General features: G+C 47.8%; 3 protein-coding genes across 10 annotated transcripts in view; all 3 read left to right on the forward strand.

Moving 5' to 3' along the window:
- HECW2 (HECT, C2 and WW domain containing E3 ubiquitin protein ligase 2) overlaps nucleotides 1–23,495 on the forward strand; it is a 1,325,610-nt gene extending 1,302,115 nt beyond the window's left edge. For all 7 annotated transcript variants that reach the window (XM_063934135.1, XM_063934134.1, XM_063934138.1 and 4 more), the window contains 4 exons: nucleotides 14,461–14,575; nucleotides 15,353–15,438; nucleotides 18,278–18,390; nucleotides 21,635–23,495. In XM_063934135.1, coding sequence (XP_063790205.1) covers nucleotides 14,461–14,575; nucleotides 15,353–15,438; nucleotides 18,278–18,390; nucleotides 21,635–21,746 — 426 coding nt within the window. In that variant the 3' untranslated portion in view covers nucleotides 21,747–23,495. The remainder of the gene's footprint in view (nucleotides 1–14,460; nucleotides 14,576–15,352; nucleotides 15,439–18,277; nucleotides 18,391–21,634) is intronic.
- Nucleotides 23,496–132,869: 109,374 nt separating this feature from the next.
- STK17B (serine/threonine kinase 17b) lies at nucleotides 132,870–434,165 on the forward strand. 2 transcript variants are annotated; one of them, XM_063934142.1, is made up of 8 exons: nucleotides 132,870–133,113; nucleotides 227,924–228,042; nucleotides 282,148–282,360; nucleotides 322,973–323,117; nucleotides 360,615–360,741; nucleotides 392,911–392,959; nucleotides 419,770–419,858; nucleotides 432,984–433,073. In XM_063934142.1, the coding sequence occupies exons 2-7, from the start codon at nucleotides 227,933–227,935 to the stop codon at nucleotides 419,831–419,833; spliced, it is 708 nt and encodes a 235-aa protein (XP_063790212.1). In that variant the 5' UTR covers nucleotides 132,870–133,113; nucleotides 227,924–227,932; the 3' UTR covers nucleotides 419,834–419,858; nucleotides 432,984–433,073. The 2 variants fall into 2 exon arrangements, with proteins under 2 accessions (XP_063790212.1, XP_063790211.1); XM_063934141.1 differs by having other exon boundaries at nucleotides 132,871–133,113; nucleotides 419,679–419,858; nucleotides 432,984–434,165.
- A 140,341-nt stretch (nucleotides 434,166–574,506) lies between these two features.
- DNAH7 (dynein axonemal heavy chain 7) overlaps nucleotides 574,507–576,716 on the forward strand; it is a 1,092,938-nt gene continuing 1,090,728 nt past the window's right edge. The window contains exon 1 of the mRNA XM_063934143.1: nucleotides 574,507–574,777. Within this exon, the coding sequence (XP_063790213.1) occupies nucleotides 574,769–574,777 (9 nt within the window). The 5' untranslated portion in view covers nucleotides 574,507–574,768. The remainder of the gene's footprint in view (nucleotides 574,778–576,716) is intronic.

Below are 576,716 nucleotides of genomic sequence, written 5' to 3' on the forward strand. Positions count from 1 at the left end.
GGAGACTCTGGGCCTAATTCAAGGTTGATTGCAAAACAACATTTTCCTATAATGGGCAACACCATGTGCACGGCAGGTGGGGTGGATATGTGCAGAGAGTGTTAGGGGGCATACACACGGGGCGATTAAGCACGGATCACTCCATGTGTACACCCCATAGCGATGGCAATGCGCAGCCCAGCGCTTCGCCATCGCCCACTCAGATCTTTAGCACATGCAGGCAAGATCTAGTTAGATCGCCTAGCATGTGCATAAAGAACACTTGTTAGCACAGATCTCTCAGCACACATCGCTGTGTGTCAGGAATCGACTCACCACAGCCACGTCTGTCTGTCGGTGCGGACTCCGTCCGGGGTCCCTACGTTCTGCTGTCGTCCGCTCCTCTGCCGCCAGACGTCATCCTGGGCCTAGGAACGCTCCTGTAACAGCGGGCGTGTGAGCACGCCGCGTTCCCGCCGGGCCGCGGCATGGGCGCCGCCATGACAGTCTCCATCGGTCAGAGTACGGCGGCCAATCCGGAGCTTGGCCGCACCTCCTTTTCCCACTCCAACCAATGTCTGCACACCAGGGGGTATATCTGGAGCTGCAGGGTGAGCCTGTGGTTGTCCTGAACTTTGTGTCACTCCTGCGACCCATGTGCCTGGATTCCTCCGTGTTCCTGGTTACCTTCCTGGATCCTCCGTGTTCCTGGTTACCTACCTGTTCCTCCGTGTTCCTGGTTACCTTCCTACATCTCCGTGGAACTACAAGCATCAGCAACCCCTGCATCTGTATTTGGCTCCACACCTAACTACAACCGCAGTGTGCTTCAGCCTCTGCAGTAGAGACTCTCTCCAGGTGCATTCCATCACCTCACCTGTGAAGCAGCTTGCTAGCTGCCTGAGCTTAACGAACTGCTCTGTGAACTTCCACCTGAGTCTCCTGCATCTGCTACCAGGTTTGCTACACATTTAATACCATCTCTGCTGGCTCCACGTTTTAAACCATTCTGGTTCTCACACCAGTGAACTTATCCATCATTACCATTTCCTCCATAGACTCTCAGCTTCCAAGCTGCACCATTCCCATTGCATACTTTTATTTGTTTATTCCTGCACGTTATTCTGCTGCCTTATTGTGTGAACTTTTATGTTAAATAAACACCATTGCGCTGATGCGCAGAAACCCAATCCAGCCTCCTCACTTCTTCCGTCCTACCTCCACTGACCCACTAGCGCCCCCTCCAGGGACACAAGCAAAACCGAACCTGACAGTAAGTTCAGGACCGATGGACTCGGACGGTGGTCAGAGTGTGGGGTCAGGGGCCTTACAAAATCTGGTCTCCCGCTTGGATGGTCAAGAGGCTGTGCAGCAGCAGATGTTCCAGTTTCTGCAAGGGATGTCCTCCCGGATTGATACACTACAGCAAACCCTGCCTAGTGTACTTGCTACTCCAGTTCCAGTTACCCCAGCACCTGCAAGTGCTGTGAGTTCTTCTACGCCGGCTGCATCAGCTCCAGTGTCACGCTTGCACCTGCCTGTGCCTAGCAAGTATGATGGCAGTCCGAAGTTATGTCGCGGGTTCCTTAACCAATGTGAAATCCAGTTTGAATTATTATCACACAATTTCCCCACGTCAAGATCCAAGGTTGCCTACATTATCTCACTGCTCTCTGGTTCTGCCTTGAGTTGGGTGTCTCCTCTGTGGGAACGTGCTGACCCTCTGATGAACAACTACGCTGAATTCGTGTCAACCTTCAGACGTATCTTTGATGAGCCAGGTCTTGCAACATCAGCCTCTGCAGACCTTATTCAGCTTCGTCAAGGTACCCGGAGTATGGGACAATATGTCATCCAGTTCCAGACGTTAGCCGCAGAGATTCAGTGGAATAATCAAGCCCTGGTAGCAGCCTTCTGGCATGGACTTTCAGATCGGATCAAGGATGAACTGGCAACCCGCGATGTCCCTGAGCAATTGCCTGAACTGATTTCTCTATGTATCAAGTTGGACTCTCGCATCCGCGAACGCAACAGTGAGCGTGCTCGTAGTGAGCCGCGCAAGTCAAGAATGGTACCTTCAGTACAATTTCAGCCTCCACCTTCTGATGAGCCTATGCAAGTTAATAGGTCCCGCTTAACTCCTGAGGAGCGGTCAAGAAGACTCCGTGAGAGACTGTGTCTTTATTGTGCGGCTGCAGGTCACCAGATCAATTCTTGTACAGTGCGTTCGGGAAACGCCAGATCCTGACTTGTAAAGGAGGAGTCAAGTTGGGATCTTCTAGACAAGCTCCTTCAAACCAAGACCTCATTCTTCCTGTGACTTTAGAGACTACAGATGGTCTTCAGTCTGCATCTGCGTTAGTGGACTGTGGAGCCGCAGGAAACTTCATCACTCAAGCTGCGGTGGATAAGTTTCGTTTGCCTATCTGCGAACTCTCATATCCAGTCTACATCACTGCAGTAGATGGTAGCCGAATCTCCAAGGGGAATATCTCTCACCAAACCAGACCACTGGTTCTGGGAGTCGGGTTCCTGCATTCTGAATTAATAAAGTTTTTAGTTATTCCTCAGGCAACCCAGGAGATCGTGTTGGGAATGCCCTGGCTCCAACTACATAATCCGCAGATTGATTGGTCTACGTTACAACTCACTTCCTGGGGTTCACATTGTCGCCAGTCCTGCTTAGCCCAAGTTTGTCCTATCAAGTCTTCTGAAGTCAAAACCCAGTCAGATCTTCCTGCGGCTTACCAAGATTTCTCTGACGTCTTCAGTGAAAAGGCCGCTGATGTTCTGCCGCCCCATAGAGAGTGGGATTGCCCCATTGACCTCATTCCCGGCAAGAAACCACCAAGGGGGCGTACCTATCCGTTATCCGTTCCTGAAACTGAGGCGATGAGCGACTACATCAGGGAGAACTTACAGAAAGGATTTATCCGTCCCTCATCTTCACCCGCTGGTGCGGGCTTCTTCTTTGTTAAAAAAAAGGATGGAGGATTATGTCCATGCATTGACTACCGGGGTCTCAATGACATTACCATCAAAAACAGTTATCCATTACCACTCATCACTGAATTGTTTGATAGAGTTAAGGGAGCCCGCATCTTCACCAAGTTAGATCTCCGCGGTGCCTACAACCTCATCAGAATCCGTAGTGGTGACGAATGGAAGACAGCTTTTAATACTCGAGATGGTCATTACGAGTACCTGGTAATGCCATTCGGGTTGAGCAATGCCCCAGCAGTGTTCCAGCACTTTGTTAACGAAATCTTCCGTGACGTTCTGTACAAATACCTCGTAGTTTACCTGGATGATATCCTCATCTTCTCCCAAGATCTCTCTTCTCATCGTCTGCAAGTCCGTGAGGTCCTCCGACGTCTTCGTGAGAACCGTCTCTACGGCAAATTATCCAAGTGTACCTTCGAAGTCCCCTCCATACCCTTCCTGGGGTATATAATTTCCGGATCGGATCTCCAGATGGACCCGACAAAGTTGGAAGCCATTGCCAATTGGTCCATTCCAAGTAGTCTCAAGTCTATTCAGCGATTCCTGGGATTCGCCAATTATTATAGGAAGTTTATCCGAGGATTTTCAACTCTCATCGCTCCTATTACCAACTTAACTCGGAAAGGGGCAGATCATTCCAACTGGTCAGAAGAAGCTTTAGCGGCATTTCAAAAGATCAAGCTGGCCTTTATGTCTGCTCCAGTTCTGTCTCAACCGGATGTAAACAAGCCATTCGAGTTGGAGGTGGATGCCTCCACAGTAGGAGTTGGAGCTGTTCTCTCCCAGAAGGGAACTGATGGGAAGATTCTCCCTTGTGGATTTTATTCTCGTAAATTCCTCCCTGCAGAAGCTAACTATTCCATTGGAGATCAAGAACTACTAGCGATCAAGCTGGCCCTTGAGGAATGGAGGTATCTCCTGGAAGGGGCCAAATTTCCGTTCAACATCTATACGGATCATAAAAATCTGCTTTATTTGAAGGCAGCCCAGTGCCTCAATCCTCGCCAGTCCCGGTGGGCTATGTTCTTCTCTCGTTTTAACTTTAAGCTTCATTTCCGCCCAGGTTCTCAGAATATCAAGGCAGACGCTTTATCCCGATCTATGGAGTCCGAAGAGGAGACGTCCGACTCGGTACCGCATTCCATCCTGAGTCCAGTGGTATTTGCTTCGTCTCAAGTTTCTCCTGCTCCACCTCCTGGTAAGACTTTTGTTTCCCCAGAACTCCGTTCCAAGTTGCTGTCTTGGGCTCATCAGTCCAAATTCACTGGGCATCCTGGTGTCCTGAAAACTTTCAAGTTCCTCTCTGAGACATACTGGTGGCCGAAGATGAAAGTTGACATCAAAGATTTCGTGGCATCCTGCCCGAAGTGTGCGCAGCACAAGACTCCTCGACAATCTCCAGCAGGTCAGTTACAACCATTATCTGTTCCCAGCCGTCCCTGGTCACACTTGTCCATGGATTTCATCTCTGACCTTCCCTCTTCTCAAGGATTCAATACCATCTGGGTTGTGGTTGACAGGTTTACCAAAATGGCCCATTTTGTACCACTCCAGGGTCTTCCTTCCGCACCAAAGCTTGCCCAAATCTTCCTACGGGAGATTTTCCGCTTACATAGACTACCCACTGAAATTATATCTGACCGTGGAGTTCAGTTTGTGGCAAGATTTTGGAGAGCCCTTTGTTCTGCCATGCAAGTCAACCTCAAGTTTTCCTCAGCCTACCACCCTCAGACGAATGGGCAGACGGAGAGGGTAAACCAAGATTTAGAAACCTTTTTAAGACTTTATGTTTCGTCTTCTCAAGATGACTGGTTGGACCTGCTCCCATGGGCTGAATTTGCCCACAATTTCCGCTACCATACTGCTACAGAAACAACTCTGTTCTTTGCTGTATATGGACAACATCCCCGTGTTCCAGATTTTCAAGAACTTCCTCACATTGATGTTCCTGCTGCCACTGCTGTCTTGAGTCAGTTCTCTTCAACCTGGAGGAAGATTCATGCTTCTCTCAAGAAGGCTTCTAGCCGGTATAAGTCCTTTGCTGACCGCAAAAGACGTGCAGTTCCTAGCCTGAAACCTGGTGACAAGGTTTGGCTTTCCACCCGAAACCTTCGTCTTAGAGTCCCCTCGATGAAATTTGCACCACGTTTCATCGGTCCCTTTCCCATCGAAAGAGTCATCAGTCCTGTGGCCTACAAGCTCAAGTTACCACCTTCTCTACGAATACCTAATGCCTTTCATGTCTCTCTCCTCAGACCGTTAGTCCTGAATCGCTTCCAAAGAGCTCTTCCAGTCGGCCCCAAAGTACGAACTCAGCGGGGCATGGAGTTCGAGATAGAGAAGATTCTGGATTCCCGTTGCCGGTACGGTCGTCTACAATACCTTATCGACTGGTCCGGTTATGGTCCTAAGGAGAGAAGTTGGGTGAATTCGTCAGATGTCCATGCTCCAAGGTTGGTCCGTGTCTTCCACAGAACTCATCCTTCCAAGCCACGTGGGTGTTCAGTGCCCACCCATAAAGGAGGGGGTACTGTCAGGAATCGACTCACCACAGCCACGTCTGTCCGTCGGTGCGGACTCCGTCCGGGGTCCCTACGTTCTGCTGTCGTCCGCTCCTCTGCCGCCAGACGTCATCCTGGGCCTATATTGCTTTATGGAATCTTATTTATGAATATTAATATTTAATATAACATATATGGTTATTAATATATGGATATATTTAAATTAATATGCGTTATCATATATATCTGCAAATATATTATGTCAGGCTTACAAATTAATTGGCTGATAAATATATGCAGTCCTTATATATATATATGACTTATGAAATTATGAAGTTAAGATTCCTTAAAGAGAGTTCAAGCTTGAATATTACCGCTCTTTTTATATGATTCTTTATTTACAGGCAGATCAAATCGTACAGAATAAGATATACACAGTAGTGATATATATACTAATTATAATTATATTAAGCTATGCTATGTTTCCTTCGTTACATAACATAAAACAACATGACATAAGTTTCACAAACAGTTTCAATTATTATCATATTTATACTTGCAAGTTAAAGATTGCCATCCCAAGAATCATTCCTTCTGCATGTTCTCCATGACTTCTCCTCCTGACTGACTTCCTTCCTTCTCCTTCTTCTTCTCCCTCTCCCTCTTCCTTCTAACTCCTAACTACAAGTCTGGTCCTTTTATCTCATATTTTACCAATTCAAACTATCATATTCTCATAGTTTCCAATGGAATAGGTAATTATAGGTTTGTCAGATTCCAAGGTGTAATAAAACAAACATTGAACTGGGCTGTCGTGTCCTGTTCACGGAGGCATGGTGTCATAAAAGTGTGGTGTCCACACTGCCTTAAGCAAGTATAGTATTGTAAAATCTGGAATGTCTTTTCATCCAAAGTTCTGTTGTATTGACAAGTTTTCCTGGGGTCGGTTACACAATGTTTTATCAATGGATGTGATCTCTTTTCATAGTAGTTAATTTATACTCCCTAGCTTTTAACCTTCACTGGACAATAGACAAACCAGTAGATTCTGATCTACTGTAAGCACACCTGTGAATTCCAATGACCAACAGAGCTCTGTCACATACCTATTATCATTTATGGCCTAATACCTTTTCTCTACAATGACTCTTGATCTTACTGTGACCTCTCTTTAGCTTATTTATGGCTAGAGCAGAATAAACCTGTTCCCTACACTATGTTGTACCATCTTGCAGTAAAACACAAATATACAGTATATCTATATAAACACATACACAAACCTAATTTCTTAAATCAGCTAAACATTACCTCATACATTCAAACTTATTTCATATCTATTCCTTACTATATATATCCACTATACTGTCCACTATGGTAACATCGCCTATTTATAATGAATTATATTTTGATTCAGACAACATCTATTGCCCTAATATTAGACTAAGTGCAGACAATTACCTATAAGGCAACAGTCGCCCCCTTGTGGCCATGAGAAATTATTTTGATTGGCCACACATTAAACTAGCGTAATTGCTTCCAAATACATTTCAAAATATTTCTTCAAAACATAACTTTTGTTGTAACCCTAATATATACCATAAGTGTAATAATAATAACCATTGTGATTTTAAAAATCTATAAAAATTCTTAGCTTACCTAACCTTATTCTACTTTTTAACTAAAGCAGACAAGACTGAGGTTTTTATTCAGTATTCATGAGGAAAACTAATTTCTACAGACATTTGGAATACCATAGCCCAATTGTAGACCTTTTTTTCTGTATCTGGATCAGTACGTTTGGACATTTTTGCTGTTCTTGGCTGTAGCAATTTACTGGGAGAATAATGTCATCTGCGTGGTCTGCTTGCCATTGGAGACGTATTACGTTTGCATCATGAAGGCAGTTGAAGTAGAATTCTTCATAGCAGCTGCTCCTTTGCTTGCCATTTCGCTGTTTGAGGCAGAGGGCTGTGTACGTCGAGTGCTGTGTCTTGAACATTCAGTACTTGTGACGACCCTCAGTAATGGTCTTTAGCCTTGTGCGTCCTTTAAATGTTTTTCCAATGCCGCAGTTGTGACAAGTGTCCATATTGCTTTTGCACAAACAGGTTGTGATTTTGAATAGAACAGGCATATATGAAACAGTCTTTTTTTTTTTTCTCTTTCTTTCTTTCTTTCTTTCTTTCTTTCTTTCTTTCTTTCTTTCTTTCTTTCTTTCTTTCTTTCTTTCTTTGCTTGTTAATAGTAGGTCTTAATTGTCTTCGGGCAATAGTACCACAAATGGCTGTGAGTAGTACACCTACTCTGTTCTGTATTTCCTCACTGAATAAATTACCATGCAGTCTTAAGTCTCCTTATTCTACCTTGAACCTATTTATACATCTCAATCTTAAATAACCCTATACCAGTTTAACCCATATAAAGGCGTTTTCTATCCTACCTATATTTTGACTAATAATTATTTAAAATGCTTTTGATGTGTATATAGTAACATGCTATCAATACAATAAATGAATACAATTTTGCTTCAAATAGATATTAAATATCATTTAGGAATGGCTTTGACTAAATCTAATTCCATCCAGTATTAGATATTTAATTACTTTTGAAGCTTTTACGAAGGAAGCATAGGTAGTATCTACTGTGTAATATATAAAAAAAACATAAAATATTTACAAGGTATATAATACAATGATATAAAATATATATCAGACAAATGTTTACATATATGTGATTAAGGTATATGAAGGGATGAGACAGTTCTGTATAATCACAGTGATGAGATGTGCTGTACACTGTTTTGGGAGTGTACATGTAGTTTGAAAGACAAGTAATGATTACTTGTGATGAAAAGGTTAATGAAAACATTCCCCTTTCTTGTGAAACTGGAAAACTCCTTGAGGATTTGTCCATATATCAGTCTTTAGGGATGCTATGTAGATTTTGCTGGATAGCAGCGATGAAAGGGTTAATGAAGACCTTTTCCCTTGTAAATTGGAGTCTTTTTGGAGTCTTGCACCATTCTGTATACAGGTTGCCAGGATTACTATGAATCAAACAAAAATACATACAATGAATATCACAGATATTTATACAGTGATTTAACATAGCTTGCTATGCATTCTGTCCTATCTGCTGCATGTTATCAGGTACAGAATTTACAAATGTGTCTTTAAAGATTGAATAACAAACAAACAATTGTTTCTGGCCTGTGCCAATCTTTCCTGTCACCTTGTGTGTCAATGGCAGCACAATTGTCGCTGCAGATATGATGCAGGTTTAATTTGGAAACTGTGGCTGTTGGAACATCAAAGCAAACAATGGCTACATTGGATCTAACAAGTAAAGGAATGATACTACCGTATTCACTTGTGACCATACTCCCTTGTGACGCAGTCTGGTCCCAGACTGTCTTCAACCATAGCGTTTGCTGCTTGGCATGGCTCCTTAGTCTGGAAGAATCTTGGAGCTTCTGAAAAAACCTACTTTTGTGGGGAGAGAAACTTGTTAGACTTTGCCAAATATGTATTGCAGGTCCCAGGGCTTTCTGTCTTTCCACACCTGTAATAAAATGGTTATGGCACCAGGGCATAAAAACATTCTCATCCTGGTGATACTTTTTGTCATTGTTAATTGGTGTGTGGTTTGCAGAATGACACTCTGCATGTGGTCTCTCTGAGAGCATGCAAACATTTGCACCATCACTAGATGTCTCTGAGTGTTGTGTGGGGGTTACAAAAGTTTGGGAACTTTGTTTGTAAACATGCATTCCTGAATTAATTTCATGGATTTCCCCTTTAAACATGTTTCCAGGTAAATACATTTCAAGGTTTGCAACTCTGGTTGCCATGGGAGTTTTCACCATGGGGAACTTCTCCACCCCTGTGTGCACTGTACTGCTGCTATCAGTGTTTAAATCTGCTGACAATTCACCTTTGCCTAAGGGCATAACAAATTCTTCATTTACATTGGGAACTCTGAGAGTGTATTCAGCAGAATACTCATAATCTGAGTTACAATAATCTTCCCCTTTAGTAGAAACAGTATAGGGGACATCTCCTATTGCTGCTACCTCCTTTACATTAATGTGCTGTCTGATGATAGACACATCCGGCACATTGCTACTTTCTTCCTTTACCACAGAGGCTGTTCTGCTGGTGGTCTGTGTGACCATAGCAGACTCTGTGTGCTGCACATGGACAATGCTGTCCTGAGTCTCACCTACATCTACAATGTTCTCCCTTGTACTTTCTTTTATCTCCTCCTGAGAGGTCATGACAGTTTGCTTACAATCTGCCAGGCTTTTTGCTTCTGCCCCAAACTTTTTCTGTTTATTTTTCTGTTTAAGGGACTTAAATAATGAATGCATTTTTGCATTAATGGTCAGGCACGCCTTACGAAGACGCGAACCTGATTCTTCTTTACATTTCTGTTTGGCTTCTAAAGCCGCAGTTCTGCGCATTTTTCTTAATGCTACAGAAAACTTTTGCATTTTTAACATTGCAATCATTTACAATGCTAAATTTTTATATTCTTTGTTTTTAGTACTGAAGGTATCCTCTCCTTAAGATTGACCGGTGTCTTAAGGTTAAACTCTAATACCTGGTACATTTATTCATTTATTTGGAAATACTCATTTCCACTGTGCACATTTTCTACTCTAGGCCTTTAAATTCTTTATTCTCATTTGTAACCTATTCCACTGTGATCTTGTACTTTGCCAGCAGGCTTATAGCCATTGGTGCTGCTTCCTAATAGATATTATGTTAGTTAAAATAACGTATATTGCACTAACACATTTATCCTAGGTTATACAGAATACAAAATTGACATTACACAATGGTAATAAATTTTCATAGATACATCCCCACCGTGATTCTGCAGATTTGGTAGCCAGCTTATAGCATTTGCTACTCCTCATAAATATTATAAATCAGATAATCAGATTCAGTAATAACAAGTCCAATTCGTGGTCGCCAATATTGATTTATGGAATCTTATTTATGAATATTAATATTTAATATAACATATATGGTTATTAATATATGGATATATTTAAATTAATATGCGTTATCATATATATCTGCAAATATATTATGTCAGGCTTACAAATTAATTGGCTGATAAATATATGCAGTCCTTATATATATATATATATGACTTATGAAATTATGAAGTTAAGATTCCTTAAAGAGAGTTCAAGCTTGAATATTACCGCTCTTTTTATATGATTCTTTATTTACAGGCAGATCAAATCGTACAGAATAAGATATACACAGTAGTGATATATATACTAATTATAATTATATTAAGCTATGCTATGTTTCCTTCGTTACATAACATAAAACAACATGACATAAGTTTCACAAACAGTTTCAATTATTATCATATTTATACTTGCAAGTTAAAGATTGCCATCCCAAGAATCATTCCTTCTGCATGTTCTCCATGACTTCTCCTCCTGACTGACTTCCTTCCTTCTCCTTCTTCTTCTCCCTCTCCCTCTTCCTTCTAACTCCTAACTACAAGTCTGGTCCTTTTATCTCATATTTTACCAATTCAAACTATCATATTCTCATAGTTTCCAATGGAATAGGTAATTATAGGTTTGTCAGATTCCAAGGTGTAATAAAACAAACATTGAACTGGGCTGTCGTGTCCTGTTCACGGAGGCATGGTGTCATAAAAGTGTGGTGTCCACACTGCCTTAAGCAAGTATAGTATTGTAAAATCTGGAATGTCTTTTCATCCAAAGTTCTGTTGTATTGACAAGTTTTCCTGGGGTCGGTTACACAATGTTTTATCAATGGATGTGATCTCTTTTCATAGTAGTTAATTTATACTCCCTAGCTTTTAACCTTCACTGGACAATAGACAAACCAGTAGATTCTGATCTACTGTAAGCACACCTGTGAATTCCAATGACCAACAGAGCTCTGTCACATACCTATTATCATTTATGGCCTAATACCTTTTCTCTACAATGACTCTTGATCTTACTGTGACCTCTCTTTAGCTTATTTATGGCTAGAGCAGAATAAACCTGTTCCCTACACTATGTTGTACCATCTTGCAGTAAAACACAAATATACAGTATATCTATATAAACACATACACAAACCTAATTTCTTAAATCAGCTAAACATTACCTCATACATTCAAACTTATTTCATATCTATTCCTTACTATATATATCCACTATACTGTCCACTATGGTAACATCGCCTATTTATAATGAATTATATTTTGATTCAGACAACATCTATTGCCCTAATATTAGACTAAGTGCAGACAATTACCTATAAGGCAACACCTAGGAACGCTCCTGTAACAGCGGGCGTGTGAGCGCGCCGCGTTCCCGCTGGGCCGCGGCATGGGCGCCGCCATGACAGTCTCCATCGGTCAGAGTACGGCGGCCAATCCGGAGCTTGGCCGCACCTCCTTTTCCCACTCCAACCAATGTCTGCACACCAGGGGGTATATCTGGAGCTGCAGGGTGAGCCTGTGGTTGTCCTGAACTTTGTGTCACTCCTGCGACCCATGTGCCTGGATTCCTCCGTGTTCCTGGTTACCTTCCTGGATCCTCCGTGTTCCTGGTTACCTACCTGTTCCTCCGTGTTCCTGGTTACCTTCCTACATCTCCGTGGAACTACAAGCATCAGCAACCCCTGCATCTGTATTTGGCTCCACACCTAACTACAACCGCAGTGTACTTCAGCCTCTGCAGTAGAGACTCTCTCCAGGTGCATTCCATCACCTCACCTGTGAAGCAGCTTGCTAGCTGCCTGAGCTTAACGAACTGCTCTGTGAACTTCCACCTGAGTCTCCTGCATCTGCTACCAGGTTTGCTACACATTTAATACCATCTCTGCTGGCTCCACGTTTTAAACCATTCTGGTTCTCACACCAGTGAACTTATCCATCATTACCATTTCCTCCATAGACTCTCAGCTTCCAAGCTGCACCATTCCCATTGCATACTTTTATTTGTTTATTCCTGCACGTTATTCTGCTTCCTTATTGTGTGAACTTTTATGTTAAATAAACACCATTGCGCTGATGCGCAGAAACCCAATCCAGCCTCCTCACTTCTTCCGTCCTACCTCCACTGACCCACTAGCGCCCCCTCCGGGGACACAAGCAAAACCGAACCTGACAGCTGTGTGTATAGCGATGTGTGCTGAGCGATCTGTGCAGAGCTGGCCCTAAACAATATGATGCCCTAGGCAAGATTTTGGCTGGTGCCTAGCACCACTGCTAGTTCCACCTCTGACCCTGCACCCCTTTCCAGGCACCATCACCCCTCACCCATAGCAGTCCTCATTTTGGGGCTCCTACCCCCTAGATTTTAAATAGGAACAGTGTGCACATTCAGCACACAGCCCAAAAAGGGGCCTGTTTTTGCTGGGAAGGTGCAGGGCCACACAATAGTACCCCAAATTCAAATTACACCACACAATAGTGCAACTTTATTCACAATATATCATGCAATAGTGTTCCTTATTCACGTTACATCACACAATAGTACCACTTTACCTTATATACATTACGCCTTACAGTAGTGCCCCTTATCCACATTACACCACACTGAATTGCTCCTTATTCACATTACGCCACGCCATATTACTCTTTATTCACATTAGACCATACAGTAGTACCCTTTCTATACGTTACGCCACAGTAGAGCACCTTATACACATAATGCCACACATTAGTAATGCCTTTATAGACATAATACCACACAGTGATGCCCCATACACATATGACACACATTATTAATGTCCTTATAAACATAATGCGCCTTAGACATTATGCAAACCTTTATTAATGCCCTTACAACATAATGTCCCTTACACATATGCCACATATTATTAATTCCCTTATACACATAAAGACACACATAGTGCACCTTACACATATGCTGCACATTATTAGTGCACTTATACACATAATGACACACATAGTGCCCCTTACACATATGCCACACATTATTAATGCATTTATACACCTGACACACATAATGCCCCTTACACATATGCCAGACACTATTGCACATCCAACCCCCCCCCCCCCCCCCACCGCACACAACACTCACACTGCCCCTAACACTGTGACCTCTGCTTGCACACCGATGTGTCCTTATACATCTTGCCTCAGTACGCCATGCAGCAGGAGCTGCCTGGCGTGAGTCAGCTGGCAGCTCCCGGCCAGCTCTACTAATGTTGGGCACCTTTTATTTGCATTACTGTGTGAATAGGATGCACAATCAGCTTCTGCTGATTAAATATGATATGTGGCATGCCTATATTCTGTGTGTGACTGTGGCTGTATCTGCATATGAAATGTTATGTTACAGTGATTTCCAGGAATACAATGTAACATAGCATTTTGTATGCAGATACAGCTACAGTCACACACAGAATATAGGCATGCTGCATATCATTTTAATCAGCAGAAGCTAATTGTGCCCCTAGGCATGCCAAATGCCCTAGGTATTTGCCTAGTTTGCCTATGCCTAGGGCCGGCTCTGGATCTGTGCTGACCTACATCGCTTAGCACACAGCACAAGTCGCCCTGTGTGTATGCCCCCTTAGATTTGGGTGTGGTGTGTTCAAACTGAAATCTAAATTGCAGTGTAAAAATAAAGCAGCCAGTATTTACCCTGCACAGAAACAATATAACCCACCCAAATCGAACTCTCTCTGCACATGTTATATCTGCTCCACTTGCAGTGCACATGGTTTTGCCCATTAAAGGAAAATGTTGTTTTGCAATCAACCTTGAATTAGGCCCTCTGAACCCAATATTAAAATGGAAAATAAATCATAAAAATAAAGAAAAACATAAACCCTGTGTGTGAAAGAGTATGTATGTGAGTGTGAGAGTGTAATGTACATATACATGGGTATGTATTATTTTTTGGTTTACTTTTCTTACTAAAAGTGTTTGAAAGGTTTTTGTTTTCTTCCCTCTCCAGGTGGTAGACGCTCGCCTGGTATCTGTGTTTGATGCCAGGGAGCTAGAGCTAGTGATTGCTGGAACAGCAGAGATTGATTTGGGAGATTGGAGAAACAACACAGAGTATAGAGGAGGTAAAGGGGTTTCCAATGGTGTTTAAAATAGATCTGCAACTATACTGCAATAATGGTGGTCATTCCGAGTAGTTCGCTTGGTAATTTTCTTCGCATCACAGCGACATTCCGCTTATTGCGCATGCGCAATGTTCGCACTGCGATTGCGCCAAGTAAATTTGCTATGCAGTTAGGAATTTTACTCACGGCATTACAAGGTTTTTTCTTCGTTCTGGTGATCGTAAGGTGATTGACAGGAAGTGGGTGTTTCTGGGCGGAAACTGGCCGTTTTATGGGAGTGTTTGAAAAACGCTACCGTTTCTGGGAAAAACGCGGGAGTGGCTGGAGAAACGGAGGAGTGTCTGGGCGAACGCTGGGTGTGTTTGTGACGTCAAACCAGGAACGACAAGCACTGAACTGATCGCACTGGAAGAGTAAGTCTCGAGCTACTCAGAAACTGCACAGAGAAGTCTTTTCGCAATATTGTGAATCTTTCGTTCGTAATTTTGAGAAGCTAAGATTCACTCCCAGTAGGCGGCGGCTTAGCGTGTGCAATGCTGCTAAAAGCAGCTTGCGAGCGAACAACTCGGAATCACCCCCAATGTTTCTCCAGCGAGCACCAATGCCAATCCCAAAGTTGTGCCTGTGGTTAAAGAATACAATAAGGCATGATTAATGTTCTATTTTAATTCTATATGTGATTAAAGTTTTATTTTTACTATTTAGCACAATGATGCACCGTGGTACTAATATCTATTAATCGAAGTGTTAACTAATTTATTTATTTATTGTGCTTAGGTTACCATGATAATCACATTGTTATCAGATGGTTCTGGGCTGCTGTTGAGAGGTTTAACAATGAACAGCGTCTCCGTTTACTGCAGGTAATAACATCCTGTATGCCATGTAATACTTTCTGAAGGGTTCAGTATGTTTTGTCAACATGATAATGTCCATTCAGCTCTAGTGGTACAGGCATGTCTTCCAGGTCTGGCGGTGTCAGGTGATGCTGTGTTCCAGTATGTTAACGCCTGTCTCTAGCCGTAATCCTAAACCTAACTCTAGCCCTCCCACAACAACCTAACCCTAATGGCGGCATTCTGCAGAATATCAACATTTCACATGTCAACATTGTGCAGATGCTGACATGTTCCATGTTGACATTTCAACAATGATGACTTCAAAACTGCAGACATTCTGGTGTTGACAATGTGACTGTCGACATGGCGACTGGATCCCCTGAAGGCTGGTTGCATCAGTATGTAGTAACTGCAAGCTTGAGAACATATGTAAGTATGTATATATGGATTTATGAAGTGCACCTACTGTATACACACACTTGCCTATGGGCAGATTTGCATGTATTGTAGCATCTGCCCATGGTGCTCACATGCAACAGTTGCGCCCCAGACATGATGGTGGCAATAGCGCTGACATACAGATGTGTCCACTTACATGTAGCTCCTTACACATTACTCCTTGCACATTAAACACCCCTTGTAGTTACGTCATACCGTGGTGTAACTTGGAAGAGTCAAGCATCTTTTTGTGCAACTTTTTCCATTAAAATGCGTCTTAATCGCAAAACACTGTAACATAGCATTTCGTATGCAGATACAGGCGTGGTCGCACACAGAATATAGGCATGCCACATATTTTATCCAGCAGAGTCTGCTTGTGCGTCCTATTCCCACAGCGATGCAAATAAAACGCATTTTTGTGCAAAAAAGACACCCAGCGCTAACGGAGTTGCACAGGACCTGTCAGCTCTCCCGCGCCAGGCATCTCCAGCTGCATGGTGCATTGAGGCAAGATGCATGAGGACACATCTGTAAGGCATATGGTTGTAGGGTTTACAAGTGAATATATCCAATAATCTATAAGTAATATGTTTCAGTTACTTATGTAACCTTTCCGTTACCATGAAATCCAAATCATATTATTAGTTGGCATAGCAGCAAGGTTTGCAGTGGCTGGGTAACAGGATATAATTTGATGCCAATTAAAGGGCAGAACATTTCTCTTAAAGTTTCTATAAAAAATGAATGTGATATAAGCAGTGCAGTAGCAGGACATTTAGCACCCTTGCAGTCTGGGTACAGGAAGACTCTGTGGCTCTCCAGGAAGACGGATGCTTCTCCATACATCCCACAAGCTAGCACAGCTGCGGCTGGGTATGTCCTCCAGATACTGTATAATGATGCAGGGTTAAAGGGTATTTTTAATATTAATTCCCCATAGCACATGAAAATGTGACACCCGACTTGTGCAATTGTGCCCTGTTGTGAACCCTATCGATCTAGGATTGTGTTTGGAGGGGCTAGACAGAGCGGGCACGTTGGGCATCCACATTGGTGACAGTGGGACAGTAGTCGTAGAACTAGCTCGCCATGATCCGGAACTCTTACTTGCGCGCCAGCTTCATAAAGTGACACGCGGCTCCAGGAAGGGAGAGGGAGACATTGGGGAGAGAGATTAGGCGGCAGGGGCTGGCTACTTTTAGCCTGGGGGGCATATGCATGCAGGTGGCCATAGCTTTGAAAAGATCATTTCTGCATCTGCCGTGTTTGCGCACAGAAGCAGCAAAAAGGGGATGGGTGTTCAAATGGGTATTATCCTTACCCCACAATTTACAATAGCACTTTTATATATAGAACACCCTTCCCTTACAACAATTTCAACAATGATTATGGATAAGGGCTCTACTTAGCTGAAAGCCAACGCATCCAATCACTATAAAAAGGTCTTCACAAGAAATATGTCTTGCACATGAATGTTATAAAATATGTCCAGATGGTGGTACATGTACAAAAAACACAAAGATGTTCTAGTGCAATATGTTCACGAAATGTGTATCTCATATAAACATTCTCTATTATTCCAATAAGGAGAAATTGATCCAATGGACATAAAAAAATACATTTAATAAAAGAAGCACAATAAAAAAATGTGTCAGTTTCTTCATAAAAGGACAATATACATTCTCTGATGTTACAATCCAAACTTATGAGGGTGGCTTCCTACCAGAATCCAGATTAAAGAAGTGCACATAGGAGATTCTATGGATGTTACATATCCCCGGGGAAGAATCCACTCCAAAGATGGGCACCCCGTTTCCTCCTCATCTGGTCAGTCAGCCGCTTCACCCCCTTTCCTCATCCAATGCGTTTCGATCAGTCCACTGATCTTTGTCAAGGCATGTGTGGCTGTATCCCCTCCTAGACCTTATATATGTGACTAAATTGGTTTTCCTGATTACTGGGAGGAGCCACCCTCATTTACAGGGTGGTGTGGCCAACGGACGCCGACAACCGCAGGATGGGGACCAGAGCTGGGAAAACAATAGTGAGCCACGGTCAGCGGCTCACGGAAGGTAGGGACAGATTCTGGACCAAGTGCAAAGTAAAGCACCAACTTACCTGGACATTACAACGGAACCCTCCATACTCCGCAAAAATACAGAATACCACCAATCTGAATAATTTCTTAAAATAGCTGTACACATTATAATAATTAACCACATTTCTTTTACAGGTATGAGCATTCTATACTATTTTACAAGCATTTCTTTTTTAAGAAATAAGGAGAATTAACGAGATGCACGAGGGAGATGGGTGTTCTCCTGAGCCCATGCTGTTGTACTATTTGGGTAGTTGGGAATAAATATATTTTTGTTGATGCCCATTTCTTGGAAATTGTTAATATTTTTATATGTTTTGACAGTTTGTTACTGGCACTTCCAGCATACCATACGAAGGCTTTGCTTCTTTGAGAGGCAGCAATGGGCCAAGACGATTCTGCGTAGAAAAGTGGGGAAAAATCACTGCTTTACCCAGGTAAACAAGTTGCTGGTGTGGGTGATGCTCTTGTGTATGATTGTTTTGTCAATGACTACAAAGCACTAAATCATTGTCACAATCAAACTTCTATAGTGCCCATGGCTCCTAATGAACCCACCTATACCCCATTGTACTAAATGGATTTCCAGTATCCCCTAGGACATAAGAGAAAAATTATTATTTAATCTTCATAAAGATTCCACTGCATATAGACCGACAGCTGCAGCCCGACAGCTGTTTCAACCAGCACAGAGTGGTTTTCTTCAGGGGCCCTGGTCGCAACGTTTATCTGCGATGGGAGGCGGCGTAAGCTTCAGCTTGCTCAGCCTTGCCATTGCAGTGTAGCTTGTGGGGCCAAGGACACTGCGTCTCATGATGCAGTCCTTGTCCTCGCCACTCCCGGAAAACAGGGGCGACACGCAGTGAACGCCTCTGCCTATCAATCAGGCAGAGTCGTTCGCATATCTGCGCTGCGAGCGCAGGACCCAGGGCCGTTTCTAGACAATTTGGCTCCCAGTGCGAGATTTCAAAATGCGCCCCCCCATTGCTATAAAAAGAAAGAGCATGCACGTGCGGAAGGCGCGCGCTCCCGACAAGGGTGTGTGGCCTGAATAAAATGGGTGTGGTCTCATTAAAGTGGGTGTGGCCTCATCTGATATCATCACGCCCACCACAGGGGGAAAAAAATAAAAAAGTCCCCATTTTACACATTACAGCAGGCAATTGTCCCCATTTTACACAGCGCGGCAGGCAGGTGTCCCCATTTTACACAGCACGGCAGGCAGGTGTCCCCATTTTACATAGCGCGGCAGGCAGGTGTCCCAATTTTACACAGCGCGGCAGGCAGGTGTCCCAATTTTACACAGCGCGGCAGGCAGGTGTCCCCATTTTACACAGCGCGGCAGGCAGGTGTCCCCATTTTACAAAGCGCGGCAGGCAGGTATCCCCATTTTACACAGTGCGGCAGGCAGGTATCCCCATTTTACACAGTACGGCAGGCAGATATCCCCATTTTACACAGTACGCAGGCAGGTGCCCCCATTTTACACAGTGCGGCAGGCAGGTGTCCCCATTTTACAAAGTGCGGCAGGCAGGTATCCCCATTTTACACAGTACGGCAGGCAGGTGTCCCCATTTTACACAGTACAGCAGGCAGGTGTCCCCATTTTACAAAGTGCGGCAGGCAGGTATCCCCATTTTACACAGTACGGCAGGCAGGTGTCCCCATTTACAAAGTGCGGCAGGCAGATATCCCCATTTTACACAGTACGCAGGCAGGTGCCCCCATTTTACACAGTACAGCAGGCAGGTGTCCCCATTTTACACAGTACGGCAGGCAGGTGTCCCCATTTTACACATTGCGGCAGGCAGGTATCCCCATTTTACACAGTGCGGCAGGCAGGTATCCCCATTTTACACAGTGCTGCAGGAAGGTATTCCCATTTTACACAGTGCGGCAGGCAGGTGTCAAGTGGGGGGGGAAGGAAGGGGGAGAGAGAGAGATAGAGATAATACTTACATCTTCCCGCTCTTCGGGTCCGGCCGCCTCACGTCCCTCGCGCCGGCCGCCTCCTCCTTCCAGGCTTATCTCCTCTCCTCCCTCTTCCCGAGCGCTCCTGCTCGGGGGGCGGGGTTTCGCGGAATGACGCGTTTGCGTCGTGATGTCACGACGCAAATGCGTCATTCCGCGAAACTCCGCCCACCGAGCAGGAGCGCTCGGGAAGAGGGAAGAGAGGAGATAAGGAAACACAAAGTGCCGCGGCGGGCGCCCCATGCGGTTGCACGGCTCGCACGCCGCTAGAAACGGCACTGGCCAGGACCCTTCAGCAAATGCGCTGAACAGGTCCTGCGCATGTACAGTTTCCCCATTATCAGGAACTGCACATAGGATTGCATAGGTGATCCAAAATGAATCTGTTATTGCAACTTGTATGCTGAGCAGACTCTTCAGGCAAGAAACCCTGCAAAGCCGGATATTCTGACCTACAGTACAGGACAATGACAGATGCACATGCTTGCTGTGGAGCCAGAGTCAGGAGCGGGGTGACAGATGAGTAGCTAGGCAATACTTAGAATTTGAGTAAAATGAGTCACGATTGTGACAGGCCTACAAAAAAAATCAATATTATTTTGTCAGGCGTACAAATGTGTAACACTTAAGCCCTACGGTACCATAGAGATGCATCTAGAAAGTGTTAGTGGTAAGTATGAAATACTGTAGGATTTACAATATACAGTAAAGTGTAATGAAATACAAACACACCCACATCCGCCATTTAGTACATCCGATTGAAATCTTATTTTATACAGCAATCCATGAAAATGACTAATAAGTAATCTTTATAGATGTCCTATCCACAAAAAGAGTGGTCAGTACACAAGTAGCGAATCAGTAGCAACTCGCTAGACAATGCTGCTGGTATCATCGGCATGTTTCTTTACACTGGCTTCCTTTACCCACAACAGATACCTTCCTAATAGGCATATCTAGGGATGCATCCAAGTCTAACTACTTTTAGACTTGCATCAGCATCTCCAGGGCATGTGCTACATAAGGCCCCCATACATCTGCTATATATTGGGGCAATGCCCCAAACCCCCGACGGCCAGGTCGGGGAATTGGGAATATTAAACATGTTTAAAAATCCCAATTTCGTTCTGGTCAGGATTGTCAGATCGGCCATTTTTAACATGGTAACATGGATCGCCGATCATCGATGGCCGCTGATTCGCGTTTCTGGCAGGATCTGGGAATCACCTCATAGATATACCTGAACATGCCTTGAATGCCTGGGATATGGATCATTGTATCTATGGGGATGATTCTGAGTTGGGATCAAAGCAATAAAAGCAAGTATCTTTGTATCTGGAACAAACCAGGGTAAATGCTAGCTGTTTTTGCATGTAGCCCACTAATACTGGACAGCTGTATTTTTACATTGCGATTCAGATTAGCGTTTGGACATGCCCCTCCCAAAACTAAATCTCTCTGCACGTTTTACATCTGCCCCACCTACAGTGCAGCATGGTTTTACCCAGGTGCACAGTTACTTTTTTTTTTGCTTTGCAGAATCAGCCACTAAAGCAAACTTCCAAAATAAAAATCTGTAGCATTATGTCCAAAAGTTCTTACAGTGTAAATTGTGAATAATAATTTTTAGGCATTGGCAGCATGTTTGTGACTGTTTTATAACAGAATATATGAATTATTACAGCAGTCTTACATTTTGTTTTCTTACAGAGCCCATACATGTTTTAATCGCCTTGATCTTCCACCATATCCATCATTTTCAATGCTCTTTGAGAAGCTTTTGACAGCCGTTGAGGAAACAAGTACATTTGGCCTTGAGTAGTTCTTTTTAGGTTTGGCTACTTAGACATCTTTGTCATGCAACACAATGTTGTGAAATGAACCTAAAACATCAAAATGACACTAATTCAGAACTTTTCCAATCAATTGTGTCTAAAACCACAGTGTGATACTGCAGGATGTCTGTGATGCCACTAACGTATCAAGAATGTGTTGAGTACAAGAAAATGAAGTCTGCAATGATAAACACTATTTCAAAGCATAGAAGAATGGCAACACGATATTTGGCTGTCATTTCCTACATGTAGTCCGAGCAGAGCAGAAACAATATAAACAAATCAATCTCAAAGAAATAATAAACTTCTACAATGATACAATGCATTCCAATTTCTAGAAGTAATGTTGAGGTGCTTGCATGGTATGCATCTTCATTTTACTTACACTAGCAGAGAACAAACATTAAGGGTCAAATGATCACATACTATAAACGTGTCAAAACCTATGCATGACTATATCTGCAGTTTCTTTTAGTGAAATTAGCAGCAGATTTATCTAATCTAACACATGCAAAAAAAAATCTGCACATTCTCTATATTAATGTATATTGAGATTCACATAAATGTTGTTGCTTTCTACACATATGTATGACAATACTGTTTTCAATTACACACTTTCCAGCACTATAATGAATTGTATTGTAAAATAAGAATTTTATTTATTCTTGCATCTATGATGCAATCACTTCGTTTTTCTTTAAACATGATTGTTACTGTTCTGGCCATTACTGTTTTTCTATATTATTAAACTATTGGATTTAAAAGATAAATACAGGACTCCTGGAAGCACTTCCATTTTACTGATAGGAACAGAAGGCCAGGTGACATCCAGAAATGGCATAATAAAATGCAACTGCAGTCAGAGTGCCTTTTCTTATATAATCTAGTGTACCGCCTGGTTCTGCATCTTTTCTTGTTACCATTAATTATTACTTATTGGAGATAAAAGTGTTTTTAAATACGGTAGATCTAGCCATCTTTTGTTTTATTTATTTTTTACGACATTTTCAGAATCATTAAGAGAAAAGGGGAAAATAATAAACCTAATATAGACTATTTCAAAATGAACATTTTCATACAGCATTTTTGTGTAGGATTTAATTCTAGGAAAATGTCAGTTGCATCATGTTTTGTCGACATGAGCAAAAACTTAGAACTATCTTGTTTCATATTCATTATTTTGTTACATATACTCCTGGCTTGTGTAAGTACACAGCATAGACTGTGGAAAGTGTGCAAAACAAGTATGCTTTATACATTATGGGTATGTTAATGATTGACACTTGTTGCCAAGTCCCCCACTGTAGAAGCACTGTATAATTTATGCTTTACATACCTGACTTTAAGTTTTTCAAGCAGAGATTCTTATTTATGTCAAACATTGTAAGAGTCAGTGGCAGTGCTCACTCTGGTTTGTACACAGTTTTACATATCATGGGAACAGACATCGTAAAACGCTACCATGCATTTGTTAGAGTTCTCCAAAGCGACTTATAAACAGTATCCTTTGTAGCCGAGGATGGATTAGATGTATCATTATGTATTTAATGCTCATTCTGCATGGATGTTATATGATGTTTTAATCGGACACCTACATGCAGTACTATGAAAAATAAAACACATTTGATTATTTTTATATGGCTATTGTACAATTTACAATGGAATATTTTAAATGAACATTTACAAACACGCGTTTTCATGTCTATAAGAGCATAAATGTGCTTGTATGTATTACACCTTCAATAATAAAGTTTTTTATTAGACTTTCTCTTTAAAATATAAAACGAAGTATCTCCTATTTTTTATGGAAGTCAGATAGTGTCTTAAATAAAAAATAATTAGCTATAGTCATTGTTTTATCTTATTCTTTGTATTCAGTAGCCTGGACTAAAGTTGTTCAGTCTGGTGTAAGAGTTAGGTGCTTTCAACAGTACACTTTAGAATCGATCACAACACTGAATCAGCTACTGTACCATGGACTTTAATGGAATTGGTTCTGTAACCCTCATCTGCTGGGACAGATTTTTAATGCACTGATAAAGTAATATATAAAGTTATAGAGGGGGGGGGGGGGGTTATTGTGGGCTTGGCTGGCAATCTGAGTTTTCTCTTACCTGTAACAGGGATTTTCACCAGTATTTAACCTTTAAATTCTATTACTGTAAATGATAAGGCAGGTCTTGTCTATCATCCAGTCCGGTAGCAGTAGCTTCTGTCGCTGGCTTCAGATTTCAGTTACTGCTGAAAGTGGATTTGGTTTTCTTTTCCACTGCCTCTTACCCTTGTACATTCTTTTACATTGCTTTACTATTTCTTTGACTAGTGTAATTTATCTACAAGCTATATATTACATATATTGCCACCAATGCCGTACCTAGACATTTTAGCGCTGTGTGCAAGAAACAGCATCGGCGCCCCCCCATATACAAAACACGGCCAGTGCCAGCCGCAGGTGGGCGACAAAATTATAGGGGCATGGCTTCATGGGGAAGGGGCTTTGCCACAAAATAATACCAATTTAATATTACGCTGTACAGTAGCCTCCATAATTTTAAGTTATGCTGCACAGTAGCGCCACTTACATACATTAGAGGTAGACACCAGGTAGAGCCCCTGTCACACATTATGCCAGGTAGAACCCCCTTTTACACGTTACAGCAGGCAGAGTCCCCCTTTTACACATTAGGCAGCAGAGTCCCTCTTTTTTACACATAACGGCAGGCAGAGTCCCCTTTTTACACATAACGGCAGACAGAGTCCCCTTTTTTGCAAATAACGTCAGGCAGAGTCCCCCTTTTATATACATTACGGCAGGCAGAATCCCCTTTTTACACATTAGGCAGGCAGAGTCCTTCCTTTTTTACACATTAGGCAGGCAGAGTCCCCCTTTTTTACACATTACAGCAGGAGTGTCCCCATTTTTTACACATTACAGCAGAGTCCCCCTTTTTATACATTACAGCAGCCAAGTCCCCCTTTTTACACATTAGGCAGGGGGAGAGGGAGGGAGAGAGAGACTAGCTTGCCATTGGGGGAGCCACCACTCTTTTCTGGTGAGCCCACAGTACGGGGGTACTGTGGGCTCACCGCTCCTAGAGCCCGGCGCCATTGAACAACATGGACCAGCATGGAGACCACAAGCTGCAGTGCCCAGCAACAAATCTATATCACACGATGACAAGGTTGCCGGGCGCTGGTCTCCCTTGTGCGGCGCAGCCCTATGTGGCACGTGTGTGCCAGCGGAATGCGCCCACAGTGCAGATGCGCTGTGGACAACACACCGCAGGCACACACCTAGTTACGGCTATGCAGCATTTTTACATTTATTTTCTTGCTAACTCAACTTATAAATAAAAATAAATGTGGGGCTCTTTGACTTGCTATATAAGCGAGATGTGAATTGCATATTTTATGCCTCTGAAATAATCTGTAAAGGATCAGAGCAAAAGTACCTTCTCTTTGAAGAAAAAGATTTATGTCAAAAGCTGCAGAACAACTCACGATGCTGCTCCATGAGGAATGAGCTTGTATTAGATATTACACTGACTGTGTGCAGGCTATTAGTGGAATTACGGTATCAGGAAGTAAGTGCAATGGACGGAATCTCCGCACTCACTCACTGATTTACATACAGTCACCCAGGTCCTGCATCTCCACACTATATTCTGATATACCGCTATGCACGTGACTGCTGGAGTCAGGAGGTCGATGTAGTAGAAGAGTAATGTCGGATCATTGCAGTGGCTGGTTGCGCCCCCAGGCAAAGTGCGCTGTGTGCAAGGCACACTTCGCACACTGCTAGTTACGGCACTGATTGCCACTCTGGAGCAATATAAATTCTCTTCCACGTGAACACACACAGACACACACACACACACACACAATACAGTAATTTATTTTCAGAAGACCGTTACCTCACAGTGGAACTGAAGGATAGAAGCTGCTGCACTTATACAAAACGCATGAAAATAGTTGGACTCAAACCCATGGCAGGGCTGAAACTAGGATTTTCGGCACCCGGGATAAGGCTGTAGCTTGTAGCCGCCGCCCCCCCCCCCTTTTTTTAAATAAAAAATAAAATAATACGGGAAACAGAGATAGAGGGGGGGGGGGAGAGAGGCATAGAGAGGGGGAGGAGAGAGAAGGAAAAAGAGTGGGGAGACAGAGAGATAGTAGAGAGACATGGGAGAGAGAGTGGTGACAGAGAGAGAGAGAGATTGGTAAGAGGAAAGAGGGGTGACAGAGAGACCAGGCTTGGAATGGCAATTAAACTAAATATACACTTACCACACACTGTGTCACAGCAGGCAGTATCTGGGAGCAGGTCTCTGCACACAACAACCCACTGCCCCTAAATGCTGTTTGCTTTAATTCATTCAGATTGTGGCAGACTTTACAATCAATCTAAACTTCTCATGGTAACGCACTGATTATTAAGCAGAACTTTGGTGTAAGGATTTTAGATTAATTGAAACCTCTGCAAAAGTCTGGCTGAATGGAGTGCAGAGCTTCTAAAATGCTTGCAGACACTCTTTTCTACAGGAGGTGATTGTGATGGGAGGTGATCACGGCAGGTGGAGGGTGAGAGCAGCTGGCCGAGGGAGTCTGGCGGAGCTCTCATTGCCCCCATTAAATCCGGTACCCGGGTTGCATGACCCCTTAGCCCCCCCCCCCCCCCGCCCCTAGTTGCAGACACCAACGTTAACCATTGTATCAATCATTTATATTGGAGGAGGGGGTGCTGATTCATGTGAGAAGAAAAAAAAAATTCTAATGTGGGGAAGACCTAATACAAAAGTATAAACAAAGTAACAATAACACAAGCATGCTTTACTCCAACAGTGGCTTGACTTCCTCAGTCACTTTTTAGATAAGTACATTTTAACATGTTGTCTCTTAAACCTTTTAATAATAGAAGCCGCCGCTGCAAGTGAAGCTCTGTCACATGACCGGAGCAGCTGCTTCTGCATTACCGGATCACACTGTATGAGGAAGAGGAGGAAGGAGTGCAGGTGGAGTGAAGTGCATGCTGCACCATGTGCTCTCCCTCCTTCCCTTGCAAGAAAGGCTTTGATTCTGAATGGCAAGTCAATTGGACATTCCAAGTAGGATGGTAAGTATTACTGGTACATAAAAGGACTTTTGGCACTCATCTTTAAATCCATCTGAAAGACACTGCTTCCATGGGGGTTGTAGAGGCTGCCCAAGAGATGAACAGTTAGAAGTAAAATTATTAAAAGAACTGAAACTGTTCACCTCGGCATGCCTTTCCAATGGTTTCTACTTAGTTAACCTTAGAAAGAACCCCAAGAATAAAGAAACCAAAAACATAAGGAGCCCATTCAAACTCGATAACCATTTCCAAAGAAAGAGTGAACTGATGAGCATAATGATGGGCCACAGTGTCCCAACCGTACTCATCCCCTTTTTTCCTTAATCCAGCCAAAGGGATTGTTTTTTTTCTTTTTGAAGCCCGAGGAGCATGGTTTCATCACCCAGTGGTCTGTGCAAAAACCGTGCTGGGGGCGTAGGTACTTGCACCCTCTCCAAAAGGAGAAGGGCCCTGTTACTCCCCAAACCCTCAGAGCCAAAAGGCCCACTGAGGGAAAAAGGGGCTTCAGGTCCCCCCTTGCCGAAGCGCAGAGGGACTCCTCGAATCCCCGACCCCCAGAGCCAAAAGGACCTTTAGGAAGCAAGGGTCTTCAGACTTCCCTCCACCTCACGGCTCAGGGTCGTCCCTTTATCCCCAGGGTTGGCCGAAGCTTCCCCCTGGGGAATGAAAAAAACATTCCAGTCCTCCCCAAAAGCAGAGGGCCTCGGCAACTAGGGGAGAGGGTGGCCCATAAAGGTCTCACCTAAAACATAACATAAACGTGACACACACAAAAAACACAAAAAGGTGAAGTGTAGTGCAAAAAAAGTGGGTGCAGACGGAAGGTTTGAAGTGCTCAGTGCTAAAGTGCCATACGCGTGCATGGTGGAACGAATATTCAGGGCATTTTCAGGCACCCCTCTTCCTTCCAGTTCCAGGGACACATAACACCTCGGTCTTAGGCTGCTCCCGACCTCCAGCCAGACCAAGCTTCATACCCACTCAATGCAATCCAGCCTGAGGGATACTGCTACCATGGGAGGGGCACACTCAGATCTAGCTGTGCATAGCATGAGTATTCAAAAGGAATACCTTTGGACAGAAAGTGTCAAACTTTAAGCCATAGTAAGTATTGACCAAAAGCCAGTTAGAAATTTGACAAAGCAAGGAAAAGCTGTGCCTGATTCGGAGTTTGGAGTAAAGCAAAAAAGAGCAGGTAACTTTGGGCCTAATTCAGACCTGATCATCGTAGCCCTGCAAAAATTGCAGGGCTACGATCAGGCACACTGACATGCGAGGGGACACCCAACACCGGGCTAGTCCGCACCACATGTCAGGCCTGCCCCCGCAGAAGTACAAAAGCATCGCACAGCGGCGATGCTTTTGTACTTCAGAAGCAGCTCCCGGCCAGCGCAGCTGTTGCGTGCTGGCTGGGAGCTATTCGTCACTGCCCGGGTCGCAGCGGCTGTGTGTGACAACACGCAGCCGCTGCGACCCGACCCCTGCATGGTCCGGCCCGCCTGCGTTGGCTGGACCGCGCCCACAAAACGGCGGCCAAACACCGCTGTGCCGCCCCCTCCCGCCCAGCGACCGCGTCTGCCTGTCAATCAGGCAGTGGCGATCGCTAGGCAACGACAGCGGTGCCGATGCATACGCACTTCTGACCTGGTCGCTGCGCTGTGATGAACGGCACCGTGCGATCAGGTCAGAATGACCCCCTTTGCACTGTAGATGGGGCAGATTTCAATTGTGCAGATAGATTTAGATTGAGTGAGGCGTGTAAAAATAAAGCTGTCCAGCATTTTTGGGTTTAATGCAGAAGCAACCAGTATTTACCTTGCAAGCAAAAATAAATAAATGTATTTGCATCCCTTACATTGTACTCAGTTACTCCTTTACTCCCAACTTAGAATCAGGCCCATCATCTGCAGAACAGTAAGCAGTCCCTGATCAGCTAAAGTCAACAAAGCTCTTCTCTGAACAAATGTTCTATCTGAGCTGAGCCCAATGAAAAAAAAAATCATAATTCTACCATTAGATTTGACAGAAAGGTCACATGTATCACTAGTGGCCAGAGTGAAAAACAAAAAACAATACTCTGAAATCTATGCAACCCTACCTGTTTATCTTAGAAAAAGACTCCTCTCTGGCCGAACCATATATCAGTATTCAATACAGAAGGAGAGGTGAAGGGGCCACAGTTAAGTTGCAAAGACATTTGTAAAAATAAGGTAGATGAAAGTATATTTACAAAGGAGAAGGTCCTAACAGAACTCTCAAAACTGAAAGTGGATAACTCAATGGGGCCAGATGGGATACATCCAAGGATACTAAAAGAGCTTAAAAGATGTGCTGGTAGCACCATTAACAGAATTATGCAACCAGTCACTATCTACAGGATGCAATTCAAGAGGACTGGAATAGAGCGGACGTAGTACCACTGCACAAAAACGGAAGCAAGGAAGAAGCAAGCAACTACAGACCAGTAAGCCTTACATCTGTAGTAGGGAAAGTATTGGAAACACTATTAAAAAAAAGAGTTGTGGGATATCTTAAATCAGCAGTTTACAGGATCCCAAACAATATGGATTTACGGCGGGAAGATTATGCCAAACAAATATTGTTGACTTTTTTGATTCTGTGACTAAAATAATAGATCAAAGGGGGGCCCTAGATGTACTATAGCATATCTAGACTTTACCAAGGCATTTGACATGGTCAAACCGCAGACTGCTACATAAACTCAAAAGAGTGGTATTGGATTATAAAACAGCGGAATAAATAAGAACCTGGTTGCAGAATGGGAAACAGACAGTTGTAGTAAATGGAGTGCATTCTAAGGAGGGAACTTTTACGAGTGGAGTACCCCAGGGATCTGTACTTGGACCAGTGCTCTTTAATATCTATGTTGGTGATATTGCAAATGGTATTGCAGGGAAGGTATGCCTTTTTGCAGATGACACAAAGATATGGAACAGGGTAGACATACCGGGAGAAGGAAAACAAATGAATGATGATCTAGGTAGATTTGAGGAATGGTCAAGAATGCGGCAGCTAAAATCTAACGCTAAAAAATGCAGAATCATGCACTAGGGTCTGAAAAACCCAAAGGTTAAATATAGTATCAAGGGACTATAACGGAAATTATTGAGGCGGAAAGCGATTTAGAGTCACTATTTCAAGTGAATTAAAGGCTGGGAAGCAATGTAACAAAGTAATCAGTAGCAGGAAAAAGAAGTAATAATGCCACTGTATAGGTCATTGGTACGATCTCATCTGGAATACTGTGTTCAGTTCTGGAGGACATGTCTCCAGAAGGATATAAATGCATTTGAGAGCGTATAAAGAAGGGCAAGTAAAATGGTGCATGGTCTACATTACAAAACTTACCTGGAAAGACTAAAAACCATGTACAGTTTGGAGCAGAGAAAGGAAAGGGGGGAACATGATAAAAAGTTTCAAATGTATCAAGGGTTTTAACAAGGTCCAGGAGGAAAACATTCTTAAAAGGTATAAAAGTACTAGAACACGAGGACTTGCACTTAGACTGGAGGGAGGTAGGTTCAGGGGAAATCTGAGGAAAAATTACTTCACAGAAAGAGCAGTGGAGGAGTGGAATAGCCTCCCATCAGAGGTGGTTGAGGCTATGTCAGTAGAGCAATTTAAACATGCTTGGGATATGCATATGACTATCCTAACAAGGAAATAAGGATCAAATAGGGTTGAGGTTACAAAAAGGATTAAAAAAAAGTGGAAGAGTAGATGGGCCAAGTGTTGTTTTTTTATATGCCATCAAATTCTGTTTCTATGTTTTTATCTGCTCGTGAAGACTATCTGCCAGTGTCTCACTAAATGAATGTTACATTTCTGAAATTGTGGAAACTTGTATGCCCCAAAGGTATGGCATTGGTTAATTGACGATGAACTGCCTTGGCCACTAGAAAAGACTGCACTGTTCTAGTGTGTACATTACTATTCTTGAGATGCAGATATGATGGTGGCCTTGCTTCCTATAAGGACCACCAGTCCTGCAGAGTAGGTTGCAGATTTACTGCTACTAAACCCAGCAGGATAGCATCAGTAGGAGGTCATTCTTCTGAGCACAATCTCCTAACGACAATACAGCCATGATTGAAATCACCTTTTGTGATCCACCAAGTAGGCACTGCCTCACATCTTATTAACCTGGTGGCCAAGTGAAGTTTGAACCTGAATCACCACTACATAACTTAATTTAGAGGAGTCCAGATGTGATGCAATTTCAGAGATTACTCTCATCAACTTAAGATGCTATTGCATAGGAAACTTATGTGCCCTAATAAATCAGGATTTCAAATGACCATGATGATTAGGAACCATTTGCAGATCTATGGAGAGGTGTACTAATCCTTGTGATAAAGTGGAGAGATATAAAGTGACAGTCAATCAGCTCCTAACTGCCATGTTACTGGCTGTGTTTGAAAAATCAGAGTTAGGAGCTGATTTGTTGGTAGTTTATCTCTTTCCACTTTATCACTCTCCAATGCTTAGTACATCTGCCCCTATGTTTATTACGGGACCTTAACACACACACTGTATAGAGCTACAGTATGATCTGATCTGTGTTAAACTTTACAATGTGCCCTTTCAGACTACACTACAGCAATCATAGTGATTTGGAGGTTGGATCATCCCTGAAGTGGAAGCTGTCCAGGAAAGTAATGACCATGACTCTTTCTTCTTTCATAACAGTGCAGCCAGAACAGCCAGGTGACGCAGAAAGGTCTAAGGGAGATATTTTAAAAGCCAATATGTCACCAAGTTCCTTACGGTAAATTACCTACCGGTAAATCCTTTTCTCGTAGTCTGTAGAGGATACTGGAGTTCCAATTAGTACCATGGGGTATAGACGGGTCCACTAGGAGCCATGGGCACTTTAAGAATTTAATAGTGTGTGCTGGCTCCTCCCTCTATGCCCCTCCTACCAGACTCAGTCTAGGAAACTGTGCCCGAGGAGACGGACATACAGTACTTTGAGAGAAGGATATAAAGGATAGTGGTGAGATTCCGAAACCAGCACACACAAACCAGAGGAAAGCCAAGCTAACCCAACTTTAAACAGGAACAGCAACGGCTGAACCAACAATACTTAACCAAGTAACAGTGCAGGAAGAACTAAGCACTGGGCGGGTGCCCAGTATACTCTACGTCTACGGACTACGAGAAAAGGATTTACCAGTAGGTAATTAAATTCCTATTTTCTCTTACGTCCTAGAGGATACTGGGGTTCCATTTAGTACCATGAGGACAGTGTCGGACTGGGGCATGTAGGGCACACCGGGGAAATACAGTGGTAGGGGCCCATGTTTAGGGGTGTGGCCAGTCTCTAGAGGGGGTGTGCCAGCTGCCACATTGGTTTGCCTAACCATTTTGCATGGGTTGGTCCCCTAGATAAATATATACAGTAAATACTGTGGTGCATGAATGATAATGTACTAGATTAGTTACAGCACAGTCTGGATCCTGATCCCTACAGGAGGCAGGTGGGCCCCCAGCCAGTAGGGCCCACCGGTGGTTTCCCCTGTACCCCTGTGGGCCAGTCCAACCCTGCATGAGGATGTACCAAAGCTCCCAAACTGGGTGTGAGAGTGCTGAGGTTCCTGCAGAACTGATTGACCAAACTGAAGGTCCTCAGGGGCCAAAGTATCGAGATTGTAGAACTTAGCAAACGTGTTCAAACCAGACCAAGTAGCCGCTCGGCAGAGCTGTAAAGCAGAGACACCCCGGGCAGCCATCCAGGAAGAACCCACCGACCTAGTACAGTGGGCCTTGTCGAAGTCGGAAAATATTACAGTACACACATCACGTACAAACTCCACACAGATGGCCTCCATGCGCGTACTTGTTCTGCCGTGCGTGCACATATTCGCAAGTTGCGTTTGACCGCTCACGCGGTCTTGCGTATTAGCGCGTGGTATGGGTAATTACGGTAGCATTTGTACTCGCATGGAAAAGCCACAAAAACATATATCATATTTAATCCACATAGTGCACAATGTACACATAGCCAATACGCACCACACCAGCAAGTTATACTTGTTTAAAAGGTACAACAACAAAGGGATTCACCTTTACAGGATATGAGGGGACAGCATTAGGTTATGAGGTGGTGTTTGGTATCCAACTGTAAGGTATTTTAATGGCAACATTCTGGTAGCAGTTTGCAGAAGATAGCACGTTCCTGTGCATAATTATGTGCAGGAACAGAATATTACTATTATACTGTATTTACTGTACTCTGATATTCGGCGGGAACCCAGTGGAGACCAACTGCAAGTACACCTGGAGCAGACATCGCCCACCTATTCAAACCAACCTATGACCCCTCCTGTACTGTAAATGACCAGCCCTTTGACCTATGGATGAAGAGGTTACAGTTTCCATTGTATTGTGTTTTCTCTAACGTCCTAAGTGGATGCTGGGAACTCCGTAAGGACCATGGGGAATAGCGGCTCCGCAGGAGACTGGGCACAACTAAAGAAAGCTTTAGGACTACCTGGTGTGCACATTCCTCCAGACCTCAGTTAGAATTTTGTGCCCGGCCGAGCTGGATGCACACTAGGGGCTCTCCTGAGCTCTTAGAAAGAAAGTAATATTTAGTTTTTTTATTTTCAGTGAGATCTGCTGGCAACAGACTCACTGCTACGAGGGACCTAGGGGAGAGAAGCGAACCTACCTGCTTGCAGCTAGCTTGGGCTTCTAGGCTACTGGACACCATTAGCTCAAGAGGGATCGAACACAGGCCCAGCCTCGGTCGTCCGGTCCCGGAGCCGCGCCGCCGTCCCCCTAGCAGAGCCAGAAGCAAGAAGACGTTCCTGGAAATCAGCGGCAGAAGACTTCGGTCTTCATTAAGGTAGCGCACAGCACTGAAGCTGTGCGCCATTGCTCCCCAGGCACACCACATACTCCGGTCACTGATGGGTGCAGGGCGCTGGGGGGGGGGGGGGCGCCCTGGGCTGCAATATAAGTACCTTACTTGGCAAATTAACACATAATATAGCCTTTAAGACTATATATGTGTAAAATCCCCTGCCATAACTGTATAAAAAAAGCGGGAGAAGCCCGCCGGGAAAAGGGGCGGGGCTATCTCCCTCAGCACACTGGCGCCATTTTCCCTCACAGCTCCGCTGGAAGGATCGCTCCCCAGGCTCTCCCCTGCAGTTCCAGACTACATAGGGTAAAAAAGAGAGGGGGGGCACTAAATTTAGGCGCAATCTGTGATATATAAGCAGCTATAAGGGGTAAAATCACTGTGTAGTGTGTATCCCTGTTTTATATAGCGCTCTGGTGTGTGCTGGCATACTCTCTCTCTGTCTCCCCAAAGGGCTTTGTGGGGTCCTGTCCTCAGTCAGAGCATTCCCTGTGTGTGTGTGGTGTGTCGGTACGGCTGTGTCGACATGTTTGATGAGGAGGCTTATGTGGAGGCGGAGCAGGTGCCGATAAATGTGATGTTACCCCCTGCGGGGTCGACACCTGAGTAGATGGATATGTGGAAGGAATTACGCGACAGTGTCAACTCCTTACATAAAAGGTTTGACGACATATCAGATGTGGGACAGCCGGCTTCTCAGCCCGTGCCTGCCCAGACGTCTCAAAAGCCATCAGGGGCTCTAAAACGCCCGCTACCTCAGATGGCAGACACAGATGTCGACACAGATACTGACTCCAGTGTCGACAATGATGAGACTAGTGTACATTCCAATAGAGCCACACGTTACATGATTACGGCAATGAAAAATGTGTTGCACATTTCTGATATTACCCCAGGTACCACAAAAAAGGGTATTATGTTTGGGGAGAAAAAACTACCAGTGGTTTTTCCCCCTTCTGATGAATTAAATGAAGTGTGTGAAGTAGCGTGGGCTTCCCCCGATAAGAAACTAGTAATTTCTAAAAAGTTACTAATGGCGTACCCTTTCCCGCCAGAGGATAGGTCACGTTGGGAGACATCCCCTAGGGTAGATAAAGCGCTCACACGCCTGTCAAAGAAGGTGGCACTACCGTCTCCGGACACGGCCGTCCTAAAGGAGCCTGCTGATAGGAAGCAGGAGGCTATCCTGAAGTCTGTTTATACACACTCAGGTATTATACGGAGACCAGCTATTGCTTCAGCATGGATGTGCAGTGCTGCAGCTGCGTGGTCAGATTCCCTGTCAGAAAATATTGATACCTTAGACAGGGACACTATATTGCTAACCATAGAGCATATTAAAGACGCAGTCTTATACATGAGAGATGCACAGAGGGATATTTGCCGGCTGGCATCTAAAATAAGTGCAATGTCCATTTCTGCCAGGAGGGGTTTATGGACTCGGCAGTGGACAGGGGATGCAGATTCTAAAAGGCACATGGAAGTTTTGCCTTACAAGGGTGAGGAGTTGTTTGGGGATGGTCTCTCGGACCTCGTTTCCACAGCGACAGCTGGAAAGTCAGCATTTTTACCCCATGTTCCCTCACAGCCAAAGAAAGCACCGTATTATCAGGTACAGTCCTTTCGGCCCCAGAAAGGCAAGCGGGTTAAAGGCGCGTCCTTTCTGCCCAGAGGCAGAGGTAGAGGAAAAAAGCTGCAGCATACAGCCAGTTCCCAGGAACAAAAGCCCTCCCCCGCTTCCTCTAAGTCCACCGCATGACGCTGGGGCTCCACAGGCGGAGCCAGGTACGGTGGGGGCCCGTCTCAAGAACTTCAGCGACCAGTGGGCTCGCTCACGGGTGGATCCCTGGATTCTACAAGTAGTATCTCAGGGGTACAAGCTGGAATTCGAGACGTCTCCCCCTCGCCGTTTCCTCAAATCTGCCTTGCCAACAGCTCCCCCGGACAGGGAGGCAGTGCTGGAGGCAATTCACAAGCTGTATTCGCAGCAGGTGATAGTCAAGGTACCACTCCTTCAACAAGGAAGGGGTTACTATTCCACAATGTTTGTGGTACCGAAACCGGACGGTTCGGTGAGACCCATTTTAAAATTGAAATCCTTGAACACCTATATAAAAAGGTTCAAGTTCAAGATGGAATCGCTCAGGGCGGTTATTTCAAGTCTGGAGGAAGTGGATTACATGGTATCACTGGACATCAAGGATGCTTACCTACATGTCCCCATTTACCTTCCTCACCAGGAGTACATCAGATTTGTGGTACAGGACTGTCATTACCAATTCCAGACATTGCCGTTTGGTCTGTCCACGGCACCGAGGGTATTTACCAAGGTAATGGCCGAAATGATGATACTCCTTCGAAAAAAGGGAGTTTTAATTATCCCATACTTGGACGATCTCCTTATAAAGGCGAGGTCCAGGGAGCAGTTGTTGGTCGGGGTAGCACTATCTCGGGAGGTGCTACAACAGCACGGTTGGATTCTGAATATTCCAAAGTCACAGCTGGTTCCTACGACACGTCTACTGTTTCTGGGGATGGTTCTGTCAACAGACCAGAAAAGGGTGTTTCTCCCGGAGGAGAAAGCCAAGGAGTTGTCGTCTCTAGTCAGAGATCTCCTGAAACCAAAACAGGTCTCGGTGCATCACTGCACGCGAGTCCTGGGAAAAATGGTAGCTTCCTACGAAGCAATTCCATTCGGCAGGTTCCATGCAAGAATCTTTCAGTGGGATCTGTTGGACAAGTGGTCCGGATCCCATCTTCAGATGCATCGGCTGATAACCCTGTCTCCAAGGACCAGGGTGTCTCTGCTGTGGTGGCTGCAGAGTGCTCATCTTCTAGAGGGCCGCAGATTCGGCATACAGGACTGGGTCCTGGTGACCACGGATGCCAGCCTTCGAGGCTGGGGGGCAGTCACACAGGGAAGAAACTTCCAAGGGCTATGGTCAAGCCAGGAGATTTCCCTACACATAAATATTCTGGAACTAAGGGCCATCTACAATGCCCTAAGTCAGGCAAGACCCCTGCTTCAAAACCAGCCGGTACTGATCCAGTCAGACAACATCACGGCGGTCGCCCATGTAAACCGACAGGGCGGCACGAGAAGCAGGACGGCGATGGCAGAAGCCACAAGGATTCTCCAATGGGCGGAAAATCACGTGTTAGCACTGTCAGCAGTGTTCATTCCGGGAGTGGACAACTGGGAAGCAGACTTCCTCAGCAGGCACGACCTCCACCCGGGAGAGTGGGGACTTCATCCAGAAGTCTTTCAGCTGATTGTAAATCGCTGGGAACGGCCACAGGTGGATATGATGGCGTCCCGCCTCAACAAAAAGCTAGAAAGATATTGCGCCAGGTCGAGAGACCCTCAGGCAATAGCTGTGGACGCTCTAGTGACACCGTGGGTGTACCAGTCGGTTTATGTGTTCCCTTCTCTTCCTCTCATACCCAAGGTACTGAGAATAATAAGACGAAGAGGAGTAAGAACTATACTCATTGTTCCGGATTGGCCAAGAAGAGCTTGGTGCCCAGAACTTCAAGAGGTGATCTCAGAGGACCCATGGCCTCTGCCGCTCAGACAGGACCTGCTGCAGCAGGGGCCCTGTCTGTTCCAAGACTTACCGAGGCTGCGTTTGACGGCATGGCGGTTGAACGCCGGATCCTGAAGGAAAAGGGCATTCCGGAGGAAGTCATCCCTACGCTGATTAAAGCTAGGAAAGAAGTGACCGCAAACCATTATCACCGCATATGGCGAAAATATGTTGCGTGGTGTGAGGCCAGGCAGGCCCCAACGGAGGAATTTCAGCTGGGCCGTTTTCTGCACTTCCTACAGTCAGGGGTGACTATGGGCCTAAAATTGGGTTCCATTAAGGTCCAGATTTCGGCTCTATCGATTTTCTTCCAGAAAGAACTGGCTTCACTACCTGAAGTTCAGACATTTGTTAAGGGAGTGCTGGATATTCAGCCCCCTTTTGTGCCCCCAGTGGCACCTTGGGATCTCAACGTGGTGTTGAATTTCCTAAAGTCACATTGGTTTGAACCACTTAAAACTGTGGATTTAAAATATCTCACGTGGAAAGTGGTCATGTTGTTGGCCTTGGCTTTGGCCAGGCGTGTGTCAGAATTGGCGGCTTTATCATGTAAAAGCCCTTATCTGATTTTCCATATGGATAGGGCGGAATTGAGGACTCGTCCCCAATTTCTCCCAAAGGTGGTTTCAGCTTTTCATTTGAACCAGCCTATTGTGGTGCCTGCGGCTACTCGTGACTTGGAGGATTCCAAGTTGCTGGACGTAGTCCGGGCCCTAAAAATCTATGTTTCCAGGACAGTTGGAGTCAGAAAGACTGACTCGCTATTTATCCTGCTTCAAAGCAGACTATTGCTCGCTGGATCTGTAGCACGATTCAACTTGCACATTCTGCGGCTGGACTGCCGCATCCTAAATCTGTAAAAGCCCATTCCACGAGGAAGGTGGGCTCTTCTTGGGCGGCTGCCCGAGGGGTCTCGGCTTTACAACTTTGCCGAGCAGCTACTTGGTCGGGGTCAAACACATTTGCTAAATTCTACAAGTGTTATACCCTGGCTGAGGAGGACCTAGAGTTCGCTCATTCGGTGCTGCAGAGTCATCCGCACTCTCCCGCCCGTTTGGGAGCTTTGGTATAATCCCCATGGTCCTTACGGAGTTCCCAGCATCCACTTAGGACGTTAGAGAAAATAAGATTTTACTCACCGGTAAATCTATTTCTCGTAGTCCGTAGTGGATGCTGGGTGCCCGTCCCAAGTGCGGATTGTCTACAATACTTGTATATAGTTATTGGTTAACTAAAGGGTTATTGTTGAGCCATCTGTTGAGAGGCTCAGTTATATTTCATACTGTTAACTGGGTATAGTATCACGAGTTATACGGTGTGATTGGTGTGGCTGGTATGAGTCTTACCCGGGATTCCAAATCCTTTCCTTATTGTGTCAGCTCTTCCGGGCACAGTATCCTAACTGAGGTCTGGAGGAGGGTCATAGAGGGAGGAGCCAGTGCACACCAGGTAGTCCTAAAGCTTTCTTTAGTTGTGCCTAGTCTCCTGCGGAGCCGCTATTCCCCATGGTCCTTACGGAGTTCCCAGCATCCACTACGGACTACGAGAAATAGATTTACCGGTGAGTAAAATCTTATTTTTACCAACTCTATAAAAGCTAAGCTGCCTAGCCGGTCACTCTCTCTCTCTGAAGGTCATCTTGCAGATTGACTGAGCACCGGACCGTGTGGTGCTAGCGAAACAAAACGTATGTACCATTGTATTGTAGCCTCTATTCACTTATTGTAATTGTATATCTGTTGTAACCCCCTTTCAGCAATTATATGTTGGTGAGTCGGATCCCAACATCTTAAATACAATTGGTGTCGTGTCTCTTTTCCTGCTAAGGTTTTAAATGTATTTCAGCCACACATGAAGCTGCATTGTCCTCTCAGCGTGACGGTGTGTGTGTATGCAATGTGTGTACTTTGTACGTCCGTCGCTGCGTGTGTACGCAAAGTACGTGCACGGTACGGGCCTTTGCACGCTAACTGTGTAAAAAGTACGTAGGTTAAGGATTGAATACAGCGGCTCAATTTTAAAGTGTATTGAGTGTATTAAAGTATTGCTTTTAGTCCTGTAAGTAAATCAGCATTTACAATTGGGGTCTCGATCCGGTTTTTCACACGCTCGTAGGCTAGCAGATCATAGCAGACTTTAATCTATCAGCAAAGAGTGGAGATACATCTTTAAGTAAAACCTTTTCCTGGTTGCTTGGATGTTTTGAAACCCTATTTTTGTGCTGTTAGATTGCGTCTGCTCTGTCTAGTCTGCAGAGGTGCTGATAGAACCCGGAGGGAACAGGAAAAAAGCTATTTAAAAATCTGTGTAATTTTTTCGTGGCGCCAAAAGCGTACACAAAGGGTACCGATATTTTGCATACTCTCACACATATTGTTGCCATAGGGTATTAGTCATTATAGATCTGTGTGAAATTGGATACATTTGTTTGCTATATAGATAAATTTGAAATAAATGTATTACGGGTGTAATTATAAAACACAAAACGCAGTTCTGGCCTAGTCGTTTTAGGTTTATACAGAACAAGTGTGGGTTGTGTTTGTGAACGATAGTAGCTTTTATTGCTCACATTTATAGAGATTGTGTGGTTTGTTTTATTGCGGACGCCCTTTTGTACACGTGGTCCGGACAAAGTGCAGGGTCGCACATGTGGCGTAAAAGGCACACACGGTCGCGTGTACGCAAGGTTGCGTAGGATTACGGACGCTAAGTACAAATCACACGATAGTTGTTCAATTAAAGATGGTATAGTACACGTTTAATACAATAGCACATAACTATCCAATTTCAAAAGCAGATTACCTTGATATTTTGTTTAAAACTGTAAGTACCTCTAGGGTAAAGTAACCAACCTAAGGGAGTGGAATTTTCTGTACAGAAAAGAAAAACAAGGTGTATCTGAGTGATTGAAAGCAGGAGTGAGTGGAGCTGAACCCCGGAAATTCGGGTCCCGTGGGAACACTGGGTTAGTAGAGGCCCGGTGGCATAAGGACCGCTACCTTACGTGAACATATTGTAGAAATACGCAAGTCGTGAGGAAACTTGCACAGGAGCGTGGTAGGGAATTGTGAATTGAGAATTGTGACCCCATATAGTTTTTGTTACGCTCCGGCTGAGGATCGCAGCTTGTGAATTCGACTCCCGCGATCGTAGGGCATATCGATAACTAGTATCTATAGGCTGTGCGATTGAACCGCACGTCCGTGTGTTCTACACAGCAAAACGTGATACCATTGTGTCATATGTGCTGTGGAAAAGCATACACAGATGTGATTGTGTAAACAAAGGGGTTTTCTTTGATAACGTCGGGAAATCTCCCTGGTGGACTACCATTGGAAAGGGTGAAGCAATATGTATTAGGGAACTGTTTTTTCACCCTACAAAAATTCCAGTTGAAAGATACCGAAAAGGAATTTTTCGCTGCCTCTCTCAGGAAAGTATTCCAACAGAACCTCCACCGAAAGAAATTACGGTGCTGTAAGGTCTTATAGGAGCCCTAAGTTGGGTACATTGCGATCCACTATCGACAGTGTATCGTTGTACTGGCCAGCGTGGGTGAGAGTGAGTAAAAGGCGCTCGAGTAACTTTCACCGTCTGCTTGCATTGAGTATTTTGGTGTTTGTGGGAACGGCCGAGAGGGCAAGAACCACAATTATGGGAGCCAGTTGCTCAAGTGAGAGACGTTCAGTATGCAGGGTTCAGGCTGGAGAATTGCGGCCCAGGGGGTCAGCAAGGTTTATTTCAATGAATGGGTACGTATGACTGCTGAAGATAGGGCCGCATTTCCCAGGGTGGGTAGCTTTGAACCAGAGGTACTGCAGAATGTAGGTATTAGAATATGTTTGATCAAATCTAGAAAACAAAGGATCAGACTTAACGATTGTTTAAATCTGTGGCAACAAGAGGGGGAGGTGCAAAGGGAACTAACTCGCAAAGCAAGTTCCAAACCTGTCAGGAATGTGAGTATGAGCACACCATTACCGACACAAGTCGAAGGGGAGAAAATGGCTACAATCAATGGTACATCTGTAAATGATAGTAGAATGCAAAAGCAATGTGTTAACCCTAACCCTTGCAAGTTGTATCCAGTTTTGAATTTTCTCCAAGGTTATAGGTCACAGGGAGATGAAGGACCCAGCCTAATCGCAGCTCTCATTCAGGCAGTCGCCTTACAGGAAACTCAGGTGGGCCCGGCCCAACCAGTAAGAGCAGTAACAGTATCCCCCAGTGAAAGGACTGGTGAGATCACAGACATCGGTAAGTGTGAGACTGTTCATTACACAGAGACATTAACACCTCACAGTGAGCAAATTAGGAATGGAATGGTAGGGTTACATCCTGACTTGGAAATAGTAACTCCCAATGGGAGAACCGATAGTCAGGGAATAACCCTCACCAGGAATAATGCAATGTATTGCCCGTGGTCCAGATCAGAGCTGCGGTCAATCATTTCAGAATTCCCCGATCCCCGGAAGCATTTAGCCAGATGTCAGAAGTTTATCAAGGATCTGGGTAATACCCATGAACCTGCAAACAAAGATTGGCGGATATTCTTGAAAGCGTGCCTACCCCCTAATATTGACACCCAAAAATTTATTACGGATTACAAATTAGAGTTAGATGGTCCTATGACCGAAGAACACAATCAGGAGGACGTGGAACGAATTAACATACAGCTAGGATTGTATTTTCCCACTGCTGTTAAGTGGAGCAAAATTTTCTCCATAAGACAGAAGGACAGTGAAATGACATCTGAATATTTCCATAGGGCTTTGCAAATAATGGCTAGATATACTGGGGTATTGGATATAGGGAACAATGCGAATTACAGGGAGGTAGCTGTCTCTGTGCTAATGGACGGGCTCAATAAGGCATTGAGGGTCAGGGTGCAAACATCTTTGCCTAATTGGAGAGGGGTCACAGTAGATAATCTCAGAGAGTGCGTTATTGAACAGCACAAGAATATCGCTATACGCAGAGAACAGGAGGAGGAGAGGTTGAGGAATGTAAGTATACAGGATCTTACAGCAAAGTCCCATCTGCCTAAACCCCAGACCCTGGATGTTTGGAGAAGACCAAAACTATGTTACATTTGTAGGAAGAAAGGGCATTTTGCCAGAGATTGTAGGAGTAGTAGGACACATAGCCAATATAGACCCCCTAGACAGAAAACACAAGCCACATTATTAAACACATAGACGGGACCCAGGGACATATAGTAAGGAATCACAAGCCATATAGAAAACACAGATTCGGCTAATGGGAAGAACGAAATAAATGCAACAATACCCTTTGACAAAACTTGCTGGGGTTAAGATGGGGCCTCTAAACTTTTGCTTCTTTTTCTAGCAGAAATGGCCCCTGATTAACTTAACAGGAGCTTTGTTAGATATGATATACATATAATGTGCTCCCGCTCAGGAGGTACAAAGTATGTTAGACACCCACGAAGACTAATGTTACATTTCACTGTTCTAGATTCATGTCCATCACAGGTAGAGGAAATTATCTCACAGGTACCAGGTTCCCTATGAACTTAGGATGGACAGGACACTGGATTGATGGCTGGGATAGTCCCAGTAGAGATACAACACACATAGAATTATTTTTTTTTAAGGGGAGTAGACCAATTAGAGAATCACTTCCCCGTAGTGCCCAATCCAGTTGTAAAATTTTATAAAAATCTTCTTCACCTCTACAAACTTATCTGTCACCAACATCTATTCTGTTTCTCCACAACTGCCTCTTCATCTTTTTCGTTCACACAGGGTGGTCCAATACATGGACCCGATTACAGTTTAAACACCACATGCCTATTCGGTCCTTCAGAGTTCTGCCCAAACCCAGTATATCTCACCAGCAGGATGACACCAGTATTGCTGCAGTGTGCCTTGTCATGCACAAAGGGTGGAGAATGGGAATACTGGTGAAGGGAGATTGTGTACAAACACTGATATGCATGATGGTGTGACGGCCTGTTGGTGAATGGCAAACCTGACATTTTCTTTTTCATTTTCCCTCTCTTCTCTCATTTAGGGATGTTTTTACTTCACACAACTGATAACATGAAATAACTAAATTAAAATTCTAAATTTGTGTTCCCTACAGGAAAAGGCAGTCTGGAAGGTGAAGGGATATGGTCAGGAGTCCTCAGGACTTTGGACAGATGGACAAGGTAAGCCAGTGGCCCCCAGAGCATATCTTCCAAGTCTAGCTGAAGCGGCACACGGTCTGACTCATCTGGGCAAGGAGGGTATGTGCAAGCTGGTAAGAGCCTACTGGAGTGCGCCAGGATTCTCTTCTCATGCAGGTAAGAAAGCAATGACATATCTTACTTGCTTGAGGAAGAATATTGGTAAGGCAATACCAACGGAGCCATCCCATATCCCTCCTACAGACGGAACTTTTCAGGTACTACAAATCGACTTCATACAGTTACCACCCTGTAGGAATTTGAAATATGTGTTAGTATGTACTGATGTGTTTTCCAACTGGGTAGAAGCATTCCCCGCTGCCACAAATACTGCTGTGTTCACTGCAAAGAATATTGTGCAGGAATTTGTGTGCAGATATGGTATCCCTAGAATGATTGAAAGTGATAGAGGTACCCATTTTACAGGTGAAGTGTTTCAGGTCATGTGCAAACTGATGGGAATTAATAGCAAGCTGCACACTCCGTACCGACCACAGGCGAGTGCGAAGGTGGTAAGAATGAACAGCACTATTAAGAATAAGCTGAGCAAAGTGATGGCTGAAACTGGATTGCTGTGGCCAGAAGCTTTGCCACTAGTGTTGTACAGCATCAGAACCACTCGCTGAACTTATCACCCTTTGAAATTCTTTTTGGTCGACAACCCCATGTAATGATAGACCCCCAGGATGATTTGAAATGCAATAACGAAATAACTGTGAAATATTTGGTTAGGATGAGCCAGCAGCTTAGAAATCAACAAATAAATCTAAAGCTGGTGATTCCTGACCTACCGAACAGTAATTGTCATGACATTGAGCCTGGGGATTATGTGATGATTCAAAATTTTCTACGCTCAGGTTGCCTCATAGACAGGTGGGAAGGACCGTATCAAGTCTTGTTAACCAGCACGATAGCACTAAAGGTCGCCAAAAGAGAGACTTGGGTCCACTTGTCCCACTGCAATAAGGTCGCTGACCCGGAGAACTGTGTGTTCAAAGAGCAAGATGAAGAGAACCTCGTATCACTAGAGTGTTTGTTCCGGGAAAGCTGAGAGGCAGGACTGTTGAAATGGCACCTGAGTGCGGAGAACAACAAGATCAAAGACGGTCGTCGTACCAGTTTTCTTTTTTCACCTCTGTCACGTCTGAATACAGAAAGGAGGATCACAAATTATATGTGATCTAAGGTGTGGTGATTACCTGCAGGAATAATCACCAATAATGTTTTCAAGTGACTGTATATATATATATATATATATATATATAATTTTGTATTCATTTCAGCCTATATGTAACAAAATGGCTGACATGCAATGTCCTGCATTTGACCCCCATAGGTCCAGGCAAGGAGAGATCTGCAGACCATAAAGTTGAGATGACATGTGCCTGACTGGACCATTGTAAAGGGGGATGACATTCCTACATCAAAAGCAGAGATTTGCAAGTTCTGGACATTGAGGGCTGATAAGGCCAATTTGTTTGTTGGGTCAACAGAGGGGCTGTAAACAGACCAGGGATCCTGTTTCCTGGCAAATGTCATAAACTTCACTTTCTTTGAAAGATATTCATACAGTACACCTCTTACCTCCCCCATGGCTGTTGCCAAGCACCAAGTATGTCCAACAGGGAAACAGTTAAAAATCCCAAGGGAGGGGGCCTGATGAAGCTGGAGACTATATCTGTCCCACTTATGAAAATAGGGGCTGTGATCTCTTGGGGGAAACGGCTGATACATGCTGGAGATGACCTGAGTAATCTTGTGAAATCCCCCCACAACAGAAATACTTAAAACTTGTTTGCGTAAGTGAATAGGGTTTCTGTAAGTTTCTATTTCCTTTTCATTTATTGAGATTGCTGTATTCTGTGTGTGTTATTAAAATATTCTTAATAATCTTTGTAACCTTTTTGTAACCAAAGCTCTGAAGTATTCTTGAAATTAAAATCCTAATTTTAGTTCTGATTCTGTTTTTCTTATGAACTCGAAGCCTGTGTGTGGCTCACGCATATCTATTTTTCTAAGTATTGCAGTGTGTGTGTGACAGGTAAAGCTAAAGACGCATGCAACATCCGTAATACGTTGAAAAGTCTTTGCTGGTGGCAGCTGAAAGTATTTAAATAATAACGTGTGTCAAAAGTGACCCCGTACGTCGCATGTGGCAATTCTCAAACTGGCATATTTGTGGAATTGGCCGGCAGCGTCGTCACAAAGTGTTGGCAAGCGGTGGGATGATAATTGTTTTTATCTAAGAACTTAAGTGAAGGTGGTAATAATTCCATGAGCGGAACATCCACTTCACCAGAATCAGAACTCAGAGCTTTATTATAATTTTAAAATCCACACAGTGAGTGGCAATCTCTGTTCCCCTCCCCACCTCTTGTTTTTCTTTTCAATCTGTTTATTTGGAAAAAGCTGAGGTCCAAGATGTCTGAGTATAAGCAAATGAGGAAGGATGACCTTGTGCAGCTGTGCGAGGACAGAGAAATCGCCAGCACCAACAGGACAAAGGATCAGCTGATCCAAGCACTCCAAGATGCCGACCAGAGGCAGGATGCGGAAAGAGATCAGACTGAGGCAAATGCTGTTGGGGAAAATTCTCTGTTCCTAGTTACTACAACAGATACTGGTACCATTGCTAGGAGGAGGTCGGAGCACTCTACTAGTTCCAGTGATGATAGTGCCTTGGACCAATATTTGCAAACTGCCCTCAAATATAGGAGGGATACGGATGATGTGACACCTCTGCAGCTGATACAGCAGTATCGAGAGGCTGCAGAGCGTAAAGCCGAGCAAGAGGCTACAGAGCGTCAGGCCGAACGCGAGTACCAGCTGCAGCTGGCGAGGCTCAGAGGCCAGAGTGCTGTTGGTGACCCGGGTAAGAAAAAGACCCGGCATGATCAATTTCCGGTGTTGGAGAAAGATGGTGACCTGGATACTTTCTTCAGGAGCTTTGAAAAAACTTGCCGACAGTTTGCACTGGACACCAGTCAGTGGGCAAGCTATTTAACCCCAGGGTTTAGGGGAAAAGCCTTGGAAGCATTTGCAGACCTTCCCCAGGAGCAGGATGGTGATTATGCTGCAATCAAGAAAGCCCTGTTAAAGCATTTCAACATCACTCCTGAGGCTTACCGACAAAAGTTCAGAGACTCTAAGCGCAGTCCCTCTGATACCTATGCGGGGCTGTTATTGTCAACCCTGTTGCATCAATGGGTTGAGGGCTTGCAAGTGAAGGACTATGATAAACTGAAAGATCTCATACTCCAGGAGCAGCTCATCGCACTCTGCTCAGCTGAGGTCAAAGAGTGGGTCCTGGATCAGAACCCTAAGAGATCCGAAGAGGCTGCTACCCTGGCAGACCAGTACACCAGCATCAGGGCTTCTGTGGCAAAGAAGAGCTGGGGAGCGCCAGGGCAAGTCGGGTGGAGAGAACGGAGACCCGGAGGATCACCCCCACGGTCCTTTTCAATGAAACCAGCGGCTGCTGCATTTGTTGGGAGGGTGGGGGAAAAGCCTGTTTTGGCAAATGGCAGCAGGTGTTTTAATTGTGGTGAAGTGGGGCACCTCAGTCTTAGTTGCCCCAAAAAGAAGAAACTTCCCACGGGGGTACGGCCATGAAACCGGTGCCCGCCGTACTGTGTATCGAAGGACCCAAGGAGAGACCACGTGACAATCTACAAGCCGTACAGGTAGGACACAAGGTGGCATTTGGGCTGTTAGATTCGGGTGCTGATCTGACTCTCGTACATTCAGCGCTGGTGGACCCAGAGAACCTTATCCCGGGGAAGACTATTGCTGTACGGGGAGTGGGAGGGAACAACCCAGAGGTCCCTATGGCCCGAGTATTTCTGGACTGGGGGGTTGGAAGGGATGTCCGGGATGTTGGGGTGCTGGACAATTTACCTGCCAGTGTGCTTCTGGGGACTGACCTAGGAAAGATGTGCACTGCCTATGTAACTGGAAGTAATGTTGTTGATGACACAGTATTGCCAGATAACCCTGCTTCCCCTCAGGTGACCCTTGCTGATCCACACATGAATGCAAATATATGTGATGCTGAGAATGTTACCAACCAGTGTGTACTAGAATCTAACCCTTTGCACTTTCACAGGGCAGAAATGTGTCACAATGCCTGTCCTAATGTAGAAGTGTGTAATGTACCATTGACAGGTAATGCTGCAAGTGTACCATTAGCAGGGGGTGAGGTGAATAATGTATGTAACCCAGAGTGTAAAACAATTCCCATACTTGCAGTAATGACATGCAGAGCAGCAGCACAGAAAAGCTGTGATTTAACCCCTGCAGGTGGGGAGAGTGAATCCCAAGCAACTGATCAGCTCATCAGAAGTGAGGCGTTCAAAGCAGAGCAACAGCCTGATCCTAGCTTGACCTCTGTGAGGGCACGGGTCAATGAGGCAAACTTGGGAACAAAATCAGAGAGGATTATTGTTAAAAATGGTTTACTTTATCGAGAGTTCACTGTCTCAGATGTAACTGAGGATACAGGTCCTCGCAAACAGCTGGTTGTTCCCCAGACCTATAGGAAAGGGTTGCTGAAGATAGCACATGAGATTCCCTTAGCAGGACATATGAGTCCGAAAAGAACCAATGCTCGTTTGAGGCCCAATTTTTTCTGGCCTAACATGGGGAAGGATGTCGCTCCTGCCATGCCTGTCAGATAGTTGGGAAATCTGGGGACGCATGCAAAGCAACTCTCATTCCATTACCAGTTATATCAGAACCATTTGCACGGGTTGGTGTTGATATTGTGGGGCCCCTAGCTATACCCTGCAGCTCAGGGAAAGAATACATTCTCACTGTGGTGGACTATGCCACGAGATACCCAGAAGCCGTAGCGCTCTCCTCAATCCGCGCAGATAAGGTAGTGGATGCGCTCATAACTATTTTCTCCAGGGTGGGGTTCCCACAGGAGATGCTAACTGACCAGGGTACCCAGTTCGTGTCCAACCTCATGCAGAGTCTCTGTAAGAAGATGCAGGTGGATCACCACATTACCTCAGCCTATCACCCCCAAAACGAATGGTCTCTGTGAACGTTTCCATAGCGCCCTAAAACAGATGCTGAGGACTTTTGTGGAATCCCAAGGAAGAGACTGGGAGAGTTTCTTGCCGCACCTCCTCTTTGCATCTTGGGAGATACCTCAAGAGTCTACGGGTTTCTCCCCCTTTGAACTCCTGTACGGGCGCCAGGTACGTGGGCCCCTGGATTGATTAGGCAAGAGTGGGAAGGGAAATTGGTCACCCCTGAAACATCAGTAGTGCACTATGTGGTGCAATTCAGGGAGAAAATGCAGTCCCTAATAGAGATGGCGCAGAGCAACCTGAAGACTGCACAGACAAAGCAAAAGCAGTGGTGTGACCGCAACGCCAGAGAGCGTGTCTTTGAGGTGTGGCAAAAGGTCTTAGCTCTGATCCCTATGCGGCAGAACAAGCTACAGGCTGCCTGGGAGGGCCCCTACACTATAGTACAGCGTGTCAAAGATGTCGATTATGTAGTGGAAAAGGGGGAGGGTCGTGAGAGGCAGAAGATGTATCACATTAACATGTTAAAACCTTATCATGACAGGGGGGCTTGTGTGTTTGCTGTGTGTAGCTTGCCTGAGGATGACCAAGAACCTGATCCCTTGCTGGATTTGTCCGCTGCGGCTAAAAGGGGGCGATCCCTGTCAGATGTCCCCTTCGGTGACGAATTGTCTAAGGTACAGTTAGAACAGCTCGCTGACACACTGCAGCCCTACGAGTCCCATTTTACAGGGAGGCCTGGGAAAACACACTTGGTCACACATCATGTAGCTACTGGTAACCAGACCCCCCTCCGACAGCCAGCATATCGTGCCTCCCCAGCAGTGCTCGAGTCAATGAAGAGGGAGATTGATGAGATGCTGCAACTATGGGTGATTCAACGGTCTCACAGTTCCTGGGCTGCACCAGTCGTACTGGTCCCAAAGAAATATGGGGGCACCCGCTTCTGTGTAGACTATAGATGGTTAAATGACGCCACTGTGTTTGATGCCTATCCCATGCCCAGGATAGATGAACTACTAGATCAGCTTGCCCAGGCACGTTACATCACTATAATGGAGCTCAGTAGGGGGTACTGGCAGATCCCACTGTCACCTGAGGCCCGTAAGAGGTCCGCATTTATCACACCATTCGGGCTGTTCGAGTTTCTGGTCATGCCCTTTGGTATGAAGAATGCCCCTGTGTCCTTTCAGCGCCTGGTTAATGACCTGCTGGAAGGCCAGGAGGGACATGCAGTTGCCTACCTGGATGACATTGCGTTGTTCAGCCAGACCTGGGAAGAAATGTCAGCTTGGCATGAGGGAGGTGCAATATCTAGGGCACCGTGTTGGAGGGGGTACCCCTCCGTCCAGAGCCGGACAAAGTAGAGGCTATAACTGCGTGGCCTACCCCAAAGACAAAAAAGCAAGTCATGTCCTTTCTAGGTACTGCAGGGTTTTACAGAAAATTTATACCCCACTATAGCACGCCGGCCAAACCACTGACCAACTTGACCAAAAAGAAATTACCCCAAGTGGTCAAGTGGACAGAGGACTGTGAGAAGGCCTTTCTAGCACTGAAATCTGCCTTAGCCAAATCACCTGTGCTGCAGCCCCAGATTTCAGAAAAAGGTTCATTGTACAAACGGATGCCTCTAATTATGGTCTAGGCGCTGTGCTCAGCCAGGTCAATGAGAAAGGGGAAGAGCATCCTATAATTTTCCTAAGTAAAAATTACTTCCCCGTGAAGTTGCCTACACCACCATTGAAAGGGAATGTTTGGCGATTGTGTGATCTTTCCAAAAGCTACAGCCGTATCTGTATGGACGAGACTTCACAATAATAACTGATAATAACCCATTTGTATGGCTTAATAGAGTTTCTGGAGACAATGGGAAACTCCTCAGATGGAGTCTCACCTTGCAGCAGTATAATTTTACCATCCAGCACAGAAAGGGTTCTCAACACACTAATGCAGATGGTTTATCACGGCAGGGTGAACAAGTGGTCAGTAGTGCAGCAATGAGTCGGTGACGTAGGTCACCACCCCTTGTGCGCCATTTGCCGGGGGAGATGTCACGTTTGAATACAGAAAGGAGGATCACAAATTATATGTGATCTAAGGTGTGGTGATTACCTGCAGGAATAATCACCAATAATGTTTTCAAGTGACTGTATATATATATAATTTTGTATTCATTTCAGCCTAGATGTAACAAAATGGCTGACATGCAATGTCCTGCATTTGACCCCCATAGGTCCAGGCCAGGAGAGATCTGCAGACCATAAAGTTGAGATGACATGTGCCTGACTGGACCATTGTAAAGGGGATTGACATTCCTACATCAAAAGCAGAGATTTGCAGGCTCTGGACATTGAGGGCTGATAAGGCCAATTTGTTTGTTGGGTCAACAGAGGGGCTGTAAACAGACCAGGGATCCTGTTTCCTGGCTAATGTCATAAACTTCACTTTCTTTGAAAGAGATTCATACAGTACACCTCTTACCTCCCCCCTTGGCTGTTGCCAAGCACCAAGTATGTCCAACAGGGAAACAGTTAAAAATCCAAAGGGAGGGGGCCTGATGAAGCTGGAGACTATATCTGTCCAACTCATGAAAATAGGGGTTGTGATCTCTTGGGGGAAACAGCTGATACATGCTGGAGATGACCTGAGTAATCTTGTGAAATCCCCCCACAACAGAAATACTTAAAACTTGTTTGCGTAAGTGAATAGGGTTTCTGTAAGTTTCTATTTCCTTTTCATTTATTGAGATTGCTGTATTCTGTGTGTTTTTAAAATACTCTTAATAATCTTTGTAACCGTTTTGTAACCAAAGCTCTGAAGTATTCTTGAAATTAAAATCCTAATTTTAGATCTGATTCTGTTGTTCTTATGAACTCGAAGCCTGTGTGTGGCTCACGCCTATCTATTTTTCTAAGTATTGCAGTGTGTGTGACAGGTAAAGCTAAAGAAGCCTGCAACGTCTGTAATACGTTGAAAAGTCTTTGCTGGTGGCAGCTGAAAGTATTTAAATAATCCTGTGTGTCAAAAGTGACCCCGTACGTCACATGTGGCAATTCTCAAACTGGCATATTTGTGGAATTGGCCGGCAGCGTCGTCACAACCTCCCACTGTCTTTTTCTCTTTCTCCCCCTTCTTATCTCCCTTCTCCCCTAACAATTTGGATCTACCCCAAGAGACTGCGTTTCGGGTTCTGCTAGTAATTCTGTTTTTTGCTCAGGACAATTTGTTTTGGTGAGGGTCCCAGAGAAGTCGAGCAAGGATCTGGAATGGGTTCTGATGGCAAGTATGGACTTGTAGGATCTCAGGAGCAGCACATCACTCGAGTAAAGGCTGGTATCAGTAAGCGCTCTGGTAGACATGGAGCTCGGAGGCAATGTGAGGGGTTATTGTCTGATGAATATTGTATTTGTAGGAATTGTGAGAACATAGTTGAAGATGGGTACATCCAGAGGTGTCAGTCCAACATTAATATCGACATGGACCGACATCCATTGAGTGATTACCACTCATTAGTTGGTAAGGTCTTAAACCAGACAGAATGTTGGGTGTGCTCACAGGTACCTCAAGGACAGAGTAAGCCAGGATTAGTACCATACCCTTTAGCAATAGATGAGGTACTCGAATTACGGGGTGGGAGACCGGTGGACAAGAAATTCAATATGTCTAGGCCCTCTAGCTTGAAGCTCCACCAGTACAACGTAGATAGATCCCTGTTGTGTTTTAATATTTCCAATTTCCGAAAACCAGGAAATTGAGAAGTGACTTGGAATAACCAGACAATGACCTTTTCACACAGAGCTGACAGGATTCCTATCGACTCTGAACTTGTACGCAAGATAACCAACAGTGGGAAGTACTTTCGGTACCGGTATACACGTGGAAGCAAAACCATGTGGGTTGAAAAAGGTATTGCAGGGGTATTGTGCCCACATCATCCAGCCCGATACTTGTACTGAGCAAATGAGAGAACTAGGGATTGGATTCTTTACATGGAAGATTTGCAATATGGTGATGTTACATTTTGTCCCCTATGTTCTCCCAGATGATGCCTATTTCATATGTGGGAGGAAAGCGTACAAGTGGCTTACTCCGAGCTCTGAGGGATTGTTATATTGGGAGAGTACTACCAGAGGTCATGATCATAACCCACAACAAAATGAAAGACGTTCACCGCAACGCTCAGACTCCTTATACTCATACCCACTATGAACACATCATCAAGAGACACCTCATAGATAGGACAGAGCACGCAGCCTCTGATTTGATCCAAGAATCCACCGGGATTCAGTTTCTTCTCACATTAGATATCACCCGTACTGCCAGAGGAACTATAAATTATAGGTACATCCATGCGCTAGCGAACTTGATAGATAATATCACCGAGATGTATCATGACACCTTCAGGTATACGGGAAGGGATTTACAAGCCTACAACGTAATTAAGGACCATCCTGATTCAGCACAGGATGGTCCTTAATTACGTTACAGCTGTGACAGGTGGGTACTGTGTTACTCTGGCAACTCAATATGGTGTGAAGTGCTGTACGTATATTACGAATAGCACTGACGACCCCACGGAGATCATCGAACAAAAGATGGACGACATCATGCAGTTGAAGTGGGAGTTCAGGAGGAAGCACAACCTTAACTTGGTGGCTGTGGATAATGAACTAACCGGCTGGGTCTCATGGTTGAACCCACGCAAATGGTTCTCAGGGTTAGGAGAGCGGGCACAGAATGTTATTATGAGTGTGGGGAAGTTTCTCCTTTATATCCTGGGAGTCATCATAATTATTTGTTTGATATTCAGGTGTGTTCGAATTCTAATGCGGCGCAAGCACGGCACAAATTTGATGAGTCTAAGGAGCGAGGGCGTTATCATAGCAGCAGATTTGATTTATGACCCATCCATAGAAACAGTGTTATAAGTATTGCAAATGAATTTCATGGCCTGTTTTCTTTCACCATTTTTCTCTGACTCCCACTTTACCCAGAAACATCCAACCGGAAAAGACGTCAACCCTACCCAATGTTTATGTGAATGTATTTTTATATATGTGTCTTATCTTCATCTCTGCAACCCTCAGTTAATGGCACACATAGTCGACAGGTGTTAAACACATAGGCCCTCATTCCGAGTTGATCGGTCGGTATTTTTCATCGCATCGCAATGAAAATCCGCTTAGTACGCATGCGCAATATTCGCACTGCGACTGCGCCAAGTAATTTAACAATGAAGATAGTATTTTTACTCACGGCTTTTTCATCGCTCCGGCGATCGTAATGTGATTGACAGGAAATGGGTGTTACTGGGCGGAAACACGGCTTTTTAGGGGCGTGTGGTTGAAAACGCTACCGTTTCCGGAAAAAACGCAGGAGTGGCTGGAGAAACGGAGGAGTGTCTGGGCGAACGCTGGGTGTGTTTGTGACGTCAAACCAGGAACGACAAGCACTGAACTGATCGCACAGGCAGAGTAAGTCTGAAGCTACTCTGAAACTGCTAAGTAGTTTGTAATCGCAATATTGCGAATACATCGGTCGCAATTTTAAGAAGCTAAGATACACTCCCAGTAGGCGTAGGCTTAGCGTGTGTAACTCTGCTAAATTCGCCTTGCGACCGATCAACTCGGAATGAGGGCCATATAGTAGCATTCACATATATTCCCCCTCCATGTATCATCAACTAAATGTGCTCCCCATTTGTTGGAATAAGAAGCCAAAAAGAGCTCGGTAGTGTTTGTTTGCTCATTTACAGACCCTTAATATGGGATGAGTAGGATTTAATGTATACTTCGCAATACCTCAAAGCTTACTTAGAACATATACGGCACGTTGATACATGCCCCATAGACATTGATTCATACATACATGCTTTTGCTATCCCAATAGGCTATACATTTCCCACCTACAACTCTCCCCGATCATCCAAGCTTTGTATATATTGTATAGGTAATATTTTTAGTTTATTAGTTAAGAGTGGCAGTTATTGATGACTGCCAAAGGGTGGACTGTCGAAGTCGAAAAATATTACAGTACACACACGTACAAACTCCACACAGATGGCCTCCATGCGCGTACTTGTTCTGCCGTGTGTGCATATATTTGCAAGTTGCATTTGACCGCTCATGCAGTCTTGCGTATTAGCGTGTGGTATGGGTAATTACGGTAGCATTTGTACTCGCATGGAAAAGCCACAAAGACATATCTCATATTTAATCCACATAGTGCACAATGTACACATAGCCCATATGCACTACACCAGCAAGTTATACTTGTTTAAAAGGTACAACAACAAAGGGATTCACCTTTACAGGATATGAGGGGACAGCATTAGGTTATGAGGTGGTGTTTGGTATCCAACTGTAGGGTATTTTAAGGGCAACACTCCGGTAGCAGTTTGCAGAAGATAGCACGTTCCTGCGCATAATTATGCGCAGGAACAGTATATTACTATTATACTGTATTTACTGTACTCTGATATTCGGCGGGAACCCAGTGGAGACCAACTGCAAGTACACCTGGAACAATACCACTTGAGCTTCTTGTTGAGACGAGAGGCCATCATGATCGATTTGTGGATATCCCCATCGACGTGTCAAGCACCTGAACACTTCCGGGTGAAGGCCCCACTCCCCCGGGTGCAGGTTGTGTCTGCTGAGGAAGTCTGCTTCCCAGTTGTCTACTCCCAGAATGAAGACCGCTGACAATGCCACAGCGTTTTTTTCTGCCCAGAGGAGAAATCTTGACACCTCTGACATTGCTGCTCTGCTCTTCATTCCGCCCTGTTGGTTTATGTAAGTCACTGCCGTCACATTGTCCGACTGGACCTGAATGGCCCGATGTTGAAGAAGATATGAGGCCTGTTGAAGGGTGTTGTATATGGCCCTAAGTTCCAGAATGTTGATTGGAAGGATGACTTCCTGACTTGACCATCTTCCTTGAAACTGCACCCCCCTGGGTGACTGCTCTGAGGCTTGCATCCGTGATTAACAGAATCCAGTCCTGAATTCCAAACCTCCAACCCTCGACAAGGTGAGAAATCTGTAGCCACCACATAAGGGAGATCCTGGCTTTTGGCGACAGACGGATCCTCTGATGCATGTGAAGATGCGATCTGGACATTTGTCGAGCTGGAAGGGTCTTGCGTGAAACCTTCCATATTGAAGCGCTTCATAAGAGCCCACCATTTTCCCCAGAAGGTGAATGCATAGATGCACCGATATGTAGGTTGGCTTCAGGAACAATCGACTGGATTACCAATGCCTTTTCCAACGGAAGGAACACTTTCTGCGACTCCATGTCCAGTATCATTCCCAGGAATGGGAGCCTCCTTGTTGATCCTGGAGAAGTTTGGTTGAGAGACCAATGCTGTCCAGCAACCGCTTCCTGGATGGCGCCGTTATCAGAAGATCATCCAAGTACGGAATTATATTCACTCCGTTTGCGGAGTATAAAAATCATCTCTGCCATCACTTTGGTGAACACTCTCGGTGCCGTGGAGAGACCAAATGGCAGGGCCTGGAACTGGTACTGACAGTCCTGCAGTGCAAACCGTAGAGAAGCCTGATGAGGCAGCCAGATCGGAATGTGAAGGTACGCGTTCTTGATATCCAGAGACACGAGGAATTCCCCTTCCTCCATATCTGAGATCACCGCTCTCAGAGACTCAATCTTGAACTTGAACACTCTTAAGAACGGGTTCAAAGACTTGAGGTTCAGAATCGTACCCCTTGTTGTGCAGATGAGGTGGAACTGGAACAATGACTTGAGTCTGTACCAGTTTTTGGATGGCCTGCTGTAAAGTTATACTTGCCTCTTGTGAAACTGGTAAGCCTGATTTTAAGAATCTGTGAAGTGGGAGCTCTTGGAACTCCAGTCTGTAGCCCTGGGAAATAAGATCTATGACCCAGGGATCCAGGCACGAACTTGACCAGATGTGACTGAAGAACTTTAGTCGGGCTCCCACCTGACAGCCCACCAGGCATCGCGGTCCACTGTCATGCTGAAGGCTTTGAGGAAGCAGATCCTGAGCGCTGTTCCTGAGCACCTGCAGTTGCTGGTTTGCTTGGTTTACCTCTTGCACCTCTGGAGGCCGTAGAAGCACCTTTGAATTTGCCCTTAAACTTGGCCGTTCGAAAGGACTGTAAATTTGAAGCTGAATAAGCTTTCCTGGCTGGGGGAGCTGCGGAAGGAAGATACGTAGACTTAACCGCAGTAGCTTTGGAGATCCATTTGTCTAGTTCATCTCCAAACAAGGCCTCTCCTGTGAATGGTAGGCCTTCCACGCCTTTCCTGGAGTCTGCATCAGCAGTCCACTGGCGTAGCCACAAGCCCCTGCATGGTGACACTGCCATAGCGGTGGTGCATGCATTAAGCAAACCTATCTCTTTTATGGCTTCCACCATAAAGTTCGCAGTCCTGTATATGCTGCAGGAGTAAAACAACATCCCCCTTAGACAAGGAATCTAACCCCTCAATTAGGTTACCTGACCATTTAGCAATGGCTTTTGTGATCCACGCATATGCAGTAGTGGGTCCCCGGGCCACAGCAGCAGCTGTGCACAATGATTTGAGTGTAGTCTCAATTCTACGATCAGCCATGTCTTTTAGGGAGGCTGCACCAGGGACAGGCAATACAATTTTTCGTGACAGCCTAGAGACTGATGCATCCACTATTGGTGGATTTTCCCATTTTTTCCTATCCTCCAGAGGAAAAGGAATAGATGAGAGCAACCTTTTAGGGATTTGAAATTTCTTATCAGGATTAACCCACGGTTCTTCAAACAGGGGATTCAATTCCTTTGACGCAGGAAAAGTGACTGAGGACTTCTTTTTTACATTAAAATAAGATTCCTCACACTCCTCTGACACCTTATCAGGAGTTTGCAGAACATCTCTGATAGCCTCTATAAGAGCCTCTATTCCCTGTGACAGAGTAGCACCCCCCCTCCAAATCCACCTCGCCCTCCTCCATGTCTGACCCGTCAGCGTCAGAGTCAGACTGCAGGATATGGGCCAGAGATCGTTTTTGCGGACAAATGGGAGGGGATTGAGGCGCTGGTTTGGGGACTGAGTCTCTATTCATAAACTCATCCACAGTCTGTCTTAAGTATTGCGTCTCTTACTCATTGCGGGATAATTTCGTAGAAATATTGGAGATCATTCCCTTAATGGAATTAACTCACTTTGGTTCAGCCCTGCTATTCTGGGAAAGTGCACTGCCCTGAGTATCCAGTAGTGAGCCCCCTGGTGAAGAGGAACACTCTGCTGTGCAAGAAACACACTCTTTGCCTGACATAATGTAAATGTGACAGCACACACACACACAGGAAAAGGTTAAGCACAATTAACCCACAAAGAGCCCTTCAGGGAGACACAGTTATTTGGAGCCAGCCCCCACCGCACCCTTATCGCTAATGCCAAGCTTAGCCGGGTCACAGACTAAGTACCCTAATAGGGGATTTAGTACAATAATAATCGCTCCCCCCATGCTATGACCCCCTGGTACCACTGAAGTAATCTGGAGTCTCTCCAGAGGAGCTGCGCATCCCTGTCAGTCAGCTTCTGTGTCCACTGCAGAGGGAAAATGGCACTGGTGAGCTGATCCGCTCATAGTGAAGGCCCCGCCCCTTCAATGGCATGCAGTCTCCCACTTTTTTATACTGGCTGAGGTAATCTGGTGCTTAAAATGGAGAGAAAACCGTTTTAAGGCTGTTTTTGCCAGTGTGGGTTCTGTGTACAATGTACTGAGACGCAGCTGTGTACTGTGTCTGGAGACGCATTTCGCCCCGGTTAGAAGCTGTGCGTCTCCGTACCCTCATGCCGCCATAATGACTGGCGCCCAGCTAACCGAGACGCCGGCTTAGTACTCACCACTCTTCATTCTTCTTGCTCTGTTAGGGGTGGCGGCGTGCTGCGGGAATGTACGCTCGCCATGGTGGGGCTTGCGAATAGTTCCCTCAGGAGCTCAGTGTCCTGTCAGCAGGGAACGGGACCATTAACCCTTCAAGAGGTCGGGCCGTTCCCCCCTAAGTCCCACGAAGCAGGCAGGCTGGTTCCAATCAGCCCTGCCCGAAAATAACAAACATATAAAATAAATGCAGAAAACTCTTCAGGAGCTTCCATACGCGTGACCGGCTCCTCTGGGCACATTTTCTAAACTGAGTCTGGTAGGAGGGGCATAGAGGGAGGAGCCAGCCCACAATATCAAATTCTTAAAGTGCCCATGGCTCCTAGTGGACCCATCTATACCCCATGGCACTAAATGGAACCCCATTATCTTCTAGGACGTAAGAGAAAAAAAACTATCTAGGCTTTCTTTCACCTAGGGTAAAATTCAGCTCTACGCCCTCCTGCACATACGTTCCTAAACTGTATAATAAAGGGTAAACATCCCTACATTCCATTAGACCCCTCTTCATACCCCTTACATGCCCCCCTGTCCTCCATACACCTCCCCACAAGTAATGAGACCTTCCCACATATAAATATGTTTACAAAATCATCAGCACAGCTCTTATTTCTCTGCTGTGTCCATTCTTATTGTCCAAATATTCTTCATTAGACTCTTCATATTCATTCATTCATGCTGCTAGCACATCCACAATCTGTGTTGGGGCAACTGTTTAAATAGGGGGAGTAAAAAGTTGCAAATAGCCATCATGCCATTCAAACGTCCCTACATGCTCTTCTACCCACATGCCGATCAGACCACCTCACATGCCCATCACACACCATTAGACCTCTCAGCATAGTTGCCAATTCAGCTTATAACATGCGGAATTGGGCTTCTTCTTTTTTCAAGTTGTTTTATGTTTTTTGATGGTTGCTTGTTGCTTGTTTTTGGGCTTATTATTTCTTTTGCTGCTTGATTTGGGGCTTTTTTTTATTTTTATTTTTTTATAGGTACAGATGGCACCGACCATCAGAAGTAGTCATTCATCCATTCATTCAACACAGATCCTCACAAAGACATAGGTGAGAAGCTGTGGATGAATAGATGAATTTGGGGGGTCTTAAATTGTGTCAAATGGCTGCATTTTTCTAAAACAATGGAAAAATGATAGTAAACGTTCTTTTCTGCAAACTAAGGAGATTATTCAGAGTTGGTTGCAGATTTTGCTATTTTAGAAAAATTTGCAACCACCAAAATCACACAGGGCAAGGCCACCCAGCATGTGTGGTGCCTCCCCGTGATGCAATTGCAATTCAAAAAGAGGTTGACCCCTGCCTATGCAGCATAACTGCATAAGCAGGGGCACCGCCGCCATGTTTCCAATCGCATGAAGCACAGGCGACATCATTGGACGGCCCTGAAAACGGCCATGACACACCTGCATTTCCTGTGACACTCCCCCCAGTGCTGTAACGCTGCCGGACACCCATCGCCTGTCAATTATGATGCGATCGCATCATGATAGCATATGCAGATGGCTTAAAATCAGTTGTTTGCAATTATTTTTGCCCGTCTGTGTCAGGGTCTGAATAAGGCCCATAATGTCTACCACAGAATGGAGGGGATGTAGTTAACACGGCTGTCGGGATCCCGGCATTCAGGATCCTGCAGTGAAATCCAGACAGACGGGAATGTCAACAGCACTCGCCACAGGTTTTCCCACTCGTGGGTATCCACAAGACCCACAGAGTGGGAATAAAACCTGTGGGAAAAAACCTGTGCAGTAAGCCACCAAGCCTGCAAGCGGACTCTTTGCGCTTTCATCGCTACTGGTATTCTGGCTGCCGGGATTCCGCTCTTGGTATATTGATATCTGGTATCCTGTCCGCCAGGATATCATTATCATCCCGACTGGAGAAGCAGATACCAGAAGAAAAAGTAAAAAAAACTGAAAGCTATCCACTTGACTTCAAGTTCCAGAACTTGTCTTCAGTCCATCCAGCAGCACCTGAGATAACACTGAGTAGTTGCCAGACATAGCACTTAGATGTATTTTAATTAGAAAAACTAAAAACTTAAGTTGAGCTTTTTGGGGGGCTTTTTTAGGAATGGTTTGGGCTTGTTTTGGGCTTATTGTTTAGTCATCAGTTGCTTGTTTTTCATTTCATAGTTGGCAACACTGCCTCTCAGCATACCTCTTACATGCCAGTAAACCACTTCACATGACCTTCAGACATCCCAAATACCCCTTACATGACATCAGGGGCCGATTGGGAATTTAAAGCGGATCTGGAAAAAAAATTGTGAAGTGGCCTCACCTGGTGCCCAATATATATATATGGAGAGTATCCAAGTAACTAATATACAGCATGACAGACAGCATCCACATGATAACCATGCAGGTCAGACAGCATCAAAGTGTCCACTATCAAATACAGACAGGATCTCTAATACAGTACAGACAGAAGCCCAGTGACTGCCAAACAGGGCAGACAGCATCCAAGTGAGCACAAAATGTTATTTATCCACCTGGATAAAGTACTCTGGTGCTCTTGTAGAACAGGTCTCAACTGGGGCAGTACGGATGGTGTAATGGTTAGCATTACTGCCTCACAGCACTGAGGTCATGGGTTCGATTCCCAACATGGCTCTATCTGAGCGGAGTTTGTATATTCTCCCCGTACTTGCGTGGTTTTCCTCTGGATACTCTGGTTTCCTTCCACAATTCAAAAATATACTGGTAGGTCAATTGAATCCCAACACAAATTAACCCTAATATGAATGTGTGGTCGTGTACATGTGGTAGGGAATATCAGTGCTGTAACTAGGCATTTTAGCGCTGTGTGCAAGAAACGGCATTGGCGTCTCCTCTCCCTATGCAAGACAGGGGCAGTGCGCGCCGCAGGCATGCGCAAAATATAAAGGGGTGTGGCTTGATGGGGAAGGGGCGTGGCCACAAAATAATACCAATTCATACTACGGTGCACAGTAGTCTCCATTATTCAAATTACGCTGCACAGTAGCGCCACTACACCAGGTAGAGCACCTTTTTACACATTACGGCAGACAGCGTCCCCCTTATTACACATTACGGCAGACAGCGTGCCTTTTTACACATTACGGCAGACAGTCCCCCTTTTTACACACTACAGGAGGCAGTGTCCCCTTTTTACACATTACGGCAGACAGTCCCCCTTTTTACACATTATAGCAGGCAGCAGTGCCGTAACTAGACATTTTAGCGCTGTGTGCAAGAAACAGCATCGGCACCCCCCCAATGCAAACCGGTGGCAGTGCGCACCGTAGGCGCGCGCAAACAATATAGGGGTGCGGATTCACGGGAAAGGGGTGTGGCCACAAAATAATACCAATTCATATAATGGTGCACAGTAGTCTCCATTATTCAAATTACGCCGCACAGTAGCGCCACTACACCAGGTAGAGCCCCTTTTGCACCTTACGGCAGACAGCATCCCCTTTTTACACATTACGGCAGACAGCGTCCTCTTTTTACACATTACGGCAGACAGCGCCCCTTTTTTTACACATTTTTACACATTACGGCAGACAGAGTCCCCTTTTTTTACACATTACGGCAGACAGAGTACCTTTTTTACACCTTACGGCAGATAGCATCCCCCTCTTTTATACATGACGGCATTACGGCAGACAGAGTCCCCTTTTTTTACACATTACGGCAGACAGCGTCCCCTTTTTTACACATTACGGCAGACAGCGTCCCCTTATTACACATTACGGCAGACAGAGTCCCCCTTTTTACACATTATGAGAGAAAGAGAGAGAGAAAGAGAGAGAGCAAGAGATACTTGCCATCTCTCCCCGCTGGCAGTCAGGCTCCTTGTGCAGGCAGATCCATTCCTAGGTAGCGGAGAAGGAGGAGGTAGGGGGACTGGAGACGCAGCAGCGCTATATAATTGGTGGAGGCGCCGCTGCAGCAGCCCCATCTCCTTCCGCATTGGCTGCCCGCCGCTGTGAATGCTGGGATGAGGGAAGCGCATCCCAGCATTCACAGCAGCGCCGGGCAGCCAATACGGAAGGAGAGGGGACTGCTGCAGCAACGCTACTACCAATGACATAGCGCTGCTGCGGCTCCAGTCCCCCTCCCTCCTCCTCCTTCCCTGCCTCCGGGGCTGCTGCTCTCCTCCAGCGTGGCGCACGGCACAGAACAGGCTGACCGTGCGCCCTCAGGGCAACTGCGCTGTGTGCCAAGCACACCTGGCACACACGTAGTTACGGCGCTGGGGAATATAGATTGTACGCTCCACTGGGGCAGGGACCGATGTGAATGGGCAAATAGTCTCTGTAAAAGAGCTGCGGAATATGTGTGCGCTATATATATAACTGATAATAAACAAATAAACTAGCTGCTTTTATAAAATAATAGTCACTTCTCAGCACAAGACACAAAACAATGGATACAAGTAGCAGCGCTTAGACTAACAATAAATATTTCAACAGCAATGATGAATAAAAAAACATATTTAATACAATTAAGAAATGGGTTAAAATGATAATACAATCAGATGGTGTATATCAAATTGAACCAAGGAACCTCATTAATATCCCATACAATTTTGCAAGGTTCGCTAGTGTTGCTTGTTTCTATTTGTATGGACTGTCCTCTGATGGATAGTAGATAGAAATTTTTAGCACAGTTTTGATAATAACGTTACCAAGATGGAACCGCTGGAGGATTGTCAGTGCCTACGTCCAATGGCTCTTTGGGTAAGCTGTCCTCTCTAGGCTTTGAAGGCTTCTGATGTTGTTAAATGGCGTCCAAAAGCCAATTGGTATCCAAAAAGAGTGTCCAGTACGATCCAAGCAATTGAATGTAGAGAAGTTCCTGCTGACGGGAAAATGGGGTTCCGCCGCTGATGCGTTTCTCTGCTCCCTGGCAGCTTTGTCAAAGGTGTTTTGCTGTGATCCACAGTCGGCATTCTTATACCTTACTTAATTAGTGAAGTACATACACCTGATCAGTTCAAAGGCCATAAACATAAATAAAAATAAGAAATTACTGTTCACATGGTTAATAAGACTTAGGAGGCAGACCTAACTTTAATACACAAAATATTTGTCAAAAACTAACATTGAAGAAGTTGTACAATAATAGGATTTTGGTACCTACAGGTAAATCCTTATCTCGTAGTCCGTAGAGGATGCTGGGGTCCACATTAGTACCATGGGGTATAGACGGGTCCACCAGGAGCCATTGGCACTTTAAGAGTTTGAGAGTGTGGGCTGGCTCCTCCCTGTATGCCCCTCCTGCCAGACTCAGTCTAGAAACTGTGCCCGAGGAGACGACATACTTCGAGAGAAGGATTATACACAGATAGTGGTGAGATTCATACCAGCTCACACATACAAGGCACGTCAAGCCAACTTGCTTGAACTACTCAGCAACAAGTGAAACATTACTAACCAAGTAACAATGCAGTACTCAACTAAGACTAATTTGTAATGAACCAAATAACATTTGCAGGAAAACAAAGCGCTGGGCGGGCGCTACGGACTACGAGAAAAGGATTTACCGGTAGGTACCAAAATCCTATTTTCTCTTACGTCCTAGAGGATGCTGGGGTCCACATTAGTACCATGGGCAGTGGTACAAGTAGAAATATTTTCTTAGTGGTACTGAGTGCCAAAAAATGGTTGTGGTCATATGTTGTGAAGGGGCGTGGCCACATGCTGCTAGTGGGAGTGGCTACATGACACTAGCGGCGTGGCAACACGACACAGCCCCCTTTTTTTGGGAATCTGGAGGCAAGGCTAAAAATATATAGTAATGCCTCCAGTATAATATATAGTGATACCTCCAGTGTAATAGAAATATATAGTAATGCCCCCCAATTTAATAAAAATATATAGTAATGCCTCCATTGTAACAGGAAAATACAACCACTGTCGCACTCCCAGTAACCCTGACAAAGTGGGAGGAGCCGTTATGCTGCCAAGCACCATGGTCTTGTTGCTTTGTGGCACATTATTGTCGAAGTCGAAAATATTATTGTCACACACACCAAGTATAAACACCACACAGATGGCCTCCGTGCGCATACTTGTTCTGCCATGCGTGCGCATATTCGCAAGTTGCGTATGACCGCTCACGCGGTCCTGCGTATTAGCGCGTGGTATGAGTAATTACGGTAGCATTTGTATTCGCATGGAAAAGCCACAAAGACATATCTCATATTTAAATCCACATAGTGCAAAATGTACACATAGCCCACATGCACTACACCTCCAAGTTATACTTGTTTAAAAGGTACAATAACAAAGGGATTCACCTTTACAGGATATGAGGGGACAGCATTAGGTTAGGAGGTGGTGTTTGGTATCTAGCTGTAGGGTATTTTAAGGGCAACATTCTGGTAGCAGTTTGCAGAAGATAGCACACTCCTGCGCATAGATATGCGCAGGAACAGAATATTACTATTATACTGTATTTACTGTACTCTGATATTTGGAGGGAACCCAGTGGAGACCAACTGCAAGTGCACCTGGACCAGGCATCGCCCACCTATTCAAACCAACCTATGACCCCTCCTGTACTGTAAATGACCAGCCCTTTGACCTATAGGTGAAGAGATTACAGTTTCTATTGCATTATGTTTTAGCCAAATGTATAAAAAGCCAAGCTGCCTTGCCGGTCTCTCTCGCTCTCTCTGAAGGTCATCTTGCTTGATTGACTGAGCACCGGGTCCATGTGGCGCTGGCGAAACAAACGTATGTACCATTAATTGTGGCCTCTTTTCTCTTATTGTGATTGTATTGTTACTGTAACCCCCTTTTTGCAATTATATGTTGGTGGGTCGGATCCCAGCATTTTAAATACAATTGGTGTCGTGTCTCTTTCCTGCTAAGGTTTAAAGTGTATTTCAGCCACACGTGTAGCTGCATTGTGCTTACAGCGTGTCGGTGTGTGTGTGTACGCTAAGTGAGTGAAAAGTACATAGGTTAAAGATTACATCCAGCAGCCACAGCTGCTCAAATTTCACTGTAAAAGGTATTGCTTTTTCTGTCCTGTATGTTAATCAACTTTAACATTATAATTGTGGTAATGACAAAGTGTGTGGCAGGTGGTACTGCGTACCCGCAGCCAAATTCTTAAGGGTACTCCGTACCCAAGCGTACCCGCATACTTGCACCGCTGACCATGGGGATGTACTAAAGCTCCCAGAATGGGAGGGAGAGCACGGAGGCTCCTGCAGAACTGATTGACTGAACTTCAGATCATCAGAGGCCAAAGTATCGAACTTGTAAAACTTTGCAAACATGTTTGACCCAGACCAAGTTGCAGCTCGGCAAAGTTGCAATGCCGAGACACCCCGGGCAGCCGCCCAGGAAGATCCCACCTTACGAGTAGAGTGGGCCATAACAGATTTTGGACACGGCAATCCTGCCATAGAGTAAGTGTGCTGGATAGTGAACCTTGGCCCTCATTCCGAGTTGATCGGTCGCAAGGCGAATTTAGCAGAGTTACACACGCTAAGCCTACGCCTACTGGGAGTGTATCTTAGCTTCTTAAAATTGCGACTGATGTATTCGCAATATTGCGATTACAAACTACTTAGCAGTTTCTGAGTAACTTCAACCTTACTCTGCCTGTGCGATCAGTTCAGTGCTTGTCGTTCCTGGTTTGACGTCACAAACACACCCAGCGTTCGCCCAGACACTCCTCCGTTTCTCCAGCCACTCCTGCGTTTTTTCCGGAAACGGTAGCGTTTTCAACCACACGCCCATAAAACGCCGTGTTTCCGCCCAGTAACACCCATTTCCTGTCAATCACATTACGATCGCCGGAGCGATGAAAAAGCCGTGAGTAAAAATACTATCTTCATTGTTAAATTAGTTGGCGCAGTCGCAGTGCGAATATTGCGCATGCGTACTAAGCGGATTTTCATTGCGATGCGATGAAAAATACCGACCGATCAACTCGGAATGAGGGCCCTTATCCAGCAAGAGATCGTCTGCTTAGAAGCAGGACACACAATTTTCTTGGGATCATACAGGACAAACAGAGAGTCCGAATTTCTGTGACGAGAAGTTCTCTTCACATATATCCTCAGAGCCCTTACAACATCCAAGGACTGTGATGTAATTGAGGAGTCAGTAGCCACTGGCACCACAATAGGTTGGTTGATATGAAATGCCGGCACAACTTTCGAAAGAAACTGCTGACGAGTCCGGAGCTCAGCTCTATCTTCATGGAAGATCAAGTAAGGGCTTTTACAGGATAAAGCCCCCAGCTCGGACACACGTCTAGCAGAAGCCAAGGCCAACAAAGTGACCACCTTCCATGTAAGAAATTTGACCTCTACCTCCTGTAGAGGCTCAAACCAATCCGACTGGAGAAACTGCAACACCACGTTATGGTCCCAAGGCGCCGTAGGCAGTACAAAGGGAGGTTGGATATGCAGAACTCCCTTCAAAAAGGTCTGAACCACAGGGAGGGCCTCCAATTGTTTCTTAAATAAAATAGGGCTGAAATCTGGACCTTCACAGATCCCAACCTCAGACCCATATCCACTCCTGCTTGCAGGAAAAGGAGGAAACGTCCCAGTTGAAACTCCACTATAGGAAACTTCTTGGACTCACACCAAGAGACATTTCTTCCAAATACGATGGTAATGTTGAGACGTTACCCCTTTCCTAGCCTGTATGGGGGTAGGAATAACCTTCTTCGGGAATACCCTTCCGAGCAAGAATCAGGTGCTCAACTTCCATGCCGTCAAACGTAGCCGCGGTAAGTCTTGATAGGCGAACGGCCCCTGCTGCAGCTGTAGGAAAAGGCCTCGGCTCTTCTTGCAATAGATTCAGAAGGTCCGCGTACCAAGCCCTTCTTGACCAGTCTGGGGCAATGAGGATCGCTTGAACCCTTGTTCACCTTATGAGCTTTAGGATTCTTGGGATGAGTGGGAGTGGAGGAAACACGTACACTGACTGGAACACCCACGGAAACACCAGGGCATCCACTGCCACTGCCTGTGGATCCCTCGACCTGGAACAATAACGCCGAAGCTTCTTGTTGAGACGAGAGGCCATCATGTCTATTTGGGGTAAGCCCCAAAGAACTGTTATTTCCTTGAACACCTCCGGATGGAGTCCCCACTCTCCTGTATGGAGATCGTGTCTGTGTCTGCTGAGGAAGTCTGCTTCCCAGTTGTCTACTCCCGGAATGAAGATGGCTGACAGCACTAACGCATGTTTTTCTGTCCAGAGGAGTATTCTTGTCACCTCTGACATTGCCGCTCTGCTCTTCGTTCCGCCTTGTTGGTTTATGTAAGTCACTGTGGTTACGTTGTCCGACTGCACTTGAATGGCCTGATTTTTTCAGAAGAAGGGCCGACTTAAGAAGACCATTGTTGACGACTCTTAGTACCAGGATGTCGATGGGCAGGCCGGCTTCCAGGCTTGACCACCGTCCTTGGAAGGTTACTCGCTAAGTGACTGCTCCCCAGACCTGGAGGCTCGCATCTGTGGTTAGAAGGACCCAGTCCTGAATCCCCAACCTGTGGCCTTCCAGAAGGTGAGGCAATTGGAGCCACCAGAGGAGTGAAATCCTTGCCCTTGGCGACAGACGAAATCTCTGGTGTATGTGGAGGTGAGATCCTGACCACTCCAGGAGATCTAGTTGGAAGGTCCGAGCGTGGAACCTCCAGTACTGGAGAGCCTAGTAAGAGGCCACCATCTTTCCCAACAGGCGAATGCATTGATGAACCGACACCCGGGGAGGCTTCAGGACATCCCGGACCATAGCTTGTATCACCAATGCCTTTTCCTGCGGAAGAAACACCCTCTGCACTTCCGTATCCAGGATCATTACCAGAAATGATAACCTCTGGGTAGGTTCCAAATGTGACTTTGGAAGGTTCAGAATCCAACCGTGACTCTGGAGCAGTCGTGTTGTTAGAACAATGGACTGCAGTAGCATCTCCTTGGACAATGCCTTTATCAGCAGATCGTCCAGATATGGAATGATGTTCACACCTTGCTTGCATTTCCGCCATCACCTTGGTAAACACCCTTGGTGCTGTGGGGAGGCCGAATGGCAGGGCCTGGAACTGGAAATGACAGTCCAGCAATGCGACGCGGAGATAAGCCTGATGCGGCAGCCAGATCAGAATGTGGTGTACGCATCCTTGATATCCAGTGATACCAGGAATTCCCCTTCTTCCAGACCTGACATCATCGCCCTGAGAGACTCCATCTTGAACTTGAACTCCTTAAGAAAGGGTTCAATGATTTTATATTCAGAATGGGCCTGACTGAACCATCTGGTTTTGGTACCACAAAAAGGTTCAAATAGTAACCTTTGGTCAGCATGTGAGGTGGCACTGGCACAATGACCTGTGTCTCCACCAGCTTTTGGACAGCGTCCTGTAGTACTGTGCTGTCCTCCAACAGAGTTGGTAAGCCTGATTTGAAAAAGCGATGAGGAGGGAGACTTTGAAATTCCAGCCTGTATCCCTGAGACACAATATCTATCACCCAGGGATCCAGGCCGGACGATACCCAGACATGACTGAAGTGTCTGAGTCTCGCTCCCACTGGCCCCACCACCAGGGCGTGCAGTCCACCCTCATGCGGAGGACTTAGGCATACCCGAAGTAGGCTTTTGTTCTTGGGAACCTACAGTGGCAGGTTTCTTGGACTTAACCCAACCTCCCCTAAAGAAGGTATTGGGTGTTCTGGCCTTTCTAGGCTTGTTAGGCCGAAAGGACTTTGTTGCAGCTGAAGAGAAAGATTTCTTCAGAGCAGGTGCTGCTGAGGGAAGAAACGGAGACTTAATCTCTGTAGCGGTGGATATCCACGCGTCTAGAGCTTCCCCAAAGAGAGCCTGACCTGTATAGGGTAGGGACTCCATACTTCTTCTGGATTCCGCGTCGGCCGACCACTGGCGCAGCCACAGTCCCCAACGAGCTCAAACAGACATGGAAGATATTCCCGCACCCATGGAACCCAGGTCTTTCATGGATTCTACCATAAAACCTGCACAATCATGTATGTTGCGTAAATACAATGCAACGTCATCCGTATCCATTGTATCCAAATCCTCAAGTAAGGTAGCCGGCCACTTTACTATTGCCTTTGCAATCCATGCAGTAGCAATAGTGGGACGTAATATGGCCCCTGAAGCAGTATACATTGATTTAAGCGTATTATCAATTTTTCTATCAGCCGGCTCTTTTAAGGCGGTAGATCCTAGACCAGGTAAAACCATCTTCTTTGAGAGTCTGGACACAGAGGCATCAACAATCGGTGGGTTTTTTAGCGAGGCTTTTTTATTTTCAGTGAAAAAAGCCTCCTCAACCTGCTCAGGTGTGGTATCATTAACATTTAACACATCCCTGATAGCCTCTATCAACAATTGCACCCCCTTTGCAAGAGATGCAGACCCCCGTAACACATCCCCATCACCATCTGTAGTGTCAGAATCTGTATCCGTGTTGTCTTGTGTTACATGCACAAGCGCACGTTTGTGGGGGTATATAGCGGGGTGTCCTGAGGTACCAGAAACAGGCCACACAGCCATAGAGCTCTGTAATACCTGGGTTGCAGATTCATTACTTGCAACCCTGTCAGAAATCTGAGAAATCCAAGATTTGATAGAGGAAAACCACTCTGGTTCCCTTGCTGGTATCTGTGCTAAACCAGTGCTAAGCTGATTACATGGAATGGGATCATCCTGGGAGGATAAATCCTCTGCAGCATATGACACAGTGTCCCTGGACATAGCCAAAGGAGACCACCAAACACTCCACACACACACAGGTGGGGACAGACAGTCCCCCCCCCCCCCCAAGAAAGGCAAGAGATATACAGAGATCGGAGCCAACCCACACACAGCGCTTTTAGCAAAGGGAGACCCCTTGTCAGCGCAGACTGTGTCCCTTAATAGGAGACACAGTCATTTTACAGCCTCCCCTTCTTTCTACAAACCCCTGGTACCGAGTACTGATAGCTGGAGTTGCTGTGGAGGGACCTGTTCTTCCATCCAGCGCTGTGCAGGCAGAAAAATGGCACTGGAACGCTGCTGGGTCCGCTCTGAGAAGCTCCGCCCCCTTAATGGCGCTGTCTTCCCGCTCTTCAAGAATTTTACTGGTCTGAGGTAAAACTTGCTGGCTGAGATCCGTGGCCCCCGACAGACTTGATGACCAGTGTGGGGGTAAGCGCTGGCTGAGGGAGCCCCTTACAGCACTGCACCATGTGCTTCTGAACCTTCACAGGAGCACAGTTAATATTGCGCTCCTCCCCGTTGCTGCCATCCTCACACCGGCCCCCCACTTGCCGGGGGGGCGGTGTCTCACTCACCACTCTTCAGCACTGTAAGGGGTTGGCGGCATGCTGCTGGGATGAGCTGTCCCCTGTAGAGGAGAACGATACGACCCCTCTGGAGCTCAGTGTCCAGTCAGCGGAGACAGTGGCTCAGACCCTGCAGGGTGTACACTGCTCCCCCCCTTAGTCCCTCGTTGCAGGCAGGCTGTTGCCAACAGCCTCCTGTAAAAAATAAATTCTAAAAATCAGTAGAGCTTTCCTAGCTGTGACCGGCTCCTCCGGACACATTTTCTAAACTGAGTCTGGTAGGAGGGGCATAGAGGGAGGAGCCAGCACACACTCTCAAACTCTTAAAGTGCCAATGGCTCCTGGTGGACCCATCTATACCCCATGGTACTAATGTGGACCCCAGCATCCTCTAGGACGTAAGAGAAATTTAAATGAACAATTTATAAAACACAGATCCTGTTTCTTTTGTTTGGAACGCAAATGCGGTGATGTGATTTCCTGTTCATTACCTGCATTCACATCCAAACACAGGATCTCTTTGTTCCTATGTATATAACTCTTTCATACTGGAGATAATTAATTTCAGTGACCCGTGTGGGATATTCTCTATAATGTGAGAGATAACATTCTCTCTATGAAATGGGGCTGCGGTCATGTGACATCGGGACTGTGGTCACGTGACATCCCATGAGCCGCACGAACATCCGGCAGGGAGGGGATGGGAACAGAGATAGTTTCCATTTCTGGTATTTGGAACGCAGTGCGGTCACATGACCTCAATACTGTGAACCGCAGAGGTGCTCCACTTCCTTGTTAGACTGTAATGTAATTACAAAGAATTGCAAGATTAATAAAATTAATAAATTAGATCAAATGCTGTCTTTTCCATATATGTATCACATATAATAGATATCCAAAAACACATCATTATATTTATAAACGCAACAATATATGATATCCAATTATTTCCAGGTAAGGATATATATAAAGATTTTTCAAATAATTAATGATTTTTCAAATAATTAATGATCTGAGGAAGCCGCTGACTTTATGATGGCGGGGAAACGCATCATCAGACAAACTGCTATGGAGGCGGCAGCCGTACTAACCCTGACCACACACGGGAGCCAGTGCATATATACGGAGCCAGTGCACTCACGGAGGCCAGCGCCGCACGGCTAGACACAGCGGTCACGCTGCCTCTACATAGTCAGAATCAGGAGTCAGCTTATCCACCAAAACAGTTTTACTGGTCATACACAGCGGTAAAATTTAACCTTTTCAGCCAGCGGGACTGCCTGCTCAAAGGAGATATCCCACGAGTGTCACTTACACCGAGGCACCTGCAGCAATTGGCAATTATTGCCATCCACCTCTGGATATGGCCAACATCTAATGGATAAATAGCACCAGTGGCCGGGAAGAGGCTTGCTACCAATACGCAGGATAGCGGAAATATGTATACTGTCACGATCTGGGTAATTCATCACCATTTCTTACCTTCCAAGTGTCTCCTGAGACTGGCCCAGCGCTCCAAGCCTGGATTCCCCCTGCGCTGTCTGCGTGCAGCACGCTGTGTAACATGGCCTCAGTCTGTCACATGCTAAAGTTCAAACAGACTTTCCCTCCAGATTCAAACATGGGCGCAGCCATGTTTGGATTCATCGCATGTTGCTTTACAGCCTAACAGCAGCTGCACTCTGGACTCTGCCTAATTATCCAGCCAATCCCTTCTCACCAACTGGGATTAATATCCTGCTCCAGAGCTGGATAATTGTCGGTGCTTTGGTTGTCAAACCTTATACACATGTCTCTCCTGTCTGTGGAATCTACAGTTCGAGTCTCCAGGTATTCCAGCTCCTGTGTTCAACTCCTGTGATTCAGCTCCACTTAGAGACCCGCAACGGTTACCAGCTTGTGGTGCAGCCTGACTTCCGTTGTTCCAGCTCTGCTCCTTGGTTATCTGCTGTGATACCTACATCAGCTTTCAGCTTCCAGCGTTAGACACTGTTCCGCTTCCAGCTTCCAGCAGTGTTTGGTATCTCTCCACTCCCGTTGTTTGCAGCTCTCCAGCTACATCGGTGTTCCGCCATCGATCTCCAGCTACATCGGTGTTCTGCCATCAATCTCCAGCTACATCGGTGTTCTGCCATCGATCTCCAGCTACATTGGTGTTCCGCCATCGATCTCCAGCTACACTGGTGTTCCGCCATCCATCTCCAGCTACATCGGTGTTCCGCCATTGATCTCCAGCTCCATCGGTGTTCTACCATTGATCTCCAGGTCCATCGGTGTTCCACCATCGATACACATCACCATCGATACTCATCACTATCGATACTACTCACCATCGATACTACCATCGGACTCTAACATCATTGGTGAGTTCTGCTACACCTTCCCATCTAGTCCGGTTCCATCTGGCATCTCCGGCAGTTCTTCTGTGTTCTTCTCAACCTCTCAGCATCTATCTCAACTCCAGCTCTCAGATTATAACCTGCTGGTCAGTACCTGCTTGTTTCCCTCTACAGTGGTTAGTTGTGGCCAACGGACATTACATCTCCGGGTCTTGCAGTGACTTTATTACCAACTCATTCTACATTGCCACAATATCCTTCTACCACTGTGCTAAAGGAACTGTACCATTGTTTTCATTGCACAATCTACCGTTGAATTAAGTGAACTGCCTAGGTGTATCAGAACTGTGTGTTTAATAAACAGACTTTATTTTACCACGTTGTCTTTGTCACGCCTTCAGTGCCTAATCCTCTGCATGTCTAAGAACCATATCCAACCATCCTAGTTCACTTACACTCCAGCCCCTACAACTGAGGCCTCCCCAGGTCAGCCTCAGCCCTTTGTTGTGACATATGCTTACTGACTTTTTCTCTGCATGCCGATTTTTCAGTTACCAGCTGTGCAGTACTCCTGACTTAATTATTTCAGCTAAAGGATGCTCTCTTCATATGCTGACTCCTAACACCAATGCTCTTAGTTTCTGCAGTACTACCAAAACCAATACTGTTAACTGTTTTAGTATATACTGAGAAGTTCAGATTATTTCTAACAAATATTTAAAATGCCAGTGTTAATATATGCTGCGGACACAAGGCGCATCTTATTACCATATACGATAAAAGTGTGCTGTACATCGCAAACAATACATCCCTTAAGAGAAAACAAGTACTCGCAAACATTGTAGATTGAGGTCCAACGCTCAGAGATGTATATATTTGATATTAAAAGGGTATGCATACAATATAACACATGTACAGTATATATATGGTTACAGTGTTACAATTACACAAGAAGCAGATAGTTACAAAAGAATCCATTACAGCCAGCATACTTCACCCTGTCCCTGAATGCACAGTCCACTCCATCTTTGAATCTGCCCCAACAGCAACAAAAACAAACAGCAAACAGAACTTGTGTATTGGGGGAAGTACATGTCTGGGACTGAGTCTTCTGTTATTGGTCCAGGGGAGGGAAATCTCTCGTTCATGATATGTTATTGGTCAGTTCATATGCAAGCAACATCCAGCCTTGAGGATGACATCATAGGGATTAGCCATGCTGTCTTCCAGGAAGTTCTTTGTTACTTTAGAATTGTGGCTTCATATTCCTACATTTAATCATAACTAATCATTGCAATGTGCTACAATCTAACCACAGCTATCAAACCAACACACTCATTCCCCTGATCATTTTCGACATCAAGCATGACATGTTTATCTTGTTCCATTCCAATAATACATATATATCTGATGTTATAACTCTCCTATATAAATACATTATAATGTCTGGTGCTTGACATGTTTAATTTATGTGTTGTATGAAACATGTGTTGAATATATCTTTGTGGCTTGTCTGTGTGAATGCGTATGCTACCATATATCGCTGTGCACACTGCATGTATACGCACGCACAGAGACTCATCTGTTTGGAGTTTGTATTGGGTGTGTATGTAATATTTTTGACTTCGAGAGTCCATCCTTTGACAGTAGACAATAACTGCCATAACTGTCACACTAAACATAATTACAAAAAAAATATTTCAAACAGTTAATCGGTGACCTAGACACACATATGTATTAATTTTGCAAATCAGACATTGACTATATTTGGGGAAGACAGGGAGGAGGACGGGACATCCTCTATATGCACTCGGCAGTCACGGGACCACTGGTTGGTGTGGGACGACATTCAACCTATAGAGTATGCTGGGACAGTGCTATGGCCTATGATGTCTGATTTAAACGAACGTTGCACACATTTATTCACCTACATCTTTGTACACTGATGTTCGGATTCAACAGAGGTTTTACTGGGTAGAGGGAGAAAACACAATTCGTGAAAGAGACATAAAATCAAATTTCATGGTATATATTCCTATCACTCCCTGAACATTGTTTCCATTTCTGGATCGTATGCTAGGTCTGTTTCATCATTGAACAAGGGTTATTAGTAGTGTCCTTCCTAGATAACATAAACCTTTGGAGTTCGGGTAGAGCCACTCAAACTTTTCTTCCACATATATTAATGAGCTCTTTATCTGCTATGTGTGAATAAGCCATTGTCTGATTGTTCCTGATTACCTCCCAATTTCCTGATTTCCTGAAATTGGTGAGATTTAAACATACCAGGGATTTATCTATGGTACTTGTGGATCTTAAGACTAGGGGGTCTAGATATATTATATTCCTTTTCCACTAGTCCCCCCCTCTATCCATGTCATTCAAGTACCTCAGCTAACTCTAAGGAGGGTGGCACTAGTCTTGCATTATTTTGTCTTAGAGGTACCTGTGAGCACATCCAACATTCCGTTTGGTTTAAGACCTTACCCACTAGTGAGTGGTAATCACTCAAGGGATGTCTGTCAAATGCTGCCTTACTGCTAGACTGACATGCACTCATCTTCAAGTATAGGGTCCCAATAACTACAACATACAATATTCCTCAGGCAATAGCCTATCACATTACCTCAGAACTCCGTAACTACTAGACCTTTGATTTTTCTCTGGCTTTAACAAAGTGATAGGTTGATCCTGGGATCCTATAAAGACATCATTCCTTTCTCCAGAACCAGTTCCAGTCCCACACTCGACTCCTCATGAAAACCTCACAAAAATAGAATGTCCTGAAAAAAAATGTTTGTCAACGAGAAAAAGAAAGATAGAACAAAACAAATCTTGCCCATAGCAAATCCATTACAACAACTGGTCTTTCTGTAATCCTTTAGTATGCTCAGGTAGTGTTCAACAGTGCCGCCTCTCAGTCTTCACGGAACAGACTCTCGGGTGATACTTCTGCGATCTCACTCCCTTTTACGAGTTTCTTCCGGACTACCGATTTTTCTGCGATGGGAATTCGTGGACCCAAGTCTCTCTCTCGGCTACTTTCACTGGGATCGTGCTGTCAACAAAACTTGGTACGGTCCTTCCCACCTGTCTATTAGGCAACCTGAGCGTAAGAACAATCACACAGTCTCTTGGTTCACAATCAAGACAGTTGCTAGTTGGCATACCAGGAATCAACAGTTTCAAGTTCTTTTGTTAAGTTCTCAAATGCTGGCTCATCTCGATAAGGTACTGTACTGTCACCTCATTGGTGTATTTCTGATCATGGTGCGGATCGATCATGACATGAGGTTGTCTTCCAAAGACAAAACAAAAAAAAACAAAAAAATTTCAAAGAGAGCGATTCGTTAAGTGGGGATCTGGGAGTGGTTCCGATGCTACATAACACTAGTGGCAGTGTCTATGACCACAATAGTCCAGTTTCAAGCTATCACTCTGCTCCTACTCCTAAGGATACCGTATCTACACACAAATTTCTGCACAATTTTCTTTGCAGTAAACACAACAGTATTTGTGGTGGCAGGAAATGCCTCTACCCAGTTTGAGAAAACATCAGTGTACACCAATACATATTTCAAATTCCTACAGGGTGTTAACTGTACGAAGTCGATTTGTATTACTTGAAAAGGTCCATCTGCAGGAGGAGTATGGGATGGTTCTGTCAGTGCTACCAAATGTTCTTCCTCATGCAAGTAAGACAGATTATTGCTTTCCTGCTTGCCTGAGAAGAGAACCCCGGTGCACGCCAGAATGCTCTTACCAATTTTACCAATTTGCACATACCTTCCCTACCCTAGGAGAGTCAGACCATGTGCCGCCTCAGCTAGGCCTGGGAGATACGTCCTGGGGGCCACTGGATTACCTTGTCCATCTCTCCAGAGTCCTGAGGACTCCTGACCATACCCCTTCGCCTTCCAGACCTCTTTTTCCTGTAGGGAAAACAAATTTGCATCTCAATTTAATTGTTGTTTGTTTGCAAATGTAGAGTACCATGAGCATAACTCAAAAAAAAAAGAAAAAAAATCTCTAGAGGGAAAAAGGAAAAAAAATATCAGGGGGTATATTTACTAACAATTCGTATTTCATGCGATTTGGAGTGTAAAAAATCACGGCTGACATCGAAAGTGTATTTGTGCAACTTTTTTTTTCGTAAATCTGTTATTTACTATTCCGTCGTATTTTTAATTTTCGTGTTATCCGCTGTTGACGTAGTTCGTCATTTTTTGGTTAGGATATCGGCCGATGTTGATTTGCGTTCGTATTTTTGTGGGCTTTGTTTACGAATTCCTACTTTTTTTTACGTGGCGGGCTTACAGTTAATCACGTACGTATTTTATATGAACTTCCGTTTTTTTCTACTCGAACGTGATTGGTTGTGTTCCTGAAGGAGATGTGTGTGTGGCCAGGACTATAAAACCGCCCCAAACCGTCCAAACCTCGTGGGTTCAGCTGGTGGAGAGGTGAGAGGTAGAGGTGTGTGTTGTTGGCATTTTGGAGAGTGTATTTGGAGTTTGTGATCGATTGGTGCTTGCTGTATTGTGTGTAAGTAGTCTTGTGTTTATTGTTGTGGTGTATTTTTTCAGTTTGTGGTTGTTTTTTGTAAGTAATTTTTGTGTGAAGTCTCTTGTGTTTGTGTGTGTGTGTGTGTGTGTGTGTGTGTGCGTGCGTGCGTGTGTGTGTGTGTGTGTGTGTGTGTGTGTGTGTGTGCGTGTGTTTGTTGTGCGGTGTGTAGTGGAAGTGGAGGTTTGTGTTTTGTGTTTTTATTTCTCAGTGTAATTTTTTTACGTCTGTAATATATCCATGTCCCAGGTGAGTGAGGTGGAGGTGGTGAGTGAGAGGGAGGAGGTGAGTGAGAGGGAGGAGGTGAGTGAGAGGGAAAGGGTGAGTAAGGTTGAGGAGGTTAGTGAGAGGGAGGAGGTGAGTGAGGTGGAGGGTGAGGTTGCTGCATCATCCTCCAGTGATTCAGAGAGTGATGTTGCTGCTGCTCCGCAGCCACGCACTACCACCAAATCCGGCAGGAATGTGAAGTTCAGCTATGCTGAAAATATGGCGTTGGTGCGTGTGCTCATGCAATATCACCAGCAGCTGTTTGTCCAACACGCCTCCAAAGTCCCATCTCGTCGCAAGTCTCAACTGTGGTCCAAAGTGGTTGCGGCAGTGAACTGCAAGGGCGTGTTGAAGCGTACGGAGGACACATGTAGAAAACACTTCTACGATATCAAACGCCGTGTGAAGGCCAACATGTCCAAGGAGGCCAAATCAGCACTGAAAACTGGGGGCGGACCTGCCTTTCGTGCAACTTATAGGGAGTGGGAGGAGCCTGTACGTAGTTTGAGTCCTGCTGAGGTTGTCAGGGCCACTAATGTACGTTATTCTGATCGGCCAAAACAGGCTGGTGAGTGTTTTCTTTTTTACCTTAACAGATGAAGTGTAACCTGTTGTTATTTTGCATACTGTTATGTAATATATTTGCCTGCATGTTTTTGTGGTTGTTTTAATGTTTTTCCATTTTTAGACTGTAATGATTATTTATATTGTATTGAATTTAGTTAAATTAGTATCAGTTTTTTGTCAAACTCCTGCAGTATTGTTTTTTCATGATTCATGTTTGTCAAGCAAGATGTTTTAAATGTGTTTTTATCCAGAATGACGTTGGTTTGATATTCTTTAACTACAAACAGTAATAATCATGCTACATCATAATGTCTTTGTATCATAATGTCCTTGGACTATTTTGTCTTATTTCTTTCCTAACATGTCTTAGCCACACACATAAATGATGCTTTTGCAATTAATACTGTATGCTTTTTATACAGATGATGCTATTATTTTATAAAATGCCTAATATGTTTTGCGTAATTTGTCTAATTTGTGTATAGTTACTCAAAGAAAAACAGCAACCATGGCTGCCACCTCAAGGCCCCAAGCTGCGGATACAGGAGAAGCAGGTACATTATTTATAAAAGTAGACTTAACCTTTTTTTGTGAAAAATATACACAAAATAATCAAAATCTTTCCACATGGGCCCAGCCACATTGCACGCAACTCCACAAACTCAAAGTAGACACGGGTCTCGCCAAGGCAAAAGTATGCCACACAAGAGGCGAAGAAGTGAACCAAGTTAAACAGTTCCCTCATATCAACAACAACAGCGCCTTTCTCTTGTGGCCCCACAGCCTCCAGAAGAGCTTTTGGCGACTACTCCAAGACCTCAGCCACACTCTCATCATGTTGCTGGTAAGTACACACAGAATTACATTATCAAGACTTAGACACTGATTCACATTCATTTTTGTTGTGTCAAAATGTATTTAAAGACACATTGGGGTATATTTACTAAAATTCGTATTTTCCCGTCTGAGGTCAAAGTTCAATCACGAATGACATCGAAAGTGTAAAGTTGCAACTTTTTGAATTTATTACGACTAATTTACTAAGCTGTCGTATTCTGCATTTTCGGATTTACCGATGTCGATGTCATTCGTTTGTTTTTTTTGCAGTGTTTTACGTGAGTGACTTGTAAAACACTGCCGACTTTAATACAATGAATCTCGGCCGGATCTGAGAGATCCGTGCTGGGCTTCATTGTGCACCTTTGTAAAAAATGAAATCAGTGTTAAAATCTAAAAAAAAATTGCGTGGGGTCCCCCCTCCTAAGCCAAACCAGCCTCGGGCTCTTTGAGCCGGTCCTGGTTGAAAAAATATGGGAAAAAAATGTCAGGGGTTCCCCCATATTTAAACAACCAGCACCGGGCTCTGCGCCTGGTCCTGGTTCCAAAAATACGGGGGACAAAAAGCGTAGGGGTCCCCCGTATTTCTGAAACCAGCACCGGGCTCCACTAGCCAGATACATAATGCCACAGCCGGGGGACACTTTTATCTAGGTCCCTGTGGCCCTGCCATTACATAACCAACTAGTTACCCCTGGCCGGGGTACCCTGGAGGAGTGGGGACCCCTTCAATCAAGGGGTCCCCCCCTCCAGCCACCCAAGGACCAGGGGTGAAGCCCGAGGCTGTCCCCCCCATCCAAGGGCTGCGGATGGGAGGCTGATAGCCTTTTTGTCAAAAAATTAATATTGTTTTTAGTAGCAGTACTACAAGTCCCAGCAAGCCTCCCCGCAAGCTGGTACCTGGAGAACCACAAGTACCAGCATGCGGAGGAAATCCGGGCCCGCTGCTACCTGTATTACTACTACTAAAAAAATACCCCAATAAAAACATAAGACACACACCTTGAAAGTAAAACTTTAATACATACATCCACACCTCCATATACACATACTTACCTATGTTCACACGAGGGTCGGTCCTCTTCTCCATGTAGAATCCATGGTGTACCTGTTGAAAAAATTATACTCACAAAATCCAGTCTAGATGGCTCCTCTTTTAATCCATTTGTAATCCAGGTACTTTGCAAAATAAAAAAACAGACACCCGACCTCGCACTGAAAGGGGCCCCATGTTTTCACATGGGACCCCTTTCCCCGAATGCCAGGAACCCCCTCTGACTTATGTCTAAGACGGTTCCATCAGCCAATCAGGGAACGCCTTGTTGTGGCACCCTCCTGATTGGCTGTGTGCTCCTGTAGTGTATGACAGGCAGCACACGGCAGTGTTACAATGTAGCGCCTATGCGCTCCATTGTAACCAATGGTGGGAACTTTGTGGTCAGCGGTTGACCGAAAGTAACCTCACCGCTGACCGCAAAGTTCCCACCATTGGTTACAATGGAGCGCATAGGCGCTACATTGTAACATTGCCGTGTGCTGCCTGTCATACACTACAGGAGCACACAGCCAATCAGGAGGGTGCCACAATGTGGCGCTCCCTGATTGGCTGATGGAACCGTCTTAGACATAAGTCAGAGGGGGTTCCTGGCATTCGGGGAAAGGGGTCCCATGTGAAAACATGGGGCCCCTTTCAGTGCGAGGTCGGGTGTCCGTTTTTTTATTTTGCAAAGTACCTGGATTAAAAGAGGAGCCATCTAGACTGGATTTTGTGAGTATAATTTTTTCAACAGGTACACCCTGGATTCTACATGGAGAAGAGGACCGACCCTCGTGTGAACATAGGTAAGTATGTGTATATGGAGGTGTGGATGTATGTATTAAAGTTTTACTTTCAAGGTGTGTGTCTTATGTTTTTATTGGGGTATTTTTTTAGTAGTAGTACTACAGGTACCAGCGGGCCCGGATTTCCTCCGCATGCTGGTACTTGTGGTTCTCCAAGTACCAGCTTGCGGGGGAGGCTTGCTGGGACTTGTAGTACTGCTACTAAAAACAATATTCATTTTTTGACAAAAAGGCTATCAGCCTCCCATCCGCAGCCCTTGGATGGGGGGGACAGCCTCGGGCTTCACCCCTGGTCCTTGGGTGGCTGGAAGGGGGGGACCCCTTGATTGAAGGGGTCCCCACTCCTCCAGGGTACCCCGGCCAGGGGTGACTAGTTGGTTATGTAATGCCAGGGCCGCAGGGACCTAGATAAAAGTGTCCCCCGGCTGTGGCATTATGTATCTGGCTAGTGGAGCCCGGTGCTGGTGTCAGAAATACGGGGGACCCCTACGCTTTTTGTCCCCCGTATTTTTGGAACCAGGACCAGGCGCAGAGCCTGGTGCTGGTTGTTTAAATATGGGGGAACCCCTATCATTTTTTTCCCCATATTTTTTCAACCAGGGCCGGCTCAAAGAGCCCCAGGCTGGTTTTGCTTAGGAGGGGGGACCCCACGCATTTTTTTTTTTAAATAACACTTTCCCATCCCCTTCCCACTGATAAACATGCACGGATCTCATGGATCCGTGCATGCCTATCCAAACACGGGGGAAAAAAGCAGGTCTGTTTTTTTTTAGCACTTTTTCACGAATTGTATTTCAGCACGGCAGTGTTTGGCTATTGTCGGCAGTGTTTGTGATTTGCACTTTTTAGTAAATGACCGATTTCTACCAAATTGCAGGCGTATTTGACCGATGGTGTATTGATTCGTCATTTTTTCCTAGGACTTCCAAAATATTACGAATGCCCTCATCACTGCCGAGATTTTTGCTTAGTAAATTCCCGAGATGACACTTTGAAGAAAAAACGTCATCTCGGTCAAAATCGGGACCTTAGTAAATATACCCCATTGTCAGCATACAGTGTCGTACTGGGACATGAAGGGCACACCGGGGACACCTCTTGTTAGGGACCCATACTTTTGGCTGATCAAAGCCAACCAAGGTGATCTTGGAAAACAACACAGAGGCGTGCAGAAACCAATAAAGTACTACAGTGTAATGATAACAAAATTCCATGTATAAGACAAGTGCACAGTCTTGATTCCGCTCACTAGAGGAAGTAGTGGCCCCTCATGCAGTGGTGTGTACCGGTGTTTTGCATGCTAACCCTGTGTGTCTATCCGGCCCTGTCAATATGTCACACAGAAATGTGGCAAGTAAATAAGTGTTAAGGATATTGTTTATCACATAAAATTGGTTAGGTTAAACAGATATGTGTAGTCACTTGTGCATACTTTCTATTTTTAAAGAAAGTGCATGCGGAACTGTCCGCATAGCAAGGTTCAGCAGAATTGTTGCATTAAAAATTGTTCCATGGCAACATAGTTGCCAATGTGATTCATTTTTGGTCTTTTTGGAGGTTGGATGTTGCACATAGCAACTAAGTATATTGCAGGTATTATATTATGTAACCTTAATGGCTAACCTTCCCGCTCCAGCTGTTGTTGAACTTATCACCCCAACATGTGCTGCGACATTTTGTACATTTGGACTATTGGAAACTTATGCAGGCTATGCTGGGATGTGAATGTCAACAGCAGCTGTAGTGTAAAGGTTACCCTTCAATGTTGTAGAAGGTGCTAGATTAATTAATTTGTTATCTTGCTGCATTGTGTTGCTAAGCATGCCATCTTAAATGTAGCTTACATAGTATCAAATGCAAGGCATACATTCAGGTTATGTGTTTCCAATGGTTGTTTTTTGTTGTTGTTGTTTTTGTAATCTTGTTTTTTTGTGGTTTTTAAATGTCATAGTGATTTGTGAATGTTTTTTTTTTTCTTTTTTTTTGGCAGGAGTGTGTAATCATGTTATTGACAAAGTCAAATCAAAATCAAAACCAAAAACAAGTGTTGTGTGGCTCTTTTTTTGGGGGTCATTTATGGATCATTTACCCAGCCAATATGACCTAGATCATGCATGGTTTGCTGAATGTTTTTCTTTAAGTCCGACATGACAAAAATTAATTACTAAATTAATCAAACCTTTATTTCAACCCATACAGAATCCGACATGCCCCAGGAAACACAGCAGGACACATTGAGTGATGACAATTCTGTGCAGCAACAGCAGCCTTCTTCACCAACCCGACCAAGCTCGCCCACAATGAGGACATCACCCACACATACACCACCAACTGTTCAACTGACCACACAAACACCACAGGCGGAAATCTGCGAAACAGATTTCTGGGACAGGTGGTCACAGCAGCAAACCATCGCTGGTGACTACATCAAACGACAATCACAATTTCAGGCAAGTCTGCCACATCACCTCCAATGCATATCATGAAATAGCAGCAGACTGAACCTCCAAATGACCCGTATTGCTAATACACTTGAGCAAATACGTGCAGACAATGTGCAAAACAACCATGCCATTATCAGAGTAATGGATGATCAGCTTAGACACCAACAGCAGTTCATCAACATCATGCAAAACAATCTGCTTCTAATGGAAAGTTTATCTAGAACAATAGAGCAAAATTTGGATGCCAATACTCAACTGTCTGCCAGTATAAACAATCTCACCCAGAACATTTTACCTATTCAACAACAAACCCAAACAGCAAGCTGCTCAACCACCACACCCAGCATCACTCCAGTTACCTCCCCAGTACGGAGATACCAGAGAACCCGAAGTAATGTTGCTGGACAGGGATCATCCTCTTCAAAAAAGCAACAACCAAAATGACACCTGAAGCTTCCGCTAAAAATGTTTTTCTTCTGAAACTAAGTCAATCGGGTTAATTTATCAAGTTTTTTTTTTTCTACATTTATACATTCATTTATCAACACATTGTTGATAACTTCAAACATGTATGATTTACATTAGCATTTGTGGGTACTGTTCTAACCTTCAATAAAGGTTTTGTTTTCACTAGCAAAGTAGTTATTTGTGTGTCACAAACATGGTTAGTTCCTGTACACATATTGGTTGTGTTAGAAATTTATGCTGGTAGTGCAGACACATGTCACACATTATGCACTTTATGATGGATGTAAGTGTATGTTATAATTAGGATATCCTAAATTACAATATAACCTAAGTTAGGTGCTTCATTTACAGTAGATGACTGACAAAGGTATTTTTTTATAAATAACCGTAAAGTATTTCAGGTTTGGTAGAATATTGTTACAATATTAATGCAGGGATCCATGAGATCCGTGCATGCATATCTGTGGTCAAGGGTCTGTTAACATTAGAAATGTTTTGTAAAATTGGCGTGGGGTCCCCCCTCCTATGAATAACCAGCCTTGGGCTCTTTAAGCCGGTCCTGGTTGTAAAAATATGGGTAAAAAATTGACAGGGGTTCCCCCATATTTTAACAACCAGCACCGGGCTCTGCGCCTGGTCCTGGTGCAAAAAATACGGGGGACAAAACACGTAGGGGAATATGGGGGAACCCCTGTCAATTTTTTACCCATATTTTTACAACCAGGACCGGCTTAAAGAGCCCGAGGCTGGTTATTCATAGGAGGGGGGACCCCACGCCAATTTTACAAAATATTTCTAATGTTAACAGACCCTTGCCCACAGATATGCATGCACGGATCTCATGGATCCCTACATGACTATCAAAATATGCTTTACAAAAGAAGTTCTATTTTTTTGGCGTGATTTTTTACGATTTGTACATTTTTCATGGCAGGGTTTCTCGAATCCCGGCCAACATTTTTATAGTAAATGACCGTGTTCTATACCTAAACAGCCAAATTTGAGCGATGGTGTATTCAATCGTAATTTTGAACTTTGACTTAAACAAAAATACGCATACCAACATAACTGCCGATATTTGACTTTAATAAATTCCCGATTTGGACACTTTGAAAAAAAAAAAAGCCAAATCGAACAAAATCGACCGAAATCGATTTGTTAGTAAATATACCCCCAGGTCTGCGTTCACTAACGGGCTGTCACTTATGTCTGGTCTCATAGTAAAGGTCTGATTCAGATATTCCACACCATCATGCATATCAGTATCTATACAAAATTTCCCTTCACCAGTATTCTCATCCTTCCTCCACCCTTTGTGCATTACAAGGCACACTGCAGTAATATACTGGAGCCATCATGCGTGCTGATGAGACATACCGGGTTCGGGCAGAACTTTGAAGGTCCAATACGGCATGTGGTGTATGAACTTTCAAATCATGTACCAGTACTACGTCCCAGGTATTTGACCCTTGTCCTACACAACTGTAGTTTATCCCTTGAGACCTTGTGTCCTGTCTGGAAGAGACGAAACAGAAACTGTTTCATATCTGCCAGGGACAACTCAAATGAATCAGCGCACAACAAGTCATCAACATATTGTATCCGCACCGACCCATTCTCAGGCTGAAAGGACTGTAAACAGTCATGTAGGGCTTGGGAGAAAATACTCAGGCTGTCACTGAAACCTTGGGAGAATTGGGTACATGTATTGTACCCCCTTTGTGAACGCAAAAGATGAAGAGGAAACTGTGAAGTAAAACAGAATAGAGGATGGTGACAGATAAGTTTGTAGAGGTGGAGATTTTATTAAAATTACAACTGGATTGGGCACTATGGGGAATTGATTCTTAAATACTTGGTCTACCCCCCATAAAGCTTGTGCTTGCTGTGTCACTACTGGGACTAACTCAGCCATCAATCCAGTGTCCTGTCCGTCCTAAGTTCATAGGGAACCCGGTATCTATGAGATAATTTCCTCTACCTGTGATGAATACCATGAATCTAGAACAGTGGAATGCAACATTAGTCTTTGAGGAGTATCTAACATACCTTGTACTTCCTGAGCGGGAGTACAATATATGTAGTTCACATTTCAATTTACATAACAAAATCTCTGTCGATTAAGTTAGTCAGGGGCCACTGCTGCTAGGAAAAAAATGGAAAGGGTTTAGCATCATAGAGGCCCAATCGTAACTTCTGCAGGTTTTGTCAAAGGGTAATGTTGCACTTCTCTCGTCCCTCCCATTTGCCGAATTAGTGTTTACCAGTGATCTTATCCTGATGGAGAATTTTCTAGTACTGCAACAACAACAAAATAACAAGCTTCTATGACATGCAAAGTATTCATTCAATCCTTCTCATCCCGTATTAAGGGTCTGTACATGGTCCAACAAACATTTCCGAGCTTATCTAGACAAGGGCATTCCTAGAAATGAATACTTCTTATGTGGTCATTAAAAAAAAAATTACCCGGGGCTTACCCCATCTCTGTCCGCTTTCCTACTGGGAAATACTAATATGCAGACAAAATATTCTCCATTTATGACGTTACTTTTTTTATTTTTTATTTTATATTTTTATATATATGTACTTGAATGACTCCATACTTACCAGTTCCTCTGGTCTCAGCCACTTCCCCTGCAGGCTACAGCTCCTCTTTTACCGGTTGGATACTCCTCTGAGTGCATGAGAAATGGCTGAAACCAGAGTTGGGTCACTATCTCCTCCTAAATAAAACTTTGACATTCTTTGACATCCTTTTTCTACTTATTCATTGATGCTACGAGTTCAAACAGTTATTATGTTTTCGTTCTTGACTTATATGACTTTGGTTAAACATACTACCTGCAATACCTCAGGATCAAAACCACCAACTCTAGGAAATGATGCCCTAGCATCAACAGTCATTCGTACCATTTGTCACAAAAAGCCTCACCGTGTGGACCGTACTTCCCACACATTACAAACTGAGCGGACCCTCTTGGCCTCTGCTCTCCAGCATGAACCTTGGCTGCTGAATGCCTCTCGCATGCCCATCTGGCTCCCATTGTGGGCTTTTTTTCACAACACACCAAATGGCCCACACGAGAAGACGGTGAAAAGTCCCTTTGAGCGCTTTTCACCGCTCCTGCCTCCGCTGGCCAGTACCACGACTCACTCCATTAATGATCCCCGCGTACCCAGACTAGGCTCCTACCAGACCCCTCAGCACTGGAATTATTGAAGTATTAACAGAATTAATACTGCACCTTTTCCAGTGGAGGTTGAAAGCCTGTTGGAATGTTTTCCTGAGAGAGTCAGCGAAAAATTCCTTTACTTTACACAAATCACGTCTGTGTATGCTAACACAGCACGTATGATGATGCAATTGCGTGGAATTACGCAAATGGTATCACGTTGCGCCACGTATCATGCACACAGATGTGCGGTCCAATCGCACAGCTTATAGATACTTGTTATCTATACACCCTACAATCACAGGAGTCGAATTCACAAGCTGCGCTCCACAGCCGGAGCGTAACACCAAAACCTTAAATCAATCTATCACAATCTATCACGCTCCTCTGCACGTTTTTCCTGTAAAACTACGTGCCTCAATACTAGTCAATACGCAAGGTTGCTAGTCTTCACACCGCCAAGCCTCTGCTACCTCAGCATCTCCCACGGGATCCCGGTTTCCAGGGTTCAATACATCCACACCTACTTTCAACTCACACTAATACATAATGTTTTCTGTATAGACAAATATCACTCCCTTTGATTGGTAGCTTGTCCCAGAGGTAGTACACTTTAAACAAATATTATAGTAATCTGCTTTTAAAATCGGATAGTTACTCGTTAATGTATAACTATGTCTTTAATCCCACCTTTAATTGAACTTCTATTGTGTGGTTAAAAACCTGCGCTCGCTACTTTATGCAACCTTGCGTAAGCACGCAATCATGCGCATAATCGCGCCACGTGCGCGTTCCCGTACGCTTACCTCACATACTTTTCCTACTGTACCTCGTGTACACCGTGCGTTCGCACCTAAATATTCCACACTTATCATGATCAATGTAAGCAATGCAACAAATCTGTATTTCTACTGCTCACTACACAATACATCTTTGTTCTTTACACACGCTGGAAGTCGCCCACACGGGTAATCTTCCGTTGAGTGCTGCCTAAACTTTTAGGTCGGAACTGAGAGTTGTATGTGTTCTACAATTTACCCACTTAAACAAATACACAAAATGTATAACAAATAAACGTATCCGATTCTATGCCGATCTATAATGACTATTGATTATAACTGAAATGCTATGATTCAGATTGGATAGCTATCTTGCAGAACATACGCTGATATAAATACCCATATAATAATAATAATATAATATATATATATATATACATATACATACACATTATTTACTACAATTATATGAAACCCCTCACCCCTACAGACCCTCTAATTTGCATATCAACAGATGTTCACCTGCTTGTTGTACCAAAGTGGTTGAACAGGTTCATTAACATTTCAATTGGGCAAGCAGTGGGTTAACAAATCCTGGAGAGAGAGAAAAAAAAATCTTCATCTGTATGTAATTCTTACATTAAGCCAAGTATTTATCTCACTGTTACTATCTCTAGGCCCAATTGAAACACTATTTATAATTGACTATGGTATTGGTTAGTTAAATTCATTGGTAGCTTTTAAATGGTGATGAATTTGTACATATATATTGTTTATTTGTGACAAAGGAAACAGATTGTTTAACAGACTGAAAGTCAGCTGTTAGCTAGGTGGATAGACTGACTTTACCTAAAACGGCCACTGCCCCTCCCCCTTTTCCAAGCCATGTGCATGAACAAAATGGTGGTCACACCATGCGGCCAGAATACAAACACTAGCTCTTTTGTCACAAATAAATCACAAATTATACAAGCACCGGAAGTATGTTACTTCAGGCCTGTGTTAGCAGTATGCGAATAGGCCTCAGCAGGCTAACACAGCTATATCATACCTATGCACCAACTTTTAAATGCTCTTTAAATTTACTTAACAGATAAAAAATCCAATCTGAATCAAACACAATATGACTTATTTGAACTTTGTTCAGCAACAATAAAAATACGCTGTAGCAGTTAAAATATTGTGCGTTTATTGTCACACTTACACAACAAAGAAATATATTAATAACAAACGGCATGCAGTTCAGCAGCATCTAGATGCGTCCATCTTTAGCTGGTAGAACACAGCAGCGTCTGTACAGCACATCTTTAAGTACATGATATCACGGACGCAGCCCCCAACTAAGAAGGTCAGATTATTTCTAATAAATATTTAAAATGCCAGCGTTAATATATGCTGCGGACGCAAGGCGCATCTTATTACCATATGATAAAAGTGCTCTGTACATCGCAAACACTACATCCCTTAAGAGAAAACAAGTACTCGCACACATTGTAGATTGATGTCCAACGCTCAGAGATGTATATCTTTGATATTAAAAGGGTATGCATAAATATATCACATGCACAGTATATATATGGTTACAGTGTTACAATTACACAAGAAGCAGATAGTTACAAAAGAATCCATTACAGCCAGCATACTTCACCCTGTCCCTCAATGTAAAGTCCGCTCCATCTTTGAATCTGCCCCAACAGCAACAAAAACAAACAGCAAACAGAACTATTTGGGTGAGTGGAAAAAAACTATATACTGTGTATTGGGGGAAGTACATGTCTGGGACTGAGTCTTCTGTTATTGGTCCAGGGGAGGGAAATCTCTCATTCATGATGTGTTATTGGTCAGTTCATATGCAAGCAACGTCCAGCCTTGAAGATGACATCATAGGGATTAGCCATGCTGTCTTCCAGGAAGTTCTTTGTTACTTTAGAATTGTGGCTTCATATTCCTACATTTAATCATAACTAATTGTTGCAATGTGCTACAATCTAACCACAGCTATCAAACCAACACACTCATTCCCCTGATCATTTTGACACCAAACATGACATGTGTATCTTGTTCTGTTCCAATTATACATATATATCTGATGTTATAACTCTCCTATATAAATACATTTGTTAGGCGCCGCGGTCCGAGATCTCGTTGCGGCCCGGCGCCTAGCAACTAGGGACGCTGTGCGGGTTGAGCCGCCGGGTCCCTAGCAACGCTGGGACGCCGTGCGCGCTGAGCCGCCGGGTCCCTAGCAACGCTGGGACGCCGTGCGTGCTGAGCCGCCGGGTCCCTAGCAACGCTAGGACGCCGGGCGTGCTCAGCCACCAGGACCCTAGCAACGGGGACGCCACGGGCGGACCGCGTTCCCCGTTGCAGGGTCAATCAAGTAATTAAACACACTGGTCTTCTGGTCGTGCAGCAAGGCAGCTGCACTACATTTATGTTAATCGGCCTCTGAACCCTGATTGGAGGATGCAGTGCTTAAAGCCTTCTCAGTGCTTCACACAGACGCCGGTTATAGCTTCCTGCATGCTGCTTTGGTTTGCTGAACGTCTGTTCCAGTTCTGCTGTGTCCGGTCATTCCTGTCCTCAGAGTTCCTGAATCTTGGAGTTGTCATCTCATCCCAAGGAGCCTTCCGGTCCTCAATTACCCGCAACAGTCGCTAGAGGATCTCAAGTGGTTTTCGTGAGTGGCGGCTCTGCCGCGTGCTGCAGCCTAGGTCGCTTCATCTCGTATTCTGTTTTGGAGCATTTGCGGAGGTTTCCGCTCCCACAGTCCTCTCCGGAACTCGGCGGTGCCGAGTAGGAGAGTGGACAAGTGGGTATTTTGGTTGTCCTTTTCCCTGGCGGTTTTTCCGCACATACTTTAGTTTAAAGTTAGTGTATAGCCCCTGGCTTTGTTGTTTAGTTAGAGGGCCCCTTGTTATCACTCTGTCTCGGATTTCTCTTTGTCTCCCATTAAGACCTGAGGGGGCATCGGAGTTGGGCAGACGTAATCCGCCCTTCAAACGCGGCTGCCATGGGCTCAAGCAACCATAGTCTCGCAAGAGATTTCTGACAACACGGGCGAGACAACGGAGATAGGGCGCCAGGGGCTATTCCCGTTCCCACTCCCATTTCCCAGCATTACGTTCCAGTACTCGGGTCCTTGCTATAAGATCTCCCCAGACCGGAGTATTGGAATCATAACATTATAACCGACCCCACCAAAACTTAAAATTAAAGGGGGTTTAATTTTTTCTCATTCTGTTTTTGTGAGAGTTTATCGGCCTCATGAATCCGACAGGTTTAGGACCAAATCCCGGTCAGCTTTTAGTCAACCAGATTCAGAAACTTACTCAGATGGTCCAGGATCTTTCTCTTCGGGTGAGATCGCAGGAAGATCTTTTGCGAGCCTCCCCGAGGGTTGTTCCTGAACCAAAGATGCATTTACCCGACAGTTTTTCCGGTGACAGAAAATATTTTTTTAATTTTAAAGAAGCTTGTAAGCTATATTTTCGTTTAAGACCTACATCCTCTGGTACTGAATCTCAGCGGGTTGGGATTATTATTTCATTACTTCAGGGGGATCCTCAGACCTGGGCGTTTGGTTTAAAAGCTGAGGATCCTGCGTTGTTATCTGTAGATGCCTTTTTTAAGTCATTAGGGCTCTTATATGATGACCCTGATAGAGAGGCGTCAGCTGAGAGTCATCTGCCCGCTCTCAAACAAGGTAGAAATCCAGCGGAAGTTTATTGTACCGAGTTTCGCCGTTGGTCGAACGACTGTGGCTGGAATGACCCGGCCCTGCGCAGTCAGTTTCGCATCGGTTTATCTGAATTTATTAAAGACAGTCTCCTCCAGTACCCCACTCCTGAGACTCTCGATAAACTTATGGAGCTTGCTATAAAGATTGATCGTCGTCTCCGAGAGCGGAGAGCTGAAAGAGGAACAACTGTAAGGCCTAGTCCTTGTGTTTATACCTTCCCAGAGGACGTTGAGGAGCCCATGCAGATGGGTCTCTCGCGGCTGTCTCCTGAGGAAAGAACCAGAAGACAAAATTCCGGTCTTTGTCTGTACTGTGGTGGTAAGGGACACTTTGCTCGTAACTGCCCGAACAAGTTGGGAAACGCTCTGACCAGGTGAATTGTGAGGGGGTTCACTTAGGTCTGCAGCTTATCTCCTCAAACAATTCTCTATTAGTCCCTGTTAAGGTTTCCTTTGGCAGCCTCAGTTCATTAGTGTCTGCCTTTGTCGATAGTGGAGCTGCAGGAAACTTTATGGACTTAACTTGGGCTAAGGCCTTAGGCATTCCACATTTACCGTTAGATAGATGTATCACCATGCACGGCTTAGATGGGGGTCCGCTTTCCAATGGGGTAATTACTCACTCTACACCTCCAGTAGTACTTACAGTAGGAGCCTTACATTCTGAAGATATTGAGTTCTACCTTACACATTGCCCGGCAGTTCCTGTAGTTTTGGGTCACCCTTGGCTTGCCTTTCATAATCCCACCATTGATTGGCGGTCCGGGGAGATTTCCCAATGGGGTTCTTTTTGTGCTAAAGAATGTATTTCTTATCCAGTCAGGGTTGCAGCAGTTGTCCCAGAGCTCATTCCTGCCTGTGGAATACCAGGATTTTGCCGATGTGTTCTCTAAAGGCAATGCGGACATTCTGCCTCCCCATCGGTCCTATGATTGTACAATTGAACTAGTTCCAGGTGCCACTTTGCCTAAGGGGAGATTATATGCCTTGTCCGGTCCAGAAACCACGGCCATGAATAATTATATTCAGGAAAGCCTAAAGAAGGGATTTATTAGACCATCAAAATCTCCCTTGAGTGCTGGTTTTTTCTTTGTGGAGAAAAAAGATGGTTCGCTTAGACCATGCATTGATTTTAGGACTCTGAATAATATCTCTGTTAAAAACACCTATCCTTTGCCGTTAATTTCTGTGTTTTTTGATCAGTTACGTTCCGCCGTGATTTTCTCTAAAATTGACCTTAGGGGAGCTTACAACCTCATCCGAATTAAATCTGGGGATGAGTGGAAGACGGCTTTCAGCACTCAGTCGGGTCACTATGAATACCTGGTGATGCCGTTCGGCCTGTCAAATGCTCCGGCGGTTTTTCAAGACCTCATTAACGATGTCCTCCGTGACTTCCTAGGGAAATTCGTGGTCGTTTATTTAGACGACATCTTGATTTATTCTGAGTCGATGGAACAACATGTAACCCAGGAGCGTCTGGTTCTTCAAAAGTTACGTGAGAATCATTTATATGCCAAGCTGGAGAAGTGTGATTTTCATATCACAGAGGTATCTTTTTTAGGGTACATAATTTCTCCCCAGGGGTTTTCCATGGAACCGAAGAAGCTCCAGGCCATCCTTAATTGGGCGCAACCCACTAATTTAAAAGCAATTCAGCGCTTTTTAGGGTTTGCGAATTATTATAGGCGGTTCATTCATTCTTTTTCTGACCTGGTCGCTCCCATAGTAGCTCTGACTAAAAAAGGAGCGGATCCCTGCAATTGGTCGCATGAAGCTGAGTTGTCCTTCCGGGCCTTGAAACAAGCCTTTGTCTCGGCTCCTGTCCTCAGACATCCTAATCCGGAACTGCCCTTTATTGTGGAAGTTGATGCCTCAGAGGTTGGAGTGGGGGCTATCCTTTCTCAGGAAGATCCGGAGTCTCTGGAGTTACATCCTTGTGCCTTCATGTCCAGGAAATTCTCCTCCGCTGAATCCAACTATGACGTTGGTAATCGGGAGTTACTGGCAGTAAAATGGGCTTTCGAGGAATGGAGGCATTGGCTGGAGGGGGCTAGACATACTATTTCGGTTTTTACTGACCATAAGAACCTGCAATATATTGAATCTGCTAAACGGCTTAATGCTCGGCAGGCACGTTGGGCATTATTTTTTACTCGTTTCAGGTTTATAATCACCTTCAGGCCTGGTTCCAAGAATACTAAAGCTGATGCCCTGTCTCGTAGCTTTAATCCGGTTCACAATAGCAATTCTGTTGTTACCCCCATAGTTCCATCTTCGGTCATCCGGGCAGGCCTCACACAGGATTTATTTACCCAGTTAAACCAGCTTCAACACCAAGCTCCTAGACTTACTCCTGCTGGTCGTCTTTATGTTCCTGAATTTTTGAGAGGCACAGTTTTAACTGAGTTTCATGACAACAAAGTCTCAGGGCATCCGGGTATCACTAAGACCTTGGAGTTAGTCTCTCGCTCAGTGTGGTGGCCTAGTCTTTCTAAAGACGTTAAGGAATTCGTCCATTCCTGTCAGGTTTGTGCACAGCATAAGGTTCCTCGTTCCTTGCCTATCGGGCAACTCATGCCTTTAACTGTTCCTCTTAGGCCATGGTCTCATATTTCCATGGATTTCGTGGTTGACCTTCCCCTTTCAGCCGGATTCCGAGTCATTTGGGTGGTAGTGGACCGTTTTAGTAAAATGGCTCATTTTATTGCTCTTCCTCGTTTGCCTTCTGCTCAAGGGTTGGCAGTTTTGTTTCCCCGCCATGTGTTTAGGCTTCATGGTTTGCCCACTGATATTGTTTCTGATCGGGGTCCACAATTCATCGCACAATTCTGGAAACGTTTTTGTGCCTCATTGAAGATGAAACTGTCTTTAACGTCTGGTTACCACCCACAATCTAACGGGCAAACCGAACGAGTCAACCAGTCATTAAAACAATATTTACGTTTGTATTCAGCCAAACTCCAGAATGATTGGTCCGAGTTTCTCCCTTTGGCTGAATTTGCTTATAATAACTCTTGTCATTCCTCCACCAAAGAGTCTCCATTCTTTTCAGTTTTTGGTTTTCACCCCAGAGCCAATTCTTTTTTCATCATTCTCCAGTCTCCTCGCTGACCTTAACCTCCCATCTCAGAGCAATTTGGAAAAAAGTGCACCTTGCTCTCAGAAAGGCGGCCTTTCGAGAAAAGACATTTTCCGATAGGCTCCGACGTCCTTGCACTTTTAAGGTGGGAGATAAGGTGTGGTTGTCAACTCGCAACATCAAGCTTCGACAATCCTCGGCTAGACTGGGACCCAAATTTATTGGACCATTTCTTATCATTAAGAAGGTCAACCCAGTTGCCTTTCGGCTACGTTTACCAAGATCTCTCAGAATTGGAAATACTTTTCACTGTTCCCTGTTGAAACAATATGTTTCTTCCAGTAGATTTCCTCGGAGCACCTCTCAGGGTAGATCTCCAGTGGATGTGCAGGGACAACAGGAGTTCTTGGTAGAGAAGATTCTTGATTCTAAAATGTCCCGGGGTCGGCTTTATTTTTTGGTTCACTGGAAAGGCTATGGTCCGGAGGAAAGGTCTTGGGTCCTGGATAAGGATCTTCATGCCCCTAAACTCAAGAAATCATTTTTTCGGGAATTTCCTCAGAAACCTGGCTTTAGGGGTTCTTTGACCCCTCCTCAAGGGGGGGTACTGTTAGGCGCCGCGGTCCGAGATCTCGTTGCGGCCCGGCGCCTAGCAACTAGGGACGCCGAGCGGGCTGAGCCGCCGGGTCCCTAGCAACGCTGGGACGCCGTGCGCGCTGAGACGCCGGGTCCCTAGCAACGCTGGGACGCCGTGCGCGCTGAGCCGCCGGGTCCCTAGCAACGCTAGGACACCGGGCGCGCTCAACCGCCAGGACCCTAGCAACGGGGACGCCATGGGCGGACCGCGTTCCCCATTGCAGGGTAAATCAAGTAATTAAACACACTGGTCTTCTGGTCGTGCAGCAAGGCAGCTGCACGACATTTATGTTAATCGGCCTCTGAACCCTGATTGGAGGATGCAGTGCTTAAAGCCTTCTCAGTGCTTCACACAGACGCCGGTTATAGCTTCCTGCATGCTACTTTGGTTTGCTGAACGTCTGTTCCAGTTCTGCTGTGTCCGGTCATTCCTGTTCTCAGAGTTCCTGAATCTTGGAGTTGTCATCTCATCCCAAGGAGCCTTCCGGTCCTCAATTACCCGCAACAGTCGCTAGAGGATCTCAAGTGGTATTCGTGAGTGGCGGCTCTGCCGCGTGCTGCGGCCTAGGTCGCTTCATCTCGTATTCTGTTTTGGAGCATTTGCGGAGGTTTCCGCTCCCACAGTCCTCTCCGGAACTCGGCGGTGCCGAGTAGGAGAGTGGACAAGTGGGTATTTTGGTTGTCCTTTTCCCTGGCGGTTTTTCCGCACATACTTTAGTTTAAAGTTAGTGTATAGCCCCTGGCTTTGTTGTTTAGTTAGAGGGCCCCTTGTTATCACCCTGTCTCGGATTTCTCTTTGTCTCCCATTAAGACCTGAGGGGCATCGGAGTTGGGCAGACGTAATCCGCCCTTCAAACGCGGCTGCCATGGGCTCAAGCAACCATAGTCTCGCAAGAGATTTCTGACAACACGGGCGAGACAACGGAGATAGGGCGCCAGGGGCTATTCCCGTTCCCACTCCCATTTCCCAGCATTACGTTCCAGTACTCGGGTCCTTGCTATAAGATCTCCCCAGACCGGAGTATTGGAATCATAACAACATTATAATGGCTGGTGCTTGACATGTTTAATTTATGTGTTGTATAAAATATGTGTTGAATATATCTTTGTGGCTTGTCTGTGTGAATGCGTATGCTACCATATATCGCTGTGCACGCTGCGTGTATGCGCACGCACAGCAACTCATCTGTTCGGAGTTTGTATTGGGTGTGTATGTAATATTTTTGACTTCGATAATCCTTTCATATTTTCATTGGATATATTTGCCTTAACAAGTATGATAATTGCTTTTTTGTACCCCCCATTTGAAGTGTGATCCAAAAATACCAGCTAGGTCTTACTGACCGGAATTGAAAACTATATGAGATATTGGACACTTTCTCTGTTGCTTAATTATCCCAGGATTGGGAAAAGAACATATATGTACATATATATATATATATATATATATATATATATATATAAAAAAGCAAATATAAAACCATAGCACTCGTCACCCCAGAAGCGGGGTGCAGTGTCTGTACTCACCACTCATAGGGTGCATGTAGCCCATGGCCACCTACTTAAATATATACAAACAGAAAGTTCAGCACTCACCATAGCAAGCTCACTTATCCTCACAACATCAATAAATAAATGATGGGGGTTTAGTTAGTGAATTGGCCAATGCACGGAAGCCTGCAAACCGCTCGCCAAGGAAACCCACCTTCTTGCAGATTCTACACTATCACAGAGTCTTAAAAATTAAAACCTGGCAACTGTATCACACTTAATATAACTGCAAATATGCCCACTAGGTTTAATGTGTACCTGCCACATATCTTATGGCTTTTAAAGGTACACTAGTCACCTGACAGTGGTTGATAAATTACTAAGGAGCAGCTGACACAGGTTTAGAACAATTGAGTTTACATAGGGGTGCATGAAAAAGCTTGTGGCCACAGTTAATAGGAGTTAACCAAAGATTAACCTTGCAATATACAAAGAAATAACAGCACTCGCCACCCCAGAAGCGGAGTGCAATGTCTGCACTCACCACTCATAGGGTGGGGTGCATGTAGCCCATGGCCACCTACTTAAATATATACAAACAGAAAATTCAGCACTCACCATAGCAAGCTCACTTATCCTCAGAACTGTATATATATATATATATATATATATATATATATAGGAATAAAGCATAATGGAAAAGGCGCTCATAGTGCAGACTGTTTATTTAATTTAAAAACAGTAACAGGTCCACGGATAATAAGTATAGGACTCGTACCATATAGCACATGCTGTGGGCTGGTTACCACACGGTTCAAAGATTCCACTGGCACAAACTGCGTACCCGCTGGCCGCTGCCCGGGACCACACACCGTGCCGCCGGCTATGGTGTAGCCGTGACTCGTCGGGAAACCTCTCTGGATCACACAGTGGGAGCAGCTGCACAGGTGGACACAGCGCATCAGACAGGCCATGCCCCAATGCGTTTCGTATCACACTTCGTCAGGAGGCAGGCCTGTCTGATGCTGAGCTCATGTTTTATGTCCCTGGGCTGTGTGTGCGCATCAGCCCACACTGCTCAATTAGTGGCAAGCACAGCTGAGCACTATTATGGCTCCAGGTAAAAATGTTTAAGACATGCCAATAAAGCACTTTTTTATTAAAAAAAACGTAGCAATAGGACATTTTTAACACTTTTTAGCCTAATAGCAGCAACTTTTAACTGAAAACCCATACATGGATCACAAACAGTACATAGCAAATACTAGTAAACATTTCATAACATATACACAAAACACATGACATACAATGCAATATAAAGTATATCTATTAAAAGATTTTTACTTATAGGAGGGAGATCACAGTAGTTAGATTCAGAGAGTGCACACAGAGAGAAGGTACCAGAAGGTACTTCAAGACACTAACTTGTACGCAACTAGCAGGAGAACTTTCTCTTTAGCATTTCTCTCAGTTAATCACAGCTAGATCCCTTGTTACATGTTGCTTAAAGGTGAAAAAGAGGCAAGCGAGCTTCCAAGAAGGGAAGCAAAGCTGAGGAACCTAGACTAAAGGAAACTGATAGGGGTATTTTCAACATATCTAAGATACATCTGAGCCCCATTGAGGAAAAAGTATTGAAGAAGGGGTTGTCTTATGCACCCACGTGTGCTTTAAATAAAGTAAACACCTATATTGATCTCAATCTCTATGTTAGGAACTTAACATTAAAAAGGCATTTTCTCAGAAAAAGTGATGCCCCAATAAGGAACTGGGATTCCAATAGTGAGAAAATGGGTCTAAACTTAAAATCAACCTTCTACCCTCTAGAATCAAAAGGCCCATATGTTGAGATGTTTAGTCAAATGATGAAAAACGATATTGAGAAACTTGATATATCAGTGAAGAATAACTAAAAGTGGGGCAATCTAACAAGAGCAGAACGAGGGGCACTGAAAAAATTATCTGAAAATTCTGAAGTTGTGATTAAGAATGCTGACAAGGTGGGTGGGATAGTTCTTATGGATAGGGAATACTATGTGGAGGAGGCATATAGATTACTGGGGAACACTAATTCATATGTAAAATTAAAAGAAGATCCCACCAAGAATTTCTTGCAAGAGCTAGAGATCATCCTAAAAGATGGTCTTTCTTCTAAATCTATTTCATTAAATGAATACAACTATCTCAATAGGCATCCTCGCATTGCTACATTTTATCATATCCCAAAAATCCATAAGAGTCTGTCTCACCCCCCTGAAAGACCCATTATTAGTGGGATTGTGTCCCTGACCTCGAGAATATCTGAATATGTTGATAGCTATATACAGAAGTATGTCCCCCTTCTTGAGTCATATATTCAAGAATCCACATATGTGTTACAACTGATAAATGATCTTAAGTGGCAAGAAACATTTAAATGGTGTTCTGTGGATGTGCAGGCCCTGTACACCTCCATTCCTCACGACAAAGGTGTACATGCAGTTGAGAACAAACTAAGGCAAGATCGGGAAATCAATGATGTGAAGCTTGAATTTATTTCTAAATGTTTATATTTTGTACTTGGATATAATTATTTCACATTTCAAGATGACTGGTATAAATAAATCTGTGGCTCAGCAATGGGCAGTATTTGTGCTCCAAGCCTAGCTAAAATATATATGGCTGAATGGGAACAGGAAATAATCCAGGGGAGGCTTAAGGAAAATATCATCATGTACAAAAGGTACAAAGATGATGTACTAATAGTCTGGAAGGGCACTGAGCCAGAGTGGAATGATTTTTTAAAAGAGATTAATATCAATTCATACAATGTAAAATTTACGGGTACTTTTAGTAGAAACCGTCTTGAGTTTCTTGACCTGGTATTATCAACAGAAAATTTTCAAAGCTCTGGGGTTATTGAAACCTCCACACATTTCAATAGATATACTTTATATTGCATTGTATGTCATGTGTTTTGTGTATATGTTATGAAATGTTTACTAGTATTTGCTATGTACTGTTTGTGATCCATGTATGGGTTTTCAAGTTAAAAGTTGCTGCTATTAAGCTAAAAAGTGTTAAAAATGTCCTATTGCTACGTTTAAAAAAAAAAGTGCTTTATTGGCATGTCTTAAACATTTTTAACTGGAGCCATAATAGTGCTCAGCTGTGCTTGCCACTAATTGAGCAGTGTGGGCTGATGCGCACACACAGCCCAGGGACATAAAACATGAGCTCAGTGTCAGACAGGCCAGCCTCCTTACGAAGTGTGATACGAAACGCGTTGGTGCGTGGCCTGTCTGACATGCTGCGTCCACCTGTGCAGCTGCACCCACTGTCTGATCCAGAGAGGTTTCCCGACGAGTCACGGCTACACCATAGCCGGCGGCGCGGTGTGTGGTCCCGGGCGGCGGCCAGCGGGTATGCAGTTCGTGCCAGTGAAATCTTTTTGAACCATGTGGTAACCAGCCCACAGCGTGTGCTATATGGTACGAGTCCTATAAAATTTGTCCGTAGACCTGTTACTGTTTTTAAATTGAATAAACAGTCTGCACTATGAGCGCCTTTTCCATTATGCTTTATGCTTTCCCGGTAATGGCTCCGGACTCCTGGAGCAGGATTGATTTCTAGGAATAAATCAATCCTGCTCCAGGAGTCCGGAGCCATTACCGGGAAAGTGCTGCGATATTAATTCTATACCTGTGCTACTGTACAACTCAGAGGTTTCTGGTGTTTGGAATTTTCTCTACTGTTGAGAGAAAAAGAACTGCCAGCACACCTGCACACCTTCTAATCAAACTGATATATATATATATATATATATATATATATATATATATAAATTATGGTGTGATTACTGTGGTTTTACGGTCGGCCGACATGTTTACAATAATGTATTGATTGAGATATTGTGCTTTTTTTATTATTATAATTTTTTATTAAAAAATAAACGCTGATATTATTAGCCTTATACCAGCGCTTTTTCACTTCTTTCTCTAAACATTTTCAAATAAAACACAGATTTCTAATCTCATATATTAAAGTATTCTCAGGGGCATCGCATACTGTCATGGTGTCTATGGATGAGGACAATATCACTAGGGGATATAGGAATACAAGGGATCGAAACATAAGGATAAGAGCAACATGTTCACCTGCACAACACAATACAATTCCAACATGATTGTGATTTTAGAGAGAAAAAAATAGGTTTGGGGATTCCGCACAGGACCGTGGGTCAATTTAGGAGTAGATGATATTGTGAGTCTCTGAAAAAAACTGACTGTATAGACGACAGTCTAATATCTATCACCACCCGCCTACTATACAATATTGAGGTGGCACCAAGTTTGATTGTCAGTGGTGCTCCCAAAGGTTATTAAACATAGTCAAGTATGCAAATAGAAGAAGAAAAAGAAGTAACCTTGGTTGGGAGCACTCGATTTCAGAGACTACGTCCGTCCCGGCCCGCCTCCTGGCTATTAGGGGGAGTGCTGTAGGCGGTCCTATGCTAAATTGATCTGTGTGCGCTGTGCAGACATCAGACGCCGGCTCCGCACAGCACGCACTGAGTAGTTCAGCACAGTCCGCCCACAGCAGCACTCCCCCTCCCTCGTCGCCGGCACAGCAGGTACTGTGGGGGCATATCTGGCACTGTGGGAACATTTATGTATCTGGCACTGTGGGGGCATTTATGTATCTGGCACTGTGGGGGCATTTATGTATCTGCCACTGTGGGGACATTTATGTATCTGCCACTGTGGGGTCATATATGTATCTGGCACTGTGGGGGCATATATGTATCTGGCACTGTGGGGGCATATATGTACCTGGCACTGTGGGGGCATATATGTACCTGGCACTGTGGGGGCATTTATGTATCTGGCACTGTGGTGGCATTTATGTATCTGGCACTGTGGGTACATGTGTATCTGACACTGCTAGGAGACATCATGTGTAGCTGGCACTGCTGGGGAGCATATCATGTGTAGCTGGCACTGCTGGGGGGCATATCATGTGTAGCTGGCACGGCTGAGGGGCATATCATGTAGTGTTCCCGCTAGGCGTCTTTCACAGGGCGCTGCACCCTACCCCTTTTTACACTGCTGAATTACGCCCTGCCCATTTGTGTGTGCCCTGCCGTTTACTACTGACCGCTGGACCCAGCCGTGCGCCACCAGACCCAGCCGTGCGCCGCCAGACCCAGCGGTGCTGACACAGCACGCTGTCTCCCTGCATTAAAGTCCGCACCGCCCGTTGCTGTCAGCCGCAGCTGTCTCAGCCTTGCTGTGCTGACACGGTAAGTGACAGCAGCTCCCCCTCATCTGAGTGCATACTATAGGTCTGCTGATGATCTGAAGAGACAGGAGGGCTGGGTTTGCCTCTCCCGCCGAGGCAAACCCAGCCCTCCTGTGTGTATGAATCTTTAAAAGGTGACCCAGGGAGGATCAATCAACAGGTGGCCATCTTTACAGCAGCTCCGCAAATGTGCGTTGATCAGTGCTCCCCATATTTAAAGTGCGTCACTCCCTCATGTGTGTCCTGGGCTAAAGCATTTTACCTTGTAAGTAGCTGTAACCTTTGCAGAGTCAGCTGCTAGCAGTTAAGTTTAGTGCTGTCAGAATAAGTTATATATAACGCCTGGTGCTATGTGTCTCAGTGCAATACCTGGCGCAATGTGTCTCAGTGCTCTACCTGGCGCAATGTGTCTCAGTGCTCTACCTGGTGCAATGTGTCTCAGTGCTCTATGTGGTGCAATGTGTCTCAGTGCAATACCTGGCGCAATGTGTCTCAGTGCTCTAGCTGGCGCAATGTGTTTCAGTGCTCTACCTGGTGCAATGTGTCTCAGTGCAATACCTGTGTATAACGTGCTCTGCCTGGCGCAAAGTGTATAACGTGTACTGCCTGGCGCAAAGTGTATAACGTGCTCTGCCTGGCGCAAAGTGTATAACATGCTCTGCCTGGCGCAAAGTGTATAACGTGCTCTGCCTGGCGCAATGTATAAGTGCTCTATATGGCGCAAAGTGTAGAACATGCTCTATCTGGTGCAATATGTATAACGTGCTCTACCTGTCGCAGTGTGTATAGGAGGTTCTACCTGGTCCAATGTGTATTAGCTGCACTACTGTGTGGTGTAATGTGAATTGACACTATTATGTGGCCATGCCCCTTCCCCATGAAGCAACACCCCTACATTTTTGCTGTGCGCCTTCGGCACGCACTGTCCATGCTTTAGCATGTAGGAAGGGGAGCCCCAAACTTTACAATATGTACATAATTTTGCCCATCTAACATAAAAATGTGCCCTCCGAAATGAAAAATGTGCCCTCCCCTTGATCAGCACCCTGTCCTTAAAAAATCCTAGAGTGAACACTATCATGTGTAGCTGGCACTGCTGGAGGGCATATCATATGTAACTGGCACTGCTGGGGGCATATCATGTGTAGCTGGCACTGCTGGGGGCATATCATGTGTAGCTGGCACTGCTGGGGGGCATGTCATGTCTATCTGGCACTGCTGGGGTGCATATCATGTCTATCTGGCACTGCACTACTGTATACATTATGGGGTATATGCAATTGCGGTCGAATTGCCGCAAATGTCGAAAAACGGGGCATTTTCGACACAAATTTTTTTCGACAATGCAATACAGTACTTTTCGACAAAAAAACGTTCGTTTCAGATTCGACTTTTTGAAATTCGACAGTTGTTAAATTCGACATGTCTGCAATGGTAAAAATGCGGCTTTTCGACAAAAGTATATTCAATTGAAGAATGTCAATTCGACAACAGTACTTTTCGACAGTCATTTCGTCAATTTCAGTCCGCCTCATTTTGCTGGCGGAATATAATAAAAAAATTTAAAAACATGTTTTTTTGTGTGTTTTTTTTGTTGCTAATAGCATATCTATTTATATTAGAAGGGATTATGTACTTGGTTTGTCTATTAGGAGCCACAAGTATTATTTATATATTTTTTAAAAGAATATTTATTTTTTTAACTGACTAAAATAATATGGAGAGATCAGAGCATGTTTTTTAGTGGGAAGGGGTGGGAATGGGTTAAAAATCACGAAAAAAATGCGCGGGGTCCCCCCTCCTAAGCATAACCAGCCTTGGGCTCTTCGAGCCGGTCCTGGTTGTAAAAATACGGGGGGAAAATTGACAGGGGATCCCCCGTATTTTTACAACCAGCACCGGGCTCTGCGTCCGGTCCTGGTTCAAAAAATACGGGGGACAAAAGACGTAGGGGTCCCCCGTATTTTCAACACCAGCACCGGGCTCCTCTAGCTGGAGAGATAATGCCACAGCCGGGGAACACTTTTATACCGGTCCCTGCGGCCGTGGCATTAAATCCCCAACTAGTCACCCCTGGCCGGGGTACCCTGGAGGAGTGGGTACCCCTTAAATGAAGGGGTCCCCCCCCTCCAGCCACCCAAGGGCCAGGGGTGAAGCCCGAGGCTGTCCCCCCCATCCAAGGGCTGCGGATGGGGGGCTGATAGCCTTGTGTCAAATAAAAGAGTATTGTTTTTTGTAGCAGAACTACAAGTCCCAGCAAGCCTCCCCCGCAAGCTGGTACTTGGAGAACCGTAAGTACCAGCATGCGAGGAAAAACGGGCCCGCTGGTACCTGTAGTTCTACTGCAAAAAAAATACCCAAATAAAAACAGTACACGCACACCATGAAAGTAAAACTTTATTGCATACATGCACACCAACATACACACATACTTACCTATGTTGACATGAGGTTCGGTCCACGTCTCCAAGTAGAATCCATGGTGTACCTGAAAATAAAATTATACTCACCAAAATCCAGTGTAGCTCCGTCCTCTTCTTTTTTGTAATCCACGTGCTTGGCAAAAAAAGAAAACACATTTACCCGGACCACGCACTGAAAGGGGTCCCATGTTTACACATGGGACCCCTTTCCCCGAATGCCGGGACCCCACGTGACTCCTATCACAGAGGGTCCCTTCAGCCAATCAGGGAGCGCCACGTCGTGACACTCTCCTGATTGGCTGTGCGCGTCTGAGCTGTCAGACGGCACATCGCACAGCCGCTCCATTATCTTCAATGGTGGGAACTTTGCGGTCAGCGGTGAGGTTACTCGCGTTCAGCGGCTGGCATATCTGGCAGTGCATATCTGGCACTGTAGGGGCATTTATGTATCTGTCACTGTGGGGGCATATCTGGCACTGTGGGGGCATTTATATATCTGGCACTGTGGGGGCATATCTGGCACTGTGGGGGCATTTATGTATCTGGCACTGTGGGGGCATTTATGTATCTGGCACTGTGGGGGCATTTATGTATCTGCCACTGTGGGGACATTTATGTATCTGCCACTGTGGGGTCATATATGTATCTGGCACTGTGGGGGCATATATGTATCTGGCACTGTGGGGGCATATATGTACCTGGCACTGTGGGGGCATATATGTACCTGGCACTGTGGGGGCATTAATGTATCTGGCACTGTGGTGGCATTTATGTATCTGGCACTGTGGGGGCATTTATGTATCTGGCACTGTGGGGGCATTTATGTATCTGGCACTGTGGGGGCATTTCTTGCACTGTGGGGGCATATCTTGCACTGTGAGGGCATTAATGTATCTGGCACTGTGGGGGCATATCTGCGCTGTGGGGGCATTTACCCATCTGGAACTGTGTGGCCATTTATGTAGCTGGCACTGCTGGGGGGTATGTCACGTGTAGCTGGCACTGCTGGGGGGCATGTCATGTGTAGCTGGCACTGCTGGGGGGCATATCATGTAGTGTTCCCGCTAGGCGTCTGTGGCTGGGCAGTGTGTTTCAGTGCTCTACCTGGCGCAATGTGTCTAACGTGCTCTTATAGGAGGTTCTACCTGGTGCAATGTGTATTAGCTGCACTACTGTGTGGTGTAATGTGAATTGCCACTATAATGTGGCTACGCACCTTCCCCACGAAGTAACTCGGCGCGCACTGTCCATGCTTTAGCGTGTGGAAATGGGAACAACAAGCATTACAATATGTACATCATTTTGCCCACCTAACTTAAAAATGTGCCCTCCCTGTGATCAGCAACCTGCCCTAAAAAGTGAACACTATCATGTGTAGCTGGCACTGCTGGGAGTCATGTCACGTGTAGCTGGCACTGCTGGAGGGCATGTCATGTGTAGCTGGCACTGCTGGGGAGCGAGACCACGCCCACTTTTCCAGAGGCCACGCCCACTTTTCCAGGAACGCGCGCGCCGAAGGGGGGGGGGGCACTTTTAAATTTTCTCGCTCAGGGTTCTAGTAGGCCTGGAGCCGGCCCTGTAGCTGGCACTGCTGGGGGGGCATGTCATGTCTATCTGGCACTGCTGGGGGGCATGTCATGTCTATCTGGCACTGGTGGGGGGTATATCCTGTCTATCTGGCACTGCACTACTGTAGACATCATGTGTATCTGGCACTATACTGGAGACATTATTCGTACTTCAAATCTCCTGAATTCTTCAGAAGGGGTGCCACTAAGGAGTTTATTTGCAAAGGCAGTGATTTGCTGTAATTACTTTGATTTAATGAAGCTACTGTACTCAGGAGTCTCAGCTGACAGGGTGTGGTTCATTGGGTCGACCACACTTACATTGACAGTCACTAGGTCGACCACTATTTGTCGACAGTGACTAAGCCGACAGCTAAAATAGGTAGACAGAAGCATTAGGTTGACATGAGCAAGGTCGACGTGGCAAAAGGTCGACATGAGGTTTTTTTTTTTACAAAAAAATTGGCGTCATTTTCTTTGTAGAGTGCCCGGGAACCCCAATCACTGCACCATGTCCCCTTGCATGGCTCACGAGCTTAGGGCAAGGTGCCTCGCTCCGCTCGGCACAGGTTACCGTTCCCAATCGTAGTCCACGTGGATCGTAAAGTATGAAAAAGTAAATAAAAAAATGTGAAAAACGAATGTCGACATTTTGTCATGTCGACCTAGTGACCATGTCGACCTAGAAACCATGTCGACCAATAGTGGTTGACCTAATGACTGTCGACCTACTGTAAGTGTGGTCGACCTAGAGACCGGATACCCTGCTGACCTCTCATTATCCCGCCTTGTGGAACCCCTGTCAGGAAAGCAGCTCCACATGATCACGGAGTCTTTTTATTCTGTGTTGGTGTGCACTCATACATAGTGTGCTGCTGCTGCTAGTGAACTGTAACTCATAGGGTAAGAATTTTTGTTAGTAAACTTAATTTAGTTTAACACTTTTGATTAATTAGAGTATCTAGTGTCTGTAACAATTTTGTTAATGCTATAATGGTATGAAAAATAGCACATCCAATAAATATAGGTAGTGCCTACAAAATCAGTCCAAGGTTCACAATAAAATAACATCTAATACACAGATGAATTCACACAAGGTCAAATTGCATTTGGAATTTATTGAACAGGCATCACACTAACCATGTACAGTATATTGGCCCTCATTCCGAGTTGTTCGCTCGCTGCCTATTTTCGCAGCGCAGCGATCAGGTGGAAAAATGGCAATTCTGCGCATGCGCATGGTATGCAGCGCGCATGCGCTAAGTACTTTCACACAGAACTTTGTAGTTTTACACAAGCTTGAGCGACGCTTTTCAGTTGCTCGAGTGTTCGTTGTTTGATTGACAGGAAGTGGGTGTTTCTGGGCGGCAACTCAGCGTTTTCAGGGTGTGTGCTAAAAAACGCAGGCGTGCCAGGTAAAAACGCAGGAGTGGCTGGAGAAACGGGGGAGTGGCTGGCCGAATGCAGGGCATGTTTATGACGTCAAACCAGGAACTAAACAGACTGCAGTCATTGCAAGCTAGGAGTTAAGTCTTGAGCCACTCTGAAACTGCATGAAATTTTTCAGTTGCAGAACTGCTAACCTTTCCATCGCACTTCTGCTAAGCTAAGATACACTCCCAGAGGGCGACGGCTTAGCGTTTGCATTGCTGCTAAAAGCAGCTAGCGAGCGATCAACTCGGAATGAGGGCCATTGTGCAGAGTGAGAAGAAAATAAATATCACAGCAATTATTTCCAAACAAGAAACCCTATAATGCAGGCAGCAACGTTAGTATCAATACTTCCAAAAATATATTGTTACTAATGTTATATAAAATATTTTGCAACCAACATTAAGCATTGACATGCCCATGTGTGGAGCTAGACCTGTCCTTTGGAGAGACTACGGGGGTCATTCTGTGCCGTTCGCTCGTTGCTTTTTGCCGCAGCCGAGCAAACGGGTCCCTACTGCGCATGCGCCGTAGTGCACCGGCGCATGCCAGACGGCCGGCCGAAGGCCGTAGCAGGGATGCGATCACCTCTGCCTGATTGACAGGCAGACGCGGTCGCTGGGTGGGAGGGGGCAGAACGGCGGCGTTTGGCCGCCGTTTCGTGGGAGCGGTCCGGCCAATGTAGGCGTGGCCGGACTGAACGGGGGTGGGCCGCAGCAGCTGCGTGACGTCACACGCAGCAGCTGCGGGCCGCGGAGCGATGAGTAGCTCCCGGCCAGCACACTAAAGCTGAGCTGGCCAGGAGCTACTCTTGAAGTGCAAAGGCATCGCCGCTGTGTGACGCCTTTGCACTTCTGCGGGGGCGGGGGGGGCACTGACATGCAGGGTGGACTAGCCCTGTGCTGGGCGCCCCTCCCCCCCCCCCCGCATGTCAGTGTGTTTGATCGTAGCCGTGCTAAGTTTAGCACAGCTGCGATCAACTCGGAATGACCCCCTATGACACGCCCCCCTCAACGGCACGCTGTGAATCTCCCTGATTCTAGTTTTCAAAAGTAGGCAAGTATGAAGTTTGCTAAGCCCTTACCCTCACATATTAATAGTGTCTCCCAAGAGGCCTGGAAGCCTGCTCCCCAGGTACTGCCTCAAATTTAATAATATTTGAATTTGTTGTACCATTTATTATTCAGGTTGTCTGAAATTTTATTTGCCTTTTGCTTTAAAGTCAGAAAAATATTTTTATTAATAAATTACACCTTTTATAACAAACCAATAATAAAGAAAATCCATGCGCTTGGCAAACTGAAATAATAAAAAAAAGTTTTACGTATCAAAACATTGGCCCTCCTTCCGAGTTGATCGGTCGCAAGGCGAATTTAGCAGAGTTACACACGCTAATCCGCCGCCTACTGGGAGTGAATCTTAGCTTCTTAAAATTGCGACCGATGTATTCGCAATATTGCGATTACTAACTACTTAGCAGTTTCAGAGTAGCTTCAGACTTACTCTGCCTGTGCGATCAGTTCAATGCTTGTCGTTCCTGGTTGACGTCACAAACACACCCAGCGTTCGCCCAGGCACTCCCACCGTTTCTCCGGCCACTCCTGCGTTTTTTCCGGAAACGGTAGCGTTTTCAGCCACACGCCCCTGAAACGCCGTGTTTCCGCCCAGTAACACCCATTTCCTGTCAATCACATTACGTTCGCCGGAGCGATGAAAAAGCCGTGAGTAAAATTACTTTCTACATAGCAAAGTTACTTGGCGCAGTCGCAGTGCGAACATTGCGCATGCGTACTAAGCGGATTTTCATTGCGATGCGATGAAAAATACCGAGCGAACAACTCGGAATGAGGGCCATTATCTATATACAATTCTGCGTTTGCTTCTAAAAAAAAAATCAATATACTAGAGGCCTGCTTAAATAAACAATCGCCTAATTTACTTTACTTGGTTCATATTACTTGTGGATAATACACATAAAAAAGCTTTAACAAATCACACTTAATAATTGTAACAATTAAACTGTTTAGGTAACACAGGCTACAAATGTAACAGATTCTCACTAAAAAGCATTAAATGTTGCCAATAGATAAATTCCTGAAAAGGAAGCTGTCCACAGCACAGTTATCAATCAGTTATGCTGTAAAGCATAGAGTCAGTTGTATCCTGATTAAAGTGCTAATACTGTTAGAATGGGTGTGGATCATAGCATAGACAGTAACTAGATCGACAGTCACTAGGTCAACCACTATTGGTCGACAGTGACTAGGTCAATACCTGAAATAGGACATAAACAAGGCCGACATGAGTTTTATAAGTTTTTTTTGGTGTTGTTTACTTCGTAAAGTGACCGGGAACCCCAATTAGTGCACCGTGTCCCCTTGCATGGCTCGCTTCGCCACAGGTTACCGTTCCCAATTGTAGGCCACGTGGATCGTAAAGTATGAAAAAGCTCCATAAATGAAAAAAAGTGAAAAACTTATGTCGACCTTTTTCCATGTTGACCTTGTTCATGTCGACCTATAGACCAGATACCGCTATAATTCATATGATGTTCTTGACACTCACAATAGCGTAGTCCCGCAATAAATACCGTTTAGCTGTCGATAAAGCTTAGGAAAGGGAATACCAAAATCAGCCTCCCACTGGTGTCCCAGTGCAGGATTAGTTCCCAATGATAATTCTCCCGAGCAGGCGGGATAACTTGTATGGATGTGGGTAGTCTGTGTAAAACAGTTACCCTTCCTGATTAGGCATTCAGCGTAAATTGGAACAGCACGATCACCGCCGGCACTATGATCGGCTCAGGAGTCCTGTCCTGGCGGGCAGGAGTGTTAAGGTGCATATACACGGTGAGATATTGACTAAGTCAAAGTGCCAAGTTTGACTTTGCGATTTCCCTTGAACTCCCTGATGCCCAGAACCACTGATTTTGGCTATCTTTACTTGCGATTTTGACAATATACAATTTTGACTATGCTAGAAACTAGATTGTACACAACAGTCAAAATTGCCTTGCCTGCACAGTCTATATTTTCTTGCGATACTGACCCCACAAGAGCATGCATCAGTTTTGCACGCTGTACACACAGTGCGATATGTGCTAACTGCTCTTACGATTTTGACTATATAGTCAAAATCGTAAGCAAACATCGCACCGTGTGAATGCACCTTTTCTCATCCGATCAGCGGCGGGAGTGGTGGTGGTTTATTCCACTACCTTTATTTTGTTAACCATCAGCGCGGGGAGTGGTGGTGGTTTATTCCACTACATTTATTTTGTTTGCCTTTTGTAACAGGGCAAGACGTTTTATGATAGCTTATAACAATTAATACATTAGATATTTTTTATGTTTTTTTTATTTAAAAACACAAAATTTATCTTCTAGGGTTAGGTCATTTATGTACTTAACACAAAAGAATTAAATAGGTGCAATAGAAGGCGCTATTAACAAAGCGTCACAGTGACTTCCTGTGTATGATGAAAGTCTTAGGGGCTAATTCAGACCTGATCGCTAGGCTGCGTTTTCGTACAGCGGGCGATCAGGTCTAAGCTGCTCATGCATATGCACTGCAATGCGCAGGCATGTCGCATGGGTACTGTCAGGAATCAGCGTTCAGCAGCATCTCACTTACCAGCACGCTGGTGTGCAGGCTTCCGGAGGTCACAGCACCAGCTGCGGCTGCATTAATGCACTGTCCGCGAGCGTCATAACTAATGTCGCTGAGTACCCCTGAACCACATCTCTTGGCTCCCGTTTCTGCTGGTCAGTCTCCTGCAGCCCATAGCTCACTGTGCTCCACCCAACCAGTACTATCTTTTGGTAAATTACTGGTTTCAGCCAGCAGCCTGGAGTACACAGTGCTTCTAGTTAACAGCATTAACTCCCTGTGCACTACTGGGCCCAGCCAGCAACCAGCAGTACACTGCATTAACTGTCTACAGAATTACTCTCCTGGTGAATCACTAGCTCCAGCTAACTCTCAGCTGATTTGGACACCCAATCCAGTGGGGTGTGTTCTCACAGAGTTCAAACATCCAATCATCACAGAGCAAGGGGTATAAGTTCCAGTCTGTGGCTCAGTCTCATCGCCTTGGACAGTGAGTCACATTTGGTGTACAAGTTCTCCTGGTTCCCGTGGTCCTGTCTCCAGTGATTTACCGTTGATACTCATCGTTTCATTATCCAGCCTTTATTTCTCCTGCCTGCTTCAGACTCCAGCCACAGCCTGCTACATCCATCTGCAGTAAGAGACTCTCCTCAGGTGTTTATTCATTGCCTATCCTGTGCACCTAATTACCAGCATTTCATTCTGTGCATTGCATCCATCACTTAACAAACATGCTGTGATAGGCCTGTCTCCTGCCTGGGCCTTGCTTGGCTATAAGAACTTGTGTGTCACAGAGACTGTGTGCTTTTCTACAATTACCGGAGTTCTGTTTGCTTCAGTTATATTTTATCAATACCGTTTGCATCCAGTTATCAAGTTTACCTTCATTCCTTATTTGTATTACCAGTGACATTTTGAATATTTATTTCCTTGATTAAGTTACCATTCATTATTCCTATTATCAGTTGTACCAATTATTATCCATACTTCAGTTCCTGTTATTTCTGGTTTTCATATTATCATCAATTGCATTCCACTTCACCTTTTATTCAATTGCTTTGTGACATAATAAATATCAGCGCCTATGCGCAGGACTTTTATTCAGTCTCCTCGTATAATACATCACACCTACACTGACCCATTAGTGCCCCCTCCGGGGACATAAAAAACCAGAGACCTGTCAGGTACAAAGTGGATCCCCACTCGGCGATGGGTTTGTACAAAGGATCCATTCGCACGGGCGTTCGCAAGGAGATTGACAGGGAGAAGGCATTTGTGGGTGGCAACTGAACATTTTCTGGGAGTGTTTGGAAAAATGCAGGCGTGCCCAAGCGTTTGCAGGGCGGGTGTCTGTCATCAATTCCTGTCCTGAACAGGGTGAAGCGATTGCAGCGGCTGAGTAACTCCTGGGATACTCCGAGACTGCACAAAATCTGTTTGTACAGCTCTGCTACACATGCGTTTGCACACTTGCACAGCTAAAATACACTCCCCTTGTAGGCAGTGACTATCTGTTTGCAGCAGTGCAAAAATCGTCTGCTAGCAATCAGGTCTGACTTAGTCCCTCAGATCAGGGAGATTTTCCTGTTTTTTTTATAACCCTTGTAGTTCTTTAAACAATTTTCATGAATAAGAGATACATGGAAATAAGAAAAAATATATATCATGGTGTACTATATCTTGACAACGGTGGGTCAATCCCCCTTCAAAAGATTGTAGTTGGGAAGTGGATGCACCAAAAATGTCCCCCTTAATTAACTCAGAGTAACTGAGTGTATAGTATATATAAAAGGTATCTTTAATATCTTTTGATGGATGGACAGCGTACACAAACTCGCAGTATTTCATTCAAAATTATGCACATAAAGGTATCTTTAACACTTTTGGAGTAATAAAACATATGCCAACTCACAAATAAAATGACTGGAACAAACATATAAAGGGATCTGTAAGACTTTTGACAAAGCTTACCCCAACTCACAGTTAGAAAAATTGGAATATGCATATAAAGGTCTCTTTTTCCGGTCAAATGGTAGAGATTAATTGAATCCAAGACGTGATAAAAAAAGGGTGTGTGTAATGAAAAATATTCCCAATAGAGGGTTACAACAATGGCAATAATGACATATATGATTATATATATATATATATATATGTATGCGTATGTATATATATATATATGTATGCGTATGTATATATATGTATGTGCATGTATGTATATATATATATATATATATATATAGGATTATTATTGTAATACTTTTATGTGAGAACCATTTTACTCTATCATGGAAAATAGCTCGGAACCTCTCTCTATTTATAGCACTTACATATGTTTATGTAATACCATTACATGGTTCTATAATAAAGTTAGGACATTGAAAACATTTATATAACACCTGTCACATGATATTTTTTTTTAAACCTTTTCTTTATTGAAGCAATAAAAGTATATTACAACAGATTCAAGTGTATGAGTGTAATTCCATCAATAGTGGTAAAATTACATCAGAAATTGCAGTTTGGTACGTTTAAAGAAAAAGATATATAAAAGTATTATATAAAACAAAACGTAATAGAAATGAGTAAAAGGAAGAGGAAAAGAAAATGCACAAATAACCATGGCCCTCATTCCGAGTTGTTTGCTCGGTAAAAATCTTCGCATCGCAGCGATTTTCCGCTTAATGCGCATGCGCAATGTCCGCACTGCGACTGCGCCAAGTAAATTTGCTATGTAGTTAGGAATTTTACTCACGGCTTTTTCATCGTTCTGGCGATCGTAATGTGATTGACAGGAAATGGGTGTTTCTGGGCGGAAACAGGCCGTTTTATGGGCGTGTGGGAAAAAACGCTACCGTTTCCGGAAATAACGCAGGAGTTGCCGGAGGAACGGGGGAGTGTCTGGGCGAACGCTGGGTGTGTTTGTGACGTCAAACCAGGAACGACAAGCACTGTACTGATCGCAGATGCCGAGTAAGTCTGGAGCTACTCAGAAACTGCTAAGAGGTGTGTAATCGCAATATTGCGAATACATCGTTCGCTATTTTAAGATGCTAAGATTCACTCCCAGTAGGCGGCGGCTTAGCATGAGCAAATCTGCTAAAATCCGCTTGCGAGCGAACAACTCGGAATGAGGGCCCATATGCGTGGCCAGGACCAGAGACCATGGCTTACTCAATTAACACCCTCAAATTAAATAGGATCTTGGATAGATTCGAGTTTCATACCATATGGTATTATGGAAGCAATTAAAGATAGCCTCTTTAATAGGTATAGGGAGACCCTCAATAAAACTCTCCCATATAGCAGAAAAATGTTCAGTATGAGATTCTTTTTGAAGATAGGCCTCCAACCAATCCATGTGACAAATATAAAACAGATTCTCTTTAAACATATCTAAAGTAGGTACCAAGCTTTGTATCCTCGTATGTAAAATGGATTTATGGGCTGCAGAGGATATTGCCAATAATAATCTCTTAACTTCTTTGGGAGCTCAAGTATTGGGTGGTAAAAGGCCAAATATAGCCCATTCAGGCGTAAGTATAATATAGTACACCAAGTGTTGAGAAGCAAAACGCCATACTGTTAACCAAAACCTTCTGAAGGAAGGACACGCCCAAAAACAGTGATATAAGTCAGCCGGCTGTTGTCCACATTTAGCACAACATGGATTGACCAAGAGGCCCATTAAATAACCCCTATGTGGCGAGATGTATTAACGATGAAAAAATAAGAATTTACTCACCGGTAATTCTATTTCTCGCAGTCCGTAGTGGATACTGGGTACTCCGTAAGGACCATGGGGAATAGACGGGCTCCGCAGGAGACTGGGCACTCTTAAAAGAAAGATTAGGTACTATATCTGGTGTGCACTGGCTCCTCCCTCTATGCCCCTCCTCCAGACCTCAGTTAAGGAAACTGTGCCCGGAAGAGCTGACATTACTAGGAAAGTATTTGGAATCCAGGGTAAGACTCATACCAGCCACACCAATCACACTGTACAACTTGTGATAACCATACCCAGTTAACAGTATGAACAACAACTGAGCCTCAGTCAACAGATGGCTCAAAACAATAACCCTTTAGGTAAGCAATAACTATATACATGTATTGCAGAGAGTCCGCACTTTGGGACGGGCTCCCAGCATCCACTACGGACTACGAGAAATAGAATTACCGGTGAGTAAATTCTTATTTTCTCTGACGTCCTAGTGGATGCTGGGTACTCCGTAAGGACCATGGGGATTATACCAAAGCTCCCAAACGGGCGGGAGAGTGCGGACGACTCTGCAGCACCGAATGAGCAAAGGCAAGGTCCTCCTCAGCCAGGGTATCAAACTTGTAGAATTTTGCAAATGTGTTTGAACTCGACCAAGTAGCAGCTCGGCAAAGTTGTAAAGCCGAGACCCCTCGGGCAGCCGCCCAAGAAGAGCCCACCTTCCTCGTGGAATGGGCTTTTACTGATTTAGGATGCAGCAATCCTGCCGCAGAATGAGCTTGCTGAATCGTGTTACAGATCCAGCGCGCAATAGTTTGCTTTGAAGCAGGAGCACCCAGCTTGTTGGGCGCATGCAGGATAAACAACGAGTCAGTCTTCCTGACTCCAGCCGTCCTGGCTACATAGATTTTCAAAGCCCTGACTACATCTAGTAACTTGGAGTCCTCCAAGTCCAGAGTAGCCGCAGGCACCACAATAGGTTGGTTCAAATGAAACGCTGATACCACCTTAGGGAGAAATTGGGGACGAGTCCTCAATTCTGCCCTGTCCATATGGAAGATCAGATAAGGGCTTTTACACGACAAAGTCGCCAATTCTGACACACGCCTAGCCGAAGCTAAGGCCAATAGAATGACCACTTTCCACGTGAAATATTTTAGTTCCACGGTCTTAAGTGGCTCAAACCAGTGGGATTTCAGGAAATCCAACACGACGTTAAGATCCCAAGGTGCCACTGGAGGCACAAAAGGGGGCTGAATATGCAGCACTCCCTTAACAAACGTCTGAACTACAGGTAGTGAAGCCAGTTCTTTTTGAAAGAAAATAGATAGGGCCGAAATCTGGACCTTTATGGATCCTAATTTTAGGCCCATAGTCACTCCTGACTGTAGGAAGTGCAGGAATCGACCCAGCTGGAATTCCTCTGTAGGGGCCTTCCTGGCCTCACACCAATCAACATATTTTCGCCATATACGGTGATAATGTTGTGCTGTCACATCTTTCCTAGCCTTTATCAGCGTAGGAATCACTTCATCTGGAATGCCCTTTTCCGTTAGGATCCAGCGTTCAACCGCCATGCCGTCAAACGCAGCCGCGGTAAGTCTTGGAACAGACAGGGCCCCTGCTGTAACAGGTCCTCTCTGAGAGGCAGCGGCCATGGTTCCTCTGAGATAATTTCTTGTAGTTCTGGGTACCAAGTTCTTCTTGGCCAATCCGGAACGATGAGTATAGTTCTTACTCCTCTCTTTCTTACTATCCTCAGTACCTTGGGTATGAGAGGAAGAGGAGGGAACACATAAACCGACTGGTACACCCACGGTGTCACTAGTGCGTCCACAGCTATCGCCTGAGGGTCTCTTGAACTGGCGCAATATTTTTTTAGCTTTTTGTTGAGGCGGGACGCCATCATGTCCACCTGTGGCCGTTCCCAACGGTTTACAATCTGCGTGAAGACTTCTGGATGAAGTCCCCACTCTCCCGGGTGGAGGTCGTGCCTGCTGAGGAAGTCTGCTTCCCAGTTGTCCACTCCTGGAATGAACACTGCTGACAGTGCTAGCACGTGATTTTCCGCCCATCGGAGAATCCTTGTGGCTTCTGCCATCGCCATCCTGCTTCTTGTGCCGCCCTGGCGGTTTACATGGGCGACCGCCGTGATGTTGTCTGATTGAATCAGCACTGGTTGGTTTTGAAGCAGGGGCTCTGCTTGACTCAGGGCGTTGTAAATGGCCCTTAGTTCCAGTATATTTATGTGTAGTGAAGTCTCCTGACTTGACCACTGTCCCTGGAAGTTCCTTCCCTGAGTGACTGCCCCCCATCCTCGGAGGCTTGCGTCCGTGGTCACCAGGATCCAGTCCTGTATGCCGAATCTGTGGCCCTCGAGAAGATGAGCACTCTGCAGCCACCACAGCAGAGACACCCTGGCCCTTGGGGACAGGGTGATCAACCGATGCATCTGAAGATGCGATCCGGACCATTTGTCTAACAGATCCCACTGAAAGATCCTTGCATGGAACCTGCCGAAGGGAATTGCTTCGTAAGAAGCCACCATCTTTCCCAGGACTCGCGTGCAGTGATGCACCGACACCTGTTTTGGTTTCAGGAGGTCCCTGACCAGCGATGACAATTCCTGGGCCTTCTCCACCGGGAGAAACACCTTCTTCTGTTCTGTGTCCAGAATCATGCCCAGGAAGAGCAGACGCGTCGCAGGAATCAGCTGCGACTTTGGAAGTGCTACGCTGTTGCGACTTTGGAAGTGCAACTGCTCTCTGGACCTCGCCTTTATAAGGAGATCGTCCAAGTACGGATAATTATAACTCCCTTCTTCCGAAGGAGTATCATCATTTCGGCCATTACCTTGGTAAATACCCTCGGTGCCGTGGACAGACCAAACGGCAACGTCTGGAATTGGTAATGACAGTCCTGTACCACAAACCTGAGGTACTCCTGGTGCGCTGGGTAAATGGGGACATGCAAGTAAGCATCCTTGATGTCCAGCGACACCATAAAATCCCCCTCTTCCAGGCTTGCAATAACCGCCCTGAGCGATTCCATTTTGAACTTGAACTTCCTTATATAAGTGTTCAAGGATTTTAAATTCAGAATGGGTCTCACCGAACCGTCCGGTTTCGGTACCACAAACATTGTGGAATAGTAACCCCTTCCCTGTTGAAGGAGGGGGACCTTGATTATCACCTGCTGGAGGTACAGCTTGTGAATTGCCGCCAGTACTACCTCCCTTTCCCTGGGAGCAGCTGGCAAGGCTGATTTGAGGTAACGGCGAGGGGGAGTCGCCTCGAACTCCAGCTTGTATCCCTGAGATACAATTTGTACAGCCCAGAGATCCACTTGTGAGCCAACCCACTGGTTGCTGAAGTTTTGGAGACGCGCCCCCACCGCACCCCGAAAGGATGCGCCTCTGACTCGCTTGCCTTTCTGAGGCCGAAAGGACTGTACTTGATAATACGGTGCTTTCTTAGGCTGTGAGGGAACCTGAGGTAAAAAAGTCGACTTCCCAGCTGTTGCTGTGGATACGAGGTCCGAGAGACCGTCCCCAAACAATTCCTCACCCTTATAAGGCAAAACCTCCATGTGCCTTTTAGAATCAGCATCACCTGTCCACTGCCGAGTCCATAATACTCTCCTGGCAGAAATGGACATTGCATTAATTCTAGATGCCAGCCAGCAAATGTCCCTCTGTGCATCCCTCATATACAAGACGACCTTTATATGCTCTATGGTTAGCAAAATAGCATCCCTGTCGAGGGTATCAATGTTGTCTGACAGGGTATCAGACCATGCTGCTGCAGCACTACACATCCATGCTGAGGCAATAGCAGGTCTCAGTATAGTACCTGAGTGTGTATAAACAGACTTCAGGATAGCCTCCTGCTTCCTATCTGCAGGCTCCTTTAGGGCGGCCGTATCCTGAGACGGCAGTGCCACCCTTTTAGATAATCGTGTGAGCGTAGATGTCTCCCAGCGTAACCTATCCGTTGGCGGGAAAGGGTACGCCATCAGTAACCTCTTAGAAACCACTAGTTTCTTATCAGGGGAACACCACGCTTTCTCACACAATTCATTTAATTCATCAGATGGGGGAAAAGTCACTAGCTGCTTTTTCTCCCCAAACATAATACCCTTTTTAGCGGTGACTGGGTTAATGTCAGAAATGTGCAACACATTTTTCATTGCCGTAATCATGCATCGGATGGCCCTTGTGGACTGTACATTTGTCTCATCCTCGTCTACACTGGAGTCAGACTCCGTGTCGACATCTGTGTCTGCCATCTGAGCTAGCGGGCGTTTTTGAGCCCCTGATGGCCTCTGAGACGCCTGGGCAGGCGCGGGCTGAGATGCCGGCTGTCCCAAGGCTGTTACGTCATCGAACCTTTTATGTAAAGAGTTGACACTGTCGGTTAATACCTTCCACATATCCATCCACTCTGGTGTCGGCCCCGTAGGGGGCGACATCACACTTATCGGCTCCTGCTCCGCCTCCACGTAGCCCTCCTCCTCAAACATGTCGACACAGCCATACCGACACACCGCACACACACAGGGAATGCTCTGACTGAGGACAGGACCCCACAAAGTCCTTTGGGGAGACAGAGAGGGAGTATGCCAGCACACACCACAGCGCCATATAACACAGGGATGTACACTATACTGAGTGATTTTTCCCAATAGCTGCTAATACACAAATAGCGCCTAAATTTATGTGCCCCCCCCCCCTCTCTTTTTTACCCTTGTCGTACTGGATACTGCAGGGGAGAGCCTGGGGAGCGTCCTTCCAGCGGAGCTGTGAAGAGAAAATGGCGCTGGCTGTGCTGAGGAAGATAGCCCGCCCCTTCAGCGGCGTGCTTCTCCCGCTTTTTATAATGTTAATGGCGGGGGTTTTTGCACATATACAGTGTTATACACTGTATTATGTGCTAATTTATGCCAAAAGGTAAACTAATTGCTGCCCAGGGCGCCCCCCCCCCCCCCCCCCAGCGCCCTGCACCCAATAGTGACCGGAGTGTGTGGTGTGCTATGGGAGCAATGGCGCACAGCTGCAGTGCTGTGCGCTACCTTAATAAAGACAGGAGTCTTCAGCCGCCGTTTTTCAGCTTTATCTTCCGTCTTCTGGCTCTGCAAGGGGGACGGCGGCGCGGCTCCGGGAACGGACGATCGAGGTCGGGCCCTGTGTTCGATCCCTCTGGAGCTAATGGTGTCCAGTAGCCTTAGAAGCACAAGCTAGCTGAAGCAGGTAGGTTTGCTTCTCTCCCCTTAGTCCCTCGTAGCAGTGAGTCTGTTGCCAGCAGATCTCACTGAAAATAAAAAACCTAACAAATACTTTCTTTTCTAGTGAACTCAGGAGAGCCCACTAGGTGCATCCAGCTCTGGCCGGGCACAGAATCTAACTGAGGTCTGGAGGAGGGGCATAGAGGGAGGAGCCAGTGCACACCAGATATAGTACCTAATCTTTCTTTTAAGAGTGCCCAGTCTCCTGCGGAGCCCGTCTATTCCCCATGGTCCTTACGGAGTACCCAGCATCCACTAGGACGTCAGAGAAATATTAAGGTACATCTCTGTATATTTGGCTGCTGGGAATGTGGCAATCGAGGTTTATAACGTTTTTAACAAGGTCTCCACTGTTAGGGATGGGAAATGTTCCAGCCAATTAACAATACCAGTTTTAAGAGAAGAATACTCTACTCAGATTCTAAGACAATTGTAATGAGAGAAAATAGCCCCCTTTGATAGGGGTAATTTTAACAACATGTTGTCCAGAGGATTGTCCCAGTCACCTGCCGGAATTAGTTTAGAAATTTGACTAGCATAATGTTGAGCTTGAAGAAATGCAAAGGTATGAGGACCAAGAAATGTGAATTTAGTCACAGCATCTAAATATGAGAATGGTTTATGTGAGTCAGGGGAAATTAATTGGCATATTCTATAAAGTCCCTCCGATCTCCACAAGGAAAATGGGTGAGTGGCTTCACCGTTTTGAAAATTTGGATTTCTTAAAAAGGGTAGATGAATAGAGAAATTTTGGTGGTTTGTATTTATGCAGTAACAACAACCATACTTTCCTAGTGGTGAGAAGAAGAGGATTATTGGTCATGTTTAATGGTAATTCTGCGTCAGTTATGTGTAAAAAAAAAAGCTGCTAATGATAGTGTAGGAATAAAGTGTTGTTCCAGGAGTGTATCAGTATATGTTCGTTCATTATGTAACCAATCCTTAATATAACGGACATGGGCAGCATAACTGTAAATTAAAATGTCAGGAAAATTAATTCCTCCATTATACTTGGGTTGACAAAGCTTAATCAGTCCAATTTGTGCCCGTTTATTATTCCAAATAAATTTTCGGAAAAGGGAGGTTATTAATTGTAGATCTGTTTGGGATAATAAAATAGGAAGAACCTGCAATGGGTATAAAAGTTTTGGAAAATAAATCATACGAATTATATTAGCTCTACCCAAGAAAGATAGTTGAAGATGACTCAATCCCTCAATCCCCTCCTTGATCTGCAAGAATTTTTTTGATGTTGATTACATATAAATTGGATATGTTTTTAGGGAGAAAAATACCCAGGTATGGGAGTCTTGTTTTTGCCCACTTTAAAGATAATTGTTCAGCCCATTTTGGACGGTAGAATCCACGTTTTAGATAAAAAGCCTGCGATTTTTCAAAATTAACAAGAAATCCAGAAACAGATCCCATTCTATCAATCAAGTCTAAAAGAGGTCGTAGAGAGCGTGTAGGATTCGACAAATGTATAAAGACATCATCAGCAAAAACAGTAATTCTTATTTCGGAAGTCCCAATATTTTTGCCTTTTAATACAGGCCAGGAGTCTATAATTCTGAGCAGGGGATCTAAAGATAAATTACAGTAAATAATATCGGAGAAAGAGGGCATCCCAGACGAGTGCCTCGGGTCATTATGATTGGATCAGTCTTTGTACCATTTATCAAAAGAGAAGTGGCAGGAAATTATAAAAATTTTTTTTTTAATTAAGTTAATAAAATGAGGGCCAAAATCTCTAGTTGAAAGTACCTTAAATAAAAATGGACAAGTTACCGGGTTAAATGCCTTTTGGGCATCCATACTTAAGAGCATGTTAGGAGTGGAAGGATTATTATTAGCTGCTACAATTGAAGCTATGGCAGTTCGGATACCTTTAACGGAATGCCTTCCACGTGTGAATCCCAATTGATGTGATGTAAGAGGGAAGATGTAAAAGATTACAATCTAGTTGAAAATATTTTGGAAAGAATTTTAAAATCTACATTTAGTAAGGTAATGGGGCGGTAAGATCCAAGTAATGTCGGAACTCTGTCTGGCTACGGGATTAGGGTAGTGAATGCATAATTAAAAATAGGATTTTGGTTACCTACCGGTAAATCCTTTTTTCGTAGTCCGTAGGGGATGCTGGGGTCCACATTAGTATCCATGGGATAGAGATGGGTCCACCAGGAGCCATAGGCACTTTAAGAGTTTGAGAGTGTGAGCTGGCTCCCCCCTATATGCTATAATACTGGTCGCACAGGTAGATTCATATTTAATAAATGACCCCCATTTTTTAATTTATCAAAAATATTCTGTATATTCTTCCAGATTTTGGGGGGTGCTACCACAGGCAAGGTAAGTCTACAGGAGAAAAAAGAAGAAAGAATTCGAAATGCCCTATGGTGGTGCACACAATCTTATATTAAGATATAACTTTTATTGAAATATATATTAAAACCAGCGAATATTAAAAGGAAAGTAGAATAGTGTAAATAGAGAAGAAATCGTGTTTTAAAATGAAAATGCTGCGCACTAGATGTCACCGGAATCGCTCATATATTGCTAACAAAATCTATAGATGGTCAAGAGTGTATCAGAAATATTTCATATGCATTGTATTTCACATATTAGACAACTAAGAAGGCTCCAAGAATAGGTGTCCCACAATTATATATATTCCTTCCCAGGATTCCAAATATAGGACCTTTGAAGTCAGATTCCAGATGTCCCCATATATAACGCTAATGGTTTGCTATATGTCCTGCTGAAATATCTCTCAATAAAATAATCAAAATACTAAATGTGTACTGTGTCTCTCTATATCTCAGAGTTAATATACAAGCTCTGTTATAAGGTCTCAATAACACCTGTGTGTTCTCTCAAGCTTCATGAGCAGTGTTGTATCCACTGAAATAGGAGCATAAGAAACATTCGGATACAAATGTATCCACTAAAGAGAAACAATTGTTAAGCTCTGACAGTATCCAATCTTTCAGTTGTCACAAGGTTTTATTATAGCATCACTATGGCTCATTGAGAGCTGTGACAATTAGTGACAATAAGTGGTCAGAAATCTTTTAACAGGATATTGCTGTACATCATATTCATTCCCTTAAGATCCTTATACTCAGATATATGTTAATGATCTATTTAAGATCATAAGAGTAGTTTATTCCTCTATGTTATAATAGAAATGTTGAGGGCTCAGCACATTCTTATATGAATGTAGGCTAAAAATATTAATTTAAACATAGTTCATTAATGTATCATGTTAAGCCTTCAGGGTGTGTGTGTAATAGTGAATCTTACACCTGGTACCTAAATATGTTAGGCGCCCTCTGCTGCCCTTTCATTTAGGAGGGTTACATATATTCAGTGAATATATAATACTTGCTGTAAATGGATCTATGATCACTATAGAGTTGTTGTAAATGTGAAACATGTCACTAGTGTCCTGACACACATCCAGCCTTTTATTGAATCATTTCTGATATAGATGTATATACACATTAAGTATCTTTTGGTATGCGTATCAGGGCTTTATTATACAGCCTTGTGAACACCATTTAATACCATTCATAATACGCAGTGTTATTTCGGCACAGTGAATTATTTTATCAGCGTCTGATTGTGCAGTTTTCTCCCTGTAGCTTCCACACTTTGTCTGGATTGAGACACTTTCAAAATAAATAATTTCTGATATAGACACATATACACATTAAACGTCTAATGACCATATGGATTAGAGCTTTGGTGTACAGCCTTAAATATAAGGTTCAGTATGGTTCATTACACATAGTATTTTCTTGCACAGTAAGGCATTATGTTAGCAGCTGATTATGTTGTTTGCTTTCAATAAGCCTCACAGCTAACACAGGTTAAACACTCTCAACTGCAATATAGCAAGTCTTTCCTAATCTATCTAGCTGAGCATGATCCGGTGACTACCTAAAGTGCGCAGCTAGCCTGACGCATGCTTCGCTGTTTGCTTCATCAGAGGCAGAACCAGATTGCCTCCCAGTCTGTCCTTAAATACCACCAGTAGTTGCATTTCCACCAATGGGAATCGCCTGTCAGCATCAGACATCCAATAGTGTTATGCCATCTCACATGCTGGTCACGTGATCGGCATTCACTGAAGCTTCCTATGCCGTCTTTTTAAGTTAGACTAATCGATCCAACACAATCGTTGTGAGGTCTAAATTATTCAGACCAAATCCATCGAGTACCTATCCGTGATGTGCAGCGCTTCAAACGTATAATTTCATGTATTTCATCCAAAGGATGGTACCCGTTTGACAACATGAGATCCCAGAGTTTGTAATCTGGATCGTCATGTTGTCTGTATTCTTATATATCTGAATTTAATCTCATATATTCTGGGTATATGTATCCAGGTTAGTTAATGGATCTACGATTGCAAGTCTATTGTGTCTTCCCAGACCAGATTAATCAATTGATATCCTCTCCATATTTTTTCAATGGGTCTATATTTCATTTAGAGTGTCAATTTATCTGGAGAGGAGAATAATTCCTAGATTAAATCAGAACTTTATTCACAAATTCTGATTTAATCTAGGAATTATTCTATATATACGTTTGAAGCGCCGCACATCACGGATAGGTACTCGATGGATTTGGTCTGAATAATTTAGACCTCACAAAGATTGTGTTGGATCGATTAGTCTAACTTAAAAAGACGGCATAGGAAGCTTCAGTGAATGCCAATCACGTGACCAGCATGTGAGATGGCATAACACTATTGGATGTCTGATGCTGACAGGCGATTCCCATTGGTGGAAATGCAACTACTGCTGGTATTTAAGGACAAACTGGGAGGCAATCTGGTTCTGCCTCTGATGAAGCAAACAGCGAAGCATGCGTCAGGCTAGCTGCACACTTTAGGTAGTCACCGGATCATGCTCAGCTAGATAGATTAGGAAAGACTTGCTATATTGCAGTTGAGAGTGTTTAACCTGTGTTAGCTGTGAGGCTTATTGAAAGCAAACAACATAATCAGCTGCTAACATAATGCCTTACTGTGCAAGAAAATACTATGTGTAATGAACCATACTGAACCTTATATTTAAGGCTGTACACCAAAGCTCTAATCCATATGGTCATTAGACGTTTAATGTGTATATGTGTCTATGTCAGAAATTATTTATTTTGAAAGTGTCTCAATCCAGGCAAAGTGTGGAAGCTACAGGGAGAAAACTGCACAATCAGACGCTGATAAAATAATTCACTGTGCCGAAATAACACTGCGTATTATGAATGGTATTAAATGGTGTTCACAAGGCTGTATAATAAAGCCCTGATACGCATACCAAAAGATACTTAATGTGTATATAAATCTATATCAGAAATGATTCAATAAAAGGCTGGATGTGTGTCAGGACACTAGTGACATGTTTCACATTTACAACAACTCTATAGTGATCATAGATCCATTTACAGCAAGTATTATATATTCACTGAATATATGTAACCCTCCTAAATGAAAGGGCAGCAGAGGGCGCCTAACATATTTAGGTACCAGGTGTAAGATTCACTATTACACACACACCCTGAAGGCTTAACATGATACATTAATGAACTATGTTTAAATTAATATTTTTAGCCTACATTCATATAAGAATGTGCTGAGCCCTCAACATTTCTATTATAACATAGAGGAATAAACTACTCTTATGATCTTAAATAGATCATTAACATATATCTGAGTATAAGGATCTTAAGGGAATGAATATGATGTACAGCAATATCCTGTTAAAAGATTTCTGACCACTTATTGTCACTAATTGTCACAGCTCTCAATGAGCCATAGTGATGCTATAATAAAACCTTGTGACAACTGAAAGATTGGATACTGTCAGAGCTTAACAATTGTTTCTCTTTAGTGGATACATTTGTATCCGAATGTTTCTTATGCTCCTATTTCAGTGGATACAACACTGCTCACGAAGCTTGAGAGAACACACAGGTGTTATTGAGACCTTATAACAGAGCTTGTATATTAACTCTGAGATATAGAGAGACACAGTACACATTTAGTATTTTGATTATTTTATTGAGAGATATTTCAGCAGGACATATAGCAAACCATTAGCGTTATATATGGTGACATCTGGAATCTGGCTTCAAAGGTCCTATATTTGGAATCCTGGGAAGGAATATATATAATTGTGGGACACCTATTCTTTCTTCTTTTTTCTACCCCCTATATGCCCCTCCTACCGGACTCAGTCTAGAAACTGTGCCTGAGGAGACGGACATCTTCGATAGGATTTAACACAGATAGTGGTGAGATTCATACCAGCTCACACATACAAGGCACATCAAGCTAACCAGCTTGAAAAACTCAGCAACTGCTGAAACATTATTTACCAAGTAACAATGCAGTACATAACTAAACAAAGTTGTACTGAACCAGATAACGCTTGCAGGAAAACAAAGCGCTGGGCGAGCGCCCAGCATCCTCTACGGACTATGAGAAAAGGATTTACCGGTAGGTAACCAAAATCCTATTTTCTCTTACGTCCTAGAGGATGCTGGGGTCCAAATTAGTACCATGGGGATGTACCAAAGCTCCCAGAATGGGAGGGAGAGCGCGGAGGCTCCTGCAGAACTGATTGACTGAACTTCAGATCAACAGAGGCCAAGGAATCGAACCTGTAAAACTTTGCAAACATGTTCGACCCAAACCAAGTTGCAGATCGACAGTTGGAATGCCAAGACACCCAGGGCAGCTGCCCAGGAAGACCCCACCTTACGAGTAGAGTGGACCATAACAGATCTTGGACATGGCAGTCCTGCCGTAGAATAAGCATGCTGGATAGTGAACCGAATCCAGCGAGAAACAGTCTGCTTAGAAGCAGGACACCCAATTTTCTTGGGATCATATAGGACAAACAGGGAGTCCAACTTTCTGTGACGAGAAGTTCTCTTCACATACATCTTCAGAGCTCTTACAACATCCAAGGACTTTGATGTGATTGAGGAGTCAGTAGCCACTGGCACCACAATAGGTTGTTTGATAAGAAATGCCGACACAACCTTCGGAAGAAACTGCTGACATGTCCGGAGCTCAGCTCTATCTTCGTGGAAGAGCAAGTAAGGGCTTTACAGGATAAAGCCCCCAATTCGGACACGCGTCTAGCAGAAGCTAAGGCCAACAACGTGACCTGCCTTCCATGTAAGAAATTTGACCTCAACCTCCTGTAGAGGCTCAAACCAATCCGACTGGAGGAACTGCTGCACCATGTTAAGATCCCAAGGCGCCATAGGCAGTACAAAGGGAGGCTGGATGTGCAGAACTCCATTCAAAAAAGTCTGAACCTCAGGGAGGGCAGCCAATTGTTTCTGGAATAAAACAGAAAGGGCCAAAATCTGTACCTTCACAGATCCCAGCCTCAGGCTCATATCCACACCTGACTGCAGGAGGAGGAGAAAACGTCCGAGTTGAAACTCCACCGTAGGAAACTTCTTGGATTCACACTAAGAGACATATTTCCTCCAAATACGATGGTAATGTTTAGACGTTACCGCTTTCCTAGCCTGTATCAGGATAGGAATGACCTTCTTCAGAATGCCCTTCTTGGCCAGTCTGGGGCAATGAGGATCGCTTGAACCCTTGTTCTCCTTATGAGCTTTAGGATTCTTGGGATGAGTGGGAGTGGTGGAAACACGTACACTGACTGGAACACCCACGGAGACACCAGGACGTCCACTACCACTGCTTGTGGGTCCCTCGACCTGGAACAATAACGCCAAAGCTTTTTGTTGAGACGAGAGGCCATCATGTCTATTTGGGGTAATCCCCAAAGGTCTGTTATTTCCTTGAATACCTCCAGATGGAGACCCCACTCCCCTGGATGGAGATCGTGTCTGCTGAGGAAGTCTGCTTCCCAGTTGTCTACTCCCGGAATGAAGATGGCTGACAGCACTAACGCATGTTTTTCTGTCCAGAGGAGTATTCTTGTCACTTCTGACATTGCCGCTCTGCTCTTCGTTCCGCCCTGTCGGTTTATGTAAGCCACTGTTGTTACGTTGTCCGACTGCACTTGAATGGCCCGATTTCTTAGAAGAGGGGTCGCCTGAAGAAGACCGCTGTAGACGACTCTTAGTTCTAGGATGTTGATGGCAGGCCAAATTCCAGGCTTGACCACCGTCCTTGGAAAGTTACTCCTTGAGTGACTGCTCCCCACCCCGAGGCTCGCATCCGTGGTTAGAAGGACCCAATCCTGAATCCCGAACCTGCGGCCCTCCAGAAGGTGAGGTAATTGTAACCAGCAGAGGAGCGAAATCCTGGCCTTCGGCGATAGATGAATTCTCTGGTGCATGTGGAGATGAGATCCCGACCACTTGTCCAGAAGATCCAGTTGGAAGGTCCGAGCGTGGAACCTCCCGTACTGGAGAGCTTCGTAAGAGGCAACCATCTTTCCCAACAGGCAAATGCATTGATGAACCGACACCCAGGCTGGCTTCAGGACATCCCGGACCATAGTCTGTATTACCAACGCCTTTTCCTGTGGAAGAAACACCCTCTGCACTTCCGTGTCCAGGATCATTCCCAGAAAGGACAACCTCTGGGCTGGTTCCAAATGCGACTTTGGAAGGTTCAGAATCCAACCATGACTCTTGAGGAGGCGTGTTGTGAGAACAATGGAATGCAGTAGCTTCTCCTTGGACGATGCCTTTATCAGCAGATTGGCCAGATATGGAATTATGTTCACCCCTTGTTTGCGGAGGAGAACCATCATCTCTGCCATCACCTTGGTAAAAACCCTCGGTGCTGTGGAGAGGCCGAATGGCAGGGCCTAGAACCGGAAATGACAGTCCAGCAATGCGAAACGGAGATAATCCTGATGCGGCAGCCATATCGGAATGTGGAGGTACGCATCCTTGATATCCAGGGATACCAAGAATTCCGGTGTCGGTCCCACGAAAAGGTTCAAATAGTAACCTGTGGCCTGTGCAGGAGGAGGAACAGGCACAATGACCTGTGCCTCCACCAGCTTTTGGACAGTTTCTTGTAATACAGTGCTGTCTGCAAACAGAGCTGGCAAGCCTGATTTGAAAAAACGATGAGGAGGGAGACTTTGAAATTCCAGCCTGTATCCCTGGGATACAATATCTATCACCCAGGGATCCAGGCCGGACGATACCCAGACGTGACTGAATTGTCTGAGTCTCACTCCCACTGGCCGTACCTCCAGGCTGTGCGGTCCACCGTCATGCAGGGGACTCTGGCGTACCTGAAGCAGGCTTTTGTTCCTGGGAACCTGCAGCGGCAGGTTTCTTGGACTTAACTCGACCTCCCCTAAAGAAGGTATTGGACGGTCTGGCCTTTCTAGGCTTGTTAGGCCAAAAGGACTGTGTTGCAGATGAAGAGAAGGATTTCTTCGGAGCAGGTGCTGCTGAGGAAAGAAACGGAGACTTACTCGCTGTAGTCGTGGATATCCACGCATCTAGAGCTTCCCCAAAGAGAGCCTGACATGTATAGGGTAGGGATTCCACACTTTTTCTGGATTCCGCGTCGGCCGACCACTGGCGCAGCGACAGTCCCTGATGAGCTGAAACAGACATGGAAGATATTCCCGCAGCCATGGAACCCAGGACTTTCATGGATTCTACCATAAAACCTGCTGAATCATGTATGTTGCGTAAAAATAATGCAACATCATCCCTATCCATCATATCCAAATCCTCTAGTAAGGTAGCTGACCACTTTACTATAGCCTTTGCAATCCATGCACTAGCAATGGTGGGACGTAATATGGCCCCTGAAGCAGTGTACATTGATTTAAGTGTGTTATCAATTTTCCGATCAGACGGCTCCTTTAAGGCGGTAGATCCTGGAACAGGTAAAACCACCTTCTTTGAGAGTCTGGACACAGATGCGTCAACAATCGGCGGGTTTTCCCATTTTTTCCTATCCTCCTCAGGGAAAGGAAACGCCACCTGTACCCGCTTAGGGATCTGGATTTTTTTCTCAAGGTTTTCCCATGCTTTCGCAAATATAGCATTCAATTACTTTGACGCAGGGAAGGTTAGCGAGGCTTTTTTATTTTCAGTGAAAAGGCCTTGTCAACCTGTGGTCAGGTGTGGTATCATTAATATTCAACACATCCCTGATAGCCTCTATCATCAATTGCACCCCTTTTGCAAGAGATGCGGACCCCCGCAACACATCCCCATTACTGTCTGTGTTAGAATCGGTATCCGTGTCATCTTGCATGACATGAACAAGCGCACGTTTGTGGGGGGTATATAGCGGAGCGTCCTGAGGTACCAGAAATCGGCCATATTGCCATAGAGCTCTGTAATACCTGGGTTGCAGATTCATTACTTGCAACCCTGTCAGAAATCTGAGAAATCCAAGATTTGATAGAGGAAAACCACTCAGGCTCCCTTGCTGGTATCTGTGCTAAACCAGTGCTATCCTGATTACATGGAATGGGATCATCCTGGGAGGACAAATCCTCTGCAGCATATGACACAGTGTCCCTTGACATAGCTAAAGGAGGCCACCAAACACTCCACACACACACACACACACACACACACACACACACACACACACACACACACACACACACACACACGTGAGGGAAGACAGAGTTTCCCCCCCAAGAATGGCAAGAGAGACACAGAGATTGGATCCAACCCATACACAGCGCTTTTACCAAAGGGAGACCCCTTGTCCCCCCCCCCCCTTCTACAACCCCTTGGTACCGTTTACAGATAGCTGGAGTTGCTGTGGAGGGACCCGATTTTCCTTCTCAGCGCTGTGCAGGCAGGAAAATGGCGCTGAAACGCTGCTTGGTCCACTCTGAGAAGCTCCGCCCCCTTAATGGCGCTGCCTTCCCGCTCTTCATGGATTAAACTGGCCTGAGGAATTAGTGCTGGCTGAGATCCGAGGACCCCGACAGGCTTCTGGACCAGTGTAGAGGGTAAGCGATGGCACAGGGCACCCCTCACAGTGCTGCACCGTGTACCGCTGAGCCTTCCCAGGAGCGCAGGTAATACTGCGCTCCCTCCTCACTACCGCCGTCTTCACACCAGCCCCCCGCTTGCTAGGGGAGTCTGTGTCTCACTCGCCACTTCTTCAGCTCTGTAAGGGGGTGGCACCGTGACACCATGTGGCGGGGAGCGATCCGACCCCTCTGGTGCTCAGTGTCCAGTCAGCGGAGACAGTGGCTCAGACCCCGCAGGGCAGACACTGCTCCCCCCCTTTAGTCCCTCGCTGCAGGGGGGCTGTTGCCAGCAGCTTCCCTGTAAAATAAAAAACTCTAACAAAACTTTTTACTAGGAAAACTCTGTAGAGCTCCCCTAGCTGTGACCGGCTCCTCCGGGCACATTTTCTAAACTGAGTCTGGCAAGAGGGGCATAGAGGGAGGAGCCAGCCCACGCTTTCAAACTCTAAAAGTGCCAATGGCTCCTGGTGGACCCGTCTATACCCCATGGTACTAATGTGGACCCCAGCATCTTCTAGGACGTAAGAGAAAGTAGGTTAAACTGGACAAGATTTATGTATATGACGGTAAAGTTCTAATAAAGTAGGGAGAATGTCTAATTTTAAGAGTTTAAAGTATTCACTGGAAAAACCATCCGGTTCAGGCATTTTACATGTGTGTAGAGAGGATATTGCCAAACTAATTTCCTCCTCAGTGATGTCTGAATCCAAAAACTCCTTTTGGTCAGACGTCCGATTAGGTAGTTTAGCTTCCCTTACAATAGCATGAAGAGAATCCGAGGGCGGAGGGTCAACAGAACACAAATTACTATAATATTCGTGAAAAGCCTCCGAAATATCAGAAGTTCGTGTCAAGGGGGGGGGGGGGGGGGGGGGGGGGGGGGGGGTGGGGGGGAATCAACTTTTTTTTTTATGGACACTATGTGATTTTTACGTTTATATGTTTTAGTAAAAGAGGCTAGTACACGTCCTAGTCGCGTACCCCATCTATAGTATCTGCTTTTTGTAAAGTCTATACGTGACTGTGCTTGGGCTATCAAAAAATGATCACGTAAAGATTTAGCTTGAGCGTATGCAGTGAAGTTTGCCTCCGAAGGAGTAACCTGTCACATGTTTAATCAGTCCCGTACAAGGGTTTTCTCTTTATTTTTCAGTGTCAAAAACTGTTCACCTAAATATTTTTCTCAGTCTGGTTGTGCTTTGCTTCAGTCCAGTGAGATAAAAAATGTAAATAATAAAAGCATTTTTTGTGAAAGTCCTTTTTTTCAAAATAAACTTAAATATTTGATTTACTTTTATCAAAATATATAAGTGACGTCATAAACATTCTACAGCTACTGTAAATAGAAACTGCCGGATGTGCTTGGCTGTCGCCTATAATGGAAAGGTCGTACCGTATGTGGCACGCTGTAAGTACCAGTATGTCAGCCAGCTGTAATAATAACCACAGTTACAGTGCACCTGTACCATGACAGAGAAACCTAGCGGACCACCAGGCAGCAGAGCAGAGCCAGGCACTGCAGCACCCGGAACTGCCGGAAGTTGGCATTAACCAGTCAGCGGGCGGAGAGGCGCAGGCGATACACAGCGATTGGCCCATTCGGGTATGGTCAGGTGACATTATCAGCCTTCCGTGCATGATTCAAAATACAACCGTCGTGGCGTGCAGTCAGTGACTCAGTGGCGACTCTGCGGGAGCCGCTGCCTCTCCATCATATACACAGCTCAGCGGCCGCTCACTAGCTGCAGGAGAAGCGACACCCGGGATCACCGTACAGCTGCATCCTCTGTGAGTAGTTTGTGTGTGTCAGATGGCTCATTCTAGTATCTCGGAGTACAGTAGATGTACCTTCTTCCCACCAACCTTCTGGTTGCTGCTGTATAGAGTCTGTGCATGCATGTACACCCCACTTGTATGTACTGTATATACCAATGACGAAATGTGTGACCCCCTTCACCAGTCCACAAATCGTTCTGCTCTAGAACTCCCCACTTCATTTGTTTCATTAGTGATTGCAGTCACCTCTTCTCATGAAGGCTAGTCCTGATTCTGACTACTGACCGCAACCTGCCTACAAACAGGTAATTGCAATCATAAATAAAGTGGGAAGTCCAGGTGCAGCGCTTTTTGTACCTTTTATAAGGTGTCATGTTGTAGGGTATGGGTGTGTTATGGTATGCCGGCGGCTGTGCTTCCGGCGCCGGAAGCCCGACCGCCGGCATACCGACAGCGTGGCGAGCGCAAATGAGTCCCTTGCGGACTCGCTACGCTGCAGTATTTATTCTCCCTCCAGGCGGGTCGTGGACCCCACAAGGGAGAAAAGCTGTTGGTATGCCGGCTGTCGGGATTCCGGCGCCGGTATACTGTGCGCCGGGATCCCGACAGTCGGCAACCTGAAGACCACCCGTAGGGTATATGTGTCTCTGTGCACATAATGTACACACAGGGTGGCCCAAAAGTAGCTATACAGTAATGAGATTTCATTATTCTTTTTGTTGTAGAGTTGAAATGATGTGAGTATTAGTATACATATAGTAATAGAAATATACTTTTACCTACTTTAGGCATACTTGCCTACCTGACCCTCTCCATGAGGGAGAAAATGCTCTGTTCCTGGACTTTCCTGGTAATGTATGAATCATACATTACCAGGAAAGTCCAGAAACAGAGCATTTTCTCCCTCATGGAGAGGGTCAGGTAGGCAAGTATGACTTTAGGCCACCCTGAATAGTGGCCACACAATGTTATTGAACAAGCCCTATAGTTGTCTGATTCTCAGAACACATACAGCAGCCAACTACGTCCCGCAGGACAGTGTGGACAAGGTTTCAGCAACATATATTCAATGTGTAATACGTTTGGGACACTTTCAAGAAAAGACTGGCTTGAGGATGAACGACATGGACGTGAAAGGGTTAAACAAAGGAAAACCACTTGGGTTTCTAAATAAAATTATTACACTCTCAAAACATTACACCTTGCACTTACTGTTAGCTACCCAATTCTGCCACCTGTAATAAGATTTGGTTCCACAGAAAAGTGGCAAATCGCATGTGCTTTACCTCTGATCTGATGCGCGGTCCCGTGATTGGAGCCCCTAGATCGGAAGTACTGCACTATAGATATATTATACTGACAGCCTGGGCTGGGGCCATATATGATACAGCATATGCACAAAGGCTGCATACGCTGTATCATATGCGATCCTGCCGCTGGGAAGCTGCCTGACAGTTCAAGGGTGATCGTATGCGACTTTTCCACTCTGAGAAGTCGCATAAGTGTATGGGCATCTTAATTCAACACAGTCGGGTAAATATATGAAGCAATGATAAGAGTGGAGAAGTTGCCCATGGCAACCAATCAGCTGCTCTGTATAATTTCTCTGACGTCCTAGTGGATGCTGGGGACTCCGTAAGGACCATGGGGAATAGACGGCTCCGCAGGAGACTGGGCACACTAAAAGAAAGATTTGGTACTACCTGGTGTGCACTGGCTCCTCCCTCTATGCCCCTCCTCCAGACCTCAGTTAGATTTCTGTGCCCGGCCTAGCTGGATGCACACTAGGGGCTCTCCTGAGCTCCTAGAAAGAAAGTATATATTAGGTTTTTTATTTTACGGTGAGACCTGCTGGCAACAGGCTCACTGCAACGAGGGACTAAGGGGAGAAGAAGCGAACCTACCTGCTTGCAGCTAGCTTGGGCTTCTTAGGCTACTGGACACCATTAGCTCCAGAGGGATCGACCGCAGGACCCGTCCTTGGTGTTCGTTCCCGGAGCTGCGCCGCCGTCCCCCTTACAGAGCCAGAAGCAAGAAGATGGTCCGGAAAATCGGCGGCAGAAGACTTCAGTCTTCACCAAGGTAGCGCACAGCACTGCAGCTGTGCGCCATTGCTCCTCATACACACTTCACACTCCGGTCACTGAGGGTGCAGGGCGCTGGGGGGGGGGGGGGGGGGGCGCCCTGAGCAGCAATAATATTACCTTGGCTGGCAAAATAACCACAATATATAGCCCCAGAGGCTATATATGTGGTAATTACCCCTGCCAGAATACAGAAAAAAGCGGGAGAAAAGTCAGCCGAAAAAGGGGCGGAGCCATCTCCCTCAGCACACTGGCGCCATTTCTCCCTCACAGTTCCGCTGGAAGGAAGCTCCCTGACTCTCCCCTGCAGTCTACACTACAGAAAATGGTAAAAAAGAGAGGGGGGGGGGGCACAGATTTGAGGTGCAGTAAATATTATAGGAGCTATAGGGGACATAATTCAGTTAGTCCCTGCATTATATAGCGCTCTGGTGTGTGCTGGCATACTCTCTCTCTGTCTCCCCAAAGGGCTTTTGTGGGGTCCTGTCTCCTTTAAGAGCATTCCCTGTGTGTGTGTGCGGTGTGTCGGTACGGCTGTGTCGACATGTTTGATGAGGAGACTTATGTGGAGGCGGAGCAGATGCCTATAAATGTGATGTCACCCCCTGCGGGGCAGACACCTGAGTGGATGGACTTATGGAAGGAATTACGTGCAAGTGTCGACTCCTTACATAAAAAATTTGACGACATGCCAAATGCGGACAGCCGGCTTCTCAGCTCTTGCCTGCCCAGGCAATTCAAAGGCCATCAGGGGCTCTAAAACGCCCACTACCTCAGATGGCAGACACAGATGTCGACACGGATACTGATACCAGTGTCGACGACGATGAGTCAAATTTAATGTCCACTAGGGCTATTCGTGGCATGATTGAGGCAATGAAAGAGGTTTTACACCTTTCTGATATAAACCCAGGTACCTCAAAAAAGGGTATTATGTTTGGGGAGAAAAAACTACCAATAGTTTTTCCCCCATCTGAAGAATTAAATGAAGTGTGTGAAGAAGCGTGGGCTTTCCCTGATAAGAAATTGGTGATTTCAAAAAAATTACTAATGGTGTTCCCTTTCTCGCCAGAGGATAGGTCACGTTGGGAAACTCCCCCTAGGGTGGATAAAGCGCTCACACGTTTGTCTAAAAAGGTGGCACTACCGTCTCCGGATACGGCCGCCCTAAAGGAACCTGCTGATAGAAAGCAAGAGGCTATCCTAAAGTCTATATATACACACACTGGTGTTATACTGAGACCAGCTATTGCTTCAGCGTGGATGTGCAGTGCTGCTGCTGCTTGGTCAGATTCCCTGTCAGAAAATATTGACACCCTGGACAGGGACACTATATTGCTAACCGTAGAGCATATAAAAGACTCAGTCTTGTACATGAGAGATGCACAGAGGGAGATCTGCCGGCTGGCATCTAGAATAAGTGCATTGTCCATTTCTGCTAGGAGAGGTTTATGGACTCGGCAGTGGACAGGGGATGCAGATTCTAAAAGGCACATGGAAGTTTTGCCTTATAAGGGTGAGGAGTTATTCGGGGATGGTCTCTCAGACCTTGTTTCCACCGCAACAGCTGGGAAGTCAGCATTTTTACCCCATGTCCCCTCACAGCCTAAAAAAGCGCCGTACTATCAGGTGTAGTCCTTTCGACCCCAGAGAAACAGGCGGGGAAAAGGCGGGTCCTTTCTGTCTAGAGGCAGAGGAAGGGAAAAAAAAAAATCTGCACCACGCAGCAGGTTCCCAGGAACAAAAGTCCTCCCCCGCTTCTTCCAAATCCGCCGCATGACGGTGGGGCTCCACAGGCGGAGCCAGGTACGGTGGGGGGCCGCCTCAAAAATTTCAGCGATCAGTGGGTTCACTCACGGGTGGATCCCTGGATCCTTCAAGTAGTATCTCAGGGGTACAAGCTGGAATTCGAGGCGACTCCCCCCCGCCGTTTCCTCAAATCGGCCTTACCGACAATTCCCTCGAGCAGGGAGGCTGTACTAGAGGCAATTCACAAGCTGTATTCCCAGCAGGTGATAGTCAAAGTACCCCTACTTCAACAAGGACGGGGTTACTATTCCACACTGTTTGTGGTACCGAAACCGGACGGTTCGGTGAGACCCATTTTAAATTTGAAATCCTTGAACACATACATAAAAAAATCAAAGTTCAAGATGGAATCGCTCAGGGCGGTTATTGCAAGCCTGGACGAGGGGGATTACATGGTATCCCTGGACATCAAGGATGCTTACCTGCATGTCCCAATTTACCTTCCTCACCAGGAGTACCTCAGATCTGTGGTACAGGATTGCCATTACCAATTCCAGACACTACCGTTTGGACTGTCCACGGCACCGAGGGTGTTTACCAAGGTAATGGCAGAAATGATGATACTCCTTCGAAAAAAGGGAGTTTTAATTATCCCGTACTTGGACGATCTCTTAATAAAGGCGAGGTCCAGGGAGCAGTTACTGGTCCCAGTAGCACTATCTCGGGAAGTGCTACAACAGCATGGCTGGATTCTAAACATTCCAAAGTCACAACTGGTTCCTTCCACACGCTTACTGTTCCTGGGGATGATTCTGGACACAGAACAGAAAAAAGTGTTTCTCCCGCAGGAGAAAGCCAAGGAGCTGTCATCTCTAGTCAGAGACCTCCTAAAACCAAAACGGGTATCGGTGCATCACTGCACACGAGTCCTGGGAAAAATGGTGGCTTCGTACGAAGCAATTCCATTCGGCAGGTTCCATGCAAGGACCTTCCAGTGGGACCTCTTGGACAAGTGGTCGGGATCGCATCTTCAGATGCATCAACTGATAACCCTGTCTCCAAAGACCAGGGTGTCTCTACTGTGGTGGCTGCAGAGTGCTCAGTGATCGCGCTGAGGCCCCCAAAAAGTGGGTCCCAGGGACCCCTCACTTTTAAAAATTGGGGTCCAACCGGTCCTTTTCTGGGTCCCATTGGGTTAAAGGCTCTTATTGATCTTAATCTTATTTGGACACCACAAAAAAGAGTTGCAAGGTGAGAGGATGGGGTGACAATGCTGCTGGGTTGTGTAGCATGCAGGTCACCCTGCACCAGAGCTGTAACTAGACATTTTGGTGCCCTTTGGCAGAAAGTGAATTGATGCCCCACCTCCAAGATCCCAGAATGCAGGCAGTGCGCGCCGCAGGCGCGCTGCAAAAATTTAGGGGCGTGGCTTCATGGGGAGGGGGCGTGGCCACATAATAGTGCCAATTCACATTACGCCACACAGTAGTGCCGCTTATACCCCTTTTCCACTAGCTCAAAAAACACGGATAAATGCACGGGGGCGCGCATTTACCCGTGTTTTTTGCAAGTGGAAAAGGGTAAACCCGGATCAAGTGATCCGGGAATCCTACCCTGGTAGCTAGCCGGGTTGAACACGTATTCAACCCGGCTAGCTGTCTAGTGTGAACGGGAGCCGTGTCGAGGTGACACGGCTCCCGTTCACAGTGCATAGGGAAGGCGGCGCTGGGAGATCATGTGATCTCCCTGCGCCGCCCCTGCCGTGTCACTAGAAGCGTCACCAACCCGGCATTTGCCGGGTTGTGACTGCTAATGGGAAAGGGACCGAGCACGGGTCGCAGCAGGGGGCAGCTCCCGTGTCAGGCTCCCGGCTGCGACCCGTGCTCGTTAGTGGAAAAGGGGTATTATACACATTGCACCAAGTAGAATCTCCTATACACACTGCGCCAGTTAGTGCACGTTATACATATTGCTCCAGATAGAACACATCATACACAATGCGACAGGTAGAGCATGTTACACACACTGCGCCAGATAGAGCACATTACACACAATGCGACAGGTAGAGCATGTTACACACATTGCGCCAGATAGAGCACGTTACACACATTGCGCCAGGTACAGCACGTTACACAAATTGCGCCAGGTACAGCACGTTACACACAATGCGCCAGATAGAGGATCACATACACATTGCAGCCACCACCTCAGACCCCCACTACTTGATGTGCAGGCTAGAGGTGGTGTAATATGGCTAGGGAGAGAGAGAGGGGGGACAGGATCCAACCTGCTGTTGCTAGTGGCTGCTATCACATGTCTCCCTGCAGCTCAGCCTCTTGGGCTCCATGAGCTGAATGTTCAGAGCTGCCCTCACCCCTGGCTTGTGCCTAGCCCTGTCCTATGCTGGGAGCTGGCTGCACACAGTAATAACTGTATGGACACTGCAGCCCTCCCCCAGCACCTCCGAGCTCCGTTCACAGCACAGCCTACTAAATCAAGCAGAGGGCGGCTGCCGCTGATCTCCATAAATCCTGGGTGTACAGTGAGAGCTTCGTGATGGATTACATAGGATCAAGGACGGACTTTGCTAGGGGATGTGAACTGCGGTAGTGCACTGTAGCCGCCCTTTCCCTCCTTCACTGCCAGATCCTCCTGTGCGGTGTGCTCCTGGACATACTCCCCAACCCCATCCCCGCTGCTGCTGCGCTTACTGAAGCATGCGGGACATCAGAGGTGCGTGGCCCCCCTCCCCCATGTGATTCATATCTAAAACACTGCATCAGCCGATCAGAACTGCAGCAGCGCCAGCACTAAACATGCTGGCAGCTGCTGGGTTATGAATACACAGACGGTCACTCACTGTCGCGGCCAGAGCGCCCGGGAAGCAGGGAAGAGTCGAATACACTTTTTCTGAAGGGGTGTGTCCCTGGGGACGCGCTCCACTCAGATTGGCTAGAGGTGTAATGATTGATGTCTCCCTTGACCAAGAGGCTCCTTCTCCACATATTTAGTGCTCTCTGCAGCCGGACAAGGTAGAAATCAATCATTACACCTCCAGCCAATCCCAGTGGAGCGCGTCCCCGGGGACCCACCCATTCAGAAAAAGTGAGTCCCTGGGTCTTATTTTCTCTATCGTCCTAGTGGATGCTGGGGTTCCTGAAAGGACCATGGGGAATAGCGGCTCCGCAGGAGACAGGGCACAAAAAGTAAAGCTTTTTCAGATCAGGTGGTGTGCACTGGCTCCTCCCCCTATGACCCTCCTCCAGACTCCAGTTAGATTTTTGTGCCCGGCCGAGAAGGGTGCAATCTAGGTGGCTCTCCTAAAGAGCTGCTTAGACAAAGTTTAGCTAGGTTTTCTATTTTACAGTGATTCCTGCTGGCAACAGGATCACTGCAGCGAGGGACTGAGGGGAGAAGGAGTCAACTCACCTGCGTGCAGGATGGATTGGCTTCTTGGCTACTGGACATCAAGCTCCAGAGGGACGATCACAGGTACAGCCTGGATGGTCACCGGAGCCGCGCCGCCGGCCCCCTTGCAGATGCTGAAGTCAGAAGAGGTCCAGAATCGGCGGCTGAAGACTCCTGCAGTCTTCTAAAGGTAGCGCACAGCACTGCAGCTGTGCGCCATTTTCCTCTCAGCACACTTCACACGGCAGTCACTGAGGGTGCAGGGCGCTGGGAGGGGGGCGCCCTGGGAGGCAAATGAATACCTATAAAGGCTAAAAATACCTCACATATAGCCCCTAGAGGCTATATGGAGATATTTAACCCCTGCCTGATTTTTCTAAATAGCGGGAGACGAGCCCGCCAGAAAAGGGGCGGGGCCTATCTCCTCAGCACACGGCGCCATTTCCTCTCACAGCTCCGCTGGTCAGGACGGCTCCCAAGTCTCTCCCCTGCACTGCACTACAGAAACAGGGTAAAACAGAGAGGGGGGGGCAAATTTATGGCGATATTTTGATATAACAAAGCAGCTATAAGGGAGCACTTATTATAAGGCTATCCCTGATATATATATATATATAGCGCTTTTGGTGTGTGCTGGCAAACTCTCCCTCTGTCTCCCCAAAGGGCTAGTGGGTCCTGTCTTCGTTAGGAGCATTCCCTGTGTGTCTGCTGTGTGTCGGTACGTGTGTGTCGACATGTATGAGGACGATATTGGTGTGGAGGCGGAGCAATTGCCAAATATGAGGATGTCACCCCCTAGGGAGTCGACACCAGAATGGATGCCTTTATTTATGGAACTACGGGATAGTGTCAACACGCTAAAGCAGTCGTTTGACGACATGAGGCGGCCGGACAATCAATTAGTGCCTGTCCAGGCGACTCAAACACCGTCAGGGGCTGTGAAACGCCCTTTGCCTCAGTCGGTCGACACAGACCCAGACGCAGGCACTGACTCCAGTGGTGACGGTGACGATTCAACCGTATTTTCCAGTAGGGCCACACGTTATATGATTTTGGCAATGAAGGAGGCGTTACATTTAGCTGATACTACAGGTACCACTAAACAGGGTATTATGTGGGGTATGAAAAAACTACCTATAGTTTTTCCTGAATCAGAAGAATTAACTGACGTGTGTAATGAAGCGTGGGTTGCCCCTGATAAAAAGCTGATAATTTCAAAGAAATTATTGGCATTATACCCTTTCCCGCCAGAGGTTAGGGAGCGCTGGGAAACACCTCCTAGGGTGGACAAGGCGCTAACACGCTTATCTAAACAAGTGGCGTTACCCTCTCCTGAGACGGCCGCACTTAAAGATCCATCAGATAGGCGGATGGAAAATATCCAAAAAAGTATATACACACATGCAGGTGTTATACTACGACCAGCTGTAGCGACTGCCTGGATGGGCAGTGCTGGGGTAGTTTGGTCAGAGTCCCTGATTGAAAATATTGATACCCTGGACAGGGACAATATTTTACTGTCGTTAGAACAAATAAAGGATGCATTTCTTTATATGCGTGATGCACAGAGGGATATCTGCACACTGGCATCACGGGTAAGTGCTATGTCCATTTCGGCCAGAAGAGCTTTATGGACGCGACAGTGGACAGGCGATGCGGATTCAAAACGGCATATGGAAGTTTTGCCGTATAAAGGGGAGGAGTTATTTGGAGTCGGTCTATCAGATTTGGTGGCCACGGCTACAGCCGGGAAATCCACCTTTCTACCTCAAGTCACTCCCCAACAGAAAAAGGCACCGACTTTTCAACCGCAGCCCTTTCGTTCCTTTAAAAATAAGAGAGCAAAGGGCTATTCATATCTGCCACGAGGCAGAGGTCGAGGGAAGAGACAGCAACACGCAGCTCCTTCCCAGGAACAGAAGCCCTCCCCGGCTTCTACAAAAGCCTCAGCATGACGCTGGGGCTTCTCAAGCGGACTCGGGGACGGTGGGCGGTCGTCTCAAAAATTACAGCGCGCAGTGGGCTCACTCGCAGGTAGATCCCTGGATCCTGCAGATAATATCTCAAGGGTACAGGTTGGAATTAGAGACAGATCCACCTCGCCGTTTCCTGAAGTCTGCTTTACCAACGTCCCCCTCCGAAAGGGAGACGGTTTTGGAAGCCATTCACAAGCTGTACTCTCAGCAGGTGATAGTCAAGGTACCTCTTCTACAACAAGGGAAGGGGTATTATTCCACTCTTTTTGTGGTACCGAAGCCGGATGGCTCGGTAAGGCCTATTCTAAATCTGAAGTCCTTGAACCTGTACATAAAGAAGTTCAAGTTCAAGATGGAGTCACTCAGAGCAGTGATAGCGAACCTGGAAGAGGGGGACTTTATGGTATCCTTGGACATCAAGGATGCGTATCTCCACGTTCCAATTTACCCCTCACACCAGGGGTACCTCAGGTTCGTTGTACAAAACTGTCACTATCAGTTTCAGACGCTGCCGTTCGGATTGTCCACGGCACCTCGGATCTTTACAAAGGTAATGGCCGAGATGATGATTCTTCTTCGAAGAAAAGGCATATTAATTATCCCATACTTGGACGATCTCCTAATAAGGGCGAGGTCCAGAGAACAGCTAGAGATGGGATTAGCACTGTCTCAAGAAGTGCTAAAACAGCACGGGTGGATTCTGAATATTCCAAAATCCCAGTTAATGCCGACAACTCGTCTGCTGTTCCTAGGGATGATTCTGGACACGGTTCAGAAAAAGGTTTTTCTCCCGGAGGAAAAAGCCAAGGAGTTATCCGACCTTGTCAGGAACCTCCTAAAACCAGGAAAGGTGTCTGTACATCAATGCACAAGAGTCCTGGGAAAAATGGTGGCTTCTTACGAAGCAATTCCATTCGGCAGATTCCACGCAAGAATTTTCCAAAGGGATCTGTTGGACAAATGGTCAGGGTCGCATCTTCAGATGCACCTACGGATAACCCTGTCTCCAAGGACAAGGGTGTCTCTTCTGTGGTGGTTGCAGAGTCCTCATCTATTGGAGGGCCGCAGATTCGGCATACAGGATTGGATCCTGGTGACCACGGACGCCAGCCTGAGAGGCTGGGGAGCAGTCACACAAGGAAGAAACTTCCAGGGAGTATGGACGAGCCTGGAAACGTCTCTTCACATAAACATTCTGGAACTAAGAGCAATATACAATGCTCTAAGCCAGGCAGAACCTCTGCTTCAGGGAAAACCGGTGTTGATCCAGTCGGACAACATCACGGCAGTCGCCCATGTGAACAGACAGGGCGGCACAAGAAGCAGGAGTGCAATGGCAGAAGCTGCAAGGATTCTTCGCTGGGCAGAGAATCATGTGATGGCACTGTCAGCAGTGTTCATCCCGGGAGTGGACAACTGGGAAGCAGACTTCCTCAGCAGACACGATCTTCACCCGGGAGAGTGGGGACTTCATCCAGAAGTCTTCCACATGCTGGTAACCCGTTGGGAAAGACCAATGGTGGACATGATGGCGTCTCGCCTCAACAAAAAACTGGACAGGTATTGCGCCAGGTCAAGAGATCCGCAGGCAATAGCTGTGGACGCGCTGGTAACGCCTTGGGTGTACCAGTCGGTGTATGTGTTTCCTCCTCTGCCTCTCATACCAAAAGTATTGAGAATTATACTGCAAAGAGGCGTAAGAACGATACTAGTGGTTCCGGATTGGCCAAGAAGGACTTGGTACCCGGAACTTCAAGAGATGATCACGGAAGATCCGTGGCCTCTACCTCTAAGGAGGGACTTGCTTCAGCAGGGTCCCTGTCTGTTTCAAGACTTACCGCGGCTGCGTTTGACGGCATGGCGGTTGAACGCCGGATCCTAAAGGAAAAAGGCATGCCGGAAGAAGTCATTCCTACTTTGATTAAAGCAAGGAAGGAAGTAACCGTGCAACATTATCACCGAATTTGGCGAAAATATGTTGCGTGGTGCGAAGATCGGAGTGCTCCGACGGAGGAATTTCAACTGGGTCGATTCCTACATTTCCTGCAATCAGGATTGTCTATGGGTCTCAAATTGGGATCTATTAAGGTTCAAATTTCGGCCCTGTCGATTTTCTTTCAAAAAGAATTGGCTTCAGTCCCTGAAGTCCAGACCTTTGTTAAGGGAGTGCTGCATATACAGCCTCCTGTGGTGCCTCCAGTGGCACCGTGGGATCTCAATGTGGTTTTGGACTTTCTAAAATCTCATTGGTTTGAACCACTAAATAAGGTGGATTTGAAATATCTCACTTGGAAAGTGACCATGCTTCTAGCCCTGGCTTCTGCCAGGAGAGTATCAGAATTGGCAGCTTTATCTTATAAAAGCCCATATCTGATTTTCCATTCGGACAGGGCAGAACTGCGGACTCGTCCGCATTTTCTCCCTAAGGTGGTGTCAGCATTTCATCTGAACCAGCCTATTGTAGTGCCTGCGGCTACAAGTGACTTGGAGGACTCCAAGTTACTGGACGTTGTCAGAGCATTAAAAATATATATTGCAAGGACAGCTGGAGTCAGAAAATCTGACTCGGGTGCATACAATATAAACAACAACAAGATGGGTGCTCCTGCGTCTAAGCAGACGATTGCTCGTTGGATCTGTAGCACAATCCAACTTGCACATTCTGTGGCAGGCCTGCCACAGCCTAAATCTGTAAAGGCCCACTCCACAAGGAAGGTGGGCTCATCTTGGGCGGCTGCCCGAGGGGTCTCGGCATTACAACTTTGCCGAGCAGCTACGTGGTCAGGGGAGAACACGTTTGTAAAATTTTACAAATTTGATACTCTGGCTAAGGAGGACCTGGAGTTCTCTCATTCGGTGCTGCAGAGTCATCCGCACTCTCCCGCCCGTTTGGGAGCTTTGGTATAATCCCCATGGTCCTTTCAGGAACCCCAGCATCCACTAGGACGATAGAGAAAATAAGATTTTACTTACCGATAAATCTATTTCTCGGAGTCCGTAGTGGATGCTGGGCGCCCATCCCAAGTGCGGATTATCTGCATAAATTGTACATAGTTATTGTTAACTAATTCGGGTTATTGTTGAAGGAAGCCATCTTTCAGAGGCTCCGCTGTTATCATACTGTTAACTGGGTTTAGATCACAGGTTGTACGGTGTGATTGGTGTGGCTGGTATGAGTCTTACCCGGGATTCAAAATCCTCCCTTATTGTGTACGCTCGTCCGGGCACAGTACCTAACTGGAGTCTGGAGGAGGGTCATAGGGGGAGGAGCCAGTGCACACCACCTGATCTGAAAAAGCTTTACTTTTTGTGCCCTGTCTCCTGCGGAGCCGCTATTCCCCATGGTCCTTTCAGGAACCCCAGCATCCACTACGGACTCCGAGAAATAGATTTATCGGTAAGTAAAATCTTATTATTGGGTAAAATACGCGCTATGCCGCGTTTTTGCGATCACTGGTGCTCATCTTCTAGTGGGCCGCAGATTCGGCATACAGGACTGGGTCCTGGTGACCACGGATGCCAGCCTTCGGGGCTGGGGCGCAGTCACACAGGGAAAAAAATTTCCAGGGACTTTGGTCAAGTCAGGAGTCGTCCCTACACATAAACATTCTGGAACTGAGGGCCATTTACAATGCCCTAAGTCAGGCAAGGCCCCTGCTTCAAAACCAGCCGATTCTGATTCAATCAGACAACATCACGGCAGTCGCCCATGTAAACCGACAGGGCGGCACAAGAAGCAGGGTGGCCATGGCAGAAGCCACAAGGATTCTCCGATGGGCGGAAAATCACGTACTAGCACTGTCAGCAGTGTTCATTCCGGGAGTGGACAACTGGGAAGCAGACTTCCTCAGCAGACACGACCTACACCCGGGAGAGTGGGGACTTCATCCAGAAGTCTTGCTACTGTTGGTAAACCGCTGGGAAAGGCCACAGGTGGACATGATGGCGTCCCGCCTCAACAAGAAGCTAAAGAGATATTGCGCCAGGTCAAGGGACCCTCAGGCGATAGCTGTGGACGCTCTAGTGACACCGTGGGTGTACCAGTCGGTCTATGTGTTCCCTCCTCTGCCCCTCATACCAAAGGTACTGAGAATAATAAGAAGGCGAGGAGTAAGAACGATACTCGTGGTTCCGGATTGGCCAAGAAGAGCTTGGTACCCGGAACTTCAAGAAATGTTATCAGAGGACCCATGGCCTCTACCGCTCAGACAGGATCTGCTACAGCAGGGACCCTGTCTGTTCCAAGACTTACCGCGGCTGCGTTTGACGGCATGGCGGTTGAATTCCGGATCCTAAAGGAAAAGGGCATTCCGGAGGAAGTCATTCCTACGCTGATAAAAGCCAGGAAAGAAGTAACCGCAAACCATTATCACCGCATTTGGCGAAAATATGTTGCGTGGTGTGAGGCCAGGAAGGCCCCTACAGAGGAATTTCAGCTGGGTCGTTTTCTGCACTTCCTACAGTCAGGAGTGACTATGGGCCTAAAATTGGGTTCCATTAAGGTCCAGATTTCGGCTCTGTCGATTTTCTTCCAGAAAGAACTGGCTTCTCTGCCTGAAGTTCAGACTTTTGTAAAGGGAGTGCTTAATATTCAGCCCCCTTTTGTGCCTCCTGTGGCACCTTGGGATCTCAATGTGGTGTTGAGTTTCCTAAAATCACATTGGTTTGAACCACTTAAAACCGTGGATCTCAAATATCTCACGTGGAAAGTGGTCATGTTATTGGCCTTGGCTTTGGCCAGGCGTGTGTCAGAATTGGCGGCTTTTGTCATGTAAAAGCCCTTATCTGATTTTCCATATGGATAGGGCAGAATTGAGGACTCGTCCCCAGTTTCTCCCTAAGGTGGTATCAGCTTTTCACTTGAACCAACCTATTGTGGTGCCTGCGGCTACTAAGGACTTGGAGGATTCCAAGTTACTGGACGTAGTCAGGGCCTTGAAAATGTATGTTTCCAGGACGGCTGGAGTCAGGAAAACTGACTCGCTTTTTATCCTGTATGCACCCAACAAAATAGGTGCTCCTGCTTCTAAGCAGACTATTGCTCGCTGGATTTGTAGCACAATTCAGCTGGCGCATTCTGCGGCTGGATTGCCGCATCTTAAATCAGTGAAAGCCCATTCCACGAGGAAGGTGGGCTCATCTTGGGCGGCTGCCCGAGGGGGTCTCGGCTTTACAACTTTACCGAGCTGCTACTTGGTCAGGGGCAAACACGTTTGCTAAATTCTACAAATTTGATACCCTGGCTGAGGAGGACCTGGAGTTCTCTCATTCGGTGCTGCAGAGTCATCCGCACTCTCCCGCCCGTTTGGGAGCTTTGGTATAATCCCCATGGTCCTTACGGAGTCCCCAGCATCCACTAGGACGTCAGAGAAAATAAGAATTTACTCACCGGTAATTCTATTTCTCATAGGGGTATATGCAATTCACGGCGAATCGCGGCAAATTATCGCCGTTTTTTAATTCGACACAATTCGACATGTGAATTCCGGCAGGTGGCTGCCGGAATTCACCATATTCAATGAAAAATGGATTCGACAGTCCCGCGGGCGAAAATCGTCCGATTTGCCGGATTTTGCCGCGATTTAAAAAAACGGGAAAAACCCGGAAAAAAAAAATGGCGTGGGGTCCCCCCTCCAAAGCATAACCAGCCTCAGGCTCTTCGAGCTGGTCCTGGTTCTAAAAATGCGGGGAAAAATTGGGCATGGATCCCCCGTATTTTTAAAACCAGCACCGGGCTCTGCGTCTGGTGCAAAAAATACGGAGGACAAAACGAGCAGGGGTCCCCCGTATTTTTCACACCAGCATCGGGCTCCACTAGCTGGACAGATAATGCCACAGCCGGGGGTCACTTTTATACAGTGCCCTGCGGCCGTGGCATTAAATATCCAACTAGTCACCCCTGGCCGGGGTACCCTGGGGGAGTGGGGACCCCTTCAATCAAGGGGTGTCCCCCCCCCCCCCCCCCCAGCCACCCAAGGGCCAGGGGTGAAGCCCGAGGCTGTCTCCCCCCCCCCCATCAAAAGGCTGTGGATGGGAGGCTGATAGCCTTGAGAAAAATGTCAGAATATTGTTTTTTCCAGTAGTACTACAAGTCCCAGCAAGCCTCCCCCGCAAGCTGGTACTTGGAGAACCACAAGTACCAGCATGCGGGAGAAAAACGGGTCCGCTGGTACCTGTAGTAGTACTACTGGAAAAAAAATACCCAAATAAAAACAGTACACAGACACCGTGACAAGTAAAACTTTATTACACACTGCCGACACACACATACTTACCTATGTTGGCACGCCGACTGCCACGGTCTCCGACGATCCGGGGTACCTGTGAAAAAAATTATACTCACCTTCCAGCGTCCAGAGGTACATCCACGTCCAGAGATAATCCTCGTACTTGTTAAAAAAACAAACCGAACACCCGTTCCATGCCGGACTGAAAGGTGTCCCATGCTTTCACATGAGACCCCTTTCCCCGAATGCCGGGACACCACGTGACTCTTGTCACTGTAGTCCCTTCAGCCAATCAGGAAGCGCTACTTCCATGGCGCTCACCTGATTGGCTTGGCGCTGTCAGACATCGCATCGCAAAGCCGCTCCATTAGTTTCAATGGTGGGAACTTTGCCGTCAGCGGTGGGGTTACCCGCGGTCAGCCGCTGACCTGCGGGTGACCTCACCGCTAGCCGCAAAGTTCCCACCATTGAATATAATGGACGGAGCTGTGCGATGCGCTGTCTGAGTTCAGACAGCGCACAGCCAATCAGGTGAGCGCAACGAAGTTGCGCTTCCTGATTGGCTTTAGAGACCTTTGTGTGACAGCTGTCACTGACAGGTCTCATTCGGGGTAAGGGGTCTCATATGTCAGCATGGGACCCCTTTCAGTCCGGTGGTCCGTGTGTCCGTTTTCTTTTTTTGCCAAGTCCGTGGATTTATCTCTGGACCCTGGCTGAGGTGAGTATATTGATATTTTCTTTTCAGGTATCCGTGGATTCTACATGGAGAAGAGGACCGATGTCTGCGTGTGAACATAGGTAAGTATGTGTGTGACGGCAGTGTGTAATAAAGTTTTACTTGTCACGGTGTGTGTGTCCTGTTTTTATTTGGGTATTTTTTTTCCCAGTAGAACTACAGGTACCAGCGGGCCCGTTTTTCTCCCGCATGCTGGTACTTGTGGTTCTCCAAGTACCAGCTTGCGGGGGAGGCTTGCTGGGACTTGTAGTTCTTCTGGAAAAAACAATATTCTATAATTTTACTCAAGGCTATCAGCCTCCCATCCGCAGCCCTTGGATGGGGGGGACAGCCTCGGGCTTCACCCCTGGCCCTTGGGTGGCTGGGGGGGGGGACCCCTTGATTGAAGGGGTCCCCACTCCCCCAGGGTACCCCGGCCAGGGGTGACTAGTTGGATAAATAATGCCACGGCCGCAGGGCACTGTATAAAAGTGACCCCCGGCTGTGGCATTATCTGTCCAGCTAGTGGAGCCCGATGCTGGTGTGAAAAATACGGGGGACCCCTGCTCGTTTTGTCCCCCGTTTTTTTTGCACCAGGCACAGAGCCCGATGCTGGTTTTAAAAATACGGGGGATCCCTGCCCAATTTTCCCCCGCATTTTTATTTTTAGAACCAGGACCAGCTCGAAGAGCCCGAGGCTGGTTATGCTTTGGAGGGGGGACCCCACGCCATTTTTTTTTTTTTATTTTACCGTTCCAGCAATAAAAAATAAATAAATAAAAAAAAATAATATTTTTAAAAATAAATAAATAATACTTGTGCCTCCAAAAAAAAAAAAAAAAAAAGTACCTAATCCCTTCTAATATAAATAGATATGCTATTCCCAAAAAAAAAACACAAAAAAAAACATGTTTAAATTTTTTTTTATTGTTTTCACCCTCCAAAGTGTGGCGGATTGAAAATGACGAATTTACGGTCTAAAAGCACTGCTGTCGAATTTCCAAACTTGAATTGAATATGCTTTTGTCGAATTGCAGCACTTGTATCATTGCAGAAAAGTCGAATTTGCAAAAAGTCGAATTTCAAAAAGTCGAATTTTGAAAGTCCGTTTTTTTGACAGAAAGCACTGAATTGCATTGACGAATTTTTTTTTTTTGGCGAAAATGACCCGAAATTCGACAATTTCGGGAATTCGACCGCAATTGCATATACCCCATAGTCCGTAGTGGATGCTCGGCGCCCATCCCAAGTGCGGATTGTCTGCAATACTTGTATATAGTTATTGCCTAACTAAAGGGTTATTGTTGAGCCATCTGTTGAGAGGCTCAGTTGTATTTCATACTGTTAACTGGGTTAAATATCACGAGTTATACGGTGTGATTGGTGTGGCTGGTATGAGTCTTACCCGGGATTCAAAATCCTTCCTTATTGTGTCAGCTCTTCCGGGCACAGTATCCTAACTGAGGTCTGGAGGAGGGGCATAGAGGGAGGAGCCAGTGCACACCAGGTAGTACCAAATCTTTCTTTTAGTGTGCCCAGTCTCCTGCGGAGCCGTCTATTCCCCATGGTCCTTACGGAGTCCCCAGCATCCACTACGGACTACGAGAAATAGAATTACCGGTGAGTAAATTCTTTTTTTTTTATAGTATGCAAATTATAAATGTTACTTCAATGCTGATTGGTTGCCATGGGCAACTTCTGCACTGGCTCACGTCTCCAGTTTTATCACTGCTTCATACATTTACCACAGTATGTCCAATTTCTCTTACGTCCTAGAGGATGCTGGAATTCCATTTAGTACCATGGGGTATAGATGGGTCCTTTGGGAGTCACTGGCACTTTAAGAGTTTACAGTGTAGGCTGGCTCCTCCCTCTATGCCCCTCCTACCAGACTCAGTTTAGAAAATGTGCCTGGAGGAGTCGGTCACAGCTAGGGGAGCTCCTTTGAGTTTTCTTAGTTTTATTGTTTTCTAGAGTTTATTTTACAGGAAGGCTGCTGGCAACAGCCTTCCTGCTTCGTGGGACTTAGGGGGATGGGGGGGGATAGGATCCAACCCTTGATGTTAATGGCCCCTATCTCCGCTGACAGGACACTGAGCTCCTGAGGGTGATGATCGTTAGCCCCCTGAGGCGACCGCTCACTCCCGCAGCATGCAGCCACCCCCTAACCAGAGCCAGAAGAAAGAAGAGTGGTGAATCTGACCCCGGAGTCCCGGAAAGCAGGTCCCCAGCGAGACTGGTGGCACAAGGGTGGGAGTGCAGCTCTGACAGGCTGCGCTCCGGAAGGCTCAGCGGCACACTGTGTGCGGCGCTGTGAGGGGCGTCCTGGTCCAGCGCAATACCCTACACTGCTCAAACAGAAATGTCCTCAGGCCAGTATAATCGCTAAGTGCGTAAAGAGGCGCCATTACAGGGGGCGGAGCTTCTCAGAGCACACACCGGGGGGGGGGGGGGGGGTAGGGGAGAGTGTAAATTTGTGAGCTGTTTATCCTGTTAAGGTTGCTCAGTCAGAGCCGGGCTGTTACCATAGTGACCGCTCACAGGGGAGCTGTGTGGCTGGTTTCCTTATACTCTGTGTCTCTGAAGGTATTCTGGGGGGGAAACTGTGCTGACATTTACCTGTGTGTGTGTGTGCGCGTGCGTGTAAACCACTTTACCATATTTAAGGGTCTTTGTCCTTAACTGCAGAATGTATATTTTCTCCTGGGGAGTCTATACCATACTCAAAACTGTACAAATTCTCAGGCTTCGGCGGCAGTTCCCCTGGGGTGGCCTCCATAAGGTGTACTTTGATTTATATTTTTTAAATATATCCCATACTGGGAAGAAGCCGCAGTATTTGAGTAGTCTGGGGATTAAAATCCCACAGCTGTGCCTCTTGCCCCACTTGCGTACCCTAACAAGCGTACACTTACCTATATAATGCATGACATATGAGGGGGGCAACATATGTTTGAGGCTATTAGGGATGAGGAATATTATTTTTATATATCTATAATAAATGCTTTCCCACTGTTAAGGTTGTTAAACTCCTTATTTAGGAAAACCTGAATACAACCTGAGTTATTATCAACATCCCTAAAGAGTGTCTAAATTGTTGAGGGTTGTGTTACCTGTACCTGGTAAAACCTCCATAAAGGCTAATCGCAGATTGAGCTGCTGCAGCTAGGAGTATTGCTAAATGTGGAGAGGTACTATTACGGTTATCTGCCTTGTGTTAATCCACGCTTGGATGTGATTTAGTGAAAAGCTGCTCTATGAGCTAGTTTCAATATAATTGGTTTGAATACAATTGCTTTTTGAAATCTCCAAACCAAGTTTGGTTCAGTGGAAAATCACAGAATGGGTTACATCCAATAAATGTTTAATTGATATCCCATGTGGTGAAATCTGGTTCGATATCACTTTTAAGTGTTTTTATTTGCCTTTTGAAGACACGCTAAGTTGCTTGTCCATATTGTGATCCCTTGATTATAATAAACCCCTGATGAAGTCTGTAAGACGAAACGCGTTGGGTTGAGACAGCGATTTTGTCATTCCTTCAAGGAGGATCAATCATCATGTCGATATGTGACTGAAATGAATTGCTACCAACACAAATATTTGTACGAAACATCGTTTATTGTCACTTTGGACACATTGTTATACAGCTTATTTTACTGTATTTTATAAAATAAATAAGTCTATTTCTCATTACTGTTTTATTGTATAATTGAAAACTTTTGACATACCAAAGAATATCACTAGCTCCCTGTGGAAACCTTTTCTATATATATATATATATATATATATATATATATATATATATATATATATATATTTCATATATATATATTTCATATTCTCTATCCCAGTGTGTGTCGGCATGTCTGAAGCGGAAGGCTCATCTAAGGAGGAGGTAGAGCAGATGATTGTGGTGTCTCCGGCTGCACAGTCGACACCTGATAGGATGGATATGTGGAATGTTTTAAATGCAAATGTGTCTTTATTACATAAAAGATTGGACAAAGCAGAGTCCAGAGAAAAAGCAGGGAGTCAATCCATGGCTTTGACTGTGTCACAAGGTCCTTCAGGGTCGCTTAAACGTCCCCTGTCCCAGGTAGCAGACACTGATACCGACACGGATTCTGACTCCAGTGTCGACTACGATGATGCGAGGTTACACCCAAGGGTGGCCAAAAGTATTCATTATAGGATTATTGCAATAAAAGATGTTTTGCATATCACTGAGGACCCCTCGGTGCCTGACACGAGGGTATGCATGTTTAAGGAGAAGAAACCTGAGGTAACCTTTCCCCCATCTCATGAGCTGAACGCTTTATTTGAAAAAGCTTGGGAAACTCCAGACAAGACACTGCAGATTCCCAAGAGAATTCTTATGGCGTATCCTTTCCCCACACAGGACAGGTTACAGTGGGAATCCTCGCCCAGGGTGGACAAGGCTTTGACGTGCTTGTCCAAAAAGGTGGCGCTACCGTCTCCAGACACGGCAGCCCTCAAGGATCCTGCTGATCGCAGACAGGAAACTACCTTAAAATCAATTTATACACATACGAGGGGCCTTGCTCAGACCGGCAGTAGCGTCGGCATGGGTATGTAGCGCAATAGCAGCATGGACAGATAACTTGTCATCTGACATTGACACCCTAGATAAGGATAGCACTTTATTAACCTTGGGTCATATAAAAGACGCAGCGTTATATATGAGAGACGCTGCGAGAGACGTTGGGCTGTTGGGTTCAAGAGCCAATGCCATCGCAATTTCTGCTAGGCGAGCCCTGTGGACCCGCCAATGGATGGGTGATGCCGATTCAAAGAGACATATGGAAACTTTGCCTTACAGGGGTGAGGTTTTATTTGGGGAGGGCCTCGCGGACCTGGTTTCCACAGCTACCGCGGGTAAATCTTCTTCTTTTTTGCCTTATGTTCCCCCACAGCAAAAGAAAACTCCTCAATATCAGATGCAGTCCTTTTGGTCGCATAAGTCCAGAAGGGGCCGGGGCTCTTCCTTCCTCGCCAGAGGTAAGGGTAGAGGGGAAAAAAATGCCTGCTACGGCTAGTTCCCAGGAACAGAAGTCCTCCCTGGCTTCTACAAAATCCACCGCATGACGCTGGGGCTCCACTGCGGGAGTCCGCGCCGGTGTCGGCATGTCTTCGACTCTTCAGCCAGATCTGGGTTCTGTCAGATTTGGATCCTTGGGCGATAGAAATTGTATCCCAGGGCTACAAACTGGAATTCGAAGAAGTGCCTCCTCGCCGATTTTTCAAGTCGGCTTTGCCAGCCTTTCCCCCAGAGAGGGAAATAGTTTTAGCTGCGATACAAAAGCTGTGTCAACAGCAAGTGATTATCAACGTTCCCCTAGTGCAACAGGGGAAGGGGTACTATTCAACTCTATTTGTGGTCCCGAAACCGGATGGCTCGGTCAGACCCATTCTGAATCTAAAATCCCTAAACCTGTATCTAAAACAGTTCAAATTCAAGATGGAATCTCTCCGGGCAGTGATCTCCAGCCTGGAAGGGGGGGGATTTTATGGTGTCACTAGACATAAAGGATGCATACCTTCATGTCCCCATTTATCCTCATCATCAGGCGTACCTGAGATTCGCTGTACAGGACTGTCATTACCAGTTTCAGACATTGCCGTTTGGGCTGTTCACGGCCGCGAGGATTTTCACCAAGGTAATGGTGGAAATGATGGTGCTCCTGATAAAAGCGAGATCGAGAGATCAGTTGCTGAAAAGCGTGTCACTCTCCCTGAGAGTGCTGCAGCAACACGGCTGGATCCTAAATCTGCCAAAATTGCAGGGGATTCCAACGACTCGGCTATCATTTTTAGGCATGATTCTAGACACGGAAAAGAAGAGGGTTTTTCTCCCAACGGAAAAAGCCCAGGAACTCCAGAGCATGGTCAGAGACCTGTTAAAGCCAAAAAGAGTGTCCGTTCATCAATGCACTCGAGTACTGGGAAAAATGGTGGCGGCCTACGAGGCCATACCCTTCGGCAGGTTCCATGCGAGGACATTTCAGTGGGACCTTCTGGACAAATGGTCGGGGTCCCATCTACATATACATCAGAAAATAAGCCTGTCCCCCAGGGCCAGGGTGTCTCTCCTGTTGTGGCTGCAGACTGCTCACCTTCTAGAGGGTCGCAGGTTCGGCATTCAAGACTGGGTTCTGGTGACCACTGACGCGAGCCTCCGAGGATGGGGAGCAGTCACACAAGGAAGACATTTTCAGGGACTGTGGTCGAGCCAGGAGGCTTGTCTACACATCAACGTGCTGGAATTAAGGGCCATATACAACGGCCTACGACAAGCGGAGACTCTTATTCGCGATCTACCTGTTCTGATTCAATCAGACAACGTCACAGCAGTGGCTCGTGTAAACCGCCAAGGCGGGACAAGGAGCAGAGTGGCAATGGCGGAAGCCACCAGGATTCTTCGCTAGGCAGAAAATCACGTAAGCGCGCTGTCAGCAGTCTTCATTCCGGGAGTGGACAACTGGGAAGCGGACTTCCTCAGCAGACACGACCTCCATCCAGGAGAGTGGGGTCTTCATCAAGAAGTTTTTGCAGAAATAACAAGTCGTTGGGGGCTTCCTCAAATAGACATGGAGGCGTGACGCCTCAACAAGAAACTTCGGAGGTATTGTTCCAGGTCAAGGGACCCTCAGGCGGTAGCAGTAGACGCCCTGGTGACACCATGGCTGTTTCCGTCGGTCTATGTCTTCCCTCCTCTTCCACTCCTCTCAAAAATACTGAGAATCATAAGACGAAAAAGAGTCCAGACAATACTCATTGTTTCCGGATTGGCCTCGGAGGGCCTGGTATTCAGATCTTCAGGAAATGCTCACAGAAGATCCGTGGCCTTTTCCTTTCAGGGAGGACCTGTTGCAGCAGGGGCCCTGCGTGTTCCAAGACTTACCACGGTTACGTTTGACAGCATGGCGGTTGAACGCCAAATCCTAGCTAGGAAAGGTATTCCGTGGGAGGTCATCCCTACTCTGATAAAAGCTAGGAAGGAGGTGACGGCGAAACATTATCACCGTATCTGGAGGAGATATATATCTTGGTGTGAAGCCAAGAATGCTCCTACGGAAGATTTTCACCTGGGTCGTTTTCTCCACTTTCTGCAGACAGGAGTGGATATGGGCCTAAAGTTAGGCTCTATTAAGGTACAGATTTTGGCCCTGTCAATATTCTTTCAGAAGGAATTGGCTTCTCTCCCAGAAGTCCAGACTTTTGTAAAGGGAGTGCTGCACATCCAGCCTCCTTTTGTGCCCCCAGTGGCACCATGGGACCTTAACGTGGTGTTACAGTTCCTAAAGTCACACTGGTTTGAACCTCTTCAAACAGTTGAGTTGAAATTTCTCACTTGGAAAGTGATCATGTTGTTAGCCTTGGCATCTGCGAGGCGGGTGTCTGAATTGGCGGCTTTGTCTCAAAAAAGCCCTATCTGATATTCCATGTCGATAGAGCAGAATTGCGGACTCGTCCTCAATTTCTGCCTAAGGTGGTTTCATCGTTTCATATGAACCAGCCTATTGTGGTGGCTGTGGCTACGGGGGACTTGGAGGATTCCAGGTCTCTTGATGTAGTCAGGGCCTTAAAGGTTTATGTAGCCAGGACGGCTCGGGATAGGAAAACGGAGGCACTGTTTGTCCTGTGTGCAGCCAACAAGGTTGGCGCCCCTGCTTCTAAGCAGACTATTGCCCGCTGGATCTGTAACACATTTCAGCAGGCTCATTCTACGGCTGGATTGCCGGTACCTAATTCGCTGAAGGCCCATTCCACTAGGAAGGTGGGCTCTTCTTGGACGGCTGCCCGAGGTGTCTCGGCTTTGCAACTTTGCCGAACGGCTTCTTGGTCGGGTTCAAACACTTTTGCTATATTCTACAAGTTTGATGCCTTGGCTGAGGAGGACCTCATGTTTGCTCAATCGTGCTGCAGAGTCATCCGAACTCTCCCGCCCGGTCTGGAGCTTTGGTATAATCCCCATGGTCCTTACGGAGTCCCCAGCATCCTCTAGGACATAAGAGAAAATAAGATTTTAAACCTACCGGTAAATCTTTTTCTCCTAGTCCGTAGAGGATGCTGGGCTCCCGTCCCAGTGCGGACTAAATTCTGCAAGACCTGTATATAGTTATTGCTTAAATAAGGGTTATGTTACAGTTTTGATCAGTCTCTGGCTGATGCTGTTTTGTTTCATACTGTTAACTGGTTCGTATGTTCCAAGTTGTACGGTGTGGATGGTGTGGGCTGGTATGTATCTTGCCCTTAGATTAACAAAAATCCTTTCCTCGTACTGTCCGTCTCCTCTGGGCACAGTTCTTTAACTGAGGTCTGGAGGAGGGGCATAGAGGGAGGAGCCAGTGCACACCCATCTAAAGTCTTTAGAGTGCCCATGTCTCCTGCGGAGCCAGTCTATACCCCATGGTCCTTACGGAGTCCCCAGCATCCTCTACGGACTAGGAGAAAAAGATTTACCGGTAGGTTTAAAGTCTTATTATTTCCCGCCTCACAGATTATTCAAATCAGGCTTCCTAGCTTCTCAGGCAGAAAGTGCACTACTGCTGGAAGCTATCATAACATTTGTCAAACAAATGTCATTATTCCAGTTCCACCTCATTTACGTAACAGGGGTTACTATTCAAACCTAATGTCATTGATTCCCTACTGGTGGGTGTTCAATTCAGGATGGAGTCTGGGAGTGGTGATCTCTGATTGCGATATAGAGGAATTCCTGGTTTCCCGGGATATCAGGGGGGTGTACTTCACATTCCAATCTGGCCGCCTCTCTAGGTCTGTCTGAAGTTGCACTACAACTATGTAACTTCCAGTTCCAAACACTGAACTTGGCTTCTACGCAACACCGGGGGTGTTCATTAGGGCCATGGCAGCCTTTATGCTCCCGCTCCACAAACCAGGAGTGGTCATAATTCCATATCTGGACGACCTTAACATCCTCCAGGGAGCTGTTGTTACGGAGTGTTGCTTTCTCAAATCACCTGTCCCGGGATTTTGGGTTTATCCTGAAGCTTCCACTTTCGCGTTTGAAGCCGATAAGGAGGCGTTCCTTCCTGGGGATGATTTCCGATACGGTAGTGCAGAGGGTGTTGCTACCGGTGGAGAAAGCGATGGAGATCCAATAAGTGGTCCGGGATGTCCTGATGCCAGCCCGGGTATCGGTTCATCGGTGCATTCGCCTCCGGGGGAAGATGGTTGCCTCCTAAGAGGCTCGACAGTACGGAAGATTCCTTGCACTGGATCTCCTAGTCTTATGGTCTGGTTCTCATCTTCACATGCACCAGCGGATACGCCTTTCGGCGAATGCCGGAATTTTACTCCTCTGGTGGCGGCAAACTTCTCACCTACTCATGGGCCGCAGGTTCGGGATTCAGAATTGGATTCTTCTAACCACGGATGCAAGTCTCAGAGGTTGGGAAGCAGTCGCTCAGGGGGAAAATTTCCAAGGAAACCGGTCAGTTCAGGAATCTCTCCTTACAATAAACATTCTGGATCTGAAGGCAGTGTACAACGACCTTCTACAAGCGGCACATCTTCTGCGAAATCAAGCCGTTCAGGTTCAGTCGGACAACATCACAGCGGTGTCCTACATAAACAGGCAGGGCGGAACGAAAAGCAGGGCTGCAATGTCAGAGGTAACAATAATCCTTCTCAGGGCAGAGAGGCATGTGCGGGAGCTGTCAGCGATCATCATTCCGGGAGTTGACTTCCTCAACAGACACGATCTCCTTCCAGGAGAATGGGGCCTCCACCCGGAGGTATTCGCAGAGTTGACAAGCCAATAGTGTATCTCAAGTAGACGTGATGGCCTCTCGCCTCAACAAGAAGCTTCGGAGGTACTGTTCCAGGTCGAAAGACCCACAGGCAGTGGCGGTAGACGCACTGGTAACTTCATGGATGTTCCAGTCGGTGTATGTGTTCTCTCCGCTTCCACTCATCACAAGGATTCTCCAACTTATAGTAAGAACAAGATTTCAGGGGATCATCATTGTTCCGGACGGGCCAGGAAGGGCTTCGTATGCGGATCTTCTGTGATTTTTACTGGTTCAGTGTCCTCTTCCTTTTCATAAGGACCTTCTGCAATAGGGTCCGTTCGCTTATCAAGGCTTACCATGGCTATGTTTGGCGGCAGGGAAGGTGAACGCCAAATCTTGGCTCGGAAGGGCATTCCGAAAAAGGTAATTCCTACCCTGATCCAGGGTAGGAAAGGAGTAACGTCAAAACATTACCATTGGATTTGGAAAAAGTATGGGTCTTGGTGTGAATCCAAGAAGTTTCCTATGGTGGAGTTTCAACTAGAACGGTTTTCTCCCCTTTCTGCAAGCGGGTGTGGATGTGGGCCTACGCTTGGGCTCCATAAAGTCCAGATTTCAGCCTAATCCATTTTCTTCCAGAAACTATTGGCTGCTCTCCTTGAGATTCAGACTATCTTGAAAGGGGTTCTGCACATCCAGCCACCCTTTGTGCCTCCTAAGGCACCTTGGAATCTTAATGTGGTGCTGCAATTCCTACAGTCGGATTAGTTCGAGCTTTTACAGGAAGTAGTCGTCAAGTTTCTAACTTGGAAGGTGGTCCGATTTTTGGCATTGGCATCTGATCGACGTGTGTCGAAGTTGGGGGCATTGTCATGCAGTAGCTCCTACTTGTTTTTCCATGAAGATAGAGCTGACATCAGAATGCGTCAGCAATTTCTTTCAAAGTTGTGTCGGTTTTTCAGATCAACAACCTATTGTGGTGCCAGTGGCTACTGACTCAATTACCTCACAGTCCTTGGAGGTTGTGAGGGCTTTGGAAAATTTCTGTGACAAGAACTTCTCGACACAGGTAGTCGGACGCTCTGTTTGTCCTTTATGATCCCAACACGGTTGGGTGTCCTGCTTCTAAGCAGACATTGGCTCGCTGGATCAGGTTTCCTATCCAACATGCTTATTCTACGACAGGCCTGCCGTGTCCAAGATCTGTTAAGGCCCACTCTACTCGTTCAGAGGGTTGTTCCTGGGTAGCTGCTCGGGGTGTCTCGGCTTTACAGCTTTGCCGACCAGTTGCTTGGTTGGGGTCGAACACGTTTGCTGAAGTTCTATAAGTTGGAAACTTTGACCAAACTTTAGGTCCTCAGATGACAATCTGTTCTGCAGGATCCTCAGCACTCCCTCCCGTACTGGGAGCTTTGGTACATCCCCATGGTACTAAATAGAACCCCAGCATCCTCTAGGACGTAAGAGAAAATAGGATTTTAATTACCTACCAGTAAGTCCTTTTTCTCGTAATCCGTAGAGGATGCTGGGGGCCCGCCCAGTGCTTCGTTTTCCTGCGTTGCTACTTGGTTAAGTATTGGTTCAGCTGTTGCTGTTCTTTTTTTCATGCATGGTTTCTTCAGGTTACATGCTGTTTGGCATGGTTGCTTCCTGTTTCATGCTAAATAACAACATGATTTATTTGTGTTGCATGATGGTTGGCATGGTTTCTTTATGTTGCCTGCTGGTTAACATGGTTTCTTCATGTTACCTGCTGATTGACATGGTTTCTTCATGTTTCATGCGGTTTTGCATGATTTCTTCATGGTGCATGCTGGTTGGCATGGTTTCTCCATGTTGCATGGTATTTTCATTTCGGTGTGAGCTGGTGTGACTTTCACCACTATCTGTATTTCCTTCTCTCAAAGTACGTCCGTCTCCTCGGGCACAGTTTCTAGACTGAGTCTGGTAGGAGGGGCATATTGGGAGGACCCGTCTTTACCCCATGGTACTAAATGGAACCCCCTCACCCTCTACGGACTACGAGAAAAGGATTTACCGGTAGGTAATTAAAATCCTATTTTCTCTGACGTCCTAGTGGATGCTGGGAACTCCGTAAGGACCATGGGGAATAGCGGCTCCGCAGGAGACTGGGCACAAAAAGAAAAGCTTTAGGACTACCTGGTGTGCACTGGCTCCTCCCCCTATGACCCTCCTCCAAGCCTCAGTTAGATTTTTGTGCCCGACCGAGCTGGGTGCAATCTAGGAGGCTCTCCTGAGCTTCTTAGGAAAAGTTAGTTTTAGGTTTTTTATTTTCAGTGACACCTGCTGGCAACAGGCTCACTGCATCGAGGGACTAAGGGGAGAAGAAGCGAACCTGCCTGCTTGCAGCCAGCTTGGGCTTCTTAGGCTACTGGACACCATTAGCTCCAGAGGGACCGAACACAGGCCCAGCCTCGGAGTCCGGTCCCAGAGCCGCGCCGCCGGCCCCCTTACAGAGCCAGAAGCAAGAAGAGGTCCGGAAAATCGGCGGCAGAAGACATCAGTCTTCACCAAGGTAGCGCACAGCACTGCAGCTGTGCGCCATTGCTCCTCATGCACCACACGCTCCGGTCACTGATGGGTGGAGGGCGCTGGTGGGGGGGGGGGGCCTGAGCAGCAATATAAACACCTTGGCTGGCTAAATTACATCACATATAACCCCCAGGGCTATATGGTTGTATATTAACCCCTGCCAGATTCCGGAAAAAAAGCGGGAGAAAAGTCAGCCGAGAAGGGGGCGGAGCCTATCTCCTCAGCACACTGGCGCCATTTTCCCTCACAGCTCCGCTGGAAGGACGTCTCCCTGACTCTCCTGCAGTCCTGCACTACAGAAAAGGGTAAAACAAGAGGGGGGGGCACTAATTAGGCGCAGTATAACATACACAGCAGCTATAAAGGGAAAAACACTGTTTGGTGTTATCCCAACATATATATAGCGCTCTGGTGTGTGCTGGCATACTCTCCCTCTGTCTCGCCAAAGGGCTAGTGGGGTCCTGTCCTCTATCAGAGCATTCCCTGTGTGTGTGCTGTGTGTCGGTACGACTGTGTCGACATGTATGAAGAGAAATATGATGTGGAGGCGGAGCAATTGCCTGTACTGGTGATGTCACCCCCTGCGGAGTCGACACCTGAGTGGATGAGCTTATGGAAGGATTTACGTGAAAGTGTCAGCTCTTTACAAAAGACAGTTGATGACATAAGACAGCCGGCTACTCAGCTGGTGCCTGTCCAGGCGTCTCAAAGACCATCAGGGGCTCTAAAACGCCCGCTACCTCAGATGGTAGATACAGACGCCGACACGGATACTGACTCCAGTGTCAACGATGAAGAGACGAATGTGACTTCCAGTAGGGCCACACGTTACATGATTGAGGCAATGAAAAATGTTTTACACATTTCTGATAGTACAAGTACCACTAAAAAGGGTATTATGTTTGGTGAGAAAACTACCTGTAGTTTTTCCTGCTTCTGAGGAATTAAATGAAGTGTGTGATGAAGCGTGGGTTTCTCCCGATAAAAGACTGATAATTCCTAAAAAGTTATTGGCATCATACCCCTTCCCGCCAGAGGATAGGGCACGTTGGGAAACACCTCTTAGGGTGGATAAAGCGCTCACACGCTTGTCAAAACAGGTGGCACTACCGTCTCCGGATACGGCCGCCCTTAAGGAACCTGCTGACAGAAAGCCGGAGAATATCCTAAAATGTATATACACTCACACGGGTGTTATACTGCGACCAGCAATCGCCTCAGCCTGGATGTGCAGTGCTGGGGTGGCTTGGTCGGATTCCCTGACTGAAAATATTGATACCCTGGATAGGGACACTATATTACTGACTATAGAGCATTTAAAAGATGCGTTTTTATATATGCGTGATGCACAGAGGGATATTTGCCGACTGGCATCAAGAGTAAGTGCGCTGTCCATATCTGCCAGAAGAGGGTTATGGACGCGGCAGTGGTCAGGTGATGCTGATTCCAAAAGGCATATGGAAGTATTGCCTTATAAAGGGGAGGAGTTATTTGGGGTAGGTCTATCGGACCTGGTATCCACGGCAACTGCTGGGAAATCCACATTTTTACCCCAGGTAGCCTCTCAACATAAAAAGACGCCGTATTATCAGGCGCAGTCCTTTCGGCCCCATAAGGGCAAGCGGGCGAAAGGCTCCTCATTTCTGCCCCGTGGCAGAGGGAGAGGAAAAAGGCTGCAGCAAACAGCCAGTTCCCAGGAACAGAAGCCCTCTCCCGCTTCTGCCAAGTCCTCAGCATGACGCTGGGGCTCTACAAGCGGACTCAGGCACGGTGGGGGCCCGTCTCAAGGATTTCAGCGCGCAGTGGGCTCACTCACAAGTGGATCCCTGGATCCTTCAAGTGGTATCTCAGGGGTACAAATTGGAATTCAAGGTGTCTCCCCCTCGCCGTTTCCTAAAGTCTGCCTTACCGACGTCTCCCTCCGTCAGGGAGGCGGTATTGGAAGCCATTCACAAGCTGTATTCACAGCAGGTGATAATCAAGGTACCCCTCCTGCAACAGGGAAAGGGGTATTATTCCACGCTGTTTGTGGTACCGAAGCCGGATGGCTCGGTGAGACCTATTCTAAATCTAAAATCTTTGAACACTTACATACATACAGAGGTTCAAATTCAAGATGGAGTTACTCAGAGCGGTGATCGCGAACCTGGAAGAAGGGGATTATATGGTGTCTCTGGACATCAAGGATGCTTACCTCCATGTCCCAATTTACCCTTCTCACCAAGGGTACCTCAGGTTTGTGGTACAGAACTGCCACTATCAGTTTCAGACGCTGCCATTTGGATTGTCCACGGCGCCCCGGGTCTTTACCAAAGTAATGGCCGAAATGATGATACTCCTTCGAAGGAAGGGAGTTTTAATTATCCCTTACTTGGACGATCTCCTGATAAGGGCAAGATCCAAGGAACAGTTGGTAGTCGGAGTAGCACTATCTCAAGTAGTGCTGCGGCAGCACGGTTGGATTCTCAATATCCCAAAATCGCAGCTGATCCCGACGACACGTCTTCTATTCCTAGGGATGATCCTGGACACAGTCCAGAAAAAGGTGTTTCTCCCGGAAGAGAAAGCCAGAGAGTTATCCGAGCTAGTCAGAAACCTCCTAAAACCAGGCCAAGTATCAGTGCACCAATGCACAAGGGTCCTGGGAAAAATGGTAGCTTCCTACGAAGCAATCCCATTCGGCAGATTCCACGCAATAACATTCCAGTGGGACCTGCTGGACAAATGGTCCGGATCGCATCTTCAGATGCATCAGCGAATAACCCTGTCCCCAAGGACAAGGGTGTCTCTCCTGTGGTGGTTGCAGAGTGCTCATCTTCTAGAGGGCCGCAGATTCGGCATTCAGGACTGGGTTCTGGTGACCACGGATGCCAGCCTGCGAGGCTGGGGAGCAGTCACACAGGGAAGAAACTTCCAGGGCTTGTGGTCAAGCCTGGAGACATCACTTCACATAAATATCCTGGAGTTAAGAGCCATTTACAATGCTCTAAGCCAAGCAAGACCTCTGCTTCAAGGTCAGCCGGTGCTGATCCAGTCGGACAACATCACGGCAGTCGCCCACGTAAACAGACAGGGCGGCACAAGAAGCAGGAGGGCAATGGCAGAAGCTGTAAGGATTCTTCGCTGGGCGGAAAATCATGTGATAGCACTGTCAGCAGTGTTCATTCCGGGAGTGGACAACTGGGAAGCAGACTTCCTCAGCAGGCACGACCTTCACCCGGGAGAGTGGGGACTTCACCCAGAAGTCTTCCACATGATGATAAACCGTTGGGAAAAACCAAAGGTCGACATGATGGCGTCCCGCCTCAACAAAAAACTGGACCGGTATTGCGCCAGGTCAAGGGACCCTCAAGCAATAGCTGTGGACGCTCTGGTAACACCGTGGGTGTACCAGTCGGTGTATGTGTTCCCTCCTCTGCCTCTCATACCCAAGGTGCTGAGAATTATACGGCGGGGAGGAGTAAGAACTATTCTCGTGGCTCCGGATTGGCCAAGAAGGACTTGGTACCCGGAACTTCAAGAGATGCTCACAGAGGACCCGTGGCCTCTACCTCTGAGAAGGGACCTGCTCCAGCAGGGACCCTGTCTGTTCCAAGACTTACCGCGGCTGCGTTTGACGGCATGGCGGTTGAACGCCGGATCCTAAAGGAAAAAGGCATTCCAGACGAAGTCATCCCTACTTTGATAAAAGCCAGAAAGGATGTAACCGCAAAGCATTATCACCGCATCTGGCGGAAATATGTTGCGTGGTGCGAGGCCAAAAAGGCCCCGACGGAAGAATTTCAACTGGGTCGATTCCTGCATTTCCTGCAAGCTGGAGTGTCTATGGGCCTAAAATTAGGATCCATTAAGGTCCAGATTTCGGCCCTGTCTATTTTCTTTCAGAGAGAACTGGCTTCAGTGCCTGAAGTCCAGACGTCTGTTAAGGGAGTGCTACATATACAGCCTCCTTTTGTGCCTTCAGTGGCACCCTGGGATCTGAATATTGTTTTGGATTTCCTAAAATCACATTGGTTTGAACCACTCAACACTGTGGAATTAAAATATCTCACATGGAAAGTGGTCATGTTGTTGTCCCTGGCTTCAGCCAGGCGTGTGTCCGAATTGGCGGCTTTATCCTGTTTTCTGCCCTGATTTTTCATACGGACAGGGCAGAATTGAGGACTTGTCCTCAATTTCTCCCTAAGGTGGTTTCAGCGTTTCATCTGAACCAGCCTATTGTGGTACCTGCGGCTACTAAGGACTTGGAGGACTCCAAGTTGCTGGACGTTGTCAGGGCCCTGAAAATATGTTTCCAGGACGGCTGGAGTCAGAAAATCTGACTCGCTGTTTATCCTGTACGCACCCAACAAGCTGGGTGCTCCTGCTTCTAAGCAGACTATTGCTCGCTGGATTTGTAGTACAATTCAGCTTGCGCATTCTGTGGCAGGCCTGCCACAGCCAAAATCTGTAAAAGCCCACTCCACAAGGAAGGTGGGATCATCTTGGGCGGCTCCCCGAGGGGTCTCGGCTTTACAACTCTGCCGAGCTGCTACTTGGTCAGGGTCAAATACTTTTGTTAAATTTTACAAATTTGACACTCTGGCTGAGGAGGACCTGGAGTTTTCTCACTCTGTGCTGCAGAGTCATCCGCACTCTCCCGCCCGTTTGGGAGCTTTGGTATAATCCCCATGGTCCTTACGGAGTTCCCAGCATCCACTAGGACGTCAGAGAAAATAAGAATTTACTTACCGATAATTCTATTTCTCGTAGTCCGTAGTGGATGCTGGGCGCCCATCCCAAGTGCGGATTATCTGCAATACTTGTACATAGTTATTGTTAACAAATCGGGTTATTGTTGTTGTGAGCCATCTATCCAGAGGCTCCTCTGTTATCATGCTGTTAACTGGGTTCATATCACAGGTTGTACGGTGTGATTGGTGTGGCTGGTATGAGTCTTACCCGGGATTCAAAATTCTTCCTTATTGTGTACGCTCGTCCGGGCACAGTATCCTAACTGAGGCTTGGAGGAGGGTCATAGGGGGAGGAGCCAGTGCACACCAGGTAGTCCTAAAGCTTTTCTTTTTGTGCCCAGTCTCCTGCGGAGCCGCTATTCCCCATGGTCCTTACGGAGTTCCCAGCATCCACTACGGACTACGAGAAATAGAATTATCGGTAAGTAAATTCTTATTTCTCTATCGTCCTAGTGGATGCTGGGGTTCCTGAAAGGACCATGGGGAATAGCGGCTCCGCAGGAGACAGGGCACAAAAAGTAAAGCTTTAGGATCAGGTGGTGTGCACTGGCTCCTCCCCCCTATGACCCTCCTCCAAGCCTCAGTTAGATTTTTGTGCCCGGCCGAGAAGGGTGCAATCTAGGTGGCTCTCCTAAAGAGCTGCTTAGAAAAGTTTAGCTTAGGTTTTTTATTTTACAGTGAGTCCTGCTGGCAACAGGATCACTGCAACGAGGGACTTAGGGGAGAAGAAGTGAACTCGCCTGCGTGCAGGATGGATTGGCTTCTTTGGCTACTGGACATTAGCTCCAGAGGGACGATCACAGGTACAGCCTGGATGGTCACCGGAGCCTCGCCGCCGGCCCCCTTGCAGATGCTGAAACAAGAAGAAGGTCCAGAATCGGCGACATGAAGACTCCTCAGTCTTCTTAAGGTAGCGCACAGCACTGCAGCTGTGCGCCATTTCCTCTCAGCACACTTCACACGGCAGTCACTGAGGGTGCAGGGCGCTGGGAGGGGGGCGCCCTGGGAGGCAATGAAAACCTATTTTTGGCTAAAAATACCTCACATATAGCCTCCGGGGGCTATATGGAGATATTTAACCCCTGCCAGAATCCGTTAAGAGCGGGAGACGAGGCCGCCGAAAAAGGGGCGGGGCCTATCTCCTCAGCACACAGCGCCATTTTCCCTCACAGAAAGGCTGGAGGGAAGGCTCCCAGGCTCTCCCCTGCACTGCACTACAGAAACAGGGTTAAAACAGAGAGGGGGGGCACTAATTTGGCGTTAGAAATATATAAAAAAGATGCTATAAGGGAAAACACTTATATAAGGTTGTCCCTATATAATTATAGCGTTTTTGGTGTGTGCTGGCAAACTCTCCCTCTGTCTCTCCAAAGGGCTAGTAGGTCCTGTCCTCTATCAGAGCATTCCCTGTGTGTGTGCTGTGTGTCGGTACGTGTGTGTCGACATGTATGAGGACGATGTTGGTGAGGAGGCGGAGCAATTGCCTGTAATGGTGATGTCACTCTCTAGGGAGTCGACACCGGAATGGATGGCTTATTTAGGGAATTACGTGATAATGTCAACACGCGCCAAGGTCGGTTGACGACATGAGACGGCCGACAAACAATTAGTACCGGTCCAGACGTCTCAAAAACACCGTCAGGGGTTTTAAAACGCCCGTTTACTTTAGTCGGTCGACACAGACACAGACAGGGACACTGAATCCAGTGTCGACGGTGAATAAACAAACGTATTCCTTATTAGGGCCACACGTTAAGGGCAATGAAGGAGGTGTTACATATTTCTGATACTACAAGTACCACAAAAGAGGGTATTATGTGGGATGTGAAAAAACTACCGTAGTTTTTCCTGAATCAGATAAATTAAATGAAGTGTGTGATGATGCGTGGGTTCCCCCCGATAGAAAATATGGGCGGTATACCCTTTCCCGCCAGAAGTTAGGGCGCGTTGGGAAACACCCCTTAGGGTGGATAAGGCGCTCACACACTTATCAGAACAAGTGGCGGTACCGTCTATAGATAGGGCCGTCCTCAAGGAGCCAGCTGACAGGAGGCTGGAAAATATCATAAAAAGTATATACACACATACTGGTGTTATACTGCGACCAGCGATCGCCTCAGCCTGGATGTGCAGAGCTGGGGTGGCTTGGTCGGATTCCCTGACTAAAAATATTGATACCCTTGACAGGGACAGTATTTTATTGACTATAGAGCATTTAAGGATGCATTTCTATATATGCGAGATGCACAGAGGGATAATTGCACTCTGGCATCAAGAGTAAGTGCGATGTCCATATCTGCCAGAAGATGTTTATGGACACGACAGTGGTCAGGTGATGCAGATTCCAAACGGCACAAAGGTGTATTGCCGTATAAAGGAAGAGGAGTTATTTGGGGTCGGTCCATCGGACCTGGTGGCCATGGCAACTGCTGGAAAATCCACCGTTTTTACCCTAAGTCATATCTCTGCAGAACAGACACCGTCTTTTCAGCTTCAGTCCTTTCGTCCCTATAAGAGTCATATCTGCCCAGGGATAGAGGAAAGGGAAGAAGACTGCAGCAGGCAGCCCATTCCCAGGAACAGAAGCGTTCCACCGCTTCTGACAAGCTCTCAGCATGACGCTGAGACCGTACAGGACCCCTGGATCCTACAAGTAGTATCCCAGGGGTACAGATTGGAATGTCGAGACGTTTCCCCTGCGCAGGCTCCTGAAGTCTGCTTTACCAAGGTCTCCCTCCGACAAGGAGGCAGTATGGGAAACAATTCACGAGCTGTATTCCCAGCAGGTGATAATTAAATTACCCCTCCTACAACAAGAAAAGGGGTATTATTCCACACTATATTGTGGTACTGAAGCCAGAAGGCTAGGTGAGACCTATTCTAAATCTAAAAAAATTTGAACACTTACAAAGGTTCGAATCAAGATGGAGTCACTCAGAGCAGTGATAACGAACCGGGAAGAAGGGGACTATATGGTGTCCCGAGACATCAGGGATGCCTACCTCCATGTCCCAAATTTGCCCTTATCACTAAGGGTACCTCAGGTTCGTGGTACAGAACTGTCACTATCAGTTTCAGACGCTGCCGTTTGGATTGTCCACGGCACCCCGGGTCTTTACCAAGGTAATGGCCGAAATGATGGTTCTTCTTCGAAGAAAAGGCGTCTTAATTATCCCTTACTTGGACGATCTCCTGATAAGGGCAAAGTCCAGGGAACAGTTGGAGGTCGGAGTAGCACTATCTCGGATACTGTTACAACAGCAGGGGTGGATTCTAAATATTCCAAAATCGCAGCTGATCCCGACAACAAGTCTCCTGTGCTTAGGGATGATTCTGGACACAGTCCAGAAAAAGGTGTTTCTCCCGGAAGAGAAAGCCAGGGAGTTATCCGAGCTAGTCAGGAACCTCCTAAAATCAGTGCATCATTGCACAAGGGCCATGGTAAAAAAAATGGTGACTTCCTTCGAAGCAATTCCAGTCGGCAGATTTCATGCAAGAACTTTTCAGTGGGATCTGCTGGACAAATGGTCCGGATCGCATCTTCAGATGCATCAGCGGATAACCCTATATCCAAGGACAAGGGTGTCTCTCCTGTGGTGGTTACAGAGTGCTCATCTTCTAGAGGGCCGCAGATTCGGCATTCAGTTTTGGATGTTGGTGACCACGGAGGCCAGCCCGAGAGGCTGGGGAGCAGTCACACAAGGAAAAAAATTTCCAGGGAGTGTGATCAAGTCTGGAGATTTTTCTCCACATAAATATACTGGAGCTAAGGGCAATTTACAATGCTCTAAGCTTAGCAAGACCTCTGCTTCAAGGTCAGCCGGTATTGATCCAGTGGGATAAAACATCACGGCAGTCGCCCACGTAAATAGACAGGGCGGCACAAGAAGCAGGAGGGCAGTGGCAAAAACTGCAAGGACTTTTCGCTGGGCGGAAAATCATGTGATAGCACTGTCAGCAGTGTTTCATTCCGGGAATGGAAACTGGGAAGCAGACTTCCTCAGTAGGCACGACCTCCACCCGGCAGAGTGGGAACTTCATGGGGAAGTTTTCCACATGATTGTAAACCGTTGGGAATTACCAAAGGTGGACATGATGGCGTCCCGTCTGAACAAAAAACGGGACAGGTATTGCGCCAGGTTAAGAGACCCTCAGGCAATAGCTGTGGACGTTCTGGTAACACCGTGGGTGTACCAGTCGGTGTATGTGTTCCATCCTCTGCTTTTCATACCTAAGGTACTGAGAATTATAAGACGTAGAGGAGTAAGAACTATACTCATGGCTCCGGATTGGCCAAGAAGGACTTGGTACCCGGAACTTCAAGAGATGCTCACAGAGGACTTATGGCCTCTGCCGCTAAGAAGGGACTTGTTTCAGCAAGTACCATGTCTGTTCCAAGACTTACCGCGGCTGCGTTTGACGGCATGGCGGTGGAACGCCGGATCCTAAGGGAAAAGGCATTCAGGAAGAGGTCATTCCTACCCTGGTCAAAGCCAGAAAGGAGGTGACCGCACAACATTATCACCACATGTGGCGAAAATATGTTGCGTGGTGTGAGGCCAGGAAGGCCCCACGAAGAAATTTCAACTCGGTCGATTCCTGCATTTCCTGCAAACAGGAGTGTCTATGGGCCTCAAATTGGGGTCCATTAAGGTTCAAATTTCGGCCCTGTCGATTTTTCTTCCAGAAAGAATTGGCTTCAGTTCCTGAAGTCCAGAAGTTTGTCAAGGGAGTATTGCATATACAACCCCCTTTTGTGCCTCCAGTGGCACTGTGGGATCTCAACGTAGTTCTGGGATTCCTCAAAACACATTGGTTTAAAACCAGTCAAATCTGTGGATTTGAAGCATCTCACATGAAAAGTGAACATGCTCTTGGACCTGGCCTGGACCAGGCGAGTGTCAAATTGGTGGTTTTTTTCTCAAAAAAGCCCATATCTGTTTGTCCATTCGGACAGGGCAGAGCTGCGGACTCGTCCCCAGTTCTCTCCCTAAGGTGGTGTCAGTGTTTCACCTGAACCAGCTTATTGTGGTGTCTTGCGCCTACTAGGGACTTGGAGGACTCCAAGTTGCTAGATGTGGTCAGGGCCCTGAAAATATAGGTTCCAGGATGGCTGGAGTCAGGAAAACTGACTTGCTGTTATCCTGTATGCACCCAACAAACTGGGTGCTCTTGCTTCTAAGCAGACTTTTGCTAGTTGGATGTGTAATACAATTCAGCTTGCACATTCTGTGGCAGGCCTGCCACAGCCAAAATATGTAAATGCCCATTCCACAAGGAAGGTGGGCTCATCTTGGGCGGCTGCCCGAGGGGTCTCGGCTTTACAACTTTGCTGAGCGGCTATTTAGTCAGGGGCAAACACGTTTGTAAAATCCTACAAATTTGATACCCTGGCTAAGGAGGACCTGGAGTTCTCTCATTCGGTGCTGCAGAGTCATCCGCACTCTCCCGCCCGTTTGGGAGCTTTGGTATAATCCCCATGGTCCTTTCAGGAACCCCAGCATCCACTAGGACGATGGAGAAAATAAGAATTTACTTACCGATAATTCTATTTCTCGGAGTCCGTAGTGGATGCTGGGCGCCCATCCCAAGTGCGGATTATCTGCATTACTTGTACATAGTTACAAAAATCGGGTTATTATTTGTTGTGAGCCATCTTTTCAGAGGCTCCGCTGTTATCATACTGTTAACTGGGTTCAGATCACAGGTTGTACAGTGTGGCTGGTATGAGTCTTACCCGGGATTCATAAATCCTTCCTTATTGTGTACGCTCGTCCGGGCACAGTACCTAACTGAGGCTTGGAGGAGGGTCATAGGGGGAGGAGCCAGTGCACACCACCTGATCCTAAAGCTTTACTTTTTGTGCCCTGTCTCCTGCGGAGCCGCTATTCCCCATGGTCCTTTCAGGAACCCCAGCATCCACTACGGACTCCGAGAAATAGAATTATCGGTAAGTAAATTCTTATTTTTAACAATGAATACTTGTATGAAAGACATGAAAAAAAGATTAATATGAAATAACTGTTCAAGTGATGCAAAGCCTCTAACATACATTTCTCTAACGTCCTAGTGGATGCTGGGGACTCCGTCAGGACCATGGGGAATAGCGGCTCCGCAGGAGACAGGGCACAAAAGCAAGCTTTTAGGATCACATGGTGTGTACTGGCTCCTCCCCCTATGACCCTCCTCCAAGCCTCAGTTAGGTTTTTGTGCCCGGCCGAGAAGGGTGCAATCTAGGTGGCTCTCTTAAAGAGTTGCTTAGAAAAAGTTTTTAGGTTCTTTATTTTCAGTGAGTCCTGCTGGCAACAGGCTCACTGCATCGAGGGACTTAGGGGAGAGATTTTCAACTCACCTGCGTGCAGGATGGATTGGATTCTTAGGCTACTGGACATAGCTCCAGAGGGAGTCGGAACACAGGGCTCGCCCTGGGGTTCGTCCCGGAGCCGCGCCGCCGACCCCCCTTGCAGATGCTGAAGATGAAGAGGTCCGGAACCAGGCGGCAGAAGACTCTGTCTTCATCAGGTAGCGCACAGCACTGCAGCTGTGCGCCATTGTTGTCAGCACACTTCACACAGCGGTCACGGAGGGTGCAGGGCGCTGGGGGGGGGCGCCCTGGGCAGCAATGTATAATACCTGTATGGCGAAAAATACATCACATATAGCCCTTGAGGCTATATGGATGTATTTAACCCCTGCCAGATATCTAAAACTCCGGAGAAGAAGCCCGCCGAAAAGGGGGCGGGGCCTATTCTCCTCAGCACACAGCGCCATTTTCCCTCTCAGAAAGGCTGGTGGGAAGGCTCCCATGATCTCCCCTGCACTGCACTACAGAAACAGGGTTAAAACAGAGAGGGGGGGCACTGATTTGGCGATATGTATATATATTAAAATGCTATAAAAGGAACACTTATATAAAGGTTGTCCCTGGATAATTATAGCGTTTTGGTGTGTGCTGGCAAACTCTCCCTCTGTCTCCCCAAAGGGCTAGTGGGTCCTGTCCTCTATCAGAGCATTCCCTATGTGTGTGCTGTATGTCGGTACGTGTGTGTCGACATGTATGAGGAAAATATTGGTGAGGAGGCGGAGCAAATTGCCTGTAATGGTGATGTCACTCTCTAGGGAGTCGACACCGGAATGGATGGCTTATTTATGGAAATTACGTGACAATGTCAACACGCTGCAAGCCGGTTGACGACATGAGAGGGCCGGCGAACAAATTAGTATCTGTCCAGGCGTCTCAAACACCGTCAGGGGCTGTAAAATGCCCATTTACCTCAGTCGGTCGACACAGACCCAGACACGGACACTGATTTCAGTGTCGACGGTGAAGAAACAAACGTATTTTCTTTTAGGGCCACACGTTAAGGGCAATGAAGGAGGTGTTACATATTTCTGATACTCCAAGTACCACAAAAAAGGGTATTATGTGTGAGGTGAAAAAACTACCTGTAGTTTTTCCTGAATCAGATAAATTAAATGAAGTGTGTGATGATGCGTGGGTTTCCCCCGATAGAAAATTATTGGCGGTATACCCTTTCCCGCCAGAAGTTAAGGCGCGGTGGGAAACACCCCTCAGGGTGGATAAGGCGCTCACACGCTTATCAGAACAAGTGGCGGTACCATCTACGGATAGGGCCGTACTTAAGGAGCCAGCTGATAGGAGGCTGAAAAATATCCTAAAAAGTATACACACACATGCTGGTGTTATACTGCGACCAGCGATCGCCTCAGCCTGGATGTGCAGAGCTGAGGTGGCTTGGTCGGATTCCCTGACTAAAAATATTGATACCTTTGACAGGGACAGTATTTTATTGACTATAGAGCATTTAAAGGATGCATTTCTATATATGCGAGATGCGCAGAGGGATATTTGCACTCTGGCATCAAGAGTAAATGCGATGTCCATATCTGCAAGAAGATGTTTATGGACACGACAGTGGTCAGGTGATGCAGATTCCAAACGGCACAAAGATGTATTGCCGTATAAAGGGGAGGAGTTATTTGGGGTCGGTCCATGGGACCTGGTGGCCAGGGCAACTGCTGGAAAATCCACCGTTTTTTACCCTAAGTCACATCTCTGCAGAAAAAGACACCGTCTTTTCAGCCTCAGTCCTTTCGTCCCTATAAGAGTCATATCTGCCCAGGGATAGAGGAAAGGGAAGAAGACTGCAGCAGGCAGCCCATTCCCAGGAACAGAAGCCCTCCACCGCTTCTACCAAGTTCTCAGCATGACGCTGGGACCGTACAGGACCCCTGGATCCTACAAGTAGTATCCAAGGGGTACAGATTGGAATGTCGAGAGGTTTCCCCCCTCGCAGGTTCCTGTAGTCTGCTGTACCAATGTCTCCCTCCGACAGGGAGGCAGTATTGAAAACAATTCACAAGCTGTATTCCCAGCAGGTGATAATAAAATTACCCCTCCGACAACAAGGAAAGGGGTATTACTCCACACTATATGGTGGTACTGAAGGCTAGGTGAGACCTATTCTAAATCTGAAAAATTTGAACACTTGCAAGGGTTCAAATCCAGATGGAGTCACTCAGAGCAGTGATAGCAAAGAACAAGGGGACTATATGGTGTCCCGGGACATCAGGGATGCTTACCTCCATGTCCCAAAATTTGCCTTTTCTCACCAAGGGTACCTCAGGTTCGTGGTACAGAACTGTCACTATCAGTTTCAAGACGATGCCGTTGGATTGTCCAAGGCACCCCGGGTCCTTACCAAGGTAATGACCAAAAGGAGGATTCGTCTTCAAAGAAAATGGACGACCTCCTGATAAGAACAAGGTCCAGAGAACAGTTGGAGGTCTGAGTAGCACTATCTCAAGTAGTTCTACGACAGCACGGGTGGATTCTAAATATTCCAAAACCGCAGTTGTTCCGACGACACGTCTGCTGGTCCTAGGGATGATTCTGGACACAGTCCAGGAAAAGGTGTTTCTCCCAGAGGAGAAAGCCAGGGAGTTATCCGAGCTAATCGGGATCCTCCTAAAACCAGGAAAAGTGTCAGTGCATCATTGCACAAGAGTCCTGGTAAAAATGGTGGCTTATTACGAAGCGCTTCCATTCGGCAGATTTCACGCAAGAACTCTTCAGTGGGATCTGCTGGACAAATGGTCCGGATCGCATCTTCAGATGCATCAGCGGATAACCCTATATCCAAGGACAAGGGTGTCTCTCCTGTGGTGATTACAGAGTGCTCATCTTCTAGATGGCCGCAGATTCGGCATTCAGGATTGGATGCTGGTGACCACGGAGGCCAGCCTGAGAGGCTGGGGAGCAGTCACACAAGGAGTGTGATCAAGTCTGGAGAATTCTCTCCACATAAATATACTGGAGCTAAGAGCAAATTTATAATGCTCTAAGCTTAGCAAGACCTCTGCTTCAAGGTCAGCCGGTATTGATCCAGTGGGATAACATCACGGCAGTCGCCCACGTAAACAGAAAGGGCGGCACAAGAAGCAGGAGGGCAGTGGCAAAACTGCAAGGATTTTTCGCTAGGCGGAAAATCATGTGATAGCACTGTCAGCAGTGTTCATTCCGGGAGTGGACGACTGGGAAGCAGACTTCCTCAGCAGGCACGACCTCCACCCGGGAGAGTGGGAACTTCATCGGGAAGTTTTCCGCATGATTGTGAACCGTTGGGAAAGACCAAAGGTGGACATGATGGCGTCCCGCCCGAACAAAAAATGGGACAGGTATTGCGCCAGGTCACGAGACCTTCAGGCGATAGCTGTGGACGTCCTGGTAACACCATGGGTGTAACAGTCGGTGTATGTGTTCCCTCCTCTGCTTCTCATAACCAAGGTATTGAGAATTATAAGACATAGAGGAGTAAGAACTATACTCGTGGCTCCGGATTGGCCAAGAGGGACTTGGTAACCGGAACTTCAAGAGATGCTCACAGAGGACTAATGGCCTCTGGAGCTAAGAAGGGATTTGCTTTCAGCAAGTACCATGTCTGTTCCAAGAGGAACCGTGGCATCGGCCTTTAAGAAAGGACCTGCTCCAGCAGGGACCTTGTCTGTTCCAAGACTTACCGCGACTGCGTTTGACGGCATGGCGGTTTGAACGCCGGATCCTAAGGGAAAAGGCATTCCGGAAGAGGTCATACCTACCCTGGTCAAAGCCAGGAAGGAGGTGACCGCACAACGTTATCACCACATGTGGTAAAAATATGTTGCGTGGGTGAGGCCAGGAAGGCCCCATGAAAAAATTTCAACTAGGTCGATTTCTGCACTTCCTGCAAACAGGAGTGTCTATGAGCCTCAAATTGGGGTCCATTAAGGTTCAAGTTTCGGCCCTATAGATTTTCTTCCAGAAAGAATTGGCTTCAGTTCCTGAAGTCCAGACGTTTGTCAAGGGAGTATTGCATATACAGCCCTTGTGTGCCTCCAGTGGCACCGTGGGATCTCAACGTAGTGTTGGGATTCCTCAAATCATATTGGTTTGAACCACTCAAATCTGTGGATTTGAAATATCTCACATGGAAAGTGACCATGCTGTTGGCCCTGGCCTCGGCCAGGCGATTGTCAAAATTGGCGGCTTTGTCTTACAAAAGCCCATATTTGATTTTCCATTCGGACAGGGCAGAACTGCGGACTCGTCCCCAGTTTCTTCCTAAGGTGGTGTCAGCGTTTCACCTGAAACAACCTATTGTGGTGCCTGCGGCTACTAGGGACTTGGAGGACTCCAAGTTGCTAGACGTTGTCAGGGCCCTGAAAAAAAAATAAATATATATATAATATATATATATATATATATATATATATATATATATATATATATATATATATATATATATATATATATATATATATATATATATATATATATATATATATATATATATATATATATATATATATATATATATATTCCAGGACGGCTGGAGTCAGAAAGTCTGACTTGCTGTTTATATTGTAGGCACCCAAAAAGCTGGGTGCTCCTGCTTCTAAGCAGACTATTGCTCGTTGGATTTGTAGTACAATTCAGCTTGCACATTCTGTGGCAGGCCTGCCACAGCCAAAATCTGTAAATGCCCATTCCACAAGGAAGGTGGGCTCATCTTGGGCGGCTGCCCGAGGGGTCTCGGCTTTACAACTTTGCCGAGCAGCTACTTGGTCAGGGGCAAACACGTTTGCAAAATTCTACAAATTTGATACCCTGGCTGAGGAGGACCTGGAGTTCTCTCATTCGGTGCTGCAGAGTCATCCGCACTCTCCCGCCCGTTTGGGAGCTTTGGTATAATCCCCATGGTCCTGACGGAGTCCCCAGCATCCACTAGGACGTTAGAGAAAATAAGATTTTACTTACCGATAAATCTATTTCTCATAGTCCGTAGTGGATGCTGGGCGCCCATCCCAAGTGCGGATTGTCTGCATTACTTGTACATAGTTATTGTTACAAAAAATCGGGTTATTATTGTTGTGAGCCATCTTTTTTAGAGGCTACTTCATTGTTATCATACTGTTGACTGGGTTCAAATCACAAGTTGTACGGTGTGATTGGTGTGGCTGGTATGAGTCTTACCCGGGATTCAAGATCCTTCCTTATTGTGTACGCTCGTCCGGGCACAGTACCTAACTGAGGCTTGGAGGAGGGTCATAGGGGGAGGAGCCAGTACACACCATGTGATCCTAAAAGCTTGCTTTTGTGCCCTGTCTCCTGCGGAGCCGCTATTCCCCATGGTCCTGACGGAGTCCCCAGCATCCACTACGGACTATGAGAAATAGATTTATCGGTAAGTAAAATCTTATTTTCTTATTTTCTAAATCTTAACTAGGGGAATAGGAGCAGCAGCTGTAGCTCATGTTCTGAGAATAAACATTGTGGTGTGTGTATATGTGTATATATATATATATATATATATATATAATATTTCTCTGACGTCCTAGTGGATGCTGGGAACTCCGTAAGGACCATGGGGAATAGCGGCTCCGCAGGAGACTGGGCACATCTAAAGAAAGCTTTAGGACTATCTGGTGTGCACTGGCTCCTCCCCCTATGACCCTCCTCCAAGCCCCAGTTAGATTTTTGTGCCCGACCGAGCAGGGTGCAATCTAGGAGGCTCTCCTGAGCTTCTTAGAAAAAGTTTTAGGTTTTTTATTTTCAGTGAGACCTGCTGGCAACAGGCTCACTGCATCGAGGGACTAAGGGGAGAAGAAGCGAACCTGCCTGCTTGCAGCCAGCTTGGGCTTCTTAGGCTACTGGACACCATTAGCTCCAGAGGGACCGAACACAGGCCCAGCCTCGGAGTCCGGTCCCAGAGCCGCGCCGCCGGCCCCCTTACAGAGCCAGAAGCAAGAAGAGGTCCGGAAAATCGGCGGCAGAAGACATCAGTCTTCACCAAGGTAGCGCACAGCACTGCAGCTGTGCGCCATTGCTCCTCATGCACACCACACACTCCGGTCACTGAGGGTGCAGGGCGCTGGGGGGGGGGGCGCCCTGAGCAGCAATATAAACACCTTGGCTGACAAAAATACATCACATATAACCCCCAGGGCTATATGGATGTATATTAACCCCTGCCAGATTCCATAAAAATGCGGGAGAAAAGTCAGCGAAAAAGGGGCGGAGCCTATCTCCTCAGCACACTGGCGCCATTTTTCCCTCACAGCTCCGTTGGAGGGAAGCTCCCTGGCTCTCCCCTGCAGTTAATACACTACAGAAAGGGTTAAAAAGAGAGGGGGGGGCACAATTTAGGCGCAGTATACAACATATATGCAGCTATAAGGGAAAACACTTTTTTATAGGTGCTATCCCTGTGATATATAGCGCCCTGGTGTGTGCTGGCATACTCTCCCTCTGTCTCCCCAAAGGGCTTTGTGGGGTCCTGTCCTCTATCAGAGCATTCCCTGTGTGTGTGCTGTGTGTCGGTACGGCTGTGTCGACAGGTATGTGGAGGATAATGAGGTGGAGGCGGAGCGAATGCCTGTAAATATGTTGTCACCCCCTGCGGGGTCGACACCGGTGTGGTTGAACTTATGGAAGGATTACGTGAAAGTGTCAACTCCTTACATAAAAGGTCGACGACACGGAACAGCCGGCTACTCAGCTTGTGCCTGTTCCAGCGTCTCAAATGTCATGGGGGGGCTCTAAAATCGCCCGCTACCTCAGATAACAGACACAGATGTCGACACGGATACTGACTCCAGTGTCGACATCGATGAGACTGGTGTACCCTCCAAATAGGTCCACCCGTTACAGGATTGAGACAATGAAAAATGTATTACACATTTATGATTATACCCCAGGTACCACATAAAAGGGTATTGTGTTTGGTGAGAGAAAACTATTAGTAGTTTTTCCTGCATCTGAGAAATTAAATGAGGTGTGTGAGGAAGAGTGGTCTTTCCCCGGTAAGAAATTGATAATTTCTACAACGGTTATTGGCAGCGTACCCTTTCCCGCCAGGGGATAGGTCACGCGGGGAAACACCCCATAGGGTAGATACAGCGCTTACACGCTTTTTAGAAAAAGGTGGCACTACCGTCTTCGGGTACGGCCGCCCTGAAGGAACCTGCTGATAGAAAGCAGGAGGTTACCCTATAAGATATGGTCACACACTAGGGCATTACATTGCGACCAGCCGTTGCTTCGGCATGGATGTGCAGTGCTCCCGCTGCGTGGTCAGATTCCCTGTCGGAAAATAACTATGGATAGGGACAATATTTTGCTGAAAATAGAGCATATAAAAGACGTGGTCTTATAAATGCGTGATGCACAGAGGGATATTTGCCGGCTGGCATCAAAAATAAGCGCTAGGTCCATTGCCGCCAGACGGGGGTTATGGACTTGGCAATGGTCAGGCGATGCCGACTCGAATCGGCACATGGAAGTTGCCCTATAAGGGGGTAAAACTGTTTGGGGATAGTTTTTCAGACCTCGTTTCCACAGCTACTGCTGGGAAATTAATTTTTTTGCCACAGGCTACCCCACAACAAAAGAAAGCACCGTATCATCAAGTACAGTCCTTTCGGCCCCAGAAAAACAAGTGGGCTAGAGGCTCATCCTTTCTGCCGAGAGGCAAAGGTAGAGGAAAAAAGCTGCAACACACAGCTAGTTCCCAAGAGCAGAAGTCCTCCCTGCGTCCGGTAGGTCCACAGCATGGTGCTGGGGCTGCTCAGGCGGACCCGGGTACGGTGGGGGCCCGTCTCAGATATTTCAGCGGACAGTGGGCTCTCTCACATGGATCCCTGGGTCCTTCAAGTAGTATCTCAGGGGTACAGGCTGGAGTTCGAGACGTTCTTCCCCCCGCCGTTTCCTAAAATCTGCCTTACCGGCACCTCCCTCTGCCAGGGAGACGGTGTTGGTGGATATTCAACACTATAATCACAACAAGTGATTGTCAAGGTGCCCCTCCTTCAGCAAGAAAGGGGTTACTATTCCACAGTGGTTGTGGTACCGCAACGGTTCGGTGAGACCCATCTTGAAATTAAAATACTTGAACTTTTATATCAGAAGATTCAAGTTCAAGATGGAATCGCTCAGGGCGCTTATTACGTGCCTGGACGAGGGGGATTACAGGGTCTCCCTGGACATCAAGGATGCGTACCTGCATGTCCCCATTCCCCCCCTCACCAGGAGTACCTCAGATATGTGGTACAGGACTGTCACTATCAGTTCAAGACGCGGCCGTTGGAGTTGTCCACGGCACCGAAGGTCTTTACCTAGGTAATGGCCGAAGTGATGATACTCCTTCGCAAGCAGGAAGTTTTTATTATCCCGTACTTGGACGATCTCCTGATAAAGGCGAGGTCCAAAGAACAGTTGGTAGTGGGGGTAGCACTCTCTCGGGAAGTGCTACAACAGCACGACTGGATTCTCAATATTCCAAAGTCACAGCTGGTCCCGACGACACGTCTTCTGTTCCTGGGAATGTTTCTGAACGCAGACCAGAAAAGAGTGTTTCTTCCAGTGGAAAAAGCAGAGGAGTTATCTCTAGTCAGAGACATCCTAAAACCAGGACAGGTGTCGGTACATCAATGCACACGAGTCCTGGGAAAAATGGTAGCTTCGTACGAAGCATAATTCCATTCGGAAGACTCCACGCAAGGACATTCCAGTGGGACCTGTGGGACTAATGGTCCGGGTCCCATGTACAGATACAACAGCGGATAACCCTGTCAGCAAGAAACAGGGTGTCGCTGCTGTGGTGGCTGCAGAGGGCTCATCTACTAGTGGGCCGCAGATTCGGAATACAGGACTGGGTCCTGGTGACCACGGATGCCAGCATTCGGGGCTGGGGTGCAGTCACACAGGGAAGAAATTTCCAAGGAGATTTCGCTTCACATAAATATTCTGCAGCTAAGGGCCATTTACAATGCCCTAAGACAAGCAAGGCCCCTGCTTCAGAACCAGCCGGTACTGATCCAATCAGACGACATCACGGCGGTCGCCCATGTAAACAGACAGGGCGGCACAAGAAGCAGGATGGCGATGGCAGAAGCCACAAGGATTCTCCGATGGGCGACCTACACCCAGGAGAACGGGGACTTCATCCAGAAGTTTTCCAAATGCGGGTAAACCGTTGGGAATGACCACGGGTGGACATGATGGCGTCCCGCCTCAACAAGAAGTTGAAAAGATATTGCGCCAGGTCAAGGGACCCTCAGGCGAGTGCTGGGGACGCTCCTAGTGACACCGTGGGTGTACCAGTCGGTTTATGTGTCTCCTCCTCTACCTCTCATACCCAAGGTACTGAGAATAATAAGAAGGCGAGGAGTGAAAACCATACTCGGGGTTCCGGATTGGCCATGAAGAGCTTGGTACCCGGAACTTCAAGAGATGCTGGCAGAGGACCCTTGGCCTCTGCCGCTCAGACAAGACCTGCTGCAGCAGGGACCCTGTCTGTTCCAAGACTTACCGCGGCTGCGTTTGACGCCATGGCGGTAGAACACCGGATCCTAAAGAAAAAGGGTATTCCGAAGGAAGTCATCCCTACCCTGATCATAGCCAGGAAGGATGTCACCGCAAGACATTATCGCCGCGTTTGGCGAAAATTTGTTGCTTGGTGGGAGGCCATGAAGGCCCCGACGGAGGAATTTCAACTATGTCGATTCCTGCACTTCCTGCAAGCAGGGGTGACGTTTGGGCCTCAAATTGGGGTCCATAAAGGTCCAGATTTCGGCTCTGTCGATTTTCTTCCAGAAAGAACTGGCTTCACTGCCTGAAGTTCAGACTTTGGTTAAAGGAGTACTACATATTCAGCTTCCTTTTGTGCCTCCTGTGGCACTTTTTGGATCTCAACGTGGTGTTGGATTTCCTAATGTCGCATTGGTTGAGCCACTTAAAACCATGGAGCTAAAGTATCTCGCGTGGAAAGTGGTCATGCTGTTGGCCTTGGCCTTGGCCAGGCGTGTGTCAGAATTGGCGGCTTTGTCATGTAAAAGGCCTTATCTGATTTTCTGTATGGATAGGGCAGAGTTGAGGACTCGTCCTCAGTTTCTCCCGAAGGTGGTCTCAGGTTTTCACTTGAACCAACCTATTGTGGTGCCTGCGGCTACTGGGGACTTGGAGGATTCCAAGTTGCTGGACGTAGTCAGGGCCCTGAAAATTTTATTTTTCCAGGACGGCTGGAGTCAGGAAAACTGACTCGCTGTTTATCCTGATGGCACCCAACAAGCTGGGTGCTCCTGCTTCTAAGCAGTCTATTGCGCGCTGGATTTGTATCACTATTCTGCTGGCGCATTCTGCGGTAGGATTACCGCAGCCTAAATCAATAAAAGCCCATTCCACAAGGACGGTGGGCTCATCTTGGGCGGCTGCCCGAGGGGTCTCGGCTTTACAACTTTGCCGAGCAGCTACTTGGTCAGGGACAAACACGTTTGCAAAATTCTACGAATTTGATACCCTGGCTGAGGAGGACCTGGAGTTCTCTCATTCGGTGCTGCAGAGTCATCCGCACTCTCCCGCCCGTTTGGGAGCTTTGGTATAATCCCCATGGTCCTTACGGAGTTCCCAGCATCCACTAGGACGTCAGAGAAAATAAGAATTTACTTACCGATAATTCTATTTCTCGTAGTCCGTAGTGGATGCTGGGCGCCCATCCCAAGTGCGGATTGTCTGCAATACTTGTATATAGTTATTGTTAACTAATCGGGTTCTTGTTGTGAGCCATCTATTCAGAGGCTCCTCTGTTATCATGCTGTTAACTGGGTTTCATATCACAAGTTGTACGGTGTGATTGGTGTGGCTGGTATGAGTCTTACCCGGGATTCAAAATCCTTCCTTATTGTGTACGCTCGTCCGGGCACAGTATCCTAACTGAGGCTTGGAGGAGGGTCATAGGGGGAGGAGCCAGTGCACACCAGATAGTCCTAAAGCTTTCTTTAGATGTGCCCAGTCTCCTGCGGAGCCGCTATTCCCCATGGTCCTTACGGAGTTCCCAGCATCCATTACGGACTACGAGAAATAGAATTATCGGTAAGTAAATTCTTATTTTCTCTGACGTCCTAAGTGGATGCTGGGGACTCCGTCAGGACCATGGGGATTAGCGGCTCCGCAGGAGACGGGGCACAAAAGTAAAAGCTTTAGGATCAGGTGGTGTGCACTGGCTCCTCCCCCTATGACCCTCCTCCAAGCCTCAGTTAGATTTTTGTGCCCGGCCGAGAAGGGTGCAATCTAGGTGGCTCTCCTAAAGAGCTGCTTAGAGTAAAAGTTTGTTAGGTTTTTTATTTTCAGTGAGTCCTGCTGGCAACAGGCTCACTGCTACGAGGGACTTAGGGGAGAGAAGTGAACTCACCTGCGTGCAGGATGGATTGGCTTCTTAGGCTACTGGACACCATTAGCTCCAGAGGGAGTCGGAACACAGGTCTCACCCTGGGGTTAGTCCCGGAGCCGCGCCGCCGACCCCCTTGCAGATGCCGAAAAGTGAAGAGGTCCAGAAACGGCGGCAGAAGACTCTTCAGTCTTCATAAGGTAGCGCACAGCACTGCAGCTGTGCGCCATTGTTGTCAGCACACTTCATAGCAGCGGTCACTGAGGGTGCAGGGCGCTGGGGGGGGCGCCCTGGGCAGCAATGATAGTACCTTATTCTGGCTAAAAATACATCACATATAGCCCCTGGGGGCTATATGGATGTATTTAACCCCTGCCAGGTCTCAGAAAAACGGGAGAAGAAGCCCGCCGAAAAGGGGGCGGGGCCTATTCTCCTCAGCACACAGCGCCATTTTCCCTCACAGAAATGCTGGTGGGAAGGCTCCCAGGCTCTCCCCTGCACTGCACTACAGAAACAGGGTTAAAACAGAGAGGGGGGGCACTTATTTGGCGATATGTATATATATATTAAAATGCTATAAGGGAAAAACACTTATATAAAGGTTGTCCCTGTATAATTATAGCGTTTTTGGTGTGTGCTGGCAAACTCTCCCTCTGTCTCCCCAAAGGGCTAGTGGGGTCCTGTCCTCTATCAGAGCATTCCCTGTGTGTGTGCTGTGTGTCGGTACGTGTGTGTCGACATGTATGAGGACGATGTTGGTGAGGAGGCGGAGCAATTGCCTGAAATGGTGATGTCACTCTAGGGAGTCGACACCGGAATGGATGGCTTATTTAAGGAATTACGTGATAATGTCAACACGCTGCAAGGTCGGTTGACGACATGAGACGGCCGGCAAACAAATTAGTACCTGTCCAGGTGTCTCAAACACCGTCAGGGGCTGTAAAACGCTCATTTACCTCAGTCGGTCGACACAGACACGGACACTGACTCCAGTGTCGACGGTGAAGAAACAAACGTATTTTCCTTTAGGGCCACACGTTACATGTTAAGGGCAATGAAGGAGGTGTTACATATTTCTGATACTACAAGTACCACAAGAAGGGTATTATGTGGGGTGTGAAAAAACTACCTGTAGTTTTTCCTGAATCAGATAAATTAAATGAAGTGTGTGATGATGCGTGGGTTTCCCCCGATAGAAAATTATTGGCGGTATACCCTTTCCCGCCAGAAGTTAGGGCGCGTTGGGAAACACCCTTTAGGGTGGATAAGGCGCTCACACGCTTATCAAAACAAGTGGCGGTACCGTCTCCAGATAGGGCCGCCCTCAAGGAGCCAGCTGAGAGGCTGGAAAATATCCTAAAAAGGTATATACACACATACTGGTGTTATACTGCGACCAGCGATCGCCTCAGCCTGGATGTGCAGCGCTGGGGTGGCTTGGTCGGATTCCCTGACTGAAAATATTGATACCCTTGACAGGGACAGTATTTTATTGACTATAGAGCATTTAAAGGATGCATTTCTATATATGCGAGATGCACAGAGGGATATTTGCACTCTGGCATCAAGAGTAAGTGCGATGTCCATATCTGCCAGAAGATGTTTATGGACACGACAGTGGTCAGGTGATGCAGATTCCAAACGGCACATGGAAGTATTGCCGTATAAAGGGGAGGAGTTATTTGGGGTCGGTCCATCGGACCTGGTGGCCTCGGCAACAGCTGGAAAATCCACCTTTTTTACCCCAAGTCACATCTCAGCAGAAAAAGACACCGTCTTTTCAGCCTCAGTCCTTTCGTCCCCATAAGGGCAAGCGGGCAAAAGGCCAGTCATATCTGCCCAGGGATAGAGGAAAGGGAAGAAGACTGCAGCAGGCAGCCCATTCCCAGGAACAGAAGCCCTCCACCGCTTCTGCCAAGTCCTCAGCATGACGCTGGGGCCGTACAAGCGGACTCAAGTGCGGTGGGGGGTCGTCTCAAGAGTTTCAGCGCGTAGTGGGCTCACTCGCAAGTGGACCCCTGGATCCTACAAGTAGTATCCCAGGGGTACAGACTGGAAATTCGAGACGTCTCCCCCTCGCAGGCTCCTGATGTCTGCTTTACCAACGTCTTCCTCCGACAGGGAGGCAGTATTGGAAATAATTCACAAGCTGTATTCCCAGCAGGTGATAATCAAAGTACCCCTCCTACAACAAGGAAAGGGGTATTATTCCACACTATATTGTGGTACTGAAGCCAGACGGCTCGGTGAGACCTATTCTAAATGGGAAATCTTTGAACACTTACATACAAAGGTTCAAATCAAGATGGAGTCACTCAGAGCAGTGATAGCGAACCAGGAAGAAGGGGACTATATGGTGTCCCTGGACATCAAGGATGCTTACCTCCATGTCCCAAATTGCCCTTCTCACCAAGGGTACCTCAGGTTCGTGGTACGGAACTGTCACTATCAGTTTCAGACGCTGCCGTTTGGATTGTCCACGGCACCCCGGGTCTTTACCAAAGTAATGGCCGAAATGATGATTCTTCTTCAAAGAAAAGGCATCTTAATTATCCCTTACTTGGACGATCTCCTGATAAGGGCAAGGTCCAGAGAACAGTTGGAAGTCGGAGTAGCACTATCTCAAGTAGTTCTACGACAGCACGGGTGGATTCTAAATATCCAAAATCGCAGCCGTTTCCGACGACACGTCTGCTGTTCCTAGGGATGGTTCTGGACACAGTCCAGAAAAAGGTGTTTCTCCCGGAGGAGAAAGCCAGGGAGTTATCCGAGCTAGTCGGGAACCTCCTAAAACCAGGAAAAGTGTCAGTGCATCATTGCACAAGAGTCCTGGGAAAAATGGTGGCTTATTACGAAGCGATTCCATTCGGCAGATTCCACGCAAGAACTTTTCAGTGGGATCTGCTGGACAAATGGTCCGGATCGCATTTTCAGATGCATCAGCGGATAACCCTATCTCCAAGGACAAGGGTGTCTCTCCTGTGGTGGTTACAGAGTGCTCATCTTCTAGAGGGCCGCAGATTCGGCATTCAGGATTGGATGCTGGTGACCACGGAGGCCAGCCTGAGAGGCTGGGGAGCAGTCACACAGGGAAAAAATTTCCAGGGAGTGTGATCAAGTCTGGAGATTTTTCTCCACATAAATATACTGGAGCTAAGGGCAATTTATAATGCTCTAAGCTTAGCAAGACCTCTGCTTCAAGGTCAGCCGGTATTGATCCAGTGGGACAACATCACGGCAGTCGCCCACGTAAACAGACAGGGCGGCACAAGAAGCAGGAGGGCAATGGCAGAAACTGCAAGGATTTTTCGCTGGGCGGAAAATCATGTGATAGCACTGTCAGCAGTGTTCATTCCGGGAGTGGACAACTGGGAAGCAGACTTCCTCAGCAGGCACAACCTCCACCCGGGAGAGTGGGGACTTCATCGGGAAGTCTTCCACATGATTGTGAACCGTTGGAAAAGACCAAAGGTGGACATGATGGCGTCCCGCCTGAACAAAAAACTGGACAAGTATTGCGCCAGGTCAAAAGACCCTCAGGCAATAGCTGTGGACGTTCTGGTAACACCGTGGGTGTACCAGTCGGTGTATGTCTTCCCTCCTCTGCTTCTCATACCCAAGGTATTGAGAATTATAAGACGTAGAGGAGTAAGAACTATACTCGTGGCTCCGGATTGGCCAAGAAGGACTTGGTACCCGGAACTTCAAGAGATGCTCACAGAGGACTCATGGCCTCTGCCGCTAAGAAGGGACTTGCTTCAGCAAGTACCATGTCTGTTCCAAGACTTACCGCGGCTGCGTTTGACGGCATGGCGGTTGAACGCCGGATCCTAAGGGAAAAAGGCATTCCGGAAGAGGTCATTCCTACCCTGGTCAAAGCCAGGAAGGAGGTGACCGCACAACATTATCACCACATGTGGCGAAAATATGTTGCGTGGTGTGAGGCCAGGAAGGCCCCATGAAGAAATTTCAACTCGGTCGTTTCCTGCATTTCCTGCAAACAGGAGTGTCTATGGGCCTCAAATTGGGGTCCATTAAGGTTCAAATTTCGGCCCTGTCGATTTTCTTCCAGAAAGAATTGGCTTCAGTTCCTGAAGTCCAGAAGTTTGTCAAGGGAGTACTGCATATACAACCCCCTTTTTGTGCCTCCAGTGGCACTGTGGGATCTCAACGTAGTTCTGGGATTCCTAAAATCACATTGGTTTAAACCGCTCAAATCTGTGGATTTGAAATATCTCACAGGGAAAGTGACCATGCTGTTGGCCCTGGCCTCGGCCAGGCGAGTGTCAGAATTGGCGGCGTTTGTCTCAAAAAAGCCCATATCTGATTGTCCATTCGGACAGGGCAGAGCTGCGGACTCATCCCCAGTTTCTCCCTAAGGTGGTGTCAGTGTTTCACCTGAACCAGCTTATTGTGGTACCTGCGGCTACTAGGGACTTGGAGGACTCCAAGTTGCTAGATGTTGTCAGGGCCCTGAAAATATAGTTTCCAGGACGGCTGGAGTCAGGAAAACTGACTTGCTGTTATCCTGTATGCACCCAACAAACTGGGTGCTCTTGCTTCTAAGCAGACGATTGCTAGTTGGATGTGTAGTACAATTCAGCTTGCACATTCTGTGGCAGGCCTGCCACAGCCAAAATATGTAAATGCCCATTCCACAAGGAAGGTGGGCTCATCTTGGGCGGCTGCCCGAGGGGTCTCGGCTTTACAACTTTGCCGAGCTGATACTTGGTCAGGGGCACACCCTGACTGAGGAGGACCTGGAGTTCTCTCATTCGGTGCTGCAGAGTCATCCGCACTCTCCCGCCCGTTTGGGAGCTTTGGTATAATCCCCATGGTCCTGACGGAGTCCCCAGCATCCACTTAGGACGTCAGAGAAAATAAGAATTTACTTACCGATAATACTATTTCTCGTAGTCCGTAGTGGATGCTGGGCGCCCATCCCAAGTGCGGATTGTCTGCAATACTTGTACATAGTTATTGTTACAAAAATCGGGTTATTATTGTTGTGAGCCATCTTTTCAGAGGCTCCGCTGTTATCATGCTGTTAACTGGGTTCAGATCACAGGTTGTACAGTGTGATTGGTGTGGCTGGTATGAGTCTTACCCGGGATTCAAAATCCTTCCTTATTGTGTACGCTCGTCCGGGCACAGTATCCTAACTGAGGCTTGGAGGAGGGTCATAGGGGGAGGAGCCAGTGCACACCACCTGATCCTAAAGCTTTTACTTTTGTGCCCTGTCTCCTGCGGAGCCGCTAATCCCCATGGTCCTGACGGAGTCCCCAGCATCCACTACGGACTACGAGAAATAGAATTATCGGTAAGTAAATTCTTACCGATAATTCTATTTCGTGCGGTGAGCTAAATGACTCAGGAGGCACTGGCTAACCCCAGAGCCTCACTGACACACACACAATAAATTAAAGATCTAATGTAAAAAGGAGGAAGGGGTATAGTAATTTCTCTGACGTCCTAGTGGATGCTGGGACTCCGTAAGGACCATGGGGAATAGCGGCTCCGCAGGAGACAGGGCACAAAATAAAAGCTTAAGGATCAGGTGGTGTGCACTGGCTCCTCCCCCTATGACCCTCCTCCAAGCCTCAGTTAGATTTTTGTGCCCGGCCGAGAAGGGTGCAATCTAGGTGGCTCTCCTGAGCTGCTTAGAATAAAAGTTTAGTTAGGTTTTTTTATTTTCAGTGAGTCCTGCTGGCAACAGGCTCACTGCATCGTGGGACTAAGGGGAGAAGAAACGGACTCACCTGAGTGCAGAGTGGATCGGGTTTCTTAGGCTACTGGACACTAGCTCCAGAGGGACGATCACAGGTTCAGCCTGGATGGGTCACCGGAGCCGCGCCGCCGTCCCCCTTACAGAGCCAGAAGAGACGAAGAGGTCCGGTGAAATCGGCGGCAGAAGACATCCTGTCTTCAGACTAAGGTAGCGCACAGCACCGCAGCTGTGCGCCATTGCTCTCAGCACACTTCACACTCCGGTCACTGAGGGTGCAGGGCGCTGGGGGGGGAGCGCCCTGAGACGCAATATAACAGAATACCTTAGGTGGCAAAACAGAATACATCACATATAGCTCCTGGGCTATATGGATGTATTTTAATCCCCTGCCATTTTACACAAAAAAGCGGGAGATAAGGACGTCGTGAAGGGGCGGAGCCTATCTCCTCAGCACACAAGCGCCATTTTCCCTCACAGCTCCGCTGGAAGGACGGCTCCCTGACTCTCCCCTGCAGTCCTGCTTCAGAATCAGGGTAAAAAAGAAGGGGGGGCATTTTTAGCAGCAAATAACGATAGTAACAGCAGCTATAAGGGAATAACACTTGTATAAGGTTATCCCTATATATATATATATATATATATATATATATATATATATATATATATATATATATATAGCTAGCGCTGGGTGTGTGCTGGCAGACTCTCCCTCTGTCTCTCCAAAGGGCTAAGTGGGGTCCTGTCCTCTATCAGAGCATTCCCGGTGTGTGTGCTGTGTGTCGGTACGCGTGTGTCGACATGTATGAGGAGGAAAATTATGTGGAGGCGGAGCAGTTGCCTGTGTTGGTGATGTCACCCCCTAGGGAGTCGACACCTGACTGGATGATTGTATTTAAACAATTAAGTGATAATGTCAGCAATTTGCAAAAAACTGTTGACGACATGAGACAGCCGGCAAATCAATTAGTGCCTGTCCAGGCGTCTCAGACACCGTCAGGGGCGCTAAAACGCCCGTTACCTCAGTGGGTCGACACAGACCCTGACACAGATACTGAGTCTAGTGTCGACGGTGACGAGACAAACGTAATGTCCAGTAGGGCCACACGTTACATGATCACGGCAATGAAAGAGGCATTGAACCTTTCTGACACTACAAGTACCACAAAGAAGGGTATTATGTGGGGTGAGAAAAAACTACCAATATTTTTTCCTGAGTCAGAGGAAATAAATGAGGTGTGTGAAAAAGCGTGGGTTTCCCCCGATAAAAAACAGCTAATTTCTAAAAAATTATTAGCATTATATCCTTTCCCGCCAGAGGTTAGGGCGCGTTGGGAAACACCCCCTAGGGTAGATAAGGCGCTCACACGTTTATCAAAACAAGTAGCGTTACCGTCTCCTGATACGGCTACCCTAAAAGAACCAGCTGATAGAAGGCTGGAAAATATCCTAAAAAGTATATACACACATACTGGTGTTATACTGCGACCAGCAATCGCCTCAGCCTGGATGTGCAGTGCTGGAGTCGCATGGTCGGATTCCCTGACCGAGAATATTGATACCCTGGATAGGGACAATATTTTGTTAACTATAGAACATTTAAAGGATGCATTACTATATATGCGTGATGCACAGAGGGATATTTGCACCCTGGCATCAAGAGTAAGTGCTATGTCCATCTCTGCCAGAAGAGCGTTATGGACGCGACAGTGGTCAGGGGATGCGGATTCCAAACGGCACATGGAAGTATTGCCGTATAAAGGGGAGGAGTTATTTGGGGCTGGTCTATCGGACCTGGTGGCCACGGCAACGGCTGGAAAATCCACCTTTTTACCCCAGGTCACTCCACATCAGCAGAAAAAGACACCGTCTTTTCAAACTCAGTCCTTTCGTTCCCATAAGTACAAGCGAGCAAAAGGCCACTCTTTTCTGCCCCGGGGCAGAGGAAGAGGAAAAAGACTGCACCATGCAGCCGCTTCACAGGAGCAGAAGCCCTCCCCTGCTTCTGCCAAGTCTTCAGCATGACGCTGGGGCTTTACAAGCAGACTCAGATATGGTGGGGGCCCGTCTCAAGAATTTCAACGCGCAGTGGGCTCACTCGCAAGTGGATCCCTGGATTCTACAGGTAGTATCGCAGGGGTACAAACTGGAATTCGAGGCGTTTCCCCCTCGTCGTTTCCTGAAGTCTGCTTTACCAAAGTCTCCCTCCGACAGGGAGGCAGTTTTGGAAGCCATTCACAAGCTGTATTCCCAGCAGGTGATAATCAAGGTACCCCTCCTGCAACAAGGAAAGGGGTATTATTCCACGCTGTTTGTGGTACCGAAGCCGGACGGCTCGGTGAGACCAATTTTAAATCTGAAATCCTTGAACACTTACATAAAAAGGTTCAAATTCAAGATGGAGTCACTCAGAGCAGTGATAGCAAACCTGGAAGAAGGGGACTATATGGTGTCTCTGGACATCAAAGATGCTTATCTCCACGTCCCGATATACCCTTCTCACCAAGGGTACCTCAGGTTTGTAGTACAAAACTGTCATTATCAGTTTCAGACGCTGCCGTTTGGATTGTCCACGGCAGCTCGGGTCTTTACCAAGGTAATGGCCGAAATGATGATTCTTCTACGAAGAAAAGGCATTTTAATTATCCCTTACTTGGACGATCTCCTGATAAGGGCAAGATCCAGGGAACAGTTAGAAGTCGGAGTAGCACTATCTCAGGTAGTGTTACGTCAGCACGGGTGGATTCTAAATATTCCAAAATCGCAGCTGATTCCAACGACACGTCTACTGTTCCTAGGAATGATTCTGGACACAGTCCAGAAGAAGGTGTTTCTCCCGGAGGAGAAGGCCAGGGAGTTATCCGAGCTAGTCAGGAACCTCCTAAAACCAGGACAGGTCTCAGTGCATCAGTGCACGAGGGTCCTGGGGAAAATGGTGGCTTCTTACGAAGCGATTCCATTCGGAAGATTCCATGCAAGAACATTTCAGTGGGATCTACTGGACAAATGGTCCGGATCGCATCTGCAGATGCATCAGCGGATAACCCTGTCGCCAAGGACAAGGGTGTCTCTCCTGTGGTGGCTGCAGAGTGCTCATCTACTAGAGGGCCGCAGATTTGGCATTCAGGATTGGATCCTGGTAACCACGGATGCCAGCCTGAGAGGCTGGGGAGCAGTCACACAGGGAAGGAATTTCCAGGGCCTGTGGTCAAGCTTGGAAACGTCTCTTCATATAAACATTCTGGAACTAAGGGCCATTTACAATGCCCTAAGTCAAGCAAAACCTCTGCTTCAGGGTCAGGCGGTGTTGATCCAATCGGACAACATCACGTCAGTCGCCCACGTAAACAGACAGGGCGGCACGAGAAGCAGGAGGGCAATGGCAGAAGCTGCAAGGATTCTTCGCTGGGCGGAAAATCATGTGATAGCACTGTCGGCAGTATTCATTCCGGGAGTGGACAACTGGGAAGCAGACTTCCTCAGCAGACACGACCTTCACCCGGGAGAGTGGGGACTTCACCCAGAAGTCTTCCACCTGATTGTAAACCGTTGGGAAAAACCAAAGGTGGACATGATGGCGTCACGTCTAAACAAAAAACTGGACAGATATTGCGCCAGGTCAAGGGACCCTCAGGCAATAGCAGTGGACGCTCTGGTAACGCCGTGGGTGTACCAGTCAGTGTATGTGTTCCCTCCTCTGCCTCTCATACCAGAAGTACTGAGAATCATAAGAAGGAGAGGAGTAAGAACTATACTCGTGGTTCCGGATTGGCCAAGACGGACTTGGTACCCGGAACTTCAAGAGATGCTCACGGACGAACCGTGGCCTCTACCTCTAAGAAAGGACCTGCTACTGCAGGGGCCTTGTCTGTTCCAGGACTTACCGCGGCTGCGTTTGACGGCATGGCGGTTGAACGCCGGATCCTGAGGGAAAAAGGCATTCCAGAAGAAGTCATCCCTACTCTGGTCAAAGCCAGGAAGGACGTAACCGCAAAACATTATCACCGCATTTGGCGTAAATATGTTGCGTGGTGTGAGGCCAAGAAGGCCCCTACAGAGGAATTTCAACTGGGTCGTTTCCTTCATTTCCTGCAAACAGGACTGTCTATGGGCCTAAAATTAGGGTCCATTAAGGTTCAAATTTCGGCCCTGTCGATTTTCTTCCAGAAAGAACTGGCTTCAGTACCTGAAGTTCAGACATTTGTAAAAGGGGTGCTGCACATACAGCCTCCTTTTGTGCCTCCAGTGGCACCTTGGGATCTCAATGTGGTGTTGAGTTTTCTAAAGTCACATTGGTTTGAACCACTTTCCACTGTGGACTTAAAATATCTCACATGGAAGGTGTCGATGCTGTTAGCCTTGGCTTCAGCCAGGCGTGTGTCAGAATTGGCGGCTTTATCATATAAAAGCCCTTACTTAATTTTTCATTCTGACAGGGCGGAATTGAGGACTCGTCCTCAATTTCTACCTAAGGTGGTTTCTGCATTTCACATGAACCAACCTATTGTGGTACCTGCGGCTACCAGGGACTTAGAGGACTCTAAGTTGCTTGACGTTGTCAGGGCCTTGAAAATATATGTTTCCAGGACGGCTGGAGTCAGAAAATCTGACTCGCTGTTTATCCTGTATGCACCCAACAAGCTGGGTGCTCCTGCTTCTAAGCAGACGATTGCTCGTTGGATTTGTAGTACAATTCAGCTTGCACATTCTGTGGCAGGATTGCCACAGCCAAAATCAGTAAAAGCCCATTCCACAAGGAAAGTGGGCTCATCTTGGGCGGCTGCCCGAGGGGTCTCGGCTTTACAACTTTGCCGAGCAGCTACTTGGTCAGGGGCAAACACGTTTGCTAAATTCTACAAATTTGATACCCTGGCTGAGGAGGACCTGGAGTTCTCTCATTCGGTGCTGCAGAGTCATCCGCACTCTCCCGCCCGTTTGGGAGCTTTGGTATAATCCCCATGGTCCTTACGGAGTACCAGCATCCACTAGGACGTCAGAGAAAATAAGATTTTACTTACCGATAAATCTATTTCTCGTAGTCCGTAGTGGATGCTGGGCGCCCATCCCTAGTGCGGATTGTCTGCAATACTTGTATATAGTTATTGTTACAAAGATTCGGGTTATTATTGTTGTGAGCCATCTTTTCAGAGGCTCCTTTGCGTTTATCATACTGTTAACTGGGTTCAGATCACAAGTTGTACGGTGTGATTGGTGTGGCTGGTATGAGTCTTACCCGGGATTCAATATCCTTCCTTATTATGTACGCTCGTCCGGGCACAGTATCCTAACTGAGGCTTGGAGGAGGGTCATAGGGGGAGGAGCCAGTGCACACCACCTGATCCTTAAGCTTTTATTTTGTGCCCTGTCTCCTGCGGAGCCGCTATTCCCCATGGTCCTTACGGAGTCCCATCATCCACTACGGACTACGAGAAATAGATTTATCGGTAAGTAAAATCTTATTATAAAACTTATAGGGATATCACAATTAAAACTGCATGACAGCGGGGTCCCAGGGAGCAGCAATAGCATCAGAGTACATATTTAGAATTCGATTTATACCATGGCTACCACTAGGGGGTGTAAAATGGAGCAATTAAATTTTTGCTCCGTTGAGACGCCAGGTAGCCATGGGGATAACGTTTCATCTCGCAGCCTCCTGATGTGTGAAAAGAATTGTGCATAAAGTGGGCACTTAAGGACGTTTGAATGATAGTTTGGATGCCCAAAGCAGGACTGGTTTAGCCGTTTTACTCTGCTAAACCCTGTCTGTTTAGGCACAGCATGTGAAATATGCCTATGCGCTCGAACAACAATTGAATGGTGACCATTATTTGGGCATCTAAAAAGTCCCATTCAGACGAGATTATTAGATGCCCAAAACAATTGAATTCTTACCTTAGAAAGAGAAGGGTTGTAAAATCACTAGGCTAAGAAATCACAAGGACAAATCATATAGCCTGGTAAAAGTGGGGAAAGGGGGCAAGTAAATGAAAAACCTATCCAGAGACTAATTAGCGAGTATCTCTAAACAAACATTTTAATACAGGCTAGGACAGTAGTCCACAAACTTTTTTGATGGCGCCCTAAAGTCAGAATCACCACCTCTTCCTTTTTTTTTTTTTTTTTTCTCATACGCCCTAGAGGATGCTGGGGATGCTTCAAGAACCATGGGGTATAGACGAGATCCGCAAGAGACATGGGCACCTCAAGACTTTAAATGGGTGTGAACTGGCTCCTCCCTCTATGCCCCTCCTCCAGATCCCAGTTAGATTCTGTGCCCAGTGAGACTGAATGCACACTGAGGAGCTCTCCAGAGTTTCTCAGAAAAAAGACTTAATGTTAGGTTTATTATTTTCAGGGAGACCTGCTGGCAACAGGCTCCCTGCATCGTGGGACTGAGGGGAGAGAAGCAGACCTACTTCTGTGAGTTTCACAGAAGCCGGGTGAGTAGAAGATCAGAAGACTTCAGTAACGGCAGAAGATTTCAGTGACTGCTTTGAGGTACCGCGCAGCGGGCGCGCTGCGCGCCATGCTCCCACATACAAAGCGGCACTGCAGGGTGCAGGGCGCAAGGGGGACGCCCTGGGCAGCATAAAACCTCAATAGCAACTGGCATAAGAGTATAGAGTGCCTGGGCACTAAATACAGACCCCCACCAGTATAAATATATAAAAATAAGCGGGACAGAAGCGCGCCATTAAGGGGGCGTGACTTAGCCGTCACAGCTCTAACCAGCGCCATTTTCTCTTCACAGCTGCAGAGACACTGAGCCTGTCCTCCCACACTGCTGAACAAGTAACAGGGTGCAAATCAGGGGGAGGGGGGGGGGGGGGGGCACAGTTGATTTGGTGCTATTTTATTGATATTAAAAGCGCTAACAGGTCTGGGCAGTATATTACACACTTCAGAACCGGGATAGGCGCTGGGTTGTGAGCTGGCAGAACTCCCTCTGTTTCTCTAACAGGCTTTGCTGTGGGTCTGTCCCCTATAGCCCTAGTGTGTTGTGGGTGTCGGTACGTGTGTGTCGACATGTCTGAGGCTGAGTGCTCTTCCCAGGAGGAGGCTGGAGTGGGGACAGAAAAGGCTGTGGGAGTGACTGTGTCGGCACTGCCAACGGCTGATTGGGTAAATGTTTTGAATGCTAATGTGGCTTGATTGAATAAAAGATTGGATAAATCTGAGTCTCAGAACCCAACATGGAGAAAATCCATGGAGGATGCATTATCACAAGTTCAGACCCCCTCGGGGTCACAGAAGCGTTCATTTACCCAGATAGCGGATACAGATACCGACACGGACTCTAATTCCAGTGTCGACTATAGTGATGCCAGATTGAATCCTAAACTGGCTAAGAGCAATTCAGTACATGATTGTGGCGATAAAAGACGTATTACATATCACGGAAGACCCTGCTGTTCCTGATACTAGGGTCTGTATGTTTAAGGGAAAGAAACCTGAGGTGACGTTTCCTCCCTCTCATGAACTGAACGCTCTTTTTGAAAAAGCTTGGGAAAATCCTGACAAGAAGTTACAGGTTCCCAAGAGAATTCTGGTGACATATCCGTTCCCCTCTGGGGACAGGGAAAACTGGGAGTCAACTCCCACGGTGGACAAAGCTCTATCGCATCTGTCCAAAAAGGTGGCGCTTCCGTCTCCTGACACCGCAGCCCTAAAGGATCCTGCGGATCGTAAGCAGGAAAATACACTAAAATCCATTTATGACGCTACAGGTGCGCTGCTCAGGCCTGCTGTTGCATCGGCATAGGTGAGTAGCGCTATTGAACAGTGGGCAAATAACTTGTCATCTGATATCGATTCCCTGGACAGGGATAGCTTTCTTTTGACACTGGGTCATATCAGGGACGCTGCAGCCTATCTAAAGGAAGCTGCAAGGGATATTGGCCTTTTGGGATTCTGAAACCGGCAAGAGTGTCGATTCTTCAATGCACTCTGTTGCTGGGGAAGATGGTGGCGGCCTACAAGGCCATTCAGTGTGGCAGGTTCCATGCCAGGGTTTTTCAGTGGGACCTGTTGGACAAGTGGTCCGGGTCTCACCTGCACATGCACCTGTGCACATCCTGTTTGGGGAAGATCTGAATAAGATTGTGATTGACTTAGCGACGGCCAATACTGCGTTTCTCCCCAGTATTAATCCTTCTGCTCAGAATGCTAAGAGTACCACTTTTCAATCCTTTCGACCTCCATGTAAAGCAAAAGGTCAGGCGTACCCGAGATAGGCTCGTACTTCCAAAACCACTAAGCCCAAATCGAAACAATCCTGGGCCGCCCGTCAGCCTGCTTCCAAACAAGACAAGCCTACTGCATGATGGGGCGGGCCTCCCCCTGGGGGACCCCAGGGTGGAAGGCCGACTTCTGCAGTTCGCTCAGGCCTGGTTAAAGAACACTTCAGATGCCTGGGTACAGGAAGTTGTCTCTCACGGGTATGCAATTTCTTTCAAGAGACGTCCCCCTCGCCAGTTCTGTTCAACGGTTATTCCCTTGGATCCGTTGAAAGCGCAAGCACTACACCTGGTTGTACAATCCCTCCTGGAAACAGGAATGGTAGTGCTGGTACCTCTGTCCCAGAAAGGCAGGGGATACTATTTGACCCTGTTTCTAGTTCCGAAACCGAATGGGTCTTTCCGGCCTATCCTAAACCTCAAATCATTGAACAAGTTTGTGAGAGTGTCCAAATTCCGTATGGAAACTCTGCACTCTATTGTGCTGGCCATGGAAGCCAAGGACTATATGGTATCCCTGGACATACAGGATGCTTACCTACACATACCTATTGCCATTTCACATCAGCAATATCTGCGGTTTGCTATTGGCAACCTTCATTTTCAATTCCAGGCTCTGCCATTTGGACTGGCCACGGCACCTCAGATTTTCACCAAGGTAATGGCCGTTGACGGCTTTTCTCCGTCGTCAGGGAATCGGAATCCTGCCATATCTGAACGATTTGCTGATTCTGGCAAACTCCCAAGATGTTCTCCTCAGTCAACTGGAGATGTCTGTCAAATTCCTTCAAGCCCACGGGTGGCTCATCAATTGGAAGAAGTCCTTGCTGGCCCCTGTTCGGAGCATGGTGCACCTGGGGGCGCTGCTGGACACACACAGCCAAAGACTGTTTCTGTCTCCGGAGAAGGTCCTGAAACTTCAGGCAAGATTAGATGCTTCCTCTCTTGCCAGAGAGTGTCGATACACTCAGCGAAGCAAGTACTAGGCCTCATGGTGTCAGCTTTCGACTTGGTATGGTACGCTCAATTTCATTCTCGCCGTCTGCAGAGGTTAATCCTTTCCAAATGGGATGGCCTACCTCATCGGATCAGATCTTACATGATCACTTTGACTCCGGAGACAGGACCAGCAGTTGAGCAGGTGCCGTCCCTTCTGTATCCTCGACTTGGTCCTGCTGACATTGGACGGCAGTCTGATGGGGTGCGGTGTTGGAGCAACGCTCTTTTCAAGGTTGATAGACCAAGGAGCAATCACTCCTCCCAATAAACATTCTGGAGTTGCGGGCGGTGTTGACTTGTCGTTAGGCGGAACACCATCTGCCAGCAATATCGGCAGTGTTCATTCTGGGCATCCTAAACTGGGAAGCAAACTTCCTCAGTTGCCAGGACGTGCACGCCGGAGTGTGGAGTCTACATCCAGAAGTCTTTCAACTCCCAGTGGACAAGTGGGTCCTACCAGATGTAGACCCGATGGCGTCTTAACACAATCGCAAGGTTCCGGTCTTCGGATCAAGGATAAGGGATCCTCAAGCAGCATTCGTGGATGCACTAGCAATTTGATGGAACTTTCGGCTGCCCTACATGCTCCCTCCCGTGTCACTCCTGTCAGGGTCCTGCGGAAGTTCAAACAAGGAGGAATACTACTTCTAGTGACTCCAGCGTGGCCCAGATGGCATTAGTTCTCAGACCTGCAGGGTCTGCCGACAGAGCGTCCCCTTCTACATCCTCAGCGCCCAGACGTCCTCGTAAAGGGCCCTTGTCTTTATCCAGACCTGGCCAGATTGGCTTTGACGGCGTGGCTCTTGAAGCATCACTCATGAGGGCCAAAGGATTCTCTGAGGCGGTCATCCAAACTATGTTGAAAGCCTGCAAACTGGCATCTCCCCGGATTTATTACAGGGTCTGGAATTCTTCATTTGGTGTGCTGATAAGAATTATGATGCATACAGATTCAGAACTTCCAGAATTCTGGCTTTTCTGTAACGCGACCAGGATTTAGGCCTTCGACTGGCCTCCCTCAAGGTCTCCCTCAAGGTTCATATATCTGCTTTGTCTGTTTGGTTTCAGAGAAAAATTGTGTCTATATCTGACGTTACATACATTTACTCAGGGAGGCGGAATCCGTAAGACGCCCTATGTCCCTCCTGTGGCTCCATGGGATCTGTCTGTTGTCCTGAATGCCCTGCAAGAGTCTCCATTTGAATCTCTTGAGTCTGGACCTTAAATGGCTCACAGTCGAGGTCTTGTTTTTTACTAATGCCTCTGCTAGAAGGGTGTTGGATTTAGGTGCTTTGTCCTGTCGTCCACCCTTTCTGATATGTCATCGTGAATGGGCAGTTCTTACAACTCGCCCAGGTTATTTACCTAAGGTGGTGTCACCTTAACTAAGAGATTGTGGTTCCGGCCTTTTATCTCTTCTGATTTGTCCTTGAAAGAGCGGTCTTTGGATGTGATAAGAGATCTCCCTATATATGTGGCGAGAACGGTCTCTATCAGGTGGTCAGATTCCCTTTTTTGTCTTGTTTAGTTTTCACAAACATGGCTGGCCCGCGAAGAAGCAAACCTTTTGCAAGATGGATTAGAATGGTGATTGCACAAGCTTATGCACAGGCTAGACTCCCAGCTCCTGTTGCTATTAAAGCCATTCTACTCAGTCTGTTGGACTTTCTTGGGCGCCCGCCATGGCGCATCCAAGAACAATTGTGCAAGGTGGCTACATGGTCCTTGGCAAACACGTTTATTAGGTTCTATGCTTTTGATACTTCCGCCTTTAATATCACTTAAATACAGATGGGTGGGGTGCTAGTACCAGGAAGAAGCATCACACTTTCATACCACTGCAATATGCAATGTGTACAGACGGCACGATATGTTGGCCGATGGATCGGCCAGGAGCTGCTTGTTGTGATGTTTACACGGCCTAAGGGAAGAAAGGTATTAACAATCCTGGAAAATTTTACTGCAATTGAGCATTGTTAAAGTTGGTATAAGAATCTTAAAATAAAATTAGTGAGAACAATCCTTTTTGAAGAGCAGGCCTACCTTATAATGCTAAAAATAAAGTGGAACTTAGAGAATGTAACATAGTATCTGAGGTTGAAAAAAAGACAATTGTTCTTCGAGTTCAACCTATTTGTGGTCTCCTATGCATGATGATTTGACTAAAATTTCTGACTGATGCTGCTGTCAGCCGTTGCATTTTATCCCTATTTATAGTAACTATAATGCATGACTATGCACCATATCCCTGGATATCCTTATCCATTAGGAATTTATCCAACCCATTCTTAAAGGTTGACAGATTCCGCCATTACAACTCCCTCGGGCAGGGAATTCCAAACACGTATTGTCCTTACCGTGAATAAGCCTTTACGCCGTATTGTGCGGAATCTCCTCTCCTCTAACCTGAGCGAGTGTCCACGAGTCCTCTGTGTTGATCTAACCAAAAACAGGTCCCGCGCAAGCTCTGTGTATTGTCCCCTTATATATTTGTAGATGTTGATCATATCCCCTCTTAGTCTCCGCTTTTCCAATGTAAACATGCCTAGTCTCTCAAGCCTTTCCTTGTATTCCATCGTCTCCATGCCCTTAATTAGTTTGGTCGCCCTCCTCTGTACCTTTTCAAGCTCCAGGATATCCTTTTTGTAGTACGGTGCCCAGAATTGTACACAGTATTCAAGGTGTGGCCTCACTAGTGATTTATGTAACGGGAGTATAATACTCTCGTCCCTAGCATCAATACCCCGTTTTATGCATGCTAATATCTTATTAGCCTTCTTTGCTGCAGTCCTACTTTGGGTACTACTGCTTAGCTTGCCATCTATGAGGACACCTAAGTCCTTTTCCAGTACAGAATCCCCTAATTTTACCCCATTTAGTAGGTAGATGTAATTTTTGTTCTTGTTACCACAGTGCATTACCTTACACTTGTCTGTGTTGAAGCGCATTCTCCATTTGGCTGCCCATGCTTCTAATTTAACTAAGTCGTTCTGAAGAGACTCGGCATCCTCCTCTGTATTTATAGCCTTACACAATTTGGTATCATCTGCAAAAATTGACACCATGCTCTCTAGACCTTCTGTTAGGTCGTTAATGAAAATATTGAACAATAGCGGTCCTAATACTGAGCCTTGCGGCACACCACTTAGCACTTCAGTCCAAGTTGAAAAAGATCCATTAACCACAACGCGCTGCTCCCTATTATCTAACCAGTTTTTGACCCAAGTGCATATTGTGCTTCCTAGCCCTGATTCTTGTAGCTTGTAGATAAGTCTCATGTGTGGTACAGTATCGAACGCTTTGGCAAAGTCTAAAAAGATTACATCCACTTCTTTACTCTGATCTAGGTTTGAGCTTACTGTTTCATAAAAGCCAAGTAAGTTGGTTTGACAGGATCTGTCCTTCATAAACCCATGTTGATTCCCTTTAATGACCTTATTGACTTCAAGGAACTTCTGAATACTATCTCTTAGAATACCTTCCAATACTTTCCCCAAATGTCAGTCTAGAACAGATCAGATGCCACACTGCACTAGTTGTCTTGAAAAATTAAGGCTGAGGCTCTAGCAGTTGGCTTGATTTATTTATGCTATTATAGTCAGTGTGTCACGGTTGTTGATACTTGTGGAACCGGACAAGGTTTAGTAGCTAGCTGGCTGGAGTCCCGAGGACGGAGTAGTGCAGGCTTGATAAATGACCTGCTCATACAGGCGTGGCAGGTTTGGCTAAAGTCTATGGCTGGCCACAGGTGTTTATACAACTACGGGGAACTAGAACACTGGGGCAATGATGGTTGAGTGACATTTGTGGTGGAAATTGATAGCTGGAAGCTGGGATTGAACCAGCAGTTCAGGATAACTGCAAGCTGGGATTGAACCAGCAGTACAGGATAGCTGCAAGCTGGGATTGAACCAGCAGTACAGTATAGCTGGAAGCTGGGATTGAATCAGCAGTACAGGATAGCTATTTAGGATACTCAGTGATGCAGGCTTGCAGATATACTGGACATTGTATTGACCAGTGGTGCAGGTTTGCAGATATCCTGGAGATGGGAGTCAGGAAGTGCTGAAGTTGGTAATGCACGGTCTCCTTAAGCAGGAGATTGCAGGAGCTCTCTACAGGCTTGAGGACAACAAAGCACTGACAGCTTCCCAGTGCTTGGAGCTGGAATATATACCCCTTGCTCTCTGGTGATATGCTGAAGGGATCACATGTCAGGGAAACACTACCTGGTTGGAGAGTTCTCTGCAGAGTCAGCTGATCAGTAAGTAACATGCAGTACTCCAGGCTAGGCTTCAGAGAGGACTGAGGCCTAGCAGGCTGGGAAGGTGCCGAAGCCTAACTATCCTGAAATGGATGCTGTGACGGCGCGGGACACCGGATGGACCAGCGAATGACGGACAGCATTTTGGACTGCACCGCAGGTAGGTCAAAGTGCGACTGGGAATCGCTGTAAACCTCCGTTTTGTGACCGTACCCCCTCCTCTAGTTGCGGCCACTGGAAACATTGATTGGAATCTTAACAAGAAGAGTAGCATGGACATCATCCGCGAAGATCCAAGATCTCTCCTCAGGTCCATATCCTCTCCAGTCATTGAGGTATTGAAGACGTCTGTAGGGAATTCGGGAGTCCAGGATCTTTTCAATTTCGAACTTGACACCACGTTGAGTGTGCACCTTAGGACCAGAGGGAGGTTGAGACTGAAACAGATTCAGAATCAGAGGCTTGAGTAGGGAGACATGGAAGGATTTTGGAATGCAGAGATATGGAGGAAGTTTGAGCTGAAAGGCGACAGGGTTGGTTACCTTCTGAATGGTGAATGGACCAATGTACTGGGGTGCAAATTTCATAGCTGGTACTCGAAGACGAAGGTTTCGTGTGGAGAGCCAAGATGAGGAACAGCTTTTCTCTTCCGATCTGCAAATAGTTTGTTTTGCTTGGAAGACTTTTTTAATGCAGAATAGACTGACTTCCAAATTGAGAAAAAGTCTTTAAGCGCAGCTTGAGCCGCAGGAACATCCAGAGGCGGTATGGATTTGAGTTCTGGGACCCATGGATGTTGCCCAAAAACGGTGAAGAAGGGTGTTGAATCCGAAGAGGAATGATAAGTATTATTGTGAGAAAATTTTGCCCAGGGGAGTAAGTCGACCCAATTATCTTGAGAGGAGGAAAGAAACATGCGGAGGAATGTTGTTTAACTTGTTCAGTCTGTCCATTACTATGGGGATGGTAAGCTGTAGAGCACTTCAACTTGGTTTGAAGAGAAGCCCAAAGAGATTTCCAGAACTTTGCAACGAATTGGACTCCATGAGCCAAAACTATTTCTTTTGATAATCCATGTAGACGGAAGATCTGAGATAAACAACTGGGAGAGTTGAGGAGCAGACTGCAGACCAGAGAGCTGGATAAAATGCGCCATTTTAGAGAAGCAGTCGATGATGACCCAGACAATGTTCTTTCCCTGTGATGGAGGAAGATCAGGGACTAAGTCCATCGATATGTGAGTCCATGGACGAACTGGAATGGATAATGGGTGTAATGGACCCACAGGTGCTTTACAAGACGACAGGGTGCATCTAACACAGGAGGCAATGAAAGCTTGAGTGTTTTGTTGCATGGTGGGCCACCAATAGGATCTTCTCAGGAATTCCAAAGTTTTCTTGAGTCCCTACATGACCTGAGAAGAGAGAGAGGAGTGTGCCCATTGTAGAAGTTGCTTGCAAAGATTGGCAGCAACAAAAGTCTTACCAGGAGGAGGAGTAGAGTTCGTTTTGGTTAAAGCAAAAACTGCCGGATTGAGGATGGGACAAGGTTCTGCCGGAGACAGTTACTCTTCAGGGCAGAGGGAACGGGAGACGGCATCCGCCTTCCCATTCTGGGAGACGGGACGGTAGGTGAACTTGAAATTTAAGTGAGAAAAGAATTGATACCACCGTGCCTGGCGAGGAGAGCAGCATTGAAGTCTCTTGAGGAACAGAAGATTCCGGTGATCCGTGAAAATAGTAATTGGTAATTGAGCTCCTTCTAAGAGGTATTGCCATTCTTCAAAAGCAAGTTTAATTGCCAATGATTCCTTTTCCCCAATAGGATAATTCTTCTCGGTTGAAGAGCATTTTCTTGAAAAATAAGCACAAGGATGAATTTTCTCATCGGAGAATCGCTGAGAGAGAACTGCTCCCGCGCCCTCAGAAGAAGCGTCCACTTCCAGGATGAATGGCCGAGAAATGTATGGTTGCTTGAAGCACAGGGGATGAAGTGAATGCTTCTTTTAATAGATGAAAAGCTTGTTTTGCTTCGGGAGGCCAAACAGTCGGGTTGGCATTTTTGTTAGTGAGAGCTAGGAGCCACCAAAGTTGAGAAGCCACGAATAAATTTTCTATAATAATTGGCGAACCCTAGGAAGCGTTGAGTTGCCTTGAGAGTTAAATGTTAGTTCCAGGAGAGAATGGCCTTGACCCTTTCTTGATCCATGCGCAGATTAGAACCGGAAATAATGTAACCCAAGAATGCAATGGATGGCACTTCGAAGACGCACTTCTCAAGTTTGCAGAACAATTGATGCTTCCTTAATCTTCTGAGCACTTCTTGGACCTGTGGACGATGAGTTTGTAGGTCACGGGAGAAGGTTAAAATGTCATCTAAATATACCACAACGGACTGATACAATAAATCTCGGAAGATTTAGTTGACTAAGTACTGGAACACTGCTGGTGCATTACTTAGACCGAATAGCATCGCCAAATACTCGTAATGCCCATCGCAAGTGTTAAAAAACGGTCTTCCATGCATCGCTGGCACGTATACGAATTAAATTATATGCCCCTCTTAGATTCAGTTTAAAAAAAATTGTGGCTCCTTTTATCCAAGACATCAGCAAATGGGTGGTATTGCTCGGGGAGATCATCAGAAATAGGAACTTCCACCTGACGAGCTGGAATGACCTTGCGAAGATACTTGGAACCCCAGGAAAGAATTTGCATGGAAGTCCAGTCCAATTGAGGATTATGCTGCTGGAGCCAAGGAAGTCTGAGAACGAGAGGATGAGTTTGCTCTGGAGATCTCAACTAAGAATGAGAGAGCCTCGGAATGTAACACCCCCACCTGGAGGGTTAAATTGCAAGTCTATTAGAGAATAGTCCCATGATGTATAGGACTACTGTCTACTGCCGTGAGAGTGATGGCTTGAGAAAGCTACCTAGTGGGTATCTGATGTTTGCACACCAGGTCAGCCGAAATGACATTTTCTGCAGCGCCGGAATAAAGTAGAGCAGTAAAAGTTTCAGAACCGGTGGGAAGCTGCAGACAAACAGATAATGGAATCCTTCTTGCTTGGAGAGTTTTTGACGCTTCCTAGCTTCGACCCTCCTCTGGAGACTAGGAACGCCCGTTTCCCGGACGCTTGGAACAGGTTGTCAGTTGGTGGTCACTTTCTCCACAGTACATACAGAGATTCATCGGACGACGACGACGTTTCTCTTTTGCAGACAACTTGGAGCGATTTATCTGCATAGGCTCAACATCTGAAGAAGAAGGAAGGCGAGGAGGTGGACGCGGCTTAACTTGGTCGAGACAAGATTTTTTATGAATCCTTTCTCTCAGGCGAAAATGGGTATTGTTTTTTTTAAATTATTATTACATAAAAGACATAAGATTTTTGAGAGTAGACGGCATGTCTCTAGAGGCTAGCTCATCTTTGAGTTTTTCAGAGAGGCCATGCCAGAAAGCCACGGTCAAGGCTTCCTCGTTCCATTGGAGTTAAGATGCCAGAGTTTGAAAGTCAATTATGTAACATAGTAACATAGTATCTGAGGTTGAAAAAAGACAATTGTCCATCGAGTTCAACCTATTTGTGGTCTCCTATGATTGATGATTTGACTAAAATTTCTGACTGATGCTGATGTACTGTCCTAGAGCCTTGGTGGATTCTCATGATATCAATGGAAGCGGACGCTCGGCGTCCAGGCTCGAAGATTCCTTGAAAAGACTGTAGAAACCTTGAGTAGTCACTGAGAATGGGATCTGATCTCTCCCACAGAGGAGATACCCACTCAAGGGCTTTTCCGGACAGGAGAGAAACGATGAATACCACCTTAGACTTGGAGGAGGGAACATTTTCAGGAAGAAGCGTGAAATGCACATCACAGATTTAGAAATCCCCACCAGAGCTTGGGATTTCCATTGAATTTTTCTGGCATAGGGAGGCGGATAGCCTTGGAAGATGCAGAAGGACCTTGGTAGACTTCACGGGCAGTAGATTGAGACGAGGGTGTAGCCGAAGATGCTTGAAACCCGTCTTGCCGTGCAACGAGGTCCTGTAAGCCTTTTACCATCTGTCGCTGCATTGTTTTCAGACAGTCCAGGCGTGCCACTATAGCTTGCAGCAAGTCAGCACTTAAACCAGCACTGCCTGCCCGATCCATTGGGTCAGTGCTTACTGTCACGGTTGTTGGTACTTGTGGAACCGGACGAGGTCTAGTAGCTAGTTGGCTGGAGTCCCGAGGATGGAGTATTGCGGGCTTGATAAATGACCTGCTGATACAGGCGTGGCAGGTTTGGCTAAAGTCTTTGGCTTGCCACAGGTGTTTATACCACTACGGGGAACTAGAACACTGGGGATACCATTGCAATGATAGTTGAGTGACACTTGTGGTGGAAATTGATAGCTGGAAGCTGAGATTGAACCAGCAGTTCAGGATAGCTGGAAGCTGGGATTGAACCAGCAGTACAGGATAGCTTGATAGGTTACTCAGTGATATTTACAGCAGGAAACTGGTAGCAATAAAAGCCATAGTATGGGGCAGATTGAAATGGGAGCGAGGTTTAATGCGAAAAAAACTTTGCTTACCTCACGCCCAATTTTGGATTACCGCTGGTATGCACACTGCCAGTATCCAATAATTTTTTTTTAAAAAAGTGGTGTTTTCAACAATTAAGTCCATGGGGTACGTAAAAAATATACCTGTCCTGGTGGTCTCTCCTCCATTTTCCAACTGGGGAGGAGGCTTCAGAGTTCTGTGGCCTGCAGGGCACACACAGACTTACACACGCCTCCCCCCCCCACACACACTTAAACACACTAACATACTCAGACACTCCACGCGCCTCACATACTCCCCCTGCTGCAGAGGATCCCAGGCTGGATGAAGAAGACACCCGCTTCGGAAGGTGAGTAATAACTAACAGTAAAGCTAACTGGAAACTTCAAATTGCTTTATTGGTTCTCAGGGGGGTGCAAAGAGAGAACAATTAACTGCTACAAAGCGCCTCAGAGTTTAACCATGATAGTGATATAAATTCCCCTGATAAATTGCGCTGCCGTAAAACACTGTGTAAGTATCCTTCTCAGGGGGGTGCAACTGGGCTGCCAGAGCACAAGTCCCCGTGATTTTACCCAGACTTGTTCTGGAGGTGCGAGAAAAAGACAAATTTCCTGCCGGCAATTGGATTCCCCTATGTGTTAAATGTCTTGGATATTGTTGCGGTGCTAGACTGAATCCACATGATGGCTGCAACTCCTAGTGAAGAAATGTAACTAAGGAACATGATATGGGGAAGATCACAATAAAGGTTTATAAACTGTAAATACTGCAAGTTAATAGCTCTATTAATAAGCAAAAGCCACAATAATGATCACTCACTGAGTCACTGCGTCTGAAGAGTAGTGATTAGTAGAGCTGGGGGAAGATAAGTTCACACAGTGGTGTTGGAACAGAGAGTATCAAGATACTCCTGCATTCCCAGGAATAGCTTGGCTTCCAGAGGGAGTTGTATTCAAGAAAAGACCTCTAAAGGTGCTACCTGAATATTGGGCAGCTGCTGTTCAAAGGGATATTTAAAAAAAAAACCAAAAACACTACAATGCAGTATGCTAAAAATGACACCATAGATTAGTGATAGAGGCCATGTAAACTGTATAGTATGACCAAGTATCAAAACTTAGGGGTCTTTTCATGAAGTTATGAGAAGTGTGGAGAAGTTGCCCATAGCAACCAATCAGCATTGAAGTAACATTTATAATTTGCATGCTATACAATTTTACAGAGCAGCTGATCTGGAAAGTTTATTTATGGAATAACAGCCAAGGTAGTATGATTGAAATGGTACATTTTAAATAGGCTGCAGAAATATTAAGATACCATTTGTGTGTAATCTCCTAATTGAAGAGGCACTTCTAAGAAGTCTTTTTGGCAAATCACATATATTGTTGGAGTAGTTGGAATTCACTGGGTCCTTCAAGGTAACTTGGAAATGTTCCACAGATGGCTGATCAGGTTGAAGGGGCATCTACGGGATACAAATTAGATGAGTCACATAATAACTTGTTTCGCTGTATAATAACAGTAATGGTGTGTACACACGGGGAGATATATTCTGACAATTCTAAATACTTTTGTCGTATAAACAACCCTTTATGAAGTCTAAGAACACTGTACGCTGTTTACTTAAGAAGTACCGTAATGGTACGCTATTTGCGTAACGATCGCTCAGCAGTAAGCGAGACGCTCAAGCGTCACGTTCGCTCACGGCCCAGTGATCACAGGACACGTTATTGGCTATGACTAGAGTTATGATTCGCTGTAGCGTAGCGTACGCTCGAGACCACGAGGAGGTCACCAGCGATGCAGACGCTCACAACGCTATACCTTTATGTCTAAACTTTATACCAATGAAATACACGGAATACCTTAATGTGAATACAGGGTGTAAGTGCAACCTTGTGTAACCTGACTAACTACAAAGCTGCTTGAGCGTCACCGACGCTCAAGTGAACACTTAACACTATAGAAAATACACAAATACTGGTTTAGGTTCCAAAGCCTATTAACTGTATTATATCTAATATATTTGAAAAAGGGGATAACAGTACAAATGATACACTACAATATAACAGAGACTTCCTAACCACAGAACTAAACAATAAATACAAAAAGACAATACTACACTGACCTAAATGCAATACAATACAATACTAGCCTAGTCTAGGGGAGATATGAGAGAACAGAACAGGGAGAGAGAGAGAGAGAGAGAGAGAGAGATGAGAGAAATTGGCTCACAGAAAGACAATGATTACGGAGAGAAACTTACGCACAAAGGGTAGGATCGCCTGCGCCTCGATATCCAGCTCCCGGCTATCAGCAGATAACCGTTGATGAGAGAGTGAGAGCTGAATGTGGTCGGCCTGCCTATTTATGCCCCACACACAATGCAATCTCATGGTCCTACAATCCCATTGTCCATTGGCCGAAGGAATTCGGCCCTGCATCATAACAAAAGGTCATAGGGTGATTCATACAGGTGGGCTGTGACGATTTCCAACAGCTCAGGTGGGTGGGAAACTGGGTTTCCCGCCGCATACCTGAGTATGTGTAAATAATAGAAATGGACATAAACTTCTTATGTCCATAACTATTCGCACGAGAGATTAATACGCTCCAAACCAACACCGGAATATTACTAATTAAATACTCTTCCGATGGGTACCAAACACTGCTGTATGATTCCTGTCAGACCCTTCGTACAATACAAAGAGGGATTCCTTTAAACAGGGACCTTCTATTTTAACCAAACTTTCAGAATCTATCAAGGGGACCATGATCTACAAACTACATTAATTGTGAACATTTGTAACGAATGAGTCGCACGCTACGACTACATAAACTCTACCGTAAATACGCATACCGCGCCTGCGAGTGCACGCTATTGCGGGTATGCGCCTTCACGGGAGAGCGTACGCATGCGCAGCGCGGACCAGTGTGCGGTGCAAATATGGCAACGTGCATAGAGACATTTTTCTGACTTTGACAGTCCACCCTTTGGCAGTCAATAATAACTGCCACCTTCTAAAATATTTAAGGAGAAAAATGTAAGTCAGGGGTTAATTGATTTCCATGGTTGGGTAGGGGAGAAGAGTGGAGTAGGTGTGAAGAGGGTATGACCTAGTGAGAAAGTAGAAGCATGTGTGTATGAGTCCATGTTTGGAGGGTCATGTATCATCGTGCCGTACGTGTGGTAAATCTAGCTTCGAGGTATTGCGAAGTATACATTTGAATTCCTTCTTATCCTGTGGTACAGGTCTGTGGATGGGCTGTCAAACTCTACCGAGCTCATTTCGGCTGTGGTTGTAACAAAATGGGGATGCACATTTTAGTTGATGATACATGAGTGGGGGAGGTATGTGGTTGCTAATATCTGTGCCTGTATTCCCTATCGTCTATGTGTGTCGTTACCTGAGGGTTGTAGAGATGAAGATAAAGAACACTTACGAAAAATGCAATGATATTCTATGTCAGGGAAATGTACATCTGTTGTTGAAGTTGTGTTCGGTATCTGTTGAGAGTCGTCTTCTTTGCGCTGTTTTGCTCCTTAGGCATGAGCAACAAGCTTTGTCAGTGCCATCAGATTTACAAAAAAATGTTGGGCTAGCGTGAGTTTAAAAATACTAGGGAAACTGGGGATCCATGGCAAAGTTCATCAAGTGTCCATATTTAAAGTTGTCAAATCTTCTTCTTTGGTGCTTGTCTGTTGTCTGTATAGCGTCTCGTCAACTCCCTCGTCCAAGGGGGTCTTTGTATCTTGGAGAAAAGCAGAAAAACAGGTGAAAGAAACGGACCGTATAATCGCATTTTCATCACATTCTGGTTTCTATCATTGGGTCATAAATCAAATCCAGGTTAATTACAGTTTCCTCACTCCTCAAGCTCATCACTCTTGTACTTTGTTTGCACCTCATTAAAGCCTGCCCGCATCTAAATATCAATCCAATCGATATAATGACACCCAAGATACATAGTAGAAACTTTCCAACATCCATTATGACTCCTTGAGCCCAGTCTCCCAAACCGGAGAACCAATTTCGCGGGTTCAACCATGACACCCAACCAGTCAGCTCATTACCTACAGCAGCAAGGGTGAGATTGTGTTTTCGACGAAATTCCCACTTCAATTGGAGAATATCGTCCATCTTTTGGTCTATGACCTCTACCGGATCCTCGGTGCTATTTGTGATATACGTACAACACTTTATGCCGTACTGTGTTGCCAATGTAACACAATATCCGCCTGTTACTGCTGTAAGATAATTAAGAACCATCCTATGCTGAACTAGTTCTGTTTTGTAAGCTTGAAGTTCTCTTCCAGTGTATCTAAACGTGTCATCATACATTTCAGTGATATTATCTAACAAATTGGCGAGTGCGGAAATGTATCTATAATTCATCACACCTCGAGCGGTACGAGTGAAATCTAACGCTACCAGAACCTGAATCCCGGTGGATTCATGGATAAGATCAGAGGCCGGATGCTCTAACCTTTCTGACAGTTGTCTTTTAACTCGGTGCTCGTAATGAGTGTGAGTATAAGGAGCTTGGGCACCACGGTGTATGTCCTTCATTTTGTCATGTGTAACAGTCATCACTTCAGGCAACACTTTTCCAATATAACACAATCCTTCAGAGTTTGGGGCAAGCCACTTGTACGCCTTTCTCCCGCATATGAAATATGCATCATCGGGGAGAACATAAGGGACGGAGAAGGACATGACCATGTTACAAACCTTCCAGGTGAAATCTCCTGACCCTAATTCTTCCAACTGCTTAATGCACGTATCAGTTTGTACGATATGTGCACAGTATCCTGGTGATACCTCTCCAACTCTAGTAATCCTATTTCCTAAGGTATATCGATACCGAAAAGATTTTCCTCTACTGGCTATATGGCGTACGAGCTCTGTATCTGTAGGCATTCTATCTGCTCTGTGTGAAAAGGTCATGGTAAGGTTGCTCCATGACACTTCCCAATTTCCCGGTTTTCTGGGATTGGAGATGTTGAAACATAAGAGGGACCTATCCACATGGTATTGGTGGAGCTTCAAACTAGGAGGGCTGGAGATGTTAAACCTCCGGTCCACCGGTCTCCCACCACTTAGCTCAAGTACCTCCCCTAACGTTAAAGGAAATGGTACTAGCCCTGATTTGCTGTGACCCTGAGGTACTTGAGAGCATACCCAACAATCTGTTTGGTTTAACACGTTACCCACTAAGGAGTGATAGTCACTCAATGGATGCCGGTCCATATGGATATTAAAACTAGATTGGCATTTCTTTATGCATCCATCTTCAACCAGATTATCACAGAGCCTACAGATACAATTTTCTTCAGCTAACAATCCATCACAATTTCTTCTATCGGATCGTTTTCTGATACTCGCCTTTGCTTGTTGGTTTGGTTGATCTTGGAAAACTACGCCTCCATCATCATAATCGGAACCCATTCCAGAACCTCTTTCGACCTCTATGGTACTCTCGCCGGAACAGACTGCTCTGGTCAACATCATGGTTAACATCAAAATCCGGATCACAGTCTCTTGGGGCAAGTCCATCTTTGAGGAGGAAATAGAGAAGAATGAGAAGGGGGAAAAAGAAATTTTAAGGGAGAGGGGCTGGGAAGTGGAGAAAAACAATAAAAGGGAGAAGGGAGTCGACAACTGCTTTCGGTCTTCAAGGCTCAGGTGCCGCCTCAGTCCTCCTGGAACAGACACTCCAGTGATACAACCTCTACCGTCTGTTCCTTATCACGGGACTTCTCTGGATCGGCAACCTTTTTGCAGTGGGATGAATGGACCCAAGTCTCTCTCTCAGCAACCTTCAATGCTGTGGTGCTAGTCAATAAGACCTGGTATGGTCCTTCCCATCTATCAATAAGACAACCTGAGCGTAGAAAATTTCGTATCATTACATAATCCCCAGGTTCAATGTCATGACAATTACTACCTGGTAAATCAGGAATCACCAACTTCAGATTATCATTTTGATTCCTCAACTGTTTACTCATGTTAATTAAGTATTTTACAGTTACTTCATTGTTACATTTCAAATCATCCTGAGGGTTAATCATGACATGCGGTTGTCGACCAAACAAGATTTCAAAAGGAGACAGATTAAGGGGGGACCTGGGAGTGGTTCTGATGCTATACAAAACAATGGGTAAAGCTTCTGGCCACGTCAATCCTGTCTCTGTCATTACTTTACTCAATTTATTTTTAATAGTGCTGTTCACTCTTTCGACCTTCGCACTCGCCTGTGGACGGTACGGAGTGTGCAGCTTACTATCAATTCCCATCAACTTACACATTCCTTGAAAGACATCACCTGTAAAATGGGTACCCCTATCACTTTCAATGATTCTAGGGATACCATATCTACATACAAATTCCTGCACAATTTTCTTAGCTGTAAACATAGCGGTATTTGTAGCTGCTGGAAAAGCTTCGACCCAATTCGAGAAAACATCTATACAAACAAGTACATATTTCAAATTTCGACATGGGGGTAATTGAATGAAGTCAATTTGTATTACCTGGAAAGGGCCGCCGGCAGGTGGGATATGGGATGGTTCTGTAGGTATTGCTTTTCCAATATTCTTTCTCAGACAGGTAAGGCATGACATTGCTCTTTTACTCGCATGAGAGGAGAATCCTGGGGCGCACCAGTATGCTCTTACCAATTTGCACATCCCCTCCTTGCCTAGATGAGTCAGCCCGTGAGCTGCTTCAGCCAGACATGGAAGGTATGCCCTGGGGGCCACTGGTTTACCATGTCCATCCGTCCAGAGCCCTGAGGACTCCTGGCCATATCCCTTTGCCTTCCAGACTGCTCTTTCCTGTGTGGAACACAAATTCTGCATCTCACACAACTTCTGTGTGTTGATGGTATTAAATACCATCAGTTGTGTGGTGTCTGTCTGTATGGGGGTAGCAGCTGCAAGCTTTGCGGCTTCGTCTGCTCGGCTGTTACCAAGGGATACTGGGTCTTGGCTATATGTATGTGCTTTACATTTGATAACAGCCACTCTGTCGGGTTCCTGTATCGCTGTTAGAAGCCTTTTTATATGAGCTGCATGCGCTATCGGTGTACCAGCCGCCGTCATGAAATTTCTGAGCCGCCATAGGGCTCCGAAATCATGTACTACCCCGAACGCGTATCTGGAATCGGTGTAGATATTGGCTGACTTACCCTTAGCCAATTCACATGCTCTGGTTAGGGCGACCAGTTCAGCAACCTGGGCTGAGTGAGGTGGGCCTAGCGGTTCCGCTTCTATGGTGTCTTGGTCATCTACGACTGCGTATCCAGTACACAAGTCTCCCGAGTCTGACTGTCTGTGACAACTACCGTCCGTGTAGAACGTGAGTTCTGCATCTTCCAGTGGATTGTCACTGATGTCAGGCCTTGCGGTAAAATTTTGGGTCAAATATTTCATACAATCATGTGTATCTTCCTTTGCATTAAATCCTCCTTCCCCATCACTCTCATCTTCCACCCTTTGTGCCTGACCAGGCACACCTGGGAGAAATGTTGCAGGATTTAATGCACTGCATCTCCTTATGGTGATGTTTACTGGGGCCATTAATGCCAATTCCCATCTTGTAAACCTTGCTGATGAGACGTGTCTGGTTTGGGCAGAATTCAATAAGGCAGATACCGCATGCGGTGTATGGATTGTGAGGTTGTGGCCTAGCACGACATCTTCGCTTTTTGTCACTAGCAATGCTATCGCCGCAACGCTACGCAAGCATGTGGGGAGGGATCGCGCTACCGTGTCTAGCTGGGCGCTGTAGTATGCGACTGGCCTGCTGGCGTCACCGTGTTTTTGGGTTAGTACACCTGCTGCGCACCCAGCACTTTCTGTTCCGTATAGTTCAAAGGGTTTCCCATAGTCTGGCATACCTAGTGCTGGTGCCTGCGTTAGACACTGAGTCTCTCAAATGCTGTTTCAGATTCGTCTGTATGCGAAATCCGATCAGGTTTGTTTGAAGAGACCATTTCCTGCAGAGGTAGCGCCAATATGGAAAACCCTGGGATCCAATTACGGCAATACCCACACATTCCTAAAAACGTCCTGATCTGTTGTTGGGTTTGTGGCAGTGTCATGTCTCTAATGGCTTGGATTCTATCAGCGGTCAGGTGTCTCAGTCCTTGTGTTAGACAGTGTCCCAAATATTTTACCTTAGCTTGGCATAATTGCAACTTGTCTTTGGAAACCTTGTGACCTGTGTCTGAAAGATGAAACAGGAGCTGTTTCGTATCCTTCAGGGATGCCTCCAATGAATCAGAACACAGTAGTAGATCATCCACGTACTGTATCAACACTGATCCACTCTCCGGTTGGAAAGACTGTAAACAATCATGCAAAGCCTGAGAAAATATACTTGGACTATCTATGAAACCTTGGGGTAACCGAGTCCACGTGTATTGGACTCCTCTGTATGTGAATGCAAACAAATATTGGCTGTCAGGGTGCAGAGGTACCGAAAAGAATGCGGAGCAGAGGTCAATAACAGTGAAAAATTTGGCAGTGGGAGGAATTTGCATTAGGATGACAGCTGGATTAGGCACTACGGGGAACTGACTCTCAACTATTTTGTTAATCCCCCTTAGATCCTGCACTAGCCTGTAACCCCTCCCCCCACTCTTTTTAACAGGGAAGATGGGACTATTTGCCGTGCTGGACGTTCTTACTAGAATGCCCTGTTGTAGCAAGCGCTCTATTACTGGGAAAACTCCTAACTCCACCTCTGGCTTCAGAGGATACTGTGGGATTTTTGGAGCTATCCTACCATCTTTTACTTGTACAACTACTGGAGCTACGTTTGCCATTAATCCAGTGTCCTGTCCATCTTTTGTCCAAAGTGACTCTGGTATCTCAGATGTCATCTCTTCTACTTGGGATGGATTCCTATTTGTCATAATGGAATGTGACATTAATTTTGATGGGGAGTCTAACATGTCTCGTACTTCCTGAGCGTGATTCTCAGGGATGTCCAAGAATACACCTTCAGGAGTACAATAAATGACGCAACCCATTTTACATAGTAAGTCTCTTCCCAGGAGATTAGTTGGTGCCGATGCAGCCAGCAAAAAGGAATGCTTGGTATGCAAAGGCCCTATTGTAATCTCGGCTGGTTTGCTAACAGGGTAGTGCTGGACTACTCCTGTTACTCCCATGGCTGGAATTGTCCTACCAGTGGTTCTCATGCCCACTGTCGAATTTATCACTGACTTGGCCGCCCCTGTGTCTACAAGAAAGTTCAAAGTTTTACCAGCTACATTGATTGCAATCTCTGGTTCGCTTCCAAGACTAGCAATCAACCTAACTGGGTGCAGATTACAGGTATGGCCACACCCCTATTGGGTATGCTGACCTCCCTGAATCCCGTTGGCAGCAACTACTTGTGAGGGGGTTAGCTGGGAACTACCAGAGGCATGCCAATCTCTGTTCGGGGGATATCTTTTTGTTTCCCCTGTATGTGGCTCAAAACTCCGCCTCTGTGGACCCTGCTCCCAATGTCGTGTGTTGTGTTGTTGTCTAGGGGGTTGAAAAGATCTTTGTACATTCTTTGCTCTACATTCTCGTGCAAAGTGTCCCGGTCTGTTACAAGAAAAACATGTTATTACACTTGCCTTACCCACAGGATTCGGTGGTACATACGCAGGCTGCCTTGTGGTCAGCGCCTGTATACTTACGGACATCAACTTATCACTTTGCGATTCCCTGTGCCTAGTGATGTTTCTGTCGTGATCAATAGCAGCCTCTCTCAATGTGGACACTGACAGACCTCGCCAACATGGCTGCGTGGTCTGTACCCTAGCTTTTAATTTTTCTTTCAAACCATCCATCAGTACAGATACTGCTACTTCTCGATGGTTTGGGTTGGTCTTAATGTCTTCTATACCAGTGTACTTTGCCATTTCTAATAGTGCCCGGTGAAAATATTCTGTTGCCGTTTCGGACTCCTTTTGCTTAATGGAAAATATTTTGTTCCATTTAACAACGGCTGGGAAATACTCCTTTAGCTGTAAATTTATCCTTTTTACATTATCCTTGTTGTACATGTCTGTAAGCGGTACATCTTTATCCAATGCACAGTCAGCTAAAAATTGAGTTGCGTCAACATTGGAAGGTAAACAAGCTCTTAGCAGTATCTGCCAATCCTTGTTGTTGGGTTCTACAGTGTTACCTAGATCCCTGATGTATTTTTGGCTAGCAACTAAGTCCTTTCTGGGGTCAGGAAATTCGGACACTATTGTTCTTAATTCCATTCTGGAAAATGGAGTGTACATGGCAATGTTCCTTATGGGAGTGGCTCCAGACACATCTGTTTTTCCATTGGGAACTGCTATTACCCTTACAGGAGCAATTCTAACAGCCTCTTCCTGTGTAGATTCTACTGCTTGTTGTGGTACAATTGTTTCAGTGTAGTGCATGGTGCCGTACTTACCCGTTGACACGACCTCACCTATCCCTCCGCTAGGGGCTTTCACTAATCTCGTGGGTGTCGCGGTGCCTACTGTGGTCTCTGCTATGGTGGCTGCAAGAGAGAGAGCTGAAATTGTTGCTGAATCGTCTTCTTGATCACACTCCTGAGGAAGGTTCAAAACAGGGTACATCTTGCACGGGTTAATACTTGCATGAGTTATTTGGTTAACATCATTAACATTTACAAGGTTACTAAGAGTTTTTGTTTTATAACCCAGTGCGTTTCTCTCCGTAATCAACTTCTCTCCTGCAATGTATGGTGGAGGAGGAGCTGTGGCTATCCGCTTCCTGACTGCCCCAGATCCTGCCGCCAGAGCCAAACCTCTCTGTATCTCACCTTCCTGGTGCCATAACTGTAAATAATCATGATGCTGAATTCGTCTCTTTGCTGATTTTACGAGACATATCCTCCTCCTTAAATTTTGTAACACGTCTGGACTGAAGCTACCTATTCTTGGGAATTTGTCCCTGTCTTGTACAGTCATTCTCTCCCATTCATCACATAAAGATTCGGTGTGACTTCCATATTTTTCACACATTACATATCGTGCCGACCCAACTGGTCGGTTCACAGAATCAACCTGAACCAAGGTTGATCGCCCCCTACCTGAGCAACTGGCCCCCATAGTCTGCAGGTGTTGCTTAGTCCTCCTTGGATCTCTGTATCAAGGTTTTCAGCAAGCCTTTACAGACAACCAAATTACTCCACAGTAGGCCGGCGGTGGCGGTTTACCGAGTACCCCACTCACTCGCCCACCTCGACCAATACGACCTGATCACACCGACGTGGTGCTGGCGTACTCGATACAGGGCCCCTATGGAACCTTCAGTTTACTGGAACATATGAGGGTTACCCGCAGGACACTTACTCTTTCCAGTAAAGTTGGGGTTGTTAGATAGTTCCTGAGTGACCAGCGAACTTCCCTTCCAAAAATAAAAAATTACACAAATCACGTCAGAATGTACAAATAGCGTTTGTGACCACTTTACTCTAATGGTATTAGGTCAGATTACTAACTACTGCACACAATTACGTGCGGTCCAATCGTTCAGTACACAAGCACTACTTGTTATGTACTGAAAGATCAATGGAATCGATGTTTCCGGCCGCGATTCCTTCAGCAAGAGCTTGTATGGCCTATATGGGTTCTGCACCAACACCCCAGGCGTTGTGCCACTGGACTTTTATAGCGGACCTTTTACCTTACGACCTCCTGGTCTTGTTACCTTATGGTCCGCTATACTCTAATGCTCAAATATTATTTAACCAGGGATGCCTCCCTAGCCACCGTATATGTCACTTACACGTATGTCCCTTGACGAGTACCCGGCTTTCCTTTTGGTTCCACCTTAAAGTTGTATAAACTTATGTATACAAAACCACACTCACTCAACACATGTACACTTTGTTTCTATATCTATTTCTGCGCAGAAATTGTCTTCAGTCCAACAGTGTTACCAATTGGGAGCAGGATCTGTTAAACTAAATTTCAGATTTTTTTTTTTTTTCAAAAATAGATTTGCGTTATTTACCGCTTCGCGTTATCTACCGCTGTGCGTTACTTATCGCCTTTGCGCTAATTATCGCTTTGCGCTAATTCACCTTTTTCGTGACTTGAGCTACGTGAGCGTAACCGGACGCTACGTTGCGTAATGTACGCTGCGTGCGTCTGCCTTTTGGATTGCGTACGCTAGTCTTTGTTAGCGACACGTGTACGCAATGCAAAGATCCACCGTAACACAATATATACTTTTATCAATGTAAATGATCCCTGATCATCTACCGCAATCCACACTGACTGCCTTGTCTCCTAGACAAATCGTGTGTTGTTCTATACTTTAACTATTACCTCTACTATGAAATAACAGCAAATCTCTTTTTGCACTTTCTATCAACTATAAAACTTGGCAAACAGGAATAGTGATATACGAAATTGAAAAAGAAATGCAGATAAATGTATGCGTGCGTGTATACGCAAGACAGAAGAGAAATAAAACAGTTTTTTTTAAAAGACACAAGCGTTTTGTTCTTACTTCCGGTTCCCGGATTCCTTCAGCACTCTTTATCTAAGCGAAGCAGACGCTTATCCCGTCAGCACTGGGAGACAACCTCCCACCCTTTGCTGGGGGGATAATGTCTGCTGATCTACCTAGTGCAGATATGAGAAGGATAGGACGAGTCCCCAATTGACAATTCTAAATACTTTTGTCGTATAAACAACCCTTTATGAAGTCTAAGAACACTGTACGCTGTTTACTTAAGAAGTACCGTAACGATCGCTCAGCAGTAAGCGAGACGCTCAAGCGTCACGTTCGCTCACGGCCCAGTGATCACAGGACACGTTATTGGCTATGACTAGAGTTATGATTCGCTGTAGCGTAGCGTACGCTCGAGACCACGAGGAGGTCACCAGCGATGCAGACGCTCACAACGCTATACCTTTATGTCTAAACTTTATACCAATGAAATACACGGAATACCTTAATGTGAATACAGGGTGTAAGTGCAACCTTGTGTAACCTGACTAACTACAAAGCTGCTTGAGCGTCACCGACGCTCAAGTGAACACTTAACACTATAGAAAATACACAAATACTGGTTTAGGTTCCAAAGCCTATTAACTGTATTATATCTAATATATTTGAAAAAGGGGATAACAGTACAAATGATACACTACAATATAACAGAGACTTCCTAACCACAGAACTAAACAATAAATACAAAAAGACAATACTACACTGACCTAAATGCAATACAATACAATACTAGCCTAGTCTAGGGGAGATATGAGAGAACAGAACAGGGAGAGAGAGAGAGAGAGAGAGAGATGAGAGAAATTGGCTCACAGAAAGACAATGATTACGGAGAGAAACTTACGCACAAAGGGTAGGATCGATATCCAGCTCCCGGCTATCAGCAGATAACCGTTGATGAGAGAGTGAGAGCTGGATGTGGTCGGCCTGCCTATTTATGCCCCACACACAATGCAATCTCATGGTCCTACAATCCCATTGTCCATTGGCCGAAGGAATTCGGCCCTGCATCATAACAAAAGGTCATAGGGTGATTCATACAGGTGGGCTGTGACGATTTCCAACAGCTCAGGTGGGTGGGAAACTGGGTTTCCCGCCGCATACCTGAGTATGTGTAAATAATAGAAATGGACATAAACTTCTTATGTCCATAACTATTCGCACGAGAGATTAATACGCTCCAAACCAACACCGGAATATTACTAATTAAATACTCTTCCGATGGGTACCAAACACTGCTGTATGATTCCTGTCAGACCCTTCGTACAATACAAAGAGGGATTCCTTTAAACAGGGACCTTCTATTTTAACCAAACTTTCAGAATCTATTAAGGGGACCATGATCTACAAACTACATTAATTGTGAACATTTGTAACGAATGAGTCGCACGCTACGACTACATAAACTCTACCGTAAATACGCATACCGCGCCTGCGAGTGCACGCTATTGCGGGTATGCGCCTTCACGGGAGAGCGTACGCATGCGCAGCGCGGACCAGTGTGCGGTGCAAATATGGCAACGTGCATAGAGACATTTTTCTGACTTTGACAATTCTTACAATTTTGACTATATAGTTAAATTCGTAAGAAAAGTTAGTGCAGATCACAAGGTGAAAGTCACCTTGCGATCCTGATTCGATGCCGATGCGTGAACGGCATCGCAAGCATAGATAGTTTGTGCAGGCAAGTCAATTTTGACTATCTCTATAGAAGAGAGTCAAAATTGAAACTTGGCCAAAATCGCACATATTATCTCAAGCACTCTCATTATGTGCTTGCGATGCCGACCTAGCCCCTGTCGCATAGTGAGAATCGGGCATAGCCCGAATCTGACCGTGTGTATGGGCCTTAAATCTTCAGTGATAGTTAATACCCTGAGGTGAATAGGAAATTAGCAATAGCTGTGGTGGCTTACTTAAGCTCAGTCAATTTAAAACACAGATCTGAGTGTACAAAACAATCTAAAGAAGGTAATCTTGTAATGGAACAGTACATTATAGTTAAAACATTGTAAATATTAACTAATACATGTAATCTGACTCTCAGTGCCATAACAACATATACACTGGAGCTTATCATGTGGTGTAAAGACAGCCCAATTGTGGGTCTATTTACTAAGGCTTGAATGGAGGTAAAGTGCCAGCCAATCCACTCCTGTCATTTTTCAAACTCTGCCTCCAACATGGCAGTTAGGAGCTGATTGGCTGTTACTTTATCTCCATCCAAGCCTTAGTAAATAGACCCCTTAATTCTTAAACTTCTAAATCCTCCTCCTCCTCCTCCTCCTCCTCCTCCTCCTCCTCCTCCGTCGTCATCGTTCCGCAGGAGCCATGGGCACTCTTAAGACTTTCCAATGGGTGTGAACTGGCTCCTCCCTCTATGCCCCTCCTCCAGAACTCCGTTTTAGAAATGTGCCCAGGCAGACTGGATGCACTCTGAGGAGCTCTACTGAGTTTCTCTGAAAAGACTTATGTTAGGTTTTTTATTTTCAGGGAGAACTGCTGGCAATAGTCTCCCTGCTTCGTGGGACTGAGGGGGCAGAAGTAGGAACCAACTTCCTGAAGAGTTTCATGGCTCTGCTTCTGGCTGACAGGACACCATTAGCTCCTGAAGGGAACTGAATGCTAGCCGTGTCACTCCCACAGCACGCCGTCACCCCCCTCACAGAGCCAGAAGTCAGAAGACAAGTGAGTGTATGAAGACAGATCTTCAATCAAGCAAAGTGACGGCTGAGGTACAGCGCGGCTGGCGGGAGCGCAGCGCGCCATTGCTGCCCACACACACAGGCACTGCAGGGTGCATGGCGCTGGGGGGGGGGGGGGGGGCGGGGGGGGCGCCCTGGGCAGCAAATAACCTCATAAACTGGATAAAAGGGGGCATAAGATGCCAAGGCACAGCCCTACCCCTGCCAGTATAAATATTATGTGAAAAATCTCTGAGGAGAAACGCGCCATTGTGGGGGCGGAGCTTCCTCCTCAGGCAGCCAGCACACTGTTCAGCGCCATTTTCTCTCATTCACAGACTGCAGAGAAAAAGCTGGTGGTCCTCCACTTCTGACCAGTATCGGGGTGAAAAAAGGGGGGGCCTGGGTGCTTATACATATTGTGCACAATATAATAGCGCTTAAAGGTTTCTGTGTACGAAGTACGCGACACAGGGATTTTGTCTCTGTGTACAAAGTACGCGGCACAGGGATTTTTTTCTTTGTCGCTTGGCTGTGAACTGGCTGCTCCTAAACTGTGTCCCTCTGACAGATTTTACTGTGGGTCTGTCCCCTATAAGTCCCAGTGTATCTGTGAGTGTGTGTTGTACACGTGTGTAAGACATGTCTGAGGCAGGGAGTTCCTCCCCGGAGGAGGGCATTTTAGGGACACAGAGTTGTAATGTGGTGGCGCTGCCGGCACACCAAGCGCATGCATGGGTGAAAGAAATACGTGATAGTATGCAACATATCAATAGGAGATTAGATAAGTCTGAATCTCATGCTGAGTGCTGGAGAAAATCTGTGGAGGATGTGATTTTTCAGGGCTCTGTTCTTCCATCCGCAGGTGACCCCTCTGGGTCACATAAGAGACCATTTGCGAATATTGTGAATACTGACACGGACTCTGATTCTTGTGTCGACGATAGTGAATCCAGAGAAATAGATCATAAATTGGCGAAAAATATACAATATATGATTGTAGCCATAAGGGAAGTGCTGGAAGTCACAGAAGCCACTCCTGTACCTCAGGAGAAGGCTTATTTCTATAAAGAAAAGAAATCCAAGGTCACCTTCCCTCCTTCCCACGAGCTTAATACTCTCTTTTGAAGGGATGTGGGTGAATCCCGAAAATTTTTTTTCGTATTCCTAAGAGAATTCAGATAGCTTCTCCTTTTTTGGTGGAGGACAGGAAAAAATGGGGGTCACTCCCTGTGTTAGACAGTGCACTGTCCAGGTTGACAAAGAAGGTACATGCAGTCCTTTTGGCCCAATAAATACAAAAAAGCAAGAGGTTCCCCCTTCGTTGCAGGCAGGGGAAAGGGAAAGAAGTCCACAGCGGCTTCAGGTTCCCAGGAGCAGAAGTCTACCCCTACTTCTGCCAAATCTTCAGCATGACGCTGGGGCTCCTTTGCGGGAGGCCGCTCGGGTGGGGGCACGTCTCAAACCGTTCAGCCAAGGTTGGAGTCTGTCTGGCCTGGATCCCTCGGTGTTGCAAATAGTGTCCCAGGGATACAAGCTGGAGTTTCAAGACGTTCCCCCATGCCGATTTTTCAAATCGACCTTGCCAGCTTCTCTTCCGGAAAGGGAAGCCGTAACAGCGGCAATCCAAAAATTATGTCAGGATCAGGTCATAGTCCTGGTACCTTTGTCACAACAAGGGGAGGGGTTTTATTCAAGCCTTTTTGTAGTTCCGAAGCCGGACGGCTCGGTCAGACTGATCCTAAACCTAAAAAATCTGAATCTCTACTTGAAACGGTTCAAGTTCAAAATGGAATCACTGAGGGCAGTGATTTCCAGTCTGGAAGAGGGGGGACTACATGGTGTCTGTAGACATAAAGGATGCTTACCTGCATGTTCCCATTTATCCTCCTCACCAGGCTTATCTGAGATTTGTGGTTCAGGATTTGCATTACCAATTCTAGACGTTGCCTTTCGGGCTCTCCACGGCGCCGAGGGTATTCACCAAGGTGATGGCGGAGATGATGGTTCTCCTGCGTCAAAAAGGAGTCAATATAATCCCTTATCTAGATGATCTCCTGATAAAGGCGAGATCCAGGAAACAGTTGTTACTAAACATCACACTCTCCCTGTCGATACTCCCAACAACACGGTTGGATCATGAATTATCCAAAGTCACAGTTGGAACCGACGACAAGATTGTCTTTTCTCGGAATGATTCTGGACACAGAAGTTCAGAGAGTTTTTCTTCCGATAGAAAAGGCTTTGGAAATCCAGAAAATGGTCAAACAAATATTGAAGCCATCAAGTGTGTCAGTCCATCAGTACATTCGGTTGTTGGGGAAGATGGTGGTGGCCTATGAGGCCATACAGTTTGGCAGGTTCCATGCCAGAGTATTCCAATGGGATCTGTTGGACAAGTGGTCCGGTTCCCACCTACACATGCACCGAAAGATAATCCTGTCGTCAAAAACCAGGATTTTGCTCCGGTGGTGGCTACACAGCTCACCTACTAGAGGGACGCAGGTTCGGAATTCAGGACTGGCTCCTGGTAACCACGGATGCAAGTCTCTGAGGCTGGGGAGCTGTCACTCAGGGAGAAGACTTCCAAGGACGATGGTCAAGTCAGGAAGCCTGCCTTCACATAAACGTGCTGGAACTGAGAGCCATTTACAACTGCCTTCAACAAGCGGTACATCTTCTTCAAGACCGTCCCGTGCAGATCCAGTCGGACAATATAACAGCAGTCGCGTACATAAACAGGCAGGGTGGAACGAAAAGCAGAGCGGCAATGACAGAGGTGACAAAGATCCTCCTGTGTCGGCAATATTCATTCCGGGAGTAGACAACTGGGAAGCAGACTTCCTCAGCAGACACGATCTCCATCCAGGAGAATGGGGCCTCCACCAAGAAGTCTTCGCAGAGGTGACAAGTCTTTGGGGAGTTCCTCAAGTAGACATGATGGCATCTCGTCTCAACAAGAAGCTTCAGAAATATTGTTCCAGGTCGAGAGACCCTCAAGCAATAGCAGTGGATGCGCTGGTGGCCCAGTGGGTGTTCCGGTCGGTGTATGTCTTCCCTCCACTTCCGCTGATCCCCAAAAGTGCTCAGGATCATCAGAAGGACAAGAGTTCGTGCAATCTTCATTGCCCCAGACTGGCTAAGGAGGGCTTGGTACCCAGATCTTCAGGAGTTGCTCCTAGAAAATCCTCGGCCTCTTCCTCTTCAAGGACGTGCTAAAGCAGGGGCCGTGCATGTATCAAGACTTACCGCGGCTACGTTTGATGGCATGGCTGTTGAGCGCCGGATCCTAGCCTGAAAGGGTATTCCCAAGTAAGTCATCCCCACTCTTATTCAGGCCAGGAAGGGAGTAATGTCGAAACATTACCACCGTATTTGGAGAAAGTATGTATCTTGGTGTGCATCTAAGAAGGCTCCTACGGAAGAGTTTCACTTGGGACGTTTTCTCCATTTTCTACAGGCTCGTGTGGAGGCGGGCCTCAGATTGGGATCAATCAAGGTCCAGATTTCGGCCTTGTCGGTGTTCTTCCAGAAACAATTGGCCTCTCTCTTCCAGAGGTTCAGACCTTCGTAAAAGGGGTTCTACACATCCAGCCTCCATTTGTGCCTCCGGTGGCACCATGGGACCTTAATGTGGTGTGCCAGTTCCTCCAATCGGACTGGTTTGAGCCTCTACAGGAGATAGAGTTGAAGTTTCCCACTTGGAAAGTGGTGATGCTTTTAGCATTGGCATCTGCACGGCGGGTGTCAGAGTTGGGGGGCCTTGTCTCACAAGAGCCCTTACCTAATCTTTCATGAAGATAGGGCAGAGTTGCAAACTCGTCAACATTTTCTTCCAAAGGTGGTTTCTTCTTTCCACATAAACCAGCCTATTGTGGTGCCAGTAGTTACTGATACGTTCACAGATTCAAAGTCCCTAGATGTGGTTAGGGCTTTGAAAATGTATGTCGCTAGAACAGCTCATATACGGAAAACAGTCGTTGTTTGTCCTGTATACTCCCAATAAAATTGGGTGTCCTGCTTCCAAGCAGACTATTGCGCGTTGGATTAGAAGTATGATTCAGCAAGCTCATACTACGGCTGGATTGCCATTACCGACGTCGGTGAAGGCCCATTCCACTAGGAAGGTGGGCTCATCCTGGGCGGCTGCCCGGGGGGGTCTCGGCATTGCAGCTTTGCCAAGCAGCTACTTGGTCGGGGTCAAACACATTTGCTAAATTCTACAAGTTTGACACCTTGGCCGATGAAGACCTCAAGTTCGGTCAATCGGTGCTGCAGGGTCATCCGCACTCTCTCCCGCCTGTACTGGAGCTTTGGTATAAACCCCATGGTCATGAAGTGGACCCCAGCATCCTCTAAGACGTATGAGAAAACAGGATTTTAATACCTACCGGTAAATCCTTTTCTCCTAGTCCGTAGAGAATGCTGGGTGCCCGTCCCAGTGCGTACTTTACCTGCAGTTTAGTTATTAGAGTTACACAAGTTGTGTTATCTTAGTTTCAGCTTGTTTCTGCAATTGGTTCATGCCTGTTGGCGTGTGTTCTGTTGAATGCCATGTTGTGCGGCATGGTTGAGGTGTGAGCTGGTATGTATCTCACCACTAGTTTAAAGTAAATCCTTTCTTCGAAATGTCCGTCTCCCTGGGCACAGTTCCTATAACTGAGGTCTGGAGGAGGGGCATAGAGGGAGGAGCCAGTTCACACCCATTGGAAAGTCTTAAGAGTGCCCATGGCTCCTGCGGAACCGTCTATACCCCATGGTCATTAAGTGGACCCCAGCATCCTCTACGGACTAGGAGAAAAGGATTTACCGCTAGGTATTAAAATCCTGTTATTTACAGTACATTGCATTAAACCAAATGGTATTGTATCATTGCAGGTCACAAGTATGCTGAGATATAGAAATGCCCAGGACTGTTTATATGCCACAATTCAGACGTTGATCAAGGCTGAAAACTTTCACAGTTCATACTCTGTTGAAACAAATACACTGGGCAGGTAAGAATCAGTCTATATTTACTGTACTGTAGATGATGATTTTTGTTGTCCTCTGACCAGTTTAACAAAAGAAAAAAAGCTGCTTTTTGTGGGTTTTATATACTGTAAGTACTATCTGGACTGACTTTAAAAGGTCTTCAAACGCTAATCTGTGTGCCTGTTCTGATTAATCTTTGTATTGCCTGCTTTCTGCGAGCTCCATGTGTGCTGTTAATAATTCAGTATAAGTTTCTTACAGGGGCACTTCCTGTTCTTCTCATCCTAGTAAGAGGTAGTAGAGCTGTAACCAGGTTCTCATTTGTAAAACTGAAACCCTGTGTCTTTCACTGTTCTCAGTTACTGACTTATAGTTTGGGGGGGGGGGGGGGGGGGAGTTTCTGCAGCGGGGTACACTGGTATTCCACAGGGAATAGCATCTGGGTGTAGAGTTGGATCTTGATCCGAGGCACCAACAGGCTAAAGCTTCTACACTGGGCAGCCCTGAAAAGAGCTTTTATGAAGAAAGAAGACTTCAGGGGCCACAGCACAGGCACTTAAAAGTGCTATATGTCAGTTTGACATATCATGCTGCTGCTCCCTCACCTCCCCCAGCGGCACTGTATACTCCCGTGCCCTGCTTACAGCGGAGGCGCTCCGGTCCCTTCAGGCACACATAACGCCGCTGCTCTCCGGGATCGCGTGGCCGCATCATCGCGATCCGTCTCCGGCGACGGACTGCCCCGCTGGCATGGACACTGTGGCCATGCAGGGACCCCACTATATCCACCAGGGCAAGGGGTACAGGTCGGCCATTTACTGCAAATGTTCCCGCTCTGGAGCTGCTTCTCTCTCTCTCTCTCCCTCACTCCCTGTTAGCGTTTCGGCGCCATTACATAGAGCTGTGCTGATTCTGGGACACTTAAGTATTCTACATGTCGTTTAGACCGTGTTGGTTAAGAAAAAGTGCATAAGTACAGGGATATTTAGTACAAGTACCCGGTGATATACATACAGTACTTTACTGTGCATTGTTATATCTGTATTCATACATAGCTTTACTTAGTTTCTCTTACGTCCTAGATGATGCTGGAGTCAACATTAGTACCATGGGGTATAGACGGATCCACCAGGAGCCATTGGCACTTTAAGAGTTTCAGAGTGTGGGCTGGCTCCTTCCTCTATGCCCTCCTACCAGACTCAGTTTAGAAAATGTGCGCGGAGGAGCCGGTCACAGCTAGGGGAGCTCTCCTGAGTTTTACTGGTAAATGTTTTTTTTTTTTTTTTTAGAGTTTATTATTTTACAGGGAGTCTGCTGGCAACAGCCTCCCTGCAGCGATGGACTAAGGGGGGAGCAGTGTCCGCCCTGCGGGGTCTGAGCCCCTGTCTCCGCTGACTGGACACTGAGCTCCATAGGGGTCTGATCATTCTACGCCTCAGGGGACTGCTTGCCCCAGCATCATGTCGCAACCCCCTTGCAGAGCTGAAGAATCGGTGGCGAGTGAGACACCGACCCCCCTAGCAAGCGGGGGGTCGGTGTGAAGATGGCGGCACAGGGTAGGAGCGCAGTATTAACTGCGCTCTTGGGATGGCTCAGCGGTACATGGTGCGGCGCTGTGAGGGGCGCCCTGAGCCAGCACGACACCCTACATTGGTCCAGAAGCCTGTCGGGTTCCCGGATCTCAGCCAGCACTAATTCCTCAGGCCAGTATAATCCATGAAGAGCGGGAAGACAGTGCAATTAAGGGGGCGGAGCTTCTCAGAGCGGACCCAGCAGCATTTCAGCGCCATTTGCCTGCTGCCTGCACAGCACTGAGAAGGAAAATCAGGTCCCTCCACAGCAACTCCAGCCATCTGTAAACGGTGGGGGGGTAAAAGCGCTGTGTGTGGGTTTGCTCCAATCTCTGTGTGTGTCTCTTGCCATTCTTGAGGGGGGAAACTCTGTCGGCCCTCTGTGTGTGTGTGTGTGTGTGTGTGTGTGTGTGTGTGTGTGTATAGAGTGTTTGACGGTCTCCTTTAGTTATGTCCAGGGACACTGTGTCATATGCTGCAGCAGATTGGTCCTCCCAGGATAATCCCATTCCATGTAATCAGGAAAGCACTGGTTTAGCACAGATACCAGCAAGGGAGCCTGAGTGGTTTTCCTCTATCAAATCTTGGATTTCTCAGATTTCTGACAGGGTTGCGAGTAATGAATCTGCAACCCAGGTATTGCAGAGCTCTATGGCAGTATGGTCGGTGTCTGGTACCTCAGGATGCTCCGCTATATGCCCCCATAAGCGTGCGCTAGTGCATGTCACACAAGACAACACTGATACCGATTCTGACACCACAGACGGTGATGGGGATGTTTTGCGGGGGTCCACATCTCTTGCGAAGGGGGTGCAATTGATAGAGGCTATTGGGGATGTGTTGAATATTAATGATACCACACCTGAGCAGGTTGAGGAGGCCTTTTTCACTGAATATAAAAAAGCCTCGCTAACCTTCCCTGTATCAAAGGAATTGAATGCTATATTTGAGAAAACATGGGAAAACCCTGAGAAAAAGGGTACAGGTGGCGTTTCCTTTCCCTGAGGAGGATAGAAAAAAATGCGAAAACCTGCCGATTGTTGACGCATCTGTGTCCAGACTCTCAAAGAAGGTGGTTTTGCCTGTTCCAGGATCTACCGCCTTAAAGGAGCCGGCTGATCGAAAAATTGCTAACACACTTAAATCAATGTACACTGCTTCAGAGGCCATATTGCATCCCACTATTGCTAGTGCATGGATTGCAAAGGCTATAGTAAAGTGGTCGGCTACCTTACTTGAGGATTTGGATATGATGGATAAGGATGATGTTGCATTATTTTTACACAACATACATGATTCAGCAGGTTTTATGGTAGAATCCATGAAAGTCTTGGGTTCCATGGCTGCGGGAATATCTTCCATGTCTGTTTCAGCTCGTCGGGGACTGTGACTGCGCCAGTGGTCGGCCGACGCGGAATCCAGAAGAAGTGTGGAGTCCCTACCTTATACAGGTCAGGCTCTCTTTGGTGAAGCTCTAGACGCGTGGATATCCACGGCTACAGCGGGTAAGTCTCCGTTTCTTCCCTCAGCAGCAGCTGCTCCGAAGAAATTCTTCTCTTCATCTGCATCAGTCCTTTCGGCCTAACAAGCTTAGAAAGGCCAGACTGTCCACCCCAAAGTCCTCCGCATGACGGTGGACCTCGCGGCCTGGAGGTGGGGCCGGTGGGAGCGAGACTCTGATACTTCAGTCACGTCTGGGTATCGTCGGCCTGGATCCCTGGGTGATTGAAATTCCAGCCTGTATCCCTGGGATACAATATCGAAGTCTCCCTCCTCATCGTTTTTTCAAATCAGGCTTACCAGCTCTGTTGGCCGACAGCACTGTACTACAAGAAGCTGTCCAAAAGTTGGTGGAGGCACAGGTCATTGTGACAGTTCCTCCTCTTGTACAGGCCACAGGTTGCTATTCGAACCTTTTTCGTGGTACCGAAATCGGATGGTTCGGTCAGGCCCATACTGAACCTAAGATCTTTGAACCCCTTTTTTCTCTAACGTCCTAAGTGGATGCTGGGGACTCCGTAAGGACCATGGGGAATAGCGGCTCCGCAGGAGACTGGGCACATCTAAAGAAAGCTTTAGGACTAACTGGTGTGCACTGGCTCCTCCCCCTATGACCCTCCTCCAAGCCTCAGTTAGATTTCTGTGCCCGACGAGAAGGGTGCACACTAGGGGCTCTCCTGAGCTTCTTAGTGAAAGTTTTAGTTTAGGTTTGTTATTTTCAGTGAGACCTGCTGGCAACAGGCTCACTGCATCGAGGGACTAAGGGGAGAAGAAGCGAACTCACCTGAGTGCAGAGTGGATTGGGCTTCTTGGCTACTGGACATTAGCTCCAGAGGGACGATCACAGGCCCAGCCTGGATGGGTCCCGGAGCCGCGCCGCCGGCCCCCTTACAGAGCCAGAAGAGCGAAGAGGTCCGGAAAAATCGGCGGCAGAAGACGTTCCTGTCTTCAATAAGGTAGCGCACAGCACTGCAGCTGTGCGCCATTGCTCTCAGCACACTTCATACTCCGGTCACTGAGGGTGCAGGGCGCTGGGGGGGGGCGCCCTGAGACGCAATAAAACATGATAAAAATACCTTACATGGCAAAAAATACATCACATATAGCTCCTGGGCTATATGGATGCATTTAACCCCTGCCAGAATATACAGAAAAACGGGTGATAGGCTCCGCCCCCTTTTCGGCGGCCTTATCTCCTCAGCACACTGGCGCCATTTTCCCTCACAGCTCAGTTGGAGGGAAGCTCCCTGGCTCTTCCCTGCAGTCACTACACTACAGAAAGGGTTAAAAAAAGAGAGGGGGGCACTAATTAGGCGCAGTATTAAAACATACAGCAGCTATAAGGGGAAAAACACTTATATAAGGTTATCCCTGTATATATATATATATAGCGCTCTGGTGTGTGCTGGCATACTCTCCCTCTGTCTCCCCAAAGGGCTAGTGGGGTCCTGTCCTCCATCAGAGCATTCCCTGTGTGTGTGCTGTGTGTCGGTACGTTTGTGTCGACATGTATGAGGAGAAAAATGATGTGGAGACGGAGCAGAGTGTCTGTAACAAGTGATGTCACCACCTAGGGGGTCGACACCTGAGTGGATGTACTGTTGAGAATTACGTGACAGTGTCAGCTCTATATAAAAAAAAAAACAGTGGTTGACATGAGACAGCCGGCAACTCAGCTTGTGCCTGTCCAGACGTCTCATAGGCCGTCAGGGGCTCTAAAGCTCCCGTTACCTCAGATGGCAGATACAGACGCCGACACGGATACTGACTTCTGTGTCGACGGTGAAGAGACAACCGTGATTTCCAGTAGGGCCACACGTTACATGATTGAGACAATGAAAAATGTTTTATACATTTCTGATAATACGAGTACCACCAAAAAGGGGTATTATGTTCGGTGAGGGAAAAACTACCTGTAGTTTTCCTGAATCTGAGAAATAAAATGAGGTGTGTGATGATGCGTGGGTTTCCCCCCGATAACAATTGATAATTTCTTAAAAAGTATTGGTGTATACCCTTTCCCGCCAGAGGTTAGGGTGCGTTGGGAAACACCCCCTAGGGGGGATAAGGCGCTCACACGCTTGTAAGAACAAGGGCTCTACCCTCTCATGAGATGGCCGCCCTTAAGGATCCTGCTGATAGAAAGCAGGAGGGTATCCAAAAATGTATTCACACACATACTGGTGTTATACTGCGACCAGAAATCGCCTCAGCCTGGAGGTGCAGTGCTGGGTTGGCATGGTCGGATTCACTGACTGGAAATATTGATATCCTAGATAAGGATAGTATATTATTGCCTATAGAGCATTTAAAAGATGCATTTCTATATATGCATGATGCACAGCGGAATATTTGCCGACTGGCATCAAGTATAAGTGCGTTTGTCCAATTCTACCAGTAAAATGGTCAGGTGATGCGGATTCCAAACGGCATTGGGAAGTATTGCTTTTGAAAAGGGACATTTGGGGTCGGTCTTTTAGACCTGGTGGCCACGGCAACAACTGGGAAATCCACGTTTGTACCCCAGGTCGCCTCTCAAAATAAGACGCCGTATTATCAGGCGCAGTCCTTTGTTGGCAAGCGGACAAAAGGTTCCTCTTTTCTGCTAGTGACAGAGGGAGAGGAAAAAGGCTGAAGAGATTAGCCAGTTCCCAGGAACAGAAACCCTTTCCCGCCTCTGCCAAGCCCTCAGTATGACGCTAGGGCCTTACAAGCTCAGGCACGGTGGGGGCCCGTTCTCAATGAATTTCAGTGCGCAGTGGGCTCACTCGCAAAGTAGACCCCTGGATCCTTCAGGTAATATCTCAAGGGTACATATTGGAATTCGAGACGTCTCCCCCTCGCCGTTTCCAAAAGTCGGCTTTACCGACGTCTCCCTCTGACAGGGAGGCAGTTTTGGAAGCCATTCACAAGCTGTATTCCCAGCAGGTGATAATCAAGGTACCCCTCCTGCAACAGGGAACGGGGTATTATTCCACACTATTGTGGTACCGAAGCCAGACGGCTCGGTGAGACCGATTCTAGATCTAAATCTAAAATCTTTGAACACTTACATACAGAGGTTCAAATTCAAGATTGAGTCACTCAGAGCAGTGATTGCGAACCTGGAAGAAGGGGACTACATGATGTCTCGGGACATCAAGGATGCTTACCTTCATGTCAAAATTTACCCTTCTCACCAAGGGTACCTCAGGTTATGGTACAGAACTGTCACTATCCGTTCAGACGCTGCCGTAGGGATGGTCCACGGCACCCCGGGTCTTTACCAAGGTAATGGCCGAAATGATATCCCTTCGAAGGAAGGAAATTTTAGTTATCCCTTACTTGGACGATTCCCTGATAAGGGTAAGATCCAGGGAACAGTTGGAAGTCGGTGTAGCACTATCTCAGGTAGTGTTGCGGCAGCACGATTGGATTCTCAATATTCCAAAATCGCAGCTGGTTCCGACGACTTGTCTTCTGTTTCCTAGGGATGTTCCTGGACACAGTCCAGAAAAAAGGTGTTTCTCCCGGAAGAGAAAGCCAGGGAGTTATCCGAGCTAGTCAGGAACCTCCTAAAACCGAACCAAGTCTCAGTGCATCAATGCACAAGGGTTCTGGGTAAAAATGGTGGCTTCCTACGAAGCAATCCCATTCGTTAGATTCCACGCAAGAACTTTCCAGTGGAACCTACTGGACAAATGGTCCGGGTCGCATTTTCAGATGCATCAGCGGATAACCCTGTCACCAAGGACAAGGGTATCCATCCTGTGGTGGTTGCAGAGTGCTCATCTTCTAGAGGGCCGCAGATTCGGCATTCAGGACTGGGTCCTGGTGACCACGGATGCCAGCCTGCGAGGCTGCGGAGCAGTCACACAGGGAAGGAATATCCAGGGCTTAGGGTCAAGCCTGGATACATCACTTCACATAAATATCCTGAAGCTAAGGGACATTTACAATGCTCTAAGCTTAGCAAGACCTCTGCTTCAAGGTCAGCCGGTGTTGATCCAGTCGGACAACATCATGGCAGTCACCCACGTAAACAGACAGGGTGGCACAAGAAGCAGGAGGGCAATGGCAGAAGCTGCAGGGATTCTTCGCTGGGCGGAAAATCATGTGATAGCACTGTCAACAGTATTCATTCCGGGAGTGGACAACTGGGAAGCAGACTTCCTCAGCACGACCTCCACCCGGGAGAGTGGGGACTTCACCCAGAAGTCGTCCACATGATTAAAAAACTCGACAGGTATTGCGCCAGGTCAAGAGACCCTCAGGCAATAGTTGTAGACGCTCTGGTAACACCGTGGGTGTACCAGTCAGTGTATGTGTTCCCTCCTCTGCCTCTCATACCCAAGGTACTGAGATTGATAAGATGGAGAGGAGAAAGCACTATATTCGTGGCACCGGATTGGCCAAGAAGGACTTGGTAACCGGAACTTCAAGAGATGCTCACGGAGGATCCGTGGCCTCTACCTCTAAGAAGGGACCTGCTCCAGCAAGGACCCTGTCTGTTCCAAGACTTACCGCGGCTGCGTTTGACGGCATGCCGGTTGAACACCGGATCCTGAAGGAAAAAAAAGGCATTCCGGATGAAGTCATCCATATCCTGATCTAAAGCCAGGAAGGATGTAACCGCAAAAACATTATCACCGCAATTGGCGAAAATATGTTGCGTAGTGCGAGGCCAGTAAGGCCCGACGGAGGAAATTCAACTGGGTCGATTCCTACATTTCCTGCAAACAGGAGTGTCTATGGGCCTGAAATTGGGGTCCATTAAGGTTCAGATTTCGGCCCTGTCAATTTTCTTCCAAAAAAGAACTAGCTTCAGTCCCTGAAGTTTAGACGTTTGTAAAAGGGGTACTGCATATACAGCCTCCTTTTGTGCCTCCAGTGGCAATTTGGGATCTCAATGTAGTTTGGGTTCCAAAAGTCACATTGGTTTGAACAACTTAAATCTGTGGAGTTAAAATATCTCACATGGAAAGTGGTCATGCTGTTGGCCCTGGCCTGGGCCTGGCGCGTGTCAGAATTGGTGGCTTTATCCTGTAAAAGCCCTTACCTGATTTTCCATTCGGACAGGGCGGAATTGAGGACTCGTCCTCAGTTTCTCCCTAAGGTGGTTCCAGCGTTTTCACCTGAACCAACCTATTGTGCCTGCGGCTACTAGGGACTTGGAGGAATCCAAGTTGCTGGATGTTGTCAGGGCCCTGAAAATATTTCCAGGACGGCTGGAGTCAGGAAATCTGACTCGCTGTTTATCCTGTATGCACCCAACAAGCTGGGTGCTCCTGCTTCTAAGCAGACTATTGCTCGTTGGATTTGTAGTACAATTCAGCTTGCACATTCTGTGGCAGGCCTGCCACAGCTAAAATCTGTAAAAGCCCGTTCCACAAGGAAAGTGGGCTCATCTTGGGCGGCTGCCCGAGGGGTCTCGGCTTTACAACTTTGCCGAGCAGCTACTTGGTCAGGGGCAAACACGTTTGCTAAATTCTACAAATTTGATACCCTGGCTGAGGAGGACCTGGAGTTCTCTCATTCGGTGCTGCAGAGTCATCCGCACACTCCCGCCCGTTTGGGAGCTTTGGTATAATCCCCATGGTCCTTACGGAGTACCCAGCATCCACTTAGGACGTTAGAATTATCGGTAAGTAAATTCTTATTTTCTCTATTTCTCATAGTCCGTAGTGGATGCTGGGCGCCCATCCCAAGTGCGGATTGTCTGCAATACTTGTACATAGTTATTGTTACAAAAATCGGGTATATATTTTTGGTAGCCATCTTTTCAGAGGCTCCTCTGTTATCATACTGTTAACTGGGTTCAGATCACAAGTTATACGGTGTGATTGGTGTGGCTGGTATGAGTCTTACCCGGGATTCAAAATCCTTCCTTATTGTGTACGCTCGTCCGGGCACAGTATCCTAACTGAGGCTTGGAGGAGGGTCATAGGGGGAGGAGCCAGTGCACACCAGTTAGTCCTAAAGCTTTCTTTAGATGTGCCCAGTCTCCTGCGGAGCCGCTATTCCCCATGGTCCTTACGGAGTCCCCAGCATCCACTACGGACTATGAGAAATAGAATTATCGGTAAGTAAATTCTTATTTTCATACGTCCTAGAGGATTCTGGGGACTCCGTAAGGACCATGGGGTATAGAAGGGATCCGCAGGAGACATGGGCACACTATAAGACTTTGAATGGGTGTGAACTGGCTCCTCCCTCTATGCCCCTCCTCCAGACCTCAGTTAGACTCTGTGCCTAGGAGTGACTGGACACACACTAGGGGAGCTCTACAGAGTTTCTCTAAAGACTTTATTGTTAGGTTTTTTATTTTCAGGGTGACCTGCTGGCTACAGGCTCCCTGCATCGTGGGACTGAGGGGAGAGAAGTCAGACCTACTTCTTCTTAGTTAAGGGCTCTGCTTCTTAGGCTACTGGACACCATTAGCTCCAGAGGGTTCGATCACTTGGTTCACCTAGCTGCTTGTTCCCGGAGCCGTGCCGTCACCCTCCTCACAGAAGCAAGAAGAATGAAGCCGGGTGAGTATGAGAAGAACAGAAGACATCAGACGGCAGAAGACTTCAGTAACGGAGGTAAGTGCAGCGGTAGCGCTGCGCTCCATGCTCCCACACACAACGGCAGTCACAGGGCGCTGGGGGGGAGCGCCCTGGGCAGCAGTTACGGAGTGTCTCTTTTTCACTGGCATGAAGTCATATTCGGGCCCCGGCACCGGGTACATTACCCCCGCCAGTGTACAGCAGCGATCGCACTGAGCGCCATTGCCCCCACTCTCTCACCAGCGGTTACATGGGTGCAGGGCGCCCTGGACAGATATATAGATAGAGATAGATACATTATATATATATATATATATATATATAATATATATATATATATGTATATATAGTGGAAAGGAAATCAGCGGCACTCAGCAGACTGTTGTAAAGTAAAAAAGTCTTTAATCCGTGTACCATTTGTCCCTGAAGACTGAAGACGGGGCGCAGTCCCCGAAACGGCGTAGGACCGGATTAAAGACTTTTTACTTTACAACAGTCTGCTGAGTGCCGCTGATTTCCTTTCCACTATATCGGATCTTGCCTTTGATCCTCAGAGGGCACCGCAGCAAGTAACTATACCCCTACTAGAGAGTGCCGAACCACAACCGCTATATATATATATATATATATATATATATATATATATATATATATATATATATATATATATATATATATATATATGTGGATTGGAAGAAGGCGGCACTCAGTCAGACTATCAATGAAAAATGTGGGTCATTTATTTAGACCAAATAGGCCGACATGTTTCGGGGTGAACCCCCGTCCTCAGGGCCAAATACAGCAAAAGAACAGAACACGTGAAATAACATACATAAATACCGACATCCATTAAACCTAAACATACTCACCTGTTCGTCGGCGCCGCCGCCAGCCCCACCGCCACGCTGGCCTCCGCATCATGGAATGATGACGTACAGCGTCGCGAAGCGATGACGCGACGGGAGAGCCAGCCGAACAGGGGAGTAACCATGGCGACCGCCAGGCGCGTCCCGGAGGCGCCACTGCAGCAATCATCCTGTGGTGATGATACACCTGAAGGTGCAATACAAACGTTTAAAAAACACATACAAGAAATTGACAAGTAATGTTAAACACTTCTGGAATCAATACATAGACATATGAGCACAGAACAATATTAAGGCTTATACAATCTTTCAAATTTGCCCAAATAGGGCTACTTACTTAAAGAAAGCATTGGAGACTCATGTTTTCATTTAACCCCCTGGGTGCTAGTGTACCCAGAGAGAAAATCCAACGTGTCTCCTTTTGTAATAAACGTCTGCCTCTATCGCCACCTCTACTAGAAATAGGAACATGATCAATCAGAGTAGCACGTATGCTGGCTACCCCATGCTTGGCATGTAAACAATGCCGAGCAAATGGCTGCTAAATTTACAATATACAGTGTTCGCAAAAACGCGCTGTAGCGCGTATTTTACTCAATATCAAGGACCAGGGACTCGCTTTTTCAAAATGGGTGGGTCCCTAGGGAGGCGCTTTACTGGGATTGGTTACAGGTTTAATAATTGAGGTCTCACTTGCTCGACTGCACAGTGTACTATAAAAGTGGAGGAGGAGCAGCCGGGCAAGGGAGGTGTCAATCATTAAACATGTAGCCAATCCCTGTGGAGCGCTTCCCCAGGGACCCACCCATTCTGAAAGACGTACATATGCTGTCAGGAAGGAGCCGCGTTCTGCCGCCATCCGACCATCCCTATTTCCTCCCGCAGCAAGCTGCTGGAATCCCGATTTCTGTGGTCTCTGTGCTGCCCCGCAGTTTTACACATACCGCGCTACTGAGTGTTACCGGCGGAGGGAAGCTGGGAGAGTGGGAGTAGAGAGTGATCTGAGCCGCATACCTCATTGTAGACTGCGTGTTCACACACACAGGCATCTGATTCGGACCGACCAGCGGAGCCTGAGCAGTGACAGTATTGTATCAGACAGAGGCAGCTAAGCCTGCTGATACATGTCACCAGGGGTTAAAGTGGGGGGGAACGAGGTGGAACCGAGTTCCACCACCTGTAATGGTAGGGGGAACTAGTTCCACCATCTCCATTGCCCTGCATAGTAATTCCAACAGAAAAGCCCACCCCATCATCTGCGTCAATCGATGATACAGGCGGCACTAGTATTGCTGATGAGCTGGAGCTACCTACTCCTTCCTCAGGTCCTAGTGCCTCCATGGTCCTCCATGAGTTCCACCACCTCACCAGGACCACTTTAAGCCCTGCATGTCACTGATGCTCTATAGCAGGGCTGGGTTCCGCAGTGATTGCACATAAACTACAGATCTTGATAGCCTGTGCTGCCGGGAGCCAAACAGCTGAACACACGGCACTCTGTTGGGGGGGGGGGCGGAGCCAAGCTGGGCAGCCAGCAACCAAGTGCAGAGAGCCTCAGCTGCGGGAGATTCTACTTTCAAATTGTAAGGTGCCAGTGCAAGCTGTGAGCAGAGGGCAAAGAGAGCTATGAGCTGGAGGGAGGACAGGGTGTGGACATTGGAGACGGCAGAGTATGTTTGGAGAAAAGCTGTAAATCCACCTTTTTGGCCAGTGGTATAATGAGGAAACATGAATCCAACTCAGGGATTTGAATAAAGAGAAAATTTCTCCTTCTACGAGTGTAAACATTTCAATGGTTTTATCTAGATCAATATGTGATAAAAACATTGATACGTTGACAATCATAGGAGGGGGAATTCTCTTTATTCAATATCCTGGCATTCATGTCCAATCCATCATTTGCGTCTCTTAACCGTTCACGAATACCTGCCGAATGTTCCCTCAGCTGAAATATTTGCCCACGCAAGCTCTTAGGTATGCTGAACTGCAGTGCCCGCAAAATTGGCATGGGAGTCACAGATGTAGGCTTATGGATGGTGTAATGGTTAGCATTACTGCCTTACAGCACAGAGGTCCTGGGTTCAATTCCCACCATGGCCCTAACTGTGTGTACTTTGTATATTCTCCCCGTACTTGCGTGGGTTTCCTCTCACACTCCAAAAATACACTGGTAGGTTAATTGGCTGATGGGCCAAGTGGTTCTCTATCTGCCATCAAATTCTCTGTTTCAATCTGATGACACTGGCAGTCCTGATAAGTCTTTATCCTCATTGAAATTTAAATACTGCATATATAAAGGATGTATTTAAGTAGTGGGCTATATACTAAATGATCTTGTTATATTACTGGAGGCAACACAATTACAATTATTGGCGGGGGGCCGGACAATAATGTTATTTGTAGGGGTGGCCTAAACCCTAAATTTGCCTCTGGGGGACCCCCAACAGAGGCTAGGACCACCGGAGCCGGCCATCGACAAGGTGACGGGCCACTTCAGGCAGGACATGACCGCAGACAGAGCAGAGCAGAGAAAGTACAGAGAAGGCAGTGTGTGGCTGTAGTGCCACGATAGCAGTTATTCCAGTGTGTGGCTATAGTGGAGGTGCAGTGATTACAGTGTGTGGCTTTAGTAAGAGTGCAGTGTGTGGCTGTAGTGACACAGTGGTGAGCTTGGATTGCAGCATATTCTTAAGTGTTATTATACCCTTTCCTTCTCCTTACCCCCAGTACTGTCTGCTCCTAACGCCCTCCTTGCCCCCAGTACTATCTACCCTTCCCTAATCCCAATACTGCCTGCCCCTAAACCCTTCCTTGTCCTCCAATCCTGCCACAGCTGCTTTCCACCCTTGCCCCCTCCTTACCCCCAATACTGCCTGCCCCTAACCACCTCCTTGCCCCCCAGTAATATCACAGCTAATATCTACCCTTAACCCCTCACTACCCCCAGCACTGCCTACCCCTAGCCCCTTCCTTGCCCCTCAGCACTATCCCAACTGCTGTCTGCATTTACCCCCTCCCTACCTCTAGCACTACCTACCCCCAACTGTACCCTAACTTCTCCTTGTCTCTAGCTCCAGCTCTAACGAGCCACTCCCTGCCTCTCCCCCCATAATGTGATGGGACCCAGAAACAGTCGAATAGGACCCACATTTTTTTATGTAATGGGTCCCTGGGACCCACAATTTTTTTTTCTTGGCGCGATTATATATATATATATATATATATATATATATATATATATATATATATATATATATATATATATATATATATATATAGATATATATATATAGATATATGGGTGAGTAGCGACCTCGGTGTCCGTAAAAGGTATACAATTGCCAATATGTTTAAATATATTAAAAAGCTATTTATTAACATAAAATTCAAACATAAAGGAGATACATAAAATTGGGACAATAAAATACACAACTGAACTAAAAGCACCAAATAAAAGAGCAAATTAAAAGTATACTTATCTTAGAGTGAGGTAGGTACAGGTCATCCAACGCGTTTCGTCTGATGAGACTTCTTCAAAGGGTAGGGACAAAATTAACCTGGGCAGCTATTTATAGCCATATCCCTTAGTGGGAGGGATTTATAGCCATATCCCACTAAGGGATATGGCTATAAATAGCTGCCCAGGTTCATTTTGTCCCTACCCTTTGAAGAAGTCTCATCAGACGAAACGCGTTGAATGACCTGTACCTACCTCTCTCTAAGATAAGGATACTTTTATTTGCTCTTTTATTTGGTTCAGTTGTGTTTTATATTGTCCCATAGCTTTATGTATCTTTTATGTTTGAATTTTATGTTAATAAATAGACTTTTAATACTTTTATACATACTGGCAATTTTATATCTTTTACGGACACCAAGGTCGCTATTTACCCTCATCCCCTCCTTTATATAGACACTATATACGGTCCCCTGCCTGCATATAGACCTACATTATAAAGGGTCTGAAGCGCCGAAAAGGGGGCAGGGCTTAGCCCTCACAGCAGTGTTCAGCACCATTTTCTTTCTGTCCCCGCCAAGAAAGTGTACATACAAGGGGGGGCACAGATTTTTAGTGTGGTATTGAGATATATATCGCACTATTTTTTAGAAAGTGGCATACAATCATTGATGTGCATGTTTCTAGGTGTGTTCCCTGTCAGAATACCCACTATAGTCTACATGTGTCTACTCAGACAGATATGGGATTCATTGTCTGCATCGCCGACGCCTGTTGGTACTTGATGCAGTACATGCAGAGTCAACAGGTCGGTAGTTGTATGCTTGTCCAAAGTAAACACTGTATGGGAAACACAGTAGTATGTTGGTGACCCTGTCGGCACCAGCTGCTATTACTGGGGGTAATTTAACATGCTGTAAATGCCTTATGCCGGTGTATATATATATTTATATGTATATGTATGGTGCGGTTCCATGGGCCTGTAGCTCAGGATCACTGCAACGAGGGACTTAGGGGAGAAGAAGTGAACTCACCTGCGTGCAGGATGGATTGGCTTCTTTGGCTACTGGACATTAGCTCCAGAGGGACGATCACAGGTACAGCCTGGATGGTCACCGGAGCCTCGCCGCCGGCCCCCTTGCAGATGCTGAAACGAGAAGAGGTCCAGAATCGGCGGCAGAAGACTCCTCAGTCTTCTTAAGGTAGCGCACAGCACTGCAGCTGTGCGCCATTTCCTCTCAGCACACTTCACACGGCAGTCACTGAGGGTGCAGGGCGCTGGGAGGGGGGCGCCCTGGGAGGCAAATGAAAACCTTTTTTGGCTAAAAATACCTCACATATAGCCTCCGGGGGCTATATGGAGATATTTAACCCCTGCCAGAATCCATTAAAGAGCGGGAGACGAGCCCGCCGAAAAAGGGGCGGGGCCTATCTCCTCAGCACACAGCGCCATTTTCCCTCACAGAAAGGCTGGAGGGAAGGCTCCCAGGCTCTCCCCTGCACTGCACTACAGAAACAGGGTTAAAACAGAGAGGGGGGGCACTAATTTGGCGTTAGAAATATATAAAAGATGCTATAAGGGAAAACACTTATATAAGGTTGTCCCTATATAATTATAGCGTTTTTGGTGTGTGCTGGCAAACTCTCCCTCTGTCTCTCCAAAGGGCTAGTGGGTCCTGTCCTCTATCAGAGCATTCCCTGTGTGTGTGCTGTGTGTCGGTACGTGTGTGTCGACATGTATGAGGACGATGTTGGTGAGGAGGCGGAGCAATTGCCTGTAATGGTGATGTCACTCTCTAGGGAGTCGACACCGGAATGGATGGCTTATTTAGGGAATTACGTGATAATGTCAACACGCTGCAAGGTCGGTTGACGACATGAGACGGCCGACAAACAATTAGTACCGGTCCAGACGTCTCAGAAACACCGTCAGGGGTTTTAAAACGCCCGTTTACTTTAGTCGGTCGACACAGACACGGACACTGAATCCAGTGTCGACGGTGAATAAACAAACGTATTCCTTATTAGGGCCACACGTTAAGGGCAATGAAGGAGGTGTTACATATTTCTGATACTACAAGTACCACAAAAGAGGGTATTATGTGGGATGTGAAAAAACTACCGTAGTTTTTCCTGAATCAGATAAATTAAATGAAGTGTGTGATGATGCGTGGGTTCCCCCCGATAGAAAATTATGGGCGGTATACCCTTTCCCGCCAGAAGTTAGGGCGCGTTGGGAAACACCCCTTAGGGTGGATAAGGCGCTCACACGCTTATCAAAACAAGTGGCGGTACCGTCTATAGATAGGGCCGTCCTCAAGGAGCCAGCTGACAGGAGGCTGGAAAATATCATAAAAAGTATATACACACATACTGGTGTTATACTGCGACCAGCGATCGCCTCAGCCTGGATGTGCAGAGCTGGGGTGGCTTGGTCGGATTCCCTGACTAAAAATGTTGATACCCTTGACAGGGACAGTATTTTATTGACTATAGAGCATTTAAAGGATGCATTTTCTATATATGCGAGATGCACAGAGGGATATTTGCACTCTGGCATCAAGAGTAAGTGCGATGTCCATATCTGCCAGAAGATGTTTATGGACACGACAGTGGTCAGGTGATGCAGATTCCAAACGGCACAAAGGTGTATTGCCGTATAAAGGAAGAGGAGTTATTTGGGGTCGGTCCATCGGACCTGGTGGCCACGGCAACTGCTGGAAAATCCACCGTTTTTACCCTAAGTCACATCTCTGCAGAAAAAGACACCGTCTTTTCAGCCTCAGTCCTTTCGTCCCTATAAGAGTCATATCTGCCCAGGGATAGAGGAAAGGGAAGAAGACTGCAGCAGGCAGCCCATTCCCAGGAACAGAAGCACCGCTTCTGCCAAGCTCTCAGCATGACGCTGGGACCGTACAGGACCCCTGGATCCTACATGTAGTATCCCAGGGGTACAGATTGGAATGTCGAGACGTTTCCCCTTCGCAGGCTCCTGAAGTCTGGTTTACCAAGGTCTCCCTCCGACAAGTAGGCAGTATGGGAAACAATTCACAAGCTGTATTCCCAGCAGGTGATAATCAAATTACCCCTCCTACAACAAGAAAAGGGGTATTATTCCACATTATATTGTGGTACTGAAGCCAGAAGGCTAGGTGAGACCTATTCTAAATCTAAAAAAATTTGAACACTTACAAAGGTTCAAATCAAGATGGAGTCACTCAGAGCAGTGATAACGAACCAGGAAGAAGGGGACTATATAGTGTCCCGAGACATCAGGGATGCTTACCTCCATGTCCAAAATTTGCCCTTCTCACTAAGGGTACCTCAGGTTCGTGGTACAGAACTGTCACTATCAGTTTCAGACGCTGCCGTTTGGATTGTCCACGGCACCCCGGGTCTTTACCAAGGTAATGGCCGAAATGATGATTCTTCTTCGAAGAAAAGGCGTCTTAATTATCCCTTACTTGGACGATCTCCTGATAAGGGCAAAGTCCAGGGAACAGTTGGAGGTCGGAGTAGCACTATCTCGGATACTGCTACAACAGCACGGGTGGATTCTAAATATTCCAAAATCGCAGCTGATCCCGACGACAAGTCTGCTGTGCCTAGGGATGATTCTGGACACAGTCCAGAAAAAGGTGTTTCTCCCGGAAGAGAAAGCCAGGGAGTTATCCGAGCTAGTCAGGAACCTCCTAAAATCAGTGCATCATTGCACAAGGGTCCTGGTAAAGATGGTGACTTCCTACGAAGCAATTCCATTCGGCAGATTTCACGCAAGAATTTTTCAGTGGGATCTGCTGGACAAATGGTCCGGATCGCATCTTCAGATGCATCAGCGGATAACCCTATATCCAAGGACAAGGGTGTCTCTCCTGTGGTGGTTACAGAGTGCTCATCTTCTAGAGGGCCGCAGATTCGGCATTCAGGATTGGATGCTGGTGACCACGGAGGCCAGCCCGAGAGGCTGGGGAGCAGTCACACAAGGAAAAAATTTCCAGGGAGTGTGATCAAGTCTGGAGACTTTTCTCCACATAAATATAAGACCTCTGCTTCAAGGTCAGCCGGTATTGATCCAGTGGGAAAAACATCACGGCAGTCGCCCACGTAAATAGACAGGGCGAAACAAGAAGCAGGAGGGCAATGGCAAAAACTGCAAGGACTTTTCGCTGGGCGGAAAATCATGTGATAGCACTGTCAGCAGTGTTTCATTCCGGGAATGGAAACTGGGAAGCAGACTTCCTCAGCAGGCACGACCTCCACCCGGCAGAGTGGAAACTTCATCGGGAAGTTTTCCACATGATTGTAAACCGTTGGGAAATACCAAAGGTGGACATGATGGCGTCCCGTCTGAACAAAAAACGGGACAGGTATTGCGCCAGGTTAAGAGACCCTCAGGCAATAGCTGTGGACGTTCTGGTAACACCATGGATGTACCAGTCGGTGTATGTGTTCCATCCTCTGCCTCTCATACCTAAGGTACTGAGACTTATAAGACGTAGAGGAGTAAGAACTATACTCATGGCTCCGGATTGGCCAAGAAGGACTTGGTACCCGGAACTTCAAGAGATGCTCACAGAGGACTTATGGCCTCTGCCGCTAAGAAGGGACTTGTTTCAGCAAGTACCATGTCTGTTCCAAGACTTACCGCAGCTGCGTTTGACGGCATGGCGGTGGAACGCCGGATCCTAAGGGAAAAAGGCATTCCGGAAGAGGTCATTCCTACCCTGGTCAAAGCCAGAAAGGAGGTGACCGCACAACATTATCACCACATGTGGCAAAAATATGTTGCGTGGTGTGAGGCCAGAAAGGCCCCACGAAGAAATTTCAACTCGGTCGATTCCTGCATTTCCTGCAAACAGGAGTGTCTATGGGCCTCAAATTGGGGTCCATTAAGGTTCAAATTTCGGCCCTGTCGATTTTCTTCCAGAAAGAAGTGGCTTCAGTTCCTGAAGTCCAGAAGTTTGTCAAGGGAGTATTGCATATACAACCCCCTTTTGTGCCTCCAGTGGCACTGTGGGATCTCAACGTAGTTCTGGGATTCCTCAAATCACATTGGTTTAAAACCAGTCAAATCTGTGGATTTGAAGCATCTCACATGAAAAGTGACCATGCTCTTGGCCCTGGCCTGGACCAGGCGAGTGTCAAATTGGTGGGTTTTTTCTCAAAAAAGCCCATATCTGGTTGTCCATTTGGACAGGGCAGAGCTGCGGACTCGTCCCCAGTTCTCTCCCTAAGGTGGTGTCAGTGTTTCACCTGAACCAGCTTATTTTGGTGCCTTGCGCCTACTAGGGACTTGGAGGACTCCAGGTTGCTAGATGTTGTCAGGGCCCTGTAAATATAGGTTCCAGGACGGCTGGAGTCAGGAAAACTGACTTGCTGTTATCCTGTATGCACCCAACAAACTGGGTGCTCTTGCTTCTAAGCAGACTATTGCTAGTTGGATGTGTAATACAATTCAGCTTGCACATTCTGTGGCAGGCCTGCCACAGCCAAAATATGTAAATGCCCATTCCACAAGGAAGGTGGGCTTATCTTGGGCGGCTGCCCGAGGGGTCTCGGCTTTACAACTTTGCCGAGCGGCTATTTAGTCAGGGGCAAACACGTTGGTAAAATCCTACAAATTTGATACCCTGGCTAAGGAGGACCTGGAGTTCTCTCATTCGGTGCTGCAGAGTCATCCGCACTCTCCCGCCCGTTTGGGAGCTTTGGTATTATCCCCATGGTCCTTTCAGGAACCCCAGCATCCACTAGGACGATAGAGAAAATAAGAATTTACTTACCGATAATTCTATTTCTCGGAGTCCGTAGTGGATGCTGGGCGCCCATCCCAAGTGCGGATTATCTGCAATACTTGTACATAGTTACAAAAATCGGGTTATTATTGTTGTGAGCCATCTTTTCAGAGGCTCCGCTGTTATCATACTGTTAACTGGGTTCAGATCACAGGTTGTACAGTGTGATTGGTGTGGCTGGTATGAGTCTTACCCGGGATTCAAAATCCTTCCTTATTGTGTACGCTCGTCCGGGCACAGTATCCTAACTGAGGCTTGGAGGAGGGTCATAGGGGGAGGAGCCAGTGCACACCACCTGATCCTAAAGCTTTACTTTTTGTGCCCTGTCTCCTGCGGAGCCGCTATTCCCCATGGTCCTTTCAGGAACCCCAGCATCCACTACGGACTCCGAGAAATAGAATTATCGGTAAGTAAATTCTTATTTTCCCCTTAGTGTATCATATACCGATACATACATATAGGAGACCCATGTAACATCCAACATCTGTACTGAGAAAAATACTGTATATGTCCAGTCTTCTTGAAAGAATGGCTGTAGCATATAAATAATAAGCAGATAATGAAGGTTTCTTCCAGTACAGAAGTAGTTCTAATTCTTATGTGTTATAAAACAGCAAAGTTAAGCAGAGGGTTAAAATATTTAGGTACAAAATAAATCTGTTCTTCTGCTAGGGAAATAGTGTAAGCAGTACATGCTCACTGCTTACCCTGTTCTTTCCCTCCTTTATCAGAATGCTGTGCTATACAGGCAGCCACAGCAGTGATGTCATTTCCTCCTCTGCTATCCCATTCGCAGAGGGCAGAAATTGTGTTCCAATTTCAGAGATGGGCAAGGAGTAGACCACTGCATTGTAACATGCCCTCTGTATACAAGGGGGTGATTTCTGGTCCTGCAGGGTGCACTGAAAAAGGGCAGGGTGCTTTTTCACATTTGAAAAAAGGGCAGGGTGCAGCACCCTGCTGAAACAGCCTAGAAGGAACACTAATATATATAATAGGATAGTAGGATATGTGTGTGTTTTTTTGTGTATTGCATTATGTATATTTACATTATGTTTATAATGAAATGTTCCTTCTCATGTGCTGGGAATGCTGAGGCTGACTCCGAGAGATGCTGGAGTTTCTTCCTGGGACGGTGTACCGCTGTTGGGGATGCCTCAGTTCAGTCAATCTCGGCGGATACTGCTGGTAAATCTAACTTCGTGAGTTAGTCTCCTTCACAACGGTTGGTGACGCATTCTTTTGTGGGATGCAGTCGTTTTGACCGGTTCGATACCGTTCTTTTTTCCTTTTCAGTGCAAACAGCGGAAGGTTAAAAGGTAAGAGTTCTGCAGCCTTGTTAGGTTCGCAGAAGCGGATGTCGTTTTCTGTTTCTACCACATCCACCACATGTCGCTGAGTCTATCTGGCTGGAGCCCACTCCGGTGGGAACTAGTCTACTACTTTTCAGTCAGTCCGGGAATAGACTAGAACCTGTGAGTTACTTATAGAATCCAAAAGGGGACATTCTGGCGTTAGATGTTTCCCCTCACTGTTTTTTCTAATAGATCTTGCCGTTCCCCCTCTGGAAGGGGAGGTAGTACGTGATGCCATACCAGTGGTGCGTCAGGTTCAGGGCTTTGTCCTGCTGTCACTTTTTTTTTTTTTTTTAAACTAAAAAAAAAAACAGGTTTAAATGCGTTTTTCTCTATCGTCCTAGTGGATGCTGGGGTTCCTGAAAGGACCATGGGGAATAGCGGCTCCGCAGGAGACAGGGCACAAAAAGTAAAGCTTTCCGATCAGGTGGTGTGCACTGGCTCCTCCCCCTATGACCCTCCTCCAAGCCTCAGTTAGATTTTTGTGCCCGGCCGAGAAGGGTGCAATCTAGGTGGCTCTCCTAAAGAGCTGCTTAGAAAAGTTTAGCTTAGGTTTTTTATTTTACAGTGAGTCCTGCTGGCAACAGGATCACTGCAACGAGGGACTTAGGGGAGAAGAAGTGAACTCACCTGCGTGTAGGATGGATTGGCTTCTTGGCTACTGGACATCAGCTCCAGAGGGACGATCACAGGTACAGCCTGGATGGTCACCGGAGCCTCGCCGCCGGCCCCCTTGCAGATGCTGAAACAAGAAGAGGTCCAGAATCGGCGGCAGAAGACTCCTGAGTCTTCTAAAGGTAGCGCACAGCACTGCAGCTGTGCGCCATTTTCCTCTCAGCACACTTCACACGGCAGTCACTGAGGGTGCAGGGCGCTGGGAGGGGAGCGCCCTGGGAGGCAAATGAAAACCTATTTGGCTAAAAAATACCTCACATATAGCCTCCGGGGGCTATATGGAGATATTTAACCCCTGCCAGAATCCACTAAAGAGCGGGAGACGAGCCCGCCGGAAAAGGGGCGGGGCCTATCTCCTCAGCACACAGCGCCATTTTCCTTACACAGCTCCGCTGGTCAGGACGGCTCCCAGGTCTCTCCCCTGCACTGCACTACAGAAACAGGGTAAAACAAGAGAGGGGGGGCAAAATAGTGGCAAAAATTATATTATAAAAGCAGCTATACAGGGAGCACTTATTATAAGGCTATCCCTGTCATATATAGCGCTTTGGTGTGTGCTGGCAAACTCTCCCTCTGTCTCCCCAAAGGGCTAGTGTCTTCGTTAAGAGCATTCCCTGTGTGTCTGCTGTGTGTCGGTACGTGTGTGTCGACATGTATGAGGACGATATTGGTGTGGAGGCGGAGCAATTGCCAAATATGGGGATGTCACCTCCTAGGGGGTCGACACCAGAATGGATGCCTTTATTTATGGAATTACGGGATAGTGTCAACACGCTAAAGCAGTCGTTTGACGACATGAGACGGCCGGACAATCAATTAGTGCCTGTCCAGGCGCCTCAAACACCGTCAGGGGCTGTAAAACGCCCTTTGCCTCAGTCGGTCGACACAGACCCAGACACAGGCACTGATTCCAGTGGCGACGGTGACGAATCAACCGTATTTTCCAGTAGGGCCACACGTTATATGATTTTGGCAATGAAGGAGGCGTTACATTTAGCTGATACTACAGGTACCACTAAACAGGGTATTATGTGGGGTGTGAAAAAACTACCTATAGTTTTTCCTGAGTCAGAAGAACTGAATGAGGTGTGTGATGAAGCGTGGGTTGCCCCCGATAAAAAGATGCTAATTTCAAAGAAGTTATTGGCTTTATACCCTTTCCCGCCAGAGGTTAGGGCGCGCTGGGAAACACCTCCTAGGGTGGACAAGGCGCTCACACGCTTATCTAAACAAGTGGCGTTACCCTCTCCTGAGACGGCCGCACTTAAAGATCCAGCAGATAGGAGGATGGAAAATATCCAAAAAAGTATATACACACATACAGGTGTTATACTACGACCAGCTATAGCGACAGCCTGGATGTGCAGTGCTGGAGTAGCTTGGTCAGAGTCCCTGATTGAAAATATTGATACCCTGGATAGGGACAATGTTTTACTGTCTTTAGAGCAAATAAAGGATGCATTTCTTTATATGCGTGATGCACAGAGGGATATCTGCACACTGGCATCACGGGTAAGTGCTATGTCCATTTCGGCCAGAAGAAGTTTATGGACGCGACAGTGGTCAGGCGATGCCGACTCAAAACGGCATATGGAAGTTTTGCCGTATAAAGGGGAGGAGTTATTTGGAGTCGGTCTATCAGATTTGGTGGCCACGGCTACAGCCGGGAAATCCACCTTTTTACCTCAAGTTACTCCCCAACAGAAAAAGACACCGACTTTTCAACCGCAGCCCTTTCGTTCCTTTAAAAACAAGAGAGCAAAGGGATATTCATATCTGCCACGAGGCAGAGGAAGGGGGAAGAGACAGCAACAGGCAGCTCCTTCCCAGGAACAGAAGCCCTCCCCCGCTTCTACAAAAGCCTCAGCATGACGCTGGGGCTTCTCAAGCGGACTCGGGGGCGGTGGGCGGTCGTCTCAAGAATTTCAGCGCGCAGTGGGCTCACTCGCAGGTAGATCCCTGGATCCTGCAGATAATATCTCAGGGATACAGGTTGGAACTAGAGACAGATCCACCTCGCCGTTTCCTGAAGTCTGCTTTACCAACGTCCCCCTCCGAAAGGGAGACGGTCTTGGAAGCCATTCACAAGCTGTACTCTCAGCAGGTGATAGTCAAGGTACCTCTTCTACAACAAGGAAAGGGGTATTATTCCACTCTATTTGTGGTACCGAAGCCGGATGGCTCGGTAAGACCTATTCTAAATCTGAAGTCCTTGAACCTGTACATAAAGAAGTTCAAGTTCAAGATGGAGTCACTCAGAGCAGTGATAGCGAACCTGGAAGAAGGGGACTTTATGGTATCCTTGGACATCAAGGATGCGTACCTCCACGTTCCAATTTACCCCTCACACCAGGGGTACCTCAGGTTCGTCGTACAAAACTGTCACTATCAGTTTCAGACGCTGCCGTTCGGATTGTCCACGGCACCTCGGGTCTTTACAAAGGTAATGGCCGAGATGATGATTCTTCTTCGAAGAAAAGGCGTATTAATTATCCCATACTTGGACGATCTCCTGATAAGGGCAAGGTCCAGAGAACAGCTAGAGATGGGATTAGCACTGTCTCAAGAAGTGCTAAAACAGCACGGGTGGATTCTGAATATTCCAAAATCCCAGTTAATGCCGACAACTCGTCTGCTGTTCCTAGGGATGATTCTGGACACGGTTCAGAAAAAGGTTTTTCTCCCGGAGGAAAAAGCCAAGGAGTTATCTGAGCTTGTCAGGAACCTCCTAAAACCAGGAAAGGTGTCTGTACATCAATGCACAAGAGTCCTGGGGAAAATGGTGGCTTCTTACGAAGCAATTCCATTCGGCAGATTCCACGCAAGAATTTTCCAGAGGGATCTGTTGGACAAATGGTCAGGGTCGCATCTTCAGATGCACCAGCGGATAACCCTGTCTCCAAGGACAAGGGTATCTCTTCTGTGGTGGTTGCAGAGTGCTCATCTATTGGAGGGCCGCAGATTCGGCATACAGGATTGGATCCTGGTGACCACGGACGCCAGCCTGAGAGGCTGGGGAGCAGTCACACAAGGAAGAAACTTCCAGGGAGTGTGGACGAGCCTGGAAACCTCTCTTCACATAAACATTCTGGAACTAAGAGCAATCTACAATGCTCTAAGCCAGGCAGAACCTCTGCTTCAGGGAAAACCGGTGTTGATCCAGTCGGACAACATCACGGCAGTCGCCCATGTGAACAGACAGGGCGGCACAAGAAGCAGGAGTGCAATGGCAGAAGCTGCAAGGATTCTTCGCTGGGCAGAGAATAATGTAATAGCACTGTCAGCAGTGTTCATCCCGGGAGTGGACAACTGGGAAGCAGACTTCCTCAGCAGACACGACCTTCACCCGGGAGAGTGGGGACTTCATCCAGAAGTCTTCCACATGCTGGTAACCCGTTGGGAAAGACCAATGGTGGACATGATGGCGTCTCGCCTCAACAAAAAACTGGACAGGTATTGCGCCAGGTCAAGAGATCCGCAGGCAATAGCTGTGGACGCGCTGGTAACGCCTTGGGTGTACCAGTCGGTGTATGTGTTTCCTCCTCTGCCTCTCATACCAAAAGTATTGAGAATTATACGGCAAAGAGGCGTAAGAACGATACTAGTGGTTCCGGATTGGCCAAGAAGGACTTGGTACCCGGAACTTCAAGAGATGATCACGGAAGATCCGTGGCCTCTACCTCTAAGGAGGGACTTGCTTCAGCAGGGTCCCTGTCTGTTTCAAGACTTACCGCGGCTGCGTTTGACGGCATGGCGGTTGAACGCCGGATCCTAAAGGAAAAAGGCATGCCGGAAGAAGTCATTCCTACTTTGATTAAAGCAAGGAAGGAAGTAACCGTGCAACATTATCACCGCATTTGGCGAAAATATGTTGCGTGGTGCAAGGATCGGAGTGCTCCGACGGAGGAATTTCAACTGGGTCGATTCCTACATTTCCTGCAATCAGGATTGTCTATGGGTCTCAAATTGGGATCTATTAAGGTTCAAATTTCGGCCCTGTCGATTTTCTTCCAGAAAGAATTGGCTTCAGTCCCTGAAGTCCAGACTTTTGTTAAGGGAGTGCTGCATATACAGCCTCCTGTGGTGCCTCCAGTGGCACCGTGGGATCTCAATGTGGTTTTGGACTTTCTAAAATCTCATTGGTTTGAACCACTAAAAAATGTGGATTTGAAATATCTCACATGGAAAGTGACCATGCTACTAGCCCTGGCTTCGGCCAGGAGAGTGTCGGAACTGGCAGCTTTATCTTACAAAAGCCCATATCTGATTTTCCATTCGGACAGGGCGGAACTGCGGACTCGTCCGCATTTTCTCCCTAAGGTGGTGTCAGCATTTCATCTGAACCAGCCTATTGTAGTGCCTGCGGCTACAAGTGACTTGGAGGACTCCAAGTTACTGGACGTTGTCAGAGCATTGAAAATATATATTGCAAGGACAGCTGGAGTCAGAAAATCTGACTCGTTGTTTATATTGTATGCACCCAACAAGATGGGTGCTCCTGCGTCTAAGCAGACGATTGCTCGTTGGATCTGTAGCACAATCCAACTTGCACATTCTGTGGCAGGCCTGCCACAGCCTAAATCTGTAAGGGCCCACTCCACAAGGAAGGTGGGCTCATCTTGGGCGGCTGCCCGAGGGGTCTCGGCATTACAACTTTGCCGAGCAGCTACGTGGTCAGGGGAGAACACGTTTGTAAAATTTTACAAATTTGATACTCTGGCTAAGGAGGACCTGGAGTTCTCTCATTCGGTGCTGCAGAGTCATCCGCACTCTCCCGCCCGTTTGGGAGCTTTGGTATAATCCCCATGGTCCTTTCAGGAACCCCAGCATCCACTAGGACGATAGAGAAAATAAGAATTTACTTACCGATAATTCTATTTCTCGGAGTCCGTAGTGGATGCTGGGCGCCCATCCCAAGTGCGGATTATCTGCAATAATTGTACATAGTTATTGTTAACTAATTCAGGTTATTGTTGTAGGGAGCCATCTTTCAGAGGCTCCTCTGTTATCATACTGTTAACTGGGTTTAGATCACAAGTTGTACGGTGTGATTGGTGTGGCTGGTATGAGTCTTACCCGGGATTCAAAATTCCTCCCTTATTGTGTACGCTCGTCCGGGCACAGTACCTAACTGAGGCTTGGAGGAGGGTCATAGGGGGAGGAGCCAGTGCACACCACCTGATCGGAAAGCTTTACTTTTTGTGCCCTGTCTCCTGCGGAGCTGCTATTCCCCATGGTCCTTTCAGGAACCCCAGCATCCACTACGGACTCAGAGAAATAGAATTATCGGTAAGTAAATTCTTATTTTCTCCGCATTCAGATTACCTGGGTGGATATCCAGGATTGTCTTTGCCATTTCACCGGAATGATGGTAGTGGGATAGTATTCTTTCAATAGTAAGAGCCATTGTTCTATACTGGGACACTCTCCTGATTAAGGTGAGGTCAAGACACAAGTGGTACAAATCGTTGTTTTCTCTCTGACTGTTCTTCAACACAGGGGAGGGCTGTTATTCCCAACGACGCAGGCGTCGGAGGTGGGTATCAGAGTAGATACGGAACGGTTGAAGTTCTGTGTGTTCCTGTGGAAAGAGGTCTGAGGATCCAGAGTCAGATCAGATTTGCAGTGACAATCCATCAATATGTTCCGTTGATGAAGAAGATCTGTGCGGCCTCAGAGGCCTTTTCGGTGAGCAGGTTAGATGCCAGAGTGGTTTTCACAGGGCCAGTTGGAAATGTGGTCCGGGTCTCACCTGGGAATATAATCCTAATGGCCAGGTTTTCGCTCCTGTGGTGTCGGTTCAGTACTCACCTCCTAGAGGGACGAAGGTTCGGAATCCAGGATGAGATCCTGGTGTCCATGCATGCAGATTTCCGAGACTGGGGAGCAGTCTGTGCAAGGGAAGTATTTCGAGAGGAAAAGGTCAATCGGGGAAGCTTATCCTCAATAAGCTTTCTTGAATTAAGAGCTATTTTCTCTGACGTCCTAGTGGATCCTGGGAACTCCGTAAGGACCATGGGGAATAGACGGGCTCCGCAGGAGACTGGGCACTCTAAAAGAAAGATTAGGTACTATCTGGTGTGCACTGGCTGCTCCCTCTATGCCCCTCCTCCAGACCTCAGTTAGATTTCTGTGCCCGGCCGAGCTGGATGCACACTAGGGGCTCTCCTGAGCTCCTAGAAAGAAAGTATATAATTTAGGTTTTTTATTTTACAGTGAGACCTGCTGGCAACAGGCTCACTGCAACGAGGGACTAAGGGGAGAAGAAGCGAACCTACCTGCTTGCAGCTAGCTTGGGCTTCTTAGGCTACTGGACACCATTAGCTCCAGAGGGATCGACCGCAGGACCCGTCCTTGGTGTTCGTTCCCGGAGCCGCGCCGCCGTCCCCCTTACAGAGCCAGAAGCATGAAGATGGTCCGGAAAATCGGCGGCAGAAGACTTCAGTCTTCACCAAGGTAGCGGACAGCACTGCAGCTGTGCGCCATTGCTCCTCATACACACTTCACACTCCGGTCACTGAGGGGGGGGGGCGCCCTGAGCAGCAATAAAAACACCTTGGCTGGCAAAATAATCACAATATATAGCCCCAGAGGCTATATATGTGATAATTACCCCTGCCAGAATCCATAAAAAAGCGGGAGAAAAGGCCGCGAAAAAGGGGCGGAGCTATCTCCCTCGGCACACTGGCGCCATTTTCTCTTCACAGTGTAGCTGGAAGACAGCTCCCCAGGCTCTCCCCTGTAGTTTGCAGGCTCAAAGGGTTAAAAAGAGAGGGGGGGGGCACAAAATTTAGGCGCAATATTGTTTATACAAGCAGCTATTGGGAAAATTCACTCATATAGTGTTAATCCCTACATTATATAGCGCTCTGGTGTGTGCTGGCATACTCTCTCTGTCTCCCCAAAGGGCTGTGTGGGGTCCTGTCCTCAGTCAGAGCATTCCCTGTGTGTGTGCGGTGTGTCGGTACGGCGGTGTCGACACGTTGGATGAGGAGGCTTATGTGGAGGCGGAGCAGATGCCGATAAATGTGATGTCGCCCCCTGTGGGGCCGACACCAGAGTGGATGGATAGGTGGAAGGTATAAACCGACAGTGTCAACTCCTTACATGAAAGGCTGGATGACGTAACAGCTATGGGACAGTCTGCTTCTCAGCCCGCGCCTGCCCAGGCGTCTCAAAGGCCATCAGGGGCTCAAAAACGCCCGCTCATTCAGATGGCAGACATAGATGTCGACACGGAGTCTGACTCCAGTGTCGACGAGGTTGAGACATATACACAATCCACTAGGAACATCCGTTACATGATCCCGGCAATAAAAAATGTGTTACACATTTCTGACATTAACCCAAGTACCACTAAAAAAGGGTTTTATGTTTGGGGAGAAAAAGCAGGCAGTGTTTTGTTCCCCCATCAAATGAGTGAATGAAGTGTGAAAAAGCGTGGGTTCCCCCGATAAGAAACTGGTAATTTCTAAAAAGTTACTGATGGCGTACCTTTTCCCGCCAGAGGATAAGTTACGCTGGGAGATATCCCCTAGGGTGGATAATGCGCTCACACGTTTGTCAAAAAAGGTGGCACTGCCGTCTTAGGATACGGCCACTTTGAAGGTACCTGCTGATAAAAAGCAGGAGGCTATCCTGAAGTCTGTATTTACACACTCAGGTACTAGACTGAGACCTGCAGATAGTGCTGCTGCAGCGTGGTCTGTAACCCTGTCAAACAGGGATACTATTTTGCGAACATAAGACGTCGTCTTTTATATGAGGGATGCACAGAGGGATATTTTGCCGGCGGGCATCCAGAATTAATGCAATGTCCATTCTGTCAGGAGGGTATTAGAGACCCGACACTGGACAGGTGATGCTGACTTTAAAAGGCACATAGAGCCTTATAAGGGTGAGGAATTGTTTGGGGATGGTCTCTGGGACCTCGTATCCACAGCAACAGCTGGGAAGAAAAATTTTTACCTCCGTTTTCCTCACAGCCTAAGAAAGCACTGTATTATCAGGTACAGTCCTTTCGGCTTCAAAAAAGCAAGCGGGTCAAAGGCGCTTCCTTTCTGCACAGAGACGAGGGAAGAGGGAAAAAGCTGCACCAGTCAGCCAGTTCCCAGAATCAAAATTCTTCCCCCGCTTCCTCTGAGTCCACCGCATGACGCGGGGGCTCCACAGGCGTAGCCAGGTACGGTGGGGGGCCGCCTCAAAAATTTCAGCGATCAGTGGGCTCGCTCACAGGTGGATCCCTGGATCCTTCAAGTAGTATCTCAGGGGTACAGGCTGGAATTCGAGGCGTCTCCCCCCCGCTGTTTCCTCAAATCTGCCTTGCCGACAACTCCCTCAGGCAGGGAGGCTGTGCTAGAGGCAATTCACAAGCTGTATTCCCAGCAGGTGATAGTCAAGGTGCCCCTACTTCAACAAGGACGGGGTTACTATTCCACACTGTTTGTGGTACCGAAACCGGACGGTTCGGTGAGACCCATTTTAAATTTGAAGTCCTTGAACACATACATAAAAAAATTCAAGTTCAAGATGGAATCGCTCAGGGCGGTTATTGCAAGCCTGGAGGAGGGGGATTACATGGTATCCCTGGACATCAAGGATGCTTACCTACATGTCCCCATTTACCATCCTCATCAGGAGTACCTCAGATTTGTGGTACAGGATTGCCATTACCAATTCCAAACACTGCCGTTTGGACTGTCCACGGCACCGAGGGTCTTTACCAAGGTAATGGCAGAAATGATGATACTCCTTCGAAAAAAGGGAGTTTTTAATTATCCCGTACTTGGACGATCTCCTTATAAAGGCGAGGTCCAAGGAGCAGTTGTTGGTCGGAGTAGCACTATCTCGGGAAGTGCTACAACAGCACGGATGGATTCTAAACATTCCAAAGTCACAGCTGGTTCCTACCACACACCTGCTGTTCCTGGGGATGGTTCTGGACACAGAACAGAAAAAAGTGTTTCTCCCGCAGGAGAAAGCCAAGGAGCTGTCATCTCTAGTCAGAGACCTCCTGAAACCAAAACTGGTATCGGTGCATCACTGCACACGAGTCCTGGGAAAAATGGTAGCTTCTTACGAAGCAAAATTCCATTCGGCAGGTTCCATGCAAGAACCTTTCAGTGGGACCTCTTGGACAAGTGGTCGGAATCGCATCTTCAGATGCATCGGCTGATAACCCTGTCTCCAAGGACCAGGGTATCTCTACTGTGGTGGCTGCAGAGTGCTCATCTTCAAGAGGGCCGCAGATTCGGCATACAGGACTGGGTCCTGGTAACCACGGATGCCAGCCTTCGAGGCTGGGGGGCAGTCACACGGAAGAAATTTCCAAGGACTTTGGTCAAGTCAGGAGTCGTCCCTACACATAAATATTCTGGAACTGAGGGCCATTTACAATGCCCTAAATCTGGCAAGGCCTCTGCTTCAAAACCAGCCGGTACTGATCCAATCAGACAACAGCACGGCAGTCGCCCATGTAAACCGACAGGGCGGCACAAGAAGCAGGATGGCGATGGCAGAAGCCACAAGGATTCTCCGATGGGCGGAAAATCACGTCTTAGCACTGTCAGCAGTGTTCATTCCGGGAGTGGACAACTGGGAAGCAGACTTCCTCAGCAGACACGACCTACACCCGGGAGAGTGGGGACTTCATCCAGAAGTCTTCCAACTGTTGGTAAACCGTTGGGAAAGGCCACAGGTGGACATGATGGCGTCCCGCCTAAACAAAAAACTAGATATTGCGCCAGGTCAAGGGACCCTCAGGCAGTAGCTGTGGACGCTCTAGTGACACCGTGGGTGTACCAGTCGGTTTATGTATTCCCTCCTCTGCCTCTCATACCAAAGGTACTGAGAATAATAAGAAAACGAGGAGTAAGAACGATACTCGTGGTTCCGGATGGGCCAAGAAGAGCTTGGTACCCAGAACTTCAAGAAATAATATCAGAGGACCCATGGCCTCTACCGCTCAGACAGGATCTGCTACAGCAGGGGCCCTGTCTGTTCCAAGACTTACCGCGGCTGCTTTGGACGGCATGGCGGTTGAATTCCGGATCCTAAAGGAAAAGGGCATTCCGGAGGCAGTCATTCCTACGCTGATAAAAGCCAGGAAAGAAGCAACTGCAAACCATTATCACCGTATTTGGCGAAAATATGTTGCGTGGTGTGAGGCCAGGAAGGCCCCAACAGAGGAATTTCAGCTGGGTCGTTTTCTGCACTTCCTACAGTCAGGAGTGACTATGGGCCTAAACTTGGGTTCCATTAAGGTCCAGATTTCTCTAACGTCCTAGTGGATGCTGGGGACTCCGTCAGGACCATGGGGAATAGCGGCTCCGCAGGAGACAGGGCACATCTAAAGAAAGCTTTTAGGATCACATGGTGTGTACTGGCTCCTCCCCCCATGACCCTCCTCCAAGCCTCAGTTAGGTTTTTGTGCCCGTCCGAGCAGGGTGCAATCTAGGTGGCTCTCCTAAAGAGCTGCTTAGAAAAAGTTTTTTTTAGGTTTTAAATCTCAGTGAGTCCTGCTGGCAACAGGCTCACTGCATCGAGGGACTTAGGGGAGAGATTTTCAACTCACCTGCGTGCAGGATGGATTGGAGTCTTAGGCTACTGGACATAGCTTCAGAGGGAGTCGGAACACAGGTCATCCTGGGGTTCGTCCCGGAGCCGCGCCGCCGACCCCCCTTACAGATGCTGAAGATCGGAGGTCCGGAAACAGGCGGCAGAAGACTCTTCAGTCTTCATGAAGGTAGCGCACAGCACGGCAGCTGTGCGCCATTGTTGCTACACACTTCTCACTGACCAGTCACGGAGGGTGCAGGGCGCTGCTGGGGGCGCCCTGGGCAGCAATATTAAATACCTTTAGTGGCAAAGAATACATCACATATAGCCATTAAGGCTATATGTATGTATTTAACCCAGGCCAGATTTCTCAAAACCCGGGAGAAAAGCCCGCCGGAAAAGGGGCGGAGCTTATTCTCCTCAGCACTCAGCGCCATTTTCCTGCTCAGCTCCGCTGTGAGGAAGGCTCCCAGGACTCTCCCCTGCACTGCACTACAGAAACAGGGTAACAAAGAGAAGGGGGGCATAAATTGGCGATATTTATATATTAAAAGCGCTTATAACAAAAACAACACCTTTTAGGGTTGTTTATATACATTTATAGCGCTTTTGGTGTGTGCTGGCAAACTCTCCCTCTGTCTCCCCAAAGGGCTAAGGGGGTCCTGTCTTCGATTAGAGCATTCCCTGTGTGGCTGCTGTGTGTCGGTACGTGTGTGTCGACATGTATGAGGACGATGTTGGTGTGGAGGCAGAGCAATTGCCGGTAATGGTTATGTCACCCCCTAGGGAGTCGACACCGGAATGGATGGCTTTAGTTATGGAATTACGTGATAATGTTAGTACATTACAAAAGTCAGTAGACGAAATGAGACGGCCGGAAAACCAGTCAGTACCGGCTCAGGCGTCTCAGACACCGTCAGGGGCTGTAAAACGTCCCTTACCTCAGTCAGTCGACACGGGTACCGACACAGATGAATCTAGTGTCGACGGTGAAGAAACAAACGTATTTTCCAACAGGGCCACACGTTATATGATCACGGCAATGAAGGAGGCTTTGCAGATCTCTGATACTGCTGGTACCTCAAAAAGGGGTATTATGTGGGGGGTGAAAAAACTACCTGTAGCTTTTCCAGAATCAGAGGAATTGAATGACGTGTGTGATGAAGCGTGGGTTAACCCAGATAGAAAACTGCTAATTTCTAAGAAGTTATTGGCATTATACCCTTTCCCACCAGAGGTTAGGACGCGCTGGGAAACACCCCCTAGGGTGGATAAGGCGCTCACACGTTTATCAAAGCAAGTGGCGTTGCCGTGTCCTGATACGGCCGCCCTCAAGGATCCAGCAGATAGGAGGCTGGAAACTAACCTGAAAAGTATATACACTCATACTGGTGTTATACTGCGACCGGCAATAGCCTCAGCCTGGATGTGCAGTGCTGGGGTAGTGTGGTTGGATTCCCTGACTGAAAATATTGATACCCTGGATAGGGACAGTATTTTATTGACTTTAGAGCAATTAAAGGATGCGTTTCTTTATATGCGAGATGCTCAGAGGGATATTTGTACTCTAGCATCAAGAGTAAGTGCGATGTCCATATCTGCCAGAAGAAGTTTATGGACGCGACAGTGGTCAGGTGATGCGGATTCCAAAAGGCATATGGAAGTGTTGCCATATAAAGGAGAGGAATTATTTGGGGTCGGTCTATCGGATCTGGTGGCCACGGCAACTGCCGGCAAATCCACTTTTTTACCTCAGACCCCCTCCCAACAGAAAAAGACACCGTCTTTTCAGCCGCAGTCCTTTCGCTCCTATAAAAACAAGCGAGCAAAAGGACAGTCTTATCTGCCGCGAGGCAGAGGAAAGGGTAAGAGAGGGCAGCAAGCAGCCCCTGCCCAGGACCAGAAGCCCGCCCCGGGTTCTACAAAGCCATCAGCATGACGCTGGGGCTTTACAAGCGGACTCAGGAGCGGTGGGGGGTCGACTAAAGATTTTCAGCAATCAGTGGGCTCGCTCACAGGTGGACCCGTGGATCCTGCAGATAGTATCTCAGGGTTACATGTTGGAGTTCGAAAGGTCTCCCCCTCGCCGGTTCCTAAAGTCTGCTTTACCAACGTCTCCCTCAGAAAGGACGACGGTATTGGAAGCCATTCACAAGCTGTATTCTCAGCAGGTGATAGTCAAGGTACCCCTCCTACAACAGGGAAAGGGGTATTATTCCACACTATTTGTGGTACCGAAGCCGGACGGTTCGGTAAGACCTATTCTAAATCTGAAATCCTTGAACCTGTACATACAGAAATTCAAGTTCAAGATGGAGTCACTCAGAGCAGTGATAGCGAATCTGGAAGAAGGGGACTTCATGGTGTCCCTGGACATAAAAGATGCTTATCTGCATGTCCCAATTTACCCCTCACACCAAGGGTATTTCAGGTTCGTGATACAAGACTGTCATTATCAGTTTCAAACGCTGCCGTTTGGTTTGTCCACGGCCCCTCGGGTCTTTACCAAGGTAATGACCGAAATGATGGTTCTTCTACGAAGAAAAGGCGTATTAATTATCCCTTACTTGGACGATCTCCTGATAAGGGCAAAGTCCAGAGAACAGCTGGAAGTCGGTGTAGCACTAACCCAAGTAGTGCTTCAGCAACACGGGTGGATTCTGAATCTTCCAAAATCTCAATTGACCCCGACAACACGTCTGCTGTTCCTGGGAATGATTCTGGACACGGTTCAGAAAAAGGTTTTTCTCCCGGAGGAGAAAGCAAGGGAGTTATCCGAACTGGTCAGGGACCTCCTAAAACCAGGAACTGTGTCAGTACATCAATGCACAAGAGTCCTGGGAAAGATGGTGGCTTCTTACGAAGCAATTCCATTCGGCAGATTCCATGCACGAACATTTCAGTGGGATCTGCTGGACAAATGGTCCGGATCGCATCTGCACATGCATCAGCGGATAACACTGTCACCAAGAACAAGGTTGTCTCTCCTGTGGTGGTTGCAGAGTGCCCATCTGTTAGAGGGCCGCAGGTTCGGCATACAGGACTGGGTCCTGGTGACTACGGATGCCAGCCTACGGGGCTGGGGAGCAGTCACACAGGGAAGAAACTTCCAGGGTGTATGGTCAGACCTGGAGACGTCTCTTCACATAAATATACTGGAGCTAAGAGCGATATACAATGCTCTAAGCTTGGCAAAACCGCTGCTTCAGGGTCAGCCGGTGTTGATCCAGTCGGACAACATCACGGCAGTCGCCCACGTAAACAGACAAGGCGGCACGAGAAGCAGAAGAGCAATGACAGAAGCTGCAAGGATTCTTCGCTGGGCGGAAAATCATGTCATAGCACTGTCAGCAGTGTTCATCCCGGGTGTGGACAACTGGGAAGCAGACTTCCTCAGCAGACACGACCTTCACCCGGGAGAGTGGGGACTTCATCCGGAAGTTTTCCACATGATTGTGAACCGTTGGGAAAAACCAAAGGTGGATATGATGGCGTCTCGCCTCAATAAAAAACTGGACAGATATTGCGCCAGGTCAAGAGACCCTCAGGCAATAGCTGTGGACGCTCTGGTAACACCATGGGTGTACCAGTCAGTATATGTGTTTCCTCCTCTGCCTCTCATACCAAAGGTACTGAGAATTATTCGGAAAAGGGGAGTAAGAACAATACTAGTGGCTCCGGATTGGCCAAGAAGAACTTGGTATCCGGAACTTCAAGAGATGCTCACGGAGGATCCGTGGCCTCTACCTCTAAGAAGGGATCTGCTTCAGCAGGGACCTTGTATGTTCCAAGACTTACCGCGACTGCGTTTGACGGCATGGCGGTTGAACGCCGGATTCTAAAAGAAAAGGGCATTCCAGAGGAAGTTATTCCTACCTTGATTAAGGCTAGGAAGGAAGTGACCGCACAACATTATCACCGCATTTGGAGAAAATATGTTGCGTGGTGTGAAGCCAAGAAGGCCCCAACGGAAGAATTTCAATTGGGTCGATTCTTACATTTCCTGCAGGCAGGATTGTCTATGGGCCTCAAATTGGGGTCTATTAAAGTTCAAATTTCGGCCTTATCAATCTTCTTCCAGAAGGAATTGGCTTCAGTGCCTGAAGTACAAACTTTTGTCAAGGGTGTACTACATATACAGCCCCCGATTGTGCCCCCAGTGGCACCGTGGGATCTAAACGTAGTTTTGGATTTTCTCAAATCTCATTGGTTTGAGCCTCTCAAATCTGTAGATTTGAAGTATCTTACATGGAAAGTAACCATGCTACTGGCCCTGGCTTCAGCCAGGAGAGTTTCAGAGTTGGCGGCTTTATCGTACAAAAGCCCATATCTGATTTTCCATTCGGACAGGGCAGAACTGCGGACACGTCCTCATTTTCTCCCTAAGGTGGTTTCGGCTTTTCACTTGAACCAGCCTATTGTGGTGCCTGCGGCTACTAGCGACTTGGAGGACTCCAAGTTACTGGACGTTGTCAGAGCATTAAAAATATATATTTCAAGGACAGCTGGAGTCAGAAAATCTGACTCGTTGTTTATATTGTATGCACCCAACAAGATGGGTGCTCCTGCGTCTAAGCAGACGATTGCGCGTTGGATCTGTAGCACAATCCAACTTGCACATTCTGTGGCAGGCCTGCCACAGCCTAAATCTGTAAAGGCCCACTCCACAAGGAAGGTGGGCTCATCTTGGGCGGCTGCCCGAGGGGTCTCGGCATTACAACTTTGCCGAGCAGCTACGTGGTCAGGGGAGAACACGTTTGTAAAATTTTACAAATTTGATACTCTGGCTAAGGAGGACCTGGAGTTCTCTCATTCGGTGCTGCAGAGTCATCCGCACTCTCCCGCCCGTTTGGGAGCTTTGGTATAATCCCCATGGTCCTGACGGAGTCCCCAGCATCCACTAGGACGTTAGAGAAAATAAGAATTTACTTACCGATAATTCTATTTCTCATAGTCCGTAGTGGATGCTGGGCGCCCATCCCAAGTGCGGATTGTCTGCAATACTTGTACATAGTTATTGTTACAAAAATCGGGTTATTATTATTGTTGTGAGCCATCTTTTCAGAGGCTACTTCGTTTGTTATCATACTGTTAACTGGGTTCAGATCACAAGTTGTACAGTGTGATTGGTGTGGCTGGTATGAGTCTTACCCGGGATTCAAGATCCTTCCTTATTGTGTACGCTCGTCCGGGCACAGTACCTAACTGAGGCTTGGAGGAGGGTCATGGGGGGAGGAGCCAGTACACACCATGTGATCCTAAAAGCTTTCTTTAGATGTGCCCTGTCTCCTGCGGAGCCGCTATTCCCCATGGTCCTGACGGAGTCCCCAGCATCCACTACGGACTATGAGAAATAGAATTATCGGTAAGTAAATTCTTATTTTCGGCTCTGTCGATTTTCTTCCAGAAAGAACTGGCTTCACTGCCTGGAGTTCAGACATAAAGGGAGTGCTACATATTCAGCCCCCTTTTGTGCCTCCTGTGGCACCTTGGGATCTCAACGTGGTGTTGAGTTTCTTAAAATCACATTGGTTTGAGCCACTTAAAACTGTGGATTTAAAATATCTCACGTGGAAAGTGGTCATGCTGTTTGCCTTGGCTTCGGCCAGGCGTGTGTCAGAATTGGCGGCTTTGTCATGTAAAAGCCCTTATCTGATTTTCCATATGGATAGGGCAGAATTGAGGACTCGTCCCCAGTTTCTCCCTAAGGTGGTATCAGCTTTTCACTTGAACCAACCTATTGTAGTGCCTGCGGCTACTAGGGGCTTGGAAGATTCCAAGTTACTGGACGTAGTCAGGGCCTTGAAAATTTATGTTTCCAGGACGGCTGGAGTCAGGAAAACTGACTCGCTTTTTATCCTGTAGGCACCCAACAAACTAGGTGCTCCTGCTTCTGAGCAGACTATTGCTCGCTGGATTTGTAGCACAATTCAGCTGGCGCATTCTGCGGCTGGATTGCCGCATCCTAAATCAGTAAAAGTCCATGCCACAAGGAAGGTGGGCTCATCTTGGGCGGCTGCCCGAGGGGTCTCGGCTTTACAACTTTGCCGAGCTGCAACTTGGTCAGGGGCAAACACGTTTGCTAAATTCTACAAATTTGATACCCTGGCTGAGGAGGACCTTGAGTTCTCTCATTCGGTGCTGCAGAGTCATCCGCACTCTCCCGCCCGTTTGGGAGCTTTGGTATAATCCCCATGGTCCTTACGGAGTTCCCAGCATCCACTAGGACGTCAGAGAAAATAAGATTTTACTCACCGGTAAATCTATTTCTCGTAGTCCGTAGTGGATGCTGGGCGCCCATCCCAAGTGCGGATTGTCTGCAATACTTGTATATAGTTATTGCCTAACTAAAGGGTTATTGTTGAGCCATCTGTTGAGAGGCTCAGTTATATTTCATACTGTTAACTGGGTATAGTATCACGAGTTATACGGTGTGATTGGTGTGGCTGGTATGAGTCTTACCCGGGATTCAAAATCCTTCCTTATTGTGTCAGCTCTTCCGGGCACAGTATCCTAACTGAGGTCTGGAGGAGGGGCATAGAGGGAGGAGCCAGTGCACACCAGATAGTACCTAATCTTTCTTTTAGAGTGCCCAGTCTCCTGCGGAGCCCGTCTATTCCCCATGGTCCTTACGGAGTTCCCAGCATCCACTACGGACTACGTGAATTAGATTTACCGGTGAGTAAAATCTTATTTTCAATGAACATATGCTCCGTGATCTGCCTGTGTTAATTCTGTCGGACGACTTGACAGCAGTGGTGTAAGTAAGCCGCTAGGGCAGAACAAGGAGCAAAGCGGCAATGGCACATGCTGAAAAAGTTTTCCACTGGGTAGAGAGACTGGTAACCGCTATATTAGCAGTCTTCGTTCCGGATGTGAACGACGGAGAAATAGAATCCTCTGCAGACGCTATCTCCATCCGGGAGAAATACGGTAGTCATCGAGAAGTTTTCACTGAAGCGACAAGTCTTGGAGGAATGCCTCAATTGGACATGTTGGCGTCTCGCCTCAACGAGAGATCTCAGAGATATTGTTCCAGATCAGAGGACACTCAAGCTGTAGCAGTGGACGTCCTCCGGACACCTTGGGTGTTTTCAGTTGGTCTGTGTCCCCTCCGTTTTCACTCTTGAGGGTGATAAACGTAAGAAGAACAAAGGTTCAGGTGATCCTCATTGTTCCGGTATAAACGAGGGGGGCTTGGTATCCAGTTCTTCAGGATTTACTTATAGAAGATCCCTGGCCTCTTCCTCTATGTGAGGAACGGTTACAACAAGATCCGGGAGTGTATCAATACTTACCGTGGCTGCGTTTGATGGTGTGGCGGTTGAACACCATATCCTAACCAGAATGGATATTCCCGGTGAAGTCGTTTCCACACTTCTTAGGGCTAGAAAAGAAGTAACGGCAAAGCCTTACCACCATGTTTGGAGAAAATGTGTGTCTTGGTGTGAATACAAGAAGGCTACTACGGAAAATTTCAGCCCGGTCGTTCTTCTCCATTCTTTGCAAGCATCCTCCCAGGATGCTTACTTTGGATGCTGGATTCTCATATCCGCAAAGGTGCATCCCCTCCCTTGAGGAACTGCTTTAGAACATCCCCAATGTTTTCCCTGTTGAAACATATGTACCCTACTGCAGAAAGTAAGAGTTATGGTAGACTTACCATTGTTAACTCTTTCTGCGAAGTACATTGGGTTCCACAGGGCGCCCACCCTGACACTAACAAAACTGAGCTCATAGTGCCTGGAGGTGGGGTTATAGCAGAGGCCTCTATGCATCCTGGGACAGCTAAAGCTTTGCCTGTTGGTGCCTCTATATCCAGATCCACTGTAAACCCTCATGTTTACCCTGTGGAACCCAATGTACTTCGCAGAAAGAGAGTTAACAATGGTAAGTCTACCATAACTTTTACTTTTTGCAGCAGGGTACATATGTTTCCACAGGAAAAACATTGGGGATGTCCTAAAGCAGTTCCTCAAGGAAGGGGACGCGCCTTTGCAGATATGAGAATCCGGTATCCAATGTATGAAAGGCACTGGCTAATATCCAATATGTATGCTCTTCTCCTACAGACCCCACAACAGGGAATATCTACCAGGAATTAGGGTCAGGTAGTAGGCTGATCTGGGTGCTTTAAGGGATGAATCATGGCAAATGGCTCTGATGTGCCTTCACATGTCCACTACCACAATTGGGTTCCAACAAATTGTTATTTTTGGTGCATAGAGTGTACTGGTACTCCAGTACACTTATGTAGATTTGGTGGTCAGGACAGTTCCAATGTCCTAAATGAAGAGCTGAAGTGGGCACATTTTGGCACCTTCTTTGGAAATGTCCCCTAATCACTACTTTTTTTGGGACATAATAATATGGGCGATATCTCCTATAGGGGTCACCTGAGCTGTTTTATTACTGTAGTGTGTGTATTGGGTATAATTGATGAGGATCACAAATGAAAGACAATTGGCCTGATTCAGAGATGGACGCAATTGCAAGTGTGATTTTCTTTACCTCACAACTGCTATCGGCAAGTAAAGCTACTGCTTACAAATGATGAGGGACGTCCACCAGAGCTATTGCAACTCATTCTCAATTGCGTACCCATATGGCAGCCTTTTATGCAAGAACAGGGAACATCACGCTTAAGGGTGGCCCTATGGATAAGCAGACTGGACCTGGCAGTAGCCACGCAGACTGCATGTTTTTGTATGTTATAGCTCGCAGCCGACATCAGATACCCACTTGAAAACTGCAATGAATCGTATGCGTTGTTTCTGCCTTTCCCTGTTAACACCCCCGAAATGTCACTCCCTATCAATCACTTTGTCATGAAATCCTCTTCCTCATTGTGAGTGGGATTGCAGCTGTACCTTGACGCATGTGCAATGTGATAACTGCACGTGGACAGTCTGCTGATTAATCATCGAGGTACGCGGAATATCTGCTAATGCGTCCATTTCTGAATCAGGCCCAATACGTTCCCATTGTATACATGTTGGCTAAAGTCTGTATCACCTGCTCCTGGATGACCTTTACAAGCCTGGTGTTCCATAATTGGCTATCTCTAGTGAATGCTGCTGTTGCGCATTAGAAATGTACATTTTCTAGGTAGTCCAAGTTTGATCGCATTTGGGCTAAATGGTTAGATTCTATTTGCAAAAATCTCTACAGAGCCACACCCTATCTCAGCATCGGTTTTGCTCCTTGATTTTGACCTGCCCCTGGATTACTGGTATATTGTTATTGAGTGCACCTTTTATGCAATGTCTTTGGATGTTGACATGGTCATCGTTAGTTCAGTCCCTTATATTTAATTGTTTGACCAATGTTTCCATAATATGTGAATGCAACCTTTTATATGTACGTTTTCAATCATCTGTACAGTTTGCAATTGATGTCAGTATTTACCTTTTCTCTGACAACCTAGTGGATGCTGGGGACTCCGTAAGGACCATGGGGAATAGACTGGCTCCGCAGGAGACTGGGCACTCTAAAAGAAAGATTAGGTACTATCTGGTGTGCACTGGCTCCTCCCTCTATGCCCCTCCTCCAGACCTCAGTTAGAATCTGTGCCCGGCCAGAGCTGGGTGCTCCTAGTGGGCTCTCCTGAGCTTGCTAGAAAAAGTATTTGTTAGGTTTTTTATTTTCAGTGAGATCTGCTGGCAACAGACTCACTGCTACGTGGGACTGAGGGGAGAGAAGCAAACCTACCTGCTTGCAGCTAGCTTGTGCTTCTTAGGCTACTGGACACCATTAGCTCCAGAGGGTTCGAACACAGGGCCTGACCTCGATCGTCCGTTCCCGGTGCCGCGCCGCCGTCCCCCTTGCAGAGCCAGAAGACAGAAGAGAAAGATGTAATCGGCGGCTGAAGACTCCTGTCTTCATTAAGGTAGCGCACAGCACCGCAGCTGTGCGCCATTGCTCCCACTGCACACCACACACTCCGGCCACTGTAGGGTGCAGGGCGCTGGGGGGGGGGGCGCCCTGGGCAGCAATTTTAATACCTTTTGGCACAAAAAATACACACATACAGTCTAGCACTGTATATGTGTAAAAACCCCCGCCATTAAAGTACACAGAATGCGGGACAGAAGCCCGCCGCTGAGGGGGCGGGGCCTTCTTCCTCAGCACACCAGCGCCATTTTCCCTTCACAGCCCCGCTGGAAGCAGCTCCCAGGCTCTCCCCTGCAGTATCCTGATACAAAAAGGGTAAAAAAGAGAGGGGGGGCACATAAATTTAGGCGCAAATAAGATATTTAAGCAGCTATTGGGTAAATCACTTTGTATAGTGTAAATCCCTGTGTTATATAGCGCTGTGGTGTGTGCTGGCATACTCTCTCTGTCTCCCCAAAGGACTTTGTGGGGTCCTGTCCTCAGTCTGAGCATTCCCATGGCTGTGTCGACATGTTTGATGAGGAGGGTTACGTGGAGGCGGAGCAGGGGCAGATAAGTGTGGTGTCGCCCCCGACGGGGCCGACACCTGATTGGATGGATATGTGGAAGGTCTTAACCGACAGTGTCAACTCCTTACATAAAAGGTTCGATGACGCAGCAGCTTTGGGACAGCCGGGGTCTCAGCCCGCGCCTGCCCAGGCGACTCAGAGGCCGTCAGGGGCTCATAAACGCCCTCTGGCTCAGATGGTAGATACAGATGTCGACACGGAGTCTGACTCCAGTGTAGATGAGGATGAGACAAATGTACAGTCTACAAAGGCCATCCAATGCATGATTACTGCAATGAAAGATGTATTGCACATTTCTGACGTTAACCCGGTTACCACCAAAAGGGGTATTATGTTTGGGGAGAAAAAGCAGCCAGTGACTTTTCCCCCATCTGATGAATTAAATGAATTGTGTGAAGAAGCGTGGAGTTCCCCTGATAAGAAACTAGTGATTTCTAAGAGGTTACTGATGGTGTACCCTTTCCCGCCAACGGATAGGTTACGTTGGGAAACATCCCCTAGGGTGGACAAGGCGCTCACACGCTTATCTAAAAGGGTGGCACTGCCGTCTCAGGATACGGCCGCCCTAAAGGAGCCTGCGGATAGAAAGCAGGAAGCTATCCTGAAGTCTGTGTATACACACTCTGGTACTCTACTGAGACATGCTATTGCTTCAGCCTGGATGTGTAGTGCTGCAGCAGCATGGACTGATACCCTGTCAGACAACATTGATTCCCTCGACAGGGATACTATTTTGCTAACCATAGAACATATAAAAGACGTCGTCTTATATATGCGGGATGCCCAGAGGGACATTTGCCTGCTGGCATCTAGAATTAATGCAATGTCCATTTCTGCCAGGAGAGTATTATGGACTCGGCAGTGGACAGGTGATGCTGATTCTAAAAAACACATGGAGGTTTTGCCTTATAAGGGTGAGGAATTGTTTGGGGACGGTCTCTCGGACCTCGTATCCACAGCAACAGCTGGGAAGTCGACTTTTTTACCTCCAGGTTCCCTCACAGCCTAAGAAAGCACCGTATTATCAAATGCAGTCCTTTCGGCCTCAGAAAGGCAAGCGGGTCAGAGGCGCATCTTTTCTGGGTAGAGGAAAGAAGCTGCACCAGGCAGCCAGTTCCCAGGAACAAAAATCCTCCCCTGCTTCCACTAAGTCCACCGCATGACGTTGGGGCTCCACTGGCGGAGCCAGGTGCGGTGGGGGCGCGTCTCCGAAACTTCAGCAACCAGTGGGTTCGCTCACAAGTGGATCTCTGGGCTGTACAAATTGTATCTCAGGGATACAAGCTGGAGTTCGAGGCGACTCCCCCTCGCCGTTACCTCAAATCAGCCTTGCCAGCTGCTCCCAGGGAAAGGGAGGTAGTACTGGCGGCAATTCACAAGCTGTACCTCCAGCAGGTGATAATCAAGGTCCCCCTCCTTCAACAGGGAAGGGGTTACTATTCCACAATGTTTGTGGTACCGAAACCGGACGGTTCGGTGAGACCCATTCTGAATTTAAAATCCTTGAACACTTATATAAAGAAGTTCAAGTTCAAAATGGAATCGCTCAGGGCGGTTATTGCAAGCCTGGAAGAGGGGGATTTTATGGTGTCGCTGGACATCAAGGATGCTTACTTGCATGTCCCCATTTACCCAGCGCACCAGGAGTACCTCAGGTTTGTGGTACAAGACTGTCATTACCAATTCCAGACGTTGCCGTTTGGTCTCTCCACGGCACCGAGAATATTTACCAAGGTAATGGCCGAAATGATGATACTCCTTCGAAGGAAGGGAGTTATAATTATCCCGTACTTGGACGATCTCCTCATAAAGGCGAGGTCCAAAGAGCAGTTGTTGGTCAGCGTAGCACTCTCTCAGGAAGTGTTGCAACAGCACGGCTGGATTCTGAATATCCCAAAGTCGCAGCTGATTCCTACCTCTGCCTTTCCTGGGAATGATTCTGGACACAGAACAGAAGAAGGTGTTTCTCCCGGTGGAGAAGGCCCAGGAATTGTCATCTCTGGTCAGGGACCTCCTGAAACCAAAACAGGTGTCGGTGCATCACTGCACGTGAGTCCTGGGAAAGATGGTGGCTTCTTACGAAGCAATTCCCTTTGGCAGGTTCCATGCAAATGGTACGGATCGCATCTTCAGATGCATCGATTGATCACCCTGTCCCCGAGGGCCAGGGTGTCTCTGCTGTGGTTGCTGCAGAGTGTTCATCTTCTCGAGGGCCGCAGGTTCGGCATACAGGACTGGGTCCTGGTGACCACGGATGCAAGCCTCCGAGGATGGGGGGCAGTCACTCAGGGAAGAAACTTCCAAGGACAGTGGTCAAGTCTGGAGACTTCACTACACATAAATATACTGGAACTAAGGGCCATTTACAATGCCCTGAGTCAAGCAGAGCCCCTGCTTCAAAACCAACCAGTACTGATTCAGTCAGACAACATCACGGCGGTCGCCCATGTAAACCGCCAGGGCGGCACAAGAAGCAGGATGGCAATGGCAGTAGCCACAAGGATTCTTCGATGGGCGGAGAATCACGTGCTAGCACTGTCAGCAGTGTTCATTCCGGGAGTGGACAACTGGGAAGCAGACTTCCTCAGCAGGCACGACCTCCACCCGGGAGAGTGGGGACTTCATCAAGAAGTCTTCACACAGATTGTAAATCGTTGGGAACTGCCACAGGTGGACATGATGGCTAAAAAAATATTGCGCCAGGTCAAGGGACCCTCAGGCGATAGCTGTGGACGCACTAGTGACACCGTGGGTGTACCAGTCGGTTTATGTGTTTCCTCCTCTGCCTCTCATACCCAAGGTACTGAGGATAGTAAGAAAGAGAGGAGTAAGAACTATACTCATCGTTCCGGATTGGCCAAGAAGAACTTGGTACCCAGAACTACAAGAAATGATCTCAGAGGACCCATGGCCTCTGCCTCTCAGACAGGACCTGTTACAGCAGGGGCCCTGTCTGTTCCAAGACTTACCGCGGCTGCGTTTGACGGCATGGCGGTTGAACGCAGGATCCTAACGGAAAAGGGCATTCCAGATGAAGTGATTCCTACGCTGATAAAAGCTAGGAAGGATGTGACAGCAAAGCATTATCACCGCATATGGCGGAAATATGTTGCTTGGTGTGAGGCCAGGAAGGCCCCAACAGAGGAATTCCAGCTGGGTCGATTTCTGCACTTCCTACAGTCAGGGGTGACTATGGGCCTAAAATTGGGGTCCATAAAGGTCCAGATTTCGGCCCTATCTATTTTCTTTCAAAAAGAACTGGCTTCACTGCCTGAAGTTCAGACGTTTGTTAAGGGAGTGCTGCATATTCAGCCCCCTTTTGTGCCTCCAGTGGCACCTTGGGATCTTAACGTTGTGTTGGATTTCCTGAAATCACACTGGTTTGAGCAACTTAAGACCGTGGAGCTAAAGTATCTCACGTGGAAGGTGGTCATGCTGTTGGCCTTAGCTTCAGCTAGGCGTGTGTCAGAATTGGCGGCTTTGTCATGTAAAAGCCCATATCTGATCTTCCATATGGACAGGGCAGAATTGAGGACTCGTCCCCAATTTCTCCCAAAGGTGGTATCGGCGTTTCATTTGAACCAACCTATTGTGGTGCCTGCGGCTACTCGGGACTTGGAGGATTCCAAGTTGCTGGACGTAGTCCGGGCTTTGAAAATGTATGTTTCCAGGACGGCTGGAGTCAGGAAAACTGACTCGCTATTTATCCTGCATGCACCCAACAAGCTGGGTGCTCCTGCTTCAAAGCAAACTATTGCTCGCTGGATCTGTAGCACGATTCAGCTGGCACATTCTGCGGCTGGACTGCCGCATCCTAAATCAGTAAAAGCCCATTCCACTAGGAAGGTGGGCTCTTCTTGGGCGGCTGCCCGAGGTGTCTCTGCTTTACAGCTTTGCCGAGCTGCTACTTGGTCGGGTTCAAACACATTTGCAAAATTCTACAAGTTTGATACCCTGGCTGGTGAGGACCTTGAGTTTGCTCATTCGGTGCTGCAGAGTCATCCGCACTCTCCCGCCCGTTTGGGAGCTTTGGTATAATCCCCATGGTCCTTACGGAGTTCCCAGCATCCACTAGGACGTCAGAGATAATAAGAATTTACTCACCGGTAATTCTATTTCTCGTAGTCCGTAGTGGATGCTGGGCGCCCGTCCCAAGTGCGGACTCTCTGCAATACATGTATATAGTTATTGCTTAACTAAAGGGTTATTGTTATGAGCCATCCGTTGAATGAGGCTCAGTTGTTGTTCATACTGTTAACTGGGTATGGTTATCACAAGTTGTACGGTGTGATTGGTGTGGCTGGTATGAGTCTTACCCTGGATTCCAAATCCTTTCCTTGTAATGTCAGCTCTTCCGGGCACAGTTTCCCTAACTGAGGTCTGGAGGAGGGGCATAGAGGGAGGAGCCAGTGCACACCAGATAGTACCTAATCTTTCTTTTAGAGTGCCCAGTCTCCTGCGGAGCCCGTCTATTCCCCATGGTCCTTATGGAGTTCCCAGCATCCACTACGGACTACGAGAAATAGAATTACCGGTGAGTAATTTCTTCTTTCTCTGACGTCCTAGTGGATGCTGGGAACTCCGAAAGGACCATAGGGAATAGCGGGCTCCGAAGGAGGCTGGGCACTCTAGAAAGATTTATGACTACCTGGTGTGCACTGGCTCCTCCCACTATGATCCTCCTCCAAGCCTCAGTTAGATCTTGTGCCCGGCCGAGGTTGGATGCACACTAGGGGCTCTCCTGAGCCCTTAGAAAGAAAGTATAGATTTAGGGTTTTTTTATTTTCAGCGAGACCTGCTGGCAACAGGCTCACTGCAGCGAGGGACTAAGGGGAGAAGAAGCGAACTCGCCTGTTTGCAGCCGGATTGGGCTTCTTAGGCTACTGGACACCATTAGCTCCAGAGGGATCGACCGCAGGCCCAGTCCTTGGTGTTCGGTCCCGGAGCCGCGCCGCCGTCCCCCTTACAGAGCCAGAAGCAAGAAGAGGTCCGGAAAAACGGCGGCAGAAGACATCAGTCTTCACCAAGGTAGCGCACAGCACTGCAGCTGTGCGCCATTGTTACTCAGGCACACTTCACACTCCGGTCACTGAGGGTGCAGGGCGCTTGGGGGGGGGGGGGGGGCGCCCCCTGAGCAGCAATAAAAACACCTTGTCTGGCAAAAATACCACAATATATAGCCCCAGAGGCTATATATGTGGTAAATACCCCTGCCAGAATCCAGAAAAAAGCGGGAGAATAGGCCGCGGAAAAGGGGCGGAGCTATCTCCCTCAAACACACTGGCGCCATTTTCTCTTCACAGTGCAGCTGGAAGAAAGCTCCCCAGGCTCTCCCCTGTAGTTTTCAGGCTCAAAGGGTTAAAAAGAGAGGGGGGGCACTAAATTTAGGCGCAATATTGTATATACAAGCAGCTATAGGGGAAAATTCACTCAGTTATAGTGTTAATCCCCACATTATATAGCGCTCTGGTGTGTGCTGGCATACTCTCTCTCTGTCTCCCCAAAGGGCTTTGTGAGTCCTGTCCTCAGTCAGAGCATTCCCTGTGTGTGTGCGGTGTGTCGGTACAGCTGTGTCGACATGTTTGAGGAGGAGGCTTATATAGTGACGGAGCAGATGCCGATAAATGTGATGTCGCCCCCTGTGGGGCCGACACCAGAGTGGATGGTTAGGTAAAAGGTATTAACCGACAGTGTCAACTCCTTACATAAAAGGGTGGATGACGTAACAGCTGTGGGACAGCCGGCTTCTCAGCCCGTGCCTGCCCAGGCGTCTCAAAGGCCATTAGGGGCTCAAAAACGCCCGCTCATTCAGATGGCAGACACAGATGTCGACACGGAGTCTGACTCCAGTGTCGACAAGGTTGAGACATATGCACAATCCACTAGGAACATCCGTGACTTGATCCCGGCAATAAAAAATGTGTTACACATTTCTGACATTAACCTCTAAAAATGGGTTTTTATGTTTGGGGAGAAAAAGCAGGCAATGTTTTGTTCCCCCATCAGATGAATGAATGAAGTGTGTGAAAAGCGTGGGTTCCCCATGATAAGAAACTGGTAATTTCTAAAAAGTTACTGATGGCGTACCTTTTCCCGCCAGAGGATAAGTTACGCTGGGAGATATCCCCTAGGGTGAATAAGGCGCTCACACGGTTGTCAAAATAGGTGGCACTACCGTTTTAGGAACGGCCACTTTGAAGGCACCTGTTGATAAAAAGCAGTAGGCTATCCTGAAGTCTGTATTTACACACTCAGGTACTAGACTGAAACCTGCAGAGCGTGCTGCTGCAGCGTGGTCGGTGACCCTGTCAAACATACTAGTTTGCTAACATGAGAACATATTAAAGACGTCGTCTTATATATGAGGGATGCACAGAGGGATATTTTACCGGCTGGCATCCAAAATGAATGTAATGTCCATTCTGTCAGGAGGGTATTAGAGACCTGTCACTGGACAGGTGATGCTGACCTTAAAAGGCGCATAGAGATTCTGCCTTATAAGGGTGAGGAATTATTTGGGGATGGTCTCTGGGACCTCGTATCCGCAGCAACAGCTGGGAAGAAATATTTTTACCTCCGTTTTCCTCACAGACTAAGAAAGCACTGTATTATCAGGTACAGTCCTTTCGGCTTCAGAAAAGCAAGCGGGTCAAAGGCGCTTCCTTTCTGTACAGAGACAAGGGAAGAGGGAAAAAGCTGCACTAGTCAGCCTGTTCCCAGAATCATAATTCTTCTCTCGCTTCCTCTGAGTCCACAGCATGACGCGGGGGCTCCACAGGTGTAGCCAGGTACGGTGGGGGGCCGTCTCAAAAATTTCAGCGATCAGTGGGCTCGCTCACAGGTGGATCCCTGTTCATTCAAGTAGTATTTCAGGGGTACGAGCTGGAATTCGAGATGTCCTCCCCCCGCCGTTTCCTCAAATATGCCTTGCCGACAACTCCCTCAGGCAGGGAGGCTGTGCTAGAGGCAATTAATAAGCTGTATTCCCAGCAGGTAATACTTAAGGTGCCCCTACTTCAACAAGGACGGGGTTACTATTCCACACGGTTTGGGGTACCGAAACTGCATGGTTCGGTGTGACCCTTTTTTATATTTAAAATCCTTGAACACATACATAAAAAATTCAAGTTCAAGATGGAATCGCTCAGGGCGGTTATTGCAAACCTGGACGAGGGGGATTACATGGTATCCCGGGACATCAAGGATGCTTACCTGCATGTCCCTATTTACTATCCTCGCCAGGAGTACCTCAGATTTGTGGTACAGGATTACCATTACCAAGTCCAGACTCTGCCGTTTGGACTGTACATGGCACCGAGGGTGTTACCAAGGTAATGGCCGGAATGATGATACTCCTTCGAAAAAGGGGAGTTTTAATTATCCCGTACTTGGATAATCTCCTTATAAGGGCGAGGTCCAAGGAGCAGTTGCTAGTCGGGGTAGCACTATTTTGGAAAGTGCTACAACAGCACGGTTGGATTCAAAACAGTCCAGAGTCACAGCTGGTTCCTACGACACGTCTACTGTTCCTGGGGATGGTTCTGGACACAGAACAGAAATAAGTGTTTCTCCCGGAGGAGAAAGCCAAGGAGCTGTCATCTCTAGTCAGAGACCTCCTGAAGCCAAAACAGGTATCGGTGCATCATTGCACGCGAGTCCTGGGAAAAATGGTAGCTTCCTACGAAGCAATCCCATTCGGCAGGTTCCATGCAAGAATTTTTCAGGGGGACCTGTTAGACAAGTGTTCCGGGTCGCATCTTCAGATGCATTAGGCTGATAACCCTGTCTCCAAGGACCAGGGTATCTCTACTGTAGTAGCTGCAGAGTGCCCATCTTCAAGAGGGCCGCAGGTTCGACATACAGGACTATGTCCTAGTGACCATGGTTGCCAGCCTTTGAGGCTGGGGGGCAGTCACACAGGGAAGAAACTTCCAGGGACTTTGGTCAAGTCAGGTGACTTCCCTACATAAATATTCTGGAACAGAGGGCCATTTACAATGCCCTGAGTCAGGCAAGGCCTCTGCTTCAAAACCAGCCGGTCCTGATCCAATCAGGCAACATCACGGCAGTCGCCCATGTAAACCAACAGGGCGGCACAAGAAGCAGGATGGCGATGGCAGAAGCCACAAGGATTCTCCGATGGGCGGAAAATCATGTGTTAGCACTGTCAGCAGTGTTCATTCCCGGAGTGGACAACTGGGAAGCAGATCTTCTCAGCAGACACGACTTCCACCCGAGAGTGTGGGGACTTCATCCAGAAGTCTTCCAAAGGATTGTACACCATTGGGAAAGGCCACAAGTGGACATGAAGGCGTCCCGCCTCAACAAAAAGCTATAAAAGATATTGCGCCAGGTCAAGGGACCTTCAGGCGATAGCTGTGGACGCTCTGGTAACACCGTGGGTGTACCAGTTGGTTTATGTGTTCCCCCCCCCCCCTCTGCCTCTCATACCAAAGGTACTGAGAATAATAAGAAGGCGAGGAGTAAGAACGATACTCGTGGTTCCGGATTGGCCAAGAAGAGCCTGGTACCCAGAACTTCAAGAAAATATATCAGAGGACCCATGGCCTCTGCCGCTCAGACAGGACCTGCTGCAGCAGGGGCCCTGTCTGGTCCAAGACTTACCGCGGCTACGTTTTGATGGCATGGCGGTTGAACGCCGGATCCTAAAGGAAAAGGGCATTCCCGAGGAAGTCTTTCCTACGCTGATTCAAGCCAGGAAAGATGTAACTGCAAAACATTATCACCGCATATGGCAGAAATATGTTGCTTGGTGTGAGGCCAAAAAAGGCCCCAACAGAGGAATTTCAACTAGGTCGATTTCTGCATTTCCTACAAGCAGGAGTGTCTATGGGCCTAAAATTAGGCTCCATTAAGATACAGATCTCGGCTCTGTCGATTTTCTTCCAGAAAGAATTAGCTTCAGTACCTGAAGTTCAGACATTGTAAAAGGAGTGCTGCATATTCAGCCCCCGGTGGTGCCTCCAGTGGCACCTTGGAATCTCAACGTGGTGTTGAGTTTCTTAAAAATCACATTGGTTTGAACCACTAAAAACCGTGGATCTAAAATATCTCACGTTGAAAGTGGTCATGTTATTGGCCTTGGTTTCGGCCAGGCGTGTATCAGAATTGGCGACTTTGTCATATAAAAGTCCTTATCTGATTTTCCATATGGATAGGGCAGAATTGAGGACTCGTCCCCAGTTTCTCCCTAAGGTGGTATCGGCTTTTCACTTGAACCAACCTATTGTGGTACCTGCGGCTACTAGGGACTTGGAGGATTCCAAGTTACTGGACGTAGTCAGGGCCTTAAAAAATTATGTTTCCAGGACGGCTAGAGTCAGGAAAATTGACTCGCTATTTGTCCTGTATGCACCCAACAAGTTGGGTGCTCCTGCTTCTAAGCAGACTATCGCTCGCTGGATCTGTGACACGATTCAGCAGGCGCATTCTGCGGCTGGACTGCCGCATCCTAAATCAGTGAAAGCCCATTCCACAGGGAAGGTGGGCTCATCTTGGGCGGCTGCCCGAGGGGTCTCGGCTTTACAACTTTGCCGAGCTGTTACTTGGTCAGGGGCAAACACGTTTGCATAAATTCTACAAATTTGATACCCTGGCTGAGGAGGACCTTGATTGAGTTCTCTCATTCGGTGCTGCAGAGTCATCCGCACTCTCCCGCCCGTTTGGGAGCTTTGGTATAATCCCCATGGTCCTTTCGGAGTTCCCAGCATCCACTAGGACGTCAGAGAAAATAAGATTTTACTCACCGGTAAATCTATTTCTCGTAGTCCGTAGTGGATGCTGGGCGCCCATCCCAAGTGCGGATTGTCTGCAATACTTGTAAATAGTTATTGCTAACTAAAGGGTTATTGAGCCATCTGTTGAGAGGCTCAGTTGTTTTCATACTGTCAAACTGGATATAGTATCACGAGTTGTACGGTGTGATTGGTGTGGCTGGTATGAGTCTTACCCGGGATTCAAAATCCTTCCTTATTATGTCAGCTCGTCCGGGCACAGTGTCCTAACTGAGGCTTGGAGGAGGGTCATAGTGGGAGGAGCCAGTGCACACCAGGTATTCATAAATCTTTCTAGAGTGCCCAGCCTCCTTCGGAGCCCGCTATTCCCCATGGTCCTTTCGGAGTTCCCAGCATCCACTACGGACTACGAGAAATAGATTTACCGGTGAGTAAAATCTTATTTTTTATGTATTCATTGTGCTGCTGATTCTTGGAATTTAGTATTTTTCTTTTATTGCTGTATATTATTACAGGTTGAGTATCTCTTATCCAAAATGCTTGGGACCAGAAGTATTTTGGATATCGGATTTTTCCGTATTTTGGAATAATTGCATACCATAATGAGATATCATGGCGATGGGACCTAAGTCTAAGCACAGAATGCATTTATGTTACATATACACCTTATACACACAGCCTGAAGGTAGTTTTAGCCAATATTTTTTATAACTTTGTGCATTAAACAAAGTATGTGTACATTCACACAATTTATTTATGTTTCATATACACCTTATACACACAGCCTGAAGGTCATTTAATACAATATTTTTAATAACTTTGTGTATTAAACAAAGTTTGTGTACATTGAGCTATCAAAAAACAAAGGTTTCACTATCTCACTAAAAAAAGCCCGTATTTCGGAATATTCCGTATTTCGGAATATTTGGATATGGGATACTCAACCTGTAATTTAAAAAATTGAATAAAAACACTGTATTCAAACTTACATTGTTCCAGACGGTATTTTTATTGCAAGATAGTAGGTTGTTAAACTAAATTATAAAACACAATTCATTATTTGGCTTTCCATTAGCATCTACCTGTGAATAATAATTAAAAAAAAAAATAATTCAAATAAAATTGGTTATATTGTGAATATGAGAATGCTGTGAAATGAAGACTAGAATATTCTAAACAAATTCAAAATACAATTGGAAACATGCACAAGATAGGAATGAGTACACATCTGTATCTGGTGCTAGTTTTTAAGTGCTCAGGCTTGGTATGCAGAGCGCCTGGATCCCGACAGCCGGGATATCGAGTGCCTCCTGTTCGAACATGCATACACATTATAGGGACCTCACTTTACCTTTGGAAAAGTATATAAAACAACTTATTTTAATGTGCTTTGTTTATTCAATCTGTTTTCTTCCAAGCTTCCTGACTGCATTGTTACTTAGTTTGCATTCTAAAGTACATTTGATAGTGAATTTCAGGAAAGAAAGCACATCCTTGTTTTCTACTGGGCTATTACTCCCCCTTCTCCCTCCTCCTCCACATGGCATTATTGAGTCTGTGTCTATTATGTTATTAATGTGGCGTTTAATGCAATTCTGCTTCTGCAGGGGTAAATTTGCAGTGGTTCGACGATGCACAGAGAACGCTACTGGGAAAGAATTTGCTGCCAAATTTTTGAAAAAGAGAAGGAGAGGGAAAGACTGCAGAGCAGAGATAATCCATGAAATAGCTGTTCTCGAACTGGCAAAATCAAATTTGCGCATTGTGGATCTCCATGAAGTATATGAAACTAGCCATGAAATCATTTTAATTTTAGAATAGTAAGTACAGTACTGTATGTAACCTATTGTGCAGTTTATATTGGGACCATGCATAATTTTTTGATATATAAACCATTTTTCTCCGGCAGGTTAGCCACAGGATAACATTGGGATATGATGGAGCGACAGCTAATTGGCACCAAACGATCACAAGCTTCCTGGCCTCCTAGGATGCAACGGGCTCGTCCATATAATCCTGCCCACCGACTCAGTCAAATCAGTTTTTTGTTTGGTGCGGCAGGAGCCGAACCATGGTCACAGAGCTGCTGTTCTTTGGCAGCTCTAAGCTTTATTCATTTATTTTCTCTTACGTACTAGAGGATGCTGGGGACTCCAAAAGGACCATGGGGTATAGACTGATCCGCAGGAGCCTGGGCACACTATAAAGACTTAAACTGGGTGTGAACTGGCTCCTCCCTCTATGCCCCTCCCCCAGACCTCAGTTAGACTTTGTGCCCAGGAGTGAATGGACACACACTAGGGGAGCTCTAATGGGTTTCTCTGAAAGACTTTGTTAGGTTTTTTATTTTCAGGTTGACCTGCTGGCTACAGGCTCCCTGCATCGTGGGAGTGAGGGGGGAGAAGTCAGACCTACTTCTTCTTAGTTAAAAGGCTCTGCTTCTCGGCTACTGGACACCATTAGCTCCAGAGGGTTCGATCACTTGGTGCGCCTAGCTGCTGCTTCCCGGAGCCGCGCCGTCAACCCCCTCACAGAAGAAAGAAGCCGGGTGAGTATGTGAAGAACAGAAGACTTCAGTGACGGCAGAAGACTTCAGTAACGGAGGTACAGCGGTCGCGCTGCGCTCCATGCTCCCACACGCCAATGGCACTCACAGGGTGCAGGGCGCTGGGGGGGTAGCGCCCTGGGCAGCAAGTTACTGTTTTCTTGAATGGGCTGGCAGTGAAAGCTTTTTCGGTGCCTTGGCACCATGTCTCATACCCCCGCCAGCATGCTAAAGCGCGCTGCGCGCCTTTGATCCCCCGCCGCCGGGTGCAGGGCACTGGGGGGGGGGGGGGCCCTGGGCAGCAAGTTACAGGTATCTTTATAAAAGCGCTGTATGGTACTTGAGGGGCCGGGGCTCCATTTTCCAGACCCCCGCCAGCGGCTTATAGCGCACTACGCGCCATTTCCTCAGCTCCGCCGGCTTCCATGGGTGCAGGGCGCTGGGGGGGAGCGCCCTGGGCGGCAGTTACTGAGCGGGGAAACACAAGGTATACGATCCCCGGATGCCGCGGCCGTTACCCCCGCCATGGCTGCCTGCGGGCGCGCTGCGCGCCGGTGTTCCCACACGCTGAAGGGTTTGCTTGGGTGCGGGGCGCACGGGGCACCCTGAGCAGCATTAGTTTTCTATGATATAGTGTGTTTACACTTTATACGGGGGTGGTCTTCTGTATGCCGACTGACGGGATCCTGGCGCACAGTATACCGGCACCGGGATCCCCGACAGCCGGCATACCAACACTTATTCTCCCTCGTGGGGGTCCACGACCCCCCCGGAGGGAGAATAAAATAGTGTGGCGCGCCACCGTGCCCGCAAGGGGCTCATTTGCGCTCGCCACACTGTCGGTAAGCCGGCGGTCGGGCTCCCGGCACCGGTATGCTGGTCGCCGGGAGCCCGACCGCCGGAATATCGTAGTGAACCCATATACGGTGCCAGACCTTTATATCTACAATATAAGGAGCTATAGCGCGCCGAGGGGGGGCGGGGCTTAGCCCTCACACAAACAGGATCAGCGCCATTTTTTCTCTGTCCCCGCCAAGATGTATGTAATGCACAAACAAGGGGGGGGCACAGTGTTTTAGTGTTATGTACACATATATAACACTAGTTGAGTTGAAATGGGCATGCAATCATTCTTGTGTGTAGTTTTTGTGTGCTCCCTGTCAGATATACCCATTTTAGTACACTTGTGTCGACAGGCGTGAGTGTTCGGTTATAAACACCTATGGGTTCACTGTCGGCATCACCGACTCACGACGTGGGTACTTGCTACAAATACGTAAATATTTATGGGAGACACAATGGTATGTGGGTGACCCTGACGGCACCAACTGTTGTCACCTGGGGTAACTGGACATGCTGTATATGACTTATACCTGTGTATATAAAGTTGTACGTTACTTCCCTCGGACCCCTTGGGGTCGCATGACTGTAATTTTCCCAGGTTACTAATCCCTGCTGTCGACGAATTCTGGGGTTTTCTGTCGACTATAATGTTTCCTGGTAGATCCACAACTGGGGCTTTTCAGTACATGGTCATACATGTTCAGAACACATTAATGTCACTGGGGACCAGAAGGCTCGGGACAATCCGATTGTATGTAATTATATATATATTTAGGATATGTGGCTATATGTGTATTGCAATATTTAAATTCATATGCTGATTTCTGATGAATACTGGTGTAATGTGCCGGTCGCTCTGTTGTTAAAGCTCTAGGTCGGCTGTGTCTCACACCCTCTCCTGAAGTCAGAAGGGTTATTCTTTTTCCGCCACGGATGGAATATTGGAATATTGTTTAAGTCAACGACTGGTCGACACGGGGCCCTGTCTCAATGGATCGTATACAGGAAAGCTAAGTGATATGATTATTTTTCTATGCTGTGGGCTTTTTGCATTGCAGACACATGAGGGAGTGTTTGTGTTCGGTAGGTCATTTAATAGATTTGCCCTAAAGAGAGAAGGGCGGTTCCTTATGTTGGATCCTCTCTATAAATTTGCGGCAGGCTGCCGTATGTATTCAGGTAGTGTGGCCGGGGGATTACTGAGGTTGACTCCGTGAGTACTGGAGTTTTCTCTTGGATGGTGTACCGCTGATTGGGAGGATGTCTCCGTTCAGCCAATCTCGGTGGATATTCCTGGTAAGTCTAACTTCGGGAGTTAGATTCCCTGGCAACAGTTAGTGACGCATTCCTTTGAGGGATGCAGTCTTTTTAATCGGTTAAATACAGTTTTTTGTTTTTTCCCTTTCTGTGCAGCCTGTGAAAGGTGAAAAGGTAAGAGTTCTGCAGCCCTTGTTAGGTTCGCGGATGAGGATGTCGTTTCTATTTCTACCACATACCCACATGTCGCAGAGTCTATGGGGTATATGCAATTCACGGCGAATCGCGGCAAATTATCGCCGTTTTTAAATTCGACACAATTCGACAGGTGAATTCCGGCAGGTGGCTGCCGGAATTCACCATATTCAATGAAAAACGGATTCGACAGTCCCGCGGGCGAAAAACGGCCGATTTGCCGGATTTTGCCGCGATTTAAAAAAACGGGAAAAACACGGAAAAAAAATGGCGTGGGGTCCCCCCTCCAAAGCATAACCAGCCTCGGGCTCTTCGAGCTGGTCCTGGTTCCAAAAATGCGGGGGAAAAATTGGGCAGGGATCCCCCGTATTTTTAAAACCAGCACCGGGCTCTGCGCCTGGTGCTGGTGCAAAAAATACGGGGGACAAAAAGAGTAGGGGTCCCCCGTATTTTTTACACCAGCATCGGGCTCCACTAGCTGGACAGATAATGCCACAGCCGGGGGGGTCACTTTTATGCAGTGCCCTGCGGCCGTGGCATTAAATATCCAACTAGTCACCCCTGGCCGGGGTACCCTGGGGGAGTGGGGACCCCTTCAATCAAGGGGTCCCCCCCCCCCCCAGCCACCCAAGGGCCAGGGGTGAAGCCCGAGGCTGCCCCCCCCCCCCATCCAATGGCTGCGGATGGGAGGCTGATAGCCTAGAGTAAAATGACAAGAATATTGTTTTTTCCAGAAGAACTACAAGTCCCAGCAAGCCTCCCCCGCAAGCTGGTACTTGGAGAACCACAAGTACCAGCATGCGGGAGAAAAACGGGCCCGCTGGTACCTGTAGTTCTACTGGAAAAAAAATACCCAAATAAAAACAGGACACAGACACCGTGACAGTAAAACTTTATTACACACTGCCGACACACACATACTTACCTATGTTCACACGCCGACATCGGTCCTCTTCTCCATGTAGAATCCACGGATACCTGAAAAGAAAAGTTCAATATACTCACCTCAGCCAGGGTCCAGAGATAAATCCACGTACTTGGCAAAAAAAGAAAACGGACACACGGACCACCGGACTGAAAGGGGTCCCATGCTGACACATGAGACCCCTTATCCCGAATGCCGGGACACCACGTGACTCCTGTCACTGAAGTCCCTTCAGCCAATCAGGAAGCGCTACTTCCGTGGCGCTCACCTGATTGGCTGTGCGCTGTCTGTGCTGTGACAGCGCATCGCACAGCTCCGTCCATTATATTCAATGGTGGGAACTTAGCGGCTAGCGGTGAGGTCTCCCGCCGGTCAGCGGCTGACCGCGGGTAACTCCACCGCTGACGGCAAAGACACCATTAGCTCCAGAGGGATCGGTACGCAGGTCTCACCCTCGCCGTCCGTCCCAGAGCCGCGACGCCGTCCTCCTTGCAGAGCCGGAAGATAGAAGCCGGGTGAGTATGAGAAGAAAAGAAGACTTCAGAGGCGGCAGAAGACTTCATGATCTTCACTAAGGTAACGCACAGCAGTAAAGCTGTGCGCCATTGCACCCATACACCTCACACACGGCAGTCACTGTAAGGGTGCAGGGCGCAGGGGGGGGTGCCCTGGGCAGCATATGAACCTCTCTTTGGCAAAAAAAAAAAATATATATATATATATATATATATATATATATATACACACACACACACACACACACACACACACACACACACACACACACACACACACACACACACACACACACACAGCTGGGCACTGTATATATAAAGAGCCCCCGCCAGTTTTTTAGTATATTTGAGTGGGACAGAAGCCTGCCGCCGAGGGGGCGGGGCTTCTCCCTCAGCACTCACCAGTGCCATTTTCTCCACAGCACAGCGCTGAGAGGAAGCCCCCCAGACTCTCCCCTGTTTATTCCACGGTGAAAGAGGGTTTTAAAGAAGGGGGGGCACATTATATATATATATATATATATATATATATATATATATATATATATATATATATATATATATATATAGCGCTACTGGGTAAACATATATTTATTGTGTTTTCTCTGACGTCCTAGTGGATGCTGGGTACTCCGTAAGGACCATGGGGAATAGACGGGCTCCGCAGGAGACTGGGCACTCTAAAGAAAGATTAGGTACTATATCTGGTGTGCACTGGCTCCTCCCTCTATGCCCCTCCTCCAGACCTCAGTTAGAATCTGTGCCCGGCCCGAGCTGGTTGCACACTAGGGGCTCTCCTGAGCTTCTAGTAAAGAAAGTTTTTGTTAGGTTTTTTATTTTCAGTGAGATCTGCTGGCAACAGACTCACTGCTACGAGGGACTAAGGGGAGAGAAGGGAACCTACCTGCTTGCAGCTAGCTTGGGCTTCTTAGGCTACTGGACACCATTAGCTCCAGAGGGATCAAACACAGGCCCAGCCTCGGTCGTCTGGTCCCGGAGCCGCGCCGCCGTCCCCCTTGCAGAGCCAGAAGCAAGAAGAACATCCTGAAAATTGGCGGCTGAAGACTCCGGTCTTAATGAATAAGGTAGCGCACAGCACTGCAGCTGTGCGCCATTGCTCCCTATGCACACCACATACTCCGGTCACTGATGGGTGCAGGGCGCTGGGGGGGGGGGGGGGGAGCAGCAATAAAAACACCTTGGCTGGCAAAATAATCACAATATATAGCCCCAGAGGCTATATATGTGATAATTACCCCTGCCAGAATCCATAAAAAAGCGGGAGAAAAGTCATCGAAAAAGGGGCGGAGCTATCTCCCTCAGCACACTGGCGCCATTTCCTCTTCACAGCTCCGCTGGAAGACAGCTCCCCAGGCTCTCCCCTGCAGTTTCCAGGCTCAAAGGGTAAAAAAGAGAGGGGGGGCACTATATTTAGGCGCAAACTGTATATGTAAAGCAGCTATAGGGAAAAATCACTTTGTGTTAGTGTAAATCCCTGATTAAATAGCGCTGTGGTGTGTGCTGGCATACTCTGTCTCCCCAAAGGACTTTGTGGGGTCCTGTCCTCAGTCAGAGCATTCCCTGTGTGTGTGCGGTGTGTCGGTACGGCTGTGTCGACATGTTTGATGAGGAGGCTTATGTGGAGGCGGAGCAGGTGCCGATAAGTGTGATGTCACCCCCTGCGGGGCCGACACCAGAGTGGGTGGATATGTGGAAGGTATTAACCAACAGTGTCAACTCCTTACATAAAAGGCTGGATGACGTAACAGCCGTGGGACAGCCGGCTTCTCAGCCCGTGCCTGCCCAGGCGTCTCAAAGACCATCAGGGGCTCACAAACGCCCGCTACCTCAGATGGCAAACACAGATGTCGACACGGAGTCTGACTCCAGTGTCGACGAGGTTGAGACATATACACAATCCACAAGGGGCATCCGTTGCATGATTACGGCAATGAAAAATGTGTTACACATTTCTGACATTAACCCAGGTACCACTAAAAAGGGTATTATGTTTGGGGAGAAAAAGCAGCCAGTGTTTTTTCCCCCATCAGTTGAGTTGAATGAAGTGTGTGAAGAAGCATGGGGTTCCCCCGATAAGAAACTGGTGATTTCTAAAAAGTTACTTATGGCGTACCCTTTCCCGCCAGTGGATAGGTCACGTTGGGAGGTGTCTCCTAGGGTGGATAAGGCGCTCACACGCTTGTCAAAAAAGGTGGCACTGCCGTCTCAGGATACGGCCGCCTTGAAGGAGCCTGCTGATAGAAAGCAGGAGGCTATCCTGAAGTCTGTATATACACACTCAGGTACTATACTGAGACCTGCAATTGCTTCAGCATGGATGTATAGTGCTGCTGCAGCGTGGTCTGATACCCTGTCAGATAATATTGATACCCTTGACGGGGATACTATTTTGCTAACCATAGAGCATATTAAAGACGTCGTCTTATATATGAGGGATGCACAGAGGGATATTTGCCGGCTGGCATCTAGAATTAATGCAATGTCCATTTCTGCCAGGAGGGTATTATGGACCCGGCAGTGGACAGGTGATGCTGATTCTAAAAGGCACATGGAGGTTTTGCCTTATAAGGGTGAGGAATTGTTTGGGGATAGTCTCTCGGACCTCGTATCCACAGCAACAGCTGGGAAATCGACATTTTTACCTCAGGCTCCCTCACAACCTAAGAAAGCACCGTACTATCAGGTACAGTCCTTTCGGCCTCAGAAAGGCAAGTGGATCAAAGGTGCTTCCTTTCTGCCCAGAGGCAGGGGGAGAGGGAAAAAGCTGCACCAGACAGCCAGTTCCCAGGAACAAAAATCCTCCCCTGCTTCTACTAAGTCCACCGCATGACGCTGGGGCTCCACAGACGGAGCCAGGTGCGGTGGGGGCGCGTCTCCGGAACTTCAGCGACCAGTGGGTTCGCTCACAGGTGGATCCCTGGGTTCTGCAAGTGGTATCTCAGGGATACAAGCTGGAGTTCGATGCTACTCCCCCTCGACGTTACCTCAAATCAGCCTTGCCAGCTGCTCCCAGAGAAAGGGAGGTAGTACTGGCGGCTATTCACAAGCTGTACCTTCAGCAGGTGATAATCAAAGTACCCCTCCTTCAACAGGGACGGGGTTACTATTCCACAATGTTTGTGGTACCGAAACCAGACTGTTCGGTGAGACCCATTCTCAATTTGAAAGATTTGAACACTTATATAAGGAAGTTCAAGATGGAATCGCTCAGGGCGGTTATTGCAAGCCTGGAAGAGGGGGATTTTTTGGTGTCGCTGGACATCAAGGATGCATACCTGCATGTCCCCATTTACCCACCTCACCAGGAGTACCTCAGGTTTGTGGTACAGGACTGCCATTACCAATTCCAGACGTTGCCGTTTGGTCTGTCCACGGAACCGCGGGTGTTTACCAAGGTAATGGCCGAAATGATGATACTCCTTAGACGGAAGGGAGTTATAATTATCCCGTACTTGGACGATCTCCTTATAAAGGCGAGGTCCAAGGAGCAGTTACTAGTCAGCGTAGCACTATCTCAGGACGTGCTACTTCAGCACGGCTGGATTCTAAAACTTCCCTACACATAAATATTCTGGAACTAAGGGCCATTTACAATGCCCTGAGTCAAGCAGAACCCCTGCTTCAAAACCAACCGGTTCTGATTCAGTCAGACAACATCACAGCGGTCGCCCATGTAAACCGCCAGGGCGGCACAAGAAGCAGAGTGGCAATGGCAGAAGCCACAAGGATTCTTCGATGGGCGGAGAATCACATGCTAGCACTGTCAGCAGTGTTCATTTCGGGAGTGGACACCTGGGAAGCAGACTTCCTCAGCAGGCACGACCTCCACCCGGGAGAGTGGGGACTTCATCCAGAAGTCTTCCAGCTGATTGTAAACCGTTGGGAACGGCCACAGGTGGACATGATAGCGTCCCGCCTCAACAAAAAGCTAAAAAGATATTGCGCCAGGTCAAGGGACCCTCAGGCGATAGCTGTGGACGCTCTAGTGACACCGTGGGTGTACCAGTCGGTTTATGTGTTCCCTCCTCTTCCTCTCATACCCAAGGTACTGAGGATAATAAGAAAGAGAGGAGTAAGAACAATACTCATTGTTCCGGATTGGCCAAGAAGAGCTTGGTACCCAGAACTGCAAGAAATGATCTCAGAGGACCCATGGCCTCTGCCGCTCAGACAGGACCTGCTGCAGCAGGGGCCCTGTCTGTTCCAAGACTTACCGCGGCTGCGTTTGACGGCATGGCGGTTGAACACCGGATCCTAAAGGAAAAGGGCATTCCGGAGGAAGTCATTCCTACGCTGATTAAAGCTAGGAAGGATGTGACCGCAAAACATTATCCCCGCATATGGCGAAAATATGTTGCTTGGTGTGAGGCCAGGAAGGCCCCAACGGAGGAATTTCAGCTGGGTCGATTTCTGCACTTCCTACAGTCAGGGGTGACTATGGGCCTAAAATTGGGTTCCATTAAGGTCCAGATTTCATCTCTGTCTATTTTCTTTCAAAAAGAACTGGCTTCACTGCCTGAAGTCCAGACATTTGTTAAAGGAGTGCTGCATATTCAGCCCCCTTTTGTGCCTCCAGTGGCACCTTGGGATCTCAACGTGGTGTTGAATTTCCTAAAGTCGCATTGGTTTGAGCCACTTAAAACTGTGGAGCTAAAATATCTCACGTGGAAAGTGGTCATGCTGTTGGCCTTGGCTTCGGCCAGGCGTGTGTCAGAATTGGCGGCTTTGTCATGTAAAAGCCCTTATCTGATTTTCCATATGGATAGGGACTCGTCCCCAATTTCTTCCTAAGGTGGTATCAGCGTTTCATTTGAACCAACCTATTGTGGTGCCTGCGGCTACTCGGGACTTGGAGGATTCCAAGTTGCTGGACGTAGTCAGGGCCCTGAAAATCTATGTTTCCAGGACGGCTAGAGTCAGGAAAACTGACTCGCTATTTATCCTGCATGCACCCAACAAGCTGGGTGCTCCTGCTTCAAAGCAGACTATTGCTCGCTGGATCTGTAGCACGATTCAACTTGCACATTCTGCGGCTGGACTGCCGCATCCTAAATCTGTAAAAGCCCATTCCACAAGGAAGGTGGGCTCTTCTTGGGCGGCTGCCCGAGGGGTCTCTGCGTTACAACTTTGCCGAGCTGCTACTTGGTCGGGTTCAAACACTTTTGCAAAATTTTACAAGTTTGATACCCTGGCTGAGGAGGACCTTGAGTTTGCTCATTCGGTGCTGCAGAGTCATCCGCACTCTCCCGCCCGTTTGGGAACTTTGGTATAATCCCCATGGTCCTTACGGAGTACCCAGCATCCACTAGGACGTCAGAGATAATAAGAATTTACTCACCGGTAATTCTATTTCTCGTAGTCCGTAGTGGATGCTGGGAGCCCGTCCCAAGTGCGGACACTCTGCAATACATGTATATAGTTATTGCTTAACTAAAGGGTTTTTGTTATGAGCCATCTGTTACTGAGGCTCATTTGTTGTTTCATACTGTTAACTGGGTATAGTTATCACAAGTTGTACGGTGTGGCTGGTATGAGTCTTACCCTGGATTCCAAATCCTTTCCTAGTATTGTCAGCTCTTCCGGGCACAGTTTCCTTAACTGAGGTCTGGAGGAGGGGCATAGAGGGAGGAGCCAGTGCACACCAGATATAGTACCTAATCTTTCTTTAGAGTGCCCAGTCTCCTGCGGAGCCCGTCTATTCCCCATGGTCCTTACGGAGTACCCAGCATCCACTACGGACTACGAGAAATAGAATTACCGGTGAGTAAATTCTTATTTTTTCCTGGGTCATATAGCGCTGGGGGTGTGCTGACATACTCTCTCTGTCCCTACAAAGGGCCTTGTGGGGGAACTGTCTTCAGATAAGAGGATTCCCTGAGTGTGTGGTGTGTCGGTACGCGTGTGTCGACATGTCTGTGGTAGGAGGCTCACCTAGGGAGGAGGGGGAGCAATTGAATGTGGTGTCTCCGTCAACAACGCCGACACCTGACTGGATGGATATGTGGAATGTTTTAAGTGCTAATGTAAATTTATTGCACAAAACATTAGACAAAGCTGAAGCTAGGGAACAGCCAGGGAGTCAACCCATGTCTGTCCCTATGTCGTAGGGACCTTCGGGGTCTAAAAAGCGCCCACTATCCCAAATAGTAGACACAGATACCGACTACGATGATGCAAAGTTACAGCCAAAAGGGGCTAAATGTATTTGATATGTGATTATTGCAATAAAAGATGTTTTGCATATCACAGAGGAACCCCCTGTCCCTGACACGAGGGTACACATGTATAAAGGAAAGAAACCTGAGGTAACCTTTCCCCCCTCACATGAGTTGAACGAATTATGTGAAAAAGCTTGGGAATCTCCAGACAAAAAACTGCAGATTCCCAAAAGGATTCTTATGGCGTATCCTTTCCCGCCAACGGACAGGATATGGTGGGAATCCTCCCCTAGGGTAGACAAAGCATTGACACGCTTATCCAAAAAGGTAGCGCTGCCATCCCAAGATACGGCTACCCTCAGGGATCCTGCTGACCGCAAGCAGGAGGTTACCTTGAAGTCCATTTACACACATTCTGGTACCTTACTCAGACCGGCAATTGCGTCAGCCTGGGTTTGTAGCGCTGTAGCAGCATGGACAGATACCTTATCAGCGGAAATTGAGACCCTAGATAAGGATACCATTTTATTGACCCTAGGGCATATAAAAGATGCTGTCTTATATATGAGAGATGCTCAAAGAGACATTATTCTACTGGGTTCTAGAATCAACACTATGTCGATTTCTGCTGGACGAGTCCTATGGACCCGGCAATGGACAGGTGATGCCGACTCAAAGAGGCATATGGAGGTTTTACCTTACAAGGGTGAGGAATTGTTTGGGGAAGGTCTCTCGGACCTGGTCTCCACAGCTACAGCTGGTAAATCAAATTTTTTGCCTTATATTCCCTCACAGCCTAAGAAAGCGCCACATTATCAAATGCAGTCCTTTCGATCACAAAGAAACAAGAAAGTACGAGGCGCGTCCTTTCTTGCCAGAGGTAAGGGCAGAGGAAAAAAGCTGCACAACACAGCTAGTTCCCAGGAACAGAAGTCCTCCCCGGCCTCTACAAAATCCACCGCATGACGCTGGGGCTCCGCTAAAGAAATCCGCCACAGTGGGAGCACATCTTCGAGTTTTCAGCCACATCTGGGTTCACTCACAGGTGGATTCCTGGGCAATGGAAATTGTTTCTCAGGGTTACAAGCCTGAATTCGAAGAGGTGCCTCCTCGCCGGTTTTTCAAATCGGCCCTACCAGCTACTCCCCCGGAAAGGGAGATAGTGTTAAATGCAATTCACAAATTGTATCTTCGACAGGTGGTGGTCAAGGTTCCCCTGCTTCAACAAGGGAAGGGCTATTACTCAACCCTGTTTGTAGTCCCGAAACCGGACGGTTCGGTCAGACCCATTTTAAATTTAAAATCCCTGAACCTATACCTGAAAAGGTTCAAGTTCAAGATGGAATCTCTAAGAGCGGTCATCGCCAGCCTGGAAGGGGGGGATTTTAAGATATCTCTGTACATAAAGGATGCATACCTTCATGTTCCCATTTATCCACCTCATCAGGCGTACCTGAGATTTGCGGTACAGGATTGTCATTACCAATTTCAGACGTTGCCGTTTGTGCTTTCCATGGCCCTGAGGATTTTCACCAAGGTAATGGCGGAAATGATGGTGCTCCTGCGCAAGCAAGGTGTCACAATTATCCCGTACTTGGACGATCTCCTCATAAAAGCGAGATCAAGAGAGCAGTTGCTGAACAGCGTCTCACTTTCACTGAAGTTGTTACAGCAACACGGCTGGATTCTCAATATCCCGAAGTCGCAGTTGGTTCCTACGACTCGTCTGACCTTCTTGGGCATGATTCTAGATACAGACCAGAAAAGGGTTTATCTTCCGATAGAAAAAGCTCAGGAACTCATGACTCTGGTCAGGAACCTATTGAAGCCAAAACAGGTGTCAGTGCATCACTGCACTCGAGTCCTGGGAAAGATGGTGCCATCATATGAAGCCATTCCCTTCGGCAGGTTCCATGCGAGGACTTTCCAATGGGACCTACTGGACAAGTGGTCCGGGTCACATCTACAAATTCATCAGTTGATCACCCTGTCCCCCAGAGCCAGGGTATCTCTCCTGTGGTGGCTGCAGAGTGCTCACCTTCTATAGGGCCGCAGGTTCGGCATTTAGGACTGGATTCTGGTGACCACGGACGCGAGCCTCCGAGGGTGGGGAGCAGTCACACAGGGAAGAAACTTCCAAGGTCTGTGGTCAAGTCAGGAGACTTGCCTTCACATCAACATCCTGGAACTGAGGGCGATATACAACGCCCTACGTCAAGCGGAGACCTTACTTCGCGACCAACCGGTTCTGATTCAGTCAGAAGCCACCAGAATTCTTCGCTGGGCGGAGAATCACGTAAGCGCACTGTCAGCAGTGTTCATCCCGGGAGTGGACAACTGGGAAGCAGACTTCCTCAGCAGGCACGACCTCCACCCGGGGGAGTGGGGACTTCATCAAGAAGTCTTCACGCAGATTGCAAGTCGGTGGGAACTGCCACAGGTGGACATGATGGCATCCCGCCTCAACAAAAAGCTACAGAGGTATTGCGCCAGGTCATTACACCCTCAGGCGATAGCTGTGGATGCACTGGTGACACCGTGGGTGTTCCAGTCGGTCTATGTAATTTCTCCTCTTCCTCTCATACCCATAAGAAAAAGAGGAGTGAGAACAATACTCATTGTTCCGGATTGGCCAAGAAGGACTTGGTATCCAGATCTGCAAGAAATGCTCACAGAGGACCCGTGGCCTCTTCCTCTAAGACAGGACTTGTTGCAACAAGGGCCCTGTCTGTTCCAAGACTTACCGCGGCTGCGTTTGTCGGCATAGCGGTTGAACGCCGGATCCTATGCAGAAAAAGGCATTCCAGATGAGGTCATTCCTACGCTGATAAAGTCTAGGAAGGACGTGACAGCTCAACATTATCACCGTATATGGCGAAAATATGTTGCTTGGTGTGAGGCCAGGAATGCTCCTACGGAGGAATTCCAGCTGGGCCGTTTCCTTCACTTCCTACAGTCAGGAGTGACTTTGGGCCTAAAATTGTGTTCCATTAAGGTCCAGATTTCGGCCCTATCCATTTTCTTTCAAAAAGTGCTGGCTTCTCTACCTGAGGTTCAGACGTTTGTGAAGGGAGTGCTGCTTATTCAGCCCCCTTTTGTGCCCCCGGTGGCACCTTGGGATCTTAACGTGGTGTGGAGTCTCCTGAAATCCCACTGGTTTGAACCACTCAAAACGGTGGAATTGAAATAACTCACGTGGAAGGTGGTCATGCTACTAGCATTGGCTTCGGCTAGGCGTGTGTCAAAATTAGCGGCTTTGTCACATAAAAGCCCCTATCTGGTTTTCCATGCGGATAGAGCAGAATTGCGGACCCGTCCACAATTTCTGCCAAAAGTGGTTTCATCCATTCATATAAACCAACCTATTGTGGTGCCTGTGGCTACTACTGCCTTGGAGGATTCCGAGTTACTTGATGTGGTCAGGGCTTTGAAGGTTTATGTAGCCAGAACGGCTAGGGTCAGGAAAACAGAATCTTTGTTTATCCTGTATGCTTCCAACAAGCTTTTTGCTCCTGCTTCAAAGCAAACTATTGCTCGCTGGATCTGTAATACGATTCAGCAGGCTCATTCTGCGGCTGGATTGCCGCTGCCAAAATCAGTAAAAGCCCATTCCACTAGGAAGGTGGGCTCTTCTTGGGCGGCTGCCCGAGGGGTCTCGGCATTACAGCTGTGCCGAGCGGCTACTTGGTCAGGTTCAAACACTTTTGCAAAATTCTACAAGTTTGATACCCTGGCTGAGGAGGACCTTGTGTTTGCTCTTTCGGTGCTGCAGAGTCATCCGCACTCTTCCGCCCGTTTGGGAACTTTGGTATAATCCCCATGGTCGTTACGGAGTCCCCAGCATCCACTAGGACGTTAGAGAAAATAAGATTTTACTTACCGGTAAATCTATTTCTCGTAGTCCGTAGTGGATGCTGGGCGCCCGTCCCAAGTGCGGATTTCTTCTGCAATACTTGTGTATAGTTATTGCTGCAATAAGGGCTATGTTATTGTTGCATCAGGGTTGAACTGATGCTCTGTTGTTGTTCATACTGTTGACTGGGTAAGTTTATCACAAGTTATACGGTGTGATTGGTGTGGCTGGTATGAGTCTTGCGCTGGATTTCCAAAATCCTTTCCTTGTACGGTCAGCTCTTCCGGGCACAGTTTCTCTAACTGAGGTCTGGAGGAGGGACATAGAGGGAGCCAGAGCACACCAGGATCTAAATTCTTTCTTAAAGTGCCCATGTCTCCTGCGGAGCCAGTCTATTCCCCATGGTCCTTACGGAGTCCCCAGCATCCACTACGGACTACGAGAAATAGATTTACCGGTAAGTAAAATCTTATTTTTTCTGTCTGTCCCCGCCAAAATGGTGATACAGTCCAAACGAGGGGGGGCACAGAGTTTTTAGTGATATATTTAAGGATATATATAACACTATTTGTTATAAGCATGGTTGTGCATATTTCTGTGTGAGTTCCCTGTCAGTATACCCACTGTAGTCACATGTGTCTACATGCGTGAAGGCTCTGTCACAATCCGTTCTGGGGTCGCTGTCGACATCGCTGACGCCTGTTGGTACTGGATATAGTCAACTGGTCGGTAGTTGTTTGCTTGCCATAAGTACACACTGTATGGGAGTCACAGTAGTATGAGGGTGACCCTCTGTTATTTTTGCCTAGGTTACTATTTCCTGCTGTCGACGAATACTAGGTTTCTGTCGACCATAACGTTCCTGGTAGATCCACAAGTGGGGCGTATTAGTACATGATTATACATTCGGAACAAATAACTGTCACTAGGGACCTATTGGGTCCGGACAATTCACTTATGTATATATGTTTTAGACATACATACATACATACATACATACATACATACATACATACAGTATTACATTATGTATATTCATGAATGCTGAAGTAATAGTATTCTTTCTCTAACGTCCTAAGTGGATGCTGGGGACTCCGTAAGGACCATGGGGAATAGCGGCTCCACAGGAGACTGGGCACATCTAAAGAAAGCTTTAGGACTAACTGGTGTGCACTGGCTCCTCCCCCTATGACCCTCCTCCAAGCCTCTGTTAGATTTCTGTGCCCGACGAGAAGGGTGCACACTAGGGGCTCTCCTGAGCTTCTTAGTGAAAGTTTTAGTTTAGGTTTGTTATTTTCAGTGAGACCTGCTGGCAACAGGCTCACTGCATCGAGGGACTAAGGGGAGAAGAAGCGAACTCACCTGCGTGCAGAGTGGATTGGGCTTCTTGGCTACTGGACATTAGCTCCAGAGGGACGATCACAGGCCCAGCCTGGATGGGTCCCGGAGCCGCGCCGCCGGCCCCCTTACAGAGCCAGAAGAGCGAAGAGGTCCGGAAAAATCGGCGGCAGAAGACGTTCCTGTCTTCAATAAGGTAGCGCACAGCACTGCAGCTGTGCGCCATTGCTCTCAGCGCACTTCATACTCCGGTCACTGAGGGTGCAGGGCGCTGGGGGGGGCGCCCTGAGACGCAATAAAACATGATAAAAATACCTTACATGGCAAAAAATACATCACATATAGCTCCTGGGCTATATGGATGCATTTAACCCCTGCCAGAATATACAGAAAAACGGGAGATAGGCTCCACCCCCTTTTCGGCGGCCTTATCTCCTCAGCACACTGGCGCCATTTTCCCTCACAGCTCAGTTGGAGGGAAGCTCCATGGCTCTTCCCTGCAGTCACTACACTACAGAAAGGGTTAAAAAAAGAGAGGGGGGCACTAATTAGGCGCAGTATTAAAACATACAGCAGCTATAAGGGGAAAAATACTTATATAAGGTTATCCCTGTGTGTATATATATATATATATATATATATATATATATATATATATATATATATATATATATATAGCGCTCTGGTGTGTGCTGGCATACTCTCCCTCTGTCTCCCCAAAGGGCTAGTGGGGTCCTGTCCTCTATCAGAGCATTCCCTGTGTGTGTGCTGTGTGTCGGTACGTTTGTGTCGACATGTATGAGGAGAAAAATGATGTGGAGAGTGAGTGTCTGTAACAGTGATGTCACCACCTAGGGGGTCGACACCTGAGTGGATGTACTGTTGAAAATTACGTGACAGTGTCAGCTCTATATAAAAAAACAGTGGTTGACATGAGACAGCCGGCTACTCAGCTTGTGCCTGTCCAGACGTCTCATAGGCCGTCAGGGGCTCTAAAGCGCCCGTTACCTCAGATGGCAGATACAGACGCCGACACGGATACTGACTCCTGTGTCGACGGTGAAGAGACCACCGTGATTTCCAGTAGGGCCACACGTTACATGATTGAGACAATGGAAAATGTTTTATACATTTCTGATAATACGAGTACCACCAAAAAGGGGTATTATGTTCGGTGAGGGAAAAACTACCTGTAGTTTTCCTGAATCTGAGAAATAAAATGAGGTGTGTGATGATGCGTGGGTTTCCCCCCGATAACAATTGATAATTTCTTAAAGTATTGGCTGTATACCCTTTCCCGCCAGAGGTTAGGGTGCGTTGGGAAACACCCCCTAGGGGGGATAAGGCGCTCACACGCTTGTAAGAACAAGGGCTCTACCCTCTCATGAGATGGCCGCCCTTAAGGATCCTGCTGATAGAAAGCAGGAGGGTATCCAAAAATGTATTCACACACATACTGGTGTTTTACTGCGACCAGCAATCGCCTCAGCCTGGAGGTGCAGTGCTGGGTTGGCATGGTCGGATTCCCTGACTGGAAATATTGATATCCTAGATAAGGATAGTATATTATTGCCTATAGAGCATTTAAAAGATGCATTTCTATATATGCATGATGCACAGCGGAATATTTGCCGACTGGCATCAAGTATAAGTGCGTTGTCCAATTCTACCAGTAAAATGGTCAGGTGATGCGGATTCCAAACGGCATTTGGAAGTATTGCCTTTGAAAGGGGACATTTGGGGTCGGTCTTTTAGACCTGGTGGCCACGGCAACAACTGGGAAATCCACGTTTGTACCCCAGGTCGCCTCTCAAAATAAGACGCCGTATTATCAGGCGCAGTCCTTTGTTGGCAAGCGGACAAAAGGTTCCTCTTTTCTGCTCGTGACAGAGGGAGAGGAAAAAGGCTGAAGAGATTACCCAGTTCCCAGGAACAGAAACCCTTTCCCGTCTCTGCAAAGCCCTCAGTATGACGCTAGGGCCTTACAAGCTCAGGCACGGTGGGGGCCCGTTCTCAATGAATTTCAGTGCGCAGTGGGCTCACTCGCAAGTAGACCCCTGGATCCTTCAGGTAATATCTCAAGGGTACATATTGGAATTCGAGACGTCTCCCCCTCGCCGTTTCCAAAAGTCGGCTTTACCGACGTCTCCCTCTGACAGGGAGGCAGTTTTGGAAGCCATTCACAAGCTGTATTCCCAGCAGGTGATAATCAAGGTACCCCTCCTGCAACAGGGAACGGGGTATTATTCCACACTATTGTGGTACCGAAGCCAGACGGCTCGGTGAGACCGATTCTAAATCTAAAATCTTTGAACACTTACATACAGAGGTTCAAATTCAAGATTGAGTCACTCAGAGCAGTGATTGCGAACCTGGAAGAAGGGGACTACATGATGTCTCGGGACATCAAGGATGCTTACCTTCATGTCAAAATTTACCCTTCTCACCAAGGGTACCTTCAAGTTATGGTACAGAACTGTCACTATCAGTTCAGACGCTGCCGTAGGGATGGTCCACGGCACCCCGGGTCTTTACCAAGGTAATGGCCGAAATGATATCCCTTCGAAGGAAGGGAATTTTAGTTATCCCTTACTTGGACGATTCCCTGATAAGGGTAAGATCCAGGGAACAGTTGGAAGTCGGTGTAGCACTATCTCAGGTAGTGTAGCGGCAGCACGATTGGATTCTCAATATTCCAAAATCGCAGCTGGTTCCGACGACTTGTCTTCTGTTTCCTAGGGATGTTCCTGGACACAGTCCAGAAAAAAGGTGTTTCTCCCGGAAGAGAAAGCCAGGGAGTTATCCGAGCTAGTCAGGAACCTCCTAAAACCGAACCAAGTCTCAGTGCATCAATGCACAAGGGTTCTGGGTAAAAATGGTGGCTTCCTACGAAGCAATCCCATTCGTTAGATTCCACGCAAGAACTTTCCAGTGGAACCTACTGGACAAATGGTCCGGGTCGCATTTTCAGATGCATCAGCGGATAACCCTGTCACCAAGGACAAGGGTATCCATCCTGTGGTGGTTGCAGAGTGCTCATCTTCTAGAGGGCCGCAGATTCGGCATTCAGGACTGGGTCCTGGTGACCACGGATGCCAGCCTGCGAGGCTGCGGAGCAGTCACACAGGGAAGGAATATCCAGGGCTTAGGGTCAAGCCTGGATACATCACTTCACATAAATATCCTGAAGCTAAGGGCCATTTACAATGCTCTAAGCTTAGCAAGACCTCTGCTTCAAGGTCAGCCGGTTGATCCAGTCGGACAACATCATGGCAGTCACCCACGTAAACAGACAGGGTGGCACAAGAAGCAGGAGGGCAATGGCAGAAGCTGCAGGGATTCTTCGCTGGGCGGAAAATCATGTGATAGCACTGTCAACAGTATTCATTCCGGGAGTGGACAACTGGGAAGCAGACTTCCTCAGCACGACCTCCACCCGGGAGAGTGGGGACTTCACCCAGAAGTCGTCCACATGATTAAAAAACTCGACAGGTATTGCGCCAGGTCAAGAGACCCTCAGGCAATAGTTGTAGACGCTCTGGTAACACCGTGGGTGTACCAGTCAGTGTATGTGTTCCCTCCTCTGCCTCTCATACCCAAGGTACTGAGATTGATAAGATGGAGAGGAGAAAGCACTATATTCGTGGCACCGGATTGGCCAAGAAGGACTTGGTAACCGGAACTTCAAGAGATGCTCACGGAGGATCCGTGGCCTCTACCTCTAAGAAGGGACCTGGTCCAGCAAGGACCCTGTCTGTTCCAAGACTTACCGCGGCTGCGTTTGACGGCATGCCGGTTGAACACCGGATCCTGAAGGAAAAAAAAGGCATTCCGGATGAAGTCATCCATATCCTGATCTAAAGCCAGGAAGGATGTAACCGCAAAAACATTATCACCGCAATTGGCGAAAATATGTTGCGTAGTGCGAGGCCAGTAAGGCCCGACGGAGGAAATTCAACTGGGTCGATTCATACATTTCCTGCAAACAGGAGTGTCTATGGGCCTGAAATTGGGGTCCATTAAGGTTCAGATTTTGGCCCTGTCAATTTTCTTCCAAAAAAGAACTAGCTTCAGTCCCTGAAGTTTAGACGTTTGTAAAAGGGGTACTGCATATACAGCCTCCTTTTGTGCCTCCAGTGGCAATTTGGGATCTCAATGTAGTTTGGGTTCCAAAAGTCACATTGGTTTGAACCACTTAAATCTGTGGAGTTAAAATATCTCACATGGAAAGTGGTCATGCTGTTGGCCCTGGCCTGGGCCAGGCGCGTGTCAGAATTGGCGGCTTTATCCTGTAAAAGCCCTTATCTGATTTTCCATTCGGACAGGGCGGAATTGAGGACTCGTCCTCAGTTTCTCCCTAAGGTGGTTCCAGCGTTTTCACCTGAACCAACCTATTGTGGTGCCTGCGGCTACTAGGGACTTGGAGGAATCCAAGTTGCTGGATGTTGTCAGAGCCCTGAAAATATGTTTCCAGGACGGCTGGAGTCAGGAAATCTGACTCGCTGTTTATCCTGTATGCACCCAACAAGCTGGGTGCTCCTGCTTCTAAGCAGACTATTGCTCGTTGGATTTGTAGTACAATTCAGCTTGCACATTCTGTGGCAGGCCTGCCACAGCTAAAATCTGTAAAAGCCCGTTCCACAAGGAAAGTGGGCTCATCTTGGGCGGCTGCCCGAGGGGTCTCGGCTTTACAACTTTGCCGAGCAGCTACTTGGTCAGGGGCAAACACGTTTGCTAAATTCTACAAATTTGATACCCTGGCTGAGGAGGACCTGGAGTTCTCTCATTCGGTGCTGCAGAGTCATCCGCACTCTCCCGCCCGTTTGGGAGCTTTGGTATAATCCCCATGGTCCTTACGGAGTCCCCAGCATCCACTTAGGACGTTAGAGAAAATAAGAATTTACTTACCGATAATTCTATTTCTCATAGTCCGTAGTGGATGCTGGGCGCCCATCCCAAGTGCGGATTGTCTGCAATACTTGTACATAGTTATTGTTACAAAAATCGGGTTATTATTGTTGGGAGCCATCTTTTCAGAGGCTCCTCTGTTATCATACTGTTAACTGGGTTCAGATCACAAGTTATACGGTGTGATTGGTGTGGCTGGTATGAGTCTTACCCGGGATTCAAAATCCTTCCTTATTGTGTACGCTCGTCCGGGCACAGTATCCTAACTGAGGCTTGGAGGAGGGTCATAGGGGGAGGAGCCAGTGCACACCAGTTAGTCCTAAAGCTTTCTTTAGATGTGCCCAGTCTCCTGCGGAGCCGCTATTCCCCATGGTCCTTACGGAGTCCCCAGCATCCACTACGGACTATGAGAAATAGAATTATCGGTAAGTAAATTCTTATTTTTTCATGTGCTGGTCGCTCTGTAGATTAAGCTCTACTTCGGCAGTGACGAGTTGGTCTTCAGTCCTCTCAAGGAGTACGAAGGTTTATTCTTTCCCCGACGAGGTGAGAATACTGTGGAAGTCAACTCCTGGTCGACACGGGGCCCTGTCAGAAAGGATCGTATACAGGAAGCTAAGTGATATTTTATTCCTACACTTTGACCCTGTTTACATTACATGCACATGCGGTTGTGTTTATATTCTGAAAGGTGTCCGATAGAATTTACCTAAAGTGTGTAAGGTTGGTTTCTCCTGTTGGTTCTTCTTATACCATTACGGCGGCTGCCGTGGGTATACAGGAGGGTGGCCGGAGAAATGCTGAGGTTGTCTCCGGGAGATACTGGAGTTTTTCCCTGGGACGGTGTATCACTGTTGGGGGATACCGCGGCTCAGTCAATCCCGGGGCATGCTGCTGGTGATTCTAACTTCCTGAGTTGGTCTCCTTCACAAGGGTTAGTGACGCATTCTTTGGTGGGATGTAGTCGTTTTAACCAGTTTGATTCCGTTCTTTTTCCTTTTCTGTACTGACAGTGGAAGGTGTAAAAGGTAAGGTTTCTGCAACCTTGTTCGGTTCGCAGAACGGGATGTCGTTGTCTGTTTCTACCACATACATTACATGTCACGGGGTCTACCTGGCTGGAGGCCACCTTGGTGTGACCTCGTCTACTACGTGTCAGTCAGTCCGGGAATAGACTAGGAACTGTGAGTTACTTATAGACTCCTAGGGGGACTTTCTGGTGTGACAGATGGTTCCCCTCACTGATTTTTCTATTAGATCTTGCGGTTTCCCTATGGAAGGGGAGGTGGTACGCAGCGCCATACCAGAGGTGCGTAAGGTTCAGGGCATTGTCCTGATGTCCTTGATATAAAAAAAAAGACAAAGATTTCTCCTTACGATGTTGGACTACAGGATGGAACCTCTGACGAGGGAGCTCCACCATGTTGTGGTAGAAAAGGGGTCCAAGGCATTTTTCTCCGCATTCAGGTTACCTGGATGGGTACTCAGGAATGAATGTCTTGGCCATTTCACCGGAGTGATGGCAGTAGGATGGTATTTTTTCCATAGTAAGAGCCATCGTTATTCTGTATGGGGGCACTCTCCTGATTAAGGCGAGGCCAAGCCATAAGTGATGCAAATTGTCGTTTTCTCTCTGAATTCCCAACGACACAGACGTCGGAGGTGTGTATCAGTGTAGATACGGAAAGGTTGAGGTTCTGTGTGTTCCTGTGGATGGTAGTCTGAGGATCCGGAATCGGATCAGATTTGGAGAGAGGTCTTTTTCGGTGAGCTGGTCAAATTCCAGAGTGGTTTTCACGAGACCAGTTAGGAAGGTGGCCCGGGTCTCCCCTACACATGCGCCGGAATATAATCCTAATAGCCAGGATATCGCTCCTGTGGTGTTTGCTCTGTTCTCACCTCATAGTGGGACGAAGGTTCGGAATCCAGGATGAGATCCTAGTGTCCATGCATGCAGATCTCTGAGACTGGGGAGCAGTCCTTGCAAGGGAAGTATTTCCAGAGTAAAAGGTCAAGCTGGGAAGCTTGTCTGCATTACGCCTTCTTGAGTTAAGAGATATTTTCAATGAACATATGCTTCGTGATCTGCCGTGTTAATTCTGTCGGACGGCTTGACAGCAGTGGTGTATGTAAGCCGCGATGGCAGAAGCCAAGAAGTTTTCCGCTGGGTGGAAAGACTGGTAAAAGCTATATTAGTGGTTTTCGTTCCGGAGGTGAACGACAGTGAAATAGTTTCCTCTGCAGACTCGATCGCCTTCCGGGAGAAATATGGTCATCATCGAGAAGTTTTCTCTGAAGTGTCGGGTCTTTGAGGAGTGCCTCAGGTGGACATGTTGGCGTCTCGCCCCAAAGAGAGTTCTCAGGGATATTGTTCCGGGTCAGGGGACAATCATGCTATAGCAGTGGACGTCCTCGGGACACCTTGGGTGTTTCAGTCGGTCTATGTATCTCCCCTGTTTTCACTTTTCGGACGGTGATAATCGTAAGAAGAACAAAGGTTCAGACGATCTTCATTGTTCCGGTCTAACCAAGGAGCGCTTGGTATCCAGTTCTTCAAGATTTACTTGTAGAAGATCCATGACCTTTCCTCTACGGGCGGAACTGTTACAGAATGATCCGGGCGTGTATCAAGACTTACCGAGGATGCGTTTGACGGCGTGGCGGTTGAACGCCATATCCTGGCCAGAAAGTGTATTCCCAGGTGAAGTCTTTCCCACACTTCTTCAGGCTGAAAAGAAGTAACGGCAAGGTCTTACCACCGTGTTTGGAGAAAATAGGGGTCTTGGTGTGAATCCAAGATGGCTACTACGGAGGACTTTTCCCTGGGTTGTTCTTCTCCATTATTTTTTGGAAGGCAGGTGTGGGTGCAGGCTTAAAGTTAGGCTTCTTTTAAGTGCGAAGTTTTGGCCTTATAAATTTTCTTTCAAGTAGGAATTGGCAACTTTTACGGAAGTTCGGATCTTCGTGAAAGGAGTACTGCACATCCAACCTCCCATTTGTGCCCACGTTGGCACCGTGGGACCTGGACGTGGTGTTGCGTTTTCATGTGTCACACTGTTTGGAACCTTTGTGAAAGGTTGGGTTGAAATTTCTCTCTTGGAAAGTGGTCATGCTATTGACTTTGGCGTCCGCAAGGCGGATGTCGGAGGTAACGGCTTTGTCTCACAAGAGTCCTGTTTGATCTTCCATGTGGATAGAGAGGAATTGGGAACTTGGTTAATAGTTCTGCAAAGAGTGGTTGCTGGGTTTCGCGGAAATCAGCCTGTTTTGATCCCGGTGGTTACTTAGGCATTAGCTGATTCAAAGTATCTTGATGTAATCAGGGCTTTGAATATTTAAGTCGCCATTTTGGCTCAGGAATCCTGCGTCTATGCAGTTTGTTACACGTTGGATCTGTGATACGATTCAGCGTGCTCGTTCTACGGCTGGATTGCTGTTACAGAAGTCGGTGGAGACCCATTCTACTAGGAAGGTGGGCTCATCTTGGGCGGCTGCCCGAGGGGGTCTCGGCACTTCAACTTTGCCGAGCAGCTACGTGGTCGGGTTCAAACACTTTGCTAGGTTTACAAGTTTGATACCCTGGCTGATGGGGACCTCGTGTTTGCTCAATGGGTGCTGCAGAGTCGTCCGCACTCTCCTGCCCGGCCTGGAGCTTTGGTATAGACCCCATGGTCCTTTTTTTTACACTCTTGGGGTGTTTCTTTTCTGTCGGCTATTGCTGGGGTTGTGCATGCCAGGGCGTGTGGTGTATTATTTATTGGTTGTGTTGACACACAGGTTGTGTTACCTATTCTCTCAGCATATGGCTGTATGTTTTTCATACCGTGGGCTGGTATTCAGTTGAATGCCATGCTTTGCGGTATGTTCGTGGTGTGAGCTGGTATAACACTCACTGTGTTAAATAAAAAAGAAAAAATTATTTCCTCGAAATGTCCGTCTCTCCTGGGCACAGTTTTCTAACTGAGGTCTGGAGGAGGGGCATAGAGGGAGGAGCCAGTTCACACCCAGTTTAAGTCTTTATAGTGTGCCCAAGCTCCTGCGGATCCGTCTATACCCCATGGTCCTTTTGGAGTCCCCAGCATCCTCTACGGACTAGGAGAAAAGAATTTACCGGTAGGTATTAAAATCCTATTTTTTTTTTTTTTATCCAGATAAAGCAGTTCTCAGAACTAAGTCTGGTTATCTTCCGAAGGTGGTCTCGAAGTTTCACCTTAACGAAGAAATTGTAGTCCCGGCTTTTCAGGTATCGGGACTTTCTGCTGGAGAAGCGTTGCTGGACGTAGTTCGTGCATTAAGAAGCTACGTAGATCGTACCAGTGCCATCAGAAAGACAGATTCTCTCTTCATTCTCTACGGATTTTACAAGAGGGGATGGCCTGCTACTAAACAGACGACGCTAGCAAGATGGCTTCGAATAACGATTTCATAAGCATGTTCTCAAGCTGATCTCCCTGCTCTGGCTAATGTCTCTGCTCACTCTACACATAAGGTAGGTCCTTCATGGGCAGCACAACATGGTGCTTCAGCAGAACAGATATGTAAGGCAGCCACATGGTCTTCCATTAACACATTCATTAGACATTATGCCTTCGATACTTTTGCCTCTCATGACGCTGAATTTGGGCGAAAGGTTCTCCTGTCTAATCAGGAGCGTCCCCACCACTAAAAATTGCTTTGGGAAGTCCCAATGTTATTCTGTGGATAACCTGTGGACCATGCCGGAGAAATATACGTTATGGTAAGAACTTACCGTTGATAATGGTATTTCTCCTATGCCCACAGGTTTCCACAGGGATCCCACCCTGACGCAACTGATTTGAGAATCTTTATACTCACTAAACTCTTCCCTCTTGCGTGGAAGGGTGTGTATGTGTGTTCTTCTCGCCTGAGTAGGGTTCTACATAATGATCCTGCCTAAATGCTTTGGGAACAACTGATTTGACTGAGTCGGTGGGCGGGATTATATGGACGAGCCCATTGCATCCTGAAAGGCCAGAAAGCTTGTGATCGTTTGGTGCCAATTCGCTGTCACTCCATCATATCCCAATGTTATCCTGTGGACGTAGGAGAAATTCTGTTACCAACGGTAAGTTCTTACCATAACGTATATTTCTCTAATGTCCTAGAGGATGCTGGGGACTCCGTAAGCACCATGGGGAATAGACGGGCTCTGCAGGAGATAGGGCACTTTAAGAAAGCTTTGGATTCTGGGTGTGCACTGGCTCCTCCCTCTATGTCCCTCCTCCAGACCTCCGTTTTACACTGTGCCCAGAGGATGAAGGGCGCACTGCAGGGAGCTCTCTTGAGTTCTTTGCTACAGAAAGCATTTTTGTTTGGATTTTTACTTTTTCACAGGGAGCACTGCTGGCAACAGGCTCCCTGCATCGAGGGACTGAGGAGAGAGGGGCAGACCTACTTAACTAATAGGATCTGTTTCCTCTGCTACTGGACACCATTAGGTTGAACACAGGTTCGTCCTGGGCGTCCACCCCCGGAGCCACGCCGCCGTTCTCCTCACAGAGCCAGAAGAACAGAAGCAAGAAGACGTGTCAGGCGGCAGAAGCCTTCAGCTTCACAGAGGTAACGCACAGCACTGCAGCAGTGCGTCATTGGTCCACATCACCTCACACACTCCGGTCACTGTATGGGTGCAGGGCACAGGGGGGGCGCCCTGGGCAGCAATAATAACACCTCTTAGATGGCAAATAGGTATATACATGTACAGCTGGGCACTGTACATGTATATAATGGAGCCCCCGCCATTTTACACGATTTTGAGCGGGACAGAAGCCCGCCGCCGAGGGGGCGGGGCTTCTCCCTCAGCACTCACCAGCGCCATTTCTCTCTCCACAGAACGCTGAGAGGAAGCTCCCCGGACTCTCCCCTGCTTACACACGGTGAAGGGAGTTTAAAAAGAGAGGGGGGGGGGGGGGCACATAATTGGCGGATAAAGTATAATACAGCGCTGCTGGGGAAAAGCATTCTGTGTTGGTCTCCAGGTTGTTGCGCTGGGGTGTGTGCTGGCATACTCTCTCTCTGTCTCTCCAAAGGGCCTTTCAGGGGATACTGTTGGTCTCTATATTAGTGTGTAGTCTAGCTGAATCAGTGTGGGTTGAAAGATTTCAAAGGGAGAAAATTTCTAAGGGTGTCATCTGTGACATTTACTGGACGGAAACTGAAAGAAAACACCATCAATTGCAAAAAAAAAGAAAAAATACCATCACAAACCACCAATACTTGGACTGCAGCTACAAATGTTTGTTTACTCCTAATATTCACCAAACCTCACTTATTCGGGAAACTATACATTCACTTTCTGCACAAACACCTGCAATGCAACTTCTACTCTGACCCTGCAAATACCTGGAAAACAAATGTTTCACTGAGAAGCATATTTAATGAAGTAACACTGACTTGCAGTTTGCCAACAATGTGTAATTTTCCATCTAACATCAGCAAATATTTGAGTTACTGTTAACCTGTAGATACGAACGACAGTTTAAAATTGAATTTTATTTCTGCAAACTTCACTGCTCTCTTATTCAGTCACCACTCCTCCTACTCTCATTTTGCTACCACTATTTACCCCATCCACACTATGGCCAGTTTGGCAACATCACCCATTAATCCTAGTCTTCCTATTCCTTTTTTCTGTCCCCTGTTACCACCTCTATCCCTCTCTCCCAGTCTCCTACATCTCATGCTCTCTACTCTGTCTGCCTCCCTTCCCCTCCTCTTCTGTTTCCCCACTGCAATTCACTTCTGCCCCTTCACACCATTTATACCCCACCACTCAACCCTGCTCTCTCCCTTCTTTGCCTGTCACCTCACCTCTCCTCCACCAGTATCATACTGCACTCCCTCCCTGCCTCACTCCTGCAGTCTCCCTTCCTAGCCAAGGCCCCAGCACCATCAATACACCCTCTTTATCCCTTCCTTCCACATCAATCTTACCTCAACGCTACAGCAACCCTGATCATCTCATTCACATCTCTCCCACAAACTCCTACCCCCTATCCTGTGCCCTCTGGAATGCCAGATCTGTTTGCAACAAACTGGCCCCCACTCACGACCTTTTCATATCCAACTCCCTGCACCTCCTGGCCATTACTGAAACCTGGATTACTCCCTATGACACCACTTCTCCTGCTTCTCTCTCTGCTGGGGGCCTCACATTCTCACACACACACCGACCTGGGGGTCGTCATGGGGGTGGTGTTGGGATCCTTTTACCCTCAAGCTACACATACCAACTTATACCTCAAGAACCATCTCTTACATTCTCTACATTTGAGGTCCATGCAATTCGCCTCTACCAACCTACTAATGTTCGAGTTGCTGTCATTTACCGTCCACCTGGCATTACCTCCAAATTCCTCGACAACTTTGCTTCCTGGCTACCTCACTTCCTCTCTTCTGACATTCCCTCCATTATCCTAGGTGATTTCAACATCCCTATCGATAACCCCACAAAACCACCTGCCTCTAAACTCCTTAACCTCACCTCTTCACTTGGTCTCTCCCAGTGGACCACCTCACCCTCCCATGTGAGCGGGAGCTCACTGGATCTGGTTTTCACTCACCGCTGTGATATTTCTGATTTCTCCAATTCCCCTTTTCCCCTCTCTGACCACCACTTGCTCTCATTCAACTTATCTATCTCTGCTCCCCCATCTCTCCCTCCTAAGGCTACCATCACTAAGCGTAACATTGAGGCTATTGACACCTCGTCCCTATCCTCCCTGTTTGACTCACTTCTCTCTCCTCTTCTCTCTCTCACATGCCCTGAACAAGCCACATCTCTATACAATGCATCTCTTACCTCAGCCCTTGACTCTGTTGCTCCGCCAACCACTATTCACCCTCGCAGATCAACACATCAACCCTGGCACACCAAATGCACCAGATATCTACAAAAATGCTCACGTACTGCCGAGCGACAGTGGAGGAAATCACGTTCTCAAGCAGACTTCCTCCACTTCAAATTCATGCTCTCATCCTTCAGTGCTGCCCTTTCCCTCGCTAAACAATCATACTTCAGAATCCTCATCTCCACCCACTCTTCCAACCCCCGGCGCCTCTTTGCCACTGTTAACTCCCTCCTCTGCCCACCACCACCTCCTCTCCCTTCCTCATTGTCTGCTCTTGACTTTGCCACTTATTTCACATCCAAGATTGACTCCATACGTCAGGACATCACATCCCACCAGTCCAGCAACCAGCCACCACCCATCCTTTGCCACCCCTCCCCTACCCTCTTTCCAACTCTGACATCTTTCTCCCATGTATCTGGCGAGGAAGTCATGGCCCTCATACACTCCCCCCCCCCCCCCCCCCCCCCTCCCCCACAACCTCCCCACTCGACCCTATCCCCTACCACCTCCTCCACTACCTCTCTCCTTCTGCCTGTTCCCATCTTGCCCACCTTCTCAATCTCTCCCTCTCATCAGGCACTGTCCCCTCTGCCTTCAAGCATGCTCTTGTCTTCCCTATTCTTAAAAAACATACCCTTGATCCTAACACTCTCTCTAACTATCGACCCATCTCTCTCCTCCCCTTTGCCTCCAAACTTCTTGAGCGTATTGTCTATAATCGCCTCACTACCTTTCTTTCCTCTCACTCACTGCTTGACCCATTCCAGTCTGGTTTCTGCTCTCTCCACTCCACTGAAACTGCCCTCACAAAAGTCTGCAATGACCTCCATGCCGCCAAATCTAAGGGCCACTACTCTCTGCTTATTCTTCTTGACCTCTCTGCTGCTTTTGACACTGTGGACCACCCTCTCCTTCTGCAAATCCTTCACTCTCTTGGTCTACGCGATACTGCCCTCTCCTGGCTGTCCTCCTACCTCTCTGATCGTTCCTTCTCTGTCTCCTCTCATGATGCTACCTCGCCCCCACTTCCACTAACTGTTGGTGTCCCCCAAGGTTCTGTTCTTGGTCCTCTCCTTTTCTCTCTCTATACGTCCTCCTTTGGGTGAACTCATTAGTTCTTTTAATTTCCAGTATCACCTCTATGCTGACAACACTCAAGTCTACCTCTCCTCCCCTGATCTCTCCACGGCTCTCCTCACTCGTGCCTCTAACTGTCTTTCTGCTATCTCTTCCTGGATGTCCCAGCGCTTTCTTAAACTCAACATTCTCCAAATGAAGAGAAGCAATAGGACACGAGGACATGCACTGAGGCTGGAGGGGGGGAGGTTCAGGGGAAATGTGCAGAAAAATTATTTCACAGAAAGGGTAGTGGACAAGTGGAATAGCCTCCCATCAGAGGTGGTAGAGGCTAAGACAGTAGAGCAATTTAAACATGCATGGGATAGACATAAGGATATCCTTACAAAGAAATAAGGATCAAATAAGGTTAGAGATAAAAAAATAATGTAAAAAAAAAAAAAGGGGGCAGACTAGATGGGCCAAGTGGTTCTTATCTGCCGACAAATTCTATGTTTCTATGTAAGACCGAGCTGATCATCTTCCCACCCTCCCGCACAACCTCACCTCCCACAATTTAATTATCCATTGATGGCACGACTATCTCCTCTAGCCCCCAAGTGCGCTGTCTTGGTGTAATCCTTGACTCCTCCCTCTCCTTCAAACCACACATTCAGCACCTCTCACAAACCCTTCATTTTCATCTCAAAAACATTTCCAGGATCAGACCGTTTCTCACCCAGGATGCCACTAAGATCATTATTCACTCACTGATTATTTCCAGACTGGACTACTGTAATCTCCTCCTAACTGGCCTCCCTGACAATTACCTCTCTCCACTCCAATCTATCCTCAATGCTGCTGCCCGGCTTATCTTCCTCACCAAACGCACTACGTCCACCTCCCCTCTCCTACAAGCCCTTCACTGGCTTCCCTTCCATTTCAGAATCCAATTCAAACTTCTCACTCTCACTTACAAAGCACTCACCCACTCCTCTCCCATTTACATCTCTGACCTTATCTCCCTTTACTCTCCCACCCGTCCTCTTCGCTCTGCTAATGCACGCCGGCTCTCCTATCTTCTGATTACTTCCTCCCACTCCTATCTCCAAGATTTTTCACGTGCTGCTCCCTTCCTCTGGAATTCTTTACCTCTCCCCCTCAGACTCTCCACCTCTCTACAAAACTTCAAACGGGCTCTTAAGACCCATTTCTTTACCAAACCCAGCCAAATCTTATCCTAACCCTCTGTTCTACGCTCTCTATGTACCCCATCTGTGTCACCCCTGTCTGTCTACCCCTCCCCTTAGATTGTAAGCTCTCATGAGTAGGGCCCTCTTCCCTCATGTGCTTATCCTTTTCTTACTTTAATAATCCTCAACTGCCCAAATCAAGCAGATTTTTGGCCACCTGGAACTTCTCTGTCATTTACTGGTGTAGTTATGCTTAGTTACCCTGTACTTGTCCTAAATTGTCATCAACTGTAAGTCACTGTTTTCCTGTTTTGATTATGTGCATATGTACTCTAATTGGGCGCTGCGGAACCCTTGTGGCGCCATATAAATAAAGGATAATAATAATAATACTGTCTTCAGAAAAACTTTCCTTGGGTGTGTGCAGTGTGTTGGTATGTGTGTCTCGACATGTTTGATGAGGAAGGCTCACTTAATGTGGAGGGGGAGTGCTTGAATGTCAGGTCGCCGTCGGCAACGCCGACACCGGACTGGGTGGATATGCTGAATGTCTTGAATGCAAATGTAAATCTCCTGCATAAAAGATTAGACAAGGCTGAAGCTAGGGATCAGTCAGGTAGCCAGTCCGTGCCTGTCCCTGTGGTGCCAGGAAGCGCCCCATATCCCAGGTCGCTGACACAGATACCGACACAGATACTGACTAGTGTCGACTATGAGGATGCAAAATTACAGCCGAAGGTGGCAAAAGGTATTAGGTACATGATTATTGCCATAAAAGAGGTTTTGCATATCACGGAGGAACCCCCTGTCCCTAACACGAGGGTTCACATGGAAAAAGCCTGAGGTCACGTTTCCGTCCTCATTTGAGCTAAGCGAATCATGCGAAAAGGCTTGGGAATCTCCGGATAGGAGACTCCATGTTCCCAAAAGGATTCTCATGGCGTATACTTTTCCACAGAAGGATCGGATACGATGGGAATCTGCGCCTAAAGTAGCAAAGGCGCTGACACGCTTATCCAAGAAGGTGGCACTGCCTTCTCCGGATACTGCTTCCCTCAAGGATCCTGCTGATCGCAAGCAGGAAATTACCATGAAGCACATTTACACACATTCAGGAACTATAGTTAGGCCGGCCATGGCGTCGGCCTGGGTTTGTAGTGCTGTCGTGGCATGGGCAGACTCGTTATCTACGGAGATGGACACCTTAGATAGGGATACCATTCTAATGACCATGGAGCATATCAGAGATGCTGCCTTGTATAGGAGGGATGCTCAGAGAGACATTTGTTTACTAAGCTCTAGAAAAAACGCTATATCTATTTCTGCTAGGCGGCTCTTGTGGACCCGACAGTGGACGGGAGACGCCGACTCAAAGCGGCATATGGAGTCATTGCCTTACAAGGGGGAGGAGTGGTTTGGAGAAGGCCTCTCGGACCTAGTCTCTACTGCTACGGCCGGTAAATCAAATTTTTTACCTTTATGTTCCCCCTCAGCATTCTAAGAAGGTACCACGTTATCAAATGCAGTCCTTTCGTTCCATTAAAAACAAGAAGGTACGAGGATCGTCCTTCGTTGCCAGAGTAAAGGCAAGGGAAAAAAGCTGCACTCAGCTAGTTCCCGGGAGCAGAAGTCCTCCCCTACTTCCGCAAAGTCCACAGCATGACGCTGAGGCTTTCCGGGGGGGGGGGGGGGGGGGGGGGTCAGATCAAGTGGGGGCACGTCTTCGACTTTTCAGCCACGTCTGGGTTCAATCACAGGTGGATCCCTGGGCAATAGAGATTGTTTCCCAGGGATACAGACTGGAATTCGAAGACATGCCCCCTCGCCGGTTTTTCAGATCGGCTCTGCCAGCTTTCCCGTCAGAGAGGGAGCTAGTGTTAGCGACAATTCACAAATTGTACATTCAACAGGTGATAATCAAGGTTCCTCATCTCCAGCAAGGAGAGGGTAATTATTCATCCCTGTTTGTGGTACCGAAACCGGATGGTTCGGTCAGACCCATTCTAAATCTAAAATCCCTGAACCTGTACTTGAAGAGGTTCAAGTTCAAAATGGAATCGCTCAATGGTCATCGCCAGCCTGGAGGGAGAGGATTGGATGGTGTCCCTGGACATAAAGGATGCGTACCTTCATGTTCCGATTCTCCCCCCTCACCAGGCGTTTCTGAGATTTGCAGTACAGGATTGTCACTACCAATTTCAGACGTTGCCGTTTGGTCTTTCCACGGCCCCGAGAATTTTCACCAAGGTAATGGCGGAAATGATGGTGCTCCTGCGCAAGCAGGGAGTCCCAATTATCCCGTACTTGGACGATCTCCTTTTATAAAGGCGAGATCTCGGGAGAAGTTGCTGGACAGCGTGTCTCTGTCCGTGAAGACGTTGCAGATGCACGGCTGGATTCTTAATTTACCGAAATCCCAGCTAGTACCTGCAACGCGTCTGACCTTTTTGGGCCTGATTCTAGACACAGACCAAAAAAGAGTTTTTCTTCCGGTGGAGAAGGCTCGGGAGCTCATAGCCCTGGTCAGGAACCTTTTAAAGCCAAAAAAGGTTTCGGTGCATCATTGCACAAAGGTTTTGGGGAAGATGGTGGCTTCATACGAGGCCATCCCCTTCGGCAGGTTCCATGTGAGGACTTTCCAATGGGATCTATTGGACAAATGGTCCGGATCCCAGCTACATATGCAGAAACGGATCACCCTGTCTCCCAGGGCCAGGGTATCTCTCCTGTGGTGGCTGCACAGTGCTCACCTCCTAGAGGGTTGCAGGTTCGGCATTCAGGACTGGATCCTGGGGACCACGGACGCGAGCCTCCGAGGTTGGTGGGCTGTCGCACTGGGAAGAAATTTCCAAGGTCTCTGGTCAAGCCTAGAGACTTGTCTCCACATCAATGTCCTGGAGTTAAGGGCCATTTACAACGCCCTACGCCAGGCGGAGGAATGGCTTCAGAACAAACCGGTTCTGATTCAGTCGGACAATATCACGGCAGTGGCTCATGTGAACCTACGGAGGAGTTCCATTTGGGCCGTCTGCTTCACTTCCTTCAAACGGGAGTGAATTTGGGCCTAAAATTAGGGTCCATAAAGGTCCAAAATTTCGGCCTTATCCATTTTCTTTCAAAGAGAATTGGCTTCTCTTCCTGAAGTACAGACTTTTGTGAAGGGAGTGCTGCATATTCAGCCTCCCTTTGTACCTCCGGTGTCGCTTTGGGATCTTAACGTGGTATTAAGTTTCCTCAAGTCACCTTGATTTGAACCACTCAAAACAGTGGAGTTGAAATACCTCACTTGGAAAGTGGTCATGTTGTTGGCCTTAGCTTCTGCAAGGCGTGTTTCGGAATTAGCGGCTATATCATATAAAAGCCCATACCTGATTTCTCTGACGTCCTAGTGGATGCTGGGGACTCCGTAAGGACCATGGGGAATAGCGGCTCCGCAGGAGACTGGGCACAGCTAAGAAAGATTTAGGACTACCTGGTGTGCACTGGCTCCTCCCACTATGACCCTCCTCCAGACTTCAGTTAGAATCCTGTGCCCGGCTGAGCTGGATGCACACTAGGGGCTCTCCTGAGCTCCTAGAGAGAGAGTATATTTTAGGTTTTTTATTTTACAGTGAGATCTGCTGGCAACAGACTCACTGCAGCGAGGGACTAAGGGGAGAAGAAGCGAACCTACCTTACAGAGCCAGAAGCAAGAAGAATCCGGAAAATCGGCGGCAGAAGACATCAGTCTTCACCAAGGTAGCGCACAGCACTGCAGCTGTGCGCCATTGCTCCTCATACACACTTCACACTCCGGTCACTGAGGGTGCAGGGCGCTGGGGGGGGGCGCCCTGAGCAGCAATAAAAACACCTTGGCTGGCAAATATATCACAATATATAACCCCAGAGGCTATATATGTGATAAATACCCCTGCCAGAATCCATAAAAAAGCGGGAGAAAAGTCTGCCGAAAAAGGGGCGGAGCTATCTCCCTCAGCACACTGGCGCCATTTCTCCCTCACAGCTCCGCTGGAAGGAAGCTCCCTGGCTCTCCCCTGCAGTCTACACTACAGAAAGGGTAAAAAAGAGAGGGGGGGCACTAAATTTAGGCGCAATATACATATAGCAGCTATAAGGGGATATAATTTAGTTAATCCCTACATTGTATAGCGCTCTGGTGTGTGCTGGCATACTCTCTCTCTGTCTCCCCAAAGGGCTTTGTGGGGTCCTGTCTTCTGTCAGAGCATTCCCTGTGTGTGTGCGGTGTGTCGGTACGGCTGTGTCGACATGTTTGATGAGGAGGCTTATGTGGAGTAGGAGCAGGTGCCTATAAATGTGTTGTCACCCCCTGCGGGGCAGACACCGGAGTGGATGGACTTGTGGAAGGAATTATGCGAAAGTGTCGACTCCTTACATAAAAAATTTGACGACATGCCAAATGCGGGGCAGCCGGCTTCTCAGCCCGTGCCTGCCCAGACGTCTCAAAGGTCATCAGGGGCTCTAAAACGCCCGCTACCTCAGATGGCAGACACAGATGTCGACACGGATACTGATACCAGTGTCGACGACGAAGAGACTAATGTGATGTCCAATAGGGCCACTCGTTATATGATTGAGGCAATTAAAAATGTTTTACACATTTCTGAGGTGACCCCAGGTACCACAAAAAAGGGTATTATGTTTGGGGAGAAAAAACTACCAGTAGTTTTTCCCCCTTCTGAAGAATTAAATGAAGTGTGTGAAGTAGCGTGGGCTTCCCCCGATAAAAAATTGGTAATTTCAAAAAAATTACTAATGGCGTACCCTTTCCCGCCAGAGGATAGGTCACGTTGGGAAACACCCCCTAGGGTGGATAAAGCACTTACGCGCTTATCAAAAAAAGTGGCACTGCCGTCCCAGGATACGGCCGCCCTAAAGGAACCTGCTGACAGAAAGCAGGAGGCTCTCCTGAAGGCTATATATATGCACACTGGTATTATACTGAGACCAGCTATTGCTTCAGCATGGATGTGCAGTGCTGCAGCTGCATGGTCAGACTCCCTGTCAGAAAACATTGACACCCTAGACAGGGACACTATATTGCTAAACGTAGAGCATATTAAAGACGCTGTCTTCTACATAAGAGATGCACAGAGGGATATTTGCCGGCTGGCATCTAAAATAAGTGCACTGTCCATTTCTGCCAGGAGAGGGTTATGGACCCGGCAGTGGACAGGTGATGCAGATTCTAAAAGGCACATGGAAGTTTTGCCTTATAAGGGTGAGGAGTTGTTCGGGGATGGTCTTTCGGACCTAGTGTCCACAGCAATGGCTGGGAAGTCAGCATTTTTGCCACATGTCCCCTCACAACCAAAGAAAGCACCGTATTATCAGGTACAGTCCTTTCGCCCTCAAAAGAGCAGACGGGGTAGAGGCGCGTCCTTTCTGCCCAGAGGCAGAGGTAGGGGAAAAAAGCTGCAGCATACAGCCGCTTCCCAGGAACAAAAGTCCTCCCCCGCTTCCCCTGCTAAGTCCGCCGCATGACGCTGGGGCTCAACAGGCGGTGCCAAGTACGGTGGGGGCCCGTCTCAAAAACTTCAGCAATCAGTGGGCTCGCTCACAAGTAGATCCCTGGATCCTTCAAGTGGTATCTCAGGGGTACAGGCTGGAATTCGAGACATTCTCCCCCCGCCGTTTCCTCAAATCTGCCTTACCAACGACTCCCTCAGAAAGGGAGGCTGTGTAGGAGGCAATTCACAAGCTGTATTCCCAGCAAGTGATAGTCAAGGTGCCCCTACTTCAACAAGGACGGGGTAACTATTCCACAATGTTTGTGGTACCGAAACCGGACGGTTCAGTGAGACCCATTTTAAATTTGAAATCCTTGAACACATATTTAAGAAAATTCAAGTTCAAGATGGAATCGCTCAGGGCGGTTATTGCAAGCCTGGAAGAGGGGTATTACATGGTATCTCTGGACATCAAGGATGCTTACCTGCATGTCCCCATTTACCATCCTCACCAGGAGTACCTCAGATTTGTGGTACAGGATTGTCATTACCAATTCCAGACGTTGCCGTTCGGCCTGTCCACGGCACCGAGGGTATTTACCAAGGTAATGGCCGAAATGATGATACTCCTTCGGAAAAAGGGAGTTTTAATTATCCCATACTTGGACGATCTCCTGATAAAGGCGAGGTCCAGAGAGCAGTTGTTGGTCGGCGTAGCATTATCTCAGGAGGTGCTACACCAGCACGGTTGGATTCTGAATATTCCAAAGTCACAACTGGTTCCGGCGACACGTCTACTGTTCCTGGGGATGATTCTGGACACAGTCCAGAAAAAAGTGTTTCTCCCAGAGGAGAAAGCCAAGGAGCTGTCATCTCTAGTCAGAGGCCTCCTGAAACCAAAACAGGTGTCGGTGCATCACTGCACGCGAGTCCTGGGAAAGATGGTAGCTTCCTACGAAGCAATTCCATTCGGCAGGTTCCATGCCAGAACCTTTCAGTGGGACCTGTTGGACCAATGGTCCGGATCGCATCTTCAAATGCATCGGTTGATAACCCTGTCTCCAAGGACCAGGGTGTCTCTGCTGTGGTGGCTGCAGAGTGCTCATCTCAGAGAGGGCCGCAGATTCGGCATACAGGACTGGGTCCTGGTGACCACGGATGCCAGCCTTCGAGGCTGGGGGGCAGTCACACGGGGAAGAAACTTCCAAGGACTTTGGTCAAGTCAGGAGACTTCCCTACACATAAATGTTCTGGAACTGAGTGCCATTTACAATGCCCTAAGTCAGGCAAAGCCCCTGCTTCGAAACCAGCCGGTTCTGATCCAGTCAGACAACATCACGGCAGTCGCCCATGTAAACCGACAGGGCGGCACAAGAAGCAGGACGGCGATGGCAGAAGCCACAAGGATTCTCCGATGGGCGGAAAATCACGTGTTAGCACTGTCAGCAGTGTTCATTCCGGGAGTGGACAACTGGGAAGCAGACTTCCTCAGCAGGCACGACCTCCACCCGGGAGAGTGGGGACTTCATCCAGAAGTCTTCCAACTGATTGTAAACCGTTGGGAAAGGCCACAGGTGGACATGATGGCGTCCCGCTTAAACAAAAAGCTAGAAAAATATTGCGCCAGGTCAAGAGACCCTCAGGCGATAGCTGTGGACGCTCTAGTGACACCGTGGGTGTACCGGTCGGTTTATGTGTTCCCCCCTCTTCCTCTCATACCCAAGGTACTGAGGATAATAAGGAAAAGAGGAGTAAGAACTATTCTCATTGTTCCAGATTGGCCAAGAAGGTCTTGGTACCCGGAACTTCAAGAATTAATCTCAGAGGACCCATGGCCTCTGCCGCTCAGACAGGACCTGCTGCTGCAGGGGCCCTGTCTGTTCCAAGACTTACCGCGGCTGCGTTTGACGGCATGGCGGTTGAACACCGGATCCTAAAAGAAAAGGGTATTCCGGAGGAAGTTATTCCTACGCTCATTAAAGCTAGAAAAGATGTAACCGTACAACATTATCACCGCATATGGCGAAAATATGTTGCGTGGTGTGAGGCCAGGAAGGCCCCAACGGAGGAATTCCAGCTAGGTCGATTTCTGCACTTCCTACAGTCAGGGGTGACTATGGGCCTAAAACTGGGTTCCATTAAGGTCCAGATTTCGGCTCTGTCGATTTTCTTCCAAAAAGAACTGGCTTCACTGCCTGAAGTTCAGACATTTGTCAAGGGAGTGCTGCATATTCAGCCTCCTTTTGTGCCTCCAGTGGCACCGTGGGACCTCAACGTGGTGTTGGGTTTCCTAAAGTCACATTGGTTTGAGCCACTCAAAACCGTGGATTTAAAATATCTCACGTGGAAAGTGGTCATGCTTTTGGCTTCGGCAAGGCGTGTGTCAGAATTGGCGGATTTGTCATGTAAAAGCCCCTATTTGATTTTCCATATGGATAGGGCAGAATTGAGGACTCGTCCCCAGTTTCTTCCTAAGGTGGTATCAGCTTTTCACTTGAACCAACCTATCGTGGTGCCTGCGGCTACTAGGGACTTGGAGGACTCCAAGTTACTGGACGTAGTCAGGGCCTTGAAAATTTATGTTTCCAGGACGGCTGGAGTCAGGAAGACTGACTCGCTATTTATCCTATATGCACCCAACAAGCTGGGTGCTCCTGCTTCAAAGCAGACTATTGCTCGCTGGATTTGTAGCACAATTCAGCTTGCGCATTCTGTGGCTGGCCTGCCGCAGCCTAAATCTGTAAGTGCCCATTCCACGAGGAAAGTGGGCTCTTCTTGGGCGGCTGCCCGAGGGGTCTCGGCTTTACAACTTTGCCGAGCTGCTACTTGGTCAGGGGCAAACATTTTTGCAAAGTTCTATAAGTTTGATACCCTGGCTGAGGAGGACCTCCTGTTTGCTCAATCGGTGCTGCAGAGTCATCCGCACTCTCCCGCCCGTTTGGGAGCTTTGGTATAATCCCCATGGTCCTTACGGAGTCCCCAGCATCCTCTAGGACAGTGATTTTCAACCTTTTTTTACTCGTGGCACACCGAAGAATATTTTAAAATTGCCAAGGCACACCATCAGTTCCCCACAGAAGAAAAACAAAAAAGACACACATTAGCCCTCACAGTAAAAAAAAAAAAATAATCCACACATACGTTGGCCTACACAGAAAAAAACAATCACATTTCTCCCCACATAAATCCTATTGCTCCCCACATGAATTATTCACATTGTTCCCCCCATAAATCCTTATTCTCCACACATAAATCCTATTGTTCTCCACAAGAGAAATAAAATAACAAATATTAGCCCCTACCGGTCAGCTGTCCTCATCCCTGTCCCTCAGTGGCGGGGATTGTTCATAGTGGAGTTCTGCGAATACTGAGCAGCGGGCTGTCGGGCAGGTGTGGATGCGGGTGGGCAAGGAAAGCTGTGTATGCAGGCAGGAACTGGAAGATGTGTATGCAGGCGGGTGGGCTGGCTGGGTGGTGAGAAGTGGCGGCCGTGACCTATGATATCACACCGCCGCGTCTTCAAGGCATACGTCACAGCCAGAGCACGACTGATCCTCTAAGAAGAGCCCGGCCAACAGTTCACTCTGAAGTGCAGGAAGCTGCTCTGACTCCGCGGCACACCATGCAACTGGTCGCGGCACACTAGTGTGCCACGGCACACTGGTTGAAAAACCCTGCTCTAGGACGTTAGAGAAAATAGGATTTTACTTACCGGTAAATCTATTTCTCGTAGTCCGTAGAGGATGCTGGGCGCCCGTCCCAAGAGCGGACTTCTTCTGCAAGACTTGTATATAGTTATTGCTTACATAAGGGTTATGTTATAGTTGGTCGGTCTTGAACCGAGGCTATGTTAATTGTTCATACTGTTAACTGGGTAGTTTATCACAAGTTATACGGTGTGATTGGTGTGGCTGGTATGAATCTCGCCCTTAGGTTACAAAAATCCTTTCCTCGTACTGTTCATATCCTCTGGGCACAGTTTCTCTAACAGAGGTCTGGAGGAGGGGCATAGAGGGAGTAGCCAGTGCACACCCAGAATCCAAAGCTTTCTTAAAGTGCCCTATCTCCTGCGGAGCCCGTCTATTCCCCGTGGTCCTTACGGAGTCCCCAGCATCCTCTACGGACTACGTGAAATAGATTTACCGGTAAGTAAAATCCTATTTTCGTCTTTATAGTTTTTGTGCTGCTATTTAATAATAAGCTGTACTCCCTGGTTTGTTTGTTTGTTTCTTGTTTTTTTGTTTTTTTTTATCACATTAACATCTGTGCACTTTTTACTCCAGTGCTGCAGGTGGAGAGATATTTTACCTTTGTTCACCAGACAAAAATGATAACGTTTGTGAGAGACAGATAAGTAGACTTCTTCGACAGATCATTGAAGGAGTAAGCTTTCTACATCAAAATAATATTGTTCATCTTGATCTTAAGGTAACTATATGAGACGTTATGATAGCAGGCTTGATAATGAAAATATAGGTTATGTATTTTCTTTTACGTCCTAGAGGATGCTGGGGTCCACATTAGTACCATCGTGTATGGACGGGTCCTTTGGGAGCCACTGGCACTTTAAGAGATTAATAGTGTGAGGTGGTCGCTCCCTCTATGCCCCTCCTACCAGACTCGGTTTAGAAAATGTGCCCGGAGGAGCCAGTCACAGCTAGGGGAGCTCTTAGGAGTTTTTCTAGTTTTATTATTTTCTGAGTTTAGTTAGGTACATGCAGGCTGCTGGCAACAGCCTACCTGCTCCGTGGAACTTAGGGGTGGGGGGGGCAGAGTAGGAACCAACTCTTGAAGTTAATGGTTCGCTATCTCCGTTGACAGGACACTGAGCTCCTGCGGGTGCTGATCGCAAGCCCACGAGGCGATCGCTCACTCCCGCAGCACGGCAGCCACCCCCTAACAGAGCCAGAAGAAAGAGGAATGGTGATTAGGACGCCGGCGGCCCGGGAAGCGGGTCACCGGAGGGAATGGCGACACAAGGGTGGGAGCGCAACTCTGACGGGCTGCTCTATGGAAGGCTCAGCGGCACTTGGTGTACGGCGCTGTGAGGGACGTCCTGGGCCAGCGCAACATACCCTACACTGGTCAATTATGCTAACGGGCTAATCCCACTTAGCAGCAGAAATACCTCAGGGTCTATCCCATGTACTCAGGACTGCAATGTGCTTTCTTAACCTGTCGAATCCGAACCCCCATGGGTGGATTTTTTAAGGGGAATGATATCACAGATTTCATCTAGGATGTTACATAATGAGAAAGACACAGTTTTTGAGGAAATCTGTAGAGGGTTTACAGCATAGGTTCTCAAACTCGGTCCTCAGGAGCCCACACAGTGCATGTTTTGCAGGTCTCCTCACAGAATCACAAGTGAAATAATAAGCTGCACCTGTGGGCCTTTTAAAATGTGTCAGTGAGTAATTAATACACCTGTGCCCCTGCTGGGTTACCTGCAAAACATGCACTGTGTGGGCTCCTGAGGACAGAGTTTGAGAACCTATGGTTTACAGCATTCAGCTCCTACTCCCTCCCATACCCCACCTGCATACCCTAAAAAACGTACACTTGCCCAAATAATGCAAGTTGACACGGATACCGACTCTGATACAGGGGATGGTGATGGGGATATGCAGGGAGGCGATGCATCCCTTGCTAAAGGGGTGCAGTTGATAATTGAAGCCATTAGGGATGTTTTACATATTACTGAGATGGTACCTGAGCTGGATGAGGAATCTTATTTTACAGAAAATAAGAAATCCTGTCTAATATTCCCTGCTTCTAAAGAGCTGAACTTTTTGTTTGAAAAATTCTGGGAAGACCTGAGAAAAAATTCCAGATCCCTAAAAGAATTCTCATTGCTTTCCCTTTCCTGAAGAGGATAGAAAGAAATGGGAAACACCACCTATAGTAGATGCTTCTGTATCTAGGTTGTCTAAAAATGTTTTACCTGTCCCTGGTTCAACCGCCCTAAAGGAGCCGGCTGACCGCAAGATTGAGACTACGCTCAAATCTATATACACTGCTACAGGCGTGGCTTTAAGGCCCACTATTGCTTGTGTGTGGATTTCTAAAGCCATAGTAAAGTGGTCAGGCACATTACTAGAGGACTTAGATACTATGGATAGGTGTGACATTGATTTATTTTTGCGCCATATATAGGCTACGTCAATGGACTGCGGATGCAGAATCCAAGAAAAGTGTGGAGAACTTACCCTTCACAGGTCAGACTGTTTGGGGATGCTTTGGATACGTGGATTTCCACGGCAACTGCGGGTAAGTCAACCTTTCTCCCCTCAGCAGCTCCACCGACTAGAAAATCTTATCCTACGTCTACGCTGCAGTCCTTTCGTACAGCAACATTTTAACAATCTAAATCCCCTTCCACCTTCTTTAGGGGTGGTCGGGGAAAATCCAAAAAAACCTGCTCCAACAAGTTCTCAGGAACAGAAACCAGGTTCTGTTTCCTCAACATCTTCAGCATGACTGTGGTTCTCCCAGCCTGGAGATTTGGCAGGTGGGAGCGAGACTAAAAAATGTCAGTCATATCTAGGCGTCATCAGGCTTGGACCCATGGGTGACAGACATTGTTACCCAGGGCTACAGACTGGAGTTTCAAGAACTCCCACCTCACAGATTCTTCAAATCAGGCTTACCAGTTTCGCTGACAAAGTGGTATCCTACAGGAAGCCATTCAAAAATTGGTCCAAACAAATGTCATTGTTCCATTTCCACCTCACCTAAGACACAAGGGTTATTACTCAAACCTGTTTGTGGTGCCGAAACTGGACGGTTCGGTAAGGCCGATTTTAAACCTAAAGTCATTGCATCCCTACTTGAGGGAATTCAAATTCAAGATGGAGTCTCTGAGAGCGGTGATCTCAGGTCTGGAGGAGGGGGAATTCCTAGTGGAAGGAACATAATTCCATATCTGGACGATCTCCTGATAAAAGCGTCGTCCAGGGAGAGATTGTTACAAAGTATTGCTCTCGCAACTCACCTACTCCACAATCATTGGTGGATCCTGAACCTTCCAAAGTCACACTTGGAACCAACAAGGAGACTGCCCTTCCTGGGGATGATACTTGACACGGAAGTGCAGAGGGTGTTTCTACCGGTAGAGAAAACGTTGGTGATCCAAGCAATGGTCCGGGATGTCCTCACAAATGGTCGGGATCACATCTCCACATGCACCAGCAGATACGCCTGTCGCCGAAAGCCAGAATTTCGCTCCTCTGGTGGCTTCAAATTTCTCACCTACTCGAGGGCTGAAGGTTTGGGATTCAGAATTGGATCCTTCTAACCACGGATTAAAGTCTCAAAGGTTGGGGTGCGGTCACCCAAGGGGAAAACTTCCAAAGAAGGTGGTCAAGTCTGGAATCTATACTTCCGATAAACGTTCTGGAACTAAGGGCCATATACAACGGCCTTCTACAAGTGACACATCTTCTGCAAGAGCAGGCCATTCAGGTTCAGTCGGATAATGTAACGGCAGTGTCCTTCATAAACCGACAGGGCGGAACAAAGAGCAGAGCGGCAACGACAGAGAGGTAACAAGAATCCTCCTCTGAGCACGCGGTGGTGCTGTCGGCAATCTTCATTCCGGGAGTGGACAACTGGGAAGCCGACTTCCTCAGAAGACACGATTTCCATCCGGGAGAATGGGGCCTCCACCGGGAGGTGTTTGCAGAGGTGACAAGCCGATGGGGCGTACCACAGATAGACGTGATGGCCTCTCGCCTCAACAAGAAGCTTCGCAGGTACTGCTCCAAGTCGAGAGACCCGCAAGCAGTGGCGGTGGGCGCACTGGTAACTCCGTGGGTGTTCCAGTCAGTGTATGTGTTTCCACCACTCCCACTCATCCCAGGAATCCTAAAGCTCATAAGGAGAACAAGGGTTTAAGCGATCCTCATTGCTCTGACTGGCCAAGGAGGGCTTGGTACACGGATCTTCTGGAGGTACTCCTGGAGGATCCAAGGCCTCTTCCTCTTTGCGAGGACCTTCAACAGTGGCCGTTCGCTTATCAAGACTTACCGCGGCTACGTTTGATGGCATGTAGGTTGAACGCCAGATCTTAGCTCGGAAAGGCATTCCGAAAAAGGTCATACCTACCCTCATTCAGGCTGGGACGGGAGTTACGTCTAAGCATTACCATCGAATTAAGAAAAAGTATGTGTCTTGTTGTGAATCCAAGAAGTATCCAACGGTGGAGTTTCAGCTAGGACAGTTTCTCCTCTTTCTGCAAGCTGGTGTGGATGTGGGCCTACGTTTGGACTCCATAAAAGTCCATTTTTGACCTTGTCCATTTTCTTCCAGAAACAATTGGCTACCCTCCCAGAGGTTCAGACTTTCTTGAAGGGGGTTCTGCACATCCAACCTCCCTTTGTGCCTCCTACGGCACCTTGGGATCTTAATGTGGTGCTGCAGTTCCTGCAATCGGATTGTTTTGAACCTTTGCAGGAGGTGGATGTCAAGTTTCTTACTTGGAAGGCAGTCACACTGTTGGCATTGGCATCTGCTAGACGTGTGTTTGAATTGGGGGCTTTGTCTTGCAATAGCCCCTATTTGATTTTTCCATGAAGATAGGGCTGTGCTCAGAACGTGTCAGCAGTTTCTTCCTAAGGTTGTGTCAGCTTTTCATATCAACCAGCCTATTTTGGTGCCAGTGGCTGCTGACTCCTCAATTACCTCAAAGTCCTTGGATGTTGTGTGTGCTTTGAAAATTTATGTGAAGAGATCTTCTCGTCACCGGAAGTCGGACTCATTATTTGTCCTTTTATGATCGCAACAAGGTTGGGTGTCCTGCTTCTAAGCAGACAATTTCTCGCTCGATCAGGTTCACTATCCAGCATGCTTATTCGACGGCAGGATTGCCGTGTCCAAAATCTGTTAAGGGCCCACTCTACTCGTAAAGTGGGTTCTTCTTGGGCGGCTGCCCAGGGTGTCTCGGCTTTACAGCTTTGCCGAGCAGCTACTTGGCCTGGGTCGAACACGTTTGCCAAGTTCTACAATTTCGATACTTTGACCAAACTTTAGGTCCTCAGAGGCCAATCTGTTCTGCACGAACCTCAGCACTTTACTAATGTGGACCCCAGCATCCTCTAGGACGTAAGAGAAAATAGGATTTTAATTACCTACTGGTAAATCCTTTTCTCATAGTCCGTAGAGGATGCTGGGCGCCCGCTCAGTGCTTCATATTCCTGCATTGTTACTTGGTTCAGTGTTGTCGTTTCAGCCGTTGCTGAATTGTTCCAATTGGTTAGCTTGGCTTTCCTTTTTGTTATGTGTGAGCTGGTGTGAATCTCACCACTATCTGTGTATTTCCTTCTCCACACTATTAAACTCTTAAAGTGCCTGTGGCTCCCAATGGACCTGTATATACCCCATGGTAATAATGTGGACCCCAGCATCCTCTACGGACTACGAGAAAAGGATTTACCGGTAGGTAATTAAAATCCTATTTTTGGTTCTTTTCTATGATTCTCTTTATCCTTCTGTTTAATCTGGGGTTAATGTTCCTCCTCTCCAGGAAGTTAGCTACCGTTCCATAAGACTTTAAACAACTTAATAACTGTAGTCACAGGAACATCAAGCTGCTTGAATATGGTCTTATAGAGCCATTACCCTTTACATGCTTATCTCTACAATGTTCTTTCTCATCTCAGACAACCATCTCTTTTGCTTTCTCTGTTCCATTTCCAGTTTGGTGCACGTTAAGATACCAAACATTAGTGACTACTTTTCTCCATTTAAATAGGCTGCATGACTGATTAGAATATTGACGACATGTGATGCTAATTTACGAAAGCAATCACTGAAAAATCACTGTAATCAAATTATAATTTTTTTCTGTGGGGTACCAACATACAGTGGGGCAGATGTATTAACATGGAGAAGGCATAAGGAAGTGATAAACCAGTGATATGTGCAAGGTGATAAAGGCAGCAGCCAATCAGCTCCAATATGTAAATTAACAGTTAGAATCTGATTGGCTGCTGCCTTTATCACCTTGCACATATCACTGGTTTATCACTTCCTTATGCCTTCTCCAGGTTAATACATCTGCCCCAGTATCTGTCCTGGCCATTTTAGAAAATTTTTGGAGAATAAGCAGTAATTTTATGTTTTTTCAGAGCTTCTTTGCTTTATTCCAGAGGTTCCCAAACGCGGTCCTCAAGGCACCCCAACAGTCCAGGTTTTAAGTGTACCCATGCTTGGCCGCAGGTGACTTAATTAGCACCTAAGTCCATTTGATTTAACCATGTGTGCTGAGCCATGGATACACCTAAATCCTGGACTTGAGGACTGCATTTGGGAACCACTGCTTTATTCTATGACCTAGCATGGACATGAACATATACGAGATAGTAGCATCACTTTTTAGGAGGAATGAAGCATTTTTCCAGTGTGCTATAAGGGAACCAACAAGTTTGTCAACATCTGTATACACAATTGTAACATGACATCACCAGTGTAACACTATGCCTTACAAAAATGTACTTTTCTCAGTTGCACTTACTACAGGGCATATGCTATAAGGCAGGGCTGGCCAAACCGGTACTCGAGATCTACCAACAGTTCATGTTTTCCAGGCCTCCTGGAGATCAGTAGAATTGTCAGGTAGGAATAAATACAGCACATCTTAATTAGTAATGACTACACCTGTGCACAAGCTAGGTGGTCTGGAAAATGTGAACTGTTGGTATATCTCGAGGACTGGTTTGGCCAGCTCTGCTATAAGGTGAGTTATGGTAGACTTGCCATTGTTCACTCTTTTTGCGAGGTACATTGGGTTCCACAGGGAAACATCGGGGTGTAGAGGGGATCGTGATCCAGAGGCACCAACAGGCTAAAGCATTAGGCTGTCCCAGGATGCATTGGGGCCTCCTCTATAACCCCGCCTCCAGGCACTGTGAGCTCAGTTTCGTTAATCAGTCCAATGCAGGAGCATGTAAGAGAAGGCAGATCTTAGTCACACAGAACCACATTCTCACGACAGTAGAAGGGACCAGCGGCTAATGCCATACAAACCCATAGAAGCTAGGTGCGTCATGGTGGGCGCCCCGTGGAACCCAATGGAACCTCGCAGAAAGATAGTTAACAACGGTAAGTTTACCATTCTCCTTTTCTGCAGCAGGTTACCCAATGTTTCCCTGTGGAAACCAAATGTATGTTCTAAAGCAGTTCCTCAAGGGAGGGGACAGGCCTTAGTGGGTATGAGAACCCGGCGTGCAAAGGAAGCATCCTGGGAGGTGGAAGTATCGAAGGAATAAACGTGTTCACAGAGGACCACGTAGCCGCCTTGCACAATTGTTCTGCGGATGCGCCACAGCGGGCAGCCCAAGAAGGTCCAACAGACTGAGTAGAATGGGTTTTAGTAGCAGCAGGAGCTGGAAGTCCAGCCTGCGCACAAGCTTGTGCAATCACCATTCTAATCCATCTGGCCAAGGTTTGCTTATTGACAGGCCAGCCACATTTGTGAAAACCAAACAAGAAAAAACTGGAATCTGACCTCCCGATAGTGGCAGTCCTTTCCACATATATACGGAGAGCCCTTAACACATCCAAAGACCGCTCTTTGGAGGACAAATCAGAAGAGATAAAGCCCAGAACCACAATCTCTTGGTTAAGGTGAAAAGATGACACCACCTTAGGTAAATAACCTGGGTGAGTTCTAAGAACTGCCCGGTCACGATAAAATATCAGAAAGGGTTGACGACAGGACAAAGTGCCTAAGTCCGACACCCTTCTAGCAGATGCAAAAGCAGTAAAAACAAGACCTTGGCTGTGAGCAATTTAAGGTCCACCAACTCAAGAGGTTAAAATGGAGACTACTGCAGGGCATTCAGGACAACAGACGGATCCAATGGAGCCACAGGAGGGATATAGGGTGGCTGAATCCGTAACACTCCATGAGTGAATGTATGAACATCAGGTGTAGACGCAATTTTTCTCCAAAATCAAACCGACAAGGCAGATATATGACCTTGAGGGAGGCCAGATGAAGGCCTAAATCCAGGCCACGTTGCAGAAAAGCCAGTATTCTGGAAGTTCTGAATCTGTATGCATCATAATTCTGATCAGCACCCCAGGTGAAGTAAGAATTCCAGACCCTGTAATAAAACCGGGCAGATTCCAGTTTGCGGGCTTTCAACTAACTTTGGATGGCCATCTCAGAGAATCCTTTGGCCTTCAGGAGTGATGCTTCAAGAGCCACGCCGTCAAAACCAGTCTGGGGACGCTCTGTCGATTAGACCCTGCAGGTCTGAGAGCGACTAGAAGTAGTATTCCTCCTTCTTGTTTGAACTTCCGAAGGACCCTGGGCAGGAGTGACACTGGAGAGGACATGTAGGGCAGCCAAAAGTTCCATGGAATTGCTAGTGCATCCACGAACGCTGCTTGAGGATCCCTGGTTCTTGAAGACCGTAACCTTGTGATTGTGTCAAGAAGCCATCAGGTCTACATCTGGTACGCCCCACTTGTTCACTGGGAGTTGAAAGACTTCTGTAAGAAGACTCCACTCTCTGGTGTGCACGTCCTGGCGACTGAGGAAGACCGCTTCGCAGTTTAGGAAGCCTGGAATGAACACTGCCGATGTTGGTGGCAGATGGAGTTCTGCCCAACGAAGGACCTTTGACACTGCCATCATGGCCATGTAGCTTCTAGTGCTGCCTTGATGGTTTATGTAAGCCACCGTGGTGGCATTGTCTGACCATACTTGAACCTGTCTGTTCTGTACCAGAGGCAGGGTGAGGGTCAATGCATTGAACACTGCCCGCAACTCCAGAATGTTTATTGGGAGGAGTGATTCCTCCTTGGTCCATCGACCCTGAAAAGAGTGTTGCTCCAACAGCGCACCCCATCCCCTCAGACTGCCGTCTGTTGTCAGCAGGACCCATTCGGGTATCCGGAAGGGATGGCCCCTGTTCAACTGCTGGTTCTATAGCCACCAGGTCAGCAACTGATGAACCTCCACAGTCAAAGTGATCATGTGAGATCTGATCCGATGAGGTAGGCGGGAGTGAAATGGAGTGTACTCTTCCATGTTGAATGCTGACACCATCAGGCCAAGTACTTGCATCGCTGAGCGTATCAACAGTCCGGGGCGACAAAGGAAGCATCTTATCCCGTCTTGAAGTCTGAGGAATTTTTCTGGAGTCCGAAACAGCCGCAGACTGTGTGTCCAGGAGTGCCCCTAGGTGCACCATGCTCTGAGCTGGGACCAGCGAGGATATCTTCCAATTGATGAGCCCACCCGTGGGCTTGTAGGAAGCTTACCGTCAGTTGCAGATGACTAAGGAGGGCATCATGGGAGTTTGCCAAAATCACCAAGTCTTCCAGATAAGGCAGGATCCTGACTCCCTGGCGACGGAGATAGGACGTCATTACGGCCATGACCTTGGTGAAGATCCGAGGAGCTGTAGCCAGTCCAAATGGCAGAGCCTGGAACTGATGGTGAAGGTTGCCAATAGCAAACTACAGATACTGCTGAATGGGAATGGGACATAGGTATATGCAGGTATACATCCTGTATATCCAGGGATACCATATAGTCTCCAGGTTCCATAGCCAGTACAATTGAGCGCAGTGTTTCCATATGGAACTTGGACACTCTCTCACAAACTTGTTAAGTGATTTGAGGTTGAGAATAGGCTGGAAAGACCTATTGGGTTTCGGAACTAGAAACAGGGTCGAGTAGTATCCTCTGCCTCTCTGGGACAGAGGTACTGGCACTTCCACTCCTGTATTTAGGAGAGAACTCCCAACCTTTTACAGAGCTTACGCCTTTAACGGATCCGAAGGGATAACCGTGGTGCAAAACTGGTGAGGAGGACATCTCTTGAAGGAGACTATGTACCTGTGAGAGACAACTTCCCGCACCCATGCATCTGAAATGGTCATTAACCAGACCTGGGTGAACTGCAGAAGTCAGCCTCTCACCCTGGGGTCCCCCAGGGAGAGGCCTGCCCCATCATGCGCCAGGCTTGTCTAGTTTAGAAGCAGGCTGACGGGCCGCCCAGGACTGCTTTGCCTTGGGCTTAGTTGTTTTGGAAGCATGAGATTGTCTCGGGTATGCCTGACCTTTTGCTTTCCCTTGAGGCCAAAAGGAATGAAAAGTGGTACCTATTAGCCTTCTGTGCAGAAGGATTAGAATTTGGGAGAAAGGCAGTTTTAGCAGCCACCAATTCTATTTAGGTCTTCCCCCAAACAAAATGTCCCCCTTAAAGGGGAGCACCTCCAAGGTCTTTTTGCAGTCTAGGTCCACCTGCCATGACCTCAACCACAGAAGACGGTGAGCCAGGACAGACGTAGTCGACGCTTTGGCTGCTAACACACCCGCTTCAGAGGATGCCTCCTGAATGGAATAGGCAACGGTGGTAATGTGAGACGGGTATTGTCTGGCATTGCCAGATATATCCTCGGGTAGCCCTTCCTCTAATGCCTGAACCCATGCTTCAATACCTTTTGCAGCCCAAAAGGCTGCAATAGTGGGTCTATGTACAGAACCTGTAAGGGAGTAAATAGATTTCAGGCATCCCTCCACACGCTTATCTGTCTGTTCCTTCAGTGAAGTGACAGTGGTGACAGGCAGAGTAGACGACACCACTAGGCAGGTGACATGAGAATCCACTGACGGTGAATTTTCCCACTTGTTACATAACTGCAGGGAGAGGGTAGCGAGCCAAGACCCATTTAGACAGCAGGAATTTCTTCCCTGGATTAGACCAGGGTTCCTGCCTGATGTCCACCAAATGGTCAGAATGAGTTAACAGATTTTTAACCACCTTCTGCCATTTAAACATATCAGTTTTCTCTAACGTCCTAGTGGATGCTGGGAACTCCGTAAGGACCATGGGGAATAGCGGGCTCCGAAGGAGGCTGGGCACTCTAGAAAGATTTAGGACTACCTGGTGTGCACTGGCTCCTCCCACTATGACCCTCCTCCAAGCCTCAGTTAGATCTTGTGCCCGGCCGAGGTTGGATGCACACTAGGGGCTCTCCTGAGCCCTTAGAAAGAAAGTATAGATTTAGGTTTTTTATTTTCAGTGAGACCTGCTGGCAACAGGCTCACTGCAGCGAGGGACTAAGGGGAGAAGAAGCGAACTCGCCTGCTTGCAGCCGGATTGGGCTTCTTAGGCTACTGGACACCATTAGCTCCAGAGGGATCGACCGCAGGCCCAGTCCTTGGTGTTCGGTCCTGGAGCCGCGCCGCCGTCCCCCTTACAGAGCCAGAAGCAAGAAGAGGTCCGGAAAAACGGCGGCAGAAGACACTTCACACTCCGGTCACTGAGGGTGCAGGGCGCTTGGGGGGGGGCGCCCTGAGCAGCAATAAAAACACCTTGGCTGGCAAAAATACCGCAATATATAGCCCCAGAGGCTATATATGTGGTAAATACCCCTGCCAGAATCCAGAAAAAAGCGGGAGAATAGGCCGCGGAAAAGGGGCGGAGCTATCTCCCTCAGACACACTGGCGCCATTTTCTCTTCACAGTGCAGCTGGAAGTAAGCTCCCCAGGCTCTCCCCTGTAGTTTTCAGGCTCAAAGGGTTAAAAAGAGAGGGGGGGCACTAAATTTAGGCGCAATATTGTATATACAAGCAGCTATAGGGGAAAATTCACTCAGTTATAGTGTTAATCCCCACATTATATAGCGCTCTGGTGTGTGCTGGCATACTCTCTCTCTGTCTCCCCAAAGGGCTTTGTGGGTCCTGTCCTCAGTCAGAGCATTCCCTGTGTGTGTGCGGTGTGTCGGTACAGCTGTGTCGACATGTTTGAGGAGGAGGCTTATATAGTGACGGAGCAGATGCCGATAAATGTGATGTCGCCCCCTGTGGGGCCGACACCAGAGTGGATGGTTAGGTAAAAGGTATTAACCGACAGTGTCAACTCCTTACATAAAAGGGTGGATGACGTAACAGCTGTGGGACAGCCGGCTTCTCAGCCCGTGCCTGCCCAGGCGTCTCAAAGGCCATCAGGGGCTCAAAAACGCCCGCTCATTCAGATGGCAGACACAGATGTCGACACTGAGTCTGACTCCAGTGTCGACAAGGTTGAGACATATACACAATCCACTAGGAACATCCGTGACTTGATCCCGGCAATAAAAAATGTGTTACACATTTCTGACATTAACCTCTAAAAATGGGTTTTTATGTTTGGGGAGAAAAAGCAGGCAATGTTTTGTTCCCCCATCAGATGAATGAATGAAGTGTGTGAAAAGCGTGGGTTCCCCATGATAAGAAACTGGTAATTTCTAAAAAGTTACTGATGGCGTACCTTTTCCCGCCAGAGGATAAGTTACGCTGGGAGATATCCCCTAGGGTGGATAAGGCGCTCACACGGTTGTCAAAATAGGTGGCACTACCGTTTTAGGAACGGCCACTTTGAAGGTACCTGTTGATAAAAAGCAGGAGGCTATCCTGAAGTCTGTATTTACACACTCAGGTACTAGACTGAAACCTGCAGAGCGTGCTGCTGCAGCGTGGTCGGTGACCCTGTCAAACATGCTAGTTTGCTAACATGAGAACATATTAAAGACGTCGTCTTATATATGAGGGATGCACAGAGGGATATTTTGCCGGCTGGCATCCAAAATGAATGTAATGTCCATTCTGTCAGGAGGGTATTCGAGACCGGTCACTGGACAGGTGATGCTGACCTTAAAAGGCGCATAGAGATTCTGCCTTATAAGGGTGAGGAATTATTTGGGGATGGTCTCTGGGACCTCGTATCCGCAGCAACAGCTGGGAAGAAATATTTTTACCTCAGTTTTCCTCACAGACTAAGAAAGCACTGTATTATCAGGTACAGTCCTTTCGGCTTCAGAAAAGCAAGCGGGTCAAAGGCGCTACCTTTCTGTACAGAGACAAGGGAAGAGGGAAAAAGCTGCACCAGTCAGCCTGTTCCCAGAATCATAATTCTTCTCTCGCTTCCTCTGAGTCCACAGCATGACGCGGGGGCTCCACAGGTGTAGCCAGGTACGGTGGGGGGCCGTCTCAAAAATTTCAGCGATCAGTGGGCTCGCTCACAGGTGGATCCCTGTTTCATTCAAGTAGTATTTCAGGGGTACAAGCTGGAATTCGAGATGTCCTCCCCCCGCCGTTTCCTCAAATATGCCTTGCCGACGACTCCCTCAGGCAGGGAGGCTGTGCTAGAGGCAATTAATAAGCTGTATTCCCAGCAGGTAATACTTAAGGTGCCCCTACTTCAACAAGGACGGGGTTACTATTCCACACGGTTTGGGGTACCGAAACCGCATGGTTCGGTGTGACCCTTTTTTATATTTAAAATCCTTGAACACATACATAAAAAATTCAAGTTCAAGATGGAATCGCTCAGGGCGGTTATTGCAAACCTGGACGAGGGGGATTACATGGTATCCCGGGACATCAAGGATGCTTACCTGCATGTCCCTATTTACTATCCTCGCCAGGAGTACCTCAGATTTGTGGTACAGGATTACCATTACCAAGTCCAGACTCTGCCGTTTGGACTGTACATGGCACCGAGGGTGTTACCAAGGTAATGGCCGGAATGATGATACTCCTTCGAAAAAGGGGAGTTTTAATTATCCCGTACTTGGACAATCTCCTTATAAGGGCGAGGTCCAAGGAGCAGTTGCTAGTCGGGGTAGCACTATTTTGGAAAGTGCTACAACAGCACGGTTGGATTCTAAACAGTCCAGAGTCACAGCTGGTTCCTACGACACGTCTACTGTTCCTGGGGATGGTTCTGGACACAGACCAGAAATAAGTGTTTCTCCCGGAGGAGAAAGCCAAGGAGCTGTCATCTCTAGTCAGACCTCCTGAAGCCAAAACAGGTATCGGTGCATCATTGCACGCGAGTCCTGGGAAAAATGGTAGCTTCCTACGAAGCAATCCCATTCGGCAGGTTCCATGCAAGAATTTTTCAGGGGGACCTGTTAGACAAGTGGTCCGGGTCGCATCTTCAGATGCATTAGGCTGATAACCCTGTCTCCAAGGACCAGGGTATCTCTACTGTAGTAGCTACAGAGTGCCCATCTTCAAGAGGGCCGCAGGTTCGACATACAGGACTAGGTCCTAGTGACCATGGTTGCCAGCCTTTGAGGCTGGGGGGCAGTCACACAGGGAAGAAACTTCCAGGGACTTTGGTCAAGTCAGGTGACTTCCCTACATAAATATTCTGGAACAGAGGGCCATTTACAATGCCCTGAGTCAGGCAAGGCCTCTGCTTCAAAACCAGCCGGTCCTGATCCAATCAGGCAACATCACGGCAGTCGCCCATGTAAACCAACAGGGCGGCACAGGAAGCAGGATGGCGATGGCAGAAGCCACAAGGACTCTCCGATGGGCGGAAAATCATGTGTTAGCACTGTCAGCAGTGTTCATTCCCGGAGTGGACAACTGGGAAGCAGATCTTCTCAGCAGACACGACTTCCACCCGAGAGTGTGGGGACTTCATCCAGAAGTCTTCCAAAGGATTGTACACCATTGGGAAAGGCCACAGGTGGACATGAAGGCGTCCCGCCTCAACAAAAAGCTATAAAAGATATTGCGCCAGGTCAAGGGACCTTCAGGCGATAGCTGTGGACGCTCTGGTAACACCGTGGGTGTACCAGTCGGTTTATGTGTTCCCCCCTCTGCCTCTCATACCAAAGGTACTGAGAATAATAAGAAGGCGAGGAGCAAGAACGATACTCGTGGTTCCGGATTGGCCAAGAAGAGCCTGGTACCCAGAACTTCAAGAAAATATATCAGAGGACCCATGGCCTCTGCCGCTCAGACAGGACCTGCTGCAGCAGGGGCCCTGTCTGGTCCAAGACTTACCCCGGCTACGTTTTGATGGCATGGCGGTTGAACGCCGGATCCTAAAGGAAAAGGGCATTCCGGAGGAAGTCTTTCCTACGCTGATTCAAGCCAGGAAAGATGTAACTGCAAAACATTATCACCGCATATGGCGGAAATATGTTGCTTGGTGTGAGGCCAAAAAAGGCCCCAACAGAGGAATTTCAACTAGGTCGATTTCTGCATTTCCTACAAGCAGGAGTGTCTATGGGCCTAAAATTAGGCTCCATTAAGATACAGATCTCGGCTCTGTCGATTTTCTTCCAGAAAGAATTAGCTTCAGTACCTGAAGTTCAGACATTGTAAAAGGAGTGCTGCATATTCAGCCCCCGGTGGTGCCTCCAGTGGCACCTTGGGATCTCAACGTGGTGTTGAGTTTCTTAAAAATCACATTGGTTTGAACCACTAAAAACCGTGGATCTAAAATATCTCACGTTGAAAGTGGTCATGTTATTGGCCTTGGTTTCGGCCAGGCGTGTATCAGAATTGGCGGCTTTGTCATATAAAAGTCCTTATCTGATTTTCCATATGGATAGGGCAGAATTGAGGACTCGTCCCCAGTTTCTCCCTAAGGTGGTATCAGCTTTTCACTTGAACCAACCTATTGTGGTGCCTGCGGCTACTAGGGACTTGGAGGATTCCAAGTTACTGTACGTAGTCAGGGCCTTGAAAAATTATGTTTCCAGGACGGCTAGAGTCAGGAAAATTGACTCGCTATTTGTCCTGTATGCACCCAACAAGTTGGGTGCTCCTGCTTCTAAGCAGACTATTGCTCGCTGGATCTGTGACACGATTCAGCAGGCGCATTCTGCGGCTGGACTGCCGCTGGACTGCCGCATCCTAAATCAGTGAAAGCCCATTCCACAGGGAAGGTGGGCTCATCTTGGGCGGCTGCCCGAGGGGTCTCGGCTTTACAACTTTGCCGAGCTGTTACTTGGTCAGGGGCAAACACGTTTGCAAAATTCTACAAATTTGATACCCTGGCTGAGGAGGACCTTGAGTTCTCTCATTCGGTGCTGCAGAGTCACCCGCACTCTCCCGCCCGTTTGGGAGCTTTGGTATAATCCCCATGGTCCTTACGGAGTTCCCAGCATCCACTAGGACGTTAGAGAAAATAAGAATTTACTCACCGGTAATTCTATTTCTCGTAGTCCGTAGTGGATGCTGGGCGCCCATCCCAAGTGCGGATTGTCTGCAATACTTGTAAATAGTTATTGCTAACTAAAGGGTTATTGTTGAGCCATCTGTTGAGAGGCTCAGTTGTTTTCATACTGTCAAACTGGATATAGTATCACGAGTTGTACGGTGTGATTGGTGTGGCTGGTAAGAGTCTTACCTGGGATTCAAAATCCTTCCTTATTATGTCAGCTCGTCCGGGCACAGTGTCCTAACTGAGGCTTGGAGGAGGGTCATAGTGGGAGGAGCCAGTGCACACCAGGTAGTCATAAATCTTTCTAGAGTGCCCAGCCTCCTTCGGAGCCCGCTATTCCCCATGGTCCTTACGGAGTTCCCAGCATCCACTACGGACTACGAGAAATAGAATTACCGGTGAGTAAATTCTTATTTTCCTAGCCACAGTAGTGGAGTCCTCATCAGTGATTTGTAGGATTTGCTTAATAGCAACCACCAGGGCAAGGACATCATTTTGCAATGGAGAATCCTCGTCAAACAACTGATTCAATGACTGACAGGACAGTTGCTCCCACTCCTCTTCAGATGAAACATCTGAGAGATTTGTGGATTGTGAGGAGGAAGCAACCCGATTAGATTACCCAGAGACCTGGGTAGAGTTTTGTCTGACCAAGGATTGATTTAATTGCTGCAACTGGTTAGACAAACTTTCCGCCCAAGGCGGGTTAACCATATGGTCAATTTGTGGCTGTAATGGCACAGGTGGTCCCGTAGGGGGGCGTAAGGCATTCCACCAGAGTACCCAGAAGGTTTGTGAACACAGCCCTGGGTGACTTCTGATTGGTTACAGGAGCTGCGGACTGACTGGGAGATGTATGACACATAGTACACAGACTGGGTAAATCTTTGGCGCATGCTCTGCATCATGCAGGAGTGTCCACAGACTTACTGCCTTTCTTGTCAGACATTGTACTCAAATGCAACAATAGAGCGGCTTAATACGATAAAGCCAGAGTACAATACCTGCGAATAAATCCGTTAGTATGTTACTGAATACACAGTACACAACACCATTTGATTTTAGATAGATAGATATAGTGTGTGTGACTGTGTATATATGTGTGTGATATATATAGATATAGATATATAGATATATATAGATATATAGATATATATATATATATATATATATAATTTCTCTAACGTCCTAAGTGGATGCTGGGAACTCCGTAAGGACCATGGGGAATAGCGGCTCCGCAGGAGACTGGGCACAACTAAAGAAAGCTTTAGGACTACCTGGTGTGCACTGGCTCCTCCCTCTATGACCCTCCTCCAGACCTCAGTTAGAATTTTGTGCCCGGCCGAGCTGGATGCACACTAGGGGCTCTCCTGAGCTCTTAGAAAGAAAGTAATATTTAGGTTTTTTATTTTCAGTGAGATCTGCTGGCAACAGACTCACTGCTACGATGGACCTAGGGGAGAGAAGCGAACCTACCTGCTTGCAGCTAGCTTGGGCTTCTAGGCTACTGGACACCATTAGCTCCAGAGGGATCGAACACAGGCCCAGCCTCGGTCGTCCGGTCCCGGAGCCGCGCCGCCGTCCCCCTAGCAGAGCCAGAAGCAAGAAGACATTCCTGGAAATCGGCGGCAGAAGACTTCGGTCTTCATTAAGGTAGCGCACAGCACTGCAGCTGTGCGCCATTGCTCCCCAGGCACACCACATACTCCGGTCACTGATGGGTGCAGGGCGCTGGGGGGGGGGGGGGACGCCCTGGGCTGCAATATAAGTACCTTACTTGGCAAATTAACACATAATATAGCCCTTAAGACTACATATGTGTAAAATCCCCTGCCATAACTGTATAAAAAAAGCGGGAGAAGCCCGTCGGAAAAGGGGCGGGGCTATCTCCCTCAGCACACTGGCGCCATTTTCCCTCACAGCTCCGCTGGAAGGATCGCTCCCCGGGCTCTCCCCTGCAGTTCCAGACTACATAGGGTAAAAAAGAGAGGGGGGGCACTAAATTTAGGCGCAATCTGTTATATATAAGCAGCTATAAGGGGTAAAATCACTGTGTAGTATGTATCCCTGTTTTATATAGCGCTCTGGTGTGTGCTGGCATACTCTCTCTCTGTCTCCCCAAAGGGCTTTGTGGGGTCCTGTCCTCAGTCAGAGCATTCCCTGTGTGTGTGCGGTGTGTCGGTATGGCTGTGTCGACATGTTTGATGAGGAGGCTTATGTGGAGGCGGAGCAGGTGCCGATAAATGTGATGTCACCCCCTGCGGGGTCGACACCTGAGTGGATGGATATGTGGAAGGAATTACGCGACAGTGTCAACTCCTTGCATAAAAGGTTTGACGACATATCAGATGTGGGACAGCCGGCTTCTCAGCCCGTGCCTGCCCAGACGTCTCAAAAGCCATCAGGGGCTCTAAAACGCCCGCTACCTCAGATGGCAGACACAGATGTCGACACAGATACTGACTCCAGTGTCGACGATGATGAGACTAGTGTACATTCCAATAGAGCCACACGTTACATGATTACGGCAATGAAAACATTTCTGATATTACCCCTGGCACCACAAAAAGGGTATTATGTTTGGGGAGAAAAAACTACCAGTGGTTTTTCCCCCTTCTGATGAATTAAATGAAGTGTGTGAAGAAGCGTGGGCTTCCCCCGATAAAAAACTAGTAATTTCTAAAAAGTTACTAATGGCGTACCCTTTCCCGCCAGAGGATAGGTCACGTTGGGAGACATCCCCTAGGGTAGATAAAGCGCTCACACGCCTGTCAAAGAAGGTGGCACTACTGTCTCCGGACACGGCCGCCCTAAAGGAGCCTGCTGATAGGAAGCAGGAGGCTATCCTGAAGTCTGTTTATACACACTCAGGTATTATACTGAGACCAGCTATTGCTTCAGCATGGATGTGCAGTGCTGCAGCTGCGTGGTCAGATTCCCTGTCAGAAAATATTGATACCTTAGACAGGGACACTATATTGCTAACCATAGAGCATATTAAAGACGCAGTCTTATACATGAGAGATGCACAGAGGGATATTTGCCGGCTGGCAGCTTAAATAAGTGCAATGTCCATTTCTGCCAGGAGGGGTTTATGGACTCGGCAGTGGACAGGGGATGCAGATTCTAAAAGGCACATGGAAGTTTTGCCTTACAAGGGTGAGGAGTTGTTTGGGGATGGTCTCTCGGACCTCGTTTCCACAGCGACAGCTGGGAAGTCAGCATTTTTACCCTTTGTTCCCTCACAGCCAAAGAAAGCACCGTATTATCAGGTACAGTCCTTTCGGCCCCAGAAAGGCAAGCGGGTTAAAGGCGCGTCCTTTCTGCCCAGAGGCAGAGGTAGAGGAAAAAAGCTGCAGCATACAGCCAGTTCCCAGGAACAAAAGCCCTCCCCGCTTCCTCTAAGTCCACCGCATGACGCTGGGGCTCCACAGGCGGAGCCAGGTACGGTGGGGGCCCGTCTCAAGAACTTCAGCGACCAGTGGGCTCGCTCACGGGTGGATCCCTGGATTCTACAAGTAGTATCTCAGGGGTACAATCTGGAATTCGAGACGTCTCCCCCTCGCCGTTTCCTCAAATCTGCCTTGCCAACAGCTCCCCCGGACAGGGAGGCAGTGCTGGAGGCAATTCACAAGCTGTATTCGCAGCAGGTGATAGTCAAGGTACCCCTCCTTCAACAAGGAAGGGGTTACTATTCCACAATGTTTGTGGTACCGAAACCGGACGGTTCGGTGAGACCCATTTTAAATTTGAAATCCTTGAACACCTATATAAAAAGGTTCAAGTTTAAGATGGAATCGCTCAGGGCGGTTATTTCAAGCCTGGAGGAAGGGGATTACATGGTATCACTGGACATCAAGGATGCTTACCTACATGTCCCCATTTACCTTCCTCACCAGGTGTACCTCAGATTTGTAGTACAGGACTGTCATTACCAATTCCAGACGTTGCCGTTTGGTCTGTCCACGGCACCGAGGGTATTTACCAAGGTAATGGCCGAAATGATGATACTCCTTTGAAAAAAGGGAGTTTTAATTATCCCATACTTGGACGATCTCCTTATAAAGGCGAGGTCCAGGGAGCAGTTGTTGGTCGGGGTAGCACTATCTCGGGAGGTGCTACAACAGCACGGTTGGATTCTGAATATTCCAAAGTCACAGCTGGTTCCTACGACACGTCTACTGTTTCTGGGGATGGTTCTGGACAAAGACCAGAAAAGGGTGTTTCTCCCGGAGGAGAAAGCCAAGGAGTTGTCGTCTCTAGTCAGAGATCTCCTGAAACCAAAACAGGTCTCGGTGCATCACTGCACGCGAGTCCTGGGAAAAATGGTAGCTTCCTACGAAGCAATTCCATTCGGCAGGTTCCATGCAAGAATCAGTGGGATCTGTTGGACAAGTGGTCCGGATCCCATCTGCAGATGCATCTGCTGATAACCCTGTCTCCAAGGACCAGGGTGTCTCTGCTGTGGTGGCTGCAGAGTGCTCATCTTCTAGAGGGCCGCAGATTCGGCATACAGGACTGGGTCCTGGTGACCACGGATGCCAGCCTTCGAGGCTGGGGGGCAGTCACACAGGGAAGAAACTTCCAAGGGCTATGGTCAAGCCAGGAGATTTCCCTACACATAAATATTCTGGAACTAAGGGCCATCTACAATGCCCTAAGTCAGGAAAGACCCCTGCTTCAAAACCAGCCGGTACTGATCCAGTCAGACAACATTACGGCGGTCGCCCATGTAAACTGACAGGGCGGCACGAGAAGCAGGACGGCGATGGCAGAAGCCACAAGGATTCTCCGATGGGCGGAAAATCACGTGTTAGCACTGTCAGCAGTGTTCATTCCGGGAGTGGACAACTGGGAAGCAGACTTCCTCAGCAGCCATGACCTCCACCCGGGAGAGTGGGGACTTCATCCAAAAGTCTTTCAGCTGATTGTAAATCGCTGGGAACGGCCACAGGTGGACATGATGGCGTCCCGCCTCAACAAAAAGCTAGAAAGATATTGCGCCAGGTCGAGAGACTCTCAGGCAATAGCTGTGGACGCTCTAGTGACACTGGGTGTACCAGTCGGTTTGTGTGTTCCCTCCTCTTCCTCTCATACCCAAGAGTTACGGAGTTCCCAGCATCCACTACGGACTACGAGAAATAGATTTACCGGCGAGTAAAATCTTATTTTGTATTTATGTATGTATGTATGTATGTGTATATATATATATATATACACTGTATATATACACTGTATATATGTGTGTGTGTGTTTTATATATATATATATATATATATATATAACACACACATATATACAGTGTGTATACATACATACATACATACATACATACATACATACATACATACATAATAAGATTTTACTCGCCGGTAAATCTATTTCTCGTAGTCCGTAGTGGATGCTGGGAACTCCGTAAGGACCATGGGGAATAGCGGCTCCGCAGGAGACTGGGCACAACTAAGGAAAGCTTTAGGACTACCTGGTGTGCACTGGCTCCTCCCTCTATGACCCTCCTCCAGACCTCAGTTAGGATACTGTGCCCGGAAGAGCTGACACAATAAGGAAAGGATTTGGAATCCCGAGTAAGACTCATACCAGCCACACCAATCACACCGTATAACCCGTGATACTATACCCAGTTAACAGTATGAAATATAACTGAGCCTCTCAACAGATGGCTCAACAATAACCCTTTAGTTAACCAATAACTATATACAAGTATTGCAGACAATCCGCACTTGGGACGGGCGCCCAGCATCCACTACGGACTACGAGAAATAGATTTACCGGTGAGTAAAATCTTATTTTGTATGTATGTATGTATGTATGTATGTATGTGTGTGTATATATATATATATATATATATATATATATATATATATATATATATATATATACACTGTATATATGTGTGTGTGTGTGTGTGTGTTTTTATATATATATATATATATATATATATCTATATCTATCTATCTCACACACACACAACACGGCACAGTCCTAGACTGGAGGTATATATCAGAATATTCGTGCAATATATCTTGCACTAGGTATGCTCTTTTTGAACTAACGCTGTCTGCATAAAGATATATAGAATATTCAAGTGTTTTGTAAAGTCACAGCGCTGTATACAGGCAGCTTTACAAGGGAGACCTTGCCCTGCAGTACCAGAGACCAGCCGCAGCTATGCTTAGAAGATGGCACCCAGCGTCTCAGTCAGGGAGTGAGGGAGAGTGTGAGGCAGCTCCAGGGCAGGAAAATCTGCAGTAGATGGTGCCCTGTGTCGGGGGAGGGGCTACAGGTCAAGCGCCGACTTCCCTATGCTGGACTTACACCCCGGTACAGTGAGCCTTATTAAATGGGGTGTTAGTACATCCAACCAGTACTCAATACACCCTGGTGGTCTAGTGCGGTCCTTGCTTGGTGACTATGTTCATGCCAGCGTCGCGACCCGTCTCCCTAGGTCACGGACGGAACACAATTTAAAGGCGGGTCCCACCTGGGGGACCCTCTTACCTTCTCCCCGTAGCAGCCACGCGAACCAGGAGATCGTCTGCGACCATCTGCCTAAAGTTGAAGCACCTCCGCCACACTTACCCGGGTACAGGCTGTGGGAGTATGCAAAGCCGCTTGGGATGTGATGGAGCCGCAGCACTGAATGTCACACTGACATAACAGCGCTGCGGCCCTTGAAGTCTTCTTAGAAAACTTTTCACTGCTGCCCAGGGCAGCCCCCCTGTTAAGTGACCTCCTGCTGCAGGCACCAACTTGAAACTGAGCTCACAGTGCCTGGAGGTGGGGTTATAGAGGAGGCTCCAATGCATCCTGGGACAGCCTAAAGCTTTAGCATGTTGGTGCCTCTGGATCCAAGATCCACTCTACACCCTGATGTTTTCCTGTGGAAACCAATGTAACCTGCTGCAGAAATAGTTATCTGGGGTTTTTTTTCAACTTTTGTACAGACAGGACATTGTCATGGTTACCTGCTTTGCACAGATCATCAGTAGGAGAGGGTTAATTATAGTGGCTAATAATAAAGAATGGTCTTAGTTATTGAACGAGTTAATGATGCATGTAGGAGGAAATGCTGATGTGAAGATCAATGAGGACTATTAGGTGGTAAATTATGATTGTAAAAATTAGATGATGGTGATAAGGGGGACAGATTGGTGATCATGTTGTAGGAGAAATGTTGATACAGATGTCCTTTTTAACTGGCTTAGTCGAGCCAAATAGCCCCTCTCGGCACGCTAGGTCCTAGTCTAATCAACCACGTCAAGCACCTTTCTTGCTCAAAATGCACATCTTATTAGTGCATCTTATAGAAATAAAATAACTGGGAGAGACAAAACTACAGTACATTGCTGGATTACACTAATCAATTTGGTGTTCAACACTTCTATATCTGTGTGAGTCGGATTCTCTGTTAAAAGGGCTGTGATGTGAGCGGCCAGAGCTTCTTCTCACACCAAGTTCCGTGGTGCTTAATCTGCAACTTTGCACTTATGTAAAAAACAATTCTAGTGCGGATAATGGGGGTCATTCCGACCTGATTGCACGCTAGCTATTTTTTTGCAGCGCTGTGATCAGGCCGAAACTCTGCAAAACAGCGCATGCGTAAGCACCGCAATGCGCAGGCGTGTCGTACGGGTACAAAGCGGATCGGTGCTGGGCGATGGATTTAACAAAGAATCCATTCACACAGCCGGTCGCAAGAAGATTGACGGGAAGAAGGCGTTAATGGGTGTCAACTGACCGTTCTCAAGGAGTGGCTGGAAAAACGCAGGCGTGTCCAAGCGTTTGCAGGGCGGGTGTCTGACGTAAATTCCGGGACAGGACAGGCTGCGCAGCGGCTGAGTAAGTTCAGACCTACTCAGAAACGGCACAAGACTTTTTTGTACCGCTCGGTTGCACAAGCGTTTGCACACATGCAGAGCGAAATTACACTCCCTCATAGGCGGCGACTATCTGATCGCAACGCTGCAAAAAATAGCTAGCAAGCGATCAACTTGGAATGACCCCCAATGTTGCCAGCTTTGCGTCTCTAGTACACTATTAGTGGTGTTATGCTGCACATGTAAGAAGTACAGTTCGCTAGTTGTATGAGGAAACGTCTGTAGAAGTATTATGGGAAGAGGTTGGAAGGGGAAGTTGGATGCATACAGTAAGTACATTGAATGGGCAGTGATGCAGAGGGTGGAGATGCATGGTTTTGAGGGGTGAATGGGAGCATAAACACTGGATACAGAGGATAGCTGGAGATGGGAGGATAAGTGGCGTGGTCACACCAGATGTGACCATTAACTATTGAGCTTTACCTGACATAATCACATCTGATGCAACCAGTCAGATGGCTGCTGGAAGATAATCTTACATCAACTGTTAAAGGGACCTCCTTGCCCCTCTGCATCTTCAGATCCTTTTCCAGTGTGTGCAAATCACTGCTGGCTGCAGTATTGGAACATCCGCCGATAATTATCAATCACTGCCCCCAGTGTGTATACACTGTGGCTACAGAGAGGAGCATCCGCCAAGGAAATGTAAATACAGCAGTGCCTCAGTCCCCCTCAGTTTGTCCCAGATAAGTGGCTTGTCTGGGTTTTGTTTTTTTTGTCCAGTATTGATACTATGCTGTAATCTCAATGCCATATGAGAGAGATCATTTGTAGTGGAGTATTACACTTTCAGTGTAATGAAGCCAAAGTACGGAATAAATGTCTGCCTTACAGATCTTTTTTTCCACTCAGCCAAGACTCTCAGGAATTTAAAGTTCCTCCAGTTTTTGGTTTTAGATGCCATGATCCAGTTTAAAATGAATCCTTGCTTCAGAATACACATTTCTCATACGTCCTAGAGGATGCTGGGGACACCAAAAGAACCATGGGGTATAGACGGGATCCGCAGGAGACATGGGCACTTTAAGACTTTGAAAAAGGGGTGTGCACTGGCTCCTCCCTCTATGCCCCTCCTCCAGACTCCAGTTTTAGAATTGTGCCCAGTGAGACTGGACGCACTACAGGGGAGCTCTACTGAGTTTCTCTGAAAATACTTTTTTGTTAGGTTTTTTATGTTCAGGGAGGCTGCTGGCAACAACCTCCCTGCTTCGTGGGACTGAGGGGAGAGAAGTATGACCCACTTCTAGTGAGTTCAAGGGCTCTGCTTCTGGCTACAGGACACCATTAGCTCCTGAGGGTTTGATCGCTGGGTACGCTCAGATGCTCGCTCCCACAGCCGGCCTTCACCCCCCTTACAGAGCCAGAAGACAGGTCAGTAGAAGAAGAAAGAAGACTTCAGTGACGGCATTTCCCTGAGGTACCGCGCAGCGAACGGACGCTGCGCGCCAAGCTCCCGCTCATACACAGCACTTCTGGGCGCGGGGGGGAAGGGGGGCGCCCTGGGCAGCTTAAAATACCTCAGCAAAAGTCTGGCAAGAGGGGACATTAGTGTAAGACACTGTCCTAACCCCCGCCAGTATAATCCGTATTATAAAAGAGCGGGACGGAAGCGCGCCATTAAGGGGGCGGAGCTTCGTCCCCACAGCTCACTCTGCGCCATTTCCTCTCCGCTGGCTACAGAGACGCTGGTCCTTCCTCACACTGCTGAACAAGTATCAGGGTGCAAAACGAGGGGGTGCCCAGGTTATTTGGTGCAATATTATATAATATAAAAAGCGCTACAGGTCTGGGGCATTTTACGTAATGCTTCTGACCCATTGGTTTGGCGCTGGGGTGTGAGCTGGCAAATTCCCTCTGTCTCTCTCTGACAGGCTTCTCTGTGGGTCTGTCCCCTATAAGCCCAGTGTGTCTGTGGGTGTGTATTACACGTGTGTCGGCATGTCTGAGGCTGAGTGCTCTTCACAGGAGGAGACTGTATTAGAGACGCAAAAGGTGGTGGGGGTGACCATGTCGGTACCGCCGACTCCTGATTGGGTAAAGGTATTGAATGCTAATGTAGCTCGTATTAGTAAAAGATTGGACAAGTCTGAGTCTCAGACCCAAGCATGGAAGAAATCTGTAGAAGATATGTTATTACAAGTTCAGGTCCCCTCAGGGTCACAGAAACGTACGTTTAATCAGTTGGCAGACACTGATACCGACACGGACACTGATTCCAGTGTTGACTATAGTGATTCCAGATTAGATCCTAAATTGGCAAAGAGCATTCAGTACATGATTGTGGCTATTAAAGAGGTATTGTATATCCCTGAGGATCCTGCTGTTCCGGATAAAAGGGTCTGTATGTATAAGGAAAAGAAACCTGAAATAACGTTTCCTCCCTCTCATGAACTGAATACTTTATTTGATAAAGTCTGGGAAAGTCTGACAGGAAATTTCAGATTCCCAAAATGATTCCGGTAGCTTATCCGTTTCCCACTGGGGATAGCGAAAAGTGGGAGTCACCCCCCCATTGTGGACAAGGCCCTATCGCGGTTGTCTAAAAAGGTGGCTCTTCCGTCACCTGACACGGCAGCCTGTAAAGATCCTGCCGATCGTAAGCAGGAAGCTACATTAAAATCCATTTATACGACCACAGGTATACTACTCAGACCAGTCATTGTCTCTGTGTGGGTGAGTACTGCTGTTGAAAAGTGGGCAGATAACTTGTCATCTGACATAGATTCCCTAGATAGGGATAACATCCTCTTGACGCTGGGTTATATCAAGGACGCAGCAGTTTACCTAAAGGAAGCTGCGAGGGATATTGGCCTTTTGGGAACAAAGGCCAATGCCATGGCAGTCTCAGCTAGACGAGTATTGTGGATTCATCAGTGGAATGCTGATACTGACTCTAAGAAAAATATGGAATCCCTACCGTACAAAAGGTGGTGTCTTGTTTGGTGACGGCCTCGCTGATTTGATATCTACGGCTACCGCGGGTAAGTCATCATTTTTGCCTTATGTGCCTTTGCAACAAAAGAAGACACACCACTATCAAATGCAGTCCTTTCGGCCCAATAAATACAAGAAAGGGCGAGGTTCTTCCTTCCCTGCTGCTAGAGGAAGGGGAAAGGGTAAAAGATCACCAGCCGTGGCGGGTTCCCAGGAGCAGAAGTCCTCCCCGACTTCTTCCAAATCCAGCGCATGACGCTGGGGCTCCTCTGCGGGAGTCCGCACCGGTGGGGGCACGTCTCAAACTCTTCAGTCATTTCTGGGTACGTTCGGACCTGGACCCATGGGTTTTACAAATAATTTCCCAAGGATACAAACTGGAGTTTCTCATCTGGACAGGGAGGTCATTTGCAACGCCATACACAAGTTGTGTCAAAATCAGGTTATCGTCAGGGTTCCCCAGTCACAACAGGGAGAAGGCTTTTATTCAAGTCTATTTGTGGTTCCGAAGCCGGATGGCTCGGTCAGGCCAATCCTGAACATGAAATCCCTCAAATTCTACCTAAAAAAATTCAAATTCAAAATGAAGTCTCTTCGAGCAGTGATCTCCAGTCTGGAGAAAGGGGATTTTATGGTGTCGGTGGACATAAAAGATGCCTACTTACATGTTCCCATTTATCCTCCACATCAGGCTTACCTGAGGTTTGCAGTTCAGGATTCTCATTACCAATTTCAGATGTTGCCGTTTGGTCTGTCCATGGCTCCGAGGATTTTCACCAAAGTAATGGCGGAAATGATGGTTCTCCTTCGCAAGCAAGGAGTCACAATTATCCCGTACTTGGACGATCTCCTGATAAAGGCGAGATGCCGGGACCAGTTGGTGAAAAACGTTGCCCTGTCCCTGACAGTTCTTCAACAACACGGTTGGCTCCTGAACTTGCCAAAATCACAGTTGATTTCGGCAACGAGGTTGTCATTTTTAGGGATGATACTGGACACAGAACTACAGAGAATTTTTCTTCCGGTGGAAAAGGCTGAGGAACTTCAGAGCCTGGTCAAACAAATTCTGAAACCACCAAAACGGTCAATCCATCAGTGCACTCGGTTGCTGGGGAAGATGGTGGCGACCTACGAGGCCATTCCGTTTGGCAGAATCCATGCCAGAGTATTTCAGTGGGACCTGTTGGACAAGTAGTCCGGATCCCACCTGCACATGCACTGGAAGATAGTCCTGTCTTCAAAGACCAGAATATCACTCCTGTGGTGGCTGCACAGCTCTCACCTCCTGGAGGGGCGCAGGTTCGGGATCCAGGACTGCCCCGCCTCAACATAAAGCTTCAGAGATATTGTTCCAGGTCCAGGGACCCTCAAGCAATAGCAGTGGATGCACTGGTGACACCATGGGTGTTTCCGTCGGTGTATGTGTTCCCTCCACTTCCTCTCATTCCAAAAGTTCTAAAGATCATAAGAAGAACAAAGGTTCAAGCAATCCTCATTGTCCCAGACTGGCCAAGGAGGGCTTGGTATCCAGATCTTCAGGAATTACTCATAGGAGATCCCTGGCCTCTTCCTCTATGCGAGGACCTGTTACAGCAGGGGCCGTGCGTATATCAAGACTTACCGCGGCTATGTTTGACGGCATGGCGGTTGAACGCCAGATCCTAGCACGGAAGGGTATTCCCAGTGAAGTCATTCCCACACTACTTCAGGCCAGGAAGGGAGTAACGTCTAAACATTACCACCGCATTTGGAGGAAGTATGTGTCTTGGTGTGAATCCAAGAAGGCTCCTGTGGAAGAGTTTCAGCTAGGACGTTTTCTCCATTTTCTACAAGCAGGTGTAGAGGCGGGCCTAAAGTTGGGCTCAATTAAGGTTCAAGTTTCAGCCTTATCGGTTTTCTTTCATAAACAATTGGCCTCCCTTCCAGAAGTTCAAACTTTCGTGAAGGGTGTGTTGCACATCCAACCTCCATTTGTGCCCTCTGTGGCACCATGGGATCTTAACGTGGTGTTGCAGTCCCTTCAATCGCATTGGTTTGAGCCTTTACAGACGGTGGAGTTGAAGTTTCTCACTTGGAAAGTGGTCATCCTGTTGGCTTTGGCGTCCGCAAGGCGGGTGTCTGAGCAGCCTTGTCTCACAAAAGCCTTTATTTAATATTTCATGAAGATAGAGCAGAGTTGAGGACTTGCCAACAATTTCTGCCGAAGGTGGTTTTATCTTTCCACATGAACCAACCTATTGTGGTGCCAGTGGCTACTGCCTCTTTCGTTGAGTCAAAATCTTTTGGATGTGGTCAGAGCTCTGAATATCTATGTCGCCAGAACGGCTCGGGTTAGGAAAACCGAAGCTCTGTTTGTCCTGTATGCTCCCAACAAGATTGGGTGTCCTGCTTCCAAATAGACCATTGCACGCTGGATCTGTAACAAGATTCAGCATGCTCATTCCACGGCCGGATTACCATTACCGGAATCGGTGAAGGCCCATTCTACTAGAAAGGTGGGCTCTTCTTGGGCGGCTGCCCAAGGGGTCTCGGCATTGCAACTTTGCCGAGCTGCTACTTGGTCGGGTTCGAACACTTTTGCGAAGTTTTACAAGTTTGATACCCTGGCCGATGACGAACTCAAGTTTGGTCGATCGGTGCTGCAGAATCATCCGCACTCTCCTGCCCGTTCAAGAGCTTTGGTATAACCCCATGGTTCTTTTGGTGTCCCCAGCATCCCTAGGACGTATGAGAAAATAGGATTTTAATACCTACGGGTAAATCCTTTTTTCTTAGTCCATAGAGGATGCTGGGCGCCTGTCCCAGTGCATACTGTATCTGCAGTTATTAATTCTGGTTACACGCATGTTGTGTTATGTTTATAGTCAGCCTGTTGCTGACGTTGGTTCATGCCGTTGGCTTGGGTTCTGTTGAATGCCACGTTGTGCGGCGTGTTTGCGGTGTGTGCTGGTATGAATATCACCTTAGTTTAACAATAAATCCTTTCCTTGAAATTTGTCCGTCTCCCTGGGCACAGTTCCTATAACTGGAGTCTGGAGGAGGGGCATAGAGGGAGGAGCCAGTACACACCCCTTTTTCAAAGTCTTAATGTGCCCATGTCGCCTGCAGGTCCCGTCTATACCCCATGGTTCTTTTGGTGTCCCCAGCATCCTCTACAGACTAAGAGTAAAGGATTTACCGGTAGGTATTAAAATCCCATTTTCTCCACCACTAGTAACTAATTACAATCTCAAAGGATCTGGAATATAAAACAACACCCTAAAGCGTCCTCTATTTAAGGTACTTTCATCCAGTGATTGGAATCCACTTGCAGGTGTTAAGGAAAAGAATGGAATAAATTTTTTAGCCTCAGAAATATTTGGTGAGCATTGGATGTAGAATATATCCTGAAATTAGGTAGCTGCTTAGTACTTGAAGTTGTTTATTTTTCATACCTCTCAATCTTGCAGCATTGCAAATCAGAATAGGGTTTGACTATGTTGTGATAAACATAAACATCTGCAGTGCTTGTCTGCCCCTTACACCTCTTCCCACCACAACACCATTTCAGTACAGTGCAAACAGAGACTGCCCTAACCAATATGATGCCCCAGGCAAGATTTTGGCTGGTGTCCCCTTGCACAGACGCTAGTTCCGCCTCTGACTCTCTACCCCTTTCCCATCACCCACAGCAGTCCTCATTTTAGTGCTCCTACCCTCTATATTTTAAATAGGAACAGTGTGCACATTCGGTGCACAGCCCAAACCAGGGCGTGTTCTTGCTGGAAATGGTCATGGCCACACAAGAATACCCACAGTTGAAATTATGCCACACAGTAATGCAACTTTATTGACATTATATCATGCAATAATGTCTCTTATTCACGTTACTTCACACAGTAGTACCACATTACTCCTAACAGTAGTGCCCCTTATTCACATTACACCACACCACATTATATTGCTCTTTATTCACATTAGACCACACAGTAGTGCCCTTTCTATATGTTACGCCATAAAGAAGTACACCTTATACACATAATGCTGCACATTAGTAATGCATTTCGTATGCAGATAGAGCCGTAGTCACACACAGAATATAGTCATTCTGCATATCATTTTAATCAGCAGAAGCTGCTTGTGCCCCTAGGCATTCCAAATTTGCCTAGTTTGCCTATGCCTAAGGCTGGCTCTGAGTGCAAACCAGTGTCAGGTTAAAGAACACATATTCACTGCTCCTCTGCTAATCGAGGGGGAAGGACGTATCCCCCTCCACCCCCCCTTCCCATCTGTCCAACAGTGCCCTGAGTGGAATGGAGGGAGAACCATAACCATAAGTACTGTATGTAGTACTGTATATAAAAAAAAATGGTACCAATACAGCACCCTGCTTTCCTTTTTAGTTTTATGTCCTTCAGTTCTTAAAATTAAGAAAAGAAAAGTTAATAGGGATAAATCCAATTACCCACAGAAATATTGCAAGTGGGAGTAAGTGTCCATATGCCGCACTTGCAGCCCCATAGGGCACTTAAAGGTGCCACAAGTGGTTTAAGTTTGTGTGCCATTGTCGGCGTTGCAATGCCAACTCGCACCCTTCCGAATATAGTCCAGTTCAGTTGTGTATTTATTCACTAGTAGCATTCACCCTCGTCAAATGACAATATTGCATGGTTGCCCACTGCTTTTTGACCTTGCTACATTGTAATATCTTCTCGAAAGCCATGCTTCCTGGTGGTATCTCAGTAACACACTATAGTCAGTGACTATAGTGTGTTCCAGTATTAATACAGTAAGATTTCAGTGAATCATTGAGTGATTACTCTGCTTGTTGAAAGAGAGAATGCACCTTGGACCTTTTATTTGCACTCCGATGTCTGTCAGTGTGGTGATGCTGAAATGATAATATAAATGAATTAAAGTACAGTTAAGCCCAAATGTAAATGCTGCTTCCAATTGTAGGCTAATATAAAACGTACAAACGTATTGGATAAATAAGTTCATACTATATTAGTCATTAATAAAAACAGGAAAAACTTAGAAAATAAAAATTTCTGTGATGTTAAAAGATGGGCATAATGCCCAAATGTAAACATATACTCCATATAATTATAATAATATTATTATTATTATTATTATTATTATGAATGTAAAATAATTATCCAGAAATTGTAATGAGTAATTTGCAAGAGCAAAAATGGTCCAAGGAATAAGTCAAAGTGCAGTGTCATGACATTAGGGATACGTGTACTCACAAGAGAATGATCTACTTGGCCTGTATTGTAATGCACACACACACAGGCAGACCTAAATGGCACGATCATGTAAATCAGTATGCATATCATCTCGGCAAGGGATATGCACCTGCCCACATTGTTCTAGACATGCAAGTTATTTCATGCAACAAGACATCTGACGTAGCACTTCTCTCTGCCTTAGGCCTAATATTATAATAAGAGAATATTTTGCTATGTTTCTAAAGTCAACTTGGAGCCAATAAAGGGTTCTAAATGTTTTCAATATGGATGAAGTACTGTTTATTAATAGAAATGTAATTTCTCTGACGTCCTAGTGGATGCTGGGACTCCGTCAGGACCATGGGGAATAGCGGCTCCGCAGGAGACAGGGCACAAAATTTAAAAGTTTGACCACTAGGTGGTGTGTACTGGCTCCTCCCCCTATGACCCTCCTCCAAGCCTCAGTTAGGTTTTTGTGCCCGTCCGAGCAGGGTGCAATCTAGGTGGCTCTCCTAAAGAGCTGCTTAGAAAAAGTTTGTTAGGTTTTTTATTTTCAGTGAGTCCTGCTGGCAACAGGCTCACTGCAACGAGGGACTTAGGGGAGAAGAAGTGAACTCACCTGCGTGCAGGATGGATTTGCTTCTTAGGCTACTGGACACTAGCTCCAGAGGGACGATCACAGGTACAGCCTGGATGGGTCACCGGAGCCGCGCCGCCGACCCCCTTGCAGATGCCGAATAGAGAAGAGGTCCAGAAACCGGCGGCAGAAGACGTCTCAGTCTTCATGAGGTAGCGCACAGCACTGCAGCTGTGCGCCATTGCTCTCCGCACACTTCACACCAGCGGTTACTGAGGGTGCAGGGCGCTGGGGGGGGCGCCCTGGGCAGCAATGTTATATACCTATTCTGGCTAAAATATATCACATATAGCCCCTGGGGCTATATGTATGTATTTAACCCCTGCCAGGTTCCAAAAAAACCGGGAGAAGAAGCCCGCCGAAAAGGGGGCGGGGCCTATTCTCCTCAGCACACAGCGCCATTTTCCTGCCCAGCTCCACTGCGAGGAAGGCTCCCAGGACTCTCCCCTGCACTGCACTACAGAAACAGGGTAAAAACAGAGAGGGGGGGCACTTATTGGCGATATTTATAATATTTGAGCTGCTATAAAGGGAACACACTTATTAAGGTTGTCCCTATATATATTTATAGCGCTTGGGTGTGTGCTGGCAAACTCTCCCTCTGTCTCCCCAAAGGGCTAGTGGGGTCCTGTCTTCTATCAGAGCATTCCCTGTGTGTCTGCTGTGTGTCGGTACGTGTGTGTCGACATGTATGAGGACGATGTTGGCGTGGAGGCGGAGCAATTGCCTGTAATGGTGATGTCACCCCCTAGGGAGTCGACACCAGAATGGATGGCTTTGTTTATGGAATTACGGGATAGTGTCAGCACGCTACAAAAGTCGGTTGACGACATGAGACAGCCGGCAAACCAGTTAGTACCTGTCCAGGCGTCTCAGACACCGTCAGGGGCTGTAAAACGCCCTTTACCTCAGTCGGTCGACACAGACCCAGACACTGACACTGAATCCAGTGTCGACGGTGAAGAAACAAACGTATTTTCCAGTAGGGCCACACGTTATATGATCACGGCAATGAAGGAGGCTTTGCATATCTCTGATACTGCAAGTACCAGAAAAAGGGGTATTATGTGGGGTGTGAAAAAACTACCGATAGTTTTTCCTGAATCAGAGGAACTGAATGAAGTGTGTGATGAAGCGTGGGTTACCCCAGATAGAAAACTACTAATTTCAAAGAAGTTATTGGCATTATACCCTTTCCCGCCAGAGGTTAGGGCGCGCTGGGAAACACCTCCTAGGGTGGATAAGGCGCTCACACGCTTATCAAAGCAAGTGGCGTTACCGTCTCCTGATACGGCCGCCCTCAAGGATCCAGCTGATAGGAGGCTGGAGAATACATTAAAAAGTATATACACACATACGGGTGTTATACTGAGACCAGCAATCGCCTCAGCCTGGATGTGCAGTGCTGGCGTGGCTTGGTCGGAGTCACTGTCTGAAAATATTGATACCCTGGATAGGGACAGTATTTTACTGACTATAGAGCAGTTAAAGGATGCATTTCTTTATATGCGAGATGCACAGAGAGATATTTGCACTCTGGCATCAAGAGTAAGTGCGATGTCCATATCTGCCAGAAGTTTATGGACGCGCCAGTGGTCAGGTGATGCGGATTCCAAACGACATATGGAAGTATTGCCGTATAAGGGGGAGGAATTATTTGGGGTCGGTCTATCGGATCTGGTGGCCACGGCAACGGCCGGAAAATCCTCCTTTTTACCCCAGGTCACCTCCCAGCAGAAAAAGCCGCAGGCTTTTCAGCCGCAGTCCTTTCGTTCCTATAAGAACAAACGAGCAAAAGGACATTCCTATTTGCCCCGAGGCAAAGGAAAGGGTAAGAGACTGCAACAAGCAGCTCCTTCCCAGGAGCAGAAGCCCTCCCCGGCTTCTACAAAGGCGTCAGAATGACGCTGGGACCTTACAAGCAGACTCAGGGGCGGTGGGGGTCGCCTCAAACATTTCAGCGCACAGTGGGCTCACTCGCAGGTGGACCCCTGGATCCTGCAGGTAGTATCTCAGGGTTACAGGTTGGAATTCGAGAAGTCCCCTCCTCGCCGTTTCCTAAAGTCTGCTTTGCCAACGTCTCCCTCCGACAGGGCGACGGTATTGGAGGCCATTCACAAGCTGTATTCTCAGCAGGTGATAGTCAAGGTACCCCTCCTACACCAAGGGTACCTCAGGTTCGTGGTCCAAAACTGTCATTATCAGTTTCAGACGCTGCCGTTTGGATTGTCCACGGCACCCCGGGTCTTTACCAAGGTAATGGCCGAAATGATGATCCTTCTTCGAAGAGAAGTCGTCTTAATTATCCCTTACTTGGACGATCTCCTGATAAGGGCAAGATCCAGAGAACAGCTGGAGGTCGGAGTAGCACTAACCCAAGTAGTGCTCCAACAACACGGGTGGATTCTGAATTTTCCAAAATCCCAACTGATCCCGACGACACGTCTGTTGTTCCTAGGGATGATTCTGGACACTGTTCAGAAAAAGGTATTTCTTCCGGAGGAGAAAGCCAGGGAGTTATCCGATCTAGTCAGGAACCTCCTAAAACCAGGAAAAGTATCTGTGCATCAATGCACAAGAGTCCTGGGAAAAATGGTAGCTTCTTACGAAGCGATTCCATTCGGCAGATTCCATGCACGAACTTTTCAGTGGGATCTGCTGGACAAATGGTCCGGATCGCATCTGCAGATGCATCAGCGGATAAAATTGTCCACAAGGACAAGAGTGTCTCTGCTATGGTGGTTGCAGAGTGCTCATCTGTTAGAGGGCCGCAGATTCGGCATACAGAACTGGGTCCTAGTGACCACGGATGCCAGCCTGAGAGGCTGGGGAGCGGTCACACAGGGAAGAAACTTCCAGGGCGTGTGGTCAAGCCTGGAGACGTCTCTTCACATAAATATACTGGAGCTAAGAGCAATCTACAATGCTCTAAGCCTGGCAAAACCTCTGCTTCAGGGTCAGCCGGTGTTGATTCAGTCGGACAACATCACGGCAGTCGCCCACGTAAACAGACAGGGCGGCACAAGAAGCAGGAGGGCAATGGCAGAAGCTGCAAGGATTCTCCGCTGGGCAGAAAATCATGTGTTAGCACTGTCAGTTGTGTTCATCCCGGGAGTGGACAACTGGGAAGCAGACTTCCTCAGCAGACACGATCTGCACCCGGGAGAGTGGGGACTTCATCCAGAAGTCTTCCACATGATTGTGGTCCATTGGGAAAGACCAATGGTGGACATGATGGCGTCCCGCCTCAACAAAAAACTGGACAGGTATTGCGCCAGGTCAAGAGACCCTCAGGCAATAGCTGTAGACGCTCTGGTAACACCATGGGTGTACCAGTCAGTGTATGTGTTTCCTCCTCTGCCTCTCATACCAAAAGTACTGAGAATTATACGGCAAAGGGAAGTAAGAACGATACTCGTGGCTCCGGATTGGCCAAGAAGAACTTGGTACCCGGAACTTCAGGAGATGCTCACGGAAGATCCGTGGCCTCTACCTCTAAGACGGGACCTGCTTCAGCAGGGACCGTGTCTATTCCAAGACTTACCGCGGCTGCGTTTGACGGCATGGCGGTTGAACGCCGAATCCTAAGGGAAAAAGGCATTCCGGAAGAGGTCATCCCTACCCTGGTAAAAGCCAGGAAGGAGGTGACTGCACAACATTATCACCGCATTTGGAGAAAATATGTTGCGTGGTGTGAGGCCAGGAAGGCCCCGACGGAGGAATTTCAACTGGGTCGATTCCTACATTTCCTGCAAACAGGATTGTCTATGGACCTCAAATTAGGGTCCATTAAGGTTCAAATTTCGGCCCTGTCGATTTTCTTCCAGAAAGAATTGGCTTCAGTTCCTGAAGTCCAGACTTTTGTAAAAGGAGTACTACATATACAGCCCCCGGTTGTGCCCCCAGTGGCACCGTGGGATCTTAATGTAGTTTTGGATTTTCTCAAATCCCATTGGTTTGAGCCACTCAAATCGGTGGATTTGAAATATCTTACATGGAAAGTAACCATGCTACTGGCCCTGGCTTCAGCCAGGAGAGTGTCAGAATTGGCGGCTTTATCGTATAAAAGCCCATATCTGATTTTCCATTCGGACAGGGCAGAACTGCGGACGCGTCCTCACTTTCTGCCTAAGGTGGTTTCAGCGTTTCACCTGAACCAGCCTATTGTGGTGCCTGCGGCTACTAGCGATTTGGAGGATTCCAAGTTGCTGGACGTTGTCAGAGCATTGAAAATATATATTTCAAGGACGGCTGGAGTCAGAAAATCTGACTCGCTGTTTATACTGTATGCACCCAACAAGCTGGGTGCTCCTGCTTCTAAGCAGACGATTGCTCGTTGGATTTGTAGCACAATTCAACTTGCACATTCTGTGGCAGGCCTGCCACAGCCTAAATCTGTCAAGGCTCATTCCACAAGGAAGGTGGGCTCATCTTGGGCGGCTGCCCGAGGGGTCTCGGCATTACAACTCTGCCGAGCAGCTACGTGGTCAAGGGAGAACACGTTTGTAAAATTCTACAAATTTGATACCCTGGCTAAGGAGGACCTGGAGTTCTCTCATTCGGTGCTGCGGAGTCATCCGCACTCTCCCGCCCGTTTGGGAGCTTTGGTATAATCCCCATGGTCCTGACGGAGTCCCAGCATCCACTAGGACGTCAGAGAAATTAAGATTTTACTTACCGATAAATCTATTTCTCGTAGTCCGTAGTGGATGCTGGGCGCCCATCCCAAGTGCGGATTGTCTGCAATACTTGTACATAGTTATTGTTACAAAAAAATCGGGTTGTTATTGTTGTGAGCCGTCTGTTCAGAGGCTCCTACGTTTGTCATACTGTTAACTGGGTTCAGATCACAAGTTGTACGGTGTGATTGGTGTGGCTGGTATGAGTCTTACCCGGGATTCAAAATCCTTCCTTATTGTGTACGCTCGTCCGGGCACAGTATCCTAACTGAGGCTTGGAGGAGGGTCATAGGGGGAGGAGCCAGTACACACCACCTAGTGGTCAAACTTTTAAATTTTGTGCCCTGTCTCCTGCGGAGCCGCTATTCCCCATGGTCCTGACGGAGTCCCAGCATCCACTACGGACTACGAGAAATAGATTTATCGGTAAGTAAAATCTTATTTTACACTGGGAACATTTAAAAAAAAAAAAAAAAAAAAAAAACTACCACAACTTTATCTTTTGGTATGACGTGATATCTCTCATAGTTAAACACCTACAGATTTAAACCTATAGGTATTAAATTGCTATTTTTTGTTTCATATCCATTTTAGCTTCAGAATATACTGCTTAACAGACTGGAACCTCTTGGTGACATCAAAATAGTCGATTTTGGAATGTCCCGAAAAATAAGCAGCGACTGCGAACTCAGAGAAATAATGGGCACAACTGAATATTTGGGTAAGTGTTTTTGCATATTGTTTTCCTCCTAACAATGAACCTACTGAGAGCAGAGCCACTAAGCACATACAGTTGGTATGACCTCTGTTACTTTTACAGTGTTCATTAAACAATTTCATCAGAGTAGTTTAAAATAAATGCAATTTCTCTTATGTCCTAGAGGATGCTGGGGTCCATATTAGTACCATGGGGTATAGACTGGTCCACTAGGAGCCACTGGCACTTTAAGAGTTTGAGAGTGTGGGCTGGCGCCTCCCTCTCTGCCCCTCCTACCAGACTCGGTTTAGAAAATGTGCCCGGAGAAGCCGGTCACAGCGAGGGGAGCTCCTAGAGCTTCTTTAGTTTTATTGTTTTCTAAGAGTAATTTAGGCACAGGGAGGCTGCTGGCAACAGCCTCCCTGCTTCGTGGGACTAAGTGGGGGAGCAGTGTCCGCCCTGAGGGGTCTGAGCCACTATCTCTGCTGACAGGACACTGAGCTCCTGAGGGTGCTGATCGTTAGCCGCCCCAGGCGACCACTCCCGCAGCATGCCGCCACCCCCTAGATTTCGGTGGTGAGTGAGTCAAGCAGGGAGCCGGTGTGAAGATGGCGGCAACTGGGTAGGGAGCGCAGTACTAACCGCTCCGGGGCTTAGCGGTGCATAGTGCGGCGCTGTGAGGGGAGCCCTGAGCCAGCGCCTGTACCCTACACTGGCCAGCGAGCCTGTCAGGGTCCCCGGATCACTGCCAGCAGACATCCTCAGGCCAGTATAATAAAATGAAGACCTGGAAGCAGCGCCATGTTCGGGGGGAGGAGCCTTTCCTCGGACCGGACCCAGCTGCGTTCAGCGCCATTTTCCTGCCTGCAGTTCCTGTACACAGACGCTGACAGGGAGAGCTGTCCCTCCAAGCAATTCCAGCTATCATGTGCAGTACCAGGGGGTTGTAGTAGGGGGGGGGGGGGCTGTGTAAAGTCTGTGTAGTCTATTAAGGTACACAGATAGCACTGGTAGTTGTGTTTTCTCTTACGTCCTAGAGGATGCTGGGGACTCCGTAATGACCATGGGGAATAGACGGGCTCCGCAGGAGACATGGCCACTAAAAAGAACTTTAGATATGGGTGTGCAGTGCACTGGCTCCTCTCTCTATGCCCCTCCTCTAGACCTCAGTTTGATACTGTGCCCAGAGGAGACTGGGTGCATTACAGGGAGCTCTCCTGAGTTTCCTGAAAGAAAGAAATTTTGTTAGGTTTTTTATTTTCAGGGAGCACTACTGGCAACAGGCTCCCTGCATCGAGGGACTGAGGAGAGAGAAGCAGACCTACTTAACTGCTAGGCTCTGCTTCTTAGGCTACTGGACACCATTAGCTCCAGAGGGATCGGTACGCAGGTCTCGCCGTCCGTCCCAGAGCCACGCCACCGTCCTCCTCGCAGAGCCGGAAGTTAGAAGCCGGGTGAGTATGAGAAGAAAGAAGACTTCAGAGGCGGCAGAAGACTTCGGATCTTCACTGAGGTAACGTGCAGCGGTAACGCTGCGCGCCATTGCTCCCGCACAACACACACACGGCAGGCACTGTAAGGGCGCAGGGGGGGCGCCCTGGGCAGCAATTAAACCTCTGGTCTGGCAAAATCATATATGGGCTCTGCACTATATATTTGAGATCCCCCGCCAGTTTTTTAAAGAATTCAAGCGGGACCGAAGCCCGCCGCTGAGGGGGCAGAGCTTGATCCTCAGCACTCACCAGCACCATTTTTCTCCACAGCACACGCTGAGAAGCTGGCTCCCCGGACTCTCCCCTGCTGAACACGGTGACAGAGGGTTTGAAAAGGGGGGGGGGCATATATATATATATATATATATATATATATATATCGGATAGGGGTATAAGCGACCTGAGGTGTTTGTATGTGACCAAGTGTAATAAATATATAAAAGATACATAAAAAATATAATATCAATTTATTTCACAACATTAGGAATAAATTAAAGTACAGTACCAATGAAAAAAAATTTTACATATAAAAATTGAAAAAATGAGAGTCCTTTACATAAAATACAGTTCTAAAAAACTGTTTTTAAAAGGGAATGGACATATATTATATTCTCAAATAAAGTGCGGATTGTCTGCAAATAAGCTAATCAAATGTGGAAAAATAGCATATAGAGTCTTAACTGATAGTTATTGCACAAAAGGTTGGACAAAGCTGAGTCCAGGGAGTGTACAGGGAGTCAAACCCTAACTTTCACTATGTCGCAGGGACCTTCTGGTTCTCAAAAGCGCCCACTATCCCAAATAGTAGACACTGATACCGACACAGATTCTGACTCCAGTGTCGACTACGATGATGCAAAGTAGCAACCAAAATTGGCTAAAAGTATTCATTATATGATTATTGCTATAAAAGAGGTGTTGCATATCACGGATGAACCCTCTGTCCCTGACACGAGGGTGCGCATGTATAAGGAGAAAAAAAACCTGAGGTAACCTTTCCCACATCTCATGAACTGAACAAATTATTTGAAAAGGCTTGGGAATCTCCAGACAAAAAACTGCAGATTCCCAAAAGGATTCTTATGGCGTATCCTTTCCCGACTAAGGACAGGATACGGTGGGAATCCTCCCCGAGGGTGGATAAAGCATTGACACGCTTATCCAAAAAGATAGCGCTGCTATCTCAAGATACGGCAACCCTCAAGGATCCTGCGGATCGCAGGCAGGAGACTACCTTGAAGTCTATTTACACACATACTGGTACCTTACTCAGACCGGCGATAGCGTCGGCTTGGGTTTGTAGTGCGGTAGCAGCGTGGACAGATACCTTATCGGCTGATAGAGATACGCTGGATAAGGAAAACATTTTATTGACCCTGGGTCATATTAAAGATGCTGTCCTATACATGAGAGATGCTCAGAGAGACATTGGCCTACTGGGTTCCAGAGCCAACGCTATGGCGATTTTCGGCTAGACGAGCCCTATGGACCCGACAATGGACGGGTGATGCCGACTCGAAGAGGCATATGGAGGTTTTACCTTATAAGGGTGAGGAATTGTTTGGGGAAGGTCTCACGGACCTTGGTTCCACGGCTACGGCAGGTAAATCAACTTTTTTGCCTTATGTTTCCTCACAGCCTAAGAAAACACCACATTATCAGATGCAGTCCTTTCGGTCGCATAAGCCCAAGAGAATGCGAGGTTATTCCTTTCTTGCCAGAGGTAAGGGTAAAGAGAAAAAGCTGCCAACCACAGCTAGTTCCCAGGAGCAGAAGTCCTCCCAGGCCGCTGAGGGAGTCCGCCCCAGTGGAGGCACGTCTTAGACTTTTCAGCCACGTCTGGGTTCACTCACAGGTGGATCCCTGGGCAAAAGAAATTGTTTCCCAGGGTTACAAGCTGGAATTCGAAGAGGTGCCTCCTCGCCTTTTTTTTTCAAATCGGCCCTACCGGCTTCTCCCCCAGAGAGGGAGATAGTGTCTTCAACAAGTGGTGGTCAAAGTCCCCCTGCTGCAGCAGGGGATGGGGTATTACTCAAGCCTGTTTGTAGTCCCGAAACCGGACGGTTCGGTCAGACCCATTTTGAATTTAAATCCTTAAACCTATACTTAAAAAGGTTCAAGTTTAAGATGGAGTCGCTCAGAGCGGTCATTGCCAGCCTGGAAGGGGGGGATTATATGGTGTCCCTGGACATAAAGGACGCATACCTTCATGTCCCCATATATCCGCCTCATCAGGCGTTCCTGAGGTTTGCTGTACAGGATTGTCATTACCAATTTCAGACGTTGCCGTTTGGGCTTTCCACGGCCCCGAGGATTTTCACCAAGGTAATGGCGGAAATGATGGTGCTCCTGCGCAAGCAGGGTGTCACAATTATCCCGTACTTGGACGATCTCCTGATAAAAGCGAGATCAAGAGAACAGTTACTGAACAGCGTATCGCTCTCCCTGAGGGTGTTGCAACAGCATGGCTGGATTCTCAATTTCCCGAAGTCACAGTTGGTTCCAACGACTCGGTTGCCTTTCTTAGGCATGATTCTGGATACGGACCAGAAAAGCGTTTATTTTCCGACGGAAAAGGCCCAAGAACTCATGTCTTTGGTCAAGGACCTATTGAAGCCAAAAAGGGTGTCGGTGCATCACTGCACTCGAGTTCTGGGAAAGATGGTGGCGACTTACGAGGCCATTCCATTCGGCAGATTCCATGCGAGAACTTTTCAATGGGACCTTCTGGACAAGTGGTCCGGGTCTCCTCTACAGATTCATCAGATGATCACCCTGTCCCCCAGGGCCAGGGTATCTCTCCTGTGGTGGCTGCAGAGTGCTCACCTTCTGGAGGGTCGAAGGTTCGGCATTCAGGACTGGGTTCTGGTAACCACGGACGCGAGCCTCCGAGGTTGGGGAGCAGTCACAAAGGGAAGAAACTTCCAGGGTCTCTGGTCAAGCCAGGAGGCTTGTCTTCACATAAACATACTGGAGTTGAGGGCCATATACAACGCCCTTTGACAAGCGGAAAATTTGCTTCGCGACCTACCGGTTCTGATCCAGTCAGACAACATCACAGCAGTGGTGCATGTAAACCGCCAAGGCGGAACAAAGAGCAGAGTGGCAATGGCAGAAGCCACCAGGATTCTTCGCTGGGCGGAAAATCATGTAAGCGCCATGACAGCGGTCTTCATTCTGGGAGTGGACATCTGGGAAGCAGACTTCCTCAGCAGACACGATCTACATCCAGGAGAGTGGGGACTTCATCAGGAAGTCTGCGCAGAGATTGCAAGTCGGTGGGGACTGCATCAGATAGACATGATGGCGTCACGCCTCAACAAGAAACTACCAAATTATTGCGCCAGGTCAAGGGACCTTCAGGCAGTGGCGGTGGACGCCCTGGTGACACCATGGGTGTTTCAGTCGGTCTATGTGTTCCCTCCTCTTCCGCTCATCTCAAAGATATTGAGAATCATAAGACGAAAAGGAGTACAGACAATTCTCATTGTTCCAGATTGGCCGTGAAGGGCCTGGTATCCGGATCTGCAGGAGATGCTCACAGAAGATCCGTGGCCTCTTCCTCTCAGAGAGGACCTGTTACAACAGGGGCCCTGTCTGTACCAAGACTTACCGCGGCTGCGTTTGACGGCATGGCGGTTGAACGCAGGATCCTAGCGGAAAAGGGCATTCCGGATGAGGTCATTCCTACTCTGATAAAGGCTAGGAAAGACGTGACAGTGAAACATATTCACCGTATATGGCGAAAGTATGTATCGTGGAAGAATTCCATTTGGGCCGTTTCCTTCACTTCCTACAGACGGGAGTGAATTTGGGCCTAAAATTAGGTTCCATTAAGGTTCAGATTTTGGCCCTATCCATTTTCTTTCAGAAGGAATTGGCTTCTCTCCCAGAAGTCCAGACTTTTGTGAATGGAGTGCAGCATATCCAGCCTCCTTTTGTGCCCCCAGTGGCACCCTGAGACCTTAACGTGGTGTTGCGGTTCCTTAAGTCTCACTGGTTTGAACCACTTAAAACGGTGGAATTAAAATATCTCACTTGGAAAGCGGTCATGTTGTTGGCCTTGGCTTCGGCAAGGCGAGTGTCGGAGTTAGCGGCTTTATCTCATAAGAGCCCCTATCTGATATTCCATGTGGATAGAGCAGAATTGCGGACTCGTCCTCAATTTTTGCCCAAGGGGGTTTCTTCTTTTCATATGAACCAACCTATTGTGGTGCCTGTGGCTACGCGGGACGCGGAGGATTCAGAGTCCCTGGATGTGGTCAGGGCTTTGAACATGTATGTAGCCAGAACGGCTAGGGTTAGGAAAACAGAGGCACTGTTTGTCCTGTATGCCGCTGACAGGGTTGGCGCTCCTGCTTCGAAGCAGACTATTGCTTGCTGGATCTGTTACACGATTCAGCAGGCTCATTCTATGGCTGGATTGCTGTTACCGAATTCTGTAAAGGCCCATTCCTTTAGGAAGGTGGGCTCTTCTTGGGCGGCTGCCCGAGGTGTCTCGGCATTACAGCTGTGCCGAGCTGCTACTTGCTCGGGTTCAAACACCTTTGCGAAGTTCTACAAGTTTGATACCCTGGCTGATGAGGACCTCCTGTTTGCTCAATCGGTGCTGCGGAGTCATCCGTACTCTCACGCCCGTTTTGGAGCTTTGGTATAATCCCCATGGTCCTTACGGAGTCCCCAGCATCCTCTAGGACGTAAGAGAAAATAAGATTTTAAACCTACCGGTAAATCTTTTTCTCCTAGTCCGTAGAGGATGCTGGGCGCCCGTCCCAGTGTGGACTACATCTGCAAGACTTGTATATCGTTTTTGCTTACTTAAGGGTTATGTTACAGTTTTGATCAGTCTCGGGCTGATGCTGTTTGGTTTCATGCCGTTAACTGGTTCGTATATTCCATGTTGTACGGTGTGGATGGTGTGGGCTGGTATGAATCTTGCCCTTGGATTAACAAAATCCTTTCCTCGTACTGTCCGTCTCCTCTGGGCACAGTTTCTCTAACTGAGGTCTGGAAGAAGGGCATAGAGGGAGGAGCCAGTGCACACTCATATCTAAAGTTCTTTTTAGTGCTTATGTCTCCTGCGGAGCCCGTCTATTTCCCATGGTCCTTACGGAGTCCCCAGCATCCTCTACGGACTAGGAGAAAAAGATTTACCGGTAGGTTTAAAATCGTATTATTTCTACCTCCAGAAAGCGCTGTGTGGGTTGGCTCCAATCTCTGTCTCTCTCTGTGGCATACTTGGGGGGGAAACTGTGTCTGACATTTCCCTGTGTGTGTGTGGGGGTGTTTGTTATCTTCCATAGCCATGTCGAGGGACTCTGTGGCATATGCTGCAGAGGATGTTTCCTCTTAGGAGGAATCCATTCCATGTACACAGGAATGTAATACCTTATCTCAGATCCCTATTATTGAGCCTGAGTGGTTAACCTCTATTAAAGGGATGATCTCTCAGATATCTACTAGGGTAGCAAATACTGAGACTGAAACTCAGGTGTTAAAAAAATCTATGGCAGTTTGGTCAGGTTCTGTTCCTATACCTGCAAAATCCCCTAGCTTGTTCCCACAGAAACGTGCACTTGCCCAGATTATGCAAGATGACACGGATACCGACTGATACAGCAGACTGTGATGGGGATGTGCTGAGGGGGCGACATCCCTTGCAAAGGGGTGCAACTCATGATTAAGGCCATTAGAGATGTGTTAAACATTACTGACACGCCACCTGAGCAGGTTGAGGAGGCTTACTTCACTGACCATAAGAAAGCCTTGTTAACCTTCCCTGCGTCTAAAGAATTAAACGCTATATTTGAAAAATCCTGGGAAAACCCCCGAGAAAAAATTCCAGATCCCAAAAAGGGTTTTGGTTGCTTTTCCCTTCCCTGAGGAGGATACGAAAAAATGGGAAAACCCACCCATTGTTGACACATCTCTCTCCAGACTGTCAAAAAAGGTGGTTTTACCTGTCCCTGGATCTAACGGCTGATCGTAAGATTGACACTACGCTCAAACATTTACACTGCTTCAGGATTGGCGTTAAGGCCCACTATTGCCTGTGCATGTATTTCTAAAGCCATTGTAAAGTGGTCAGGCACATTACTAGAGGATTTGGATACGATGGATAGAAGTGACATTTTAATTGTTTCTACGTAACATACAGGTTTCTGCGGGGTTCATGGTGGAATCCATGAAGGACCTGGGTACGCTGACTGCGTGGATATCTTCCATGTCGGTATCAGCTCGCAGGGGACTCTGGCTATGCCAATGGTCTGCAAACGCGGAATCCAGGAGAAGTGTGAAGATCCTGCCCTACACAGGTCAGGCTCTATTTGGGGAAGCACTGGATGCGTGGATTTTCACGGCAACCGCAGGTAAGTCACTTTTCCTTCCCTCTGCTGAGCATTTTCTTCAGCTGCTTCGCAGTCCTTTCGGACCGCTAGGGCAGAAAAGTCCAAGCCTTCTACCACCTTCTTTAGAGGGGGTCATGCAAAATCCAAAAAGCCTTCTCCCGCAGGCTCCCAGGACCAGAAACCTGCTTCTGGTTCCTCAAAATCCTCAGCATGACTGTGGACCGCACAGCCTGGAGGACGGTTTGGTGGGTGCGAGACTCAGACGTTTCAGACACGTCTGGGTGTCGTCCGGCCTGGATCCCTGGGTACAGGATATTGTGTCCCAGGGGTACAGACTCAGTGATCGCGCTGATCCAAAAAAAAAGTGGGTCCCAGGGACCCCTCACTTTCGAAAATTGGGGTCCTACCGGTCTTTTTCTGGGTCCCATCGGAATGAAGGTTCTTATTAATCTTAATCTTGTTTGGACACTACAAAAGTGTTGCAAGGTGGGGGGATGGGGTGACAGTGCTGTGGGGCTGCACCAGAGCTGTAACTAGACATTTTGGTGCCCTTAGGCAGAAAGTGAATTGGTGTTCCACCTCACCAGACAATAAAGCATAGGCAGTGCGCGCCTAAGGCGCGCTGCAAAATTTAAGGGGCGTGGCTTCATGGGGAAGGGGCGTAACCACATAATAGTGCCAATTCACATTACACCACACAGTAGTTCCGCTTATACAGATTGCACCAGGCAGAGCACGTTATACATATTGCACCAGGTAGAGCACATTATACATATTGCGCCAGGTAGAACACGTTATACACATTGCACCAGGTAGAGCACTTTATACACATTGCGCCAGGCAGAGCACTTTATACACATTGCGCCAGGCAGAGCACTTTATACACATTGCGCCAGGCAGAGCACTTTATACACATTGCGCCAGGTAGAGCACTTTATACACATTGCGCCAGGTAGAGCACTTTATACACATTGCGCCAGTTAGAGCACATTATTATACACATTGCGCCCGGTAGAGCACGTTACACACATTGCGCCCAGGCAGAGCATGTTACACACATTGCGCCAGGTAGAGCACATATAAACATTGCACCAGGTAAATAAAATATAAACATTGCACAAGGTAGAGCACGTTATACACAATGCACCAGTTAGAGCATGTTACACACATTGCAGCAGGCAGAGCACGTTACACACATTGCAGCAGGCAGAGCACGTTACACACATTGCGCCAGGTAGAGCACGTTACACACATTGCGCCAGGTAGAGCACGTTACACACATTGCGCCAGGTAGAGCACGTTACACACATTGCGCCAGGTAGAGCACGTTACACACATTGCGCCAGGTAGAGCACGTTACACACATCGCGCCAGGCAGAGCACGTTATACACAATGCACCAGGCAGAGCACGTTCTACACATTGCGCCAGGAAGAGCGCCGAGACACATTGCGCCAGGTAGAGCGCCGAGACACATTGCACCAGGTAGAGCGCCAAGATACATTGCATCATACCCCGGGCACACACACAGCAGCTACCCACCACACACCCTGGACGCGTGCACACACACACACAGCATCTACCCACCACACACCCCGGACGCATGCACACACACACAGCATCTACCCACCACACACCCCGGACGCGTGCACACACACACAGCATCTACCCACCACACACCCCGGACGCGTGCACACACACACAGCATCTACCCACCACACACCCCGGACGCGTGCACACACACACAGCATCTACCCACCACACACCCCGGACGCGTGCGCACACACACAGCATCTGCCCACCTTATACCCCGGACGCACACACACACAGCATCTGCCCACCGTATACCCCGGACGCACACACACAGCACCTGCCCACTGTATACCCCGGACATACACACACACACACACAGCATCTGCCCACCGTATACCCCAGACGCACACACACAAACACACACACAGCATCTGCCCACCTTATACCCAGGACGCACACACACACAGCATCTGCCCACCGTATACCCCGGACATACACACACACACAGCATCTGCCCACCGTATACCCCAGACGCGCACACACAAACACACAGCATCTGCCCACTGTATACCCCGGGGACACACACATACAGCATCTGCCCACCGTATACCCAGGACGCACACACACACAGCACCTGCCCACTGTATACCCCGGACATACACACACACACAGCATCTGCCCACCGTATACCCCAGACATACACACACACACAGCACCTGCCCACTGTATACCCCGGACATACACACACACACAGCACCTGCCCACTGTATACCCCGGACATACACACACACACACAGCATCTGCCCACCGTATACCCCAGACGCACACACACAAACACACAGCATCTGCCCACTGTATACCCCGGACACACACACATACAGCATCTGCCCACCTCATACCCCGGGCACACACAGCATCTGCCCACCTCATACCCCGGGCACAGTCAGCAGCTTCCCACCTCATACTCCAGGCACACACACACATCTGCCCACCTCATAATCTCCCCCCTCTTATACCCAGTGCACACACCCAGTAATTGCCCCCTCCCAAAATAACCCGGACACACAAGCAGTAATTGACAACCCCCTTGTACCCAAAGCACACACACACTAACTGGCCCCCTCCACTTACACACCGCAACAGTGCTGGGAGAGCCCATATGGCAGGCACGGCGAGAGCCAGCAGCCAGAAGTCCGTTTACAGCAGCGCGGAGACCGGGATGGCGGGAGATGTACACCGCACAGACACACACACTGGCCGGCGCTCAGAGCGGCTGTCAGGAGCGTCGGGGAAACTGACCTGCGGAGAGGCGGTGCGCTCAGTCCATGAGCACGGGCGCCGGAGCGGAGGGTTCAGGCAACAGCAGCGCCAAGTCTGATGAATCGGCGCCTCCGCGGTGCTCACCTTCTCCCCCCACAGTCACAGGCATCAATCAGTCACTTAACAGGAAGTGATTGGCTGCTGCAGCAGAGCGCGTCCCCGGGGACCCGCCCATTTCAGAAAAGTGAGTCACCTTCCCTCAAAATCGGGTAAAATACGCGCTATAGCGCGTTTTTGCGATCACTGCAGACTGGAGTTTCAAGAACTCCCGCCTCACCGATTCTTCAAATCAGGCTTGCCAGCCTTGCTGATAGACAGAGCTATCCTACAGGAAGCCATCCTAAAATTGGAAAAGTCACAGGTCTTTATTCCAGTTCCACCTCATATGCAAAACAAGGGTTATTATTCAAACCTTTTCATGGTACCGAAACCGGATGGTTCGGTCAGACTGATTTTGAACTTGAAATTGCTGAACCCTTACCTGAAGGAGTTCAAATTCAAAATGGAGTATCTCAGGCAGTAATCTCAGGTCTGGAGGAGGTAGAGTTTCTGGTATCCCTGGATATCAAGGATGTGTATCGCCACATCCCGATTTGGCTGCTGCACAAGGCTTATCTCAGATTTGCACTGTTAGACAGTTACTATCAATTTCAGGCGCTGCCGTTCGGCCTCTTCACAGCAGCAAGGGTGTTCACAAAGGTGATGGCAGAGATGATGGTTCTCCTCCACAGACAGGGGGTGAACATAATTCCATATCTGGACGATCTGCTGATAAAGGCATCGTCCAGAGAGACGTTGTTGCAGTCCAGTGTTCTCATGACTCATCTGCTCAGGGAACATGGTTGGAACCTGAACCATCCAAAATCACATTTGGAGCCGACAAGGAGATTGTCTTTTCTGGGAATGATCCTCGACACGGAAGTGCAGAGGGTGTTTCTGCCAGAGGAGAAAGCGTTGGTGATTCAAACAATGGTCCGGGACTCGCCTTCTGTGGAAGATGGTTGCTTCTTACGAGGCTCTACAGTATGGAAGGTTTCATGCGCTGTCCTTCCAACTGGATCTCCTGGACAAGTGGTCGGGATTTAATCTACACATGCACCAGAGAATACGTCTGTCGCCAAAAGCCAGGATCTCACTCCTCTGCTGGCTGCAAATACCTGACCTTCTGGAGGGCCGCAGGTTCGGGATTCAGGACTGGACCCTTGCAAGTCTCCAGGGCTGGGGCGCAGTCACTCAGGGGGAAACCTTCCAAAGAAGGTGGTCAAGCCTGGAATCCAGTCTTCCAATAAACATTCTGGAACTAAGAGCGGTCTACAACGGTCTTCTCCAAGCGTCTCATCTTCTGCGAGAACGAGCCATTCAAGTGCAGTCGGACAGTGTAACGACGGTTGCTTACATAAACCGACAGGGCGGAATGAAGAGCAGAGCTGCAATGTCAGAGGTAACAAGAATCTTCCTCTGGGCAGAAAAACACGCATTGGCGCTGTCAGCAATCTTCATTCCGGTAGCAGATAACTGGGAAGCAGACTTCCTCAGCATACACGTTCTCCATCCAGGGGAGTGGGGTCTCCAACCGGACATGATGGCCTCTCGTCTCAACAAGAAGCTTTGGCGTTATTGTTCCAGGTCGAGGGACCCACAGACAGTGGCAGTGGACGCCCTGGTGTCTCCGTGGGTGTTCCAGTCAGTGTACGTGTTTCCACCGCTCCCACTCATCCCAAGAATCCTAAAGCTCATAAGGAGAACAAGGGTTCAAGCGATCCTCGTTGCTCCAGACTGGCCAAGAAGGGCTTGGTACGCGGACCTTCTGGATCTACTGCGAGAAGAGCCGAGGCCTCTTCCTCTTTGAGAGGACCTGCTGCAGCAGGGGCCGTTCGCCTATCAAGACTTACCACGGCTACGTTTGGAGGTTGAACGCCTGATACTAGCTCGGAAGGGCATTCCGGACAAAGTTGTTCCTACCCTGATACAGGCTAGGAAAGGAGGAACGTCTAAACATTACCATTGTATTTGGGGAAAAAATGTGTCTTGGTGTGAGTCCAAGAAGTCTCCTACGGTGGAGTTTCAACTGGGACGATTTCTCCTCTCCCTACAAGCAGGTGTGGATATGGGCCTGAGGTTGGGATCCGTAAAGGTCCAGATTTCGTCCCTATCCATTTTCTTCCAGAAACAATTGGCTGCCATCCCTGATGAGAGGAGTCCTGCACATCCAACCTCCCTTTGTACCGCCTACGGCGCCATTGGATCTTAACGTGGTGTTTGCAATTTCTCCAATCGGACTGGTTTGAGCCTCTGAATAAGTAGTTAATGCAGAAATATAAGCTGTATAATGACTGCTACTCACTGTATATTTAGAGTTTTCTCTAACGTCCTAGTGGATGCTGGGGACTCCGTAAGGACCATGGGGAATAGACGGGCTCCGCAGGAGACATGGGCACTTTAAGAAAGAATTTAGATTCTGGTGTGCTCTGGCTCCTCCCTCTATGTCCCTCCTCCAGACCTCAGTTTGAATCTGTGCCCGGACGAGCTGGGTGCTGTTCAGTGAGCTCTCCTGAGCTTGCTGTAAGAAAGTATTTTGTAAGGTTTTTTATTTTCAGGGAGCTCTGATGGCAACAGACTCCCTGCATCGTGGGACAGAAGGGAGAGAAGCAGCCCTAATCTCTGCAGATAGGTCCTGCTTCTTAGGCTACTGGACACCATTAGCTCCAGAGGGATCGTACACCGGATCTCAACCTCGTCGTCCGATCCCAGAGCCGCGCCGCCGTCCCCCTCGCAGAGCCGGAAGACAGAAGCCGGGTGAGTATGAGAAGCAAAGAAGACTTCGAAATCGGCGGCAGAAGACTCCGTTCTTCACATGATGTAACGCACAGCACTGCAGCTGTGCGCCATTGCTCCATACACACCTCACATACTCCGGTCACTGTAAGTGTGCAGAGCGCAGGGGAGGGCGCCCTGGGCAGCATATGGACCTCTGTTGGCAAAAGTAAGCATATATACAGTTGGGCACTGTATATATGTATGAGCCCCCGCCAAAAAGATATGTATTTTAGCGGGACAGAAGCCCGCCGTCGAGGGGGCGGGGCTTCTCCCTCAGCACTCACCAGCGCCATTTTTTCTCCACATCTCCGCTGAGAAGAAGCTCCCCAGGCTCTCCCCTGCAGATCACGGTAGAATAAGGGTAAAAATAGAGGGCGGGGCACATAATTAGGCGCTAAAAACGCAATATACAGCAGCTACTGGGTTAACATTAAGTTACTGTGTTATTCCTGGGTTATATAGTGCTGGGGTGTGTGCTGGCATACTCTCTCTCTGTCTCACCAAAGGGCCTTGTGGGGGAACTGTCTTCAAAAAGGGCATTCCCTGTGTGTGTGGTGTGTCGGTACGCTTGTGTCGACATGTCTGATGAGGAAGGCTATGTGGAAGCAGAGCGGGAGCAAATGAATGTGGTGTCTCCGCCGACGGCGCCGACACCTGATTGGATGGATATGTGGAAGGTTTTAAATGATAATGTTAATTCCTTGCATAAAAGGTTAGACAAAGCTGAAACCTCAGGACAGTCAGGGTCCCAACCCATGCCTAATCCTATGTCGCAGAGGCCGACAGGGTCTCAGAAGCACCCACTATCCCAAATTATTGACACGGATACCGACATGGATTCTGACTCCAGTGTCGATTACGATGATGCAAAGTTACAGCCAAAATTGGCTAAATCCATCCGTTATATGATTATAGCTATTAAGGATGTGTTGCACATCACAGATGAAACCCCAGTCCCTGACAGGAGGGTTCATATGTATGGGGAAAAGAAGCCGCAGGTAACTTTCCCCCTCTCACACGAGCTCAATGAGTTATGTGAAAAGGCTTGGGAATCTCCAGATAAAAAACTGCAGATTTCCAAAAAGATTCTTATGGCGTATCCTTTCCCGCCAGTGGACAGGTTACGCTGGGAATCCTCCCCTAGGGTGGACAAAGCTTTGACACGCTTATCCAAGAAGGTAGCCCTGCCGTCACAGGATACGGCCACCCTGAAAGATGCTGCGGATAGAAAGCAAGAGGGTACCCTGAAGTCCATTTATACACATTCAGGTACCTTACTGAGGCCGGCAATCGCGTCGGCTTGGGTGTGTACTGCTGTAGCAGCTTGGACGGATACCTTATCTGAGGAACTTGATACCTTAGACAAGGATACTATATTAATGACCATGGGGCATATAAAAGACGCTGTCCTATATATGAGAGATGCTCAAAGAGACATTAGTCTACTGGGCTCTAGAATAAATGCTATGTCGATTTCTGCCAGAAGGGTCCTGTGGACTCGGCAATGGACAGGTGATGCCGACGCAAAAAGGCACATGGAGGTTTTACCTTACAAGGGTGAGGAATTGTTTGGGGAGGGTCTCTCGGACCTGGTCTCCACAGCTACTGCTGGAAAGTCAGATTTTTTTGCCATATGTTTCCTCACAACCTAAGAAAGCACCGTATTACCAAATGCAGTCCTTTCGATCACAAAAAGGCAAGAAAGTCCGAGGTGCGTCCTTTCTTGCCAGAGGCAGGGGCAGAGGAAGGAAGCTGCACAACGCAGCTAGTTCCCAGGAACAGTAGTCCTCCCCGGCTTCCACTAAATCCACCGCATGACGCTGGGGCTCCACAGGCGGAGCTAGGCCCGGTGGGGGCGCGTCTCCGAAATTTCAGCCACAAGTGGGTTCACTCCCAGTTGGATCCCTGGGCAATAGAGATTGTGTCTCAGGGATACAAGCTGGAATTCGAAGAGATGCCCCCTCACCGTTACCTCAAATCGGCCCTGCCAGCTTCCCCCCACGAGAGGGAAATAGTGTTAACTGCAATTCACAAATTGTATCTTCAACAGGTGGTGGTCAAGGTTCCCCTCCTTCAGCAAGGAAAGGGTTATTATTCGACCATGTTTGTGGTACCGAAACCGGACGGTTCGGTCAGACCCATATTGAATTTAAAATCCCTGAACATATACCTGAAAAGGTTCAAGTTCAAGATGGAATCGCTCAGAGCGGTCATCGCAAGCCTGGAAGGGGGGGATTTTATGGTGTCTCTGGACATAAAGGATGCATACCTTCATGTCCCCATTTATCCACCTCATCAGGCGTACCTCAAATTTGTGGTACAGGATTGTCATTACCAATTCCAGACGTTGCCGTTTGGTCTCTCCACGGCACCGAGAATATTTACCAAGGTAATGGCGGAAATGATGGTACTCCTGCAGAGGCAAGGGGTCACAATTATCCCATACTTGGACGATGATCTCATCAAAGCGAGGTCAAGAGAGCAGTTGCTGATCAGCGTAGCACGCTCTCTGGAAGTGTTACAACAACACGGCTGGATTCTAAATATTCCAAAGTCGCAGTTGATTCCTACGACTCGTCTGCCTTTCCTGGGCATGATTCTGGACACAGACCAGAAGAGGGTTTATCTCACGATGGAGAAGGCTCGGGAACTCATGACACTGGTCAGAGACCTATTAAAACCAAAACAGGTGTCAGTGCATCACTGCACGCGAGTCCTGGGAAAGATGGTGGCATCATACGAGGCCATTCCCTTCGGCAGGTTCCATGCGAGGACCTTTCAATGGGATCTACTGGACAAGTGATCCGGATCACATCTTCAGATGCATCGGTTAATCACCCTATCCCCCAGGGCCAGGGTCTCTCTCCTGTGGTGGCTGCAGAGTGCTCACCTTTTTGAAGGTCGCAGATTCGGTATTCAGGACTGGGTCCTGGTGACCACGGATGCAAGCCTCCGAGGGTGGGGGGCAGTCACACAGGGAAGAAATTTCCAAGGTCTGTGGTCAAGTCAGGAGACTTGCCTTCACATCAACATCCTGGAACTAAGGGCCATATACAACGCCCTACGTCAAGCGGAGTCCTTACTTCGCGACCAACCGGTTCTGATTCAGTCAGACATCACCGCAGTGGCTCATGTGAACCGCCAAGGCGGCACAAGGAGCAGGGTGGCGATGGTAGAAGCCACCAGAATTCTTTGCTGGGCGAAGAATCACGTAAGCGCACTGTTAGCAGTGTTCATTCCGGGAGTGGACAACTGGGAAGCAGACTTCCTCAGCAGGCATGACCTCCACCCGGGAGAGTGGGGACTTCATCAAGAAGTCTTCACGCAGGTTGCAAGTCGGTGGGAACTACCACAGGTGGACATGATGGCATCCCGCCTCAACAAAAAGCTACAGAGGTATTGCGCCAGGTCAAGAGACCCTCAGGCAATAGCTTTAGACGCACTGGTGACGCCGTGGGTGTTCCAGTCGGTCTATGTATTTCCTCCTCTTTCTCTCATACCCAAGGTGCTGAGAATCATAAGAAAAAGAGGAGTGAGAACAATACTCATTGTTCCGGATTGGCCAAGAAGAACTTGGTATCCAGATCTGCAAGAAATGCTCACAGAGGACCCGTGGCCTCTGCCTCTAAGACGGGACTTGTTGCAACAGGGGTCCTGTCTGTTACAAGACTTACCGCGGCTGCGTTTGACGGCATGGCGGTTGAACGCCGGATCCTAGCAGAAAAAGGCATTCCGGATTAGATTATTCCTACGCTGATAAAGGCTAGGAAGGACGTGACGGCTCAACATTATCACCGTATATGGCGAAAATATGTGGCTTGGTGTGAGGCCAGGAATGCCCCTACGGAGGAATTCCAGCTGGGCCGTTTCCTTCACTTCCTACAGTCGGGAGTGACTTTGGGCCTAAAATTGGGTTCCATTAAGGTCCAGATTTCGGCCCTATCCATTTTCTTTCAAAAAGAACTGGCTTCTCTGCCTGAAGTTCAGACGTTTGTAAAGGGAGTGCTGCATATTCAGCCCCCTTTTGTGCCTCCAGTAGCACCTTGGGATCTTAACGTGGTGTTGAGTTTCCTGAAATCACACTGGTTTGAACCACTCAAAACGGTGGAAGTAAAATATCTCACGTGGAAGGTGGTCATGCTGCTAGCCTTGGCTTCGGCTAGGCGTGTGTCAGAATTGGCGGCTTTGTCACATAAAAGCCCTTATCTGGTTTTCCATGCGGATAGAGCAGAATTGCGGACCCGACCACAATTTCTGCCAAAAGTGGTTTCATCCTTTAATATAAACCAACCTATTGTGGTGCCTGTGGCTACTACTGACTTGGAGGATTCCGAGTTACTTGATGTGGTCAGGGCTTTGAAGGTTTATGTAGCCAGAACGGCTCGGATCAGGAAAACAGAATCTTTGTTTATCCTGTATGCTTCCAACAAGCTTGGGGCGCCTGCTTCAAAGCAAACTATTGCTCGCTGGATCTGTAACACGATTCAGCAGGCTCATTCTGCGGCTGGGTTGCCGCTGCCTAAATCAGTTAAGGCCCATTCCACACGGAAGGTGGGCTCTTCTTGGGCGGCTGCCCGAGGGGTCTCTGCATTACAGCTTTGCCGAGCGGCTACTTGGTCAGGTTCAAACACCTTTGCAAAGTTCTACAAGTTTGATACCCTGGCTGAGGAGGACCTTGTGTTTGCTCAATCGGTGCTGCAGAGTCATCCGCACTCTCCCGCCTGTTTGGGAGCTTTGGTATAATCCCCATGGTCCTTACGGAGTCCCCAGCATCCACTAGGACGTTAGAGAAAATAAGATTTTACTTACCGGTAAATCTATTTCTCTGACGTCCTAGTGGATGCTGGGGACTACGAAAGGACCATGGGGAATAGCGGCTCCGCAGGAGACTGGGCACAAAAGTAAAAGCTTTAAGACTACCTGGTGTGCACTGGCTCCTCCCCCTATGACCCTCCTCCAAGCCTCAGTTAGATTTTTGTGCCCGAACGAGAAGGGTGCAGTCTAGGTGGCTCTCCTGAGCTGCTTAGAAAAAAGTTTAGTTTTAGGTTTTTTATTTTCAGTGAGACCTGCTGGCAACAGGCTCACTGCATCGAGGGACTAAGGGGAGAAGAAGCGAACTCACCTGCGTGCAGAGTGGATTGGGCTTCTTAGGCTACTGGACATTAGCTCCAGAGGGACGATCACAGGCCCAGCCATGGATGGGTCCCAGAGCCGCACCGCCGTCCCCCTTACAGAGCTAGAAGAGCAGAAGAGGTCCGGAAAAATCGGCGGCAGAAGACGTCCTGTCTTCAATAAGGTAGCGCACAGCACCGCAGCTGTGCGCCATTGCTCTCAGCACACTTCACACTCCTGTCACTGAGGGTGCAGGGCGCTGGGTGGGGGCGCCCTGAGACGCAATATAAACACCTTAGGGGGTAAAAAATGCATCACATATAGCTCCTGGGCTGTATGGATGCATTTAACTCATGCCTGTTTTTCCATAAAAAAAAGCGGGAGAACGGCCGCCGAGAAGGGGGCGGAGCCTATCTCCTCAGCACACTGGCGCCATTTTTCCTCACAGCTCCGTTGGAGGGAAGCTCCCTGACTCTCCCCTGCAGTCCTGCACTACAGAAACAGGGTAAAACAAGAGAGGGGGGGCACTAAATTGGCAGATAAATCTATACAGCAGCTATATAAGGGAAAAACACTTATATAAGGTTATCCCTGTGTATATATATATATATATATAGCGCTCTGGTGTGTGCTGGCAAACTCTCCCTCTGTCTCCCCAAAGGGCTAGTGGGGTCCTGTCCTCTATCAGAGCATTCCCTGTGTGTGTGCTGTGTGTCGGTACGTTGTGTCGACATGTATGAGGAGGAAAATGGTATGGAGGCGGAGCAATTGCCTGTATTAGTGATGTCACCCCCTAGGGAGTCGACACCTGACTGGATGGTCTTATGGAAGGAATTACATGATAGTGTCAGCACTTTACAAAAGACTGTTGACGACATGAGACAGCCGGCAAATCAGTTAATACCTGTACAGGCGTCTCAAACACCGTCAGGGGCTCTAAAGCGCCCGTTACCTCAGGTGGTCGACACAGACACGGACACTGACTCCAGTGTCGACGGTGAGGAAACAAACGTATTTTCCAGTAGGGCCACACGTTACATGATCACGGCAATGAAGGAGGTTTTGAACATTTCTGATACTACAAGTACCACAAAAAAGGGTATTATGTGGGGTGTGAAAAAACTACCCGTAGTTTTTCCTGAATCAGATGAATTAAATGAGGTGTGTGATGAAGCGTGGGTTTCCCCCGATAAAAAACTGCTAATTTCTAAAAAATTATTGGCATTATACCCTTTCCCGCCAGAGGTTAGGGCGCGTTGGGAAACACCCCCTAGGGTGGATAAGGCGCTCACACGCTTATCAAAACAAGTGGCGTTACCGTCTCCTGATACGGCCGCCCTCAAGGAACCAGCTGATAGGAAGCTGGAAAATATCCTAAAAAGTATATACACACATACTGGTATTATACTGCGACCAGCAATCGCCTCAGCCTGGATGTGCAGTGCTGGGGTGGCTTGGTCGGATTCCCTGACTGAAAATATTGATACCCTGGACAGGGACAATATATTATTGACTATAGAGCATTTAAAGGATGCATTTCTATATATGAGAGATGCACAGAGGGATATTTGCGCTCTGGCATCAAGAGTAAGTGCGCTGTCCATTTCTGCCAGAAGAGGGTTATGGACGCGACAGTGGTCAGGTGATGCGGTTTCCAAACGGCATATGGAAGTATTGCCGTATAAAGGGGAGGAGTTATTTGGGGTCGGTCTATCGGACCTGGTGGCCACGGCAACGGCTGGGAAATCCACCTTTTTACCCCAGGTCACCTCTCAGCAGAAAAAGACACCGTCTTTTCAGGCTCAGTCCTTTCGTCCCCATAAGGGCAAGCGGGCAAAAGGCCACTCGTATCTGCCCCGGGGAAGAGGAAGGGGAAAAAGACTGCAGCAGACAGCCTCTTCCCAGGAACAGAAGCCCTCCCCCGCTTCTGCCAAGTCCTCAGCATGACGCTGGGGCCTTACAAGCGGACTCAGGCACGGTGGGGGCCCGTCTCAAGAATTTCAGCGCGCAGTGGGCTCACTCGCAAGTGGACCCCTGGATCCTGCAGGTAGTATCTCAGGGGTACAAATTGGAATTCGAGACGTCTCCCCCTCGCCGGTTCCTGAAGTCTGCTTTACCAACGTCTCCCCCCGACAGGGAGGCGGTATTGGAAGCCATTCACAAGCTGTATTCCCAGCAGGTGATAATCAAGGTACCCCTCCTGCAACAGGGAAAGGGGTATTATTCCACGCTGTTTGTGGTACCGAAGCCGGACGGCTCGGTGAGACCTATTTTAAATCTGAAATCCTTGAACACTTGCATACAAAGGTTCAAATTCAAGATGGAATCACTCAGAGCAGTGATAGCGAACCTGGAAGAAGGGGACTATATGGTGTCTCTGGACATCAAGGATGCTTACCTTCATGTCCCAATTTGCCCTTCTTACCAAGGGTACCTCAGGTTTGTGGTACAGAACTGTCACTATCAGTTTCAGACGCTGCCGTTTGGATTGTCCACGGCACCCCGGGTCTTTACCAAGGTAATGGCCGAAATGTTGATTCTTCTTCGAAGAAAAGGCGTCTTAATTATCCCTTACTTGGACGATCTCCTGATAAGGGCAAGGTCCAGAGAACAGTTAGAGGTCGGAGTAGCACTATCTCAAGTAGTACTACGACAGCACGGATGGATTCTAAATATTCCAAAATCGCAGCTGATTCCGACGACACGTCTGCTGTTCCTAGGGATGATTCTGGACACAGTACAGAAAAAGGTGTTTCTCCCGGAGGAGAAAGCCAGGGAGTTATCCGACCTAGTCAGGAACCTCCTAAAACCAGGCCAAGTGTCAGTGCATCAATGCACAAGGGTCTTGGGAAAAATGGTGGCTTCTTACGAAGCGATTCCATTCGGCAGATTCCACGCAAGAACTTTTCAGTGGGATCTGCTGGACAAATGGTCCGGATCGCATCTTCAAATGCATCAGCGGATAACCCTGTCTCCAAGGACAAGGGTGTCTCTCCTGTGGTGGTTGCAGAGTGCTCATCTTCTAGAGGGCCGCAGATTCGGCATTCAGGACTGGGTCCTGGTGACCACGGATGCCAGCCTGAGAGGCTGGGGAGCAGTCACACAGGGAAGAAATTTCCAGGGCTTGTGGTCAAGCATGGAAACGTCACTTCACATAAATATCCTGGAATTAAGGGCCATTTACAATGCCCTAAGTCAGGCAAGGCCTCTGCTTCAGGGTCAGCCGGTGCTGATCCAGTTGGACAACATCACGGCAGTCGCCCACGTAAACAGACAGGGCGGCACAAGAAGCAGGAGGGCAATGACGGAAGTTGCAAGGATTCTTCGCTGGGCGGAAAATCATGTGATAGCACTGTCAGCAGTGTTCATTCCGGGAGTGGACAACTGGGAAGCAGACTTCCTCAGCAGACACGATCTCCACCCGGGGGAGTGGGGACTTCACCCAGAAGTCTTCCACATGATTGTGAACCGTTGGGAAAAACCAAAGGTGGACATGATGGCGTCCCGCCTCAACAAAAAACTGGACAGATATTGCGCCAGGTCAAGGGACCCTCAGGCAATAGCTGTGGACGCTCTGGTAACACCGTGGGTGTACCAGTCAGTGTATGTGCTCCCTCCTCTGCCTCTCATACCCAAGGTACTGAGAATCATAAGAAGGAGAGGAGTAAGGACTATACTCGTGGCTCCGGATTGGCCAAGAAGGACTTGGTACCCGGAACTTCAAGAGATGCTCACGGAAGACCCGTGGCCTCTACCTCTAAGAAAGGACCTGCTCCAGCAGGGACCATGTCTGTTCCAAGACTTACCGCGGCTGCGTTTGACGGCATGGCGGTTGAACGCCGGATCCTGAAGGAAAAAGGCATTCCGGAGGAAGTCATCCCTACCCTGATCAAAGCCAGGAAGGATGTAACTGTGCAACATTATCACCGTATTTGGCGTAAATATGTTGCGTGGTGTGAGGCCAGGATGGCCCCTACAGAGGAATTTCAACTGGGTCGTTTCCTGCATTTCCTGCAAACAGGACTGTCTATGGGCCTAAAATTAGGGTCCATTAAGGTTCAAATTTCGGCCCTGTCAATATTCTTCCAAAAAGAACTAGCTTCAGTTCCTGAAGTCCAGACGTTTGTCAAGGGGGTACTGCATATACAGCCTCCTTTTGTGCCTCCAGTGGCACCTTGGGATCTCAATGTAGTTTTGGGGTTCCTAAAATCACATTGGTTTGAACCACTCACCACTGTGGACTTAAAATATCTCACATGGAAAGTGGTAATGCTGTTAGCCCTGGCCTCAGCCAGGCGTGTCTCAGAATTGGCGGCTTTATCCTATAAAAGCCCTTACCTAATTTTTCATACGGACAGGGCAGAATTGAGGACTCGTCCTCAATTTCTCCCTAAGGTGGTTTCAGCTTTTCACTTAAACCAGCCTATTGTGGTGCCTGCGGCTACTAGGGACTTGGAGGATTCCAAGTTGCTGGACGTAGTCAGGGCCCTGAAAATATGTTTCCAGGACGGCTGGAGTCAGAAAATCTGACTCGCTGTTTATCCTGTATGCACCCAACAAGCTGGGTGCTCCTGCTTCTAAGCAGACTATTGCTCGTTGGATTTGTAGTACAATTCAGCTTGCACATTCTGTGGCAGGCCTGCCACAGCCAAAATCTGTAAAAGCCCATTCCACACGTAAAGTGGGCTCATCTTGGGCGGCTGCCCGAGGGGTCTCGGCTTTACAACTTTGCCGAGCAGCTACTTGGTCAGGGGCAAACACGTTTGCTAAATTCTACAAATTTGATACCCTGGCTGAGGAGGACCTGGAGTTCTCTCATTCGGTGCTGCAGAGTCATCCGCACTCTCCCGCCCGTTTGGGAGCTTTGGTATAATCCCCATGGTCCTTTCGGAGTCCCCAGCATCCACTAGGACGTCAGAGAAAATAAGAATTTACTTACCGATAATTCTATTTCTCATAGTCCGTAGTGGATGCTGGGCGCCCATCCCAAGTGCGGATTGTCTGCAATACTTGTACATAGTTATTGTTACAAAAAATCGGGTTATTATTGTTGTGAGCCATCTTTTCAGAGGCTCCTCTGTTATCATGCTGTTAACTGGGTTCAGATCACAAGTTGTACGGTGTGGCTGGTATGAGTCTTACCCGGGATTCAAAATCCTTCCTTATTGTGTACGCTCGTCCGGGCACAGTATCCTAACTGAGGCTTGGAGGAGGGTCATAGGTGGAGGAGCCAGTGCACACCAGGTAGTCTTAAAGCTTTACTTTTGTGCCCAGTCTCCTGCGGAGCCGCTATTCCCCATGGTCCTTTCGGAGTCCCCAGCATCCACTACAGACTATGAGAAATAGAATTATCGGTAAGTAAATTCTTATTTTCTCGTAGTCCGTAGTGGATACTGGGCGCCCGTCCCAAGTGCGGACTTCTTCTGCAATGCTTTTATACAGTTATTGCTTAAATAAGGGTTATGTTATAGTTGCATCAGGGTTGATCTGATGCTCTGTTGTTGTTCATACTGTTAACTGGGTAAGTTTATCACAAGTTATACGGTGTGATTGGTGTGGCTGGTATGAGTCTTGCCCTGGATTTCCAAAATCCTTTCCTTGTACTGTCAGCTTTTCCGGGCACAGTTTCTCTAACTGAGGTCTGGAGGAGGGACATAGAGGGAGGAGCCAGAGCACACCAGAAGTGCCCATGTCTCCTGCGGAGCCCGTCTATTCCCCATGGTCTTTACGGAGTCCCCAGCATCCACTACGGACTACGAGAAATAGATTTACCGGTAAGTAAAATCTTATTTTTTTGTACCAGCACCGGGCTCCACTAGCTGGACAGATAATGCCACAGCCAGGGGACACTTTTATACCGCTCCCTGCGGCCGTGGCATTAAATACCCAACTAGTCACCCCTGGCCGGGGTACCCTGGAGGTGCACCCCCCCCCCCCCCCCCCCCCCCCCCCCATCCAAGGGCTGCGGATGGGGGGCTGATAGCCTTGTTGAAAATGAAAGAATAATGTTTTTTGCAGAAGAACTACAAGTACCAGCATGCGGGGGGGGGGGGGGGGGAATGGGCCCGCAGGGACCTGTAGTTCTTCTGCAAAAAAATACCGCGGGTAACCCCACCGCTGACCGCAAAGTTCCCACCATTGAAACTAATGGAGGTGCTGTGCGATGCGCTGTCTGCCAGCTCAGACGTGCATAGGGAATCAGGAGAGTGCCAGGACGTGGCGCTCCCTGATTGCCTGAAGGGATCCTCTGTGACAGGAGTCACAGGGGGTCTCAGCATTCGGGGGAAAGGGGTCCCATGTGTAAACATGGGGACCCCTTTCAGTCCGTGTGGATCGGTTATGCGTTTTTTTTATTTTGCCAAGTACGTGGATTACAAATAAAAGACCAGGACACTGGATTTAGGTGAGTATATAACTTTATTTTCAGGTACCCCGGACGTCGACAGACGGAGACGTGGCCAGAGTCGGCGTGTCCACATAGGTAAGTATGTGTGTCGGCATGTATGTAATAAAGTTTCTCTGACGTCCTAGTGGATGCTGGGAACTCCGTAAGGACCATGGGGAATAGCGGCTCCGCAGGAGACTGGGCACAAAAGTAAAGCTTTAGGACTACCTGGTGTGCACTGGCTCCTCCCCCTATGACCCTCCTCCAAGCCTCAGTTAGATTTTTGTGCCCGGCCGAGAAGGGTGCATTCTAGGACTCTCCTGAGTTTCTAAGAAAAAGTTTAGTTTTAGGTTTTTTATTTTCAGTGAGACCTGCTGGCAACAGGCTCACTGCATCGAGGGACTAAGGGGAGAAGAAGCGAACCTGCCTGCTTGCAGCCAGCTTGGGCTTCTTGGCTACTGGACACCATTAGCTCCAGAGGGACCGAACACAGGCCCAGCCTCTGAGTCCGGTCCCAGAGCTGCGCCGCCGGCCCCCTTACAGAGCCAGAAGCAAGAAGAGGTCCGGAAAATCGGCGGCAGAAGACATCAGTCTTCACCAAGGTAGCGCACAGCACTGCAGCTGTGCGCCATTGCTCCTCATACACACTTCACACTACGGTTACTGAGGGTGCAGGGCGCTGGGGGGGGGCGCCCTGAGCAGCAATAAAAACACCTTGGCTGGCGAAAATACCTCACATATAGCCCCCAGGGCTATATGGATGTATTTTAACCCCTGCCAGAATACAGCAAAAAGCGGGAGAAAAGTCCGCCGAGAAGGGGGCGGAGCCTATCTCCTCAGCACACAGGCGCCATTTTCCCTCACAGCTCCGCTGGAAGGACGTCTCCCTGACTCTCCCCTGCAGTCCTGCACTACAGAAAAGGGTAAAACAAGAGAGGGGGGCACTAATTGGGCGCAGTATTAACATAACAGCAGCTATAAGGGGAAAAACACTTATATAAGGTTATCCCTATATATATATATAGCGCTCTGGTGTGTGCTGGCATACTCTCCCTCTGTCTCCCCAAAGGGCTAGTGGGGTCCTGTCCTCTATCAGAGCATTCCCTGTGTGTGGGCTGTGTGTCGGTACGATTGTGTCGACATGTATGAGGAGGAAAATTATGTGGGGGCGGAGCAATTGCCGGTAATGGTGATGTCACCCCCTAGGGAGTCGACACCTGAGTGGATGAACTTATGGAAGGACTTACGTGATAGTGTCAGCTCTTTACAAAAGACAGTTGATGACATGAGACAGCCGGCTACTCAGCTTGTGCCTGTCCAGGCGTCTCAAAGGCCATCAGGGGCTCTAAAACGCCCGTTACCTCAGATGGCAGATACAGACGCCGACACGGATACTGACTCCAGTGTCGACGGTGAAGAGACAAATGTGACTTCCAGTAGGGCCACACGTTACATGATTGAGGCAATGAAAGATGTTTTACACATTTCTGATAGTACAAGTACCACTAAAAAGGGTATTATGTTTGGTGAGAAAAAACTACCCGTAGTTTTTCCTGCATCTGATGAATTAAATGAAGTGTGTGATGAAGCGTGGGTTTCCCCCGATAAAAAACTGATAATTCCTAAAAAGTTATTGGCATCTTACCCTTTCCCGCCAGAGGATAGGGCACGTTGGGAAACACCCCCAAGGGTGGATAAAGCGCTCACACGCTTGTCAAAACAAGTGGCACTACCGTCTCCTGATACGGCCGCCCTTAAGGAACCTGCTGACAGAAAGCAGGAGAATATCCTAAAATGTATATACACACATACTGGTGTTATACTGCGACCAGCAATCGCCTCAGCCTGGATGTGCAGTGCTGGGGTGGCTTGGTCGGATTCCCTGACTGACAATATTGATACCCTGGATAGGGATAGTATATTACTGACTATAGAGCATTTAAAAGATGCGTTTTTATATATGCGTGATGCACAGAGGGATATTTGCCGACTAGCATCAAGAGTAAGTGCGCTGTCCATTTCTGCCAGAAGGGGGTTATGGACGCGGCAGTGGTCAGGTGATGCGGATTCCAAAAGGCATATGGAAGTATTACCTTATAAAGGGGAGGAGTTATTTGGGGTAGGTCTATCAGACCTGGTGGCCACGGCGACTGCTGGGAAATCCACATTTTTACCCCAGGTAGCCTCTCAACATAAGAAGACGCCGTATTATCAGGCGCAGTCCTTTCTGCCCCATAAGGGTAAGAGGGCAAAAGGCTCCTCTTTTCTGCCCCCTGGCAGAGAAAGAGGAAAAAGGCTGCAGCAGACAGCCAGTTCCCAGGAACAGAAGCCCTCTCCCGCTTCTGCCAAGTCCTCAGCATGACGCTGGGGCTTTACAAGCGGACTCGGGTACGGTAGGGGCCCGTCTCAAGAATTTCAGTGCGCAGTGGGCTCACTCACAAGTGGACCCCTGGATCCTTCAGGTGGTATCTCAGGGGTAAAAATTGGAATTCGAGACGTCTCCCCCTCGCCGTTTCCTAAAGTCTGCTTTACAGACGTCTCCCTCCGACAGGGAGGCGGTATTGGAAGCCATTCACAAGCTGTATTCCCAGCGGGTGATAATCAAGGTACCCCTCCTGCAACAGGGAAAGGGGTATTATTCCACACTGTTTGTGGTACCGAAGCCGGACGGCTCGGTGAGACCTATTTTAAATCTAAAATCTTTGAACACTTACATACAAAGGTTCAAATTCAAGATGGAGTCACTCAGAGCAGTGATCGCGAACCTGGAAGAAGGGGATTATATGGTGTCTCTGGACATCAAGGATGCTTACCTCCATGTCCCAATTTACCCTTCTCATCAAGGGTACCTCAGGTTTGTGGTACAGAACTGCCACTATCAGTTTCAGACGCTGCCGTTTGGATTGTCCACGGCGCCCCGGGTCTTTACCAAAGTAATGGCCGAAATGATGATACTCCTTCGAAAGAAAGGAGTTTTGATTATCCCTTACTTGGACGATCTCCTGATAAGGGCAAGATCCAGGGAACAGTTGGTAGTCGGAGTAGCACTATCTCAAGTAGTGCTGCGGCAGCACGGTTGGATTCTCAATATCCCAAAATCGCAGCTGATCCCGACGACACGTCTTCTATTCCTTGGAATGATCCTGGACACAGTCCAGAAAAAGGTGTTTCTCCCGGAAGAGAAAGCCAGGGAGTTATCCGAGCTAGTCAGAAACCTACTAAAACCAGGCCAAGTATCAGTGCATCAATGCACAAGGGTCCTGGGAAAAATGGTGGCTTCCTATGAAGCAATCCCATTCGGCAGATTCCACGCAAGAACATTCCAGTGGGACCTGCTGGACAAATGGTCCGGATCGCATCTTCAGATGCATCAGCGGATAACCTTGTCTCCAAGGACAAGGGTGTCTCTCCTGTGGTGGTTGCAGAGTGCTCATCTTCTCGAGGGCCGCAGATTCGGCATTCAGGACTGGGTCCTGGTGACCACAGATGCCAGCCTGCGAGGCTGGGGAGCAGTCACACAGGGAAGAAATTTCCAGGGCTTGTGGTCAAGCCTGGAGACATCACTTCACATAAATATTCTGGAGTTGAGGGCCATTTACAATGCTCTAAGCCAAGCAAGACCTCTGCTTCAAGGTCTGCCTATACTGATCCAGTCGGACAACATCACGGCAGTCGCCCACGTAAACAGACAGGGCGGCACAAGAAGCAGGAGGGCAATGGCAGAAGTTGCAAGGATTCTTCGCTGGGCGGAAAATCATGTGATAGCACTGTCAGCAGTGTTCATTCCGGGAGTGGACAACTGGGAAGCAGACTTCCTCAGCAGGCACGACCTCCACCCGGGAGAGTGGGGACTTCACCCAGAAGTCTTCCACATGATTGTAAACCGTTGGGAAAAACCAAAGGTGGACGTGATGGCGTCCCGCCTCAACAAAAAACTGGACAGGTATTGCGCCAGGTCAAGGGACTCTCAGGCAATAGCTGTGGACGCTCTGGTAGCACCGTGGGTGTACCAGTCAGTGTATGTGTTCCCTCCTCTGCCTCTCATACCCAAGGTACTGAGAATTATAAGACGGAGAGGAGTGAGAACTATACTCGTGGCTCCGGATTGGCCAAGAAGGACTTGGTACCCGGAACTTCAAGAGATGCTTACAGAGGACCCATGGCCTCTACCTCTAAGAAGGGACCTGCTCCAGCAAGGACCCTGTCTGTTCCAAGACTTACCGCGTCTGCGTTTGACGGCATGGCGGTTGAACGCCGGATCCTGAAAGAGAAAGGCGTTCCGGAGGAAGTCATCCCTACCCTGATCAAAGCCAGGAAGGATGTAACCATAAAGCATTATCACCGCATTTGGCGGAAATACGTTGCTTGGTGCGAGGCCAGGAAGGCCCCTACGGAGGAATTTCAACTGGGTCGATTCCTACATTTCCTGCAAACAGGAGTGTCTATGGGCCTAAAATTGGGAACCATAAAGGTTCACATTTCGGCCCTGTCGATTTTCTTCCAGAAAGAACTGGCTTCAGTGCCTGAAGTTCAGACGTTTGTCAAGGGGGTGCTGCATATACAGCCTCCTTTTTGTGCCTCCAGTGGCACCTTGGGATCTCAATGTAGTTTTGGGGTTCCTAAAATCACATTGGTTTGAACCGCTTAAATCTGTGGATTTAAAATATCTCACGTGGAAAGTGGTCATGTTGTGTTGGCCTTGGCTTCGGCCAGGCGCGTGTCAGAATTGGCGGCTTTATCCTGTAAAAGCCCTTACCTGATTTTTCATACGGACAGGGCAGAATTGAGGACTCGTCCTCAATTTCTCCCTAAGGTGGTTTCAGCGTTTCACCTGAACCAGCCTATTGTGGTACCTGCGGCTACTAGGGACTTGGAGGACTCCAAGTTGCTGGACGTAGTCAGGGCCCTGAAAATATATGTTTCCAGGGCGGCTGGAGTCAGAAAATCTGACTCGCTGTTTATTCTGTATGCACCCAACAAGCTGGGTGCTCCTGCTTCTAAGCAGACTATTGCTCGTTGGATTTGTAGTACAATTCAGCTTGCACATTCTGTGGCAGGCCTGCCACAGCCAAAATCTGTAAAAGCCCATTCCACACGGAAGGTGGGCTCTTCTTGGGCGGCTGCCCGAGGGGTCTCGGCTCTACAACTTTGCCGAGCAGCTACTTGGTCAGGGGCAAATACGTTTGCTAAATTCTACAAATTTGATACCCTGGCTGAGGAGGACCTGGAGTTCTCTCATTCGGTGCTGCAGAGTCATCCGCATTCTCCCGCCCGTTTGGGAGCTTTGGTATAATCCCCATGGTCCTTACGGAGTTCCCAGCATCCACTAGGACGTCAGAGAAAATAAGAATTTACTTACCGATAATTCTATTTCTCGTAGTCCGTAGTGGATGCTGGGCGCCCATCCCAAGTGCGGATTGTCTGCAATACTTGTACATAGTTATTGTTAACTGATTCGGGTTATTGTTGTTGTGAGCCATCTTTCCAGAGGCTCCTCTGTTATCATGCTGTTAACTGGGTTCATATCACAAGTTGTACGGTGTGATTGGTGTGGCTGGTATGAGTCTTACCCGGGATTCATGAATCCTTCCTTATTGTGTACGCTCGTCCGGGCACAGTATCCTTACTGAGGCTTGGAGGAGGGTCATAGGGGGAGGAGCCAGTGCACACCAGGTAGTCCTAAAGCTTTACTTTTGTGCCCAGTCTCCTGCGGAGCCGCTATTCCCCATGGTCCTTACGGAGTTCCCAGCATCCACTACGGACTGTGAGAAATAGAAGTATCGGTAAGTAAATTCTTATTTTTACTTTCACAATGTCTGTGTCCTGTTTTTATTTGGGTATTTTTTTTTGCAGTAGAACTACAGGTACCAGCGGGCCCGTTTTACCCCCGCATGCTGGTACTTGTGGTTCTCCAAGTACCAGCTTGCGGGGGAGGCTTGCTGGGACTTGTAGTTCTGCTGCAAAAAACAATATTCTTTCATTTTACACTCTGGCTATCAGCCCCCCATCCGCAGCCCTTGGATGGGGGGGAACAGCCTCGAGCTTCACCCCTGGCCTTGGGTGGCTGGAGGCAGGGGGATCCCTTGATTGAAGGGGTCCCCACTCCTCCAGGGTACCCCGGCCAGGGGTGACTAGTTGGGGTTTTAATGCCACGGCTGCAGGACCGATCTAAAAGTGTCCCCCGGCTGTGGCATTATCTCCCCAGCTAGTGGAGCCCGGTGCTGGTTCCAAAAATACGGGGGACCCCTGTCATTTCCCCCCCCCGTATTTTTACAACCAGGACCGGCTCAAAGAGCCCGAGGCTGGTTATGCTTAGGAGGGGGGAACACACGCATTTTTTTTTCCAGGTTTTTAACCCATTCCATTAAAAAATATATATATATATATATATATATATAAATAATACTTGTGCCTCCTAAATAGACAAACCAAGTACCTAATCCCTTCTAATATAAATAGATATGCTATTAGCAATAAAAAACAAACATGTTTTTACATTTTTTTATTACATTCCGCCAGCAAAGTGAGGCGGATTGAAAATGATGAATTTACTGTCGAAAAGCACTGTTGTCGAAGTTACATTTTTCAATTGAATATACTTTTGTTGAAAAGCCGCATTTGTACCATTGCAGAAATGTCAAATTTGTCAAAAGTCGAATTTGAAAAGTCCGTTTTTTTGACGAAAAGTTCTGTATTACATTGTCTTTTTTTTGTTTTTGGCGAAAAAGTCCCGTTTTTCGAAATTTTCGGGAATTTGACCGCAATTGCATATACCCCATAATCTTCTTTTGGAGGATATCTCAAAATGTTCTGATTTGTTTACCCATTTAATGAAAACCATAAAATCAATAGGTCAAATATTAGTGGAAACTGAACTACAGTAATTTTATATTTATAGTATTAGACCAGATTATTATCCAGAAAGGCACTTTTAGGTTCTAGGTTTGTCATGGTACCCAGTAGATAAGCAGCGGAACATGAGGAGATACTGTAGATTTGTTTGGTATGTTCACATGGCAGTGTGCAGATCCAGTCTGTGGTCGGCCATTTTCTCTCCTCTGCTACATATTGTATGGCACCTCTGAAGCAATGCAGATTTCCAGAGGAAATGATACACTGGATTCTATGCATGATGAAATATATAAAATTGACATATTCATGTGGTATTGTATTCCCTTTGTTTTTAGCTCCAGAAATATTAAATTATGAACCCATAACAACATCAACAGATATATGGTAAGATCTTTATTGTTACGGATTTAGTATTTTAGTCTCTTAGGTACAATACACTACTTAAGAGACATGTTATCTTTAAAAGAGACATGGGGCCTAATTCAGAGCTGATCGCTACTACAACAGCAGTCGCACTCTGAAGCCCTTTGCGCAGTGCACATGTGCGGCGGGTGCACTGTGCATTGCAGCCAGTGAGATGTGAAAGCATTGCCAGTTGTCGCCCACTCTCCACCCCCTGAAAGCTCTACCATGTCAATCATACTGCGGCTGATGGGGCTGCAAGTGATATTTCCAGACCCGTTCTGCACTTGTACAGGTGTCTTACGCATGAGCAAGACCCCTAAAATTCATGCTTGTACATACACCCTGCATGTATATTATATTTCTCGAACGTCCTAGTGGATGCTGGGAACTCCGTAAGGACCATGGGGAATAGCGGGCTCCGAAGGAGGCTGGGCACTCTAGAAAGATTTATGACTACCTGGTGTGCACTGGCTCCTCCCACTATGACCCTCCTCCAAGCCTCAGTTAGATCTTGTGCCCGGCCGAGGTTGGATGCACACTAGGGGCTCTCCTGAGCCTCTAGAAAGAAAGTATAGATTTAGGTTTTTTATTTTCAGTGAGACCTGCTGGCAACAGGCTCACTGCAGCGAGGGACTAAGGGGAGAAGAAGCGAACTCGCCTGCTTGCAGCCGGATTGGGCTTCTTAGGCTACTGGACACCATTAGCTCCAGAGGGATCGACCGCAGGCCCAGTCCTTGGTGTTCGGTCCCGGAGCCGCGCCGCCGTCCCCCTTACAGAGCCAGAAGCAAGAAGAGGTCCGGAAAATCGGCGGCAGAAGACATCAGTCTTCACCAAGGTAGCGCACAGCACTGCAGCTGTGCGCCATTGCTCCTCATGCACACTTCACACACCGGTCACTGAGGGTGCAGGGCGCTTGGGGGCCCTGAGCAGCAATAAAAACACCTTGGCTGGCAAAAATACCACAATATATAGCCCCAGAGGCTATATATGTGGTAAATACCCCTGCCAGAATCCAGAGAAAAGCGGGAGAATAGGCCGCGGAAAAGGGGCGGAGCTATCTCCCTCAGACACACTGGCGCCATTTTCTCTTCACAGTGCAACTGGAAGAAAGCTCCCAAGGCTCTCCCCTGTAGTTTTCAGGCTCAAAGGGTTAAAAAGAGAGGGGGGGCACTAAATTTAGGCGCAATATTGTATATACAAGCAGCTATGGGGGAAAAATTCACTCAGTTATAGTGTTAATCCCCACATTATATAGCGCTCTGGTGTGTGCTGGCATACTCTCTCTCTGTCTCCCCAAAGGGCTTTGTGGGTCCTGTCCTCAGTCAGAGCATTCCCTGTGTGTGTGCGGTGTGTCGGTACAGCTGTGTCGACATGTTTGAGGTGGAGGCTTATATAGTGACGGAGCAGATGCCGATAAATGTGATGTCGCCCCCTGTGGGGCCGACACCAGAGTGGATGGTTAGGTAAAAGGTATTAACCGACAGTGTCAACTCCTTACATAAAAGGGTGGATGACGTAACAGCTGTGGGACAGCCGGCTTCTCAGCCCGTGCCTGCCCAGGCGTCTCAAAGGCCATCAGGGGCTCAAAAACGCCCGCTCATTCAGATGGCAGACACAGATGTCGACACGGAGTCTGACTCCAGTGTCGACAAGGTTGAGACATATACACAATCCACTAGGAACATCCGTGACTTGATCCCGGCAATAAAAAATGTGTTACACATTTCTGACATTAACCTCTAAAAATGGGTTTTTATGTTTGGGGAGAAAAAGCAGGCAGTGTTTTGTTCCCCCATCAGATGATTGAATGAAGTGTGTGAAAAGCGTGGGTTCCCCCTGATAAGAAACTGGTAATTTCTAAAAAGTTACTGATGGCGTACCTTTTCCCGCCAGAGGATAAGTTACGCTGGGAGATATCCCCTAGGGTGGATAAGGCGCTCACACGGTTGTCAAAATAGGTTTGGCACTGCCGTTTTAGGAACGGCCACTTTGAAGGTACCTGTTGATAAAAAGCAGGAGGCTATCCTGAAGTCTGTATTTACACACTCAGGTACTAGACTGAAACCTGCAGAGCGTGCTGCTGCAGCGTGGTCGGTGACCCTGTCAAACATGAGAACATATTAAAGACGTCGTCTTATATATGAGGGATGCACAGAGGGATATTTTGCCGGCTGGCATCCAAAATGAATGTAATGTCCATTCTGTCAGGAGGGTATTAGAGACCTGTCACTGGACAGGTGATGCTGCCCTTAAAAGGCGCATAGAGATTCTGCCTTATAAGGGTGAGGAATTATTTGGGGATGGTCTCTGGGACCTCGTATCCGCAGCAACAGCTGGGAAGAAATATTTTTACCTCAATTTTCCTCACAGACTAAGAAAGCACTGTATTATCAGGTACAGTCCTTTCGGCTTCAGAAAAGCAAGCGGGTCAAAGGCGCTGCCTTTCTGTACAGAGACAAGGGAAGAGGGAAAAAGCTGCACCAGTCAGCCTGTTCCCAGAATCATAATTCTTCTCTCGCTTCCTCTGAGTCCACAGCATGACGCGGGGGCTCCAAAGGTGTAGCCAGGTACGGTGGGGGGCCGTCTCAAAAATTTCATCGATCAGTGGGCTCGCTCACAGGTGGATCCCTGTTTCATTCAAGTAGTATTTCAGGGGTCAACCTGGAATTCGATATGTCTTCCCCCCGCCGTTTCCTCAAATATGCCTTGCCGACAACTCCCTCAGGCAGGGAGGCTGTGCTAGAGGCAATTAATAAGCTGTATTCCCAGCAGGTAATACTTAAGGTGCCCCTACTCCAACAAGGACGGGGTTACTATTCCACAAGGTTTTGGGGTACCGAAACCGCATGGTTCGGTGTGACCCTTTTTTATATTTAAAATCCTTGAACACATACATAAAAAATTCAAGTTCAAGATGGAATCGCTCAGGGCGGTTATTGCAAGCCTGGACGAGGGGGATTACATGGTATCCCGGGACATCAAGGATGCTTACCTGCATGTCCCTATTTACTATCCTCGCCAGGAGTACCTCAGATTGTGGTACAGGATTACCATTACCAAGTCCAGACTCTGCCGTTTGGACTGTACATGGCACCGAGGGTGTTACCATGGTAATGGCCGGAATGAGGATACTCCTTCGAAAAGGGGAGTTTTTAATTATCCCGTACTTGGACAATCTCCTTATAAGGGCGAGGTCCAAGGAGCAGTTGCTAGTCGGGGTAGCACTATTTTGGAAAGTGCTACAACAGCACGGTTGGATTCTAAACAGTCCAGAGTCACAGCTGGTTCCTACGACACGTCTACTGTTCCTGGGGATGGTTCTGGACACAGACCAGAAATAAGTGTTTCTCCAGGAGGAGAAAGCCAAGGAGCTGTCATCTCTAGTCAGAGACCTCCTGAAGCCAAAACAGTTATCGGTGCATCATTGCACGCGAGTCCTGGGAAAAATGATAGCTTCCTACGAAGCAATCCCATTCGGCAGGTTCCATGCAAGAACTTTTCAGGGGGACCTGTTAGACAAGTGGTCCGGGTCGCATAAAGACCGGAAAAGATACCTTTCAACGCACATAGGGCTTATAAGAAAGGTAAGCCTGGTGTAGATAAGCTGATGAAGGTCAAGTGCATGCAGTATTAAAGAAACTGTTACGTGAATGCATCTCATTTAACCCAGGTCAGTCACTAAGAGGAGTGACTTTAGAAGTCCATCAAAGTACAACCATATGCTAATGGACATATTGCGTATTGTGTTTTCTCTCTGAGGAACAGGAACATATACGGATCAGGAAGTCATACATAGCGTCGCTGGGAGATCACCTCTTTTGTCGTGTATAAGTGGTCCGGGTCGCATCTTCAGATGCATTAGGCTGATAACCCTGTCTCCAAGGACCAGGGTATCTCTACTGTAGTGGCTGCAGAGTGCCCATCTTCAAGAGGGCCGCAGGTTCGACATACAGGACTAGGTCCTAGTGACCATGGATGCCAGCCTTTGAGGCTGGGGGGCAGTCACACAGGGAAGAACCTTCCAGGGACTTTGGTCAAGTCAGGTGACTTCCCTACATAAATATTCTGGAACAGAGGGCCATTTACAATGCCCTGAGTCAGGCAAGGCCTCTGCTTCAAAACCAGCCGGTCCTGATCCAATCAGGCAACATCACGGCAATCGCCCATGTAAACCAACAGGGCGGCACAAGAAGCAGGATGGCGATGGCAGAAGCCACAAGGATTCTCCGATGGGCGGAAAATCATGTGTTAGCACTGTCAGCAGTGTTCATTCCCGGAGTGGACAACTGGGAAGCAGATCTTCTCAGCAGACACGACTTCCACCCGAGAGTGTGGGGACTTCATCCAGAAGTCTTCCAAAGGATTGTACACCATTGGGAAAGGCCACAGGTGGACATGAAGACGTCCCGCCTCAACAAAACGCTATAAAAGATATTGCGCCAGGTCAAGGGACCTTCAGGCGATAGCTGTGGACGCTCTGGTAACACCGTGGGTGTACCAGTCGGTTTATGTGTTCCCCCCTCTGCCTCTCATACCAAAGGTACTGAGAATAATAAGAAGGCGAGGAGTAAGAACGATACTCGTGGTTCCGGATTGGCCAAGAAGAGCCTGGTACCCAGAACTTCAAGAAACTATATATCAGAGGACCCATGGCCTCTGCCGCTCAGACAGGACCTGCTGCAGCAGGGGCCCTGTCTGTTCCAAGACTTACCGCGGCTACGTTTTGATGGCATGGGGGTTGAACGCCGGATCCTAAAGGAAAAGGGCATTCCGGAGGAAGTCATTCCTACGCTGATTCAAGCCAGGAAAGATGTTACTGCAAAACATTATCACTGCATATGGCGGAAATATGTTGCTTGGTGTGAGGCCAAAAAGGCCCCAACAGAGGAATTTCAACTAGGTCGATTTCTGCATTTCCTACAAGCAGGAGTGTCTATGGGCCTAAAATTAGGCTCCATTAAGATACAGATCTCGGCTCTGTCGATTTTCTTCCAGAAAAAATTAGCTTCAATAACTGAAGTTCAGACATTGTAAAAGGAGTGCTGCATATTCAGCCCCCAGTTGTGCCTCCAGTGGCACCTTGGGATCTCAACGTGGTGTTGAGTTTCTTAAAATCACATTGGTTTGAACCACTAAAAACCGTGGATCTAAAATATCTCACGTTGAAAGTGGTCATGTTATTGGCCTTGGTTTCGGCCAGGCGTGTATCAGAATTGGCGGCTTTGTCATATAAAAGTCCTTATCTGATTTTCCATATGGATAGGGCAGAATTGAGGACTCGTCCCCAGTTTCTCCTTAAGGTGGTATCAGTTTTTCACTTGAACCAACCTATTGTGGTGCCTGCAGCTGCTAGGGACTTGGAGGATTCCAAGTTACTGGACGTAGTCAGGGCCTTGAAAAATTATGTTTCCAGGACGGCTAGAGTCAGGAAAATTGACTCGCTATTTATCCTGTATGCACCCAACAGGCTGGGTGCTCCTGCTTCTAAGCAGACTATCGCTCGCTGGATCTGTGACACGATTCAGCAGGAGCATTCTGCGGCTGGACTGCCGCATCCTAAATCAGTGAAAGCCCATTCCACAGGGAGGGTGGGCTCATCTTGGGCGGCTGCCCGAGGGGTCTCGGCTTTACAACTTTGCCGAGCTGTTACTTGGTCAGGGGCAAACACGTTTGCAAAATTCTACAAATTTGATACCCTGGCTGAGGAGGACCTTGAGTTCTCTCATTCGGTGCTGCAGAGTCATCCGCACTCTCCCGCCCGTTTGGGAGCTTTGGTATAATCCCCATGGTCCTTACGGAGTTCCCAGCATCCACTAGGACGTTAGAGAAAATAAGATTTTACTCACCGGTAAATCTATTTCTCGTAGTCCGTAGTGGATGCTGGGCGCCCATCCCAAGTGCGGATTGTCTGCAATACTTGTGCACAGAAAATAGATAGACAGTCACAATTGCGCACACGTGGCTGCTTTTCTTAGTAGAGGGAATGAAGTTCCACCAACACTTCACAGATATAGATGAACAAAAATAGAATAGAAACCCTCCACATAGAATAGCGCACACATAAAAATACTTATTGATTTGATGGATCTTTCAAAGTCTCGTGTGACCTCAAAAAAACAAAAAAGAATGCATATAGTGTTATATCTTTAAAGCATTTCTACTAAGTCTTTATGGGGAAACTCGTACCCTTAACTTTGTCTATCGGATTAATGATAGACAAAAAAGCGTCTGAAACTCCAATTGATCACACAGGGTCCCTCCTCTTAAAGAATCCTCCTTCTGAGACTTTCAACCGTGCCTCCTCAGGATGTTACATGTGAAAACAGAGATTCGCCACCATAGTGTAAAACCATAAATTTATTTTCACAAACAAAGATAAAAATTAGCCTCCCACCCTTATAGGTGGTCTACTAATCGACAAGTAGACAAAACAGTTAAAAACAGCCAAATTATGACATCTGCAAATATCGGACTCCTACCAGATGGAGTGGTCTATTCTGAAAAATAGACTTTTTCGCAGGATTAATGAAGAGACCTCAGGCGTCCCTGGAAACAGTCCTTCGTCCTGGGTAGTGGTCCTCCGTTCGCAGAGCCCCTCCTCACCTTCCAGGGACGCCTGAGGTCTCTTCATTAATCCTGCGAAAAAGTCTATTTTTCAGAATAGACCACTCCATCTGGTAGGAGTCCGATATTTGCAGATGTCATAATTTGGCTGTTTTTAACTGTTTTGTCTACTTGTCGATTAGTAGACCACCTATAAGGGTGGGAGGCTAATTTTTATCTTTGTTTGTGAAAATAAATTTATGGTTTTACACTATGGTGGCGAATCTCTGTTTTCACATGTAACATCCTGAGGAGGCACGGTTGAAAGTCTCAGAAGGAGGATTCTTTAAGAGGAGGGACCCTGTGTGATCAATTGGAGTTTCAGACGCTTTTTTGTCTATCATTAATCCGATAGACAAAGTTAAGGGTACGAGTTTCCCCATAAAGACTTAGTAGAAATGCTTTAAAGATATAACACTATATGCATTCTTTTTTGTTTTTTTGAGGTCACACGAGACTTTGAAAGATCCATCAAATCAATAAGTATTTTTATGTGTGCGCTATTCTATGTGGAGGGTTTCTATTCTATTTTTGTCTGCAATACTTGTAAATAGTTATTGCTAACTAAAGGGTTATTGTTGAGCCATCTGTTGAGAGGCTCAGTTGTTTTCATACTGTCAAACTGGATATAGTATCACGAGTTGTACGGTGTGATTGGTGTGGCTGGTATGAGTCTTACCCGGGATTCAAAATCCTTCCTTATTATGTCAGCTCGTCCGGGCGCAGTGTCCTAACTGAGGCTTGGAGGAGGGTCATAGTGGGAGGAGCCAGTGCACACCAGGTAGTCATAAATCTTTCTAGAGTGCCCAGCCTCCTTCGGAGCCCGCTATTCCCCATGGTCCTTACGGAGTTCCCAGCATCCACTACGGACTACGAGAAATAGATTTACCGGTGAGTAAAATCTTATTTCTCCTTCATCTACTAGGGGCCACTGGAGCGTAGTTACAATGGGGAAATAGTAGGCAGTAATTGGGAGCTGGCACTTTAAAATTCTCACACTGTGGCTAGCTCCTCCCCTACTATCTCCCCTCCAAGCCAGTCTTAGTTTAGTGCCCGAGGTAGCTGGTTCACTTGGGTTTAGCTGAAGAATTTTTTCTTTATTATTTTCTTTTTCTTTCACACACTCACAGACTGGCAGCTCTGCCACTGCCAGTCTGCACCGCGGGAGCTGCCGGCGGGGTCCCATCGCAGCTGCGTGCGGCTCGGGATGGGCCCCGGCTGAGGGAGACACTGAGCTCTCCTGAGTTGGCCGGACACCGCTGCGTGCGGCGCGTGTCGGGGCCACTCCATCCAGCAGAAGATTCCGGCAGCATGGCAGCGGTGAGTATCAAAAATGGCCGGACACCGCTGCGTGCGGCGCGTGTCGGGGCCGCTGGGTCGAAACGCCTGACGGAAGGAAGCGGTGAGTACAATCTCCCCCCCTCCCCCTCCAGACTGATGTATGTTCTTACATTTTTCAGTTTCAGTGTTTTAATACATGGATGGACAGGCTCCCCTATACTCTCCAGTCAGACAGGCTGGAGTGCAACCATTATGTGGGGGGCGGAGCTTCTGCCCGCTCTGTAAGCGGGCTCAGCGCTCTTCACTCCCCGGCTGCAGCATACAGGCAGCCGGGTGATACATTTACATATATCATATATCTGTGTAATAATTAGCATAGCTCTCATGGCAGAGTTGTAACACCTATGGTTACGATGCCCACGAGCTAGGGTTCGATTCCAGCAAAGGACACACTCTCCCCGGCCGCAGCATACACACTTAAAGGCAGCCGGATGATAGTGCGGTTTTAATTTGAAAGTGACCGGAGCAGGGGGGCAGGCTCAGGCTTTCCGCTCCCCGGCCGCACATCGCTCCCCGGCCGCAGCATACAGGCGGCCGGGGGATGCATGGGCGCTTTCCGCTTACTATACAGCGGATTTGAATTTGGCGCCGAAGCGGAGGGGGCGGAGCTAACTCCCGCTCTGTACGGCGGGCTTTCTCCGCTCCCCAGCCGCTGCAGCATGACGAGACGCCGCTCCACAGTCCCCCGCTCCCCGGGCCACTGAAAGCTCCTTTCCTCTCCTGGCTGTGCAGGGAGGATTCTTTACATGTATAAGGTATGAGGGGGGAAGGGGGGTGAAGCTTATTCCCCCCGGTGGAGGCTCCCAGCTCTCATTGTCTCTAGGCAACACACCTGTCTCTGGAGTTTGTAGCTTTTCTGTGCAGTGTGCTGCAGAAATATTGTTACATCTTGCTTTGGCTACATTCCTCCTGCAGGGGAGTCCTCTGCCCCATTTCAGACATTTAGATCAGGGAATCTGCTCTATTACAGGAGCTGGGACTCAGCTCATTAATAATTAAAAATCTACTGTGCAGTATTTCTTTACCCTACAAATACACAGTATTTATCTACCCTATTAGGTGCACAATATTTATCTGCCCTATTAGGTGCACAGTATTTATCTACCCTATTAGGTGCACAATATTTATCTGCCCTATTAGGTGCACAGTATTTATCTGCCCTATTAGGTGCACAGTATTTATCTGCCCTATTAGGTGCACAGTATTTATCTGCCCTATTAGGTGCACAGTATTTATCTGCCCTATTAGGTGCACAGTATTTATCTGCCCTATTAGGTGCACAGTATTTATCTGCCCTATTAGGTGCACAATATTTATCTGCCCTATTAGGTGCACAGTATTTATCTGCCCTATTAGGTGCACAGTATTTTTCTACCCTATTAGGTGCACAGTATTTATCTGCCCTATTAGGTGCATGGGTTCACTGTGGTGTGTGTATATAGATATATATAGATATGTTTGTATATATATATTTAAGTGTGTGTGGGTATGTATATAGATATATCCATACAATACCATATATAGGGGATAAAACAAACACTTCCGCAATGTTTTCTAGAAACAGAATACCCCACCTTGCCACATAACATTTTCACCCATCTTTTCTCACAGGCTGGTCACCATTTTGAAAAGCCAGCGGAACCTCCGAGAAACATCGGGTGCACCTTAATTCGCGGTACACTACATACAGGGCGGGGTGTTGCCTTCCCTTTATTATTCCTTGGTGTCACTAGTTACTAATGCTATTTGTAATTGGGGAATGTGTGTAAGGCATCAGACAAATAGCGCTGTGGCTCAGTACGCTAGTAGCGGATATCTGAACAGGGGTTTGAATCCAAACAAAACTTTAAGGAGAGCTCCTATAGCCTAGGGCTAAGACTCCTGTCCCACAGCGCAGCGTTACTGGTTCAGGTCTCCGCTGCTCCAGAAAGTTTATTTGAATCGTGTCGGTCACTACACATTATAGTGCAGACCTTACATAGGGCTGTGTTTATTTAACCCACCTTTTCTCCTTTCGTTTGTCTCACCTGGGATAGTCAAAGAATTCCCTCTTAGGTGTGAAGTATGCGGTGGAGCCATCTGCAGAGCCCTCCACGCCCCTGCAGGACACTCCTGTTTGAACAGCTCAGATTATACAGGTAATGTCACTGGTAACCAGAGACCTTGTACGTCATTTCACCTCTCCAGGTTTCTAAAGGAACCTTGCTAACCTTCCATGTTACAATACTGATGATGTCTGTTTTCTGTGGAGTCTGAACCTGTGTCTCAGAATATCCAGGTGCATTATACAGCAGTTCGTCTGAGACTGCAGGTAAAGGAGGCGGACACGTCAAGTCCATCAGGGTTCGACGCCGATGACGAAATGACAGCGACTGGTCCAGTTTCGGATGAGCTGGGCAGGCTCCGGTAGACGGCCGGCAGACACCCGAATACACAATTTCAGGTATCAAACAATGTTTGTTTTCCTATCCTTTCCCCGCAGACGGCAGGAAAGGGTATCAGAACCTCTCCAGGGTATACCCCTCGATGTATCGCCGGTCCAACAAGCTGCCGTTTTCCTGAGGCAACCTTGCTCAGGGATCCATCGAAGACATATACGGCAGCAGGGTTCTACCTTGTCCGGAGCAGGTAGGTTGTGGAACAATTGTCCTCTAGGTTACAGGATGTTTCGCATCCGGATCAATTGATACTTTGGTACGGGTCAGAATCACGATTCTGCTTTATGTTCTTTGGAGGTCTCCACGTCTGCAGTCTCGGAACCTGCATTTTCGCTTTGGGCTGTCTTAACCCGACGACCTCTGGGGCTGCGACAGTGACAGGTGAACATGAAATCCTATGGGGCAGATGGTTCAGGGGAAGGAACTTTCTGCAGGATTTCTGGAACCATTGGAGGTAAGTCCACTTTACTTTCTCCTACTTCTGCCCCAGCTCCAAGACAGACCTTTACCGGTCTTTCCTTTAGATTTTTACCGTGCCCTTTCAGGCTTCCGATTCCACACGGGCGATATCTCTGTCGCCAGGGGATCTCAGAAGAAAAAAAAAAAAAAGCTGAAGCAGAGGTTCAGCATCCTCGGTCCAGTCTGATTTTACATCATCCTATACACACACTAAAGGTCAGACTTTCCTACCACCTGGAGGGTCCCAGGGTAGGCGCAGGTCGGTGGAAGAAGGCTTGGGCGGTTACAGACTAGATTTGGGAGTACAACCGTCTCGGGAGTCCCTCGGCAGGGGTCGACCAATTTACGATGACAAGAGAGTCATAATGCAGGCGGCGCTCCATATGCTTCTAACCGCAAAGGGTGTTGATCCCTGTTTTTTACATATCATTTGAATCGGGACAGTTCTCAGGCCTTTGTCTTCTTTTCACGTTCCGAAGCCAGTTGGCTCGGCCAGGCCTATTCTGGCCTTAGAATCCTTTCAGTCTGTGATTGCTAGTTGAACAAGAAAGGGAGTTTTACGCGTCCCTTGTCTTCAGGGATGCCTGTTTACTGATTTCCGTTGGGTTTCCTCATCGGGCTTTACTCAGTCGCATTACAGGATTCTCATTTTCACTGTAAGTCCTTTTCTTTCGGTCTCTCTTCCGCTCCCACAGGGTTCAGGAAGATCACAGAATAACTCTTTTTCAAGGGGTTGACGTTGGTTCCCTAATGGGACAATCTACTGCTACTATCCCACTCTGTACATTATGTGGCTTCTGAAGATCCGATTTATGCTCCTCATAAACGTTTTCTCAACAGGGTCCGTCGGAGGATTTTTCCTTCCTCGGTACCAGGTACTCTATTTCTTCAGTCAAGCTGCGACGCAATGAGTGGTCGCCTACATTCCCCTCTGAGCGGGGGACAACAATCTTCTTTCCAGATCAGGCCACCAGGTCAGACTCCTGGGTGAGGGAACATTCCCCGGAGTTTTGTCAGCTGGTCTGCTGTGGGCGGAGATTTCGAATCGACCTCAGGGCGTTCTGACTGACTCTTTAACCCTTTACTACTCACCGACGTGAGCTCTGGTGGCAGTAGCCGAGGATGCCCTCAGGGCTCCTGGGAGTTTCTGGTTATTCTATCCTGCCTCCTTTTCTATTTCTACCTCACTTTCGGTAACACAGGAGGAGAATATGCGTGCTAGTCCTCTCGGTGGCTCTGGTTGGGCCACCCATGACTTGAAGATACGGCTACACCTGTTGTCGGTAGAGGAGCCTTGGCTCCTACCTCGACTGGACTGTCTACTTCAACAGGGTCCTTTTCTTTGTTCAATCTTACACTGGTTTCATTTAACCGTGTGATTGTTCACAGCCCTCAGAAGGGAGGAGTTCCCTAGTTCGGTTAGGCCTACTAGGCCCCGATTTCAGAAGTCTGTTACCTCTTCTCGCTTTTGCCACTTTTGGAAAGCTGTATGGGACATAATAAGGATAAAAGGGGGTTTTCCCCTTCTTTCAGTTACCATTCAGCCGTAATCTTTGGTTTCTCTGGGAGGTTTTGCTCCGCTGCGCTTCAAACCACATTGACCTGAATTTTCGGTCCCTGCCTTTTTCGGTTTTCTTCCAAAAGAAATTAGCCTGGCGCCCGTAAGTTCGGGCTCTCTTTCAGGGAGTACTCTATTAGCAACTCCCCCGGCTGAGCTTCGGCCTCAGCGGTCGTTTCTCCCAAAGGGCATGTCCGTTTTTCATATAAATCTGACACTAGTGTTTTTCAGTCCTCTTTGACTGTTGTCAGGGCTCGCTGACTTTCTCTACAGAGGTCTTAGGCTATTCGACGAAGGGTTTTTTCTTCTTTATTCTGTACGATGCTCCCGTACTAAATAGCCAGGGTCCCAGCATATGCTGGGCTGTTGGATACAGTCTTCTTGGCGGTTGCTCGGGAGCCTCCGTTTTCCATTTCAGCGCACTTTACGTGCGTGGTGGGACCTTCGTGGGCAGCTGCCGGTGGGGTCTCCATGAATACTTTGTCGCGCGGCTACTTGGTCAGACCGACATTCGTTTTGTCAAATTCTACAAGTTTGACACTTTTGCGGCCTCTGCATCTCACTTTGGCCGAGCGGTTTTACAGGACTCTCAGCGCTCTCCCACCCGTTTTGGGAGCTCTGGGACGTCCCCATTGTAACTACGCTCCAGTGGCCCCTAGTGGATGAAGGAGAAATCAGGATTTTGGTACTTACCGATAAATCCCTTTCTCCGATTCCACAGGGGCCACTGGACGCCCGCCCAGCGCTGTTCCTCCTTGTTTTTTGCTTAACGGTTTGCAGATCACCATATGACTGCTTGTTGAGTTCGGGCTAGACGGTTGTTTGTTAGGTTCTGTTCCAGGTTGGGTTTGTGTTTATCCTGGGTTACAGGGCGTCATTAACCTCCTCTACCTTACGGTTTGTTTATTACAGCTCTCCTCGGGCACAGTTTTACGTAGACTGGCTTGGAGGGGAGATAGTAGGGAAGGAGCTAGCCACAGTGTGAGAATTTTAAAGTGCCAGCTCCCAATTACTGCCTACTATTTCCCCATTGTAACTACGCTCCAGTGGCCCCTGTGGAATCGGAGAAAGGGATTTATCGGTAAGTACCAAAATCCTGATTTTTCTCTTATGTCCTAGAGGATGCTGGGGTCCACATTAGTACCATGGGGTATAGACAGGTCCACCAGGGGCCATTGGCAGTTTGAGAGTGTGGGCTGGCTCCTCCCTCTATACCCATCCTACCAGACTCAGTTTATAAAATGTGCCCGGAGGAGCCGGTCACCGCTAGGGAAGCTCTCTAGTTTCCTTAGTAAAGTTTTAGCGTTTATTATTTTACAGGGAGGCTGCTGGCAACAGCCTCCCTGCAGCGAGGGACTGAAGGGGGGAGCAGTGTCCGCCCTGCGGGGTCTAAGCCACTGTCTCCGCTGACTGGACACTAAGCTCCAGAGGGGATAGATCATTACCCGCCGCAGGGGATCACTCACCCCAGCAGCATGCCGCCACCCCCTTGCAGAGCTGAAGATTGTGGCGAGTGAGTCATCGACCTCCCTAGCAAGCGGAGGGGCCAGTGTGAAGATGGTGGCATCAGGGTAGGAGCGCAGTATTAACTGCACTCCGGAGGCTCAGCAGTACATAGTGCGGCGCTGTGAGGGGCGCCCTGAGCCAGCGCCTATGCCCTACACTGGTCACACAGCCTGTCAGGGTCCCTGTATCTCGGCCAGCATCAATCCTCAGGCCAGTATAATGCTGTGAAGAGCGGGAACACAGCGCCATTTTGGGGGCGGAGTCTCTCAGAGCAGACCCAGCAGCGTTTCAGTGCCATTTTCCTGCCTGCACAGCGCTGACAGTGAAGAGCAAGTCCCTCCACAGCAACTCCAGCTATCTATCACGCTACCAGGGGGTTGTAGAAGGGGAAGGGAGGCTGCAAAACGACTGTGTAACCTATTAAGGTGCACAGTCAGCACAGATAAGGTGTCTCCCTTTATATTAATAGCGCTGTGTGGGGGATGGTTCCAATCTCTGTGTCTCTCTTGCCATTCTTGGGGGGAAAACTCTGTCTGTACTCCCCTGTGTGTGTGGAGTGTCTGTGGTCTCCATTAAGCAATGTCCAGGGACTCTGTGTCATATGCTGCAGAGGATATGTCCTCTCAGGATGATCCCATTCCATGTAATCAGGATTGCACTGGTTTAGCACAGATACCAGCAAGGGAGCCTGAGTGGTTATCCTCTATCAAATCTATGATTTCTAACAGGGTTGCACAGAATGAATCTGCAACTCAGGTTTTACAGAACTCTATGGCAGTCTGGCCCAGTTCTGGTGCATCAGGGCTCCCCGCTGTATATTCACATAAACGTGCTCTTGCACAGACTATGCAGGATGATACTGATTTTGATACTACAGACGGTGACGGGGATGTGTTGCGGGGGGCTGCATCCCTTGCAAAAGGGGTGCAGTTGATGATAAAGGCTATTAGGGATGTGTTAAATATTGCTGATACAACACCCGAGCAGGTCGCTAGCCTTCCCTGTGTCAAAGGAATTAAATGCTATATTTGAAAAGGCTTGGGAAAACCCGGATAAGAAATTCCAGATACCCGAAAGGGTTCTGGTAGAGTTTCCTTTCCTGGTAGAGGATAGAAAAAAAATGGGAAAACACGCCTATTGTTGACGCGTCATTATCCAGACTCTCAAAAAAGGTGGTTTTACCTGTTCCAGGATCTACCGCCTTGAACGAGCCGGCTGATCGTAAAATTGAGAATACGCTCAAATCCATGTACACGGCTTCTGGGGAAATACTAGGTCCCACTATTGCCAGTGCTTGGATTTCCAAAGCTATAGTAAAGTGGTCAGACACGTTACTTGAGGATTTGGATACTATGGAGAAATGTGATGTTAAATTGCTTTTACGTAACATTCAGGATTCGGCAGGATTTCTGGTAGAATCCATGAAGGACCTGGGTTCCATGGCTGCGGGGATTTCCTCCATGTCAGTATCGGCTTGTCGAGGGCTGTGGTTGCCCCAGTGGTCTGCCGACGCGGAATCCAGGAGAAGTGTGGAGACCCTACCCTACACAGGTCAGGCTCTCTATGGGGAAGCGTTAGATGCGTGGATCTCTACGGCTGGTAAGTCACCCTTCCTTCCGTCAGCTACACCTGCTCCGAAGAAACCCTTTTCTTCAGTTACACCACAGTCCTTTTGGTCTAACAAGCCCAGAAAGGCAAAACCATCCAACACCTTCTTTCGGAGAGGTCGGCCAAAAAGAAACTTGTGGCTGCAGGTTCCCAGGAACAGAAACCTGCTTCAGGTACACCAAAGTCCTCCGCATGACGGTGGACTGCACGCCCCGGAGGTGGGGCCGGTGGGAGCAAGACTCAGGCATTTCAGTCACGTCTGGGTGTACTCCAGCCTGGCCCCCGGGTGCAAGATATTGTGTCCCAGGGGTACAGGCTGGAATTTCAAAATTTCCCTCCTCACCGATTTTTCAGATCAGGCTTGCCAGCTCTGCTGGCAGACAGGACTGTCCTGCAAGAAGCCGTCCAGAAGTTGGTGGAGGCACAGGTCATTGTGCCAGTACCACCCCACATGCAGAACAAAGGTTAGTATTCGAACCTTTTCGAACCGGATGGTTCAGTCAGGCCCATTCTGAACTTAAAATCACTAAACCCCTTTCTGATGGAGTTCAAGTTCAAAATGGAGTCCCTAAGGGCGGTGATATCAGGTCTGGAGGAGGGCGAATTCCTAGTATCCCTGGATATCACGGATGCGTACCGCCACATTCCGATTTCGCTGCTGCATCAGGCTTATCTGCGATTTGCACTGTTGGACTGTCACTTTCAGTTCCAGGCCCTCCCATTCGGTCTCTCCACAGCACCGAGGGTGTTCACCAAGATGATGGCGGAAATGATGACTCTCCTCCGCAGACAGGGGGTGAACATAATTCCGTATCTGGACGATCTGCTGATAAAGGTATCGTCCAAGGAGAAGCGGTTACGGTCCATAACACTCACGACTCAGCTTCTCAGAAAACATGGTTGGATCCTGAATCTTCCAAAGTCAGTTTGGTACCAACCAGAAGATTGTCCTTTCTGGGAATGATCCTCAACACAGAAGTGCATCGGGTGTTTCTCCCAGCGGAAAAGGCATTGGTGATTCAAACGATGGTCCGGGATGTCTTGAAGCCACCCCGGGTGTCAATTCATCAGTGCATTCGCCTTCTGGGGAAGATGGTGGCCTCGTACAAGGCTCTGCAGTACGGGAGGTTTCACGCTCTGTCCTTCCAGCTGGATCTCCTAGACAAGTGGTCGGGATCCCATCTACACATGCACCAGGCCAAAGGCCAGGATTTCACTCCTCCGGTGGCTGCAATTATCTCACCTTTACGAGGGCTGCAGGTTCAGGATTCAGGACTGGATCCTTATAACCACGGATGCAAGTCTCTGGGGCGCAGTCACTCAAGGGGAAACCTTCCAAGGAAGTTGGTCAAGTCTGGAAGCCGGCCTACCAATAAACATTCTGGAACTAAGAGCTGTCTACAACTGTCTCCTCCAAGGGGCCCATCTTCTGAGAAATCGGGCCATTCAAGTGCAGTCGGACAATGTGACAACAGTGGCTTACATAAACCGACAGGGCGAAACGAAGAGCAGAGCTGCGATGGCAGAGGTAACGAGAATCATCCTCTGGGCAGAAAAGCACGCGTTGGCGCTGTCAGCAATCTTCATTCCGGGAGTAGACAACTGGGAAGCGGACTTCCTCAGTAGACACGAACTCCATCCAGGGGAGTGGGCTCTGCACCCGGAAGTGTTCAAGGAGGTAACAGATCTTTGTTGCATACCCCAGATCGACATGATGGCCTCTTGTCTCAACAAGAAGCTTTGGCGGTATTGTTCCAGGTCGAGGGACCCGCAAGTAGTGGCGGTAGACGCCCTAGTGACTCCGTGGGTGTTCCAGTCGTGTATGTGTTTCCTCCACTTCCACTCATCCCAAGAGTTCTAAAGCTCATAAGGAGAACAAAGGTTCAAGCGATCCTCAATGCTCCAGACTGGCCAAGAAAGGCTTGGTACGCGGATCTTCTGGATCTACTGCAAGAAGAGCCAAGGCCTCTTCCTCTTCGGGAAGATCTGCTACAGCAGGGGCCGTTCGCCTATCAAGACTTACCGCGGCTACGTTTGACAGCATTGAGGTTGAACGCTTGATACTAGCTTGGAAGGGCATTCTGAACAAGGTTATTCCTACCCTAATACAGGCTAGGAAAGGAATAACGTCTAAACATTACCATCAAATTTGGAAAAAATATGTATCTTGGTGCGAGTCCAAGAAATTTCCTGCGGTGGAGTTTCAACTGGGACGTTTTTTCCTCTTCTTACAAGCTGGTGTGGATATGGGCCTTAAGTTGGGATCTGTGAAGGTCCAGATTTCGGCCCTGTTTTCTTCCAAAAACAATTGGCTGCCCTCCCTGAGGTTCAGACCTTTTTGAAGGGAGTTCTGCACATCCAACCTCCCTTTATACCGCCTACGGCACCTTGGGACCTTAACGTGGTGTTGCAGTTCCTCCAATCGGACTGGTTCGAGCCTCTACAGGAAGTTGAAGTAAATTTTCTTATGTGGAAAGCTGTCACTTTGTTGGCTTTAGCTTCTGCTAGACTTGTGTCGGAGTTGGGGGCTTTGTCCTGTAAAATCCCATACTTGATCTTCCACGAAGATAGAGCTGAACTCCGGACACGTCAGCAGTTTCTTCCGAAGGTTGTGTCTGCATTTCATATCAACCAGTGGCTACTGACTCCTCAATTTCTTCAAAGTCCTTGGAATTTGTAAGGGCTCTGAAAATATATGTGAAGAGGACTGCTCTTCACAGGAAATCGGACTCTCCGTTTGTCCTGTATGATCCCAAGAAAATTGAGTGTCCTGGTTCTAAGCAGACGATCTCTCGCTGGATCAGGTTCACTATCCAGCATGCATATTCTTTTTTTTTTTTTTCAATAAATGTTTATTGGTTAAGGGTAAGAACATATTACAGCGAGTAATAGAAGACAGCATATACAATTCAAATGTCAATAAATCCAATTGATATAAGCAATGACTGTTTATGAACTTAACATGGCCTGCTGTTGGGGAACACCCCAGCTAGGGCCTTATCTGAAATTTAAAGTCGCTTCAGGCCGTTCTAGATGCTTGCTGCCTCAATAAAGCATTTCCAATTTTTTAAAACAGTTCCAGAAAACTTTACAGAAGAGTACAGAGTGGAAAGGAAGAAGAGAAAAGAAAAAGGAAAAAAGAAAAAAAGGGGGGGGGGGGGGGGTTAGAGAGTCTGAGAAGACGGGGGGAAGAAGGGGGGAGGGGAGGACACAGCGAATCTTCTGTGTCTAGTCTGGTCGGGGGTCTGAGGTATACGTTTCTAGCTCCAATCGTTCCCAGGAGGACAGCGGGGGAGCCCGGGTAGGGGATCAAAGTAAATGGTCTAGGTCGCTACAGCAATGTCGAGTAAGCTTGTGAGGCCTTAAATTCGAGACAAGGGGACCAAGTAGTCGTGAATCTCTGGTTCGTCTCCGGTGTCACCCGCAATTCCTCCATAGTCATATACCAATCTACTCTGGCGATCCACTCCTTCACGGTAGGAGGAGTAGTCGATCGCCAGTGAACCGGAATGACCGCTTTGGCTGCGCTATTGAGAAATTTTAATATAGATTTTTTATATGTTGACAGGGGCCATGAAGTACAGTTGAGAAGCCAGAAAGTAGGCTCCGAAGGAACCCCCGGATCCACTATCAATTTTGAAATTGCTATAACCTTATCCCAGAAGGGACGAAGCTCGGGGCAGCTCCACCAGATGTGCATCGGGGAGCCCGGATGATTGCTACATCTCCAACACGCATCTGTTACATTGGGAAACATTTTAGCTAATGTTTGGGGGCACCTATACCAGCGAGACAGGACTTTAAAGTGCGTCTCAAGGACCGAGGCGATAGGTTCCACTTGGATTGCAGTAAGGGGAAAGGGACCATCTCTCCACGTTCCACCAGCCCGCCGACACGTGTCACCCCCGCCCTTTTCCAAGAGTCGAATCCCAGGCCTGAGGCAGCCGGTGGGAAATCTGGGTTGTTGAACAATGGAGTCAGAGGGGAATATTTAGAAGATATGTGTGGTAGTACCCTAAGTCTTCCCCAGCGTGTAAGTGTAGGGCCAATAGTAGGGTGATCCACACGTGGCAGCCTTGAGTGCCAGGGGTAGTATGCAATGGGGGCAGGCATCACCGTTCCCTCGATATGAACCCACTGTTTTATGTCATGTGGGCGCGACCATTCCATGATTCGGTGGAGAATAATGGCCTCATAGTACAGAGTAAAGTGCGGCAACTGAAGACCCCCCTTGTGTTTAGGGCGAAAAAGGATGTCGTGCCGGAAACGAGGTCGTTTATCTCCCCAGACGAAGTCCCTCACCGAATTATGTAAGTCTCTGAACCATGCTTTGGGAATGGATATCGGGAGCGCCTGGAGGAGATAAAGGACCCTCGGCAGAGCATTCATTTTGATGACACTAAGCCTCCCCAACCAGGACAGTCTTTTGTTGCCCCAATCCCGGAACTCAGAACGGAGTGAGGTCAGTAGTTTTTTTAAATTTTCGTCAAAAAGGCGTGATAAGTCTTTATGAAGTGTGATCCCCAAGTATTTGAAGCTAGAGGGATGCCAGTGGAAGGGGAAGGATTGTTTAAGATTATCAAGAGCTTGGGAGGCCAGTGACACATTCACTGCCACTGACTTGGAGAGATTAATCTTGAAGTTTGACATAGAACCGTACCTATCTAGCTCGGTCATCAGGTTGGGGACGGACACCACCGGGTTCGACAGGATAGCTAACAGGTCATCTGCGAACAGTGCGAGTTTGAATTCTCTACCCCCAGCCGTGAGTCCCGAGATGTTTGGATTTAATCTAATGGCTCCCGCCAAGGCCTCCATACAGAGGACAAAAATTAGTGGCGAGAGGGGGCATCCTTGTCTAGTGCCATTCCTTATCGGAACCGGGCGGGACAAGTCTCCATTAATTTTAATCCTTGCAGAGGGGGAGTTATAAAGTGCTAAAATGCGCCCTAAACTGATCGGTCCCAACCCCAGGTGACGCAGGACCCCCTCCATGAACGTCCAATCTACTCTGTCAAAAGCCTTCTCGGCATCGGTAGAAAGCACCACCACCGGTTCACTTTTGCTCGAGGCCAAGTGTATCAAATCAATGATCTTGGTGGTGTTATCGCGGGCCTCTCTTCCTGGTATGAAACCCACCTGATCCGAATGCACAATATTGGGGAGTAGCAGCTTCAATCTGTTTGCTATAAGTTTAGCAAACAGCTTGACGTCTGTGTTGAGGAGGGATATGGGTCGGTAACTAGCGCATTGTGCCGGGTCTTTCCCTTCCTTTGGTATAACTGTAATGAATGCCTCTAATGATTGAGGGGAGAAACCTCGGTCGTCAGATATCTCATTGAATGCCAGTAGCATTTTGGGCAGGAGAGCGCTCTTAAAGAGTTTGTAATAAGAAACTGTATAGCCATCTGGGCCTGGGCTCTTTCCGGAAGGAGCTTCCTTAAGGGCTTGTTCCAATTCCGGGAGGGTAAAGGGGGAGTCTAGCCAGGCACTTTCATCCGCTGATATTTTAGGGAGTCCTGCGTCACCAAGGTATCCCTCCACCAGGTCTCGAGTTGTCGACAGGGATGTCGGGGTTCCTAGCGTCCGAAGATTATATAATTTGGAGTAGTAAGCGTGGAAGGTTTCGGCGATGTCCTTTGTAAGGGTGCGGCGAGTCCCCGCCGCATCCTGTACCGATTGTATAAATAGCGTGGCCCTCTGCGCGCGGAGCGCCCTAGCCAATAGCTTCCCCGGTCTGTTGCCCCATTGATAGAAGCGGTTTCTACAGAGCCTGTAGTCCCTCTTAATGTCCGCGAACAACAGTTTGTTGAGAGCAGATCTTGTCTCAGTCAGGGCGGTCAGTACCGATGGGGAGGGGTTCGTTTTGTGTGATGTCTCTAAGTCCTTAAGTCGCTGGAGTAAGGTAGTCTTTTCCCCGAGTCTCTCTTTTTTCAGCATGGAGCCTAGCTGTATGAGCTTTCCTCGTAGAACACACTTGTGGGCTTCCCACACCGTGACCCGGGAGACATCTGGCGTCTCATTATCTAGGAAATAGTTCTCCAAAGTCTCAAGCAGCTGGGGTTGGAACCTCTTATCCATCAGAAGTTGTTCATTCAACCGCCAGGTACATTGCTTGGAGTGTGGATGGGATGTCTCCAGGGTCAGGTAGACAGGAGCGTGGTCCGACCAAGTGATTAGTCCAATAGCTGTTTCCCTAACTAAATGTAGGAATCTGTGAGGTAGGAGGAAATAGTCTAGTCTGGAGTAAATGTCGTGGGGTCTGGAGTAGAACGTATAGTCCCTGTCCCCGGGGTGTTGAAGCCGCCAGGTGTCGATCAGCTGGTGGTCGTGGAGGGACCGCCGCACCCCACGGTGCGATGCTAGGGAGGGCCTCGCCGGCGCCCCAGAGATGTCCACCTCTGGTTGGAGGGTCCAATTAAGATCGCCTACAATAACTGGAATACCCGCTATTAAGGGGGCTACACGATTCAGAGCCTTCGCCAAGAATCTAGGTTGTGATTGGTTGGGAGCGTATAGGTTGATAAATGTATATGGCTGATCGAACAGTGTACATTTCACTAGGAGTATCCTGCCCTCCCCCAAGGATTCGGACGTTATATCTTGAAAAGGCAAACGTTTAGATAGCAAAATAGCTACTCCTAGAGATTTACTCTTGCTGTTGTTGTTGTTGTAGAAAGAATGTGGGTAGTTACGGTCTTTGAGACCCGGGGCCACTCCCACTTTGAAGTGGGTTTCCTGTAAAAACGCCACATCAGCTCTGAATGCAAAGAGGTCCCTAAGCAGCCTCGAGCGTTTCTCCGGGACATTGAGGCCCTTCACGTTAAGAGAAACCAATTTTATATGTGTCAGTTTAGGATCTACCGCCATCGTCTGGGAACATATATGGAATGCTTAGTCCGACCCAGAAGACACGACTTCTCGCACAGTGGAGAGATACATAGTAGGGGGAGGAGAGGTAGAAAAAGAAACAGAAACAAAGAGAACATAGAGAAGATAGGTCGACAGACCTAACATATGCAGATATCAGCTGAAAAAATAAACTGATTAAATGGCAACTCTACCGCCTCCTGGGAGCTCGGACGCGCTATTCGCGTCGGAGACCAAGAATACTCGGGCGGTGTAGGGGCGAACTGGGGGGTCAGTGCCAGCCCCAGCCCCAACAGGGAATATAACATCACAATCAATAATACATCTGAACAGTTTGATCACACAACTAAGAAGAAACAACTACTGAAAATAAATGGATTTTAACCAGGAACAGGTGACTCCGACCCGTGCAGGTCTGGTGGACATTCGTTAAGTCGAGTACGTTCTCGGTACCCCGACCACCTCCCAACTGGGAGAGTGTGCCGCACGGCATGGAGATCCCCCGAGTCAGCGATAATTCCTTTAAGCTAAGGAAGGATCACCCGAAATTGCTCCAGTGAAAGTCCCGAACCAGGCTGCGATTTTCACCTCTTTGCCGATTGCGTGGAGGAACGCAGCTCCCTGGGGGGTCTCGGGTTGCGGTGGACCAGGTGCCAGTCGTTGTCAGGGTGGGTGAGTTCAGGTGGGGCGCCGTCGGTCAGAGGCTCCTGCCATTCTGGAAGAGAGACCTGTGGTATTCCCAGCGCTTGGCAGAAAAGGGGCAAATCGGAGGGGTCCTTAAAGGTATATAGAGTCCCATTGTGCGAGGTCTGTAGGCCAAAAGGGAAGCTCCATCGATATTTGATGCCCAGCTTCCGAAGTTCTGTAGTGAGCGGGTGTAAGGCTCTGCACTTCTGAAGGGTCGTCCACGATAGGTCCTGGAAGATCTGGAGTTTATGAGAGGCAATCTCTATCACGTCCATGCGGCGGGTTTTGCGAAGGATCTCTTCTTTTTCCGTGTAGTAATGAAGACGACAGATAATGTCGCGAGGGCGATCAGACGGTGCGCCCCTGGGTCTCAAAGCTCGGTGGGCCCTGTCGAATTCGATTATGGAAGCGGGATCACGGCCCAAAATTTCATTGAAAACCGTCGTGAGGAAGTCAGTGAGGCAGGCAGGGGCAATATCCTCCGAAACTCCCCTGACCCTCAGGTTATTTCTCCTTCCGCGGTTATCCAAATCTTCTACACGGTCTTGGAGCTGTTGAAGGCAGGACGCCTGTTTGATAACGGTGGCCCTGAGGGCGTTATGTGCAGCTGCTGTGTCTGAGGAGAAGCCTTCGAGCGTAGACAGGCGGGAGCCGATGTGTGTTATTTCTACCTGAACCGCAGCGATCTCTGAGCGTACCGTTTCCCGGACTCTTCCTTCCAAGTGCTCAAAGTCCTGCTTAGTTGGTAGGGCCTGCAGCAGGGTCAGAATCTGGGCGAGACTTCCCGGGTCCGTCGTGGCGTGTGGGGCTGCCGTCTGTGATCCCACCTGGGAAGCCGAGTCCGAGTCAGGCGAGAAACGTGGGGTCGAGGGTAGGGAGGCAGCCACCGTAGGGGCGGAGCCCTGGGGGAGAAAAAATTGCTGCATATCTACCGAGGTCGGGGTATCCATTGCACGCGTCGGGGTGAGTGTATGTGGCCTCTTTCCTCTCCCTTGCGATCCTTTCTTTCCTCTCACCATGTGGCACCTTGGGTACGTCAGTAGAACATCAGAAGTGACGTTGTGTGATTAGAGCATCCTCCCGTCGGGGTCAGCACCGGCACGCAACCCCAGAGTCTAGGTGGCTAGCCGGCCATCAGTATAGGAGTAAACTTGCAAAAAAGAAACAGACCGGCCGCAGGGCCATGGGTTGAGAGATATTCCGGGTCCTCTACGGCAAAGCGATAGCAGCTGAGTGACACAGTGGGGGCCGGGCACAGGAATGGCACGGATGACTGCCAGTATGCCCTCCACGTTTCAGGTGTCACATCACAGGGGCCCGAGGGGGCAGGGAGCATGCGTGTGGAGTGGGAGCAGTGAGCTGGCTAGAATAGGGGTGACAGGAGCCTGTGAGGCACTATATAATGTCACTGCTTATGAGTTGCAGTGGTGCTGCCAGTCCCAAGATGGCCGCCGGCTGGTCCCCAAGGCTGCAGCAGCCCACTGTCTCTCCCTCTGTCTCCCAAATGCAAGGGCCGGGTCAGTGGGGGTATTGGGGGTTGGAGCCTGGGTTATTGGCCCCACAGGAGGTCCCCTGCAGCAGCCGCTACGGCCGAGTAGTCAGCGGCGCCAACCACAAGATGGCCGCCGCCACCGCCAGCCGCGGCCCTTACCTCTGGCGTCTCCGGCAGTCCGTGGTCTCTAGCTGGGGCCTCAGTGTATCCTGCAGAGCGTCCAGCGGTGGGGCGTGCTCCTAGAGCGGGGGAGCAAATCCGCCGAGCGGGCTGAGCGCTCCGGATCCAGCAAGGTGTTCCCTCCGGCGGCTCGCACTCCAAATCGAGGTCCCGGCCTCAGCACTGGAGGTAGGCCGCAATCCGCAGGGGGCAACACAGGGCCCCCCCGACTCCGCAGCTCTCACCTCCCGGCACCAGGTCGATTGGCAGGCTCAGATAGGTCCAGTGCAGTCGGTTGGCACTAAATATCGTGGGCCCAGGCACTTTAATAGGGATGGCCAAGCTGGAGCTCCACGTATTCCCAGCTTTCCCTGATGCCGGCCAAGCCACGCCCCCTCCAGCATGCATATTCTACGACAGGCTTGCCATGTCCCACGTCTGTCAAGGCCCACTCTATTCGTAAGGTGGGGTCTTCCTGGGCGGCTGCCCGGGGTGTCTCGGCGTTACAACTTTGCCGAGCAGCAACTTGGTCTGGGTTGAACACGTTTGCTAAGTTCTACAAGTTCGATACTTTGACTGAACTTCAGATCATCAGGGGCCAATCAGTTCTGCAGGAGCCTCCGCGCTCTCCCTCCTGTTCTGGAAGCTTTGGTATATCCCCATGGTACTAATGTGGACCCAAGCATCCTCTAGGACCTAAGAGAAAATAGGATTTTGGTTACCTACCAGTAAATCCTTTTCTCGTAGTCCGTAGAGGATGCTGGGCGCCCGCCCGCCCAGCGCTTCGTTTTCCTGCTATTGTTATTTGGTTCAGTACAACTTCTTCATTTTAGTTGAGTACTGCATTGTTACTTGGTAAGTAATGTTTCAGCGGTTGCTGAGTTTTTAAGCTACGTTAGCTTGATATGCCTTGTATGTGTGAGCTAGTATGAATCTCGCCACTATCTGTGTTAAATCCTTCTCTCGAAGATGTTCGTCTCCTCGGGCACAGTTTCTCCCTGTATAGCTCTAATAAAATAATAAAACCAGAGAAACTCCTATGGAGCTACCCTAGCTGTGACCGGCTCCTCCGGGCACATTTTCTAAACTGAGTCTGGTAGGAGGGCATAGAGGGAGGAGCCAGCCCACTCTCTTAAACTCTTAAAGTGCCAATGGCTCCTGGTGGACCCGTCTATACCCCATGGTACTAATGTGGACCCCAGCATCCTCTACGGACTATGAGAAAATGATTTACCGGTAGGTAACCAAAATCCTATTTCACTAGAGACCATCTGCACACACTGTATATGCATTTTAGAGACTGAGTGCTAGGCACATATATTGTTAATTACAGAATAAACAAGAGCCAGCACATCCAATGAAACAGACCTCTATTGACTAGAGTGACTTAGTCCATAATATTAAGGTCTTTCATTAGTAAAGTACATTTTCAAAAAAGTGCAAATCAGCAGGTAGATTTAGGGGGGTAGTCCATTAGTGCAGTTTTTTTCGACCAGTCAAAAAAAACGCACTTTTCGCTTGTTTTTAGGTCGAATTTACATTTGACCTATTCAATGCCCATGCCGTTTTTTCGACCAGTCAAAAAATCCGTCACTGGCGAAAACCATGTGTATCGGAGAATTTGCCGCTGATGCATGTGTTTTGGCGAATTTGCAGGCGTTTTCGCCGTTTTTGGTGCAATTTTCACCCATGCCGATTCAACAAAAGAAAGTGAAATGGCATGAGCGAAAATGGATTAAAAAACGGGCGAAAACACCCGCAATTGAATACCCTGTGTCGAATTAGTGCCATTTAAAAACAAAAAAACAAAACTGCACCTAATTGAATACCTCCTTTAGCAAGTTATAGCAGCATAGTTGATAATAAGAACATGTATTGTAGTAATTACCACTAGGACATAGTACCAAACGTCATGCCACCATAGCCTGTCCAGACTTAATTGCACCTGAGAAATCGCTTTATTTTTTATTGTTCCAGGAGTATCGGTGTAATCTGTTACATGCTTCTTACTGGTGTGTCACCATTTGCTGGTGTAGATAACCAAGAGACATACTTGAATATTTCACAGCTTAAAGTGGATTACTCAGGAGAAACCTTTGCTTCAGTATCACAAGATGCTGTGGACTTTATGAAGTCTATACTTGTGAAGAATCCAGTGTAAGTATTTTGGCATTTGTGAGTAGCTGGGCATCAGATGTTTTTCACATTTCAAGCACTGACGTGTGGTCAGGTGAAGCAGGCCTCTCCTGTCATACTCCAGTATACTCCAGTTTTAACTATAAAATTACAAAGAAATTAGAAATATCTTATTTGTATTATTATAATCATTTTAATAGTCAAAACTCTGGATATGTATACTGGACTATGGGGGTAAGTCAGAACTGCGTATGCACCGGCGCGTCGCACAGGTACAAAGCGGATTGTTGCTGTGCGATGGGTTTTATGAAGAATCCATTCGCACAGCCGATCGCAAGGAGATTGACAGGAAGAAGGCGTTTATGGGTGTCAACTGACCGTTTTCAGGGAGTGGTTTGAAAAACGCAGGCGTGTCCAAACGTTTACAGGGCCGGGTGTCTGACGTCAATTCCGGCCCCGGACAGGCTCTAGTGATCGCAGCAGCTGAGTAAGTCCTTGGCAACTCAGAAAGTTTATTTGTGCTGCTCGGCTGCACATGCGTTCACACACTTGCACAGCTAAAATACACTCCCCTGTAGGCGGCGACTATCTGATCGCAGCGCTGCAAGAAACTGCTAGCGAGCAATCAGGTCTGAATTAGGCCCTATGACAGATGAGGCACTACCTCATCTGCCTACCTTGTCTGCACATCTCTGATCAAAACTCACCACACTTCCAGCAGTGTATACTACTGCATCTTTGTATAATGCCCACATTAACCCTTGGGCTCATATTATGTGTAAATCCGCTCTGATACTAGCCAGTGCCTCCATAGTCGTTTACCTCACCGCACGTCACTGATTTCAATATTTGGTTAAGAAACATGCAGAGTTTTAACATTACAAATTAACCGTGCATAAATGTGATGTACTAGGTCTACAATGCTGAAATCATAAGAAAAGTAATATGGCATCTACAATTAGTCAACAGACATTTTGATCCCTTAAAATAATTTCTCATACGTCCTAGAGGATGCTGGGGACTCCGTAAGGACCATGGGGTGTAGACAGGATCCGCAGGAGACATGGGCACACTATAAGACTTTGAATGGGTGTGAACTGGCTCCTCCCTCTATGCCCCTCCTCCAGACCTCAGTTAGACTTTGTGCCCAGGAGTGACTGGACACACACTAGGGGAGCTCTACTGAGTTTCTCTAAAGACTTTATTGTTAGGTTTTTTATTTTCAGGGAGACATGCTGGCTACAGGCTCCCTGCATTGTGGGACTGAGGGGAGAGAAGTCAGACCTACTTCTTCTTAGTTCAAGGGCTCTGCTTCTTAGGCTACTGGACACCATTAGCTCCAGAGGGTTCGATCACTTTGTTCGCCTAGCTGCTTGTTCCCGGAGCCGCACCGTCACCCCCCTCACAGAAGCCAGAAGAAAGAAGCCGGGTGAGTATTAGAAGAAAAGAAGGCGTCAGACGGCAGAAGACTTCAGTAACGGAGGTAAGCACAGCGGTAGCGCTGCGCTCCATGCTCCCACACACCAACGGCACTCACAGGGCGCTGGGGGGGAGCGCCCTGGGCAGCAGTTACTGAGGTCTCGTTTAGACTGGCAAAAGAGCATAGTCGGGCCCCGGGCACCGCGTACGATACCCCCGCCAGTACACAGCAGCAGTCGCGCTGCGCGCCATTGCTCCCACACACCAACGGTTTTACTTGGGTGCAGGGCGCAGTGGGGGGTGCCCTGGACAGCAATATGTATATTGTTTAAGGAGGTATATAGTGTGTTTACACTATATACGGTCCCCTGCCTGCATATAGAACGATAGTATAACGGGGCTGAAGCGCGCCGATGAGGGGCGGGGCTTAGCCCTCACACACAGTGTTCAGTGCCATTTTCTCACTGTCCCCGCCAAAAAATTTGTACAGCGCAAACAAGGGGGGAGGGGGAGAGGGGGGCGGCACAGTCTTTTAGTGTTATGTTGAGGGATATATAACACTATTTGCTTTTAGAAATGGGCATGTAATCATTGTTGTGCATATTCTGTGTGCTCCCTGTCAGATATACCCACTATAGTTCAATTGTGTCGACATGCGTGAGTGTTCTGTCACAAACACCTATGGGGTCCACTGACTGCATCGCCGACGCCTGTTGGTACTTGATACAGTAGATGCTGAGTCAGCAGGTCGATAGTGGTGTGCTTGTCAAAAGTAAACACTGTATGGGAGACACAGTAGTATGTGGGTGACCCTGTCTGCACCAACTGTTATTACTGGGTGTAAATTGACATGATGTAACTAACTTATACTTGTATATATATTTATATGTATATGTATGGTACGGTTCCATGGGCCTGTAGCTCGAGCACAGACATGGTAGTATTTGAGGGGGAGTGATATTAAAATTACATATGTATACTTCCCTCGGACCCCTCGGGGTCGCAAGAATGTTATTTCGCCTGGTTACTACTCTCTGCTGTCGACGAATACTAGGTTTTCTGTCGACCATAATGTTTCCTGGTAGATCAACAACTGGGGCATTCAGTACATGGTCATACACATTCAGAACACAATGTCACTAGGGACCCGAAGGTTCCAGTCAATCCGCTTATATGTATGATATATAGATATATATAGATAGATATATATACTAATTGTGGTGCCCGGCACTCCTGGTCCTCCCTATTGTAGTTGCCTGGGTGCCCTTCGTGAAGTAATTGTCATAGACAAGAAAGAACGGCGTCACTCCAGGTCTCGTGCAAAAAAATGGAAGTGTATTAAAATATACAAATAATATGGACTTCCATTTTTTTGCACATTATGATTTATAATGAATGCTGAAGTAATAGTACTCCTTCTCATGTGCTGGTCACTCTGTTGATAAAGCTCTAGGTCGGCCGTGACGAGTTGGTCTCAGATCCTGTATAGGAATCCGAATGTTTATTCTTTTCCCGCTGCGGGACTCCTGGTCGACACGGGGCCCTGTCACAAAGGATCGTATACAGGAAGCTAAGTGATATTTTATTTCTATGCTTTGGGCTTATTTGCATTACGTGCACATGAGGGAGTGTTTATATTCGGAAAGGCATCCGATAGAATTACCCTAAAGAGAGAGGGGATGTTCCTTATGTTGGTTCTTCTCTACAACATTGCGGCAGGGTGCCGTACGTATACAGGAGGTGTGGCCGGGGGAATGCTGAGGCTGACTCCGAGAGATACTGGAGTTTTTCCCTGGGACGGTGTACCGCTGTTTGGGGATGCCTCAGTTCAGTCAATCTCGGAGGATACTGCTGGTAAATCTAACTTCGTGAGTTAGTCTCCTTCACAATGGTTGGTGACGCATTCTTTTGTGGGATGCAGTCGTTTTAACCGGTTCGATACCGTTCTTTTTTTCCTTTTCTGTGCAGACAGTGGAAGGTGAAAAGGTAAGAGTTCTGCAGCCTTGTTGGGTATGCAGAAGCGGATGTCGTTTTCTGTTTCTACCACATCCACCACATGTCGCTGAGTCTATCTGGCTGGAGCCCACTACGGTGGGAACTCGTCTACTACTTTTCAGTCAGTCCGGGAATAGACTAGGACATGTGAGATAATTATAGAATCCAAAGGGGGACATTCTGGCGTTAGAGATGTTTCCCCTCACTGATTTTCTAATAGATCTTGCCGTTTCCCCTCTGGAAGGGGAGGTAGTACGCGACGCCATACCAGAGGTGCGTCAGGTTCAGGGCATTGTCCTGCTGTCCCTGTTATATATTTAAAAAAAACTGAGAGGTTTAAATGCGTTGTTCTCCACATTCAGATTACCTGGGTGGATATCCAGGATTGTCTTTGCCATTTCACCGGAGTGATGGCAGTGGGATGGTATTCTTTCAATTGTAAGAGCCATTGTTGTTCTGTACTGGGACACTCTCCTGATTTAGGCGAGGTCAAGATACAAGTGGTGCAAATCGTTGTTTTCTCTCTGACTGTTCTTCAACACAGGTGAAGGCTGTTATTCCCAACGACGCAGGCGTCGGAGGTGGGTATTGGAGTAGATACGGTACGGTTGAAGTTCTGTGTGTTCCTGTGGAAAGAGGTCTGAGGATCCAGAGTCGGATCAGATTTGCAGTGACAATCCATCAATATGTTCCGTTGATGAAGAAGATTGGTGCGGCCTAAGAGGCCTTTTCGGTGAGCAGGTCAAATGCCAGAGTCCGGGTCTCACCTGCGCATGCGCCGGAATATAATCCTAATGGCCAGGTTTTTCGCTTCTGGGGTGTCGGCTCAGTTCTCACCTCCTAGAGGGACGAAGGTTCGGAATCCAGGATGAGATCCTGGTGTCCATGCCTGCAGATCTCTGGGGAGCAGTCCGTGCAAGGGAAGTATTTCCAGAGGAAAGGGTCAAGCTGGGAAGCTTGTCTGCAATAAGCTTTCTTGAATTAAGAGCTATTTTCAATGAACATATGCTTTGTGATCTTCCCGTGTTAAATTCTGTCGGACGACTTGACAGCAGTGGTGTAAGTAAGCCGCTAGGGCAGAACAAGGAGCAAAGCGGCAATGGCAGATGCCGAAAAAAGTTTTCCATGGAAAGACTGGTCAACGCTATATTAGCAGTCTTCGTTCCGGATGTGAACGACAGAGAAATAAATTCCTCTGCAGACGCGATCTCCATCCGGGAGAAATACGGTCGTCATCGAGAAGTTTTCACTGAAGCGACAAATCTTTGAGGAGTGCCTCAATTGGGCATGTTGGCGTCTCGCCTAAACGAGAGATCTCAGAGATATTGTTACAGGTCAGAGGACACTCAAGCTATAGCAGTGGACGTCCTCGGGACACCTTGGGTGTTTTCAGTTGGTCTATGTGTCCCCTCCGTTTTCACTCTTCTGAAGGTGATAAACGTAAGAAGAACAAAGGTTCAGGTGATCCTCATTGTTCCGGTCTAAACGAGGAGGGCTTGGTATCCAGTTCTTCAGGATTTACTCATAGAAGATCCCTGGCCTCTTCCTCTACGTGAGGAACTGTTACAACAAGATCCGGGCGTGTATCGAAACTTACCGCGGCTGCGTTTGACGGCGTGGCGGTTGAACGCCATATTCTAACCAGAAAGGATTTTCCCAGTGAAGTCGTTTCCACACTTCTTCGGGCTAGAATGGAAGTAATGGCAAAGCCTTACCACCGTGTTTGGAGAAAATGTGTGTCTTGGTGTGAATCCAAGAAGGCTACTACGGAAATTTTCAGCTGGGTCGTTCTTCTCCATTCTTTGCAAGCAGGTGTGGGTGCAGGCCTAAAGTTAGGCTCCATTTCAGTGCGGTTTTGGCTTTATAAATTTTCTTTCGAGAAAGAATTGGCAACCTTTCCGGAAGTTCGGACCTTCGTGGAAGGAGTACTGCACATCCAACCTCTATTTGTGCCCCCATTGGCACCGTGGGACCTTGACGTGGTGTTGCGTTTTCTTGTGTCAAAATGTTTGGAACCTTTATGAAAGGTTGTTTTAAAATTTCTCTCTTGGAGAGTGGTCATGCTTTTGGCTTTGGCGTCCGCAGGGCGGATGGCGGAAGTAGCGGCTGGGTCTCACAGGCGCCCCTGTTTGATCTTCCAGGTGGATAGAGCGGAATTGAGAACTCGGATAATAGTTCTGCCAAAAGTGGTTTTGGTGTTTCGCAGAATCCTGCCTATTTGATGCCTGTGGTTGCTTAAGCATTGGCTGATTCCAGGCCTCTCGATGTAGTCAGGACTTTGAATATTTATGTTGCCAATTTGGCTCAGATTGGGGAAACAGAGGCTCTGTTTGTCCGGTATGCCCCAGCGTGATTGGGGCACCTGTGTCTCTGCAGTCTGTTACACGCTAGATCTGTGATACGATTCGGTGTGCTCGTTCTACGGCTGCATGGCCGTTACCGAAGTCGGTGGTGACCCATTATACTAGGTAGATGGGCTCTTCTTGGGCGGATGCCCGAGGAGTCTCGCCGGCTCAACTTTGCCGAGCGGATACTTGGTCGGGTTCAAACACTTTGGCTACGCTATAGAAGTTTGATATCCTGGCTGATGGGGACCTCATGTTTGCTCAATCGGTGCTGCAGAGTCGTCCGCACTCTCCCGCCCGGTCTGGAGCTTTGGTATAAACCCCATGGTCCTTACGGAGTCCCCAGCATCCTCTAGGACGTATGAGAAAATAGGATTTTAATACCTACCGGTAAATCCTTTTCTCTTAGTCCGTAGAGGATGCTGGGCGCCCGTCCCAGTGCATACTGTGTCTGCAGTTATTGGTTATGGTTACACTCTTGTGGTGTTTCTTTTCTGTCAGGCTGTTGCTGACGTTGGGCAAGCCATGGCATGCGGTGTCTTATTATTGGTTGTGTTGACACACTGGTTGTGTTACATATTCTCTCAGCATGTGGCTGTGTATTGTTCATGCCGTTGGCTGGTATTCTATTGAATGCCATGTTCTGCGGTATGTTCGTGGTGTGAGCTGGTATGACACTCACCGTGTTTAAACAATAGATTCTTTCCTCGAAATGTCCATCTCCCTGGGCACAGTTTTCTAACTGAGGTCTGGAGGAGGGGCATAGAGGGAGGAGCCAGTTCACACCCATTCAAAGTCTTATAGTGTGCCCATGTCTCCTGCGGATCCCGTCTATACCCCATGGTCCTTACGGAGTCCCCAGCATCCTCTACGGACTAAGAGAAAAGGATTTACCGGTAGGTATTAAAATCCTATTTCTCTGACGTCCTAGTGGATGCTGGGAACTCCGTAAGGACCATGGGGAATAGACGGGCTCCGCAGGAGACTGGGCACTCCAAAAGAAAGATTAGGTACTATCTGGTGTGCACTGGCTCCTCCCTCTATGCCCCTCCTCCAGACCCCAGTTAGAATCTGTGCCCGGCCAGAGCTGGGTGCTCCTAGTGGGCTCTCCTGAGCTTGCTAGAAAGAAAGTATTTGTTAGGTTTTTTATTTTCAGTGAGATCTGCTGGCAACAGACTCACTGCTACGAGGGACTGAGGGGAGAGAAGCAAACCTACCTGCTTGCAGCTAGCTTGTGCTTCTAAGGCTACTGGACACCATTAGCTCCAGAGGGTTCGAACACAGGGCCCGACCTCGATCGTCCGTTCCCGGAGCCGCGCCGCCGTCCCCCTTGCAGAGCCAGAAGACAGAAGAAACGACGAAAACGGCGGCTGAAGACTCCTGTCTTCATTAAGGTAGCGCACAGCACTGCAGCTGTGCGCCATTGCTCCCACAGCACACCACACACTCCGGTCACTGTTGGGTGCAGAGCGCTGGGGGGGGCGCCCTGGGCAGCAATTATTATACCTTTTGGCACAAAATGCACATAATACAGTTTATAAAACTGTATATGTGCAAAAACCCCTGCCATTAACATTATACAAACACGGGAGAAGCACGCCGCTGAGGGGGCAGGGCCTTCTTCCTCAGCACACCAGCGCCATTTTCTCTTCACAGCTCCGCTGGAAGGACGCTCCCCAGGCTCTCCCCTGCAGTATCCAATACAACAAGGGTAAAAAAGAGAGGGGGGGCACATAAATTTAGGCGCAAATGTGATTATAAGCAGCTATTGGGAAAAATCACTCTTTTTAGTGTAAATCCCTGTGTTATATAGCGCTGTGGTGTGTGCTGGCATACTCTCTCTCTGTCTCCCCAAAGGACCTTTGTGGGGTCCTGTCCTCAGTCAGAGCATTCCCTGTGTGTGTGCGGTGTGTCGGTACGGCTGTGTCGACATGTTTGATGAGGAGGGTTACGTGGAGGCGGAGCAGGAGCCAATAAGTGTGGTGTCGCCCCCGACGGGGCCGACACCGGAGTGGATGGATATGTGGAAGGTATTAACCGACAGTGTCAACTCCTTACATAAAAGGTTCGATGACGCAGCAGCCTTGGGACAGCCGGCATCTCAGCCCGCGCCTGCCCAGGCCATCAGGGGCTCATAAACGCCCGCTAGCTCAGATGTCAGACACAGATGTCGACACGGAGTCTGACTCCAGTGTAGATGAGGATGAGACAAATGTACAGTCCACAAGGGCCATCCGATGCATGATTACTGCAATGAAAAATGTATTGCACATTTCTGACATTAACCCGGTTACCACCAAAAAGGGTATTATGTTTGGGGAGAAAAAGCTGCCAGTGACTTTTCCCCCATCTGATGAGTTAAATGAATTGTGTGAAGAAGCGTGGTGTTCCCCTGATAAGAAACTAGTGATTTCTAAGAGGTTACTGATGGCGTACCCTTTCCCGCCAACGGACAGGTTACGTTGGGAAACATCCCCTAGGGTGGACAGGGCGCTCACACGCTTATCAAAAAAGGTGGCACTGCCGTCTCAGGATACGGCCACCCTAAAGGAGCCTGCGGATAGAAAGCAGGAGGCTATCCTGAAGTCTGTATATACACACTCAGGTACTATACTGAGACCTGCTATTGCTTCAGCATGGATGTGTAGTGCTGCAGCAGCATGGTCTGATACCCTGTCAGACAACATTGATTCCCTCGACAGGGATACTATTTTGCTAACCATAGAGCATATAAAGGACGTCGTCTTATATATGAGGGATGCACAAAGGGACATTTGCCGACTGGCATCCAGAATTAACGCAATGTCCATTTCTGCCAGGAGAGTATTATGGACTCGGCAGTGGACAGGCGATGCTGATTCTAAAAGGCACATGGAGGTTTTGCCTTATAAAGGTGAGGAATTGTTTGGGGACGGTCTCTCGGACCTCGTATCCACAGCAACAGCTGGGAAGTCGACTTTTTTACCTCAGGTTCCCTCACAGCCTAAGAAAGCACCGTATTATCAAGTACAGTCCTTTCGGCCTCAGAAAGGCAAGCGGGTCAGAGGCGCATCCTTTCTGCCCAGAGGCAGGGGTAGAGGAAAGAAGCTGCACCAGGCAGCCAGTTCCCAGGAACAAAAATCCTCCCCTGCTTCCTCTAAATCCACCGCATGACGCTGGGGCTCCACAGGCGGAGCCAGGTGCGGTGGGGGCGCGTCTCCGGAACTTCAGCAACCAGTGGGTTCGCTCACAGGTGGATCTCTGGGCTGTACAAGTTGTATCTCAGGGATACAAGCTGGAGTTCGAGGCGACTCCCCCTCGCCGTTACCTCAAATCAGCCTTGCCAGCTGCTCCCAGGGAAAGGGAGGTAGTACTGGCGGCTATTCACAAGCTGTACCTCCAGCAGGTGATAATCAAGGTTCCCCTCCTTCAACAGGGATGGGGTTACTATTCCACAATGTTTGTGGTACCGAAACCAGACTGTTCGGTGAGACCCATTCTGAATTTAAAATCCTTGAACACTTATATAAGGAAGTTCAAGTTCAAAATGGAATCGCTCAGGGCGGTGATTGCAAGCTTGGAAGAGGGGGATTTTATGGTGTCACTGGACATCAAGGATGCTTACTTGCATGTCCCCATTTACCCACCTCACCAGGAGTACCTCAGGTTTGTGGTACAGGACTGTCATTACCAATTCCAGACGTTTCAGTTTGGTCTGTCCACGGCACCGAGAGTATTTACTAAGGTAATGGCCGAAATGATGATACTCCTTCGGAAGAAGGGAGTTATAATTATCCCATACTTGGACGATCTCCTTATAAAGGCGTGGTCCAAGGAGCAGTTGTTAGTCAGCGTAGCACTAGCTCGGGAAGTGTTGCAACAGCACGGCTGGATTCTGAATATCCCAAAGTCGCAGCTGATTCCTGCGACGCGTCTGCTGTTCTTGGGCATGATTCTGGACACAGAACAGAAGAAGGTGTTTCTCCCGGGGGAGAAGGCCCAGGAATTGTCATCTCTGGTCAGGGACCTCCTGAAACCAAAACAGGTGTCGGTGCATCATTGCACGCGAGTCCTGGGAAAGATGGTGGCTTCTTACGAAGCAATTCCCTTCGGCAGATTCCATGCAAGGATCTTTCAGTGGGATCTGTTAGACAAATGGTCCGGATCGCATCTTCAGATGCATCGGTTGATCACCCTGTCCCCGAGGGCCAGGGTGTCTCTGCTGTGGTGGCTGCAGAGTGCTCATCTTCTCGAGGGCCGCAGATTCGGCATACAGGACTGGGTCCTGGTGACCACGGATGCAAGCCTCCTAGGATGGGGGGCAGTCACTCAGGGAAGGAACTTCCAAGGTCAGTGGTCAAGTCAGGAGACTTCACTACACAAATATACTGGAACTAAGGGCCATTTACAACGCCCTGAGTCAAGCAGAGCCCCTGCTTCAAAACCAAACGGTGCTGATTCAGTCAGACAACATCACGGCGGTCGCCCATGTAAACCGCCAGGGCGGCACAAGAAGCAGGATGGCGATGGCAGAAGCCACAAGGATTCTTCGATGGGCGGAGAATCACGTCCTAGCACTGTCAGCAGTGTTCATTCCGGGAGTGGACAACTGGGAAGCAGACTTCCTCAGCAGGCACGACCTCCACCCGGGAGAGTGGGGACTTCATCCAGAAGTCTTCACACTGATTGTAAATCGTTGGGAACGGCCACAGGTGGACATGATGGCGTCCCGCCTCAACAAAAAGCTAAAAAGATATTGCGCCAGGTCAAGGGACCCTCAGGCGATAGCTGTGGACGCCCTAGTGACACCGTGGGTGTACCAGTCGGTTTATGTGTTCCCTCCTCTTCCTCTCATACCCAAGGTACTGAGGATAATAAGAAAGAGAGGAGTAAGAACTATACTCATCGTTCCGGATTGGCCAAGAAGAACTTGGTACCAGAACTACAAGAAATGATCTCAGAGGACCCATGGCCTCTGCCTCTCCGACAGGACCTGCTACAGCAGGGGCCCTGTCTGTTCCAAGACTTACCGCGGCTGCGTTTGACGGCATGGCGGTTGAACGCCGGATCCTAACGGAAAAGGGCATTCCAGATGAAGTGATTCCTACGCTGATAAAAGCTAGGAAGGATGTGACAGCAAAACATTATCACCGCATATGGCGGAAATATGTTGCTTGGTGTGAGGCCAGGAAGGCCCCAACAGAGGAATTCCAGCTGGGTCGATTTCTGCACTTCCTACAGTCAGGGGTGACTATGGGCCTAAAATTAGGGTCCATAAAGGTCCAGATTTCGGCCCTATCTATTTTCTTTCAAAAAGAACTGGCTTCACTGCCTGAAGTTCAGACGTTTGTTAAGGGAGTGCTGCATATTCAGCCCCCTTTTGTGCCTCCAGTGGCACCTTGGGATCTTAACGTTGTGTTGGATTTCCTGAAATCACACTGGTTTGAGCCACTTAAGACCGTGGAGCTAAAGTATCTCACATGGAAGGTGGTCATGCTGTTGGCCTTGGCTTCAGCTAGGCGCGTGTCAGAATTGGCGGCTTTGTCATGTAAAAGCCCATATCTGATTTTTCATATGGACAGGGCAGAATTGAGGACTCGTCCCCAATTTCTCCCAAAGGTGGTATCAGCGTTTCATTTGAACCAACCTATTGTGGTGCCTGCGGCTACTCGGGACTTGGAGGATTCCAAGTTGCTGGACGTAGTCCGGGCCCTGAAAATTTATGTTTCCAGGACGGCTAGAGTCAGAAAAACTGACTCGCTATTTATCCTGCATGCACCCAACAAGCTGGGTGCTCCTGCTTCAAAGCAGACTATTGCTCGCTGGATCTGTAGCACGATTCAGCTGGCACATTCTGTGGCTGGACTGCCGCATCCTAAATCAGTAAACGCCCATTCCACAAGGAAGGTGGGCTCTTCTTGGGCGGCTGCCCGAGGGCTCTCGGCTTAACAGCTTTGCCGAGCTGCTACTTGGTCGGGTTCAAACACATTTGCAAAATTCTACAAGTTTGATACCCTGGCTGAGGAGGACCTTGAGTTTGCTCTTTCGGTGCTGCAGAGTCATCCGCACTCTCCCGCCCGTTTGGGAGCTTTGGTATAATCCCCATGGTTCCCAGCATCCACTAGGACGTCAGAGAAAATAAGAATTTACTCACCGGTAATTCTATTTCTCGTAGTCCGTAGTGGATGCTGGGCGCCCGTCCCAAGTGCGGACTCTCTGCAATACATGTATATAGTTATTGCTTAACTTAAGGGTTATTGTTATGAGCCATCTTTTGAATGAGGCTCAGTTTTTTGTTCATACTGTTAACTGGGTATAGTTATCACGAGTTGTACGGTGTGATTGGTGTGGCTGGTATGAGTCTTACCCTGGATTCCAAATCCTTTCCTTGTTGTGTCAGCTCTTCCGGGCACAGTTTCCCTGATTGGGGTCTGGAGGAGGGGCATAGAGGGAGGAGCCAGTGCACACCAGATAGTACCTAATCTTTCTTTTGGAGTGCCCAGTCTCCTGCGGAGCCCGTCTATTCCCCATGGTCCTTACGGAGTTCCCAGCATCCACTACGGACTACGAGAAATAGAATTACCGGTGAGTAAATTCTTATTATTTTTTTTATAATCTAAAATGGGTTTTTACAGGTTATTTGTCAGCACAGACAATATAGAAGGCAATGGCTTGCCAGTTTTAGCCCAGGTACCACCTTCACACGAGGGTTCAATTGCTACATTATCTTACTAGGAACTTGCTTCACGTTCTGTCTAATCCAATGCTGATTGCTTATCAGTCATATATACATTGTGTTTCCTTATGGAAAGTCTGCGAAAATGACTGTTTTCACTTATCTGCAGCCCTTTCACTTTCTTAGTAGTTTATGAAGCAGCTGTGATGGAACTCTTACCACCTCTGTCTATAAATCTATCGGGATCCAGTCTCTGTCGACCACTATTGGTCGACAGTAACTAGGTCGACGGGTCAAATGTCGACATGAGTTTTTCACAATTTTTCTTGTTTTTGACCTTTTTCATACTTAACAATCCATGCGGACTACGATTGGGAATAATAACCTGTGCCGAGCGCAGCAATAGTGGAGCGAGGCATCTTGCCCGAAGCATGGCGGTCGAAGCGAGACATGCAAGGGACATGGTGCACTAATTGGGGTTCCCGGTCACTGTACGGAGAAAACAACACCAAAAAAAAAAAAAAAACCTCATGTTGACCTCTTGACCTGTCAACCTACACCATGTCGACCTAGAGACCCTGTCGACCTAGTTACTGTTGACCTTGCATACCACACCCAATCTATCTACCATTTATTTATATTGTGTGTGGGTTTTTTGTTTGTACAAATTGTTTCTATTTAGTGTGAAAACGCATTACAGTATATTCACAGTGTGACTTGATATATTTCCAGTAACAGAGCTACAGCTGAAGAGTGCCTAGCACATCCATGGCTTCGTCAAGTTAAACCACATTTGTATGGTGGTGATAGTCCTCATCTGGAAAAACATTTGATGACCTCTAATAACCTAAAGTTGAAAAGCATATGCCATGGGCTAAGCAAGGATAGTATGGGAGACAAAGAGAATATTCCAGAGAATGGTGCTACAGCAATCAAACGATTACGATTGGACAATACACATCGAAAACATTTGTGTATATAAGACCTGCTTGCTGCTCTCTTCTGAATATGTTCTACAGTACTCATCTCATGCAGTGCATTTTGCCTAATGTTCTGTTGCCCACTGAAGACGAGACAAATGATAAAAGTACAACATTTGTACCCTGTCTACTGCATTGTACAGTGCGTAATATGCAAAGAATGTATCAAGCAGCAGATCATTGGCAAGTTTGAACTGCTGAAGGAAAAATCTCTTTATGCAAGTACGAAATGTAATTGTGGTCGTCACTTGCTGAGAACCAGTACCAAAGACCTAGTTGTTGGGGAAACTTTAGTGTGGTTGTTGGTAGTTTAGAAATAGTTTATAAATGATGAGAATTTTCTTCCTATACAACAAATGATTCTGTGTGCATACATTTTTATAGCTGTAATAGGAAATGTTTTGCTCCACATCTGCTGAACTGAATTCTGAAGATCAGATACTTGGGTACAGTGTTTTTTTTTTTTTACTATAAATTACAGGCTTCAGTGTCAGCAGGCTGTGGAATGTTATGTAAGCTGCCAACTACTGAGAACCGATCTATACCATAGCGTACCAAGAGAAATTGCAATCTCCATGCAGACTCCCTTCAAGCTGAGAGTAGCTTGGAAAGTGTAGAACAGAGTTCTTTATACAGCTCCCTCTGAAGGATGAATGATTTTTGCACTATACAAATTATTTAAACTGTATTTTTATTATGAACCTAAAGTTTATTTATGTCATGTTACTATAACAAGGGTTACAACAAAAAGGGCGTATAGCGTAACATTCAAAAATGTAAGTAAGTGTTCCATGGTTTTACCAATTTCTTTTGTTTTATGTGTCAAACAAAGGTTAAATAGCTGGGGATCAAGTCAATAGCCATATATTTTTCCTTAAAAATATGCATAAGCAATTATTGTCTTGTGTTTAAAAATAAAACAGGAATTCTGAAACTGTTTTCGATTCTTTTAGTGTGTGTGGTTGTGTGTGTGGTTGTGTGTGTGTAATATGTATATTATCTGCAAACATTTCACTCAATGTTATTTCTGCAGCGGGGTACACTGGTATTCCACAGGGAATAACAGCGGGGTGTAGAGTTGGATCTTGATCCGAGGCACCAACAGGCTAAAGCTTTGACTGTTCCCCGGATGCACTGCACCGCCTCCTCTATAGCCCCGCCTCCGTGCACAGGTGCTCAGTTTGTAAGTTGCCTGCACTGCAGGCACGAACTAATAGGTGGGGCTGTGCTAGGCAGCCTTAATAAGAGCTTTTTAAGTAGAAAGAAGACTTCAAGGGCCACAGCACAGGCATTAGATGCTGTGCATGTCATGCTGACATTCTGTGCTGCAGCTCCATCACCTCCCCCAGCGGCGCTGCATACTCCCACGCCATGGTTGCTGGGTACTTGCAGCAGGGGCGCTTCGGTCATCAGGCAAACATCACCGCTGCTGCTCTCCTGGATCGCGTGGCCACACTTCAGGGAGGCGGTAAGAGGGTCCCCCAGGTGGGACCCGCCGAAATCGCTATCCTGTTGCGGTCCCAGGAGACGGACCGTGCCGCTGGCGTGGACACTGTGACCGTACAGGGACCCCACTATATCCACCAGGGCAGGGAGCACAGGTCGGATTTACTAAAATCCATTTATAATAGGCTCCACAGTACCCGGTGGTGAAGTCCAGCAGAGGGGATAGGGCACTGACCTGTAGCCCCTCCCCCAGCTCCGGGCGACATTTACTGCAGGTGTTCCCGCCCTGGAGCTGCATCTCTCCCTCACTCCCTGTCAGCGTTTGGGCGCCGTTTCACAGAGCTGCGTTGATCCTGGGACTGCTGGGCACTGTCTCCTCTGTAAAGCCGCCTGTCTCATCAGCGCTGTGCATTTCCAGGACACTTAAGTATTGTACATGTCGGTTAGACAGCATTAGTTAAGAACAAGTGTACTGCTATATAAATATTTAGTACAAGTATTCTGTGATATACATCCAGTTTTTACTGTGCATTGTTATATCTACATATATATATATATATATATATATATATATACATACATACATACATACATACATACATACATATCTATATGTAGTATTACTAGTCCAGTGCAGTTTTATTTTTTATATGTAATAATTTCTGCATTATACCTGTGACTGTGTGCCTATAGCTGCTGTGTGGATTCTATTCAGTGTATCACACACATTGCTATCACTATATTCTTTGCCCTGGGGGTCTAAGTGTGTCAGGCTCTCATATTCTATATAGTGTTCCACAGGATATACTGTTTAGTATTTCTCTGACGTCCTAGTGGATGCTGGGAACTCCGTAAGGACCATGGGGAATAGACGGGCTCTGCAGGAGACTGGGCACTCTAAAAGAAAGATTAGGTACTATCTGGTGTGCACTGGCTCCTCCCTCTATGCCCCTCCTCCAGACCTCAGTTAGAATCTGTGCCCGGCCAGAGCTGGGTGCTCCTAGTGGGCTCTCCTGAGCTTGCTAGAAAAGAAAGTATTTGTTAGGTTTTTTATTTTCAGTGAGATCTGCTGGCAACAGACTCACTGCTACGTGGGACTGAGGGGAGAGAAGCAAACCTACCTGCTTGCAGCTAGCTTGTGCTTCTTAGGCTACTAGACACCATTAGCTCCAGAGGGTTCGAACACATGGCCTGACCTCGATCGTCCGCTCCCGGAGCCGCGCCGCCGTCCCCCTTGCAGAGCCAGAAGACAGAAGAGAACGATGAAATCGGCGGCTGAAGACTCCTGTCTTCATTAAGGTAGCGCACAGCACCGCAGCTGTGCGCCATTGCTCCCACTGCACACCACACACTCCGGTCACTGTAGGGTGCAGGGCGCTGGGGGGGGGGCACCCTGGGCAGCAATTTTAATACCTTTTGGCACTAAAAATACACATATACAGTCTAGCACTGTATATGTGTAAAAACCCTGCCATTAAAGTACACAAAACGCGGGACAGAAGCCCGCCGCTGAGGGGGCGGGGCCTTCTTCCTCAGCACACCAGCGCCATTTTCCCTTCACAGCTCCGCTGGAAGCAGCTCCCCAGGCTCTCCCCTGCAGTATCCTGATACAAGAAGGGTAAAAAAGAGAGGGGGGGGCACATAAATTTAGGCGCAAATAAGATATTTAAGCAACTATTGGGTAAATCACTTTGTATAGTGTAAATCCCTGTGTTATATAGCGCTGTGGTGTGTGCTGGCATACTCTCTCTCTGTCTCCCCAAAGGACTTTGTGGGGTCCTGTCCTCAGTCTGAGCATTCCCTGTGTGTGTGCGGTGTGTGTCGGTACGGCTGTGTCGACATGTTTGATGAGGAGGGTTACGTGGAGGCGGAGCAGGGGCAGATAAGTGTGGTGTCGCCCCCGACGGGGCCGACACCGGATTGGATGGATATGTGGAAGGTCTTAACCGACAGTGTCAACTCCTTACATAAAAGGTTCGATGACGCAGCAGCCTTGGGACAGCTGGCATCTCAGCCCGCGCCTGCCCAGGCGACTCAGAGGCCGTCAGGGGCTCATAAACGCCCTCTGGCTCAGATGGTAGATACAGATGTCGACACGGAGTCTGACTCCAGTGTAGATGAGGATGAGAGTACAGTCTACAAAGGCCATCCGATGCATGATTACTGCAATGAAAGATGTATTACACATTTCTGACGTTAACCCGGTTACCACCAAGAGGGGGTATTATGTTTGGGGAGAAAAAGCAGCCAGTGACTTTTCCCCCATCTGATGAGTTAAATGAATTGTGTGAAGAAGCGTGGAGTTCCCCTGATAAGAAACTAGTGATTTCTAAGAGGTTACTGATGACGTACCCTTTCCCGCCAACGGATAGGTTACGTTGGGAAACATCCCCTAGGGTGGACAAGGCGCTCACACGCTTATCTAAAAGGGTGGCACTGCCGTCTCAGGATACGGCCGCCCTAAAGGAGCCTGCGGATAGAAAGCAGGAAGCTATCCTGAAGTCTGTGTATACACACTCTGGTACTCTACTGAGACATGCTATTGCTTCAGCCTGGATGTGTAGTGCTGCAGCAGCATGGACTGATACCCTGTCAGACAACATTGATTCCCTCGACAGGGATACTATTTCTCTGACGTCCTAAGTGGATGCTGGGGACTCCGTCAGGACCATAGGGAATAGCGGCTCCGCAGGAGACAGGGCACAAAAGTAAAAGCTTTAGGATCAGGTGGTGTGCACTGGCTCCTCCCCCTATGACCCTCCTCCAAGCCTCAGTTAGATTTTTGTGCCCGGCCGAGAAGGGTGCAATCTAGGTGGCTCTCCTAAAGAGCTGCTTAGAGTAAAAGTTTTGTTAGGTTTTTTATTTTCAGTGAGTCCTGCTGGCAACAGGCTCACTGCTACGAGGGACTTAGGGGAGAAGAAGTGAACTCACCTGCGTGCAGGATGGATTGGCTTCTTAGGCTACTGGACACCATTAGCTCCAGAGGGATCGAACACAGGCCCAGCCATGGAGTCCGGTCCCAGAGCCGCGCCGCCGACCCCCTTGCAGATGCCGAAGAGTGAAGAGGTCCAGAAACCGGCGGCAGAAGACTTTTCAGTCTTCATGAGGTAGCGCACAGCACTGCAGCTGTGCGCCATTGTTGTCAGCACACTTCACACCAGCGGTCACTGAGGGTGCAGGGCGCTGGGGGGGGCGCCCTGGGCAGCAATGAAATACCTATACTGGCTAAAAGATACATCACATATAGCCCCTGGGGCTATATGGATGTATTTAACCCCTGCCAGGTCTCAGAAAAACGGGAGAAGAAGCCTGCCGAAAAGGGGGCGGGGCCTATTCTCCTCAGCACACAGCGCCATTTTCCCTCACAGAAATGCTGGTGGGAAGGCTCCCAGGCTCTCCCCTGCACTGCACTACAGAAACAGGGTTAAAACAGAGAGGGGGGGCACTTATTTGGCGATATGATTATATATATTAAGATGCTATAAGGGAAAAACACTTATATAAAGGTTGTCCCTATATAATTATAGCGTTTTGGTGTGTGCTGGCAAACTCTCCCTCTGTCTCTCCAAAGGGCTAGTGGGGTCCTGTCCTCTATCAGAGCATTCCCTGTGTGTGTGCTGTGTGTCGACATGTATGAGGACGATGTTGGTGAGGAGGCGGAGCAATTGCCTGTAATGGTGATGTCACTCTCTAGGGAGTCGACACCGGAATGGATGGCTTATTTAAGGAATTACGTGATAATGTCAACACGCTGCAAGGTCGGTTGACGACATGAGACGGCCGGCAAACCAATTAGTACCTGTCCAGGCGTCTCAAACACCGTCAGGGGCGTTAAAACGTCCTTTTACCTCAGTCGTTCGACACAGACACGGACACTGACTCCAGTGTCGATGGTGAAGAAACAAACGTATTTTCCTTTAGGGCCACACGTTACTTGTTAAGGACAATGAAGGAGGTGTTACATATTTCTGATACTACAAGTACCACAAAAAAGGGTATTATGTGGAGTGTGAAAAAACTACCTGTGTTTTCTCCTGAATCAGATAAATTAAATGAAGTGTGTGATGATGCGTGGGTTTCCCCCGATAGAAAATTATTGGCGGTATACCCTTTCCCGCCAGAAGTTATGGCGCGTTGGGAAACACCCCTTAGGGTGGATAAGGCGCTCACACGCTTATCAAAACAAGTGGCGTTACCGTCTCCAGATACGGCCGCCCTCAAGGAGCCAACTGATAGGAGGCTGGAAAATATCCTAAAAAGTATATACACACATACTGGTGTTATACTGCGACCAGCGATCGCCTCAGCCTGGATGGGCAGCGCTGGGGTGGCTTGGTCGGATTCCCTGACTGAAAATATTGATACCCTTGACAGGGACAGTATTTTATTGACTATAGAGCATTTAAAGGATGCATTTCTATATATGCGAGATGCACAGAGGGATATTTGCACTCTGGCATCAAGAGTAAGTGCGATGTCCATATCTGCCAGAAGATGTTTATGGACACGACAGTGGTCAGGTGATGCAGATTCCAAACGGCACATGGAAGTATTGCCGTATAAAGGGGAGGAGTTATTTGGGGTCGGTCCATCGGACCTGGTGGCCACGGCAACAGCTGGAAAATCCACCTTTTTTACCCCAAGTCACATCTCAGCAGAAAAAGACATCGTCTTTTCAGCCTCAGTCCTTTCGTCCCCATAAGGGCAAGCGGGCAAAAGGCCAGTCATATCTGCCCAGGGATAGAGGTAAGGGAAGAAGACTGCAGCAGGCAGCCCATTCCCAGGAACAGAAGCCTTCCACCGCTTCTGCCAAGTCCTCAGCATGACGCCGGGGCCGTACAAACAGGTGCGGTGGGGGGTCGTCTCAAGAGTTTCAGCACGCAGTGGGCTCACTCGCAAGTGGACCCCTGGATCCTACAAGTAGTATCCCAGGGGTACAGATTGGAAATTCGAGACGTCTCCCCCTCGCAGGTTCCTGAAGTTTGCTTTACCAACGTCTCCCTCCGACAGGGAGGCAGTATTGGAAACATTTCACAAGCTGTATTCCCAGCAGGTGATAATCAAAGTACCCCTCCTACAACAAGGAAAGGGGTATTATTCCACACTATATTGTGGTACTGAAGCCAGACGGCTCGGTGAGACCTATTCTAAATCTGAAATATTTGAACACTTACATACAAAGGTTCAAATCAAGATGGAGTCACTCAGAGCAGTGATAGCGAACCAGGAAGAAGGGGACTATATGGTGTCCCTGGACATCAGGGATGCTTACCTCCATGTCCCAATTTGCCCTTCTCACCAAGGGTACCTCAGGTTCGTGGTACAGAACTGTCACGATCAGTTTCAGATGCTGCCGTTTGGATTGTCCACGGCACCCCGGGTCTTTACCAAGGTAATGGCCGAAATGATGATTCTTCTTCAAAGAAAATGGACGATCGCCTGATAAGGGCAAGGTCCAGAGAACAGTTGGAGGTCGGAGTAGCACTATCTCAAGTAGTTCTACGACAGCACGGGTGGATTCTAAATATTCCAAAATCGCAGCTGTTTCCGACGACACGTCTGCTGTTCCTAGGGATGATTCTGGACACAGTCCAGAAAAGGGTGTTTCTCCCGGAGAAGAAAGCCAGGGAGTTATCAGAGCTAGTCAGGAACCTCCTAAAACCAGGAAAAGTGTCAGTGCATCATTGCACAAGGGTCCTGGGAAAAATGGTGGCTTCTTACGAAGCGATTCCATTCGGCAGATTTCACGCAAGAACTTTTCAGTGGGATCTGCTGGAAAAATGGTCCGGATCGCATCTTCAGATGCATCAGCGGTTAACCCTGTCTCCAAGGACAAGGGTGTTTCTTCTGCGGTGGCTGCAGAGTGCTCATCTACTAAAGGGCCGCAGATTCGGCATTAAGGACTGGGTCCTGGTAACCACGGATGCCAGCCTGAGAGGCTGGGGAGCAGTCACACAGGGAAAAAATTTCCAGGGAGTGTGATCAAGTCTGGAGACTTCTCTCCACATAAATATACTGGAGCTAAGGACAATTTACAATGCTCTAAGCTTAGCAAGACCTCTGCTTCAAGGTCAGCCGGTATTGATCCAGTGGGACAACATCACGGCAGTCGCCCACGTAAACAGACGGGGCGGCACAAGAAGCAGGAGGGCAATGGCAGAAACTGCAAGGATTTTTCGCTGGGCGGAAAATCATGTGATAGCACTGTCAGCAGTGTTCATTCCGGGAGTGGACAACTGGGAAGCAAACTTCCTCAGCAGGCACGACCTCCACCCGGGAGAGTGGGGACTTCATCGGGAAGTCTTCCACATGATTGTGAACCGTTGGGAAAGACCAAAGGTGGACATGATGGCGTCCCGCCTGAACAAAAAACTGGACAGGTATTGCGCCAGGTCAAGAGACCCTCAGGCAATAGCTGTGGACGTTTTTGGTAACACCGTGGGTGTACCAGTCGGTGTATGGGTTCCCTCCTCTGCTTCTCATACCCAAGGTACTGAGAATTATAAGACGTAGAGGAGTAAGAACTATACTCATGGCTCCGGATTGGCCAAGAAGAACTTGGTACCCGGAACTTCAAGAAATGCTCACAGAGGACTCATGACCTCTGCCGCTAAGAAGGGACTTGCTTCAGCAAGTACCATGTCTGTTTCCAAGACTTACCGCGGCTGCGTTTGACGGCATGGCGGTGGAACGCCGGATCCTAAGGGAAAAAGGCATTCCGGAAGAGGTCATTCCTACCCTGGTCAAAGCCAGGAAGGAGGTGACCGCACAACATTATCACCACATGTGGCGAAAATATGTTGCGTGGTGTGAGGCCAGGAAGGCCCCACGAAGAAATTTCAACTCGGTCGATTCCTGCATTTCCTGAAAACAGGAGTGTCTATGGGCCTCAAATTGGGGTCCATTAAGGTTCAAATTTCGGCCCTGTCAATTTTCTTCCAGAAAGAATTTGGCTTCAGTTCCTGAAGTCCAGAAGTTTGTCAAGGGAGTACTGCATATACAACCCCCTTTTGTGCCTCCAGTGGCACCGTGGGATCTCAACGTAGTTCTGGGATTCCTCAAATCACATTGGTTTAAACCGCTCAAATCTGTGGATTTGAAATATCTCACATGAAAAGTGACCATGCTGTTGGCCCTGGCCTCGGCCAGGCGAGTGTCAGAATTGGCGGCTTTGTCTCACAAAGCCCATATCTGATTGTCCAATCGGACGGGGCAGAGTTGCGGACTCGTCCCCAGTTTCTCCCTAAGGTGGTGTCAGCGTTTCACCTGCACCAGTTTATTGTGGTACCTGCGACTACTAGGGACTTGGAGGACTCCAAGTTGCTAGATGTTGTCAGGGCCCTGGAAATATAGGTTTCCAGGACGGCTGGAGTCAGGAAAACTGACTTGCTGTTATCCTGTAGGCACCCAAAAATCTGGGTGCTCTTGCTTCTAAGCAGACGATTGCTAGTTGGATGTGTAGTACAATTCAGCTTGCACATTCTGTGGCAGCACTGCCACAGCCAAAATATGTAAATGCCCATTCCACAAGGAAAGTGGGCTCATCTTGGGCGGCTGCCCGAGGGGTCTCGGCTTTACAACTTTGCCGAGCTGCTACTTGGTCAGGGGCACACCCTGGCTGAGGAGGACCTGGAGTTCTCTCATTCGGTGCTGCAGAGTCATCCGCACTCTCCCGCCCGTTTGGGAGCTTTGGTATAATCCCCATGGTCCTGACGGAGTCCCCAGCATCCACTTAGGACGTCAGAGAAAATAAGAATTTACTTACCGATAATTCTATTTCTCGTAGTCCGTAGTGGATGCTGGGCGCCCATCCCAAGTGCGGATTGTCTGCAATACTTGTACATAGTTATTGTTACAAAAATCGGGTTATTATTGTTGGGAGCCTTCGTTTAAGAGGCTCTTTTCGGTTATCATACTGTTAACTGGGTTCAGATCACAGGTTGTACGGTGTGATTGGTGTGGCTGGTATGAGTCTTACCCGGGATTCAAAATCCTTCCTTATTGTGTACGCTCGTCCGGGCACAGTATCCTAACTGAGGCTTGGAGGAGGGTCATAGGGGGAGGAGTCAGTGCACACCACCTGATCCTAAAGCTTTTACTTTTGTGCCCTGTCTCCTGCGGAGCCGCTATTCCCCATGGTCCTGACGGAGTCCCCAGCATCCACTACGGACTACGAGAAATAGAATTATCGGTAAGTAAATTCTTATTTTTGCTAACCCTTGAACATATAAAAGACGTCGTCTTATATATGCGGGATGCCCAGAGGGACATTTGCCTGCTGGCATCTAGAATTAATGCAATGTCCATTTCTGCCAGGAGAGTATTATGGACTCAGCAGTGGACAGGTGATGCTGATTCTAAAAAACACATGGAGGTTTTGCCTTGTAAGGGTGAGGAATTGTTTGGGGACGGTCTCTCGGACCTCGTATCCACAGCAACAGCTGGGAAGTTGACTTTTTTACCTCAGGTTCCCTCACAGCCTAAGAAAGCACCGTATTATCAAATGCAGTCCTTTCGGCCTCAGAAAGGCAAGCGGGTCAGAGGCGCATCCTTTCTGGCCAGAGGCAGGGGTAGAGAAAAGAAGCTGCACCAGGCAGCCAGTTCCCAGGAACAAACCTCCCCTGTTTCCACTAAGTCCACCGCATGACGTTGGGGCTCCACAGGCGGAGCCAGGTGCGGTGGGGGCGTGTCTCCGAAACTTCAGCAATCAGTGGGTTCGCTCACAAGTGGATCTCTGGGCTGTACAAGTTGTATCTCAGGGATACAAGCTGGAGTTCGAGGCGACTCCCCCTCGCCGTTACCTCAAATCAGCCTTGCCAGCTGCTCCCAGGGAAAGGGAGGTAGTACTGGCGGCAATTCACAAGCTGTACCTCCAGCAGGTGATAACCAAGGTCCCCCTCCTTCAACAGGGAAGGGGTTACTATTCCACATTGTTTGTGGTACCGAAACCGGATGGTTCGGTGAGACCCATTATGAATTTAAAATCCTTGAACACTTATATAAAGAAGTTCAAGTTCAAAATGGAATCGCTCAGGGCGGTTATTGCAAGCCTGGAAGAGGGGGATTTTATGGTGTCGCTGGACATCAAGGATGCTTACTTGCATGTCCCCATTTACCCACCTCACCAGGAGTACCTCAGGTTTGTGGTACAGGACTGTCCTTACCAATTCCAGACGTTGCCGTTTGGTCTCTCCACGGCACAGAGAATATTTACCAAGGTAATGGCCGAAATGATGATACTCCTTCGAAGGAAGGGAGTTATAATTATCCCGTACTTGGACGATCTCCTCCATAAAGGCGAGGTCCAAGGAGCAGTTGTTGGTCAGCGTAGCACTCTCTCAGGAAGTGTTGCAACAGCACGGCTGGATTCTGAATATCCCAAAGTCGCAGCTGATTCCTACAACGCGTCTGCCTTTCCTGTGAATGATTCTGGACACAGAACAGAAGAAGGTGTTTCTCCCGGTGGAGAAGGCCTAGGAATTGTCATATCTGGTCAGGGACCTCCTGAAACCAAAACAGGTGTCGGTGCATCACTGCACGCGAGTCCTGGGAAAGATGGTGGCTTCTTACGAAGCAATTCCCTTCGGCAGGTTCCATGCAAGGGAAGAAACTTCCAAGGACAGTGGTCAAGTCTGGAGACTTCACTACACATAAATATACTGGAACTAAGGGCCATTTACAATGCCCTGAGTCAAGCAGAGCCCCTGCTTCAAAACCAACCAGTACTGATTCAGTCAGACAACATCACGGTGGTCGCCCATGTAAACCGCCAGGGCGGCACTAAAAGCAGGATGGCAATGGCAGAAGCCACAAGGATTCTTCGATGGGTGGAGAATCACGTGCTAGCACTGTCAGCAGTGTTCATTCCGGGAGTGGACAACTGGGAAGCAGACTTCCTCAACAGGCACGACCTCCACCCGGGAGAGTGGGGACTTCATCAAGAAGTCTTCACACAGATTGTAAATCGTTGGGAACTGCCACAGGTGGACATGATGGCGTCCCGCCTCAACAAAAAGCTAAAAAAATATTGTGCCAGGTCAAGGGACCCTTAGGCGTTAGCTGTGGATGCACTAGTGACACCGTGGGTGTACCAGTCGGTTTATGTGTTCCCTCCTCTTCCTCTCATACCCAAGGTACTGAGGATAGTAAGAAAGAGAGGAGTAAGAACTATACTCATCGTTCCGGATTGGCCAAGAAGAACTTGGTACCCGGAACTACAAGAAATGATCTCAGAGGACCCATGGCCTCTGCCTCTCAGACAGGACCTGTTACAGCAGGGGCCCTGTCTGTTCCAAGACTTACCGCGGCTGCGTTTGACGGCATGGCGGTTGAACGCCAGATCCTAACGGAAAAGGGCATTCCAGATGAAGTGATTCCTACGCTGATAAAAGCTAGGAAGGATGTGACAGCAAAGCATTATCACCGCATATGGCGGAAATATGTTGCTTGGTGTGAGGCCAGGAAGGCCCCAACAGAGGAATTCCAGCTGGGTCGATTTTCTGCACTTCCTACAGTCAGGGGTGACTATGGGCCTAAAATTGGGGTCCATAAAGGTCCAGATTTCGGCCCTATCTATTTTCTTTCAAAAAGAACTGGCTTCACTGCCTGAAGTTCAGACGTTTGTTAAGGGAGTGCTGCATATTGAGCCCCCTTTTGTGCCTCCAGTGGCACCTTGGGATCTTAACGTTGTGTTGGATTTCCTGAAATTACACTGGTTTGAGCCACTTAAGACCGTGGAGCTAAAGTATCTCACGTGGAAGGTGGTCATGCTGTTGGCCTTAGCTTCAGCTAGGCGTGTGTCAGAATTGGCGGCTTTGTCATGTAAAAGCCCATATCTGATCTTCCATATGGACGGGGCAGAATTGAGGACTCGTCCCCAATTTCTCCCAAAGGTGGTATCAGCGTTTCATTTGAACCAACCTATTGTGGTGCCTGCGGCTACTCGGGACTTGGAGGATTCCAAGTTGCTGGACGTAGTCCGGGCTTTGAAAATTTGTTTCCAGGACGGCTGGAGTCAGGAAAACTGACTCGCTATTTATCCTGCATGCACCCAACAAGCTGGGTGCTCCTGCTTCAAAGCAAACTATTGCTCGCTGGATCTGTAGCACGATTCAGCTGGCACATTCTGCGGCTGGACTGCCGCATCCTAAATCAGTAAAAGCCCATTCCACTAGGAAGGTGGGCTCTTCTTGGGCGGCTGCCCGAGGGGTCTCGGCTTTACAGCTTTGCCGAGCTGCTACTTGGTCGGGTTCAAACACATTTGCAAAATTCTACAAGTTTGATACCCTGGCTGAGGAGGACCTTGAGTTTGCTCATTCGGTGCTGCAGAGTCATCCGCACTCTCCCGCCCTTTTGGGAGCTTTGGTATAATCCCCATGGTCCTTACGGAGTTCCCAGCATCCACTAGGATGTCAGAGAAAATAAGAATTTACTCACCGGTAATTCTATTTCTCGTAGTCCGTAGTGGATGCTGGGCGCCCGTCCCAAGTGCGGACTCTCTGCAATACATGTATATAGTTATTGCTTAACTAAAGGGTTATTGTTATGAGCCAGCCGTTGAATGAGGCTCAGTTGTTGTTCATACTGTTAACTGGGTATGGTTATCACAAGTTGTACGGTGTGATTGGTGTGGCTAGTATGAGTCTTACCCTGGATTCCAAATCCTTTCCTTGTAATGTCAGCTCTTCCGGGCACAGTTTCCCTAACTGAGGTCTGGAGGAGGGGCATAGAGGGAGGAGCCAGTGCACACCAGATAGTACCTAATCTTTCTTTTAGAGTGCCCAGTCTCCTGCGGAGCCCGTCTATTCCCCATGGTCCTTACGGAGTTCCCAGCATCCACTACGGACTACGAGAAATAGAATTACCGGTGAGTAAATTCTTATTTTCTCTAACGTCCTAGTGGATGCTGGGGACTCCGTAAGGACCATGGGGAATAGACGGGCTCCGCAGGGGACTGGGCACTCTAAGAAAGATTTAGTACTACTGGTGTGCACTGGCTCCTCCCTCTATGCCCCTCCTCCAGACCTCAGTTAGAATCTGTGCCCGGACAGAGCTGGGTGCATTTTAGTGAGCTCTCCTGAGCTTGCTAATAAGAAAGTATTTTAGTTAGGTTTTTTATTTTCAGAGAGCTTCTGCTGGCAACAGACTCTCTGCTACGTGTGACTGAGGGGAGAGAAGCAAACCTACTAACTGCGGCTAGGTTGCGCTTCTTAGGCTACTGGACACCATTAGCTCCAGAGGGATCGAACACAGGAACCTAACATTGGTCGTCCGTTCCCGGAGCCGCGCCGCCGTCCCCCTCGCAGAGCCAGAAGACAGAAGCCGGCGGGTTAAAGCAAGAAGACGTCAAAATCGGAGGCAGAAGACTCCTGTCTTCATATGAGGTAGCGCACAGCACTGCAGCTGTGCGCCATTGCGCCCACACACTCCGGTCACTGTAGGGCGCAGGGGGGGGGGGGCGCCCTGGGCAGCAATTGATTACCTCCTGGCAAAAGCAGCATAATTACAGCTGGGCACTGTAATATGCATGAGCCCCCGCCATTAATTTTACACATAATCGCGGGACAGAAGCCCGCCGCTGAGGGGGCGGGGCCTTCTTCCTCAGCACTCACCAGCGCCATTTTCTCTCCACAGCTCCGCTGAGGGGAAGCTCCCCAGGCTCTTCCCTGCAGACTCACGGTAGAAAGAGGGTAAAAAGAGAGGGGGGGCACATAAATTTAGCGCATTAATCATATATACAGCAGCTACTGGGTAAACACTAAGTTACTGTGTGATTCCTGAGTCATATAGCGCTGGGGTGTGTGCTGGCATACTCTCTCTGTCTCTCCAAAAGGCCTTGTGGGGGTCCTGTCCTCATATAGAGCATCCCCTGTGTGTGTGGTGTGTTGGTACGTGTGTGTCGACATGTTTGACGAGGAGGGTTATGTGGAGGCAGAGCAAGTGCAGATGAATGACGTGTCTCCGCCGACGGCGCCGACACCTGATTGGATGGGTATGTGGAAGGTGTTAACTGATAATGTAAACTCCTTGCATAAAAGGTTGGATAAAGCTGATGCCTTGGGACAATCGGGGTCTCAGCCCATGCCTGATCCTACATCGCAGAGGCCGTCAGGGTCTCAGAAGCACCCACTATCCAAAATTGTTGACACAGATATCGACACGGATTCTGACTCCAGTGTCGATGACGATGATGCAAAATTGCAGCCTAAAATGGCTAAAGCCATCCGCTACATGATTATAGCAATGAAGGATGTATTGCACATATCAGAGGAAAACCCTGTCCCTGACAAGAGGGTTTATATGTATGGGGAGAAAAAGCAAGAAGTGACTTTTCCCCCTTCACATGAGTTATGTGAAAAAGCGTGGGATTCCCCCGATAGGAAAGTGCTGATTTCCAAAATGTTACTTATGGCGTACCCTTTCCTGCCAACGGACAGGATGCGCTGGAAATCCTCCCCTAGGGTAGATAAAGCTCTGACACGCTTATCTAAGAAGGTGGCCCTGCCGTCACAGGATACGGCCGCCCTAAAGTATCCTGCCGATAGGAAGCAGGAAAGTATCCTGAAGTCTGTTTATACACATTCAGGTACTCTACTGAGGCCGGCGATTGCGTCGGCCTGGATGTGTAGTGCTGTAGCAGCATGGACAGATAATCTGTCTGAGGAACTGGATACCTTAGACAAGGATACCATTTTACTGACCCTGGGGCATATAAAAGACGCTGTCCTATATATGAGGGATGCCCAGAGGGACATTTGCCTACTGGGCTCTAGAATAAATGCAATGTCAATTTCTGCCAGAAGGGTCCTGTGGACTCGGCAATGGACAGGCGATGCCGACTCCAAAAAGCACATGGAGGTTTTGCCTTACAAGGGTGAGGAATTGTTTGGGGACGGTCTCTCGGACCTAGTTTCCACAGCTACGGCTGGGAAGTCGAATTTTTTGCCATATATTCCCTCACAGCCTAAGAAAGCACTGTATTACCAAATGCAGTCCTTTCGATCACAAAGAAGCAAGAAGGTCAGAGGTGCGTCCTTTCTTGCCAGAGGCAGGGGTAGAGGAAAGAAGCTGCACCATAAAGCTAGTTCCCAGGAACAGAAGTCCTCCCCGGCTTCCACTAAATCCACCGCATGACGCTGGGGCTCCACAGGTGGAGCCATGAGCAGTGGGGGCGCGTCTCCGAAATTTCAGCCACTAGTGGGTTCGCTCACGGGTGGATCCCTGGGCTATACAGATTGTGTCTCAGGGATACAAGATTCAAATCGGCCCTGCCGGCTTCCCCCATGGAACGGGAAGTAGTGTTAGCGGCAATTCACAAGTTATATCTCCAGCAGGTGGTGGTAAAGGTTCCCCTCCTTCAACAGGGAAGGGGATACTATTCCACAATGTTTGTGGTACCGAAACCGGATGGTTCGGTCAGACCCATATTGAATTTAAAGTCCCTGAACATTTATCTGAAAAGATTCAAGTTCAAAATGGAATCGCTTAGAGCGGTCATTGCAAGCCTGGAAGAGGGATTTTATGGTGTCTCTGGACATCAAGGATGCTTACTTGCATGTCCCCATTTATCCACCTCATCAGGAGTACCTCAGATTTGTGGTACAGGACTGTCATTACCAATTCCAGACGTTGCCGTTTGGGCTCTCCACGGCACCGAGAATATTTACCATGGTAATGGCGGAAATGATGGTGATCCTGAGAAAACAAGGAGTCACAGTTATCCCATACTTGGACGATCTCCTCATAAAGGCGAGGTCCAGGGAGCAGTTGCTGATCAGCGTAGCACACTCTCGGGAAGTGTTGCAGCGGCATGGCTGGATTCTGAATATCCCAAAGTCGCAGCTGATTCCTACGACCCGTCTGCCCTTTCTGGGCATGATTCTGGACACAGACCAGAAGAAGGTGTTTCTCCCGGCGGAGAAGGCTCAGGAGCTCGTGACTCTAGTCAGAGACCTCTTAAAACCGAAACAGGTGTCTGTGCATCACTGCACGCGAGTCCTGGGAAAGATGGTGGCATCATACGAAGCCATCCCCTTCGGCATGTTCCATGCGAGGATCTTTCAGTGGGATCTGTTGGACAAATGGTCCGGATCGCATCTTCAGATGCATCGGCTGATCACCCTATCCCCCAGGGCCAGGGTGTCTCTTCTGTGGTGGCTGCAGAGTGCTCACCTTCTCGAGGGCCGCAGGTTCGGCATACAGGACTGGGTCCTGGTGACCACGGATGCGAGCCTCCGAGGATGGGGGGCAGTCACTCAGGGAAGAAACTTCCAAGGGTTGTGGTCAAGTCAGGAGGCTTGTCTGCACATAAATATCCTGGAACTAAGGGCCATATAAAACGCCCTGAGTCAAGCGGAGCCTCTGCTTCGCAACCAACCGGTGCTGATTCAGTCAGACAACATCACCGCAGTGGCTCATGTAAACCGCCAGGGCGGCACAAGAAGCAGAGTGGCGATGGCGGAAGCCACCAGGATTCTTCGTTGGGCGGAGAATCACGTGCAAGCACTGTCAGCAGTGTTTATTCCGGGAGTGGACAACTGGGAAGCAGACTTCCTCAGCAGGCACGACCTCCACCCGGGAGAGTGGGGACTTCATCACGAAGTCTTCACTCAGATTACAAATCGATGGGAACTGCCACAGGTGGACATGATGGCATCCCGTCTCAACAAAAAGCTACAAAGGTATTGCGCCAGGTCAAGAGACCCTCAGGCGATAGCTGTGGACGCACTAGTAACACCGTGGGTGTTCCAGTCGGTCTATGTGTTTCCTCCTCTTCCTCTCATACCCAAGGTGCTGAGAATCGTAAGAAAAAGAGGAGTGAGACCAATTCTCATTGTTCCGGATTGGCCAAGAAGAACTTGGTACCCAGAACTACAAGAAATGATCTCAGAGGACTCATGGCCTCTGCCTCTCAGACAGGACCTGTTACAGCAGGGGCCCTGTCTGTTCCAAGACTTACCGCGGCTGCGTTTGACGGCATGGCGGTTGAACGCCGGATCCTAACGGAAAAGGGCATTCCAGATGAAGTGATTCCTACGCTGATAAAAGCTAGGAAGGATGTGACAGCAAAGCATTATCACCGCATATGGCGGAAATATGTTGCTTGGTGTGAGGCCAGGAAGGCCCCAACAGAGGAATTTCAGCTGGGTCGATTTCTGCACTTCCTACAGTCAGGGGTGACTATGGGCCTAAAATTGGGGTCCATAAAGGTCCAGATTTCGGCCCTATCTATTTTCTTTCAAAAAGAACTGGCTTCACTGCCTGAAGTTCAGACGTTTGTTAAGGGAGTGCTGCATATTGAGCCCCCTTTTGTGCCTCCAGTGGCACCTTGGGATCTTAACGTTGTGTTGGATTTCCTGAAATCACACTGGTTTGAGCCACTTAGGACCGTGGAGCTAAAGTATCTCACGTGGAAGGTGGTCATGCTGTTGGCCTTAGCTTCAGCTAGGCGTGTGTCAGAATTGGCGGCTTTGTCATGTAAAAGCCCATATCTGATCTTCCATATGGACAGGGCAGAATTGAGGACTCGTCCCCAATTTCTCCCAAAGGTGGTATCAGCGTTTCATTTGAACCAACCTATTGTGGTGCCTGCGGCTACTCGGGACTTGGAGGATTCCAAGTTGCTGGACGTAGTCCGGGCCCTGAAAATTTATGTTTCCAGGACGGCTGGAGTCAGGAAAACTGACTCGCTATTTATCCTGCATGCACCCAACAAGCTGGGTGCTCCTGCTTCAAAGCAAACTATTGCTCGCTGGATCTGTAGCACGATTCAGCTGGCACATTCTGCGGCTGGACTGCTGTATCCTAAATCAGTAAAAGCCCATTCCACTAGGAAGGTGGGCTCTTCTTGGGCGGCTGCCCGAGGGGTCTCGGCTTTACAGCTTTGCCGAGCTGCTACTTGGTCGGGTTCAAACACATTTGCAAAATTCTACAAGTTTGATACCCTGGCTGAGGAGAACCTTGAGTTTGCTCATTCGGTGCTGCAGAGTCATCCGCACTCTCCCGCCCTTTTGGGAGCTTTGGTATAATCCCCATGGTCCTTACGGAGTTCCCAGCATCCACTAGGACGTCAGAGAAAATAAGAATTTACTCACCGGTAATTCTATTTCTCGTAGTCCGTAGTGGATGCTGGGCGCCCGTCCCAAGTGCGGACTCTCTGCAATACATGTATATAGTTATTGCTTAACTAAAGGGTTATTGTTATGAGCCAGCCGTTGAATGAGGCTCAGTTGTTGTTCATACTGTTAACTGGGTATGGTTATCACAAGTTGTACGGTGTGATTGGTGTGGCTAGTATGAGTCTTACCCTGGATTCCAAATCCTTTCCTTGTAATGTCAGCTCTTCCGGGCACAGTTTCCCTAACTGAGGTCTGGAGGAGGGGCATAGAGGGAGGAGCCAGTGCACACCAGTAGTACTAAATCTTTCTTAGAGTGCCCAGTCCCCTGCGGAGCCCGTCTATTCCCCATGGTCCTTACGGAGTTCCCAGCATCCACTACGGACTACGAGAAATAGAATTACCGGTGAGTAAATTCTTATTTTCTCTAACGTCCTAGTGGATGCTGGGGACTCCGTAAGGACCATGGGGAATAGACGGGCTCCGCAGGGGACTGGGCACTCTAAGAAAGATTTAGTACTACTGGTGTGCACTGGCTCCTCCCTCTATGCCCCTCCTCCAGACCTCAGTTAGAATCTGTGCCCGGACAGAGCTGGGTGCATTTTAGTGAGCTCTCCTGAGCTTGCTAATAAGAAAGTATTTTAGTTAGGTTTTTTATTTTCAGAGAGCTTCTGCTGGCAACAGACTCTGCTACGTGGGACTGAGGGGAGAGAAGCAAACCTACTAACTGCGGCTAGGTTGCGCTTCTTAGGCTACTGGACACCATTAGCTCCAGAGGGATCGAACACAGGAACCTAACATTGGTCGTCCGTTCCCGGAGCCGCGCCGCCGTCCCCCTCGCAGAGCCAGAAGACAGAAGCCGGCGGGTTGAAGCAAGACGACGTCAAAATCGGAGGCAGAAGACCCCTGTCTTCATATGAGGTAGCGCACAGCACTGCAGCTGTGCGCCATTGCGCCCACACTAACCCACACACTCCGGTCACTGTAGGGTGCAGGGCGCAGGGGGGGGGGCGCCCTGGGCAGCAATTGATTACCTCCTGGCAAAAGCAGCATAATTACAGCTGGGCACTGTAATATGCATGAGCCCCCGCCATTAATTTTACACATAATCGTGGGACAGAAGCCGGCCGCTGAGGGGGCATGGCCTTCTTCCTCAGCACTCACCAGCGCCATTTTCTCTCCACAGCTCCGCTGAGAGGAAGCTCCCCAGGCTCTCCCCTGCAGACTCACGGTAGAAAGAGGGTAAAAAGAGAGGGGGGGCACATAAATTTAGCGCATTAATCATATATACAGCAGCTACTGGGTAAACACTAAGTTACTGTGTGATTCCTGAGTCATATAGCGCTGGGGTGTGTGCTGGCATACTCTCTCTCTGTCTCTCCAAAAGGCCTTGTGGGGGTCCTGTCCTCATATAGAGCATCCCCTGTGTGTGTGGTGTGTCGGTACGCGTGTGTCGACATGTTTGACGAGGAGGGCTATGTGGAGGCAGAGCAAGTGCAGATGAATGACGTGTCTCCGCCGACGGCGCCGACACCTGATTGGATGGGTATGTGGAAGGTGTTAAATGATAATGTAAACTCCTTGCATAAAAGGTTGGATAAAGCTGATGCCTTGGGACAGTCGGGGTCTCAGCCCATGCCTGATCCTACATCGCAGAGGCCGTCAGGGTCTCAGAAGCACCCACTATCCAAAATTGTTGACACAGATATCGACACGGATTCTGACTCCAGTGTCGATGACGATGATGCAAAATTGCAGCCTAAAATGGCTAAAGCCATCCGCTACATGATTATAGCAATGAAGGATGTATTGCACATATCAGAGGAAAACCCTGTCCCTGACAAGAGGGTTTATATGTATGGGGAGAAAAAGCAAGAAGTGACTTTTCCCCCTTCACATGAGTTAAATGAGTTATGTGAAAAAGCGTGGGATTCCCCCGATAGGAAAGTGCTGATTTCCAAAAGGTTACTTATGGCGTACCCTTTCCTGCCAACGGACAGGATGCGCTGGAAATCCTCCTCTAGGGTAGATAAAGCTCTGACACGCTTATCTAAGAAGGTGGCCCTGCCGTCACAGGATACGGCCGCCCTAAAGTATCCTGCCGATAGGAAGCAGGAAAGTATCCTGAAGTCTGTTTATACACATTCAGGTACTCTACTGAGGCCGGCGATTGCGTCAGCCTGGATGTGTAGTGCTGTAGCAGCATGGACAGATAATCTGTCTGAGGAACTGGATACCTTAGACAAGGATACCATTTTACTGACCCTGGGGCATATAAAAGACGCTGTCCTATATATGAGGGATGCCCAGAGGGACATTTGCCTACTGGGCTCTAGAATAAATGCAATGTCAATTTCTCTGACGTCCTAGTGGATGCTGGGAACTCCGAAAGGACCATGGGGAATAGCGGCTCTGCAGGAGACTGGGCACAACTAAAGAAAGCTTTTAGGTCACCCGGTGTGCACTGGCTCCTCCCACTATGACCCTCCTCCAAGCCTCAGTTAGATTTTGTGCCCGGCCGAGGTTGGATGCACACTATGGGCTCTCCTGAGCTTCTAGAAAGAAAGTATATAATTAGGTTTTTTATTTTACAGTGAGACCTGCTGGCAACAGGCTCACTACAGCGAGGGACTAAGGGGAGAAGAAGCGAACCTACCTGCTTGCAGCTAGCTTGGGCTTCTTAGGCTACTGGACACCATTAGCTCCAGAGGGATCGACCGCATGGAACTGGCCTTGGTGTTCGGTCCCAGAGCCGCGCCGCCGTCCCCCTTACAGAGCCAGAAGCAAGAAGAGGTCCGGAAAATCGGCGGCAGAAGACATCAGTCTTCACCAAGGTAGCGCACAGCACTGCAGCTGTGCGCCATTGCTCCTCATGCACACTTCACACTCCGGTCACTGAGGGTGCAGGGCGCTGGGGGGGGGGGCGCCCTGAGCAGCAATAAAAACACCTTGGCTGGCATATATATATCACAATATATAGCCCCAGAGGCTATATATGTGATAAATACCCCTGCCAGAATCCATAAAAAAGCGGGAGAAAAGTCTGCGAAAAAGGGGCGGAGCTATCTCTCTCAGCACACTGGCGCCATTTTCTCTTCACAGTGCAACTGGAAGACAGCTCCCCAGGCTCTCCCCTGTAGTTTTCAGGCTCAAAGGGTTAAAAAGAGAGGGGGGGCACTAAATTTAGGCGCAATATTGTATATACAAGCAGCTATTGGGAAAAATTCACTCAATATAGTGTTAATCCCTAAATTCTATAGCGCTCTGGTGTGTGCTGGCATACTCTCTCTCTGTTTCCCCAAAGGGCTGTGTGGGGTCCTGTCCTCAGTCAGAGCATTCCCTGTGTGTGTGCGGTGTGTAGGTACGGCTGTGTCGACACGTTTGATGAGGAGGCTTATGTGATGGCAGAGCAGATGCCGATAAATGTGATGTCGCCCCCTGGGGGCCGACACCAGAGTGGATGGATAGGTGGAAGGTATAAACCGACAGTGTCAACTCCTTACATAAAAGGCTGGATGACGTAACAACTATGGGACAGCCGGCTTCTCAGCCCGCGCCTGCCCAGGCGTCTCAAAGGCCATCAGGGGCTCAAAAACGCCCGCTCCCTCAGATGGCGCAGACAGATGTCGACACGGAGTCTGACTCCAGTGTCGACGAGGTTGAGACATATACACAATCCACTAGGAACATCCGTTACATGATCCCGGCAATAAAAAATGTGTTACACATTTCTGACATTAACCCAAGTACCACTAAAAAAGGGTTTTATGTTTGGGGAGAAAAAGCAGGCAGTGTTTTGTTCCCCCATCAAATGAGTGAATGAAGTGTGAAAAAGCGTGGGTTCCCCCGATAAGAAACTGGTAATTTCTAAAAAGTTACTGATGGCGTACCCTTTCCCGCCAGAGGATAAGTTACGCTGGGAGATATCCCCTAGGGTGGATAAGGCGCTCACACGTTTGTCAAAAAAGGTGCCACTGCCGTCTTAGGATACGGCCACTTTGAAGGTACCTGCTGATAAAAAGCAGGAGGCTATCCTGAAGTCTGTATTTACACACTCAGGTACTAGACTGAGACCTGCAGATAGTGCTGCTGCAGCGTGGTCTGTAACCCTGTCAAACAGGGATACTAGTTTGCGAACATAAGACGTCTTATATATGAGGGATGCACAGAGGGATATTTTGCCGGCTGGCATCCAGAATTAATGCAATGTCCATTCGGTCAGGAGGTTATTAGAGACCCGACACTGGACAGGTGATGCTGACTTTAAAAGGCACATAGAGCCTTATAAGGGTGAGGAATTGTTTGGGGATGGTCTCTGGGACCTCGTATCCACAGCAACAGCTGGGAAGAAATTTTTTTTACCTCAGGTTTCCTCACAGCCTCAGAAAGCACTGTATTATCAGGTACAGTCCTTTCGGCTTCAGAAATGCAAGCGTGTAAAACGAGGGAAGAGGGAAAAAGCTGCACCAGTCAGCCAGTTCCCAGAATCAAAATTCTTCCCCCGCTTCCTCTTAGTCCACCGCAGGACGGGGGGGCTCCACAGGCGTAGCCAGGTACGGTGGGGGGCCGCCTCAATAATTTCAGCGATCAGTGGGCTCGCTCACAGGTGGATCCCTAGATCCTTCAAGTAGTATTTCAGGGGTACAAGCTGGAATTCGAGGCGTCTCCCCCCCGCCATTTCCTCGAATCTGCCTTGCCGACAACTCCCTCAGGCAGGGAGACTGTGCTAGAGGCAATTCACAAGCTGTATTCCCAGCAGGTGATAGTCAAGGTGCCCCTACTTCAACAAGGACGGGGGTTACTATTCCACACTGTTTGTGGTACCGAAACCGGATGGTTCGGTGAGACCCATTTTATATTTGAAATCCTTGAACACATACATAAAAAAATTCAAGTTCAAGATGGAATCGCTCAGGGCAATTATTGCAAGCCTGGAGGAGGGGGATTACATGGTATCCCTGGACATCAACGAGGCTTACCTACATGTCCCCATTTACCATCCTCACCAGGAGTACCTCAGATTTGTGGTACAGGATTGCCATTACAATTCCAAACACTGCCGTTTGGACTGTCCACGACACCGAGGGTCTTTACCAAGGTAATGGCAGAAATGATTATACTCCTTCGAGAAAGGAAGTTTTAATTATCCCGTACTTGGACGATCTCCTTATAAAGGCGAGGTCCAAGGAGCAGTTGTTGGTCGGAGTAGCACTATCTCGGGAAGTGCTACAACAGCACGGATGGATTCTATACATTCCAAAGTCACAGCTGGTTCCTACCACACGTCTACTGTTCCTGGGGATGGTTCTGGACACACAACAGAAAAAAGTGTTTCTCCCGCAGGAGAAAGCCAAGGAGCTGTCATCTCTAGTCAGAAACCTCCTGAAACCAAAACAGGTATCGGTGCATCACTGCACACGAGTCCTGGGAAAAATGGTAGCTTCTTACGAAGCAAAATTCCATTCGGCAGGTTCCATGCAAGAACCTTTCAGTGGGACCTCTTGGACAAGTGGTCGGGATCGCATCTTCAGATGCATCGGCTGATAACCCTGTCTCCAAGGACCAGGGTATCTCTACTGTGGTGGCTGCAGAGTGCTCATCTTCAAGAGGGCCGCAGATTCGGCATACAGGACTGGGTCCTGGTAACCACGGATGCCAGCCTTCGAGGCTGGGGGGCAGTCACACAGGGAAGAAATTTCCAAGGACTTTGGTCAAGTCAGGAGTCGTCCCTACACATAAATATTCTGGAACTGAGGGCCATTTACAATGCCCTAAGTCTGGCAAGGCTTCTGCTTCAAAACCAGCCGGTACTGATCCAATCAGACAACATCACGGCAGTCGCCCATGTAAACCGTCAGGGCGGCACAAGAAGCAGGATGGCGATGGCAGAAGCCACAAGGATTCTCCTATGGGCGGAAAATCACGTCTTAGCATTGTCAGCAGTGTTCATTCCGGGAGTGGACAACTGGGAAGCAGACTTCCTCAGCGGACACGACCTACACCCGGGAGAGTGGGGACTTCATCCAGAAGTCTTCCAACTGTTGGTAAACCGTTGGGAAAGGCCACAGGTGGACATGATGGCGTCCCGCCTAAACAAAAAACTAGAGAGATATTGCGCCAGGTCAAGGGACCCTCAGGCGATAGCTGTGGACGCTCTAGTGATACCGTGGGTGTACCAGTCAGTTTATGTGTTCCCTCCTCTGCCTCTCATACCAAGGGTACTGAGAATAATAAGAAAACGAGGAGTAAGAACAATACTCGTGGTTCCGGATTGGCCAAGACGAGCGTGGTACCCGGAACTTCAAGAGATGATCTCAGAGGACCCATGGCCTCTGCCGCTCAGACAGGACCTGCTGCAGCAGGGGCCCTGTCTGTTCCAAGACTTACCGCGGCTGCGTTTGACGGCATGGCGGTTGAACGCCGGATCCTGAAGGAAAAGGGCATTCCGGAGGAAGTCATTCCTACGCTGATTAAAGCCAGGAAAGATGTAACTGTAAAGCATTATCACCGCATATGGCGGATGTATGTTGCTTGGTGTGAGGCCAAAAAGGCCCCAACAGAGGAATTTCAACTGGGTCGATTTCTGCATTTCCTACAAGCAGGAGTGACTATGGGCCTGAAATTAGTCTCCATTAAGGTACAGATCTCGGCTCTGTCGATTTTCTTCCAGAAAGAACTAGCTTCACTACCTGAAGTTCAGACGTTTGTTAAGGGAGTGCTGCATATTCAGCCCCTTTTGTGCCTCCAGTGGCACCTTGGGATCTCAACGTGGTGTTGAGTTTCTTAAAATCACATTGGTTTGAGCCACTTAAAACCGTGGATCTAAAATATCTCACATGGAAAGTGGTCATGTTATTGGCCTTGGCTTCAGCCAGGCGTGTGTCAGAATTGGCGGCTTTGTCATGTAAAAGCCCTTATCTGATTTTCCATATGGATAGGGCAGAATTGAGGACTCGTCCCCAGTTTCTCCCTAAGGTGGTATCAGCTTTTCACTTGAACCAACCTATTGTGGTACCTGCGGCTACTAGGGACTTGGAGGATTCCAAGTTGCTGGACGTAGTCAGGGCCTTGAATATTTATGTTTCCAGGACGGCTAGAGTCAGGAAAACTGACTCGCTATTTATCCTGTATGCACCCAACAAGCTGGGTGCTCCTGCTTCTAAGCAGACTATTGCTCGCTGGATTTGTAGCACATTTCAGCTGGCGCATTCTGCGGCTGGACTGCCGCATCCTAAATCAGTAAAAGCCCATTCCACAAGGAAGGTGGGCTCATCTTGGGCGGCTGCCCGAGGGGTCTCGGCTTTACAACTTTGCCGAGCTGCTACTTGGTCAGGGGCAAACACGTTTGCAAAATTCTACAAATTTGATACCCTGGCTGAGGAGGACCTTGAGTTCTCTCATTCGGTGCTGCAGAGTCATCCGCACTCTCCCGCCCGTTTGGGAGCTTTGGTATAATCCCCATGGTCCTTTCGGAGTTCCCAGCATCCACTAGGACGTCAGAGAAAATAAGATTTTACTCACCGGTAAATCTATTTCTCGTAGTCCGTAGTGGATGCTGGGCGCCCGTCCCAAGTGCGGATTGTCTGCAATACTTGTACATAGTTATTGTTAACTAAAGGGTTATTGTTGAGCCATCTGTTGAGAGGCTCAGTTGTTTTCATACTGTTAAACTGGGTATGGTATCACGAGTTATACGGTGTGATTGGTGTGGCTGGTAAGAGTCTTACCCGGGATTCAAAATCCTTCCTTATTATGTCAGCTCGTCCGGGCACAGTGTCCTAACTGAGGCTTGGAGGAGGGTCATAGTGGGAGGAGCCAGTGCACACCAGGTGACCTAAAAGCTTTCTTTAGTTGTGCCCAGTCTCCTGCGGAGCCGCTATTCCCCATGGTCCTTTCGGAGTTCCCAGCATCCACTACGGACTACGAGAAATAGATTTACCGGTGAGTAAAATCTTATTTTCTGCCAGAAGGGTCCTGTGGACTCGGCAATGGACAGGCGATGCCGACTCCAAAAAGCACATGGAGGTTTTGCCTTACAAGGGTGAGGAATTGTTTGGGGACGGTCTCTTGGACCTAGTTTCCACAGCTACGGCTGGGAAGTCGATTTTTTTGCCATATATTCCCTCACAGCCTAAGAAAGCACTGTATTACCAAATGCAGTCCTTTCGATCACAAAGAAGCAAGAAGGTCAGAGGTGCGTCCTTTCTTGCCGGAGGCAGGGGTAGAGGAAAGAAGCTGCACCATACAGCTAGTTCCCAGGAACAGAAGTCCTCCCCGGCTTCCACTAAATCCACCGCATGACGCTGGGGCTCCACAGGTGGAGCCATGAGCAGTGGGGGCGCGTCTCCGAAATTTCAGCCACCAGTGGGTTCGCTCACGGGTGGATCCCTGGGCTATACAGATTGTGTCTCAGGGATACAAGATTCAAATCGGCCCTGCCGGCTTCCCCCATGGAACGGGAAGTAGTGTTAGCGGCAATTCACAAGTTATATCTCCAGCAGGTGGTGGTAAAGGTTCCCCTCCTTCAACAGGGAAGGGGATACTATTCCACAATGTTTGTGGTACCGAAACCGGATGGTTCGGTCAGACCCATATTGAATTTAAAGTCCCTGAACATTTATCTGAAAAGATTCAAGTTCAAAATGGAATCGCTCAGAGCGGTCATTGCAAGCCTGGAAGAGGGATTTTATGGTGTCTCTGGACATCAAGGATGCTTACTTGCATGTCCCCATTTATCCACCTCATCAGGAGTACCTCAGATTTGTGGTACAGGACTGTCATTACCAATTCCAGACGTTGCCGTTTGGGCTCTCCACGGCACCGAGAATATTTACCAAGGTAATGGCGGAAATGATGGTGATCCTGAGAAAACAAGGAGTCACAGTTATCCCATACTTGGACGATCTCCTCATAAAGGCGAGGTCCAGAGAGCAGTTGCTGATCAGCGTAGCACACTCTCGGGAAGTGTTGCAGCGGCATGGCTGGATTCTGAATATCCCAAAGTCGCAGCTGATTCCTACGACCCGTCTGCCCTTTCTGGGCATGATTCTGGACACAGACCAGAAGAAGGTGTTTCTCCCGGCGGAGAAGGCTCTGGAGCTCGTGACTCTAGTCAGAGACCTCTTAAAACCGAAACAGGTGTCGGTGCATCACTGCACGCGAGTCCTGGGAAAGATGGTGGCATCATATGAAGCCATCCCCTTCGGCAGGTTCCATGCGAGGATCTTTCAGTGGGATCTGTTGGACAAATGGTCCGGATCGCATCTTCAGATGCATCGGCTGATCACCCTATCCCCCAGGGCCAGGGTGTCTCTTCTGTGGTGGCTGCAGAGTGCTCACCTTCGCGGGGGCCGCAGGTTCGGCATACAGGACTGGGTCCTGGTGACCACGGATGCGAGCCTCCGAGGATGGGGGGCAGTCACTCAGGGAAGAAACTTCCAAGGGTTGTGGTCAAGTCAGGAGGCTTGTCTGCACATAAATATCCTGGAACTAAGGGCCATATAAAACGCCCTGAGTCAAGCGGAGCCTCTGCTTCGCAACCAACCGGTGCTGATTCAGTCAGACAACATCACCGCAGTGGCTCATGTAAACCGCCAGGGCGGCACAAGAAGCAGAGTGGCGATGGCGGAAGCCACCAGGATTCTTCGTTGGGCGGAGAATCACGTGCAAGCACTGTCAGCAGTGTTTATTCCGGGAGTGGGCAACTGGGAAGCAGACTTCCTCAGCAGGCACGACCTCCACCCGGGAGAGTGGGGACTTCATCACGAAGTCTTCACTCAGATTACAAATCGATGGGAACTGCCACAGGTGGACATGATGGCATCCCGTCTCAACAAAAAGCTACAAAGGTATTGCGCCAGGTCAAGAGACCCTCAGGCGATAGCTGTGGACGCACTAGTAACACCGTGGGTGTTCCAGTCGGTCTATGTGTTTCCTCCTCTTCCTCTCATACCCAAGGTGCTGAGAATCGTAAGAAAAAGAGGAGTGAGAACAATTCTCATTGTTCCGGATTGGCCAAGAAGAACTTGGTACCCGGAACTACAAGAAATGATCTCAGAGGACCCATGGCCTCTGCCTCTCAGACAGGACCTGTTACAGCAGGGGCCCTGTCTGTTCCAAGACTTACCGCGGCTGCGTTTGACGGCATGGCGGTTGAATGCCGGATCCTAACGGAAAAGGGCATTCCAGATGAAGTGATTCCTACGCTGATAAAAGCTAGGAAGGATGTGACAGCAAAGCATTATCACCGCATATGGCGGAAATATGTTGCTTGGTGTGAGGCCAGGAAGGCCCCAACAGAGGAATTCCAGCTGGGTCGATTTCTGCACTTCCTACAGTCAGGGGTGACTATGGGCCTAAAATTGGGGTCCATAAAGGTCCAGATTTCGGCCCTATCTATTTTCTTTCAAAAAGAACTGGCTTCACTGCCTGAAGTTCAGACGTTTGTTAAGGGAGTGCTGCATATTGAGCCCCCTTTTGTGCCTCCAGTGGCACCTTGGGATCTTAACGTTGTGTTGGATTTCCTGAAATCACACTGGTTTGAGCCACTTAAGACCGTGGAGCTAAAGTATCTCACGTGGAAGGTGGTCATGCTGTTGGCCTTAGCTTCAGCTAGGCGTGTGTCAGAATTGGCGGCTTTGTCATGTAAAAGCCCATATCTGATCTTCCATATGAACAGGGCAGAATTGAGGACTCGTCCCCAATTTCTCCCAAAGGTGGTATCAGCGTTTCATTTGAACCAACCTATTGTGGTGCCTGCGGCTACTCGGGACTTGGAGGATTCCAAGTTGCTGGACGTAGTCCGGGCTTTGAAAATTTATGTTTCCAGGACGGCTGGAGTCAGGAAAACTGACTCGCTATTTATCCTGCATGCACCCAACAAGCTGGGTGCTCCTGCTTCAAAGCAAACTATTGCTTTGAAGCAGGAGCATCCACTACGGACTACGAGAAATAGAATTACCGGTGAGTAAATTCTTATTTTCTCTAACGTCCTAGTGGATGCTGGGGACTCAGTAAGGACCAAGGGGAATAGACGGGCTCCGCAGGGGACTGGGCACTCTAAGAAAGATTTAGTACTACTGGTGTGCACTGGCTCCTCCCTCTATGCCCCTCCTCCAGACCTCAGTTAGAATCTGTGCCCGGACAGAGCTGGGTGCATTTTAGTGAGCTCTCCTGAGCTTGCTAATAAGAAAGTATTTTAGTTAGGTTTTTTATTTTCAGAGAGCTTCTGCTGGCAACAGACTCTCTGCTACGTGTGACTGCGGGGAGAGAAGCAAACCAACTAACTGCGGCTAGGTTGCGCTTCTTAGGCTACTGGACACCATTAGCTCCAGAGGGATCGAACACAGGAACCTAACCTTGGTCGTCCGTTCCCGGAGCCGCGCCGCCGTCCCCCTCGCAGAGCCAGAAGACAGAAGCCGGCGGGTTGAAGCAAGAAGACGTCAAAATCGGAGGCAGAAGACTCCTGTCTTCATATGAGGTAGCGCACAGCACTGCAGCTGTGCGCCATTGCGCCCACACTAACCCACACACTCCGGTCACTGTAGGGTGCAGGGCGCAGGGGGGGGGGCGCCCTGGGCAGCAATTGATTACCTCCTGGCAAAAGCAGCATAATTACAGCTGGGCACTGTAATATGCATGAGCCCCCACCATTAATTTTACACATAATCGCGGGACAGAAGCCCGCCGCTGAGGGGGCGGAGCCTTCTTCCTCAGCACTCACCAGCGCCATTTTCTCTCCACAGCTCCGCTGAGAGGAAGCTCCCCAGGCTCTCCCCTGCAGACTCACGGTAGAAAGAGGGTAAAAAGAGAGGGGGGGCACATAAATTTAGCGCATTAATCATATATACAGCTGCTACTGGGTAAACACTAAGTTACTGTGTGATTCCTGAGTCATATAGCGCTGGGGTGTGTGCTGGCATACTCTCTCTCTGTCTCTCCAAAAGGCCTTGTGGGGGTCCTGTCCTCATATAGAGCATCCCCTGTGTGTGTGGTGTGTCGGTACGCGTGTGTCGACATGTTTGACGAGGAGGGCTATGTGGAGGCAGAGCAAGTGCAGATGAATGACGTGTCTCCGCCGACGGCGCCGACACCTGATTGGATGGGTATGTGGAAGGTGTTAAATGATAATGTAAACTCCTTGCATAAAAGGTTGGATAAAGCTGATGCCTTGGGACAGTCGGGGTCTCAGCCCATGCCTGATCCTACATCGCAGAGGCCGTCAGGGTCTCAGAAGCACCCACTATCCAAAATTGTTGACACAGATATCGACACGGATTCTGACTCCAGTGTCGATGACGATGATGCAAAATTGCAGCCTAAAATGGCTAAAGCCATCCGCTACATGATTATAGCAATGAAGGATGTATTGCACATATCAGAGGAAAACCCTGTCCCTGACAAGAGGGTTTATATGTATGGGGAGAAAAAGCAAGAAGTGACTTTTCCCCCTTCACATGAGTTATGTGAAAAAGCGTGGGATTCCCCCAATAGGAAAGTGCTGATTTCCAAAATGTTACTTATGGCGTACCCTTTCCTGCCAACGGACAGGATGCGCTGGGAATCCTCCCCTAGGGTAGATAAAGCTCTGACACGCTTATCTAAGAAGGTGGCCCTGCCGTCACAGGATACGGCCGCCCTAAAGTATCCTGCCGATAGGAAGCAGGAAAGTATCCTGAAGTCTGTTTATACACATTCAGGTACTCTACTGAGGCCGGCGATTGCGTCGGCCTGGACGTGTAGTGCTGTAGCAGCATGGACAGGTAATCTGTCTGAGGAACTGGATACCTTAGACAAGGATACCATTTTACTGACCCTGGGGCATATAAAAGACGCTGTCCTATATATGAGGGATGCCCAGAGGGACATTTGCCTACTGGGCTCTAGAATAAATGCAATGTCAATTTCTGCCAGAAGGGTCCTGTGGACTCGGCAATGGACAGGCGATGCCGACTCCAAAAAGCACATGGAGGTTTTGCCTTACAAGGGTGAGGAATTGTTTGGGGACGGTCTCTCGGACCTAGTTTCCACAGCTACGGCTGGGAAGTCGAATTTTTTGCCATATATTCCCTCACAGCCTAAGAAAGCACCGTATTACCAAATGCAGTCCTTTCGATCACAAAGAAGCAAGAAGGTCAGAGGTGCGTCCTTTCTTGCCAGAGGCAGGGGTAGAGGAAAGAAGCTGCACCATACAGCTAGTTCCCAGGAACAGAAGTCCTCCCCGGCTTCCACTAAATCCACCGCATGACGCTGGGGCTCCACAGGTGGAGCCATGAGCAGTGGGGGCGCGTCTCCGAAATTTCAGCCACCAGTGGGTTCGCTCGCGGGTGGATCCCTGGGCTATACAGATTGTGTCTCAGGGATACAAGATTCAAATCTGCCCTGCCGGCTTCCCCCATGGAACGGGAAGTAGTGTTAGCGGCAATTCACAAGTTATATCTCCAGCAGGTGGTGGTAAAGGTTCCCCTCCTTCAACAGGGAAGGGGATACTATTCCACAATGTTTGTGGTACCGAAACCGGATGGTTCGGTCAGACCCATATTGAATTTAAAGTCCCTGAACATTTATCTGAAAAGATTCAAGTTCAAAATGGAATCGCTCAGAGCGGTCATTGCAAGCCTGGAAGAGGGATTTTATGGTGTCTCTGGACATCAAGGATGCTTACTTGCATGTCCCCATTTATCCACCTCATCAGGAGTACCTCAGATTTGTGGTACAGGACTGTCATTACCAATTCCAGACGTTGCCGTTTGGGCTCTCCACGGCACCGAGAATATTTACCAAGGTAATGGCGGAAATGATTGTGATCCTGAGAAAACAAGGAGTCACAGTTATCCCATACTTGGACGATCTCCTCATAAAGGCGAGGTCCAGAGAGCAGTTGCTGATCAGCGTAGCACACTCTCAGGAAGTGTTGCAGCGGCATGGCTGGATTCTGAATATCCCAAAGTCGCAGCTGATTCCTACGACCCGTCTGCCCTTTCTGGGCATGATTCTGGACACAGACCAGAAGAAGGTGTTTCTCCCGGCGGAGAAGGCTCAGGAGCTCGTGACTCTAGTCAGAGACCTTTTAAAACCGAAACAGGTGTCGGTGCATCACTGCACGCGAGTCCTTGGAAAGATGGTGGCATCATACGAAGCCATCCCCTTCGGCAGGTTCCATGCGAGGATCTTTCAGTGGGATCTGTTGGACAAATGGTCCGGATCGCATCTTCAGATGCATCGGCTGATCACCCTATCCCCCAGGGCCAGGGTGTCTCTTCTGTGGTGGCTGCAGAGTGCTCACCTTCTCGAGGGCCGCAGGTTCGGCATACAGGACTGGGTCCTGGTGACCACGGATGCGAGCCTCCGAGGATGGGGGGCAGTCACTCAGGGTAGAAACTTCCAAGGGTTGTGGTCAAGTCAGGAGGCTTGTCTGCACATAAATATCCTGGAACTAAGGGCCATATAAAACGCCCTGAGTCAAGCGGAGCCTCTGCTTCGCAACCAACCGGTGCTGATTCAGTCAGACAACATCACCGCAGTGGCTCATGTAAACCGCCAGGGCGGCACAAGAAGCAGAGTGGCGATGGCGGAAGCCACCAGGATTCTTCATTGGGCGGAGAATCACGTGCAAGCACTGTCAGCAGTGTTTATTTCGGGAGTGGACAACTGGGAAGCAGACTTCCTCAGCAGGCACGACCTCCACCCGGGAGAGTGGGGACTTCATCACGAAGTCTTCACTCAGATTACAAATCGATGGGAACTGCCACAGGTGGACTTGATGGCATCCCGTCTCAACAAAAAGCTACAAAGGTATTGCGCCAGGTCAAGAGACCCTCAGGCGATAGCTGTGGACGCACTAGTAACACCGTGGGTGTTCCAGTCGGTCTATGTGTTTCCTCCTCTTCCTCTCATACCCAAGGTGCTGAGAATAGTAAGAAAAATAAGAATTTACTTACCGATAATTCTATTTCTCGTAGTCCGTAGTGGATGCTGGGAACTCCGTAAGGACCATGGGGAATAGCGGCTCCGCAGGAGACAGGGCACATCTAAAGAAAGCTTTAGGATCACCTGGTGTGCACTGGCTCCTCCCCCTATGACCCTCCTCCAAGCCTCAGTTAGGATACTGTGCCCGGACGAGCGTACACAATAAGGAAGGATTTTGAATCCCGGGTAAGACTCATACCAGCCACACCAATCACACTGTACAACTTGTGATCTGAACCCAGTTAACAGCATGATAATAGAGAAGCCTCTATAAAAGATGGCTCACTACAACAATAACCCGAATTTTTTGGTAACAATAATTATGTACCAGTATTGCAGACAATCCGCACTTGGGATGGGCGCCCAGCATCCACTACGGACTACGAGAAATAGAATTATCGGTAAGTAAATTCTTATTTTCTCTGACGTCCTAGTGGATGCTGGGAACTCCGTAAGGACCATGGGGATTATACCAAAGCTCCCAAACGGGCGGGAGAGTGCGGATGACTCTGCAGCACCGAATGAGAGAACTCCAGGTCCTCCTCAGCCAGGGTATCAAATTTGTAGAATTTTACAAACGTATTTGCTCCTGACCAAGTAACTGCTCGGCAAAGTTGTAAAGCCGAGACCCCTCGGGCAGCTGCCCAAGATGAGCCCACCTTCCTTGTGGAGTGGGTATTTTAAGATTTTTGGCTGTGGCAGGCCTGCCACAGAATGTGCAAGCTGAATTGTACTACAAATCCAACGAGCAATCGTCTGCTTAGAAGCAGGAGCACCCAGTTTGTTGGGTGCATACAGGATAAACAGCGAGTCAGATTTTCTGACTCCAGCCGTCCTGGAAACATATATTTACAGGGCCCTGACCACGTCAAGCAACTTGGAATCCTCCAAGACCTTAGTAGCCGCAGGTACCACAATAGGTTGCTTCATGTGAAATGCAGAAACCACCTTAGGTAGAAATTGAGGACAAGTCCTCAATTCTGCCCTGTCAGAATGAAATATTAAATAAGGGCTTTTATATGATAAAGCCGCCAATTCTGACACACGCCTGGCTGAAGCCAGGGCTAACAGCATCGTCACCTTCCATGTGAGATATTTTAAGTCCACAGTGGTGAGTGGTTCAAACCAATGTGACTTTAGGAAACTCAACACAACATTGAGATCCCAAGGTGCCACTGGAGGCACAAAAGGAGGCTGTATATGCAGTACCCCTTTTACAAATGTCTGAACTTCAGGCACTGAAGCCAGTTCCTTTTGGAAGAAAATCGACAGGGCCGAAAATTGAACCTTAATGGACCCTAATTTTAGGCCCATAGACAGTCCTGTTTGCAGGAAATGGAGGAAACGACCCAGTTGAAATTCCTCTGTAGGGGCCTTCTTGGCCTCCCACCACGCAACATATTTTCGCCAAATGCGGTGATGTTTTGCGGTTACGTCCTTCCTGGCCTTGACCAGGGTAGGGATGACTTCATCTGGAATGCCTTTTTCCTTCAGGATCCGGCGTTCAACCACCAAGCCGTCAAACGCAGCCGCGGTAAGTCTTGGAACAAACAAGGCCCCTGCTGGAGCAGGTCCTTTCTTAGAGGTAGAGGCCACGGTTCGTCCGTGAGCATCTCTTGAAGTTCCGGATACCAAGTTCTTCTTGGCCAATCCGGAGCCACGAGTATCGTTCTTACTCCCCTTTGCCGTATAATTCTCAGTACTTTTGGTATGAGAGGCAGAGGAGGGAACACATACACTGACTGGAACGCCCACGGTGTTACCAGAGCGTCCACAGCTATTGCCTGAGGGTCTCTTGACCTGGCGCAATACCTGTCCAGTTTTTTGTTGAGGCGGGACGCCATCATGTCCACCTTTGGTTTTTCCCAACGGTTCACAATCATGTGGAAGACTTCTGGATGAAGTCCCCACTCTCCCGGGTGTAGATCGTGTCTGCTGAGGAAGTCTGCTTCCCAGTTGTCCACTCCCGGAATGAACACTGCTGACAGTGCTATCACATGATCTTCCGCCCAGCGAAGAATCCTTGCAGCTTCTGCCATTGCCCCCCTGCTTCCCGTGCCGCCCTGTCTGTTTACGTGGGCGACTGACGTGATGTTGTCCGATTGGATCAATACCGCCTGACCCTGAAGCAGGGGTTTCGCTTGACTTAGGGCATTGTAAATGGCCCTTAGTTCCAGAATGTTTATATGAAGAGATGTCTCCAGGCTTGACCATAAGCCCTGGAAATTCCTTCCCTGTGTGACTGCTCCCCAGCCTCGCAGGCTGGCATCCGTGGCCACCAGGACCCAGTCCCGAATGCCGAATCTGCGGCCCTCTAGAAGATGAGCACTCTGCAACCACCACAGGAGGGATACCCTTGTCCCCGGTGACAGGGTTATCCGCTGAAGCATCTGAAGATGCGACACGGACCATTTGTCCAGTAGGTTCCACTGGAAAGTCTTGCGTGGAATCTGCCGAATGGGATTGCTTCGTAGGAAGCCACCATTTTTACCCAGAACCCTTGTGCATTGATGCACTGAGACTTGGTTCGGTTTTAGGAGGTTCCTGACTAGCTCGGATAACTCCCTGGCTTTCTCCTCCGGGAGAAACACCTTCTTTCTGGACTGTGTCCAGGATCATCCCTAGGAACAGAAGACAAGTCGTCGGAACCAGCTGCGATTTTGGAATATTGAGAATCCAATCGTGCTGCCGCAACACTACCTGAGATAGTGCTACACCGACTTCCAAGTGTTCCCTGGATCTTACCCTTATCAGGGAATCGTCCAAGTAAGGGATAACTAAAATTTCCTTCCTTCGAAGGGATATCATTTCGGCCATTACCTTGGTAAAGACCCGGGGTGCCGTGGACCATCCCTACGGCAGCGTCCGAACTGATAGTGACAGTTCTGTACCATAACCTGAAATACCCTTGGTGAGAAGGGTAAATTTTGACATGAAGGTAAGCATCCTTGATGTCCCGAGACATCATGTAGTCCCCTTCTTCCAGGTTTGCAATCACTGCTCTGAGTGACTCAATTTTGAATTTGAACCTCTGTATGCAAGTGTTCAAAGATTTTAGATTTTAAAATCGGTCTCACCGAGCCGTCTGGCTTCGGTACCACAATAGTGTGGAATAATACCCCGTTCCCTGTTGCAGGAGGGGTATCTTGATTATCACCTGCTGGGAATACAGCTTGTGAATGGTTTCCAAAACTGCCTCCCTGTCAGCGGGAGACGTCGGTAAAACAGACCTTTGGAAACGGCGAGGGGGATACGTCTCGAATTCCAATTTGTACCCCTGAAATATTACCTGAAGGATCCAGGGGTCTACTTGCGAGTGAGCCCACTGCGCACTGAAATTCATTGAGAACGGGACCCCACCGTGCCTGAACTTGTAAAGCCCTAGCGTCATACTGAGGGCTTGGCAGAGGCGGAAAAGAGTTTCAGTTCCTTGGAACTGGCTGATCTCTGCAGCCATTTTCCTCTCCCTCTGTCACGAGCAGAAAAGAGGAACCCTTTTGTCCGCTTGCCAACCAGGACTGCGCCTGATAATACGGCGTCTTAGTTTGAGAGGCGACCTGGGGTACATCCCCTTTTTTTTTAAGGCAATACTTCCAAATGCCGTTTGGAATCCGCATCACCTGACCACTTTACTGGTATAATTGGACAACGCACTTATACTTGATGCCAGTCGGCAAATCTTCCGCTGTGCATCATGCATATATAGAAATGCATCTTTTAATTGCTCTATAGGCAATAATATACTGTCCTTATCTAGGATATCAAATTTCCAGTCAGGGAATCCGACCACGCCAACCCAGCACTGCACATCCAGGCTGAGGCGATTGCTGGTCGCAGTATAACACCAGTATGTGTGTAAATACATTTTAGGATACCCTCCTGCTTTTTATCAGCAGGATCCCTAAGGGCGGCCATCTCCAGAGAGGGTAGAGCCCTTGTTCTTACAAGCGTGTGAGCGCCTTATCCCCCCTAGGGGGTGTTTCCCAACGCACCCTAACCTCTGGCGGGAAAAGGTATACTGCCAATAACTTTTTAGAAATTATCAATTGTTATCGGGGGGAAACCCACGCATCATCACACACCTCATTTTATTTCTCAGATTCAGGAAAACTACAGGAAGTTTTTCCTCACCAAACATAATACCCCTTTTTTTGGTGGTATTTATATTATCAGAAAAGTGTAAACTTTTTCCATTGCCTCAATCATGCAATGTGTGGCCCTATTGGAAATCACGGTTGTCTCTTCACCGTCGACACAGGAGTCAGTATCCGTGTCGGCGTCTGTATCTGAGGTAACGGGCGCTTTAGAGCCCCTGTATGAGACGTCTGGACATGCACAAGCTGAGTAGCCGGCTGTCTCATGTCAACCACTGTCTTTTATACAAAGCTGACACTGTCACGCAATTTCAACAGTACATCCACTCAGGAGTCGACCCCCCAGGGGGTGACAACACTATTACAGACACTCTACTCCGTCTCCTCATCATTTTTCTCCTCATACATGTCGACACAAACGTACCGACACACAGCACACACACAGGGAATGCTCTGATAGAGGACAGGACCCCACTAGCCCTTTGGGGAGACAGAGGGAGAGTTTGCCAGCACACACCAGAGCGCTATATATATACAGGGATAACCTTATATAAGTGTTTTTCCCTTTATAGCTGCTGTATTGTTTATACTGCGCCTAATTTGTGCCCCCCTCTCTTTTTTAACCCCTTTCTGTAGTGTAGTGACTGCAGGGGAGAGCCAGGGAGCTTCCCTCCAACTGAGCTGTGAGGGAAAATGGCGCCAGTGTGCTGAGGAGATAGGCTCCGCCCCTTTCTCGGCGTCCTTATCATCCATTTTCTTGTATGTTTTGGCAGGGGTTAAATGCATCCATATAGCCCAGGAGTTATATGTGATGCATTTATTTTAGCCATAAAAGGTTTTCTATCGATTTATTGCGTCTCAGGGCGCTGCCCCCCCAGCGCCCTGCACCCTCAGTGACCGGAGTGTGAAGTATGCTGAGAGCAATGGCGCACAGCTGCGGTGCTGTGCGCCTACCTTTATCTAAAGACAGGAAAGTCTTCTGCCGCCGATTTTTCCGGACCTCTTCGCTCTTCTGGCTCTGTAAGGGGGCCGGCGGCGCGGCTCCGGTGACCCATCCAGGCTGAACCTGTGATCGTCCCTCTGGAGCTAATGTCCAGTAGCCTAAGAAGCCCAATCCACTCTGCACGCAGGTGAGTTCGCTTCTTCTCCCCTTAGTCCCTCGATGCAGTGAGCCTGTTGCCAGCAGGTCTCACTGAAAATAATAAACCTAAACTAAAACTTTCACAAAGAGCTCAGGAGAGCCCCTAGTGTGCACCCTTCTCGTCGGGCACAGAAAATCTAACTGAGGCTTGGAGGAGGGTCATAGGGGGAGGAGCCAGTGCACACCAGGTGATCCTAAAGCTTTCTTTAGATGTGCCCTGTCTCCTGCGGAGCCGCTATTCCCCATGGTCCTTACGGAGTTCCCAGCATCCACTAGGACGTCAGAGAAAAGAGGAGTGAGAACAATTCTCATTGTTCCGGATTGGCCAAGAAGGACTTGGTACCCGGAACTGCAAGAAATGCTCACAGAGGACCCATGGCCTCTGCCTCTCAGACAGGACCTGCTGCAACAGGGGCCTTGTCTGTTCCAAGACTTACTGCGGCTGCGTTTGATGGCTTGGCGGTTGAACGCAGGATCCTAGGCATTCCGGATGAAGTTATTCCTACGCTGATAAAGGCTAGGAAGGACGTGACAGCAAAACACTATCACCGTATATGGCGAAAATATGTTGCCTGGTGTGAGGCCAGGAAGGCCCCTACAGAGGAATTCCAGCTGGGCCGGTTCCTGCACTTCCTACAGTCTGGAGTGACTATGGGCTTGAAGTTGGGGTCCATAAAGGTCCAGATTTCGGCCCTATCCATTTTCTGTCAAAAGGAACTGGCTTTTCTTCCTGAGGTTCAGACGTTTGTTAAGGGAGTGCTGCATATTCAGCCCCCTTTTGTGCCACCAGTGGCACCTTGAGATCTCAACGTGGGGTTGGGTTTCCTGAAATCCCACTTAAGACCGTGGAGCTAAAGTATCTCACGTGGAAGGTGGTCATGCTATTGGCCTTAGCTTCGGCTAGGCGTGTGTCAGAATTGGCGGCTTTGTCATGTAAAAGCCCCTATCTGGTTTTCCATATGGACAGGGCAGAATTACGGACTCGTCCGCAATTTCTGCCGAAGGTGGTGTCATGTTTTCATTTGAACCAACCCATTGTGGTGCCTGCGGCTACTCGTGACTTGGAGGATTCCAAGTTGCTTGATGTAGTCAGGGCTTTGAAGATCTATCTAGCTAGGACGGCTGGAGTCAGGAAAACTGACTCGCTGTTTATCCTATATGCATCCAACAAGCTGGGTGCTCCTGCTTCAAAGCAAACCATTGCTCGCTGGATCTGTAACACGATTCAGCAGGCTCATTCAGGGGCGTATCTAGCCATTGGCCAGGATGGCACTCGCCAGGGGCGCCAGCTGAGGAGGGGCGCCGCCTGGTTGTGCCACCCGTGGCCAAGGGGCAGATTCACTATGCCCCTGTGTCCCCCACCTGCAGGGATGCCCGGCAAAGACCACAGAAGGCAGCAGCGGCAGACACTGTTCTTCTCGTCAGGGTCCGGCACCGCTCCGCAGTCTGCACTACAATCAAGTAACTCTTTAAAACTACAGCTCCCAGCAGCCATTGCTGCTGTGAGCTCCCGGCAGCAATGGCTGCTGGGAGCTGTAGTTTTGCAGAGTTACTTGATTGTAGCATGGACTGCGGAGCGGTGCCGGACTCTGGCGAGAAGAACAGTGTCTGCCGCTGCTGCCTTCTGTGATTTTTGTCGGGCATCGGACGACGACAACACAGGTCAGCAGCGGCGGATTGGGATGCCCCCCTCCCCTCCCGTTGACTTCAGTGGCCGTGCTCCGCCCCACTTTGGCCGATTCCTATATCCGCGGCTGCGGCGATATGAGCTTCTGCGCATGCGCAGAACAGAAGCTCATTCAAACTGGAGCCGCGGCAGTGAAGCTAGTGTAGTGTGTGCTGAGGCAAGTGACCAGGGACAGCGAGCGCACAGAGGGGCCAGGCAAACAGTGTAATAGCAGGAGGTGCCCTGGAGCCATACAACCCTTGGTCCCTAGGACCCAGCAGCCTGCAGCAACTGGAATCGAGACCTTGTCCTCAGACGGAAGCATGTGCAGGTTAGTGATGCCCCCGCAACTCCCACCTGGCGGCTGTGGCTTGCACTGTATCCTCCCCCTCCCCCCCTCCCACTTGACAGCTGCATGCGGGGAGGCAAGGGACACACATCATGGGAAGGTGAAATAGCTTGTGTGTCAGCATCTGTTTGTGTGTCAGCGTCTGTCAGTGTCAGTTTCTGTATGTCAGTAAGTCAGGGTCTGTGTTAACATCTGTCAGTGTGTCGGCATCTATCCGTTTATCAGCATCTGTCTGTGTCAGCATCAGTGTGTCAGCATGTTTCTGTGTGTCAGTGTCTGCCTGTGTCAGCATAAGTGTGCCAGCATCTGTCAGTGTGTCATTGTCTGTTTGCATGTCAGGGTCTGTGTGTCAACATCTGTGTCAGTGTGTAAGCCTCAGCGTGTCAGCATCTTTCTGTGTGTGTCTCTGTCAGCATCAGTGTGTCAGCATCTGTTTGTGTCTCAGTGTGTCAGCTGCGTGCGTCAGCCCCCTAGACAGAGTACCCCCCCCCCCCCCCCCCGAATGCAAGAACATACACAGTCCACCCCATTTTTTATTTATTTTAGTAGGCCAATGTGTTTTAATATTTTAAATGTGGTACCCAATTTTTTTTTTTTTTTTCTGTGGGGGATAATTTATTTTATTTTTCCTGTTTGGGGTCATTGTGTTTTTTTCCTGTGGGGGCCAATGTGTGTGTTTGTTTTCTGTGGGTGCCAATATATGGGGGGGGTTTATGTGGGGGCCAATGTGTTTATTTTTTCTGTGGATGCCAATATGTTATTTTTATGTTGGGGCCAATGTGTTTTTTTTTATTTCCTACGGGGGTCAGTATGTTCATTTTTTTTCATGTCGGTGGTCAATTTGTTTGTTTTCTTGTGAAAGCCAGTGTGTTTTTATTTTATTTTTTCTGTGTTGTTTAATATGTTTTCTTTTCTGTAGGGCCAATGGTGTGTGTGTTTTTTTTTTTTTCTGGGGGTCAAATATTTTTTTTCTTTGGAGGCATAGCATAATGTGAATAACGGACATTATTGTGCGTTGTAATGTGAGTAAGGGACACTACTGTGTGGTGTAATATGAAATAAGGGTACAATTGTGTGGCCATGCCCCTTTTTTAACACACGCGACTTCCATATTTTAACTATGAGGGAGGGGGGGGGGGGGGCGCCATTCCCTTACTTTGCCAGGGGTGCTTGGACCCCTAGATACACCCCTGGGCTCATTCTGCGGCTGGATTGCCGCATCCAAAATCAGTGAAAGCCCATTCCACGAGGAAAGTGGGCTCTTCTTGGGCGGCTGCCCGAGGGGTCTCGGCATTACAGCTTTGCCGAGCAGCTACTTGGTCGGGTTCAAACACATTTGCTAAGTGCTACAAGTTTGATACCCTGGCTGAGGAGGACCTTGTGTTTGCCCATTCGGTGCTGCAGAGTCATCCGCACTCTCCCGCCCGTTTGGGAGCTTTGGTATAATCCCCATGGTCCTTACGGAGTCCCCAGCATCCACTAGGACGTTAGAGAAAATAAGATTTTACTCACCGGTAAATCTATTTCTCGTAGTACGTAGTGGACGCTGGGCGCCCGTCCCAAGTGCGGACTTTCTGCAATACGTGTATATAGTTATTGCTTAATAAAGGGTTATGTTATGTTTGCATCCGTTGTTTGATGCTCTGTTGTTGTTCATACTGTTGACTGGGTAAGTTTATCACAAGTTGTACGGTGTGATTGGTGTGGCTGGTATGAGTCTTACCCTGGATTCCAAAATCCTTTCCTTGTAATGTCAGCTCTTCCGGGCACAGTTTCCTTAACTGAGGTCTGGAGGAGGGGCATAGAGGGAGGAGCCAGTGCACACCAGTAGTACTAAATCTTTCTTAGAGTGCCCAGTCTCCTGCGGAGCCTGTCTATTCCCCATGGTCCTTACGGAGTCCCCAGCATCCACTACGGACTACGAGAAATAGATTTACCGGTGAGTAAAATCTTATTTTTTCACTGTGTGTTTCAGTCACTTGATACCACTTAAATCCACTGTTGTGCTGTAAATTTGCAGTCACATAACACGGGTTTTTTGTCAGTTATTGTGTTTGTTTGGCTATATTGTACTGATACGCCCTAAGGCTACATTCCCAGTAATGTCTGCTATACAGGGTGGGAAATCCGCAGACGCTCCTGCATCATGCAGTGCTGGCGCCACGGATTTACCTTTCTGCTGAGGGTTCAGGTACTGGGTGTTCTGCGCCCCCTAGTCATCCCGCAGTACCTGTGGCAGATCCACCTTGGGCTGCATTTTCAAATATGCTGACTACACTTGTAACAAGACTTGCGCCCCATGTTGGATCTCCTGTGCCATTACAGCCACATTTCTCTAACGTCCTTGAGGATGCTGGGACTCCGTAAGGACCATGGGGAATAGACGGGCTCCGCAGGAGATAGGGCACTTTAAGAAAGCTTTGGATTCTGGGTGTGCACTGGCTCCTCCCTCTATGCCCCTCCTCCAGACCTCAGTTTTACACTGTGTCCAGAGCAAGATAGGTGCACTGCAGAGAGCTCTCCAGAGTTCTCTGCCTGAAAGCATTTTTGTTTGGATTTTTCTTTCTACTTTTTCACAGGGAGCACTGCTGGCAACAGGCTCCCTGCATTGAGGGACTGAGGAGAGAGGAGCAGACCTTCTCGTCAAAGATAGGCTCTGCTTCCTCGGCTACTGGACACCATTAGCTCCAGAGGGGGTGAACGCAGGTTCTTACTGGGCGTCCACCCCCGGAGCTGCGCCGCCGTTCTCACAGAGCCAGAAGACAGAAGTCGTCAGGCGGCAGAAGCCTTCAGCTTCACTGAGGTAACGCACAGCACTGCAGCTGTGCGTCATTGCTCCCATACACCTCACACTCTCCGGTCACTGTAAGGGTGCAGGGCGCAGGGGGGGGCGCCCTGGGCAGCAATATAAACCTCTGAATGGCAAAAAGACTATATACATGTACAGGTGGGCTCTGTACATGTATATAAAAGAGCCCCCGCCATATTTTACTAAGTTTGAGCGGGACAGAAGCCCGCCGCCGAGGGGGCGGGGCTTCTCCCTCAGCACTCACCAGCGCCATTTTCTCTCCACAGCACTGCTGAGAGGAAGCTCCCCGGACTCTCCCCTGCTTACACACGGTGAAAGGGTGCTTAAAAGAGGGGGGGACATATTTGGCGGTTTACATATTACACAGCGCTGCTGGGAAAAAAAACAATTTGTGTGATCTCCAGGGTTATTGCGCTGGGGTGTGTGCTGGCATACTCTCTCTCTGTCTCTCCAAAGGGCCTTGACAGGGATACTGTCTTCAGAAAAGGGGTTCCCTGTGTGTGTGAAGTGTGTCTGTACGCGTGTGTCGACATGTTTGACGAGGAAGGCTCGCTTACTGTGGAGGGGGAGTGTTTGAATGTCAGGTCGCCGTCGGCAACACCGACACCGGAATGGGTGGATATGCTGAATGTCTTGAATGCAAATGTCAATCTATTGCATAAAAGGTTAGACAAGGCAGAAGCTAGGGATCAGTCAGGTACCCAGTCCATGCCTGTCCCTGGGGCGCCAGGCCCGTTGGGGTCTCAGAAACGCACCATATCCCAGATCGATGACACAGATACCGACACAGATTCTGACTCTAGTGTCGACTATGAAGATGCAAAATTACAGCCGAAGGTGGCAAAAGGTATTCGGTACATGATTATGGCCATTAAAGAGGTTTTGCACGACACGAGGGTACACATGTATAAAGAGAAAAAGCCTGAAGTCACTTTTCCATCATCATTTGAATTAAGTGAATTGTGCGAAAAGGCTTGGGACTCTCCAGATAGGAGACCACAAGTTCCCAAAAGGATTCTTATGGCGTATCCCTTTCCACAAACTGATAGGATACGCTGGGAATCTTCACCAAAAGTGGACAAGGCGCTGACACGCTTGTCCAAAAAGGTGGCACTGCCTTCTCAGGATACGGCTTCCCTCAAGGAACCGGCTGATCGCAGGCAGGAAATTACCTTGAAGCACATTTACACTCACTCAGGTACTATTGCTAGACCGGCTATGGCGTCGGCCTGGGTTTGTAGTGCGGTTGTGGCATGGGCAGATTCCTTATCTACGGAGATTGACACCTTAGATAGGGATGCCATTCAAATGAGCTTAGAGCATATCAGAGATGCTGCCTTGTATATGAGAGATGCTCAGAGAGACATTTGTTTATTAAGCTCCAGAATAAATGCTATGTCTATTTCTGCTAGGCGACTCCTGTGGACCCGGCAGTGGACGGGGGATGCCGATTCTAAGCGGCAAATGGAGTCCTTGCCGTACAAGGGGGAGGAGTTGTTTGGAGACGGCCTCTCGGACCTTGTCGCTACGGCTGGTAAGTCGAATTTCTTACCTTATGTCCCCCCGCAGCATACTAAGAAGGCACCTCATTATCAAATGCAGTCCTTTCGTTCCAATAAAAACAAGAAGGTGCGGGGATCGTCCTTTGTTACCAGAGGGAAAGGCAGGGGAAAGAAGCTGCACACAGCTAGTTCTCAAGAGCAGAAGTCCTCCCCTGCGTCTGCAAAGTCCACCGCATGACGCTGGGGCTTCCCGGGGGGAGGCAGATCTGGTGGGGGCTCGTCTTCGGTTTTTCAGCCACGTCTGGGTTCAATTGCAGGTGGATCCCTGGGCAGTAGAGATTGTTGCTCAGGGATACAGGCTAGAATTCGAAGACTTGCCTCCTCGACGGTTTTTCAAATCGGCTCTGCCGACTTCCCCGTCAGAGAGGGAGTCAGTGTTGACAGCAATCCAAAAATTGTATGTTCAACAGGTGTTTGTCACAGTTCCTCATCTCCAGCAGGGAGAGGGATATTATTCAACCCTGTTTGTGGTCCCGAAACAGGCCCATTTTAAACCTAAAATCTCTGAACTTGTACTTGAAAAGGTTCAAGTTCAAAATGGAATCACTCCGGGCGGTCATCGCCAGCCTGGAAGGGGGGGGGATTGGATGGTGTCCCTGGACATAAAGGATGCATACTTTCATGTTCCAATATTACCCCCCCCACCCCCACCCCCATCATCAGGCGTTCCTGAGATTTGCAGTACAGGACTGTCACTACCAATTTCAGACGTTGCCGTTTGGGCTTTCCACGGCCCTGAGGGTTTTCACCAAGGTAATGGCGGAGATGATGGTGCTCCTGCGCAGGCAGGGGGTCACAATTATCCCATACTTGGACGATCTCCTAATAAAGGCGAGACCTCGGGAGAAGTTGCTGGACAGCGTGTCTCTGTCCATGAAGACGTTGCAGCTACACGGCTGTATTCTCAATATACCGAAGTCCCAGCTAGTTCCTACAACGCGTCTGACCTTTCTGTGCCTGATTCTAGACACAGACCAGAAAAAGGTTTTTCTTCCGATCGAAAAGGTTCAGGAACTCATGACCATGGTCAGGAACCTTTTGAAACCAAAGAAGGTTTCAGTGCATCAGTGCACGCGGGTCCTGGGGAAGATGGTGGCTTCATACGAGGCCATCCCTTTCGGCAGATTCCATGCAAGGACTTTTCAATGGGACCTCTTGGACAAGTGGTCCGGGTCCCATTTACAAATGCATCAAAGGATCACCCTGTCTCCCAGGACCAGGGTATCTCTCCTGTGGTGGCTGAACAGTGCTCACCTTCTAGAGGGTCGCAGGTTCGGCATTCAGGACTGGGTCCTGGTGACCACGGACGCATGCCTCCGAGGCTGGGGAGCAGTGGCACTGGGAAGAAATTTCCAAGGTCTCTGGTCAAGCCTGGAGACTTGTCTCCACATCAACGTCCTGGAGTTGACAGCCATATACAACGCCCTGCGTCAAGCGGAAAACTTACTTCGGAGAAGACTGGTTCTGATTCAGTCAGACAATGTCACGGCAGTGGCTCATATAAACCGCCAAGGAGCAGTGTGGCCATGGCAGAAGCGACCAGGATTCTACGCTGGGCGGAAGGCCATGTAAGCGTGCTGTCAGCGGTGTTCATCCCGGGGGTGGACAACTGGGAGGCGGACTTCCTCAGCAGGCACGCCCTGCATCCGGGGGAGTGGGGACTTCATCTAGACGTCTTTGCACAGATCGCGGTTCGGTGGGGACTGCCTCAAATAGACATGATGGCGTCCCATCTCAACAAAAAGCTAAAGCGGTATTGCGCCAGGTCAAGGGACCCTCAGGCGGTAGCGGTAGACGCTCTGGTGACACCTTGGGTGTTCAGATCGGTCTATGTGTTTCCTCCTCTTCCTCTCATACCCAAGGTGTTGAGAATTGTAAGAATAAGCAGGGTCAGAACAATCCTCATTGTTCCAGATTGGCCACGGAGGACTTGGTATCCGGAACTGCAAGAGTTGCTCACAGAAGATCCGTGGCCTCTTCCTCTAAGGCAGGACCTGCTGCAGCAGGGGCCCTGTCTGTTCCAAGACTTACCGCGGCTGCGTTTGATGGCATGGCGGTTGAACGCCGAATCCTAGCGGAAAAAGGAATTCCGGAGGAAGTCATTCCTTCCCTGATCAAGGCTAGGAAAGACGTGACGTTGAAACATTATCACCGTATATGGCGGAAATATGTTTCTTGGTGTGAGGCCAGAGCTGCTCCTACGGAGGAGTTCCATTTGGGCCGTCTACTTCACTTCCTTCAAACAGGAGTGACCTTGGGCCTAAATTTAGGGTCCATAAAGGTCCAGATTTCGGCCTTATCCATTTTCTTTCAAAGAGAATTAGCCTCTCTTCCTGAGGTACAGACTTTTGTGAAGGGGGTGCTGCATATTCAGCCTCCCTTTGTGCCTCCGGTGGCGCCTTGGGATCTTAACGTGGTGTTACGTTTCCTCAAGTCACCTTGGTTTGAACCACTTAAAACTGTGGAGTTGAAATACCTCACGTGGAAAGTGGTCATGTTGTTGGCGTTAGCTTCGGCGAGACGTGTTTCCAAATTGGCGGCTTTATCGCATAAAAGCCCATACTTGGTTTTTCACGTGGATAGGGCAGAGTTGAGGACTCGTCCTCACTTTCTGCCAAAAGTTGTCTCATCTTTTCATGTGAACCAACCTATTGTCATGCCTGTGGCTACAAGGGACTTGGAGGATTCATGGGAGCTTTGGTATAATCCCCATGGTCCTTACGGAGTCCCAGCATCCTCAAGGACATTAGAGAAAATAAGATTTTACTTACCGGTAAATCTATTTCTCGGAGTCCGTAGAGGATGCTGGGCGCCCGTCCCAAGTGCGGACTTCTTCTGCATGACTTATATATAGTTATTGCTTACATAAGGGTTATGTTATAGTTTTCGGTGATACTGTGGCTATGTTGGTGTTCATACTGTTAACTGGGTAAGTTTATCATAAGTTATACGGTGTGATTGGTGTGGCTGGCATGAATCTCGCCCTTAGATTTACAAAAATCCTTCCTCGTACTGTCCATCTCCTCTGGGCACAGTTTCCCTAACTGAGGTCTGGAGGAGGGGCATAGAGAGAGGAGCCAGTGCACACCCAGAATCCAAAGCTTTCTTAAAGTGCCCTATCTCCTGCGGAGCCCGTCTATTCCCCATGGTCCTTACGGAGTCCCGGCATCCTCTACGGACTACGAGAAATAGATTTACCGGTAAGTAAAATCTTATTATTGTCCCTGTAGTTAATCCACTATGGGCGGATACTCTGTCAACCCAGTTACAGCAATTAAATCAGTCCTTGGTTAAACAAAAAGCTAACCCTCGCCCTACTGGGACTAAAGTGTAATCTTAGCGGGTCATTTCTTCCTCACAATCCACTAATATTTCGGATGATTCTTCCGATTCGGATGGGGAATATACTGATCCATCAGATGCTGATACCGCTGCTTCTGATGACTATTCTACAACACAGGTTGATGTTCCTGACCTAGTGGAGGCTATTAAGCTGATTCTTCAGATTGATGATGAGATTGACCCTCTTGATACGTCTAAGAAACCTGATAAATTCAAACGACAGAAGGTTACTAAATTAGTCTTACCACATTCTGACCATTTAATTGACATACGTCAGGAATTCTGGTCTTCTCCAGGAAATAAATTTTCCCTGTCTAAACAGATGCTAGCTCGTTATCCTAGCAACAAGTGGGAAACCCTTCCACCAGTGGACTCGCATGTAGCTCGTTTTGTGGTGTTATTTACTCTGCCTGTCACCTCTTTGAAGGAACCCATGTGGAGGGTTGCTTGAAGTCTATTTACACTATTACAGGTGCTGTACACAGACCCACTATGGCAGCCTCTTGGGCTGAAAAAGGCATTGACGCATGGGTTCAAGCACTTGAGGAAGAGCTACCTCTGAATTTTTCTGACACTGCCAGACAATATCTGTCCTATATTACCACAGCCTCACACTATATTCGGGAGGCGGCCTCTGATGCAGGCGCTATGGCGGCCAAGGCATCTATTACGTCTATCCTGGCTCACCGGATTCTGTGGTTACGGTCCTTGGAGGTACTCCCTTTTACGGGAGATATACTATTGGAGATGATCTGAACAAGATTGTGACCGACTTGGCATCGGCCAAGACTGCGTTTCTCCCAAGTACTAATCCTTCGGTTCCGAAGGCTAAGAGGTACTACTTTTCGTTCCTTTCGACCTCCAGGTAAAGCAAAGGGTCAGGCGTACCCAAGACAGGCTCTGACTTCCAAGTCCTCAGAGCCCAAACCTAAACATTCTTGTGCCACCCATCAGCCTGCTTCCAAACCGGACATGCTTGCTGCATGATGGGGTGGGCCTCCCCCCGGGGGACCCCTGGGTGGGAGACCGACTTCTGCAGTTCGCCCAGGTATGGTTAAAGACCACTTCGGACGCCTGGGTGCAGGAAGTGGTCTCTCACGGGTACGCGATCTCTTTCAAGAGATGTCCCCCTCGCCAGTTTTGCTCAATGGTTATCCCTTCGGATCCATTAAAAGCACAAATTCTACATTTGGTTGTCCAATCCCTCCTGGATACAGGAGTGATAGTGCCGGTGCCTCTGTCTCCCGGCCTATACTCAACCTCAAATCTTTGAACAAATTTGTGACTGTGTCCAAATTATGTATGAAGACTCTGCGCTCTATTGTACTGGCTTTGGAACCCAAGGACTATATGGTGTCCCTGGATATACTGGATGCTTACCTACACATACCTATTGCCATGTCACATCAGCAATATCTACGGTTTGCTATTGGCAACCTTCATTATGAGTTCCAAGCCTTGCCTTTCAGACTGACCATGGCTCCTTGGATCTTCACCAAGGTCATGGCGGTCATGACGGCCCTTCTCTGCTGTCAGGGTATCAGGATCCTGCCGTATCTGGACGACTTGTTGATCTGGATGAACTCCACAGAGGTCCTCCTCCATCATCTGGAACTAATGGTCCATCTCCTACAAGCCCACGGGTGGCTCATCAACTGGAAGAAATCCTCACTGGTCCCTGCTCAGAGCATGGTGCACCTGGGGGCATTACTGGACACACACAACCAACGTTTGTTCTTGTCTCCAGAGAAGGTCCTGAAACTTCAGGACAGAATCAGATGCTTTCTCTCTCGCCAGAGAGTGTTGATACACTCGGCGATGCAAGTACTAGGCCTCATGGTGTCTGCTTTTTTTTTTTTTTAATTCAACAATTTTTATTAGATTTTTATATAGAAATACAATAAACAGGGAAGACCTTCATGGTACAGACAAACCAAAGACCGGAGAGAAACCGGTATAATTACAATGTTCCAACGTAAAGTGCTTTTAAATCACATCAGTGAAATCAACAAATACATATATGGTCGGTAGCTGTGGGCTTGGGTAAAGGCAAAGGATGGACAATCTTAATCTACATGAGGTCTAAGAAATGATGAAAACAGTACCCGTTTGCGTCTCAGCATACGAAATTATCATATACCCAAGGTCAAGCACCTAGTTTTACCTGAGAGTTCACAGAACATCAATATACCAGAGAGGTCAATGAAGAAGACAGACAGGAGGGGGGGGGGGGGGGGGGGGAAACAAATGGGGAAGACAATACAAGTATGATCAGTTCCTGAATGAGTAACGGCCAAAGACATCTTAATTAAGTATAATAAAAAGGCATTTCCGGCATGGTTCGCCATTCTAACCAAAGAGAAGGTTCAGTATCTAATTGGCTTCGGACTAAACATACAGCGTGGGGTATTAAGATTAGTATGATTACATTTCCTAGGCCAGGAACAGGAGGTCTCAAAGGAACAGAACCTAGGCCTAAGTTATCAATAGGCCCTATCGATTTGTCTATATAGGTACCACTTTGTGGTCTCAAATAATTTATAGATGAAAGATTGTATGTCCGGATCTAAAGTATCAATGTACCTCTCCCACTTCTTGGCGAACCGCCTGACCCCCATTTCTATGTCAGGAAGAGTAGCACGCCTCTCAAAATAAATAATTCGGAGGGTCATGTGTTTTACAGCCATCAAAGAAGGGGTAGACGGTTTGATCCAATTATTAAGAATTTGTTTCTTGGCAATTGTCAAAATGACAGAGATTACCGGAGCAATATCTCTATCTTCAGGCCCAAGAGACCATTCCCTAAAATCAAGTAGCAAACAAGCCTTAGGACATTTTATTAACTGTAAGTTAAATACTGTGTTGAGATAAGCGACCACCTTATACCAAAACTTAGATATTTTCCGGCAAGACCACATATTGTGGTACAAGGTGGCACTCTGCGCAGTACATTTGATGCAACAGCCAGTGTCGTCTGGGACCATGTGTGCCCTCTGATTAGGTGCTATGTATGCCCTTTGGAGCGTTTTCAAGTGTACCTCTTGCAAAGAGGCAGAATATAAGGACCTAAAAATGGGTAAAATGTTATCTAATAATTCAGCGCTCGATCCCATATTGGGGATATCTCTGGACCATGAGGACAGCGCGGGTTCCCAGAGCCGGTCTCTATATGAGACCCTAAAGGTGTTTCTGAAATAATTAAGATGGTAAGGACAATCTTTAGTGAGCACCATTAGGGTGCGCAGCGGGTCTGTGGTAGCCTCAGAAATCATAGGATGAGACTGGGATTGAGCAAAATGCCTAGCCTGTAGGTACATAAAAAATTCCCGGTGGGATATACCAAACTTTATCTGGATGTCAGAGAAAGAAAGCACTGCGTTGCCTCCTGGGTCATATATGTCTCTAATAGCTGCGATCCCCTTTTCTCTCCAACTCAAAAAATGTGTGTTATCAAGACCAGGAAGGAAACATGGGTTACCCCAGAACGTAGTGTGAAGAGAGGTGTCAGGTTTTCTCTGTGCTTTAGTGTGTGTGACCTGCCATGCTCGATATGTATGCCAAAACAAAATATTCTGTTTTATCCCAGATGGGAGGCGGGAGTTCGGGGTGTGTAAGAGTGCAGCAGGGGAGAAAGGGTGAAATACAGCCAGTTCAAGTGTCAGGTTCGTAAATACTGATCTGCCCCAAAGCCAGTCTGTGATATACCTGTACATTGCTGCTATACTAAATAGGACTGGATCCGGGATTCCCATACCTCCCTCTTCACGTAATAGCTGCAATCTAGCGTAGGGGACTCTTGGTCGTTTTCCGGCCCATAGAAATCTAGAGAAACATTGCTTAAGGAAAAGGACATCTTTCTCAACGAGGGCAATAGGGAGCATAAGCAGGAAATAAGCAATCTTGGGAAATATCACAGATTTAATAACCTCTGCACGACCCATAAGAGATAACGGCAGGGACGCCCAGTCAGTAAGTATTTTAGACACCTTGGACAAAATAGGACCAAAATTAATCGCATATAGATCCGGGAGAGAAGTAGGAATCTGAACTCCTAAATATTTAAGACTATCTCGGGTAACTGGGAATCGGGACAGGACAGGGTGTGGTGGAAAGAGGGAGGAGTCCCCTGAAAGGAGGAGGAGCTCGGATTTGGATATATTAATCTTGTATCCCGCAAAAGAACCAAATTGTTCAATCAGGGAGACAATCGCAGGGATGGACGTATCAGGATGGGAAATAAATAGCAGCATGTCGTCGGCATACAGTGATAATTTTACCGTGGTGTCCATGATTTTTATGCCTGCAAATTCGGGAGAGTTTCTCAGGGAAACAGCTAAGGGTTCTAAAGCTAAGGCAAATAATAAAGGTGACAAGGGGCAGCCCTGTCGTGTGCCACTCTGGATAAGGAAAGGGGAAGAGAGAATACTATTCCCCAAAACTTGAGTGGAGGGAGATTCATATAGACGGGAAATAAGAGAGACAAAGTCCTCAGGTGCACCAAAGCGATGGAGCGTTTCATACAGATGGTCCCAGGTGACCAGGTCGAACGCCTTTTCGGCATCAATGGATAATAATACATTAGTATCCGTGGGTTTGGAAAGCTGAAAGGCCTGCATAACAGTCAAGACCTTTCGGATATTGCTCACTGATTGCCGACCCCAGACAAATCCAGTCTGGTCCGTATGCACTATGTCAGGGACTATGAATTTGAGTCTATTTGAGAGGCTTTTAGTGAATAATTTATAATCCGTGTTTAAAAGGGAGATCGGACGATAAGAGCTAGGAGACTCAGGATCCCGGCCAGGCTTCGGGATAACCTTTATGACGGCTGAATTAAAATATTGGGGCAAGGAAGCACCCTGCATAAAAGAATTAAATAAGACAGAAAGAGGTTCGCTCAGTCTAGTAGATAGAATTTTATAGTAGTCATTGGCAAAACCGTCAGGACCCGGAGTCTTCCCAGCCTTCAGTCCCCTTATTGCTAGAGAAACTTCCTCAGTGGTGATAGGTGCAAGAAGAGAGGTACAGTGCGACTCTGACATTTGAGGCAGATCAGTAGAAGACCAAAAGCTAGACTTGTGTGTCTGGTTGATAATAGGACGTGCATACAAAGTGGAATAAAAAGACTGTAGCACCTCAGCAATCTCGGCCGAGGTCCGTACTCTGTCTCCACCATGGGTGAGCAGAGAGTGAATGACCACTTTAGGGTGTCTGCCCTTTAATAAACGTGATAACAGTTTGCCAGACTTGTTGCCATATCTGTAAATGCTACAGTCTCTTGAAAATGAATATTTCGCTTCCAATTGAGAAAGGAGGGTATCGAACAGTGTTTTTTGTGTAAGGTACCGTTCTTTAGTAGAAGGGGAGGGGGAGGACTTAAATTCCTGGAAAGCGAGAGTGAGAGCCGCCTGGGCTTCCAAATAGTGTGAATTTAAATCTAAATCCCTTTTTCTACTATAGGAAATAATGTGTCCCCGGATAACTGATTTTGACGCCTGCCAGAAAAGAGCAGGATCATCGCTCAGAGTTTCTCCATTGTGCATATGATAATCCAGCCACGCTGCATCTAATGAGGAGCGGAATTTTAGAGAGCCACTTAAATGAGAGGGGAAGTGCCAGGAGCGGAATGGGGATTTTTCTGAAAGGAGCATCAATTTCATCCAGCATAGAGCATGATCTGAAATACAGATATTCTCAATTTTTGAGTCAGCCACTTTTGAGAAAAGGGATTCAGATAACAGCAGATAATCAATCCTCGAGAACGTGTGGTGCGCAGCTGAGAGACATGTAAACTCCCTTTCTAATGGATAGCATGCGCGCCACACATCCACTAAGGACAGCTGCGAGCAAATATAGGGGATACCAATACGCGGTAACGAGGGGGGAGTGCGGGGGGGAGGGGATTTATCCATGGTTGAAGAAGAATATATATTAAAATCTCCACCCAGTATTATGGGAATTTCAGAGTAACTTAGTAGCTTAGTGACCATGTTCGTATAGAATTGCCTAGAGTACTGATTAGGGGCATAAATATTACAAAGTAGGAACCTGGAGGCATACAATGTGACATCTGCCAGTACATACCTACCCTGAGTGTCATCTATAATAGCTTGGACAGAGATAGGGACCGTGTGTCGTGCTAATATAATCACTCCTCTAGCCTTAGAAGAGAAGGAGGAAGAGGCTACCACAGACCAACCCATAGTGTTCAGTTTTACCACCTCATTTGGCATAAGGTGAGATTCCTTAATGAAAACAACATCCATGCCCACCTTCCGAAGATAGAGCAAAATCTTTCTGCGTTTAGCTGGGGAGTTGATCCCTCCCACATTCCACGTGCCTACACTCAGACTAGCCATGCATCAAATGAACTGGGAAAACATGAAAACCTGCACAGTAACCATAATATCTACAGTCGTCGAGAAACAAATACCAAACATACCGGGGTGGACACATAAGGAAAAGAAGGGGAGGGGGAGAAGAAAAGAAGAACAAATACATAGAAAACACACAGAATATAACATTAAAATTGTGAAAGAAAGTCCTGCTAAGGACGATCATAACTTCAGAAAACAAGAACAACCGGTTCGAGCAAGCACAGAGGCCGTCATAGACCACCACTGAGCCAGCCAGAATTTGATAACCTGAGAAAAAAAGTGAGGGAGGGGGCGCCCTTACCCACCCTCGGCAACATATTATATGAAGATATATCTTAAGAAAATTAACCAGAAAATATCAGAGCACACAGAGCATGTTACAGAAAAAGAAAAATGCAGCCTGTCACATAAATAAAAGGATGGAAATATCTCCTCTAAACATATGTAAACATTCTAGAAAGATTGCATTTCCAGGAGAAAACAGCAGATGTATAAGAAAAATCTAAAACATAAAACAAAGTAAAATGGTTCGGCCCGTTGTGTAAGACCAAATGCTCTTTTGTGGGGAAAAACACCTGCGGCAGCTTCTACCGCAATAATTAAATTATATTAGATTGGCGGGCATCGCCAGAAACAGATAAGTCCAGGAGCAATACTCAGCCATCCCTCTCCAGGGTGTCGTCCACCTGAGAGGAGTCGTCATCTGTCTGGGAGGCCTCGGAAACATAAGCCTCTGCATCTGCAAGATTTGTAAAGTCTCGAAAAGAATTTCCATCAAACAGACGTAGTCTTGCAGGGAAGAGCAGAGCAAATTTTTTATTCGCCTTTACCAAACGAGAGCAAAGGGGGGTAAATTCTCGACGGGCCCGGGAAACCTCCGCGGAGTAGTCCTGGAAAATGGCCAAACGAGCTCCCTCCCATTGTAAATTTCTATGCTTCCTGGATGCCGACCATATTGCCTCCTTATGGAGAAAGTTCAGACATTTAAATATGACCACACGTGGTCTGCTATTAGGTGCAGAACGTGGGGGACCCAGTCTGTGGGCTCTCTCAATAACTAAGCCGGTGCATTCATCTTGGATATGCAGTAAATCAAGGAGGGACGTTTGCAAAAACAGAGTCAAATCAGGACCTTTCAGTGACTCAGGGAGCCCCAGCACCCGAAGATTCGATCTCCTTGATCTATTTTCAAGATCATCAACCTTGTTAAGCAGTTGAAAGTGAGATTTCTGGAGCTCATCATATCTGTGCTTAAGATCCCCAACATCCTGAAAAGTCTCCCACAGCCTTTGTTCATTTGTAAGAACAGTCTTGGTGAGCTGCTTGATTTGGGATTTTAGATCTTTTACTGCCTGCTGCATTTTAACAGCATGTGCATCCATGATAGGCTCCATGGCATCCCTAACAACTCTTACTACATCAGCATAAGTCACTGGAGAGACAGGGGTACAGTCAGGCTCACCTGAGGGAGAAGTGTGTTTTGCAGAAGCCTGTTTGGTGCTGCCAGCAGCCTGCAGACTCGTTTGTGAGTTAGATGCTGCGGCCATCTTGGATTCTCCCGGCCGTCTTTCAGACCTCGATCTTTGGACTTTAGGGGGCATAGGGGAGGACAGAAATCTCTCCATCCAGTTCTCTACACCTTCCCACTGGTATTGTGCGACCGGCACGGAGAAAGGCCGTGAATTAGAGGCGCTGTGTGCTCCGGTTGCCGAGGGTGCAGGAGAGCTGCAGCAATCAGCTTCTCCTCACATGGGCGCCGGAACCGGAAGTCTCTGGTGTCTGCTTTTAACATGGTAGAGTACGCTCCATTTCATTCCCGCCCTCTGCAGATGTTAATCCTTTCCAAGTAGGATGGCCTGCCTCACCAGATCAGGTCTCAAAAGATCTCCTTGACTCCGGAGGTTTGTCTGTCACTGAGCTGGTGGCTACAGGACCAACAATTGAGCAGGGGTCGTCCCTTCTGGATCTCCAACTGGGTCCTCCTAACGACGGATGCCAGTCTGCGGAGTTGGGGAGTGGTGTTGGAGCAACACTCTCTCCAGGGTTGGTGGACCAGGGAGGAATCTCTCCGCCCGATAAACATTCTGGAATTGCGGGTAGTGTTCAATGCGTTGACACTGGCCCTGCCTTTCGTACAGAACAGGCCTGTTCAAGTACAATCAGACAACGCCACCACGGTGGCGTACATAAATCATCAGGGCGGCACTCAAAGCCGCATGGCAATGATGGAAGTGTCACAAATTGTTCGATGGGCGGAACGCCATCTGCTAGCAATATCGGCAGTGTTCATTCCGGGGGTCCTCAACTTGGAAGCGGACTTCCTCAGTTGTCAGGACGTACACGCTGGGGAGTGGAGTCTTCATCTGGAGGTCTTCCAACTCCTTGTGGACAAGTTGGGTCTACCAGACGTAGACCTGATCGTGTCTCGACACAATCACAAGGTTCCGGTCTTCGGCGCAAGGACAAGGGATACTCAAGCAGCATTCGTGGACGCACTGGCAATTCCATGGAACTGTCGGCTGCCATACGGGTTTCCTCCAGTAAGTACAAGAAATAGAAGGGATACAATCCTTGGCGCTATACTGTAACACTCTAAGTGTACATGTATCAACAATTACACAATACGTCCCTTTCAGTAGATCCTCCGGATTTTTCTTCTCTTATCCTCTTCTTATATTCATCCAATATTATATTCCAATGATGTGAGTAATATGTAAAAAATAAAAATAGTACATGTGTAGAACAGTCTATATCTCCATACAACACACTGTGTAACTTTAAATAGATGATCAGAGGCGTGGTCTAGGCGTACCCCAACTTACACTATTCAATTGGGGTACGCCTAGACCACGCCTCTGATCATCTATTTAAAGGACTTGTTACACAGTGTGTTGTATGGAGATATAGACTGTTCTACACATGTATTATTTTTATTTCTCTAACGTCCTAGTGGATGCTGGGGACTCCGTAAGGATCATGGGGAATAGACGGGCTCCGCAGGAGACATGGGCACTTTAAGAAAGAATTTAGATTCTGGTGTGCTCTGGCTCCTCCCTCTATGTCCCTCCTCCAGAACTCAGTTTGAATCTGTGCCCGGACGAACTGGGTGTTGTTTAGTGAGCTCTCCTGAGCTTGCTATAAGAAAGTATTTTGTTAGGTTTTTTTATTTTCAGGGAGCTCTGCTGGCAACAGACTCCCTGCATCGTGGGACTGAGGGGAGAGAAGCAGCTCTACTCTCTGCAGATAGGTCCTGCTTCTTTGGCTACTGGACACCATTAGCTCCAGAGGGATCGTACACTGGATCTCACCCTTTGTCGTCCGATCCCGGAGCTGTGCCGCCGCCCCCCTCGCAGAGCCAGAAGACAGAAGCCGGGTGAAAGAAGCAAGAAGACTTCGGAATCGGCGGCAGAAGACTCCGTTCTTCACTGAGGTAGTTCACAGCACTGCAGCTGTGCGCCATTGCTCCCACACTACACCCACATACTCCGGTCACTGTAAGGGTGCAGGGCGCAGGGGGGGGGGCGCCCTGGGCAGCAATTAGAGACCTCTTTGGCAAAAGTTTGCATAATATACAGTTGGGCACTGTATATATGTATGAGCCCCCGCCAAATATTGTACATGAAAGCGGGACAGAAGCCCGCCGTCGAGGGGGCGGGGCTTCTTCCTCAGCACTCCCCAGCGCCATGTTTTTTCTCCACAGTACCGCTGAGAGGAAGCTCCCCAGCCTCTCCCCTGCAGTTACACGGTAGAAGAGGGTAAAAAGAGAGGGGCGGCATATAATTAGGCGCAAAAATCAATATAAACAGCAGCTACTGGGTTAACATTAAGTTACTGTGTTATTCCTGGGTTAATAGCGCTGGGGTGTGTGCTGGCATACTCTCTCTGTCTCTCCAAAGGGCCTTATGGGGGAATTGTCTTCAGATGAGCATTCCCTGAGTGTGTGGTGTGTCGGTACGTGTGTGTCGACATGTCTGAGGTAAAAGGCTCCCCTAAGGAGGAGATGGAGCAAATATGTGTGTGAGAGGGTGTCTCCGTCGACAACGCCGACACCTGTTTGGATATATGTAATTAAGTGCTAAGGTGAATTTATTGCACAAAAGATTAGAGAACAGACCGGAAATCTACCCATGTCTGTCCCTATGTCGCAGAGACCTTCAGAGTCTCTCAATGCTCACTATCCAAAATAATAGACACGGATATCGACACGGAGTCTGACTCCAGTGTCGACTACGATAATGCAAAGTTACAGCCAAAATGGCAGAAAAGTATTCAATATATGATTATTGTAATAAAAGATGATTTGCATATCACTGATGACTCATCTGTCCCTGACACAAGGGTACACATGTTTAAGGGGAAGAAAGCTGAGGTAAATTTCCCTCCTCTCATGATAAAAAAGGGCGGGAATCTCCAGACAAGAGACTGCAGTTTCCCACAAAGAATTCTCAGGGAGTATCCTTTCCCCACTAGGGCCAGGATACGATGGGAATCTTCCCCTAGGGTGTCACGTTTGCCCAAAAGGTAGCCCTGACGTAACTGCTATTCTCAGGAATCCTGCAGATAGCGTGCACATTCTGGTACACTACTCAGACCGGCGATTGTGTCGGTATGGGTTTATAGCGCTGTGGCAGCGTGGACAGGTACCTTATCAGCAGAGATTGAGACCCTAGTATGTATATATATATATATATATATATATATATAAAGACCACCAATGTTCGGCACTCCACTTAACTGTACATGCACAGCATGCTCCGGTGCCCGACCAATACACTGTATATGCAAAACAAGCCAGCAGGACGGCACTCTCGGAGACTGGATACAATAAACAAATTGACAGCTGAAGCTGGTGTGATGTCAACGTTTCAGAATTTTACTTCTTTTTTCATAGAGATATATATAGAGATATATATATATATTAAAGATGCTGTCTTAAGAGATATATATATATATATATATATATATATATATACAGAGCAAGTTCAGGCGGCACTCCACGGATTTTCAACACCAAAAAAGACCTTTCGTCCTGACGAAAGGTGTGATTAAACAGCACCTGAAACGTTGACATTCAAGCCTGTGTAGCTGTCTTTTTTGGTGTTGAAAATCCGTGGAGTGCCGCCTGAACTTGCTCTGTGTATCTGCTCTGTTTGGACCGAGGGAGGGCACCCAGGTATTTAATTAAGCTATTTGGAGTGCCGGTCATACTGGAATTTTATATATATATATATATATATATATATATATATATATATATATATATATAAAACATGCCCAAAGAGACATGAGTCTACTGGGTCCTACAGTCAAAGCTATGTGGATTTCTGCGTGACGTGTCCTGTAGAATATGCAATGGACAGATGATGCCGACTTAAGAGGCATATGGAAGGCTGAGGATTGTGTGGAGAAGGGTTCACGGACCTGGTCTCCACAGCTATAGCTGGTAATTCTGATATTTTGCCTTATATTCCTGCACAGCCTAGGAAAGCACGACATTATCAAATGCAGCCTTTCGAACAAAGAAACAAGAAAGTCCGAGGTGCGTCCTTTCTTGCCAGAGGCGGGGGCAGACGAAAGAAGCTGCACAACACAGCTAGTTCCCAGGAACAGAAGTCCTCCCCGGCCTCTACAAAATCCACCGCATGTCACTGGGGCTCCACAGGCGGAGCTAGGCCAGGTGGGGGCACGCCTTCGTAAGTTCAGCCACAAGTGGGTTCACTCCCTGTTAGATCCCTGGGCAATAGATATTGTGTCTCAGGGATACAAGCTGGACTTTGAGGACATGCCCCCTCACCGACGGCCCTGCCGGCTTCCCCCCACGAGAGGGAAACAGTGTTAACTGCAATTCACAAATTGTATCTTCAACAGGTGGTGGTCAAGGCTCCCCTCCTTCAAGGAGGGGGTTATTATTCGACCATGTTGTAGTCCCGAAACCAGACGGTTCGGTAAGACCCATATTGAATTGAAAATCCCTGAACATATACCTGAAAAGGTTCAAGTTCAAGATGGAATCGCTAAGAGCGGTCATTGCAAGCCTGAAAGGGGGGAGATTTTATGGTGACTCTGGACATAAAGGATGCATACCTTCATGTTCCCATTTATCCACCTCATCAGGCGTACCTCAGAATTGCGGTACGGGATTGTCATTACCAATTTCAGACGTTGCCGTTTGGGCTCTCCACGGCCCCGAGAATATTCACCAAGGTAATGGCGGAAATGATGGTGCTCCTGCAGAAACAAGGTGTCACTATTATCACGTACTTGGACGATCTCCTCATAAAAGCGAGATCAAGAGAGCAGTTGCTGAACAGCGTATCACTTTCTCTGGAAGTGTAACGGCAACACGGTTGGATTCTATATATTCCAAAGTCGCAGTTGGTTCCTACAGCTCATCTACCTCTCCTAGGCATGATCCTAGACACAGACCAGAAAAGGGTTTATCTCCCGATAGAGAGAGCTCAGGAGCTCATTACACTGGTCAGGAATCTATTAAAACCAAAACAGGTGTCAGTGCATCACTGCACTCGAGTCCTGGGAAGGATGGTGGCTTCATACGAGGCCATTCCCTTCGGCAGGTTCCAGGCGAGGACCTTCCAATGGGACTTACTGGACAAGTGGTCCGGATCACATCTTCAGATGCATCGGTTAATCACCCTATCCCCCAGGGCCAGGGTGTCTCTCCTGTGGTGGCTGCAGAGTGCTCACCTTCTCGAAGGTCGCAGATTCGGCATTCAGGACTGGGTCCTGGTGACCACGGATGCAAGCCTCCGTGGGTGGGGGGCAGTCACACAGGGAAGAAATTTCCAACAACATCCTGGAACTAAGGGCCATATACAACGCCCTACGTCAAGCGGAGTCCCTGCTTCGCGACCAACCGGTTCTGATTCAGTCAGACAACATCACCGCAGTGGCTCATGTAAACCGCCAAGGCGGCACAAGGAGCAGGGTGGCGATGGTAGAAGCCACCAGAATTCTTCGCTGGGCGGAGAATCACGTAAGCGCACAGTCAGCAGTGTTCATTCCGAGAGTGGACAACTGGGAAGCAGACTTCCTCAGCAGGCACGACCTCCACCCGGGAGAGTGGGGACTTCATCAAGAAGTCTTCACACAGATTGCAAGTCGGTGGGAACTGCCACAGGTGGACATGATGGCATCCCACCTCAACAAAAAGCTGCAGAGATATTGCACCAGGTCAAGAGACCCTCAGGCGATAGCTGTGGACGCACTGGTGACACCGTGGGTGTTCCAGTCGGTCTAGGTATTTCCTCCTCTTCCTCTCATACCCAAGGTGCTGAGAATCATAGGAAAAAGAGGAGTGAGAACAATACTCTCATTGTTCCGGATTGGCCAAGAAGGACTTGGTATCCAGATCTGCAAGAAATGCTCACAGAGGACCCGTGGCCTCTGCCTCTAAGACAGGACTTGTGCAACAGGGGCCCTGTCTGTTCCAAGACTTACCGCGGCTGCGTTTGACGGCATGGAGGTTGAACGCCAGATCCTAGTAGAAAGAGGCATTCCGGATTAGGTCATTCCTACGCTGATAAAGGCTAGGAAGGATGTGACTGCTCAACATTATCACCGTATATGGCGAAAATATGTGGCTTGGTGTGAGGCCAGGAATGCCCCTACGGAGGAATTCCAGCTGGGCCGTTTCCTTCACTTCCTACAGTCGGGAGTGACTTTGGGCCTTAAATTGGGTTCCATTAAGGTTCAGATTTCGGCCTTATCCATTTTCTTTCAAAAAGAACTGGCTTCTCTGCCTGAAGTTCAGACGTTTGTAAAGGGAGTGCTGCAGATTCAGCCCCCTTTTGTGCCTCCAGTGGCACCTTGGGATCTTAACATGGTGTTGAGTTTCCTGAAATCACACTGGTTTGAACCACTCAAAACGTGGAAGTAAAATATCTCACGTGGAAGGTGGTCATGCTATTAACCTTGGCTTCGGCTAGGCGTGTGTCAGAATTGGCGGCTTTGTCACATAAAAGCCCTTATCTGGTTTTCCATGCGGATAGAGCAGAATTGCGGACCCGCCCACAATTTCTGCCGAAAAAGTGGTTTCACCCTTTTATATAAACCAACCTATTGTGGTGCCTGTGGCTACTACTGACTTGGAGGATTCCGAGTCGCTGGATGTGGTCGGGGCTTTGAAGCTTTATGTAGCCAGAACGGCTAAGGTCAGGAAAACAGAATCTTTGTTTATCCTGTATGCTTCCAACAAGCTTGGGGCGCCTGCTTCAAAGCAAACTATTGCTCGCTGGATCTGTAACACGATTCAGCAGGCTCATTCTGCGGCTGGGTTGCTGCTGCCTAAATCAGTTAAGGCCCATTCCACAAGGAAGGTGGGCTCTTCTTGGGCTGCTGCCCGAGGGGTCTCGGCATTACAGCTTTGCAGAGCGGCTACTTGGTCAGGTTCAAACACCTTTGCAAGGTTCTACAAGTTTGATACCCTGGCTGAGGAGGACCTTGTTTTTGCTCATTCGGTGCTGCAGAGTCATCCGCACTCTCCCGCCCGTTTGGGAGCTTTGATATAATCCCCATGGTCCTTACGGAGTCCCCAGCATCCACTAGGACGTTGGAGAAAATAAGATTTTACTTACCGGTAAATCTATTTCTCATAGTCCGTAATGGATGCTGGGCGCCCGTCCCAAGTGCGGACTTCTTCTGCAATGCTTGTATATAGTTATTGCTTAAATAAGGGTTATGTTATAGATGCATCAGAGTTTATCTGATGCTCTGTGATTGTTCATACTGTTAACTGGGTAAAGTTATCACAAGTTATACGGTGTGATTGGTGTGGCTGGTATGAGTCTTACCCTGGATTCCCAAAATCCTTTCCTTGTACTGTCAGCTCTTCCGGGCAGTTTCTCTAACTGAGGCCTGGAGGAGGGACATAGAGGGAGGAGCCAGAGCACACCAGAATCTAAATTCTTTCTTAAAGTGCCCATGTCTCCTGCGGAGCCCGTCTATTCCCCATGATCCTTGCGGAGTCCCCAGCATCCACTACGGACTACGAGAAATAGATTTACCGGTAAATAAAATCTTATTTTCTCTTACGTCCTAGAGGATGCTGGGGCTCCGTAAGGACCATGGGGTATAGACGGGCTCCGCAGGAGATAGGGCACCTAAAAAGAACTTCGACTATGGGTGTGCACTGGCTCCTCCCTCTATGCCCCTCCTCCAGACCTCAGTTAGATCTTGTGCCCAGAGGAGAATGAGTGCACTGCAGAGAGCTCTCCAGAGTTTTCTGTGGAAAAAGAATTTTGTTAGGTTTTTTATTTTCAGGGAGTCCTGTTGGCAACAGGCTCCCTGCATCGTGGGACCGAGGAGAGAGAAGCAGAGCTGGCTTGTCAAGTTGGGCACTGCTTCTTTGGCTACTGGACACCATTCGCTCCAGAGGGAGTCGGAACATAGGTCTCACCTGGGGTTCGTCTCGGAGCCGCGCCGCCGTCCTCCTCACAGATGCCGAAGATAGAAGCCGGATAGAGAAGGCAGAAGACATCTTAGGCGGCAGAAGACATCAGATCTTCATGAGGTAAGGCTGCGCGCCATTGGTCCCAGTCTCACACACACAGAGCAGCACTGAAGGGTGCAGGGCGCAGGGGGGGGGCGCCCTGGGCAGCAATAAACCTCACATTTTGGCACAAATACAGTTGGATTAGACTGCGGAGCCAGTAAATCTATGATCCCCCGCCATTTTATTGAAAAATCACTGGGACCGAAGCCCGCCGTCGGGTGGGCGGGGCTTGATCCTTAGCACTAACCAGCGCCATTTTCTCCACAGAAGCTGCATGAGGAAAACGCTGGCTCCCTGGTCTCTCCCCTGCTGAACTCACAGGCTGGAAAAAAGAGGAGGGGGGCACATTAGCGACGCAGTGAGTGGGAATTGGCATATTATATATAAAAAGCACTATCTGGACATATTTTTTCCAGTGTTTTTAAGCGCTGGCATACTATTTCTCTGTCTCTCCTTAGGACCTGGTTGGGGTTTTGTCCCCTTATAGGTTAATCCCTGTGTGTGTGGGGTGTCGGTATGTGTGTGTCGACATATCTGAGGCGGAAGGCTTCTCCAAGGAGGAGGTGGAGCAACTGAGTGGTGTGTCCCCGTCGGTTGTGCCGACTCCAGGATGGATGGACATGTGGCATATGTTGAATGCAAGTGTGGCATCTTTACATAAAAGGCTTGATAAGGCTGATTTAGGGGGGACATCAGGTGGTCAATCCTCAGATTGGACCGACTCACAGGGCCCGTCGGGGTCTCAAAAGCGTCCCTTAACACAAGACACTACTACCAACACGGATTCTGATTCCAGTGTCGACTATGACGAAGTAAAATTGCACCCTAGGGTGACTAAAACCATTCAGTGTATGATTGTGGCAATAAGGGATGTGTTGCATATTGTGGATGAACCCTCAGTCCCCGACACGAGGGTACACATGATTAAGGAAAAGAAACAGATTATTAACTTTCCCACATCTCATGAATTAAATGAATTATTTGGAAAAGCTTGGGATACTCCGGATAAGAGACCGCAGATCCCCAAAAGAATTAATATGGCATACCCTTTCCCTAAGCAGGACAGGGAGATTTGGGAATCACCCCCCACTGTGGACAAGGCCCTGACGCGCTTGTCCAAGAAAGTGGCGGTACCGTCTCCTGACACAGCAGCCCTTAAGGACCCTGCAGATCGCAGGCAAGAAACTACCTTAAAGTGTATTTATTCTCATACGGGTGCTGTGCTAAGACCGACAATTGCGTCGGCATGGGTGTGTAGCGCAATTGCAGCTTGGACAGATGAGCTGACAGATCAATTTGATAATATGGATAAGGATACTATATTCCTAACTCTAGCCCATATTAAAGATGCAGTCTTATTTATGAGGGATGCTCAAAGGGACATTGGATTGCTAGCTTCTAGGGCCAATGCCATGTCTGTCTCAGCGAGAAGATCCTTATGGACTCGCCAGTGGACGGGTGATGCGGATTCCAAGAAACATATGGAAGTACTACCCTATAAGGGTGATGTATTGTTTGGGGATGGGCTGACGGACCTGGTTTCCACAGCTACAGCAGGTAAATCAAATTTTTTACCATATATTCCCCAACAGCAAAAGAAAGTAACACCCTATCAGATGCAGTCCTTTCGGTCGCACAGGTCCAAAAGAGGTCGGGGATCCTCTTTCCTCGCCAGAGGTAAGGGCAGAGGCAAGAGAGCACCTGCTTCGGCAGGTGCCCAGGAACAAAAGTCCTCCTCGGCTGCTCCAAAACCCACAGCATGACGCTGGGGCTCCCCTGAGGTGGGGGCACGTCTTCGACTTTTAAGTCAGGCCTGGGTCAGTTCGGACCTGAATCCCTGGGTGTTGGAAATAGTTTCCCAGGGTTACAAATTGGAATTCGAGGAGGTGCCCCCGCCCCGATTTTTCAAATCGGCCCTACCAGCTTCCACATCGGAAAGGGATGTAGTGTTAGCTGCAATTCAAACGCTGTGTATACAGCAAGTAATAATCAAGGTTCCCCTGCACCAGCACGGAAGAGGTTACTACTCAACCCTATTTGTGGTCCCGAAACCGGACGGTACGGTCAGACCTATTTTGAATCGGAAATCCCTAAACCTGTACATAAGAAGATTCAAATTCAAAATGGAATCTCTCAGAGCGATAATAGCCAACATGGATAAAGGGTGCGTACCTTCATGTCCCCATATATGCCCCCCATCAGGAATACCTGATATTCGCTGTACAGGATTGTCATTACCAATTTCATACGTTGCCGTTTGGACTCTCCACGGCCCCATGGAATTTCACCAAGATAATGGCGGAAATGATGGTGGTCCTGCGCAAGCATGGAGTCACAATTATCCCATACTTGGACGATCTCCTGATAAGAGCGAGATCAAGGGAGAAATTGCTGAACAGTGTGGCGCTCTCGTTGAGAGTGTTCCAGTAACACGGTTGGATTCTAAATCTACCGAAGTCACAGTTGATTCCGACAACTCGACTACCGTTCCTAGGTATGATAGTAGATACGGAACAAATGAAGGTCTTCCTCCCAATAGAGAAAGCCCAAGACATACAGAACATGGTCAGAGACCTGCTAAAACCGAAAAGGGTGTCAGTTCACCAATGCACTCGTGTTCTGGGGAAAATGGTGGCGGCCTACGAGGCCATTCCCTTCGGAAGGTTCCATGCAAGGACTTTTCAATGGGACCTTCTGGACAAGTGGTCCGGGTCCCATCTGCACTTACATCGGAAAATAACTCTGTCCCCAGGGACCAGAGTGTCCCTCCTGTGGTGGTTGCAAAGTGCTCACCTCCTGGAGGGTCGCAGGTTCGGAATTCAGGATCCTGATTACCACGGACGCGAGCCTCCGAGGATGGGGAGCGGTCACACAGGGAAAAAAATTTCTTTGGTCAGACCAGGAGTCCTGTCTACACATCAATGTGTTGGAACTCAGGGCCATTTACAACTGCCTTCGACAAGCGGAGAGTTTTCTTCGAAACCTACCGGTCCTGATTCAATCAGACAATGTCACAGCAGTGGCTCATGTGAACCGCCAAGGCGGGATAAAAAGCAGAGTCGCGATGGCGGAAGTCACAAGGATCCTTCGCTGGGTGGAAAATCATGTAAGCGCTCTGTCAGCTGTCTTCATTCCGGGAGTGGACAACTGGGAAGCAGACTTCCTCAGCAGACACGATCTCCATCCAGGAGAGTGGGGACTTCATCAAGAAGTCTTTGCAGACATAACACATCTTTGGGGAACTCCTCAAATAGACATGATGGCGTCACGCCGCAACAACTTCAGAGGTACTGCGCCAGGTCTCGGGACCCTCAGGCAATAGCAGTGGACGCTCTGGTAACACCATGGGTGTTCAAATCGGTCTACGTGTTTCCTCCTCTTCCTCTCATCACAAAAGTGTTGAGGATCATAAGACGAAGAAGAGTACGAACGATATTCGTTGTCCCAGACTGGCCTCGAAGGGCCTGGTACTCGGATCTACAAGAGATGCTCACAGGAGATCCCTGGCCTCTTCCTCTGAGGGAAGACCTGTTGCAGCAGGGGCCCTGTATATTTTAAGACTTACCGCGGTTACGTTTGACGGCATGGCGGTTGAACGCCGAATCCTAGCGAAAAAGGGGATTCCGGAAGAGGTCATCCCTACTTTAATAAAGGCTAGGAAGGAGGTGACGATAAAACATTATCACCGTATCTGGTGAAAGTATGTGTCTTGGTGTGAGACCAAGAATGCACCTACGGAAGATTTTCATTTGGGTCGTCTTCTCCACTTCCTACAGACAGGAGTGGATATGGGCCTGAAATTAGGCTCTGTTAAGGTACAGATTTCGGCCCTCTCGATTTTCTTTCAGAAGGAATTGGCTTCTCTTCCAGAAGTCCAGACGTTTGTAAAGGGAGTGCTGCACATCCAGCCCCCTTTTGTGCCTCCAGTGGCACCATGAGACCTGAACATGGTGTTGCAGTTCCTAAAATCACACTGGTTTGAACCGCTTAACAAGGTTGAGTTTAAATTTCTTACCCGGAAGGTGGTTATGTTGTTGGCCTTAGCATCAGCAAGGCGAGTGTCAGAATTGGCGGCTTTGTCACACAAGAGCCCCTACTTGATTTTTCATATGGATCGAGCTGAATTGAGGACACGTCCGTAATTTTTGCCTAAAGTGGTTTCTTCGTTCCATATGAATCAACCTATTGTGGTGCCTGTGGCTACAAGTGACCTGGAGGATTCCAGATCCCTGGACGTAGTCAGGGCCTTAAAAATGTATGTAGCCAGGACGGCTAGAATTAGGAAAACAGAGGCTCTGTTTGTCCTGTATGCGGCCAATAAGATTGGCGCTCCTGCTTCGAAGCAGACTATTGCTCGCTGGATCTGTAATACGATTCAGCAGGCTCACTCTACGGCTGGATTGCCGGTACCAAATTCGGTTAAGGCCCATTCCACTAGGTAGGTGGGCTCTTCTTGGGCGGCTGCCCGAGGCGTCTCGGCATTACAACTTTGCCGAGCGGCGACTTGGTCGGGGTCAAACACTTTTGCTAAATTCTACAAGTTTGATACCCTGGCTGATGAGGACCTAGCGTTTGCTCAGTCGGTGCTGCAGAGTCATACGCACTCTCCCGCCCGATTGGATGCTTTGGTATAAACCCCATGGTCCTTACGGAGTCCCCAGCATCCTCTAGGACGTAAGAGAAAATAAGATATTAAACCTACCGGTAAATCTATTTCTCCTAGTCCGTAGAGGATGCTGGGCGCCCGTCCCAGTGCGGAAACTCTGCAAGACTTGTATATAGTTGTTGCTTACATAAGGGTTATGTTACAGTTGACATCGGTCTTGGACCGTTACTGTCGTTTGTTCATACTGTTAACTGGTTATGTATGTTCCAGGTTACATGGTATGATTGGTGTGGGCTGGTATGAATCTTGCCCTTGGATTGCTAAATCCTGCCTTGTATTGTCCATCTCCTCTGGGTACAGTTCTCTAACTGAGGTCTGGAGGAGGGGCATAGAGGGAGGAGCCAGTGCACACCCAAAGTCAAAGTTCTTTTTAGGTGCCCTATCTCCTGCGGAGCCCGTCTATACCCCATGGTCCTTATGGAGTCCCCAGCATCCTCTACGGATTAGGAGAAATAGATTTACCGGTAGGTTTAAAATCTTATTTTTTTACATATTACTCACATCATTGGAATATAATATTGGATGAATATAAGAAGAGGATAAGAGAAGAAAAATCCGGAGGATCTACTGAAAGGGACGTATTGTGTAATTGTTGATACATGTACACTTAGAGTGTTACAGTATAGCGCCAAGGATTGTATCCCTTCTATTTCTTGTACTTACCGTTTGTGTGGGAGTGTGGTGATACTCCAAGAGGGGACGCAGCTTGTAGGCGCCGTTTTGATAGGAGTTTCCATTTTTTATTTCTCTCGGGTTCCCTCCAGTGTCACTCCTGCCTAGGGTACTAAGGAGGTTGACTAGAGAAGGAGGAATACTGCTTCTAGTCGCTCCAGCGTGGCCCAGACGGCAGTAGTTCTCAGACCTGCAGGGTATCTCAATCGAGCGTCCTCTTCTACTTCCTCAATGCCCAGACCTCTGAATTCAGGGCCCTTGTGTTTACCAAATAGTTACACAGTCAGTGAGGTTGAAAAGAGGCAAAATGCCCATCGGGTTCAACCTGTATTCTGCGTTAATCTGCTCATATTATAATGTGCCTGCTGACTTAATGTTTAGTACCGATTGACAGCTATGATTCCTACCACTCCCAGATAATTTTAATGTCAGTATGCTAAATGCTAAAGCCCTGGATACGTTTTCCAGTTAGAAATTCATCCAATCCGGTTTTAAATGCATTTACAGTATCTGCCATTATTACCTTCTCCAGCAGTGAGTTCCAAATCTTTATTGCTCTTGTCGTGAAGAACCCTTTCCTATGTTGTGTACGGAATTTTCTCTCTTCTAGCCTCAGCGAGTGCTCCCGCGTTTTATACAGAGTTCTCTTAATAAACAAATCTGCTGCTAGCTCCTTGTAATGATCCTTTACATATTTGAAGATATTAATAATCTCTCCTCTTAGTCTCCTCTTTTCTAGTGTGTACATATTTAGCCTAGTAAGCCTTTCATCGTATTCCAGCGACTCTATTTAATCAATTTAGTAGCTCGCCTTTGAACACTTTCTAGTTCCCCGATATCTTTTTTATAATATGGTGCCCAGAACTGAACATAATATTCCAGGTGTGGACGTACCAATGATTTGTACAACGGCAGGATTACATCCTCATACTTTGTCTCAATGCCGTTTAATGCACGCAAGCACTTTATTTGCCTTCTTTGCTGCAGTTTGACATTGTGTACTGTTTTTAAGCCTATTATTTATAACCACCATAGTTACCCCTATATTTTTCCATCTAGAGTGTAGGATGCAAGTGTGTTTTTTTTTGTCCCAAAATGCATAACTTTGCATTTTTCTATACTGAACCTCATTTTCCATTTAGACGCCCAGATTTCCAGTTTAACGAAGTCATTCTGTAGAGACTCCACATCGGTTTCTGAATTAATTACCTTACACAGGACCTGGCAAGACTGGCTTTGACGACGTGGCTCTTGAAGCTTCACTCCTGAGGGCCAAAGGATTTTCTGAGGCGGTTATTCGAACTATGTTGAAGGCCTGCAAACCGGCTTCTGCACGGATTTATTATAGTCTGGAATTCTTACTTCACCTGGTGTGCTGCTAAGAATTACGATGCATACAAGTTTAGTACTTCCAGACATCTGGCTTTTTTACAACAAGGCCTGGATTTAGGACTTCGCCTGGCCTCCCTCAAGGTTCACATTTCTGCCTTGTCGGTGTGGTTTCAGCAAAATATTGTATCTATTCCTGACGTTCATACATTCACTCAGGGCATACTACGGATTCAGCCTCCCTGTGTCCCTCCTGTGGCTCCATGGGATCTGTCTGTTGTTCTTAATGCCCTTCAAGAGTCACCGTTTGAACCTCTTGAGTCTGTGGACCTTAAATGCCTTACGCTTAAGGTCATTTCTCTGACGTCCTAAGTGGATGCTGGGAATCCGTAAGGACCATGGGGAATAGCGGCTCCGCAGGAGACTGGGCACAACTAAAGAAAGCTTTAGGACTACCTGGTGTGCACTGGCTCCTCCCTCTATGACCCTCCTCCAGACCTCAGTTAGAATCTTGTGCCCGGCTGAGCTGGATGCACACTAGGGGCTCTCCCGAGCTCCTAGAAAAATAAAGTTTATTTTAGGTTTTTTATTTTCAGTGAGATCTGCTGGCAACAGACTCACTGCTACGAGGGACTAAGGGGAGAAGAAGCGAACCTACCTGCTTGCAGCTAGCTTGGGCTTCTTAGGCTACTGGACACCATTAGCTCCAGAGGGATCGAACACAGGGCCCGACCTCGATCGTCCGGTCCCAGGGCCGCGCCGCCGTCCCCCTTACAGAGCCAGAAGCAAGAAGACGGTCCTGGAAATCGGCGGCAGAAGACTCCGGTCTTCATTAAGGTAGCGCACAGCACTGCAGCTGTGCGCCATTGCTCCCTGTGCACATCACATACTCCGGTCACTGATGGGTGCAGGGCGCTGGGGGGGGTATTAACCGACAGTGTCAACTCCTTACATAAAAGGCTGGATGACGTAACAGCTGTGGGACAGCCGGCTTCTCAGCCCGCGCCTGCCCAGGCGTCTCAAAGGCCATCAGGGGCTCAAAAACGCCCGCTACCTCAGATGGCAGACACAGATGTCGACACGGAGTCTGACTCCAGTGTCGACGAGGTTGAGACATATACACAATCCACTAGGAACATCCGTTGCATGATCTCGGCAAATAAAAAATGTGTTACACATTTCTGACATTAACCCAGGTACCACAAAAAAAAAAAAAAAAAAAAGGGGTTTTATGTTTGGGGAGAAAAAGCAGCCAGTGTTTTGTTCCCCCATCAGATGCGTGAATGAAGTGTGTGAAGAAGCGTGGGTTCCCCCGATAAGAAATTGGTAATTTCTAAAAAGTTACTGATGGCGTACCCTTTCCCGCCAGAGGATAGGTCATGTTGGGAGATATCCCCTAGGGTGGATAAGGCGCTCACACGTTTGTCAAAAAAGGTGGCACTGCCGTCTTAGGATACGGCCACTTTGAAGGAGCCTGCTGATAAAAAGCAGGAGGCTATCCTGAAGTCTGTATATACACACTCAGGTACTATACTGAGACCTGCAATTGCCTCAGCATGGATAGTGCTGCTGCAGCGTGGTCTATTACCCTGTCAGGACAGGGATACTATTTTGCTAACCATAGAGCATATTAAAGATGTCGTCTTATATATGAGGGATGCACAGAGGGATATTTGCCGGCTGGCATCCAGAATTAATGCAATGTCCATTCTGCCAGGAGGGTATTAGGGACCCGGCAGTGGACAGGCGATGCTGACTTTAGAAGGCACATGAAGATTCTGCCTTTATAAGGGTGAGGAATTGTTTGGGGATGGTCTCTGGGACCTCGTATCCACAACAACAGCTGGGAAGGAAAAAACTTTACCTCAAGTTTCCTCACAGCCTAAGAAAGCACCGTATTATAAGATACAGTCCTTTCGGCTTCAGAAAAGCAAGCGGGTCAAAGGCGCTTCCTTTCTGCACAGAGACAAGGAAAGAGGGAAAAAGCTGCACCAGACAGCCAGTTCCCAGGATCAAAAATCTTCCCCCGCTTCCTCTGAGTCCACCGCATGACGCTGGGGCTCCTTAGGTGGAGCCAGGTGCGGTGGAAGCGCGTCTCGGGAACTTCAGCGACCAGTGGGCTCGCTCACAGGTGGATCCCTGGGTTCTGCAAGTAGTATCACAGTGATACAAGCTGGAGTTCGAGGCGACTCCCCCTCGCCGTTACCTCAAATCAGCCTTGCCTGCTGCCCTCGAGGGGAGGTAGTACTGGCGGCAATTCACAAGCTGTACTTCCAGCAGGTGATAATCAAGGTACCCCTCCTTCAAGGCCGGGGTTACTATTCCACAATGTTTGTGGTATCGAAACCAGACGGTTCGGTGAGACCCATTCTAAAATTGAAATCATTGAACACTTATATACGAAGGTTCAAGTTCAAAATGGAATCGTCAGGGCGGTTATTGCAAGCCTGGACGAAGGGGATTACATGGTATCAACTGGACATCAAGGATGCTTACCTGCATGTCCCCATTTACCCTCCTCACCAGGAGTACCTCAAAATTGTGGTACAGGACTGTCATTACCAATTCCAGACGTTGCCGTTGGTCTGTCCCCGGCACCGAGGGTATTTACCAAGGTAATGGCCGAAATGATGATACTCCTTCGAAAGGACACAGAACAGGAAAAAGGGTTTCTCCCGGAGGAAGAGGCCAAGGAGTTGTCATCTCTAGTCAGAAACCTCCTAATACAAATACAGGTGTCGGTGCATCAATGCACGCGAGTCCTGGGAAAGATGGTAGCTTCTTACGAAGAAATTCCATTCGGCAGGTTCCATGCAAGGATCTTCCAGTGGGATCTGTTGGACAAGTGGTCCGGGTCGCATCTTCAGATGCATCGGCTGATAACCCTGTCTCCAAGGGCCAGGGTGTCGCTGTTTTGGTGGCTGCAGAGTGCTCATCTTCTAGAGGGCCGCAAATTCGGCATACAGGACTGGGTCCTGGTGACCACGGATGCCAGCCTTCGAGGCTGGGGGGCAGTCACACAGGGAAGAAACTTCCAAGGACTATGGTCAAGTCAGGAGACTTCCCTACACATAAATATTCTGGGACTAAGGGCCATTCACAATGCCCTAAGTCAGGCTAGACCCCTGCTTCAACACCAGCCGGTGCTGATCCAGTCAGACAACATCACGGCGGTCGCCCATGTAAACCAGCAGGGCGGCACAAGAAGCAGGATGGCGATGGCCGAAGCCACAAGGATTCTCCGATGGGCGGAAAATCATGTGTTAGCACTGTCAGCAGTGTTCATTCCCGGAGTGGACAACTGGGAAGCAGACTTTCTCAGCAGACACGACCTCCACCCGGGAGAGTGGGGACTTCATCCAGAAGTCTTCCAAATGATTGTACACCGGTGGGAAAGGTCACAGGTGGACATGATGGCGTCTCGCCTCAACAAAAAGCTAAAAAGATATTGCGCCAGGTCAAGGGACCCTCAGGCGATAGCTGTGGACGCTCTGGTGACACCGTGGGTGTACCGGTCGGTGTATGTGTTCCCTCCTCTTCCTCTCATACCCAAGGTACTGAGACTAATAAGAAGGAGAGGAGTAAGAACTATACTCATTGTTCCGGATTGGCCAAGAAGAGCTTGGTACCCAGAACTTCAAGAAATTATCTCAGAGGACCCATGGCCTCTGCCGCTCAGACAGGACCTGCTGCAGCAGGGGCCCTGTCTGTTCCAAGACTTACCGCGGCTGCGTTTGACGGCATGGCGGTTGAACACCGGATCCTGATGGAAAAGGGCATTCCGGTTGAAGTCATTCCTACGCTGATAAAAGCTAGGAAGGATGTGACAGCAAAACATTATTGTCACGATCCGGGTATCTGGACGCCATTACTTACCCTTCAGATGCCTCCTAAGGCGGGCTCAGCGTTCCAGGACCAGATTCCGCTGTTCCTGAGTTTCCACATGCAGAGTGTCAGAGTGGTGTTTTCATCAGCCGCGGCCTCCGCTGTGCCCGCGTGGTTAAATGTGCATCTATCAGCCTGGCGTCTCCTGTCTCCGGTGGCCGGCGCCGCCATTACTGTTTCCCAGACCACATGGATTACAAACCAAACTTCCCTCCAAGTGTCTGCATGGGCGCAGCCATCTTGGATTCTGTCATCTGATCATTTCCACCAATCTGCTGTTTGTATTGTTGATTTGCATAATTGCCTAGCCAACCCCTTCCTTGCTGCAGGTATAAGTAGGCTGTGCCTGAGCAAGGAAGACGTCAGTGCTTTGGTTGTCAAACCTAGTTCCTGTTTGTCTCTCTTCTATGATTGTCTTCCAGGTTCCAGCTCCTGTCTCAAGACTTCCACCATAGAGACCCGCACCAGCATTCCACCTGCGGTGTAGCCTGACTCTCCAATCCATTGTGGATTCATCTGTTTCCAGCTACAACACTACCTGCTTCCAGCCTCAGCTTCCAGCAGAATACAGCTTCCCTTAAAGGGCCGGTGTCCTTTCTACACTTTACCACTCTCCACCGGAATTATTATTTCTCCGCTCTCAAGTTCTACATTTCAGTTCACATTTCATCACTCCCAAAGTTCATTTATTATTTAACTGGTTCCAGCCAGTATCCACTCCGTGCTAACAACAGTCTGGTTCCAGCCAGTATCCACAGCAGCTGTTTTACCTTCAGCAACCCAGCTCTTCCTGGAACACCAGCTGGTACAATCCTGGGTTATCTCCATTGCTACAGCCGGGCCTGGTAAGGACTTTCCATCTAGAAGATCATAAGAACTATCTCACACTACCAGTGCCCTGTGGCTCCTGCCATGCTGTAGTACTCAGGAACTGTATTTATTCTTTGCTGACTTTTACGTTTTCCTTTATTGCTGCTGTGATGCGGAGTTGTCATAATAAACATCATTGACTTTTATCTAAGTTGTCGTGGTCACGCCTTCGGGCAGTTATTATTCATGTTACTTACATGTCCAGGGGTCTGATACAACCTCCCAGGTTCCGGTACATCTCAGCCCCTACAACTGAGGCTGCCTCCCGTCAGCTCAGGCCCTCAGTTGTGACAGTAAGCACTGACCTAATGAATCCAGCCGGAGACCAGGATCAAGCGGCCAGGCCGATGCAAGAACTGGCAGCCCGACTAGAACATCAGGAGGCTGCACAGGGCCACATCATCCGCTGTCTCCAGGATCTCTCTACTCGGCTGGATGGGATTCAGACCACTCTCCGTGGATCAGGCGCGTCTGGTGCGTCAACCACAGTGACTCCAGCTATAACCCCACCCACCTTACCCATTCCTGCTCCACGTCTTCATCTTCCAACGCCAGCAAAATTTGACGGATCTCCAAGATTCTGCAGGGGATTTCTCAACCAGTGTGAGATTCAGTTTGAGCTACAACCTGGCAATTTCCCCAGTGACCGTACAAAAATTGCCTACATTATTTCTCTTCTCAGTGGCTCAGCCCTCGATTGGGCATCACCGTTATGGGAGAGGTCCGACACCCTGCTATCTTCTTACACTGCATTCGTGTCAACATTCAGGCGCATCTTCGACGAGCCAGGCCGGGTAACTTCAGCTTCGTCTGAGATTCTCCGTTTACGCCAGGGATCACGTACTGTAGGACAATATCTTATACAGTTCCAGATCCTGGCATCCGAACTGGCATGGAACGACGAGGCCCTGTATGCTGCATTCTGGCATGGTTTATCCGAGCGTATTAAAGATGAGTTAGCTACCAGAGACTTACCCTCCAAGTTAGATGAGTTAATCTCACTTTGTACGAAAGTTGACTTACGTTTCAGAGAGAGAGCAACTGAGCGTGGAAGATCATCTGCTCCAAAATCTTCTGCTCCTCCTCCTCGCCAACTGTCACCAACTAAAGATGAACCCATGCAAATTGGCCGTTCCCGTTTAACTCCTGCTGAGCGCCGAAGACGTCTCTCCGAGTTTCTCTGTTTGTACTGTGCAGCTCCGTCTCACACCATTAATGCCTGTCCCAAACGTCCGGGAAACTCCAAATCCTAGCTCGCCAAGGAGAGGGCCGGCTAGGAGTAATGATCTCCTCTCCATCTCCTCAAGATTGTAACCTCCCAGTCTCGCTTCAAGTTGCTCAACGTTATCAGAACGTCATTGCCCTCCTGGATTCCGGAGCAGCTGGGAACTTTATTACCGAAGCCTATGTTAAACGGTGGTCCCTACCCACCGAGAGACTTCCTTCGTCCTTTTCCTTAACTGCTGTGGATGGCAGTAAAATTTTTGATACAGTTATTTCTCTAAGGACTCTACCAGTTCGTCTGAGAGTGGGAGTTCTTCATTCCGAACTTATTTCACTTTTAGTGATTCCAAGAGCCACACATCCTGTGGTCCTGGGCCTTCCATGGCTCCGTCTTCACAATCCTACAATTGATTGGACGACTACGCAAATCCTGGCATGGGGTTCCTCCTGTACTAAGACATGTTTGTTTAAAGTGTTGCCTGTCTGTTCCTCCTCCCCCAGGTCGTCTGATGTTCCACCTCCTCCATATCAAGATTTCACGGATGTGTTCAGTAAAGCTTCTGCTGATATCCTTCCCCCTCATAGAGAATGGGACTGCCCGATTGATCTCGTTCCAGGGAAGGTTCCACCTCGAGGCCGAACTTATCCGTTGTCTCTCCCCGAGACGCATTCTATGGAGGAATACATAAAAGAGAACCTAGCAAAGGGGTTCATTCGACCTTCTTCTTCTCCAGCCGGCGCAGGCTTCTTTTTTGTAAAGAAGAAAGATGGTGGTCTGCGGCCGTGCATCGACTACAGAGGTTTGAACGACATTACCATCAAGAACCGCTATCCTTTACCCCTGATTACTGAGCTCTTTGACAGAGTTAGCGGAGCTACCATCTTTACAAAGCTGGACCTGAGAGGTGCATACAATCTCATCCGGATCCGTGAGGGTGACGAGTGGAAGACCGCATTTAACACCCGTGACGGACATTATGAGTACCTCGTCATGCCCTTCGGATTGAGCAATGCTCCAGCTGTCTTCCAGCATTTCGTCAATGAGATCTTCAGAGACATTCTATACCGTCATGTCGTGGTCTATCTAGATGATATCCTCATTTTTGCCAACAATTTAGAGGAACATCGTTTCTGGGTAAAGGAGGTTCTGTCCCGTCTCCGTGTCAATCATCTCTACTGCAAATTAGAGAAATGCGTCTTTGAAGTCAAGTCCATTCCGTTTCTAGGGTACATTGTGTCCGGTTCCGGACTAGAGATGGATCCTGAGAAACTACAAGCAATCCAGAATTGGCCAGTACCCTTAACCCTCAAAGGGGTCCAGAGGTTCTTAGGGTTCGCCAATTATTACCGAAAGTTTATACGAGACTTTTCCACCATTGTGGCGCCTATTACTGCTTTCACCAAGAAGGGTGCTAACCCGTCCAAGTGGTCTGAAGAAGCCATGCAAGCTTTTCATCTTTTAAAACAGAGGTTCATCTCTGCACCTGTCCTGAAACAGCCTGACGTCGACTCTCCTTTCATCTTAGAGGTGGATGCCTCCTCCGTTGGAGTAGGAGCGGTGTTATCTCAGAGGGCTAAAGATGGTCATTTACATCCTTGCAGTTTCTTCTCACGGAAGTTCTCCCCAGCGGAGCGCAACTATGCCATTGGCGACCAGGAGTTGCTAGCCATCAAGCTCGCTCTAGAGGAGTGGAGATATCTGTTGGAGGGAGCTTCTCATTCAATCACCATCCTTACAGACCACAAGAACCTTCTATATCTAAAAGGCGCACAATGTCTCAACCCTCGTCAGGCCAGATGGGCACTTTTCTTTTCCAGGTTCGACTTTAAACTCCAGTTCTGTCCGGGCTCTCAGAATCGCAAGGCCGATGCCCTTTCCCGCTCATGGGAGCAAGAAAATGAGTCAGAGTCTTCAGACAAGCATCCTATTATAAATCCGTTGGCATTCTCCACGGTAGGGATGGACTCTACGCCCCCATCAGGGAAAAGTTTTGTGAAGCCGACACTAAGGAAGAAGCTCATGCATTGGGCCCATGCTTCCCGTTTTGCCGGACATACAGGTATCCAAAAAACCCTGGAGTTTATCTCTAGGTCCTATTGGTGGCCAACTCTGAAAAAGGACGTTTTGGAGTTTATTGCATCTTGCCCAAAGTGTGCTCAACATAAAGTATCCCGCCAGTCGCCTGCGGGGCAACTGGTTCCACTATCTGTTCCCCGTCGACCATGGACCCATTTGTCGATGGATTTTATTACAGATTTGCCCATGTGCAACAAGTTCAATACCATCTGGGTGGTAGTTGACCGGTTCACCAAGATGGCACACTTCATTCCTCTCACCGGTCTTCCGTCAGCTTCCAAGTTGGCTCAAGTATTCATACAAGAGATCTTCCGACTCCACGGTCTTCCAGAAGAAATTATCTCAGATCGAGGAGTTCAATTCACAGCCAAATTCTGGCGAAGTTTATGTCAAGTCCTCCAAGTCAAGTTAAAGTTTTCCACGGCTTACCATCCTCAGACCAATGGTCAAACTGAGAGGGTGAATCAGGACTTGGAGGCCTTCCTCCGCATCTATGTGTCCTCCTCTCAAGATGACTGGGTTCAATTACTTCCCTGGGCCGAGTTCTGTCATAACAACCAGTATCATTCTTCATCTTCTTCAACACCATTCTTCACCAACTTTGGATTCCACCCTAAAGTCCCTGAGTTCCAACCGCTTCCAGCAACTTCTGTTCCCGCAGTGGATATCACCTTGCATCAGTTTGCCAATATCTGGAAGAGCGTACGATCAGCTCTGCTCAAGGCATCGTTCAGGTACAAGAAGTTTGCGGATAAGAAGCGTCGAGCAGTTCCTGCTCTCAAGGTGGGTGATCGGGTATGGTTATCCACGAAGAATTTGAGGTTAAGAGTTCCCAGTATGAAGTTTGCACCTCGCTACATCGGTCCTTTTAAAATTGATCAAGTCATCAATCCTGTTGCTTACAGACTCCAGTTACCTCCCTTCTTAAAAATACCCAGGACATTCCATGTTTCCCTGTTGAAACCGCTAATCTTGAATCGGTTTCATTCCTCACTTCCACCAACTCCGAAAGTCCAAACTCAACGAGGCGTTGAGTATGAAGTGGCCAAGATCCTGGACTCACGTCACCGTTACGGTCAACTTCAGTATCTCATTGACTGGAAGGGCTATGGTCCTGAAGAACGCTCTTGGACCAATGCCTCTGACGTCCATGCTCCTGCCTTGGTCCGAAATTTCCACGCAAAGTTTCCTTTAAAGCCTAAGAAGTGTCCTGGGGCCACTCCTAAAGGGGGGGGTGCTGTCACGATCCGGGTATCTGGACGCCATTACTTACCCTTCAGATGCCTCCTAAGGCGGGCTCAGCGTTCCAGGACCAGATTCCGCTGTTCCTGAGTTTCCACATGCAGAGTGTCAGAGTGGTGTTTTCATCAGCCGCGGCCTCCGCTGTGCCCGCGTGGTTAAATGTGCATCTATCAGCCTGGCGTCTCCTGTCTCCGGTGGCCGGCGCCGCCATTACTGTTTCCCAGACCACATGGATTACAAACCAAACTTCCCTCCAAGTGTCTGCATGGGCGCAGCCATCTTGGATTCTGTCATCTGATCATTTCCACCAATCTGCTGTTTGTATTGTTGATTTGCATAATTGCCTAGCCAACCCCTTCCTTGCTGCAGGTATAAGTAGGCTGTGCCTGAGCAAGGAAGACGTCAGTGCTTTGGTTGTCAAACCTAGTTCCTGTTTGTCTCTCTTCTATGATTGTCTTCCAGGTTCCAGCTCCTGTCTCAAGACTTCCACCATAGAGACCCGCACCAGCATTCCACCTGCGGTGTAGCCTGACTCTCCAATCCATTGTGGATTCATCTGTTTCCAGCTACAACACTACCTGCTTCCAGCCTCCGCTTCCAGCAGAATACAGCTTCCCTTAAAGGGCCGGTGTCCTTTCTACACTTTACCACTCTCCACCGGAATTATTATTTCTCCGCTCTCAAGTTCTACATTTCAGTTCACATTTCATCACTCCCAAAGTTCATTTATTATTTAACTGGTTCCAGCCAGTATCCACTCCGTGCTAACAACAGTCTGGTTCCAGCCAGTATCCACAGCAGCTGTTTTACCTTCAGCAACCCAGCTCTTCCTGGAACACCAGCTGGTACAATCCTGGGTTATCTCCATTGCTACAGCCGGGCCTGGTAAGGACTTTCCATCTAGAAGATCATAAGAACTATCTCACACTACCAGTGCCCTGTGGCTCCTGCCATGCTGTAGTACTCAGGAACTGTATTTATTCTTTGCTGACTTTTACGTTTTCCTTTATTGCTGCTGTGATGCGGAGTTGTCATAATAAACATCATTGACTTTTATCTAAGTTGTCGTGGTCACGCCTTCGGGCAGTTATTATTCATGTTACTTACATGTCCAGGGGTCTGATACAACCTCCCAGGTTCCGGTACATCTCAGCCCCTACAACTGAGGCTGCCTCCCGTCAGCTCAGGCCCTCAGTTGTGACAATTATCACCGCATATGACGAAAATATGTTGCTTGGTGTGAGGCTATGAAGGCCCCAACAGAAGAATTTCAGCTGGGTCGATTTCTGCACTTCCTACAGTCAGGAGTGACTATGGGCCTACAATTGGGATCCATTAAAGTCCAGATTTCGGCCCTGTCTATTTTCTTTCAAAAAGAACTGGCTTCACTGCCTGAAGTTCAGACGTTTGTTAAGGGAGTGCTGCATATTCAGCCCCCTTTTGTGCCTCCAGTGGCACCTTGGGATCTCAACGTGGTGTTGGATTTCCTAAAGTCACATTGGTTTGAGCCACTTAAAACCGTGGAATTAAAATATCTCACGTGGAAAGTGGTCATGCTGTTGGCCTTGGCTTCGGCCAGGCGTGTGTCAGAATTGGCGGCTTTGTCATGTAAAAGCCCTTATCTGATTTCCCATATGGATAGGGCAGAATTGAGGACTCGTCCCCAGTTTCTCCCTAAGGTGGCATCAGCCTTTCATTTGAACCAACCTATCGTGGTGCCTGCGGTTACTAAAGACTTGGAGGCTTCCAAGTTGTTGGACGTGGTCAGGGCCCTGAAAATTTATGTTTCCAGGACAGCTAGTGTCAGGAAAACTGACTCGTTGTTTATCCTGTATGCACCCAACAAGCTGGGTGCTCCTGCTTCAAAGCAGACTATTGCTCGCTGGATCTGTAGTACGATTCAGCTTGCACATTCTGCGGCTGGACTGCCGCATCCTAAATCAGTGAAAGCCCATTCCACGAGGAAGGTGGGCTCTTCTTGGGCGGCTGCCCGAGGGGTCTCGGCTCTACAACTTTGCCGAGCAGCTACTTGGTCGGGGTCAAACACATTTGCTAAATTCTACAAGTTTGACACCCTGGCTGAGGAGGACCTAGAGTTTGCCCATTCGGTGCTGCAGAGTCATCCGCACTCTCCCGCCCGTTTGGGAGCTTTGGTATAATCCCCATGGTCCTTACGGAGTCCCAGCATCCACTTAGGACGTCAGAGAAAATAAGATTTTACTCACCGGTAAATCTATTTCTCGTAGTCCATAGTGGATGCTGGGCGCCCATCCCAAGTGCGGATTGTCTGCAATACTTGTATATAGTTATTGTTTAACTAAAGGGTTATTGTTGAGCCATCTGTTGAGAGGCTCAGTTATTGTTCATACTGTTAACTGGGTATAGTATCACGAGTTATACGGTGTGATTGGTGTGGCTGGTATGAGTCTTACCCGGGATTCAAAATCCTTCCTTATTGTGTCAGCTCTTCCGGGCACAGTATCCTAACTGAGGTCTGGAGGAGGGTCATAGAGGGAGGAGCCAGTGCACACCAGGTAGTCCTAAAGCTTTCTTTAGTTGTGCCCAGTCTCCTGCGGAGCCGCTATTCCCCATGGTCCTTACGGAGTCCCAGCATCCACTACGGACTACGAGAAATAGATTTACCGGTGAGTAAAATCTTATTTTTTCTGTTGGCTATTGCCTCTGCTAGGAGGGTGTCAGACTTAGGCGCTTTGTCCTGTCGTCCACCCTTTCTGGTTTTTCACCGTGACCGGGCAGCTCTTAGAACTCACCCTGGTTATCTACCTAAGGTGGTGTCATCTTTCCACCTTAACCAAGAGATTGTGGTTCCGGCCTTTTATCTCTCCTGGTTTGTTCTCCAAAGAGTAGTCTTTGGATGTGATGTGGGCTCTCCGTATATATGCAGAAAGAACTGCCTCTATCAGGAGGTCAGATTCCCTTTTTGTACTTTTTGGTTTTCACAAACGTGGCTGGCCTGCGAATAAGCAGACCTTGGCCAGATGGATTAGAATGGTGATTGCACAAGCTTATGCGCAGGCTGGACTCCCAGCTCCTGCTGCTATCAAGGCCCATTCTACTCGGTCTGTCGGACCTTCTTGGGCGGCCTGCCGTGGCGCGCCTGCTGAACAATTGTGCAAGGCGACGACGTGGTCCTCAGTGAACACGTTCATCAGGTTCTATGCCTTTGATACTTCCGCCTCCCAGGATGCTTCCTTTGGACGCCGTGTTCTTGTGCCCGCTACAGTGCATCCCCTCCCATGAGGAACTGCTTTAGGACATCCCTGATGTTATTCCCTGTGGAATACCAGTGTACCCTGCTGCAGAAAAGGAGATTTATGGTAAGACTTACCATTGTTAAATCACTTTCTGCGCGGTACACTGGTTTCCGCAGGGCGCCCACCCTGACGCACTTAGCTTCTTTGGGTTTGTATGGTATTAGCCGCTTGCCGCTAGTCCCTTCTCCTGCCGTGAGAATGTGGGTCTATGTGACTAACATATACCACCTCACTTACATGCTACTGCATTGGACTGGTTAACAAAACTGAGCTCCAGTGCCTGGAGGCGGGGCTATAGAGGAGGCGGTGCTGTGCCTCCTGGGAACAGTCAAAGCTTTAGCCTGTTGGTGCCTCAGATCAAGATCCAACTCTATACCCCGATGTTAGTCCCTGTGGAAACCAGTGTACCTCGCAGAAAAAGATTTAACAATGGTAAGTCTTACCATAAATCTCCTTATTTGATAGAAACAACACTTCATTGGTAATAATAATTTTATATATTTAACTGCTGATTATGCAAGAATAACACCCACCCTCTTATTAAGTTGAAAAGGAAACTGTTCACCTGATAATATTTTCACCTTGACATAATGACCAATCTGTATTGCTGCGATCACTACCTTTCATGGGTGGTACCGTGAAATTGTGATGGTTGGCACACTATGTGAAAGGTTATATCTGATAAACTATATCTGTGACCTATAGCAATGTCCAGAGCCCAGAACACTACCTATCACCCTAATCTGACCATTATCTATCTCTTGAGGTAGCTTCTCAGGCTTACTATGGAATGCTTTTGTATATTTTGACACAAATGATAATGTCTGACCAGTACTGAACATAACTATTTTTAACCTTTCAAATGATACCACTTAATTTCTCTGCTCCTTTGTTGTAGTGAAGCAAATGATCTTATTCAAGCTGCAGTCTGACCCAGGCTTATTGGGAATCTGAGGTGACCCTATAGGAGTGCATCTGCACATTAATGGTGTGGTGGAGAAGCATTGTAAATGGTAATAGTTAAGTTCTAGTTACTATAGGAAACTGTTGGGAGGCAATGCAGGACTTTATGGACTAGGTATAAAAATTGAAGGGAGGAGGGGCAGAGTGAAATTATCTTATCTCCTGTATATAGGTTTTTTTTGCAAATATTAACAGATGAAGGGCTGAATCCAGTTTTCCACAAGTTCACTTGCGGTGCGAGTAAGGGCAGCTGTATGCCACATTTACGGCAGGCCCAAAACTAGGATTTTCTCCATTGTCATCCACATTAGATCCACAGGATATACATTGGGTTGTAAATGGCGTTAGAGGATCAGCACGAAACGGTTAAAGCTTTTGGAAGTTCTGAGCCAGCCTCCTTATAACCCCGCCTCCTGGCCCAGGAAGTCAGTTTTTTGTTTGGTGCAGCAGGGGCCGGACCACTGTAGATGGTGTGGTTGCTGTTTTTTGCAGCCATAAGATTTTTTACATTTTATATAGCCTTTTTTTAAAACAACCTTTCTTTGTGTATTTAACACAGGGTAAAGGTTACTCAACAACTTCCTGCCGGTATCGCAACAACAATTGCCTTTGTGTAATCACTGGTGTCTCGACGGACGCCAGCTGGATGAACTAGCAGGTCCATGCTATCAATCCTACTGCGGCCTGAGCCCGGGAAGAAAGGTAAAGCGCCTTTGTCTGCCTTGCGGATCCAGATGCATGTAACGCGGTCTGATTGTCTCGGGTTGGAGACTTCCGGACAGCCGCTGATGCGCTCGCTCACCTCGAGTGGACCTGGGCTAGACTTCAGGGATTGCAGGTTTTGAGGATAAATTTGAAGGCCGCAGATCTCTGGAGTGGATGTCGGCAGTGGTGAGTAAAGGCCCTCCCCTGGTCGCCCCTCACTCCAGTTCATGGCTAGTTTCCTCCGAGTTTCCCACCATCAACTATATTTACCCGCTTCCATAGTCATAGCAGTGCAGTCTCCCTCTATCCTGCTCTCTGGAGGCAGGTGATAGAGCACAAAATTCCTTCCTACCTCTGTGGTATGGTGTAGATGTATGATGTGCCGAATGCAAATGTATGACTATGTATATTGCTGTATTATTCCCTTGTGCGTCTGGATACGCTAGTCTCCTTGTATCCCGCTCTTCGGAGACAGGTGATACAGCACTGATGTCTCTACCTACCTAGGTGGTAAATGTAGTTGAATGTATTGCTGTACCTATTGCAAATGAATGACAATATATTATTATTATTGCTGTAATATTCGCATGCGCATCTGTATACGCTATCTCCATGTATCCCGCTTCCTGTAGGGAGGTTATACAGAACTAACATCTACCTTAGAGAATGTGTAGATTGAATATGTTCATTTGCCAATGTATTAAAACATTTCTCTTACGTCCTAGAGGATGCTGGGGACTCCGTAAGGACCATGGGGATAGACGGGCTCCGCAGGAGACATGGGCACTTTAAGAAAGAACTTTAGATATGGATGTGCACTGGCTCCTCCCTCTATGCCCCTACTCCAGACCTCAGTTTACTACTGTGCCCAGAGGAGACTGGGTGCATTACAGGGAGCTTTCCTGAGTTTCCTGAAAGAAAGTATATTTGTTAGGTTTTTTTATTTTCAGGGAGCCTGCTGGCAACAGACTCCCTGCATCGAGGGACTGAGGGGAGAGAAACAGACCTGCTTTAATGTTAGGCTCTGTTTCTTAGGCTACTGGACAACATTAGCTCCAGAGGGATCGGTACGCAGGTCTCACCCTCGCCGTCCGTCCCAGAGCCGCGCCGCCGTCCTCCTCGCAGAGCCGGAAGATAGAAGCCGGGTGAGTATGAGAAGAAAGAAGACTTCAGAGGCGGCAGAAGACTTTAGATCTTCACTGAGGTAACGCACAGCAGTAAATCTGTGCGCCAGTGCTCCCACACATCACACACAAACGGCAGTCACTGTAAGGGTGCAGGGCGCAGGGGGGGGGTGCCCTGGGCAGCAATAAAACTTTTTTTCTGGCAAATGTAAATATATACAGCTGGGCACTGTATATATAAAGAGCCCCAGCCAGGTTTTTTCGATGTTTGAGCGGGACAGAAGCCTGCCGCCGAGGGGGCGGGGCTTCTTCCTCAGCACTCACCAGCGCCATTTTCTCCACAGCACAGCGCTGAGAGGAAGCTCCCCGGACTCTCCCCTGCTTATCCACGGTGAAAGAGGGTTTTAAAGAAGGAGGGGGGGGGGGCACATAATTGGCGCAATATACAGATTACAGCGCTATCTGGGTAAACATATTGTGTGTTTTTTCCTGGGTCATTAGCGCTGGGTGTGCGCTGGCATACTCTCTCTCTGTCTCTCCAAAGGGCCTTGTGAGGGAACTGTCTTCAGATAAGAGGATTCCCTGTGTGAGTGGTGTCGGTACGCATGTGTCGACATGTCTGAGGTAGAAGGCTCTCCTAGGGAGGAGGTGGAGCAAATGAATGTGGTGTCTCCGTCGACAACGCCGACACCTGCCTGGATGGATATGTGGAATGTTTTAAGTGCTAATGTGAATTTATTGCACAATTGATTGGACAAAGCTGAGGCTAGGGACCCATGTCTGTCCCTCTGTCGCAGGGACCTTCGGGGTCTCAAAAGTGCCCACTATCCCAAATAGTAGACACTGATACCGACACGGATTCTGACTCCAGTGTCGACTACGATGATGCAAAGTTACAGCCAAAATTGGCTAAATGTATTCGATATATGATTATTGCAATAAAAGATGTTTTGCATATCACAGAGGAACCCCCTGTCCCCGACACGAGGATACACATGTATAAGGGAAAGAAACCTGAGGTAACCTTTCCCCCTTCTCATGAGCAGAACGAGTTGTGTGAAACAGCGTGGGAATCTCCAGACAAAAAACTGCAGATTCCCAAAAGGATTCTTATGGCGTATCCTTTCCCGGCAAAGGACAGGATACGGTGGGAATCCTCCCCTAGGGTGGACAAAGCGTTGACACGCTTATCCAAAAAGGTAGCGCTGCCATCCCAAGATATGGCTACCCTAAGGGATCCTGCTGATCGCAAGCAGGAGGTTATTTTGAAGTCCATTTACACACATTCTGGTACTTTACTCAGACCGGCTATTGCGTCGGCTTGGGTTTGTAGCGCGGTAGCAGCGTGGACAGATACCTTATCAGCGGAGATTGAGACCCTGGATAAGGATACCTTCTTATTGACCCTAGGACATATAAAAGATGCTGTCTTATATATGAGAGATGCTCAAAGAGACATTGCTTTACTGGGTTCTAGAGTCAACGCTATGTCGATTTCTGCTAGACGAGTCCTATGGACCCGGCAATGCACAGGTGATGCCGACTCAAAAAGGCATATGGAAGTTTTACCTTACAAGGGTGAGGAATTGTTTGGAGAAGGTCTCTCGGACCTGGTCTCCACAGCTACAGCTGGTAAATCCAATTTTTTGCCTTATATTCCCTCACAGCCTAAGAAAGCGCCACATTATCAAATGCAGTCCTTTCGGTCACAGAGAAACAAGAAAGTACGAGGTGCGTCCTTTCTTGCCAGAGGTAAGGGCAGAGGAAAAAAGCTGCACAACACAGCTAGTTCCCAGGAACAGAAGTCCTCCCCGGCCTCTACAAAATCCACCGCATGACGCTGGGGCTCCGCTGAGGGAGCCCGCCCCAGTGGGGGCACGTCTTCGACTTTTCAGCCACATCTGGGTTCACTTACAGGTGGATCCCTGGGCAATAGAAATTGTTTCTCAGGGTTACAAGCTGGAATTCGAAGAGGTGCCTCCTCGCCGGTTTTTCAAATCGGCCCTGCTGGCTTCTCCCCCAGAAAGGGAGTTAGTGTTTATCACTGACCTGGTTGGGAAGTGTTGTGGACTCGGGGCTTCTTCCGGTGACCGGGAAGAGGAACCGCTACTGGGTCGCAGTAGAGATGGCCGGATGTAGGTCTTCCTCATACAGGATTAAGACGGTAGGCAGGAGGCACGGGTGAATGCTTGAAGGTCTCCTGAAAGACAAGACTTGTAAAGGGGCTGATGAATTGGTGGAGAGTACCAAAAGCTTACAGTGAGCGATGTTGGGGTGCTGGAGGCACTGAGGTACTAGAGGCACCGAAATGCTAAAGGTACTGAGGTGTTTTTGAAGGCGCTGAGGCGGTTAGAGACATTGTGATGCTTGAAGACACAGTGGTGCTGGAGGCACAAAGGTGCTGGAGGCACGGAGGTATGGAGGCACGGAGGTGCCGGAGACACAGCGATGCTGAGTGCTGGAGGCACAGAGGTGCTGGAGGCACTGAGGTATTGAGGCACGGTGGTGCTGAAGGCACGGAGGTGCTGGAAGCACGGAGACGCTGAGTCACGGAAGTGCTGAGGCATGGAGACACTGGAGACACTGAGGTGCTGAGGCACGGAGACACTGAAATGCTGAGGCACGGAGACACTGAGCTGCTGAGGCACGGAGGTGCTGAGGCACAGAGACACTGGAGACACTGAGGTGCTGAGGCACGGAGGTGCTGGAAGCACGGGACGCTGGAAGCATGGGAGCTCTGGAGATCACAGGTACAGTAGCAATGATGATACTCAGGCGCCGGAGCACTGCCCGGCGTCTGAATTTGAACTTCCCGCCAGGGCCTGATTGGAGGAAGCACTGATGATGTCACCCGCACCTCCAGTGGACGCCGGGCGCACACGCCGGCTGGACAGAGCGCTGGACGCCGGGACCCGCCAGCGAGGACGGCCGCACAAAGACCCAGCGCGCCCGGAGGGGTAAGTATGGGGACCGCGGCGGCGCCGTGACAGTACCCCCTCTTCTAGGAGTGGCCCCTGGACACTTTCCCGGCTTCGTAGGGTGTCTAGCATGGAAAATCCGGACTAGTCGAGGAGCCGAGACCTCAGAAGCCTTTATCCAACTTCTTTCCTCAGGACCATATCCTTTCCATTCCACCAGATATTGCAGATTCTTGTGAAGGTAATGAGAGTCTAGAATAGTTTTGATCTCGAAGTCTGTTCCTGTTTCAGTCTCCACTGAGATGGGGCCAGAGGCCTTTGAATGAAAATGATTAAGGACGAGAGGACGAAGAAGAGAAACATGGAATGCATTAGATATACGTAGGTGCGAAGGTAAACCCAGCTTGCAGACCACAGGATTCAGGACTTGTAGCACAGGGTAAGGACCGATGAATCTTGGAGCAAACTTCATGGTGGGCACCTTCAACCGGAGATTACGTGTGGACAGCCATACCCTGTCACCAACCTTGTATTGTGGAGCGGCTCGCCGTTTCTTATCTGCAAAGAACTTGTACCGGACTGAAACCTTCTTAAGATTAGCATGAATCTTACTCCAAATTTGTCCGAAGTGTTGTAGAGTGGACGTTACAGCTGGAACCTCTTCTATCGGAAGGCTTGGAAATTCTGGAACACGTGGAATGAACCCATAGTTGACGAAGAATGGAGATTCACCAGTGGAAGAATGAAACGAATGATTATGGGCAAACTCCGCCCAAGGTAACAACTCCACCCAGTTGTCCTGTGAAGGGGAGAGATAAAGACGAAGGAAAGTCTCTAGATCTTGATTGACTCGTTCCGTTTGTCCATTCGTTTGGGGATGATAAGCGGATGAAATCTTAAGTTTAATCTGTAGAGTCGAACAGAGGGCTTTCCAAAACCTTGCGGTGAACTGTACCCCACGATCAGAGACTATTTCCTGTGGCAACCCATGCAACCGAAAATGTTCTTGGATGAACAATAGAGCTAGTTTCTGAGCTGTCGGTAGACCAGTCAAAGGAACGAAGTGTACCATCTTCGAAAAACGGTCGACGATTACCCAAACGGTGTTGCAACCCTTGGAACAGGGCAAGTCAGTGATGAAGTCCATGGAAATGTGAGTCCAGGGTCTCACAGGAATAGGCAAAGAACGAAGCAACCCAGCAGGAGGCAGGCGAGGAGATTTATGTTGTGTACACTGTGGACAAGAATTAACGAAATCCTGTACATCCTTCCTCATGGTGTTCCACCAGTAAGACCTTTGCAGAAACTTGTACATCTTCTGGGCACCGGAATGACCGGAAAACTTGGAATTATAGGCCCACTGTAATATTCTTGGCCGGAATCTAGCTGGTACGGACATCCTTCCAGGAGGAGGAGCTGGAGTAGTTAAAGCAGCGGAGACAGAAACTGGATTTAGAATTAAACTCCGCTCAAAAGATTCATCCTCGTCTGTGGAAACTTGTGAACGGGACAGCGCATCCGCTTTAATATTGAGAGTCCCGGCCCGGTACTTGATAACAAAAGAAAATCGGGTAAAGAAAAGTGCCCATCTCGCTTGGCGAGGATTCAAGCATTGTGCGGATTTGATGTACAACAAATTTTTGTGATCCGTGTAAATTGTAAACACATGTTTAGCCCCTTCTAAGAGGTATCTCCACTCTTCCAAGGCGGATTTAATTGCCAAAAGTTCCTGGTCTCCAATGGTGTAATTTCGTTCGGCCGGAGAGAATTTACGAGAGTGGAAGCCACACGGATGTAATTTCTTATCAGAAGAGTACTGAGAGAGAACGGCCCCAACCCCGACTGAAGATGCGTCAACCTCTAGGAAAAAAGGTTCATCGAAATTTGGTTGTTGGAGAACTGGAGCGGACATGAAAGCGAACTTCAAGTGGGAAAAGGCCTCAATGGCTTTGGGAGGCCTCAAACTCGGATTAGAGCCCTTTCTAGTCAGGGCAGTAATGGGCGCGACAATGGTGGAGAAACCTCTAACGAATTTCCTGTAGTAATTCGCAAAGCCCAGGAATCTTTGTATTGCTTTCAAAGAGAGAGGCTGAGTCCAGTCACGAATGGCAGAGAGCTTTTCCGGATCCATGCGAAGCTCCATCCCCGAGATGATATAACCGAGGAACGGAATTGATGTTACCTCAAAGGTACATTTGGAGAGCTTAGCATAGAGATGATTCTCTCGTAAAAACGGTGGAGCACTTCTTTGACTTGAGTCCTGTGTTCAACATGATTTTTGGAAAAAATCAGTATGTCGTCCAAATATACCACAACAGTCTGATATAACATGTCTCGGAAGATTTCGTTGACGAATCCCTGGAAAACAGCAGGCGCATTACTAAGACCGAACGGCATCACCAAGTATTCGTAATGCCCATCCCGGGTATTGAAGGCATTCTTCCTTTCATCCCCTTCTCGGATGCGTATGAGATTATAAACTCCCCTCAGGTCGAGTTTGGAGAAAACGTGGGCACCACGAACCCTATCAAATAACTCTGTGATTAGTGGCAAGGGGTATTTATTCTTGATAGTGATATCGTTTAAGCCGCGGTAGTCGATACATGGTCTCAACCCCCCGTCCTTCTTCACGAAAAAGAAGCCCGCTCCAGCAAGGGAGGAAGAGGGGCGAATAAATCCCTTGAGCAGATTGGACTTAATATATTCCGACATAGCTTGAGTCTCGGGAAGTGACAGGGGATATGTGCGACCACGAGGTGGCGTCTTCCCTGGGACAAGGTCAATAGGGCAGTCCCAAGGCCTATGAGGTGGTAACAGATCAGCTGCTTGTTCCAAAAACACATCCTTGTACCCTTGATACGCCTCCGGAATATACTCTTCATTCGTCTTGGAAGAGACACGGAGCGGACAAACAGGAGTGAGACAATTAGTGTGACAAAAGGAACTCCAAGACAGAATTTGTGAAGACTTCCAGTCAATGTGGGGGTTATGAATTTTTAGCCTAGGCATTCCAAAGACCAGATCGTGGTGCATTTCTGGAATCACCAAGAATTCCAGACTTTCTTGATGTAGAGCCCCGACCTGCAGCTTAACTGGCTCCGTGCGCCACATTATGAGACCCTTGGAAATTCTAGTCCCGTTGATAGCCGTCAACGAAATAGGCCGCTCGATAGGCCGTAACTTTAAACCCATGCTTTGGACACAGGAGGAAGAAACGAAGTTCCCCGCAGCTCCGGAATCCAACAGGGCTTCACAAGACTTGGAGACTGAATCGGTGACTAAAGTTACAGGAAGCAAACAGTCCAAAATTGGAGAAGATTTTGTCGTAACCCCCAGCTTGACTCCTCCGGAACAAGCTAGGCCTGCCCGTTTCCTGGACGGGATTTACAAAACTTGAGAAAATTATCTGCGGCTCGACAGTAAAGGCAAAGTTTACCCTCACGACGACGCTGTCGTTCTTCCGGAGACAGTCGGGATCGGTTAATTTGCATGGGCTCGTCCGAGCTAGGCATAGCCACCGGTCTAGGAGTAGGATTCCGGAACCTGGAACGATCTGAACGGCTACGTTCTCTTCCACGCTCCTGCATCCGAAGATCCACTTTGACGCAAAGGGAAATCAACTCTTCTAATGGTTCCGGCAGATCCCTTGTGACCAACTCATCTTTCAGCCGGTCGGAAAGACCGTTCCAGAAGGCAGCTCTCAGGGCATCATTATTCCAGCGTAATTCAGAGGCAATGGTCTGGAAATGAACCACGTACTGACCCACGGAACGGGAGCCCTGACGAACACTGAGCAAGTCGGAAGAAGCAGTGGTCATCCTGCTGGGTTCGTCGAAGATTCTTCGAAAGGACGTGATGAAGTTGGTGTAGTTGGAAACCACGGGATCAGATCGTTCCCACAAGGGAGACACCCAATCCAACGCTGATCCTCCAAGCAGGGAAATGATATACGCTACCTTAGAGCGATCCGTAGGGAAGTTATGAGAGAGCAGCTCGAAGTGCACCTCGCACTGATTTAAAAAACCACGGCAATTCTTTGGGTTCCCATTATAGCGGGAAGGAGTAGAAAGCTGAAGACGTAACCTGGTACCGGCCGGAGGTTGGACGTTACTGGAAACAGCAACTGGAGCAGTTACGGGAGCTGGAGCCGGAATTGCGGAGGCTAAGGATGCTTGGATTTGATCCAATCGGCCGGACAGTTCCTGGAGATATTGCATCACTTGACCCTGTGTCGCCTCTTGAGACTGAACTCGGGAAGCCAAACTTTGGATGGCGCTCGACTCTGTGTTCCGATTACCCGGGTCCATGTGGCCTGAGTATACTATCACTGACCTGGTTGGGAAGTGTTGTGGACTCGGGGCTTCTTCCGGTGACCGGGAAGAGGAACCGCTACTGGGTCGCAGTAGAGATGGCCGGATGTAGGTCTTCCTCATACAGGATTAAGACGGTAGGCAGGAGGCACGGGTGAATGCTTGAAGGTCTCCTGAAAGACAAGACTTGTAAAGGGGCTGATGAATTGGTGGAGAGTACCAAAAGCTTACAGCGAGCGATGTTGGGGTGCTGGAGGCACTGAGGTACTAGAGGCACCGAAATGCTAAAGGTACTGAGGTGTTTTTGAAGGCGCGGAGGCGGTTAGAGACATTGTGATGCTTGAAGACACAGTGGTGCTGGAGGCACAAAGGTGCTGGAGGCACGGAGGTATTGAGGCACGGAGGTGCCGGAGGCACAGCGGTGCTGAGGCACAGAGGTGCTGGAGGCACGGAGGTATTGAGGCATGGAGGTATTGAGGCATGGAGGTGCCGGAGACACAGCGATGCTGAGTGCTGGAGGCACAGAGGTGCTGGAGGCACTGAGGTATTGAGGCACGGTGGTGCTGAAGGCACGGAGGTGCTGAGGCACGGTGGTGCTGAGGCATGGAGGTGCTGGAAGCACGGAGACGCTGAGGCACGGAGGTGCTGAGGCACGGAGACACTGGAGGTGCTGAGGCACGGAGGTGCTGGAAGCACGGAGACACTGAAATGCTGAGGCACGGAGACGCTGAGGCACGGAGACACTGGAGACACTGAGATGCTGAGGCACGGAGGTGCTGAGGCATGGAGACACTGGAGACACTGAGGTGCTGAGGCACGGAGGTGCTGGAAGCACGGGACGCTGGAAGCACGGGAGCTCTGGAGATCACAGGTACAGTAGCAACGATGATACTCAGGCGCCGGAGCACTGCCCGGCGTCTGAATTTGAACTTCCCGCCAGGGCCTGATTGGAGGAAGCACTGATGACGTCACCCGCACCTCCCGTGGACGCCGGGCGCACACGCCGGCTGGACAGAGCGCCGGACGCCGGGACCCGCCAGCGAGGACGGCCGCACGAAGACCCAGCGCGCCCGGAGGGGTAAGTATGGGGACCGCGGCGGCACCGTGACAGTGTTAAATGCAATTCACAAATTGTATCTTCAACAGGTGGTGGTCAAGGTTCCCCTACTTCAACAAGGGAGGGGATATTACTCAACCCTGTTTGTAGTCCCGAAACCGGACGGTTCGGTCAGACCCATTTTAAATTTAAAATCCCTGAACCTATACTTGAAAAGAGCGGTCATCGCCAGCCTGGAAGGGGGGGATTTTATGGTATCCCTGGAAATAAAGGATGCTTACCTTCATGTTCCCATATATCACCCTCATCAGGCGAACCTGAGATTTGCAGTACAGGATGGTCATTACCAATTTCAGACGTTGCCGTTTGGGCTTTCCACGGCCCCGAGGATTTTCACCAAGGTAATGGCGGAAATGATGGTACTCCTGCGCAAGCAGGGTGTCACAATTATCCCGTACTTGGACGATCTCCTCATAAAAGCGAGATAAAGAGAGCAGTTGCTGAGCAGCGTGTCACTTTCACTGAAAGTGTTACAGCAACACGGCTGGATTCTCAATATCTCTAAGTCACAGGTGGTTCCTAAGACTCGTCTGACCTTCTTGGGCATGATTCTGGATACGGACCAGAAAAGGGTTTATCTTCCGATAGAAAAGGCTCAGGAACTCATGACCCTGGTCAGGAACCTATTGAAGCCAAAACAGTTGTCAGTGCATCACTGCACTCGAGTCCTGGGAAAGATGGTGGCATCGTACGAGGCCATTCCCTTCGGCAGGTTCCATGCAAGGACCTTCCAATGGGACCTACTGGACAAGTGGTCCGGGTCACATCTTCAGATTCATCAGTTGATCGCCCTGTCCCCCAGGGCCAGGGTATCTCTCCAGTGGTGGCTACAGAGTGCTCACCTTCTAGAGGGCCGCAGGTTCGGCATTCATGACTGGGTTCTGATGACCACGGACGCGAGCCTCCGAGGTTGGGGAGCAGTCACACAGGGAAGAAACTTCCAAGGTCTTTGGACAAGTCAAGAGACTTCTCATCACATCAACGTCCTGGAGCTGAGGGCCATATACAACGCCCTTCACCAAGCGGAGCGCTTACTTCGCGACCTACCAGTTCTGATTCAGTCAGACAACATCACCGCAGTGGCTCATGTAAACCGCCAAGGCGGCACAAGGAGCAGAGTGGCGATGGCGGAAGCCACTAGGATTCTTCGCTGGGCAGAAAATCATGTAAGCGCACTGTCAGCAGTGTTCATTCTGGGAGTGGACAACTGGGAAGCAGACTTCCTCAGCAGGCACGACCTGCATCCAGGAGAGTGGGGACTTCATCAGGAAGTCTTCGCACAGATTGCAAGTCAGTGGGGACTGCCCCAGATAGACATGATGGCGTCCCGCCTCAACAAAAAGCTACAGAGGTATTGCGCCAGGTCAAGAGACCCTCAGGCGGTAGCTGTGGACTCCCTAGTGACACCGTGGGTGTTCCAGTCTGTTTATGTGTTTCCTCCTCTTCCTCTCATCCCAAAGGTGTTGAGAATAATAAGAAAAAGAGGAGTACAGACAATTCTCATTGTTCCAGATTGGCCGCAAAGGGCCTGGTATCCGGATCTGCGGGAGATGCTCACAGAAGATCCGTGGCCTCTTCCTCTAAGGCAGGACCTGTTGCAACAGGGGCCCTGTCTGTTCCTAGACTTACCGCGGCTGCGTTTGACGGCATGGCGGTTGAACGCCAGATCCTAGCGGAAAAGGACATTCCGGATGAGGTCATTCCTACTCTGATAAAGGCTAGGAAGGACGTGACGGCTAAACATTATCACCGTATATGGCGAAAGTATGTTTTTTGGTGTGAGGCCAGGAATGCTCCTACGGAAGAGTTCCATCTGGGCCGTTTCCTTCACTTCCTACAAACTTGAGTGAATTTGGGCCTAAAATTAGGCTCCATTAAGGTTCAGATTTCGGCCTTATCCATTTTCAGAAAGAATTAGCTTCTCTCCCAGAAGTACAGACTTTTGTGAATGGAGTGCTGCATATTCAGCCTCCTTTTGTACCTCCGGTGGCGCCTTGGGACCTTAATGTGATGTTGAGTTTCCTTAAGTCGCACTGGTTTGAACCACTTAAAACGGTGGAGTTAAAATATCTCACTTGGAAGGTGGTCATGTTGTTAGCCTTGGCTTCGGCTAGGCGAGTGTCGGATTTGGCGGCTTTGTCTCATAAAAGCCCCTATCTGGTTTTCCATATGGATAGAGCAGAAATGCGGACCCGTCCTCAATTTTTGCCTAAGGTGGTGTCATCTTTTCATATGAACCAACCTATTGTGGGCCTGTGGCTACGCGTGACTTGGAGGATTCCAAGTCCCTTGATGTGGTCAGGGCTTTGAAAATTTACGTGGCCAGAACGGCTAGAGTCAGAAAACAGAAGCTCTGTTTGTCCTGTATGCAGCCAACAAGGTTGGCGCTCCTGCTTCAAAGCAGACTATTGCTCGCTGGATCTGTAACACGATTCAGCAGGCTCATTCTACGGCTGGATTGCCGTTACCAAAATCGGTCAAGGCCCATTCCACTAGGAAGGTGGGCCCTTCTTGGGCGGCTGCCCGAGGGGTCTCGGCACTACAACTGTGCCGAGCTGCTACTTGGTCGGGTTCAAACACCTTTGCTAAATTCTATAAGTTTGATACCCTGGCTGAGGAGGACCTCCTGTTTGCTCAATCGGTGCTGCAGAGTCATCCGCACTCTCCCGCCTGTTTGAGAGCTTTGGTATAATCCCCATGGTCCTTACGGAGTCCCCAGCATCCTCTAGGACGTAAGAGAAAATAAGATTTTAAACCTACCGGTAAATCTTTTTCTCGTAGTCCGTAGAGGATGCTGGGCGCCCGTCCCAAGTGCGGACTACTTCTGCAAGACTTGTATATAGTTTTGCTTACTAAAGGGTTATGTTATAGTTTCATCGGTCTCGGACTGATGATATGTTGTTTTCATACTGTTAACTGGTTAGTATATCACAGGTTATACAGTGTGAATGGTGTGGGCTGGTATGAATCTTGCCCTTGGATTAACAAAAATCCTTTCCTCGTACTGTCCGTCTCCTCTGGGCACAGTTTCTCTAACTGAGGTCTGGAGGAGGGGCATAGAGGGAGGAGCCAGTGCACACCCATACCTAAAGTTCTTTCTTAAAGTGCCCATGTCTCCTGCAGAGCCCGTCTATCCCCATGGTCCTTACGGAGTCCCCAGCATCCTCTACGGACTTCGAGAAAAAGATTTACCGGTAGGTTTAAAATCTTATTTTTTCTCGTTGTGATGTCTGCTAGTGCTACTGTCTGACTTTAAACTAATCTTTTTTTGTCAGCTTCTTTCTATCTCGGTTTTTTCATACCCTCAATGCTGGTGTACATGAGGTAGGTTCTGATTGTACTTCACTTTGATGTTTCATAAGTGACTATCACATCACTGCAATGCATTACACTATTGTGTGAATATTGTTACCTCACGAGGCAAAGATAACGATCCAGTACCTATATTAATATATTGTTTGTCCTGTAAAGCAGGATTGGGTCATCAGTGCAGGATGGGTTATGTGCAAACTACTTTAGGTTCATTCAAAGCCTCAAACAGGTTGAGCAATCGACTTCGGGTCAGGAATCTGTGCAAACGGAACCCCCTTGGGCTTCATTTGGTAAGGTTCTGTCAGATATAGCGGATCGCTTGTCCATTCTGGCTGTATCTCCTGTAATGGGATATTCACAAAACCCTGCTGCATTTAATCAGCATCCATGGGTGAATGTGATGACCCTCTCAGGCCAAAATTTTGCTCAGACCTCAGCTGCCTTTCAAATGTTATTAGCGGACAAGCCCAGGGATTTAAATACGGGTAGACATGAGGTATCTCCCTCACAATCTACAAGTTTCAGAATCTGAGGACACTGTAGACGAAGCTGAAACCTATCTCTCTGAGTCTGCCTCTAGATAGGAGGAGCAATATACCTCAGATATACCTGAGTTAATTGATGCAGTAAAATCTATATTGTCTATGGAGCAAGATGAAGAGCCTATACTGAAAAAGTCTAAGGCTCCAGTTTACACACATCCCAAAATAATTAAAACTGAATTTCCTAACTCAGATCAATTGACGGAAATTACACACGAACCATGGTTGACATCTAGTAAAAGGTTTATTTTACCAAAACAATTGTTCTCTTACTATCCTCTTCCACCTGTGGACTGTTTAAAAAGGGAAGTTCCTCCCAAGATAGATGCTCACTTAGCTCGATTAGTGCGCAAATCTACATTTACCTATGCCTTCAACATCATTAAATGATGTAACGGAGAGAAAAATTGATGGCTATCTTAAGAATGTACACTGCTCAAAAAAATAAAGGGAACACTAAAATAACACATCCTAGATCTGAATGAATGAAATATTCTTATTAAATACTTTGTACTTTACATAGTTGAATGTGCTGACAACAAAATCACACAAAAATTATCAATGGAAATCAAATTTATTAACCCATGGAGGTCTGGATTTGGAGTCACCCTCAAAATTAACTCAAAAACACTACATGCTGATCCAACTTTGATGTAATGTCCTTAAAACAAGTCAAAATGAGGCTCAGTAGTGTGTGTGGCCTCCACGTGCCTGTATGACCTCCCTACAACCCACGCAAGTGGCTCAGGTAGTTCAGCTCATCCAAGATGGCACATCAATGCGAGCTGTGGCAAGAAGGTTTGCTGTGTCTGTCAGCGTAGTGTCCAGAGCATGGAGGCGCTACCAGGAGACAGGCCAGTACATCTGGAGACGTGGAGGAGGCCGTAGGAGGGCAACAACCCAGCAGCAGGACCGCTACCTCCGCCTTTGTGCAAGGAGGAACAGGAGGAGCACTGCCAGAGCCCTGCAAAATGACCTCCAGCAAGCCACAAATGTGCATGTGTCTACTCAAACAATCAGAAACAGACTCCATGAGGGTGGTATGAGGGCCCGACGCCCACAGGTGGGGGTTGTGCTTACAGCCCAATACCGTGCAGGATGTTTGGCATTTGCCAGAGAACACCAAGATTGGCAAATTCGCCACTGGCGCCCTGTGCTCTTCACAGATGAAAGCAGGTTCTCACTGAGCACATGTGACAGACGTGACGCCAAGGAGAATGTTCTGCTGCCTGCAACATCCTCCAGCATGACCGGTTTGGCAGTGGGTCAGTAATGGTGTGGGGTGGCATTTCTTTGGGGGGCCACACAGCCTTCCATGTGCTCGCCAGAGGTAGCCTGACTGCCATTAGGTACTGAGATGAGATCCTCAGACCCCTTGTGAGACCATATGCTGGTGCGGTTGGCTCTGGGTTCCTCCTAATGCAAGACGATGCTAGACCTCATGTGGCTGGAGTGTGTCAGCAGTTCCTACAAGACGAAGGCATTGATGCTATAGACTGGCCCGCCCATTCCCCAGACCTGAATCCAATTGAGCACATCTGGGACATCATGTCTCGCTCCATCCATTGCACCACAGACTGTCCAGGAGTTGGCGGATGTTTTAGTCCAGGTCTGGGAGGAGATCCCTCAGGAGACCATCCGCCACCTCATCAGGAGCATGCCCAGGCATTGTAGGGAGGTCATACAGGCACGAGAAGGCCACAGACACTACTGAGCCTCATTTTGACTTGTTTTAAGGACATTACATCAAAGTTGGATCAGCCTGTAGTGTGTTTTTCCACTTTAATTTTGAGGGTGACTCCAAATCCAGACCTCCATGGGTTAATAAATTTGATTTCCATTGATAATTTTTGTGTGATTTTGTTGTCAGCACATTCAACAATGTAAAGAACAAAGTATTTAATAAGAATATTTCATTCATTCAGATCTAGGATGTGTTATTTTAGTGTTCCCTTTATTTTTTTGAGCAGTGTATATTCCCTAATGGACAAGTACAAGACCAGCTATGGCCACAGCATGCGTGGCTAAAGCTGTAACGGCTTGGGCAGTAGCCTTGGAAAATGATCTCTCAGTTCAAGGAACAAGAGAACAAATATCCCATATAACAAATATAAAACAGGAAGCAGCTTATATGGAAGAGGCAGCCCTAGATATGGGGGTATTAGCTTTTCAAGCTTCAGCTTCCTCAGTAGCAGCTCGCAGAGTATTATGGCTACGTTCATGGAAGGCCGATATGGATTTCAAGAAAGTATTGGCATCCCTACCCTTTGTTGTAAATATTCTGTTTAGAGATAAATTGGATGAAGCAGACTCTAAAAAACAGGGCTTCCCTCAACACCAACATCTAAACCTAGATTCTCTGCTTTCCGGTCTTTTTGGCCTTAAGGTAAAGCAAAGGTAAAGGCTTATGTCAAACAGTCACATTCAAATAGAACTGCCAGGAATAAGGCCAAGTATCACTGACCTGGTTGGGAAGTGTTGTGGACTCGGGGCTTCTTCCGGTGACCGGGAAGAGGAACCGATACTGGGTCGCAGTAGAGATGGCCGGATGTAGGTCTTCCTCATACAGGATTAAGACGGTAGGCAGGAGGCACGGGTGAATGCTTGAAGGTCTCCTGAAAGACAAGACTTGTAAAGGGGCTGATGAATTGGTGGAGAGTACCAAAAGCTTACAGTGAGCGATGTTGGGGTGCTGGAGGCACTGGGGTACTAGAGGCACCGAAATGCTTAAGGTACTGAGGTGTTTTTGAAGGCGCTGAGGCGGTTAGAGACGTTGTGATGCTTGAAGACACAGTGGTGCTGGAGGCACGGAGGTATTGAGGCACGGAGGTGCCGGAGGCACAGCGGTACTGAGTGCTGAGGCACAGAGGTGCTGGAGGCACGGAGGTATTGAGGCACGGAGGCATTGAGGCACGGAGGTGCCGGAGACACAGCGATGCTGAGTGCTGGAGGCACAGAGGTGCTGGAGGCACAGAGGTGCTGGTGGCACTGAGATATTGAGGCACGGTGGTGCTGAAGGCACGGAGGTGCTGAGGCACGGAGACGCTGAAGCACGGAAGTGCTGGAAGCACGGAGACGCTGGGGCACGGAGGTGCTGAGGCACGGAGACACTGGAGACACTGAGGTGCTGAGGCACGGAGGTGCTGGAAGCACGGAGACACTGAGATGCTGAGGCACGGTGGTGCTAAGGCACGGAGACACTGGAGACACTGAGATGCTGAGGCACGGAGGTGCTGAGGCACGGAGACGCTGGAGACACTGAGGTGCTGAGGCACGGAGGTGCTGGAAGCACGGGACGCTGGAAGCACGGGAGCTCTGGAGATCACAGGTACAGTAGCAACGATGATACTCAGGCGCCGGAGCACTGCCCGGCGTCTGAATTTGAACTTCCCGCCAGGGCCTGATTGGAGGAAGCACTGATGACGTCACCCTCACAGCACACGCTGGGCGGACGGAGCGCCGGACGCCGGGACCCGCCAGCGAGGACGGCCACACGGAGACCCAGTGCGCCCGGAGGGGTAAGTATGGGGACCGCGGCGGTGCCGTGACACCAAGCAGGTTTGGTCAACCAGACGCCCTACTGCTAAACCAGAAGATAAACCCTCTGCCTGATGGCGCAGGCCTCCACCTGGGGCAATCCCAGGGTGGGAGGCTGACTTCTTAAATTTGCACAAGTATGGCAACAGTTCTCCACAGATGCCTAGGTGCAAGAAGCGGTGTCTCAGGGGTATGCCTTCTCCTTCAAGAAGGGCCCTCCACATCAGTTCTTTGGACCAGCCCTCCCTCAGCAACGAAGGCCAGGGCTCTACAAGAGGCAAAATAAATTGCTACAGTCAGGAGTGATAGTACCTGTTCCCTCAGCAGAACGAGGTCTGGGGGTTCTATTCTCACCTGTTCCTTGTACAGAAACCAAATGGGTCGTATCATCTGTGCATTCTCAGTCTCAAGATTCTGAACAAATACATTTGTGTGCCGCAATTCCATATAGAAACATTACGGACCATTATCCTGGCAATAGAGCCGGGGGATTTCATGGTGTCTCTAGACATCCAAGATGCTTACCTTCATGTAGCACTCTCCCATCTCAGGTTCGCAATCCTCCAGCAAAATTTTCAGTTTCAGGCCCTACTCTTTAGAAGGGCTACAGCTCCAAGGGTGTTAAACAAAATTCTGTTGGTGATGATAGCTCACTTACAGTGCATCCGTAAAGTATTCACAGCGCTTCACTTTTTCCACATTTTGTTATGTTTTTTTAAAATGTTTTTATTGAGAATTTTTCAATAATGAATATAAACAGACAATCGGTATCAAAAAGCCATGTAGCATTAGACTTGTACAAATCAGAATGTGATAAGATGGAGGGGATCATAAACCGTCATCTCTAAAACGTATTCTTCAAACAACTCCCCAGAGATATAAAGAATGGCAATACACTTAACCAATAAAATAAACAGATTCGAAAGAACATTCAACTACACATTCATACCACAAGACACACAGATGGGAGGGGGGGGGGGGGGAGGAGGAGATCAGGACTCCCCTACCAGTAGTCAAAAAGAGAATAAATTATTTTTTGTTTTTTAAAAACCATATATTGGGGCAATAACAGAACAAATAGACAAAATGATCAGTCATCAGACACAGTTTTGTAAGATGTCAACGAAAGGCCATCAAACAGTTGTACTATATGAGTGCGCTGCAAAGGAGCTGAGGATTCCACCAGGGGGCCCCATTTCTTATAAAAGAGGGTTACTTTGGTACCTAAATCTGGCAAGGTGGATTGCCTCTCAAAGTATAGTAGTGTTATCAAAGAGGATTTCAAAACTTCCAACCTTGGGAGGGACGCACAAATCCATTGAGTTAAAATCAGTTTCTTCCCAACTGTAAGACTCACCCATAATAGGGGAATAAAATTTGAGTGAGAGCGAGGTAAGTTCCAGGTCGAAACAAACATGCCCAGAAAGGAATCCTGAGTCAGGGGGATGTTAATACCAAATGTGTGGCTTATGTACCATTGTACCTTGTGCCAAAACTTCATTATCTTGGGGCAATGCCAGAAATTATGCATAAAGGAGGCATCTGGTGCCTTACACTTGGGGCACCTGCCTGATTCCGCAGGAACCATATGTTTCCGCCGTCGGGTGTAGTATGGCTGACCGGCGGTCTCCTGACCGCCGGTCAGCTTACCGACGCTGGGATCCCGGCAGCATACCGACGCCGGGATCCCGGCGGGGAGAGGCGAGTGCAGCAAGCCCCTTGCTGGCTCGCCACGCTGCGGGCTCGGTGGCGACACGGGTTCTATTCCCACTCTATGGGTGTCGTGGACACCCACAAGTGGAAATAGTCCCTGTTGGTCGGCATGCCGACCATCGGGATAGTGGGTGTCGGGAAGCTGCAGGAGGTCATGTGACCGTCGGTCTCCCGACCGTCGGTCACATGAATACCACCCCCGCCTTCCCGGTGATGTATATGCTCTGTGTAAAAACTTGTAATGAGTTTCCTGCAGTTGGGAAGAGTGTAACACTTTAAATACATTTGGTACAACTTTAAAGGTATCTGCCCAAGCTACATCCCGGGAAAAATCAACACTCCACCTCTGTGACCAAAGTAACCACATCTTATTTAACTTATTACCCGTAGGTAGTAGGTCCCAGTAAATCCATTGGGTCTTAAAACCTTGTTTGTTTATCCTAGTGACCAAAGCTACCAGGGGATCAGGCCCATCCTTGGACCTCCACACAGGCCGTAAGGACTGGACATAGTGGCGAAGTTGGAGATACATAAAAAAGTCTGAGCAATGAAGTCCAAACTTCTCCACTAGGTCCTGAAAGGAGTACAGAACACCTCCTGGATCAAAAACATCTCTCACCACTGCTATACCTTTCTGTTTCCAATTTTGAAACCTGATATTTTCCAAAGCCGGTGTAAAACAAGGGTTGCCCCAAAACTGAATAAATCTAGATTGCCCAGGATGTCTACCTAAGGCAAAATTTATGGTCCCTCAAGCTTGGTAAGTATCCCAAAAATATTATATTGTTCTTGACACTTAAGGGTAACAGATTTTTGGGGGTATGTATCAGTGCTCGCAGATCATACGGTGCCACAAGGGCTTGTTCAATATCATAGTTAGCATAGGTGGAAGACTCTAATAGCCAATCTGAAAGGTATCTAAAAGTAACTGCCCTGGAGAACGCTGCTAAATCCGGTACCGCTAGACCACCATTGGGTTTCTTAAGCTTGAGTTTGGATAGGGCTATGCGGGATCGTTTTCCACTCCATAAAAATTTCGTGAATAGTCTGTCGTAAGCAAGAAGATCAACCTTGTTAAGTTGAAGAGGTAATAATTGAAGAGCATAAGAAATCTTAGGGAATATGATGCTTTTTAGTACGGCTACTCTACCTAGTAAGGAGATAGGGAGCGTAGACCAAGAAAATAAAGATTGCGACACCTTAGTCAGGATAGGAGAAAAATTAACTGAATAAAGATTTGAAAGCTCTATAGGGATAAGGATGCCCAAGTATTTAAGTGTGGAAGTGTTAAATGTAAATTTGGGACAGGAGAGGAGGCCATGTGTAATGCGGGGGGGTTAAGTGGTTAAAGTTCGGATTTAGACATGTTAATTCTATATCCAGCAAAGGAGCCGAACTTGAATAGCAAGGACATTATGGCTGGTATCGATTTGTGGGGGTCTGTAATAAACAATAACATGTTGTCAGCAAAAAGGCTTAATTTCAATTCTTGATGACCAATAGTAATTCCAGAAAACCGTGGGAGTTCTCTCAAAGTTACAGCCAGAGGCTCTATAGCTAGGGCGAACAGTAAGGGGGATAGGGGGCAGCCCTGTCGGGTACCTCTATGCAATTGCACTGGTTCAGAGAGATAGCCATTGCAGAGTATACGTGAGCTCGAGGAGGCATACAGGGTCTGCAGCACACTGGAGAGGCCCAGCGGAAACCCAAAGTGTGATAACGTAGTAAACAGATGATCCCAACTGACTAAATCAAAAGCTTTTTCTATAGACAATATAAAGTGTGGGTTCTGGTCCCCACTGAGCCCCACCCAGTGCGCCGCAGCCAGGACTTTTCGAATATTGTTAGAGGAGTGCCGCCCAGTGATAAATCCAGTCTGGTCTATATGAATTAAAGAGGGTAAAAGGGGTTTTAATCTGTCTGCTAAAAAATTTTGTAAATAATTTGTAATCTACATTAAGTAGTGAGATGGGCCTATAGCTGCCTGGGAGATTAAGGTATTTCCCCGGTTTAGGGAGAAGACGAATCATGGCGTCATTAAAGTATTGTGGGATTTTATGGGAACACAAAATAACGTTGAACACGTCCGTCAGGGTTGTCACTATGCGAGAATGTAGGATTTTATAAAATTTCCCTGAAGACTTCCGGTGGGCGGGGCATCCAGCATGGCCGCTTTTTAGCTAAGCTCCTGCGGCGGACCTGAGACAATTACCTATCTTCCCTATTTTTGCTGCCCTCCCGGACATTGCAACTACTCTGCAGGGGTGGCCGCAGACTGGGGGGTCGGGGGGTGCCCTTTCTGTCACGGGAGCTTGTATTTCCACCAGAGTCTGGCTGCATATGTTGGCAGCCCGTATGACCGCCGGGACTTCCGGCGCGAAAACTGGCGTGGGCTCCGGAGCTGTGAGATAGGCTCTATATGGCTACGCTCGCTGCCTACTGCCCGCAGCTGCACCTCATATAGCTTCTCTACCACAATACGGGGACTGATTGACTGGTGTGCACCCGCCGGCTCACCCTTGCTTGGCCCCTGCTTCCTGGGTCTGCGGGCGCTGGTCGTGGTGGTCGCGCCGTGCGGCGGTGTCGGTGTCCCGCGGAGTTCCTGGTGACTGGTGGTTCCTTTCTGCTGTGGTGCCTTGGTGGCGATCTGCTGCTCCAGCTCTCTGGGAGGCTGCATCGGAGCGCCCGGCGCGCGGGGGGCGGCCTGCTGTGATTCCGGACGAGGACCCTGCTGGACGCTGGCTGGCTGCTGCGGATACGGGAAGGACCCCTGCTGATTGCCCGGTGATCGCTGCCCGGCGCCTTACCTGTAGCGGCGTCTGTGGTTTGGAGCGGGGAGCGCGTGGAGACTGCCTCGCAGGCCCGGCAGGTGCAGGCCGATTCAGGGCACTGGAGACTCGCGGAGATTACAGCTGTCGGAGGTCACCGGGCTCCCGTTGTGTGCTGCTGTGAGGAGACGCTGCTGGTGCCACTGGTGTATTGCCGGCTGATGGAACGTGAGTAGCCCGGCTGGGCTATCCTGAAATCTCTCAGTTGGTGTGGAGAAGGGGAGTGGGGTTTCAGAGGGGAGACTCTGTGAAACTTACAGCCTCAGCCTGCATTACCGAGACGCTCTCATTGTTAACAAACATTTACAAACCTGCACATATCTGGTAAGGGGTTGAGAGGTTTGTAAGGGGGCTGGGGACTTCTCCCGGGACTGTGTAGGAGTTCCTACGGTTGCTTCCTAACATCACAGGACTATTCAGCGTCGCTGGTTGGGAGACAGATTTGGGTGTTCGGAGAGAAATAAACTGGAACAGTGCCTACATGCTCTCTGCATAGAGAGGACTTATAGTTTGCCTTGCTCTGGACACTTATTGTACTGTATACTCTCATTGCTGCTGGTAAATGCTTGTAGGCTTGCTACTCGTGAGTATTACTCCTATACTGTTTCAGGGTCCAACTAATGCTCTCATATTAGCTCACACTGTAGGTTTTGTCTCTCTTCTGGATTTAAGTAAATGTTCCAGCTTTTATTTCAATTGGAAGTGTACTGTTTTGACAAGCCATTGTAAATAACTGGTCTTTGGAGCCACCTTGTGGTGGATTGTTTTATTTCACCAATTCTTATTACTAAGCTGAGAGCTAGAAATTCTTAATTTTTTTTTTTTGTGGTTTTATGTTGATCAAGACATTTGGCTGGTTGGTTTTCTAGACCCCTGGCTACCGGGGAAAACCCCCCTAGTTGTACAGCACTGTTTAACCCAGCTTACGGTATCCATCCTCGCCAAGCTTGAGTTTATCTCAGACGCATTTCTATTAGAAGATAGTTCTCCGTATTAGTGGTGGGGTTATTCTTAACATGTAAAGGATAGGATTTCAGGGTAGATGAGCCAATCCTGACACCCACCTGGCGACGTTTGAGATAGGTTGTATTACTTTCTGTCAACAACTACTTATCAGGTGCGTCCATTGTTTTATTAACGTGGTCACACTAGGGTATGGACAAATACTTAGAGAAACATGCAGTACCTGTTACCCCTAGTGCCCATTCTGACTCCAATATGGTTAGAAACAAAAATAAATCTACGGCCCCAGCCACCCCGTCTTCTCCTGCAAGACAATCAGTAGGGAATTTGACTGAGAAATCCTGGGCAACATCTTCTCAGTTTCCGATAATTCCTACATCTGAGGATAATGCCAAAATGACGATTCAACTACTGATGCCCTTATTAGATAAAAAATTCGAGGACCTCCACACTAGATTGGAGACTTCGTTAGCGAAAATTTACTCAAATACGTCCAGAATAGTCTCGCTAGAACAGCGTCTTAGTGATAATGAGGACTCTGTCCATTCATTACAGGCTTCGGTTGATCAAAGGGATCACACTATTCAGTCACTGGTGGCTAAATTGGACGAATTAGAAAACAGAGATAGGAGGAGTAATCTCTGATTCATAAGCATTCCTGAGTCTATACGAGGTCCACAATTGATTGACTATATTAGTGTACGTATCTCACAGGTGCTTGGGATCCATGTTGCAGACGCTATTCCCCAGATTGAAAGGGCACACAGACTTGGGCCCGAAAGGCAGGAGAGGTTGGCTAGGCCTCGGCCAGCCATAGCTAAGTTTTTGGATTTTAGGGCCAAGGAGAGGATGTTGACAGCCTATCGCACACTGCCCAATCTCTCGTTGTGGATGGATAGAAGATCTTGATTTTTCAGGATTTTTCTGTTTTGGTGTCGCAAAAGAGAAAGGAATTTTCTGAAGTTTGCAGGATGCTGGTGGAGCGAAATGAACGCTTCGCATTGATATATCCGGCAAAGCTGGGGATATTGAAGAATGGTCAGCCGGTGTACTTTACTGATCCGAAACAGGCCAAAGATCATCTAAGTAGGGAACGAGCCCACTCCCCGGAGCGCTTTGATGAATAATTTTCCGATGCGCGAATACAGAGGATGCTGGGCGATGGCCGCTGCCTATGACATATAATTGATCACTTGTTGGTGTGGGCGGCGGGGGTTGTCCATGGATCCCTTAATGACGCTAATAGCGCTCTATGGTAGTGTGGTGGGCTGTCGACATGGCTTCCTCGGGGCCGTGCCTGCTTTAGAGGTGGCAAAATAGTTGGGACCACTGGCAAACAGATGGTCTCTTGGTTATTTGGTTTATGGCTCTTTGCCCTTATTGATTATTGTTATACGGAGTTAAAGGAGTAATAAAGTTCTAACAAGTAATCGGAGCCCCCCAAATGTTATTGTTGGGGTCCTCAAGACAATCAGATGGGTTGAGCCCATCTCTTGATTCTAATGAGAAAATTGAGAAACACATGCTCATGATAATTTTCCTTGTATTCCTGTTACATTACTTACGCTCAGCTGTATATGTTAATAATTATTATTCCTTCTGTTTTTCGTTACGCTTGTATCTACGCACGTATTGTTGTATTAAGATATCTATGCATAACTGTTTATTTTGTGAGTCCGATCCCATGGGACAGAAATGTCACTCTGAGTGTGCCTCAATCCATGTCTGCATCCCCACGATCCCATAATAGCTCTATGACCCCTCCCCACCTCAATCTGGTTTCCTGGAATGTCGCTGGTCTCAATACTCCGATAAAACGAAAGAAAGTAATAACACATCTGCGAAGATTGAGACCCGATATTGCTCTTTTGCAGGAGACCCACTGGGTGCAGGGGGAGGACTCATCCCTTAGGGCCCGTTGGATCGGGGAATGCATTACAGCCTCTTATAGAAATAAGTCTAGGGGAGTGGCCATTGTTTTTCGTAGAGGTTTACGGTATGACATCTTGGATATGGTGGTGGACCAGGAGGGACGTTTTTTATTACTAGATGTTGACATTGAAGGAAATAAATACAACCTACTGCATTTGTATGCCCCGAATGTTGCCCCGGACCGTTTTTTGGCCAAGCCGACGCAACTGGTGGCGAGACGCCACGTTTATAACTTGGTGATAGCGGGTGATTTTAACTCTGTTGATAATCCTACGATAGATAAATTCCCACCAATAACCCGAGCCCTTCCTCATTCTTGGTATCATATCCAAGCTCTTAAAACGACTCTTCAAGTTAGTGATCCCTGGAGACTTCTCCATGATGGTGAGCATACTTATACTCACCTCTCGAGAGCACACCAGTCGTTATCTAGAATAGACTTTTTCTTACTGGCAAATTCTTTAATGGCACAGGTGAAACAGACTAAGATATATGATATCTTGATCTCAGATCATGCCCCGATATCTTTGGATTTGTGGCACCGGGCGGTGGTGGCGACGACCCGCCTTTGGCGTTTCCCAGACTATTTGTCAAAATCTGAAGATTTTAAAAATTACCTTACGGCATCTTGGACAAACTACCAGGATGACAACATAGACAGCTGGGATGACATGGTCTTGTTCTGGGAGGCGTCAAAGGCGGTCATGCGGGGCCACATTATGCAATATGTTGCCAGACGAAAAAGAGAATCTACTAAACAATTTACCGATTTACAAAGGATGGTGGCGCTGGCCTTTAGACAATACCAAATGTATCACTCTGACTCCGCTTTAGATGCCTATTTACAATCCAGGAAGGCTCTTGAAGCCTTTTTGGCTGCACAGGCTAGGTCCAGTTTGGATCACTCCAAACAAATGTACTTTAAATGGGGAAATAAGTCTGGCAGACTGCTGGCTCTTATGTCCAAGCCTTATAAAAAGAGATCCTTCATTACAGCTATAAGAGCCCCTGCTACTAACGCAACTTGTGTTAATACTCGCGATATTCTTAACCACTTCCACGATTATTACACATCTTTGTACCAGGAGGTTTCAATATCGGGGGATCGACAGGATCGCCTGTTGTCTTTAGCTAAGCTACCCAAGTTAACACAAGAACAGAGAGACAGCTTGGCCAGGGATATCACAGAGGAGGAGCTGAGAATGGTTATTAAGGGGCTTTTACCCCACAAATCTCCTGGTCCGGACGGATTTTCTGGCATGTATTATAAGATATTGGAAACGGAAATATTGCCTACATTATTGGCTCTGTTTAACAAAATATTAAAGGACAAACCTAATTTACTGATGCTTATATGTCCCTTATCCTAAAACCCAATAAAGATCCTTTGTTGATGGATTCCTACAGGCCAATCTCTCTTTTAAACACCGATTTAAAGTTATTGGCTAAAATTATGGCCAACAGATTGCAGGCGATCTTGCCGGACTTGCTGACGGCACATCAGACTGGGTTTGTTAGGGGGCGACATTCGGTAAGAGCAATAAGAATGGCCACAGCAGCAGTTATAGCGGGAACGCAAGCATCACAACCTAATAGCATGTTACTCAGTCTAGATACTAACAAGGCTTTTGATTCTGTGGCTTGGCCACATATGTTTGCGATACTGGAAAGGCGAGGATTTCACCCGATCTTTATTGAATTAATTAGGTATTTTTATTCCCAACCCAAAACTTCTTTGTTAATTAATGGGGTGAGGGGAGAACACATACGTATGTTTAGGGGAACACGTCAGGGATGTTCATTATCCCCCCTATTGTTCAATCTTTGTATAGACCCACTTTTTCGAATCCTACAGTCCTGTACTGAATTCAAGGGCATAAGGGTGGGGGAGGTTGAAATGAAATTATCGGCCTTTGCGGACGATGTATTATTATATATAGATGATCCAAAGTCTTCTTTGCAAAAAATTTTAGAGAAGCTAGAAGAATTTGGTGAAATATCGGGGTTTATGGTCAATTTGGCTAAATCGGTAGGTCTCTGTTTGCACCCTGGCATTACCACTCCGCATTGGGGCCGCACGATTGCAGTGCGGTGGGCTAGATCATACATAGACTATCTGGGCATTCGTCTTCCTAAGCGCCCAGCAGAACTCTATAGATTGAATGTTTCTACGGCATTAACTGATACGACGAGAGAGCTGGAGGGTTGGGCCCATCTCATGCTGTCATATGTGGGGAGAGTGAACCTTATTAAGATGGTGACATTCCCAAGATGGTTGTATATCTTGCAGGCTCTGCCTCTTCTTTTATCCCAAAAAGATATTGGTTCACTTAACGCCCATTTCAGAAAATTTATTTGGGGAGCGAAGAGACCGCGCATAGGGTTGATAAAACTACAACAACCGGTTACCAACGGGGGTATTAACTTTCCTAATATTTTACATTATAACCACGCGGCAGTTTTGCGATATCTGCGAGATTGGTTATCAGAAAAGGACCTTTATGCTAATACTTCTCTGGAAGGACAGTTTTTAACCGACTGCAATTTGACGGGTTTGTTACACTTACATGACAGCGAAGTAGAAGATAATGGGGGTCATTCCGAGTTGTTTGCTCGTTATTTTTTTCTCGCAACGGAGCAATTAGTCGCTAATGCGCATGCGCAATGTCCGCAGTGCGACTGCGCCAAGTAAATTTGCTATGCAGTTAGGTATTTTACTCACGGCATTGCGAGGTTTTTTCTTCGTTCTGGTGATTGTAATGTGATTGACAGGAAGTGGGTGTTTCTGGGCGGAAACTGGCCGTTTTATGGGTGTGTGCGAAAAAACGCCACCGTTGCTGGGAAAAACGCGGGAGTGGCTGGAGAAACGGAGGAGTGTCTGGGCGAACGCTGGGTGTGTTTGTGACGTCAAACCAGGAACGAAACTGACTGAACTGATCGCAGATACCGAGTAAGTCTGGAGCTACTCAGAAACTGCTAAGAAGTGACTATTCGCAATTCTGCTAATCTTTCATTCGCAATTTTGATAAGCTAAGATTCACTCCCAGTAGGCGGCGGCTTAGCGTGTGCAAAGCTGCTAAAAGCAGCTTGCGAGCGAACAACTCGGAATGACCCCCAATATACGTAATAACCCCTTACTATGGACTACGAAACGTCTTTGGCATATACTCCGTCATAGACCAAACTTAAATTCTTATCATACCCTTCACTCACAATTTCTACGCAACCCTGATTTCCAGGGCGGGTTGGCGGCAACGCCCTATGACAGATTAAAACTAGAGGGACTGTATAATGTGGGGGCGCTTTTGGATAGGGTTACTAGAGCACCGTTATCGTACACTTTAGCATCGGAAAGATTCCCTAGTTTCCAGAGATACCCATTCGCATATATACAGGCTAAGCATTATGCTATGTCAGTGGTTGGGAAGCTCTATGCCGATGACTGGAATAATACTTTGGACGTGCTGCTGGTATCAGATTTAACGATTAAGGGAGCGATCTCGCATCATTATGCTTTCTGATCTCGCATCATTATGCTTTTCTGAGAAAGGGTATTGACCATAACCATATCCAATCGGGTATGTCCTCTTGGGTGCGCGCCATCCCCTCCCTGACTTGTGAAGGTTTGCTGAAGACACTATGTTGGTCGAGAAAGACAATTCCGGCGATTCAATATCAAGAAATGTTTTTGAACATCTTTCATAAGGCTTATTTTTCACCCCGCAGACAGCATCTGGCAGGGTTGATACCATCCGCATCTTGCCCTAGATGTCATGCTGATATAGCAGATATGTATCATTATTTTTGGAAATGCCCCATGCTGAGAATATTCTGGCTCAAAATAAGACGATTTGCCCTTGACAATTTGGTAAATTATATTCCTTTTACGGATAAATGGGCAATATTTGGTATCCTGCCAGAAGAGCAACGTATAGAGAGAGGATGTAAGCGCCTGTTATTAATTATAAGTGCGACCGCTCGCAAGGCAATTCTGCAGACATGGATTGAGGCTACTCCCCCCACCCTGAAATTATTTAAAGAAAAGCTACACCATGTGTTTAACATGGAGTGGGTTGACACTATGTTGGAAAAAGAGAAGCGGTCGGCAACCTGGGAAAGCTATATTGATATTTTGTCAATTGATTTACGTACCAGAATACGAGACTCCCTGAAACTCGCACAATGGTATGTTATTCGAGAACTATCTGGAGATCCACCGGTAAATGTGTTACCCTGATTACCTCACTTGCACCCATTGATTGATTAAAGTAAAGGGGAGGTTGGGGACACAGAGGGCTGAATGGGAATCATCTTTAAATACATAGTCTCATGGGAAAGGACATTGATCTATATTTTTGTATAACAGATATGCCTGCTACATGTCTAAATAATGCGTTGTGTTGGATTATTGTAATGTACGTTTGGATTAGTATTTGGTTAATGTCAGGTACCATGCTCTGCATATAAGTTTTTAGAGATAATTTCAAGTTTATCAAGGAATCTGTATGTATTATGGAACTTTGAGTGTTTCAATAAAAATTATATTAAAAAAAAAAAAATCCCCTGAATAACCATCGGGACCTGGAGTCTAAACTGGCTTCAGAGACCTTATTGCTTTCTCAACTTCTGGAAGAGTAATTGGAGCACAGATGCCATTAGCCAGAGAAGAATCAAGAACCGGTAACTGCAGAGACTGCCAAAAAGAAGAAGATTTAGAATCCAAATCAATCTTGGGGGTTGCATATGTATCCGAGTAAAAACCAGAAAGCACAGCCGCTATATCTCTAGATTCTGTAGCAAGGGAAGCATCAGGGCGTTTAAGCGCCTGTATAAGCGAGTCTGGAGAAACTCCCTTTAATAAATTTGATAACAGTCGTCCTGTATTATTTCCATAACGGTGAAACCTATGATTTTTATGGAAGGCATGTCTATCTCCTAAGGTTTTTAAAGTGGTCTCAAAGTGGGTTTTAGCTACAAGGTAGAGACGGCTGGAGGATAAACGTGGGTTTCGTCTTAAAAGTAGTATAGGTCTCAGTCAATGTCTGTTGGGCTAATTTAAAAGTGGTAGCAAACTGCTTTTTGCGGCGAGATACAAATTCTATTATACGACCTCGAAGAACAGCTTTTGCGGCCTGCCAAAAAAGTTGAGGGTCAGTTAGAGCCATGTCAGCATTTTTCTTTTGAAAGTCCTCCCAAAACACTATCAATTGTTCCCTAAAGGAAACAGAGGAGGCAAAATCAGTAGGAAATCGCCACCTCCTAAAAGCACCCACATCCAGAGAAGTAGAAAATTCCACCCAAACCAAAGAATGATCAGAGATGGCCATAGGTTCTATACTAGTCTGCACCGAACTGGAGATTAAAGAATCAGACAATAGGAGGAAGTCTATACGTGACAATGTATGATGAGCGGCAGAGAGACATGTAAATTCCTTCTCCGTAGGGTGAAAGAATCTCCACACATCAGTAGTCTTCAATTGTTGCATTATATATGGAATACCAGGCTTGGGGGGGGGGATCTCGAGTGTGTGGAAGAATTAGTATCCAGTATTTTCGAGGATATCATATTGAAATCCCCGCCTATAATTAACAGCATAGATGAATACGGGAGAAGTTTTGAAATGAGTAGGCGGATAAATTGTTTAGAGTACTTATTGGGGGCATAAACGGCACAGAAAACATATCTCATATTATAAACATCAATTTCCAGTACTATAAACCAGCCTTCCGGGTCTGGGACAGATGTTATTATCTGGATCGGGAGTCGGGATCTGGCTAGAATCATAACACCTCTAGCTTTTGTGGAATAGGGGGCATCAGCAAGAACACGCCAGCCTAAAGTACCCAATTTTTGGGCTTTGGGGGAGAGAAGATGTGTTTCCTGCAAGAGTACAAAATCTAGCGTCAATTTATTCAGGTACATAAGACATTTTTTTCTTTTGATCGGTGAGTGTATACCACCGACGTTCCAGGCTGCTACTTTAAGAGTAGCCATAAATCCGTCTTATATTGAGAAGGACAGACAGACAATATATAAAACAGTGTAGTAATAATAATGGCCCTCATTCCGAGTTGTTCGCTCGTTCTTTTTCATCGCATCGATTTTCCGCAAACTGCGCATGCGCAATGTTCGCACTGCGACTGCGCCAAGTAAATTTGCTAAGAAGTTTGGTATTTTACTCACGGCATTACGAGGTTTTTTCTTCGTTCAGTTGATCGTTGTTTGATTGACAGGAAGTGAGTGTTTATGGGCGGAAACTGGCCGTTTTATGGGAGTGTGTGAAAAAACGCTGCCGTTTCTTGGAAAAACGCGGGAGTGGCTGGAGAAACGGGGGAGTGTCTGGGCAAACGCTGGGTGTGTTTGTGACATCAATCCAGGAACGAAACTGACTGAACTGATCGCAGTGGCAGAGTAAGTCTCGAGCTACTCAGAAACTGCTTAGAAGTTTCTATTCGCAATTTAGAGAATCTTTCGTTCGCAATTTTGCTAAGCTAAGATTCACTCACAGTAGGCGGCGGCTTAGCGTGTGCAATGCTGCTAAAAGCAGCTTGCGAGCGAACAACTCGGAATGAGGGCCAATATCAATTCGTGAACAGAAAAGTAAGGAAATACTGGGGGAACCTGAGGAAGGGGAAGGGGGGGTGGAGGAACACAAGACAACCAGACATACCCAGCCACACCAAAACAACACATAAACATATTAACAGTAAAACAAAAAACACAGTTTCAGAGAATTCCTTGCTTGGAAAACTCTGAATTCTCTCTGCAAGAGACTTCACTGCAGGCAAGGATGGCCCTGCACTATGCAGCATGGAGGTACTCACTCCTAGCCGCCACCACCTATCATAATCAAAAAAGGGAGTACTGGTTACCCAAACATAAATTTATGACCGCAGGAAAGGAGAGAACAGTATGGAGACTGCCCCTGTCTGAAGACATGTCCAGAGTCAGACAAGGTGTACATGACTGCAAGACCACATCTAAAATATTAGGGAAAAATAAAATGACAAGGGCACTGCAGAAATGAACAGCTATCATGTGTAAATTGGAAAATTAAACATCCATTAAATTCCTGGGTCAACATAGTCAGCCTCATTCTCGGAACGAGTTGCTTCGGAGATATATGCCTCTGCATCCTTAGGAACTGTGAAATCTTTAAATGAGGCACCTTCAAATACCCGCAATCTCGCCGGGTATAGCAAGGCAAACTTACGCACCGCTTGGGCCAATTTAGAACAGGTAGGGGAAAAAATTTACGCAGCCTGGTAAGCTCAGGGGAATAGTCTTGGAACACTAAGAGCCGAGATTCTTCCCAAATGAGATCCTTCTTCTTGCGTGATGCAGACCACAGGGCTTCTTTGTGTAAGAAGTTGAGGCATCGAAACAGCACCGGTCTGGGTCTAGCAGAGGAAGACATACGCGCAGGACCCGTCCTGTGGGCCCTTTCCACAACTAAATCGGAACAAATGTCCGGTATCCCCAATAAATCAGGCAGGGTATTACGCAGAAAGTCATACAACGCGGGTCCTTTGATGGCTTCCGGAAGGCCAATCAGACGGAGGTTGTATCGCCTCAATCTGTTCACGAGATCGTCCAACTTCGCCCTCACCATTGCATCAGAATCATGTAACTTGATCATTCCCTCCTTCATGTCAGCTATATCTTGGAAATTTTCCCCAGCAGTGTGTTCAACATGAGAGATACGTTTAGCAAGTTGTTTACACTGACTCTTTATATCAGTAACTGCTTGTTGCAAAGCTGCAGCATGTGTTTGTGCTTGTTCCTGGAGCAGGGGCTGCACTGTCTCTCTCACTGCTTTAACTATATCTTGGTAGGACAGAGGGAGGTCAGGGGGCTGCTCAGCGTTGGGAGGATGTTTACCTGACCTTTTTGAAGCAGGTCCGTCAGCCTGTGGTCCAGAGGCAGGGTCCCCGGCATCAGGCTGAGTGGCAGGTGCCATTTTGGATGTGGACCCGCGATAAGGATCGGGCCGCGAACGGGCTGATTTCCCCGGCATCCCGGCCAGGAAGCGATCCATACACAGGGAGGGGGAACCTGAGGCAGGTATGGGGTGCTGTAAGGGGGTGTTTAGACACCTGGAAACGGCGTGTAGCAAGGTAGATAGGTGGCTGGCACTGGAGCTGGCTCAGGGAGCTGCTACTCCATGCAGCACCAAACAGGAAGTCACATTTTGTGATGTTACAGCTTTATTCCAAAATGGAATAAATTAATTTTCTCTTGCGTCCTAGGGGATGCTGGGGTCCACATTAGTACCATGGGATATAGACGGGTCCACCAGGAGCCATTGGCACTTTAAGAGTTTGAGAGTGTGGGCTGGCTCCTCCCTCTATGCCCCTCCTACCAGACTTAGTTTAGAAAATGTGCCCGGAGGAGCCGGTCACAGCTAGGGTAGCTCCATAGGAGTTTTTCTGGTTTTATTATTTTATTAGAGTATAGGCACAGGGAGGCTGCTGGCAACAGCCTCCCTGCTTTGCGGGACTAAGGGGGGTAGTAGTGTCCGCCCTGAGGGGTCTGAGCCACTATCTCCGCTGACAGGACACTGAGCGGAATGATCGTTCACCGCCAAAGGTGATCGCTCACCCCCGCAGCATGCCGCCACCCCCTTACAGAGCCAGAAGATTCAAGTGGCGAGTGAGTCACCGGCTCCCCTAGCAAGCGGGGAGCTGGTGTGAAGATGGCGGCAACAGGGTGGGAGCGCAGTACTAACTGCGCTTCGGAGGCTCAGCGGTACTTAGTGCAGTGTTGTGAGGGGCGCCCTGAGCCAGCGCCGTATCCTACATTGGTATTGAAGTCTGTCAGGGGCCCCGCATCCTGTGCCAGCAAAATCCTTAGGCCAGTATAAACGAACAGTGGAACGGGAAGCAGCACCATGAAAGGGGGCGGAGCTTCTTCTCAGAGCGGACCCAGCAGTGTTCAGCGCCATTTTTCCTGCCTGCAGATCACTGTGGAGATGCTGACAGGGAGAGCTGTCCCTCCAAATCAACTCCAGCTATCCTGTACGGTACCAGGGGGTTGTAGAGGGTGGGGGAAGGCTGTGTAAAATAAGAATTTACTTACCGATAATTCTATTTCTCGTAGTCCGTAGTGGATGCTGGGACTCCGTAAGGACCATGGGGAATAGCGGCTCCGCAGGAGACAGGGCACAAAAGTAAAGCTTTAGGATCAGGTGGTGTGCACTGGCTCCTCCCCCTATGACCCTCCTCCAAGCCTCAGTTAGGATACTGTGCCCGGACGAGCGTACATAATAAGGAAGGATTTTGAATCCCGGGTAAGACTCATACCAGCCACACCAATCACACCATACAACTTGTGATCTGAACCCAGTTAACAGTATGATAAAACGTAGGAGCCTCTGAAAGATGGCTCACAACAATAAACAACCCGATGTTATTGTAACAATAACTATATACAAGTATTGCAGACAATCCGCACTTGGGATGGGCGCCCAGCATCCACTACGGACTACGAGAAATAGAATTATCGGTAAGTAAATTCTTATTTTCTCTGACGTCCTAAGTGGATGCTGGGACTCCGTAAGGACCATGGGGATTATACCAAAGCTCCCAAACGGGCGGGAGAGTGCGGATGACTCTGCAGCACCGAATGAGAGAACTCCAGGTCCTCCTCAGCCAGGGTATCAAATTTGTAGAATTTAGCAAACGTGTTTGCCCCTGACCAAGTAGCTGCTCGGCAAAGTTGTAAAGCCGAGACCCCTCGGGCAGCCGCCCAAGATGAGCCCACTTTCCTTGTGGAATGGGCTTTAACAGATTTTGGCTGTGGCAGGCCTGCCACAGAGTGTGCAAGCTGAATTGTACTACAAATCCAACGAGCAATCGTCTGCTTAGAAGCAGGAGCACCCAGCTTGATTGGGTGCATACAGGATGAACAGCGAGTCAGATTTTCTGACTCCAGCCGTCCTGGAAACATATATTTTCCGGCCTTGACAACGTCTAGCAACTTGGAGTCCTCCAAGTCCCTAGTAGCCGCAGGCACCACAATAGGTTGGCTCAGGTGGACGCTGAAACCACCTTAGGGAGAAACTGAGGACGAGTCCTCAATTCCGCCCTGTCCGAATGGAAAATCAGATAAGGGCTTTTACAGGATAAAGCCGCCAATTCTGACACGCGCCTGGCCCAGGCCAGAGCCAACAGCATGACCACTTTTCCTGTGAGATATTTTAACTCCATAGATTTAAGTGGGTCAAACCAATGTGACTTTTGGGACCCAAAAACTACATTGAGATCCCAAGGTGCCACTGAAGGCACCAAAGGAGACTGTATATGCAGTACCCCTTTTACAAACATCTGAACTTCAGGGACTGAAGCTAGTTCTTTTTGGAAGAAAATTGACAGAGCCGAAATTTGAACCTTAATGGACCCCAATTTCAGGCCCATAGACACTCCTGTTTGCAGGAAATGTAGGAATCGTCGAATTTTCTCCGTCGGGCCTTACTGGCCTCGCACCACGCAACATATTTTCGCCAAATGCGGTGATAATGTTTTGCGGTTACATCCTTCCTGGCTTTGATCAGGATAGGGATGACTTCATCCGGAATGCCTTTTTCCTTCAGGATCCGGCGTTCAACCGCCATGCCGTCAAACGCAGCCGCGGTAAGTCTTGGAACAGACAGGGTCCTTGCTGGAGCAGGTCCCTTCTTAGAGGTAGAGGCTACGGATCCTCCGTGAGCATCTCTTGAAGTTCCGGTTACCAAGTCCTTATTGGCCAATCCGGAGCCACGAATATAGTGCTTACTCCTCTCCATCTTATCAATCTCAGTACCTTGGGTATGAGAGGCAGAGGAGGGAACCCATACACTGATTGGTACACCCACGGTGTTACCAGAGCCTTTACAGCTATTGACTGAGGGTCCCTTGACCTGGCGCAATACCTGTCGAGTTTTTCCCAACGATTTATAATCATGTGGAGGACTTCTGGGTGAAGTTCCCACTCTTCCGGGTGGAGGTCGTGCTGAGGAAATCTGCTTCCCAGTTGTCCACTCCCGGAATGAATACTGCTGACAGTGCTTATCACATGGTTTTCCGCCCAGCGAAGGATCCTTGCAGCTTCTGCCATTGCCCTCCTGCTTCTTGTGGCACCCTGTCTGTTTACGTGGGTGACTGCCGTAATGTTGTCCGACTGGATCAACACCGGCTGACCTTGAAGCAGAGGTCTTGCTAAGCTTAGAGCATTGTAAATGGCCCTTAGCTTCAGATATTTATGTGAAGTGATGTCTCCAGGCTTGACCATAAGCCCTGGATATTCCTTCCCTGTGTGACTGCTCCCCAGCCTCGCAGGCTGGCATCCGTGGTCACCAGGACCCAGTCCTGAATGCCGAATCTGCGGCCCTCTAGAAGATGAGCACTCTGCAACCACCACAGGAGGGACACCCTTGTCCTTGGTGACAGGGTTATCCGCTGATGCATCTGAAGATGCGACCCGGACCATTTTTCCAGTAGGTCCCACTGGAAAGTCCTTGCGTGGAATCTGCCAAATGGGATTGCTTCGTAGGAAGCCACCATTTTTACACAGAACCCTTGTGCATTGATGCACTGAGACTTGGCTCGGTTTTAGGAGGTTCCTGACTAGCTCGGATAACTCCCTGGCTTTCTCCTCCGGGAGAAACACCTTCTTTCTGGACTGTGTCCAGGATCATCCCTAGGAACAGAAGACAAGTCGTCGGAACCAGCTGCGATTTTGGAATATTGAGAATCCAATCGTGCTGCCGCAACACTACCTGAGATAGTGCTACACTGACCTCCAACTGTTCCCTGGATCTTACCCTTATCAGGGAATCGTCCAAGTAAAGAATAACTAAAATTCCCTTCCTTCGAAGGAATATCATCATTTCGGTCCTTACTTTAGTAAAGACCCGGGGTGCCGTGGACCATCCCTACGGCAGCGTCTGAACTGATAGTGACAGTTCTGTACCATAACCTGAGGTACCCTTGGTGAGAAGGGTACATTTTTTGACATGAAGGTAAGCATCCTTGATGTCCCGAGACATCATGTAGTCCCCTTCTTCCAGGTTCGCAATCACTGCTCTGAGTGACTCAATCTTGAATTTGAACCTCTGTATTCAAAGATTTTAGATTTAGAATCGGTCTCACCGAGCCGTCTGGCTTCGGTACCACAATAGTGTGGAATAATACCCCGTTTCCTTTTGCAGGAGGGGTACCTTGATTATCACCTGCTGGGAATACAGCTTGTGAATGGCTTCCAAAACTGCCTCCCTGTCAGAGGGAGACGTCGGTAAAACCGACTTTTGGAAGCGGCGAGGGGGAGACGTCTCGAATTCCAATTTGTACCCCTGAAATATTACCTGAAGGATCCAGGGGTCTACTTGCGAGTGAGCCCACTGCGCACTGAAATTCATTGAGAACGGGCCCCCACCGTGCCTGAGCTTGTAAAGCCCTAGCATCATACTGAGGGCTTGGCAGAGGCGGGAAAGGGTTTCTGTTCCTGGGAACTGGCTCATCTCTGTAGCCTTTTTCCTCTCCCTCTGTCACGAGCAGAAAAGAGGAACCTTTTGTCCGCTTGCCAACAAAGGACTGGGCCTGATAATACTGCGTCTTATTTTGAGAGGCGACCTAGGGTACAAACGTGGATATCCCAGCTGTTGCCGTGGCCACCAGGTCTGAAAGACCGACCCCAAATGCCTTTTTTAAGGCAATACTTCCAAATGCCGTTTGGAATCCGCCTCACCTGACCACTTTACTGGTAGAATTGGACAACGCACTTATACTTGATGCCAGTCGGCAATATTCCGCTGTGCATCTCGCATATATTTTAAATGCTCTATAGGCAATAATATACTGTCCTTATCTAGGATATCAATATTTCCAGTCAGGGAATCCGACCACGCCAACCCAGCACTGCACATCCAGGCTGAGGCGATTGCTGGTCGCAGTATAACACCAGTATGTGTGTAAATACATTTTAGGATACCCTCCTGCTTTCTATCAGCAGGATCCTTAAGGGCGGCCATCTCAGGAGAGGGTAGAGCCCTTGTTCTTACAAGCGTGTGAGCGCCTTATCCCCCCTAGGGGGTGTTTCCCAACGCACCCTAACCTCTGGCGGGAAAAGGTATACTGCCAATAACTTTTTAGAAATTATCAATTGTTATCGGGGGGAAACCCACGCATCATCACACACCTCATTTTATTTCTCAGATTCAGGAAAACTACAGGTAGTTTTTCCTCACCAAACATAATACCCCTTTTTGGTGGTACTCATATTATCAGAAATGTGTAAACATTTTCCCTTGCCTCAATCATGTAACGTGTGGCCCTATTGGAAAACACGGTTGTCTCTTCACCGTCGACACAGGAGTCAGTATCCGTGTCGGCGTCTGTATCTGCCATCTGAGGTAACGGGCGCTTTAGAGCCCCTGACGGCCTATGAGACGTTTGGACAGGCACAAGCTGAGTAGCCGGCTGTCTCATGTCAACCACTGTCTTTATACAGAGCTGACACTGTCACGTAATTTTCAACAGTACATCCACTCAGGTGTCGACCCCCTAGGGGGTGACATCACTATTACAGACAATCTGCTCCGTCTCCACATCATTTTTCTCCTCATACATGTCGACACAAACGTACCGACACACAGCACACACACAGGGAATGCTCTGATAGAGGACAGGACCCCACTAGCCCTTTGGGGAGACAGAGGGAGAGTTTGCCAGCACACACCAAAGCGCTATAAACTGTATAGGGACAACCTTATAATAAGTGTCTATCCCTTATAGCTGCTTATATATATTTTTAGCCAAATAAGTGCCCCCCCTCTCTGTTGTACCCTGTTTCTGTAGTGCAGTGCAGGGGAGAGTCTGGGAGCCTTCCTACCAGCGGAGCTGTGTGGGAAAATGGCGCCGTGTGCTGAGGAGATAGGCCCCGCCTCCTTCTCGGCGGGCTCTTCTCCCGCTTTTATCTGGAAAACTGGCAGGGGTTAAATACATCCATATAGCCCAGGGGCTATATGTGATGTATTTTTTGCCATAGGAGGTATTTACATTGCTGCCCAGGGCGCCCCCCACCAGCGCCCTGCACCCTCAGTGACCGCAGTGTGAAGTGTGCTGGGAGCAATGGCGCACAGCTGCAGTGCTGTGCGCTACCTTAATGAAGACAGGAACGTCTTCTGCCGCCGATTTCTGGACCTCTTCACTCTTCAGCATCTGTAAGGGGGCCGGCGGCGCGGCTCCGGGACCCATCCAGGCTGTACCTGTGATCGTCCCTCTGGAGCTAATGTCCAGTAGCCAAGAAGCCCAATCCACTCTGCACGCAGGTGAGTTCGCTTCTTCTCCCCTTAGTCCCTCGATGCAGTGAGCCTCACTGAAAATAAAAAACCTATTTAAACTTTACTTCTAAGCAGCTCAGGAGAGCCACCTAGCCTGCACCCTTCTCGTTCGGGCACAAAAATCTAACTGAGGCTTGGAGGAGGGTCATAGGGGGAGGAGCCAGTGCACACCACCTGATCCTAAAGCTTTACTTTTGTGCCCTGTCTCCTGCGGAGCCGCTATTCCCCATGGTCCTTACGGAGTCCCAGCATCCACTTAGGACGTCAGAGAAATACTGTGTAGCCTATTAAGGTGCACAGTACGCGCTGGGTAGTGGCTTCCCTCTATCTAAAAAGCGCTGTGTTTGGGTTGGCTCCAACCTCTGTGGCTCTCTTGGCATTCTTAGAGGGAAACTGTATCTGTCCTTTCCGTGTGTGTGTGTGTGTGTGTGTGTGTGTGTGTGTGTGTGTGTGTGTGTGTGTGTGTGTGTGTGTGGAGTGTTTGCTGTCTCCAAAAGCCATGTCTAGGGACTCTGTGTCATATGCTGCATAGGATAATTCCTCTCAGGATGATCCCATTCCATGTAATCAGGATTGTACTGTTTTATCACAGATCCCTGCAAGTGAGCCTGAGTGGCTAGCCTCTCTTAAGTGTATGATTTCTCAGATTTCTACTAGGGTAGCAGAGACTGAGACTGCAACTCAGGTTTTACAGAATTCTATGGCTGTTTGGTCCGGTTCTGTTCCTTCTGGGGCCCCTAGCGTACACCCTCAAAAACGTGCTCTTGCCCAGATTATACAAGATGACACGAATACCGATTCTGGCACGGCAGACGGTGATGGGGATGTGCTGCGGGGGGCGTAATCTCTTGGAAAAGGAGTGCAGTTGATTATTGAGGCCATTAGAGATGTGTTGAATATTGCTGACACAACACCTGAGCAGGTTGAGGAGGCTTACTTCACGGTTAATAAGAAAGCCTCGCTAACCTTCCCAGAGTCTAAAGAATTAAACGCTATATTTGAAAGATCCTGGGAAAACCAGGAGAAAAAAATATCCAGATCCCAAGAAAGGTTTGCTTTTCCATTCCCTGAGGAGGATAGAAAGTAATGGGAAAACCCACCCATAGTTGACGCATCTGTTTCCAGACTGTCAAAGAAGGTGGTTTTACCTGTCCTGGGATCTACCACGTTAAAAGATCCGGCTGATCGCAAAATTGACACTACGCTCAAACCCATATACACGGCTTCAGGGGCAATACTGCAACCTACTATTGCCTGTGCATGGATTTCTAAAGCTATAGTAAAGTGGTCAGGCGCGTTGTTTGAGGACTTGGATACAATGGATAAAAGTGACGTTGAATTGTTTTTACGTAACATACAGGATTCTGCAGGATTTATGGTGGAATCCATGAAAGACCTAGGTTTGATGGCTGCAGGGATATCTTTCATGTCTGTCTCGGCTTGCAGGGGACTCTGGCTTCGCCAATGGTCTGCCGACGCGGAATCCAGGAGAGGTTTGGAGAACCTACCCTACACAGGTCAGGCTCAATTTCGGGAGGTGTTGGATGTGTGGATTTCCACGACAACCGTGGGTAAGTCACCTTTTCTTCCCTCAGCCTCACCAGCTACGAACAAACCTTTTTCTTCATCTACATCGCAGTCCTTTCGGACGGTTAAAACAAAGATGACCAAGCCTTCTAACACTTTCTATAGAGGAGGTCGGACAAAATCCAAAAAACTTGCTACTGCAGGTTCCCAAGAACAGAAGCCTGCTTCTGGTACATCAAAGCCTGCTTCTGGTACATCAAAATCCTCAGCATGACGGTGGACTGCACAGCCTGGAGGAGGGGCCGGTGGAGGCGAGGCTCAGACGTTTCAGTCATGTCTGGGTGTCATCCGGTCTGGATCCCCGGGTACAGGATATTGTGTCCCAGGGGTACAGACTGGAGTTTCATGAACTCCCGCCTCACCGTTTCTTCAAATCAGGCTTGCCAGCTTTATTGGCAGACAGGACTGTCCTACAGGAAGCCATCCAAAAATTGGAAAAGTCACAGGTCCCAGTTCCACCTCATATGCAAAACAAAGGTTATTATTCGAACCTTTTTTGTGGTACCGAAACCGGATGGTTCGGTCAGGCTAATTTTGAACTTGAAATCGCTAAACCCCTTTCTGAGGGAGTTCAAATTCAAAATGGTGTCTCTGAGAGCAGTGATTTCAGGTCTGGAGGAGGGGGAGTTCCTGGTATCCCTGGATATCAAGGATGCGTACCTCCACGTTCCGATTTGGCTGCCGCATCAGGCTTATCTCCGATTTGCACTGTTAGACAGTCACTTTCAGTTCCAGGAACTACTATTCGGCCTCTCCACAGCACCGAGGGTGTTCACCAAGATGATGGCAGAGATGATGGTTCTCCGCAGGCAGGGGGTGAACATAATCCCATATCTGGACGATCTGCTGATAAAGGCATCGTCCAGGGAGATGTTGTTGCAGTCCATTGTTCTCACGACTCATCTGCTCAGGGAACACGGTTGGATCCTGAACCTTCCGAAGTCACATATGGAGCCGACAAGGAGATTGTCTTTTCTGGGGATGATCCTCGACACAGAAGTACAGAGGATGTTTCTACCAGAGGAGAAAGCATTGGTGATTCAAACAATGGTCCAGGACATCCTGAAGCCCACCCGGGTATCGGTTCATCAGTGCATTCGCCTTCTGGGGAAGATGGTTGCCTTTTTTCGAGGCTCTACAGTACGGAAGGTTTCATGCTCGGTCCTTCCAACTGGATCTCCTGGACAAGTGGTCGGGATCTCATCTCCACACACCAGAGAATACATCTGTCGCCGAAAGCAAGGATTTCACTCCTATGGTGGCTGCAATTACCTCACCTTCTGGAGGGCCGCAGGTTCGGGATTCAGGATTGGATCCTTCTAACCACGGATGCAAGTTTCAGGGGCTGGGGCGCTGTCACTCAGGGGTAAACCTTCCAAGGAAGCTGGTCAAGCCTGGAATCCAGTCTTCCAATAAACATTCTGGAACTAAGAGCCGTCTACAACAGTCTTCTTCAAGCGGCTCATCTTCTGCGAGATAGAGCCATTCAAATGCAGTCGGAAAATGTGTATATACGGTGGTCTACATAAACCAACAGGGCGGAACGAAGAGTAGAGCTGCAATGTCAGAGGTAACAAGAATCATCCTCTGGGCAGAAAAACACGCGTTGGCGATATCAGCAATCTTCATTCCAGGTGTAGACAACTGGGAAGTGGATTTCCTCAGCAGACACGATCTCCATCCAGGAGAGTGGGGCCTCCATCCGGAGGTGTTCACGGAGGTGACAGCTCTTTGGGGTGTACCTTAAATAGACATGATGGCCTCCCATCTCAACAAGAAGCTTTGGAGGTATTGTTCCAGGTCAAGGGACCCGCAAGCCGTGGCGGTGGACGCCCTGGTGACTCCGTGGGTGTTCCAGTCAGTATACGTGTTTCCTCCACTTCCACTCATTCCAAGAGTTCTAAAACTCGTAAGGAGAACAAGAGTTCAGGCAATTCTCATTGCTCCGGACTGGCAAAGAAGGGCTTGGTCTGGGTCTTCTGCTGGAAGATCCGAGGCCTCTTTCTCTTCGGGAGGACCTACTGCAACAGGGTCCGTTCGCTTATCAAGACTTACCGCAGCCACGTTTGACGGCATGGAAGTTGAACGCCAGATATTAGCTCGGAAAGGCATTCCGAACAAGGTTATTCCTACCCTGATACAGGCTAGGAAAGGAGTAATGTCTAAACATTACCATCACATTTGGGAAAAGTATGTCTCTTGGTGTGAATCCAAGAAGTGTCCTACGGTGGAGTTTCATCTGGGACGGTTTCTCCTCTTCCTGCAGGCAGGTGTGGATATTGGCCTGAGGTTGGGATCCGTGAAAGTCCAGATTTCGGCCCTATCCATTTTCTTCCAGAAACAACTGGCTTCCCTCCCTGAGGTTCAGACTTTCTTGAAAGGGGTTCTGCCCATCCAGCCTCCCTTTGTGCCACCTACAGCACCCTGGGATCTTAACGTGGTGTTACAGTTCCTCCAATCGGATTGGTTCAAGCCTCTACCGGAGGTTGAGGTCAAGTTTCTCACATGGAAGGCTGTCACTTTGTTGGCCTTAACTTCTGCTAGATGGTTGTCGGAGTTGGGGGCTTTGTCTTGTAAGAGCCCGTACTTGATCTTCCATGAAGATAGGGCTGAGCTCTGGACACGTCAGCAGTTCCTTCCGAAGGTTGTGTCGGCATTTCATATCAATCAACCTATTGTGGTGCCAGTAGCTACTGACTCTTCAATTTCATAAAATCCTTGGATGTTGTAAGGGCTCTGAAAATGTATGTGAAGAGGACTGCTCGTCAGAGGAAATCGGACTCTGTGTTTGTCCTACAGTATATGATCCCAAGAAAATTGGGTGTCCTGCTTCTAAGCAGACTATATCTTGCTGGATCAGGTTCACTATCCAGCATGCATATTCTACGGCAGGATTGCCGTTTCCTACGTCTGTTAAGGCCCACTCTACTCGTTAGGTGGGTTCTTCCTGGGCAGCTGCCTGGGGTGTCTTGGCTTCACAAGTTTGCCGAGCGGCTACTTGGTCAGGGTCGAACACGTTTGCTAAGTTCTACAAGTTCGATAGTTTGGCCTCTAAGGACCTGAAGTTTGGTCAGTCAGTTCTGCAGGAGCCTCCGCGCTCTCCCTCCTGTTCTGGGAGCTTTGGTACATCCCCATGGTACTAATGTGGACCCCAGCATCCTCTAGGACGTAAGAGAAAATAGGATTTTAATTACCTACCGGTAAATCCTTTTCTCGTAGTCCGTAGAGGATGCTGGGAGCCCGCCCTGCGCTTCGTGATCCTGCAGTGGTTGTTTAGTTCAGTACTGCTTCGTTCTTGGTTAAGTACTGTTTTGTTACTTGGTTAAGTAATCTTGTTCAGCTGTTGCTGATTTTTAAGCTGGTTAGCTTGTTTTGACTTGTATATGTGTGAGCTGGTGTGAATCTCGCCAGTATCTGTGTAAAATCCTTCTCTCAAAGTTGTCCGTCTCGTCGGGCACAGTTTCTAGACTGAGTCTGGTAGGAGGGGCATAGAGGCAGGAGCCAGCCCACACTCTCAAACTCTTAAAGTGCTAGTTGCTCCTAGTGGACCCGTCTATACCCCATGGTACTAATGTGGACTCCAGCATCCTCTACGGACTACGAGAAAAGGATTTACCAGTAGGTAATTAAAATCCTATTTTACGGATGATGGAGGTCACTGTGCTTATTGGGACCTTCAAAGCAGCAGATATTTTTCTGTACCCTATCCCAGATTTGTGCCTCGAGACAATCCTGTCTCGGAGGTCTGCAGACAATTCCTTTGACTTCATGCTTGGTTTGTGCTCAGACATGCACTGTCAAGTGTGGGACCTTATATAGACAGGTGTGTGCCTTTCCAAGTCATGTCCAATCAACTGAATATATCACAGGTGGACTCCAATTAAGATGTAGGAACTTCTCAAGGATGATCAGTGGAAACAGGATGCATCTGAGCTCAATTTTGAGCTTCATAGCGAAGGCTGTGAATATGTCTGTACATGTGATTTCTTAGTTTTTAATTTTTAATGGCTACCAGTCTTCAGAAAATCTTTCAACATCTGAATAAAATTTCCAGCAATGCGGATAATGGGATTAATGGTCTCGGCATTTGACATGGTAGAATAGGGTTTAGTATGAAATACCTACAATCAAAATCCAGACGGTCAAAATCCCGACAACAATTGACCGACAGTCAAAATCCCGACATGGTCAAAATACCGACATTTAAAATCTAGACAAGGTCAAAATACCGACATTTAAAATGTCGACAAGGTAAAAATATCAATATTTAAAATACCGACAAGGTCAAAACAGTGACATTTAAAATGTCGACATGTCAAAAAGTCGACATGCTTTTTCATGATTTTTTTCTAATTGAAACCGACTTGTTCATACTTTACAATCCCAGTGGACTTGGAGGGGGAATATAATAGTGTGCCCGAAGTATGGCGAGTGCAGTGAGCGATGTTGACATACAGATGGAGCCACGATCAACTTGGCTTCTATGCTGCGCCTAGGCACACCATGGTTTGTTAGCATAAGCCTTTCATGTATTGTTCTCAGCTGCAATACAATAAGAGAGATCAATACGGGGGAGTGGCCTGGCACCGGAGGAGAGCAGTCGCAGCTTGCTGGAGCTTCTGCTTCTACACCATCTAGTATGCCCTCCGGGATCGCCTAGACCCGCTCCTTTACAGTATTCTACCCCTCACACCTCACTCTTCGTCCCCTGCTACTATATGGCCAGGTCCGCGGAATCGGGGAGCGACGTGGAGGCTCCCGCGGATTGCGGCCTGGTCCCCATGCTGGAGCCGTGGCCTCAATTTCATCGCTGACCCGCTGGGATTTGTTACTACGCGCGGGCCTCTTGTGCCCTTACCTGTGCCCGTGGATGCTCGCACGCAGCCTGCTGCAGTGTCCTGGCTCTCTCCGCCCAAAGTGACATCGCTGACGAACGCCGTGGAGGTGACCTCGACCCCCTACCGTGTCCGGGGCTGGGACGCTGGCGCCTGCACGCTGAGCCGCAGGCGGGACTGTGGTGGCGGTGAGTGACCTCTCCCGGCTAATCAACTCTGCCCCGTCCCCGGCCGTCTCTCTGCTGCTGCAGCCGGTGCGGATTCCTCTGACCCGCCTGTTTCCCAAACGTCTGACTGCTACCTCCCGCGGCTGGGAGACTTGGGTGCACGGCGCCATTGCTGCTACGGAGCGGGCAGAGGTGACGCTGTGCCGCCATTACCCGGATCCCTGCCTTCCCACCCCTGCTTGGCCACTAAGAAGGGGAACCCCGCTGATCCTGCGGACGAGACCTAGGTGCCGCTGCGCAGATGCCTTATAAACCACCCGGGCGGCCATCTCCCGCCCCCCCTGCTTCCACGATTGCCGGCCCTGGACATCACACGACCTTCACCGCACACAGCCTGATCTTCTGACCGGCACACAAACCTTTTCACCTTCTGGACCAGGCTCTGCCGGTGCTGGAGGGGACGTCTGTTGGCTTTGCAGCCACTGAACCCAGCGGACATCTTCTGCCACCCCTTTGATACGGCCGCGCTCTTCGGGCGGCCCATATTGAACCGCCGGCAACACACTCTCCGCCCGCATCTCGGCTGGGTGCGCCCCACGGCCCACAACGATAATCTACTCTACGCCTTCCCTACTGCAATCCAGCTCTGCCTCTATCCTTACTGGCTCTACACTCACCTCCATCAGTCTATCTGACCTCGGCAGGGGACAACTCCTCCCACTCTGCTTTGCCTCGCTTTATTCTGTGCCCCTCCTCCTGGATAGCTACCACGACTCAGATGAAGCCTGACGGTGACTAACCACCCTACATGTGAGACCCGCTACATCCTTTACTAGTCAGAGCCTCAGTGTTTCCAACCTCCGCCTCCCCCCCTGGGCGACCCTGCATGGAAAAATTTCTGATACCTCTGCCCGTGATGTCCGCCGGCACTGCTCAACAATCTCGAGAGTATACTCCTGGTGGCGACTCATCGGATTCTGATCACTCGACTACGCGCTCACTCTCCCGCAGTACTCGCAAATCTAGACCGCCTGTTAAACAGTCTACAATGAAGCACAAAGACCTGCTGGCGGTACTGGGTCCTCTTCTTGATGAAAGGTTGGCAGGCATTAAAGAGGCCATAGAGTCGTCGTCGACCTTGCTTTCTCAGCATTCCACCCGCCTTGACGAGGCGGAACAGAGGATATCTGCTCTAGAAGATGACCTGGGAGAGGCACAACGCTCCCTCCGCGCCAAACAATTAGAAGTCGTGGACCTTTCAGAGAAACTCGATGACCTGGAAAATCGCAGCATGTGTAACAACTTACGGGTCATCGGCATCCCAGAATCAATAAAAGGTCATGAGCTTCTAGACCTCCTCTCATCGGGTATCCCGGAGCAGCTGTCGATGGATCTAAAGGGCGTCCCCCTTGTCATTGAAAGAGCCCATAGGTTGGGACTGGAACGGAAAAGTCCCTCCGGCTGTCCACGCCCGGTCATAATGAGGGTCCTGAACTACGTGGACAAAACAAGGCTTCTCAACCATTACCGCAAAACAGCCAGCCTGTCTATCAATGGAGAGCGTCTCCTCATCTTCCAGGACTTCTCAGCTCTAGTGGCTGCGAAACGCAAGGACTTTGCCCCCATCTGCAAACACCTCTTTGACACAAAGATCAAATTCTCTCTGCTATATCCGGCACGTCTTTGAGGATGGTCGACCGAGATTCTTTGAAGATCCAGACGAGGCCAGGCTACATTTCGCCCTTCCTGCTACTTGATTATTATACGACTTTACTTAACGGTTGCTTAACACTTCCCGAATCTCTATTCGGGTCTCACATGCAGGCTGTATGAGGTGTGACTACTCCACTCTCATGCCCGCCACATATTGTTTTTGCTGTTTGAAATTGTTTTCGTTGTTGTTTATATGTTCTATTAGTTGTGTCTGCCTGGGCCGGGACCCCTTCTCCCTACTGGGGGACTCCCCCTCCGCTCGCTGGGACGGGGTGGAACCCTACTTTATCTACTACACTTCTTACATGATTTTCTTCCCAATAGGGGTGGGATAGTATGTCATCCGACCCCCGCCCACAGCCCCCTGTAGATGATGATCCAGCTGCTACAATGCTCCGCTTGGTATCCTGGAACGTAGAGGGCCTCAACCACCCTGTCAAAAGGAAAAAAGTGATATCCCACCTAAAACGTATGTTTCCTCACATTACATTCTTGCAAGAGACGCATTGGTTGGATGACCCTAGACACACCCTACGGGCTCCGTGGATTGGGGATTGTATATCGTCACCTTATCAGTCTAAATCAAGAGGGGTGGCAATTCTACTCCACGCCAACTTGCAATATTCAGTTCTTAGGAAACAGCATGACCCAGAGGGTAGATTTTTGCTAGTAGATGTATGCATTCATAACTCTGTCTACACCCTACTCAATCTCTATGCGCCCAACACCTCACCTGATTCTTTTTTTGATCTTCTATCGACCCTTATTTCCTGGGGTGGTCAGAATCTGATAGTTGGTGGGGACTTCAACCTGGTCGTCGACCCATCCATGGACAGATCCAGGGTAAGTGTGGCTTCTACTACTACACCTCTCACTCACCTACTCTCCTCTTTCTGCGCCCAACTGAACCTCCTAGACCCTTGGCGAATACTTCACCCCACCCAGAAAGACTTTTCCTTCTATTCCCATCCCCATGCCTCTCACTCTAGGATTGACTATATCTTTACTACCACTGACCTCCTTCCCAAAGTTACCCACACATTCATTGACAATATCATTATCTCTGACCATGCCCCTATATCTCTTCATCTCCAATTAAATTTATCCCCTCACACTGCTCCGAGATGGCGGTTTCCAGCCTACCTACGCCACTCCACCGATTTTGTGCTCCATCTCAAGCAGTTTTGGCTCACTTATTCTCTAGACAATGCCGACCAAAATTCAGACTCGCCAATTTTCTGGGGGCAGCTAAGGCCATCCTTAGAGGACACATTATGTCTTACACTCATGCCAAACGGAAAAAATTCTCTTCCCAATTGCAAACTCTAAGCTCCACTCACCTCTGCATACCGTAGCTACACCCAACATGACACCCCTGCCCACAGAGAAGCCTATCTCTCGGCCAAGCTCATCTACGATACGTTCCTCACGGAACGGGCCCAACTCTCCTACGACTACCAGCGGAATAGACTCCACAGATGGGGCAACAAATCGGGCAAATTGCTGGCGAACTTAATTAAAGGACCAAAATCCCGTACCTGGGTTAATGCGATCACTAGCTCCTGCACACTGAGCACCGACCCTAATCTTATCTGCACCGAATTTAGGAATTTTTACCAATCCTTATACGCTAAAGGCCCCGATGACCCCGACGCTAATTACTCTTTCCTGGAAGATGCTGCTCTCCCTACTTTAACTCAGGACTCCTTAGATAGCCCGATCACAGTTGAGGAGGTTATCGCAGTTATCAAAACCCTACCGAACAACAAAAGCCCCAGCCCTGATGGCTTCGGTGCGGAGTTTTACAAGATGTTACGGGATGAGATAGCCCCTACTCTCACCTCCCTATATAATCACATTCTCACCTCCAAACAAACCCCTATTAGATTCAATGAGGCCACAATAATTGTCATTCCAAAACCAGGCAAGGACCCCTCTTTGCCTGGGTCCTACAGGCCGATATCTCTCCTCAATCAGGACTTTAAAATTCTTACAGAATTGATGGCCAATAGACTACAACTCTGCCTTTCCCGCATTATATCGCCTGTGCAGATGGGCTTCCTCAAACATAGACAGTCAGTGCGGGGCATTAGGGCCGCACTGGCAGCCATCACTTATTCTCGCACCAATAATGTTATGGATAACATCCTAATCAACCTTGACGTGGAAAAGGCTTTCGATAAGATTGCCTGGCCCCACCTTGCTAGGGTCTTGCTTTACCAACAGTTTGGCGAGACCTTTCGAGGCCTGGTTGAATCCCTATATTCCAGCCCATCTGCGCAGGTGATGGTTAATAACATCCCTTCCCCCCCTTTTCTCCTCGAGAGAGGGACTAGACAGGGATGCCCCCTCTCCCCCCTTCTTTTAAATATTGCTTTAGAGCCCTTTATACGGCAAATCCCTTAAGCTACAACATACCCACTCACTATTTCTTCCTCTAGTTGGAAACCTACAGTTTCAAAAAGGACAGGCCCTCCTCCCCTTCACTACCTGGCACACCTCGGGCATCACATGCATTGGTGATCTCCTCGACCCTAGTAAGAAAATACTTACCTTCACAAAAATGCTGGCCAAATATGAAGTTAAGCCCCGCCATGACTTTTATTTTTATCAGGCCTCACATTATTAACAATCAGTCCTTTCCCACCTCACCGCTTCGGACTTTGTTAATTCTCTAGACACACTTTTACGCTCAGGGACTTGTTCCATCTCGACTTTATACACCTGCATACCGTACACATACCCACCACAGATCTAGTCCAAGTACAAAAATGGTCCTCCCATATCCCCTCCATGACTCCTGAGGCCGTGATGGACAGCTTTGCGGCTTCCCTTAAACTTATCCCAGCTAGCCTATACCAGGAAATGTCCTATAAGATATTACACAGAGCCTACATATCACCAAAGAGGGGTCATTTGATGGGCCTGTCCGACTCTGTAAAATGTATGAAATGCTCTTCACCAATGGCTGATCTGATGCACTGCTTCTGGCACTGCCACTATATTCAAAATTTCTGGGCTGAGCTGCATACTTATGGAATTTCCGCGTTGGGCTTGCGCTTCCAGTGTCCTGCCTCTTGGGCTCTCTTTGGTTGTGTTCGTGACCAACATGACCTCCCCTCTCTGGATGCGAAACTAGTTGTGATTCTTTCAGCGGTGGGCAGGAAAGCCATTCTTCAACAATGGATATCGGATACCCCCCCCCCCCCCATCATACTGACATTAGCTACCTCCAGACTGTTATTTCTATTCACGATGGACTGGCTAGAAACCTCCCTTAATAAGGAGATTTTGACCCCCACGCTGTTTAAATGCTGGGGTTCATTAATAAGCTACCCACTCCAACAAAAAACGGCCATTAAACTGAGCTTTCACTGCACCACCTGGTACGTATACCAAGTTCTAGCAGATAATCCCCCCATCTCTTTCCCATAGCTAGCCCCTCTTCTTTCTTCCTCCCCGCCCTCCCACTCTCACAGGTCAAAAAGGCGACAAGTTTTTCATTGTTTCTTTGTGTGTACAGATAGAACCATGTTTATCTTGGCCTTTAATAGGATTAATTGAGACTTAATCCCCTGCTGTAATGACTTAATCCCATGCTGTATTGTTCTCTCCTATTGTATTGCAGCTGAGAACAATACATGAAAGGCTTATGCTAACAAACCATGGTGTGCCTAGGCGCAGAATAGAAGCCAAGTTGATCGTGGCTCCATCTGTATGTCAACATCGGTCAACATGGACACCGTATAAGTGTACCGTGTCCCCTCACATGGCTCGCTGCACTCGCCATACTTCGGGCACACTGTTATATTCCCCCTCCAGGTCCACTGGGATTGTTAAGTATGAACAGATCAGTTTCAATTAGAAAAAAATCATGAAAAAAAGCATGTCGACATTTTAAATGTCACTGTTTTGACCTTGTCGGTATTTTAAATGTTGATATTTTTACCTTGTCGACATTTTAAATGTCGGTATTTTGACCTTGTCTAGATTTAAATGTCGGTATTTTGACCATGTAGGGATTTTGATCACTGGTCAATGGTTGACGGGATTTTGACTGTAGGTAAACTGACCGCATCCCGTTAGAATATGCCCAGTTCCATTCAAGACCCCTTCAACATCTGATTCTCTCCAAATGGAATGGGCAGCATCAGACGATAAAGTCAGACAATGACACTTCCTCAGGAAGTACGTCCGTTATTAGCCTGGTTGTTACAGACGTCACACTTAAACATAGGTCGACCATTTTAGGTTCCAGACTGGGAAATTCTGACAACCGATGCCAGCCTCAGAGGCTGGGGAGCCGTAACAAGACCGTTCTCTCCCCAAGGCCGTTAGACCAGGAAAGTATGTTGTCTGCCAATCAATGTCCTGGAACTTCAGGCCACCTACATGGCCCTCACACAGGCAAAAGAAATGCTTCAGGGCAAACCGATTGAGATTGAGGGGTAGATGTATTAATCTGGAGAAGGCAGAAGGAAGTGATAAACCAGTGATAAAGTAGTGTTAAGTGCAAGGTCATAATGCACCAGCCAATCAGCTCCTAACTGTTAATTTACATATGGGAGCTGATTGGCTGGAGTGTTTATCACCTTGCAGTTATCACTGGTTTATCACTTCCTTATGCCTTCTCCAGGTTAATACATCTGCCCCTAAATCGGTTAATGCCACGGCAGTAGCGTACCTCAACCACCAGGGAGGCACTCGCAGTTGGATGGCAATGAAAGAAGTAATCCGCACCTTGAAGTGGGCAGAACTTCATCACTCAGCCATATCCGCAATATTCATACCCGGGTACTAAACTGGGAAGCAGACTTCCTCAGCAGGCAGGACATTCAGGCAGGCGAATGAGCTATGCACCCAGAAGTCTTTCAGATTCTGGTAAACAAATGGACCTTATGTCTTCACGACAGAATAACAAGGTACCAGTATACGGGTCACGAACAAGGGGTACTGAAGCAATCCTAAATTTATCTAGCGAATTGTTGAGAGGTATGGTAAATATAAACTTATAGGGCCTACTTCATGTATGCACACACAGGCTTCAGTATGTGCAATTTTTCTCAGCTTCACAACTGCTGATATTAGTAAGTGAAGCTGCCGTCCAGGAATGAAAAGAGACGCCCACTGTACCATCGTAAACTCATTTGCAATATGCGCAGTGGTGCAAATAGAAAAAAATTCTTACAGGTACTGTGTGCACATCTAAAAAAAATGGGTGTGACCAATGAAAATGGGGGCGTGATACACATATGGGGGGAGGGGCAGATACACAAATGACCCCAATAGTGCCAGATAAACGTTGCCCCACAGTACCGGATATACATTGCCCCACAGTACCAGATACACAAATGCCCCCAGAGTGCCAGATATACATTGTCTCACAATACCAGATATACATTGCCCCACAGTGCCAGATACACATTGCCCCACAGTGCCAGATACACAAATGCCCCCAGAGTGCCAGATATACATTGCTCCCCAGTGCCAGATACAGAAATGCCCCCCACTGCTAGATATGCCCCCAGTGCCAGATACAGAAATTCCCCCAGTGCCAGATATGCCCACAGTGCCAGATACAGAAATGCCCCCACAGTGCCAGATATGCCCCCAGTGCCACATACACATGTCCCTCCAGTGCCCGATATGCCCCCAGTGCCAGATATGCCCCCAGTGCCAGGTACACATGCCCCCCTTCCCTCTTCTCCTGCTGCTCACCGCTGCTGCTGTCCTGTTCCTGTGTGTGAGAGGAGGAGAGCGCAGCGCGCGCCTCTCCTGCCCCTCAGTCTCCGGCGGCGGTGCGGGCATCTACCTTCAATTCAGCGCTGATCCGTGAGCCAATCAAAGCTTGCGGTCCGGCAGCCAATCAGGAGCCTTGGTTGCTAGTCCGCGAGCTCTGATTGGCTCACGGGCCGGCGCTGAGTTAAAAGTAGACACTGCACGCTGCACTCTCCTCCCCTCATGCAGCAGTGGCGGTGAGCAGCAGCGGAGGGAGGGAGGGCAGTGGCAAACGCAGGATTTGCATAGGGGGGGATTCCAGAACTGGGTGGAGCCAAGCACGGGGGTGGGGACTGAGGTGACCCAGTATATGCTGGGTCCGTAAAACTAGTGTGTCTGTGTGTATATATACATACCTCCCAACTTTTAATATCTGGAAGGTGGGACACACGCGCTGCGAAGCTGCGCGCGCTCCGGAAAAGGGGTGTGACCTAAGAAAAGGGGCATGGCTTCACGGAGGACCCACGATCGCGAGCCACGCCCCCATTTTCATCACTAAGGGGGCATGCCCAGCGCTCTGTGAGCCGCTGGCATGCCCCCTCTCCCTCTGACTCCAGTGAATCACTACGCGTCCGTCCCGGATCTCCTGACGTCAGGTTGCCAGGTTACAGGGAAACACAGCGGCCAGTGTAAACAAACCCCTCACCATCAGATACTGTAAAGAAATTGCGGCAGTATTAAGGATTTTCTTAATCAAATCCATGTATAATCAATTAAATCAGTAAGGTAGTAATATATATAAACATATATTTCTGATGATTATCACAATACCAACATCCACCAGAATTATATGAAGCAATGGAGACTAAGCTGATCATTCAGTCCATGGGGTTTTACTGTATCTAACTCGTAAATCCAGCGTGCCTCACGTTGTAGTAGTATTTTAGCTCGATCACCTCCTCTGGGACTTTCAGGAACAAAGTCAATCATTTTATAACGTAATGTTGAAAGATTATGCTTAAACTCCTTGAAGTGTTTAGCGACTGGTTGATCGATTTGTTTCCCTTCCAATGCTTGACGAATGGCACTCCTATGTTGTGCCATGCGTTCACGTAAAGTGCAAATCGTTTTGCCTATATAAAATAAGCCGCAAGGGCAGCGTATATAGTATACGACAAAACGGCTAGACGCGTAGTGATGACGTCAGACGTGACCAGCGCGGGACGCGGCGGCATGAACTGTGCACTGGGTGAAGCTTTATAAGGTGAGTTGGTATATGTTTATATTTATGTCCTGACGAAAATGTATTTACTAAATTGAAACGTTGACAACATTGACTGCTGAGTCTCATTTTCTACATTATTGAAAAGTCCTATGAGTGCCGCCTATTCCAAACAGTTTATGCATTGCTTTTTTGGAGGGCACCTGGGTTGATGCAGTTTTTAAGGTGGAGTGCCGGGCAATAGACTGCATATATATATATATATATATACAATACATATACACATAGCATATTAAACATGCATATATATATATATATATATATACATACATACAGTACACGTATATACGCATGTATATATATCATATGTGTGTGTGTGTTTATATGTATGTATATACATGTGTGTATATATGTATGCACATGGATATATATGTAACTTTTATTAAGCACTTACAAGTGCCACCAGGAAGACAGCAGGCTGCAGAGGACGCTAGACAGCCATTAATACTCACTCATGAAGCTAAAAAAATAAAAAAAATAAAAAACTTCTTTTTTTTTTTGCTGGAGGGGGTTTCTTGGTGCCCGGAAACCCCCCCTGGGTGCGCCACTGGAGGGGGCGTCGGCCCGTCAGCGGTGGGTATGGCGTACCCACGGCTAAATTCTTAAGGGTGCGCCGTACCCACCCATACCCGCCCACTTGCACCGCTGAATATGCTTACACAGTTGCAGCCTAGACACAGAAATGCGGAACATTGGGTCTAAGGGTTGGCTATGGTTAAGCAGACTAGACACTACGTTGGTCCCATGTTTTTGTACGTACAAGCCTGCAGCTGATGGCAGAAACACGCCCCGAAAACAGCAATGACACGCTTGCGTTTTTGCAACCACTCCCCATTAAAACCTCAACGGATCACTTTCTGACAATCACTTTCCCATGAAATCCTCATTGTGAGTGGGATCGCAGCGGCACCTTGAAGCATGCACAGTGTGATCACAGTACAGTTTGCAGATCGCTCACTTGCAGAAACTTCGGCCAGAGGGGGTCATTCCGAGTTGATCGTAGCTGTGCTAAATTTAGTACAGCTACGATCAGGCACTCAGACATGTGGGGGGGCGCCCAGCACAGGGCTAGTCCGCCCCGCATGTCAGTGCCGCCCCCCATGCAGAAATGCAAAAGCATCGCCGCTCTTTTGCATCTCAGGAGTTACTCCCGGCCAGCGCAGTTCCTGCGGCTGGCCGGGAGAACTTCTTCGCTGCCCCGGGTCGCAGCGGCTGCGTGTGATGTCATGCAGCAGCTGCGGCCCGCCCCCCAATGGTCCGGCCACGCCTCCTAAATGGCAGCTTCACGCCGCCGTCCAGCCCCCTCCCGCCCATCGACCGCCTCTGCCTCAGAGGCGATCGCTAGGCAACGACGGCCTTCGGCCGTCTGGCATTCCGACCCGATAAACTGCAGCGAGTGATCGGGTTGGAATGACTCCCATAGAACGCAAACATGAGTTAGAGCCAAAGGCCAGAAAACAAATATAATATTGATTAAAAAAAAAAAAGATTTTATGTTGTTGTTGTTTGATACTTTCAAAAAAACAAACAAAAAAAAAACTATTTTTATTGTTATTTTTAAACTATGTGTAAGTAAAAAATCTTTACAATCTGTGGGGTAAATTTACTAAGATGGGAGTTCTATGTAAGATGGGATGTTGCCCATAGCAACCTATCAGAGTCCAGGTATTATCTTCTAGAAGGTGCTAGATAAATGAGAAGTAGAATCTGATTGGTTGCTATAGGCAACATCCCATCTTAAACAGAACTCCCATCTTAGTAAATTTACCCGTAGGACTATCCCAAAAATAAGCATTTGTTGTCAGCTATGGTTTTGTGGTAACAAACACGTCTGTGTATAAAATGAAGTGACAATTATGTCTCATATATGAATTTTGGACAGGACTGTCATTCGGATGTGAGTAGTCATATTTACAGTAGTCGCTGTGTATATGTACTGTGTAACATCCTTGCATTGTTTAGGTTGCGCACTATCCATCGCCTAATACCAACACCATAGTGAGTATATACAGTATATAGGCGTCTGCTAAGCTTCGCACCTCCCTCCCGTAGCGACTGGTCGCTTCCATAGCAACGGCTCACAACTCCCGGAGACGCTTCACGTGAGGACGACAGGAGCACAGCTGCTATTCTGGAAACGCTAACGACAGGACTGCTCTGCGTCACTACGGAGGACTGGAGCAGCTAGGACCTCTAGAGAGAGACATCGCACCGGTTCTAGTCGTGGATCTGCTGATAGCGTCATATAAATCGGACACGTTTATTAGTGCCAGTCACCTAGCAACTAGCTATCAACTTATGTCACACGTAATAACTCTGCAATATTAGCCACATTATGGAGCAGGTAAATTCAGTTCGGTTTTGTGCAACTACGTGTTCTGGATATTTTTTTAGTGCAGCTCTAAACATTTTTTTGTTATTTTTTTTTTACTAGTCTTGTCTCTGCTGTTGTACTTTTTTTTATCTATAACAAACCATGTTTTAATTAGTAGTCATTCCAGCTGCGGCTTCTACATTTTTTGGGCAGGGGTTTGCCACTGCCCATGCCAGAAAGGCAGAGGAGAGAGCCGTCCTCCAGATAGCTGTGTCTGGCGCCTGCGCAATGAATTTGACAGGCACTGGGACCTGTGTATATGCCCAAGTGGCTGCTTGAGTGCGCATGCAAAAACCCTCTGCTTCTATGGACTGCATTGGCTGCAGCCCTTAAAAGCGGAGTTACGCTGACGATCAGGCAGGGAGTGGCTTCCTACAGGAATCCAGCTCTCAGCTAATCGCAGCCCAGTCTAGCAGTCCTGGAGAGAGGTACCACCTCTCAATGGGACTGCCTGTCCTGCGGTTGACTGGCGGGTAGGACTTCCAATATGAAGTCACTGCCAGTCACAGTGAAGCCAGTCTATAAGGGGGCGATTCAGTTGTTTGCGACAGCGGCTGTCAGTGCTGGGCACCTGATGAGCAATTCAATTGTTGCTGCATTTCAGCATTGTTGCTCCATTTGGCATTTCAGCTCTCATACCCTAGCGGGTATGAGCTGAAATGTGTGAATAGTTGGCTGTTTGGGCGCCCAAACAGCACTTTTTGTTTTGCGCTCAGAACTTTAATCAGGTTTAGCAGTTTTACGCGGCTAAATCTAGCACTGGAGAGAGTGTGATCAGCACAGAAAGAAAATCAAAAACATTTGAAAATCGCCACCCGATCTTCCGTCTGTTTAGACGGGAGATCGGGCACAAAAAGACAATTGAATCGCCCCCAGAGTATCACCAACAGGTCATGTTTTGTGGATTTCCTTAATCTTGCACAGGTGAGTTCATCTATTTTGCTGGGTCCGTAATTATTCCACTAGCATCCACAGACAGAAATCCCCCCATATATTTAATATACAGTAGATTGCAGAATCTGGTTACATTTTACAGTTATGTGCTGTAAATATTAAAGTATATGTGAATTGACCTAACTTATATTGGTGACTTACTTTGAATAATGCATTGAAGTTTATAAATAAGAGTTAATTAGCCAGAAATGTCAGTTGTCATAATAGTCCATACTATGAGTTAGTTTTTATTGTTATTTTTATATTGGGTCTATTATTATCACTGCATTCAGCATATTGATGAGGGGTCAAGAACATTCAAATCTTTCTAATTGTCAGTATTATAAATACATGTGCCAAAATCTTATTTCTTACAAATAGTAAGAGATTATTTATGGTTACTTCAAAATATTATCTTGCAGCAAGGCTGGTGGGACTCCGGACCATGGGATTGCAGGTTGGGGCGGGAGCTGGCACTTAAACTGTAGTTTTAAAAAGCTCCTCCCCCAGCAACCCCACAGATCCAGTGTTCTTTAGGTTCCTGCGGAGTTTAGGGCTTTTTTATGTTCATTTGTAATTGTTGTTCTTTTACTTTATAGTAAGGTGTCTATGCGCTGCTTGTAGCAGCGCACAGTATGAGTGCAGAAACTGCTGGGAGCTTTGTTCAGCTTGCCGGTATGCAGTTGCGAGAGGAGGGATGCGCTCAGTGGGGATCCCCCACAGCTCTCTGGTCTCCATGGAGACAGCCTTGGCCCAGGAACAGCACATGCTGTCGCCCTTTTAGAGGGTACTGGCGTATAGTGCAGTCCCGGATGGCGCTCACCATTTTGCTGTGTTTTTTGTTGTGGCCCCCATCCCATATAAGAAAGAAGAGCGTGTGCACTACCGGCTGCCCGTTTAGTTGACCAGGGTTTTCTCCAACAAGGGAAATTTCTTTGTGTCTGGGGAAAGTGGAGAATGGAAGGGGTGGAGCTTC

Source organism: Pseudophryne corroboree, chromosome 7 (assembly GCF_028390025.1).
Source record: "Pseudophryne corroboree isolate aPseCor3 chromosome 7, aPseCor3.hap2, whole genome shotgun sequence".
NCBI lineage: Eukaryota > Metazoa > Chordata > Amphibia > Anura > Myobatrachidae > Pseudophryne > Pseudophryne corroboree.

Coding starts and splice junctions, on each gene's coding strand:
- STK17B (XM_063934141.1), top strand. CDS start 227,933: ATGCTGAGATATAGAAATGCCCAGGACTGTTTATATGCCACAATTCAG. Junction 392,960..419,678: donor ACAACATCAACAGATATATG/GTAAGATCTTTA, acceptor TTATTGTTCCAG/GAGTATCGGTGTAATCTGTT. Junction 419,859..432,983: donor ATACTTGTGAAGAATCCAGT/GTAAGTATTTTG, acceptor ATATATTTCCAG/TAACAGAGCTACAGCTGAAG.